The sequence below is a fragment of the Oreochromis niloticus genome, linkage group LG10 (assembly GCF_001858045.2).
Source record: "Oreochromis niloticus isolate F11D_XX linkage group LG10, O_niloticus_UMD_NMBU, whole genome shotgun sequence".
NCBI lineage: Eukaryota > Metazoa > Chordata > Actinopteri > Cichliformes > Cichlidae > Oreochromis > Oreochromis niloticus.
Window position 1 is genome coordinate 23,939,481 of NC_031975.2, and position 517,830 is coordinate 24,457,310.

Below are 517,830 nucleotides of genomic sequence, written 5' to 3' on the forward strand. Positions count from 1 at the left end.
AAACGTAAAATGATTGGCTAGAATTGGCTCAGGAAAAAAAAAGCACCGAAATAAAGCACCGAAATGTGCGCTGCTTGTCGGTCTGGTTACTACCGTTCCGGTGCCATCCTTAGTTGTTACACTGGTAATGCCAGGAGAGGCAGTATCGGTTCTGTAAGAAAGTGGAAGAAGAGAGCGTCCTGCAGGAGGCAGTGAACGGACACTGATGTTATGAACATGTGGCTAAGAGAAGGTTCAGAAAACAAGTAGCAACAATATTCCTGAGTGAGGCTCAGTCATTTCATTTTTAATTTTTGAAGATGCAACATCCTAAAGGTGTATATAGAAAACATGTTGATCCTGAAGCATTGATTGAAGCTTCTGAGCTATTTGTGTAATCTTCTCCTGAAGTTCTCGGGTAGATTTGGCCTTTCCATTGGGAATTTAACATCTCATACAAAGTTAAAGACTTTTATTTGAGTTTGGTAGAATTCTATTTCAAAGAAAAACAAGACTCTCTGCTAAGTGGATGACATCATGCTCCATTTGCACTCCATGACATCAAACTCCAGATCAAAGGATCAAAAGGAAATTGAGCAATAACATTCTCTCAAAAGTCCTTAAATAGGACACCAGCATGCACTCAGTATGTCTCAGAACTGTGCAACTGTATAGGAACACACCACGAGCCATCCTCTAGACAAAGATTTGACACGTTCAGTGTATGCAACAAAACACAAACCCAAACCCCGATCGAATAGAAAAAAATATCATTCGACACTGTAAGACCGAAGAAAAGAGAAATGCAACATATGCAGCAAAATCTTGATCCCCAGGAAGGGACCTCGTCGGCCGCTGTTCACCCTAAGCAGCAAAACCCAAACCAAAGAGGGAAAAACAAGGCATCAAATGAGGGGACTCCATCTGATGCTGCCAAACAAAAGAGTGCAAACAAGAAGATGCAGAAAAATGCAAACCCAAACCCCAGAGCCAAAAACCCTGGACCCAATCGAGGGCCTTGGCCACATCAGCCCAATGCCCACTTTAAACCCAATAATGGGCCTGGGCAACATTGGCAAAATCCACATTTTTTGCCAAAACAAGGGCCTGTGCCACATCAGCCCAATGCCCACTTTAAACCCAATAATGGGCCTGGGCAACATTGGCAAAATCCACGGTTTTTGCCAAAACAAGGGCCTGTGCCACATCAGCCCCATCCTGACCATAACACCAACGATGGGCCATCTCAGCCACAGCCTCACTTAACACCAAATGATGGCAGTCGTCCATACAATGAGACTGATGAACTGGGTGCGCTGAGATTCCACCTGCAGGAGGCTCAGAACATGTGCAAAACCAATCTTTATAAAATGACAGCTGCAAACCACAAAGCTGCTGCAGCTAAAACTCAGAAAGATTGGCTTCGCTTTCAGCTACAGTGCTGCAGAGGAAACGCTCAAAAAACCATCCTTGAGCTCCAAACACAGCTGGAAGAGTCTCGTAGAAAGACACCCGAGGAGAACTTCACCCCTGAGGTGAGTGAGGCTCCTGTTGAAGACAGCAACACAGCTGTCACAGCTGCAGAGCTGAGTGTGGATGCTTCAACACAAACTGCAGAAGCTCCACACACAGACTCTACAGATGTGAAAACCGATCGAGAAGCTGAGTTGGAGATCCAGTGCAAAAAACAGCAAGAAGAGATCGAACAACTCCGTGAGCAGCTCCTCAAAACTCAAAAGACTCTAGAAGAGGAAGTTGTAAAGCGTGAAGATCAGGAACAAAGAGCCAACTGTGAGCTCGCTGAGCTGAAAGACAAACTCAGCACCAGTGAGGCTCTTTGTGAAAAAAATGATTTGAAGGCACAAAACTTAAAAGAAGAGCTGGAGAAAACCAAAGCTTCCCACCTGGAAATCGTGGAGAAGCAAAACCTGGGGAACACAAAAATCTGCAACCAACTCCGGCAAACAGAAGAAGAAAAGATCTCACTTCTGGAGTTTTTGCAGTATCTGCAAGAGACAACCAAACCAGAAAGTCCAGAGGCCCGAGAAGACAAAGTGCCAAAAGAAAAACCAAAAAAGAAAACGAAGCGCAACTGGTTTTTGAGACTATTCACTTAAGTGACTTCCACTCCGTCTCCTATAAAATCACAGTAATATACAACTAAATATTAACAGTCACTTCCAGTGCCTAAACATCCATTTAAAAGCATATTTGCTTTAATATTTAGTTGTGTATAACTTTGTCATCGGTTCCACCACCCCCCAACCGGTCGCGGCAGATGGCCGCCCCTCCCTGAGCCTGGTTCTGCCGGAGGTTTCTACCTTTTGAAAGGTAGTTTTTCCTCCCCACTGTCGCCAAGTGCTTGCTCATAGGGGATTGTTGGGTTTTTTCTTTAGTTCAGTTCAATTCAATTCATTTGTATGTAAATACTGTTGGATTGAATTGAACTGAACTGAACTAAAGAAGATTTTTAGGAGACGGATTAGTCACTGAGTGAACCAGGGTATTATAACATCTTACCCATAAAAAAACTACAACCAATCAAATAAACAATTGGATTTAACAAAACATCTGAAGTGTGAACATTTTGTCTCATTTAAAACATGTGAAAATGTCCAATTATAACAACCTAACAGAAGAAATAAAAATGTTTACATCCTGGTTGAAAACATTGTTCTGTGAATGATATCCACTGTGTCTGTGTTGTTGATGCCTTTTGAAAAAAAAAAGTCTAAAGTATTGTAGTTGAGTACAGCTCCAGGTTTTGTACAGAGTACTTTCCATTTGCTGTAACTTTACTCTGCTATCTCATCAATAATGGGTTTGATCATCATCTGTTCCCTGAATGCAATTGACACCCTCTTCTCAACGAGAAGCCTGGGCTCGGGTAGGCCTGAGTGTCCTGGAGGTACTTGCCCTGCCAGATACACGGGTGGCCAGGTCGTGTGCCTGGCGGGACTGTCCAAAAGTTAATAGCTATATTTGCAAAGCCCTTTATTAAAATACGCTTTCATGACTAGTGACTTTTGAAACGGTGCCGGTGCTTAAACGGTGCTCAAACCGGTGCTTAAAAAATGGAGAACACAAAATTGGTCCAAAAACCTCTCATGTTTAGCTGTTTTTTTGTAAAAAGATAACAATGTTAGCCTTTTCTGCAGCTATAGGCCATATATGGTATCACTCTTGGCTGGAAGCAGTGCTTAAACAATGGAAAAAACACTCTCCTCTTCGGGTTTTTGGGGGATGTTGCTAACTCCGGGTCCGATAACAGGCACCACACCCGCAGTAGATGTGCACGGTGTGAGGTCTCGCAGCAAGCTATCAAACACGGCGCATTTCTCGGCTTTAAAAAAAAACGCTATGCGTCGCCAGGTGTTTCATCAGATTTGAGGTGTTACCTCCTTTGACAGTATCACAGTATCAGCTTAAAGCACTTGTTGCAGGCTGCTGAGTTTGCATCTTTTGCTGTGAAGTACAGCCAGACTTTTGATCGCTTAGCCTTGGGCGTTTTTAATCTGTAGCGCTGCTCTAAAAAAACGTACGTACCTGGCCCCGCCTACTATCCTCGGAAACGTAAAATGATTGGCTAGAATTGGCTCAGGAAAAAAAAAGCACCGAAATAAAGCACCGAAATGTGCGCTGCTTTTCGGTCTGGTTACTACCGTTTATCCCTAGGCAAACCTGATCTGGGCCACCAAGGGGCCATCATTCTTTGCGGTATGTGGGCCATGTGTAAGTTGTGTGCAGCCACGGGCCAGTTGTAGACACACTGCTGGCCCTGTGCTGGCCCAGAACAGTTTCAGCTCTGGCCCAAGATGTCAGCCTAATGTGTACCTTAGTCAAGCCATGCAATAACAACATGTGCCAGAACATGCAAAAATAACATGACAAAATTCTGTTCAGACAGGAAATGGACTGACTCTTATATAGCACTTTTCTAGTCTCCCAGATTCCTCAAAGTACTCTATACAACATGCCATATTCACCCACTTTTTTTTTCTTTTTTTTTTTTTTAAACTGAGTGCTTCCTAACTACATTTATACACATTCACACTCCTGGCATACAGACTGGAGGAGCCAGGGATCAAACCACTAACCTTCAGATAAGTAGGTGACCTGCTCTACCTCCTGAGCTACAGCCACCCACTGGCAAAGATGAGTAAACCGTCGCTAGGTTTTGGATAACTCACAAACCTCTCAAACCTGCATTTGAAACGTTGGCTACCATAGCAGTATAGTATTGCAACACGGCATTTGGGTCTTCTAACTAAAATAGGAAAATAGGAACATAAATAGTGCCATCATTGCCAGATCTGGCCCACATCTGGTTGACATACACCCTGCCATGACACCGGTCAGTCAGAAGTCCCAGCTTGATGCCGGATCCAGGGAAGACCTGTTTTCTATGAGCCTGGGCCACATACACCAAACCACAATCAGGCCAGATGTGGCATGCCATAGCATAAACAGTGGCGTCATTGCCAGACCTGGCCCACATCTGGTTGACATACACTCTGCCATCACACCTGTCAGTCAGGAGTGCCAGCTTGATGCCGGATCCGGGCCAGACCTGTTTTCTATGAGCCTGGGCCACATAAATCAAATCACAATCGAGCCAGATATGGTATGCCATCACATAGACAGTGCCATGTATGCCAGGCCTGGCCCATATCTGGATGACATACGTCTTGTCATGCCAGAAGTCAGCCAGCAGTGCTGGTTTGATACCAAGTCGGGGCCAGACCTCCTTGCTATGTGGGTATGCACAGACAAAAAATCTACACTAAAGAAACATGGAAGAAATTAGATAAAACAGGAGCTGGAACATGAAGGAGCTGCACAACTGTGGCCTGTTCGACCATGTCTCAGGGAGTGAGGGGTGTTGTTATCCTTCCTGCTGTTTTGACCAGATTAAACATTTTCCTTTGAAAAACTGTTGGGGACTCTGTTGATTTTTTTTCCTCCAGAGATTAATTTTAACAAATCGTTAAATGCAGACAGGTGTATAAACACATAGTGAGTGAAAAGGGTAACTGAAGAAGAAACATGCAACGCATCATGGGTATCCCCCAGCAACCTAGACCTATTGCAGGATAACTAAGGGAGGATTCAGGGTCACCTGATCAAACCCTAAGTATATGCTTTAAAAAGGAAAGTTGTAAGCCTGATCTTAAAAGATGAGACGATGTCTGTCTCCAGAATCCAGACTAAAAGCTGGTTCCCAGAAGAGGGGCCTGAAAGCTGAAGGCTCTGCCTCACATCCTACTTCTAAATACTCTAGGTCAGTCAGAACAACAACAACAAACAAACAAAAAAAATATTTTATTGAATTCATTATTTTATTTAATTTTTAAATGAAGGTTTGGCATATAATCCCATATATATATTCAAAGAAAAAACTTCAAAAACAACATGTAAAGATAAAGTTCAATTAGCTTTAAACTTTTAAAAATAAAATAAATTAATTAAAAATAAATAAATAAAATATAATATTAAAAGAAAAAATAGTAAAATTTGTAAAATACAACAATATTTAAAGAAAAATGTGAAATATTTTTTATAGATTTTTTTCCTGAAGAAATGTTTGACGTATAGTTCCAGTCTGTTTTTTAAAAAGTGGTTTTGCATTAGAACTATTACATTTATAAAAATAAAACTGCAATCAACATTATATGTTTACTGAAAAAGTGCTCATTTTCAATCTCAGCGTACTTCACTCTCTTGACGTGATGACGACGTGGAACGTCAGAGTACGCACGCTCCAAAAACCTCACGGTCCCCGTGCTGCTCGCTAACGTAGGGATTAAATTTTCATCTTTTTCCTACCTACACCGGTTACGTTGCTTTCGCCGGAGGCGGGGTACCGCTTCTTCCGCTTTCGCTCCGGTGAAAGGCGGACTGAGCTCTGGCAGCTGCTCGGGCCACACCCTCCGCTCCTGCCCTCTCCTTCTTCTTGTTGTTGTTTTCTGTACCAGTCGCGAGCTCTGCTTTGTGCCGTACCTGCCTGGCTGAGAGCTGGCCCGCCGCGCGCATGCAGCAGAATGGCTCGAGCGGTTCCAACGGCTCTGACGGCTGCAGCAGCAGAGAGCGCCAGTCTCTGTCCTTCAGCCCGCTGCCTGCCGCTACGCGGGTGAGACGCTTCATTCAGGAGAGACGGACGCTGCCTCTACCCAGAGTGATGGTGGTATTCTCGGCCGCTGGGGACACCGAGAAACCGGGCGATGCCATGTCCAGCTCGGACTCTGTGGAGGACGAGTTCCGAAAGCCGGCCTCCCCCTCGCCGAGCCTGGCTCTGAGCACGCCACTCCGCTCCTCGCTGAACACCCAGGAACAGGAGGTAGGCCCCTTTTACGTGGAAAATAACAGTGGCACAAGCCACCAAACCACACAGCTTCTAACATAAAGAAATACTCATATTCATATAAAACTCATACTCATTAAACAACAACTGCAGGTACACTCTCATAAACCTCCCATTAATAATAACCACCTTATTACTACCAAATAACAACACTGTGCTGATGAGTATACATATTTTTGCAGAGGTCAGAGGCTGGTTGAGCTGCTGAATCCTGTGATGATTGGCTAGCAGTTGTGTCACATGACTGATGGAGCTAAACACAGGCACAGCAGGTTAATCATCTTAACCACAGGCTGCTCAGACCTGCTCACACAGCAAGATTTTCTTGATGTGCAATAGAAAATAAAGTAATATTCATTTTCCTATTGCACTTACTGAAAAGAGTGTTCTTGCCTCCGTCACACCAGCCCTCTGCAGTTCGTCCTTCATTACATCAATAAAACTTCTCTGTGGCCTTCCTCCTTTGCTCTCACTTGGCAGCTAAATATGCTGTATCTGTTTTTCCAGTATATCCACTATCCTTCCACTGCACATACCCAAGCCATCTTAGCCTTGCCTCTCTAACTTTGCCTCTTATGTAGTTCAAAGCTGCCGAGAAATATTTTAGTTTCAGATCATCAAACAAATTGCATGTTAAATAAAGATAACCCAAGTAAATACAAAATACAGTTTTTAAATTTACTTCAAACTATCCAAACCTACCTGGCCCTGTGTGAAAAAGTAATTGACGTCCTCCCCAAAATCATAAATTAACTGTAATAAATCCCATTTTTGGAAAGCTGAGTTCATTTTCACCAGCCACACTCAGGAATAAACACTGTCAGGCTTGCTGAATCAAGAAATCACTTAAATAAAATCTATCTGACAAAGCGAAGCAGGTAAAAAAATCTCAAAAAGCAACACGTCAAAGTCAAGAACAGCCGAGAAACAAAGTCGCTGACATCCATCACTCTGGAAAGGGTTACAAAGCCAATTCTAAGGCTTTGGGACTAACCACAGTGAGAGCCATTATCCACAAATTTCAAAAACAACTCATCCAGCAGGTCACAAAAGAGCCCAGAACAACATCTGAAAAACTGTGGGCCTCACTTGGCTCAGTGAGGGTCAGTAGTTGATGGAACCATGAATTCTGCTCTCTACTATTAAATCCTGAGGAATAATGTCCAGCCATCAGTTCATGCCCCGAAGGTTAAAAGCACTCTGACTTACAGCAGGACAATGGTCCGAAACACCAGAAAGTGCGCCTCTGAATGGCTGAAAAAGGGCAAAATGAAGGTTTTGGAGTGGCCAAGTCGAATTCTGGACTTACATCAGATTGAGATGCTTTTGCATGAGCTTAATCAGCCTGTTCATGCTGGAAAACCTTCCAGTGTGACTGAATTTAAAAACATTCTGCAAAGAAGAGCGGGTCAAAACTCCTCCACAGAAAGACTCACTGTCAGTTATCACAAACACTTAATTGTAGTTCTTGCTGCTAAGGCTGGCACAACCACTTATTAGGTTTACTTTTTAAGACAGGGCAGGCAAGTTTGGATAACTGTATTTCCTTTATAAGTGAAATCATCATATTAAAAAGACATTTTTACTGAACCGTACATTTTAAAAAGAAATCTTCATCAGCTGGAAAGAACGTGATTTAGAAAGTAAAGCTGTTGATGGAGACTGAAGGTTGACCAGTAAATTATCATAAGATCTAAACAAATTTAAGTGGAATCTCAGATCGGTTCCAGTCCATCTTTTTGGTGTAATATCACATTTACCTTGGCCTCTTAAAGCCTCTTAAAATGCACATGGTGAATTTCACTGGAAATATCTTAAAACCTACTTATGATTTGCTTTTTATGCACCGCAAAATATGCATTTCGTTTTAAACCTGTCGTATTTCTCCTTTTAAGTTTCCAGAGGTCATCTCTCTAAACGTCGGGGGCACGTACTTCACCACTCGCCTGTCCACACTGAGGCGATATGAGGACACCATGCTGGCTGCCATGTTCAGCGGCCGTCATTACATCCCACGCGATGCCGAGGGGCGCTACTTCATCGATCGGGATGGAGCCTACTTTGGGTGAGATTCAAGCAAAGATATTACCATCATTATCGGTGCTGCTGCCTGCAGTGATATCTCCTCATGAGTTTGAGGGAGAGGAGGGTTATATGTGGGAGTACAAAGTTTTTAAAAGGCAGCTTAGTGGAGGACAAACTTTTAGTTTCTGAAAGGTTCACGCTCTGTGATCTGAAGATTTTCAAGTTGCTGCAGACAGCTCATTATATTTTGACAGGTCTCGGTGAATCAGGTATTCTGTGAAATAAATTGGTCTCTTCTGCTAGCACTCAAAGTTGATTTACATATCTATTTCTGTGCCGCTGCTTTTTCTTATTTGTTGCTTATTTCCGAAGATATAATGTCCATACTGAGATTGTATTTGTGATAGGATGAAAATTGCAGCCTCTGTCACAACATAACACTGTGGCCTTTAGTTAGATTGCTGTCACTCCAGATTATGGAGGGCAGACAAGTTGCGAACAAAGTCAGCAGAAAAGGACTGAAAATGTCATGGATGAGTGGTGCAGAGGAAACCAAAATGCATTAAACAGAAAGCAAACCTTTATTTATCTGAAGAAACAAACTGGAATCCAAAGTGAGCATGAAGGGTGAGACTTTCAATAAACAGGAAACGGCAATGGGGGCATAAACAGACCGACAGAGTCACACAGGGCAATGATTACACAATGAAACCACTGTGAAGATTAGAAAGGCCACAGTAAGAAGATGACAAGTACCAAAACTCAATGTCACAAATACTAAAAATCCATGACAGAAAAGGTGTGGCAAATTAAAAAGAAAAAAGAGAGTTTACTGTCTAGACATCTCTGATAAAAATCAACCTCAGCAGAGTTTAACAAGACTTTACTGAGATCTGTAAACTTTGTGTTTCACACATAGGTCAGTCATTCGCCAGATAAAATAAAACATATCTGAGGGGATAGCTGCTTCTGTTTGCTAAGGAAAAATGAGTATTTCTCACCTAGTTATCGAGTGGTTGCTAGCTGTTGCAAAGCAGTCAAAATTTTGCGATTGCTCTGGTTGCGAGCAGATTGCTGCAGTCTCCCAAAGTTTGCCTGAAAGATGCCAACTTCTCTGCAAGCACTCCCAACTACTGGCGGACCATTAGTGAAACTTGAAAACGTGCATTGCAAATTGAAAACATGAATGTTTGATTGCCAAAGTAAAAGTTGCCCCTTTTGAAATATGTTTGCTACAGCAGGGAGGCTCAGCTTTTACTTTGAAGGTGAACAGTCTCTGCAGAGGAAGTTTTTGGTGCAGTGTTGTATACCTCTTTGCGACCAGTTTCACCATCGACTGGCTTCAAGCCCAGGCAACCATTTTCAAACCAATTAAGGAATATATATTTTCCCTAGTGACCAGAGGTTGCCAGGTGGTCAGTCACTGGTCTATAAGCCTGCCTGAGTGGGGCTTTAGCAATTGAATTTACAGGCAATAGCACACACTAACAACCATGGACCAGCTGGCCAGGAAAGACATAATTTTCCATAGCAACCAATAGTTGCCACGGGGGCTGGGGTCACCAACTGGTCTCTAGGCCTGTGCGACTGGAGTCTTAATTAGTCTACCTGATTGGTGAGTATTTTGGTGCCTATTGGTTAGCTAGCTGCCTGCATTTTTGGACTAGTGACGGCTGTTAGTAAGTATTTTATCTGGCTGTCAGTAGTCTGTTTTTGCATTAAAGAAGAGTTTGACGTGATAACTAGGATTTTTTTTTTAGTGTTGTGGAGAACAGCAGGCAGGCGATGCTCTTTGTACAGGACAGCACAAGCATATTATTGGCATTTGCAGTAAGTGCACGCAGACTGTGAATGTATGCAGGAGCACATGTGGGAATGGAATTATTCCCAGAGTCAGTCCAAGTAGCCTGTTTTTTGGAAAAAAAAAAAGAAAAACAGGCAGTAATAAAAAGCTCAGTGACACAGTAGCTGGGAATGTAACTCTGTCCTAGTTTTAAGTGGAGCTGGAGCCTGTCCTCTCTGACACACAGCGAGCAGTAAAGAGGCAGCGCTGCGACCAGGAGAGTCCTTAATAAAACCACCTGATCGACAAGTTTACCTGTGACCAAAATCTCAAGACAAACTGAGTAAACAGAAAACACATTTTTAATTCTACAGGTGGAAAGCACAGCAAGAATGCAGCAAGCAGTATCCAGAAAAAAAACACACAGGGAAGGGCAACTGACTTTGTGACAAAGAGCAAGGACAACTGAAACCATTTTTACTGACTGGGTGTCAGGGGAATAGGGAACAGCTGGGTACACAGGTGAGACTAATCAGGGATAATGAGACAAAGGAAGTAAAATTAAACACAAAGCACAAAGGACACATGACTGCCAAAATAAAACAGGAAGTCAGTGACTAACACTTAGACAAGACATGCTCAAATATAAAAGATATATAGAAGAAGATGGGTCAGAGAAAGCTAGGAAAACTAATGTGAGTAATTATACCAAATAAACCCCAACCAGAATTCGAGTGCAGAGAAACCGAAACGGAGAACTAAAGGCTCAAGAGATATGAAAATCCAATCTAAAATCCAATTTATACCACCAGGAGGGCGAGAACATCATTAGATGCAGTACCCACCCACAACCTCAGCTGTTCACACTTCTACAGGAGTCTGAAACTGAAGTCAAAAAGAGCATTAGACTCTTAAGTAAAACAGTCAGTACTCCCCCTCCTTCACCTCATCACAACTACTGACTGTTACTGCACTGTTATTATTATTATTATTGTTGTTATTGTTATCTAGTGTCACAAAAATCTGGACAGACCTGTTTTGCAAACTTGCACAAGCATAACTACAACTCAGGCTTTTTTGAAACTCTGTTCTCTTTAACTCATTTAATTCTTTTCATAGTCATTACTTGTACTTTCTCTTTCCACTGTTTGATTTCTTATTTTTTAATCTATGTTATTTATTATGACTTTTTATGACTGCTGTGTGAAAGAAATTTGGCAAAATAAGAATTTCATCGTACAGTATAAACCCCATGTGTTTATTTACATGCACGTATGACAATAAAAGTACTTATGTTACTTCTAAATATAACAATAAACAACCTAAGAACCAAAATAAAACCCTCAAATAATGAACAAGAATTTAAAGGATTACACAAACTTTAAATTTGCCATGATACTAAAGCTAGAGCTATTTTGCATATTTACAGTAGTAGTGAAATAAAGCAGGAATCGTTGAAATCAATAGGCTTCATCCTGAATGTACAGAAGGTATTTCAGTGTAAAAGAAGGTGCACCAGCACTATCATCCCCAGAGCTGTCCATTGCTACAATGGAAAAGCTTGAAATATGAATACAAGAGCAAACGGAGTAGATGACTTATGTAAGAAGTGGGTTGACCTGAGGTCAGTGCTGAAATGTGTGAGGGGGTGTAATTAAAGATTTAAAAACATAACTCAATCAGCTTGAAAGGTAGAACATACAGTAACTGCATAAAGTAATAAAATGAAAACTTAAGAGGGTGCTGGCACTGCAGGCTGCACACGCTCAGAAGGAGCCTTTTCATTTGGGATGTTTTTAGCCAATCCTGTGCTCTGGTTCCTATTGTCTCGCTGGAAAATAAATCTTCTTCCAGGCTGCTGTTATCTTGTGCACTGCAGCAGCTTTTCGTCCAGTATTTTTCTGCATTCATTTTATCCTCTTAAGTTCACAAGCCCTCCAGGCTCTGCTGCAGAGAAACAGAAGGAAACCAACTTTTCTGAGTCAGTGTCTCTCAGTGAATCTACATGAGATATGCAGGATAAATAAAGGAAAAGACAAACAACTATATGAAGAAGGCATACGAACATGTATGCATGTATTGAGACATACAGCTGTATGTCTCAATGTATGTCTGTATGTCTCAATGGCCCGACGCCTGGTGTGTGATTACTAGGGTATGCTCCAGCACTTTGAATTGGATTCAAAATTTCTGTCATGATTTCAGTATTGCTAAGGATTTTCTTGACTTGGTACGGCAGTGGCACATCTGGCTGAAAGGAAAGTAATGATGCAGTCACACAATCATTTTCCTCTGCTGTGGAGGCGTTTGTGGTTAACGATTTGAGTAGTGTGGACAATGTTTTATTCCAGAGGAAAAGATGCTGTGTTCAGCATCTCCAGGTGATGATGAGAGGTGTGCTACGATCTGTCTGATTTGGGTCAGGTGTCAATGGTTTTTAGGATCACTCAGTAACACCAAGTGGGTTTATTTTAGTTTGATAATCACCACCTAGATCACACATTGGCAAAGTATGGCCTGGGGGCTGGGACTGACCCATGACAGTCAAGATAAGTGACTGCATGAGTCTTTAATCCTTTTTAACTCCGTTTCAATGCAGTGTGTTTGATCAGGGCAGATTAATTTAAACATGTATACATTTATTTTAAGTGTAACCAATTTTTTCTTCAGTTGTCCAGTATGTGACCCTTGCTTTGTATGGTCCTCTGGAAAAAGTGTTGCTACTGGAAGATTTCTGATTTCCTTTGCAGTCCACTCTTACTATTTGTATTTGCCACTTGTGTTTGAGCAGGCCTTGGTTACACAAAGCCTGTGTTTGCATTCAGTGTTTGCATTCAATCTCACAACCCTCAGCTATCATGTTTACCATTTAGAGTATTAGCTTTTAAATGTATCTGCATTTGTAAGCAATGACTGGTTGCAGAGAGCAGGTCATCATTAGACATTAAGGTTGATGTGTTCCTAGACTGGATACCTATTGGTAAATCTCATACAGGGACACTATTTAAGCTACATTAGCCTGGCTTGAGGTGCTGCAAGCTGCTTTGAAACCCAGCTCCACCTCTGCTCCTTCTTTTATATTGTTTATGATATTAATCAGTGTCACATCTGTCAAATAACAATAATAATCTTCTTCTGATATTTGTTGTCCTGACTGAAGGGCATTCAGGAACATTGTGTGTTTCTTCTTTTTTCCTGCCTTTTACATTATTCCAACACCTGAAGACCTCATATTCAGGAACTGGTCACCTGAATGCGAGGAAATAGTTGCCAGGACTTCAGACAAAATGAGTTTGATGTTTAGTCTCTGATTCGTAAAAACTGATCATAAAATAATATAAATACCATCAGGAAGTGGCAGACTCAGCTGAGGGTTACACATTGCTTTCACAGCTGTTTATTTGAGCAAGGTGCTCATTTGCTGTTTCAGACATGGTAACCTTAATATTGTCTGCTTTGTGCACAGTGCTCCAGGCACAACAAGCTATTGGAAAAGGATTCCTGAATAGTTTTCTGCATAATATTTGCCATTTTGTACATTCATCCTTTAACAGATTTTACCCAGCAGGGCTAATCAATATAAAAAAATAATAGTTTCAGCTTTCAAAAGAGGCAACAGTGACAACAGAATAATTACAGCCGGCTGTTTACACCATTAAAGTTGTGTCAAAGCACAGAAGGTGATCAATAATCAGGCTCTGTTAATCTGTGGATCTATTTCAATCAAGTGTTTCTTCCTGTGGAAGAACACTCTGCATATTGAAAAAGCTCAAACATAACCAGTGACTGCTGGGATTCAGTAATAAGGCTTTTTATCAGTTTATCAACGGCGCCAGCGCTCATCCATGGAAGTCGCCACATTTATTTAATTTTTTTTGGAGATGTTTTCTGATCAATCTGTTTCCATCTAAAGGGACATCCTGAACTTCCTCCGAGAAGGCGAGCTTCCTCACCGTGACAGAGTGAGAGCGGTATACAGAGAGGCTCAGTACTATGCCATCGGCCCGCTGCTGGACAGCCTGGAGGACATCCAGCCACTCACAGGGGAGAAAGTTCGACAAGCTTTCCTCGATCTGCTGCCCTACTACAAAGGTATCTGGGGAAGTCCGTCCTTCACACATGCAACCTTTGTGAAAGAAAACTTTTCAAAGATGTTCCAGACTGTAATACTGCTGCGACAGCTACACATTTAACTTTTCAATGTGTGCTATGTGCACGCAGTGTAAATTATATGCAGTGGAAGTACACTCTTGGGTCTCTGCGACTTCTGAACCAAATAATTACATTTTAGAGCCTCAATATTTAAAGTGTGGTTGTGTTTTATTTCATTGTGTTGAAGTCACCCAATGCTCTTTGGATTAACCTGGCTGTCGTTAGCATTTAAACTCTCAGGTTCTTATAAGTAAGCTGATAGGGTTGGAAAACCCCCCCCCCCCAAAAAAACCAAGTAAATGAATCAAAGTCTAATATGAGATTTTTATTTGCTGAAGGCTGAAATTTGACGAGATGCAGCTCCTAATAATGAGTTTGGCGTATCCTGTGTGAAGTGTAAAGTGTTGTTCGATTAATGGAAGCGAGAATGGCCTCATACCAAGGAAATGGTTTATTTATAAGATGTGAATTAAGGTTGATTTAAAATAAATACAAAAGATGACAGGAAGAGAAAAGGAAGCGGAGAGGCTGTACTCGGGCAGATTTATTTAAAAATGGAAGAAAGCAACTAGATTAGACAGTGACTTGAGTCAAGACTGGTTGTGTACTTAATAAAACACATGCTTTCATAAACACATAAAGTCAGCTATTTATCTATGGCGCACACAAAAAGCAAATGAAGTGTCTAGAATAATACATATAAAAATAAAAATCCATAAACTCTGGAGACTAAAGACGAAGTTACCATGTACCATGTACTACATGGTAACTCTTGAGTCTTAATACGTCATAAATGTCCTGTCCTACAAAATCACGCTGTTAAAAACACATGAAATATTTACACTGTTAGGGAGTAGAGTAAAACTTTAATGTCCCCTTAAGGCATTTGCTCTGTAGGCAATAGTCCAACACAATACATACACACTTTCAGTACATATGGTGCAATGTACAAAGCTGTTACCATGAATAACGTGGGAGACAAACCTTTGCACTGATGCAATCGTCTGAAGCTCATCATATAAAGGTCATTAAGGGTGGCTAATATTATGGCACACGAGTTCATCCGGTTTGTGCCAGTTTTTCACATATTGACCCACAAAGGCTGCAGATTACTTTGCGCAAGTGCAAGTCATTCATAGTCATTCAGCTGTTATTATTGGTATTATAACTATTATTATTTTGATTGAAAAGCATCAAAAAAGGCACAGTTTCATAGCAAAAACAAACACAGACAGTGGTTTTGGTGTTCATAGCTTTTTCTTGTCGATAAGAAGAGGTTAAGGAGTTAGAAAATGCTCATGTTCTCGCCTTAGTCGACTTAAAAGAGCTCACAGATGCTGCTGCCAAGTGACGACTAAAACCAAATGACGTGCCGACAGTTTTCCTCCATGAGGAGTCTAAATGCTCTCACTTAGTGAGTTAAAATCACTTCAAGAAAGATGAAAGATGGCAAAAAATTAAAGGCTCTCCTGCTGTGGAGTAAACCATCTGCTGTGGCATTTGCTGCCTCTGACAGCAAAGCAGCGGTCACGACCCCAATCACAGAGGAAGTAACAGTCTCTCAGTTCAGCCAGCTCAGCAGTCTCTGTTATAGAAACATCAGATACAGCCGTACAGCAGACAAGAACATGTGAACACTCAATTGACTTACTTAAAAAAGTAGAAGACAATATGATACATGTTTATCATCCCAACAATACACATGAGGAAATAATGGGGGAAGAGGGAGACAGGAAGCAAAATTAACGCAACTAACCTTCAAAGTAAAACAGGAAATATCCAGAAAAACACGTAAGAGTAAGACTTAACAAGGGAACAAAGAGGTACAGAGACAGTGCAAAGAAATGAACTACTACAAATAGTTACTATTTCTATTTCTAAAAAACGGTAACTAATTACCTAGCTCCATCACAAGTATAGATAAATGCTTCTGTTCTAATTTCAGACAATCTGGAGCGTATCGTGGAAATCGCCAAACTGAGGGCCATGCAGAAAAAGGCGCGGTTTGCAAAGCTGAAGATCTGCGTCTACAAGGAGGAGATGCCCATCACGCCGTACGAGCGTCCTCTTTTTAACTCTCTGCGCTTCGAGCGCTCGGACAGTGAGGCCAAGCTCTTTGAGCATCACTGCGAGGTAGACGTTTCCTTCGGGCCGTGGGAGGCGGTGGCGGACGTTTATGACCTGTTGCACTGCATCGTCAGTGACCTGGCCGAGCGTGGCATCGCCGCCGAGCAGCAGTGTATCGGCGTCTGCGATAAACACCTCATCAACCATTACTACTGCAAGAGGCCCATCTACGAGTTCAAGATCACATGGTGGTGAAGCTCGATGGCTGATAGGACCAAAGAGCAACAGGATGGATGTTTCACTTTTAACTCAGCCGATACTGGTTTTTGTATTGACGTTGCCAGTATTTTGTGCTGATGTCTTAAAAATGTGACCCTTTAAATCATGCTGTAAGTATTCAGTTTCCCCAAGATGTTTTATATTTTCCTTCTTGCTCAAGGTAAAAACCTTCTATAGCGTCTTAAAAGTACTGTAGAGAGTACCATAACACCCCTAACTCTGGTGGCCTCTAGTTTAACCTCTTACCTTGATTCAGTGGTGTGCAGGTGTGCTGCAATAGATCACCACAGGTGCACATGTGTGATACACTCGTTAGCCTTCAAGACGAGGTGATGCTTTCAGTTAGATCAGTTAGATTGCTGTTCAGCCTATTAATAGGTTATTATCCACAAATTAAATTAGGCTGTTTCCAGCAGTCTAAGCAGACATGCCCAGACCTACCTCTCTCCCAGCCACCTCCTCCAGCGCTTCCTGGGGGGACACAAATTTTCCCAAGCTACCCAAGAGACATAATCTCTTCCATTTGTCCTGGGTCTGACCCGGGGCCTTCAGCCTGTTGGACATGCCCAAACACCTCACCTGGGAGGCACTAGTGAAATGCTTGAACCACCTCAGCTGGCTCCTTTTGGTGTAGAGTAGTAGCTTTACTCTGAGAAACCCACCCGAGGGTCTCAGCATTAACACTGGTTGAGAAGGGGTACCCTTGGACAGGCATGCAGTGGATCAGAAGGATAAAACAGAGACTCATGCTCATATTTACACTTATAGCAAATTTAGAATCACCAGCTAAGTTAACAAGCCTGTCTTTGAACTGTGGGAGGAAACTGGAGAACCTATGAAGATGCCACACAAAAGGCCCCGTGAGGTTGCTGTGAGGTGGCAGCGCTGACCATCGTAGCACCAACCTGCACTTTGGTCATTTTTGGATTTAATGTATTTAATTAAATATCAAAGCAGGAAATGTTTTGGCCGCATACATCATACCTACTGCTTATTGCATGTATACTCAGAGTTATTAACAAATGATGAAGGAAATGCTATGCATCATGCACAAATGGCATGGGTGAAAGGCAACCTGTGTAGCTGAAGCATATCTACTCTGTTAGACACACAAGGATGGATGGATATAAATTTCCTGATGGAAAGATTAACTTCACTTTAAATGACTAAAATAATCCACTGACCTTTAAAAAGGAGCACATTTAAGTCATGCAGGAACTCTGAGACCAATATGTACAATTATGTATTAAACATAGAAAAATAGAAACAATAGTGCTTCACGATCGGCTGTGCACATGTAGCATGCGAGCAGGTCTGAAGGAAAAAAAGAATTGTTTTCTAACATGGATCAATTTGAAAGTATGGCTGCTTCTGATGTAAACCGCTGATCGCTTCATATTTAATCCACATGCCTTGTGGCATTGTCTGTTAGACTTACAGTTTTAGGAAACATCAGCCAATGTAGTCACAACTACACCTGGTGTACTCACACCAGGTGAGGGTGAGTCCAGTTTGTTTGCTGCGTGCTGTGCCAAAGTGCGAGTAAGTGAGCCATCATTGCACTCGGGCACATTATGCATATAGTGTGACTGATCACCTATCTGCACTCCAGCACAGACCTGCAGTGCTTCCTCAGTGACAGCTGCATCCATGTGAGGACAGTCTGTCACCACTTTCCCAGTTATGCCACCAGCAGTTTTACTTGTGCACGGTGTCCCTCGCTTTCTCTGCAGCCTTGCTTCCAAACACTGTAAGGGGATGAAGTTTCTCTCTTCCAACAGAAGAAGACGTTGGGGAAAAAGCGTAGGATGAAACGCTGGTAGTTAAGGCGCCGATTACAGTAGTCTGCAATCGGCGGCTGCATCCGTGCGACCTGTAGTTATATTTCTAGGACACATATATCACTCGATTAAGGGGCGTCCTCACAGGATAAGAATGTAGAAAGTCACTGACATTCAATGAGAGGGAGGGATAACATTGATTTAGCTGTGACAGGGAGCATCTGAAGCCTTGTTATCACCCATCGGCTACAAAGCGATAGACAATGAGGAAACTGTTTCCTGTGTGGACGACCTAAAAGATAGCAGAATTTCACTCACCAAATCTAAAACCCGGACACGGTCTTGGATTAGCAAAGATTATTTAATTCTATTAAAAGTGCTCCAAAAGCCTCTAGAACAACACAAAGATCTTTAAGAGGTCGAGTTCAGTGAATACACTTAGTGAAGGCCAAGCCACGCCCTGTACAGTTGATATGAAGGAGGGAAATATCCACAGTTAGTGCCAACCTGTAAACATATTAATGCTGTGAAAGTGGGTATTTTATCATGGGAGTCTATGGGGACTTTTTGCCTTTTGGAGGCAGCCTCAAGTGGCCACTTGAGGAACTACAGTTTTTTTCACTTAATGTTTTTGGTTCATTTTTCAGCTCTAAAGGTTGCTGCGTGATTTTAGCTCAGCTGAAACTCAGCACTGTACTTACTCAGGTCCACAGAAATTTACCCGCCAAGTTTAAAATAGATGTAACAAACAGTTGAGGACATGCAGAAATTTCTTGAGTCATTAGCTGACTTTATCCACCATGTACAGAGAGGTTAAAGGAGGTCAGGAATGCCATGGTTTTATAGAAAATCAGCCCCATTTTAAATCTGATAATCTCGACTCTAAGTGTGTGATTTGGATTTGGAAGGTTGTTGGTGTATATCTATGATGACTTTGTGTCTGAGCCACCAGCAGTGCTGTGGTTAAGCAGACAAGATGCAAAGAGAAGTTGAAGCTGTAAGAAGTAAGTAAGACGTCTGTGATGTAACCACAGATCAACTTTAAAGGCCAGCTCTAAATCCTAACTGTACCATTATGTGTGTTTATGCATTAATTCATTTCCTGATTTATCAGTCTGCCTGTAGCTTTGGACTGATCTGTGTCAGGGTTCACGACCCACCACATTTCCAGAGCCATCATTTGAATGCCCTTATAGTGGATATTGTATATTGTGAGTAAACTGAAGTCAGATGTGTATATTTTAAGACTAACTTGCTTCAGGTGTAATCTAGACAGAGTATATTTTCATTAAGCTGTGAGTTTTTAAAGCTATAAGGAAGCTGGGGCTGTATCCATATTGCCATTCACAGTGTGGGTTGAAGGAGTTTGTTTTATCGCACACTAATAAATATTTGTAGTTAATGCGGCAGATGTGAAGCTGTCTAGAGTTCAGAAATATTTGTTAACAACCTCAGTTGTTATTTTTCCACCTCTTTTAACACTGCTGTACTTTATAAAGTCAGAGCACCTTGAAACTTTAACAAAGACATCTCCAAGTTTCACCTCAGTGTCGCCTCACTTCAGTTATCCTTACTAAGAAATGCAAACATGCTTATTTTATTGATTATGCAGGAGCGATGCTACATTATTTCCTGGAGCACTACTTGTAAATTTGTTTTTACAGCGTTGTGTTTGTTTATAGTGTTTTTATATGGTTACTTATCTGTTTCTGTTAGCTTCCAGGAAGCTCTGGTTCTATATAGTCGACTTCAGTTTGTTTGTAGTGTGAAAGACTAATGTGTCATTTTTATTATTTATGGTAAAATTAAAACTGTTAAGTGCATCCACAGCTTTGTTCATGTTTTATTGACCATTTTGTGGTGAAGATTCATAGGAATAAAGTTAAATACAATATTGTATTTATAAAAGAGTTAATAAATTTTTTATTGTTCTTACACAGCTCTGGTCAGAAGTTTACACCACCATGCTTGACAGTTTGTACAGTGTTCTTATGTTTGAAAGCCTCACCTTTACTCCTCCAAACATACCTCTTGTCACTGTTACCAAATAGCTCAGTCTTTGTCTCATCTGACTATAAAACTTTTTCTGCAGAAGACATTTGGCTTGGCCTCTCAGTCCATCACAGTGGACAGTGACACTGATGTTCCAGCAATTTCCAGTTCATGGCAGGTTTGATCCCAGTGGTTCCTGAAGATCTCAATGCATTTCCTCTTACCTAAGGAGGACAGTTTTGGTCTTTTTCCAGACCTTGGCAATGTGGTGACATGTCGGATATATAGGTATATACAGGTATATTTATATACAGTATTTATATACAGGTGTTCGAACTGGTTGATTTTGGAATCTGTAGTTGTTTAGAAATGGCTTCCCAACTTGTGTGAATCTTCAATTATGCTTCTTAGATCTTCAGAGTTTTTTTGGACTTTCTCATTAATCTGAGTATTTGTCAGTCCAGTGATGTCAAACAAATCCTTTTTATGCTGCAGAAATCATTAACAGCCCAAAATTACCATGACATTGATGTCCAGGATGAGTGTAATGAGGGCAAGTGCCTTAAACCACTGGATGCTACTTCAGCAAGTCAGCACAATCCTGCCAGCAATGGTGAGTTATTGCCTGGATTTTTCCAACAATGCGAGTGGAGACCCGGGGGATCCAGGTTCAGCACCATGGAGAGCACCGAGGCATACATCCTGAGTGTAAAAATAACAAAATCAACATGCTAGAAAAATATATTTTAATTTTTCCTCTTACTATATGTTCATTTAATATATAGAGGAGTGTTAGTCCTTGTTGCCTCAAACTGAGCATTTATTTATGATATAACCCAGCAATTCACACGAGTTTCCAGCACTGGACGATAGAAGACTGGAAAAAAGTTGCCTGGTCTTATGAGTCTTGATTTCTGCTGTGATATTCAGATGTTAGGGCAAGTATCTATGTAAGCAGCTAGTATGAAAGGTCAGAATTTGGCATAACCAACATGGCCTTGTATCAATGTTTCAGGCTGTTGGCGATATAATGGTGTTGGGATATTTTACTGGCGCTCCTTGGCCCACCTAAATATTGTTGCTGACCATGTTCATCCCTTTGTGGCCTCAGTGTAGCATCTTCTGATTGCTGCTTTCAGCAGGATAACGTGCCATGTCACCTTAAACTGGTTCCTTCAACATGACAGTGAGTTCACTGCACTCAAACGACCTCCACAGTCACCAGGTCTCAGTCCAATAGACCATCTTTGGGATGTGGTGGAACATAAGATTGATATCATGGATGTGCAGTAACTGTGTGATGCTATCACGTCAACATGGACCAAAATCTCTCTGCCTCCAGCGTCTCGTTGAATGTACGCTTAGAAGAATTTAAGCAGTTCTGGAGACAAAAGGGAATCCAACTCGGTACCAGCAAGGTGTAGCTAATAAAGTGGCCACTAAGTGTATGCATGCTATAGCTTATGTCCTATAATGACGTCCTTTTTATTTGACCAAAATACTGCAGCTCCTGTAATGATGCCTCTTTTATTTTTTCAAGTTTATTGATTTATTGGCTAACGAACTGCTGAGAAATTTAAAGCGACCTCGTTCACGAGTCTTACAATGATCTCAGAAAGGCTTCTGTATTTATTTTCCATTGTTTTACTGATATATTGCTTATTTCTCCTGATGTTTCCACGCACTGTGTATCCGCACCGTGTTGTATCACCTCCCATATTTCCAGTCCTCCTCCTTCTCCTCCCTCTCTCTCTCTGCTTTCTCTCTTTTTGCTCAGCCTTCCTCTTCCTCTCTCGCGCTCTCTCGCTCTCCCTCACTGCCCACCTATGTCTCTCTCCCAGCTGAGAGGGGTGGAGGCTGACGGCCGATGCTTTTTCAGCGGAGAGGGGATGGAGGAAAGGGGGAATTAGTGGCTCCTCTTCACTCGGTCTTCGCAACAGCGTCCCAGTAATCAGAGACCAGCAGCCTCAGCGGAGATTTTTCATGGGAACGAAACGGCTTAAAATGAGCCGGGGAGTGATCGCTGATCTGCTGCACAAGGTAAGAGCCTCTCCTTCCTGCGCGGCTCCTTGCGGCGACGCTGATGATCGGCTTGTTAAATGTAATCATGTGTTTTATATGGAAGGGGGGGAGGAGGGCAGTGGGGGTGGATAGTTACATAACAGTGCATATCAGAGATTAATTAAGACAATAATAATCAGCATAAGAGAAAGAGAGACACACACACAGAGGGAGAGAGATAAGGGGGGAAAGGCGCATCTCAGATGGTGGAAGCTGACTGAGGAAGCTCCCGGCGGCTGGTTTTGTGCGCTGACATGATGAGGAGGGGAAAGCAGCCGCTCGGATGGAAGAAACTGGAAGGTGTTGAAGAAAATGTTGCAGGCTGTGAGCGCCTGCAGGCCTCACGTCACCACAGGACACAGATAAGGCTAATAAACGAGCCACACTGCAGCACATAAAGGCAGCAAATGAAGCAACGACAGGAGGCCATCATCATCATCATTATTATCATTATTATTGCTGTTGTAATCGCGATCACCTACACCCCCCCACACCCGTGACAGCGGGGGAAATATCTCCTGCTTGGTTTGCTCTCGCTTCCTGCGGATGCACCTGATGCCAGGGGAAAAAAAGAAATAATTTAGCCGGGTCGTAATAAAAACCCCTGCTGTTATATTCACTTCACTTTTCCCTGGATTACAGGTGAAGCTAAACCTCCTCCTCCCCTTAACCAGCAGAAAAACTCGTGTTTTTCTTTAATACATATAAAAGTTTTTAAATAAAGGTTGAAGCTGTGAGTATTTCCCCTAAACAGAAATTATACTCGCATATAAAACTGAAATGACTGTAAAGATGAAAAAATGTGTTTAAACTAACAGCTCCTCACACTTGAATAACCTCAGGTCGTGACACAGCCCCTTGTAATTAATTAATTCATTCATTAACTTAATTTCATAAGGCAGCCAGGTTAAAATGTGTGTCCAGAAACATTTATAAATCTGAGATGGTGCAAAAGCAAGCACGAAGTCCATAAATGCTTCATTTCCTTTCAGTCGTGCTTTAGAAATGTGCTGTAGGGGTTATAAACTGGGCGAACTGGGATGTGCTGGAGGTTTTTCCAGAAAGGCGCTGAAATGCAAAAGAAATGCAGTGAAAAGCAGGCTCTGCCGGGGTATAATTAACTGAAATGGAGTGGCGTAATTAATTATTTATAAGCCATTTAATCGGGTGGTCCGAGAAACATTAATAATTCTGCACAAGCAGCAAACAAATATGCAGCAACACAACCACAATGGACAAAAACCATTAGGCGACACCACATAATAAAGCTTTTCAGGGCAGTCTGCAGTTTAGTTATTGGATTGTACCCTGCACAATGTAAAAGAGAAGAAGAGAGACATGATTTGGCAACTTCTACTGTGTCCACTGATGTCCTTTAGGGTTATAAATCTGACGGCTGTGATCTAAAGCAGTTAATGAAACCGGTAATTCCTTGACCACTTCCATTTTAAAGCCTTAAAATGTAGAATTTATGAACATTTCTTTCTTCTTTCTTTCTTTTTATAAAGCTTTTGGCTATTAAAATCGGCTCAGGTGTAAATCTGACTCACAGTTTCCAACTGCAGTGATTTTTCCTTATGAAATAGTATAGTATAAATAGTTTTATCCAATAGACAGTGAGTACATTGGATCCCAGCCTCCTTTATAAAAACATTTTCTTCTGTGTTGCTCATTTAAGTCGATTACCTGAGGCTGATGCCGGTCCCCGCTCTGTGGTCCTCCTCTGGAGTAACGCCGTTTTCGTGCTGGTAACGCGATTCAGCAGAATTCTCTCTCTGCTTGTTTTCCTGCTGATACTGTGTCTCAAACAGTCATAAAATAAGCAGCAGAGTTGATATTAACTGAATCCTTTTCTGTTGATAGTCACTCTGCATTTGTCTGCATAAAATTAATGTTTTTAGTTTCAGGCTCATTTTCCTTTCCTGGAGTTTGTCTGAATGTCCTACCACCCTGGCTAGACATGTCAAAATATCAGAAATCAGGTCATTAGTAACAATATTCTTGTGGCGTAAACCAATCCACTGGACTAATAACATGCAGACCCCTTCTCCCCTTGTTGCTGCCAAAGCAGCTCTGACCCTCTGTCCTGTGGTGGCTGGCACCAGGACGTTGGCAGCAGATCCTGATGGCTGAGGCCTCAGAGCTTGATCCACAGTAACATCATATTAGAATCCACCTCAGTCTCACAGCAGTTTCTAAAACTGTCCCAACTGTTATTCTTTTATTTAGTTTCTCTTGGCACGTGTGCTGCTTTTCTGTCAATGTGCTCAAAGTCGGTATTTTCTCCTTTTAAAGGGTGAAAAAGTCCACATTCTGAAACTGATGGGAGTCATTTAGATTTCCTCACTTCAGTTGTGTGTGTTTTTTAAAAAGCATTTCCAATCATAAGAAACTACTTGGCTAGGTTTATAAATATCGCAATTTGGGTTAAAATATAGTTGCCAAGTTGTTTCTTGGTTGCTAGGGTGACGCGTTGCCTTTTGAAGAGCCTCGACACAACATATGCTGCAGACCTGGACATATACTTCCTGTCCATGACTATTTCATGTCCTGCGCTGAGGCCTGGAGGAGGAATCGGGGCGTTTGGAGACCAGGCCATAACCTTGGCTTATCTTTCCTGAGCAGTTTTTTTCTGAGCGCTATAGAAGAAGACGCTGTTGTGGTGGAGGAGGCTGCTGCTGTTGGAGATTGCAGGTCTGCAGCAGTGTGTAGGTGGAACAAGCATCCAAAGATTGCACTATAAACCCAGTTATAAGTGGCCTTAGGTAGCCTGTTAAAGAAGGCAATAAGTTGGTTTTTGTTCACAGCAACAGCCTGTATAATATTAGAGGGAGAACCCCACCGATCAATGACCACTGCTATGAGAGTGGGGAGGAAGAACTCCCTCTTTAACAAGAAGAGACCTCCAGCAGAGCCAGGCTCAGAGAGTCATAGCATACTGCCTCAGCTGGTTGACGGAGGAGAGGAAGAAAGTATTAGAGGTTTATAAAGTAATAATGTTATATTATCAATGTTTTTTCAGCATAGCTTCACATTTTTGCTGCTTTGCTGCCATTGGAGGCTGAAAGCATTTGCTGGCATAAAGTTTTGATGGGTGTCTGTTTTTCTTTTCTTTTTTCATTTTTGATGGAGAAACACTGAAAATGCTGACAATAACAAAAGCTGTTTACAGTAAAACTCTCTCATTTAGCTTTTTGTTGCCCAGTAGCTGTCGTGTCCTGCCTCTAGAAACTCAGTTAGCACCTCTAATGCGATTACTGATTTTAAAATTATTGCACTTTAACAAAAGTCATTACTTAGAGAAGTTGTTTTAACAGTAAAATACAGGTTTAAGAATTACTCTTGCACTAAGATTATTTTCTCAAGCTGCGCAGGTTAAATGAAGCTATTAAGCAATGGCCAAATTGCTTAATACCTTCTTACCACAGTTCCCAAAAGGCTGCTTCCTTTTGGGATGGCTTGATGCTGAACAAATGTTAAACTGATTAATAAAACATAGAATGTAATTGAAATACGTTTTGTTAACCCTAACAATTTGGAAATTTCTATTAAAAAAACAACCTAGATGAAACGAAATAGCTCAGAAAAGTGAAAAATTCTTGCTGGAAACATTTTAAAAATCTAAAAAAAATCTAGTTCTGTTCTTGTGTGCAGAAACCCTGTGGAAAACCAGTCTTACATTCTTTATGAGAACAAAGATGATGTGAGAATGAACAAGTTTGCTGAAACATGAAAGGTGTTTTTTGGCCCATCTTTAAAGGATGTCAGGTTTTAATGAATACATGCATGTGTGGTGTGTAACCCAAAATTAATACATAAAATCACAACCGAGGGCCGGAAAAAAATACTACACACACTCTACTATTAAAACTGAACATCAAAGAGACGTAATACACAGAAAAACACACACAGACACCAAGCCTAGACTTCTGGGTGGCTGCATATCAACGATGATCAAAATGTGCACATGAATATTTGCACAGACGAGCTTCAAAGCCTGAGGGAGCTTTTGACATTTACACATTTTTTAAAATGTGTTTTAAAACTTGCTTACTTTAAGATTACTAAAGGCTTTGTGGATTTCACAACCCATTAATAAAGATCCTGAAAAAAACTGTAACTGAGACCCAGAGTTCAGCCCAAGGGGTGATGCCCTTACAAAAGTCAATTTATCAATAATGAACAAACCCATTAGCCTTTACAAATGACTTTCTAGTGATCAATGCAGACTCGATGAATAACCTTAAATTGATAAACCTGAACATTTTTACTGACCAGGCCCACACATTTCCTGTGAAAGAGTCAGCTCACTTAAAACACACAAGGTTAGATCCACATCAAATCTGTGCTAGGATGTGAAAATTATTTGCATGTGACGTCTATAGTGCCTGTCCTCAGCTGTTTGTGTGGCTAAAAATAGCTCGAGCCCCCATGCGGCTTCCGCCGGATTTTAGCCACATCTGGATGTTGCTACCTGGTCAACAATCACCCCCAAACGGCAAAGACACAGAAAATAGAGACGCAGAAGCTGAAGCACCAATGACACGATTGTCTGCTGCTGCTGTTGTGTTCACGCGTGTCATCAGTCGATGTTCATCCTACACAGCACATCTACATGCAGCACATCCTGCTGCAAGCCAACAAATGATGTTCAGCATCGTTGCACTTGTGTAACCATCTGTGAAACGGACCATCTTGTCTGTAATAACCTCCAGTGTTTCAGTTTAGCACCGTTTGTAGCTTCATGAGCAGATCTGGTGGGATGAGCTGTTTTGGGGGATGCTTTCCTGTAAAAGTCATCTTTGTCTACCTTTAGGCCTCATTAGGCCATATACGGTTTATAGATAGGCTTGTTAATTTCATGTGTAGCCTAACCACAGACTGACTGTGATGAAAAAAGACTTAAAAGAGCTGAAGAACTGGCAAAAACTAGCCTCCAACCATCCAGGAAGATGGCAAAAATGATTGTTCAACATAGAGGAATGGACAGGAAACCCCAAACAACCTCAGCAAAAACTGGAGAAGCCTAGAAAGTGACCTAGAAAGTATCAAGCTGACAATGTTGAATTTGAATTTTCTTCAAAAGCTTTTCCTTTCAGTTCTCACAATAGTCTGTTATAATTATCTGTGTTTGGTATGGAGGTCTGAGCTATCCAAAAAATGTTAAACTGAAACTCTGTGGGTGTACGGATAGACGGCCTACAACCAAAGGTTCACCATATCAAGGTTCAAATAGGACAGGGGCCTAGAGACCAGTTTGAAACCACCTGTAAAACCAGCAGTCTTCAAAATAAGGAATCTCTAACCAGTTTGTGAGTAGTTGCCCATAGTTTGCATTGCCTGCAAAATACTCACGAAGAGATGGTGAGACTGTGAAAACTGAGAAATAAACCATCCAAACCAGCAGCCACAACCAAAATTTGCCAGTAATGAAAGCGATCAGGATGAGGTCTTTGGTGCAGCACAGTCTTTGTGAGTGATGCCATGTAACAAACGTCAGTAACCAGTCTCCAACCAACCAAAGAACACATTTTCCTGGCAACCGGAGGTCATCTGGGGGTCACCGACCAATCTGTAGGCCTTTGTGACTGAAGCCTTATTTGGATGAACTATCCTCGAGGGAGTGTTGGCACAGTGTATACGAGGGGCAGCATTATTATAGTTAACTAAAACTAAATACCCCCCCCAAACATTTTAGTATATTATAAATAAAATAAAATAAAATCAAAATTACAACTAAAACTAACTGAAAATGAAGTAAAATAAAATAAAAATAGAGACGAAATATTAAGTATTGACAGGTTAAGTATTTGTCAGTTTGGCGAAAATTGTTACACGTTTACTGAGACTTTGTCTACAAGACTGTGTGTGTAATACCTGTGCTGATTTTCCTAAATATTACTGATGACATAGAAGATAATATTTTAGATATTAATAAAATAAAGACTTAAACTAACACTGAAACTAATAAAAACTAAACATTTTCAAATAAAAAAACTTACCCAAACTAAAATGAATTGAAAACAAGAAGTCAAAATGAAATAAAAATAAAAACTAATTAGAAAATTCAAAGCTGTAATAACAGACTTCCTGCTTCGAAGCTTAAAATCCTGGAGTTCAATAAAACACAAATAATTCATTAATAATCAGCTCAAATCTGCAGGCTGATGAGGGCGCACACATAAATGTTCCCCGATCAGTGTATTTATGTTGGATGGAACTATCCACAGAGGCTGTAAACATACTTTTTAATATTGTGAAGTTTTAACATTTTAACACGGGAACATATTTGAAGCACACTGAAGACAGCCTCAAGTGGCCACTTGAGGAACTGCAGTTTTCGGCACTTAGTTGGCTTCCTTTTCCAGCTGTGAGCCCATCAGCTTGTCTTGACTTAGCCTTTAGGGGCAACAGACAGTATTTGGAGGCTTTCAGTCTTAATATCTACATAGCAGCTTTTTGGTTCATGCACCAGTCATTGATTCATTTATAAATAACTGTAGAAAATGTATTTGCTGTCAGATCTCCTTCTACTTTGCAGTCCTGATGGATGGGATGACCGATGAGGTCTCGGTGGACTATGATGTTTGCAGATGACACTGTAGTAAGAGCAGGGAGCAGGTGGAAGAAAGACTGCAGAGGTGGAGGTATACTCTGTAGTGTAGAGGGATGAAAGTAAAAGCAGGAGAGCACAGGTGTGTGAAGAAGAGGCAGGCAGGTGTAACAGGGAAGCTGCAAGGAGAAGAGCTAGTGAAGGTTTAAAGCAAGGGACAGTGCACTAGAGAGGTCAATGGAGGTCGATGACCCACTGTGGTGACCCCTAAAAGCAGCAGCTTTTTCATTTTTGGAAAAATTAACCCCTTTTTTGTTCTACACGCCATCTGTTTACCTGCATGCTGCAAAAGCCCACTCAAGCATGATTGGTCAGCAGCATCCAGAAACTACGCCTGAGAACCAGAAAGTTTCTGGTACTAAAAATCGTTTCTCGTAATCACAGATTCTGCATGTTCATAAGCAGATATTTGTTCATGGAGATTGCTTCGTGTGTGCCAGCTCTGTCTCTCTCTCTCTCTTTCAGCTGTTATACAGATAATAACCACAAAGCCTCTCTGGAACCAGTGAGCTTCACCAAAAAAGCATTCCTTTGTCAGAGTTTCCTGCACCACCACCACTCAGTTTTTAATATGTATATTGTGTAATATGTATATTTAATATGTATGTAATAGCTACTTAAGTCACCATTTGTCTAGAGATATTTAGAACAGCTACTTGGAAACTATAAGAGAGACAAAAGTGGTAAAGTTGTGGGTTATGAAACCAAAACCAAAAGCTCAAAGATGCTGAAAAGCTCCACTGAGCCGAGGGGCAGAGTAGCAGTATGATGATAACAGCTGCTGTAATTTGTTATCAATATTTACTTATTGATCACACAAATGAGATAAAATTCATCCCGTGAGACTTGGCAGCACCAGCCTTAGAAACTTTTATTTCATTATCTTGGGTTTTATTGTTTTCTGTGCCAAACATCCTCTTAATAAGCCCGTGTTATCAGATATTTATTCACAGATATTCAGCATTAGAATAAAAAAAACAGATGTCACATGAATGGGAGCTCTGTGCACAAAGCACATGCAGCACATTGTTCTTCCTTCGGGCCCCGCTGAAACGAGATGAAACAGACAAATGTTATCCAACGCCGTGGCCTCATCCAGTACATTCCTGCTATATTGTGAGCACTTTGGTAGACTGAGCTGTGCGTTACCATGGAAACCAGTGCTGCTCAAGCTCATAATATTCCCCCGTGAATGGAGAGCAGAACGGCTTCAGCACAGCCATTTGTTCCAGTGGTAGGAACGCTGATGGTGGTGGCTTAGGATCGTATGTGCGGAGTAAAGGAAATCAATGCTGATCTCAGGACAGTCGAGGGGCAGGCTCGGGCTTGGGCGGAGGGGTGGGAGGTTGGGGGGAGAAACTCCTAAAGTGACAGACTCATCAGAAGGATCACACAACAGCCCCGCTGTGTTCAGTTTTCAGCACCACACGCAGAATAAAAACGGACAGGACGGCGCAGCAGGGACTTTAAGGAGGAGAGGTCAGGTTCATGAAGTTTAAGAGGCTGAGGGGTTTACAGAGTGCAGCCTTCCTTAAATCTGACTCAAGGTTATTTTTTTCCTATTTTTTTTTTTTTACCAAATGCAATTAGTGTCGGTTCTTATCTGCAGCTCTGTCCGAAAGGATGATGATGAGGCCCGATTTCAACATTTGTCCTGGATATCGTATTACAGACCACTCTCTGGCCAAGCAGTCCATCCTTTTTTCACATAATTTGTTTTACATCTATAAAAACACAATATGCACAGCCTCAAGAAAGTACAAAAAAATGGGATGATATAATTTTAATTGCCTTGGCTATTTCAAGGGCCCTGTGATAGGATGGCGAGCTTTCCAGGATCTGCCCTGCCTGGCATAAGCTTGAGCCCTCCCATGACCTGAAATTGGATGGATGGATTTTATATCACAATATTTACCATAAACCACCAGAAAAGCATTTCAAACTAGTGTTAAATAATTAAATGATTGGGTCTTAAATTATAGGCTAGATGAGCGCAGTTCAGTAACATTGACAGAATCACTCCTCCTAACTAAACTCCACTTTCAGAGCGAGCAAATTCAATAACAGAGCAACTCTTTCTTTTCAGTGTCTTTAAAAGTCCTATTTTTACGCAAAGTTTAACCTTGCAGGACCAACTTTATCATATCTCAAACATTTTTTAAAATGTTCAATAAACACTTGCGTTAAAAGAAAATGTTATGGCAATTATTTCATGGTTCAGGCTTCCCAGGGTTAATTAGACTATGAAGCATTTAGATATCTTATACACCTCCAATCAATGGAAAATGATTCCCCGAGTTAATTTTGTGCAACCACAGTGTGGATTAAAGAACCAGTTCAGTTGAGAACTGGTTCCAAATTGTCCTCAGAGCTCAATTTATTTATTTATTTATTGTTGTCAATGCGGGCATGTTTTTCTGACAGTTGTGCATTTCATAACAATGACGTCAAACTCGAGCCAGCGGAGCTTTTTGGACACCTGAGTCACATGCAAACCTTTTAGTCTGCTCTTTTTTTAGCGTTCATACTCAGAGATCATACCACATGTGTAGGCTGCAGGAAGCAGATCAGGGATCATTAAGAGATTCGATATAGATTGCGTGACCCATGGACAGAGTGAATAATGACATTAATATCTTAATAATGTCTGTTAAACAAAATGACATTTTTTTCTCCTAATACTCAGAGGTCGTGACATGGACCGAGTGATAATTCTGCTGCTATATTTTAACGCTGTGAGGTCTCCCTATGTGACCCTTTGTTATCTGAATATGTAATTTCCATATTGATGTTTTATTTAAAAATATACTCCAAAGTCTCGGTTAGATTTAGTTGAATCTATTCTTCATGCTTCAGTCTTGAGCCACTCCTTGTTTCTCCAGGTTTCCTGAAGGTCCAAAGTTTTTCTTTGAACATTGGCTCCTTTTTCACTCATTTACAGTCTACTCCTTGTACCTGACCATTTTCAGAAGAATATTTTTTGTGTTATTGTTTCGTAAGCCATTTAACACTGACCTATGAATCAATCAAGCATAAAAAAGGCAACTAACTTAAGGGATGAACCAGTGTTGTGTTTATGGTATCTTTAGGCATTTTGTTACTAGTAGCCTGTTAAAAAAACATGATTTGTTTTTGTTTCTTTAGTTGAATCTATGAAAAATGCCAAAAGTAACAGTTTGACAGACATAAAATTCAATTTTTGCACCAAGAAGATGATTTCCAAACAGTGGCATATCTCAGCATGGTGTGCAGTTTGTTCTTTTGAAGTAACTGGACAAGTGGAAGACAAAAGAAGAAGTGGGAGGGCTGAAAAGCTATGAATAACGGAGGTTAAAGGGCATCACCTTATTTTTACATCACTTGAAAGCTGGAAATGTCATGATCCAAATGGTGTAAACTATTTTACAATAGCAATATTGCAGCAGCTGCACAAGTTCCTCATTTTCTAAAAAGAGTGTTTCAGTTTTTCTGATGTCATTTGACGACTCTCGTGTCACATACACACAGTTTTCCAAGTTTTTAGTTAAAAAAGAGACTGGATGGTCTCTGTGTAGCTCACTGGGTTGACTAGGTGACCCACTGCCATAAGACTAATGCAGAGGCTATTTAATGCCTGTCTTCTCTGTACTATCCTGTCGCAATGAATGAAAATCCCAACAAGTGCCCAACTTCAAGTGTTGCTTGAAAACTTTTATATATGAGTATTTTGTACATGTATGAGTTTTCCTGTCCAAGCCTCTTTGCCACAACAGTACAGCACACACAGAATACTCCACTGTACACAATGCTTTGTTGGGAAACTAAGTTAAATCTCCAACCTGAGCTAAAAGTGACGTCTTAAACGGGCTGTCAGGATATGAAGTGAGTTTGGGTGATGGCTCTCAATCTCACCTCGCAGTATGGCTTCCTTGTGGGTGCCGGGGAGCTCCTCAGCACCCACGGAGCTGAATTACAACCTGAATTCGGTGTTACACACTCGCTCTGCACTGGATGAGTTACTGTGACAAAGCGTAGTTTGCTGTTGGCAGCGTAGGCGGTGACACGTTTTCCCTCGGCTGCACCCGAAGCTGCACGGATTCACGCTGAGCCTGTTTATTAGCAGTGGTGAATCTGCGCACTGGGCTTTAAACAATGGCAGAGTAGGAGGTCTATTGTTTATGATATTATTTGCATGCGTGCCTTGTTTGTGTAGCTGCCACTCACACTGTCCACACTAAGTCGGTTTAATTTGTAAATGCATCTGTGAGCACTCCTTCCAGACATTTTCCTTTTTCACAAAAGCAGTTTCAACTGACAGAATGTAAAGAGCGAACCTGTAGACTTCGACGTGATCTTTGAGAGGCTCGATAAAGAGCCTGCCTTGTATTACTGTGACTAAACTGGATGTAGCGTTTTGTTGTGTTTCATTTCTGCCGCATCTAATTTGGTAGAGTTGCAGTTGAGAATTTATAGAACAGCCTCAGTGTTTACTGACTCATCAAGTATGGCTGTTACTTACTGAACCTCTCTGGCCTCGTGGTGGAAACATGTTCCCCCTAGTGTCTGTTACAAATACAGCCCAGTGTCGCTCATTTAGAAATTCAACAACAATTATTTGCAAAGCTTAACTTTTTTACTGTCAGCAGAAGTCAAACCACAGTTGTTCAGAGACAGGTTGTCTTCCACCCAGTGATGTCACAATCACCCTGAATGTGATTGCACAGGTTGAGGTTGAGGGTGGTCCACACTTGACCTTTGGGTGTCCAGTTAGTTCATCGTATCTACTTTCAGTCTGTCGCTGAATGTGAAAAATTCAGTGCAACCATCGATTTAGTCTGAAGGATGACTCCGTCCTATTTTCACTGTAGTGTGACTGAGACATTCGTCTTCTTTGTTAGTCCTCTGTAGTGTGTAAGTTCTAGTTTACTGTTTTGGAGTTTGTTATTTGAGTTATGTCTTTGTATTTGGTTTATTATTCTACCTGCCACAGTTTCCCATGTTCAGTGAGTTTCCTTAGTTTAGTTGTCTTCTTATTACCTGTTTCATTTTGTCAGGTGTTTTGTGACTGATTTGACACTGAGGACATTGAGTGTCCTCAGTGTCTCCACCTGTGCCTCATTTCCCCAGCTCCCTCCACTTCCCTCATTACCATGTGGTTAAATAGTCCAGTCCTTCACTTCAGTGTTTGTCAAAGCGTCTGTGTCACCTTCCTACTCTGATTTCTGGATTTTTCTGTTTATTTCCCTTGTGGACTTAACCTAATAAAAGGTGCATTTTTGTTACTTCTGCCTGCTGTTTGGGTCTTGCATTCAACAAACTGTGAGACAAGTTCAGACATCAGACTGCTTTCTTCTATTGGCTCTATATGATGTTTACCGGGGATATCCCTAATATGGTCACATCAAATGCACAAATGCACTGGCTGCCTCTATTTGCGAGCAACGTGTGATTAAAGGGAGAAGGGCTAAAGCACCAAAGCCCAGTAATAGAAATAAAGATTATTTTAAACCATGAATCATGCAAAGCTACTGTAGTAGAGTCCAAGAAAGAAAACATGCAACTGGGATCTCCATTTAAGGGTCAGATTTATGACAGAAGCTGTACATTTAAATTCAGTTTGTGGGTTTTAATCGGGGCAACATAGCAGCTCGAGAACAAGTTCTGATTAATGTGTTGTTTAGTGAAATCTGTTGAGTAGTCTGGGAAGTGATACGGAAGAAAATATGCATTACAAAAATGTCCATCTGCATTAATTTAATTTGTTGTTAGATTCTTTGTGGGCAGAGGTCAACGGAAATACGATCAGGAACGCTAATTTCCACACAAATGGTTTCATTGTTATTGCAGATGGCGCCGTGGAATTAATTTTAATTGCTAATCTAACCAATGCAGTAAAAAGTATGAATTGGGTTCAGTACTGATGTACGCACAGTGGTAAAAGCCATTTAACGTGGGGAATAACAATATAATATTGCTTAGTTGTAATTGTTTTCCTTAATGAATCTGAGCTGAGTGACGTGTTTTCCAAAGCTAGTTCTGAATCTTATTATTCGGGTGGCATTTTCAATAAAAGCCCCGCTCTTGACTTGGCGTCACAGCGTGGATAATTCATGTCCAAATGAAAAAAATAATTAACCCTCTGTGCCAACCAAGCCAGAGGAGCTTTCTTCTTCTTATGATAACTCTTCAATTGTTTATGCTTTCAAACTAATTCAGACATCTCTGTGAAAATAGACCACCACTGCTACACGTCAAGTACAATTTGTTATGGTGATGATGTTGTTTTGGGCGAGTCGTGGCAGCTCCAGTTTATTGGGAAACTGAAGGGGGGAAGGGGCGACCAACTGGAGATGGCTGATTGGTGAAAGACCCAGTGTGAAAAAAATGACTTGTGCAGACTCATATTATCTTGTTTTCACCTTAATTAGACAGATTTAATATATTTAAAATTTAAGTTCCAATTACAAACATAAACAACTGTAAAATATTTGTTATATAATATTTGTTTTCTGAAAAGAACAAACAAATACATCTCAAATTATTTATGCTCAAAATGCTGACTTTAAGTAATTTGATTACATGTACACTTCCTGCGTGATTTTGTTATGCAAGTACAATGTGAAACATTAAAGTTAATGGAATCTGGTCAAATTAAATTACTTAGCCAATGAGCATGTGGTTTGACAGTCATACACTGTTAAAAAAAAATCCTAGAAAAACAGTAATATTCCGGCAGCTGGGGCGCCAAAATAATACCAGAAAATAACAGAAAATAACTTTCTCATAAAAATACGGTTATTTTCAGTAATGACAATACAGTTTGTTGCCCTAATTTTACATGGGATTTTGCCTTTTTCAAGTGCTTTTAAACATTAAATCAGGAACATGTTAATGTGATTAAACAATGAAATTACCTATAAACAAGGTCAATGAATGTGGCAATATGAATAATAATACTTAAATGTGCAGAAATATACAGTTAACAGTTGGTTTAAATAATAATGGATTACATGCCCTGGGACAGACTGACGGAGGCGAGGCTGCCATATCGCACCATCGGCCCCTCTGGCCATCACCAGTAGGTGGCAGGTGAAGTGTCTTGACCGAGGACACAACGACCGAGAGTGTCCGAGACGGGGCTCAAACCGGCAACCTTCTGATTACAAGGCGAACTGCCAACTCTTGATATTTATATATTTTTCCATAGCATTACATTTGAATTTAACAGTTCAATCTTTCAAATAACGGACACATATTTGTGAAATCATGATACATTTGTGAATCTATTTTAACAATCTAAATATGCATAAGTACAGACAAATACATTTAAAAAACAAGGAAATTATGTTTTATTACATTTTAGTGATTTTATTAGTGATTTTACGTTAATTTACATTTGAAATGTGAAATCACAGTCTATTTATGTAAATTTAATGATATTCTAGAAGAACAGAACGAAACTGTAAAATACACAGTAAAATACTTTTATATTAGGATTTTTTTTTTACAGTGTAGTTGCAGTTCACTTATCACATGTGGTTACAAAACACCAAGGTTGTATGGTCTTTTACGCTCCAAATGTGGACTTTGTTTTTATACTTCCTTGTCTGTCAAATATTATTCTCTAAAGCACCACACTGCGTCTAAAGTAAAATAACGCCAAATGAGGTACCCATTGTATTGATTGTATTATATAGGTCCTGAACAACCATCTAGATGTGTCACCATCATCTTAGAGTTCCTGCACTTGCTAACTCATGATCACTGCCATGTTCTTCCTCTTGCAGGCTTGAATCCACCGAGAAACCCCATGGAGCAGGATGTGGAGAGCCCAATAATCAGAAAGCCCAAGTTGCCAAAGCAGGCCAGAGAGGACCTGCCTAAACACCTGGCAGAAATCGACCGGGCGAAAAAGATCCAGCGGTATGTCCAGAAAGACGGGAAGTGCAACGTCCATCATGGAAACGTTCGAGAGACATACCGCTATCTGACAGACATTTTTACCACACTGGTAGATCTCAAATGGAGGTTTAACCTCTTCATCTTTGTGTTGGTGTACACGGTGACATGGCTCTTCTTTGGCTTCATGTGGTGGCTTATTGCCTACCTCCGGGGTGATCTGGACCATATAGCAGACAACCAGTGGACTCCGTGCGTCAATAACCTCAACGGGTTTGTATCAGCGTTTCTGTTCTCCATTGAAACAGAGACCACCATTGGTTATGGATACAGAGTGATCACGGACAAATGCCCCGAGGGAATAGTGCTGCTTTTAGTTCAGTCAGTGCTGGGATCTATCGTGAATGCCTTCATGGTGGGTTGCATGTTTGTTAAGATCTCGCAGCCCAAGAAACGGGCTGAGACACTAGTGTTTTCCACCAATGCAGTCATCTCCATGAGAGATGGTCGGCTGTGCCTGATGTTCAGAGTTGGAGACCTCCGAAACTCACACATCGTCGAGGCTTCAATCAGGGCCAAGCTTATCAAGTCTAAGCAGACCAAGGAGGGGGAGTTCATCCCTTTGAACCAGACAGATATAAACGTGGGTTACAACACAGGAGATGACAGGCTCTTCCTGGTATCGCCACTCATCATCTGCCATGAGATCAATCAAAACAGCCCCTTCTGGGATATCTCACAGGCCCACCTGGCCAAGGAAGAGCTGGAAATTGTTGTGATCCTCGAGGGGATGGTGGAGGCCACAGGTGAGTCATCAGATTCAAAAACTCAGAGGTTTAAGGTGTACAGTAATTGCTGTTTAGTGGATCTAATGTCACACAATGACTTTCTAATGCATTATTTGTTGCAGAGAACTGCTTCACCATATCTCTGGAGTAGTGCTCAGTTAATTTTGTAATTTTAACAAAATGATTGCAAACATGTTCTCAGTGCTAAGAATTCAGTATGTATGCATGAATACTAATTGCTAAAATACTTAAATCTGCCGTTAGAATTTCAGTTTTTTTCTGATAATAGTGAACTGGCTGCCATTACGCTGGATCTGCCCTTAATACAGAGGTTCCCGAAGTGTGGGGCCCGCCCCCTAGGGGGGGCGCAGAGCCATTGCAGGGGGGGCGTGGTATGAAAAGGTGGTGGGGGGGCGCGAACATTTTTCTTGTAAAACAAAGGGGGGCCTGGCAAAAAAAAGTTTGGGAACCACTGCCTTAATAGCCAATCTTGAGAGAACACCAGTGTATCTGCCCACAACTTCTCATATATCTCAGAAGGTTATCAAAAAAACATCTCTTCAGGTTTACTTGGACTTACTGTATTGTTGTTGGATTTGTAATGCAAACTAGAATGCAGTGGGCTTCAGTACAAAAGCTCACCTGTAGTCAGAGCTTGCTGACCTACAATGAACCACATCTTACCTTAAGACACTGGAGGTGACTCATTTACTGCTTTGCACTCTGCAGGTTTAATGTACTACAATGTCCTTTGAAATACATTCATTTTTAAGTCACTGTAACATTTTTAAGTTTCACTGACTCTTCTTCTAGCACGAAGGTAGGGAATCTTATTTTGAAGGGATTTCCACTGAAAGTTGGTGCACACATGTCTCCCACAGGGAGAACCCATCAGTAAGCCTGACGACAGCCTCGGATAATTTTAGGGTGGCAGGAGATAACTGGGACAAGACTTCCTGTTCCACATGCCACTCGTTGTTTACTAATGCAGATAACTCTTTTATAAAACCAGTAAAATGCTAAAGTGTAGACAGGGGATAGTCAGTGGTTTCAAGATCACATATGGGAGGATTTTATCCATCTTTTGGTTTCTATGTGGTCGGTTTTTATGTAACACGCAAAAAATTACTTTTTGCAATATTATTTAAGGCTTAATTAACCTCATCACACCACACATGTAAACAATAGGTGCAACACTATTTTGTATATGTCCAGCATTAATCTTTTTTCTCATATTATTCCCCACTTCTACTGCTCTGTTCCTTTTGTTACCTTCAACTACCTTTAAACACCACTGTAGAATGTTATAATTAAGAAATGATGAACTGTAATATCATAGCTGAGCCCTCAAATTCACTTGGTATACTTTAAAATGTGTCCCAATTAAGTTTCCTTTCAGTCATGCCGCAACAGTCAACACAATTTATGTAGCTCTTTTTTATTACACTGTGTTTTCAATTCAGACACACATCATCATCGTCTATCTTAAAGAATGTCCCCGGGAGGAGGAAACGCTAACAGAGATGTATATAAAGACAGATGTAAAGCGTTAGAGTGAGATTTAAAAAGATGAGAGCCTCTGCAAAGCACAGCTGCACAGCCGAGAGCAGGATGACCAAAACATCTGGATGGGCAGCAGGAGACGTGAGGGAGATACCAACGATTTGCATCACCAACCCAAAGATCACTTGTAATGATTCGCATCACCATGTTAGATGAGACGATTGCTGAAATGCCTGAATTCTGAAGTGGTGTTCGATCATTTGTCTCACTCTCAGACTCAATGAAACAAAAAGAACCAATTACATAATGGTTGCGTTACGTGTTTTGAAACAGCTGCTGGAGGCTCACAGAGGACTCTGTTTCCTGCAGACAGCTGAGCCAAAGAGCTCACTGATGAATATGAAAACACAAGTAAACGCTGCTGGAAAGTGATTAAGACCCACTCCTGGTTACAGTTAACTAACCATGGAGGAAGTGTGTTTAAATCACCTGCAGTAACGACGCTGTAAAGATTACAACAACACGCCTGTACATCCAGGGGAACGTTTAGGGATGAGCCTCATTTAAATCCAACTCTACCTGCTAGTACCATCATTAGCACAGCTCAAGCAGGAGAAAATAAATGCCACCAATGCCCATTTTTCAGAAATCATTCTTCTTCCCACCAAAGCGGGAAACTGGAATATGCTGTCACTTCTTGCTTTGATTTTTCAAAGATAGGTGCAAATGTAAGGGACAGGAGCTTTGAAAATAACAGAAAGTTAGTTACTGTAGTTGTAATGCAGAGGGAATTATAGCACTTAAAATGCACTTGATCGCAGCAATTCAAAGGGAAGCAAATGGGTTGTTTGTGGAAGATAAAATGTGTGAGCAGTATCTGGCAGATGGGGATGGTGACGCAGGGTGATGACAGGAGCCTCGGGGAGGCTTCAGGATAAATCTACTATTGCTTCTGAGCTGTGAAGACCCCCACGGGACCCTGGGAGTGATGACAGAGGACAGAGGGAGGGAAGGGAAAAAAAATCACACCTTTTCCCTGAGTAATTTACACTTTCCGAGGATATGATTATTCCTGCTGTTTATCGCAAATAACCTGCCATAAATCTGCTGAGTGTTTATAGAAAAAAGATGCTCCTTATAGCTGCCAACGTTGCCCGAGAATTGTCACATTTTTTAAATTTCTCTTCGGTATCAAAATAATCCAGTTATTTGTGATAGTTGCTGTTACAGCAAACTAAATGGTGCCAAATTGCAAAACTGTAAAACAATATAACCAAAACCCCCCATATATTTATAAATCTACTTGGTTAACTGATCATCAGGAAGTGTGAGCACCTCTATAAGAGCAAGTGTTCTGGCAGTTTACTGGTGTGGAGCATCCAGATCTTTTCAGGAGTAACCATTCTAGCAGATTCACCCAAGGTCAGACAATGCAGTGCTCAGAGAAACTGCAAAAACCCCAAGAGCTCCATCTCGGACTCTACAGGTCTCAGTTAGCATGTTCAGTGTTAAAGTTCGTGACAGTATGATTGGGAAAAAACTGAACAACAAATGGCTGGTTTGGATGGGTTACCAGGAGGAACCCTCTTCTCTCTAAAAGAACATGGCAGCACAGCTTAGGTTTGCAAAACCGCAACTGAACAACCCTTTGGACAGATGACACCACATGTCAGCACAAACACTCAAACCAAATATGAAGTGTGGTGGTGGAGGGATGATTAAAGTCACTGCGTCTGTATAAGAACAACCTGTCCAACAGTTAAAAATTGGCAGAAATTGTCGTACAAAAGGACAATGATACCAGTCCATACGCTCTATACCTCGTACTGAAAGTTCTCTGATGGGGCGTGCTATTTAAACTGCTTTAACCTACATAAAGTTGCTGCTGCCCCTGCAAGCTGCTTTGCAACCCACCTCCACCCATGCGTTTCAAGCTACTTTTTTTGTGTCCTTTGCTGCTCTTTGGAGACTTACAGCCAAAGATAAATTACTGCAAATAGACTAGAACTCCTATTTTGACTAAAGATTGCTAAGACTACACTAGTCCCACAGTTTCTAATGGTTTTCTTTGTTTTGTCTCTCCAGGTATGACCTGCCAGGCAAGGAGCTCCTACGTCAGCAGTGAGATCAAGTGGGGCTACCGCTTCACACCCGTCCTGACGCTGGAGGACGGCTTCTACGAGGTGGACTACAACAGCTTCCACGACATCTACGAAACTGACACACCCACCTGCAGTGCCAAAGACCTCGCTGATATGGCCAACCGCGCCCGCTTGCCCCTAACTTGGTCGCTGGCTAGCAAGCTGAGTCAGCAGGGGCTGCCAGAGTCTGAACAGGAGGGTCCGGAGACCAAAACCAACCTGGAGGACCAGGGGAAGAGTGAGAAGACCGAGAGGAACGGGGACATTGCCAATTTAGAGAGTGAGTCCAAAGTGTAGCGAGCGTGGCAAGAGGCAAGCGTGAGGTCGAAACAAGATTAATGGACTGTACTGTAGGTCTCCCGCCGAGGAAGGCCACCCAATGAGGACCAATGAGCACAGTAGACCAAGTACCCCTGCACCACGAACCGCTTCTTTCTCAGTGATTTACATTTACCCCAAAAACGAGAAAACACGTAGACATGTGGCCCACCGCTGGAGTGAAAACCCCCTGCGGCAAGTGCATGTTTCAAATATAATGTGATGTCCTCCTGACAAGATTCCTATTATTTTTTCTATTAAGATATTCCTAGGGGCATTTGCTAAGTATTTTTGTATATACTACAAAATGTTTTAAATTCTTTGTTTTGTTGCAGTGTGAATATTTGACACATGTTTGATACTACTTCCTTTAGGTTAGTTCTGTATATATTCTCTGCCTTACTGTATGTATAAAGCTTTCATTATTTGTTTTTCAGGAATATATAAGCATGTATAAACATTATCTGCAGTTGATTTATCTTGTATTCTGTATATACTGTATGATGATATTATTATTATTATTATTATTATTATTATTATTATAAGGAAAACATACAGTTCAATGGATGCAAACTCTAGTTTAAACCAATGAAAGATTCTTCCCCAATGATAAGTGTTTGTTTAAAGTAGTACTACACGAAGCCATGACTTGCTGTTTACAGCTGACTGACTTCAGACAATGGCCCTTTAAAAACTGCATTTTGTCACTTTTGCACACTGGAGTCTTCTGATGAAGGTTAGTGGCTGTTTGAGTCTCCAGAAATAACTCACCTGTCACCTAAAAGTATCAATAAATAAACAGTAAGTTGCTTATTATGCATTTGGTGAGATGTGGTTTTTGTAACACTTTTGCAAATCCAGAATCTACTGACGTACTGTCAGGACACCTTTTTGATTTTTGTCTGCTTTTCCTATTAGTTTACGAATTCTGAAATTTGCACATAAAATTGAATACAGTGGTCCCTCGCTATAACGCGCCTCGCTGTTTCGCGGATTTTTATTGTGCAATTTTGCATAATTTCTCTTTTTTTTCACAGCGCATCGTGATCTGCGTCCTGATTGGCTGTAGACCATTGTCAATGAATCTCCTCGGCGCAGTGTCTCCTGTACGGTACAGAATGCGTTCAGCTTGTCAAATTTACATAAGTCTTCTATCGCTAGCAGTGTGACTCTGTAGTGCTGCACTGTATGTTTGTAAGTTTTCTCCGCAACAAACACAACAATGTCGACGAAACGTTTTGCATCGTATAGGCACTTCCGGTGGCACCCAAAAGGCAGAGGAAGATGCTAACCATGGCACAAAAAAGTTGGACTTCTGGACATGCTAAAGGAAGGTAGAAGTTACCGTATTTTTCGGACCATAATGATAAGTCAAACTTTACTCAACTCATTCTTCTTGCTTCCTCTACTTCTGTACCATTGATTCATTAATGTTGCTCTATTCCCATGTTCTAGACTGAATATAGGGTTTGATCTTTGGTTTCATTCTATAATACTGGACTTATTTTCTACGAAGGTTTGAACTTTGAGAGTGTTTAAATAATAGAGAAAAGTGTGAAAATGTTCATGCCTGTCTGAGAAAAGTGTATAAAGCAGGGGTGGCGAACTCCAGGCCTCGAGGGCCGGTGTCCTGCAAGTTTTAGATATCACCCTGGGTCAACACACCTGAATCAAATGATTAGTTCATTACCAGGCCTCTGGAGAACTTCAAGACATGTTGAGGAGGTAATTTAGCCATTTAAATCAGCTGTGTTGGATCAAGGACACATCTAAAACCTGCAGGAAACCGGCCCTCGTGGCCTGGAGTTTGACACCCCTGGTATAAAGTGTGTAGTGAGGGGTTTTATAGCCTTAAAACATCTATAATAATTGTAAAAAATAAAGCTGGCTACTTCACGGATTTCACTTATCGTGGGTTATTTTTAGAACGTAACTCCCACGATAAACGAGGGACCATAGTAACGCATAAAATTTGGTGTTTCTTATAAATTAAAATCAAGCAGCAACTTTATAGACTACCATATAAAAAGCAAACATGGGTCCTCGCCAATCAGATCCACGTCACATTTGTGAGTCTGTCCTCCCAAAACGCAGATAGTCGCAAACAAAATGGTGAACTCATGGCTTCCGCAAACTACTGGTTGGAATCGCAAGTAGACAATGTCCATCAATGTAGCACATCAGTCCACAGACTGCTTTTTTGCACACCTACAATTAGGTGATCAAGTTTCAGTGTGAGTTTGTTAACCCACAACTAAAGCCTGCATCATTGTAAAATGTGTCCCTTTTATCTCATAAATATGTATCCAAAAAATAAAGCATTTATTAATTTACTATGATAATCTAATGCTTAGCACAAGCAAAAGTAAGATATCAACATAAGTAACGATCATCTTCATTATTTTCTTGGTTAATCTTTGTTAGTTTGTAACGTAACAGAAGATGAAATATGAAATGTCCCTATGATAGCACTTCAAAAGTGTGTAAACAATACAGCATAATTAGTTGATTTTAGTACTTTCAGGCTTTTAAATCTGAGATCAAACCAGCAAAAGTAGAGGCTGGAGTCTTTTGTGCAAAAGTTAGCAAGCAACACAGTGGCAGGTGTAACTTGCTGCCCAGGTGTTTCCTTTTGAATCAGTTCTTCACAGCAGGTGAGAGCAGTGGGCGTCCAGCCTTCATTTCATTATTTCACATCTTTTCATCTTTCATCAGTTGGAGCCAGGAGGCTGCACGAAGACCAAAGAGCTGAACATGACAGAAAAACAACTTCTCTGTAAGAAGAGGAAACAAAAAGTAAAGGATTGACATCAAGCTCAGAAAACAGAGAAAAGAAACTAGTGATGGACTTCAAAATAAACTGTATCGTCCAAGCTTTGAAGAATAACCACAAAACAAGTGTGACAGCACAACAATCAACAGCCTCAAAAACGTGGAGATTCAAAATGAAAAAGTTTGTGTTGTGCACCCAAAAAATGGCCTTGAAGCAAAGTTATGAGACAGATGAGAGCATAAATCCAACCTTTGCCAAAGTCAGGGAAAGCCAACAGTGTGAAGAAAACCACAAAGTGCCCTTGACTCAAATCATTTCCGCTCCTCAGCGAAGCACACAGCAGCGAAAACCGTCATCCTCGGCAGACTCGGATAATTCATTTTCACTGACAGAGGAACAGATGACGGCGGGGGGAGCAGCAGGTGTTGTTTAGAAGTGTAAAGATTATTTTGGCAGGACGTTCATCCTGCAACAAGACAGTGACACCCCCCCCCCCCCCAGCCACACCGAGGTGCAACCAAAGCTTTTATCAGCCTCAGTCTTAAATAAAGTGTCCACTTCAGGCTCCAGATTTAAACCCTACTGAACATTTTCTCTGCAGCAAAGGAGAGCGAAGGTAAACGTCACTGGAAGGTGTTCTAAAAAACAAAAAACGTCCAAAAAACTTTTCCTTCTTTTGACATACATCTGTTCACTTGCACATGTGGAAAAGCTGACTTTGACCACAAACTGGCAACAAAACATAAGATTTGACTGTCCCGAGACAGTAAGATAATTTGTAGATGTACTTTGAATTCATATTTTAGTTTCATATTTCATGGTTATATTAACTGTTTAGTTTCTGTTTACTGCAGCTCTAATTCTCACCATGACTACAAAAAAGCACTGAGTTGCTGCTGTGTGATTGGCTGATGATTTGCATTAAGGAGCAGATAACGAAGTGTACAGTGTATTTCTGCTCCTGTCCACAGACTAGACAAAGTCTGGTGTGTTAAAATCATTGTTGTTTTTTTCCTAATAACCTTTTTAATGTGTGAAGTTTTTCCCTTTACCTGATGATGGACAGCCTGTTTTTTAACCGCACATACTGACACTGGCAGCTCGTTGCCTGCAGTGTGACCCATAATTAAAAGAGAATTTTATTTGTTTTTTTACTGTGTGAATTTTCTGGCGTTTAACGGTTCATCTAGCAGAGGCCACAGAAACTGAGACTGTTGTGGAGGGCTGCACCCACGAAGAGATAAAATTACTATTGAGCAGAACTGTGTTCAGCTTCACTGGAAAAACTAAATCCCCAGTATTGTTGTATAGTGATATAAAAAAAAAGGGGGGTTGTGTTATTTTATGCATTACTAATCGTAGGAAAAAACCCTTAAACCCTGATCTCTGATACATGAGACCTCTGTAAAGGAAATTGCTGATAAATCTGAAACTGCACAAAAATAGCTGGATTTGGCCAAAACGATAAAAATTTAAATTGATGTTTCTTTTGTTTTTAAATTGCTAAATTGTTCAATAAACACTCCAGATTTAACTATTAAATGATTACTTTTTGTAATCATTTAATGGTTCAGTCTTGACAGGGTTAATGCTTTTAACATTTTTGTGTACACACCATCGGTGAGGTCTTTGTCAGTATGACGGCTGTAAAACTAACTGATTTAAACCTCTGGCTCAGAATTCATAAACACTTTCAGCTCTCTTTTTATGTCCTATTATTTACAACAAATAACATTAAAAGTCAGAAATTCTTCACCGATTAAAATTTTTTTTCAAAGTCACCCAGTGGGCCGGACTGGACCCTTTGGCGGGCCTGTCATGGTCCCTGGGCCATATGTTTGACAACCCTGGAATAAGGAACAAGACCAAAACACTTTTTTTGTTTTCTTTATTCCACTCAGGAAAAAAAAAACAAAAATTAAAAAAAATTAAAAAACCAACATCATCTATCACTCCAATATTTAACTGGTATTAACTGTGTTAATTCTTTCATATGTGATTCATCTGAAGATTTCACTTTAATTTACTTAAAACTTTAGTTAAGTATCAATTAAAGTTAAAGTAGCAGACTTACTTCACAAGTCTGGCTCATCACACATTGTTTTCTCATTTCAATTCAACAGATTTCATTATTTTTCATACGCACTCAAAATATTTCAATTACATGTTAAGGCATAAATCTATTTTTTAAAATCACAAACATATAAAATTTAGATGAAATAGTTGGGAACTGTAGCTTAGAGTGAATAGTGAAATCGCATGGGACTAGTTTCCGCTGTGGATTAATACACATTTGGCGCTGCTGCTACTGCCTGAACATGTAGCTCTGATATTAGAGCTCTGTGGCACAGAGAAAAAGAAATATACAGCAAAAACCTTTTCAAGATCAAGCAGTTACTACTCAGGATTAAACAAGCCACACGTGGCAAATGGAGGTGCTTTTTGCAGCTGAGTAAATTTACAGTAATCACACATTTTATAGGCTTTTATATGATCCCTTTGCTTTTATTTCAGCGACTAGCAATGTTATTGAATTTGACAGTACTTAAAAGATCCTTGGTCAATAAATAAACACAGAAACAGGACCAGGAGTGGTTGAAAGTGGCAGACACTGGACTGTTTTAACAATATACAGTACACAAAATGAGATTTTAAAAAAATTAATATCTAAAATACATTAGTAATAGTATTTTTATCATGTAACATGCGTATTATTGCAATGGTTTGTTACAGAGGCCAGTATGTGGTGCAGAAAGCCAGACAAACACTGTAAATCTTTAAAAAAAAATAAAAACCCCCACACAGAACAATATTGAAACATAAGTTACACAAAACCTGATGTGTGTATTCAAGGTAAATTCATGCTTGCAGGATAATTGTAAGCGGTTCTGTGTTATAAATGTGTAAGACCTGAATTTCCTTTCTCCACAAAATGACAAACGTGAAACTGTCCTCAGACTAAAACGTCGATCTGCAGGCCTGCAGATGTTTACACTTCCAACCCAACAAAAATTCAAGACTGTGGCAGATAACAATGGCAGCTGAAGGCGTTACAGGGAAACCGTAATTGCACACACACACACACAGAGGTTTAAATGCAGTAGTCTGCTACTTAATTTATTTCTTTTGCGGGATTGCTTTTTAGTGAAATAAAGAGTGAACATGTAAAGAAATGTGGGCAGACAGAAGCTTATCATCAGTCTACATTTAGGAGCTTATTTTGGCATTAATAAGAGCAAAATCAAAATCAAAGCTGACAATAAGTGATAGTCATCTGAAGCTGGTTGTTGTATTTGCGCACTTAAAATCTTTTTTAATTGTTACGTAAATTTAGGTGTGTTTACTTCATATCATATCATCATTTAGTACTAACACGAGCGTTGTCTTCTCCAGCCTGTTAGCATCATCTGCCTGTTATGTTTGGACAAAATAGTGACAAGTTTTAGGTATAATAGCAGCTGGCGAGTTTAACATGTGCTATATTTTTGCCATTTCTTTCTCATAAATTTGTTTGTTTTTGGTTACAAAATTACAGTTTTTTTCATAAACATTTTTACAGCAAATTTGCTATTTTTTCCTCGCAAACTTGTCCAGCTTTTCTCATGAATTTCTTTCTTAAAACTCTTTAAAAAATTCTCATTTTTTTTATTGACAAATTTTCTAATTTTTCCTTGTAATTTGACCATATATTTCTGAGAAATTAACCATTTTTTTCCTCATAACTTTTTAATGCAAACTTGCCTGTTTTTTCTCACCACTTTAAAAGGTTTTTTTCCTAATAAATTTCCTATTTTCTTGTAAAATGACCATTGACCACACCTTTTTTGTTGAACCTACTAAATTTTGTTTCAAATTTGTTTGATTTTTCTTTGTTTTATTTTGTCCATTTGGTGTTGAATAAAAGTGAATTGTGCAACATAACTGCAGAAACCTCGACGGCTAAAAGCCAAAACTGAGCTGCCAAATACAGTTCCTGCAGTTCCATAAATGGCCACATGAGGCAGTCTCATAAATGGAGACTGTCAGCATAAACTTCCATGTAAAATGCCCCAAAATACAACAAACTTATACAAAAAGAAATGTTCCATAGCTCGTGCATCCCTTGTTAACAATTGTATGTGGAGTGTGTTTTTATAGTTACAGTTATAATAGTAATAATCAAATAAAAGCAGCTTCTCCCTGTAGCTCACCCCTCTCTCTTCCTTTTTCTGACTGAAATGACTTCACTTTAAATTTAAGGTGCAGAGGCTACTGGGAAACTCCCATTTTCAAAGTAAAGTACCTTCATGGCATGTGAAATGCTTCTTCTCCCTTTGCTAACTTTACTACCCTGCGAACACCTGTGGGGTCAGCGGTGGCGGCAGGTTGTCGTTGTCTATGTTGTTGGCATCGATGGCAGAAACTGTGCAGGTCAGCGGATATTTTTCCAGGATGTCATTCACCTCCCGCTGGACGCTCTCGGTCCAGGAGAGCAGGTCAGCCTGGAGGCTCTGAGCGGCCTCCATCACCTTCTCCTGCCGGCTGCTGATGCTCGACAGCTGCTCCAGATTGTGGTTGAGCTGGGCCAGGACAGGGTTGGTGGCAGCCACGCCAGCCCCTTGACCGGTGTGGGGCCACTCGCCCTCTGCGCTGCTGCATCTTGGCGAAGCTTGGCCCGACATGTAACGCTCAAACTCCTCCGGGGAAAGATTGAGAGACTGAGCGTCCAACTTCTCGATGAAGGCAGCTGCACAGCACTAAAAAATAAAAATTAATTAATTAATTTTTTTAAAAAAAAACACCAACTGAAATCATGGATGATTTTCTGACAGCACGTCAAACTGAGTCACAGAGAGCCAGATGGCCTTATGTTACAAGGGTTAGTCCAACATTTTAGGAAACAGAGTGCCATGACGTGACAATTATGCTTCTCTAAAGATTCACATAAACGTCTCTGCAGGCCTCATTTAAAGCCTTAGGATGCAGGTTTAAAACACACGTGAAAATAATTAAATAAAAGAAACCAACTAAGAAATATACTCACTGGCTACTATATCAGATACACCTGTTCAACCACTCATTAATGCAAATATCTAATTGGCCAATCACATGGCATCAACTCAGTGCATTTAGGCATGTAGTCGACCTGCCAAGCATCATAAAATCTGCTGGGATTTTCCCAAACAGCCAAAAAAAAGCGCTCAGTTCTCTGGGAGAAAATGAGGAAGCCAGAGGTCAGTGGAGAATGACCAAACTCCTTTGAGCTGTTAGGAAGGCAACAATAACATAAATAACTACTCGTTACAAGATGTGCAGAAAGGATCTTTAAATGTACAGCACATCACACCTTGAAGCAGATGGGCTACAGCAGCAGAAGACCACACCGGGTGTCGCTCCTATCAGCTAAGAATAGAAAACCGAGGCTACAATTCACACAGGATCACCAAAATTGGACAACAGAAGATTGGAAAAATGTTGCCTGGTCTGATGAGTCTCGGTTTCTGCTGTAACGCTTGGATTGTTGCTACTATGCCGTGAAGATACAAGAATGGGATCCTAGCAAAGTATAACTAATAAAGTGGCCTTTGAGCGTATATCTTGTTCTGCTTAGCTTAGTGAGGAAGAGCTTGTGTGGCTCTGTCTGAAGGCCATGCGATTGCACCTATCAGTGCCTCTAAAATTGGCAGATAAGCATTATATAAGGTTATTTCTTGTTTCTTTAAAATGAAAAAAAGCAGACAGAGATGTCTAAGCCCTCCAAATCTGAAAAATGTATTTGTCTATGACATAACACTCATTAATTACTCCATACACCCACATATCTTTGGATATTATTCATTAAGGGGTTTAATTACATTTGGACAAACTGTGCCGTCAGTAAAGGGAACTAAGTGCACGAATAGCTCAGCAAAGACAATAAAGAGGTGCTCCTCATTCCCAGCATTTAAGGCACATCTTGAACAGGGGTCTTATGTAAATTAGCAGGTTTGGTGTATTGATGTTTGTTAACATGTGTTGCCTGTTAAATAACCACTGAAATCATTACTTTGACTTTACAATTATAACACAAAACTTATTTCACTTTTCATTATCTGGATTCATCAATTTTTACTGTAGAATCTCACAGAATCCTCCAAATTTAACTTTCAGAGACTCGAGTAAAAACTACAAATAAATAATTAATCCATCCACAAAAAAATCCAACAGGAAGAAGCAGAAATTTGTCACAGTTTAGAAGCTTTGACCAGAAAATGTTCATGCATAATGTTAGCTTAAGTATACAAAAACACATTAAATCAGCTTTTCTGCCACCTGAAGCAAACACACTTCTTAGGTAAAACAACACAAATCGATTCCTTATAATGAATCCTGGAAGGAAATTACCGACACTACAACTAAACTTTTTTTTTCCTCTGTGCAATTTTTGTTAGTTTGGGTTTCATTTACTCAATGCACTGAATTCTTTCCAGTAAAGCAGCTCAGACTCATTGCCTTTCTCGTGCATGACGTCATCGTGCTCACATGACCAATCACCTCTCAAAATCTGTTGGTGAGGCAGGAGAAACACTATTACAGGTGAGACATGTTAAACTACTAGTGAGAAAACCCTCATTGGACCACAGGTCACCATCTGAACACGCTTTGAAGTAGGACAAGAAGAAAGAAAAACAGACCAGGTTGGTGAAGTAGTATCCATCCTCTCCGGTCATCAGCCTGCTGGGGTTGCAGAATCGGGTGATGTACTGGATGTTGGACTGAAGTCGTGGAGGATTAGCCTTCAACACGATGTAAATGAGCGCGGGGAGAAAGTCGTCGGCGGACGCCGGCTCGTTCTTGGTGATCCTAATAGCGCTGAAGATGTGTTTACTGCAGCGTGTGATGCAGGCCAGTTTGTCCCGAGGAACCCTCTTCGAGTCCATCTCAATGATATCTGGAACAGACCAAGATTCGCTCATGAAGGCTGAAACAAAGAGCTAATCAGGTCGTATGTTTATTAAGTAAAACTGGTTTGTTCTGCTCTGGAGGTAAAATATATTAGGATGATTTACAAATGACTTATTTCCATCCTGGCACTTAAAGAACATTATATATTCACAGCAGAGCGTCTGTCTTCACCATCTGCAGCACCAGACGTCGCACGGCGCTGCCAGATCAAATCCATTAGCAAGTTAAGCTCATTTCTGCACATGAAGGATGGATGGAGCGACTGTTTGAAAGCCATACAGCTCAGTTTTAAAGACTACAAAGACAAGAAAAACCTCTTCAAAGGCAGACAAAAGGCTGCTTATTTCTCAAAGGAGAACATAGAACAAAGAGCAGATATACACTGTTTTTCCACAATATTAAGAACACCTGCCTGAAACAGCCTATGTCCCCTCTGGGCTACAAAAACCATCAGGAGGTGTCCTGTGGCTCATAGCCGTTGGGCCCCGCGCATGGGTTAGGACCCTGTAGATAGGCAGTGGCTGACAGGCTTAACTGTGTCAAACTGTCTCTGTTCTTTGGATTATTGAGCTTTAGTAAATGATTAAACTTCAGATAAAAACTCACTAGGTTTACAAGAACAGCCAATCAATTGCAATCCACACAGCATTATCGCCTCAGGCCAAAGATGGAAAGGTTGCCAGCATCATTAAAGGGGGCAAGTTTCACTGACCCCATCGCCCTTCTAGGTGTGTGTGGCTGCGCTGAGCAGGACAAAATCTTCTTTTTTTGGAGTTTAAACATCAGAAATGGTTAAAATGTTCAATAAACTACATTTTCTGACATAATTTTGTAATATAATGCATACTTTATTTATCCCCGTAGGGAAATTACTCTCTGCATTTAACCCATTCACTCTAGTGAAGCAGCGGGCAGGCAATCCAGCACGGGGAGCAGTGTGTAAGGACGGTACCTTGCTCAGGGGTACCTCAGGATAGCCATTCAGTGGATTTGAACCCCCGACCTTCAAACCACTCTACCTACTCAGCTATCCCTGCCCCTAATTTTGATAAATATTTACAGACATTGATGTAAAGATGTGCACAGTCAGGATTTCTCAGTCTGCACCTTTTCCCGTGCTGCATCACCTACAATTCTAATAAAAGACTCATAAATGGAGTAAATGAGCCAAACTAAATTTAAGTGAGTCTAAGCAGTGAAGGTGAACCCTCATGGACTGCTGGCACATCTGTGTGTGAAGTTATAGAGATGTTATAAAAAGGCATAATTCACAGAGGTCAAAGCCATGTTTTGTAGGTGGCTGTAAATATGGTTTTTAATGCTGTTAACTTTAAGATTTTAACATGGAAGTCTATGAGGACAGAGTCACTTTTGGAACCAGCCTCAAGTGGCCATCAGAAGAACTGCAGTTGTTAGTTTTGGGTTCTAATTCACATTTTTAATCACTTTCAGTAGCGGGGTTTCAGACCGCCAAGGCCTTTGCCTTCAACTGCAACGGATCCCTACAGGAGAGATGGCCCATATTCAGGTGGAGTTATACATTCTTCACTTCTGGAGATGGATGGATTGCAATTCTGGGAGCTTGGAAGCTCTTCATTGTGTTTCTCGAGCTACTCCTCAGTATTTTTCTGAATGGCGGGGTATACTATTTTTCTGGGTAGGCCACTGTCTTTAAAGGGTTGGGAGTCATTTCTAGGTTTCCAACAACAGGTACCAGGTGGGTGACTAATGCCTACGTGAATTCCAGCACCCAGGGACTCTGTGGTTTCAGTGTTTTTTATAACCATTTTCTGTACAATTTTACTTGGATTTTTAACTCCCCAAAACTGTTTTAATGTGGACACATTGTGTGTGGCAGAAACAAGCGAGGACAGCAGTGATACTCATGAGCAATCGTTTATCTGATGGGGTAAAATATTCACTCTTTTTTAACTCCGATTTTGGTCTCGGTGAAGTTCAGGACAAAACTGCAAAACGACAGCACCGCTAGGATCAAATGCAATCACACAGCACGTCTGAGCGCTCGCTGACCTGTTATCGCTTTCACCACATTCTCAGAGACTTCCGGGATTTCTTCATCCATGGACACACAGAGCATCTGGATGGTCACCCAGTGCAAAGCCCTGCAACACAGAGAATCAGAATCAGAGAAAAAAAAGGCATTGTGTTCATTCACGTAAGCCTGACACCCTTATTTTTTGTATTTTGTGTCTGGATATGATGTAACCATACACATTTGTTACAGTCACTTCGCTCCAGGGTGACAAACACATCAGACACGTGCAGTCAGCAGCTGCCACTGTGCTTTCACATGTAAGAAAAACACAGCTAAAAATGGCTATTGTGTAATCAACTGCACAGACTCAGAAAGCATTCAGACTGAAGTTTTCACAGGCGGATGAAGATTAAAGGCGAGCGCTGTGCACTGAGGCTTTCTATTCACCAGGCACACACACAGCTTACACATAAAACCCCCATGTTTGCACAAAATCTAATGCCAAAGCCAGCAAACTCCACAAAAATGACATTATAACATAAAATATTATATTCTAAAAACATCAGGCTGTCCTGAGTTGTTAAGTCCAGGAAGGCCCACCTTATCCTGTTCTGTGTGGCCAAGTCCTTCCTCTCGTCATCCGTGGTTTCTGGACAGAAAACGCTCTTGTACAGACGAGTCATGATGTACTTTTCCACTTGGTCCATCACCTGCTCCACAGACTCAGAGGAGCCTGGTGAACAAAGGCACATTAGAGCATATAAAATACTGATTGTGCTGCCATCTAGTGGCTCCTCAGACTGTTTGAGTTGAGAACGTCTTAATGATTGTTGTAAATACTTGAGGTAAAGTTGCAACTTCTGGAATCCTACCTTTAAAGTGAGTCATCTGGCGGTCGGCCAAGTTCTGGTAGAAATCTTGAACGCACTCTGACAGCTCATCGGCACCCAGGTCCTGTTGACAAAAGACCTTAGAAGGTTATTCATGTGGAAAGTCATGGAAACATTCAAAAGTAAATGACTGGTGTCATTAAGTCACTGAGCATCAGAGTACGTCGCACCTTCTTGCTTGACATGTTCACGAGGAAGGCTCGGCACTGCTTGTGGATCTCCCGGCCGGGCTTCTGGAGGTTTTTCAGGAACTCCACAAAGTCTTTGGACACTTGGTCCGTATCGAAGCTGGCATGGCGGCTGATGGACGGACTGGTTTTACCTTCTTGGGTTTCTAGTTAGGAAAAAAAAAAAATCATGTTTAAAATTAAAAAAATTCTCCCCACCATGGGTGTATATATGGAAATATATGGAAATAGTTGGCAACAATACTCAGCTAGGCTGTGGGCTTTAAATGATGCACAGTTGGTACTTATGAGCCCAAATGTGTGCCAAGAACATATCCCGGACACCGGACACATCCTGAACCACTGATACCAGGCAGGGTGGTTCATGCTTTCATGTTGTTTACACTAAATTCTGACCCTACCATCTACATGCCACAGCAGAAATCAAGACTCACATTTTTCCAATCTACTATTTTTAAAATTTTGGTTAACCTATGTGAATTGTTGCCTCAGCTTACTGCTCTTAGCTGAGAGAAATGGCAGTCAGGGTGGTCTTCTGCTGCTGCTGCATCCTATCTGTTTCAAGGCTCCACATGCTGTGAGCTCAGAGATGCTCTTCTACAATAACTATTAGAGTGACTTTTGCCTTCTTATCAGCTCAAAGCACTGTGGCCATTCTCCTCTGACTTCCTGCATCAATGAGGGATTTTCTCTTTTTCAAACTATATTCTTTAAACCCCAGAGATGCTTCCAGCAGATCAGCAGGGTCTGAAATACTTGCTCATCTAGTACCAACAACCATCCCACATTTAAAATCTTTTAAATCACCTTTCTTCATCATTCTGATGCTTGGTTTGAACTTCAGTTGTTGTTATCCTCTGACCAACAACTGCATGATACCCCTAGAACAACAACATCTGTTTCGACCTATCACTGTCTCCGGCGGCTTAAGATTTAAAAACAAAAAAACACTATAAACATCTGAATATTACTTTCAGCTTGTTTAACTGAATGGACTCAGAAAAACAACAATTCTCCTCAGCTTTGACAGCCAAAGCAATGATTGTTAACTCATGCAAACTAAGCCATTTTTAATGTGACCAGCAGCTGGGCGCTCTGATGACAGGGGAAGAATATGGATTATGCTCTTAGGACAGAAACCACTTTCTAAAATCAGCATGTGCTTCCCAAAGTCTTCATTTCTCTTGGGACCTCCAGTTGTATATTAAACCACTGGTTTTTCATATTCCTGCTTTTAACTGATGACTTATCAAGTTACAACCTCCTGCAGTTGCTTATTATTGGCATTTGTCCCACTAAAAAAAAAAACAGGACGTGGTAAGACAATATACACCTAATCTCAGCCCTTGACTATTTCAGGCTAAAGCATGCAGCTGCGAGTCGATCAATAAAACACTCACAAAGCACCCCAAGTGCACACACATTGATGTTAATGAATGTGATACCTTTTTTAGAAGCAGTTCGTGACGAAGGGCTGAAGAACTTCTTGACGGTGGTCACTTTCCGAGTCTTTTCGTTGGTTTTCTTCTCCTCAAACTTGGAGAAGGGACCCAGCGAGGTATGTCCGGGCTGCGGGGGCGTTGTGGACTGAGTCTGCACGCCGTGACTACTGGCATACGCCGCCTCCTCCTCTCGTTGCAGCCTGGAACCAAGCAAAGTTGATCAAAGGGGAAACGATAAGCTTGCAATGAGCATGACCGTTTCTTTTCAAATGAATGCACCTGGTGTTTTATAAAGTGGTTCATTCACTAATGGAGCTATTTAGCACATTGTTCTGTGTTTCTACTTTTAGCCTCTCTCACACTTTGCTTTCCTCTGGAGACGTTCGAGGACTAGCTGCTAAAGGTCTTACTTTTCTGCCAGTGCCCAGTCGTCCTGGATCTGTTTCTGCCGTACCCGCTGGTACTCCTCCCTCCAGCACTTGGAGCACAGGCCCTGCCAGGCTGCGTTGCCATAGTAACCGCATCCCTTTTTGCACAGCAGGTCTGATTGGTCCACGTGTATCCCCCGTCGCTCCGTCCGCTGACTCATAATGCTGGACGACACAGGATGAAAAATTCATCATCTGATTTATTAGTGTGTTTGTATGCGCTGCTGGTCAGACCCATCTCCCCGCCGCTGCCTGTTTATGCAGCTCAGATTATTAAACAGTTTACACACACAGTTAAGGCAGGAATAACATGCCAGTCCAGCAGCGCTACACTAATAAAACTCTGCAATAAAAATGGAACACTCTAATTATCGAGTTCTTCCGTAACACTCAGACACAGACTAAAATAAAAACAGTCTTACTAGAGACTCCTCATAACTCAGTTTCACTTTGTCTTTCTCCTCTACTTACTTCCCAGCATCCATGATTTCTTCCACTTTTTCCTGTATCTTAGTCCATCGCACAAGACATGAGAGAAATCAAAGGATGAAAAGTGATTTTAGCACCCTCTGGTGAATTTTTGATAATTTACAGTTTCTATTTTTACCAATATACAATGACTTCTAATCATTTTTTAATTTTATTTTCTGTTTTATTAGTATTTGCTTGTGCAATTAACCATAGACTGTATATTATAGATGGATGTGAACCCTATGGCAGAGTGCCTTAAACCTGCAGCTTTTCTAACAGCCAGCATGACCTGCAATCTGTGTCTCAAACTCCTCTTATCTAACAGTATTATTATTCATGACACAGAGAATAAAAACCTTGACTTGGACGAATGCTGATTATTCGTTCACTGCAGTGTGGTTTCAGACCGCGCTTTGAAAAGATTTTCTATACCCGAGACTTCAAGTGGGGATTACCTACTCAGGAGGCGTGACTAAAGGGACACATACCATATTTACCACTGTAACAACTTCCATGATGGATCTGAGTATCTGAGTGACTATCAATGTGTCAAATGTCAGTATGTACACATTTCTGCATGTTGTTTAGCCAGTCATTGTACATTCGCACTAAGCAGCAGGCAACCATAATGGGGTTGGCGTTGGTGCCTGAGTTACTATAGTAAAATCTCTTCTGAACTTCTTAAGAAGTTCAGAATGTATCAGAATAATTAAAGTAAATATTCTGCATGCCCCCTTGGTGAGAATTGGTCTAAAATTGATTTTCACTTTTAGGACCTGCGATCCTGAGAGCAGTTAAACCTTAACCTGCCTGTAATTCATGGCATCGTTCAAGAGTTAGAACCTGTGGTCTGTGATGCTGTAGAACACAAAGCCAGTTTCACGTGTTTATTACCTCTAACTATGATCTGAAGAGTTGATATGAAGAGTTGCCTACTCCCCAGTATGAAGATTTGCATGTCCTATTTATAGTTTTACAGATCCAAGAGCAGCAGGTGAAAATCAAAGACAAAGTCAGCATTTAATGCAGCAAGAGAATAGAGTATTATACAGTCCAAAATGCGAGAATACACAAGGAGGAAAGCCAGAAATCACTAGAAATACAACCAGCTACATAGACGACACAACAAAGGAAAACTGAGATGACAACGGATAGACAACAGCTACCAAAATAAAACAGGAAATAAAACACAAATAAACAGGAAACAAGATTAATTTGACATGAACGAAAAAAGAGGAAGGCAGGCTTAAAGTCAAAAGACAAACAGACAAGAGAGAAGGAGGAAGTGAATGAAAACACAAAATGGGAACTAACTGAATACGACCCTCAGTCACAGGTAACTAAAACTAATAAGAACTAAAGGCTCACAGGTGGAAGAATACAGCAAAGATCAAACCATAAAGAGCGCAAAGTACTACCTAGAGCAGAATCAAAAAGAATCATGAGCTCCCAAAATGCAGGGAACACGACACTGTGGGCAAAAGATGGCTGCAAATGACAATATGCAGCAAAGTGGAAAAACACTGTCATCAAAGCAGGCTGTTTTGTTTGCTATGTAGGAATCTATTGTAGTGGAATATCTATTCATTCTTTTTAAACCAACTGCCTTTTGCTCTGTTGCTTCTTTGACATTATCTACTAAACTAGGCGGTGCTCACGCGTCACCCATATTCTTGCCACCCTTGATTGGCTTCCAGTGAAATTCAGAATCCAATTTTGCATTTTATTACTAACATATAAAGCCCTACAACACGGTCCTATATATATAGCAGTGCTACTGAAACCTTATAACAGCAGTGAGCCTCTTAGTTCATCTGATCTAAGAGGCTCCACAATTTCATTTTAAATCTAGAGGCAATCACACTTTTGAGGTTGTAGCACATAAACTTTGGAACAGCCTTTCTCAGCCTATCAGGTTCTATCAGGAATCTTAAACTTGCTGAAAACTTGTCTTCATAGGTTAGCTTTTCCTCATTACTGTCAGTTAAGTCAAATGGCACGGCAGGCCAAACAGCACTAAGTGGAAGTGGAATTTAATAATTTAAACAGTATTATTACATCTGATTGAATTACATCAGTCTGAAAACATGAGAATGAGAATATTGCACATATTAAGGCAATTTTATCTGTTTCAGTTCTCACTTTGTTCAATTTAACTTCATAATTTATTCTATAAATGTTTCATGAACAGCAGTAATAAATGATAAATACTCCTCAGAGTGAATGGGATCGCTGTGTTTCCTGAATTATTTCTGTATAAGAAATAATTCTTTGGTTTTTTTTTTTCGTTCAGCAGATGATGCAAATACAGAAACTTCTACAAACTAAGTTAAAGTTAAAGTGAAACATGTGAACTCACACAGAAGCTAGCTGAAACTAAGAAGACGTAAAAGCAAAGATTTTAATAATAAAAATTAAAACTAATAAAAAATGCAGTGTTCGAATACTCTGAGCAAGCATTCAAGTACATCAGAACTACTGTTACATTTGATGTCATGTACTCAATTATCTATATTAATCTATGCATCCACTGGATTAGTGTTGGTAGTAATGTTTTCCTCCAGTTAACAGTTATCCTATAGTGCTCCGAGGAAGTACAAACACCATAGGAACATAGTAATAACTGCCAATATCCCCGGATATTGGGCAGGCCCAGAAGACATGATCCCCAATGAACCTGCAGCTCCTCCAATCTTTATCTATCCTTTGTGACTATTCATACACAACCACCCGGGCGCTGTCCTCAGTGGACACATTTAATCCAAGCTTGGGGTCTAAGGAGCTTGGAAAGAAAAGCGCCTGGACTTCTTTAAGTTGCTTGAAGACGTTTCACCTCTCATCTGAGAAGCTTCTTCAGTTCTAGGGTCAAATAGTGAAGAGTCCCAGATTAAAGCCCTATGCGAGTGTCCCCCCAAGAGAGACATGGGCCCCCTGTTGATCCTCTACCGAATCACACTAGCCAAGGTGTGAAAATGGGTGTAGGTCACAGTTAGCCAAGGTTTCGGGTGAACCCGCTGTGAAACCTAGCCCCACCCTATCATTAATCCAAGCTCCCACTTTTCTTTTATATTGAGGCTGTTTTCTATGTATAGCACATCACACATGTAAGTGTCAAGTCCCAAGTAACCAAGACAATCAATAGCCCCCCCCATACCATATGCTGTATTATTATAGCTAAAGATACCCAACAGTGTATAAGTAATTAACATCACCACCAGCTGCAACATTAACGTGATACACACATAAACGAATAAATCATTCTGACCTACTAATAAGAATGAATACTTTAACTCTTTAAGTATATTTTGATGCTAAAACTGATTAGCAGGGTGTGACTTTTACTGGACTACTTATCTAAGAAAAAACAATGTTTAAACTCTTCTGCAAGACACAGAGCTGCAGCGGTTTCCACATCTGTTTTTCTCCTGATCAAGCATTTTGATTTGCTGTGGGCCCCCCACTGCCGTGATCCTGGGAGCTGCCCTGTCCATTACAACCATAAGAGGGCCATGAACGCTCTTGCAGCTCCCGACACCCCCCAGCTGCTTCTTTGTTTCAGCTTCCAAAAGAGGGTTCCAGCTACAGCTTTAGAGCAGATTTAAAGCTCCCGAGCAGTCCAATCAGTGAAGATTACGAAAATGTTTCCCTACCCTGTATTTTTGTATCGCCCAAATCTCTCACGGGTGGTCGATTTAGCCAAGATCAGATGGTCGCAAACACACACATCACAAGTTTTCGCCCTCCTTCAAGTCCTTAAAGCTTCAATCAGGTTTCCCTTTCAATTTGTCTGCAGTCTGGAGGTCATCGAGCAGCCAGCCCAGCTATGTTTTAACGGCCGTCGCAGGAAAATAAGGCAGCTCAATAAAAATATTACTTGTTTTGTTACTTTTTGAACACGCCGTGTGCCCGCTGTGCCGATCGGGTACTCACCTGTTTGTGATTTCACCGTCCAGGAGCTGGAAACAGACCTCCGCCTCCGATGCGTTTGTGCCTGGTATGCTGACCAGACCGTGAGGGTCCGGACGACTACGTCATCACGCAGACAACAACACGGAAGTCCGACAGCTACGCGATATCTCATTTATTCGCAAGCATTTTTACTACCCAGAGCGGAAGTAGAAACGTACAGGACTCTCCTAACCAAGGATTGTGGTTAGAGTGCCTTCGGTTTCAGATGGAGGACTTATTTTAAAGGATGGGTTATTGTTGTCATATTGATGAACAGCCTGAGATCACAGTTTCGACACTGGATCTCACTTTTTCCGCCCCCATTGACTCTCTCCTCCTTACATGTTCATTATAATTTACACTTCCCAGAGGAAAGGCACAAAACCTTCACATAAAGAGTTCTTGTAACTTAACAACAGATCTGAAACTAAACATTTTAAACTTGGCAGACCCCTGGGGTGCATGTCTAACACCGTTTACATTCATGTTTACAACAGTTGCCTCAAAGCGCCTTCAGGCAACTGTTGTTGTGATTTGGAGCTCTAAAAATAAAACTGAACTGAAAATTGAATTGAATATGAATTCAATTTAGAAATGAGACTCTGCATGCTTTTGAAAACTTATGTATAAGTATAATTTGTCTGGAAGAAAGCCTCTTCTCTTGAAAAAATACATCATAACATCTGAGCAAACCCCACGACTTTTTGGACAGATGAGAGCAAAGTGAAGATGTTTGGCCATAATGCACAGCACCATATTTGGAGAAAACCACAGCATTTCAATGCAAAGCTCTTATACTGTTCCTCTGTTATCTCACTTCCCATTTTATTTTGGTATGGGAAGAGAGATAACAGACTATAGTCAGACCATAGTCTGTTATCTCTCTTCCACTTTGTCCTCAATTTTACTTCTAATGTCTCATTGTCTTTGATTAATTTCACCTGTTCCTTGTTCTCCAGCTGTGCTTCATCCTCCCGATTAACCTTGAGTGTTTTCTGTGATCAGTGTCTTACTTTACCCTGCTTGTTGTTCTTGTGTGTCCCTACTCTACAGTCATGCTTTTGCCCTGGAGAAGTGTATTTGGGACTTTTACCTTTGATCTTTAACATAGGTTTGTTTTTTTGTTTATCTTGTTTACTTTGGAGTCCTGCATTTGAGTCCTCTACCCACTACAAAATATGACACTACTGAATCATGGGATGTACTCAGCTTTTCACAGGACTGCACAGAGTACCATAAAAACTTTAAACTCAAGACTTTGAATATTATAAACAGAAAGACTGAAGAGAAACTTAATTTACAGACTGTATAGAGAAAGTACGCTGTTCATTCTGTATATAAAAAAAAAAATATAAACAGAATCTTGAGGAGCTCAAACAAATGGGTAAGAGTCTGATATCACCCTTTAAGGCCCTCATCCTAGGCCCAGCCAAGAAGTGCTGTTAGCTAAATATTAACCAACCTAGGACTGAAAAATGAGCTTGGCATCTCTCTGTGTTTTATTTGAGCCTCAGACTTTACCGAAGGGCAGCACAGTAAATTTATCCGAGTGAACCTTGTTTATTGACATTGAGGTTAATGATCGGTGTTTGTGTCTAAATGTCGATCTAATTACAAAAGAGCTCTGATTTTGATTCCGTTTATTGATTGAACTTTAAACAAACCTGGCACTTCTGACTTCTGGTAGGCTAGATTTAAGTTTATCAAAGCTCTCAGACATTTTATCATTTTCAGCCCTTTCAAACAAAGCAGTCAGGTACAAGGAATTTAAAAATATTTGTCTTGAAAAAGAGAACAAGAGATCCAATCTGAGGCTAAAACAAGACCAGATGGATAGAAAAATAAACTAATTTCAGAATATGGTCAGGCTTATCAGGCTCCAACAGTGAAATAAACACAGCATGACATCCACTTAAGTAATCTAATCTATTAAAGAATATTATTGAGATATTGGTATAAAGAACAGCAGGATGATGTCATAACAAAATAAAATTATTGGCTTATATGCTTTAACTACATTGATTCCAACTTTTAAAAAATCAAACTATTCTTTGTCTACAGAAAAGATAAACTTTTCTCAGCTTTGAGTCGAGTGACTGAAGCGACTACTAATGAGAGTGAAGGGTATGATTGATTGGCATATGAAAGGATGGTAGAGGGTTACCTAGGCACCCACTTCCTGTGCGGGTGCCCTGACAGGCATTTAAAAAAATATTACTCTGCTCCTCTACTGCTGCCACGTCTTCTTCTGTCCCTCATCTGTCCAGGTTCCACAAGTGTTTTTAGGGACACAGCGCACACCATGGCAGGATATGAGCTAACAGATCTTGTGGAATCACCTTGTTTGTCCAAAAATACAATTTTATGCCTGTCAAATGTCAAATCTTCGGAATTTCTTGTAGATTCAACTAAAGAAATGTGAACAAAGTTTTTTTTTTTTGAAGGAAGCAAAATGTTAAGAAATGAGATACAGTATACTGTGTGCACACAGATAAAAGGGAAACAGCTTAAGCAGAACATCATATACAGAATAATCACATTTAAAGTAACTTATTCTTTTTATACTGAATTCATACCTCAGCTCTTCAAAAGACACAAAAACCTCAGAGTTTTGATTATACAAATCTTAGATACAAACCATGAGAGGTATGGAGTATAAATGCATCTACTTTCTTCTATACTTCCTTTTTGCACCAGCAATAAAACCTATGAAAGATTTTTGACTTCAGTGATTCACTGAACATGATGAGGGTGATCTGACTACTGAGGTGAACCAGACTCGAAATCTTCAAGGATGAAGGGAAGTGAAACCAACCCGCTGTTACGCTTCTCTTTAAGGGTACAGAAACTGCTTTCTTTGTAGAAATATAAATAGTTTGATGCCAAAATGAGCAACAAACCACCTGCTTCAGCTGTTCCACTCCTACTTCTGCACATTTAGAGACAGGAAATTAATAAGCACACAAGGGAGTCACTGTTTGACTCAAACAGCTTTGCACCAACATAAAAAATAAGCTTTTTGTGCAGCTACTATATGTATGTGTGTAAAAACCTTGTTTTATTTGAGTAAATGGTTCGCTCATGAGTGATTTTGCTCATGAGTTCTTTTATAGGACTGGCCGTGCTGATAACATCCTTCTGACTGGGTCAAATAAACACACAGTGGGTTAGAAACACTGATAACACTGAGCACACACAGACAGATTCAGCCATGATCCTGACGGGCCGCAGTTTGTGTCTTCCTTCTCGAGCCACGGTCCAGGAGCTCTTCTCGGTGGCTCGAGATGCCAGCATCATCCCTGATATCTCCATGGATCCTGTCCTTACCACCTTCCTGTCGCTGGACTCGTCAGCAGCGTTGCAGCATCAGTACGACTTCTTACAGCGGAGCATGAGCCTGGAGCAGCAGAGCACGTTCAACCTCAACCTGACGGCGCAGCTGGGAGGCAGCAGGGTAATCTGTGGAGGAGTGGGGGTTGTTGCTCTGGCTCTGTCCATGCTTTTTGATCAGGTTGCCCAACAGGTAGATAAAACTGTTGCATTTTGTGTAATGTTAGTATGAGAATATTTTTATTATCATCACTTTTCCCCCTCTTTGCATTCCCCTGTGTCTGTGTTCCCACTTTCACTTTACATCCTGTTTTAGTTTGAAGGTCCAATCTTCATGTGGTTTTGTTGCTTTTTTACTTCCTACACTACCCCCACCCCCAATATTATACCTTTTACTTCCTTCTATTTAGTATATCATCCTTTCTCATTTTGCTGTTTGTACAATTATGGAAGCCTGTTTATACCACAAAATTTTATTTTATTTATATATTTTTTATGTCATACAAAATTTCAAATGTTGACTTCCTAAATGAAAATTCTAAGAAAATGACTCAAAAACAAGAAAATAAAATGAAATTTTGAGTTATTAAGTCAAAATTTAAGGTTTTGTTTTCAGGATTATAGTTTAACATTTTCTGTTTTGTTTTGACCACCATATTATATTTATAAATAAATAAATACATAAAATGAAAAGCATTTTATTTTGGCTTAGGACATCTTAGTTGGACTGTAGTGCAATATGTGACAATTACAGGCTACACTTTAGAAATGGCTCATGATCATAGTAGCTATTCATTTTACTTGAATTTCTTCCCTCCTAAAAACTGTCCCTACATCTAGTTCCTTACCTCTTACCATGAGCACACAGGGGAAAAGGGGAAGTGCCAGTTGTTTTAAGAGATTTGATCAGACAATCCAGTGTCAGTAATAAAAATGAACCAATGGGCTGCTGTCAGTGCTTCTAGGGTGGGTGCACAGCAGCCGGCCTGTAGCATGTAAAATTATATCGGCAAAGAAAAAAACAATTATATTGACCCATTGGGCAAATGCCCGGTATGCCCGATTACCTGTCCAGCCTGGCTTCAGCCACCCAGCCCATGATGCTGAAGTGCACAAGTGGAAGAAAATGGACCACAGACTAAACAGGGAGTGAGCAAAGGACTAACCAACCATATGTACTTGATAGTGTAATTAGATTACTTACATGAGTTGGCTATAAATATACTGGCAGTGGTTTAATGGTCTTGCAGCAGGAAGGTTCTGTTTTAAAAACCTGTGTCATCTCCCGAGGGACAAACATTCAAATTCTGGAGCTTAGACCTACTTTTGAAGAGTATTTTTATTTCCCTCCTGCACCAGATGTTTCAATTCCTAAAAGATATCTGGTGGACAAAGGAAAGTGATTGTGGATAGAGTTGTATCCTCTATGGAAGCTCCTTTCCTAAGCATTTGGAGAATGTATGTCACTCTTTGCTCAAATGATGACTGCCATACAGATACTTTGGTGTCATTTCACTCAGTTAGAAACCTCTCTAAGCAAAATGGACTACTGGAATGTATCCAAGGAGTCACAAATTCATGAAATGAAAAGGCCTTTTGTTTTTTCCCATTTTTGGGAAAAAATTTTCTGTGTTTGGAGTTATGAGAATAGAATAGAATAGAATAGAATTCAACTTTATTGTCATTGCACATGCACAGGTACAGGGCAACGAAATGCAGTTTGCATCCATCCAGAAAGTGCTTTAACCGTGATATAGATATATTACAATATATATTAGCAATAATATAGATGTGTAAGTATATTACAGAAATGGGTCTATTATGGTATGTTATAATGTACACGGTGTGAAGTATGTTATGAATATTCTATAACTATAACTATGTACAGGCTGTAGTGAGTACAAGCTATGTACAGGCTATGAACAGGATATAAATATGAAATAACAACTATACAGAAATCTGAGATATACAGTTATACAGAAATGTGAACTATGCAAGTTATAAACAGTTGTAGGATTAAAAATTATCATATGTACAGAATGATATTTACACAGAACTATACAGTAGTGCAGTTAGGATAATTGTGATAGTGATAAAGTGCTAGTGGTTGTGGGTGTGTGTATGTTCAGTCCATGAGTTTAACGTGGGTCAGATGTCAGGAGGCAGAGTTCAGGAGTCTGACAGCTGTGGGGAAGAAGCTGTTCCGGTACCTGGTGGTCCTAGTCCGGAGGCTCCTGTAGCGCCTCCCAGAGGGCAGGAGGGTGAAGAGTCCGTGTGATGGGTGACTGGGGTCTCTGATGATTTTCCCAGCCCTTTTCAGACACCGCTTCCTGTAGATGTCCTTTATGGCAGGAAGTGGTGCTCCGGCGATGCGCTGGGCAGTTTTCACGACCCTCTGCAACGCCTTCCGGTCCGAGGCAGAGCAGTTCCCGTACCAGACTGTTATACAGTTGGTCAGGATGCTCTCGATGGTGCAGCGGTAGAAGTTCACCAGGATGTCTGAGGACAGGTGGTTCTTCCTCAGAGTCCTCAAGAAGAAGAGGCGCTGGTGAGCCTTCTTGACCAGCTTGGAGCAGTTGGTTGTCCAGGTGAGATCCTCGGAGATGTGGACTCCCAGGAACTTGAAGCTGCTCACACGCTCCACAGCCGTCCCCTTAATGTGGATGGGTGGATGTGGGTCAGCATTCCTCCTGTAATCCACGATGAGCTCCTTAGTCTTCTCGGTGTTAAGCAGCAGGTTGTTTGTGTCGCACCACTCAGCCAGACGATCCACCTCCTCCCTGTAGGCGGCCTCATCGTTGTCACTGATGAGGCCAATCACCGTGGTGTCATCTGCAAACTTAATGATGGTGTTGGAACCATCAGCAGGTCTGCAGTCGTGGGTGAAGAGGGAGTAGAGGAAAGGGCTCATCACACAGCCTTGTGGTACACCGGTGTTCATTGTGATTGTTGATGAGCAGCGGTTATCCAGCCGGACATGTTGAGGGCGGTTGGTCAGGAAGTCCAGTAACCATTTGCAGATGAGGGAACTGATGCCCAGGTCTGTCAGTTTCCTGATGAGTTGTGATGGGTGGATTGTATTGAATGCTGAACTGAAGTCTATAAACAGCATTCTGGCGTAGGTGTTGTTGTTGTCCAGGTGTGAGAGGACAGAGTGCAGTGCGATGGAGACTGCATCCTCTGTGCTCCTGTTCTGGCGGTATGCGAATTGGTGGGGGTCCAGGTGCGGGGGGAGACAGAATTTGAAGTGTGCTAAGACCAGCTGCTCTAAGCACTTAGCGATGATGGGGGTGAGTGCTACTGGGCGGTAGTCATTGAGGCTAGATGGGTTGGAGTTTTTGGGTATCGGGACGATGGAGGTGGATTTGAAGCAGACCGGTACCACAGCGTGGGCCAAGGACAGATTGAATATGTCTGTGAGCACTCCTGCAAGCTCCCCAGAACACGCTCTGAGAACACGCCCGGGGATGCCATCAGGACCTGCAGCCTTGTGGACATTGATCCTACTCAGCACCGCTCCTACATCGGTGGGGGAGAGAGTCAGAGGTTGGTGGTCTGGCGTCATGTCTGTTTTGGTTGTGGGGTTCCCTCGCTCAAAACGAGCAAAAAAGTTGTTGAGCTCGTTGAGGAAGGAGACATCAGAGGATGCGGGGGAGGGTTTGGTGGTCCTGTAGTCTGTAATGGTCTGGAGTCCTTGCCACATGCGTCGGGGGTTGGAGTTGGAGAAGTGTTCTTCTACCTTCTTTTTGTAATGGTGTTTGGCTTTTTTGATGCCCTTCTTTAGATTAGCCCTGGCTGTACTGTAGGCGTGTGCATCTCCTGACCTAAAAGCAGTGTTGCGGGCCTTCAGGAGGAGACGAACATCCCGGTTCATCCAAGGTTTCTGGTTGGGGTACATGGTGATCCGTTTCTGGGTGGTGACACTGTCTGTGGTTTCGGAGATGTAATCCAGTACAGATGAGGCGTACTGGTCCAGGTCTGTGTTGGTGAACATATTCCAGTCTGTGTTTTTAAATCTGTCCTGGAGCACTGCGTCTGTCCCCTCTGGCCACACTTTAATTGTCCTCACAGCAGGTTTCACACGTTGGATGAGTGGTGAATACCTAGGTGTGAGGAACAGGGAGAGATGGTCCGATTGTCCAATGTGGGGGAGGGGTGTGGCTTTGTAGGCTCCAGCCAAGTTGGAATAAACATGGTCTAAAGTCTTGTCTCCTCTGGTGTGGCAGGAGACATGTTGGTGGAATCTGGGGAGGACTGTCTTTAAGTTGGTGTGGTTGAAGTCGCCAGCAACAATAAAAGCAGCCTCGGGGTGTTTATTCTGGTGTTTGTTAATGGCTGCAGAAAGTTCTTTCATGGCCAACCTAGCATTAGCGTCGGGGGGGATATACACTGCAGTGAGTATGATCGAAGTGAGTTCTCTGGGGAGATAATAAGGTCTGCATTTGACCATTAAAAACTCCGCATTAGGTGAGCAGTGACTCTCAGTAGTAGTGGAGTTCATGCACCAAGCATTGTTAATATAAATGCACAAACCTCCACCTCTGGTCTTGCCGGAGTCTGTCGGAGTCTGTCGGCTCGGTGTGTGTGGCGTCCTGCTAACTCGATAGCATTGTCCGGGCAGCTGTTGTTCAACCATGTTTCGGTGAAAAACATGACATTTGAGTCCATAATCCGTCTGTTGTTAGTGATGGAGAGCCGTATCTCATCCATTTTGTTTGCCAGAGAACGGTGTCTTTCTTTAATGTTATGAGGTGTCTTTCTTTAATGTCTGAAGTACTCTATTGACACAAATACTACCTCATTTTCTGTCCCAGTTTGGGCCAGCATGACAGTTTGTGTTATAAAATGTGCTTCGTATTCCAAACAGGTCCGAGCACAAGGATCAACAGAGGGTCCCTCGTTAACTCAACCATCCCGGCCTAAGAGGATTTTTGGCATCAGCAGCTCATCAAGAATCGGCTGGATTATCCACAGCTTCCTCAGCCTTATCCCAGGCATCGCCAACAACCAGGATCAGATGGCTGAGACCACAGAGCTCTACGATAACTGGCTGAAATTTGAGCTTCTCGACCATTATGAGAGGATGACCACAAAGAAAAGAATGAGTTCAGTGTCGATGCAGCAGTGGCTGACAGGAGCTGCAATTCACCTGCACATAAGAATCCACCAGGTCAGGACAGATAGATGAAAACACGTCCAGCTCAGGTTATGATAGTATGTGTTTGCTGTATTGCATCTGTACGCCTCTACATTGTAAAATCTGCTTTGTATGTAGGTAAGTGTTTATATCCCATATTGCAGGTTCTTTCTCTCCCTTTAGATGATGGCACAAAACCAAAGCTACAGAGAGGTTTGAGTGGGAGGTATTGAGTTGATTTTAAAGCATTTTCCTCTTCCTACAGGCCCGTCTGCAGTCTGTGCCATCAGGATCAGTTGAATCAATGCGCATTTCTTATAAGACGGGGTTAGGTCACCTGGTTCGGGGCTATACAGCCTACCTACGCGCAAACATCCAGGAGACTCCAGCTCTTGGTCCACAAAAACCAAGAACCAGTGCTGCCAACAGACCTAAACATGCTAACACATCTACTATAACCAATATGACATGCTCCAACAGCCTCCTTGTTAATGGTAGCCAGGTTGGTCCAAGTAATAAATCTACCACACCCAGTTCAACTGCAGGAATTAACAGAGGCTGTAAAACTAATGAATCAGGTGGAGACTTTGGATTTAATGTCCTAAATGGAAGCAATGACACCATGATGACAGGAGACACCCTCAACACTTCATCCAGATACAGCAGGAAGGAGGAAGGCAGCATGCTTGGACTGTTAGTTATCGAGCCCTCGAGAAATATAAGTCACAGTGTGCAGCATCACCCCTGTGAGTCTCCAGCCATACAAGAAGCTCTGGTGACTCGAATAATCAACGTGCAGGACCTGGACAGGAACAGAAATTTTTTCCTGTATCATGACAGAGTTTTTCAGAGCCTGCTAAGGCAGAGGGACGACTTCGAACTGAGGACAAATTAGACAAAAACAAATATCTGATTAGTCAGCCACAAAAACTAACACAAGGTTGTTACAGCCAGTAAAGCATAATTTTCTTTCCTATTTTCTACTAGTCTATTAAACTGGGTCAGTTACCACATATATAAATATAAGACCCTTTCAATACAAATTTCACATGACCAGAATGAACTTTTTCAGATAATTTAGGAAACAAATGAAAGTGTTTTCTTCGAACTGTCATCATTTCCTAAATGCCAAATGTCATCTCAAATCATCACATCATGGGCTTTTGGCTTAAACATCTCAAATTTGCTAAAAGTTTCATTGTCCAAAATATGGACATACATAAAGACTGCTGTAAAGATTATATATATATATATTTAAAGAGTGTGCGGGTTTTTTGACTATCTTAAATTTGAACACACCCCAATAAAAAACAGTGACAGTTCTTGAATGGTATAGAGTTATTTTTCACAATAATGCAGACAAAAACTATAACTACTATTTTTATAAACTACTACTTTGAACATCTTAATCAGAAAAATTATGGAAATGTATTTTTAATTCAACTCTATTGCTGGATTGAGTAAACATTACAAGTTGTACCACAAAAGCAAAACTATTAGATACTAATAGATAGTCTAATCCAAATAGAAGACAATAAAAAATATAGCACACATTGTAATAAATGAAAACCTACACTGAGACTAACCTAAACAAAACCTAACATTGTATACGAGAAAATTAAACTGAAACTTAACATTGAATTAGAATTAAAACTGAACTTCAATGAGCAGTTTCCCAGTGGAGACTACCTGAAATGAAACTGAACTAAAAACAAAACTTAACAATTACTAATAATAAACGCTAATAAAACTGAAAAAGTGTGAAGTTTCATTATAATTTACTCAGTTACTTTATTTTTAACGTAATTTGTTTACCTACAGATAAAAATTAATAACAGCACGTACATCTGTGGAGGGGCACCACCACTCCCATTGTACAGTAACCAGCTGTACTTTAGCTCCGGATGCAGCAGGAGGCGCTATTTAACAGTGAATAGTAGTGAACGCAGTTAAACGGGTAAAATAATGATTTTTCCCTCCTTCTAGACAAAAAAGTGCACATTTTATTTTAGTTTATATAAGAATAGTATTCATAATATTATTATAATATCATGACTGGTTTTGCTTACAAGACGGTATGATTCAGCTAATGCTTTCTGTTAGCTTCATGACTGAAATAAAAATGATGATGCCATAAAGCTACAAGCTTTCGTTGTGATTTCCCTAACAGGTATTTTATTCCCAAAAAATATTTTTAAAATAATTATATTTAATTTCGTAAACTCTTTCACCAAATCAAGAAAAAAACAAACAAACCCTGAAATAATAAAAATGTTTATTGCAGGAAATTTACGCAATTCATTCACGGGATCCGCCTACTTTGACGCATGCGTGTGTTAACCGCGCCTTCATTTCCGTACACTAGCATGAACTGGAGCAACGAGGGTTACTGTGAAGCATCCATATAGCAGTTATCATAAGGTACGTGTTTGACTTTCTGCTGTTTGTTATTTGTCCGTATTATTTGATTTCGCCCCCAGTAAAAAACAACACTCAGCTACACTACGAGGCTTGCTGAGGCTGATGCTGTGAGGCGTCGCGCTAAGACAAAGTAGGAGAAAAAGTGTAAAAACGTTGTTGAACAGTCCTTAATGTTTGCCACGTCGTTAGAAAGTGTGTGTAAGCTAAAGCTAAGGTTGCTTATCTTTACTGCATTGTGTTATATTTCCGCTTCCAGCCGTTTAGCATGGCTCTGTAAGCCACTACGTAGGGTTAGCTCATAGGCTACAGTGCTAACATTGTTATTGGGGCAAATTCCTGTGAGATTAGGTTTCAGCTAGTAGGACAGTCCTCCATCTTTTTTCTTTTAGGTCGGGGGGCCATGAGCTTCAAGCATCTCTAGTAATAACTCAGACTGTATCCAGGGTTGCCTGCATGTATATTGGGCATCACCTCATGATTTTCAGGTGTCTTACATGCCCGCTCCCTACGTAATGGCCTTGCTATGATGGAAGACTAGTTCACCACACCCGGTCACTGGATGTTGGGGAAACTGCAGTTTGGTGCTCAGTATGTTCCCAAGTTGTGTAAAAAATTAAGCCTTGAGAGAAGAAGGAACTGCACGAGGAGGTCTGGGCGTATCTGGGCTGGTTCTGCTGGATAACACTGTCAATTGTATGTGTGGGTGTGGTGTTTAAAACCTTATTGAGCAAACAAATGACAAACTCAGCCAGGGATGGCGGTAGAGACAGTACAATATTGTCAAAAAGTCTTGAGCCACCGCTCATTCCTTTATATTTTGCAGGTAACCAGACTTTTTATTTTTAAAGTTGTCTTGAGCAGCAGTTTTCCAGGTTTTTCTTTGGATTATTTTTTCACTCGTATTCAGTCCAGTATTTTTTGTTGTTGTTTGTTTGCTAAATCATAGAACACTGCCCTATGAATCATTAAAGCATAAAGAAAAAAGACCTAGGGACGAAGCAGTGTTATGTCTACATGTAACTGACAACTAACAGGCAAAAGTTGCATCTTAAATCAAATTTTTTACAACACTTTTCAATTTTTATATTCCAAACTGTGGACATTATTTAACAATTGCGGTGAAATTTGTATCTCATTGTGTATACAAATTTGGGACGTTACATGATGGCTTCAATCTATCTTCAGATTTTAACTAATCAATGCTAGAGATTTTTTTTTTTTTTTTGTCTGTCCCAAATTACAGGTTCTGATTGATTTTTGAGATGACCATTCTTCAAAAAAGTATTTGATATATGTCCAGTCTTTGGACCATAAAGTTTGGACAATTTAGAAATTGTGAAGCAGAAAGCCAATGATGATTGAAGATGGAATAACCTCATCTGAATCTATGTCAAACACAGTTTGATAGGCACAAAATAATACTTTTTTGCAGCAAAAAGGTGATTCTCAAAGAGCTGTTATCTGAAAACTAGATGTATCACTGTATAATGTGCAGTGTGTCCTTGAAAAGATTTGAGAAAACTTAACTAGTGGAATAAGAAGTGGCAAGCCTAAAAAAAATGTCTATAGCGGATGAAGAATATCTGAAAGTCGTGTCCTGGAAAACAACTGATTGGCAATGGTTTTATTTTTCAGTATGACAGTGATCCCAAACACACTGCCAGTGCGGTAAAAATATACCTGGATAGAAAACCACAAAGTGAAACACTATCAGTCTGGCAGTTTGGCCTCCCCAGAGCCCGAACCATATTGACACAGTGTGGGATTATCTTAACAGAGAACAGAACAAAAAGCATGACATTCAGTGAGATTGCAGGTTATGGTGTGATAGATTTTTTTTTTTAGAGCTTTTTTTCACATCATATCTAAACAGTTTGAAAATGCAATTGCAGAGAGGTGGAGCCAAGCATCAATAAATTGAACTAGATTTTCTCTTCTATGATCAGTTGTGTTGTAGTTTCACTGTAATATAGACAGAAGCTTCTGCTTGTTGATTTGCATTCACTGAAATAAATTCAAATCATCAGGAGACATTCATTTACATCTTTTAACCATGTACTGTAAAATTGGCTTTGGTAATTGATGTGAATGTTTTTGCAGAGCTGAACAAAATGTCAGATTCCGACTCTGATTCTGACAATGGTGTCTTGGGCAGCACCAGAGTACCTTTGGTGAGTTAAAAATCTTTTAATAAAATGATTTACTTACTTTATTTGTCTTTCCTTTATGTCACTGATTAACATTTTTCCTCCGTTTGGTCACTCAGAAAATGGAAGATACGGTCATCACCTTTCGTCCATCAGGTAAGAAGCTGCCCAAACAGTTATGAGGAATTAACCCTATAATACTAATGTTGAGTGATTTATTTTTTTCACCCTCATGATTTTCATTGTCACAAAAAGAAAAAAAACAATGTACATGGGGAAATAAGAGTAATTTAATTTGCCATGTATTGTTGTAATTTAATATACTTTTATGGGAAGTGTGTTTTATCAAGTAAATTATACGTGACGTTAGTGGTAATGTTTCAGAACTGCAAATTGGTGTTCTAGAGTTAATGTTACATACTGGGTCATCATAATAATCGGATAATAACTGTGTTCTTTCATGTCATATACAATCAGTAATTTAACACATTTAATGTTGAGCAACCCTTTTGAATGACACCTTATACAATAACTCAAATGTATAATATCATTGCTAATGAATAAGCAATGATATTATACATGATATTATACATACATACTTATATTTTTTTAGACTCACTTACATATTGCTTTGATCTTAGAGCAAGGGTTACATCTTTGGTCTGCAGCTGCACAGAGCCTCTTTGGGCGTTAAAAAGGTGCTGTTTACTAAAGAGAGACTATGTTAGTTTTTTCAGTGAAAAGAATGAATACAGGTGATTTTACACTGACCCTTACTGATATGCATTTGTAGGAGTCTCCCTTTGATGACTGCGGAATAAAGCAAATTCATCCAACCTGACCACCTCAGTTTTTCATAGAAAGATTTGGAGGCCTATAGAAACAATGTTTTCTCAGATAGAGAAGTGATGTGATATACCCTGAAATGATATACCCTGATGCAGCTGTTACAGTTTGCACCCGTTTATTTATCTAGGATAAGATAGGAGATGCTATCAGGACAGCTGTCTAACTGATGTGGGTGGATGACTCAAACTGAGGGCGAGATGCCAAAACTTTGCGTCATGTAGCGCCCCATTGAGTCCTCGCTCTGCATGTTTAAAGCACTGTTGGTCTTGTAGTCTTCAATTCTGATACTATTTCACTATAAAAGCCTTCCGGCCCAGATGTTCACCATGTAAAAGCTTTTAATTTGAGGAAGCAGTAGGAGGAAATGTAGTAGTAGGTCTATTTTGCCTCTACACCACCACAGTGGATTTTAAATCAATCGCGATTGAAGTGCAGATTAGAATTAATTTTTTAGGAGCTATGGTTTTCATTTTTTGTTTTGTAGTACACAGACCTCAATTGTCAGAGGTTCAAAAGTCCTTTGATTTTTTTTAACCATTTCCATGGCCAGGTGAAGCTCGTTCCTCCATTGTTTCATGTCAGACTAAGTAGAAAAAAGACAGTAGAAACCAGGATGAGCCTGTACCAAAATGATGGGAAAATTAGAGAGTACGCAAAAGAAGAGAAACACCTCTTGATCTGAACATTATGGACACAGTGTTATGTTATGACCACGTATGACTGCCAGTGGAAATAAGTCACGAGTGTGTGTGATGATGTGACTACTGATAGAAGTAGCATTACCGGGCTGTACTCTTAGGTCAGATTCAGAGAAATGCTGTAAAAATGATTGGAAGCGCTTCACAGTCCAAATGGGTAATGACCCAAAACATACTGCAAAAGCAACCCATGAGTCTCTCAAGGAAAAGAAATTGGATATTCTTTACTGGCCAAGTTAGTCACCTGATCTCAGCTCAACAGAGGAGCTTTTCAGTTTCCGAAGCCACAGAGAGCCAGAAAACAATCACCAGCTCAGTGAAGGTGTTTTATAGACTTCAGGCAGTCACAGACTGCAAAGGAATTTCACAGAAGTACTGAAAACAACAAATATTAAAATGAAAGTTTGTTCAAGTAATTTTGAGCCTGTGATAATCAAAATGAATGCAATACTTTTGTGACACCCCCCCCCAAATAAAGGTGAAAGTCTGCACTTCAGTCACATCTTGATTGCTTGATCCACAGCGATGGTGCTCAGAGGCAAAATGACAAAAATCGAGTTTTTGTCCAAAGATTTATCGATATGACTGTATAAAGCAGTGTCTTCAGTACAAATGTAACAATAAGAATGATAAGGGAAGCTTAAATAATATATATTTTGTTACATGTACTTTTCTGAGTTCTTTTTTTTTTCTCACTACTTTTGTAGAGTGAGTCTGCTATTGATGATTGATGATGATGCTATTAAAAGGCTAAAGTAAAGCGATGTTTTCTCATATTGCACAATATGTTTCATAAGACAAGTGGGTGATTTTATGAAAAGTGCAAACTTGTGAAATGTGGATTATTTGGTTACAAACTCCTCTTATATGCATTAGTTGTGACTGGATTTAACAGCCAAGTAATTGTTTTTATTGAGTTTAGTTGTTCAAAAATAGTAATAATCACCAAAAACATTTTTTTAATGTTTTATTTTCCTTTTTTAAAACGAACAGATAGAATAATGATCCTATAATGTGCCATCTTCTGTTTGCCATCACTCAACACTTTGTTTTCTCCATGTTTTTGTTTCCAGAGGACATTTTTAACCGATGGTATGATATCCCTGTTGACATCAAAAGAGAAGCAGTGCAGAGGATGAAAATTTGTTCCTTCTGGCTTCCCACTCTGCTGCAGCGTGATGAGTGTGTTACTGTTCACTGGGCTATTGAAATAGGTCTAATCAGCGCAAAGTAAGCACAGTTATAATTACCTGGAGTTAATACCGCTTCATCATCAGTGTTTAAACTGTTAATAAAATGTGTAATGGTCTCTTTTCAGTGAAAACAACGATATAAATCTAAAGCACATAAGAAGAATAGAAATAGTAGAAACGATCTTCAGGGCCTTGGAGAGAGGATTTGTAAGTTAAATGTGTCAGTCAGACACAGAGATAAGATTGTAAGTCTGTAAGTCTCATTTTCTTTCTAACAGCTGCTTGTTTGTTCTCTCTCCCAGGTAAAAAGGAATGAGTCAAAACATATTGTTCTACTTAGCAACAGGCTTAACTTGGTAAGTTTGGAAAAAATTATTGTAATTATTGATATTGGAAGTTTGTCGGGTGATTTTAAAAATAAATATATGAAACTGCTCCAAAAAGTGACCAGTTTTTCATTTGGTTTCTGACATGTGAATGTCAAAAGTCAGAGTTATTCACCGAAAATGTATTTTTGGTAGCAGGTTTCACCTGATTACTTGACGCTGTGCACGTGCAGTGTATTTTCTGTTATTTTGTCCAAAATGGGTAAAAATATAATGCAGTTATACAAATAGTGCTTATGAATGATGGTGTGTTGACTTTGTTTGAAACCAGCGCAGTGCAGAGGTCTTGGATGATGCGTTTCGCTGGTTGCTGCGAACAGGAGAACCTGATATACAAAAGCGAATGACTGAGCTCAACTCCGGACACACCTGCTTCACAGCTCTCCACTTCATCTTCACAGAGTGTAAGACACAGTATCTACTTTTGAGTGCTCAGCTCTAGTAATTCCTGTGGCTATCTTTATGTGTTGAGTCTGTGATAGTTAGTTTTTTTTTCCTTTTCTAAATGGTGAACTCGTTTGTTGATAATTTTCTTTGACTTAAAAGCTGATACTTGTCTTTTGTTCAGATGCCAGGCTTATTCAGGACATGGGTAGCAGCCCAGATAGGAGGATGAACGAGTTGATGGCTCGACCGTTGGACTTTTATGTTGAGGTAAGAGCCACCACACTGTTTCTCATAGTCTTGTTTTCCACTGGTGCCTGCTCAGCTCGACTGGACTCGCTTTTTAGGGTTTTCCATTAAGTGGTAGTACTTGGTACCAGGTACTTTTTGAGTACCTTTTTGCGCCGAGGTTCCAAGGAAGATGGCTCAATCTGGAAATGTGATGTCAACAGACTGCAAGCCACTGACTGGGCAATCAATAACGTCACTAAATGAGTCATCAGAGCTTTTGAAACCCGGCCACGAGAGACATGGATAAAAAAAACAACACAAGCTAACCAGTATTTATACCATCGATTCGACATCCTCCATTGCTACTTGTATCTCATACAGATGACGTCATGGGATTTTCGGTTGCGTTGCTATAATGACCAAGAACGAGTAGAGTTGAGCTGTTTAGGTACTAATGATAAAGAGGCTTCTGATACTTTGACAGTGTTTACCAGGAGAGGTGACAGGTTTGGAATATCAAGGATATTTTTTTGCAAACCAACAAAAGGAGAACCAGAGAGCACAATGGGCAAAATGACTTGAAACCCAGATTAAAACCCATTGATGGTCAGACTATAAATTCCCAGGTCATGGTCACTTCTACCCTCTCTCCCTGCCCCACTTCTTTTGGGCCTGTTTAGCTGCTGCTACTGAGGAGATTTCTGACGTTGTTAAATTTTTACAGTCATGAGTGAGTCACTGTTTAAAAAATTAGTGGGAGTAGTAATAGTTTAACAGGGTTTCTAACTCCACCTTTATGGTGTTTTGAAAAGTATCAGAATGCTTCACAGTTTGAATAAAAGCTACACATTAAAGATAAGTATCCATGTTCGAACATGGACATAAAGGCACATAATTATTCCAAGTTTATAAATTTAAACACAATGAATGTTGATCATATTGACGCATAGCAAGTAAAACATCAAAATATTTTGATTGGATACAATAATAAAAAAAGCTTAAAAATAAACTGAAAGTGAATTAAAGCTAATCTGAAACTGAAACTTGGTTAACATAGAAATATTGAAAACCACTATCTGGATATTCATTACCTCTGACTGGGATTTTAACTTTTGTCAAGCTAACAGTCAGCTAACAGAAATAAAGCCTGGTTATATCGAACTTATTTCATACAGCACACCAATGTGCTGCATGCATGCCCTGGCGTGACCTTGCAAGTCCTGCTTCATAGTAGAGCCAGCAGGCAGTCTACTTGCTGTAACATGCTTGAAAACAACCTCAGACGCTCAATAACTTTAAAGTGCTTCCTCAATAGATTTAATGCTGTTTTGTTTTTTGTTTTTGTTTTTTTAATTTTTAATTTTTAATTTTTCCTTCCTGTGTTTGAATGCATTTCTCTACCGCCAGTGGAAATAAATATATTCCTCCCCCAGAAAAGTGAAGAGATGAAGACGAAAGGAAATGAGCACTTTGAGAAACAACAATATGAAGAAGCGGTGAAGTATTATTCTAAAGCCATCGAATATTAGTAAGTAATACTTCTCTGACATTAAATTTTAGTGCCATGCCTTTACCTTATGACAACTGTGATACACTGCAGCACCATCATAATGAGATGGATAAGGTGTCGGTCACATATGCCAAGAGACTGTTCAGTGAGCCCCGGCAACCCCCGGTTTCTAGGGAAAAATGTATATTCGCCTTGACTGGTTGGTGAATGGTTACTGGTTACTGGTTGCTGGCTGTTGACACAAATTTTTACCTTGTGACCTCCAGTTACCACTGTCCAACCAGTTTGGGAATGCACTTTTTCCCCCACCCTAGCAACCACTGGTTGCCAGGGTGTTGTTGGCCGGCTTCTAAGCCCATGTGACTGTTGCTGTACATTTCTTAATACAGCCTAAATATGTTGTTTGTCTCTGAGTGTATTTAATCCATGGAAATATGTCAAAAAACACGTTCTACATATCTGTCCACTAAAAAGTAAAGTTGTGCCTTTTGTAGTTGAAATGAATTTATTTCTCTTCCCAGCCCTGACAATCACAAACTTTATGGAAACCGAGCCCTATCCTTTATCAGGTGTAAGAAATATCTGTAAGTACCACTCATTCTGGAGCACTTACCACCGTTTTGTTTGATAAAGAGCAGAAAATGCAATGCTTAATAAATTTATTATACCATCACCCAATGTAAGGTTGTAAATTTTAACTCACAGCTGCCCTAAATTAACAGCATTGGTAATTTTTATATTTCTGTAGTAGTTAATCAACAAGTGTGCGCAGTCTCATTAGTCAAAATCTTATTATTAATGCTAAAACATAATGTTTTTTCATCTTTTTTTTTTTAAATTTTCTGTTTAACAAAAAAGCTGAGAAAATATTAAAACACATCTTTTGTACTTTTTTCTTAATTGCTCACTTACATCCCTGAACAGAAAAATAGTTTTAGTGGTTGAATGTTTTGCTTGATTAATTTCTGACTTCTCAGAGATATCCAGTGCTCCGGCTCAAATTTGGTTATAAAAATATGAATTTGGTTCATTTCTAATATATTTGGTTCTTTTATTTTTATGGCGAGTGGCCTAATAGGTTTGTTAAGCACTGTATGTTTCCTGTTAATCTTTGTGTCTTTGTGTACTTTCTAGCCTACCTGGCACCCTATTCTCTGAACCTCATTAGTGGCTATCATAGATATAAACACATAAATGTCTGGTTTAGATCAGGCCTCTGTTAAGCTATCTGCCATAACAGTGATATAGTTTTAAGTGATATCAAACTGTAATTTTAGGATAGAATGATTTAGCAATGCCTCAAATGTTTCACCACTTGAGGTAGAACCAGGCTGTGATAGCAGCTGAGGAGGAGATGCGAGCAGCTGATGATGTAAGACCAAAGTAAACAAATGACTGGGCTGAGCATTGCTGGAGCATTGGCTGGTGTCATCGTTCCACATGACAGGAAACGGTTTACGCAGCCACAACATCCTAGGTAGACAATGTTCATCAGTTTCAATTGTCTTATGTGACGCTACTGTGCAGGCTTCAGAGAAGTTACAAGGTAAAGTTAATTTAATTGTTGTTGTTAAGGTAGTAAACGCTTTAAATGAAAATGTCCTGTGGAAACACAACCTAGGTTGCTTCGGTGTTTATATTTGAGTTGTGCTCAAAGTTGCTACTATTGTTTCTTGTACACAATTTGAATTAGGGTGTGTCATCAGAGACGTTAGCTCATTGAAAAAGAATAGAAAATGCCTTTCAATACTTCTTCATTAATAAATATTGTTTCTTTCTCGGTGCAGTAATGGATCAAAATGCTGTTCAGAGTTTTTCCCCTATGTTGTCATAAATATAATTACAAATTTCTTTGAAATATTATCTTATGATTGTGAGGCTGTATCGCCAACCCCTAGTGTCTCATAGCTATGGAATAAAGTGAATTTAAAACCAAATATGTCAACACAGTGCTGTTATCCTATTGATATAATTAATCTGTGCTTGATCTAAAGTCAATATTTAACTGAAACTGGCCTTTTTTAAAAGCTGTTAGGCTGCCAAATGTTTTAATACCAACTTTCTTTGTGTAGGACGTCACTTTTGTCTTCAACCAAGACAGAAGTGACCTAAACTTTCAATTTATTCTCAGCAAATAAGAAAAACAGACATGTACTAAAAGCTTTGCCATCTAGTTCAAATACACGAGGACATTATTACCCTTATCTGATACTGCAAAAAGCAAGTGTTGGAAGCACTTACGCATAACAACCACACGCAGAAACTCATCCGTCAGATTTGTTAAAACAAGTTGTTTCATGTAAAACCAACGTTACTTGAGCTTTAACCTCTCCACATTTGATCCTCTTCTCTGTGTTCGTCAGAAGAAACTTACTGAAAACAACTTATCATAAATGCTTTCACTTTGCACCTGTGATTGTCGTAAAACTATGTCACACCCATTCTGAGGTGTGTTTTACTGCTGACTGTTTTTGTGAACAGAGCAAGTCACAAGCTCGTGGATCTTTCGATCCAAACTTCTTATTTTTACTTTTCAGAAAAGCGGTCGGCGATGGAAAACGTGCCACTTTGATTAAACCCGTGTGGGCAAAGGTATTTGTCTCTTTTATAATCTTTGTAATGTTCTGAGTTGATCGTGGGCATTGGTGTGGATGGTAGTAAAATAAATTTCTGCTCCCCTGTTGCTTTCATTTCTGCTGAGTTTCTGTTATCAGGGTAGACTCAAGTCTGTGTCACAACAGATTTTGATGACTTTTCCTTGGATTAGTTTTGTTTTTGCAATTTGCACTGTGACCAGATGCCTTTAGTAGCCATCAACAAGCGCATAGCATAATCCTGACTGGGTATTTGACCACCTCTCTTTGTAAGAGGTGGTCTTAAGCTTCCATTCCCAGAAGCTTAATGTTAGCCTGCTTTATCCATTCCAAAACCAGTTTTGATGTGTGTTTGGGAACATTGTCCTGCTGGAACACCCAGCTGTGTCCAAGTTTCAAACATCTAGCTGCTAATTTGAGGTGAAGTGGAAGAATTTGGAAGTAGTCATCCGGCTTCATTATTCCATCCACTTTGTGCAATGTACCAGCAAAACAGCCCCAGAGCATTATGCTGCCACCACCATGCTTGTAACTTTGTGTTTAGCTTTAGTGTACAGTACGGTATCTGAACAGCAAATGGAAAGAAACATAGAAAATGTTTATTTAGCTGGTTCACACTGATCATTATTATGTGAACTGTGTGAGCAAACAGCTGCTGTGAATGAGGAAATCATCTTTCTTGTTTTTGTGCAGGGTCACTACCGTTACTGTGAGGCCTTGTTCTCCTTGGGACACTATGAAATGGCAATCAAAGCAAACAAGTTGGCCCAGATGCTCTGTAAAGATGACCACGAGGGAGTCAAAGATCTGGAAGCACAGTTATGCAAATACACAACACCACATCCAATGCCACATCCAGGCCCACCTCGAGGATATGTCTCAGGTAAACTTAAAAACCCTGTCTTCTTAAAGTGGCTAACGGTAAAGGGTTATTTCTTTTTTTGTTTTGTTGTTGAATGTTTCCACTTTTTACCTTCCAATTTAGATCCTGTTATTGGTTGTAGTGGAAAAATAATCTGTCATATCCCTCCAAACTCAAACTGATTTTGATTTTTGATTTTTGATTTTGATTTCTGTGCTCTGATTTCAGCTGGACCACTAGAGCAAGGTCAAAGGTATGTATGTGCTTTGTGCACTTGGTAATAACCACTAGTAAAATTCTTGTTTCATGCACTTTTATTTTTTCTTTGCAGTTTAAGACTCGGCCTCGTGACACCATCACATAAGAGTCATCCAGCTGCCACGTCCCCAAAGGTTTGTAACGCATCATTTGCAGTTGTCAGTAAAGCAGAATAATAAATTCGTTTGATAGGTAAGAATAAGATTTTTAAGTATTTTTGTCGAAATATTAAGTGAATGAAATCTTTAATAGAGTGGTTTAATTGATAAATGATTAATAGTAATTCTGATAATCCAATCCAAAATGCTAAACAAAACCTTAATTCAGGTTCTTTTTTTTTTTTTTCTGTATTTTGTAATCATAAAGCTTTAGTTTTAGGTCTGTCGGTCAAAGATAAAAGGGGAAATGTCAAATTATTAATATTTTAATAAGAAGAGCTTACATGTGAAAGAAAAGGAAGTGGCAAGAAAGAAAATGAGTAACAGTCATATTTGTAATGTTTTTGTTTTTCTTTGAATTAAGTTTTTGTTTTAAGCATTTATATTTAAGTTGACCTTGATTTTGTTTTTTCTTGCAGTTCGTTATTTTAGTGTTCTGTTTATTTCTTTTTTTCATTCTAGCATTGATTATTAAGTCCTTTTATTCATATTTTTAATTGTTTATGTATTTATTACTATGGTCTCATGATCTTCAGCTATAGATATTCTTTGGTATCTATTTAAATTTTAATTGTGGTGGTTTTAAAAGAACATTCAGATGATGAAAATTTGCAGCTTTAGTTTTGTCACATTTTAAAACTATGACTCATGTTTTGTTGCTTAATTTTAGAGTTGATATTTTATTTGTGTGTGGACAGGTAGTAAACATGGACAAGCAGACAAGTAAGTGTGTTTTCATCCTTTTGGGTTTTATCTCTCATCACATAGTTGCACTTTCCAGTATCTAAAGTTACCCCTTTGAGGCTCTGAGGCTTATTTTGAAGTTTATTGTTAAATTGCCACATGACATGAATGTATACGATGTCCATGAAGTGATGCAAATTGAGGCTAATTTGCAGTTGCTGTGAATTCAGATATTATTAATTTTTTTTTTTTTTTTTTTTTTTTTTTTCCAAATCAGTGAAACCCATCAGCTGTGATTCTGACATATTCTGTTGATTAACTCCTGACAGCACTCACAATCAGAAATTGAGGCCTTTTTGATGGTGTTCGAGGGCAGCTGGCTCAACTTGGCTTTAAAAAAAAAAACCTGGAGAAAAGTGAAGAAAGTTACAGGACCTTTTGGTCACTTTTATAAATGTTTTGATATCTGGAATATAGTTATCTCTTCTTGTCTTGGTGGCTGTTACTCAGCTGCTCAAACATAACTGCATTCACATGAGTAAATCGAGGTGAAACTTTGCTTCCTCTTAGGAGGATCAGAAATCGGATTTGGCTTTACTTGAGTAACAATTGAATATATTCCTTATTTAACATAAACTGGGCCTTGCTGCAGCCACTCAGTCCATATTCTGGCTGAAACAAACTGCTTGACTCCATTTCTGTCCCTGTCAGTTTAAAGCAGTCTGAGGCACTGAGCTCTAGGGATCACAGAGATTACTTGTATATACACTGATGTCCTTAGTTAGAATTTTGTGTATGTTTTAATATGAACTTTGTAAGAGTGTGTGCGTATAAGACAGGACATGAGGAAAAAGCAGAAAAGGTCCACTTTAAACTCTGATATTCTCTCCCAAGGAAAAACTGAAAGGACTGCACAGAAGAACGGCAACAGTAAAGACTTTAAACCACCTAAAAGGTTGGTGAAAACACTGCTATTAATAACCCATAAAAACTATGTCTCTGCTTTTCTACCACAAACTTTGGCTCCATTGGACAGTACTGTCAAACACAGAAAAACAACTTCAGCAGGGGAAATGTTTAAGCTTAATTTAAAACTGACTAAAACTTTTGTGTTCTGTAGTGAGCCGCTTTCGAAGAGTGAAAAGGGAGAGTCCAGCGCCACAGCAAAGAAGAAATCAAAGAACAAAACCAGTCATCCTGGGAAACAGGTATGTTTCTCACATTTAGCACTGCTTCAAAGTCATCAGCAGTACCATTACATAAAGTGGCTGTCCTCTGTTCAGAGCCAGGTAGTGGTTGATGGTAAAGCCGACAGATTGAAAGAGTTCAGATCTTTGGTGGAAGATGCTCACACTGCAATGGCTGACCTCCGTACCCGCAACGCAGAGCAGGCCTTCAGCAGGGCGCTGACCTTACTGGAAACTGTAACACCCAAGGTAATATTAGTTCTTAATGTGGCTAAACGTATGAATCCTCCATGAACTCCAAATACAAAAAAATGTGTCAGTACTTTTAGTTTGTCTGCAGATTTGCAGTGTTGTGTACAAATTTTTGTCTTTTCCACATCTCTCACACTACACTGATCCTTTCTAGATATGATGACATAACACTGAAACGAAACTTAACTGGATTATTTGGCTTTATTTACATAGCACTCTTCATACGCACATACAGACCAAAGTCCGTCAAAGTGCAAGATTTGAAAAAAGAAAAGAGAACCACCGTAAATAAAATCTTGCAGAAAACTTTGAGAAATATTTTTGTCTTTGTAAAAGTCAGAAAAATTGTAAGATCTGGCCTAAGATGTAAGGTGTAAATTGAGGATAATAAATGACATTTTTTATTTTATTTTTTAATTTAAAATTGGGATCCAAAATAAAAAGTTTCTATTTGAAATTAGGTCGAGCTTCTCAGATCTTGATCCAGTGAGTTTTTCACTGTGGTTAATTGCTGATTTAGAGCAGGGAGCCTATTCTTGCGAGTCACTTCCTTCCTCTTCTACCATGCTTCCTCTCACTTTTCATTATACACTATTTAAGAAGGGGAAAAAAACCCCAGTAGGAACCTGTGAGATTATTAAACTCTTCTTGTGAGGAAAAAAACTAAGTTTCTGCTCCCCTAAGCTGTACGAACAATTACTTTTGAAGCCCTAAGTAAAGGTTTTAATGTTAATCCTTTTAGATGATTTACACTTTCAGCAGAATGATTAATTTCCTTTCTTCTTCTTCTCAGGAACTTGGACTTTCAAAAATAGATGAGCTGTTGTTACTGTTTGGCCATGCGTCAGCCCTGATACAGATCGGCCGGCCGGAGGTAAGCTTTAAGCAAAAGTGGTCAAATTTTATTTTATTTTTTTTTATTTTTTGGCAGAAGCACCATTCTGCACCAGGGACTACAGCTAAGTCAGCGTACATCCTTGTTGTAAAAAGAAGTTCTGTTATATATATTTTTTTTAAAAAGCAGTTAAGGCAGGAAATATTTTCAGTAGCAAAGTGGAACAAGGTGAACTTTGTTGCATTCACTTTATATGTGGTTGTTGTTCGTATGTAGGAACTGACAGAAGCAGAAAAACTGCTGGAGAAGATCAAATCCTACGACGAGAGGACGTTTCAGTGTCTAGTTTACTACGCCGTTGGCAAGCTGTATCTCAGAGAGAACAGGTACGCAAATAACATCAGTTAACAGCAGTTTTGTCATAGATTTTGACTTTTGCATTTTCAAACTGTACAATGTGTGGATTCTTCTGCTTCTGACAGGTTTGCAGTAGCTCTGGAGCAGTTTTTAGATTCCCTGCAGATGGTCAAGAATCAAATAACACCTGGTAAACTCACCTGGCCTTTAACAAAAGAGATTGTCAAAGAAACAGAGCCAGATTATTTCAAGGTGAGTCTCAGGTGTTTTATATTTTAACAAATGTGTGATGTGAATCAAGCATTGCTCATGTTTTCTTTCTTTTTAGGAAATTCTGGAAAATGCTATAGAGTTGTGCAAGTTTCCTCCCCTACCTGATGCCATTTGTCGCCTTGACAAATGTCTTTGCCCAGTGAAAGCTGAAATCTACTTTACTGACCCAGATTTTAAAGTAAACAGCATCCAGTCAATTTTTCACAGTTTAAAAACAAAAGGAAAGAAATAAAAGATAGAGACCATAATGTTTTTTCTACTTTATGAAGGGCTTTATTCGTATATGCTGCTGTGAGGACTGCACAGTTGAATATCACGTCACATGTTGGAAGACCCTGAAAGCGTCAGCCTTCTCAGAAAAGAGCGAAAAGGTAATTTTAGACCTTGTTACATCATCCTTCTGTGTATTCTGTTGCTTTCTTGTTATCATGAAGCTACAATTTCCAGCTGTGAACAGACCGACTTGTTTTTGTGTTGCAGGATTTGCTGCAAGAAGCTTGTTTGACTCCAGACTGCATCGGTCAGATCTGTAGTATAACAATCTTTTGTCCGACGGGCGTGGTGAAGTGTAAGGTGAGAGGTGAAAGGTCTTTGAGGGGTGGAGTAGAAACTCTGGTCATGAGTCACAGAGTTGTTGACTTGAGTTATTTTGTCTTTTCAGTTTGAAGCTGCAATCCCCAAACCACAGACTGTGAAGAAGCCAAAGGTGAATCAGAAATGTACAAGGTGAGGCTGAAGTTACACACAGTTCATCCTGGATGTTTGTGTTACTGGAAACTTTAAGAAAAAATTAACAACCATGTAGCTGCTAGCTAATAATTACCAGCTAGAGGTTCTGGTTATTTCGCACTCTTGCTTATACTTTAGTATCAGCAGCTGTTTTGGCTGTAGTAGGGACCCGGTTTACTGAAAATAACTCCCTCTTGAATTTATAAAGTGACAGTGTGTCCGTCTCACACCTGCAAGCAGCTGACTCATCTGCATGTGTGTACAGGCAGTTCACTTAAAGCCAAGCTCAAAGATTTCCCTGACCAGTAAGGGCTTTTAAACACTCTAATTGCAATGAATGCCAAAGATGCTCGTTCAGTTGAAGAAGCCACACAGGTCTCTAATGTTTTCTGACATGCTTAAAACTTGCGTCACAGTATCTGCAGAGCTCTTCTATTTCAAACGGCTCAGCTACAAAGTGTGAGCGACAGCCAATGATGGAGAGAGGGCAGTGTAGGAGTTAGGTGTGTATATTAAAAATCGTGGACAAGTTCGAGTCTCAGTGAACACTGGCCACTACCAGTATTTTTATTATTTTGTGTTTAACGCCCGGCCTGATGTTCACACGCACAATGAAATTCGAGTGAATGCATCAGGGACTACTCAGAGCTGATTCTCTTTCCTAGAATACTTCAACAAGCAGACTGGAGAACCTGGGGATCGAACCATGACCTTAGTTTTATGATTCACATTCACGTGCAGCTGCTTTCTGAAAATCTGTACTTTTTCTTGCTGTTTTTCAGTCTGAAGAAGTTAAAATCAAAGGAGGAGCACAAGCTAAGGAGGAAGCAGCATAAAGTGTCTTTTCAGGATAAGGAGGATAAGCAGATTCTGCAACAGCAGCAAGACTCGGCAGCTCCGAGTCAGCAGAAAGGTGCCTCCTGTAGCTTTGTTAAAACTTTGTTAAAAAGGTTTCCTTTAGTTAGAATGTAACTCTCAACCCCAACACTTGTTGATTCACCTTTTGTCTGTTTCCCTTGTTTCAGTCTGGTTAGTGTACAGAGATCGGGTTCTTCTGCAGATCAACCAGAACGTGGAGCTTCTGAGGGGGGATAATGGCCTCCATATTTCTGTTCTCTTCAGCAGTCTGAAACCCTGGTTAGAGCTGGACTTTGCTAGGGGGAACCAGCTAGCTGGAAGGATGCTGAACTGGCAGCAGGAGCAGCTAGAGACTTTAGGACAAGTTGTTGAGCTGCTGCTGGAGAGGAAGAACCGGGTTTGGGCTCGTGTATTTATCCAGGAGCTCAGTCGATGTGTGAACATAAATCCCAAACTCAGCAATTGGGCGCACCGGCTCAATGATGGAGGTTGGTGTTTTTCGACTTAACCTGATACTCTGAAATATGTGTCAGAAGAGTTTCTGTTGCATTACAAGTGGCTGTTTTAGGTATTCATACTGTTAAATGGATTACTGTTTCTGCTGCAGGTCTGAATGCTGCCCAGAGCTTCATTGAACGCTACGCAGGACGCTTGGAGCAACTGGACTTGTCTCTTCTGCTAAAATTTGGACCTTTGCAGGATATGATTATAGAGAAGTTGGGCACGAGCCCGGAGTTATTTTCGAGCATTGGCTTAACTGTGACTGAATACCTTAAACAGGCCCCGCCACATGACATGAGACTCTTTATCTGGACTATGGACGAGCATAGGGATGAGTATGTCTCCTGCCACGCTATTCTGGATGAATATTTTGATATGTTGGGTACGTATTTTGAGCTCGACTAACTTTTGATCGGAAGAGCCTTCATTTTACTTCATGATTTTATTTTGTTTGTTTTTCAGATGGGCATTGTTCGGTCTTAAAAAAGTCAGATGAAAGTCAAAATGTAAGGTTTTTGGAAATCTAAAATATATTTGACTATACCTCTATAAACTTAAAGGATTAGTTTGACGTTTTCAGAAATACACTGGTGGTCGGGAGAGCACTAAAACGATATTTTTAGGGCATTTTTGCATTGATGATTTCTGATTTGGGTTATTATTCAATATCATAGCAGGGGTGGAGCAATTACCCAAATCCATGCTTTGTTTCATTTAAGAAAAAAATCTCTTCACATCATAACTGGGTCACACAGCAGAATAACACATTGCTGTATTCAACTTACACGTTTTTACCTCAAAGATCTTTAAAGTGGACGTATTAAGCTTATTTCTAGCTCCAGATTTTTAATCTTGTGCTTCATTAAAGAAGCTTTACATGATGCACACTTCAGTTTTGTTTATAATGCGCCAAAGCACAACAACATTTACCTTAAGATGCTTCATATAATATAGGTAAAGACTCTACGATAACAGAGAGAAAACCCCAAAGGTCAGATGACCCACTGTGAACAAGCACTTGGAGAGAGTGGGAAGGAAAAACTCCCTTTTAGAAGGAAGAAACCTCTGGCACTACCAGGCTCAGGGAGGGGAAAACATTTGCACTTTTCGCCACAAGCCTCATCTACCCATTCATGCACACATGACCGTAAATCCCGGACAACAGAGCGCACCTGATTAAAAGCCGCATGCTCTAATTGTAGAAAGAAAATCAATTTTGTACTTGTACAGGCCGCACCGGATTTTAAGCCGTATGCGTTTCACTTGTAATATGAGATATTTACACAGAAATATTACACGTGAGGATTTTTAACGTTTAATTTAATCCGTAAGGTAACATAAACATGGTAACATAAACGTTATGGTAACCTACAAAAATACATACTGCAAATGCTTTTTTTCCTCGAACAGCGCCTGTAACACGGCTGCCTTTAAGTATACGTACGTATCGGTAACACACAAATTACGTTGCTTATGGTTTTTTTACAGAACAGTGCACAAACAACATTACAACGTCTCTTAACAACTGGTAAAAATATATACCGTATATATACTACTTATCAATTTTAATGGTCTACTGTTACCAGGCAAAATGTTTTTGGCCGTGTGAAAAAAAAGTATGCATTAGCCGCACGTCAGTATAAGCCGCAGTGTTCATAGTGTGGGAAAAAAGTAGCGGCTTATGACCCGAAAACTACGGTAATATAAACTTTTTCTTTTCTAAACCTTTGAGTGCTTTCTAACTATCACACACACTCAATTGGAGGCACGGGGTGAGTAATGACTGCCACAATGTGCCTTTTGTCCCATCTCCCTTCCCTCCTTTTGTACATGGCAGATGGCCGCCCCTCCCTGAGCCTGATTCTGCCAGAGGTTTCTTCCTATTAAAAGGGAGTTTTTCCTTCCCTCTGTTGCCAACTGGTTGCTCATAGGGTGTCGTCTGATTTTTGGGGTTTATTGTGGGGTCTTTATCTTACAATATATAGTGTCATGAGGCGCCTGTTGATGACATTCGGTTTTGAATATATAAAACTGAATTGAATCGGGGGCAATTTTGTAGTAGTATAATGTAGTATTTACCTGGTCAGAGGTAAATGCTGCTTTTAAAGAGGTAAATAAAGCACTTTATTGAAAGTATTTGCTGAAACCTTCAACTTGGTTTGTCCACACAAATAATTTCCTCAAATGTCAAACTAATTCTTTTAAAGTGAACTAATTTTTCTCAGTAACAAAACATGGAGTAGACAACACTAAACTGGAGTTTTAGTTTTATGCTCATCAGACTTGTTCTTCTTTCAGAATTCTCCTATCAAAGCTAAGAGTCGAGGCCGGAAAAAGAAACAGAAAGAGCCAAAGGTCAGAGGTTGCCATATTAGTTGTTGCATGTAAGAGCAATTAATTTATGCAGCGTCACACTAAAATGTTTCTTCCTCGTTTTCCTCTCAGGGTGTTATTGTTTTGTCTGGGATGAGAGGTGTTAATCCAAGGGATGAGTGGGACCAGGAGTTTTTTGAAGATGATTCTTTGTAAGTTCCCTTGCCTTCATGGACATGCAGACGCAGTTTTAGCTGAAACTTGTTGGTAACATCAAGCTTTCTGTCTACAGATCATTCCTTGACACGCTCGATTCGTTCACTGTGCCGAGCCACCTTCGAGACCAAGTGGCGGAATTCGAGGATCAGTATGACAGCAGGAGACGCAGAAGTCACTATAAACAAATTTTGGACAACAACCCTGACTCAACAAAAGAGAGTTTGTATGAGTAAGTGGAAACACATTAAAGAGGTTACGCTTACACTTTCTTATGTGAGCATATGTAAGTGCAAGTTATATTTGGACTGTCTCTCTCCCCCTGCAGCTACTTTGCTCAGATCTTGGACGAGCATGGCCCCCTGGTAGCTGAAGACCCTCTGCTGGTGGGTGAACTTGAAAATTTCCCTTCTGAAGCTAAGCAAAAGATCGAAGCAGCTGGGGGCTTCGAGCCGTTCCTCCTCGACTCCCTTCGTTTCATAAAGATCGGGAGGTGTATTGGCCTGGCGAAGCATGCCGTGTCCCTGCAGCAGACTGAACGTGGAGCCAGCCTGGACGATCTCGACGAAATAGTTGATCTGGACAATAACTCTGAATCTCCTTTTTTGTATACAGGCGATGAAACTAGTTTCACAAGCTATATGCATGACTATTCATCTGCACAGACTGAAGGCTATCCAGTGCTCCCAAATCCTTATCCATCTAGTTTTCAGCCCCTATACCAGACAGAGATTGGGTCCTACTTTGCTTGGAGTAACGGTGATGATCACGAGCCAGACACTAACTTTTTACCCAATGGCTACGAGGAGCTGTATCTTGATCCATCTGAGTTTAACCCTGGAGTTTGGGAAACTAATGCAACTTTAGGGACGTCGGTGACAACCAATGAGATCTTTTTGAGCCATGCAAGCCATGCAGCAGTGCAGGTCAACACCAACACCTCATTTGTTTCTTTTAGTTAACTAAATGGAATATGTACATAAATGCACAATGTTATGTGTCTGTCTGAAATGCTGTGTTTGCTGTGGCCTCAGACGTGCCAGGAGGCCATGAGGAGTGTAGCGGTGAATACGGAGCTTCATGAGGGCTTTGAGAAATCCCAGGTCAGTCACAGATTTTCCCATAAAAGGGAAGCCTCCAGCAATGTGATTCATAGCAAGTATTTTGTAAGTGGAGTTTTATTTACTGAAGCTTAGAATATTCAGTAACACTTTATAATATGGCCTGCGACTAAGAGCGTAAATCCCCTGTAATTAAATGTAATTTTGAGGTATATTTATAAATAATAATATACAAATATTTAAAGGTAAGTACACTAGAAAACAAGACAGTTGTTACAGAAAACAAAGAAATAATTATACTGTGAGTAAATTTAATTAGCAGTAGTAGTAGTCTTATCTACTGCACAAATTATAAGTGCTTAACATCCGTTCCAGTCTCCCACTGAGAGAGACTATAAGTCGCTGTACTTGCATGGATTCAGTGTAAAATATGAAGATTTACTAGCGTTGCTTCAGTATTTACAGTAAGTTGTCGTTTACTGTTCACATTTTCTCCAGGGTGACATCAACAAGCAGGAGAAGAGCAACAGGTCGCTGGAGCAGCAGATCAAGAAAATGACAAATAACAAAGTAAACGTAGGCGAGAGAGAAGACGTCATTTTACTACAGGAGGAAGTGCAGAAGATCACAGCCAATATTCAAGTAATGCAGTTTTAATTTCAATACATTTGACATTTATAAATGTGATTAGCTGAAACTTATCATGTCTGCATTTTAATTAATATTTTCTCTCTCGTCAAGGTCACCAATAAAGAGCTGACGCTGTTCCAGCAGAAGCTAGAGGAGGAGGTGAAGAAGGACCAGAAGGAGAAGAAAGCCAATCAGGAAGCACTGAGGTCTCTAAAGCAGGAGATAGAAGAGCTGTTGGAGCAACAAGGGAGGTAAGACTTTAAATCTTATCTTAAATCATTGTGTCTTTGTCGTGGCTGCTCTTACATTAATCTCTAAATTTCTTCAATTTTGTGGTCTTTTTTATTTTTATTTGTAGACTTGCCCAAAGCATCCAGGAGAAGAAAACCAGCTATGAAGCCAAGCTGAATGATTTCTTAGAGCTGAGGTAAGACAGGACAGTGAAACTTAAATTGAAAGTTTCTTTTTCTTTTTTCTTTTTTTAAGATTCTCTCTCTCACATTTTTTCCCCTCCAGTAATCAGTTAGCAGCTGAAAAGATGAGTCTGGAGGATGAGATCAAACGATGTAAAGCCTTGATTAGCTCGACCACCAGGAGGTCTCACACAGCTCAGGTATTGCCTACACTTTGATATCTCTTATTTCTGACTAGATATGTTGATGTTTTTCGAGTCCTTCACAGCTCCATGTTTCCACTGCTTTAGTAACAAGAAATGTTTATTTTAATATCATGTTATTTATCGCTGGTAGAGGTTTTTTGGGCGTGTTGTTGACTCAAAAACTGACTTGAAATAATGACGACCCGTCCTTTAACCCAGCCTTGTGTTGCTTCACCAGCTGTCGCTAATCGAGAGCAGTCGTGATCAGAGCTTGCATGGCCTCTACAAAGAGCTGGCAGACGCCAAGGCTTTGCTGAACAAACTGGACGAAGCGCTACACAGGTAAGAGCAGGAAAGAGTACATGTCACCCTAGTCATTTAAGAAACTGAACTAATGTCTCACAACAGCCTGAGTTTGCTTCAAAACGTTGAAGTGCTTTTGCTTTTTTTAAAGTACCAAAAGTAATCTGTAGCAAGACGGTTGGTAAAATCTGCTCAAACAGTGCATGTAATTAAGTAAAGTAACAAAAGGACTATACTATATTGTGTTTAAAGATAGTGTTTGCAAAAATAAATTAAGTCTGCAGCACTCCTTAAATAATAAAGTTTACCTCTTTATTTTTTGCACGCACCAGATGAAAATTACTTTTTAAAATTTCTTTATGAAGCTTTTAGCAGGAGTGATGTGAGTTAAAAAGGATGGGAATTTGTTCCTGTTCAAACTAAATGGATTTTCTTTAAAGCACTGGAGTGAGGTAGGGTTATGTCTGGTGCCATAAGACCAGACTGCATGCCAGCCTGGTATGCGCTCCTTCTACACCTCCTTTTACTGAGCCAGTGGAGAGTGGTTGGCTCTGCCTCAGTGAGCTGAATCTTATTAAGGTCTTGGTGCTTTGGGAATGTGAATATTCCCAGTGGCCGGTGTTGATGTTGGAATGGACCGGACATAGCTCAGATGTTTTCAGGCTTATGTGTGATATCTGACTTCTTTGCAGATTCCCAAATCAAGACCTGGAAGCAGCAAGAAACAGCTGCAGAGACAAGATCAAAGAAGTGGAAAAGAGAATCTCCACTGCCGAGGTACAAGAACCCTTCAGATCACATTAACAATGGATTCAGACGTATGTTTGTGGCGCAGGTGTAAGATCGACTCGATAAAGATTTTGCATATAGCTGCTACAAATCCTCCACTGCGATATCAAACTCAGGCCTCATACAGTCATTTAAAAAAAAAAAAAATGTCTCCGTCAAATGTTTAGCTGTCATTGTTTGACATTGCTTGAGAGGTCTTCAGTCCTGCCCATCACCTCTATGGGTGGACTGAATTAAACGCAGCAGCTTATATTTTACCTGTGTGGAGAGATCACTGTTACCATAATGACATCCCACACCTTATGACGCTCTCCAGAACAGCCTGATAAAATAAAACCACGCACAGTCAGTCTGCCTTTAAAATATACATAATCTGATATCATTTGACCGTCTGCGTGTTTATGAGAGGCTCTGCATGGATTTAAATGTGCACGTGGAGATGATTTATAAAGCTTTCAAAGCCTGTTGTGACATTTTGTCTGCACGTGGTCCACAGCGGCAGTACCAGGATCAGATGGATCAGGTGAAGACCGGCAGGCGAGTCACTGAGCTGCATCCGGTCAACAGCCATCCTGAACCTGCAGCTGCTCCAGTAAAACCAGTACAAAAAGTTAGTTTACTCACAGCACTCAGAGCTTTCTCTCTAGGATATAAAAAAAAAATTACACACTCAGCTGAGCTTTATGTCAATAACTTGGGCTGATCACATGAGCAGCTTTGCAGCAGTTGCTTTGGTGTTTCGACCAAGTAGCTCATAAAAAAGGCCACAATTATTAGTTAACATCAGTTGTGTAATCAATGACTCAAGCACACATGCATACATATGCACATATATATTTATTTATATATTTATGTTCATTTATTCTTCATTTATTATAAATTCTCTTTAGCTTTTGTGTATCAAATAGAAGTCAAAAATAGTTTGCTTCCTTTTACTTCATATTTATTACACGTTCAGCTAACAGTCAGATGGTGAACAGGATAAAGGACCGAACGTCCTGATCAGGATCTCTCTGTTAGCACACTTGTAACACTCTTCCTGCTCTTCTGTGTGAATGTTGCAGCTCTCTGCAGCAGCCAAAGAGTTTACTCTTCAGTCTTCAGCTCAGGCCTCACGCGGCACTCCTCCACCCATCCACCACTCTGCTCCCCTTGCGGCTGAGGCACCGGCCCCGCCCTCTCAGCACAAACATCCAATCAGGACAGCGGAGCCTCCGCAGCACAACACAGTGTTCGGCAAAGCCATGGAGACGCTGTCCACCATGTTCCCTGACTATACAAGGTAACACTGAAGCAGCTGTTTAAAAAGAAAAGTGACATCCTCCTGCTGCAGACTCACATTTAGACCATAGTGTTCAAACCCACATAATAAAATGTATTAACTGTGTTTGTTTGCTCAGGTCGGAGTTGATGAGGTTTGTTCAGGAGCTGCGTACATCCAGCGGTGGAAGTTTTAGCAGCATGACTTTACAGGATGTAGTCGGAGGAGTGACCCAGCTGATCCTGGACCATCAGGTAGACACATTCTTAAAGTGGTTTTAAGGGTTTGCAGTGAGATTCCTGGTGAAACAGACTTGGTGGAAGCTCAAATGGGGAGATGGTGCTAATACTGGGTTCAGACTACACCATATCTGTTTAATTATGGACTGATCTGAGTGTTGTCTAAACCGATGGTATATTTGGACCATCGTGATGCCCTGATAGAAAGACTAGCATCTCAGAATTGTTGGTCTGTTCTGACCGATGTAAGCATAACAGCTTCTGGCAAATGAAGGAACACAACACAAGAGGAGAGCTGAATAATAGTATAATTTCAGTTATTTTTGGTTACCTAATCGAGTGTGATGCATCAGGAATGAGAATTACCACCTCCAACTCTGAGGTCATGGTTCTTAGCCAGAAGAGGGTGGCCCACTCACTCCACGTCAGGGATGAGTTAAGGCATCTCAGAGTGTTTGTTCACAAGTGAGGGGGTTATTGCCATTAGTGAAGCAACACAATAAAGACAGAGATGAGTTTGAAAGCAAAACTGCTGAGCTACGTTCTTACCATCACCTTTGATCACGAGCTCTGATCAAGAAATGAAATTGCTGATAGAAGCAGCTGAAACGGGCTTCTCTGAAGCTTCTCTCAACATCCAAAGGATCAAGTTAGGGTGGTTTGGTATCTGACTAGGCCTCCTCTTCAGTGAGGTGTACTGAGCATGTCCTACCGGGAGGAGGCCCTGAGCCACACCCAAGACTTATTTTATTGGTTAAGCCACTTAAGCAGAAAAGCATAAAACTGGACTTGCCTACAGAAGTAAAATCATCAGGAGCTGTTACACCATTGGTCTCTATTTAAAACTAACCAGTTAAGAAGCATATTGCAGTCTACTTTATCACACAGGTCCTGTCTCAGGTGACGGATACCAGGATTTGTGGAGACTTTGAGTATTTTCTTAACTATTTGACTTCATTTCTTCCTCTCAGGAGAGGCTTAACTCAGCTAGATCCAGCGTTCTGGGTCGTGGGAGTCCAGCTCAGTGTGCTACCCCTCCGTTGATAAGCCCAGCACCGGTGTGGCAGCCAATCGGACAACAGAGAGTCAGAAGTTCCAACGCTGTGAGTCCAGAAATCATCATTTAGTACTGGTGTTCAAGTTTGACTCAAAGCTGCACATTTCCATCATTTCACTGTTAGTGTTGTTTTTCTGCTGTTGACTTGCAGAGCTGTTATAAGCCTTGATCAGAGTTGTAACTCATTTCTAGTGACCAGTAAATCTTCAAATTTACTTTGAAAAAATCGATTCCTTTGAGCAAACCTCAAACAAAAGGAGTGCATTTACTGAGAACTAGTTTCATTTGTGAATTAATACACTTTTGCCTGCCGGCAGCCTGGTATGTGCAGCATTGGTAGGGTTGGGTGAGCGCTGTTTAGCAGGGCCTGACTGTGCGTGTCGATTGCAGCTGAACATGGAGGATCCCTGCATCATCTGTCATGACGAAATGAGCCCGGACGACACCTGCGTGCTGGAGTGCAGACACAGCTTCCACAATGAGGTGAGCAGCAATACCAGAGACTCACGGCAAACGGTCTAAGGTGTGGAACAAGCAAGGTGCAAAATATGGCAGCAGATAAATAGTTGAGTTTTGCTTGCAGAGATTTGTAACACAGCATTAGTTTGGCAGCCACAACAGGAGCTATTTTCCTTAGTGTTTAGAAAAAGGTAAGGTGCCTCGGTGCTTCCTTTATTGCCTCCTTTAGCAGAGGACACACAGCTGGCTACAGCACGTCAAACCCAAAGGTTAACTATGAGCATAATGCATCTTCTTATCAAGTTATTTCCTTGTTTTAAAAGATTATTTACATATAAAAATCTGTTAAAGTGAATTTTAAGGTTTGTCATTAGTTAGTCGGCATTAGTTAAATCCTTTGCAGTAGAGCCAACTTTGGGGTTATCATCAATTAAGCCTGAATAGAGGCAGGGTTACAAGCTGGATAAGCAACATGTCATTTCTCTTTATAGTCTGTTTATTCCTGTTTATTTAAAATCCAGACGTTGGTAATTAACTAATATTTTCACTCATGTAGCCTATGAAAGTTGTTGTAGTCCATCTTCAGGACATTCTCAACAACATCTGAAGTATTGAGGAGTCTTGTGTCTGAGTGGAGAAGCACTGTGCTTCTTTTCCTAGCCCTGAGGAATTTTCCTCCACATCATTTTTTAGTGAGGTCAAGGAAAAGAAGGCAACTAGAGGAGGGTGTAACCATGTTCTGCACAGGCGCTGGGATATTAACCTGCAAAGAAAGAGGGCTGCTGCTAAATCATGCAAACTGCATGAGTTTTACTTCACCTATTGGTTGTAATGTTGTGGCCGCACAGTGTAATACGACCTAAGCTTGGTTTGGTTTTATTTATAAAAAGGCCTAGGAAACGGAAGGAAGCGTTAACACCACACACTGGATTTTTAGTGAAAAGCATCCAGTCAGATGTGGTGTCTGCTCTAGTTTCAGGCTTTAAAGCGCTGTGTTGTCTGTGTTCAGTGCATCAGGTCGTGGCTGAAGGAGCAGAGCACCTGTCCAACCTGCAGGACTCACGCCCTGCTGCCAGAAGATTTCCCCATGCTGACTGGCCGCAGACGCCCAGCTCCATGAAGTCTTAACATCGCTTCCACTCACTCCTCATGTGTACGCTTTTATCTTTTTGCTTTTCTTATTGCATCAAAATCTAAAAAGGCTTTTGACTTTTCTTTTTTTTTTAAATGAAAGGTTTCATGTAATTAAAAGAAATAACTGTTCTGTGTTGGTGCTCGGGGTTATTTTATGGTGGCTAAATTTGCCATAAAATAAGGGTTATTTTAGATTTGTGGACAGCTGCTGAGACTCCTGCAGCTGGTGAATGAGCGGCTGCAGAAGTCCCAGTAAATCCACAATGTGCCGCTTTCAGACTTGATGAAACAAGTCTTCATCTGTGAGCTTCAGAGCAGCTACTAGGGTGAATGTTTTTTTTTTTTTGTTTGTTTGTTTTTTAAACCTATTTATTTTTATCTTCATGCTAAGCTGTGCTAACCAACTGCTGGTTATGTCTTTCTTATGTGACTTCTGGAAATAAAACAAGAGGAAAGTGTTGGTTTAGAGTCAGAGATGCTCTGACTTCAGAGGTGAAGCATTAGCTGTACTGAAAAAAATATTAAAGTTACAAAACCCACTTGTATTCTGACTGACTCATTTAATCAAGCTGTACTCTCAGATGACTTTCACTTTTCTGCTGCAGCTCTGAGGTTTTCAGGACTAGACCCACAGAGCTGCAGCTGATTCGATGTCAGCTGGACTTCTAAACCGCCAGGTCTTGAAAGAACAGTCCCTGTGATGCTGCACATCCTTAAAAAAAAACCCACCAACAACGACTAGGAAATATGAAATAGTTTCAAGTGAAATTTATTAAACAAAACTTTAAAAAGAAAAGAGTTTGGTCACATTAACATGATGTATTATTAGGGAGGTCTCTGAAGGTTTGAGTAATTTCTCCGGCTTCAGTTGCACGTTGAAGAATGTGCTCAGCTGTTCAGGCAGATGAGTTTGTTGCAGGATGAGAAGTGTGAAGGTCTCTGAGCTTCTCTCAGAAATGATGCGTTCAGAGTCTGCACAGCTTCAGAGGAAAGTTCTCTGTGATCAGGTGATCATCATGGAGCACTACGACGACGTTGACTTCAAACTCTGAAGGAAAGAAATGCTCATCATCAATAGTGCTTCTCTATCTGGCAATCTGATGGATGAGACTGAATTTGGCAGTTTCCATGAAAACGGTATCACTGCACTGTGCCAAGTGTAAAGTTCAGTGGAGGGGGGATTTTTGTGCGGGGCCGTTTATCAGGAGTTCGGCTCAGCACCTTAGTTAAAGTCAAAGGAACTCTTAATGATCATCATATTAAACCCCCTGGATGAAGAATGGAACATCACTCAAGTTCATATTCATGTGAAGCCAGACAAATGAATATTTTTTGCCATATAGTGTGTCTCTTTGTGATGAACATGAGCAAACACTCTCTAGAATTTAACATAATGAAAATATTTAAAAGTTCAGAGTAAGAACTTGTGGTTAAAAATGCTAAACTATAATAAAATTTGTCTGCTGAACTTTCAAAATAAAAGCCACAGGCTTGTTAACCAGTAAATCTAGTAAATAACAGACTAAAATGAGCCTTGGAGCAAACTGTTTGTGTGAGAATCACAGGAATGGGTTTTACTGACCGACTTTGAAGTTTGTTGTCTCCAGCGTGGGGCAGGTGAACAGTCTGGGGAAGATCATATAGATGGGGATGGCGAGGCCGTGGCAGACGTCACCTTCGGCTATCTGGATGTTCTGGATCTCCGTGGCGTCTCTGGCGTAGCCCTCAGCACAGCCTGAACACAGCACATGCTCATAAAACCTTGGGCCCTGCCCAATGAAAGTTAGACTGATTGTCTCACAGCATGCACTTACCACAGGTCTCCACCCGTACCAGCTGTAGTTCAATACTCTTTATGGGGACGTCCGAGTTTTCCACCACCACCTCTCCGGTAAGCGGCAGGCTGATCACGCAGTTAGTGGCGTCTAAATGTCCTCGGATGAGAAACTTCGGAAGTGAATTTTTCTAAAAACACAAAGAAAGTTCATCCTTTGAGAACAGCTTTAAATTTGAAGAAATCAAGCAAAAAATTAAAAATAAAAATGAAGATATTTAACACATGTTTTCTGACCTCACGGCTCTGCAGAGTGTCTGGAGTGATGGTGAAGTTCACCGGTGTGGGGATGACTTTAGATTTCTGAGGCTGGAAGTCAAACAGAAAATGATGTGACGCAGTTCAACACAGCAGAAAATCACATCTGAGTTTGCACCTCCATAAAAAGCAGTTGCTGAGTTTTTAATCGCCCACACTGCTGTCATGTGACTGTGAGCGTTCAAAGATAACTTTTCAACAAAATCAGGAAGTGATGAAACAAAGAAGTCTTTTTTTTGATACAGATACTTTCTTCCTTAAAAAAAACCCCCCAAACAAACAAAAAACAAACAAACAAACAAACAAAAAAGCATGACAACCTGAGCACGGGTGGGATTTTACATGAGCTACAGAGCATTGGTGAGCATTAAAAAGGTTAAATTTGCTTTTTTTAATTGTAAATAAGTCTGGAACAACAAAGAGGCCAAGTGAGTGGCACAAAAATGAGAGAAACTAATTGTTGGTAAAAATGTCTTTTCTTTTGTGGCTACCAATATGCCAATTTTATAGAACAAAAATATCATCATCCAGCTGCTTTTAAATACCTCAGTACAGTCCTAAAAAAAAGTCCTGTTAATACAGTGATTCCCAAAGCATGGACTACTGCCCCCTGGTGCACTGAGAGAGAAATGCGGGTGAAGTTTATTATGATAGAAAAAGTTAGAAATTACAATCAAATATTTATGATTAAAGATTCAAAGGTAATTATGATTCATAAGAGTGTTATTAAATAATTTATTTACCATATTTGACCTGATATATTTTATTACCTATCAGTGATGGAAACAGGGTAAAATGGGGAAGGTTTGCTGTAAGCTTATTCACACACAGCAGATCACAATAACCAGGTGTGTTTCACTCACCTGGCAGTGCACGATGAATTCACAGCTCCTGCTCAAATCTTTGGCCAGCAGGGAGCGCTTCATGTCACAGCGGAGGGAGTACTGAGGATTGAACAGAAAGGTATAAAGCAGGGACGCCGCGACATTATACTCTTTAAAAGTTTTCATTTAAAAGCTAAAATAAAATAACAAAAATGTACAAGATACTGCTTTAGGAGGTAAGAGGGATATATAAATACATATATGACACATAATATTAAACTTGATCACTCTGACTTTGTTGCTGCTATCACTTTATTTAACCCCAAAGCAGGGCTGGGCAATAGACACAATCCTAAATATGTTTTATTCATATCTCTACATGTGGGCCAGACTTTTGATTCATACTTATTTTTTTTCCAGAAAGAAAAGAATAAAAAAAAAGAAAAGAAAAATTAGCCTGATGTATTTTGGGTTAACTTGTTACATAAAGGACCTTTAACACTGACCATCATGCTTTTAACCACACATTAACAGCTCCAAATGTATATTGCACTACATTAAGATAGAAGTGTGGTAGAATATTCAGGATGTTTCTGAATTGTTACATCCCTAAACTGCTGTGGGTAAAGATTTAACTGCAGGGTATATTTATAACATTTCACCTCTTTACCTGCCAGCTGCCAGACAGCTCTTTCATTCAGACTTCATGTTAACCCCACAAACCAGAGGAGTTATTTGTTTATTCGTTGTTAGTTAATCATCGTGTGAATTTGGTGTTCGCAGTGACGAGCAGGGGTGTTTTCTGTCATATACAAACTCTGGCACATTAAAAGAAGCATGGCAGCGTGATATCTTAAAGATATGTGGGAGCCCGTCCATTCTTTGAACTGAATCTTGTGAGGTTCATTAAAGGGACAAAACTTTTTTTACCCATGTGGCTGACGATGATGCGTGATAATTTCCCTCCAACTGTCCAATCACTGAGTTAAATGTCTGTTTTGAAGGTCCAGGGCTAAACTGTATGTTCTTCTTTCTTTCCTCTGGACAAACAAACTGCACTGCTGCCCTGAAAGCAACAGAAAACCCTAACATACACTATGTTCTTCACACTCACCTGAATGTTGACAAAGACTCCGTGGTAGGTCTCGTACAGCACTTTGTTGCCTTTGGTGTGCAGAGGGAACTCGAAGGGAATCTCAGTCTTTCCTCCAGGAATTTTTCCAGCCTTGGCCACTTCGATGTTACTGCTGATCAGCTGGATGGGCTGCAACATGTTTCAATGTGATTATTATTAGGAACAATTGACTCACCTAGCAGTCAAACATTTTAAACCAGGAGTTCAATGGTTATAAAAGTATAAAGTGAAACTTGTAACCTGTAGGTAAAATATAGCACAAGATCAGTGACAGTTACACACTGTCAGATGAAAAATAAGGACTCTACCATCAAACAATGGGTTAGCCAGTTTATATCACTTATTAAGAGTCTGTTAATCATATTTCAAATTATTTCAGTGTTTACTTAATACAATAGTTCAAAACAAAAGGCCTGGCAGATGCTTATAATAGTCTTGTTTTGTTTGAAAGTTCATAATTATTGCTTTGCTCAGGTAAATAAAACTTCTGGATGATTAATTTATGATGATTTTATTTACTTTTTTCTTTTTTTTTAACACTTCTGTTTCATATTTATGCTGGTGAAACTTCTTTATCAAATGATCAGTGGGGTTTGGTGACAAATGGTAAAGGGAATGACCCTTTTTAGTGGTCTTTATCTCCACTCAAAGTGGTTTTAAAGCAATATCTTAGACGTTCACCTTGACAGAGTTGTAGAAAGCCTCAAAGACCCCGACACTCTTGGAACTCAGCTGCAGATTCACGACTCCTTCCATGCTCAGAGAGATGCCATGATGCTGCAGTGCCTCCTTACAAATCAGCAGGATGACACCAGCCACTGTTTCCTGCACACCAAGCAACATGGATGACCTGCAGTCTATCAGTTTTTTTTTATATACACAGTCCCACATTATCAAAGGCTCAAAAATAATTGGTCAAACTAAGATCAATTTAGCAACATTTGGCCGAATCTCATGGAGAAAATAACCCTAAATACTTCACAGTTCATCCTCCTGCTTCTATCAGCAGTCACATGATCAATAAGGGCATACCCATACCATAACTCATCTCCACCATGGCTGGAACTGCTTGTCAGTAAAATGTCCAGTTACTTTTGAGCTTCTAAAAGTGTAGATGCATTAGTCTCTGCTTGTGGTTTCACTTATATTTTCCACCATAAGCTACGATGTTATGTGTATATATCTTATCAATCTGTGAGGGTTTCTACGGCGAACCTCACAAGAGACACATTTCGCCGTAACACCAACAGTCAGCTGCCCGATCATGTGACGCCGGCGACTGGTAGCTAGATAACTAGCTCGGGTTGTTACAGTACATTGGTTTAGTACCAGTTGCATTATTCATAAATAAAGAAAAATGCTGTATTATTAACGTTAGCTGGAGAGGTAGCAGAAGCTGCTGGTGCTAGCTAGCTGTGGCAACTTACCCCTTCTCGATAAACTTTATTTGCTCTTTTCAGCCTTATATCCAACGTGACGCTCATTTCTGATTATTACACGGCACATAGACAGTTAAAAAATGCTACCTCCTCTCCGGTCTCCTCCTTACTAATCAAAACAAACACACTAAAAGCGCTAATTTTCACATCTGTTAGCCGAATTCATGTTCCGTTTTGGACTAACAACAACACAGTATCCGGTCCGATCCTTCACAATAAAGCGACAACGCGAAAGACGGTGTGGATTTCCGGTCCAAATGATTCAAAGTAAAAGGCGAAACAAGCTAAAGGGAGAGAAATACTTTATAAAAGTTAAAAATCAAAACTTAAAAAAAAACGTTAAACCCTGTGGAGCATTCTCCATGAAACAAAAACACGCTCTTCATAGCTTTGCTGGTGCCTGAAGAGAAAAAAAAAACGATTTTCGAACCAGCTCAGTAGAGGTGTCCCACAAACTGGTACTGGAGCATATTGGGATGTCTTAAAGTGACATCACTTCAGACTAATATTTAGATAATTTACTACCATGGTTTTGTGTGTTAGCCAATCACCAACATATATCCTGAATATTTGTAGACCTGGACACATTTGCTTTAATATAGCAGCAATTGCACTAGATGCCTAAGTTTATGTATTTATTTATGTATTTATTTTTAAGTAAATTGGTGTTTACCACTGTTTACCTTGGATATTTGGTGTTTACCTTTTTGTTGCTTATTATTTTGGAAATTTTAGTCATTTTTAGATTTTACCACTAGATGGCTATATTGGGCTACTTTACACTAAACAAATATATAAAAATCTTATCTTTACGTTTAGATTTTAATTGTTCAGAATGAGATATATGAGATTGTTCCTTGTTTTTTGATTTGATGTACTTGTAACAGGTGTTATTGTGCGGATATTGTCAATATGCTGTACAAACCAAACAATTAAAGTCCGTTATTGAAAACCTCATATCTCTCAAATCTCAACGTTATGTAATTCTGACTGAGGTTACAAGTTTTATTTGTTTTATATAAACCCCTTATCGCTTATCTGGGGCCAGGTTGCAGGGGCAGTAAGCAGAGAAGCCCAGACTGTCCTCTACCCAGTCACCTCCTCCAGCTTATCCGGTGGAGCACTGAGGCGTTCCCAAGCTATCTGAAAGATATAATCTCTCCAGTGGGTCCTGGAAAAATCCAGGGGAGAACTGTGGCACTAATAAGAAATACTCAGAACCTGATTACACTATGAGGAACAGGTGGGGGAAGGATGGCCAAGGCAGGAAAGCTCTACCTATTGGCTGGACAGGGACTCAGCACCAGCCTAGCAACTCCACCGGAGACTAAAAGCAAAAAGGTTAAGAAAAAGAAGAAAAGGCAGGAACTAGGCCTCACTCAGCTGAACCATGACAAAAAAAACCTGCTTTTCTTTAAGAAAGCAAAAGTGAATAAACCCTTAATTTTAATTAAAATGAAAATAAAGCACCCTTCAAACACATTTTTAAATGTCACAAAGTCCCTCTTTGCTTGCTGGAGCTGGAACAGGATACTTGTCACATCTCAGATTTCAGGCAGAAAACATCACACAAGATGTCACAGTAAATAAAATCCTTTAACAGGGGCTTTTTTCTTTTAGTGTGCAGATCATTATATTTTCAACTTTCATTTTAATTCAGCTCACATCACTGTATGTGTGTACTGTATTGCTAACACCTGCTTCAACATTCATTTCATGTGAAGGGATGTTGCATCAGGGGTTGTGAGTTACCTCCAGAATATCTCACCGGTGGTTCTCACATTATTTGACATCTTGAGTGCAGCTTTAATGCTTTTCAAGCCCCCCCACCCAAAAAAATTTCTGCTGACGTGCTACTGCTTTGTCTCTTACAGTAAATATTAGTTACCTTGGACCAAATTGTTTGGACCAGATACAAACGCCACCAGCCATCTCAACTTCAATGGCTGCTCCACAGTGTTGCCACAACAAAAGGCTGACAGCTAACGACAACTGTGTGTGGGCTGAGCCTGTTTCGTCCTTTGAAAGGCTCTAGCCCTTCATCTTTCAGTTACGGTGCTACTTTCTTTACAGTGAAGATGTTGTCGCTGTGCAAATTTGCTTGCCAGTATTTTTTTTTAATAGAGAACAGCCACATTCATTTACTATTATACAGATGCCCCGAGGTAAAAGAAGCATTTTCTGCAGTCATTTTATATAACTTTAGTTTTCGGTAACAACTAGTCATATTAACGGGTGTGTATACTGCATGAGTAAATATACTTTCCACCTTTCCACCATCCCACCATGGGGGAGGACGGGGGTTGGGGGGAGGTGAAAGCACTGGACGATTTAAAAACAACACTTTGTTTTTAAGTAAAAAGAAACACACTAACAAAACAAAACAGATTATTTTTATTACTTTTTATATCCCATACTCCTATGTATCACAATCCCTGATTTATTATTATAATACCATCATGATATTTATGTCTGAAACACAACAACCAAAGGTTACATTCGTTTTTTCCAAGAATAACACAATCAACATTAGTCATACAAATACACTAACAATTGCAAATGTGTAATAAGCTTTAACATTTTGTGATGATTCAAACATATGTAGAAATATCCTCTGGCAGGTGCAACATTCTCAAGCTGCAGAGGAACTGCTTATTTAAGGAGGAAATTACAGATTTATTTTGGTGGTGTTTGTCTAGTCCAGTTATATATTGATGGCCACAAAATCGAAAGCCTGCAGATATTATGGAAACTGAAACGTTACACGAAGCATTTAGGACTAATTCTTCTGCCAGATACACTGTAGAGCCCATATTTATGTTTTTGAGCCTATAATTACCTAAACTGATGTGTCACCATAAAAACATAAATTCACTTCTGCAGCAGGTGTCAGTGAGAGAGATAGTGCACATCAGTAGGATTCAAAGATTTGTACCGAAGCAGGCACATTTACTGTGGTAAATAAACTAGTATTGATACACCACTCAACCCGTTTTTATACTACAAGCCAGATTCACACACACTTACATCCCTTCATTCGAGCCATTTTAAAATCTGAAAATCTTCTGGGGGTCACCCTGCCCTGCGCTTAATATAAAAGTACATTTTTCATTGGTATTGTATTGGTTTAATTTTTAATTTTTTTTTTACTTCTTGCACGGCTACATGTAGTACCTTCAAAGGTCACTAAGGAGCACTGGACCACACTTCGAAAATCACTGCTTTATTCTATGTATCTTTCCCTGGGATACTTAGAATGTGGATCAGTCTAAACTGTGGCACCAATATCCATCTCAGTCTCTTTCATTACATCTGGTCTCACAGGAAGGTCTGACCAGCCCAGTGCTGAAGCCTGTTAGGAGGGCTTACATTCATAGAACACGAGTTATATATAGTAACTACTGTTTTATGGAACCATTTCTCAATGCTTGCAAAATTTCTAAACAGAGTTGTAAATGTCTTGTGAACTTTAAAAACAATTAAGCAAAATAAAAATCATTTGTTATGTGTAACAACAATTTTAAAAACAAAACTTAACAACTATCAATTGATGGTTACATAAACAGCTCATTTTATGAGAGTCCTCATGGTTTTCCACTAAAAATTAGTTTGGATCTACTGCTGTTCAGATGAAATGCACAAACACTGTGAGCTAATTGTGTGTCATCACTAGTCCTGTAAGTGAAAACTCTTGATCTTTGGGGGGCTCTGCAGGTAATGTTTTAATCACAAGTGAAAATCTGTGATATTTTACATCTTTACACCTGGCTTTTTGGGAGCGATTAGAAAGGAAGCTGTAAAGTGTTAGTAGTGATGTTTAGAGGAATATTTTGACAGAACTACATGGGCACTGTTTTCCCCGTCTCAGCTAAGCTAAGCAGCAACTTATTCTAGCTTCATATTTAAGTACAGCTCAGAGAGAAGTATCAGTTACTTCATCTAACTCTTAATAATAAAATAATTCTCCAAAACATGTCTTTAAATACTAAATTCTTACTTTATCAGTGTATAACTTAACATTCTATTTTTAAAAGGTCTTCAAAAGCATTTATAAAGAGACTCCCATTATTAAAACCCAGATGAAAGAATCATACAGGGCCGTTAGCCCTTCATCCTGGTACATTTAATTAATTTAACTTGAATATTGATACAAAAAACATCATAATGATTAAATGAATAAACAGAATGTAGAGTGAAGATATAATGTCAGGTTTCTAGTCTTCTTAAAAACTATTCAGAGTTTGAAGCACTGTTAAAAAAATCACATTATATGATTCAATATAAACGTTTTACGTGTTTAAATCAAAGTTCATAGCTGTAAGGGACATTAACACAATGGCTGAGCCTCAGATCAATTAACAGTAATTATTAAGATCCTCTATTCTTCCCTGAAGTCCCTCTCGAGTTTCAGCTTCTCTGAACTGTCGCTGTGGAAGTCTGGATCACTGCTCTTTTGCACCTTGTCAAAAAAGTTGAAGTCTGCCACAAAGCGTCCACTGGGGGTGCTATACAGCACCGGTTTGAACTCATAACCCCACAGGATCTCGTCAGGCATGTAGGAGGTACGTCTCTGACACGTGGCTGCCGTCGACTCCATGGTGGCATTGAGGGTGATGAGCAACTCAAACCTACGGGTTTCCAGGTTTTCTGCCGTCAGTCCTGCCAGCGGGCTGTGCTGGTCTAGGACGTGATAGAAGGTGAGAGGGAGGATAAGGAAGGGGCACTCGCCACCAGAGTCCATGTTGAAATCAACAGAGCTCTGGTGGACTTGCGTCTTCTCGCCCTCCTCGGTCGCGTAGGGTTGAAGGAGCTTTCCTGTTAGCTGGCACTGGATCAGGAGGCTCTTCCTCATGTTGGCCACCCTCACCATCAGACACAGCTTTCCTTGCTGCTTGCAGATCACCGCCACCTGGCTGAACTTGATGGTCTCCGCTCGCTTTTTGGGTCGAGCTAGTTTGGCCAGGAAGGCACCGGTAACAAAGATCTCGGCCAGTCCAGTGATGACAAGCTGAGCCACCAGAGTGAAGATGGCCAGAGGGCACTCTTCAGAGATGTAACGAAAACCATAACCAATGGTGGTCTGCGACTCCAGAGAGAAGAGGAAGGCTCCAGTGAGCGTTTCCACGTTCATCACGCATGGGGTGTGGGTAGAATTTAAATCTGGCTCAAAGTCTCCGTTGCCCATTCCAATGAAGTAAAAGATTACCCCAAAGATGAACCAGGTCATGACAAAGGTCGAGGCAAATAAGGTGAGTTTGTAGCGCCATTTCATGTCCACCACAGTTGTCCAGATGTCGTGCAGGTACAGCTTGACCATGCCCTCCACGTTATCGATCCTTACCATGTTGTGGCCATCCTTGGACACAATCCTTCGCTGGAAATCTTTATTCCCTTTAGCCATGATGCTCTGGGTCAATTCAAACTGAAGGTCACTTCTGAGGTTTTAGTTTGGCATTGCCAATTGAAGGTCTGGCAAAAAAGATAAAAGATATTTATTAATATCTCACTTTGAGCTGAAGCACCAGTCAAATCAGTGGAGATGGCAACTAATTCTTTACTTATTTATTCTATTTTCTGTAATGTGGAACAAAACTGAAGGGTTGTTAAAGTAGCCAGGTTGTCTTGACCTCGTGCCCTAACCTGCCTAAGGAAAGTGGCACCTAGAACAGCTTTGAATTAACAAGTTAGTCTTACTCCTCAGTTACAAAACCCTAAAGACCAGTTGGCAACCATCTAACATCTACCATTCACCAGGGAAAAATGTGTATTCCCTAACCACCTAGCAAGTGGTTGCTAGAGGTTTCTGGTTGTCGCCATTAGGGCCTCATTCACGCAAGCCTTTGGACCTTTCAGTGATGCTCTGGCAACCTGGTTGCTTGGCAAAAGTGCGTTCTCTGACAAACTAGAGAGTGGATGCTGACGTATAATCCTGAAGGGGTATTCAATGCTCCTTTGTTTGCGAAGAGATTGCCACAGTTACCCATAATTTGCACAAAAGACACAGACTTGTCTGCAAAAAGATGCTGAGAAGTAGTAAAACTGGAAATAGAGAATGTTTTCCTTAAAGTAAAAAGTTGTGCCTTTTGAGATGCATTGGTTGCAGCAGTATGTACAACTTTCACTCTGAAAGCTCCATTTCTGTTTTTTTTCACACTTTTTAAAGTTTCACTATATCTCGGAAAGTAAATGGCAAATATTTGCAGATATGTTACATGCAATTTACAGGAAACCATGGCGATCTGCTTGTGCTAAGAGCAACACACAGCAGATTTTGGTGGAGCACCCTCTCTGTGACCAGTTTCACCCAGCAACAGCCATCAACCACTCACCAACTGGTCAGGGAACACACATTTTTCCCTGGTTGCTCGATGTTGCCAGGAATCATCATCTGGTCAACAACTAGTAAAGAACTGCTTACACCAAAAAACATTAGGAATGGATATTTGTCCAGATAGCATCTCAATTTAAGTCTTTGCTAAATGTAAGTGAAGGTGAACAGATGTTAAATGCATGTATGGTTCCCACCGTGAAGCTTAGAAAAGGCTTCATGGTGACTTGGTGGAGCAAAACTCAACTGAAATAATTTTTTTAGTTCAGTTTTATTTAGATTTAGAGTGAGTATCATAACAATCTGATGGTCGCTTGTGTGCTAGAACTTGATGATAGGGTATACAGAATTGTTATCAAAGCAACTGCAAAGATTTGAGACATTTTGTTTATAATTTTTTTTATGAGCTATACTTTTCCAGTTGTGTTATCACTGACAGTATATAAAAGGTTGACATAGCTTCCCGGTCTGAAAAGCGAGGCCAATGTAAAGTCTGCTTGTGTTGAAGTCTATGATGGAGTGGGCCTATCTTTTAGTTGTTTTATGGCCTTAGCAAACACTTTCTTAATGAGTTTATGGCCTCTGTCGGTACCTTTAAGTTTGGCTAAAAATAACACAGTGTTCCTTCTGTGCAGGCCACCAGGTTTTGACTGGAAATGATTCAACAACAAATATCCATTTATGATGTAAACATTTAATATTTTAAGTATCATCTAACATAAAACTCAAAGAGAAATGAACCATCAACTGTGTTCTGTTGATATAATTAGGGCACATTCAATACTATGTAGTTGCAGTACAGCCATACAGTACATTTGGTAAAGTACTTGTAAGTACAATTGAGGTACTTTAATTTTAATTTTAATTTTAAGTTCGTGCTACTTAATACCCTAACTTCACTGCAGATAAAATAAAATTGATCTGCAAGCCTATGTTTGGAGTTATAGTAAAATAACACAAATATGAAATTTAAATAATTTACCACTAAAGGTGAAGCCATTTCATCTAAGCTTTTATCCCAAAAAAGTTTGGATTATTATCTGAAATTTTTAATGTAATAAGTTACATATCTGAAAATTTTGACATATTCCGATATAATTCAAACATTTTAAGTTACGCATCTTTAAATTTCTATTTATCAACTTAAAATTCGAACTCACTCAGAAATAAGATAATTAGATATATCTAACTTTCAAGTAATTTAACACTTTTGATCATTTTATCGTTAATTTAATAATTAAAATAACTTTTTTAACAGTAAAATAGTAACCAGATAGCTTTTTTTTCAGGTTCCTGAGTCCATGCTAGGTTAAGCTATGGCTATATGTAGTATATGGATATGAAGCTTGCAGCTTTTTAACGAAGTTTCAGCAAATATAGCATACATAGTTTTTGTTCCTGATTATATAAGAATGTTATGTGTTGTTCTTAATGTTTTTTCTTGTTTGTTTTTTTTTACGTTTAGACAGAGATAGGTAACTGCTTCTCCGCTAAGCTAACTATCTATTTAGCATTCAAAAAAGAAGCTGGTATCAATCCTAATTCTAGGCAAAAAGAATCAGGCACAGAATTATAGTCATTTGCTTATTCTTCAAAAATAATTTGCAGGTAAAGAACTGACTTGGATCACTGATCACATCTAATTATTTTTAATTCTAAAGAATTAAAAATCAGGAGGGAAAGCTGATAAAGTTCACTTTTTTAACTTTTGAATATAGTTAAAAGTCAAAAGATTATCCCTCCTTCAAAGTTTTGATACCATCAAATGGGCCAGATTGTTTGAAACCGTTGTCCTTGAAGATATTGTTTATCTATGTAAGCATAAATTAGGGAAAAGAGTAGCCGACTGAAGTGGAAAAAGTCACGTAACAATAGCAGAGGAACCTAATCAAGTCATAAAAGAAGTAGATCTATCAATGGATGTTGTATTAAGAGGCAAAGGGTCAGTCTCAATGGGAAAATTACATAATTAATTGTTAAGGAAGTGTTAGATATTTCAGACAGCCTCATGACAAGTGTAAAAATGAAAGTGTGGCGGTAAAATAGAGAATATAACAAAAACTCTCCAGTACCTCAAAAATATACAGTTTACATTAATTAATGGACTCAGTCTCATAAGGCAAAGCATGAAAAAACCTTGGTATGCTATTTCAAAGTTAAGCAAAATCTGTATTCACAGTAGAGAACAATACAAAAATGTAGCAAAATAATCATTTAATGAATAGAACACATACATATTTCTAAAAACCCACATGATATATAATAATATGCTGCTATTACAAAGTACTGCTAGACAAGGTTGAAAGTTAACTCGGTAGTAAACCATTACAGAAGCCCGAGAACACCTGCCATAACTTTAAATAATCATTAATTACTTGATAAATCTGTATTCTACTCACATTCTTTTGTCTTGCCTTGTTGAATAGTCCCAGATATTTGCTTTCACTTGTCTCTGACACGATCTGCAAGATGAAGCTGCCCGAGAACATGTAGTTCAGTGTCTTCTTTCGCCTATTGTGCCCACCTGTGAGATCTGAACTTTGGCACAGTGGTATTCAGTGGTAGAACAGAAATGGGAGACAATGCTGGGCTGTAAACTGTGATCTGAATGTGGGCTGGCTTTTCCTTTCCCCCTCGCCCGCCTCCTCTACCTGTCCGCAGGTAGGGACAACATTCAAGTTTGTTTTGCTGCTTTTCTGGTTGTTGTTGCTTTACACACATGCCCAGATTTACTGCTTGCAGAAGTTGTCTGAAGGACAGTTTCAGTTAAAAACGAATAAAAGGTGGTCTGTCTAAATCCAGCCCTCGGGTTGTAACTGAAAATAAATAGTGCTAAGGAAACGTGCATGCACAGATTTGCTTGAGTGAAGACAGAAAAAGTTGAATTCAAAGCTGTAAAGGTGGTAAAAGATAAAAGTACTGACAGGAGTTAAAGTGCAGCTGATGCACAAGTTTTAATTAAAGTTGGTGTTAAAGTGAAGTCAAAACTACTTGTAAATGAGCCAAATCATTAGTAAACTACAACAACTTAAATTTAAGATGGCAAAACGAGATGAAATTTGACACTAAATCAACAGTTAATAATAAGTAACTGTCAATAAGTAATACTCTTGTCAAAGCGAAAACAACAATATTGTACATTGTTGTTATTTTATTAACCCAATGCCGCATCCTTTGTAGTGCAACACAAAAACAAATCCGACTGTTACAAATGTTTGCACCTGTTGAGTCAGTAAACCTTTAAACATGTCAGCCTGGGATGGATTAGTGCCCCCTTGTGGACATTTTTTTAACATAAAAAAATCAGTTTTTACTCTTTTTTTTCCCTTCACAAATTTATATATTAATATATACAAACTTATATATTTTAGACTAAGCCTGCAGTTCCACTGGTGGCCATTTGAGACAGAATCAAATAGTAAGTAAATTTCTATAGACTGTAAAAGATCTCCAGCTTGTTACTCTTACAGTATAATACTCATAATAAAAGAACAGCAACAGTAATGTTAGTTAATGATTTGGCAGGCACAATGGCTTTTTTGTGTTTTACATAAAAGTCATTTCAGTGACTCATCGTCAGGTGTCTGCTGCACATTTTAACATCAGTACATTCAAAGCAACAGAGCTAATGTCTGCACTACAGCACTGACTTTGAATTTATAATCAAGCATGAAAGAAATTTTAGAAAACACACTTTTAAAAAGTGCAATGCTGATGCCTCGGAGTCATTTATGTTGGTTTGTCCAGTTTACTGCAGAACACCTCACACTGTCAGTGGTTATGGAAAGTAAATGTTGGATGTCTGGCATCTAGTTGCAATTCCTGATCAGATGTCTGACATACATACAACTGATATACAACTTAAACTCCTGAAAAAAGAAATGACTCAAAATTGAAACCATAATCTGAAATGTCAACATGTGGATGCAAAAATCGTTTTCATACAATTTATAAAAAATCTGTATAAAAATATTTTTGACCCTCGAGAAATTTAAATCCTTTTAAAGGTAAACATACTGCGATCGATTCAATTAGTATGCCATAGTGGAATTTTATTCATTGTAGCACATCCTCATGGTCAGTTATTTATCTATTTATTTTATATTTCTCAATAAATGGGAGCCAGACTTCATGCCATAGACTGTATATAAAAGATGGCATCTGTGACATCACGCACTGATAAAGCACAGTAAAGCATTCAAGCTGAGCGTTTTTGTAGTAAATTATGATGTTTTCATAATAATTTACTAAAAAACCCTCATACTGTACTCAATAAGGACCTGAAACTAATGATTAAGATCATAAACTCATCACATTTGAGTTTAATGAGGTCACAGAGTGAGGGAGCCAAAGGAACCTATAGACTTGGATACAACTTGATGCCCTTTTGTCAGCAGAGGAGTTGCCCCCTGCTGGCCATCAGAAAGAATGCAGCTTCAAGGCACCGCCACGTCCACTTCTATCTTTTATATACAGTCTATGTGCTCCACGTACCAAGTCTTGTTTTGATGGATCAATATGTTTTGGAAATATTCTTCACTTCCACTAAATTCGACCAGCTGTGATGGACCAACTGTTCTCATACTCATATGGCAAAAGGAGAAGACTTCAGAAAAACTGTGGGTGTTTCTTTAAGTTTTAGGATTGAGGGACCACATCACTAATCTGGTTAACTGAGCTAAAGGAAACCAGACTTATGCTGTTTAGGCATGACATGAATCAAAAGCAAAATACTCACAGGCCTGACTCTGCATCAAAAGAAAAGTTCTGGTGACTGACTTTGTTATGACCTAATAGCCAATCAAAATTCAAGCAGGTGAAGTGTGAGTTAAAAAGTGAGACAGCAGAAGGTCAGAGAAAGTCCTGAAAGGTTGTTAGGTGTCGGTTAAAGAGAGAAAAAGTAAAATTGTGTTTAGTTTCAATTGATGTGTTATCAGTGAGATGAGTTTAAAAGGTACTCTTAAAAGTAGCAAAAAAATTTTAAGAGTCACTTGAAATGTAAAAATCTGTTAATGTGTCAGTGAATGTAAAATTTAACTGAACTGAAGTGTCAGATTTGAGTGTTCCCTTGAGTCTTTATGACCTTGAATCAGTGTCGAAGGCTTTGTTATTAACCTCCCTGTTAGTGTGCACATTCCTGAAGGTTATGTGTGTGAGCTAGATCGCCCATTAACTTCCTGGTTCTCTGTTATCCAAGAGAAAATCTGAGAATCAGAGTGTGTTAAAATGCAGATGGGATTCCCACACACACAAAGAAAACTACTGTTTTTAACCTCTCATCTGCATGCACCTGCTTCTTTCTATCGCCAGAACAGTCAGAAACAAATGTAAAACTGTCTTTAAGAAGCTTTTTTAACTGCTACTTCTGTGTCCACCAGACTACGGCATGATGCCCTAAAGGGCCATGAGATCATTTTCAGAGGTTGTGTGATGATTACTGGGAAAAGAAAAAAGAAAATTCTAAGTACTAATTAACAAACCTGTTTTTGTACTTTAGTCTGAGTGTCTGGGAGCAATTTAAGTTAAACCACTTGAAACATTTAAAAGGTATTCTGACAACTACCAACTCACAAACATATAAAATGTGTTAAAGGACACAAACTATGCACTGATTTTTGTGAACAATCAGAAGCCGAGTGGTCTGATTATACTAGTGTGCTGTCTCTGTTTTATAAGCACATCGTGTTTTCTTTTTGTAAAATTTGAGCTGTGTCAGACAAATGTAATGGAAAAAAACATAGTTAAAGGTATAAAGAAACCTATACCGAAGAAAATTATGCATTTGACGTCCTAAATTCTTCTGTAAGATGAAGCACATAAATTGTGCAAGTCGCTTCTTTTATGAGTGTGGGAACCTACAGTTCAGTGAAAATATGTCCAGAGTCCAGCTCCATCTAGTGGATGTAAAGTGTACTGCTATTCATGAAACCAAACACAACCTACCTGGAAAATTAAGCTTCTCTTCTAAAGATGTTAGTCTTAGTGCTATTCCTGACATGATCTATTATATCAGTAATGTGCAAAAGTCTCATTTCTTTATACTTTGCTTCCGTGGAGACAGACTTTCTCATCAATTTCATACTCTTTACTCCTTAAAAGCCATCTAGGAGTAATCTTTGAAGCTGTTTTCTGAACTGACTGGTTTCTGTCATATTTCAGACATGCTTATAAAACAAAATGAAGTATCAGAAGTTAGTGAGGGTGGTCTCTGCCAAATGTCATATTTATGAGGGAAAGTGTTAAAATGTTCCATATCTCGGCATGGTGTGCACTGTGTCCTTAAAGAATTTGAAGAAACTGGAAAAGTGGAGGACCAAAAAAAGAAGTGGCAAGCTTAAAATATATGAGAACGGTGTCTGAAAGTCATGTTCTTTTGAAACAGGAAAAAAAATCCAACAAAGACCTCACACAGGACCTGAGAGATGCACCTGGCCCTTCGGCTGATCCATCACCTGTTCACTGAAGCCTCATCAGAAATGGTCTCAGTGGAAGGGTGGCTGTCAAGAAGCCATTCTTAAGAAAGGGAAACAGGGAAAGTCTGAGGTGCGCCAATTTACACAAGAGCTGGACTGAAAATCAGCAGCAACAGCTCTGATGGAGTGATGAATTCATTCATCCATCTATTCTCTTCCGCTTATCCTTATCAGGGTCGGGGGGGGGGGCTGGAGCCTATCCCAGTTACAATAGGCCGAGAGGCAGGGTACACCCTGGACAGACAGCCAGCCTGTCGCAGGGCTGTGTATATATATGTATATGGAGGTTTTCAGGAGAGAGGTACAACAGTGTTCCTTTGTGTGTTTTTATCTCTTTGTATGCTTTTACTACATTGCTGGTGGATCAAAATACACACAAAGGAACACTATCAGACATGGATTGGCCTCCGCAGAGCTCAGACCTCAGCACTACTGAAGCAGTTTGGGATCATTTTGACAGAGAAGCCAACAAAAGGCAGCCAATATCCAAAGAAGAGCTTTGAATGTCCTTCAAGAAGCCTGGAGAAGTATTCCTGAAGACTGCTTAAAGAAATTATAGGAAAGCTTCCCTAAGAAAGTTCAGGCTGTGTTGAAGAATAAATGTGATCATTACAAATACTAACTTTCAATCTAAGAATTTATACAGACTCTGTTTTACCTTATATAATGTAATTCCTTTAGAATGTTTTCACCTATTTTCCTGGTGAATCATAAAGAAGTGACAGGTGACTCAAGACGTTCTATGAAGACAGCAAAAGAGGAAATTAATACTTCTCAAAGAGTATTTTTTTGCACTTGCTTTCTTAACATCTACAACACTGAGAAAAAAAAATCACCTCCAATAACATGAAACAGAATGTCTGGTTTGCTTTTATTTACACAGAAAAAACAAAAAACATTTTTCAGTTTGGTACCAGTGTATTAAATCTGTTTGTGAGCAATAGTGTGTGTTGTGATATCTTTACAAACTGAAACAAAATAAACAAAAGTTCAGACGTACAGTGGACTCTAGTCTCTGCTCTAATGACAGCTTCACCGCTACCGACCTCCTTGATTTACAGTCTCTCTTGGAAGGCGTTCATTGTGTTGGGCAGGTTTTTAGAAGTTTGACAAGTGACAGGAAACTTTAGATCATTAGCTTGCCAGCGTGAATGTGCAGAGATGCTGGTACTGGAAATGTAGCTTAGCTGGAAACAGCTACTACAGGATCCATGCCCCCTCAAGTTAAGTTTGAAGGAAGTTTTTCCTGGTGCTATTATTGTGCCCAAGCGTCAGATGTAAAGATTAATGTCACTGCAACACTGATCTGTCTTCTGGGGAGCAAAAAAAAGTGAAAATAAGTTAATTTAAATCACTTCTCAAACTTTTTTCTAGCATGTCCTCGTGCACAAGCCAATAAAACGGTCGCATTTTGCAATTTTTATTTACTGATAAAAATATAAAATAATCCCAGTTTTAATTTAAAGGCTTTTTTTTCTCTGCTTAAACATGTCCCACAGTCTGAGAACCAGTGGTCCAAATCTGTAGGTGTACAAAGCTGTTGTCACACATTCACTTGAGACAGATCAAATTATTTTTCACACTTGGGAAATAGCCCACTTCAAGCACATCTGAGGATTTGGTGAGGAAAGAGCTCGACCACACCAGCATTTGCGTCTGCATTGCCAGAGGTAAATGCAACACAGTATTGCATGCATGGATTTGACACTAAACACGGTTTACAGAGCAGCTAATACAGTCTCACATACACCAGAGCATGTGTGCAAATGCTTATCTGTGGAGACCATCCAACGTAAAACATGTCAACAAAAAAGAAAATATTTGCAGTGACTGCAAATATACAGAATGTACAGAAACAACACTGGGAGGGTCTGCGAAGGTGGAGTCCTGAAAAAAACCTTAAGGGTTATTGCGGTGGCGAGGTGGCAGTGGTGGCCTTCAGGATACCTCGCAGCACCTTGTAGTTGTTGAGGGGCTGGTTCTCTTTGGGGGGGTAACAGGGACCACGCTCTGTGGCGTAGGAATAGGGAAACCGCAGCACCCAAAGGCCATCAGGTGGCAACGATATTTCAGTCTGCTCTGGGTGGAAGATCGGACAGGGAGGAGGGCCTGGCTGTACCTGAAATCACAGCAGAGGACAAAAGACAAAGTTATTCAGTGCTGAACCTGAAAATTTTGCCACACTACTGAAAATCTAGGCTTCAAGATTGTCACTTTAACAGGTTACAGGTGGATTCTGGGGTAGTGGAGAGGCAGCAATGCAGAGATGGGAAATTTTGCTGCTTTTTTGGTCAAGAATGAAGCATGTAGTGACCAAAAGAGTAAAGTTGTTTCTTCACTTGAGTGTCTGGGCTTGGAGTAGAGCTGTGTCAAAGGAAACCAGCTGAGGTGGTTTAGGCATCTGGTTAGGATGCCTCCTAACTGGGAGGAAACCCTGATGCAGACCCAGAACTTACTGAGATCTTGGCTGGGAAAGCCTAGGATCACTCTGAAGAAAGTGGAAAGTATAGCTGAGGACGCCTGGAATGACCTGCTTGGCCTACTGCATCTGCCACCTGACCTCAGATAAGAGCAGGATGGGTGGATGAGGCAATTTAGTGTATGATGCAGAGCAGCTTGAGTTGCCTTCATTAATCATTTGGCAGACTTCACTCCTTTTTGTTATATATATGCAAACATGTATGTGTTAAATGGCAACAGAATCTGCAACTACGGCCATGTCTGAAGGTTTGTCTTTGTTAAAACTGTGACATGCTCATTTTAGCTTTCATACCTGCCTAAACAGTGACATGCTGCAGATATCTTAACCTTTTCTTTGCACATTTTGTGATACATTCCTGTTGTTGAGCAATGAACTGAACATTGCAATAAGTATCTACTCAGCGCTCGCAACCATAGGTTACACTCAGCTCTCTCTTGACTACGATGGACCAGCAGAGCTCCAATCCATCTGTCAATCTAATGCTTCCCCTTATTTGGGAACAAGACCCTGAGACACTTAAACTTTTGGTGGCAATTTGTCCCTGACTTAGAGCGCACATTCCCCCCCTTTTCCAGCTGAGAAAAAAAAAGATTCAAAGTTTAGCTTTGAACTGTAACTTTAGCTTTTACAGAGTCCCAGACATAGTGATCATGGACATATTGCTGAAAGAATTAGCTGACTCACTGAAAACAGACAGAAAATTAATCCCCTTTTTTAAAAGAGTGATGGTTTTTGTTTACATCACTGAAAAATCAGACTGGTGGTTGGAAAAAACAAACCTTTGCTATAGGAGCAAAAGCATCTGAGAAATTAAACAGCAGATAAGAGACCATTAAATCATCATCAGGTGCACCCCTGTTTGGAGATGACTTGAAGCCTCCTCCTGCTGCTTACCTGTGGGTTGAGGGTAACCTCCAGTGGGGCGTCAGGCACTACAACAAAAAGGCGTGCCAACTGGGCGAAGTGGGGCTTCAAGCCACGGCCCTGGGAGGGAGATGGGATGTACAGCGGCATGTCGGTGTTTAGCACCCTGGTGGCAGGATCTTTAGCGCCCCCCGGCCCCAGCACCTTCACTACTTTATCAGGCCCGCAGCTGATGAAGCGTCTCCCCCTGCCGTCTTCATACTCGAACCCCACAAAGATCCGAGCCATGTCTTCCCTCCTGCGACTCCTACCGAGCCCACCGGTGCTGCCTCGCTTTCCCACGAGGGTCTTGTTGGGGGCTGGCCACGAGGACGTGCCTCCGTCCAAAGGCTCCGTTAGTCCTGCATCTTCCTCCGATCGGGAGCGAATCACCAAGTCCCACGGCAAGAGGAATGAGGAGCCGGGGAGGAAACCTGGCTGCTCCAGGCCCGTGTGGCAGTTATATGACTTTGCTGGGCCAAGTTTCACCAGTGACCAGCTGGAGAATTTAGGGAGGAGACCTTTAGGGCAGCCAGAGTGCATCATTCCAGGAAGGTACTCCACAGTGGAGGGCTGCCGGTCAACAAGGCTCGGCCTCTTTTGCTGGACTTGTGTTTCGGTTCCGTCTCCGTCCCCGTAGGGCCCCAAGCTGTCTGTAGACTGGCCTAGACTGAGAGCCAGGCTAAGGCTGGTGTCTCCAGGCGTGTGGCTCTGGGCAGTGCTGGGCTCCTTCAGCCTCTCTGCGTCACCCGATCCTGAAGCCTCACAGGGGTTTCTCTGAGCCTGGTTTGCCGGGGCTGGGTCAGGAGTGCTGGGCTGGAACACTGGAAACTCAATCCTCTCCAGCTTCCCGCAGCATTTCTCCTCCAGCATCTACTCAGGAAAAAGACAGTTAACAAGCAAATACTTGTGGGTGATTACATGTTGTGTTTTAGATATACAATTTAAAGAAACAGTGTTTTTACAATGATATGAGAAAACTGAACAATGTGAAGGGATAATCTCGCAGAGATGAACCATACGTCTGACATAAATATGACATTTCTGTTTTTACTTCACTTTCATGGCTCTTACAGCCATTTTTTAACCATTTTCAATAAGAAAATCTCTAAAAGCTCACAGTGTACTACCCGAGCTGATAATGGACCCGTTATCAGCTACAGATTGAGATATTTCCCTCAAAATTTTGTGTCTGAGTATTTCACAGCTATATGTAGAAACACTGACAGAGCAGAGAGCCTGTGCCCCTCTGTGGTCCTCAGCAGGACCCATGTGGAGTAAATCCTGACCTGGTAGAAGTCGTAATTTCCTGCCTGGATGTCAAAAGGATCCTCACGGGGAGCTTGTTTCCGTCCACAGTTACAGGAGCTGGTGGAGCGCCCCCTACTGTTGTGATTCATGATTGGTGGGTTGTGATCCATGTCAGGCTTTTCTCCTGTGGAATTAAGTGTCAGATTTCTCACTTTTTTTTATTTTATTTTAGTGTTAGAGCTACAACAATTATGTGAAATACTCAATGAAAAAAGTGCATTAAAGGGGCCCTCCTCAAACTTGTGCCGAGGAAAATGATGCCCTCACCTGGCTGAGGCAGCAGGTGGAATTTGTGAACACAGTGCTGGTCAGTCAGACTTCGCTCCTCACACAGCTGGTGTCCGTTGCTCCAAAAGTTGTAGCAGTCCTCATGAAGCTGCAAAGCGTAGCGTTGGAAAGCCACGCCTCGAGCGTGCTGGCTGTACACCCGCAGAGCGTGAGCCAACTGGTTTTTATGGACCGTGGTTGTGTAGTTATGGGGGAGATTGGACTGGTAGGCGCTGTGAGCCAGAGGCAGAGCTTTTTGGCACCTGTTCTCAGAGAACTTTGTGTCAGCGTCGAGAAAACCCTCCAAAACCTTCACCTGGCTTTGCACTTTTGTGGCTAGCTCAGCCATTTCTTCGTCTGTGTTTTTGATGAGGACCTGGTGGAGTCTGGAGGCGACCTGGACCCATTTGGTGTAGGTCGGCAGCTCAAAGTGCGAAGGCTGCGGGTTGCGGCCGACGCTGTCATCGAAACCTTTTTTGGTGAGCACCAGGTCGACATGCTGCCAGAGGAATTCCTTCAAGCTGCAGTCCACCAGCTGACTGCCCATCGATATGCTGCCTGAGTCTCCGCTGCTGCTCGGGTGCCGAGCTGAATGCCGCATCTGCTGATAGCGCCTCGGCCCCGACACGGACACGGAGGAGTCTTGCTCAGACAACATGCAGTTGGACCGCAGCTGACCGAGCAATGCACCTAAGGGGTCCTCATCTAGTGCTGGGATCACGTACACAAACGCCTGGTTGGCGGGCACCGTGAACAAGCAGTTGCTACTCTGGTTGGTGAGAACTCGGCTTTTACGGAAGATGCGATAAATCTGGTCTTCCAAGGCGTGCTGAAGCCTCCGCCTGGGGGAGTGCTTCTTAGGTTTGTCAGGGTTTGACTCTGAGCCGTTTGCAGAAACCTTTAGAATAACAAACAAAGACGACATCATTTTTATTCATATGGCTGCCCTGAGTTCTTATAGCTCATCAGCTTGATGGTGTGATCGTTTATTAAAGAAAAATTTGACAGTTTCTGAAACATTTTTGCAAAATTTCCTATGGACAGTGGAACTGTCATAATTTTACTCAAAGTCAAAATTCTGTGTTAAAAGACAAAACAAACAGTGCCATCAAAACATATTGACCTGATTTCCTGTTTTGTTGCATGTTTGTCACACTTAAATGTTTCAGATCAAACAAATGGTTTTAGAATTGGTCATTAGATAACTCAAGTAAACACAAAATTCAGTTCTTAAATCATGATTTCAGTTATTAAGGGAAAAGTAATTGTCCCCCATGTTGAATCATGAATTACCTGCAATTACCCACATTTTCAGCCACACTCAGGCTGAATTGCTGCCTGACCAGAACCTGTCTGACAAAAAAATAAGCAGGCTAAAAAAAATCTCAAAAAGCAACATGTTATGCCACAATCTAAAGAAACAGCTGAGAAACAAAGTCATTGACCGCTATCAGTCTGAAAAGAGTTAAAAAGCCATTTCTAAGGCTTTGGGACTCCTGGGGGGACTTCCCAGGAGTGTTGAATCTACCAAAATGAATCCAAGAACACATCAATGAATCTTCCAGCAGGTCCCAAAAGAACCCAGAACAACAACTAAAGATCTGCAGGCCTCACTTACCTCAGTTAAGGTCAGAGTTAATGACTCAACAGTAAAAAAGAGCAAAGAGCAAAAATAGCATTCATGGAGGGGTTCAAAGGAGAAAATCACTGCTGAACAATGAAAACAATTAAAGACTCACTGCCAGTTATCATAAACGCTTGATTGCAGTTCTTGCTGGCACATTAGTTACTAGGTTTAGGGAGCAATTCCTTTATCACACAAGGCCTCGGTAGGTTTGGATAACCTTTTTTCCCCCTTATAAATGAAATCATCACTTTAAAACAGTATTTTGTGTTAACTCCGGTTATCTAATGTTCATTTTTTGTTAATGATCTGAAGCATGTAAGTGTGACCAATACGCTAAAACCACCCCCAAAGAAATCAGGAAAGGGGAAAAGACTTTTTCACAGCACTGTAACTATATTAAGATATATATCAATATTTCAGATTTAATATAAAGTGCATATATAAATGAGAGCGAATAAGGACTTGTTAGAGAGCAGACCTTCAGAGTGACGTTCATCTGGAAGACGAAGAGGAGCCGTGGAGGGCAGGGCCGGCAGTTCAGCTTCCACTCTTTGGACACCGGGGAGTCTTTGATGGCAGCCCGGATCAGAGGCAGAACCTTCTGCCGCAGAGCGTCCAGAGCTCGGAAGAGCCGGTCGTAGGTCACGTCGAAGGTCTGGTTGGGGTGGACAAGCAACAGGACGTGACACACGGAGAACATGTAGAGCAGGTGGAGGCAGTGCTGCCGCTCCAGGCCCTTCCAGAAGTCGTGGGCGTCAGAGTGTCCGCTCCCGGTGTCCAGAGACAGGCAGGCCCGCAGCAGCTGTCGGCTGTCGCAGACGGAGGAGAGTAGGAGGTACAGCACCCGGTTCTCCTGGTTATAAAAAGCCTGGATGTGGCTGCTAGGCGTGCCGCCGTCCTCCGGTCCGCCGAACATCGAGAAAAGGTGCTTGTCCGCCAGTGTGTTGATCAGAGACTCCTTCAGCGCGCCGGGCTGCATGTTGCTTTTACCGAAAATACCGACCACACACAGCCCCTCTTCCCGGTAAGCAGCATCCTCCAGGAGGTCTGCTTGTAGTAGATCCCCCACACTGACGGGACGAGCCATGTTTGCTTCCTTCATGTTGAAAACCAGGGGGATGAAAACAACCCCGGACTCTTTTCCCCTATCATTTCCGGGTCCTTGTACTAAAATGTCCGAGTCAGTGCAGCATTAGCTTTAACGTTCCTCTTCCCAATTTAAACCACTGTTTGTGTCACAGAGTTATTAAATGAGGTTTTCATTTTATTTTATTTTATTTTATTTTATTTTATTTTATTTTATTTTATCAGTTCGGTTTCAGCTATTGTCCTAGGATGGGAGCATACCAGGAAGAAGACGATCCACTAAAAGGGAGCTGCTAAAGAAAGAAGAAGACAGTAGTTTAGGTTTTCTTTATCATCGTATGGGTGCTATTTGTAGGATCCTAAGACTTAAGAAGTTAAATAGAAAATAGACATCCCAGTCTTATTAAACATTCACCGCAAACCCTCCTAGTGCTGTTAGTGACCTAAAACTAAATTAAATATATATATATTTTCTGTATACTTTTATTTAATTTGAGTTAGTTTGATAATAACAGGATATGCTTTCAGTTGTTTTTGTTTCCTTTTTTTCTAATTTCTTTTTCGAATTAATTACCATTTTCCATTAACTAAACTGTTTTTGTTTTTTTTATTTTCATACTTGGTTTTAGTGTTATACTAGTTTTAGTTAATTGTAATAACCTTAACTGACATAAATATTAATTCAGATGTAAAAAAAAAAATCAACAAATAAAAGTAAAGCAAAACCATACTGTCAAAATATAAACCGTAGGAATGATGTGAGACTGAAATTTTAATTTGTAAAAAAACCCCAAAATTAAAAAAATTAAACTGCTAATTTTAAGTAGCTAACATAAAAAATCATTAAAGTTTTGTTCTAAGTTTTTTTCTTAAGTAAGTCTCATGTTTTAGCTCTGCTCTTGTTTTGCATTTAACTGTTAATATCTTTAATTGACAGTAGATGAGGTTTTTTCTTGTACTGAAATGTTGATGTTTTTTTGTTTACTTTGGATAGATTTGCTTTTAGTGTTATAAATGTTGATTGGATTTACTAAAATACACTTTCAGCTGAAATAAATGAAATAAAATATATGACTGATACTCGCTTCCTTTTTTCTCCTGACATATTCATTAATGTTCTGTTTTTTGTTCTACTCGAATTGATCAATTTTATATATATAGACATCTAGACAGCTGTGTAATTATCTGGATATACACTCATGGCCACTTTATTAAGCACACTCTGCAAGTATTGATTTGAACTTCCCTTTTGCTTTCAGAACTGCCTTAATTCTTCACGGCATGGATTCAACAAGGTGGAAGATGGCAGCCAACAAAAGTTGGGAACAATGTGATCACGAAGAGATGGACACGGTCACTCAGGCTGTGGCATTTAGTTGGTAATAAGGAGCCCAAAATGTGCCAAAAAATCCCCCATACATTCAGTGTGACAAACACCAACAGCAATGTCATATTCAAAGTCACGTCAGCCACGTTTCTTCCCCGTTCTGATGCTCAGTTTGAACTTCAGCAGGTCTACATGCCTAAACAGTTTGAGTTGATTCCATGTGATTGGCTGATAAGAGATATTTGGATTAATAAGCAGTAGTTGAATAGGTGTACCTTTTTATTATTATTTATTATAACGTGTGGAGCAAAACAAAAACATGACAGCTGATTTATAATGTGGGGTACATTATGTATAAAAATGATGTAAAGATGTGTGTGTTTGTGTTCTGTTTATGGCCGGGTGTGTTGTGACATTAAGGTTATACCTGCAACTTGTGGTCATGTAAATCACTTCTGACATTTAAAACATTTATCCTAAGCTCTGTAAACTGCTATTCTCTCCATGGAAATGCACTCTGTAAGTTAATTAATCCAAAATGATCCCTGAGAGGGAAATCATCTGGGAATTCCAGACTTTAGCCAGATGTGTGCTCATGGGAAAAGGAAATAAAGTAAGTAGACAAGTATTAGTTATTTACGACTTGTGAATAAAACCCTTTGAGACAGTTTGTACAAATCCAGATAAAAAAAACGAAGTCATAACTCCTGTTTGAGGTATCAGTGTTCAGTAATATACATGCTCTTATCACTCCTGTTATTTTCTTTATCAAGTGGATATATCTTTATCAAGTGGTATATCATTTCAGTCTCTAGCCAGGGCTAACACAGAAAGACAGACAACCAGTCACACTCACCTTCACACCTATTAGAACCACCAGTTAACTTAACCTCACTAACTGCATGTCTTTGGACTGTGGGAGAAAGCCGGAGTACCCGGAGAGAACCCACACAGACTCAGGAGAAAATCCAAACTCCACACAGACAGGCCCCGGCCAGATGGTGGATCCAAACCCCAGGACATTCTTGCTGTGTGCGAATGACGACGCCATCGTGCTCTCCTCAAAATATATTCTTAATTCTGTAAATTAAAACATGGTCATAGTACTGTTCTCCAAAATACTGCAAGAATACTACAACTTAAGAAAAAGTTATATTTTAAAAAAGCACTAAAACTAACTCACAATAATAGTAATTTAAATGAAAACACATAAATACAACTACATTTAAATAGTATAATAAAGTTCTCTGTATAAGCTGTAATAAAATGTATAAGCTGTAATAAAGTGCATTTTATATCTATCTATCTATATATAGTAAATCCATTCTGAGTGTGATATGTTAGTAGTACTTGTTGTACTCGAGTTAAATATCTGAATTCCTTCCTCCACTCGTGTTTACTTTAAACACCTATCACCTTCATCGTGATGGCATGTCTTCAGAAAGGTCTCGGGACGTCAGGAGGCAACGTTGCGTGCGCGCTCGCGACCCCGCTTTGGCGTCGTCTCTCTGACGTCACCGCCCTCTGATCATCCGAAATCCCTGATAACACGGCGCGCGCTCCCGCTCGGCTCTGAATGGGGGCTCAGTCCAGCTTGTGACAGCTCGTCCTGTAGTGTAACCGTAGACGCCACGGTCCGCTCATCCAGTCGGGTCCGCTGCTTTCAGACGCGCCGGTAGTCCACGGCCCTGCTCGTCCGGTAGTACACATTTATTCAGGTAGTATGGTACTGCACTGTCAGTCCAACTAGTTCGGTTAGTGTACTGACTCTTCTCTTCTTAGCCCGGCAAGTTAGTGTACTGACGCGCGGAGCTGTCTCTGTCTGTCCAGGAATGAGAAATGATGGCCGGCTCTGCAGCAGAGGAGAAAACCTTCCGACGGTTCTTGGAGCTCTTTATTCGGGAGATGAGGATGCCTCTGCAGGAGGGCGACCCGCTGCCGACGCGCCCCTTGTCGGACCTGGTGTCTGAGGACGAAGTGGAGGGGGAATGCCTCGACTTGTGTCTCCAGCACCTCTACAAATAGTTAAGTGTCCACTTTTTGTTCGTGGCATGCTGTCATTTCCGTGTCTCTGTGCAGTCAGATAATGTCAGTGGCCGTGCTTTTGAAATGTGGGTTTCTACTTTGTGGAGAGCTGTGCCAGGTGAGCGGAGCTGCGACCCCGACTGGGTCCAGAGCAGGATGAAGCGGGATGCCCGGAGCCTGCTGCCCTCCCGGGCGGCCAGCCGCCTGCTTCTGGGCATGCCAGGGTGTGCCAGCATCAAGTTTAGACAAGTGCCGTTACAGATGCGGAATTAAAGCTAAAGCAGAAGTTAAAAGACTCATCGCCTCGGAATGTGTTCGTGTTGTTCTGCGTGTTTAATTTGCGCACTTGCGCCTGTTTTGTGCCAGAAATTTACGCTAGCGGTGTCGGAGCTGTAGGTCCACAAAAGGTGAACCCCTGGTTTTGCGTAACAGCTCGACGTCATTGTGGTGTAGGAGGAGGAGGAAGCCATCGCCATCACTGCTGAGCGCATCTTCACGGGCTAAAAATAACCCACCGGTTACGTTATTAGCCTGAATCGTTACGCTCTAAAATCCAAGTTGCAGACTGAATGAATGGCCGCAGACTGAGATTACCACATTTATATCAGTGACATTTAACAGATGTGTGCTGCTTACCTCAACCTCAATCCCATTCCGAAAGGAAAAGAAGCAAAGTGCAGATATGTTTATGAGTGGACTCTTCTCTAACATGCACGCTTTTAATTTAACAGCTGCTCAGTTAAATTAGTAATAATCCAGCTTCTGAGGCATGAACAAACTTGGCATGAACGGTAAAGCTGAGACAGAAATGTACGGCTGCCCTGAGCTCTGCTGCCTGGCCTGGTTTTTGAATCCAAAATAGGTGCAGAAACTGTGCTGGGAAGAAGAGGGTGGAAGGACTCATCTAGGGCACCGAGTGGCAAGGGGACTGCATGGTTGCATGTTGAAAATGACTGCACCGACCAGTCTGCATGCAGGCTCTTCCAGCTGTGGTTAAGATGAACTCACGCACAGCCCCGAGTGCTCACAGGTGCTTTCTGCAGAGCGTATTTAACCTGTTGCAGCAGCAGCCACATCCAGATCAGTGTCACCGCACATTCATGCTGTCTCTATCGCAATGTCCAGGTTGGTTTGGCTGGCGGATACAAGGTCACTGACCGTTCAGCACTTAACATCTAGCGCAGCTTGCCACCCCCTCCCTCTCTGTCTTCACATGCAGGTTAACCCCAAAGGACAAAGAGTGGGAACAGTCTGAATAAACCTGTAGGTTTTTCTGTTGAACTCATGCTCTTTAGCAGCAGCTGCATCGGCTGGCGTGCCTGTGCCTGTTGGTTTTAAATATTCAAAGAGCAGGAGCTAACAAGTTATTAGCAGGTACGACACATAAGCACTGAGTGTAAAGGTTTCCAAACTGAGATGCACAATAGAGGAGGAATTAGCTACCACCCACTCTAAATTTATTGAGCTTTTATTTAATGTCTTCTTTATTTGAGAAACCTCTACAATATCCAAAGAAAGCATGAAAGATAGAAGTGCCTTTAACCTTAAATCAGTCTTTATAATGACCAACAGGGGGCGACTCATGTGGTTCCAAAAAGAAGTCCAGATTATGGAAGTCTATGGGAAAATGACTGTGGGCGTCTATGATTCATGACCTCAGTAAATGCCGTCCTGATGACTTCCTAGGCTCAATCACTAGTTTAAGGTCATAGATTAAAACATGAAGTCAATTTTGTAAAATATGGTTATTATTAGAGTTAGAAAGGAGGATCATCCAGGATAATAATCCAGCCAATGAGGATGCTGTGTCTTTGTTTTCCCTTCGGATTGATCCTTGCATCACATTTGGTTTCAAATATCAAGATGACGACAGTGAAAATACTAAGTTCATCAGGCTTCATGATGCCACTTTTTTAACCGTTCATCTACATTCATCTTTTGCAATGTCACATCACACTTCCATCTATTCATGATACTATGATACCCACAGTGAATGCTAATCTAGTTAAAGCTGTAATGTTTAAAGATTGTCGCTCACGATCCAATCACAAACAACTGATTGGGACTGTTTTACAGATATATATATATATTTTACTCACTGGTTTAACGCTTCACAGTAGCCGTGCCTGACCTTTCAGATGGGTCAGCAACCGATCAACTACAAGGTGGGCTTACAGAGTTTTGATTAGCCTTTAGAAAAACTGTGCAATTAATCAAATTTCAATCTCAGCAGCAGTTTTGCCTTCCACTTATTAATAAAACAAAACAGCCAAGGTAAATCGATTATTGGGCCACATGATCACTCCCTGCAACGATCAGCTTCTCCTTTAGTTTTGTGTAGAACTTCAAAAGCGGCCAGAATTTTTGAATTTAGCAACATGTTTGAAAACTCAAAAAGTTGAACTTTTCTCAACATTAGAGTACACGTCTCAAGTCTCAAAACCTCTTGGTGTTGCCAGGTTAAGCTAAAGTCACAAAAGGGAACACAACCCAAGTTTACTCCAAGCTTGTTGCACACTTACCTTCGACAAGACGTTGAGGGAGCTTCACAACCTCAATCTCTGGGAAACCATTTAAATGCAATCGCTCACCAACCATGGTTTTTTTGTGGTCACGGAGGTTGATGATCTATTTTTTCCCCTAGTGTGATTGAGGCCTTAAACATTCACTGCACTTCACACTGTGCTTCATGTACTTTATAAACCTGGATACGACAAAACATGTCGCCTGTATGATGATATCACCTACGGAGATGCACGTCTGCACTACCCTCCTTTCTGCATCATGATAACACAGAGGGGGAATACACAGGGAGGAGACATCACACATTCTTTGTTAAAATTTCAGATTTACACTGCAGATATGCACGTTTCCTTTTGCTTGGCTGGTTAGTTGATCATAGCAGCAGTCGCACTGTGAGCAGTGTGTCAGCCTAAACTTGTGATATTGTCTGAATTTTGTCCCGGACCATCTTTGGTTGCAAAAGCGATACAGCAGCCAACTTTGATCGTATGAGTGACCAAAGATATTTTCAGGATAATTTCAGCATGCTTATCTTTAGTCTTGGAAAGCCCCAAATCACACATCATATAGCCTCTTTTCACCCAGCTGCCCATATGGACACTGAAACAGGTTTCTGTGATGATTCCTCCAGTTCATACTGCACATTGAGAGTCTACTCACTAATGTGCTTCATACTTTAATCCAAAGATGTGTGACTTCGCTCTGACTCAGAAGTCTGAGCTGTCAGCTGGGTGAACGTGAGCCTCCACCCTCACCACCTGGTGCCAAACCACTCCGAGGAAGCAGAAAGGCCCGAAGCAGGAGTTTGAATCTGATGGGTTTCTATAGAAGTGACTGTTAGTTCGTACATTCTTGGTTGTATTCAACCGATTTCAGAGCTGACAGAGCTGCATATGAAAGTACAAATGTCTGATGTGATGAAATTGGACATTAGTTGATCTTTAACCCAACAGCTTGCTAGTAAAAAGTAGCACACCTAATTTTTCAGTGGACTAGTTACCAATTCAGGCACCTTGCTTAAGACAACCCTGGAAAATATCCCAAATTTAATCAAACAGGTATTCCACATTGCCTCTTTATCTGGCTTTTTTTTTAAAAACTTTGTAATCATTCTTTGATGATATAAATTAATTAAAATACCATCAATAATAATGCAAAATAATTGCTGCATACCAAGATTATTACATAAGATTGTGTTTTTATAACTAAAGCTAAACCACAAAGTAAAAGTAGGTGTGAAAAAACATTTTAGCCAACTGCCACACAGCATGTTTGTTCATCTGTAATATATAAATGGTAATATAACAGTGAACTAGGACATTTGGAGAATGATATTAGTTTTAGATGCTGTTATTGCTCGAACTTCGTTTTACTACAGCCCTCGGAAACTTCATGTCCTCTGAAGCAGGTGTGAAGGTGAAACAAGGCAGAAGCATGGCTGCAGGATGTGGGTGTTTTATATGTACTGTAGTAATATTTTTGCGCAGCTCTGTGTGATTCATCATGTGAGAGTTACTGCTGATCGGATTCGAGTGAAAAGCTAAAGTTGTGGCAGTCGTTTTAAAAATAAGAGTCCGTCCAATCTGGATGTGTGAAGCATCCATTAGCCAAGCCTACCAAAATAACTGCAGCTCAATGCACAGGCTTACTTTGTAAAATATCCCACTGTCTCTGTTTTCTGGCAGAAGCACTTTGTTGTACATTTGGCTTGTTAGAGGCGATGAATCACTCATTGGCCACTCTCCATGTAACACTATATTTTCAAGGGAGACAGATTTGAGGAGCTACTGTATGAAGGTCAAACAGGGCCATTTATTTCTCCCATCTTATATACACAAGGCAAAATGTTGGAGACGTTAAATTATTAATTAATATATACTACTTAAAGAAAAGTCAGTTGGTTCTAAAAAAACACGAGGACTCGTCTTCTGGGAAACATGAATATTCCAGATCGGCTCTCCAAGATAAACAAAAGCATCAGTCATTTCAGCCAGCGGAGCAAAACTATATGTTTAGAAGCCATGACGCTGGTCAGTTGGGAGCAGAGGTGGGAGTAATTTACTGCAGAGCCATAAATTTTACTAACAGTTGGACGTGTGAAGCAGCCCGGGTTGATGGATGGGTCAATAAAACATTTAACTGTAGAGACGACCTTTCATTTACTGTTTCAGATTCACGCTCTGCTCAGGTTTGCTTCAATAAAATCCACAATTTTCCCCCCAAACCTCAATGAACTTATTATTATAACTAGTTAGACTTAGCAGAGTAGCTATTTAAACCCCAATGTTTCACTACATTTTAAAATAACTGTGCATTGAATGGGTTGAATCAGTGAATGACTGGATGAATCTGATTTTCGGCTCAGTTTTTGGAATTTAGGTAAGTTTCATGTTGCTGTTCTGGATCCTCTTACTGCTCACGTTGTGCTGCGTCGAGCTGCTGCAGCTGTTTTCAGAGAAAAGCTCTTAAACTCATTCTGTCCAGACCATTTGGCTATATTTACAAGTAAAATAATCAGTCAGGGAGAAAGTTAGAAACAACAGTATCCGTCTCACTGTTTTTCTCACATGCAGTGGCGAGTGGGTGCTCACTCTCAGAAGTTGTGCCTTAAGGAGAGTTCTTGCAAGAGAGCACGGCCTCTGAGCAAACCAACAAAAACAAGCTGTATATCAGAGATGGTAGAAAACTAGGAAAATACACATAGATACACATCAAACCATACTATTGCTGGGCCAACAAAAAGCCAAATATGATAAATATTGAAAATAAAATGAGCAGCATGCACGCTGCAGGGCTCCAGTTTGACTGTTTTATCACACCAGCGATGAAGACAGTAGCAGTAGTGGACAGAGACAGTATAAAAGATGGACATAGCTACTGTGACCTCACTCCAATCGGTTTCTGAAGTCCCGTTTTGAAGCCTAGAGATGAGCGTTTTGGTGAAACGTCACAGTTTTCATGATGTAGTATTTATTCAAACTAAAGCCCTGCAGTGTGTGAGCCTGAGCAGAGCATTTTCTCCAGCGTCATCTCCATTGTTATCTTAATTTTTGACCATATTGGGACAATAATTGACAGAACAAACATCATCTTGTATTGAATAAGACTTAAAACTAATGACTGAGACTAGGAGCTCATAGATCAACAGAGCTAAAGGGTCGGTTTCCTGTAGATTTCCATACAACCGTTTACAGCCAGAGAAGTTTCCACCTGAAGGGAAAGAGTTCAGGTTAAAGCCTCACTTTTCAGTCCCAGAAGTAGGTTCATCTTTTTTATATTGGGAATTAACACAAAAACTGTCTAATCTTTCATCAGATCAAAATAGACAGAACGAGTTATGAGATGGTTGAAACCAAAATTATAGCAAAAAAGAGAGTGAATCACATTTGCAAAGGGATCAGAAAAACTCACAGCTCAAACTAAAAAGCGGATGATGTGTCAGTGTTGTTTCCTCAACTTGTTTAAAATCTGTTATTTTACTTGAATCCAACCAGGAAAGTTCATCACTTTAGCAGCTGATCTTGCAGATTTAAGTGGCGTCTGGTTTAAAGTGTTTTAACATGTAAAATGAGCTCCCTCAGTATTAGGCTGGAGGCAGTCCTGCAGGTACAGGAGTAACAGGCAACACAGATCACGTATCACCTCCAATTCAGACCCGATACACGATCTAATGTATCACTTAAGCGTCCATTAACATTGGCTGCAAGCTCTTAAAGCTGGGCTCTTTGTGCATTAAGGCTGCGAGTGGAAATGCAGAAGTATTAGCCGTGTGTATTATTTGTTTTTTTTTTACATCATTTACAGCACTTATCATTGTAGCAACCCAGGTATCCTCTTGCTTAGAGTAACAATGGTCAGTCTGAGTACAGCAGGCAGGAACAGCAGCAGATTAATCATGTTTCAATCAAGCGTCTTTGTATGTGAAGTTTGATAACAGTGCTTCAGACAACAACACGGCCAATCAGTATGCCTGGTTCACTCTCACTGTATTATTTAGCTCCTTAGTTTTACTTGTTTGAGTTGGCATGTCCTTAATGTCTGGTTGTCTGAGGACAGTGTGTTCAGATCAGTGGGAAGGACGTTTTTATAGCAGAATGTGGAGCCGAGTTTTATAGTTTACTTTGCAAAATAAATAAATAAACATTAACTATAACATAAAATCCCTTTTCAGTTTAACACAGGGTCTTGGTCTTTTGCTTTTATAGGGATGCAGTAAAAGAATTAAATGAGCGTAAAGGGACGCAGGGAAGGAAAGCTGAAAACAGCTTCCTCCTCTGGCTGTTTGGAATAATGGGTAGAACCGGAAAAACAATTTTTCTGACCCTGAGTTCCTCTTTTACATTTCCATGGGGTTATCCCCAGTGCTGACCAAATAAACAGCCAAACTTAGCTGTGTTAATATATGTAGCACCTATCTTTCCTCTTAAATGAGGTCAATGGGTTTTACTGTGCTGTGATATAATTTGGGCTCTCTTGAATATTGTTTTTTTTGTATGTCATGCATGTTTTTTTTTTATGTATGTCATGGTATGTATGTGATAATCATCACCTTATGGTTTAAACTGGGTTTGTGTCAATGGACAACGTCCTCACGGGGTCGAGGTGATGGGCGATTTGCTCATTTCCCTGTTAACTCATCAGTTTAACATTATTATAATAATTGGACTGATAACAAGTTGAGTCTGCCTCGCTGTAGTTTCATGTAGGCATCTCCAGATATGACTAATGCTTGTAGATCTCGAGATCTAAAGTGAAAAAAGTAAAGAGCAAGGGAGATGTTATAAGTTGATACCATTTAAGATGCTCGGCTGATATCCGTCCTCTTATCACGGCAGGTTAAATCGTGCAAAGAACAGGTAACTGTGCAAAGATGTCTCTCATCTCTCTAATTTACATAGACGTTTTCTAGTCTTAGTGACTACTCAAAGCAATTTAGACTACATCTAGCTATACAGTCATACAGCACTTTATTCTCTACACTTTAAGCTCTTTATCTTCCTCACATTCACAGCCCCATTAGAATCCTGAGATAACCTGGGAGGAAGCCACGCAGGCACGTGGAGAACATGCAAACTCCTCAAACCGGGAACCTTCTTACCGTGAGGCGACAGTGTTAGCTCACGTATGTGCTGCTGAGAGAGAGCAGTGTTGTCTTTTTTGTGTTCGGGGCACACATTATGAAGGGTTGGAAGCACTGCCTTAGATAGAGTCCAGTTTGAGTGATCATCTGGTAAAAATGGTAAATGGCCTGTATTTGTATAGCGCTTTACTTAGTCCCAAAGCGCTTTACACTACATTCAGTCATCCACCCACATTGGTGATGGCAAGCTACATTGTAGCCACAGCTGCCCTGGGGCGCACTGACAGAGGCGGCAGCTCGTGACCATTGGTGACCAGTCTCTAGGCCTGCGGTAGCATGGTTACCTGTGCTTTCCCTGACGATGACCCTTTCGAACAGGTCACCCGAAACTAGTTTAAGTAAAATTTATGAGCAAAGCACTGTAAAACAGTTAAAATTGTAACTCTGGCACATTTATTGTCAGTTTGGGGTTTGTTGTTTTTGCTTTTTGCTCTTTTGTTGTTCTCCACTAACTTCAGAATTAAACATTTTTATGTATTCCCCTTTGGCTTTTTAGCCTTAATTTTGGTAGGACAATGGGTAGAGGAATCAAGAAAGCTGGGAGAAAGACATGTAGTAAAAGGCCTTGGGGCGGATTTGAACTTCTTATGGTGCATGCACGCCTCTTATTTTTCTCTGCAATGCAAAAGAAATCTCCTTTCCCAGATGGAAGCTGTTTATATACCTCACTGCCTGGATAATTTTAATGCACGGTAACAGGAGGCTCTGCTGTGGCTGTTAGAACTGACTGATCATGTAACTGAACTGTAATGTAATGAAGATATTTACAGAGAATACGTGCTGAGTGTGGAGTTTGGCTGATACCTGATCGGTCTGAGCATTGAGGCTGAGAGACGCTAAAAAGCTCTGCAGGGTTATTGACAAAAAATTTTAGGATATGAATCTGTCAAGCCATCGAAACAGTAATGAGGTTAAATCCTCAGATGGATCTGATATGAAATAAAACAGTGGGTATTTGCTGAATCTAGATTTGTACCTGCAGACACGTGGGCTTCGGACGCTAATGGAGGAGAAGCTGCCGCAGTTGAAGCAGACTAATGGTATGAGTGTGTTTATATTTGTGGTGGCCAGCATCCTACATGGATGTCTCTACAGTAGCTCTGCTGTGAGTGTAATGATAGTCGGAGGCAGCAGCTCTGGTGATTCATCCCAACGTGTCATTAGTTTGTCTCTGGGTTGAACAGCTAATAATAGACTTGTGCAAAAAGAGAGAGATCCCCTCTGCGTGTGAATGTGTGCGTTAATAGGGGGTGGGTGAAGCACTTGGTGTGCTAGAACGTGATTGGAGGTGTGGACAGAGCTTGTGTGTGTGTGTGTGTGTGTGCGTGTGTGTGTGTGTGTGTTAATCCATTTTCCTCCAGGCAGCTGGGAGTCACATCTGAAAAGAAGAGGTTGCGGTTTACTCTCTCTAAACACAGTTTGATTTGAAATGTATGTGGATGGCTTTATGCTGGTGCGTACCCCCATCAGCCACAACATTAAAACCACTGACAGGTAAAGTGGATGACTTCATCTCATTACAATGCATTATTCTTCTGAGACATTCATGCGTGTGTTACTTTGAGATGTACCATCCACCCACACACCAACACTAACAATTCAGACCCAGAATTCAACTCCATCCCAGGTCATTCTGTTCATGGAAACCAGCATAGTGCTAAATCTTGTAAGCAAACCCTGAGTGTTTAGGGGGGGCTTTCACAATATGTGATTTTTGTGGATAACTGATAAATTTGTTGAAATATCTACAGATATTTGCAGCGGGAAACAACCACACACAAACACACTGGGTAATGTTTGTAAAGTTGCTTTTTTAAACTACTCTTGTCCAGAAATGTGTCCAAAATATAATTTGGAACCTGTAATTTAGTATTCAGTATCTTTATATAAGTAGACATACTAAGCAAAAATAATCAGCCGCTGATGTTTACTTCATTTCTATCAGACAGCAGTAAAAAACCCCTGATGTGCTGCACTATTATTAAACGCGAGGCTGTGGTTAACTAAGGAAAATCCTGCACACTATCTGCTTAAATAGAATTACACACAGATATAAGTATCAAGTATCATTTAGCTTGGAGCGGGTGGAGCTGCTGACAGAGCCTAAAGCTGGTGATAATTATTCAACTAAATATATTGAAATAAGCCAGCAGTGTTTCCCCATGCATATAATTTACTTGGGCGGGTCACCCAAGCATTTTAAACATACCCTATTCAAGTATATTTCAGCTCTGTAAAGCCTGAACCATGAAATAATTCTCAGAAAATTCCAATTTTTTGAAACAGGAATGGTTATTGATTTTTTTCTAATTACAGCATTTTTGTGCATTTTATTGTTCACAGTAGCACTGCATGTGTTTATATCAGGTTTTTAAAGGCAAAAAAAATCACACTGATGATGTAGAGGTATCAAAAACTCATGTATCATATATGATAAACTTAGTTTTACAGGGTTAGGATACATTTTTATCCTTTTATCTTCCAAAACCAGTACAGGTAAATGGTAAATTGTACTGGTTCTTATATAGCACTTTTCTACTTCTACTACTTTCATACACACACTTTTTTTATGGAAGGGTATTACTCAAAATTTCTACTGTAAAAAATGAACAGGTGGAAGCAGAGTCTACATCACTTGGTCACCACCTTTGTTACCAGCTGAAGACCAGGCTCTGGCTGCTGGGCTGGGGTCAGCAGACATTTGGCTGTATCATCCCTCGAGGTTCTTGGCTCTGTGTTGACTGTCCATTACGAAAAGGACACGTTTTGATACTTTTCTTGGCCTGCTGTTAAGATAACTGAAGAACTTCATAATTACCATAACGTCATCATTATAACTTTAATGTATTTACTGAATGCAATCATTTTGGATTCCATCTATTGGTGATTGCCTTTTTCTGCTCTGGGATCTGGAGGGCTACTCTGAGGACCTGAATACAGGTAGCTATCTTCAGTCTGCAGAAGAAGTGGCTGGAGAGGCATCTGATTATTGCTCAGATGTCATGAAGTGTGTATGATGGATCAGTGCTCAGGGGCCAATGATGTGGCTTGTATCTCCCTATGAGAGCATAGGGTCCAAACAGCTGACCAGTTGAAACTAGGATCCTAAATAAATGCAGATTGTCAACTGAAGACTAAAAGGCAGTTTCTCTGCACAACGCTCCAGGTGAGCTGTCTCCCTGCTGATCTCTTGCTTTCTTGTTACTACATGTAGCACAGTTAAGCAACCATACATTTCCAGTGAAGAGATTATTTTGTTTTTAGAGCAAATGAAATGATCTGTTTGCACCTGATTGTTTTCATGTGTATTTGCACACATTTGTTCCTTTGAAGGAATTCCCTCAAACTGAATCCTTGCTAGATTACAATACTTAAAATTATAAACTTGTTATCACCCATGAACTGTTAAGTACTGTCCTCTGTGTAATAACCATCTAAAACTAAAATAAATGTAAATCTGGCCTCATCGGGCACAATTTAGCTTTTCCAGAATAAAGAAAGTGGGCAGCAGTCATCACTGTCTGTTTGTGCTGAATGTTGATGAATTGATGATGACTTGAAGAGCAGGAAGAGGGGGAGTTAAATAACCCCTTCACACAAACACACACACACACACACACAGCTGATAGATAGTAATTGAGGGGAAAGCCTTTCTAGACCTCATTAAACAGAAACGTCTCCCACAGCTGTAAAGAACCAGGGGGCAGGATCCGGCTTCCTCCTGCACACAAGCACACACACTGTTATAGAAGAGTGGGCGGTGAGAGAGGAGCTGCCGTTGACGGCTTTATTAAAGGATAAACCACAACGTGTGACGACCGTCTGACAGAGCCGCTGTGCACATGTACTCTATGACTCCATGACGAGCGTCTGATAGCCACAAATCACCTGCCTCACATCACAGACAGTTCTCTTCTTCTTTCCTAACCTTTATTTAGCACTAACCTTTACAGTTTAGGACTGCCTGCGCCTCAGTTATTATATAACGCCACAATATGTTTGGCGTAAATGCGTCAGAGTATAATGTCAAAGCCAAAGTTTGACTTCACATGGATTTCACTGCAATGATTCCTGTTTTATTGACAACAGAACTTGTCTTCTTCTTAAAGTTTTACAGTAGATGTAGCCTACTGGTCCAAAACCAGGGCTTTGTAGATGCCTTGTAGTGGTTCAGGCCTACTATACTGGGAATTTCAAAAAAAAATTTTTATGTTTTTTTAATCAATGTATTAATCAAGATGATATTTATCTAATTAACTGGCACTGAGAAGAAACATTATCTGTGTTTCTTGAGGACTTACGGTCTAATTTTGTTTGTATCAGTAAATGATTTAGTCAGATAGCTGTTTGAGATGTTTTTCATGTCCAATAAAAGGAAAGCCATTAAACATCCAACCATTTTCTGCTGCTTGTGCAGTGGCAACAAGCCAGTGAATTCCCCACAACGCTTAATTAAGACAAATAGGTGTTTCTGGACCACTATAACAACTGTAGGAGGAAGAATACCCTTATTTTGTGCATCTGCTGGTGTTGAAGTCCCAGAAATGCCGTTCCCTGAATGGCCAAAATGGTTGACAACAGTGTTGGGGTGAATTTTAAATTACCTTCCTTGTATTGTATTGAGGCTTTTTCATTATTAGGGGTGTGAGAGATGTACCGATTAAGCCACTATCTCCCCGAAGGTATCGCCTCAGCTCATTCAGTGACCTAAACTGGACCTCTCAATGTGGTTGTGGCCCCTTTAGGAGTCTTTGTAACACAGTTATGTAACAATAAGGATTTGTCAGGATTTCTTTGTGTACTTTCTGTCTAAGTAGTCCGCTTTCTAGTTCAGGTGAGTGCAATTAAAGCATTAGCACAGTAGCAACTGGGGACAGTTGTAGTTCTTAATACCTGCGTTAGGGAAGGTAGTTTTCCAGGACAAGATGACTGTTTAGTGACGTGATTGTTTGCCTAGTTATGGTTAGTTGCCATAGTTGGCTGTGCGAATGCAAACCTCATAGGTTTCCTATACAAATCCTGTAAAGTTTAAAGTTGACAGCATTCAAAGTCCTCGGTGCCAAACGCCCTCATACTCAAGTTTTTGCTTTTTGTTTGCTCACTTCGCTCAAGGCACTCTATTTTGAATAGTTCAACTTCTTTTCTTTCTTGTCTTCTTTCTTTAATCAACCAAAATGAAGAAGGGTCCAAAATGGCGATGGGGCTGCGGACACTGACGCTCAAAGTATATAGTTTTCTGGTGGTAGGTCAGGAATCAAGGTTATTATAGGTAGCTACAATTAAACTAAAAAGTAAAACTTGATGTGAAAAATCATTTTGTGAACTTTGATAACTGAAATAAAAAAATATAGAGGAAGTTTTAGTATTTGTGAGTTTGGTATAAATCTTATTTCAACTTGTCTGATGAGGTCTTGATGGATGCATTTATTGAGACTTTGGATGTCTACAAGGCTGTGGGTCATGATACCTCCACTTATTTTCCTAAATCTTGCCTCTGACATATGCTGCCCATTTAATGGTAATAATTTAAAATGACTAAAACTAACACTGAAACTAAGAGAAACAAAACTTAAACCGGTTCTGGAAACAAACTGAAGTCAAACTAAACATAAAAGCAAAAAGTCAAACAAAATGAAAATGAGAAAATACAAAACTATAATAACTCAGTGAGGAAATTAGTAACTTTTAACATCTTTACAAGAGAAAGAGCAGAAAAAGGTCACGCGGGAGATTGCAAATGTCCCAAACTTTAGATCTTGGTGTGAAGGTCATGCTCATCATTAAGATGTGAAGCATCAGGTTTACTCCAGTTACCAAAAATTAGTAATATTTTAACAGATACCATTCATTTTTTTAACAACAACACTTTCTTTTACCAGCCCAAGGTACAATACCATGGCACCTGTAAGGATTTCATACCCTGGGACCTTCTTTAAAACATATATTGTCCCAAAATATTAGATTTTTCCTGTGTGGTTAAAATATGTGTGAACGGTTGGCGCCCATGTGGCTGCACTCCCTCCACTGTAAGGTGTAATAAAAACTAATCCTGTGTTTCCAGCCAAATTCTCTTCACTTCCATAAAGAGCTTTAAATGCTAATAATAGTATTTTAAAGTTAATTCTTTGCAGTACAGGGAGCCGGTGTGATATGTTCAGCTGAACGTGCAAAAATCCAAATAGTTTTAAACCACTTTGTTTAATAAAGCTTTCTTTGGACCCTGGTTTACTTGGTGAAATAGCAGGAAGTTGTTTGAAAGGTTCCTCTTCCTGCTGCTGTTGGTTTGTTCCTTCAGTATCAGTGCTAACAAACCTCTGTCTGTTCTCAGCTTGTAAGCTACAGTTTGTAGCGGAAGTTAGTTTACACCTATGCTCCTGCCAGCTTAGCTGTCAATCACACCGGAACGGTTTCACACCCACACTGAGGCTAGCAGGCTAAAGGCCTTCTGATGTCTCTCCAAAGACCAGTTTCTTTCCTTTCAGTAAGCAAAACTAAAATAATTAAACGGTGGGTATTCATTTATCAGAAATACATTAACAGATAATTGACAACAGATGATGAACTTTACTCATACTTAAAGAGAGTGACAGCTGCCACCCTGTTATAGCCTGCTGTGATCAACCTCTTTGACTTTAACTGACTGACATGTGTCTGCTTCAGGCTGGGCAAACCTCTGCTTTTATAAGTCATGTCCGCAGGTCAAGGACAAACTTAGCTTTGTTTAGAACAAGCATACCTCTCAAGGGCTTTTTTTTAATGAGGACTTACCTCAGGCTGTGTCGATGAAGTACAAGCCCAATTTGAAAAAGGCTGGGACGCTGTGTAAAATAAAACAGAATGATTAATCTCTAAAAAGTTGTGACAGGGACATGTGTACCTCTGTGTAGCATCCCCTCTTCTTTTAACAGCAGCCTGGAAACTGAGGAGACCAGCTGATGGACTTTTTTGTCTAATATAGGATTTTAGCTGTTCAGCAGCTTCTTTGTTGTATTTTTTATTTCATGGTGCACCAAATGTTTTCAGTTTGTGAAAGGTCTGAATCACAGACAGGCCAATTCAATTCAGACTCTTCTACTATGAAGCCCTGCTGTGGTAATAGATCCTGAAAAGCCTTCCCTGAAGAAGCTGTCATCTGGATGGGAGTGGGTATATACCTTTCAGCACTGATGGACCCTTTCTAGTTGCATAAACAGCCAGTTCCATAGGCACTAATGTACCCCCATACCATCAGCAATGCATGCTTTTGAACTGAGTTCTGATAACAAGCCAGATGATGTCACTCCTCTTTAGTCCAGAGGACGTCCATGTTTTCCAAAACTCATTTCATATTTCCAGTCGTCTGAGCACGGAACAGTTTTCCACTTTGCCTCAGTTCATTTTAAATGATAAGCATATCTGTAGCATGTTTACATATGGCTCCTTTTTTGCATGATGCGTTTGTGGATGGCACGGCCTGAAAGCGTTCCTGAGCCCTTGCAGTGATTTCCATGACAGAATCGTGGCTGACCAAAGATCGTTAGTGCGAAATAATGATTTTTGGCTTCATCCCTTGCGCACAGAGATTTCTCCAGATTCTCTGAATCTTTTGACGATATTATGATGAGATATTCCAGGTCTACAGAATTCTGCACTGAGGAACATTACTGTGAAATTATTTCACGTTTGTAGAAGTTTTTTTTAATTGGTGATCCTCTCCAAACCTTTACTCCTGAGAAACGCTGCTTCTCTAAGATGCTTTTTATACCCAGTCATGTCACTCTGACTTGTTGCCAATTAATTAGTTCCAAAATGTTTCTCCAGCTGTTTATTTTTAGTATCAATTACTTATCCAGCCTTTTTTTTTTTTTGTCCCTGTCCCAACTTTTTTAGTCATGTCGTGTAGTCATCAAATTCAAAGGGAGCTAATATGAATTAAATATGTTATATGAGATTTACATATACAGTTCTGTTTTTATTTACATTTGAAAAACCAACCCAACTTTTTACCCCTCAGCAGTAAAAGGCTGATGGGGTAGCACCGGCAGCTTCTGGTATTCTTTTGCACCTGGGGTTGTAGGGTGCTGCACAGGAGAGAGAAAATACTGCCAGTGCAGGAGTGTGTGTAGCAGCATTGATGTCCAGCTGCCCACACACAGTCTTCCCACCCCTACCCTCCAGGAGATGTGTTCACACGTAGCTGGTGCATCTAAAAAATGAGTGACCTTTAATGTGTAGTAACGCCGAGCAATCTGCACGGAGCGATAACGGTTAAATTAAGGAGCAGTAAAAACATTTTTAACCGTAAAACGGCTTTAAAACTGATGACAAATGAAAACATTCTGTACAAAGCTGATGCCGATTAGAGATCTGGATCTTATCCTGGGATACAAGATTTATTTCCCAGTGGGAGATGGGATGGTGTAATATTATGTGCTATCAAATGATTTTAATCCTATCTGGAGCAGTTGGACATGTTTTTTTGTCTTGTTTTTTTTAGGCCCAAACGTCTACTGTGTGTGGGGGGGTTGGTGTTTTTTGTAGCTCTTATATGTCCTCTGCTTTTTTAAGGTCAGGTGTTTGTGCTTGTAATGCGAACACACACAGTTTTTCATGTGAACACTTCTGTGGAGTTTAATGAAAGAATACACACTCTGTGGTTTTATGAGCACGCGGGGGATTATCTTGTCTCATATGAACAATCTCTCTCCACTTGGCGCAGCCTACCTCACAGTAGTATTAATTGTCTCTGATGTGTCTCCTGAGCACAGTTTGAAATGTTTTATTATTTATGATTTTGTTGTGACGATAAATAAATGTCTTAACAAGAGAGACCCAGTCTGAATGTAATCCAAACATAATTAACTTGAATCTAAGCGACAACATGATGTGACTTTAGTTAACAAGGAGCAATTTTAATAAGAAAAAAGTAAAAGTAATCCACTAAGAACATATGTGAAGTAATGAAATCTAATTCCAGAACCAGTCGGTGCTCTTTAAAGAATAGCTTATATTAGTAACATGACACTTCCTGTAGAGAAGAAGGGCAAAAGCTTACTTGATCTTAATTTTTTAGTATGAATACAGACTATAAACATGGGCCCTTATGATCGTCTTGACTTATTGATTTCTAAGCAGGAGCTGTCAGACAAGATCCCACCGAGGTAACTGACTTGTGGTGTCTAAGCGCTCATAGCAACCCAGTGGGTTGATTTCTGAGCTTTCATTTTTGGCTGTGAAGCAGAATTCACCAAACTTTGCATTGTTTACTCAATAACAGAGAAAGTGAGCCAGGTTTAGACCTGAGACGGGTTCATTTTACCTGCCTGATGATGTGTTGTTGCAACTGTAATCCTGCTCAGCATGAGAGGAACTGCAGGTTCAGACATTTGGTGTATGCACTTGGCTGAGAAGCCAATGGTGCTAAGCTACCATCTGCCTCCAAGGCAGAATCCTGTTGAATGTATCCACAGTGACATTAACCATTTCTAAGCTTCACTGTTGGCGCTTTGGCTGCTACTATTTCATTTTTGTTGTTTTTTTTACACCCGGAAGCTATGTCCATCTTTTATGCCGTTTATGGCACAGACACACGTGCTGGCAAATTGGGCCTATATAATGGACTGATAAAACACTCGAAACTCATCCACCAAAATGAAAGCGCAACTTTCTTGGATGGTGTGTACTGCACAGAAAGATATATATTAGTGTTGTAATCCATTGAAAGTTCTCCAACAGTGCAAACACACTAAAGAGGTTTAGTTAAATTAGTCAGAGTAGTGCATGAGGCCTAGCAGTCACCAATGTCGGGACACCGCCTGCCACCATCCGAACGTACTCATCCAGGTGGAGGAGTTAAAGCAAGAAAATTCAACCCCACTGGGGAAACTATACATATAGTTTCATTAAGCCTGTTGGGTCAGTGCCTTTGTACTGTGCTTCTCAAAGGTTTAAGTCCCATTACACACAACATTTCACAATAAGAACATGTTACCAACAGTCAAGCATGGTGGTGGTAGTGTGATGGTCTGGGACTGCTTAGCTTCTTCAGGACCTGGAGGACTTGCCATGACTGAGGGATCCTCTCTACCAGAAAATCATGAAGGAGAATATCTGGCCATCAGTTTATACCCTAAAGTTCAAGCTCACTTGGGTTATGCTGCAGGACAATGATCCGAAACACAAGTCGTCGTAAGGGCTTAAAAAGAAGGTGACTGGACTTCTATGCCCATCCCACAGGTGAACAAGTATCATTGAACAGAGGTGCAGTCTTGAGATCCCTTCTCAGGCACCTCAAGTCCCGCTTACATCTTCCATCAGGTGACCTCAAAAGGTCACATGATAGGGTAGGGCACAACCAGTAACGTTCCCCCCCCCCTTAATAAATGAAATCATAATTTAAAAATGTTTTTTTGTCTAATATTAAAGTTGAAATATTAATATTAAAGCTGAAACATGTAAGTGTGACAAATATGCAAAAATAAGAGATCAGTAATACTTTTCACAGCACTGTAACTTTTCTCCACCTCGCTGATTTTCTACCTGACACGCAACATGTACAATAGTGAAAGTGGACCAGCAGTTTTATGCTGGTGACACAGAGAACCTGTGAAGGTTAGAAAAGTGCAGATCACTGCTACAGTGCGCAGAGGGGGCTGGGAATCACTCGAGAGGTTGACAGTAGAAACATGACAGAAATCGAGTAGAGACATGCAACCAAGATTCCTGACATTGTAGGAGGACCTTGCTTTTCATAGTGGAGCAACCCAAGGTTTTCTTTTAATAAAAGAAGCCCATTCACCTTCAGAGAGCAGAATGAAGCTGTATTCATTGCACAGGCTGTCGAGCACAGCTGACAATATGTTCCTCTTTCTGCTTTAATTAGAACATCATAAAGGTCAGAGAGCCACAGAAGATGCGTCAATAGCAACGGTACTGCAAAGTCACAGAGGGAATGTATTGTGTGTATTACCATAGCAATGATCCAGAAAATAAGGCTGCAGTCCAGAACTCAAAGTGGATTTTACTGATAGTGAGCAAATGTTAGTCGGTTTTGTCACTTTGCAGCAGACAAATCAGAACATCCACCAAAGTCCCACTTGCACTGTTTCAGAATGAAGTGACCTCCTTTTGAGCTGAACTAGTTTCAAAGACAGCGGATATCTTCCTCACCGCACACACACTATAAAACAACATCGGGCGCGTTCGCCGCTCGTGTGAAAGCCGCCGCTCACCATCAAAAGGCATTATCGTGAGCTTTAAAGGAAAATCAAGATCTGCCCGAGCACAGAAAGTGCGTTTGCCTGGAATGTTTGAAAGTCCTACTTTTTCATGCTACCATCTGTCTGTCCGCTGGCTTCTCACTGTTTAATCAGAGCAATATGATGCCGGGAGATTTGATCCCCCTGGAGATGTACATCCATCGAGGCTTCTGGGAAGTAACTGTATGGCTTTCTAGAGCAGCTCTAAAAACTGACGATGTGTTTTTTTAGGCTGCGAGAGCCTCCCTCTGTCCTTAAAGGGGTTTTTCTGTTAGTCTGAGGCATCCTGTCTTAGAATAACACCAACCTGGTAAAGTATACCAATGAAAGACAGTGCTGGAAGCTTTTAGAGAGTTATCAGTGCTCTTCTTCAACACGTTTAAGGGCTGTTTCGCATGCATCCCCATCCTCATCCTCATTCTCTCATTCTCTCATTCCTCCCACTCTTTTTCCTCCAAGCGCTGGTCTGGTCTATCCCAGCCTTTGAAATTAGTTTCAGAAATAATCCTTTAATCAGAGAGTCTCGCTGGGATTACCACAGAGGGCAGCCTCAGTTACTGCCCTCAACCACTGCTGGCAATTGTTGAACCTGCAGTATTTGATTTAGGCAGCATCACCCATCCAGTACCACCATGAGGCAGCAGGGATGGTCTCATCCAACTTTTTCACACCCGTTTCCGACTCCGTTAAGAAAACTTGCACGTACACATGCGATAACATCTCTCCTTCCTCTCTTTTAAGCTGTTAGTAACACATTTGTGTGGACTCATCTGAGCTCCAGATGTCAGCTGTGAAACTAATAATGGCAGCATTTTCCAGGCATCATCTGTCTGTTTCTTGGTGTGTCACACAAGTGTAGTCAGAGCATGTATGTGAATTTGAAGCATTTGTTCCACTGAAATCGCTGCATTCAGATGAACTGTGCTATTAGAATAAAAGAGCAAGAAACAATTTTTATTCTAACATAAATAAAAACAATAAATAAATAGGTAATAATACTAATGAAAGCAGCTTTAACAGTGGCATCGGTAGACAGTACAATAGATGGATATAATACAGGTATTTTGACTACTGGATTTTGCACCTAAGCTAGGTTTTGCATAGGGGTCGGCAATGTTCAGTGACTGCTTAAAGTTTATTGTGGTTAATGTGTAGCCTGGTGGCCCATGGGAAGAAGCTCTGTTTGAGTCTGCTGGTCCTGCCTTTTATTCTTATATAGGTTTAATACAACACGTGTTTGCATAAACCATTTGATTTCTGACTATCTCAATATCTGGAAATCATGCACATCCCTTCTACAGAGAGACTACAAAGTCTGTGTAATTATGAGTCTTTGTTTTGAGGTTAAAACCTCTTTATTTTGTAATATTAAGAGTAACCGGTGATGCTGATGATAATGGTAAGCCTGTCTGGGCTCACATCAAACATAGTGCTCATTCCTGTCTGTGAGAAGTAAATGGAGTTCCTCTTTATGAATGCATAGTTAGGTATGGATTTATTTGACATGACCGGGGCAGACTGGGGAGGGAAACCAGCACAGGCCACACAGTCATGATCGTGAGTGTCCGGTTGACCGAAGCTGTGGGAGGAAAGCAGAGCACGCAGAGGCAAAACATGCAAATATGGAAAGGACATGCAAACTGCACGCAGACAGGAACCGGAGTCTGGCTGTCATGTGCTACAAAGCCAGTCTTCTTCAAAAACACAAAGTGTTTCATTTCAGAAGTTCTTCTGCTTAAAGGGACACATTCAGCACATCTGTGGTTTTGGTATCACCTCAGATTTGTGTACATCACCAAACTTCTCTTCCTCTTTTTTTAAGTTGCTTTCTAATTTTAATTTCAGCTAAAAAACACTACCCTCTCTGTCCTTCTGCCCTTCCCCTCGTCTGCCGAGCTGTAACGTTTAGCCTTCTAGGGCTAATAGGAAGTGGAGTTTGTTAATGGCAGCTCTAAATGTAAAATTTGAATAAACAGCATTGGATTGTTTTCATCATCCTTATCTGAACACATCAGTGAGACATTTGGAGCAAACCTGGTCATTTTGCTTTCGTTTCTCGTGCACAGGATCCAGTCATTTTAGAGGACAAGGACTTACTGAGGCCTTCATTTCTATTTAGTATTTGCCTTCCTCTGTGTATGTAGTTTAACTGCCTGTACTGGGAATAGCTTCACAGTCATTCTGTGACCCAATTATTGAGCTTCGTTTTACTCCTGTAAGCACAGTCTCACTAAAGCAAACACTCCTAATGATCCTAATGATCACTTACCTGAAAAAGTAAGTGAACTGCTGCATTTCCACTGCCTTAAAGTCGGCCTTTAAGGTGTTGTTGAAGCAGATATAGTTATTATTAAGGTAATGTGTCTAATTTAACTTCACTTAAAATGTTTTTTCCCACTTTGTGGATTTTCTTTTTAATTTACTAACTCTTAAAAACTCCTTTAACCACAACAACCTCCATCAGGCATTTCCTCTAGCTTCTTACGAAACAAGGAGATGAGTTTTGAACCATTCTTCCTGAACTTTCGTCTTTTAAAGCCTTACACTTATCATTTTACTTTTTCATTATGTGGTTGCATCATTAGCCCTCTTTCAGACAAACATAATGTACCTAGATAATGCTACTTATTGCTTTTGGTTGGGCTTGTGTGAGTTAGCGGAAAGAGGCCGTGTTGGGTGACCTTTCTACCTGATGGGTGGATTTTTGTATTCAGATTGTGGTCACGCTGTATGGATTGCATTTACATGTGGCAAGATCTAATCGCAGCAGCGTCCTGACCTCCTCCAAATGTGGCCTGATGTTGTGGATGTATTTTAATGTGCCCTGTGGAGTTTTTTTTTCTTATTATTAATGGAAGCAAACAAAGCTAATCTTGCTATTTGTCACATTGTGATATCTTTGATCACACACGAGTCAGCAACATTTCTCTCTTTTTTTTCTGATTGCTTACATCCTGCATTGTTTTTCCTCGTGTTCTCCAGATATCAAACAAAACACCAGAGACATGGTGAAGAGTTCACAGCATACTTTTAAAAATTTCATATATCCAGATAAATGATCTTGCTGTGTCAGGCTTTTAAGCAAACATCTCTAACCACACCCTCAAAAAAATTTAAAAGAAAATACGTTTTTTAAAAAAAAAATTAAACTAATATATTCAGTATCCTTAAGACTTTTGGCTTCTGGAAATTTCAAAAACCAATTTGATTATTTGATTATTGCCATGTTCTTCACAAAATTGTTTTCTGATATTTTAAAGGATCAAATTAATCCACTGGAGTTTCTTACTGTGTGAAAAGCACTTTCCCTTTTTGTGTGAGAGATGCAACATAAGTTTCTTCTTTGAAAAGAATTCAGTGAGGCATTTATGTTCTAATGTGTTTGGTATTTCAAAAAGAAACACCTTTTACTGACATTTACAAGAGGACAACTAAAAGTTGGAGCCGTGTTGGTTTGAATGCTTAAAAATAGAAATCTTTCATGTGAAGCTGCAGAAATTACTGCAGATATTTTCATTGCTTTTCTTAAAAGAAGATGAGCTTCAGGTTAACGGGGCAGCATTTACTTACAGTCCAGTTTTACAGCGTGGCAGGTTCACGGTTTGTGACTCATACTGGACTGTAAAGAATGGAGAGTCTTTCCAGCAGTGGCTCACATTGATGTCTCTAAAACAGGCGCCTTAATTAATTTCAGCTCTGGAGAGGCCCCATTTTTGGAAGTGCAATGACCTTCAAAAGTGTGCAGTGTCCTCCTTTTTCCTTTTGCAGCATTATGGACGCTTTTGCAGAAGCTCTTCCAGCCTGCTGCTGCTGCTTGAAAGTGCTGGGCATCTTTGTTCACACAAGGTGCCCATAATTCAAATGATGAGTCATATGTCTGTGGCAGACGAACTGAATGCAAAGCAGTTCATCTCACGCTATAGTCTAGAATCCCTGCCTGTCTGACCTTGAAAAATGTGCCCGTAAGCTGCTGAACGAATGCCCCCAAAGCAGCCGTGCACAAACCGAGATTGTTTTATCTCAATCTGAATGAGCACCTGCAGAAACAAACAGCACAAGTGCAGTTATTGTTCCTGGAATTGAATCGATATTAGGCTTTTTGTGAATGCTAATGCAGGGTCATACAGAGATAACTGAGGTTGTGAATTTAATATTGGTACAAATAAAAACTAATGGGCAGTGACAGAAGAAAGCCACGGTGACTTTAAATGTCACTGAATCAAGTCCTAGTTAGCAGTGAGTTTGCAGAAATCTTGAAATGTTGCAAAACCCTAAAAATGCTCTCAATAAATTCTCTAAAGTAAAATGTCCTTTTTTATCAGTCCTAAATCCAAAAAAATGTGAAACCTAAAACATGCAAACACCTGCATTTTATTAGGTGATTCTTTAGACAGCAGTTTTAATCTCTCGTCTGCCCAAAGCACGCTAAACAGGGAAACCACAAAATGTATTCATATCTGTGCGGGATAGCCTCTACATGTCATCTCACATGCCATTAGACTGTATCTGCGACTGCTCATTTCCCTCATCCAGACCTAGCATGACGTTTTTTATGCAAGAGTGTTGCCCCGCTACGATAAACTTGCCTCTGGTGCCTCATCGGGCGGTCTTGCTGACTCTGGTTTAAATTAGTCTGTAGAAATAGGCCTAGCTTCTCTCTGAAGGCATGTTTGGTTTATTGCACCATACAGTTAGCCGGCTTCCCCAACAGATGACACACTCAGACTTGAGGCTGTTGATATTTGTTTTCTTAAGGTAGATTGGCCTCTGATGTGTCATTATCCAGCAGCTGTGCAATCAGACTGGGGCTTCCTTTGAAATTAGTTTTGTTTATAGATGAAATCATTATAGTAAATGAACAGTTCATTAATAACTGTACATGGATAATACCATTAAAGCCTCATTTGATTAGCAGGCTAGGTCTAGTAGGTTATCGTTTTGCCCCATAACTGCTGGGATAGGCTCCAGCTCAAGTTGGATGGATGGATGATTGCACACCTTGACAATTCGGAACCAGTTTTTAAATATTGAGATTTGGCTTCGCTGACTAAGAAGCACATCTTAAAATCCAGAATAGTGATTTTGGAAAAGATTATACTTCGATGTTTTAAGGTGTGTCGCAAGAGATAAGCGAGTTTGAAATTGTCTTCAGCTTGAAATTTTAGCCTCATTATACCACAGAAAATGTCAGGGGAGGTCACCAAATACACAAGGATTGAGTCTCCCTGCAGACTGGGAACATCCGCGGCTAATTTCATGGGAAGGGCTCAGTGAAATGAATCAGAGTTTCAGCTTCAGAGTAAAGGTCGCTGCTCTTTTTGTGGCCTTTAATACAATTTAAGTCATCACACATGCACGAGGGCTTGTAGTGATGACACAACATTTAACGGATGAAAGCTCACAATAATGAAATAATTCAAATACAAAGAAAATTTGAAGTTAAATTTTGGCATGCCTGGTGTTATGGGTCGAGGTTGGGTTTATAAGTGAGAGGTTTCACAGCTGTTTTCGGAGCCACGGGTGCCACATCAGTATGCAGGGAACGCTTCCAAATCACCAGCATGTCATCCTCTGAGCAATTTAAGAATATGTTTTAAAAAAACAGATGTACGAGATGTGATCGTCCACACACTCAGGCTTGAAGGGACACTTCATTTTGCACTATTCCCTTTGGAATAGCCTTAAAGTCAGTATTTAAAGTCTCTTTTTTAACTATATCAGCATAAATCACTTAGTTAAAGAGAAAAAAAATTGAGGTGAGCAGGGCTGATATGATGTTATATTGTAAATATAAAAACACTAAAACCAACAATGATTATATCTTACAACAACTTAAGAGCATGATTAAAAAATATTCGAGAGCTATTTTTCTGCTTGGCAGCCTCAGTGAATTTGGTAGAGAGGTATATGAATCACACCCTCGCCTGCTGTAGGCTCTGGTTGGAGTGGACCTCACAGATAGCAGCACCTTAACAACACTTTCGGTCCTCTATACAGTGGTGGCCCAAAGTGGCGATCTTTCATGGAGCTCCAGCCTGAGGTTCATTTTATATTTCTTGCTTTTCTGAATAATCACAGCAACAGTAGTCACCTTGTCACTGAGCTTCTTGCTGATGCTCTTGTAGTCCACTCCAGCCTTGTGCAGGTCTACAATCTTATCCCTGACATCCTTTAAAAGCTCTTTGGTCTTGCTTAGGGTGGTGGAACGGAAGAAATTGATTCCTTGGACAGCTATGCTTTATACACATAACCTGCTGAGATCAGGAGTATCTGTAATTGATTTAATGATTGATTGCAATTTGTGTTCAAAATCGGCACACAGGAAATCACTGGGAGCCAGAATTCTGGGTGGGTTGTAGGATAGCAAATACTTTTTGGACTCAATGATATACACATAAATCTATAACTTTTATGTAATTTTTTTTCTGGACTTTTGGTTGATATTCTGTCTTTCTCCATTAAAATTAAATTACCATAAAAAATTAGCGACTTTTCATTTCAATGTAAGTGTGCAGACTTACAAATTCAACAGATGATCAAATAATTATTTCCCCCATGTTGAAATGGGACATATTCAACTTTTTCTCATGTTCTGCTATATTCTTCAAATAATTAGAGCCAAATATGTACAAATAATCCTTATGAGACAAAACCTTAGCTGCTTTAAACTCTTGGATCGCTGTGATATCAGAGATATCAGACTCTAGCTGTGATCACAGCAGCTCCAACCACGTTGAGATCTTCTGTTTGTGAGGGGCAGCCAATCAGAAGAAAGTTGTCTCTAAGAGGGAGGAGCAAAAACAGCTTGTTTCACATAGAGGGTGAACTGAGGAGATGCAGCATAAGATAAATCAGGATTTTTTTTTTTAACTGTGACTCATGCGCAGTTAGAGTCAAAGAGTAAAATAATAGAGCTGGAAATGAGCGTAAGAGGTCTCCTTTAAAGCATGTGTCATTCATATACCTAACAACATAGAATTATGTCAAAAGAGTCTCTTGAAGTGATGAGCCCACACACGATGTTCCTCGGGCTCTACTGACAGTTTTAAAAACTTGCAGCTCATGGCAGAAACAGGTGGAGATGTCTGCGCTGCATTTACACTTTCTGGCAGTGTGAGCACCTCATGTTCAGCCATCAGTGTAAATCCCAACTACACTAAAAAATATCTTCTTTGACAAAAAGACTGCACTCTTAAAAACTCAGGCAAATATCCCCCCTAAACATCCAACAACAGAACTTTAAGAAGCTCTACAAGAAAGATATGAAGACAAGCTCCAGATTAAATGTAAACGCTATGCCAGTTTTAAATTAGTTTAGAAACTAAACTGTTCCGAGCAGCTTTTATCCACCCTTCTGACTGACCTTTTCTCCACTGCAACAGCTCTTTTTGTTTGTCCAGATTCCTCATTAGCTGCCACTTGACGGCAGCTGTTTTTCCTGCTGAGGGTCATCATGGCTATTGCGATATTTAAATACACATTGTTGATGTTTAAATAATGCTCTCACCATGCCAAACTGATGCACAAACGTAGAACATCAGCTAACATGTTAAAAGCTGACAGTTGTTTAGGGTTATTAATGTATTTGTGAAGGGCTTGTTTTTCTGTGTTAAGTAACACTGAGGATGTTTGTTACGGGATTTGAGATGGAAAACCCCTCCCACAGCCTGCAACTTTCAGCTCCATCGCTTCTCATTATACTTAGTGAGCTCTAGAGGGGTCGGTAGGTGTGTTTTTGGAGGGCCAGACCAGCTGTTGGCCTCCAGTCTTTATGCTAAACTAATCCAATGTCCGGGCAGTATTTAGGGCAGAGACACCACAAAGTGGTATCGATGTTCTCATCTCAAGGAAGAGAAGTATATTTTCCCGAAACTACAGCCCATCCATCCATCTGTGCATTTAAGCTACAGCACCACTACAGCAACTAAATCAAATAAACTGCAGGTCTGTCTCTGTTTTGTGATTTGAATGCAGAGCAGATACTGAAATATCGGATCTGCCAGCTCAAAATATGCTTGATCACTCCCTTGTCTCAGATGTCACTATTGTTTATGAGAAAGCAGATCAATTAAAGGATACTCGAGGTCAGGACATGATGTGGCTTCCCTGTAGGCCCTCACCAACCCACCAACGATCCAGCTGGTGGATTACATAATGCTGCCTTAAGGCTTTGTGCAGCGCTGCGCTGGGCTTGCTCAAAAACCTCACAGGGAATTACATGTAAGTTCCCCAGTCTTTCTGCGGAGGCTGAGCAGAGGCTCGAGGCTTATCTGAAAACTGACTACACTCAGCTACTACAGACACACAACCACTTCAACGACATGACACATGCAGAGCTGTACGGCTCATTTTCCTCAGAGTGTGTCACCTTTAAGTCTCCACTTACTGCCATGTCTTGTTGAAGTAGTAGAGCTGCTGCCTACACAGCAGTCCCAGATGTACCGTAGGCGGTTGTACGAATTCTGCGGCTCTGAAGGGTTTTCTAATTTTATGACAGATTAGACACGCCTCTCTGCAGCCAACATTGTGCACTTCATCGTAAGTGGAACATGCTACTGCGAGTGCGTGCAGCAGCACTGTGTGACGTCTGCAGTCACAGTTGGTCCATCATTTCCACTCTGTTTGAGGCACACCATGTTACATCAGCAGAGCTCTGAAAACACCCGGAGGGGCACTCAGGTTATGAGGTAGAGCTGCTGAAAGGGCCAAACGCAGCACACTTTCTTCTTGACTGCAGCTTGATGAGAGCCGGTGGCAGATTACACTGCTCAGGTTGACTGAGGATGGGCAACACATCTGCACAGAACCACCTCTGTTTCACTGTTTCATTAATTACAAATGCTGCTGTTTCTAGTGCATATTGTTACTTTTGTACTATTGTTAGTTTTGTTATAATTATTAAGAGTGAAGCCAAAATATTGCAGTAAATCGCCGCTGCCATGTTTCCCTGGCGACGTAATTTGTAACTGGAGGCCACAGACTGGTTTACAGGAGGTGGAGAGAGGTACTGATGTCCCATCTCCTGGCCGACACAAATATGATGGACGTAGCTTCCAGGTCTGAAAAGCGAAGCCAACGTGGAAATGCTTTAAATCTGCAGCGTTTTTAAAGGCCAGCAGGGGGCCATACCTGTAGTTGGAAATGAATTTCGGGTCCTGATTAGTTTTACAGTCAGATGGCGACAGTTAAAATACTTGTTGCTGTAGCTACATCCATCTTTACCCTGTCTATGAGCTAGCCATGAGGTAGTAGATCATTATATACCAGCTCATGCATCGTCAGTAATCCTCCAGATATTTCTGGTATTGAGCTTTCCAGCTTTGTTTGTGTCCAAAATTACAGCAGTGCTGCACATTGTTGTTTTAGACCTCCTTACTGTGCATGTCATTCTGTCTGTAAACAAACACAACAGTTTAAAACATTTTGAATGAATTCTGGTCAAACCTTGTAGGGGTGTAGAGTGTGGCCGTGTTAAAATCCCACTAAAATTTGCCTGAAATCCACCAAAGTCTTGAAGATCAGCTTAATGATTTATTGGTCATAAAATGGACAAAAAGCTTTATAACTTAGAAACTATGATACTTGTGGTGTATATTTTCAACATATAGAAAGTACCATATATGATTTAAAATATATCAGATTTGACCTTTGACCTTCCTTTATACTGAGTAGATTGATCTAAGGATCAAAGTCATGCTAATGCTATATAGAGCCATTTAAAAACTTCTCCACCAGCTGACGCAGAGGTCATCCAAATGTCTGCGGTGAATGACTATAGGTAATTAATGAATCCAGACCACCCTCTAAACCAATTACTGTGCAGGCAGCAGAGAAACTTTCTGCTTCCACAAGGACAAATACAGACAGCGCTGTTTAGATTTTACCTATTTAGCTACTTATTGGCTATTAATGTTTAGTTTTTTTGACCTTTTAACTTTTTGTCTCTTTTTTAATGTTAGTATTATTATTATTTCTTAAGGTTATTTTTCACACTTTGGCAGCTGTATTCAAGGAATTTCCCAACTTTTGGAGTAACTTACAAAATCTTATCTTATCTGTTAGAGTCACAAAGAGAGTAGGAAAGGTTGGATGGATAGCCTCACCACAGGTTTCATTTTAAAACAGGAGGCTGCTGCACCTTGATTGTTTCCTGACTTGGTTTCTTTTAATTTGAACCAAAAAGTTTCCATCATTTTAGTCAATACATGATCATTGCAACCATGAAAGCTCCTCTAAAACCAATTCAAGCATCGATATTTCCTCAGTTCTGTCTACTCTAACTACAGAATGGAAAACTGTGGAAAGACTTCGTATCACCTGCAGTAGTATCCTGGAGGTGTGCATGCTCTCACCACACATTCTATTTTATATTTAAATGCCTGGTTACATGAAGGAAATTGCATATATCCAGCCTCATTCTATCCATCCTCTGCTTTGCAGCTACAGCACCAAATGTCCCTTAATTCACGGCTGAATGTAGTCCATAACAAAAGAACAATTTAATCTGTTTGTTAACGTCTGCTAAAAACTAAAGTGCCGGGCTGTTTTAGGGAATCATGCAGCAGTTTGATAAAAACGAAACTATGACATCTCTGACCCGTTTTTAAAGATTTACGGGGGCAAGATGGCTTTTTAATAGGATTTGTCGATAATGCAGAAATGCACAAGCTTTATCCTTTAAAGAGAAACAAAAACAGTAATTACTGTTAAGTGTTTATTACCAAGTGATTATACAGTGCTTAACTTGTACATGCATGTTGGGTTGTTATATTTTGGCAGCTTTATTTATATAGGTAAATTAAACAAAAGGGGTGATTTATTTATTTTTATGGGGTTTTTTTGGCTTAATAATGCATATTAAGACTACGACATGGTGTTTTTTTAATGCATGAAATATTAAAATAACAAATCCTGAATGGAAAAATATAAAACGCCAAGCTTTACCCTTGATTTAGCAGAAAAAGATGTAATGAAAGCGAATTATTTGATATTGGAGCATTCAGAAGCGGCATCAGTGGATTCCTGCTACTCGCCATCAAATGCCAGAAGGCCCCAGTAACTGACTAAAGCACCACATGGTGTGTGTGGACTGAGGAGACAAATTAATTCATCAAAGTCATTTGAAAGCCATCTTAAGGGAGAAGCAGTACTAAAATGCCACGATTTAAGGCTTCCTGGCACACTTTGTGTTATGTAATCCTATCAGGTCCTCTTGAGAATACTGTGTTCACATAACAGTAGTTGTTAGGGACGGGCTAATTCAACATTTCTTTTGGAAATGTAAGGCTGGGAATAGCCTGAGGATTTTCTCTCTGTTGCTAGAAAAGGCTCTGCCGTCTTCCAGGTTTAATATGAGGGATGCCTGCTACAAGGGACCGGCGGCCAAACCAGAACATATCGATGGAGCCCAGCGAGTTCCCGTGGATTTCCACTCTCACCTCCACTTGGCACAGAAAAGGTTCAATATTTAGAATAATGAAGTGGGAGCTTGTTCTGTGGGCTTGGCAGCAGGACGACTGACACCACCGACTGTCAGTCACTTGCTTCCGTGTTGCTATGGAAACAACCTTGTTGCTCCGCTGTGGGGCTAAGAAAAAGCTTGTAGAAAGCATTGGTAGAAAAAAAAAGAAAGAGAAAAAACATGGCTGCATGCATGAGTCATCTGCTAACACATCCACCCAGAGCTCTCCAGTTTTATCACTGCGAGCAGCCTGTCAGAGCTCCCTGCACGACTGTAGCTAAACACAGCCGCAGCAGAGACCACACGAGAGAACAAAAGCAACCACAGACTGAGTTAAGGACCACGGGGGGAAGGCAGTAATCACCTTTGACTCGAGCATACCGCCATACCAGCTGCAAATCTTTACCGAGAGTCAGCGTTGCAATTTCTAACCACAGTCCAGCAACAGCAAGATGAAAGGGTTAGAGGGGAAATCCAATCAGCAACAGCCAAAGTCATTTTTAAAGGAAATACAACAAATAGCCTCCAGTATATTTGCCTTTATTACAAGGATTTTTTTCCTCTTTTTTTGGTTTTGTATCATCATGAATAGAGTAAATTTTGAATAGTCCGTATAGACTTATCAATCACAAACTACACAAAGCTAGCCCCAACATAAGCCTTGCTTTATCATCTGTTTTGCTCTAAATGAATTTAAGTACTACTTATTAGTAATCTCTAACACAACTCTTTCACAGCATGTCTTTTGTCCCGTCTCCCTTCCCTCACCCCAACCAATCACAGCAGATGGCTGCCCCTACCTGAGCGTGGTTGTCCCTGGTTTCTTCCTGTTAAAAGGGATTTTTTTTCCCCTACTGTCACCATGTGCTTGGTCATAGGGGGTTGTTTGATTGTTGGTAGTGATTTAGCCTGTAAACCCATTGGGAAAGTGCTCACTGTGGTCATAAAACAAGTCAGATGTATCACTGTTTTCCCATAGAGTTTTATACAGTCTGACTTTTTTAGGAGTCGCCCCCTACTGGCCATTAGAAAGATTTGAAGATTAGGATTCTTGCACAGGTTCCTCGTGTAGACCTATAGGCCTGTAGCCATCTTTTATATACAGTCTAATATTTTACTGACACTTACTGGGAGACAAATCCTTTTCTGTGTGAAACATTTACAGTCAGTTATGGTGATATTAAACCGTCCACACAGATCTACCGCCCCATGCCCTGCATACATTAGGACATTAACAAACTGGATGCTGATTATCTAAGGCCTTAGTGACACAATCTCCGGTTTCTAGGGGAAACCTCCGGTTGCTAGGGAGAAATGTGTATTCCACCAGCAGCTGGAGGAATAAAAGAAGGTGGTTTTCTGGTAGAGAACTGTACACAACTGAGTTCATCTAGTGACTGCCAGCAAACACTCTGCAACTGGTTGGGGAATGCACATTTTTCCAAATGGTCTCTAGGCCGGAGTGAGTGGAGGCAATGTGCAGTTTGTGTGTGGTATTAGTTAACCCCACAAAAAGTGTTTCAACACAGCAACACTGAATCAGTAAAACTAGAAAAATATGACTCATAAAGAAACTTTAGCACTTTTGAGAGCTTCAGAATGCTTTCAGTACATTTATTAGGTTCATTCTGTTTGCTGGGCAGTCTCAGGCTGTTTAGCCAGTGGCTAAAACTACTGCTTCCAAATATTATTTCTTTTACCCTCGGCTTCCCAAACCTGCAGCTTTATTTACTTGGACAAATAAAATCAGTCCAGGATGTCCTTGCTCTTCTCTAAAGTAACCAAGTATCCACTGAAAATCACACACATATTAAAGCTGTAATAAAACTGCACTTCTTCTTCCTCAAGAAACCATTTTGTCCTTTACAAAGTCTCGAGGTCACCAGTAAAGAGGCGAGCTCAGTAGCACAAACACCAGACAAGGCACTCTAATCCAAAGCAGCAGCCTTTTTTCTCAGTATTACTTTGCTCCAATCGTGTTGGATTATTTAATCTATGTATTTGTTCCTTTCACTTTTCAGAGATTCACACTGAAAAAACATAAGATAACATAAGAATAATGAGAAGGAAGAATATGTAAACTAGGGCAGAGCAGCGCCTGCAGATTGATTTTAAAGAAGCATTTTTTAGCCCGGCTGAACCGGCGCAGGTCGAGTAACGTGTAGTCAGTCGTGCCGCTGCAGTGTGATGGTGTGAACTGAGATTAAGCCCTGCTTTAATCCTCCTCCGCTCCACATGACCTCACTGTGATGCATGAGCCACAGGGAACTGTCATTGGTGCGTCACGTCTTCTCCTGTGTGACCTGCAGCCAATCAGAGCTCCTCAGCTCAGCATCCACCCCCAACAGGCAGCTGAGAGTGAGGGAGGAGAGAGGGGAGTAGAGGGGAGAGAGAGAGGGGAAAATATGGGTTTCTATGAATGGAAACATGGAGGAGAGGATGCTGGTGATGGAGAAGCCCAAATAGGGACAGTCCCATACTGTCTAATTTCCTGGTGTCCACCCTCTTCTCTGTCTGTCTTTATTTTAATTATGCATCTAGTAATTTTTAGGTAAACAGTGGAAAGCGATCAAGAAGAGTGACTAAAGTAAAAGCACATCTCTCTGCTTTACTGCATTAACAGTGTTTTCAGCCAGATTCAGACTCCTTGAGTAATAATCAACCATCCATCAATTAGCTTGTCCTGCTTTATCCTGCAGACAGTTGCCCACCCTCAGCTGACACTGAACAAGAGGTGTCATTCATCCCGGACAGACAACCATGCACATCCACACCTACGGCTAATTTGGACTCACCACACTGTGTGAGAAAACCCACACAGTGTGCAGTCCCTTTGAATATTAATTACTTCAAAGAGCGTGGAAGAATAAATCACAAACAGAAAGGAAAACAATCCTAACCTTGTTTTTTTTCTTTATGCCCATTAAAATCTCCTTAATAACTTTAAAGAGATAATTTTTTGTTTAAACCAGTAATGGAGTATGCTGTATGTTTACGCAGCTTTGAAAGCAAAAAGCAGAACAGAGGAGCTGTTATAACACAGACCTGGGCACAGTTTGTGGAAATACTGGATCTGTTTGCTGGTTTTGCCCTGGAGGGAGACAAAATACATATTCTTATCACTAAATGCCTGTGTGATCATGAAAATACCTTGGAAGTGATTCAGTACCAGATAAGAGCCCCCCCTCCCCACCTCATGTTTTCAACAAACACATTATTATGTCTCTAATGGGAGCTGAGTGTGTAAAAGAAAGGGGGGAAGGCGGTTCTGTTTTATGTTCGGTGGAGAGCAGCCAAGAGAAAGCAACATGGGGGTCAACAGAGTCAAAGAATAGCAGCTAAAATAGCATTTATTCATAGCAAAAGGATAAAATGATATTAACAAAATTCAACATTGCCGTGCAAAGCACAAAAGACTAATAAAATTCTACAGAGTAAAAAGTGATAAAAGCACAAGACTGAGTTAGTGGCTAATCAGGTGAGGGCTCAGGTAGGGTGTAAAACTAAATTAAATAAGCCATGCAATAAAATCACTGCAAATTAAAAGCATGCAACATAAAACAGAGAGCAAAATTAACTGCTAAAACCTACACACTAAACAAACCACAGCAAGTATAAAAACAATAAAAATATTTGTACTGGATTCATTGTATCCATTCCTCTAACAGTAAACCCACACTGCTAAAAGTCGCTGAAAAGATAGCTTTGGAATACGCCACAAACCACATTGAGATTTGGTTGAAAGGGTGGATCTTTTTCCCCTTTTCAGGCAAATTTAGTGGAAAAGGACAAATCTGCAAAGATGGCTTTTAACCTTCCAGGTTTCAAAGTTAATGAGACGTCACTGACTTAGTTGAACGTGCTATGATCATCGTTTCATGGTTGTACCTCTGTGGTCCAAAAAAAAGATGACGATCTTAGGCTAAATTGGGACAAAATCCGATGTCAGTGACTATTTCTGGGCTAAATAAATGCAGTGACAGGCAGATTTAACCCAGAAAACGTTCGGTGCTTGGTGGGACATTTACTAAAGTGAAACAACCCACCGCTACTGCAGAAAGTTAGACGTGATGGTGATATTTTGGGAGCACTTTAGAAACATTTCTAACTCCAAGACCTCCTTTTCAAGGATATCTTCTGACCTGATGTTGGCAGCAGGCTTAGATGACTAAATTCACATTTGCAGACAGACAGTGTTGTTCTTTCCTGTGATCTGCACTTTAAGAATGAGAACTAGATATTTCGCCAATACAGCGGCTACACTTTCAAGGAGAAGTTTACCCATGAGGTTACAGTGGATGCTGCTTTATGGGAGCAGGCGTCTACTACTCATTCCTCATGTTTCTAGACCTTGACCCAGTTTGAGAGCAGCATCAAGGACCTAATCTAAGACAGGTTTCTACAGGAGGACATGAAATATAAAAGTTTTTTCTTTGTCAGGCAGATAAAGAAATATGATGCTGAATGAAAACCAAAACGATTTAAAACGCAGTAAAGAGTTTCAAGCTACTTTGCCTTTTTATTCCTCCTCAGTGTTGTGAGTCGTAGACAGAAGCATGAGGTTTTTGGGTTATCTGTCCATTCCTCCACTCTGAACTCATGGACACGATATTTCCAGGATTTCTCAAGAAAATTTCTTCAAACTTTCCAAAATATTCACCTTGATTTGATGAACTGATTTGGTTTGTGGAAGTCAAAAGTTAAAGGCTTGTTAGCTTTCTGATGGTTCGTCTGTGCACCTGCGTTTCGCCCTATGTCACCTTGCATATGCTCCAGCCTTCTACCGCCTACCTCTTTTGACATTTGACCTCAAAAAATGAAAGGAACACCTTTTTTTACAGCATCTGGTCAGTTAAACTTCACCATGTGCTTGGTCATAGTTTATCTGTCCACTTAAACGGTTGTGAATCCATTTCAGCTGCTTTGGTGCAACCCAAAGTGACAATGTTTTCTTAGGTGGTCGCCACACACTGTTGCTCTCTTTGCTTTGTGCCGGTTCCCTTGTCACTGTTAGTAGCATGAGATGATGCCTGTAGGCCATTCAGGTTGGACAGGTTGCCCAGCTTCTCCAGGGTGGTGCGAGAGGGTTTGCAATGTCTCCCAGCACAGTCTCAAGTGAGGGGAGGAGATATCAAGAGACATGAGGAGAGCTGGACAGCTAGAAGAGATATTTTGTGCAAGGAGTAACAGGTGAAGCGCTGACAGAGCTCTGCCAAATGACCTCCAGTGGATACTCCTGTGCATGTTTCTGACCAAACTGTCAGGGTCAGACTTCATCAGGGTAGCATGAGCATCCTTTAGTGGAGCTGGCCTGGCGTTCACTGCAGAACTGGTAGGTTGCACTGGTGGCCACCCCATCTTTTCACAGAGGACAGCAGAGTGACACTGAGCACATGTGACAGATATAAATGAGTTTTGTTTTTTTAAGTGTATATACCAGGTGTTTATGCTTTAATCCATCAAAGAGTTGTTGTTTTTCCTCCTTCCAGTCTCTCAAATATTGAAGTGAGATATAGTGATCGGAAAGGCCATAGCATGTGTTTCCATTTGAGTCACCCTGATGATAAATTATCAGGGAAATACAACCTGTAATTTTTACACAAATTACAGATTGAATGAACCTGTTAAACTATAAACTAAATAGCTGCTGCAAGATATCACCGATTCTGGACTATCATGTTAGTACAGTAAAACATGAATAAAGTTTCTCTATTGTTGAAAAGTTCCTGAGGTTCATGAGAGTTGAAGTCTGTCGTGAAGCTACAGGAATACGTCATACTCTATCTGGATATATTCAGCTCAGTGTCAGGATGGGAATGAGTAATTGCCTTTTCAACATATTTAACTATTTCTGTAAAGATGATCGTCAGTGAAGTTATTTGTAGTTTTTGTGGTTGCCATGGCATGGCTCTTTCTCCAACACTGTAAAGTATTGAGAGAGCAGGAAGAAAGGAGAGGCAACAGCAGGTTGTAACTGCAAATATAAAAAGCTAATTAGAGCTTCTTGTTGGCAACATGAAGTGTAAATTAAGACTTTATGTGCAGGTAGCCTCAAAAAGACCACTTAAAGATTTGCGTGCACTTTCTGTAGAAGCACACGTGTTTTCATCGAATCTATAAATAAACTGCTTCAACGTGATGGATGACAAATAATAATCAAGGGAATATCTCATCATAAAAAGTGGCTGCAGAGTAAATGCAAAAAACTGCAGTTGCTCCTGTGGCCAATTGAGGCGTGTCAGTCTCCAAAACTACGTCTGCAGCTTCATACAAAAAAAGTTGATATTTTGCCCCTTTATAACCACAAACTCACCCACCGGGATTTTATTACGTTTTAAATTAGCTAACAAATAAATGGCTTACTGTGTGATAAATTGCACTAAATGCCTTTGCAACAAGACAAATTCTACTCTTTTATTAAGGCGTTGTTTCACACCAATCCCACTCAGCAGGTTTAAGTATCTACACCCCATACCCGCACAGTCAGTGAATGCATCAGCTGATACCTTAACATTTTTATTCATTTATAGCCAATATTAAAAAAACACCACAGCGATGGCCAGAATACTAAAACATGGCTCCATGAACCACTGGGAGACGTGCTTTTTTTGAACTATGAGTCATGCAAAGCTACTCTAGAAGCTCTCATTTGAGTCCATGCATTAAAATACTTTAAATAAACAAGTTACGGCTACTTAAAATCACATGTGTTTAGGACCCACCCATCCACCCTGACTTCCTCTGGTTGTGAATTTGCATTGTCATAATTAATCCCGCAAGAAAGCTTTGTTACTTTAAAGGACACCATGTTGCTATGGGTACGAGTAAAACGGCTCATGCTGTTGATCTGCTTGGGAGGTCAGTCTTGCGATGAGACCACGCTTTGTTAGAGTCGTCCAATGGTATTTGCTAGTAAAAACACACATCTTTTCAGTCGTACGTGGAAATTAACTCACTTAGCTGTCTCTGTTAGCAAGAGTACAGCTGAATTAATTAAAAATGTTGAGGTTGGCTGCCGCTGGCTTTGAGTTTTCATTGATTAAACCCATGCTATTTGACATACGAGCCACAGAGGCCCCTTTCACACTGACTGTATTTAATTTTAGAATATGTCCCTGTGTTGTACTCAGCCAACCCCAGCTCATTTATTAGGGGGAAATTAAATGCAGTGCACTGAGTACTGTATTGTAAGTGTCCAACAGAGATTACCTGGGAGTACTCAGTTGCCCTAGTGCTACATTTTAAATTAATATGGAACATTATGCAGTATATCTGTTGAAGTTAAAATATTATGGATATATTGTGCTCCAAAGAAACAGAGTTCAAAATGACACATTGCACAAGCAGGATGTGGTCGAAATCAGCCTTTGGGAGTGATTATATATGTAAGGCTGATATAGTTAAAGCTAAGAGGCTACACAGCAGACATTTTATAAACAAAAACATATTTTCAGCTTAAATAAATCAAAGGTTATTAAAAAGAAACATAGTCTTTGTGATTTTTCTCTGGTGAAAGGTCAAAATGCCTTTTCGGACACCATCATTTTTTAGATGTAGGAACAACCCAGCTGTAAAATGCCGATCGAGGTCTAGACTAAAATCTACTGACATCTGGTACAGATGATGTTGTTGTTTTTCTGCAACTGCTTTTGGAGATCCCAGTGATGCTGAAATATTTTTGTTTTGAACAAAATATCTTACCATAAGTAATTTCAGATTTACATCTAAACACTAAAACAGATACAAAACCTATTGTGTTTAGCTCTAATTAGAAAATGAGTCAATTTTCTACGTGCTGAACTAAATAGTAAACACTGTCCAGCCAAAGCAAGTTAGCATTGTGGTAGCGATGTGCAACATATTTTTTAACCCACTAGTGTGGGGTTTGTCTCGAATCTAAAAACAAAACTTTGAGTTAAGTGTTCTCCACATCAAGACATTTTTTAAATTATCTGTCTGAAAGGCCCATGGATTAACTGGTGGACAGTCCCCTTATTTTGAAGGTTCAAGTCATTGTTAACCAACCAGCCCTGGACTTTTTGTTTTTGTTTCACTTCTGTCAGACAAAGCCATTCACTTCAGATGGCTCCCAAAGAGACTTTGGTCCTGGGGTTGGTCAGCTCCAGTGCTGACCTGTTATGCTCTTGAGTTCACTGCAAGTTGGATGGCCACTCCATCCAGAAATTTGCTGAGATAACTAATCATATTTATGTGTCCGAGCAATTTATTAATCGTATTATTTAATCTTTAATTTAATAAAGGGTTAGTTTATCTCCATTTCCATTCACCCACACGTATGCACAGCAACCCAAAAAAAATGATTCAACTCTTTGGGAAACAGTGTCGGTAGTGATTTTTAGACCTACTTTGATTCAATATTTTCACTCTTGAGTGATCTGTGTCACTTTTTAGTTGCAGCAGAGTTTGGTTGAGGTACCAAAACTACTCGGTCAACTTTAGCAAAAGATAAGGTTTCAGGTTAATATAATCCAGTGTCCTCAATCATAGGTATAGAGACCAGTCAGCAACTCACTCGCAACCTCTGGTTGCTAGGGAGAAATGTGTACTCCCCAACCAGTTGGTGAGTGGTTTGCTGCACCGAAACTTCCTTGTGATTGTTTTGGTCATGGAAGACACTAACTTATTGCTTTTTGAAACATGTTTGGTTGCATTGGTAAGGCACAACTTTTACGTTGACGAGAAAGTCTCACTACAGCTGATCGAGTACTATCTTTTTGCAGACAAGGCACTGACATCCATTCAAACTGCAGGCGACCATGCCGACCTGCTAGCAACCAAAGCAATCGCAAGGAGGTTTTCAGTGCAACACCTTATACTTATTTGTGATAGATTTGCTCCAGCAACCCGTCTGTCCTGGGATACACATTTTCCAGTAGAGACTGGAGGTTACCGACTGGTCTCTAGGCACAGAAAGCATTGAAGGGAAACTTCTCAAAAGTACCACTTTGCTGATTACAGCCTTACATAGTTGGTAGTTCTGGGTGTGCCGTGTATATTCTGCTGATGTAAGCATAGGGTGTTAGAATATGTTTAGCATATAGCATGGCAAATTTTTTGGACACATATATACTTCAGTTTGTAAGTTTCTCTTTCAGCACAGTAACCTCTGAACACTCGCTGCCTCCCATCTGTTGTCCCACTTAATGAATCACCCCCAGAGAAGCGCACAGCCTCAGGTGCTGTTTCCTGGTTTGAACCTTTGTTCGATCATGCCCTGCTTTCTTTAAAACCAACATTACTGCTTCATTAACAAATCATGTAACCAAAATCAGAGCTCCTCAACACACCTGCCAGAAGTTTTAGATTGTGTGAATGCTTGAAGGATTTTCAGGTGTGACTGGCAGATGACCAGATCAGATTATCGTATCAGTCCAGTTCAAGAGAGTCATTTTTCACTGCTTGTGGCTCCTTAATTAAAAAGCCATTGAGCTAACATCACTTCAGTTCAGATTTATTTTCAAGTTAATTTGAGTGCTATGGAGACCATCCAGACATTGGGTTACTATGGTTACCTGCATCTGGATGTGGCCTAGTTATCGTGGTGACTCATGTACAGCAAGCTTTCAGTCCTTCAAACGACCCTCCTCTGCTTCCTCCCACTCCTTCTCCTCCTCCTTCCCTCCCCCCCCAGCTCTCATTAACCTTAAGAAAAAGGCACACCTTCTCCAGCGTGCGCAGATGTGGCCAGATGTTGTGATATTCTGCTGCACTAAGCAGAACTTTGCGTTATAATATTTTAAAATCCTTCAAGGCAAATACGCACGTGGGCTTTCCACAGATGACATGCATGATATCAGAATTCAGGGAGTGCCCAAATTTAATCATGCTGCAGCCACACACACACACACACACACACACACACACACACACACACACACACACACACACAAACCAAGATGAGGTGATTTCCCATTTATGATTTGCTTTTTGTAGTTTGTAGCTCTAAAAACATGTAATTTAAATTCCATGGCTTTGTTTAACTGCGATTATTTAAAAATGGCCTTTGTATTTTATATTTGATTTATATTTTATACCTATATTTTAAATATTGATGTTAATTTCAAACAGAATTACAAAGTGTAAAGTTAAAGGTGTTTTGTTTATTGTGAAATATCTCGTACGGCTCATCAGCAGTGTCCATTAGGGGGCGGTAATCCACACTTTTAGAATCACTGATGTAATAAATTCTGTTTAGGTTTCTCGTGTGATGTCATATTTCTCAAGACTGGTCCACCATATTGGACGTGATACAACACTCTGGTTTCTAGAGAAAAAAAAAATGTAATCCCTGACCCGTTGGCAAGTGTTTGCTGTGAAATTGGTGATTGGCCCTGTGTTTGTTAAATGGGCCCCGACTGATTTTATGTGTTTGAGCTCTTATTCACTGACCCTACAGCATCATGTGCCTCAAAGATAATCCATGACTGAAAAACTTGAATAGTGGAGGTGAGGCCTAGCACATAGCTAGCAGTTACAGCACATATGTCAATCAAGAAAGCCATATCCAAGATTAAGCCTCACCAGTGTGCAAATGGATGTGTGGATGAAAATGGATGAAAAATAAATCGCCTCCCTTACAGTTAATATAAAGGAGGAAACTGTGCATAGAGACCCAACCCTTTTTTGTACCAGGCTGCAAACGCATTCTTTAACATGGGAGTATATCGGGACTGACTCGTTTTTGGAGCCAGCCTCAAGTGGTGACTAGAAGAACTGCAATTTTTTAGCATCTATGCACTAGATCATCTTTCAGCCTGCCGGAGTGGGGGTTTGCCCTGTTACATGACTTTTAATTCATGGCATGAATTACATTTTTAATAATTTTACTGCTTAAATATATGTATGTAAAAACGTGATTGCCCTGAAGCAGACAAATTACCACAGATGTATATTTCTGAGATCTGTGTGCTGTCATTTCTTATTGCTTATAATCAGATATGCAGTATCTGTGCTGATGCCCACACCTGTGACGAGCCAAAACCAGCCAATAATACCTGCCAAAACTTGTTTGTGTTGAGGCTCCAAGAAAGCATCAGTAATGCTGTTTGTTCCGGCATGTTAGTATTGTGGATCCTTGAATATATTTCCCAATAAACCTAGATCATGCTGTCAGTCGATGATGTGAGATGACTTTTCTTTCTGACCCATTCTTAACTGTGTCGTCTCTCCTCACCACAGTAACTGCCCATGCTCCCTGGCTGCCGCCTTGGCCAGAGCCACAGCAGACAGCCTCCTGCAGACTGACCTCTCCATTCACCACCTCAATAAGACTGTAGAAGATGGAGCTGACCCATTACCACGTGAGTCCCCGGGGAGCCCACGAGACCTCTCTCGCACAAATTAGGTCTCTCTCTCACTTCATCCCACACACATGCACACAGGCATATAACCACCAGGGCTTTGTCCCAGTTCTCCCCCACAAAGCTGCACAGAGAGGTGTTTGACCGCTAGAGGGCACAAAGTAGACTCCGAAGCACACCCAAAGCTGTCAGCCAGGGTGTACTAAATCCAACAATGGCCAGCATATTTACATCAAAATGGTTTCAACCTACATGAAAGCTGTATCCTGGAGAAAATAGAGCATGCAAAGATATACAAATTACCTTCAACAGTCAACATCTGCTCAAACTGCAATTAGGCTGTCAGTTTGTCAGCTGTCATGTTTTGCAGAGGACGAGATATGTGTTAGTCCGCCATCAAAAATAGTCCCAAAGAAGTGCTGTTTAACATGTACATTGCCAGCTGTTTTCAAAGGCAACTGTCCTTTTGGTTTTTTTTATTTTTAAAATAAGCTGAAATGATGTATTAATGTCTTGTTTTTTAACTTAATGACTCCTTTCGGAACTAAAGTAAAGGAACCCGTTCAGTATTGACAGTATAAAGTGTTGCTATGTTTGCCATTTTCATGTTAATCTATAAACTCTTGATTTGTCAAAAATCAATGAGGAAAACACAGTTTAATTACATTGTCTTAACAGCACAGATACCTTTACTTTTACAGGGTGTCCTTAAACTGTAGCTTGTTCTCTTAATCCTGGTGGTGTGGTTGTTGGTGGAGTATTTCAGAAACTGCTGATCTACTACACAGCCATCTCTAGGATTTACAGAGAATACTCAGAAAAAAGGAAATATCCACTGAGCATCAGTTCTGGAAGGGAATATTAACTTAAATAACCACTTGTTACAACCGATATGCAGAAGAGCAACTCTGAATGTTGAAACAGATGGACTACATTAATATCAGTAGTTAGTCAGCTAAGAACAGGAAACTGAGGCTACAGTTCACCAGGCTCACTAAAATTGCTGTCTTGTCTTGAGTCTTGGTTTCTGCTATATTTGGATTGTAGGGTCATAAACAACATGAAAGCATGGATCCATCCTGCTTTGTATCAATATTTCAGGCAGGCGGTGGTGTAATTGTGTGGGGGATATTTTCTTGGCACACTTTGGGCTTCTTACTACCAACTGGGCATCATTTAAACACCACAGCCTGCCTACTGTTGATGAGCATGTCCATCCCTTTATGACCACAGTCCACCCATCGTCTGATGACTGCTTCCAGCAGGAAAACACATCATGTAAAAAAGCTTAAATCATCTCAAACTCGTTTCTGAGTTCACTGTACTCAAATGGACTGGTGGTTCAACGGGGCAAACAAATCTGCATCAACTGTGTGATGCTATCACGTCCATATGAGCAAAATTGAAATGTTTCCAGCATCATGTTGACTCTGTGGCATAAAGAAATGTACAAGCAGTGCGTACCTAATAAACTGGCCATTGAGTGTATGTTCTAATGTAAGTTATTGTTGTTTTTAATCATTTGTGCAAAAAGGAGATGAAAAAACCCACAAACCTTTCAAACATAATTACTTATATTTAGACAAAATTATACTCTGCTACTCTGAGCCACTGTATGTGTGTATAAGTTATATATAGCTATAAAATATAGCTTTTTCCATTTTCCATTGTGGAAATTGTCTCTATGATTACACAAACAGGCATCTCAGTTTAATATTTAAATATTAAACTGAGATGCCTAGTTATGGAATTGTTAGCACCAAATTCCAATAAAATCAAATCTGATAATGTTAAAAAGTAAAAAACATAGAGGTATTAACTGACAGCCATTATCCATGCCACAACAATGGACCTATTTCTGCAAAATACTAAAAGCTGTAGGAGAAGTAAATTCAAAGGTTCATGGTAGGAAACATACATACATAAGAATATCGCAACGGCACGTGCAAATATCCCTTAATTAAAAATGATTTATTCTTTGAAAACATGTTTTTAACCATATTTGATTTGTCATGCAGCCAATCATTTGCTAACAGCCACAAAAATCTAGTATTGCTAACATATGTCAGGGATGTTGTTTTTTCTTACAGTGAGTAAGAAATTATAACTGTACGTATCAAATTCTAATTCTAATTCAAAAAACACTTTATTCTCAACAGAGCAATTAAAAAGGAGCAGAGAACGTCAGATGAGACATAGAATCTCAAACAAAGATAAACATAAAAAAATTAAATAAATAAATAGAAAAAGTACAAAAATATAAATGCAATCCGATTACCAAAAACACTCATTATTTACTAAAACCATAAAAGCATAAAGACTGGGTTTGTTTCCATTACATTACACCAGTTTCTCTTTAGTTCTCCTGCTTAAGCGTGTGAAGAGCATACGGTGAATCCAGCATCAGGAGCTGTGGAAAGGTTGTAAATGTTCTGCTCTTGCTGGAGTTGTAGTGAGGCTCAGAGTGCACCACCACCACCACCACCATCTCTCTGCTTGTGCTTCTTGTGTTGTGTAACAGCCGATCACATCCTGTTTGATGCCGCTTCATTGCACGCCACAATTCTCTTTTTTTTTCTCCAACTATTTGCAAGGTGTTATGAATAGACCTTTACAACATCTCCATTTGGAGCAAGACAGACGGGAGGAGAGCGTGAAACATTCGGCTAACAAAGTGCAGTTTATTACCAGGACATTGGGTTTGATGTGCACATACTTTTAAAAAGGAGGATGAGTGGGGGGAATGGGATGCAGCACCAGCTGGCTCTCCATCTCGCTGATGCCATATTTTTCAAGCAGAGTGACAGCGAGAAGAGAGAGAAAAATCAGGATAGACTATAATACCTGCAGCTAGCATTAGTAGGTCACGCTCACATACTCGCACAGACTTGGTTATTACAGCGAGCGCTGATTCCGCTTACAGGCTCGCCTCTGTTCCACTAACTTGTGTACCTGAGTGAAATCTGCCAGTGACTTTGCCTTTCTGACAAAGTAAAACAGGCCCCTGGAGTGCCTCTGTTCACAAGGGTGTAATTTCCTCCAGGGGATGAGGAGTTTTCAAATGTCATTGTTGGATTTTTTTTTTTGACACAGCAGAAAAATTTAGACAAGAACCTTTTAGTTTAATTCACCCTGTAAAATCTCTCTGAGAGGAAGATGTGCAGGGACTACCCAGGGATAAAGGAGTACTTTAATTTCACCCATGTTTCTTTAACTGTTGTGGGGGTAAGAAGAAAAGAAATTGTCCTAAAAAACGTCTTGTTTGGAATAAAAAGGCAATACAAGCAATGCAAACTAATGCGTCTGCTCTGCTACTGTTCTCTCACAAAACAGCTTTTGGTAAATGTTACTGACAATTTGTCTTCTGCTATCAGGAAAAATATCAAACCTTGTCCAGAAAACTGCAGTAAGGATAAAAAAGGCCACGGTGCAACCAAAACATTGGGACTGTCAGCGTCAGCCAAAGTGTTTGCAGAGTCGATATAAGGACTTGGATTAAATCTTGTTTCTTATAGATATTGTATTATTGAACCTGTGCAATAACATGAGCCCCTGCATTTTTTTCTTTTTGCTGAACTTTAAGTCTCATCAAGTATCAGATCTAAAAAAAAGAAGAAATCCTTCACCCCCATTAAACATGAAGCAATAAAAAGGTGTGATGCTCTTGATGTAAACTGAATGTAGACCAACCAAGTAAATTTCATTTGAAAACATTAAAATGTTAAAAAGTAACATTTTACATTGTAGATATGTAACAAAATTACATCGAAAATTTACATGTAATTAAATTACTGCAGATTTAGGGCAGAATTTGTTTTTGTTAGATTTTTAGACTTTGGAACAAAATTCAGTAAATTCAGATTTTACATTCGCTTTAGGTTTTGCACAAACTGCAGATTATTACTACAGTCGGATGATGATTATGAATCACCATCTGCTGATGTTGAAATGATCGGATGTCTGTGATGTTTCTTCTGAGGGTTCAAAACCTGACTCATTAACTTTCTTTTCTCGTCTCCATCTGGCCAGTATGAGAAAAACCTGTCAGAGGAAAATATAGGCAAAGTGGAACAAAGAAGTAGCAAGATAACAATGTTAGCACAGATTTATTTTCAGCTATTAAATTCCCCCCTATCAAATATTGAGAACTGAACTTAATTACTGACATTTTGTTGAAGACCGAGTCAGTAAATTAAAATAAATTGATATGGTGACAGACACAGACGTCACACCCCTGCAATGGTGTATCCTGATCAGTTACCAGAAAATGCATTTATGCTCATTTATGTAATCACTTAATGCACTGCTCAAATAAATTGAGGGAGCACTTGATCATCATAGTATAACACACAAACGTCTGGGATATTAATCTGTCCAGTCGGGAAGGAGAAACCACTGCGAGTCCATTTTAGCTTTGATGCAAATGAAATTGACGGCAGGTGCACTGAAAGGCAACAACAACACAAGCTCCAGAAAGGGAGTGTTTTTGCAGGTGGTGGCCACAGATCATTGCTCTCTCCTTCTCCTCCGTGGCTCTTTTTTTTTCTACAGTTTTGCTTTTCGCTAGTGTCCTGATCACTGCTGTTACCACGAGATGGTATCTGTTGCACAGGGAGTTCTGCTTCTCCACGATCAAAAGAAGGTTTCCTGTGTGAAGAGCGTGGAGGAGATATAAGGAGATGGGCTGTAGGAGAGCAAGACAAGGGCTCACAAGGGCTGGGATCTCCTCCTTTATGTGTGGAAGAACAGGAGGAAAACTGCCAAAGTCCTGTAAATCATGACCTTGGCCAGGATATTCACGTGCATGAGGTCCCAACGTCCTAGAGTGGGGCCTGTGCTCATAGATGAGAAAAATGCACTTCTACTGGCTTTCACCAGGAAACAGAGCTGGCAGGTCTACACTGAGCTCATTAGACAGATGCTGTCTAAAATCCTGGAGAAGCTGGTCTACCTGGGCAACCAGACTGTGCTGCAGGTCCTGTCCCCTGTTGCTAGCAGTGACAAAGACACCAGCAAAAAGCAAAACTATAAAAATCAGTCAGGAAGGAGAAGGAGAGAGCGAATCCCTGAAGCACCATCTGCACAACCATCCCCTGTTTAGAGCTTGTCTTGTTGTTTCTTCTCAAATGCACCTGTACTCACTTTGATTTCCACCAAAGTAGCTGACATGGATTCAGAATGGTTTCTTCTTCCTAACTGGACAGATTGATAACCCTGAAGTTGTGTTATATTGTGACGATAAATGCTCCCTTCATTATTTTTTGAACAGCAAAAACACCAGGTGTTTTCTAATTTCTCAAACATGAATCTTTGCAGTTTATATGTAAATGTGAACTGAATGTCTGGAGTTTTAGATGATTAGACATCTAAAAATGTTGCCTTGGACTCTGGGAAACTACACTGAAGATTTTCTGTGTTTTCCTGACATTTCATTGAGGAACAGCTAATTGACATAAAAAATAAATGTACTTTGTACCTCAAACAGTTCTTGCAAGCCTACATTAAACCTTTCCTTAAATGAAATAAATAACTATCATATAAATTGAAATGGTCACAAAAATGATCACTGATTTACAGATGTTCCATTTCAGGGTAACCGAAATATTGTTTTACTTTCGCTATGGTAAGAAAATTGGATTAAACTGTAAGAGTGATTCATGCACATTTTTTTATCTTTCCAGTACTCTGCATCACTATTAGAAGCTATTGTTACTGCAGACTGAGCGATCGCCTCTCAGACAGCTTTCAGAAGCACCTAGAGACGCACTGTTTGATGTTCAAAAGATACATCTCTGTAGAGTACACTTTCAAAAGTGCAATGTGCTCATCGTGTGTGTGTGTTTGCGTGTGTCAGAGATGGAGTCTGTGAAGCTGGCCCGGCTGGTGTTTAATAGACTGTTTGAGACGTGCTGCCTCTGGCTGAAGGAGCTCCCCTTCCGCCGCCGTCCACAACCATATTATGAGACGTCCATCCACGCCATCAAGAACATGAGGCGCAAGATGGAGGACAAGCACGTCATCATCCCTGACTTCAACACACTCTTCAATATTCAGGTAGGGGTTAGTGTCAAAAACTCACAAAAACTCATGTATTAAATATGTTACGCTAGGCCAGAGGTCAGCAATCTGCAGCTCATGAGCCATGGGTTAGAATTACGGTCAATCATAACCTGATTAATACACTATCCTGGATCAACACAATAACGATTGTCCGGGATCAACATTGGAACTGACCAATCACATTGTTGTGATGTCATAGCTTTGCGACTTGCAAAAAAACTTGCTGATGTCTACTCAGGGAAAGGTTAGGTTAGGTTTAGGATTAAGGGGCTATAGGTTAGGGTTACGGTTTTGTGTGTGGTGTGACGGTCTTTCCACATCGCAAAACAATGACATCACTACAATGTTGAACCTGGACCAACGTTACTTTTGTTTATCCAGAAACAACACTAACATTACAATATTAGATCAAACATTAACACATATACTATGTATATTATTTTTATCCTATCTGTCCACCGTCAGCCCCCGCCGTCACCTCTGTGTGCGGCTCTTTTTTTCCTTTTCTTTGGTAAGAGGAGCTCTTTTGATGTTGATGGTTGCCATTGTCTGTTTTAATATCAGACCACCTTTCTCTAACATTAGGCCTCAGGACTTTCAGATACAACATCTAAACTAAAGGTAGCTGAAATTAAAGGGGGCTTTAATGCTCATTTCTGGCCCCTTGTTTCTATTTTTGTACTCTGTTAGCAACAACAAGCATTTCAAGCTAGGTTTTTTTTATGATTGGTTGCCCTTCCCAACAAAAAGAAAATTTGAAGAGCATGTGGGTGGGGCTTCTTTCCTTGTAGCTAGAGTTCCGTGCCTGAAATGACCATATAAAGATAATCTGATTTAACTGACATCTGTCTTTCAAATAACAACTAATCTCTTTTTTTTTTCTTAGCACTGGTCCTTAAAAAAACAAAAAACTGACACGTTTTGGCATATAAGCCTCCATCAGGGAGTTGGAACAATTTTATGGAAACAATGGCTCCATTTATAGTGGCTTTCTATCAATAGGAATGCTCAAACTTGGACAAGGTGTAGGAGTCTAAAATGATGTCAAAATGTAAAGATATCAGAAAATGTTCTTTTTCTGAGCCTATATGTTTATATCCGTCCAAAACAAAAGAAATGTGAAGGATCCACCTACTCAAACTGTCTGAAATGGAACATTTAAAGCAGCACATGTACATATGCTAATCCCACTATTAGAAAGCTGTGAACATCCACCATTGTTAAAAGAGTATATATATATATATATATATATATATATATATATATATATATGAAGGTGGATGTAAATTAACTTTAGACAAATATCTGCAGTTTACCTTGACTACTAGTAAAGCTCTTCTTGTCTGTAATATTGATTACTCTGATGATCAAGTACTAGATAGTACTGGTTTCTTAATTCAAGCATACCACGACTAAAATGCAACATCCTCTCTTTAAGCTAACCAAGTTAGCAAACAGCAGTTGTTCAACATTAGGATGAAGTCAACAACTACCCCAAAGTAAAATTAATAGGTAAATTAAAATAAATAATAAAATAAATACATTAATAAAATTCCTCCTGTCTGGAAAATATTTGCAAGATAATGCAGTTCACAGTTTGGACTTTAGCAGCCTTCCATATGTCCTAAGCATACCATATTTATTATTTTTATTCTGAATTAGATTGTAACAAACAATTTTATTTTTATTTAATTATTTATTGATGAAATAGGGCTCGAAAACTTACATTAGGACCATAAACTCCATAGTAAAATGTTTTCTGAAATCAGAGGAAATCTGAAATCAGAGGAGTCGCCCCCTGCTGGCAATAAGAAAGAATGCAGTCGATTTGGCACAAATCATATTAAACACCCAGTCTCTCCCTCTCTCTTTGTTTGGTTGCCTCTAAACTCCTCCTACATGATCAGACGTTGAGCAGCCAGGTACATCTTAGGCCCCTGAAGGATCTTATTTCATCATCTTGGTGCCAAGCAACTACCCACCAACATGCTAAAAGAACGCATATGTGGCATTTAAATACCTATAATTCCTTATATTATATATATTACCTTAGCAAATATTGCATATAGTAATTTGTAATTGTAATATCCAAATTGTGATTTGCAGTCTCAATATTACGTTACATCATTTGACTGATTAGCTTATGAAGTCATTTGAGTTTACTGTATTTAGGGACTATATCAAAAGTATAATGCCAAATAGATAACTGTGTAAATTTGTTTTTGTGATATGGGAGTTTCACGCCATGCAGTCCAGCCTACAAAATCACGTTTTTTCCCGTCTGCCAGGATCAGGAAGAGCAGGCTTTCTTTGCTGTGTTTGACGGTCACGGAGGTGTGGATGCTGCCATTTATGCAGCCAATCACCTTCACGTGAACTTAGTCCGGCAGGAATCCTTCAGCCAGGACCCCAGCGAGGCGCTCTGCAGAGCCTTCAAAGTCACCGACGAACGCTTCGTGAAGAAGGCCTCGCGAGAGGTAACCACATAATCCAAGGACGAAACCATTTAGTAGTATTTACTGCACAGTATTCCTAAACTATGAAGTACTGTTAAGTTTACTAATGATGAATACCACTATTTATTTATTATATTTATGCTATGAGTATAATTCCAACAACTAGTCCAATTTTAATAAGAATGAGACAGAGGTATCTTTCTAAATAGCTCAATGTTCTCAACATGTTTTTCTACTCGTTTCTAAGTATTTGTGGTGACGCAGCTGCTCTTGAGTTGTTACCTGAACACTGTGACATGTGTCTGTCTGGCAGAACCTACGTTGTGGCACAACAGGCGTGGTGACGTTCCTGCGGGGCCGGACGTTGTACGTGGCCTGGCTTGGAGACTCCCAGGTCATTCTGGTCAGGAGAGGGCAGGTGGTGGAGCTGATGAAACCACATAAACCAGACAGAGAGGTGAGATCACTCGCTCTCCTCATACCTCAGACATGATGAGTCATTTATGAGTTTCTCTGTGGATTGTAGAAACTCTGTTAGCAGCCACGCCTACCTGCTGTTCTGACCTTCTGTTTGTGAGGGGCAGTCAACCAGATGTAAACTTGCTTAAATATACAGTGTCCAGGATAAGACAAATAACAATAATTTATCATCTTTAATAAAGAGTTGTTTTATACGTTGGTGCATTTTGACTTAGATGGATTTCAGATTAATCATATCTGCACTTGAATTATGTAAAGATGCAGTTACTGTGTTGTGTTGGTTTAATCGGCACAAGTACTGAAGTGTAAAAACGTCGAGTTTCCATTTTACGGCGTTATGTGGCAAAATATTTATTTTCTCTGAGCAGTTGGCAGGCGGTGAGAACTTTCGTAGATTAATAGTTACAGCCAAAAAAATATTCTGGCACCAATAAACTCAGATAAAACAACACATTGTTAATTTACACTTCTTTTTTTCTTTTAAAAAAAATGAGAACAAATGAGATATAATGTGTTATTTAGTGATATTTTAGGGTGATTTCTGCCAAAGTTTTATATTTCAAAACCAAACGTGAGAGCAGTATTATACCACATGCCTGCTGAGTACCTGAAAGGTGCACGTCGTAGTCAAACAACTGAACTCATTTAAAAATCTGTATATAGGAAAACTTGCGCTTCATGAGCTTTCCACTTCCTGTTCATTGTTGTAATTCGTCGCAAAATTTCCACTCCGTTATTGCTCACCATGTGTTTCTTTGTTTAATTCTGCAACAACAATAGTAACACAGGACACCATCCTCCTTCCTTGCTACGTCCCAGCCTGTTTCCCGCATCATTAATCTAAAAACAGCACCAGCATGTCAGATTTTAAGTGCACAGCAGAGGCGGGCAAAGCATTGTACTTTAGTACTGAGCTTTCTGCTGCAGAACGGCAGCATAAGATGATTGCAATCATTTTGTGTCTGCAGGATGAGAAGCAGAGGATCGAGGCTCTCGGAGGTTGTGTGATCTGGTTCGGCACGTGGAGGGTCAATGGCAGCCTGTCTGTATCCAGAGCGATAGGTAAACTTTTCATGAACGTTCTCTTTACTGCACATTTCTCATACATTTTTGTAGCTTCATAGATGACCCCTTAATGTGTCACATTGAGTTAATCATAAAGTTTCTCTTTTGAAAAGAGAAATATGTGTGATTGTGGGCACATTGTGGGCAGGTTGTGGGTGGTACCCTTCTTGAAAACCGCTCATCCAAAAACAACGACAGAAGTCATTTGCTACAGGAAAGACAAAAATGAATAAAATGACATTAAAACACATCCGTAAAAGCGTATCCATGTTTAGCAGCTTACACGTTTACCTGGCAAGGAAAGACTCCCCGGTTCAGTCTGAGGAATACAGACACAAATCCCTTTGAGGGTTCGTGTCAGGAAGTAAAAAAATCTACCAATCAAATATGCAGACCTACCTTTTGTGGTGACCCTTTGTGAATAAGGGAGCAGCCAAAAGTAGCTTCTTTACAGAAAAATTGATCCAGCTATCTTTTTGAGAACCAGACTTAGTTTTAGAGCTGCAGAGTGAGGGAAAGGAAAAGTTACCCCTAACCCTGATGTTTCCGTTCACTCTTATTTTTTTCACATCCCTTCAAGAACTAACATGAGAGATAAAGATTTCTTTTAGGGTTAAAGTTACAATTTAACCCTAAAACAGAGTTAGATTTAAGGTAGGGTGTTAAATGTAATAGTAAGGCAGCAGTCACTCTAATAGAGAACAACTTTAACCCCCCCCCCCAAAAAAAAGGCAGAAAGAGAGGTGCTGCACTTACTCAGGTCCCCAAAAAAACACCTAGTCTGAACCAAGTCTGAAAGAAATTTGAGTGACTGTGGAGATGAGCAATGAGAAGATTTGAGTAGCCAAATAAATCTCAACACTACTCACCCTGGTGTATTCAGACTATTTGGCTGTCCCTGTATTCAGACTTCATAAGGAGATGAGCCTCTCTGAGATGCTAAAACACATCTTTAATGTTATTATTTTAGATAATTTCCTACTAGATTCTTTTTCCTGTTCCTGAATGTTTTTACCTTAGTCTGAGCAGATCCTCACAGATTAAACTGTTACCTGTGTTGACAGGTGACTCGGAGCACAAACCCTACATCTGTGGTGATGCAGACCATGGCGTCTTCCCATTGGATGGTTCAGAAGACTACCTGATTCTGGCCTGCGATGGCTTCTGGGACACGGTGAATCCAGATGAGGCGGTGCGCGTGGTCAGTGATCATCTCCAGGAGAACACTGGGGACACCACCATGGTAGCTCACAAGCTGGTGGCCTCAGCCCGGGATGCGGGCTCTAGCGATAATATCACTGTCATAGTGGTCTTCTTGCGGGACCCGCGCTCGCCGCCACCCACCAGCACCGAGGAGGAGGAGGAGGGTGTGGTGGAGGGAGAGGTGGCGGACGAGGAGGAGGTAGCAGAGGTGGAGGAGGAGGAGCAAGAAGAGGAGGAGGAGGAAGATGAAGCGGTCAGGGTAGAGCGTGACGGCGGAGAGGGAGGAAGCAATGCGGACAATGGGGGGAAGAGCCGTGGAGGCTGGCCCCTGCAGCAGTGCTCAGCGCCCGCCGACCTTGGCTATGAAGACCGAACTGACTCGTTCACGGACAGAACTAGCCTCAGCCTGCTGGGGCCGGCGCTGGAGGGCCGCATCTCGCTGACCCGTGGCTCTTTCGGCGTTAGCCCCGACCTCTTCGCTGCCTCTCACATCTTCCGAGAACGCGCACTGAGGCGCAGGTCCTGTGTCCCTTTTCAGGAGTCCAGCATCTCTAGCTTCACGGACCCACTGTGGCCCCACACAGCCATGCTGTTAGGCCAGGCAGTGAGGCGAAGCCGCAAGCTCGGTTATGGTAGTCGCCGGTGGGGGCGGAGGTTGCCAAGCAGATCCAGGGAGCTGCTAGGCCTGTTACCATCTGGCCCCCTGCTGCCCCACATGCAGCGCTACTCCAACCGGAAATCCGGAGTGGCAGTGCCTCAACTGCCCCATGATGCCACCATCTGAAGAGGTGACCCAGACCAAACCATCTCCTTCATTTCTTCAGCCCTCCTTCCTGCCCCGCAGTCCACCCATCCACCTTTGCCTTCAACAACACGTCAACATGTCTTTCTTTGATAGTTGGTAGTTGTAGCTCCTGCAGTTGTTATGTGATTATTGAATCTCTGTCAGAGGAGTGGTGCTCTCTGTCCTAAGCTGAAATGTTTCCAATTGTAAGCTGGCCCATTAACACAAGCCCCGCTCCTCAATGCTGTAGGTAAAGCTCATAACTGCATTCTCCATTGGGACCACTGACCAGTCAAAATGAAGCCAGAGCTGGAAGTGCAGGTTAATAAGATGTGTTCAGACTGAAGGACACGGCTTACCGTAGGCACCTCACATAAAGTTTAGGTCCGAGTACTTCATTAACGAGGGTATAAGTGAGGAGTTAAAGGCAAATAACAGAAAGAACTGGACACCAGAAACATTTAGAAGCAGTTTTGTTGATGAGAAACATATTCAGTCTGAACACATTTAAGATTAATTTATGTGCTTGGTCGCTCTACAGACTATTTTGAAGAGACAATATTAAAAAGAAAGAAGATGCAACACAGAAAAGATTAAATCTGGTACTCGAAGAAGGAAAAAATGAGGACGAAATAAAAAAAATTCACGGCTTGGTCAAAAGTATGTGGACAAAAGTATCATGCACTGCAGGGATCGGATCCCTTTTTAGCCATCTTTACTGTCATTTCTTGTTACTCTCTTGTTACAATATATAAAATGTATAAGCCAACACCAAACTACTTTTGCTGGTTTGCTCTATAAACATTCACACAAAGTGGACAGATGGGGCAGGAAGAGTCAAATCTATCTCCGTAGCTGTAACTGAACTTCATGCTTTAAGTGTAATCATCCACACACGTTTTTTTTGTAATTCTGCATCTCACTGTGCAGTCATACCCAGGTATAAATGCACGGCGAGGTGTCACATATCATCTTTTCTTCTGAGAAAGCTACTGAGAATGTCGAGCGACCCAGCATTAAATTAAGCTCTAATAGCGCAGCCTGCCTCTCTGTCTCCTCAACAATCCCTCGGTGGCAGATGAATAACATTCGTAAGCGGAGGCCGGAACAATTGTTGCTCCTGGTTTCTCGGACTGGAAGCACACGCTGTTCTGCCCCCTCCGATTCAGTCAATGACCCAGCCATTATCCAGCCACATTTGTCTACAGATAAAAGCACTTAGCACCGGATTATAAAAGATTAGCAGTCACTTACCTGAATAAATTCTTCATGTAGTCCATGTAGTCCAGATGGTGATATGCTCCTGAGATAATGGGGTTTTTAGAGCGGGGGGTATTTAAAAAAATAATAATTTCATCATAGTTTTGGCTGTTTTTGTTTTTTACAGAAAACCCAGTGAACGAAAGCATTTTTCCCACAGGCGTTCCATACCTTCCACATTACTGAGTTACTGAGGCCCATGTCCTTTATACACCCGGTCACTCATTGTTTCATATCACCATTAAAAACAAGTCTGGCTTGTGCGTTCAGCCCAGTCATATCACGAGGCTCTAACAGCAAAAGAGATTAACATTTTTATTTTGCCAAAAAGAAAGTATGATACCACTCTCACATCTGTCTGATAAATATGAAGCTATTACCAGCAGCTGATTGGCTCAGCTCACTGATGCTTACTTGTGGATAAAACACCAATATCTATCACCGCTATGTCTATGAAGATAGGAGGACCATGCAGTATTTTCCAGCTGTATTATTTATTAATTCAGAGAAACAGGAAATTTTCCAAAATTTTTAAAAAACGTGGGGTCTGATACCAGTTTTTCTAGACTGTAACATTAATATTTTGTTACCTTTTGGCAGACTATTATGTTACTACCCAACAAACATATTACATAATTCCACATTGTTACATTTTGTCATAATAACTTGGTAAGTTTGTATAATTCTCTAGTAGCAAAATAACCAGACCAGCTGGAGACGTTTTGCAACGTTGAAGTAAGGTTATAGAAAAATGTGGAGGTGATATCATACATGTGAGGTACATTATAATGTTTTATAATGCTGCTTTGACTGGGCTTTCACTTTTATGTTAGTATTATGTCATTTTTAAATGTTGAGCAAATGTAAGAGACCAGGAGGAGGCGTTGCTGCTACACTGCCCCATACAGATTTTGTTGTAAGGTACCTGCTTCCAGTCTTCAAGCTAAGCTAAGCTAATTGGCATCTGGTTTGCAGTGGCTTCTTATTTAACTAAGTGTACAGAAGTGAGAGTGGTTTCAACTTCTCATTAAGAAAGTGACCCAGCCAGTGTCCCCAAAACGTAGGAGCCTAAGAGACAGCTATCAAAATGTAAATAATGAATCACTGCATAACAGTATATCATCGACATAACATAGTGCAGCTACTATTGTGCATTCGCATCCTCCTTAGATGGTCCCATTTGGGAAAATTGTTCTTCCGACTTCCGCTGTTCATGTAGCCTATAGCATTTAATGTGAAAACAACATGAATGCTACAAAGAAGACATGTTGTATTTTCTTACTAAGTGCTTTAAAAAGTGCACACACATATTCATAGCTATAATGAATTAATATTGATTTACTTGACTTGTTATCCAAAGTTATGGCAAATAAAAAAAACAGTAACAAACAGTTAAAAATAAAAAAAACATTTCCAAAATTAATTTTCATCACAAATGTGTATGAAAAATGTGAATTTGCACCACTAATCAAAGATTTCTCAGTATGAGCCAAACACTTTGTTTCATTTGTCTCGTAGCAACATTTTTGCAGACATTCAGAGTTGTTGTAACTTTAGGGCATGTTTTGCAGTTGGTAGCTAATTTTTCCAATTCTTTCAACACCACATGAATAGACAAATAGCTGCCACTGTCAGAGAAATCCACTGTGGCTGACTCCCATGGCTTCACAGAGCCTTTATAATTGGATCTGATCTAGATTCTGCAATGGAGAGGCCCTCTGTGCTGTCCAACAGGCTCACTTCAGGTATCTTATCAGGCCATAGAAATCTTCACTGTCAGCTTTTATATCACTTTGCCTGAAAAGATATTTCTCCCATTTATGTTCATTTTTTATATCTTACTCCACTCAGTACAGATCCTATAAACAATAATTCATAATCATAAATACCAAACAACCATGTAGCCATCAAACAATAATCCTCTGACTGACTTTATGTGATAATACTACAAAGACAGTTTTTTTTCATATTGGACTTATTAATCCCTTTCTAATGACACTAATAACACTTAAACCCAATCTAATCTCACTTTGCATTAAATATATTACCTTTTGTATCTCACCATACTCTATGGCTATAATCTAATGATACTGAAAATTTACTCTGAAAAATATTTACATTTTATACAGAAGCGTGCACTAATCTGATTGATTCCTGGCCAACAAACTTTAGTTCAAACAACAGCTGTGGTTAATATTTTTATGGGGTCATTCAATTTTGAAACAAAAACCTTGTAAAAGGTTCTCAGATATCCCCTCATACCTAGCTAAAAACTGTATAAAAAATAAGGTTTAAAGACAGATTAAAACTATACGTCCAAGAAGGTTACCATCCTCTCCAGCTACTGAGAATGCTAACTTTTTCACAAAAGAAAACTATTTTTGTACTGAAGGCAAAGTTAATTAGCTCCAACAAAAAACGTTAAAAGTAAAGTATTTTGATGCAACCCTCTTTAAAGCTTAGGGAAAAACACATGGAAGCAGTATAAATCCTACATGACATTCAGTTGTTAATATTGGACTTTTAATGTTAGCCCACATGAAAGAAGGCTCGGATCAGGACTAACCAGTGTTTGGTGATTTTAATGTTTTTAGTGGCTGTGTTTTAAGACCTGTGGTTAAGGTCTTAGAACATGCATGTCTTTCCACTCAGCAAAGACTTAGCCTTTATTTTATTATATTTATTTTGAATCATTATCTAAATTATCTTAAGACATTAAAAATCACCTGTAAAACCTGATTTAAATTTTTTTTTTTTTTTAAAGTTTCTTGATTTTTGCCACAAAAATTGGATTTTTGTTCTCCATTAGCCACCATTGTTTCTGTTTCTCCCACATAATCTGGATTCATTTAGTGCCATCTCTCTCTTAGTCTGCTTTAATACTAGTTAGCTAGTTATCCAGTTGAGTAGATATATAAAAAAAGGTGGTGCACCTATATATTTTTTACATATTTTCCATGCTTTATTTGTTATTAAAGTCCAACTTCAAATCCAGATTATCAAGGGTGACCAAACGAAACAACAATAACCAGTGAGACTGCAGCTATTTAATGAGGTTACAATACGAGCTAGTGCACAGACAATATAAAAGATGGATGTAGCCCCGATGACGTTACGAAGCTGAACTTTTTCAGTGTTTTGAAACTCGATGCGACAACTGATCAATCAGAACTTGTTAGCCAGTGAGTATACCCTGGATAATTCTCCTTTCTGACAATTAACAAGCTGAACCTGACGGTTTATTTAATATGACCTGAAACTCTTTACTGAGCTATATTTTTCCATAGGCTTCTCTAGGGCCAGAAGTCCTTTTGCAGCCAGAGAACTCACCTCCTGGTGGCCATTAAAAAGAATGTATGTTGAAGGCACTTCATGCTGGCTTCAGTTTTCAGGCCTGGAAGCTACTCCCATCTTTTACATTGTCTATGCTAACATATAGAAGCCCACTTTAAGGATGGCAGCCACCTGCGCCCCCTCCTCCATCCCTCCAGCCTGTGAATCCATGCACTGGTCCAAGAGGCCTGCTCGCCATCGGATTACTTACCTTTGTTTCTTGTGTTTTGAGGTTTGGAAAGGCTAAAAATCTGGTTGCTACGCTTTTGTGTGGACACATTCATTCTTCCTGTAACACTGTACCTCCACTCTTTCCAAATGTTAGTGATAACCTGGTTCTGTAAACAGTTCATCCACTTTCACTGGCTGACAAAACACCCAGCATCACTAACCCTGTTGCTGTTGTCTCCTGTAACCATCCTGTGGACTGAATAGTGACGAGCATGAGCAGAATGTACCTCATGTCCCAGAATGTCCTGACAGACTTGGTGAAGAGGGTCAACATGAGGTGTTTTTCTTTGTTTTGTTTTTTTTTTGTGAGGGTGAGAATAGTTTTTTGAGGAATGTACCGTCGAGACACTCAACAAACTACAGCCACTGGATCTCTTTTTGTGGGACTGTCGCTGCAGTGTTTGTCTCCAGAAGCGTGAAGACGATAGGCAACCAAGGAAATCAAGTCATCATAAAAAAATCACTTAGGAATGGATGTGTGTATATTATGAGTAATGTGAGTTAATTGGGTGCTGGAGGAGTGTACATATAATAATTCTGTCTTGTAAATCAATGGTTTTAGTCCATCAGCTGTTGAGATATCTACTTGAAAAAGTCAGACGGTCTGAATCTCACTGAGGTGGCGGTGAGGAGATGATGAGTGTTGTCCGATTGTGGCCTCGCTGCTGTTTCATCCTCATCCTGCTCTCTATTTCCCAGATGAGAATAGTAATCTGGGGAAAACATACATTAAATTATTGGCTTAATCTTTTGCAATAGCTTTGATTTTTTTTATTAGTATCAGCCTTAAAAAATGCCAGTCATATCAGTAGGTTTGCGTTACAAACACAACCATTTTAGCTCAAAGATTAGAGCTTTCACAAAGCCTCGAACTCTGGGGAAGCAGAGCCCGCCATCGGGTGACAGGGTCTTGTTATAATGATGGACATATGACACCGTTGGAAATACATTACAGGGTTACCTTAGCAACTGGAGCTTGGACTATCCACCAGCCGTTAGCTAAAAAGGCATGGGTGCGCGTCCACAAGCGAGTAGCCTATAAATCCCGGCCAAAATCTCTGATTCAAATTATGTCACTAACACCAAAAGACAGCGTCCATTTCTATGATATTTTGTGTACTGCAGGGGAGCATAGTGGAGCAGTGGTGCAGCACAATGAGACAGCCTTGGGCTCAAGCCCATGAGCTGGCTGGGGCTTTCTCTGTGCCCCAGCTTCCTGTCGCAAAGACATGTATGTTAGGTTAATCGGCGATCTGTCAGGGTGTACCCTGCTTCTCACCATGATGGTTGGGATTGGCTCCGGTCCCACTGTGTGACCCTGAATTGGATAAGTGGAAGATGGACAGATGGATGGTGGTGATAGAGGGGAAATCATGGGTCCAAAGTTGTTAGGGTTCATCCTCTGGAAAACACGAACTTCTGAACAAACTGGGGAAAAATAGTAGTAATACTATCAGTGGTCAGTTGTTAGTCAAAATACAAATGCATGGAAGTGATGCAATGGTCTGTAACCATAACTGTACAAAACCATAGAAAAAGGAACAATCGCACCATTATTCACTACTTAATGATTTTTGTATTAAAGCAATGGTCCAGATATTCTGAATGAATAACTCCTAGGAGAGACTCGAAAGTTTCATTTTATTAACATTCATTTCTCTAATGCTTAGTTTAATACAGTTTTACTTTGGTTTAGGGTTGAAATATTGGACTATAGTGGCATATCTGTCTCTTGAGTGACCCGCTCACAGCCTGAATACATTTCAGATGCATTATTTTAGATCCTGAAGCCATATCTGTTCAAGCGGAGAAACACTAAATATCCAGCAAACACAGTCTGCACCATCTGCTCCAACATAAAACTGTATTACATTAAGTTTGATGGTTTTTCATTAGAATGAGATCTCCTTTGATGTTAAAGAGTTTTTGATATTTGGTGGCAGTTCTGCTCTACTATAGGAAACTGCTGTGTGCACACTGACACTCTGAAGCTAGTTTTACTCGTGCCCACTCCTGCTTTGCAGTGCAGTTGTAGTTTTCGGTGTCCTGTTGTTCAGTTTTTCAAACCGTGACAGCTCTCAGTGACCAGGAACCCCGTTGGCTGCATTCATGTGAATACAGTGTTACCCATCATACTGAAAAACCACAGAAGTTGTCACTGTATAAGCAAGGAAAGCATTTGCCATCATTCCCTGTGGTAAATCCTCCACCTTAGATCGAGAAACCCTACACTCCCCGACCCGCTCACGCTCTGCTTGCTCTTAAAAATTTCCTCCGAGTCGGACGTGTCCCCGCCCTCATGATGAAAGCAAGCAGAGGTTCGGCTCTGCTCTCCCATGATCACCGTCCAACTATAGGGCCCTCTGTGAATCTGCACTGTGTCTATGTACACAAAAGCTTTTTCTTTTACTCTGTAAGCAATAATGACATTGCATTAAAAGGCTCTCTGTGGGTTTGTCTTCTGCTGAAGGATGCAACAAAATACAGTTGTGTTAAGCCATACTTGAAAGGGCATAATGGGCGAGTCCCTGAAGTCAGTTTCCCATTCATTTTACCTGCAGAGGAGTCCTAATATGTCTCAGATCAGCTTTGGCATCAGATAGAAGAATGAATGTGAAGCTTTCTTCTGTAAAAACAAAAAAAAAGGAGCTGGGATAAAAGAGGCAGGATGTTTAAACTTGTATAAGCCATCTGTGTGCGTTAGAAAAGGAGTCATGACTTCTGAGACCTATGCACTGCTCAAATGTAGACCAGTGGATATGTGGTGAGTTGGGAGTAGGGCTGAGAGTGAGAGCCTCTCTCCTTCTTGTCCTCCAGGCTTGAAGACAAACCCCATGATTGGCTCTTCTTCAACATGCAGGTTAGGTAAAGAAAAAATGATAATAATAAAAAAATGTAAAACACACACTGAGTACCTGTATTATCTGTGTTCCTGTAGTATATAAATATGTGTATTGTAACTGGTGACTAATTATGTATATAAAGATTAGACCAAGTCTCTGGCTGATGCTTTTTCTTTAACTGTGACTGTCTGACATAAAAGGCTGTCGGCTGATGCGTTCTCATTTAATTTATTGAATCTAATAGCTGTGAAGCATTTGCATCAATAGGACCATCTGCAGGCATGTTTCCAGGAATAAATGTGAACATTTGGCAAGTAAAATTATTAACTACCGACAAAATATTGCCATTTAAATAATTATTATATAATTCTTTCTTTGCCTTCATTTTTCACATTTTGTCTGGTTTGGCCCACCAGAAAAACACCAGGTTGGTTTTAAAAATAAACCTAAAGAAGATATTTTCGTTGATAATTAGAAACATAACAGGTTTATAGATTCACTGACTGATCAAATTTTATTATTATATGATGCTTAAAACATTATACCCAGCCCAAAGGGACTTATGAGACACCTATAGAACCAGAACTAGAGTATCACAAAAACTTATAAGTTGCCCTATAAACAAATGCCAACCACTTCATTATTGTTCAACCTGAATCAAAACATTTCTAGGTTTAAAGATTTTAACAAACATTAAATAAATGAGAACAGCACAAAATAAACTTTAATTCATGCGCAACTTCTTATTCACATAAGCAGCTTGTCGTCCTCCTCGATGGCCACGTCTTCTAAAATATATTTGACTCCTGTTTGCAGCAGCTAAGGACCTTCGACTTCACGTCAGGTTTGTCTAATTTGAATACATACTCACTGTACACTTTTTTACGTACAACTAATTTAACTGATTGTTAATGCAAATGTATAATCAGAAAATCAGAGGTCACAGGAGAATGCTGCTTCGAGCTGCGGAAGAGCATCTCTGAGCCCACCACACAATTGAACCTTGACGCAGATGCGTTGAGCAGCAGAAGATCACACTGGGTTCCACTTATGGGAACAAGAAAGTAATGTTACAATTTGACTCAACATTGGACAATGGAAGAGTGAAAAAATGGTTCCTCAATTTCTGATGCAACATTTGGATGGGAAGGTTTGGCATAAGCACTATGACCCTGTGGATCCATCCTGCTTTGTATCAGTGGTTCAACTGAGCATCATTTAGCCACTACATACTACTCGAGTATTGTTCTTGACCACCAACCAATTTATGACAACAGTGTGTCCATCTGTATCTTCTGACGGCTGCTTCCAGCAGGAAAACACACCATGGCACAAAGTTCAAATAATCTCAAGCTGGTTTCTGGAACATGACAGCGAGTTCACTGTACTCAAATCACCTCCACACAGGCACCAGCTGACAACTATAAACCCCGTTAGTTAGTTTCTTTTATTAGTTTAATTTTAATTTCATTTTTAATTTCAGTTTCCTGATTGAGTTTAAAATAATTGTTTCAGTATTACTTTTACTCGTTTCTTTATTATAATATGTTTGGTGACGCCTGACTCACATTCATGTAAACATCCAATTAAACATATTAATCAAAATGACCACAAAAAACCATTAAAGACTAAAAAACATTCCATCTCTATTGGATTTATTATACTTTAGTTTTGTGCATAATATACACTGCTTGGTTATCAAGTAACACGCAGTCAGTAAAATTTCAGGGATATCAAAGTGCCAACAGGTGCACGAATGGTAGCATTGAGGTGTAGGTCCCACTGCAGGACGCTGGGCCCTCTTGTCATCCTCATGGAGTCCATCTCTGGCAGTTTGGTCAGAAACATGCGCATGAGCAAACCTCTGGAGGTCATTTTCAGGAACTCTGGCGGTGCTCTTCCTGTTCCTCCTGCTGCTAGGTTGATGACCTTTTATGGCCCCTGTCTAACCCATCTCCTGGCATCGTCTCCACACTCTTGAGAGCAATATGAGAGAAAAAGCAAACCTGGATGGATCTGCCATCGCAACCCGAATGGGCTGCAGGTATTATGCCATTGGTACCAGCAGTGACAAGGAGACCAGGGAGGAATAAGAAGAGAGAAACAGTCTGTGGCACCGCCTTGGGTTTGTCTCATTATTGCCTCTGCAGGGCACCTGTTCTTGCTTTGATTTTTACCAAAGCAGCTGAGACAGATTCACAGCGGTTTCTGATTCCTGATTGGACAGATTAATGTCCCTGAAGTTTAACTGGCTTTGTGTTACACTGTGATGACCAAGTGGCCCCTTAATTATTTGGGCAGTGTACCTTCAGTCAGTTTGTTTATTTCAAAAGTCTAGTTAGTTTTTATTGTATTGTATCGTGGTTGAGAGCCAGACGATCACTACACTTCTGTTTCACTCCCTTAAAAAGAAAAAAACAGACACTTTTCAGTCTCCTACATTATAAATGACTTAAGCAGTGGTGAGGAGTACTAAGGTCCTCTACTGAAGCAACACCACCATGTATAAACCCGACCAACAAAACACCACAAAGCTATTGAAAGTTCTTAATTTGAAACCCTGAAAAGGTGACTCATCAGCTACATTTAATTAAATATCAACAGTAAATTAATTAATTTACTTTGTAATTATTAATACTGATATCTAATTTGTAAGTGATAATAACCAAACAAATCGGAGGGCTCAGTGCTAATAAAATACTGAATTTTGACTTTGTTTCTTTCTTTTCTGTTTAAAACAGGGAGTTTTAGCTTCAGGGGAATTTCTTAATGTAAAACAAGTCAGGACTGTAAGCGATGGCAAAGAGTGATAACTAGCCAGTATTGATTTAATCTTCACAAAAACTGCTGCCTTTTCAACCTCTGTTGTCTTAACTCTAACCCCTAATACCTGACCCTTTTTAGTTTGGGGAAATTCTACTAAGTCCTGGAAATCAGGACAAAATGACAGAATTTTCTGGATTTATTTTAAAGTATTTTGTTTTGTTTTGTTGTTGTTGTTTTTAACAGTGCAAATAACCTGAAGGTGAAGTGGAGCTCCTCTAGATTTTCATTGAGTTTTAGGCTAGGCCTAATCCATATCTTTAAAGCTGAGTTCTCCGGTTAGGGTTAGATCTCATAGTGTCAGTCAGTGTTTAAATATTTAGAATAACTAAAGCTGTGTAAGAAATGTGATAAACAAGCATTTGCAGTGAGGAAGAAGCAGAAAGTTTCTTATATTGCATTAACTTGAGAAGCGAAAGGCTTTGAGTTAATAAATATGTAGTTGCCCTCCATGACTGCTTTCGCTACTTGTCACAGGTCTGAGGCAAAAAGGTTTGGATTGGTTTAATTAACCTTTTCAGGCTGAAGCAGGTCACATTCACAAAAAGCAAAGGTTGATTTATTTTTCCTTTCCACTCCAATTAATCGTCTCACACCTTTCGGCCTCCTGAGCTACAGATGACGAGGATTTTCTAGCTCTGGTTACTGACTGAGCAGTAAAGCCGGACCCGAGGGCTCAATCATCCCTTTTGACTCCTGTGGGTGACCCCACAGATGGTCCCTCTTTTGTTTTCTTATGGCCTAAAATTAAAACGCAGCCATCTGTGTAAAGGCAAAGAAGGTGAAGCCACTAATGTGGTCTGGTCAAACATGGCCCGAGGGATATAAAATCCATCCACAGAAGGTCTGACTTTTTTTGTTCATTTGCAGCAGAGAATAAGAGGAAACCTGCACAAAGAGTTTTCACGTATGGCGAAGTGAAGCCACGGTGTGCGGAGATGTGATGCCGTAACAGGGCTTTCATGTGGAACCGTGCTGTCTGCTGTTACATAAACAGCTTTACAAAAGTGAGCAGTCCTCCACATTCTTTCTATAAAAAGACTCATCACTTCACCCCTCTCATAATCTGGCTTTATTCTCTCCATTCCAGCAGTTCAGGCTCCGAGGAAAATGAAAATCAGAGGTAAAGGGAGAACACGTCAATGTTTCTGTTCCTTATTCCAGTATGGGAACGGGAACCAGTACAGCGAATACTGTGTAAATAATGTGTTTTACACATGACATTTAAAGGTGCTCTGCAGTATTAACCCGTACCAGAGTGTAATAAATATGATTACTGATTCATTTCAATACACTGAGGATCTAATATCAGGGGCTCGGACCTTTCAATTCAGTGAAAGCTGCTATTTGATACTCCTAATCGACACCGCTTCCCTCCTGAGATCCAGACTTCTACATTTTGTGTCTCTCTGATGTACATTTTTGTCTTTGTTTAGCTGATTTGCATCAGTTTGAGGTCTCTTTGAGTCTTTCTTGTATTTTCAGCCATTCTCAGTCCTGCTTTGAATCCGTCTGATCTTCTTTCCACTGCTCACTTCAGGGTTGACAACATAAGGAGCATGCCCCTTCTCTCAAACCCACCATGTGCATGCTGTCCTAAACAACATCCATAAACCCTCTCTATTTGTTTTGGGGTTTTTTTGTTGGCTTTTACTTGTTTTTGCTTATTATTCAGTGGTAGTGATTAGCATATTTGGCTTATGCAGCAAAAATTTCTGGTTCAAGACTGGTTCAGGAGCGCATCCTGTGCGCTGTATTGGTGTTAGAAGCAGCAGGCAGTGATCCTGGTACCCCAGGACCAATTACAGTGACAGGAGAATTAAACATAATTAATTAAAAGGATGAAATACAAGCTGCACATACAAGGGCTCTGGTTTTGCCTGAATTCAAACCCAGAACCTCTGTAGTCCTGAGTTGACAGTGAAGTATTTACCCCTGTTTCGAGCCTAATTTTTGCACATTTCATTTTTGATATCTTGCACTAATTCTGCTTCTTGTCATCATTTTGTGAGTCTCTTCAGTGCCACTGGATTGTTTTGTTGTTCCAAGTCTTTTAGTCCTGTTAGAATGTAAACCCATGATGAAAAGGTCACATGTATCAGAATTTTTAAATCACAAAAGGCTTTAATCTGTAGGCACTGGGCGGAGCTATGGTGGCAATGCCATTTCAGCATGTAGATGTCTCAGCCCTGGAGGTTTATCAACCATGCCAAACTCACAAAGACCTGATTTCTGATAACTCCCGACGCTATGGCGGATAAATGGCATTCTCCAAGCCACCACAGACACGCCCGTTAACGAAACTACAAACGCTTCACCAAGCTTAGCATCACCAAGGTCTTTGGATGAGATTGAGAAACAAAGTTGATCAAATTGAATCCCTAGTAGTTGATTGAAACATAACACCCTAAAATAGCATAAATAGCCAAAATTGAGTTTTAAATTCAAAATGGTGAACTTCCTGTTGGGTTTCGGCTACGGCTCCAAGAGCTTTACGAGCATAAGTGAGCTGTGGGGTACACAAATAAGCAACCGTGCACTTTCTCAGTATCATAAAACATTTTATTTATTACACACACAAGAAAAAGGAAATATACACATAAAATTATAGACTGCAACTTCTGGAAATGTAAAACAAAAGCAGCTTTTGACAAAACAACAAGTGAAGAATATGAGCTTTTCCATGTTTCGGTCATGTATGTGAAAGCGAGCAACAGTAGTAACAGGCGAAAAGGCGGAATTTACAAGATGAGCTGCAATGGACTTTTTCAATTTCTAGTGTAAAGACTTGGTGCGCACAAGAAGTCCATCTTCTTTCAGTCCAGCTGTTAAAGCCATGTGCATTCAGGCACAGCCTCAAAAGAACATACTCCAACATATTTACAACACAAACTCCCGATTATGGGAAGAATAAGTGGCTTTTAAAATGCTGAAGGGTGAAGGAGAAAGGTCTGACAGAGTGCTCGACATGTTTTCTCCCAGTGAAGTGCAGCAACAGCGTTTCACTCGTGTTCACTCCGTTTGTTCAGAGATGTGAGGTGAGAAATAATTAATCCATCAAGAAAAGCCAGCAGGGCAGCAGAGCACACGTTACATAATTACAGCGATTCTTATTAAGCTCTGCTGTCAACTCCTCAGAAAACTAAATGTGCCTCGACTTTAAAGGGTCAGTTCACCCAAAATTAGAAACGTACTTTTATTCTGTGCAGATTATTTTTGTTTAGTTTGCCCCCCCCCCCAAACTCAAAAAACTTCCATCCTGGGAAGTTTTCATTAGAAGGCCCCCACATATTTCCAATTAAATTACCAACAGTAAGAGGGTCTAGAAGGAAAGTCATTTTTCAGAGCTCCCCAAACTAATTAGCACTCACCTAGAGGTGCAGTAATTATTCAGTAAATCTAGATAAAGAGGAAATTAACAGGCAAACTTTCTGATTTCTACGACGGTCATTTTTCACTCTCTGGGACCATTAAATACGCCAAATAAAAAATCCTGAAAAAATGATCCGTAGGATTAATCGAGAGAGTACTAAGTAAATGCCCTGCATGCCCCTCCATCGTGTCCTTGTAAGAACAGCAATCTCACTAATAGATACCACTACGTAAGCTTTTTAATTTGGGTGTACTAGCCCTTTAAAATTTGCACTTTTGTGCCTGAGTACAGCCCACCTACAGAAACTCTCCACAGCAGACGTGCTGACACGCCACATCAGGAACACAGAGGTGTTACTAATAATTTAAACAGAGCTACTGCCTCAGTTTCAGCTCTTCAATGCTCGCTCACTCACTGCAGACTTAAAACATGGAATAAAAAAAAAAAAAAAAAAAAATAAGAGGGCAGTTGTTTTAGTAGTGTTTGAATCTGTGGGAATGGAGAGGAGCAGGTGTGGATAGAGTCCAGTAAAGCTAACAAAGATTTTTACAGAATCAAGAGAAGACCCAAACTCAGACTGCTCCTTTAAATTAACAATAACTGATGAGCTGTCAGATGTGCTGTGTGTGTGTCGGTCTCTGCGGGCGGAGGCCCGTTGCCCTCCAGTCACTGGTGTTTATGCAGCTGTTGAAGTGAAAACACCTGCCTGAGAGTCTGAGCGTCACCGCGGAGGCTGCGGCATGCTATGAAGTTTCAGCCCACAGACTGCAGCGGCAGCTTCATAAACCACGTTACTCAGTTGTTCGTTTAGCCTTTTCAAATGTCAAATAAAGTCTGACGCGGCTGTTATTAGGAGGGAAGACATTTACATGACTTACAAGGAAAGCTAATGGCTCACCTCGAGAAAAAGAAAACGAAAACTGCGTGTTTGAAACGAAGCGTTTGAGCGGTGGATAAAGAGAGCCGAGTGGGTGAAGGAAGAGGAGAAGGTGCTGAGCCTGAAGGGCAGGAAGACTGAACTCTGCATGAACAGCACAGCAGTAGAAACACTAAACTCTTATTGACAGGCTACATATTATTTACATATATATGCTGTAGACAGGCCAGACTTAGAAAAGCATTTATACACAAGGAATTAAATAAAGTGACTAAAAAGCACTGCAGTCCTGCTTCTATGCACCTAACACTGTTAGAAATTCAGTCATTAAACAAACAGCAGTGTCGCCATTAGTACGTGGCTATTAAATAATGAGACTAACTGACTTACGTAAACCCAGTGTTGCTATATAACAGCCACACTGATGAGCAAAAAGCAGCACCGAGGGGTCAAACCCCCGAATGAAGACAAACCCAGAACAGAGAAAAACAACTTTAAAATCAAACTGTGATGTTGTTTGTCTTGAAGGGAGCGGCTCTGTTGTTTCTGCACAACATGAAGTGATGCCCTTAACAGTTATTTCATTAACTTATGCCATGGTCCTATAATGAAAACATTTAGGAAACTAAGAAAAAAGTGTTTGTTTTCAGTTCATGCATAACAAATAGTTTCTACTCTACAGCTCTGTGTAACTAGCACATGTGTCCTCTCCAGCCGTTATTGCGTCGTTATTGTGGCGTGAAGCCGGCGCTCTGCCGCGCTCACCTGTCAGCAGGTAGACTCATGTCATCAGACAGGAGCTGCTCTCCTGGAAGAAGTAAGGAGAGAAAACATGCCAATCTGTGTGTTACTCATAACACTATTACACTATTACAACACAAAATAAGCATCTGATCAGGAGACAAAAAGTACCAGGAAATTCCCAAACATCTGACTATTAAATAATTTTAGCTTGCAGTAATCCACAAATATACAGATGAGGGGGAAAAAAACAAAACAAAAACTGCCAGGGTCATAATCATTAGTCTCTCTGATGATGTGCATCATTTTTGCTGGATAACAGCCTGCTGTCTCACACACACATCTCCTGTGGGATCCCACTGACCTCATCCAGTTGCTCTCGTGTTTTAAAAAAAGTAATAAAAAGAAGTGGTGCTAATAATTATCAAATATACTCGTCCCCCAAAATCTGCGGGGACTACGTTCCAACAGCACCCGCGAACTGTGAAAACTGTGGATTTTGGATGTGGTCAAAGAAAATGCCTATAAATGCCTTTTTTAAAAGTTTAACCCCTAAATATGCATTTCGGCAGTATCATAGAGCTTTAAGAAGAACAAATGAAAAACACAAGAACACCGAGCAAAAGACTCAAGATGGCTACAGGTGGTAAACTGATGATGCGGGAATGCTGGACTCCATCTGCCAGAGATGCAGTAAGGAGAAATGCATAACCCTCTCGTACTGGCTACCTTTAAAGTACAGGGGGTAGGACACCATCCCAATCTGCATTGTCTTTAAAAAATAAATAAATAAAAAATAATGGAGGATATGTCCAGGGGTGTACATGAACTATTATTATTTAGGGTCTAAGGAACAATCTGCGAACAACTGAAGCTGTGAACTCTGTACATGAATACTATACACACACATACCAAAAAAGCGCTAGAGCAGAAAGAGAGGGAGGAGTGTGTAGAGCTGATAACCACCAAAGAAAAAAAAGAGGCAACGTTAATAGATTCTGCAGAACCTGAACAGTGATTTTAGTATCTACATCATGCACCTGGGCTCTGCCTCATTTCATGTTGTGTGCGCTAGTTACCTGTGCAGGGTGGAGTGTGGTTGTCGTAGCGAGAGTTGTTGCTCTGCAGGGCCTCGTCCTCAGTGTCGCTGTCGCTGCTTGTAGCCGTCACCAGGACAGACGCCGGCTGATCTGCAGACGAGACGAGAAAGAACGAGACCGTTACACGTGTGCAGAACTCTGTAAGTTCCAACTTCTCAGGCACGGCTCGCTCATAATTCAGTCTTACAGAATTCTTATTGAACTGATGGATTTCACAGAACATCAGTCAGAATATGGGAATGACTTTTCTTTTTTTAATTAAAGAAAGTATCATCAGGCTCCAACTTTGCAAACTTGTACCAAGACTAAATTAGACTGACTGACGGGGACACGGCCTTGTAGCATGACGCACAAAACCCTGCCTGGTATACAGGGAGCCAATCCAGATCATCACACACAATCATTCCTGAGGCTCGCAGTTAGAAGGTGAACCAACCTTCACATGACGGCAGCTGTGCAGACGGCCCCTCCGGCAAGGACTGATGGGAGTTTCCTGAGCTCTCAGATTCACAGTCCAACGCAGCTGCCCTGCAGCGGGAAGAAACGGAAGACTTATGGGACCCTGATGTGCAATAACACGGCTGTCTCTTGCAGATATAATTTTTCTTGTGCGTGGGGAGTCTCTGGGTCGTACCCCAGGCTCCTGCTGCCACAGTTTTTGCTTGAAGTCATGTAGCTCGGTGCTCCCAAGGTGAAGATGTCTTCCCTGGACCCCGAGGCCCCGTATAGCTGTTGCTCCATCGTATATTGCTGCTTAGAGGTGGAGGGCTGCTCTGATGCGGTGCTGCCGAGAGACACCAGGGGCCCCTGGAGGCTGTCAGCCTTCAGCACTCCTGGAGTGAAGACAAAAGCCAAGTCACGTGATGGAAAAGTGGGAATGTGCTAAGAAAAGATAAAACAGGGAGCTGAGTGGGTGTGACCATAAAGTAATATTGTGTATTATTTTTATAAAAAAAGCCCTGCTGGCGAATCCCAGAACCCATCAGTCATTAAACTGCAAATCAAATCTGGAAGCACTGAAGACGCTGTCATAATAAGTTTCCTTAGAACTCGAATAAAAGAAGCACTAGCGTAAACTTCGTCTTGAGGAGTGTGCAGAAATCTCTAAGTTCAACCTATTTGGGCACGGCTTGCTCGTGATTCATTAAAATCAGGAGTTTATCTTCTTTGGAGCATAAAAAGTGTTTCTTGGGAATCAACGTCAAAGATCGTGAGACGTTCAGTTTGAAAATTCCACTCTGAATAAGTTATAAATGCCTCTGCAATGAAGCAGGATTTTGTCTCATCCAGGTTCATCCTGGGTTTTCTGTACCATGGAGGAGGTTCACACTTCTCATCAGGGTATATCAGCTTTGTAACTTAAACTGCGAACGTAATTAGAGATCAACAGATATGAAATCACCGCCTACTGATTAATTCCTTGGAAAACAGCATCACCATTCCTGAAAAATCCCTCCGACCACTGTGTGCAGACAGTATTATCTAATTTCTTTCCGTTTCCCTGATGATCAGTAAAAAATATAAATTCTTGGAGAAAATTTTATTGTTTCATTATTTTTCTGTTGGCTGTTAATAATTTTTATCGTTCTACAAGCAGAGCTTGTATTTGCTGACCTTACATCCAGTGTGCATGCAAACCCAACTTTAAAATTAATTTAATAAAATACTTAATCTTCCGTATCTTTACACATATTTACACAGTTGGCCCACTTTCTTTCCAAGCTTCAAATAAGTTCAATTTCATTAACATAGTAGCTCTTTTACTCATCGCTGACTCATCTGGAGCAGCTGTGTTACTTTTATTCTGTATTATGGCTTTAACTTCTTCATATTTTTCAGAAATTATAGTTTAAAAGTCATCCGTTCAGTTGCCGATACACTAAACAGTGCGACTATTCAGATGCTGGCAACGCCAACCATTTTTACGTGAACGTTCATACGCAGATCAGGAAACCCTGGGATAACTTAAAAAAGTTACTAACCAGCTTTGTGTAACCACTTATCGTGATAGCCAGTGTTGGGGTGAGTGAATCCCTTCATACTGCAGGTTTAGGAGAGTGTACACTAATGTCTTTGGATATTCAGACTGTTTTAAAAGTGAACTAACTCCAGGCCACACCATAATACTGATATGAAAAGTTTTAAAAGCTCAACTTCTTAAACCACAATTTATGATGATTACATGACTCATAAAGGGGAGATCATGAACTGCATGTCTACAGGCTAATCTAATAAAGTCACCTATAAAAGTCAGGAATCAATTTTTTTTTAAATTCTTATAAAACTGGCAAACATTAGAAATGGATAAGTGGCAAAACAAACTATTTTTGCCATGAACAGAATTTGTGTTACTGTTTTTATGTCGGTGTTAAAACAGAAAAGCAACTAAAGAATCACAAACTATTTTGAGTCTTAATGGAGCAGTACAGGGGAGAGTAAATATAAAAATCAACTGCAGGAACTTCAGGATCCATCAGGTGGATACTTGACTGAGTAAAGCGCACTCAAGCAGTCGAGCTCTGCACCCCTAAATGTTCAGCACAATCACTGTTGATTCTCTAAAAAAATAAAAAATTAACCCTTCCCTATCCATATTTTGTCCAAACAGTTGTAAATGTTCACCTGAAGTGACGAAGTAACAAACAAATGATCACCTGACTCTGCCATTCGCCTTTATTGTACTTTAAAGATCAGTGTTTCGGTTTTACAACGTCTACTGTTCACGTCATTCTCACAGATTTGTATTCTGTTTTTTTGGACAATGTTACACCTTGGCTGTGATTTCATGCAGGTTTAAAGGAGAATTACAAAAAAACAAAACAAAACACTGACCCTCTGCTCCTCCCATCCCATCTTTAGGATGCAGGCTGAGCTCCGGAGCAGCTTCTGCTCCTCTCAGGTCTTTTTCCATCTCCTCTGGACTCCTCCTCTTCACAACCAGAGAGCTGCTGTCCAGGACAGGAGACAGAGACTTCCTGGCTGCACACAGAACACAGACACACAAATGTAATAATAATACTAATAATAATAATGATAAAAACCAAAAACCATATTGATTGTGCCAGCAGACGTCCCGTGAGCCTTGTTATCTGGAGTTTAGTCTAAAGATAGTAAGGCAGGCCTTCCTGGCTTAGTGTCTCAGGGTAATAGGGGAATATGGAAAGTAAACTAATCCATCTCTTGCTAAGACTGTGCCAAAACAAAAACAGCATAATTTGTCCTGACAAAACTGAATTTCAAAAAGTCCAAAATTTCTCTGAGCTCATTTTTCAAATGAAAAAAATTGGCCTGAATATCATCCACTGACGTTTCCCAGAGCTAGCAGGCAATGTTACAGGTTTTATGCAATGATTAGGGTTTAAAGAGTTTATTTCTCTTATAAGCTATTAATAAAGCTACAAATGATGTAAGGTTAGTTGGATACACAGAAGTAGCAAATACTGACTTTCAATGTTGTAATTCCCAAAAGATACAGAAAAAAAAAAGAAACTGAGGCTATGCCAACCTGTCAACTTGTTTCAGTTTTAGCAAGAGCATGTTAACCTGTCAGGTTTTAGCTTAGTGGATTCTGAGAGTATACACAATATAACGTAAACATCCTGTTCAAAAACAGCAGAGCAAAACAGCAAAATTTAGACCATGTAACATATAACATATTGGAATCATATAAACACTTAGCAATAAATGAGTAATAAAAAATACTGGTGGCCCCCAGTGGTGTCCCTTAGCCTTGTAGTAGATATACTTGTGGTATCAATTTCAAAATCCTATGTCGCCTTGTTCTAATGTCATCGCATTCAGAAGATTTTCAGAAAACTTGACCTCTGACCTCGAGGTCAAAGTCACCAGGCTGTGAAGCTGTCTGAGATTTTTAGTAGATGTAGCTGTGGTATCAATATTTGAAAATCTCAGGCGACTTCCTTCTTGAGTTATCGTGTTCACAAACTGGGTGTCCACACCACCCACCCAGCTGGGTGATGGCAATGGCCCATCAGCCTTTTGCAGCTGATGGGTAAAAACGATATGTCACTTTAATATTTGGCAGTATTTTATGTTTCTGACCCAGTCCGCTCAAAAATGCTGGCCATCTGTAGTGAGTTAGTCTATTTACTCTAGAGGCGAGTGTGATTTTTGCGACACTCGAGTATAACTTGGAAAACGTTAGCTTATAACCAACTACTGTTGTTGTTTAGCCGATTCATACTACTTCGTATGAGGGGCCGTACAAGCCAAAATTCATTCTTTCACTCTCACACACATACATTCTTCTTTCACACACATATATTTTCACTCTCACACACATACATTCTTCTTTCACACACATATATTTTCACTCTCACATACATATATTTTCATTCTTTCACTCTCACACACATACATTCTTCTTTCACACACATATATTTTCACTCTCACACACATACATTCTTCTTTCACACACATATATTTTCACTCTCACATACATATATTTTCACTCTCACATACATATATTTTCACTCTCACATACATACATTTTCACTCTCACATACATACATTTTCACTCTCACATACATACATTCTTCTTTCACACACATATATATTTTCACTCTCACATACATATATTTTCACTCTCACATACATATATTTTCACTCTCACGTACATATATTTTCACTCTCACATACATACATTTTCATTTATGCATTCCTACATTTTGCTCTCATTTACATGCATTCAATATGCATTTAATCTCACAAATAATATATGTATGTAAGAAGAGAATGCATACATGTCAGAAGAAAATATATGTATGTGAATGAAAGAGTATAGTGGAAACGGAAGGAGTTTAATGGAAACGGAAGGCTGGGTGTCTGTACCGCTGTGATTGGCTGAGAAGCACGCGCGGGTCACTTTCAAGTGTCTGACAGCATGGAGGGGGGAGAAGAAACTCGAGTTCTTCAGCAAGCTATCGGGGTGTTAAGAAATATTTTATCATCTCCTGAAACGGTCACATCGTTGTCCTCGTCACTTGATCGAGATGGGACGGGCTCAACTTTTTTTTTACGTGCGCTCAGAATAGTGGCACAAAAATAACGCCACAGTAACCCAGAAAGAGTAATATTTCAAACTCTGCCACTCTGTGCTTCTCTGCCACTGCCTCGTTTGAGTTTTGGACGAAATGGATTCTGAGATATTGCATTTCGTCATTTCGAGCTGATTGGAGACCAGAACAGCCAATCAGATATTTTTGCATCCAAGTCTGTGATTGGCTGGTTTTGTGGCACAAAAATAACGCCATAGGTCACAAAATAAACTTTTAAGATATTTTCATGCGAGAATGGTGCTGTGTAAACTTCAAATATCTGCTTGATTCATCAAGACATCACATATTTCCATAAGTGCTCTAACATTTTCGGAGATGCCTGTTACCTATGGCCTTATTTTTGTCCCACTATTCTGAGCGCACGTAAAAAAAATTTGAGCGCACGTAAAAAAAAAAGTTGAGCCCGTCCCATCTCGATCAAGTGACGAGGACAACGATGTGACCGTTTCAGGAGATGATAAAATATTTCTTAAAACCCCGATAGCTTGCTGAAGAACTCGAGTTTCTTCTCCCCCCTCCATACTGTCAGACACTTGAAAGTGACCCGCGCGTGCTTCTCAGCCAATCACAGCGGTACAGACACCCAGCCTTCCGTTTCCATTAAACTCCTTCCGTTTCCACTATACTCTTTCATTCACATACATATATTTTCTTCTGACATGTATGCATTCTCTTCTTACATACATATATTATTTGTGAGATTAAATGCATATTGAATGCATGTAAATGAGAGCAAAATGTAGGAATGCATAAATGAAAATGTATGTATGTGAGAGTGAAAATATATGTGTGTGAAAGAAGAATGTATGTGTGTGAGAGTGAAAATATATGTATGTGAGAGTGAAAATATATGTATGTGAGAGTGAAAATATATGTGTGTGAAAGAAGAATGTATGTGTGTGAGAGTGAAAATATATGTATGTGAGAGTGAAAATATATGTATGTGAGAGTGAAAATATATGTGTGTGAGAGTGAAAATATATGTGTGTGAAAGAAGAATGTATGTGTGTGAAAGAAGAATGTATGTGTGTGAGAGTGAAAATATATGTATGTGAGAGTGAAAATATATGTGTGTGAAAGAAGAATGTATGTGTGTGAGAGTGAAAATATATGTATGTGAGAGTGAAAATATATGTATGTGAGAGTGAAAATATATGTATGTGAGAGTGAAAATATATGTATGTGAGAGTGAAAATATATGTGTGTGAAAGAAGAATGTATGTGTGTGAGAGTGAAAATATATGTGTGTGAGAGTGAAAATATATGTGTGTGAAAGAAGAATGTATGTGTGTGAGAGTGAAAATATATGTATGTGAGAGTGAAAATATATGTATGTGAGAGTGAAAATATATGTATGTGAGAGTGAAAATATATGTGTGTGAGAGTGAAAATATATGTGTGTGAAAGAAGAATGTATGTGTGTGAGAGTGAAAATATATGTGTGTGAGAGTGAAAATATATGTGTGTGAAAGAAGAATGTATGTGTGTGAGAGTGAAAATATATGTATGTGAGAGTGAAAATATATGTGTGTGAAAGAAGAATGTATGTGTGTGAGAGTGAAAGAATGAATTTTGGCTTGTACGGCCCCTCATAACTTCGCATGTTGCTGGTCTCTAAAAACACACATAAAAAGTTGGTCACTGTTTTCAAGATTGCAGGGCAACATGGTGGCTCCCACCAACTGGTGCCCACTCTTATGCATTTTTAATGGATTAATTCTAATTATGGAAATTTAAAAGACGCAGAGTGAGTCTGACCCCAGATTTTGTCAGTGATGAACAGCTATACCCATTCAATAGATTTATTGTTCAAAAGATAAAGAAAAAAAAAAATATCTGTAGGTCATCATGTACATTTTCTGTGATCTCCCAGCACAGAAACGATGCTCTCTCTCTGTTATGTTCGTCTGCTTTTGCAAACCCCCCCCCCAAAAAAAGAAAAACCGTATTCGGGACAGCCCTACATATGAGTACCCTTGACAACTGACAGTGTGGCAACCCACACAGATTGTCCTCTCTATTCAGGTTTGCACATTTGCTGTGTACTTTGTCCACCAGAAAAATATGCCGTGTAAAAAGAAGCAGCATAGTTTTCACACAGCTTTTCATTTCTACATTGTTTTTTTCTTTATAAAAAGAATTCAATAAATTTATTTCCTCAAACAGAGATTGAGATCAACAAACAGACCAACTGTTGTGTGGGTAACCAGATAACTCAGATTCCCTGTTTGGTGGAAACTGTCACTGTTTACACATTAACACTGAACAGCCTGGAACAGCAGTCCTCACCGGGGCGGCAGGGTCTGGCTCGAGCCGCAGCTGCTCTGCCCACCAGGTCGAGCTCGCTGGGTTTATGACAAGCTGCCATCTCTGAATCGCTGTGATGAGACGGCAGCTCTTCAGTGCCGAAGGCCCCAGATGGGCCAGGCCTGGCTCTGCTGACCCCCGCGCCTCCAGCACTTGACACTTGACGTCGGCCATCTTGCTGCGGACCTCAGCCATCTGAGCCTTGAGGCGGATGAGGACCCCCGAGTCTGGAGCCGATCGTCGCACCACCTGCGGACGCCGCTCTCGTTCCTTCCTTGAGTGAGGATGAGCTGAAGACACAAGAAACAAGTTGGAGAAGCAGAAAAGGTGAAGCCCCAAACATATAGCTTACAACTATGTTTGGGGCTATGGTCTCAAGCTGCATGGTGGTTCAGGGACCAATCAGAGCCTCCCTGTTGGTATTGTGAAAAATCTAAACATCAAATGTACCTAAAGTGTTTTCACAAACTGCATGGCAGTTATGCTAAGTCCGGTTTAAATCCTCCAAATACACAGGAAAACACTTCAATGTTTCCTTTATTACCTCCTTTAACAGAGAATAGCGTCTCATAATTCACAACAAGTGGTGCAGCTCACATAAATGTTAATTAACAGTCTGTTTCCTATTTCATGCAATAAACTGCTGCACTAAAGGTCTCAATGTGGCAAACATCTTATTTTACTTTATATTGTTTTTTAATGACCTGTAAAAGTACATAAGATGAGATTTTTGTAGTCCTTCAGATCACTGTCGTTTCAGACTTAATAACATCTGCTGTTACATGGTGTGAGGGTAGTTTGTTTCCCTAAAAACTGTTTTTCTCTTTCCACCTTTCTTCAACGCTTTTAATCGATCAGGTCAAGAGAAAGTGGTTACAAAAGGATGCTGGTGGTAATGGTTTTGACCATTTGTAGCCATTTAAAAAGATAAAACAGGTGCTGATACGACTCCAGACAATTCTCAACTCCATTATTTTCTAATCAGGAACATTTTGCTAAAGTGTGATTGGTTAGATGTTCATTTTACGGTGCTGAACGTGCCACTTAAATTTTCATATAAACAAAAGAATTTCACTTACATTTGTTGTTATTCAAAAGCCTTACAGTATGTTCACATTAGTTAATATTACCCTGGGAGCCATTTGTAAGAATTGCGGAGGTTGTCTGTGATCTTGATCCTGTGTGAATTTGAGATGTCTGCAATTTTTAAAGAAAAAAAAAAAAACTACAACAAATTAGCTCCAATGTTTCTCCTAGCAGAGGTGCTGTGACAATATTAATCCCAAGCAAACTAATTTTGGTCTTTTTCTTTGTTCTTTTCACAAAATTCTTGGTGCTGGCTGCACCCTTCTTCCTCTTTCCTGTGAGTTTAATTTTCCACCCTGAAAATTAAAAATTAAAAGTTTGGCCTGAAGTATTTTAGATGTAAATTCTTGTCCATAGAAAGCAGCAAAACCTATTCATATCGAAAGCAAGTTCAAATCCATCAGAAGAGAAAAAGGATGAGATTGATAAGCATGCAGTGAGGAGCGCACACAGCAGTTATCAAGTAGATCATGATCAGTAAAACTTAGTCTGAAACTGATGACCACAGAGCAAAGTAAACTCCACTAAACAGAGATTTCGCTCATCCTGTATGACTCACACAAAAGTGGATGGGTGGAGGGGTGGGGTCACACGAGGCCCTCTGGTAAACCTAATCCTGGGCAAACAAAGTGTTTATCCCCAAAGCCTACAGAACATCCTACATGTGTTTTCTATGCTTAAATATGTTGAAACTAGTGCTGTTTACATGTTAACCTGTGATCTTACAAAGTGTTTTTTATTTTGAGGAACCCCTGTGTCAGAGTTTCAGTAATGACTCCCAGTTTAGTGGGATCTTGTCAGCATGCTTACATACCTTGGCTGTGGAGGAGAGACACCGGAGGCCGAGGCTGAAGACCCCACAGGGACTCCACGCTGCTGCGCTCCTTCAGATCCAGCAGCTGGATCAGAATGACTGGGTCGATCTCCAGGAGGCTGTTACCGCCTGACCCAACAGCACCGGTGGCGGCAGCAGCAGAAGCGGCAGCTCCACTGCCACTACTACTACGACCGGCAGCAGCTGCAGCACTACGGTGTAATGATCGCACACTGGAGCTGGAACCGCCTGCAGATCAGACACAAAAACAGGGTTTATATGGTTCATGTATAGCTGTGCTTAAATTAAAAGAGGAATAAGGGATTATTTAAGTGATTATTGCTCCATTTCTCCTTCCAAATATTCATGTTTATGTGTTATTTGAGCTGTTTCTTTATATTGGAGATCTGGTGCTGTTCATTGTTACTATAGGTAACTAAAACTAAACTAAATGTTATTGTGAAAAACCCTTTAGTTAACTGAAATAAAAACTTGATTCAAAAGTTAACATCTATAGGAAATATTGTGTCCTTAAGTCTTTAATATGGTTACATTTGCCAACACAAAGCCTGAGGAGGTTTTAGTGTCTGAACTTCTTAAATTTTTTTTAAAGAATTTCTTTTTCTTTTTTTTAATCTTTAGACCTACTGAATCTGGGATTCAAGTTTAAGTGAAGCTCAACAGAAACACTGATCTGGGTTCAAGCAGCAGTGAGTCATGTTATTATCTGTACAGTCCACATGAGTCTCTGATTGGCCGGGTTCCAGCTGCTGGGAGAGAAAATTCTCTAAAGGTTTTCCAGACAAAGAAACCTGCATCAAAAACAGAGTTACAAAACAGGCTGGAGTCTCTCGCTGAATTGTAACCTAATCATAAAAAAATAAAAATTACGCCAATGTGGGATGTAAACAATATGCAGCAAAGATATGTTCAACTCTGACATCCAACACCCCCTCCCCACACATGTACACACACGGACACCAAGTGCTTCTATATCGGCAGGCTGCGAGGGGCATGGTGCACCAACACTGACTCATCCTCTTCATGCCTTTCAACACCAACACAGTCAAACACGCCTGAAGGAGCCGCTTTGAGGTCCACCATCGTATCGCTGTGATCTGCCTCTACAGTTGTCAAACAACACAAATAGATTCCTAAAATTCTCAAACAGAGGCTGGCTTTTATTTGCCTCGACTAAGGAGACAACAGGGCCTTTATTTGAGAAAGGACAATAAATATTTGATGGTTACACTCCGTAAATGGAGGGAATTGTTCAGTAAACCCACTGGGCTTTTGTAGCAACTTTTAGATGAACATTTTTGCCATAAAAATAATCAGATTTAACGGTTTAACTGCCCTACTGAGTTACAATGAAAACAAACACCATATTCCATTTAAATAACTAAAATATATTAATTTATACTATTAACCACAAGTTACAGCCCTCTAAGAAGAACTTAAGCATTTAGAAATCTTTTTTTTCCTTTTTTAAAATCATGCTTTCATGTACTATGAATTAAGACTGGCTAAATTGCACTTGTATTTTGATTTAAGAGCTTCCATTTGATATTTCTAAGTAAGCAATAGAGGTTTATAATCAACTTTAATATGTGAAAATGTCCTTATTTAGAACATCCGCTGTAAATGTACAACATTACACCTTGAGTAATGTCCATATTTAATATTACTTTAATTGTGTTCTGCTTTATAGTCATGCATGATTGATTTCTCCTCCTGTTGATTTATAGTTAAGAATATATTAATGAAAACTTATATTAGGACAAAATTTGCAGGAGTAGAAAAAATAAACAGTTCTTTGTTGTTCAGTAGCATAAAAAAAAAATGTGTTCACAAATCACAGTTCTAAGTTTGTTTCTGTTTGCATAGGTTAAATAATCCTTCAGGAACATAACAATAAAGCTGACATCTGACATTTTTAACACTGTTGTGTGTTTAAAAAAAACAAACAAACAAACAAACAAAAAAAAAAAAACACGTCAGCTGTGGGAGACTCAAATCAAACAGTTTTGTGAGTGTTTTAAATTATACCCGTGGCTCCAGCCAAGTCATCAGGAAGCTCTCCTTCTTCTGTGTCCAGGTTGCCGATGAAGTCGACATCATTCTCCCCGGACCTGTGAAAATATTTCTGTCAGCATCCATTTCTTCGGTTTAACAAAGAAACCAAAGCCTTCTTTATGAAATTACAACCATGCACATTTTTTGTAGAAAGTTTCACAATAAAGCCATTTCTGCTCACATGGTCTCCTCGTCTATGTCATTCTCCTCAGTGTTGCTGGTGGCTGTGGAGCTCCCTGAAGTGCTGCTGCCATCCAGAGGGTTCACCTCCTCTTCTGTCAGACAGTCCACCTCCAGGTCACCGTCTGACAGCTCCTGGACAACAGAGGAGCCAGGCGATTAATGAGCTGTACCCCGTGCAGGAAGACACTGGATCCCAAAACCTCCAGCTCTTATTCATTTGATTTTTAATTAAAATTCAATGAAATGCCCCATAAAAAGAAAATCTGAACATCAATAAATTAATAGCTTCATAAATAAAATATCTAAATAATACTAAATAATTAGTAGTTTTTGACATAGTCATAAAACCTCCAGTGAAACCATGATGCCCATCACCTAAGAAAACCTGAATAAGCTCAGCTATGCACAGACACTCAAATAAGAAAACATTAAGAAGCCAATCAGCTGGTTTTTCAAAGCCAAGCAGTATTTTCCACCCTCACATTAGAGTCATCATGTTGTGTCCTCTCTTCTTCTTCTCCTTTCTTAGTGTTGCTCAAAGTGGTCTGAATCTCATCATCACTCTTCACCGAGCGAGGGTCTCTTTCAGAGGTCGTGGTGCCTACAGCGAGCCTCAGGTCAGGAGGCGAGGAGCTGCGTGAGGTCTGACGGCGAAATAGCTCGATAGCGAGCCTCTGGAATCAGAAATACAGAGATTCAGGGAATATTTTTCAGCTCAAAATAAACAGACACTTAATTATGGAAGCAACTCCAACTAGATGAGTCAGAGTGACTCAGAGACTTCATTTGGCATCTTTGAAAACTTTGGAATCTGTTTACTCTAAAACAATAGCTGACAAGAGTCAGCGAATCCTAAATTCAACAAACAGTTAAAAAAAACCCCAAAAAACAACATACCTATAAATATAGAACACAAACACGGACAGACAGAGTACCTCTTTGAGATTGTTGATCTGCTGGATGTAGCCACTCTGGGCCGACTCCAGCTGGCTGATGTACCAGTACTGATCTCGGCACTTCTGGAAAAAGGTAGGTGAGCGAACCTGATAGCTGAGCAAAGAAAACCAATGACACTCAGTCACACTGGGATAAAAGATCTCCAACTCAACTTGATTCGACATTATTAGAATGGTGCATGCGTGTTCTCACCGGAGGACCAGTGTGTCTGTCTGCATGTTCAGGTATCCCTCACTGGCTAGAAGATCAAGCCTGAAGAAGCGGTTGTAGCCCCAGCATTCACCGACCTCAAAGTCAGAGGCAAACTCCCGAATTATGTTCTTTGTGGGGTCACTGGAGGCCTGATGGACCATCTCCACACGGTACTCATATCTACGCATATCAATGACAATATCAACACACAGGAAATGCAGCAAAAGCAGAACTTATCCAGGAGTTTTAGAGGATGTATTTCTTTAAAGAACTGAAAGACAATGAACGGATATTTAACACACCAAACTAGAAGTGATTAGTTTTTCAACCCAAAAGGTAAGTATTATTGAGTCCAAGTAGGATCACCTGATTTTGGTATAAATCAGCTAAAAATTACAAAATTTGATGTAGTTTTCTAGTTAAATATTCATCCAGGGGTTCCCCTGTAGCTCCCCTGGTTGAGGAGGTAACACATGTACAAAGGGTTATGGCCCTCACTGCAATAGTCCGGGTTTAACTCCCCAATAAAACTAATTTTGGTGCGTCACTCAACCTCTCTGTCCACTTTTTAACGGTTTACTCTTTAAACATGAAAAAAAAAAAAAGTATCATCTCCTCACTAATGCCAAATACATTTTTCAAACATCCAAAATCATGTAATGTAATGGTTTTTGTTATCCTGTGTATCTATTAGGACCAGATTTTCATTTCATTTTAAAACAACCTTGACAATTCTATGAAAAACACTGGCTGCATTATAACTGAACATTTTTAATCTGTGCGTCTTCCTGCATGTTAACTGTAAATTATTCAAATTGGACTTTAAACCTTTTACGCAAGTCAATTTTAGCCCCAGGCTTGACTGTAAAAAAATAAAAAATTGTCACAGAAAGAAAACAGAGCAGAGGAAGAATTTATTGAAAGAGCAGTCAAAGTACAACAAAATATTACATACTTTGATGTTTCGGGAAGTCCTGCAGACAGTTCGAGGAACACAGACAGATAGTTTCCACGAACCACACCGTTACCATCCTGCAGAAACACAGAGACATGTGCTGCTTTAACAAAGACAACGTGATTTCTGTCTAAATTTCTACAGTTACAATAACCAATCGATGTCAGCTAGAACTGCAGCCAGGTTTTAAAAGGAATACATCAGCCGTTTTAAACTCACTGGGTAGACTTTGAGTCTCCAGCACAGGCCAGAGATCTGCAGGGGAGGGCTATAGACCGGGTCAGCCCGCTGCCTCAGGGTGCTACAAACAAACACACATATCAAATGAGCTGAAACCCCATCAGGATGTTTTGATAGATTTCCCATTTGAAGCTTTTAACTGGTTATTATTTTTACTCGGACTCATTTTATTTTGCATTTATATTTGAGTTTAACTTGTAACATTGTAATAGTGTGTAAAGAGATTTTAATCTCAAGGAACGTCTTAGTTAAATAAAGGTTAAATAAATTAAAAAAAAAACCACAAACAGCACCTTACATCTTTCCATAGTTTATAAAATCCTCAACAAAACTTAATGATGGTGTTTGAAGGTTGGGAGAAGCTGATGTCTGTCAGAGTCAGAGCGCCTTATTTGTCACTATGACCAAATGCAGTCTCAGAGATTTACCTGAAGTTGACTAGAACAAAAGTGCTGGAGTCATAGGCAGGAACCAGCTCACTGAAAGCACAAAGAGGAAAGATGACTGCACATAAAAGCACAATAATTAACCTGTGGTTTACAGTCACTGTCAGGTCATTCCCTTTAGTATTATGAGCCATAAAATTTAATCGATTGATTTTAAAAAAACAAAAACAAATGGGAATCTCCTGCCACATAACATTTATTATTGATGATAATTTCTGTTATCCCTAGTAGCTACGGTATTTTGTTGCATCCTTCCTGGACCATGAAAAGTGTCCGGTGTTGCAGCTGAGGATATTACCTGGTGAAGTCTGGAGGAACGGGCGTGGTGACGAAGGACTGCATGGGTTTCCGGTGGACCTGCTGGAACATGAGGAGGATCTCTGGGCTCTTTGAGATCAGTTCGCTCTTACTGCAGGAGTGAAGCTGTTCAGCACAAACACGATACAGGAAAATCATCTCGTTAATGCCAGCAAGCAGCTAAACAATCAATGATGTGTTGATTTTTGCTCAGAAAAAATAAACAGGTAACTGATATTCAACTACATTTTTTACTTACTTCAGTATCAGAAGAAGCAAAGTTAGAATATAAAAGTTCATTCCTTAAAACAAAAACAAAACAGTCTCCCACCTGACCCCCTCAGAATCTGATTCTTTTGTACAAACATTTTAATAAATTTAGAAAAATTTTACATTCATGCTATGAATATCTATGAAAAAATAAAGTGCGACTTTTTAATCACTTTAAGGACCTGTAGCTCATATTGTGTGAATGTCCTCTTTTAGAATATTTTTTGGAGGCATCCAAAGTTATCGTACACAATAACTTTGAGATGGTAAATGAGATGACCCATCGCTCAACGCTGCCAGTATTTCTGTATTTAATGTGCTGTAGTATTTGCTGGCTGCTACTCTTAGTGCAGAAAAGCTCATGATTCATCACATCACATTGTAAGAAACAATCGTGCAAATACAACATGCCTGCTCGCCCGATTTGTCGTGCAACATGCTCTGCTACTCAATAATGAATAAAACAAGTTCCCACAGTGTAAAATAAAGTGCTTACAGTGAATTCTCACCAACTCTGCAGCCATTACCTCATACTTTTGGTTTTATAGCTTGCAGATGTATTGTTTGGATACACCTCAAATTAGTTGTTTCCTTTTTAAAAACAGTTAAGAGCACAGTTGAAACTTTTAAAATACTGCACCAGACACTTGCTATAAGAGAGGATTTAAAATATACCTTGACCTTAAAGACTGGAATAGTGTTGAATCAATGAGACAGCATGTGCTGCTGTATTGTGTGTGGGGTTTCTCAGCTTTAATATTACACAACTAACAATATGCAGTAGAAAAAAACTGAATGGAGGCTTTGATCTGCTGCAGACGACCAACCTGATGCTCCACCTCCTGCAGCAAAGACTCCAGCAGCTCCGTCTCCTGGGTCAAGGACGTCTTCTGGCCTGATGGGGAGGAACGCAGTTCTATTTTCAGTACTCTTGTGCTGAATGTCAGCCCTGATGGAAGCTGCTGAGAGCGAGTGTGTGGGAGTGCAGGTTGTGTATGTGGGCGCCAAGTGCACGGATCCACTCAGTCCAGATAAATATTTCATATGTATATTACCCGCAGCTATAAAGGGCGCCTCTCACTGCTTTCAGTGGGGAGTCTGCGTGTTTTGTTGGGTGAAGGTCTCGACCTTTAGACACATTTTAGAGCCAGTCTTGCAACAACAAGAAAACTGAACACTGCCTTGCGTCTTTAACCTGTTAAAATGATGCTTATTCTATTGGGAATGCATAACCTGGTGGTGACAGAACTGGGATTAATTTATTTAACTGTTGACTATTAATTAATGACTACAGTTAGTAAGGGTGACCCTAACACACCATTCTCTTCAGGTGACTCTAAATGTGTTTTTTCAGCAGTTTCATCTCTTATTTTTTGCAAAATACTGCTGAATGCTCTTTAATTCATGTTTAATTGCATTTTTAAATGGGAAAAAGATATTATGTCACTCCTGTCAGCAAAACGTTCAGTTTTTTAAAATGCTAAATTAGAAAATTAGAGTGGACAGCCGAAATCTGGTCATCTCAGACACGCAGTTCTGTCCGTGGGCGACGAAGCCCCACCCACCTGCTTTTCAGCCAATCAGAAGACAATTGTTTGACCTTGTTCTAAACAGAGTTTGAACCGTCTAACAGGCTGCAGGACATCTTTTTGAACAGCTAATCATGCAAAGCCACTCTGGTGAAGTCAAAAATATGCAGATGAAAATGAGAATAATGTGTCCTCTCCTGTAGCCTAAAAGCCAGTCATTCAATTCAGCTTACCAGAGTTCTATCAGTATTTTTACATAAAAGTAGGCAAAGTGTTCAGACATGGAAATAATGAGCTTGAAAGTGGTTAAAAATGTTTTTAAAATAAGATTTAAGGTCAACTGTTTTTCAGATAAAAGCAATGCACTGAAATTATGTCTCATTAATTAAATTGAAGGTTAAAATGTATATAAAAAGCCAAAAAAGAAAAAAACATTTATCAGGACATCTGCTTTTGACAGTGAGTGTGTGCGCACAGTGCGAGTCCTACCCATGAGGGTGATGAGCTTATTCTTGAGCTGGTTGTCCAGACGAGCGATCATCATTTCCACGGCGTTTCGTATCTCTCGGACCCTCTCGTCTTTGGCACCCCTGACTGCCTCAACGTTCCTCTCCTGACCCATCACACAAACACACAAACACACACACACTCAACTTCACTGACAAGCTTTTATTAAAACAACAGTGCCATCTGCTGGATGTCAGCAATACAGTACACCCATACTGACTAAACTCTTTTCTTAAATAAATCTGACTAGGGTTGGAATTAACTGGTTTAGGCTGTGGATTTGATATCATTTTGAAGTCTAACCCTGTGTGTTGATAAGGACTGTTGTGGTCGCTATATCACAATATCACATCTATCATTGGATGTGAAGCATAGAAAATTGGGGGGGTAACAAAATAATTCCACTTATATGATTTATCAAGATGATATTTCATTTTCGAATGGCAGTATAATCACAATATACCTCGAGCTAAAATTTGACTACTATGACAATCTGGGATATGGAAATCAGATTAATGCTGTCCAAAAATTCTGGTCTAACAGACGAACATGAAGGTATCCTGAGGCTATAGAAGCATCCTAAAAACTCTCAGGATACATCATTCAATAGACACACAAACCAACAAAGTCAGGCACCATCACAGAAAGCATTTAGCCTTTTAAACAGGAGAGTGAGCTCATCCTCTCCCAGGACTTATTATATTCAAACAAAAAGCAAAAGCAGACTCCACAGACACTGAAACACAAGCTATGACGCAAACAGAGTGTTTTTGCTTTGTTACTGACTTGCACTTATTTCAGCATTTATGGGCATTATAATTTATTGTGTTATATTTTATTATTATCTATTCTTTGTTTCACCTTTCCTCTCACTCTGTCCATCATGTCAGGTGACATGATACGTGTGAAGAAGCAGGCAGAGAGTGGATGCTTTCATAAGAGAGAGGGAGAGAGAGATGGGCAGTCTTCATACAACTCATCTATGTGCATCTTTCAGAAGTATCATGATAAGAGTTCCCTGAGTTCACTGCAGTTTGCTTTAATGTCACTGCTCAAATTGAGAAGGCCAGAGTGACCCTCAGGTACTCCTGAATCCCACCACTGAACTACAATAATGTAGCAGTTTAATCACACAAATAATGACCAAGAAACACTGCAAAGTGCTTTGTCGGGACATTTCATGCTGTACCCCGTGGAAGTTAATAACCTGAAACTTTAAAGTGGGCCTCAGAGGTCCTGAGCTAAAACAATTTCCACAGGCTCTTTGACTTAAGCTTTCCTCTACAAGTGGGTCATTAATTGGGCTTTATGGATTATGGAGCTGATTTTATTTCTTTGTGCAAAACAAAAATACTAGTTATTTTTTATATTAATTTCAGAAAATAAAAACATTTATGCATTTTCTGCATCAAAAAATGAATGCGTATAAATTCCTGTGGCAGACAGTGTAACACATTTGCTTATCATAACAGTGGCTTGTAAGATACCGTAATACATATAAAACCCATTCCTTCAGCAGAGAATCTAAACTCTACTTAAAGCAGCATAAGTCACCATGGTAATCTAGACAGCTAAGAAGAGACACCTCTGTAATACTGAAAACTGACTTTGCCTCAAGATAACTCGCCAACCCATTAATAATTCTTCATAGCTGAGGGAGAGAACATCCCTCAAGTCCCATGAATGTCAAGAAGAGTTCAAATATGCACTAAGATACGAATCTGCAGTTTAAAAGATTTACTGAAGAGGTGAAGGTGAAGAGTGATGAGTGCACGAAACAGGAGTTTGATCTGAGAGGACAGTAAATATCAAACTATTGAGCATTTGTTGTTCATAAGAGAAAAAGCAGTCCTCACCACTTCCTGCACCAGACTGATGAGCTCCATGAGGCGGCGGCGCAGCTTGGCAACCTCCTCCTTCACTTTGGTCACATGCTGCTCATAAATCTCCACCAGGGGCTTAAAGGTGTGGCCGCCGTGCTGGAAGCAACCAAAACAGCAAAATTCAACGGACGCCATCTGATTTTTACGTAACGGAAAACTCATTAACGTGGGCGTTTCTGACTTCGCCAACTATTATATAAGTGAAGCATTACCATGCCTCCCCACAGGGCACACTGGTGACAGATGCATTTCTTACAGGTCCAACAGAAAACACTCAGCTTCTCGTGATGGTTCTCACATCTGCAGAGCAACAAGACAACCACTGTTTATTTCCCTCAACTGTACCAAATATTATTATTATTCTTTGAGTTGAGCATCACAGAGCATTTATAAGTATGAAGAGGAATTTAAGGAAGACAGGGATATAAAAATGACAGGAAACCTTTCAACTCAGAGAACAGGACTGGGACTGAAAGAGACTTGTCAAGAACTCACTTGTCTTTATCGTTGTCCTCGTGCTTGGTGAGGCTGCAGAGCTGCAGGGTGTCCAGCTGCTGGGTGACCTCCTCCGCCCAGCGACAGTTGACAAGCTCCCTCAGTTGAAGTGGAGCCCTGTACAGAAGAATGCACACACATATTTTAATAACTGCATAGCTATTCCACACTATGAAGCAGATCAGAAAGTTATCTTGAGGCTTTTTGCCTGTTTTGCTATGTTTCATCAGTTTTATTGGTGTTCTCCTTGCCCATAGGATATTCCAGTGGTAGACAGTAGTACATGCCACAGTTGCTACATGGCACCACACATGACCGATTCTTTGTAATCTTACCTTTCAAGTGTTTGACTAAAGACATAATATGCTTTATTGTCTTGGTGAATGAACTCACATCAAATTCATATGTATTCCACGCTGTTACATTGTGAGTTGTATAGCTCTTACTGTTTTTAGTCATTACTCTGGTCTTACCAGGTACCTTATGAGTTCAAACAAAATTAATATGGACCTTGAAATATTCCACCAAATGTGATGAGATATATGAAGCAGATGTGTGTTAGCAGGTGCTTACCGACAGTGTGGACACTGTGCTCTCTGCTCCGTCAGCCATCGCTGTTACACAGGAGAGATTTCAGCTTAAATACAAGCAGCACAAACAGTCTGCCAAAGATTCATGATTCAGGACAGAGTTGGAATCATTTTATATTTTTTTCTTATTTGTACATTTCTTATAAAGACCAAGGAAAACTAAACTACACAAACTGATCCTACTGAGTGTGAGGATAAGCAAAGACTGACTCATGTGAATCATCAGCATCACACTGCTGCAAGGGAACAGTAACAACTATCAGTCTAAGAACTAATATAAAGGTGGTTATTGACTTGATAAGTCATCCCAGTATTTATCAATCTAGCTATAAAACATGAAAGAAGTAGTGGTGGCAGCACATGACCAATCCCAAAACCAGTCACCATCAAATTTTACAAAGATAAAAATAGCATTTAAAAAAAAAACACAAAGATCTTAAACACATAATAATGGCATTGTAAAGCGCTTTGGGTGCCTTGAAAAGCGCTATATAAATCCAATCCATTATTATTATTATAACTGTGGGCTGAAAGATACACAGGTGTGCTGTACAGTGTTTAGATTATTATTTTTTTTAAAAAGTGCTGTCTTAATGTTTGTGTGTTCTTTAAGGGTTTGGATAGTAAGACTGAAAAAGCTCTACATAAATCCCAACTGTGTGATTTAACAGACTTATCTGTATCACCGCTTTATCATTAATGGCTCAATCACATTAGAGTAAAAATAGGACATCAACCTCATTTTAAGTAGGAAAAGGGAAAAAAAAAAAAATACAGCCTGCTGCCGGGTGACTTACATTATCTTATTTATTTATTCCCCACATTCAGTGATTGATTTCAAGTAGTTGCAGAAAGCAGTTGGTTGCCCAGAGGCTGAGTGTGAAACACCCTCAACCAGTAGGTGACCACTTTTAATCACAAGGTGGCTGCACAGTTTGGCTGCTGGGAGGAAACCTCTCAAATAATTGTGGTCTAACTCTGATTCTGTGATCACTCATGGACAGATTGGCAAAGTTTTGCAAATATCTGCCGTCTATAAAAACAGATTAGCGACACGGTGCAAGCAATCTGAGTTAGTATGCGCTAATAAACATCTGCAACATGTCCTTCTGCAACAGGGGACTCCACAAAAATTGTTGGCAACTGGTTGCATTTGGTTTATATTCCTGTATAAAACCAAGGTTGTCAAGTATGTATGTTGTTTTGTGACCCTTGTCTTTGAAACAACTATTAGAAAAGCAACATGACTGTACGTTTATTGCACATGGTCGCAGTAATTTTGGTCACGTTGCAAAATTGATTAGATAATTTACTTGTAAAAACTGAATGTAGAGTTGTGGAGTGAGGAGAACATTTTCTAATCGCTGCCATGTCTGAAAAGACTCACTCGTATACAGCTGAAGCAGCAGAGTTTGGAGCAATGTGGACAGAGGCGAGCATCCCTCAGTTTCTCCATGCAAATGAAGCATCGAAACACCTCAGCGATGCTCTGTACAGGGACAGAAGAACGTTTTAAGCCGACTACAGCCACAGAACTCAACACCACAGATTATGAAGATTAAACCATGCACATTACATGAATCTGGGAAGTAATACACTACACAATACAATATATAATGTAATACATCATAGAAGTCTAACAGGGAAACTGACCTCAACACTTTGCTCATCCATTTCAGCCAGTTTGAAGTTCTGGGCCTCACAGACAAGTCAAACAAGTATTCTAAAAATGAAAAACAGTATAATGTTATATGAATAAACAAACTGTCCTCTAGTTGGACAGTTGAAAGTAGGCACCTGACACCTGAGATCAAGGTTTGCAGGATTTGAAACCTCACAAGGAGTTCAGAAGGTTTACAGATGTGATGTAGAAACTTGATGGCTTTACTGCAAGCACACTGAGAATGGACTCTTAATTTTTGCTTTAATTACTTACATTTTTTAAATGAAACATCACTGCATAGAAATAGTGTTTTTAATCCAATTTAGTAATTTTAAGGCTTTCTAAAACAAGTAATATTACTTTTTAAAATAAAAACATCACTTAATTGTTAAGTTTAAATCTACACTCAACAGCCACTTCAGTATTACCCCCATTCAACTGGTAGTTAACACAAATATCTAATCAGCCAAACACACAGCATCAACTCAGTGCATTTAGGCATGTAGACATGGACAAGATGACTGATGGGAGTTCAAACCCAGCATCAGAATGTGGAAGAAAGGAGATTTTAGTGACTCTGAAGCATAGCTGTTGGTGCCAGATGGGACCTATGAGTGCATAACACGTTGAACCTTGAAGCAGAAGATCAGAAGACCACACCCGGTGCCACTATTGACAGCCAAGAACATGAAAATGAGGTTCACCAAAACTAAACAGGACAACAGAAGATTGTTGAATTTAGTGTAAACAATTGGTGCTATAACGATGTGGGGGACATTTTTTGGCACACTTTGGATTCAGTATACTATGTGAACGTCTTTTAAACACCACACTGAGTATTGTTGCTGAATATGTTCTAAAAGGTGCTTCTAACGAGCTAATGTGCCATGTGAAAAAGGTCAAATCCCCTCAAACTCGTTTTTTGAGCATGACAACGAGTACTCAAATGTCATTTACAGTAATCAGTCCAGTACAGTACCTTTGGGATGTGATGGAACAGGAGATTCACATCATGCATGTGCAAATGAAACACCCGCAGCTGCGTGATGCCATCATGTCACTATGGACAAAATCAAAGGAATGTTTCCAGCAATTTATGCCACAAAGAATTAATGCACTGCTGAGGGCACAAGGGGGTCAAACCTGGTACTAAGAAGCTGTAAGGTAGCTGGTGAGTGCATATGGTCTGGCAAGTCTGGAGCTTATTTTGCAACTTTAAAAAGCAATTTACTCAAATACATAATAAAGAGAAAGTAGCATAAGTTTTATTAATTTATTTTTATTAATATTTAATTATTTCTTGTGCAAGCAAAAATGGCACATCTTTTACTTTGTCATATCGTATATTAAATGAGGTTTGGGAGGTCTGGCCACATAAACATCCAGGAATGTGCAGTAGTAAACAGCAGTTTTTCCAGGTATTTTTTTTAATATTATTATTATTATTTAATATCCGAGTAAATGGGGAAAACGATCAAAACTGTCACCCTTGCAGCTCTAATCGATACTCAATAGTTGCAGGTGGTGAAGATGAATGTACACCTCATTAACATCAGTGCAACTGTGTCTGTGTAGCACAACACAGACAGTGGGCTCGCCTACATTAGCAACAACATGACGGTTCTGAACGGCAGCCTGCAATCTGTGCCAGAGGCCCAGCATCAGCAGGCACACAACCAGTCCGACAGCAGCAATGGCAGCAGCTATAGATGGAAGGAAGAGATACCCTGAGAGTAGCATATAGCAGGATAGCCTGAATACAAAAACATATATAAGTGCGTGTATGTATATTTACATATATATCTATGGAGAGAGAGAGAGAGAGAGAGAGAGAGAGAGAGCTGTCATAGCTAGCTTGCTCGCATTAGCAGGGTGGTTCACTCACCTACACGGAGACTCGGCTCTGTCCACCCCGCCAGATAAACAAACCACTGCTAACGGCTACATTATAATATATTACAACACCTCCGTCGCGTAAAGCATCGCAAAAAATGAAAAAGACTAAACTGCTACTCAAATTTAGCTGCGACAAAGTAAACCTCACACTTTGCCGCACCAGGGATGGTATACAGCTGCCTTTCTACCCAAGCTGAAGATGTAACAGCGGTTGCTGAGAGGCTGTTTGTCCCCTAGCAATAACCAATCGAATGGCTTTTTTTCTTCTTCTATTAATTTTATATGTTTGCAAGTTACAGAAAGTCTGTGGGGCTTTGCCGCCCCCAAATGGAAAGTTGTGGAAGTACAGCGTAAACCTAAGGCAGGCCAAAGCACAAAGTGTATACTGTATAATGATAGTAGTGAATTCAGTATGCGGTATTTGTGGTATCTGTGGTATTATGCTTGTTTAATCTGAACAAATACTGATGCTTGTTTGTGATCTGAACAATGTCACAACTGGACTTGCTGGTGTGTTTCAGATCATCGTCCTGCTGCAAGTGCACTTGAGCTTCATAGCACAAACTAACAGGACTCAAATCTTTGCAAAAGTTAAACTTTTGTTTTGTCAGTCCACAGAATATTTTCCCAAAAGTCTCGGGAATCATCAAAATCTTTTTTGGCAAGTATTAGATATTTTGTCTACTTGTTGGTCAGCAGTAGATTTCTCCTTGGAACTCTTCCATGGATGACATTTTTCTTGGACTCTTTCTTAATGTTGAATCATGAACTAACTGAGGCAAGCGAAGCCTGCAATTCTTTAAATGATGTTTCTGGTTCTTGTGGGACTTTCTGCATGAGTTGTCACAGAGTGTTTTGCCTTTGGTGGGCCAGCTACTCTTGGGAAGGTTCACCACTGTTTCCAATTTTCTCCATTTGTGGATAATAGCTCTTACTGTGGTTCGCTGGAGTCCCAAAACCTTTGAAACTCTTTGTAACCTATTCCAGACTGATAGATGTCAATGACTTTTTCTCAGCTGCTGACACTGATGTGTTGCTTTTTGAGATATTTTATCTGACTTTGTCACACAGGTTCTATTTTAATACAGTATTCAGGCCTGAAACTTAACTCAGCCCTCCTGTGGCCTAATTAAAGTCTGGACTTAAATCCAATTAAAATATTTTGAACTTAAAAAGGCTGTTCATGCAGGAAAACCCTCCAATGTGGCTGAATTTAGAAAGAAAGAAAGAAAGAAAGAAAGAAAGAAAGAAAGAAAGAAAGAAAGAAAGAAAGAAAGAAAAAAAGAAAGAAAGAAAGAAAGAAAGAAAAGGAAAGGTTTGGATAGCTTTGTTGCCTTAATAAAGGAAATTATAATTTAACGCTGCATTTTGTATTTACTTGAGTTACTTCTGTTCAATATTCAAATGTATTTAATGATTTGAAAATAAGAAATCAGAAAAGAGGCTAAGAGCTGTGGGACATGAAACATGTAATTTGAAAACATTCAAGGAGCCCATTTTGATTACTGAGTACCTTTATGAATGAATAAGGATAAGCCTTTTGTCATTTTGCCATTTGTCATTTGCCTACAGCAAAATTGGACATTGGACTTTATTTGTATTGTTTGTGTTAAGGCCAAAGCCTGAATGTGAGGTGGACCCAAAAGCAGACTCAAACGGAAGCTCAGAGTGTAGTGAACAAGAGTTTTATTTACAGTGGTGTTATGACAATATTTACAGGTGCAAAAGCTAGGAATGAGGCTAGAGCGAATGAACATGAACTATGAGGTCTCAGACAAAGTGAATTCAGTGTTATGAATGTGAACGGGAAAATACTATTAGCTAGAGCTATGAGATTACTGTGAAATTTGAACATGAACTGGGATAGGTGAAGCTCAGCAAGGGGAACAGTGGAACTGGAGCCGATGGTGGAGAGACGCTGAAACAGAAGGAGAGCTGAGTCAGAGTTGGTTTGGGAAAATGACTTAGATCCACAGTTGAAGCACAAAACAGCCTTGCTTATTCGCAGGTGGGGTTTAACAGGAGGGGGAGGTGAGGGGAAGAGGCCTGGTTGAGTCCAGAGGAGTAATGATCTGAAATTCCAAACAGAGACAGCAGGGGGGACATGCAGATGAGACTGGAGAGGACAAACTGAGAGTTTTACTGGCTGTAGAGACGTGAGGAGAGACCAGTGTACAGGTGAGTGAGGTTATTGCGAGGATGACAACATTTTCCAAGGAACCAGTAGGCTAGCAGACAATCTGGCAAAGGCTGGTTGTGAATGCTGGTTTTACATACAGCCAGCTTGATTAGTCTCAGGTGGTGATCCTGGGACAAATGATGAAGACTCCGCCCAGAGGAGGAGAGCTGGGGACTGTGGAAAATTACTGTGACAGTTTGTGCCATTTATTCTCATAATTAGTGTGGATGCTGATTAAGCATCCACAGTATTGTTCTCCAAATTATTATTCCATCTTCCATATGTTTTTCGGCATCTATCTCCTTCAACACTGTTCAACTTAGAAAAATCATTCAACCACCGTTAGATTCCTCTTCTTTTGGACATTACTGCTTGTGTTTTTCTCATTTTTAACTTTTACATTTTTTAAATTATTCAAATTTATTCAACAAAAACTTACCATGTATTTCAATGGGGAGACCCTTCAAATCCTCATTCAACATACCCCTCTTTCAACTCTGCTTCCACATACGTTGACTTAGAGTGACCTTTCAAATTTTAAAACAAAGCCAAGACATTGAACTATTCATCTTGTATTTATCTTTTTAATATCTTTTATACTTTTTCTTCAGCACCTGTTTAAGTTTCATGCTTTTTTTCACCTGTTTCAGAGTTTATAATGGGTGTGTATGGGACGGAATGTTGGAGGTTAGAGTGAGACAGGCCAACTGCTAGACTGGGAGCAGAGGAAAAGTTTATCTTAAAATCTTCTCTTTAAACTGCTGCTGTGTCCACAGCATTCGGTCTACAGCTATCATTTTACGTAGCCATCGTTGCCCTCTTTCATCCAGTGTTATTGTTATTGTAATAGATGTTATAGTTCTTTCATAAATGTCACCAATGCACAGCCTTCTCCCTGCAACTCTTCCATAGAGTCCAGTGTTAAAATGGCTCCCAAAATTCGTCTGAAAATCAGAAGTACAGGCTGTCTTTACACTGCCACCATGTCCATATAATAAACTCCACAGGCATGAAAACTGACAATTCTGTAGACTGGACATTGCTGGTGCTCACAGTGAAAGAATTTTGTCAATATGACTTGTAGTTTTCTCTTGAGAAGCATTTGTTTTGAGCTCACTTTTCTGTTTATTTAAACCAGCAGCAGACAGTCGCATGTCTGTGTCTGTGTGTGTGTGTGGTGCCACTGGCTGAAGTCACTATAGCAACCAGGCTCACCTGCCTGCTTAATGAGCTCAGTCACTCTGCCAAGATTAATCTTAAAAACTTCTCTTTCAGCTGCTGCTGTATGCACTATGCTTGCTCTACAGCCATCATTTTACCCTCAAAACGTAGCCATCGTTATTCTCTTTCCAACACTGTGTCTTCCAAAGCTCAGAGATGCAAACTTTTTGTGGATCCAAGTAGCGGGATTACATTTCAGTCATTCAGTGATTAAAAAAATATGAACTTTTAATATTCATTCAGTTGTTTTCTGACTCTGTATTTTCTTTTGTCATTACTCAGCTTTTTCTAATTTACATTTTAAACATGTTCAGCTACTTTTCAACTTCTTCTTCTGTGTGAACGTCAGCTTTTAACAGTTCTGGACTTTTGTTTTAGGTGCAAAATTCTGTATTTTTCAGCTCATTCAACATTTTAAACTTAACATTCAGCAAATACTTGATTTCAGTTCAAAACATTCAGCTGTCAGCGTTCACACTGCAGTTTCTTCAGGAAAATGTATTTTCTAGTATTCATACTGAAAACATATTCATAGTTATTTCATCACTGGATTGTTATTAACTTCATAGCTGGGAGGCAGTGATTACACTGGACCATTATTAACAATTTTGACACATAATAGTTCGAAAAAATCCCCTGGTTTGTTCTACACACCCACTCACAAAGCCGTATTAATTTTCATGGCATAGATTAAAGAAGGTGGTGGAAACATTCCTCCGAGATTTTGGTCCATACCAACATGACAGTATCTGTCAGGGTCCTGGGTCTGAGCGACCCAGGATCCCTGAGCAGTTATGGACTCGTTATATTATATGTATTTTTGGTGTTGCTGCCCCTTTTCTCTATGCTTGTACATATGAGTATGTGTGGGTGGAGGACCATTGAGGCCGCGTCCTTTAAGGCTGCAGACATTGTGGAGTGTCCTAACAGCTGCTTCTGTTGTTTCCTGCAGAGAGAGCGTGGAAAGCGGAAGAGCAGCAAGCACGGGAAGTGCAGACACACGGGAGCAGAGAGCACAAGACACGGACTTATTGGAAGGAAGACACGACACGGGAGTCACGGGAGGGCACGGGGATTTACTGTTATTGTTTCATTCACTGTAAATAAACGCACTGTTTATACACAGAGCACCGCGCCTGGGTCCAACTTCCCTACACCCCCCACGGTTTGCCCTGCCAAACTGTGACAGTATCACCCAATTTTTGCATTTGTTGGCTGAACATCCATGATGGGAATGCCCCTTTCCACCACATCCAAAAGACGCTCTATTGTAGTGGGATCTGGTGACTGTGGAGGCAATTTGAGTACAGTACATCATTATGTTCAAACCAGCAAATCAGTTTGAGATGATCTAAGCTTTGTGACAGCACTGGAAGCAGCCATCAGAACATGGGTACTCTGCTAAGGATAAATGGATCCATGCTGTTACCATCACTGAATGCATATTTTCATTTTCTCATCAGTCTCTGTAAATCCCAGAATTGGTTGTGAAGGAAAGTCCCAGCGTACCTTACCAGCTATAATGGCTTCAACTCTACCGGAAAGACTTTCGACATTGTTTAGGAGTGTGTTTAGGGGAATTTTGTGACCGAAAGCAGGTTTGTGAGGTCAGACGCTGATGTTGGACGAGAAGGCTTGACTCACAGTCTCCGCTCGAATTCATTCCTAAGGTGATGACAAGTTCTCCTGGGAACTACCAATCCCAGACTCATCCTTTGGCTCATCAGGCAGAGAAGCATGATTTGTCACTCCAGAGAACACATTTCTCCCCTGATGCCCTGATTTTTTTGGCTCATGATCAAGAAAGCATCTACCTTAATGCATTTCAGTTGGCTTCTTTTACCTTCCTTTGGGGTTAACGATTAGTTATGTAAACTAAAAAATGAACACCGTGTCAGGCATTTTTTCCTAACTCCCTTTGTTCTGTTGTTGTGTTTAAGTATCCACTGTGGTTTAATGTGCTGCAAGGAGATGTGCCACTCTCTCAGAGATATGAAAATAGTTATCCCACAGAGCGAAAGGGAAAACAAAAGGAGCTGCCCAACTTAGCAGGAGCACTTGACTTAAGTCAACAAGCATGTGAATGAATCTCGTAAAACCCAGGGAGTTGAGTCAGATGCTGTCTAACTGCAGAGTAAAAAAGTAAAAAAGCAAGAATGTTAAACATTTTGGATGGTTAAATGCATTTGGGGATGAGATGTTTTACTTATTGCTCAAAATTCCTCAGCAGCATCTGCTTCTCATGTTAAAAACTGTGACAAGTGTCATCAGTTTCTCATATAATATTGTTACGACTGCTGTCGTAATGTTGTCTAAATATGCAAATCTCAGTGTGAATGTGGCTCTCCGTGATTGGTGGATGCAAAGGACTGACCATACGGACTGGCTAAGCAGCTGGAAACGACTTATATAATGGTAGCGCATCAGGAGATCTTTTGTTACTTGCCCAGTGCTGTTGGCCTTATACAGGAGTATGTAGGGGTGGACTGCCAATCTGTTTGATTATATCATGTTTTTCGTAGACATGTTGCTGTCATTTGGTTTAATTCTTTTGAGCAGGTGAGTTTGGTAAATCGTCGAGGTTGGCCCCTTTTGTTGTTGTTTTGGCATTAGGTCCACCCTGAAGTTATAACCAGCTCCTTCTTTTGTGTCAAATAACCTAACATATCAACTTATTGTAAATAAATCATTATCAAACTTTACCATTTGTGTGATGTGGCTGCTTGGGGTCTGACGAGGAGAGATCACCCTTTTGTTGTGGTCTGGCCACCACTAGACGGGCCATAACAATGTGAATTTGCATGTTTTTCTGCTATTCCTGGGTTTTAGATGAATTATTGTATAAATGCATTCAATCAAAACCTACAGCACATATGTAGATGGGCAAACATGAGCTGCTGAGTTAAACATATATGTGTTGGAGTAGATAAATGCATGGTTAGTAGTATTCTTTATACAGATTTCCTATATAATACATATTTAGTGCAATTGTTTATGGTTGTTGTATTTGCAATACACCTTTTTCTGTTTTCAACCTCACCCTGGTTCACCATGAACACCCCAGTCACTGCTCCACCAAGCAGCACCTAGTGCTTTCATAGGTTACTAACATACACTAATACTATAAGCAGTACATGCTTAATGAGGAATTTTCTAGCACATTTACGTGAAACTTAGTATTTTTTATTATTATTTCCCATTTAGTTCCATCATTTTTTCAAATTGCTCCATATTTTAAACTCATTTCAGTCCTGTTATAGCACACAAAGCCAGGACAAAAACGCAGGACAAACACAGCAGAAATAAACAAAAAAACAAATCAATTGTCAGAGCAGGAATCTAACTTGAGAGCAAACCAGGAAATAACAGGAGTGCGAAGCTGATATGAGCATTACATGAAAGAGGGAAACACAGGAAAAATGGAAAAAATGCAACAGAAAGTCTGACAAAGACAGGTGAGGACAGGATAGACAGATGAAGGACAGATGGTGAGACAGAGTTAAAGAATGAGGTACATGTAAACATAATCCTACAGACGTGAAGACGATCAGTAAAAAATAGACAAAATGTGTGAGGAAAACCCCCAGCAAGGTAAAACAGGAAGTAACCAAATGAAAAATACTAAATACAAGATGATAACAGAAACATGTAGGCGAGCATGTAGATGAGACAGGGAACCACCAGGGAGACTAGAATAATAATAAAACTGAACTGTTAGGTAAAATTAGGACATTTCTCTCACCTGATTCCTTCAGAGTTAGCTGACTTATTGTATATTTCATAATATGAAAGATTACCCATTTACAGGGCCTGCAAATATGGAGATGCTTTAAAATACAGTTGTGGTCAGAGGTTTAAATACACTCATTATGAGTATAAAAGTCATATGATCTCTTTGAACTGTTCTTTTTCCAATGTGGAATGATTGTCAGCATACATCTTTAGTGAGTTTTAAAAAACTGAATTAGAATTAGGTACACAAGTGTTTTGGATTTTCTCTAATCCTACAGGATTAAAAGTATCCATAAAGGCTCAAAATTATACAAACACTCTTGCAACTATGAGGTGCTAAAGGACTGCAACGTCTTCTAACTTGAGAAGGCTGGTAGCTTCTCTTTGCCAGTATAAAAAGGATTTGCTTGCCAGCACTCATTTTTCTGGCCAAAACTCAGAAAAATCAGAAAGTCCAAGGAACTCAGGGAACATCTAAGAAGGAAAACTGTAGATTCACACAAATTGGCAAGGTCTCTTGGAGCCATTTCTAAACAACTGCAGATACCTACATCATCAGTTCAACCATGATATGCAAGTTTATTATTTGCCAAGATCTGGAAGAAGGCTTGGACTCTGACCCTCAGATGAGAGAAATTTGGTTAGGATGTTCAGGAAAAGATGTGTGTTTGGAGGAGTAAAGGTGAGGCTTTCAAAGCTAAGATCACTATATCAATTGTCAAGCATGGTGGTGGTAGCATCATGCTCTGAGTGTTGTTGTTTTTTTTTTGCTCGAAGTGGTACTAGTGGTGGTATATTCCACAAAGTAGATGGAATAATAAAAAAGGAGGATTACATCCCAATTCCTCAACTTCACCTCATATTTACAGCTACGCTGGTTAAAACTGGGTGTTCCAACAGGACAATGATCAAAACATACTTCAAAACTGTTCTGGAAAGGCCTTTCCAAAGCCCTCACCTGAACTGCATTGAAATTTTGTGGACTATGTGTAAAAGCTGGGTCCATGCCATGAAACCAACCAGTTCAAACTAACTGTGCCACTTCTGCCAAGAAGAGTGGCCAAAATGTTAAGCCAGAATTATGCCAGAAGCTTGTTGATGGCTACCAAGAGTGAATAGGTGAGATGCAACTTGCAAAGCAACATTTAACCAAACATTAGTGGGGATGTATGCATATATTTGACCCTGTATGACCCTGTGTAGATTAGAGATTACATAAAGTTAAACTTGCACCCAATTCTTGTCTTTTTTGTTTTGTTTTGTTTGTTTTTTAAGTAATTAAAATATATGCTTTGTAATCATGTAATCATGTTCACATGTGATATGTGAAAATGTGAAAGTTAGGAGGGAGATATTTTCAGAATAAAGTCAGAACAGTTAGCAGCGTTACAGAGCATCTCCTACTCAATGCAAACATGCTGCGGGGGGGGGTCCAGTGTAATCACTGCCTCCCAGCTATGAAGTTAATAACAATCCAGTGATGAAATAACTATGAATATGTTTTCAGTATGAATACTAGAAAATGCATTTTCAGTTCTACAGCGCTATATACATATGGAGCTACATATCTAGATTTTATATATATATATATATATACACACATATATGTATATATATATATATATATATATATATATATATATATATATATATGTATATGTATATATATATATATATATATATATATATATATATATATACATATATATATATATATATACACACATATATGTATATATATATATATATATATATATATATATATATATATATATATATATATATATATATATATATATATATATATATATATATATATAATATGTGTGTGTGTGTGTGTGTGTGTGTGTGTGTGTGTACATAGCGACAGTGAGTACTCAGTACTTTGGGAAAGCTCCATGAAGGCAACAGAAAGCAGTGATGAAGATCTGACCTGTAGAAACCTTTTAACAACTTTTAATTCCATTACATCAGTTTTGCTAACCAAACACTTTGTTTGTGGCATCTTGGATGACCTCTAAGCCAATATTAAAAAAAAGAGCAGGGTGTAAAACTGAAAATAAAAAAATGGAGTACATCCAATCAGACCCCACCCCATGAGATCGTACAATCACTTATGGCAAAAATAATGAAGTCATCTTTTTATGTATTAGTATCAGTGTTCTTTATCAGCCTCTCACATCATTATGGAGGAATTTTGGCCCACTCTTGGTGTTTGTGGTCATTTGATTAAGTTCTTAAGTTCCTGCCACACCATTTAAATTAATGTGGGCTCTGGGCTATTGCAACACCTTGACTCGTTTCATTTTCACCCATTCTGTTGTAGATTTGCTGCTGTTAGTGTCCTGCTGTCGTATTGAGGATTTTGTTCCATGGTTTGTCGTATGGTTTGTTCAGATGCAACTTTACAAACCTAACCCTTGCCGTCATCCATAGGCTTTCCCATGGCAGCCTTTCCAAATAAGGCACACGTGTTCAGTTTTCTAATTGTACTGTCATGACGTTTAACATTTAACATGCTCACTGAGGGCTGGAGAGCCTGATATGTGGCTCTTGGGCTTTTTGCAGTTTCTGACATCTGATGAGGAGCAAGACTTGCTTCTTTAAGATGATTGCTGATGTCTTTCTTGCTTGGCACTGTGTTAATACACACTTGAATGCTGCAGACCAGCAAACTGCCAAAACCTCTGTTTTTTTTTATACAGGTGCTCATAAATGCTGATGATCAAGTTCATTTTATAATCAACCCCCAGCTGTTACTTACCCTCTTAATTATTATGGAAGCAGTAAAGGTGTGCTTAGTTTTTTGTACACACCAGTTCTGTACTTTTGACTTAGTTTTCGCTAATAATCCAGTTCAGTGTGTCATGTTTATTCTTCTGCGGTTGTGTTTACCTAAATTGAAGACCTGGTTATTGTGACTCCTGTGATGGATTTTTTTTTAATTGTTATTTTTTTTTAAAAAAGAGTATATTTCGAGGCTTTGTGAGGGGGGGGGGGTATTGACAGTTAAGCCGATAAACTCAAAGCAAAACTGGTGTGACGATGAAGACAATAGCAAGCTACTATCTTTATTTGCTTATTTGCTTTTGTTAAGATGTCAAACACATGATGAGGTTACTTCATGAAAGCACAAATAAAGAAGAGATGCATGCACTCCTTAAGGCAAAACAGTTGTTTACTGTTAGGCGCACAAGATCAGTTAAGTTTTGGCTCAGGGGAAAAACATATGGGGATTTTTTTTTCTTTGCCTCTCTTCACCTGTGCAGCACTACAGGTAAAGAAATATCCAACTGTTGTATTTTGTGGCGAATAGGACAGAGATGCAAATGGTAACCAGTACGCCAATAATAACATTTGTTTATTCTGGTTTGAGAAAAGCGAGCAACAGTATCTTCATATAACTATACAAAGATTGTCCTATCTTAATATTACATATTAATAGATGTATAACACCATGCTACTGCTGTTTGTGTAATACTTCAGCTGCCAATATTCCAGTAGGGGGCACTATAATCTTCATACTACACATTTAATTAGTGAAGTAATAAAATAACATATAATAATATGTTATACTACTCCCTACCTGATCCTACTCCCAAGAATAACAACTACCTCCTAAAACTCACATTAAATTCATTAGAGATTTTGTAAGTGATTATTATTGATCAATGGAATCATTCTCAATAATTGTTTTATGCTTTTGATGGCATATATAGTTTTTAGTGCTTAAACGTAACTAGCAAGCGAAAGCAAAAGTAAAAAGCGGGGAAAAAAGATAAACAAAGTGCAAAGCATGAAGAGCCCAGCAACTATGGTCTCAATCCTCTTATTGTAACAACATAACAATTGACAACAACTCTAATAGAAATCCACGTGCAAAAGAGTTAAAATAGGAATGTTATCCTTTGGTGGTAGACATTATTATTGCTGCATCAGTTCATGCATTTGCCACAAATGTCTATCCTTGCAGTAAGTGGCAGCTGACAAACTGGTATTGTGTTATGCTCCATGATGAAAACACACTGCATGTCCTGTATGCTCTCATGCACTCAGGTCTAAGACTTATTCATGATTCCTAAAAGTAGAATGACAGGCAGAGCCTTTGAACAAAGTTATTACATCCAGTTTACTTTAGTTTTTGTCAAAATTTCCCCAAGTGCTTTTTTAACAGAGGGAAACATAGCATTTCTAAACATACCAGTTTTCTTTAGAACCATAAACGATCTCTATTTGCACACATTAACAGTTATTTCAGAAAATACACCAAAAAAATGACTAACGACTAATGACTCCCCTGAAAAACTGACCTTTTTATTTGAGCCATAGCACAACCCGCAGCTGTCCAGTGATGTGCATCACTTCGTATTGCTCAAAGTTGGTAAAAGCTGTTCAAACTGAGGGTTATTTTCAAATTTACACACAGTATAAAAACGTCAGCAAGGGTCTGAGCTGTCATGCCAGAAAGCACTATGGCAAAACCAAAAGAAATCAGTTTAGACTTGAGAAAAAGAATTGTTGGTGGTCACAAAGCAGGAGATGGATATAGAAGGTTATCACAGAGTTTCTTGAGAAGTATCAACAAATTACAAAGTACAAAATAGTACAGATCAAACCTGGCAGACTTAGGAAGTGAAAGATTTCAAAGACTTTGGAAAGAAAATTAGTAAGAGATGTGTCTAAAGACCCAGAACAACTGCCAAGACACTATTGAATGACGTAGCCAAATGAGGTAGTCTCAAAGAAGATGATCACTAGACCCTTGCACAGCTATGGACCGCGAGTTTGCAGACCAAGAAGAATTCCACTTCTGCAGATGAGACACCTTCAAGCCAGACTGAAGTATGCTAAAGACAACCTGGAGAAAGATTACACAAACTGACCTTTGGTCAGATGAAAAAAAACTAGAACTCTTTGGCTACAGAGATGCTGCCTATGTTTGGAGAAAGAAGGGAGAGATGTACACTCCAAACAACACTGTCAGCACAGTGAAACACGGTGGGAGGAGTCCAGTGGGTGGAAGGAATCATAAAGAAAGAAAGACGTGAAGAATTGAAAGAAAATGTCAATCAGTCCACAATAAAAAACTGGGTCTGGGTCATCACTTTGTCGTCCAACACAACAACGACCCATACATACGTCGATGGAAGAAGTGCCTCCAGAAAACCAAAAAGAATCTAACTCACCAACCTGCACAAAGCCCTGACCTGAATCCCATTGAAAATCTGTGAGGTGAACCAAAGACCAAGCACCATGCCAGACCATCAAACCTAGAGGACCTTCAGAGATTCATCAACGAAGTGTGAGTTAGGATTGCTGAGGAGACGTGTGTGAGACTTATCCAGCAACAAGGATACATAACTGACTACTAGCATCAGGAGGCCTAATGATTTTTGACCCTGGTAGTTTTTGATTTTTGTGAACGAATTTTGTTTCTGTGCAAAGTAAAATAATATAAGCATCTAAAATGAAACTATGATGTGTTAAATATTCCTTAAAGATTACTTAAAGAAAATTTCATTTTTATTTCAGGAGTCTAAAAATTATTTTCTCTTCTGCATCCAGCAGAAAAGAAGGTAACCCAAGGTAACCCTTCACCATCTCTTAAGCTGTTGGGAGACTTCCCATGATGCATGAGTGTTTATCCTCCACTCCTCTCTTTTCCTTCCCTATGTGCTCATTTGCCATTTCTGCATGTCATTAACCTTTTTCTGCTCTTTCCTGTGCAGCAGTTCATATTTTGTCCTGTTTATTTTTCCCTGTTTCTTCTTGTCTTTCAGCTATATGTCTGTCCCTTACTGTCCCGGTACTTGAGGTCTTGTCCTGCTGAAAAGGAGTTCTTCCTGTTCACTGTTGCCATGCGCTTGCCCATAGGGATTGCTAGATTATTGGGGTTTTCTTTCTAATATTTTTGGCCTAATGTGAAGGTGACAACTCTTCTCGTAAACTGGTGCCGAATAGATAGAGTAAATTCTACCACATTCCATGTAAATAGATGTACTTTCTTTTCATAACTGGGGACGTTCCTAACTTTCATGTAGTACTGTAAATATAAACTTAGAATAAATAAATTACTAAAATGTTGGATGTCTCAAATAACCATAAAAACACTGTATATTTTCCAGCTAGTGGCAAGGCGATATGCCACAGTCAGCTTTGTCTCTAGCCCCGCACTTTTTCATTCACAGGAATCTTGTTTCTCACCTAGCTCCTAGCCATTAAGACCCCTTCAGATGTAAACATGGCTCCCAGCTGCCCAGCTCCTAATCCTCACTGCTGCTAACTACTGTGCAGGTCCTGCAGCCTAGAACTGTTCCCAATATCTCAACATATTTTAGCTTCGTATTTCAGCTCCTTGACTGCTGACTCATTTTTAAAAGGGTGTCATTTGTTCTCTTACTTCAGTTTTGATTTAGTGAATTATTTGTTGGAGGGCTTTCAAATCTCACTCTACATTAGTGACAGGGCCAGGGAAATTTATTGCATTTCAGTACTCTCCTAAATGCCTCTTGTCCATGTAGCCTTGGTGTATTTTGTTTCTACCTTATAGTTTTGCAGCTGTTATTGATTACATTTTATTTTTTCAGCATGATTTAGCCCCTTTGTCTGTGGTCTGACAATTCTGAGTATTTGTAGCATGATATGAAAATGTTTTTCTTCTCAAGAAAGCCAAGTTAATGCCTTCATGAAGGAATCACACAAATATCATGTAGTTCTTCAAAACATACAAGGATAACTCCAAATGAGGTTTTGGTACACACATGCACTCACACACACACACACACACACACACACACACACACACACACACACACACACACACACACACACACACGCATGCTCTAAAATTTAAAGCAAGCCCATTGTTGTTTTATGCAAAGTGTCTGAAGCTGGATAGGTCGCACAGAGACATATGCAAATCAGCCAGAGTCATCAGCAGGGTGTACTGCTGAGGTGAATGCTTTCCCACTTAGGAAAATCCTGATGAGCAGCAGTAAGAATTACAAAACTTCTTATCCCAACATTCACTTGCTTCCTTTTGAATACTTAGAGAGAGGGGGAGACAGCAGCTGGAGCAGCACAGGCTTTTAACTCAAGGTGAGTCACTACTCCAACACCTCTGATCATCAATAACATTTTAATATCTTTATTTCATTTTAAACGCACGAGGTGAGTTTTAAGAAGAGTTCCTGTGCTGCGTGGCTACGCCATATGTAGATGAGTGTTGTATGGGGCTATCGGCCTTGCTTATGAATATTACAAGTAGGGATCACACAGGAGTGTGTAAAGTTTGTGCGGTGGTGTGGAGGGGAGGGCGCATTAGAATAAACTCAAGATCATTTTCCTGGGTGGCCTGAGTGCTTCATTGTCCTGGTAAAGTTACAATCCTGTAGGAAAATCAGCTATATTTATCATTACAGATATTAAGATGAGCGCAGACACGGCAGAGCACACGGAGGCTCCAGGTGAACAGACGGGTAAGGATATTTTACCTTCTTCAGGGTGCACGGATGGAGTTTGGAGTGTAGAAAGCTGTAGATTTGGCCACTGCTGCTATTTCTGGGGAAAGAGAATGAAAAGTTACAGGTTTATTTAATCTAATGTTGACATGTCCCCAACAGCTTATTTAAATCTCTTTAAACTAAAATATTCTTAAATTTTAGGCACTTTTTTAAAAAAAGTGAGCATCTTTAATATGGCTTTTCAATTTGTGACTTTAAGGTCACAAATTAAAAGGCCAAATTGAAAACATAGATGGGTCTATGTTTCATCGTATTCAATAATATGCGGTGCAGAAACATTTGCTGCGTTTAAAACAAAAAAAATTGTTATTCATGCCTCATGCGATGCACGTAAAACACGATAAAAGCAACATGCACCTGTCTTGAAAAGGTGTATTTGTGTGGGGAAAATGTGTCAGTTGGTTTCGCTTGAGGATGCCCAGAGGCTGAGGATGCCAAGCAAGCCACGAAACAAAACCAGGAACCAGCAGCAGCAGAAAATGTGGAACTTTTACTGAGACAATAGCTGTCCGAGAGAAGTGAACAGCTCAGTTTCGTGGAAGTGACAAATGTCTGTACTTTTGCCAACATATGGTCAGGTACACGGCTGTGTTTCTTTTCCCCACAGAAGATATTTTGATGCAGCTAATCATTTCATTAGTCATGTGATGATCTATTTTAAATAGATTAGTCACCAAATTAGTCAATACACGTTGGTGTATCTGCAGATATTTCTATTTGTCTGGATGTTTTGAGTGGATTTTAGCCTCCAGTCAAGTGCAGTTGAGGTGAATAAAATGTCGACTGAGTGTTTTAATAGGTGCTTCTTCCCGACAAACACAAAAATGGGGACATTTTCTCTGGAAATAAATTGCTGTTGACGGTTTTAACATTGTTTTCAGTGCTGTGGGCAAACAGAAGTCCCATTGAGGTGGAGTGCAGATAGCAATCTCAGAGACAAACCTAAACAAATCAAAAGTATCTGCATGCTAACAGAGATACAACTAGATTTTCTTTTTTTCATATGTGAACTTCATAGTCAAAAGAATCAGGATGTGACAAAGTTGCCCTTTCTTAAAGGGGAGAATCCACCACAGACATGTTTGAACTATTGGATGGAAATGCTCTATTTAATTTAGGTGAGGGCACGTAAGTTTGAGTAGCTTTCAAAAGGCATCATATACAGCATCTTCTTGCATGCTATGAATTTTCACACAGCTGGACTTCAAACAGACTTCCTACTTGAGAGATGAGATGTTAAAGACTGTTTAAAGCATGATATGGGAATGTGTGCTCTTGTATACAGCTTTGCCTGGCAATGTCTAGAAAGGTTCATCTGTGTGTGAAAACTGCTCGCTTTGAGATAAACTAGAAAGCAAAAACAGCAGAACATGAACTGTTCTTATCTCAGGAGGATCTGCACCTGCACCTGCTCACTTACTGCAAACCTGTTGCTTAGAAATAATGTTTACATTCACGCTGGATGCATTCCTTATGTTCAGAGGCGACTTTTATTTTCAGTGCAGGCCTGTGACAGTGGATGCTGTTGCCTGTATCAGATCCAGGTGTGATTAGACAACAGAAGATTGCGGTGAAAGGACGATAACCTCCTGTGTCATATTTGTACTATTAAACAGGAAATAAAACATTGGTGTTTTTTCCCCCACTTTTCCAATTCAACTAAGCCCATACTCACTTCATTTAAACTGGGTGCGCCTTATGTGCTTCACAGCACATGTAATTAATAAAACATTTCCTTGTTCTTGTCAGAAGAAATCAGCTGCTTTTAAACAACATTTCTGGAACACCAAAACTTGATGTTCAGTTTAAATTTGCAACATTGTCATGTTGCATTCACTAGCTTTGTGTGTACTAACATGTGGAAACACTATGAGCTAACGGCAGGACAAGAATCCGTTTACAAGTTAAGGTCTTCTCTGGAGACTGTGCAGGATCAGAGAGGGGAATCAGTGGGAGGATGCAGTTTTACAACCAAACTCCTCACTGACACAGTTCCAGTAAGGAGTGAACATTATTGCCATTTTCCTTTGTTTATCTTTCTTTAAAACAAAGTCTTCCAGAGGTCTGAAATTCTGCTGGTTTTTAACCTTAAATGTCACCCAGTTTCACTGAAAAGCAGCAAGCGAATATAGTTTTCCTGCAAATATCTGATATAGTATTGACTAACAATTTTTTCTGCATCTTTACCTTTAAAAGGACAACTACTGTACATAATCTATATCTTGCAATAACAGCAAGAATTGTATCAGGATATATTCTTCTTTTTTCTTACAGACGCCTATTTAAAAGCCATTAGTCCTGTTGTAGACTATGATACACACTGTGCCAAGTATTTTCTTATGCTAATTTATTGTTAATTACAAAATTTTGTACAAAGCAGCAACATTTAGCACTTGTGTTTTAGCCAGTTTCATTTAAACTGCAGTTGTTTTATGCAGAGAAGCAGGGTCATGGGTCAACACAGGACTCAGACTTAAAAGGCTTGTTGAAGAACTATTTGGTAACTGGATAAGATCAGTAAAGAGAGGAGGCACGAAAAGCACAAGAAAAGAGTTGAAGAAATTCTAAGGAAAATGGTTACAGAAAAGCAAAAGCGCTACAAGAGCCGGTCTTGGAGTTTACACGGAGCTTGGGTGAGGAGCAAAGGGGCAGGGCAAGGTGAAAAACACTGAAGCTTGACGAGTATTTGATTGAGACCAGGTGTGCCAGGCGGGGGAATTAAGAAGATGACGTCATCATTCAAGAGGAGGAGGGGTGGCAGTGAAAGAGAAGATTCACAGAGACAAAAGCAGCGACTGAGTTTAACTTTTACCAGATGTAACAAAAAGGAAAGAAAAAGCACTGAAATCTTAAAGTTGATATTTTAGGTGTTTACAAAAATTTATATAACTCACAGGAATATAAATAATATGGGCTTCATATGCAGACTTTAATTAGTAATTGCATTGCTGCCATTTTTATACACCCTTACTCTCGGTGGCCTAGAACTGTAAAGGGTTTTTTCATGGGCATGGAGTGTGATTATTTGTTTTTAAATTAATTTTGTTTCAATTTAAAAACTTTTTTTAAATTAAGTTTTTTAATTAAGTAGGTAAAGGTGTATTGCATGTGGACCCATGTGAAGCCACACTTGTCAAAGCAGTTTTTAAAAAAAGGTATATATGGACTGCAAAAGAAAAAAAGAAAAAATAAGGCACATATGTACCATTAAAACGCCTTGAAGCTCAGGCCACAAAAGTAATGGATGATCACAGGATCCTTTCCACTGTGAAGAAAAACTGTCAGAACAGATTCGTTATGCCATCCAATGGCATAACGAATCTAAAATGCCAGAGCATCTCTGAAACAGCACTATTGGACAGATGAAAGTACAATCAACGTATACCAGAAAAAAATGAAAGATAAAATATGGAAAACACTTATGATCATGATCCAAAGCATATTACATCACCTATAAAACACGATGGGAGGCAGAGGGCTGTTATAGGCATGCATGAGGCAGAAGCAAGCAACTATCAACAGGTTCAAGACTTTAAACAGTAACTTCCTCCAAGAGATTCTCGATAAAGATTTTAAAAAATGATCATTTTAATTATGATTATGTCAGCTTGTCCTGGAAAACAAGGGACTGAGTACAAAAATGACTGCACCTATATCCAAAACATTCAAAATGTGCTTTGGTAAAAAGGTAAAATAATCGTGTGGGTGTATCCAAACATATATGGACCTAACTATATCTCATTAACTATATCTCATCACTGTATCTCTCAAATAAGTTAACATGTTCAAAAAGGAGCAGAAAAAGGTTTATTTAATTGCTGTCCTTTCCAACTGTTTGGTAACTAATAATCATAACTTGTCTTTTCCGTTTATGCCCAATCCTTTCATAAATCCTTGCTTGCAATTTGCAGACCAGAGCTGCATATTTAGGCTTTGTTGATGCCATGATTTTACAGGTCTTCATTATGGAGACTTTGTTGGGTTTTTTTTACAGTGCAGGTGGAGCAAATTAGTTTGCTGATAGGAAAACAGGGAAAATCAGAGTGACTGATTATTGTTAGAACACTTTGTCCATGCTTCACAATGTGAACTTGTGACTATAAGCAGATTTTTAGGTCATTTGGAGAGTTAGGCAAGAGCTGATGATACTCAAATATATGCTTTTCTTATCCGAAAGACCAAAAATCAACAATGAACACATTCATTAACTGTCAGATATTTAATACAACAACAGATAAATACACATTTACACAAAGTTTGTTTCTGTCAACATATTGCCACAAATACTCACCAAAGCATCATGATTTGTGCTATTTGTGCATAAAATAGTCCCCAAAAGGTGCACTGTGTACTTCTGTTTGAGTAACAGCGCCTGTTTTAGTATATGAAACTGTGAACATGTCACTTATTTTTAAAGCCTTCTCTTCATTTGGGCCATAGCCAGCGTAGAGAAGTATTTCCAGATGAGCTAACACATCACTGCTTCTGGACCAGCAGATTATTCATACTGTTTAGAATGTAAGGAGCAGGAGGTGGGAAACCTCTATATAATATTTACTCCCTAAGACAAATTCAAATTGATATTGTCCCATGTGCCCCCTGTGCAGTTTGTAATATCTTAGCTGGATTCTGTTCATTGTTTAAGGACTAACAGATGTAACAGACGAAACTTTTTTTTTTCTTTTAGTGTGCGTGACTTTTTGTGTCAATGCACGGTTTGCAAACATCGTTCCGAGTATCTATGTGTGTGCGTAGACACAGGCTTCCTGCGCTCACAGCTGATTTGCATGTCTTGGTCATTTCCATACTGGAACCTAGCCTGTGAAGCTGGATGTGCCATGGGGGAGGAGGTCTGGTTGGGAGTGGGTGACATAGTGATGGTGGTGAGGAGTTATGGGTGTATTTGCATTGTGTGTCTCCAGCAGCTCACTGCCTCTCTTTCCCCCAGTACGCGCACACACGCAGTGCAGAGGGATAAATTTGACATTCAAATGATGTGAATTTATCCAGCACACCTCTGTGCTCTCCTCCCCTGTGAGATCGCTCTCTGTCATTTAACATACGTTTAAAAGTGAGTTTTCTTGAAAAGACTTCAGACTTCTGAACATCTGTGTGAAGAGGGGGCATCTAGATACTAAAAAACACCATTGAAACCATTTAATATGGGATAAAATAATAAATATTAACCAAAAGATTAAAAATTAATAACCTAAATTAGTTTTCTTTCAATATAATTTAACTAAGTGCCAATTTTATCATCATTAAGTTGGTTGTTTAGTTTGGAAAACTTCAGAAATACAATAAAAACAGTTAAATGTGTACATATATGCTACCAAACTGATTCCTTCAAGTTGTATTGTCTGACTTAAGATGTTTTCACACTTGGACTGAAGCCCTAAAGTTTCTTGTGAGAACATAAATGTGTGAGGTAGCGGCATATGACTTTAAACAGTCTTTAATATTCTCAGCAGCATGAGAACAGAGCAAGTAGTTGTCCTGTGAGTGTGCAGCAGGTGAGTGAGCGCCATGGTTCCTTCCTGCTGCACGCTCTACCCAGGAACAGGTCTGAAGTGGATGTCACATCGTGCTGTGTGCTACACGTGAGGAAGGGCAACTGCACACAATGTCCTGACATTTTTCTTCAACATCTTAAAGTCAAGAAAGTAAAACCTCAAAAGTGATATTTTCTTCAGCAGCAAATTCTCACTTTTGAAAAAACCTGAAATATTTGATGTTGTTGCATCATAAAAAGCTAACCCTACAGCGATACATTTAACCTAACTCCAAATCTGCATTACGCAGGTTTGTGTAGCTTTAAACTGTTCAACTTGTCCGACTGCCACAGAAACTCCTTTATTTAACAGCATTATTTCACTTTAATTTAAAACAAAAGTTTGTTCTTTGCTGACACTTTACAACATCGACCAAATGTCACAAATCAAAGTTTGATTAAGTCTGAATTATTCATTTTTTCTGTTTTAACTTTCAGAGCGAAACGGAATCGACTTCAGTCGCCAGGTTAGTAGGAGAGCTCACGATATCACTCCTTGTGCTGAAATTCCCACCAACGAGCTCTCTGTTATCAGCAGCATGACTTGTATTGCTTTAAATACAGTAACGGCTTTAAACTACGATGTGTGTGTGAACCTCACTGGGGCCTTTTAAGGACAAACATGGATCAGATTCACATTATTGACATGCACACATTTATTCAAACAACACATATGCTACATGTGCTAAACAAATAACTGAAGAGCGCCTGTAACTTCTCACTGAGAGTAACAGGGAGTGGATAACAGGCTAGAGCATCAAGAGGAAGCAAAGACTAAACTCACTCTCCAGGACCATGATATTGTTATTATTATTACTATACTGCTTTGGATGTTACGATTAAGCATTTTCTAATATTTTCATATTAACAGCTGCTCTCTGCAGCACCACAGTCCAGCTTGACATTGTAGGTTTTTAGCATTTTGGAACATATTTTCGGTGGTGAAAAAATAACATTTGCTGTGCTGTCATTGGCTTTGTTCCCAAACTTTGTGGTTTGGGAAAAGCAACACTACTTAGAGACCCAAGATACGGAGCCAAAAGTCAATAATTTTCCAGATTACTGATTCCCAGACTGTTGTTAATTTTGCATCTCAGTCGTCACTTTTTGAAACAAAAGCTGACTGACCTGAGCTTTAGGAGTAGACAGAAGAAATAAAAAATGATCTTTGATTGTTAGTTATTTGAAAATTTCCCAGAGTTTTTGTAGAACTTAGATCAGTGACCCATGATCCCTTTTGCTTATTTTTTAGCAAATGCCGCTCAAATGAGTAAATGGTGGATTTTTTCATTCTCAGATTAATACACATTTGTTACTCAGACCGTGTGAGCCTGCACTTGCGCGACTACTTTTTCGATATAGTTTTGGTCTTAACAAGTTTGCTGATGATAGGAAAACTGTATAACTTTCTGTAACCTTTGACACTCTAAATAACAAACCTCATTTGCAAAATAAATATCCTACAGGCATGGGAACGGTGCTGAACTAACTTTTTGACAGTTAACATCCTCAGGAAAATCTGCCTGCTCGCCAATGTGAATATTACTGTAATCTACTTTGAAACAGTCTGCGGCTGTTTGGATACTTCTCCAAATGTTCTCTCTGGTAGAGGAAAACAGGTCTTTCAGTTCTCGTGCTTTCAGGAAGTGCCATCGCTCTCAGGGGTTAGTTAGTGGGGGTGTGTGGGGGAGGGGATATTTGCATACTGACTTACCCAAAAGCAGGCAGAGAGAGTCTATCGCTCTTTGTATCGTGTTTAGTTACCAAACTGGTCTTGGCAAGGGCTCGCAGGTTTTCTGTTTATGTGGTCTGTCTCTACACCATTGGTTTCCAAACTTTTTCTAACAAGGCTTCTTTTTGAAATTAAAATTATTCACAAACCCCACTTACATGTTTTTGTTGGCCAGAAACAATTAAATAAATAATTTAAATTCAGTTAAAATGAGATTAGATGTCAGATTCACTCATGTTCACTTCCATGGTTCCACATGCCTGGTGGCTCGGTGCCACAGGGGTCTCACACAGCTGTATGAGGAACGGTTTTTAATATCTTTATCAGAAGTTGACAGTTTATTGTTTTGTTTGGCTTTGATTTCCACGTCTTAGATAAAAACAGAGGACATTCATGACTCACCTCATTCAGGCTCCACCGTGAAGACATGCCACCTGACACAGAGCTCTCCAGTGCACGGAGGTCAGCTGACTGGGGTAAGATATAGACTCAGATTTAAAAATGGGAGTGTATTTTCTTTTCTTATAGGGAGTACTATAAAGTAACTCTTGGGGAAAGAGTGGCATACTCTTATATTAATTTGATTGTTATTGCAGATGCATTCATTTGGAAACACTTACTTACCTAGAAAACAACATGCTAACTAACATTATTTTCTGCTTTTACCTTTATTTTATATACTGGATATTTATAAACTAATGAAACCAAATTGCTATTACAGATTAAACAACCCAAAACTGATTGATTAGTACCATCTCAACCAGCTACAGCAGTGGAATTGTACTTACATAGTTATGTATCCATTATGGTAAAGCAATCTCTGTTTTTACTATAAATACAAAAATCTTCAGCTTTAACAGAAATCTTAGAGCTGAGGAAAACTTTAAGAAATGCTAAAATCATTGTGCTCTTAGGTGATTAACTGTGAATTTGTGAACTACTTTTAACTTTTAACTAATTTGTGAAGTTATTTTGCATTTTATAAATCCGTAGTCATTATCAAAGTATTTCAGCACATTTTATTGCTTTTATAATTAAGCATTTTTCTTTAAAATGTGTTTTTGCTTTTTGTAAGGTAAGTGATAAAATGCAGTTTTTTTACTACTTCATCTCGTGTTTTATTTTAACACAATCATCAGGAAAAAGTAGCAACAAAAATCTAAATCTAAAGTACAAGTAAATGAAAGTCTGTGAAGGTTCTCAGTCATCCAGGTCATTGTAGTCTAGACTAATTAGACTAAATTAAAGTTAATTGACTTATTAATTTACTTCTTACTCATTTTTCTTGTGGTGCTTTCTGCTCCAGGAGCTCACATCTCTCCACCCCATGCAGCAGCTGGTTCTGATGCCTCCTTCTCACCTGTCATCTCCCTCCTCCTTCCTGCTCTCCCAGAGTCCCTCCAGTCACCAAGGTGAGGTATCATAAAACATCCAGTCTGTATGAATAGTTAAGACCAGTGCTTTCCTTTTAGGGGTTAAAGGCACCATTACATAATAGAATAGACATTTAATAGACAGCAACTTTCACAACACATCTACACATCAGCTGGTTAGCTTACCACAAAACAACCTCTTAACATGTTATAGCTTGTTTTATAGCTTGCTATCAAGCTTGTATAAAAACAGAAGCATAAAACTGAGCCTGCAGGAGAATTTCTTTCGTACCCAGGCAAAGTAAGTTAAACAAATGTCTTAAAAGAATAGTCAAAATTTCGAAAAATAGGCTTGTTTTTCCTTTAAAATTGTTCAACAGGAAAATACTCTTACAGCTTAAAAGATTGAAAACAGTAAAAGCATCAAGTTTGCTAGCAAACATCATGTGCATTTTAGCTGACTGGTTAGCTTATCCAAAATCTAACAGATGGCTGAAAACAAGAACAGTCTACCTGCTTGGCCTTATGTGGACACCTTAGGCTATGTCAAATATTTAAATATAAACACACAGTCACAAAACAGTAATATTATTATTCTGCTGCTTTTCTTTGCAGCCCTTCTGCAGCAGAACCTGCTGTCTCTTCCCAGCCAGAGTCCAACTAGTCTTCTTCAGCATCAGCCTGGTCTGGCTCTGACTCCACAGGTAAGTCCAGAACACTTCCAAGTGTGCTGCACCAGAGGCAGACAATAAGACTACAGGTGTAAAACTGCACAGATGTAAACAAGCCATATATCGAAATGATCCAAACACCTTCATTCATGCTTCATTTCTGTGGAAGCACATTTGACAAACAAATGAATTGTGGTTAAGCTTTGGCTAATTTTAGATAACGGACAACTTTGTTGAGGTTTGGGAGGCATCGTGGTCATAATACATGTTAAAAAAAATAGTTTACATCATCAAATCTGAAAAATGTTTCCACCTGACCTCCTCAGATTTAGCTGATTTTTATTGTTTAGTAACTTCGGTCTGTTTATTAAAGGCATGGAAAATTTTACAATGCCTTCAAAGTTAGGTCGGAAAATAGAATTTTCCATCAGAGTTCCAAGTCAGAATTTTCATCTGCAACTTGGAGTCCCAACTCGGAAAGTTATAGCAGCCTCACTAATTTCACATTAATGGTCCAAGATGGTGGTGGTGAATGTAAACATAATAAAACTGCAAAACTTGCAATCTGTCCTTCCTGTCATTCTGTATATTTGTAACTCTCAAAATAAACCATATAAAGAGTGCTGACCAGGACCTGTACATGAACATGGTGCAGCATTGCGTTTAAGCACCAGTAAAAAACTATTAGTGCTACATAAATTGCTACAGCTTACTTAGCTGAGTTTAAATATGTAAAATTAATTTATATAGCCATTTTCACAGATAAAATTAATAAAGTGCGTCACAGTAAAACACAAGAAATAAAAGTATAACATAACTTTACTACTGGAACAACTCGGGAATGATGTCACTCCCAACTCCAACATCCAGTTTCCCAGGTATCTGGAATGTGGAAAAAATAATAAATAAAAAAATAAAAACAATGGTATTCTCCTTTAACACACGCTACCCACTCCCAACCTATGGCTTCAAAGCTTTAAAGGAAAAAACAAACATCTACTTATAACTTTTTTTTTATTTGAGATATTTATTGAAAAGTAATCATTTCAATCTATGAAAATCTTCCACTTCCTCCTGTGTGCACCAGCGCGTCACAAACTTCTCCAGCATCTAAACTTGTTTGATCCAAGCTGTCATAAAGAAAATGTGAACACCGGTGATGTTTCTCCATTTCACAACCTTAAGTTAGATTTGCATATGTTAAATTAAGGCTATATTAGAAATTTACATTGGTGCAGAAGGAATCACAGCTGGAAAATGAGCCTTTTATCAATTTGTAGGTAAAAAGGAGACCTTTCATAGGATAGGATCAATTGTTTTGACCAGTCACCTATCAAACAACATGATGACATTTTAAGGATTCATGCCATGAAGCATGGAAACCCATGCTTCATGGCATTTTGTGCTGATGTTAATGCCAGAGGACGTTCGGAGCTCTGCAGTTACTGAATCAGCAGAGCGTTGGTGACCCAGTGACCCGCTCTGCAACTGTACGTGGTAGCCACTTGACGGCTGACTTTCTGAACGTTTCCACTATGTAATAGCGCCACTTACAGTTTATCGCAGATAAATATAAGTGGGAGGAAATTTCACAAACTGAGTTGTTCCACTGGTGGCATCCTCTTACAGCACCACGGTCGAATTCAGTACGCTATTTAGAACAAGAGATTATTTCACTATTGTGCTTATTTTGTGTTGTCTTTACCTAACCTTGTATAATCTTCAGGGATGGTGTCGCTTTTAAAGAGGGAGAAAAATGAGTCAGTGAATTTGCAGGAAGCCAAGTCAAATGTTCTGCATTTTGCACACTCTGTCTAAGGAATCGTCCTTAATTTGACCAGTATTTCCAGTAGAGAGGAGACTCTAAATAGTCAGAAATTTGTATACGGGCCTCATGTCTTAACCTTTTGAGCTAAAACAGAGCAAACGAATCATGCACTAAGATACACTGCCAACCGGAGGTTCAGAAAGCAAAAGAAGACACTTGTTTAATTAAGTTTAAATATATAATAAAGGGGGAAAAAACAGTTACTACAAATGACTGTAGGCTGGATAATCCTCCTTTCTGACTCTTAGAATGATCATAATTTACAAAATGAACATGTTTTATTTATCGTGGCCTGGAAGTAGTTACTGAGCACAGAAAGTCATCAGGAAAGTGTTTAATGAGGTTTGCAGAGGACTGTTTTACCACAGACTTCTCAACAGTCCAAAGTCCATTAAACTCATAGCAACTCCAGAGAAGTCGCCCCCTGCTGGCTATTAAACAGAATGTGAGTTGAAGGTACCTCAGCTGGCTTCACTGTTCAGCCCAGAAAGCGACATCTATGATCCTGCCAGGAAACTAAACAGTTAAAGCTGAAGTTGAAGCTTTTGTCCTGTGTATGCATAACAGTCATTTTTTTTGTCTCAGTACAGTAAAAACTTGTATTTTTTTTTACCTTACATCACCTGGAAACTGAAGATTTCCCTCTGTGATGTTTCTCTGATCCAGGCTATGGGTCGCTCGGGTCTGGCAGGGCCTTCCATGGAGAACCACATGGACATGTCCCACCTGCAGATGCCCAAACACATGTCGGTGCCTCCACAGGAGGAACCTAACGAGCTGGAGGATCTGGAGCAGTTTGCTAAAGCATTCAAGCAAAGACGGATCAAACTGGGTTTCACTCAGGTAAATCAGGCCCCATAAAAAGACCTGAAAGACTGTATTCACTCAGTCGGCTCACATAAATGCATTTTGCATTGACTGTTTTCTCTTTTTATGCTGCAAAAATCTAGAGAAAATTACACAAGACTCTGGGTGTTGCAACATGCTCATGAAAACCAGATGGCAGTTGTGTGGTTTTGGCCTGTGGTGACCACACTTAATTTATTCAGTTATGCATCAGAGTCCTGATTTTTTTTTTAATACCATGTTTACATAATCTTATAATTAGAAATTAAGAGGCTGGAGCCTATCGTAGCCAATAATCCACCAATCATTTCATGATTTAGGTTTATACTGTATCTAGCTTCACCTTTATCATTAAATAATTAGCCTATATCTTACAGATATTAGAGATTTGTTACTGCTTTTGCTTGGATACTTAATATAATAATAATAATGATGATGATGATGATAATAATAATAATAATAATAATAATAACATATATGGTCACAGTTAAGCAGGTTAAAAAAGAGGGCAAAGAAGGCCACATGTCCATCCTCATGATTTCATAACCACAAGTCATTTGGCAGGGATTAAAGTTCATTGAGATAAATGATAATCAGTTCCAGAAGAGTAAAACAAAACTCTGGCACCACTAAGTGTTTATTCAATATTGCTGGTTTGCTTCAAGGGAATTTCCACAGTGCATAAACCTTGCATGAGAAAACAGCTAAACAGAGTGCAAAACTCAAAGTCATTAGGGAGGGATTTTAATTTGTAATGAGCCATGATCAGTTGTGGAGGAGAAACACTAGTACTTGGCACTCCTGTGACTTTTTTGGTTTGGTTTTTGAGAATTTCAAATAGTGCAGAAACCTTCCATGGAAGAACAGTTTGGCAAAGGGATCGTTTCTGCATTTCAGGCCTTGGTTGATCCCTAAATGTAAACAGTTGTAATGAGTAGTAACTAAACCTATCTAGAAAGTTCCCATGAAAGTCAAAAAAGATGAAAGTTGGGGAAAAAACAAGCAAAACCAATTGTAGGTCGAAATCAAACACAAACGGGGGTCTCATGGCTTAAAAACCTGTGACATCACGGCTCCATCATCAGTAAGATCTGACAGCATTATAACGTTCAAACCCTGAACTCATCTGATGTTTTTAAGTTGTTTAGTAAGGTGTTAGCATGGCCAAATGTAGCTGAGTAATAATTATGTGCCATTTTTCTTTCCTCAGACTAGAGGAAGTCAGAAAAAGCTGCTGAATTTACCACAATTTGCTGATTGAATTGCTTTTGCATCAGTGTTTTGTGTTCTGTTGTGTTTGTACTCACAGGGAGATGTTGGCCTTGCAATGGGAAAACTCTACGGGAATGACTTCAGCCAGACCACAATCTCTCGATTTGAGGCCCTGAACCTGAGCTTCAAAAACATGTGCAAACTCAAACCTCTGCTGGAGAAATGGCTGAGCGATGCCGGTACGCAGAAACTCTTATTATGTTTCCTATACTACGATTAAAATTGCAACAAACTATTCTTCCTCATCACAACAAGTTTTTTCACCTATTTCCACGAGCATTAGTTCATATAGCACACCCTCTGCTGATCACAGACTGAGGTTTGCAGAAAAAATGACCAGGATCTGAAAATCTGCACAGTAAAAAAATGTTTAACTGTTAATCCACCAGTATGTGCAAGCTTTTTAATCAAGATGATATTTGCAATGCTAAAATATAATTATTGCTTTGATTCATGAATTTGTAAATTTACTGTTTTAAAAAACAGAAAAATAGTAAATCACAATTCTATTTTTAGTTTTATTAAGATGCTAAACTACACTTATTTACCTCCTTCCTTAGTGAATAGAATCATTAGTTTTAGTGGTTGAATGTTAATTTGTGACTTCTTAGTGACATCCTCAAATTTGGGTATGAGTAACATGTAACATGTGAGTTTTTTGCCTATATAAATAGCAATATAATTTTTAGTTTTAAACACATTTTTGTTAGATTTCTAAAATGTGTGTTTTTTAAACCTAAATAAATTGAGCAATACATTTTTGAGCAATAAATGAATTGTAAAAAATGCGGGATGCTGGATGGAGCAAATGTGACAAATTAAACTCATGTATGCAAATTAATATTTTTTTATTTTTTAAATTGTTAGAAGATTCAATAAATATTAATTTTTCTGGCTATCATTTCATAGTCCAGGATTTACAGGGTGAAGCACTATTTTTATTTTGTTATTTATACCTGAATTGGCCCTAATAAAATATGAAATGTCTGATCAGTCATTACATGATCTAACAAACAGACATAAGAAGTCTGGATTTAACACTAAGGAATGCAGATATGGCTGATGTTGTTAATCACAGCTGTGGGTTTATAAAAATGTCTGCTACAACTAAACCCATCAGATATCATCTTCTCAGAAATGTTGAATGTGTAAAAAGTAATACTGGGGCACAAAATATGTTATACAATCTAAGAATCTCATTTTATTAATTCAATTTCCATGTTGCTTTTCTTTTTTTTTTTACATCAGAGAACTCACCTTCTGACACGATGAGCAATTCCAGCTCTCTGCCGACCCTGATGGAGGGCTACGGGCGCAAACGGAAAAAGAGGACGAGCATTGAAACCAACATCAAAATGACTCTGGAGAAACGTTTCCTGGATGTAAGACTCATTCATTACTTGTCTTGTTTTCATGGTGAGCATATAACTGAATAAGCGTTACACGCTAATGAATAAAACCTGGAAAAATCTGTCTTGTACAAGGAGAAATATCTAAAACTTGCATTAGTAAAACACAGTATGACGCAAACAAACAACATTGTTATAAGCTCTCCTCTGTTAGAGGAGTTGTAATGTGGGAGGGAAGGTAATAAAAGAGGTACATCGGGAATGTTAAGATGGTGGATGACTGTAGACATGAGCTGGGTGAATCCATGAACACAAAGAAATTAATAGGATAGTCCTGACAGTTGGCCTTCAGCCTCTACTCTTTGTTCCCTCTGCTGCCGTGCAGGCGTTCTAGTTTATGCAAATGTGCAACTACCATCGGCTGCAGTTTTGAGATGGGCCTCTCAGCCAAGAACATCCCCCATGTGGACCTAACTCTCATCTGTTTTTATATTTGATTTTTAATTATAATTTAATTATAATTTTATTTGAGTTTTCAAATCTTTTTAGCGACGACCAAGTAATTTTCTTTTATCATTGCTTAATACAGGGCTTATTCAAATGTCTTGGACACTCATTGTTTTTCAGGTAGATATCAACGTTATGCACCTCCTATGCAAAATTACAAGGTTGAAATCATGCATATTTTTGAATTTCAGAACCCTAAGCCCAACTCTGAGGAGATAACCCTGATCTCAGAGCAGCTGTCCATGGAGAAGGAGGTGGTTCGAGTTTGGTTCTGTAATCGTCGCCAGAAGGAGAAGAGGATCTACTGCCCGACGGCGACTCTACCTGTCAAGTCTCACACCTACAACTCCAGGATGGTTAGCCACCTGATATATGCTTTCTTTGACTTAGGTGGCAGAGCACTCTTATGTCTGCAGAGAGGCATTTTTAATTATCTTTAATTATAAAAGTCCAAGTATAGTGTGTAAGCAGTTAGCCACACAAAATAAACAGGTCTTAAGTTGGACTTTTCGCTTTAAACGCCTACCAAGAGGATTGGTAGACATATTAGAGGGTTACCTATAACCCGCTCTTTGTAATGCGAGTATGTTTAACCATCCTAACATTCATTTTATTGTTTCAGGCATCTGCATCCAGGTCCTACAGCCCTCTGGCTTCAGGTGGAGGCAAGTCCCATCCAGCTTCAATAATGTGCCTTTCACTGTAACATCTATACAGTAATCATCTGTATATGTGTACATGTTAAATAATATTTTAACCTTGTTTTCACAGTTTCTTCAAGTTCATCCCCAAATAGTATGAGCCGTGAGGCATCTCCCAACGGTCTGTCTGCAGCCTCCACCTCTCTAACCTCTCCAGTCAGTGCAGCTTCCTACAGCACACCAGGGTAAGAAAAAGTCACACAGACTCCCCGTTTTTCTGTGAAAGATATTTTTCCCTTCACTCCAGCATCAATATTAGTTTTAGGATGTCAGCTCAGGACGTTGTTACCATGGAGAGAGTGTTTCACGAGCCATTATCAATAACTGGCTGCTTCATATCTACTCCAAAAACAATGGAAACTGTTTGTTTAACTTTTCCTCAGAAACTGAAAAAATAATTAATTTGCTTATATATCCAAACCGTCAGCACTTAAATAACGTCTGTCATTTGAGATTTAAATGAGCAGTTTGTCATTTTATTGGCACAAGTTAAATGAGGAGAGTGATGCCACTTCCAATAAAAATAAAACTAAAGCCAATAAACAGTTAGCTCAGACAAAAAGGATACTTGACATGGATTATGTGCAGGATTTTAACAGATATGAATAAGTGGCATTGTTCTTTTTGTTTAAGACTTTTGCAGCACTCTTTTGCAACACACGCAGACGTATTGTCAAAACTCTGATTATTACACAAGCCTAGGAAGTATTTCTTCATAAATCGGTTGTGTGGCAGGATATGGACACACCATGCAAGATTCGGGGGATGGAACAAAAACTGAAGAACTACTTTAATGTTGAAGTCTTACAAAAATTAAAAAAACAATGGCAGAGCACACAGCCGAGAGAGAGGACGCGACAAAGGGCAATAGGAACACTGAAGTTATAAACACACACGAGGTGACAAGGGGAGCGGATACACCGGGGATGACAGCTGAACCTAATTGAGAAAACGAGACAAGGGAAGTAAAATCTAAAACAAGACACTGAGATTCAAGGAATACAACACAAGCCAAACTGAAGTCATGAGGAAAAGCAAAACCTCAGAATATAAATGTAAAGGAACAAACCAGGAAACACTGTAATAAGAAAAATACAAAACTCAAAACAAATAACTCACAAGGAAGAGTCGGGGACCATGACAGTTTCCTTGTTTGTGTATTAATTTATTCAGTTTATTCTTCTGATGATTTGCTTGTGGAGCTTGATTTTCTGTATCTGTATATGTATGTGGAAAAACACTGTGCTTGTAGGTTTTCCCCTTGACTGATGAGCTATTAAGATGAGTTCAGGTTTAAAAATAGGTCCAAAAATGACGGACAACATATGTATATTTAGAATAGCATGGCTTTCTTTCATTAGTTCTGCTCTTTTTTACATATACAGATTTAAATGCCAATATTAAAAATAAAACTGTGGAACTTTTTAAAAAAATGTTATTTATCAAAGCTACTTTCAGCTGCACTTTTATTCACAGTGGGCAGCTCCACATGTTTAAGTTGGTCCAGTTCTTTTACACTGGATGCCCTTCCTGATGTAACTTCCAACAGATTTATGTCTCCTCCCGGGATCAAACCTGGGATTTTTTGCTTGCTAGGGGAATGTGTACACTATGGATCATTTTATTTGTTTTTTGGCCGTGTTTCCATGTCCTTCTGTCTGTAAACGCAAAAGCTTGAAAAGTTTTGAATGAATTCTGATGAAACTTTGTAGGGGTGTAGAGTGGAGTCATGTTAACGATCCTTTCAAATTTGGCCTACATCCACTGACATCTTCCAAGTCAATATGATTTAGTGTTAGCAAAATGGACAAAAAACCGTATACGTTAAAAAACTGATTCTTACAAGTGTGGTGTGTAATGACAACATATAGAAAGAGCCTTATAAAGATTTAAAATATCAAATCACATTTGACCTCTGACCTCTTCTTCAAGCTAAATAGATTAATCTGAAGGTCAAACTAATAATAATGCCATATAGGGCTATTTGAAATTTTGTTTCTTACTGCCATTATTTGTATTGACAACATACATATAGGGAATGATATATGGGGATTCTAAATATCACGTTACTTTGGGCCTTTCACCTTCCCTTCTCTGCTGTACCTTTAAAGCCTGGCACTCTGGGAATCACTCGTCTACAAAAACATATTTATCAGAATTTTTTCTCGTACTTTTTAAAAACATTTGCCTAAGAGCTTGCGATCTTCCCTCTGGTCTTTCAGGTCATGGTACCGCACATGGAACCATCCCACGTATCACCACTGAGAAACTGTATGACATGAAGTTTTTGAAGGTAGTTTTCTTCTAGAAGGATGCACACTGAAGATGGAGTCGCTCATTGTCCCGTAACACACATGGTTACAGCTACAGGTGAAAGCTCACACGGACACATGAGACAAAGAAGCGGGAGCAGCACAAGCAGAGGACTGCGTGCCACCACTCTTCTGTCAACACTCACTTCATTGCTCATGCATGTCCCAACAGCCTTCAGCTGTTTGATTTGTGTTCACGTGACTCTTTATTCAGTTGCAAATATGAAGAACACACACACAAATCACACACACACAAGCATCCTAAACAATGGAGGGAAACGTCCTGTCTGAGCCTGTAACTGCCACCACTCAAAATAATTTATGTGAATGTTGAAGGAGTCCAGATTTACTCAGATTGTGCATCAACCTGTTTATAATGCCATCTTTCTCCTCTCATCTGTTGTTTTTTCAAATGTTCATATTGTATTTAGTGTTGATTTTAGGGTGTTTTTAGGGATTTTACAGGTTTCATGTATGTTTGTTAGTGCTGCAACTTGCTTCTTTTTATTCAACACTGTACTCTCACTGTACCTGAATAAGATCTGGACAAGTCACATGAAACGACTTTATTTAAGTTAAAAAACACGTATAAAAACGAACAGAAATGCCATGCCCTGTGCCAAGCTCATTACAGATGAAACTTAGAACCATAATTTGAATTTCATTGTGCCATCTGGCTATTATCAAAGCTGTTAGTGTTAGACACTTTTATGGATATTGAGTTTTATGGCAGATCTGGAGGTTTCTTCAAACCTTTTAGACCCTTCGCGGGCAACTCAGTGAATCCTAGCAGTTAATGTCATTGGTGCGGCATCTTTAATTATAGGAATTATAGACAAAACTAAAGAAAAAAAAAAGATTTAAAGTGGGGAAAAAAGGATTATGAGACCGATTTTGATGATAAAGTTGAAGCACTGGTGATGGTATTGCACTCTTTTTATTACCTACATCCTGAAATAATAACTGATGGGGAGTTTTTGTGCCATTTAACACTCAAGTTTTCCAGAGAAATAAACAAATCTCCTTTGTATCATAATTCATACGTAAAAGGCTCTTTATATTTCAGACAGAGTAGTTTGAATAACGTGTGCCTGGATCACACTGCTCTCCATTGTGTCCTATAGCTCTTCTCGAGAATGCCTGCCTCTTTTGCGTGACTTTGCAGCTTTGACTGTTCTGCAGGTCGTTGCAGAGCACAGTGCGGGAGTTTCTCAGCTGCTAAACGCTGTTGGTTTAGGGCTATATTAAAAAGATACTCAGCTAATGGCTGAGAAACACCATCATTGTGTTTTGCAGAGACTCTTTATTCAGTGTGGAGGCAACAGCGGGGACTACGTGCCCAATCAGATCTGCTTAGAGCTGGCTGATCTCTGCATTAAGCACATGTCCAGTTTTAAATGTCGTCTCTATGCATAACACACTACTTTAACAGCTGCAGTCTGAATGTTTGAACTTGGTTACGACCTGTAAGAGTGTTTATACTGACACTGTCTTGTCACTTTCTGTGTTTAGCTTAGCTGTCATCTCCTGTTATTGTCAAGTTAAAGAAAATAAGTCCAACAAATCACATCAAAGTAGCAAAACTGCCTGCAATGCGCCCTCTGACATGAAACACATCACAGGAACTACACACAATGCTTATTGCTGGTCTTTGTGGGATTTGTTGACAGCTGTAAAATATCACCAGACCTTTTTTTTTGTTTTGTTTTTAGTTTGGAAGTGGAGCACTTAAGCAAGTGTTGACAGAGTTTCTCTTTATTTTGTACTTTATTTCCCGTAGCTTGCTCTGTCCTCAGTTCACTTGTGTTTGCCTCTCTGCAGTTTCTGTTTTGAGTGACCATTGTATAGTTTTTGTCCGGGGTTAATGTTTTGCAGTGGGACCAAACTCCAACTTTAGCCATAAAATGAAAACAGCCACTATATTTACTGTATGTTATGTAATGTTACGGCACAGTCATGTTTTTACTGATGTAACTGAAGCTACCACTGTAAAGGTGAAAATGGAAACAGTGACGTGTGATCCTCTGAGTCTCAGAGAATCGTTTGTATTTACCTCATACTGAATGTTTATTAACATTTATTTACTTTCTTTCAATAAAAAGAGGTTGAACTTCTGTGTTGTTGTTGTTGTTTTTTTGTTGTTTTTTGTCATGACTGACAGTGTTTCGTACCCAGCATTGGCAGTGTGTTCGGGATCGTTGTCATGCTGAAAAATGAAGCTGCTGCCAGTCAGATGTTTTCCATATGGTATTACATGGTGGGGGATCAAAATCTGATTTCATAATTCCATCAATTTTGACAAGATCTCCAATAGCACTGGCTAAGATGTTGCCCAACACTATGGCAGAGCCTCCACCATGTTTCACACTCACTGTTGTACCTCTCTCTCGACCTCCTCCACACACACACTGATGAAGAATTGAACTAAAAGTTTAAAATTTGTAATCATCCTTCCATCAGACCTGTTGCCACTGAGCCCATTTCTGATGAGGCTTCAGTGAAAAGTTGATGGATCAACTGATAAGTGAAATGTCTGGTTTCTTGAAAGCAAAATATAAAGTGGTGAGGGGTGACTCAAGACTTTTGCACAGTTTATTTTTATAATTAATTACCAAAAAAGAAATTCAAATTTCAAATTTTTTGAGATGCACTGGATTTTAATTTATTCTCTCCAAGGCAGCAGGTAAATACACACTAAAAGAAATAAATAACATATTATTAAAATCACCCACATCCACTGCACAGTAATATCTTTAGTTAGACAATATCTCTGTCTAATATCTTATACTCAAGTTTCCCCAAGTCATAGAGTGTGCATAAACAACTGACGTGTTCAATTCCATGAAATCTTACTGTAACCCACATCTGAACCTCCCAACGAAACACCACATGCAAACATCCAAAAACAGGGAAATTTCCAGTTTGAGCTCCGGCTTAAATATCCCATAATTTGCACAGATTGTTACAAATCTCAGATTTCCAGTTTTGCCTCAGGACATCAGGTATCGTCATCTCAGCTGCGGCTTTTATGTACCCGTCATTCACCACCCTCGTATATCCCCATGAGTAAGGAAATCCTACATAATCAAATATTTGTTTTTAAATCAAAATGAATGAGGCACATCCGTTGTGATTTAAAAACACTTTATGGTGTTGATTCTTTAACCCTGTAATGTCAAGTTATTCATATTTGATACATTGCTTTTACATCAGTGTGACTTTTTTTTCACCTGAAAAGCCTGACGTATACAATCAGACACATGCATACTGTAAGCAATACATTACACAGAAATGCCAGATGTAGCAAAATCATGTGCAAATTTATTTTTTTATTTGTCAGGAGGCTTAATAAACACTCAAGTTTCAAAAAAAGTATACATTTCTGGCAGTTCCGGCTTAACAGTGTTAAGAAACAATATAAGAAAAACATCATTTAGTCCGTTTGCTGATCAATAATCTACACTAGAAACCGATCGTCCCTTTGAGTTTAAATCTACCACATACAGCAGCAGAACTGACAGCACTTTTATTTAACTTAAAAAATCTTCCTTCAGAATGTTAACATGAAAAGCTTCAGTGAAGTAGCTTCATGACCCCATGCCTCATGCAAGACTGGTAAAACCATCTGATCCAACAGTCTCCAGCTTTAGTTAACTATAAGTAAACTACTGTGTAGTTAATTTCTTGGTAATTTTGTGGAAAATCAAGCAATATTTCCCCAGCTTCCATCATAAGTACGTCGTACTATGGGCCACATTATAGATTGGCTTAACCTTGCCTAACTTCCAGGAAATAAAGGAGACCCAAATTATACTGTTAGTTATTTTAAGTATTGTGTAATTTCACGTTATTTTGGGCAAAAACACAATATTTCACAATATTTTCCGCTTTTATTTTTTGTAGCTGGGGTCATATTACTTACTTAGCTACTTAAAATTACATAAAATAGTATTTGTAGGTAAGTAATTCTTAATTTTCTGGAAGCTCTGGAAGGTTAAACCAGCCCATAATACGACCCAAACACTGAAAAGTACAACGTATTTGCAATGTAACATACGGAAATATTGATTGTTTTTCTGAAAAATTATCAATAAAAATGTTAAACAGTACTTAAAATTACTTATTCACTACTTAAATTTTATTACAGTATACTTATGTCTGTATGCAGTATTTAAAATTATTTACAGTATGATTTCTCTCCTTTCACACCACTGATTGTACTGACTACACACGTCCCACGTTACATGAACGCTGTTAGTCACGGCCGCATTATAAAGTGTTAGCCAATTTCCAAATTTGAAATCACAGAACTTCCTTACTTAGTTCCTTACACTTAGTTTTAAGTTACACAGTGACTTTTTATTGCATCTAAAACCCTCTCAAGCAGTTTCAGACTCAGCCAGTGTTCCAGTTTGTTTGCCTAAAATGGCATTGAAAGGGCACAAACACCAAGGAGACAAAAAAAAAGACCCAATAAGAAAAAACACAGTGTAAACCATTTAATGCTAAAAGAACATTAAAAACAAGTAAGAATGAGTGGATTAGTCCTTAAAAAGACATTTGTCTCCTTATAGAAGTCGTACAGTTAGAAGGCTTCAATCATCAGCTCAGCAGAAGATTTGTCCAAGTTGGAATTTAAAAAAAGAGTTAGTTGGTTGTACGGTGAGGTCAGTTTCAGCATTGTTTCCTCCCTTTGTGTGTTTTGGTTTTCACTTTGATTTCAGAACTCATTGAACCTGTAATAAAAAGTCACAGTTAGTTTACAGGATGACAAAATTCCTGCAGGTAGAGTTTTACAACGCGGTCATTTATCAAGAGGCTGATCAGAAAAACCGATACTATAATCATATGCTACACTGTTAGCTTAGCAGGCAAACAACAGAGATGCACTGGTTTCTGATTATTTCATTTCATTCTGTGAGTATATTCTGAAGAATAAATGATTTATGTTAATAATAAAACACCTAATCTGGATTACTGTGCAGATGTGTTCAGGTTTACAGAGGAAAACAAATTACTTCATGGTTGGATTAAACTAGCACAATAAAACTAATTCATGTGCTTTACTTTGTCTCGAAAGTAAATTTTGTTGCCTCTGGGAAGAGCCAGGCTAGTGGCTTCCACCTGCTTCCAGTTATTATATTAACAATCCTAATACATTTCCCCAGCTCCCTTTTTAATGCACAGGCATCCTTCTTTTCATGCAACCTCTAGAGAAACTGAGGCTTTTTTGTAAAAAGCCCTTCTATTGTGTTCCTTTTTTACCGGCTGTGTTAAACATATTTAAACATGAGTCTTTTCTGTATTGGCTTACTTAATCTCTAGGGTTCCCCGAAATGAATGTAAACAAAGAAGGTAAAAGTTGAAAAAAGAGACAGTGGCGTTGACGATGATACTCACCCTCTGGCTCTGGGTCCACGCCCACACCATCTCTGAACTTCCTTGTAAACAAGCCTAGACAAAAACTGGAGCCAAACAAAAGAAGTGTCAGTTGGGGGTTTGAGTGGTTCTCATACGTTCTCTGGCATGCTCACAAACCACAATATTTAAAAATCATTAGGAATAAAAAAGGATCCATGTGGAGCTTAGTGAAATAAAGGTCCACAGGACAGCACTGGCAAGCTATTGTTTGCTCCTTTTCTCAACATAAATCAAGTTAACTGAGTTTAGCTTCGCGTCTGCAACGTCTCGACTTATGCACCGACATTCTGCATTGTACCAGTAACATACCAGTAATGTTACACAAAGACTCGTCATGTAACTTACATTGCCAATAATGGACTATTATGACATGAGACTGTTACTATGTTTGTGGTAAATATAACCGACTCTGCAGAATTGTATTTCAGATTCAATGTTTCACAGACTCAGCTGGCTCCTTCTTTATTCAAGACGTCAGTTTCACCGGTGCCAATTTATTTTTAAATTAAACTTTACAGTCTAAAACATTGTTTTGTTTTAGACTGTAAGAAGTTCTGAACAGTTTTTTCTTTAATGTCCAACTGGAATAAGTTGCCTTCAGATTTTTACTGTTTCTTTTCATCTTTTGCCTATTCAGACATGCTTTGTTTTGCTACCTCACACCAGTCTGCTTATGTTTTCAGCAATGTGAACACTGTTGATTCATTCTGCCCGCTGCACTTTATTTCTTTGTTAAATGAATGAATTACTAAATTTGTTTGTAAGGTTGTAATTTTGTTTGTTTGGTAACTTTAGCTGTCAGTTTTGTTGTCTTTGTTGTGTTACACTCACCCACTTTATTAGGCACACCTTGGTAACAACCACGTTCATGTTCGTGATGCTCGAGTTGCTGCTGTGTGATTGGCTCAATAGATATTTGCCTTAATAAGCAGCTGAACAGGTGTACCTAACAAAGTGGCCAGTGAGTGTACAATGTTTAATATCGTTTTTCTCGTATAAATGTTTGTTTGGAGCCATTCTCAGCGGTTTTATGCTGATACAATAATAAATTTAGGATGAACCACCACAACAATCCTTAAATTAACTGGTTGGCATTTGCATTAAAAAGGAACAAGTTTATTCTATGTAAGTAAACAGATAAAGATTGCTCTCTGACCAGGCAGGCTAAGACGTCAGCAGAGATGAGCATGTAGAAGACATTGTTCCAGCCACTTGGTGAGATCACACCGGCCAGCAGAGGACCCAGTGCAGCTCCTGCAGAGAGCATAAAAATAAGTCATTAAGTGTAAACGCATAAAGTCGTCAAGAATTATTCAGACTTAAATGAAAAAGTCAGGAGGGAAAACACAAAATGGAAAAATAGCCATATCCTTTTAAATCACACATTACATGCTCAATTTTCTAGTCTCTCAGGACTTCATCAGTTTCCATCTTCTTTTTTACAGTTACACAAACTGCTGTCCTGAGTACAAAAGACAAAATAACTGTTTATGTTCTATGTACGCTTATAATTTTAATTTAAACCATGAGACGATGTTATGAATACTAGTACATGACCACGCTACAGGACTGTTTAGTCTGTTGTAATGTGGTTGCTAGGCAACATGATGACACATCCACCCTAATGAAAGTTTTATGGACATACAGTGCTTTTATATGGTGCCACAGGTAAACTATGAGTGAAGTCCAATGTCTGCCTCATTGGCAAGTGGTTACTGGGCAACCTGATGACATCATACTAACATCAAATATAGAAAAGAACCTCGAGGGGAATAAGATATACCTGTGTGTCGGGTTTCGTTTCTCATCTCCTGTTCACACAGGAGGGGTTCATGGGCAAACAAACTAACAGTAAGATGTAAGCTCTATTTTTAGTGTCCACCGACTTCTGAGGGCAATACAAACACTTTTAAAGGCTAAATGGTTCCACCATGATCAACAGATGGGTGCTAACTTTACCTGTCTGCAGTTTGGTGCTGAACAGGTGACATCTGGAAGTTTTTTGGGGCTTTTACTGAGAAAAAAGAGGCTTAAAATCCTCTGGTGACTTAACCAACTCGTTTGTTCCTTAGTTATCATGATAATTACAGATGAAAGAGTTAAGATGAAGATTTTTACGGTTCAGCCATGATATGCATACCTATTGATCCTGTCCCATCAATAATTGCGGTCACTGTCGACAGCGCCCTGGCGTTTCCTTTCAGACTCTCGTGTGTCCCCTGTGACAACAGGAGCATCATTATGCCAATGGCGGAGACATTTTTAAGTAAAGCAAACAATTTCCCATGAAGCCTTAGATCTTACCAGGTCAGCAGATACAGCAGTTGTGATAAGAGCATAAGGTCCATTCACCAGGGCTCCACACAATAACAGCATACCTACACAGAAAGAAAAAATGTAAGTGAGGGCTGAATCCACAACAAGTCTATCTAATCTATTTTCAGTTCGAGCTGGGTTCAGGTCAGGCCACTGTAAGCAAATGTAAAGCATCTGTGAGTCTATACTCAAATAATGAAATAATAAGTTCTTCTGAAAACATGATCAATCAATCAATGAAAAACCTCGTATCTTGTGATCGATTTCCAGACGTCTTGATTATCAAAAATGCTTTACTGTGCAATACTTCCTGTCTCCTCTTTCTTTCATATTCTTGAATTTACTTTTATGCTGGCAAAGTGTCCAGTTTACAATCATGACCATATGCTACATACACTCCATAAAATTGTGTCATAAACTCATAAACTTTATACAAGAATATAATATGAGTAAACATTTTAACAACAAAGTGAACAAGGTGTTTTTAATGTGATTAGTATCAAAGTTAAAAATGACAAAATAAAGAAGTCTTACCGATTGTAGTACCAAGGCTCCTCTGCCCAATGTAATTATAGAGGAAAAGCTGAGAAGAGAGCAAAACAAACAATCAGCCACTCCAACTAATTATGGAAAATCTGCACATGGGTGACAATTATTACATCAACCTACTGCCAGAAACATCTCTCAGATCAGTGTGAAATATCATCCTGTCAAAAACATTAAATACACTTTAATCACCTGACCTGACACAGCTGGTAGTTCCTAAATGCGTTCAGTTGCTGCCTGTTGAAACCTGATTTGCCTCTTTTAAACTTTTAAATCCTCGCTAAAAGCTTCTACTTTAACCTGTCAGAGCTCAGACTTTTTTTTTTATATAAATACTGAGTACAAAACATGTATATTCAGATTCAAATAACTTTACTGATCCAAAAAAGGGTGATTCATTTGCAGCTTACCCGCACATTGATTACAAAAAGCGCTGCATGTCAAGGCACAGATCAGCAAACAATGAGAGAAGTGAATCTAAATGACCCCTCTCAGAGTTACATGATCGAATATTCAAATGAATAACAGATTTTAAGTATCTCCTTGTTGGGTATATTGTAGTGGCAACCTGAGAGCAGATTCCTGAACTCAGATGACAAAACGTGGTCAGAATGATGAATCATTTTTACCCCAGTGAGAGAAATCTCCCTGCTTTTGGAGCAGGTGCTAACAATGCTGATCAGGATGTTTCTGTCTCATTAATGGTTAAAACATTAAAAACCAGCAGATTTAAAAACAAACAAACAAACCAAAACACTTAAATCTCCTTATCAAATTTTTTTGTCTGTGTTTTATGATTTGAGCTGTTGGTGCTCTATCTGCATGTCCATGCTATGAATAACACTGGCTTTGCATTCAGTGTCACAGTGTCTGAGATCAATAATCATTTCTTTTATTTTGTATAGTCTGGAAATCTTTACTGTGTATTTTTTGGTAAAATGACCTTATTGTGATTACACTAACACGCAGCCAGTATCAAAATAACACTTAACTTTGATCCAGCTTTATGTATAAAGTGCAGCTACATTAATTTTTCAGTTTTCATGCAGATTTTTTTTACTGGATGTTACAAAAAAATTGCATGAACACAAAAAAGGCTGTACAAAATACTAATAATCCAATCAAAAACACCAGCACACACTTGTGGCTGACTTTGGTGAACAGCAGAATATACTGTCTGTAAATACTCTGTTTCCATATTTCAGCAAGTTTTTCTCATTTTGAATGGAAAAAATCTGCTGCCAGTCGACAACAACGGTCCCTCAAATATAAAGCTGAAGATAATCCATGTTTTTTTTATTGTCACCACATGATCATAAGGAGTATCTAAAGCTTAATACATATATACCTATCCTTTTTTAAACAGCACTCTTAGACTGGGTGATCTTTCATGAAGTGTGACATCACCGTGTTGTTTTAGTCACACCTCCCACACACTGAGTGATCTTCTGTAAAAAACTTGAACTTGCTGAAAACTTATTTTAACGTTTTACACTTGTTTTTAACAACTTCAAACGGTTTCTTGAACATAAGAATGAGTTCACTGTGCTCAAATGGCCTCCATAGTCACCAGAGCTCAATCCAATCGAGCACCTTTGGGATATGGTGGAACAGGAGAGTCACATCCTACAGAAACTGTGTGATGCTGTCGTCTCAATATGGACCTAAATCTCAGATGAGTGTTTCCAGCACCTTGTTCAATCGATGCCATGAAGAATTAACGCAGTTCTGGAGGTAAAAGGGGGTCCAACCCAATACTAGCAAGATGCACTTAATAAATTGGAGTTTTTTTACCCATGATGAAGGCTTGTATGCAGAAGCCTCTAACCATGACAAGTGTTAGTTATTTAAATGAAAGTGTTGACTTTTTGGATTTTTAAAAATCAAGTTTACACCAGCCCCCCTCCTACCCCCCGTCCATTTTCACTGCTCCACAATCATATTATTACAATTGTATTATTAATCTAATCTAAGAGGTGACACTCACCATGGGGGCAGCAACAACCAGCATGACGCAGCACGTCGTCGCCCTCCCCCCGGTGTAGTCAGACACAAGGCCCGCCAAGATGCCTCCTGCAGACACAAAGACAGTTCAGTCAGATTCTTGTGAAATGTTTTTCCTTCTTCTCACAAATATTTTCAGAGCTACGGTCTCTTGAACCACATACGGGCGGGTTGAAAATTTGACACCTTTTAAGTTGTCTTATTTTTTCCACAATTGTTGAACCCTCCTAACTGTTTAAGAGCAGGAGATACCTGCATGAAATGTTCACGGCTGAAAAACTTCACATCTACCTCACCACCCACTCAAACTTCACAACCTGAAACCTTGCCTAAATTCAGAATCCTTTTGTTCTATCGCTATCACTGAGCATTGATGTTATGTGATATATCATATCATATATTTATCATTTGCATAGTGAAAACTACACCAATTTAAAGGTTAATTAAAGTTTATTTAAAGGTTAAAAGCTGAAGTTTAGATATTAAAATAAAGGACCACATAGAATTGGGAGATTTTAATTTTAGAATTCATTAAAAACAAGTGTTCAAAAAAGTTTTTAGCTTTAATTTTAAAGATCTTTGTTTCTACAGAAGACTAAGGTGTCACTACTTATCATTGTTTATATTTAGTTTGATATAACTTTATATTTATTTATTACATTTCTGCTTACTGAGTTTGCTTACTGCGTAGTTTTCACCTTTGTATATTTCACTTTTATTTATCCCCCGTTACAGTTGTTGTTGTTTGTACTCTGAGTTTGGTCCTCAGGTGTCCTTAGCAATAGTTCTCAGCCTCCCTCATGTTTCCCCGTACCACATCTGACCATCTGTCTCTGTGTTAGGTGTCCCTGGTTTACTATTTCCTGTTTTTTATTTTGGTAACCTTTGTCTCGTGTGTTTAACATTCAGTTTTACTTTCCTAGTCTCGTATCTCGTATTTGTTCCAGCTGTGTTCCCAGGTGTTTCCAATCTTCCTTATTATCTTGTGTGTATTTATAACCTCAGTTCTCCCTTTGCCCTTCCTCATGTCCTTCCTCAATGCTCTGTGTCTACTTCTCCTGTGTTTCATGATATTTCTGATATTTTGGTTTCCTATTCTGCAAACATTTTGACTTTCAGCATTCCTTTAGGGTATGCTGCATATTTATTTGTGACAAAAACTGATCTGAGTGATTTTACAAATCAAACAAGACTCAAAGCTTACCCAAGATTCCTCCGACATCAAATAATGTCGACATATCTCCTGCTTCTTTTGCCTCAAAATGTGCTAAAAAACAAAAACAAAAAAATGCATTAAATCCAAAAAAGCCTCTAAATCATGTGAACTGATCATTAGGTTATCTTAATAGTAAAATGATGTTTGTAAATACTGACCAACATTTGAGATGTAGAGAGGGAGCCAGTAGAGGAAGGTGTAGCTGACCAGTTTGGCAAAAAGCAGACAGAGTGAGAACTCCACCACGCCCTGAGAGACAGAAAACATCATGAAAACCCCAGAAGCAACTTAAAGTGTCTGTCATCCTGTAATTCACCGTTAACCATCAGAGAGGTGCAACACACAGGTGGAAATCAAACACCCTGCCCTTTTGATACAATGACAGGAGCAGAGTTGCGCGTCAAATCCAAAACAGCTCTGACTCTTTCTCATGAACCCACATTGAGGACATCGCTTAATTCCAGTTTATTCAATGTCATTGGGAAATGACTGTGAGTCACGTCATGGGTTTTTATTCTATTGCCATTTCTGAATTTCTTAAACTTTCTCACCCGCATGGGCCTTTCTGTATGCACAGAACAATTTGAGGTGATTAAAAAAAACCACCTTTATTTTTTTAAATGCACATATGATTGCAGATGACCATGGTTTCTCCTAGTTCCCTGGGAGATATACATGAACACAGGTACCTATAATGTATTTAATGTATATCCATGTATCTATGCTTCACTCATTCACTGCTCAGGACCTGTTCATGCAAACCTGTCTTCATACCACTGATGAATACCTGATCACAAAGAAAGAGGTGACTCATAGAAACAGTTTAACAGTTCAGAAATTCACCATGTTATCCAATAATCATAAAACCCACTGGTATTGTTTGTTAACCAGGCATACTAAAGAGTGGAAAAGAGTTATAACTCGGTCTCGATCAGGACTGTTTGCACAGACTGAATTTATAGAGTTGCAGTTAAACTGCTTGTTATTTTGTCTTATTTTTCCCCCACATCCTCACGTAAATTCCTGATCATTACCTGCGATTTACATTCAACGTTATTCCAACAGAATCGTTGCTGTTTCCAGCAGAAACACCCAGGAGGGCGGGTCTTTGTGACAGGCATATTTATGGGAAAGTAATTTTTTTCCTTATACATGACAGGTTCTTTCCTAAAGTCATAATAAACACTGACTGGAAAAATCAACTGTTTCTTTGACAGTTGAAAAAAAAAGAAAGAAAAGAAAAAGCGTTAAGTGCCCCCAGGCGACTACTGCAGCGCTCTCCAGGCTGTCTGGCGGATAAGTCGCTCGCTGCTGATTGGTTGGAGCAAAACAAAAAAAAGGTAATCCCTTAACAGCAAAAACGATCATCATCACGGAAGTGATCACGTCAAAGTGAGTGAAGTAAAGGTGATAAGCAGTGACGCATGAATGTGTCTGATTGGTCTCTAATTGTTGTGTAAAATTTGTCTTATTTGTTACTAGGCAACACTATAGTCTCATTATCAGCAAAGCAAACATAACAATTAAACGACCAATCACTGTCCCTCCCATCTTTAACAGGATAAACACACAGAGCCGTTTTCACAGGAGCAGCTTGGATTTGTGACTTTCGAAGAAACAAAAATCTCATTAATAACATTAATAACGGCTCCTTTTCATTTAAGTGACCAGTTAAGCCACACAGCTGTGACCAAAACAGTGTGACAACCTCAACTTTAATAATATAAATATAAAAACAATTTGTGAATATTTCTTATTGTTAAAGAAACTACTATTAAAGAAGCAAGCTCCTTTAAGCAATTACTTTGGCGTTCCTCCACCTCCAAAGAAATGTCAGAAGGAGTCCGAACCGCAAAAGAAGCGCGTATTTTCGGAAAAGTGGTTGCAGGTGGTGAGCTGACTTCAAACAAATGATGAACGCACAGAGATGTGGTGCAGAATATGCCGTGAAAATACCACTCTAGTGGGCAAAAACAGTGCCTTTTATATGCATGCAAACGCGCGTTGCAACTTCTTATCTGGTGCGCATCTTTTATTTTGACAGCGAATGTGCACCTGCGGACTACTTATGTGCACCCCTGTATATAACGTTTGTTTGGAGTGATATTTTTAATTAGCCACTAGGTGGTGCCAAAGTTAGCAATTTTCATCCCTTGAGTTAAACTCAGCATAATGGTAAAATTTTACCGTAAAATATGGCACGGATATCTGCACATTTAAAGTCAATCAATCACATTTCTTTGATTAAAGGTGCCATTTCCACTCACAGGTATGCACAGCGCTCCGAGGAAGCTGATGGCCTCGCTGTGCTCCTCAACAATCACGTCTGGCTCAGTGGAGATGGCGCCATTGATGGATGGATCAACAATGGATGAGTCCCGCAAGAGAGGCGCTGTCTCACCGCCCTCCTGATTCCTCTCCTGACCACTCTGACACACACAAATAAACAGCTCAAGCAGTTTTTTTCATGGAAACAGGGGAAAGGATGCGTTGCTTTTGCAACTTACATGATGCTGAGGAGATGAGCAGTTCACGTCTTCGGGTTCTGAAAAGAGAAAGGACGAAATGGGACGTGAGACATTAAACCCTAAAGCTCACTTTGGGGAAGTATTTTGGATTTTGTCTGACAAACTGAAACTCACTCTCAACCAGGAAGAAGAAGCACAGGACCCCAGTGCAGGCGATGATGATTCCGGGGACGATGAAGGATAATCCCCACGCTGTGGAGACGAAGACTCCCGCAATGAGGGAGCCCAGGATGTTTCCCACTGAGGTGTGGGAGTTCCACACACCCATGATGAAGCCACGCCTGGCAATGAAAACAGAAAAGGTCACGAGAAGTTCTCCTGCTGAAAGTCAGTTTTAAAAAATTGATTCATGAATGCTGAACTGGAGTCTTTTATGTTGTTTTTATGCACTGAAGATATCTGGAGAAGTATAAAATAAGACACTTCAGAGCACAAAACATGGACTTTGCACTGAGCTGCAACAGTACATGTGAACCACAGACATCACATAACTGCTTCTAGCTGAGAATCACTTTCACCCAGCTAATCGATTTCTTTGATCAATGCTTGCAAAACTACGACTTCAAACTTATTACAACTTTTGCACACCTGAGTCACATGCAAGCTTATTTTGAACTGGGCACTGTGTTCAGACTCAAAGATATCAATAGTTTTGCACTCAGAATTGATGAGTTATTAAAGGAACTGATCGAGAATCCGACCTATAAGCGGAATTGATAATGGCAGTCAATTAGATCTTGTCAATACTCATCACTTATGTGCACATGCAATCTGATTTTTAGTGTAACCTAATTTCTTTGACTGGATGAGGTGGACATAATCAATAGCAGCAGTGCAAACACTGACAGACTGTTACTATAAATATTGTTCTTTTTTCTGTTCCCTGCCCCTTTCTTTGGTGTATTTTTACAGCCAATTATATATTCTTAATCTGATGTCTGTCTGCTTGCTGTGCTTGTAGTTCTACTTCAGTGAGAACCAGTTGTTCAGGCTTATAACTTTAATTTATGATGTGAGTGTGGTCTGACCTACAACCAAGCCTGGTTTGACAATGTGCTTGTGTTTCATTCTGCTGCCATCAAAAAAAGAAGAAAAAAAAGGAGAAAAAAAGCAATTTATAATGCACATTCAGCATGAATTCTCCCCCACTACTTACTTCCCCTTTCCAAACCAGTTGCCAACACAAGCCACCACTGCTGGCCAGCCGGTGGTCTGCACCAGCCCGTTCATGACCTGCAGAATGAAACAGAAAGAGAACCTGGACTGTGTTAACTGTCTTCATCAAACCCTGCAAACTCCACTTAAAGAGGAAAAGAAGAGGAGATCAACGAACATTGATTCTCAACAGTCCTACACCAAACTGATATAAGCAAAGCTCTGCATGTGCAGTCATGTGATGCAGCTGTGAGTCATGTGATAGGTCTGATCTAAGAGTGACTAAGCCACCATGTGATCCATGCACGTTCAAGTGGAAAAGCTGCTAAGAGAGGTCTGCACTGACCTGCAGAGCTCTCAGTGGTCACGCCTGTAAGAGATGCTCAATATCCATACCTAAAGTGCATATGTTAAGAGGTTAAAATAAACAGGATGATAAATGAAATAAATACTGATGACCCAGTCTTTTAAATACTTCCGGTCACAGATTTCAATTTCTCTATTGCCACAGATGGCCTGTTTTTCTTACAAACTCAATTCAATTCAGTTTTAAAGCAAAGACCCTACAATAAACTCATTCTCCATTTATTGAATGGATCTTATTTTTATTACAACTGAGGACTTGATTAACTTTCCATGCTTCCCTGAAAAGTGCTGATGGAATTTGACTTTTGGTCATGTGACGCGTGTGAAGCTCATGTGACACTTGAGAGCTGCAAAACAATACTGCAATCCGGCAACTGCACAAAAATCAAAAAATTGAATAAAAAAATATTTTCCTGCATTTATCAGGGGAAAAATCATCTCAAAGATGAGGGTGTGCAGCTTTTCTGCTTTTTATATAACTATAAATCAAATAGTTATAAGCTGAGGGTTAGATTTAAAGACTTAAAAAACAGAATAAATAGTCTCATTACTGGCATCCCTAATTTATGGGAAGGGAAATAGCCTAAGCTGTGGCTGAAACAAATTTTTTCACTTGTTTCACTAATCCAACCCATCGGCGTGTGATTATTAGTGGTCAAAAGGCGTGAAAAAAACCCTGAAGCGAACACTTTACTGACAGCGCCTTTGTTTAGGACGAGGCACTGAGTGAGAGCAAACATTTCTACAGAGCTCAGCGATCAGTGAAACCTGAGGTCAGCAAGAGACAGCTCATCTGATCACTGCACTTCCCTTATTTTTTCCACCTAACGCAGTTTTCTGTATGCTGCAGTTGTTTCCGAAATGGACACAATTTTGTTTATAGCAAATCAAAGTTTCCTCATTCTCAGCAGAGAAAAAGAGATTTAAAGACAATCTGTTTAGAAATGTAAACAAAAGGCTTGTGCAACATATGATAAAAGGATGCAAATCTACTTTCACTCTTAGACTAACAACAGCTCAATTTACTTTACTTTATGTCACAAATTGAACTGCAAACACAGTGTATTTATGCAGCATCTCTATCTGGGTTTGTGTTTCTGAAGGAGCACTGATAGCTGATAGCTCCAGGGAAGCTCTCCACGGTCACTGCAGCTGCGTGCTGTTCAGTAAAAATTAAGTTAAATCCTGTAAAACCACACTTTGCTTTTCATTTGTGTCCAAGTGTTCGACTAATCAGCTTCAAAGAGAGTCTATAATTTCAGTTTACTTCAGTTAGGTTTGCAGTGGTAAAGAAAGAGTGAGGGCGGGCTCACTCAGGTGAGAGCAAAAAGTCTAACTCACTCCTTCAATTTTTTTAATCTAAAAAGTGTCAAAATGTTTCTACACTCTCTTCCCCTGTTCTTCGCCTAATAGTGGATTTTTAACATTAAAACAATTACAGGACATTTACCCATTTACTTTCTCAAGCGTGTGGCTAACAAAACCACCACTTTCATGCTAGCAACCTAAATCCGCTAATGTGTGGCTGATGAGCTCACATTTCAGCTCTTATTTATGAACGATATCACAGTCAGATGCCCCACAATTGCAATAATAAAAGAGAACAGGATAAATGAATCAGAAAGTAAATTAAAGTGCAGGTTTGTGGATTTGTTTGTTTACCTGGACGAAGGCGTAGTACCCCAGTGAGTGGATGTTCCAGTAGAAGCCAAGGCCAAACAGACATGTGAACAACCCACTCATCAACATCCCAATACTCAGGTAGTACCGCAGAGGGAGACGCTCTCCAAATATCCCACTGAGAACATGAGAGATGATTATTAGTCAGTGCAGCACATGCCCTCTCAGACAAAAACACAACAAGGTCAGCCAAAAACAGCAAATACAAACCTGAAAAACATCCCGATGGCATAAGCAACCAGAAAGCAGTTATCCAAGACCCCAAACAGTGTCTGATAGTTGTCCTGGTCTTTAACGAGAAAACAGATAAAACTGTTACTTTTCTCCGTATCGGCGCTTATAATTTTGTAAGGTCTTGGTCAATTAGTACGGCTCACACACACGAAACTGCAGCAGAGACCTGGACCTGTTAATCTCATTCCCAGCTCCTCCTTTTATTCCTTTCATTAATAAAATAATTCTTGTTTATCTTACTACCACATGCCTATGCTATAATTTTGTTTGGTCAGTGAACTTAGTCTGTTGCTAGGTTGTTGCTAAACAACATCATAATATATGCATAATTAATATTATTAACAGCTCTTCTATCTTTAATGGTCCCCTTTATGTCAACTTTCTTCTGACTGGCTTATTCACAAAAAGAACATTTTGAATGAACCGATGGGTGGGACGTCTGTGTTCACAGGCAGATCTGTGAACACAGAGTTGTCTGGCTCTCTGGTCTGACCCTATGACAGACTATTAACCTATTACAGGCTCTCACACGATCACAGCTGGACTAGATTCAAGCTGCAGACTGAACCCCAGACTTAAAGTAGCTTAAGAAAGAGGAAGGAACGACTGTAGGACACTTTTAATATAATCCCTGTAGTTTAGCTGCTTTTAAACTTCCCAGGAAAGTAACCACAGAGCACAGCAACTATTACAAGTACAACTGGTGGTAATTCTCTCTGTTGTAGAAGATGTACACTTCTCTCTTTCCTGTGTTTCTGTAACATTAACTAAAAGTTAAACATTTATCAGCTGCAGGTCCCACATGATCAGCTTGGTTTCACAGCAGCTCACATGCACAAATGCAAACAACAACCGTGGCCACAACAGTGTAGGCTCTATGTGGATTTAGAGCATTAACTAAGCTTAACTCTCCACCAGACTTTTCCCCAAAAAGTTCCAGATACTGCAGATTGTATCTATTAACCTTAACCCTTGGCCACAGTGTAGCTGTGTATGTGGTTTAAATGACCTACAATACTAATGCCAACAAGTAAAGACAACTATAAGTGAGTCAGCAGCAGCTGATGGACTTTATTCGAAAACTCACAAATATAAAACCAGAGCAAAACCACCAGTTCATTTTGTAGTATCTCATAGTGGCTGATTTTGGTGTTTTTGTCATAAAATGATCAAGAAAAGGTGTAAAATTTACTTGAACACCTCTATAATGTGGCCTCCAGTCTCAGACAAAATCTACACCCACACTACAAATTATTTAGTTATCAGCATACAGCATGTCCTTCGCAGTAGGACATACTTGGAATTTCAAGAGTACTACAGACAACAAACAAAGTCTCCCTTTTCCTTGTTTTTTGAGTGTCAGAGCTTCAAGAAGCTGGTTCTGCCACAGCAGCTCCTCAAGCTCCTCCTATGCATGCATACACCACTTTTTCCACTGCAAACACCTTAAAAACCTACCGATAAATCATGTGTAATAATAATTTGGTACACTGAAACTTTTTGAGAGCTGCAGTTGTCAAAAATCTCATCTACTAGAAGTTGTTTTTCCATAGTGAGCATTAATGACAGCAATTAAAGAACTTACCAAAGGGTGGCCAATCGCACCAGGTAACATTATTGGTTATATTAATGTCTTTTGGCTGAATGATGTTGGAGCAGTTTCTGTGCAGTTCACTCTGAGTGTGAGAGAAAAACGTTGAAAGCAAGTGAAATGACTAAAACAGTAGCTGACACAAGCAAAAGAAGAGCCAAAGATAAAAAAAATTGTCTTCTATAGGTGTATAAATGTATAAAGATACAGTATAAGAATATGCCAGGATACCACTATTACCACAAACAACACACTGCAGCTCTCAGGGTGAAAGGATCACAGCCTCCGATTGTTTTATGACCACTTCATAAATACTTTGTAATTTAAACAATGAGGGGCTTTTACAGCATTTGACTTTAAAAAGCCTTCATTTGCAAACCATTGCTGTGTCATGCAATCACTTTCAACTGTTGCTTGACTATCTTTGATTGAAACAACAGTTGATGAAAGAAGACATATATAGGTACAGGAAATTAGCCGTTAGCTTTACATCCCAGTTCAACAGGACTTATGGGCAAAACAGGCAACGGTAATCCTTTCACCTGAGTATCACATGATACATGTTTAAGAAAATCCCTTTAGCATATTCAGCAGACGTCCTTTAGAGTCATTTGTTTTTCTGTCAGCTTTTGTGCTTCTCCTGTTAATTTCTGTGAATTTGTAAAGACACGAATACCTAGAATTGTGGCTGTGTCTGAGTTATATGTAGATAAAGTTATTTTTTTTAAAAAAGCTTATCTTCTGTTGTCTCCCTGATCATGTGACAAGCTAAAGACTGAATGTTAGAAATGAGATTTAATCAATATATCTGTAAGGAGATAACAAATGGCCTGAGTGAGCAGTGTTAAGGTAAAGATTTTATCCATTTTTGAGGGTAAGAAGTACAAGATAAGAGAGATATGTTCTGTCTTTCTAGAGAGCATTTGATCCTGCAAAAACACTGTTAATAGTGTACATAAAAAGAAATTCAACTGTTCCAGTCACCTTAACGATGCTGATAGGTTTCCGTGACAAGTGATAGGCTGTGTAGAACAGGAAGGTAAGGACGAGAATAAAACCACGATACCTGCAGAAACAGACACATTACAACCAAAATCATTAAAAAATGACAATCAAATTATCTTTATTATTCAAAATATTAAAACAGAATAATAAAAATAAACCTACAAAGAGAAAAACTAAGGTGTGTTTATTAATCATGCAGTGACATCTATTAAAATGCCTCCAGCACAAACACATGACACGAAACGGTAAAACTTTCCACTGACGTAGAAATATTTATTTGGGTAACAAACTCACAGATCAGCTGTTTTCATGCTGGCTAAACAACACAAGTTAATTAGTGGAAAAAGTATCCTCAGTCCTCACATTATACTTGGAGTGTAACGTGTTAATTTGAGATGCAAGACGGTTAAATAATTCAAAGTCTCCTTTTAATTAGTTTATGACCCTTGAAGGTTTATCTGTCACTCTTCAAAGGGAATGTGAACCTAAAGTTCTTTTAGTCCAGTGATCTCACTTAAATTGCTTGGAATTTGAGAGATACAGTACGAAAGTGCGTTTAAAGAAGCAGGAAACAGGACAAACTCAAAAAAGACACATTTGTCTGAAAGGATAGACTTTATGGTGAAGACTGTGCATAAAAAATGCTTTCAGAAGGTGGTAAACAAACATAAACACTAACTATCATCATCATTGTTTATGAAACATTTAGTTTTGTCTTATTATCATCATTTGGTTATTTAGTTTGATCTTTGTTTTTGGAGAAATTTAGACTATGCTGTACATATGGTCATTGAATGGTTTTCAGATTTCGGCGTTATTATCATGGCAAACCACAATGGACTGCAGGAGTGTTCCAAGCAGATATGGCGGGAGGAGTTAAGGGCACGTCCTTTGTTAATAACAAACTGTGTGTGAGACAAACATTTTGTTTGTGCAGCACAATGTGGGTCAATAATGCTCCAATCATTTGCTTTAATAATTTCAATGTGACCTTCTCAAAGCATATGAAACTGAAATAAAGGGAAGCTGAAGTTGAGTCACATGATACTCTTCCCACTCTCGTGTATTCTCCTTTCCTGAAACATTTTAAGACTTTAAAGATGCCTTTTTTCAGTTGCTGGCTTTTCTTTTGGTGGGGATCCATCTATCAGACTGGTCCACCTTGTTCTGAGCTAAAGAATCCTCATGAGACTCACTGATGAAGTTTCAGTCTTTACTTCCTTTTTTATTTTTTTCATTATATTCTATAAAATCTGTGCAATTTGTGACATTTTGGTGGCTTGCAGTTTTCCAGCTTGGTTGTCACATAACCAGCAAAAATAAACTACATTTACAAAACATACCTGAGGAGCCTGAGTTGTCTTAAGAAAAATGTCCATTTTCCATATTCAGTCAGATTTAGAAAAGCAGGAAATATAATGTAATAGCACTTTACTGACACTTCATTTCCTGATAAATCTGGAGGTATAGATCACTTTTCGACAGTTTTCAGTTATTGCAAAATTACCAAGTGGTCGACACTAGCACAACACCGGCCACCTCTTAAAATGTCAATTTTTTGAATAGAGTTTGGTGGGACTCTAGATTTGCATGGGGGAAACCAGACGTGCCGGGTATAGATACCCCAATGAAAACAAGAAGTAGTAATACATTTATAACAGGAAGTGAGACATATAAAACAATAGCTGGTAAAATGATAATGTCTCTGGATTTACTGGTCCAACAACAGTTCACATACTGACGGCTTATCGACTAGTTTGAGTCAATCATTTAGCAGAGATAAACAGCAGTTTCCATTACAGAACTACTAGTGCGCCAAGAGGACAATAAGAATGGAAACTCACCAACTATCCCGAGAAAAGTTGGTGATAAGTCTTATCCCAGGAGCCAGAGACGACTTCATTTTGATTGAATTATTTTAAATATTTGTGAGAAAACAGACTCTCAGCAGTGGGTCCCGGACATGTCCTCTTGGGAGCAGACGGATGTTGAGCCGGTACAGATGAATAAACGCAGAGAGCTGGCTAACCCTGGATGAAAACAGAGACTAACTTATGCAGTACCACAAAATAAAAACAGACCTGTGTGCCTGCAAAAATAGAGGCTCACATGGGCTAGCTACGGGAGCTGTAAAGCAGCTCCTGTTGGGAGGTACCCGCCGTCAATCTCCAGCAATGCTCCATAATGACCGGCTTTTATACTTCAAGTACGCGGTCAGAAGAGCCGGCCTGCCTCTAAAACGCTGTGATACACGTTTAAGACAGCGCTGCTATTAATACTCCAATGGTGGTTGGTTTTCCATAAGATTTTCCAGCCCGGGTCTCCCGGTGACAGCCTGCCAACCCGCCCGTATGTATGCATGTATGCAAGTCTGCGTGACGTCACGCAGGGGGATTGCCTTTTTTTTTTAAAAATGGGAAGGACCAAGAACCGGTTGGACAGTGGGTAGGACTGCTCAAAGTGGGGGTATTTCTATTTAAGTTAAAATGCAACAGCGTTAAAAGTACCTGAATTAAAAGCACGTGTTAGGCTCTTTAAAATGTTACACTTCAGATCAAAATCCTTCTGACCACCTGGGCACTGCGCAGGTATCCCCTCTGGGTACATGCCAGTGCAGTTATTTTTTTAAAGGAAAAGCCTCGATTAAAGCCTTTATTATTAAATATTTTATTAATTGTATTATTTGTTTTTTATTAATTTAAATTAGTTTAAAGTTGGACATTAAAAAACTGAAAGAATTGATCAAATGATTTAAAAAGAGGCGTAAAGTTTCCCCTCTTTTTCCAATCGGTTCACTCAGTCGTACTAAGACTCAGTCCTGATTTTCATCTTGTAATTTAATCGTCAGCAAACAGTTAATGAGTAAATAAGTAAATTATGATATGCGATGTGTTGCCCAACTCAGCATCTCCCCATTTACACTCATTTAAGTCTAAAAAATACATTCATTTAATTATTTGCACCTTGCATCTGGAACCCCGGGCGAGCAGGTACTTCCTAACGAGGGAAATGGTTACAAAAAAACGCCCTGGTCCTCCGAGTCTGACGACGGAGCGCTTGCCTGGACGTCCACCAGCGTTCGTGTCGCATATTAATTACGTCGCGGGACGCTCGGACGCGTTGCTATGACAACTGCCCATCACATTGGAAGGTACTCCATTGTAATAAGGAAAATCAGTCCAGTCGTGGCGAGCTGATCCGAGTCCGTACTAATGGAAAAGATGCTAAAGCCTAACGGGACCTAATGGGCAACAATTTTTCCAATCTTCTAGCGATCATTTTTGGTTAGCCTGTGTTGTTGTAATTCAACGTAAAACACTGAAATGATTGTGAGGAAAAATCCTAGCAGATCAGCAGTTTCTAAAATATGAAGTACAGCCAGTCAGGCATCAACAACCATGCCATGTTAAGTCACTTAAATCACCTTTCTTCCCCATTCTGATGCTCAATTTGAACTTAAGAATGTTGTTTTGACCTTGTCTACAAGCCCAAATACATTGAGCTGCTGCCATGTGATTAGAAAATTAAAGGATGTAACAAGCAACTGAATGGGTGACCTAACAAAGGGGCCAGTGAGTCTGATATTTTTGCCAGTGAATGAGCTGCACAAGTATGTAACCACAATGTAACAAAAAGAACTGGTACTGGTGTTAAAAATAATAAAAATGTAAATGACTATCACCATTTTAAAACATATAAATATGCATCTGTCACAAAATCACAAAAAGGAATACAATTTTGAAAAGCAGATGTTGAAAAGCAGACCACACCATTTCACAATTTGTATTTACCACAAAAAAGTGACATTTATTAAAAAAAAAAAAAAAACATGACAGAAGTGGTATTTGTTAAATGGAGTCCTAAAACTGGTCAACATGACACATGACTCATGACCCACACAACAAATAGCAAATCCTCACAAGGACATTTTCAAATTTAGTTGTTTACTCAGCACATTAAGTACCACAATTAAAACTACATACACAGAGTAGGACACTGCACAAATTCCTTCATTACCAATACATAAATCAAAGCAAATTTCTGTCAGCTTTAATAAGCAATAATTAAACAAAGCCAAAGAGTTCAAAAGGAAATTTTATACTCCATGTCAATCATCACAATCAGCAGAATAAATATAGGAATCTGACTGTTCAGTGACAACATAATCAGTTTTCCAAGTATTAAAATCAAAGATCTGGGAAAGTGAAGATAATCCGATAATAACGCTAATAAGGCAAATAATAAGGAGTCAAAGGCAAAGAGAAACATCATGTTTGTTATTGCTCATTTAGAAAACAAACTGTGCACCAAATCATCTTTAAAACATTGAGATATTTCAGAGTAAAAGCATCATTCTGGATCCGCTTGTAGAGCTACGTGAAATGTATGATTTTACCTCTGGAAGACAACAATAAACTCAAACATATAAATCTCTTTTATTGTGGAGGCTCAACATGTCCTGGACTCCTCTGTGCTGAGTGAGAGCAGTGATTTGAATGTAGGCTAGAAAACGTACACAAGATTTTCCAAAATCTGAGACCGGCCCTTTACGCAGACATCAGCTTCCTTTTACTGCAAATCCAAACTCACCAACGCTGAATGTAGGGCCTGGCCATACGCTGCAGAACAAAAAAAAAATGTTTTCATGTAGCTGGACTGAAGCTCAGTAAGCAAGCAGATGGTTGGGTGTGAAGTCCTCACCTTTGGGATTATTGTAGAAAACACAGTTGTTAGCGCAGGTGTCGGGGTGGGAGTCCCAGAACGAGGACGCACAGCAGCAGAGAGGAGGGAGCTCCAGTTTCGCCTGAGACATTCGCTCCTTCACTTGAGCTCTCAAAGCTTCAATGAACCTGCAGAAATAATAAGGAGAGATTCAGCTTCACAAAGCCATGCATACATTTTTTTAAACAGTGGTTTGTGAGGATCATACTTACAAACATGGGGTATCACATTTCTATTAAATTTCCCATTTGTGTAACTGGGACTTAAAATCTAATCAATTTTATTATATATTTATTACTGAAGTCACAGCTGAAGTCAAGCTCATTTTATTTCTAACAAGACAAAATCAATTAGAAAGTAAAATTTTAACTCTTCGCCCCATAAAAATGACTTCACATTCTCCCCTTCCCCTACTGATCACTTGTCAATATACAAAAATGTCTTGATTGATTATACACCACATCTCACTGGACCTGGAAATGGACCAGACTCTAGCCAGGAAGAGGCAGAAAACACTGAAGGGGAGAAATTTTATGTGACTCCAGATGAGTGGCAGAAAATGAAACAGTTGAAACAGCAGCATTGAGCATCCACAATATTATCAGAAAATCAATAAACAGCAAAAAAAAGGCTCAAAATTAACCCAACAGACCCACATATGCCCCATCTCTCAAATGCCTACAAATAGGTTTGCAGCAGGTTTACATCTGTTATCCTATTGGAGGCTACAAAAGCCTTCAAAATCTAGCCTTAAATAAAAATCGAGTAGCACTCTCCAATGACTGCAAACAGACTTCCACATTTAAACATCAGTGGATTTTCCTGTTTTAATTGCATTAGGTATATTCAGTTGAGTCTCTATTGCTTAATTACCTAGCAGCTACTTTGCCTTTCTCCTCTCTTTTCCTCCTCTGTTGCTCCACAGCTCTCTCCTCCTCCTCAAGCTTTAGTCGCTCCAGAATCAGCAGCTCCCTCTCCTCCAGCTTCTGCCTGGCATCTGCGAGCTGCCGAAATCTCTCCAGCTTCCTCTCCTCCTCCAGACGGATCTGTTCTTTCTCCGCTTTGATTCTTCAGTGAAGACAGGAACACATGAAAGATTTTCACTGACAATAACATGTAATTGAACTTTAAAGGAGGGGGTTTTTTTAAATTACTTTGCATATCTATTGTATTCCAAGCAATCTCACTGTTCAGCTGAGAAAACAAATGTTTTCATTTCCTCTGCTGTGAAAATGTGTCATGTTACAGAGATCTGCAGGAAGCGATACAGCATGAAATGGTACGCCTGTCCTCTCTTCACCTTGCCGTCCTTTTCAGGTGCTTCCTGTGCTGCTTGTTCTCCTTCACTTGCTCTCTCTCAATGTTCATGGCCAGGCGGCGGTGCATCAGGAACTGAGACTGACGCTGCAAAGACAAACATGCTGTCTGTGACGTCTGACATCAAACCAGTAAAGTCAAAGGTTTGTGCATGCTTCTGATTCCTACCTGTCTTTTCAGTTCTTCTTGGTCAGTCAGAGGCCAGATTCTGAGGCTGGATGTGAATCCCGAATCAGGTTGTGATGGTTCAGGACTCCACAGTGGACGTTCACTTCCCTAAAAAGCATACAAATGAAGTAAAGATGAATGAAGACTGATCTACTGACACTCAGCCAAAGTAATGTATGTATGAAGGTGTTAAAAGCACATTATTATCAATAAGTTGACATTCAAACAAACATTTTTTTTCAATAAAAATAAAAATGTATTCCTCCAAACTATAATTTTATAAGCATAAATATTCAAATATTAAAAAATGGACTTTATCTGGGGGGCATCGCTGCAGCTTCCCACCCTCATTATCAAGTACATTTGTGACAAAGACAGGCATTCTCACACACACTAACTCACTCTTTTCTCTTTCTCTCGCTCTCACTCACTCACTCACTCACACACACACACACACACACACACACACACACTATAGGAAGATTTTTGATTTATGTATCTGTGTATTTTTCTCATTTTTTTGTTCCAGGTGCTGTATGTTTGTTTTTTTGCTTTGTTCTGGGGTGTTTTGCCTCTTACAGGTGCAGCAGTTGGCGATACATTGTGCATTTCTATTTGTTTCTATCACCCCAATTAAACCCTCCCCACCACCTCTTTTTTCTGTTGACTGTTTTTACTTAGACATTGTCACACCATACCACATATAAAGTAATAACTGAAATAACACAGACAGAAATGAAACAGAAACATTCACATGAAGGTGCCTATAGAGATTCTATATAGTTGTTCTCACAAAAGCAAATTGTGCTCTGCACCACAATGCATTCAGATCACAACTCTGACTGCAAAAGCTGCTAGACACGACAAGATATTAGAAACAAAAGTGAAGGTGCAACAACCAGAAACAAAGGAAGTGACTGTAAAAGAACAAAGTGCCTTTTCTTAGACACCGCAAAAGCAACACTGTTTTTTAAGATACACACAACCCTGAGCTCACATCTGTGTGGTTAGCTGACAACTCACTCAATTTCCTGTAAAAACAAGCCAACACAAAAGAAAATCTGTACAGACAGAGGAAGCCAGACATATTCCTTACTTAATGTTACTGTTTCATGTTTGCAGCTTATAATGATTCACAAGATGTGAGAGGGAACTGGACATTATATTTATATATATTTTTTCCATTAACCTCACACATCCATCACGTCATTATCACAATGATGATGATGATGTGGTCAAATTAAACATCACAGCCTGTACTGAGATAATGAAACCTGACCTGGTTTCAGGGTTGTAATTCTGCGTTATATCATGCTCATTAACTTTGAACCATACATGTTTATGAGCTGACAAGAGTGAAACAGAGGCTCACTCTTAAATCTTTAGCCCTTGAAGCACTTTGCTGAATTGAGTGGTTTCAGACCTGCTTATGGAACAGAAGAACTGGACGTCCGTCAGAAGTTGGCGAGGGTGGTCTCTGCCAGTGCGGCAACCCAGAAACTTTTCTAATGGCCGTCAAACCACATCTTTATTGGTATACACCAAAGTGTCTGTAGCTCAGGCGGTAGAGTAGGTCATCTACTGATCGGAAGGTTGGTGGTTCGATTCCTGGCTTCCCCTAGTCTGCATGCCAAATATCCTTGGGCAAGATACTAACCCCAAATTGCTCTCCGATGCATCCATCGGAGTATGAATGTGTGTGAATGTTACTTAGAAAGCACTTAGAACAATGTGCTTGTGCGAATGTGGTGTGAATGGGTGAATGCACAAGTTGTGTAAAGCGCTTTGAGTGCTCAGATGAGTAGAAAAGCGCTATATAAGAACCAGTCCATTTACCATCAAAAGGGTACAACTTCAAATATAGTCTCTGTGGGGGAAAGAGTTAAGTTTATCTTCATGCCTTCTACACGGGATGGCTAGAACAAAATCATTCTTAAGAATCCACACTGGACTTCGACATCAAAGGTAATGATTTACACTCAATAAATGCTGTGTAAGGGGAAGAAGAGAAATGCCTACTAGTTTTCCTAGCTGTAATCTTTCAGCCTGACATCCACCAACACTGAAAGCATCAGATTTCCTGTTTACCATCACATCGCAAAGAGCCAAGTTCTGACCGTAAATTGCCTGAACATCAAACTTAATATCTACATCTTGCTGTTTTTAGCCTGTTTAAATATGGCATAGCTACCATGAAGCCACCCGTTAATTCTACTTCCCATTTCTGAGTGGATTGTCAATCTCAACGTATCCCTGCCCTAAATATACCCAGCTTTATCTTCATTTTTGACTGACTGAGGAGGAAGCATAGTGTCATTTTCCATAGACTTGCTTCTTTTTGCAACCAGGAGTCACCCCCTGCTGACCATTAGAAAAAATGGAGTATTAGGATACTTCCATGCAGGCTTCACTTTTAAGATCCAGAAGCTTTACATCCATCTTTTAAATACTATATGACATGAAAGTGAAGACAATTTTAATGGAGGTACAGCAAGTTCCAAATTCAATGAATTTCAATGTTGGTTTTTGACTAAAAAAAAAAAAGCATCTTACAGTGCAAATGCACCTGCTCAGAATGCTCCAAATAATTGAATCTCATCTGTAACTATGTGGTGGCCGAGTTGGTCGGTAAATGTGTGGATATAATGAATTTCACGTTAAGAAAAACCATTAAAAACTGAAAGGAATAAACTTGGGACACAGTTTGAATATTCAGTCACCTTCTGTTGAACAAGTGGACATTCATGTCGACTGGTGAAGACAATATCATCTTCCTCTCCTAGAGCATCCTCCTCTGCTCTCAGAGCATGAGATTCTGCTTTCTGCGAGGTGAAGGGGGAAATGTTTAATAATAACCCGAATATGGAATTATGGGTTTGAAAGGAGGAACAAGCATGAGACACAGGCGCTCACATGTCTGGTTTGAGAGATGTTCCAGCTGCCTCCAGGAAGTTCTGACGTTGTTTCCTCTTGCTGCATCACCTGACGGGCAGCCAGTCTGAGTCTGACCTGCCTCATGCCTTCAGCAGACTGGAAAATTGTGGAAATAAATACAAATCCAGATTAATCAGTGTCACACTGTGTGAAGTCACACAAGGAACAGTGGAATCATTCTGCAATCCAAGAACAGCACACTTTACACACTGCAATGAATCCTATAAATAAGATGACTATCAGTTTACAAGTGGAATGAAAACTCGATGCGCCCCTGGTGGACAATAAACAATGTAGACACTCTTTGTAAATATCTACATTACATTAAATTTCTCAGCCACACCTTACCCACACACACATATGTCTCTGATCAACATGTCATAAAGGACAAAAAAATGATACAGGTTTAAGAGCTTCTTATAATCAGGGAAGACTCTGGAAAGCAACCTCTGGGACTTACAAATGAAGCCACAAACTGCACTTCTTCTAATGGCTATTTGAGGCTTGATACGAAGGATGGTCAGTCTCAATAAACTCACATGTTATATGAGCTCATTTACAGTTTTGTTCTCTATGGATACTTGCCCCCTTTAATGACACCTGTATGGTGGGTGAACGTTTTATAATTCATCCGCTTGGATTTTGTTAAGCCTTAAAGTTAGGGTGTCGTCTTGTGACTGACAGGAGGTCCTAAATAGGCAGCTGTGGCCAATCAGTGTCTGCTAGGCCCCAGCTTCACCTACTTGAATTAACTGAACTGAACTATTTCACTATTTTTACTGCATTCTGGAACATTTTAATGTATATATCTGACAAATGTTACAATGCATCCAAGAAGTTTGTGCTTCAGTTTTAGTGAGTGAGTTTCTTGTATTATATTAGTGTGATACTAAGCAGTTGTGCTGCACCCATACAGTTTATGGATGTACTGTGAAAACCAAGATTGCTATTGCCAGGTGAAAACCAATGAGTGCTGGATTTTTTGAGGCTGGACTGTCTCTGCCTGTACATGTGCAATATGTCAAGTTTTTTCTCATTAAACTGGGAAAATAATTTCTTCATGGCCACAGGTGTGCGACCAGGATGATCACTGCATCCTACCCCAAAAAGCAACTAAGCTGAAAGCACATCTAAAACTCACATCTCACTAAAGTTTAGTTCTCTGGAGGGTGCACACATTGTACGGGTAATTATTTACTAATATCTCACCTCCTGAGGTCTCCTCTCCATCACCCTTTGCTGTGCAGCAGTTCTTACTGTCTCGCCTTCATGATGGGTCCAGATGACTCGCGTGTCAGGTGTCACCTGGACAAAAAATACATGATATGCAACAATAGAGGACAAGCAGCAGCAGGAAAGGCAATCAGCGGGCTCAGCTATGTGTGTGTTTAAAATTTGGTTTCACAAAGTTTTCTCAGATATGAGGAGCTCCTTCTTTTATGTTATCATAAACATGCCATTTAATTAGATATTAAACGTAATAAAAAAACAGGAACATATTTGATAAATTGAACAATGACAATGGTAGTACATACACAATTTGTTTTACCTTTTCTAAAATGATAGTCAAAATAACTCAATAATGTTAGCTATAAATCTTGTTAGCTGCAGTGTTAATTTCAGGTGGGAATCTGGTATGAAAGGAACATAATTAAGACTTTATTTGAGTCAAGATTATTTTTACCACTGGATCTGTCTGCAGCTGCTGTCTCTTCTTGAACAAATGTGCTTTCTGTGCCACACGGTGGCGCACTTCATCCTGAAAACGCTGAAGGCTCTCTTCATTCTCCCTCCTTCTCTCTGCCTGTAGCTCATCGGTCAGCAAAGCAAGAGCCTAAACCAAGACACAGGAAAACTAGTTTGGAATACTGTAGTGAAGAAAACCAAGGACAACTAAGACTTGCACCAGCTAACCTTACCTTACCAGTTAAATGTTCTTTTATTCTTTTTTTTTGGGGGGGGGGGGGGGGGGTCTGTACATCAAACAGCCTGTTAATTAATGTAAAATCCTCTTGTGTCTCAATATTGATAAGTCTATGATCTTGCACAGTTGGAATTTAAATAGAAATTTTCCAGGTTTTTCTTACCAAATCACAAGTGCACCCATTCATTCAAAGCCAGTAGAAGAGAGAATACATGTGTGTTAATGAGAAGGAGACAGGTGTAATAGTGAAGGTGGATGACCACTCACACCAGCAGACAGTGCACATGAGAGGTAAAGAAGAGCGTGCAAGCAGGGTGGAGCAGGTGGAGATGAGCATCAGACCTCCTATGATGTATGGTTTGGAGAAGGTGGCTCTGACAAACACAGGGTGCTGAGCTGGAGGTTGCAGAGGTGAAGAGTGTGAACAGGGTCACCAGAATGGATTATGGAGAAATGTGCACATCAGTGGAACTGCTCTGGTTGAGCAGTTTGAAGACAAAGCTAGAGATGCAAGGCTGAGATGGTTTGGACATGTGCAGAGGACGGATAGTGAATATACTGACAAAAGGATGCTGAAGGTGGCGGTTCCAGGCAGGAGGAAAAGCGGAAGACCTTAGAGGAGATTCATGAATTTAGTATTCATTATTTTTGTTAGTTAATTTTGTGAAATTTCTTAGAAACATAATTTTAAAGTAAAAAGTGATTTTAGATTAAGACTAACCAACGTGTGTGGACACACTGGATCTATTAAATATTAATAACAGTTATAATAAATGTCTAAACTGCAATGGATTAAACTCCTCTGGTGTGAATATTTGCTTATATATCGGTAGTTCTTTAGTAAGAAGTAAATTTAAAGGGAAAGGAGACGGGAAAGAGAGCTTATGTCAACAAAGAGTAACTGTCAGCAGTTAGCTTCTCCACCTCCAAACTTACAGCTGGGTGCTCCACGAAGTCTTGTCCGCCCTCCACCCAGGCTCCCACCGCCACCACCGCCTGGTTCCTCTCAGCCAGCACTCTGCTGGCTCTGAAGGCTCGGTGTTCCTTCATCCGCCCGACTGGAGCTTTGTTCCTGCCGTTTTTAGGAGCTATAACCCGGCTAGCATTCATTGGTAGCCTGGTAACCGGGCTAACGTTTTAAGCAGTGCTAACCCACAGTTATATTTTTACGCAGGCTTACTACAGACAGACACAGCACATACATCGACTCTATTATACACGATTTCCACTGTTTAAATGGCCAAAACCAAAAAATTTTCAAAGCACCTGTTACGAGAACCAACTGGTTTGTTTGAGTTTCGCTCACTTCAACTTCTTTGAGCGTTTCTAGTTCACCGGCGCATTGCTGCCCCCATCTGGCCAGGAGGAGACACTGGCAGGGCTGTCATCCCCACACACTGGGAAATGAAACGACTCCATCAATCTATCCATATTATAATTATAGTAATAATTTAATAAAGAATGATTATATGCATACATATAACTTGAAAATGTGTAATAAGACATAATGAAGCATTTTGGTAGCCTTTGTAACATGTTGCTTTCAGTTTTCAGAATCAGAATGACTTTATTTATCCCCAAGGGGCAATTTGTCTTTTTTCTGCACCAAAATGAAACTGTGCTTGCCATAAAATGGAAATATAGGCCCTTCTCAGCTACTGTTGGGCTTATTTTTGCTGTTGCCATAGCATGCACAGCTGACAGGAGATCAGTGGGAATAAGGACACATGCTTGCCTAAAAGGATATGTATAGCTTTTAATAACTTCATGTAAGAGATTAATTCAAGAGATTATAGCTCAGAGGATACATAAGTCTATCAAAAATGCTTTTTCAAGGCTCACTAATCTGGGAGTGTTATTAGTTTTGCAGGCACAAAAACTCAGACGGAACCAAAGGTTGACAGAATTCATCCAAGAATATTTGTACCAAATTTTATATGCATTCAACAAATACTTATCTGACTCTCTAGAAAAACAAAAACAAAAATATTTATAAAATTGACTTTATTCAGGAATCAGAGGGGGAGGAAAACAGAGGAAACAATGCGAATTTTGAGCTGTTTACAAATCTGTAGTTTCAAGTAACCTCAGCTGTTTTTAATCCCCAATGGAAATGTTTTTACATGAACTGTATCACCTTGTGCAACGATTTAGCCTGTAATTCTTAAGAAAATAGTTACATGCAAGTTAAAAGTTTATATATGTTCTCCATAAAGCTGCAACAGCTTTCTGGGTATGCATCTGCATTTCTTTGGAAACTTTTAGGACCAAATATTTATGGACAGACTGAAGTAAATAATTAAACTTAAAAGATTTCTAATATTTTTTTTCCTTAAATGTCTTTATTTTAAAAAATGAGAGCATTTTATGACAGAAAAATAGAATTACAGAGTGTGCAACATGGACTCAGATATAAAGATTACTCTGAAGGTCGGTGGTCCTGACAAACTTGCGGAGGGCATCTGTGCTTGGAGACAGATCGAGCTGAGGAGAAGAAAAAAAGAAGAAAAGCAGGAAATTAAAATGAGAAACAGTTTTGTTTCATTTAAATAAAGCTTTTTGTTTTCATAAACCCTCATGCATTTGATGATTGGTGTTCTCTAAAAACTTGCAAGGGTTTAAAAGTATAGAAAAGAGATCTTTGGTATAAATAAAGTGTATTTTCATCGTTACAGTAGGCACTGACAAATTTGCTGAAAAAAACTCATCTTCTCTGATCTCAGACACCTGACTTGTGAAGTAACCAAAGACAATGTTGGCTGAGTCAGAGCTGGAAAATGAATCACTCTTGGATAATTCATCAGCAAGGGAAGAGCAGCTGCATCGGAAAGCATCTTTGATAAAAAGTCAAACATGCAAACCTAAAACTTTCTTGGGAGATTTTAATCTGAGTCTCCCAGGGCACTTTTTCGCAAAGTTTTATCAAATCAAAAATCTTAAAGGTTAAAAGAGAAAAATTATAACACAAGCTGCTGCTGGAATCGCTGCTTCTGGGTTTTGTTTCATTTGGGAACCATATTTTAGATAAATTCAACAGTGAAGCGCTTTCATTTGGCTTCCATTCTGATTCTGCCTCTGCTGCACTGCAACAAGCCGTCAAGGCTCATGGGTGTTGTACGGATTAGAGCCATCCACCATGCTGGCCTGATGAACAAAAATGTGATTACTGAGAAGATTAAGTCGTTAATGATCCTCGTAATAAAGTAAACCTACAGAAGTTTAGATTGTGGACTGTGTCTACAAGAAATCTCAAAGGTCCAACCAGACACTGACTCTGGTGGCCCAGGAGTCATTTTTGATCAGGAGGAGTTCTTTACCTTCAACCCATCTAGGACTACCTTTATTTATCAGAACAATATAGCTAAAATTAGAAACATCCTTTTGCTGCTGAAAACTAGTGCTGCTGCATTTGCATCTTTTTGTGTAGGAATTGTGCAGAGTGAAGGATTATCAGTGTGCAATCTATGCAGATGTCCTAAAGTGGGTTGGATCAGGAAACAGAGCTCACCACAAAGCTCGAAAATGTGTCAAACAACAAAAAACAGCTTGAGAAACACAGAAAACGCAGTGGACGCTTCCTATTGTTTTGAATACTCTGTATGAGTCTCTGTTATAACTTTGCTCTTCTGACTTCTGGTTAACTTGATACCAGGCCCCTCTTTTGTGGAACAAGCTCCCAGTTAGGGCTGTTTCCCAGTTAGGGTATAGTTAGTGCTGGATCGGGATCACCTGATCCTGATCTTTCCTCTGGCTGGATCAGGTGACCCTGAGCTGTCCCTTAGTTAATGCTGCTACAGGCTCAGACTGCTGGGCGACTTCCCATGATGCACCGACCAATCTCAACTCTGCTCTTCTCATTCCCAATGCATCTATATACTACAACTGCATAGCATTAAATTCTGTCTGCTCACTCCTGTAGTTTGCTTTGTCTTCATCTCTCTCTGCTCTCCCTTTGTCTCTCTTCTCTTTCCCATCACCTCCCTGAGCCTGGTTCTGCCAGGGATCTCTTCCTGTTAAAAAGGTGTTCTTTCTTCCGAATTCGGGGTGGTTGTAGCTCAGGCGGTAGAGCAAGTCATCTACTGATCGGAAGGTTGGTGGTTCAATTCCTGGCTTCCCCTAGTCTGCATGCCAAATATCCTTGGGCAAGATACTAACCCCAAATTGCTCTCCGATGCATCCATTGGAGTATGAATGTGTGTGTGAATGTTAGTTAGAAAGCACTAAGAAAATGTGCTTATGCGAATGGGTGTGAATGCACAAGTTGTGTAAAGCGCTTTGAGTGCTCAAAGAGTAGAAAAGCGCTATATAAGAACCAGTCCATTTACTGTCGCCGTGTGCTTGTTCATAGGTAAGCTTCTGATCATTGGGGTTTCCCTTGTAATATTGCAGGGTCTTTACCTTACCATATAACATACCTTGAGATGACCCTCATTGTGTTGCTCTATAAATAAAATGTAGGTGAATCTTAAAATAAATAGAGGTTGATAACAAAATAACAAATGCTGAGCAACCTATTTACAAAATGAAAGTTTTTATGACTTCTCTTAATCACACACCTTTTCAGGAGACACTTTCTTTCAGTTTCACTCACTATCTGTGACTTTTAAATGACCTGTGGGAGCTCTGACTGTGGCTATTGTTCGAAAGACAGATCTTAAAATTGAAATACACTTTTGAAAGCAGCTGCTCCTCAAACTTTACAGCTCTATTTCCATCAGCATTAAAACCTGCAGTGGCGTCATCGACTGGGGTTCAGCCAAAACAGCGGCTCAGTAGATGTAGGACATCCGTGTGCATCCTTCCTTTGTGACCTTTTTAAAAGCGTCTTCAGATATAAAAAGGAAAAACAGCTCACCTGTATAGATCTGCCAAGTTTGGTTAGCACAGGCTTGTAGGTCTCCATGGTGACAGAGTCAGGGCCAATGACATCACTGTAACACTGGTAAACAACAGCGGCGATGCGGTGGACCTGGCAGTGGTTCAGTACTGATGAAACAGCAAAAAGAAGATGAAGACACCAAGGTTATTGATATGAGGTGTGTGTGACCGTCCAGTGATCTCCTGATGATACATCTGTTTGTTTGGAACCTGCGTCTTTAAGAGCACTCGCACCAAAAATCAGGATGCAGGACTTTGTGTTCTCAGTGAGTGGAGACGAGCCTAATGGCACCACATTTCATTCAGTTGGCAGAAACTGTTGTCCAAAGCGACTTCTCAAACACACACAGACACACATCAGGAGCAAACTGGGGTTCAGTATCTTACTCAAGGACACTTCAACAAGAAAAGCTGGGAAACAAACACAGCTAAAGCTTTATTTACAGCACTTTTACAGCCTATTCCACTTTGTCCCATTACTGAAGAGGAAGACTGCCACTGTGCAGCAGGACTGGGTGTTAAATATGTGTCTTTATAAAGCACCTTCTTAAAGCCACTTTAAACGGAATTCAAGACCAAATTGGAAATGACATACACAGAAAGTGAAAATATTTCCAAGTTAAAACACTGATCTCAGTTCACAATCACAGTTCACACAACAGTAAGATATTTTCAGCAGCTCGCTTATTTCCCAAGGGGTCACCACAGTGGATAGAGGCGGCTTTCCTGATGCAATAATCCCATTAATCTGGGCTTTGAACAGCACTTGGAGTACATTAACTTGTGACCTCTTTAGGCTGGACTTGTGTTCCATCCGGGGATCTTTGGCATGTAAGCCAAATGTGTTAACCACTACACCACAGAGTCCTGTTAAGGTAAAAACCAAAGTATCTGGTTCAGTTTAAGAACATCATCCAAATCACAGCACGAAAGATGGACATAGCTACTGTGACGTCAAACTGAGCTTTGGTGTCTTGAAACCAGGTGCGGTGGGCGGGGTGTGGATGTGACTGAAACCGCATGCTCACGAGCCAGTGACACATCGATCACAACACATTAGCATGAGCATACCCCAGATAAATCATTCTGAAATTTAAACAGACCAAAATTCACAAAATGGGCTTCATGTTTTAGTCAGCATGACTCAAATCACGTGACCAGGCCCTTAAACTGAAACAGAGGTCAGGGCAGAAGGCTGCTTTTACACAGACTTCTACAGGACTGCGGTGTTTGTGCAAGCACAGGTGTCGCCCTCTGGTGGTCGGCAAAATGAATGAAAGTTGGAGGCAATTCCTTTGTCAAGGCCTAATTTATACCAGAAACATGACTTGTTGTATATCTATGAGAAAATTACTTCTTCCGGTTTCTTCTTTTCACAATAATTGTCCTGGTCATCTACACTGTTTCAGATAAATGTCTTACAGAAGTAAGATAAAACTCCTGAGTTAACACATAAGACTCTATAGAAACTCTGTAGAGGGTTTTTTCATTAATTTATAAAGAATGGGAATAAGGTCTGCAGAACTAGAGCCTGACCACTAAATCACCTGGCTTATATTAACTGGCTGATTTTGGCCTATCAGAGATTTATTCATGTATATGTTGTTCAGTAGGAGAATCTGGGGCTTGGCAGGTGTCGATTTCAAACATGGAAAGGAAACAATAGGTGCACATGACACCAAAATAGCTTAGGAAAGGTTGCCTGGAAGGCAGGAAATCTGGGTTAAAGGAAAATGCCTCCCTAACCCATCTGTAAGAATAAAGCTGCCATTCAATCAAACATCAAAGGGTTTTTTTTCTGCTAAATTTGCACAGCAATACCACGACTGGGGAAGCAGAGTTGCAATTTTTTTTATGCAGCGTCTATAGTTTTTCCTTGTGCGCTTGCAAGATGAGAGAGAAAAAGAAGTACGAACAGTTTAAGTCTGAGACATCCGAGTCATACAGTCGTGCGATAGTAATACCTGCAGCTGGAAGTCCAGTAACTATGTTGGGTTGCTCCAGTGACTGGCAGACAGGCTGATCACCGAAAGCACTGGTGTGGAGAGAGCGCAGGAAGGGAGCGGAGCTGCCACCCAGATAGTCTGCCGTCTTATAATCAGCCACAGAGGTGTCTGACAGCACCGTCACATTCAGCTCTCTGTGCTGCAGACAGTCAAACACCTACAGGAGACAAAAGAAACACACAGTCAGGCAAACAACACTTTAACCATGCTGGTCACGCTGAAAAACCACCTCCATGTCTCACTGTAATCTCAGTGTGTGGTTAAAAAATGCCAGTAAATAAATAATTACTGTACACTCAGCGGTTGATTTATTATAGAACACATAAGGGACCTAATATGTACCAAGAAAAAGTTCCACACTACCACCAGCCGGAACCTTTGGCACGAAGCAGGATAGATCGATGTTGTTTACACCAAATTCTGCCCTATTTGGCAGCAGAACTGGAGACTCGTGAGACCGGTTGGTATTTTTCCAATTTGCTCCTGTTTTGGTTTACTGGTGTCTAGTACAGCCTTAGTTTATTGTTCTCAGCCAAATGGAGTGAAATTTGCTTTGGTCTCCTGCTGCTGTAGCCAATTTGAAGGTTTAGTGTGTACAGAGATGCTACCCTGCTTTGCACTATAACAAATCCCAGGAGATCAGCAGTTTCTGATCTCTATAACCAGCCTGCATGGCACCAACAACCATCACAAGATCACACTTTATCACAGTTCTCCTGTTTGGTCTGAAAATCTGCGCTTCTTGATCATGCCTGGATGAGATACTGATAAATGTATATTATAGCAAACCTTAAGCTTTATCGGTTTAGAGACTGAGAAGCAGATGCCGGCCTGAACGGCTCTGCACAAAGAAACAATAAACTGTATATAAATGATGGAAGTTTGAAGTTTAAATGCATTAAACTTCAGGGGACAACTCCTTCTGTTGTAAAATCAAGGCCCTAACCCCAACCCAGAAGTTTTATTTGACATCTCTAATCTGAGTTTATAGGCTCAGCCGGTAGTTTCTTGCATGAAGCAGGGCTTTCTTTAAATCGTGCTTAGCTTATGAGCATTCAGTGTCAAAAATGCTCAGCTCAAGACCTCAGAATGGGTCGTCAACAACCACTGGCCCACATTTCACATCATTAAAAAAGTCTAGAATGACAACATAACACAATCTCCCTGCAGTTCTTCGCTTAGTTCATTAAACATACCTTTTCTGTCCACTGAAAAAGCTGGTCTTCTGCAACGTAGCACGACACCTGGCATATCAAAACCTTCAAGGAAAGAAAAAAAAAACTTTTTATGCAACAACTATGCTTTTGTAATTAAAAAAAAAAACATTTTCCGACCTTTAACATTCAAATGTAACAGGACTTCCCTGTATTCTAACTGATTAAATTAGATTAAATCAGAGAAGAGTAAATCAACATTTTAAGCTCTACAATAATTAGTTAAAGTTATTGAGTTAAAGTCAAACTAAACACCCAGAGGACCCACAAGTATGGATTAATGCTTAAATAGCTGTAACATTCTTAAATATTCAAAGAATCCAGAAGTTCATGTGGCCTTTTTTTTTTTTTTTTTACTGTTGCATTGTGGGATGTAACACTCTACTGCAAACCCAACTACAAGATGTTTACCAGCCAAAACACAGACACTGAAAGACATGGGACCGGTAAATTTGGAGCCCCACAGAAAGACAAAGATGAGTTTAGGTGATTCTAAATTGGCTAAACTGGGTGTGAATGTGAAAGAGAATGGTTGTCTTTCACTGGGATGAACTGGTGACCTTTTCCAGGGTGTAACCCGCCTCTCGGTCTAGGACAGGGGACAGGCTGTAGCCACCCCCTCCGCTAAATACGTAGCTAAATTAGTTTGATTCAACACTCTACAACTGATTTTGTTGGTTATGTTAGAGCATTACTTTACTATTTAGTCAGTTAATTCTCCCAGATTTCAATCAAGAACATGAGGTCAGCAAACACTGGGTATTTTGCCTTTATCAAAAAAGATAAATCAATGATTTATCTTCTTCCACTGATGACTGATTAAAGTGGACGCATTACAAACATCTTCAGGCTTCTCAACTCTTCAAAGAAAAATCACGTTTATTGATCCTACACTGAACCGAGAGCTTTATTTGGACTTAATATCCCCGCTTTTGCTGCATTATTTTTCACCATACACACCAACTACTGTCTAAAACACACTCCCCACCCTTTAAATCAGCATTAAAAATGAAGGTTGTGCTAACAGGACTTTTAGTAAATCAGTGATCTTTAAATTAATGGCCAACTGTTGTGGTATCTGCTGTCCACAGCTGCTCCTGTGGTCCTCCAGTACATTAAATCCCAGCAGCCACCTGAAGGCAGCAGGACACGTGTGATAAATCTGAAGCTTCCTCGGCAGCACAGGAGCAACCGTTCACTACATTTATCTCGATTGAATCACGTGTGGATGAGGGCAGGCGGTTCTACACACAATCAACCGGTCGGTTATAACTCTGACAACAGACACTAGATTACCAGGGTTCATTAATCCTCTGTGTAATGGCCTCTCTTCCAAGTCTTGTAACAGAACCAGCATTTCATTCTTTACTCTTGCACTGCGCGTAATTTATTCAGATTTTTCTTTTATAATATCTCATCTGTTTGCAGCTCGACAGCGAACAGGCCACAGCCATTATAAAGTGCCCTTGATATAAATGAGAGAACATCTCAAACAGCACTTGAAAAATATTAAACAGAAGTTCAGGAGCAAACCCATTAAACTGAATGATCATCGAGTTCTCGACCGTCAGGTGCTTTCAGACATATTTTGAAGTGCTGCCTCGCTCGGTGCGTCACTCACTGTTGGGTTGTCCTTGTGTCTGTAGAAAACACACGCCGATTCCTCGCAGCTTTGCCCCGTTACAGCTCGGCTCCTCTCGTTCCACGCCGACGCACGTCCGATTGTATCCCAGTTTGCCGTGGACAGGATGTGCACTGACAGAAAACCTGTGAAGACAGAGTCTCTCAGTTTTCAAAGAAAGCTCACAAGTTACTCAAGTGTTTATTTCCAAATAGGAAACATGAAATAACAAGAGTGCTACTGGTACCCCTTACGGAAGGGAACAACAGCAAAAGGAAAGATTATGAGCACAAATAAAAGTCCAGACTTAACATATTGAAGGTAGGCTTGGAAAACTAACAAAATTATTTAACTGGGCTTACAATATACAGTGCCTTAAGGCAACTATTGTTGTCATTTGGTGCTAAATAAATAAAACTGGATTGAAAAAGATCTGATGTCAACTGCTGCTATCCCAGTCCACAGTAGCATACGGCGTTAGTGTTGCCGAGGGGCGTGGCCTACTGCCACCTACAGCTGTGGATCAAAACCTCACTTCAAAGAAACAAAACTGTCACCAACTTAGTGAAAACAGTTAGTAAAAAAAAAAAACTAATTAAAAAACCACAAATTCAAAGGTTCAAGACTCATTGAATAATTGAGAAAATAAGCTGCAGATTAACTGATGATCAAAACACTAATCGTAGACTGTCTGCATTATACTTCCTGCAGTGTTTTAGCACCGTATTCTCACTGGCTCCCCAACTCATCATTTTTAAAAGTACAAAAGATTCTTGGGAATATTCTGTTACTGCCTCTGAGCTGACATTTTGGTCCACCGTGTTCCAGTGTCCCGACAGGGATATTAAATATTAATTTAATGTGTAATAATATTGGGCATCTAGTTAAACCAATCACAGGCGAGTCAGCAGACAGGAGAGAGACAGCAGCAACTTACTGGAAGCATTTTGTCCCACAGCAAGGACGAAGTTTGAACACTGCAACTTGTTTCCAGACTTCAGCGACTCAGAGACTTCGGGGCTCCAGTGCAGATGAACCTCTCTGTTTGGTTTTATAGAGAAGAAAGATTTTAAAGATTTTTCCCCCAATCAACATTTTCATACATTTATAAAACTGCTCCTCCTAATGAGATCTGCCAATCTGTATCCTGGGTTCTCAGCTTAGTGAACAAAATATTTAAACTCAGATTAAAGTTTAGACAGCCTTCCACACGTCGTACCACGAAGCTCACTAAACTCAAGTGTCCTGCTGTAATAGGACGCCACTGTTGCAACAGTTTGTGAAATTGTCCCCTACTAGATATTCCACAAACAACTTTAAGTGGTATTATGGGAATTGGGAAGCATTCAGAAACCATGTACAGGGCTGGATTGCTGAGTGCTGAGGCGTACAGAGCGTAAACGTCGCCTACGCTCTGCTTGCTCATTGAAAGCAGAGTCCCAAACTTCCCCTGGCATTAACATCAGCACAAAAATGTGTGCTGGGAATTTTACAGGTTTCCATAGCTGAGCAGCTCCTGGAAGTGTAACATGAACTTTTGTCTATATAATGAATGAAAAGAAAGACAAAAAAACAAAATAAAAAAGTGTCTACTTTTTGCCTGTCATCACACAATGTGTTGGTTTGGCTTTGAAAAATTAAATTTTAGTATAATTTAATTTTAATATAATTAAGTTTTTTTTCTTTTACATAAAATAATCATGAAATCACTCCTAAAATGTGCTATTCTCTGGAACAAATTCTGGAAAAACTACACATACAAATACTTTTATGATTTTGAAATGGATAACGCCTCCATCTCACCCTTTCTCCCTAATATCTTCCTCTGTCAGACCAACCCTCTGTATCTCCTCCTTCATTGCATCCATTATTTTTCTCTGTTGTCTTCCTCTTTCCGTCATCCTGGAAGCTTCACATTTAAAATCCTTTGCATTTAAAGTCCTTACCCTCACCTCCTACCTTTCCTTCTCTCTGGCAGCTTCCAAACACACCTCTTCTCTTCCTCCGTCTTCACTCAGCAGCACTGATAAACCGGCTTCGACTGATTTTTATGGAAATCTCATTCTTGAGGATGCCCTTCCTGACACTACCCTAACTTTTTGTTTGACTACTCTATATTATCATTAATATTATTATTATTATTACTAACCATTTCCTTATTTAAGGGCATAATAGCAATGACAATGTTGCCATATCTTTTTGTACACTTGATAAAAGTGTTAAAAACAGGTTCCTGCATTAAGTGTGTAAATGCTGTTTGAATGGGTGAACTGAAAACTCATGTGTCATGTTAGCTCAGTTAGCTTCAGCGGCAGATATCCATCCAGCTGACCGAGTGAGAAAATGCTTAAATTGGGATGATATGGTCCGCATATTTTTGTACGTCTTAGTATTTCACTGGCAATAATCTCTGAATTTAAGATAGCTAACTAGCTAGATTAACTAAACCTGATTCCCCTCTGCATGCTTTCTCTGCGCTCACTACCCGATGCTACAGCTGGTTATTTACCTTTTTTCCTCCAGCTCTCTGCGGATTTGCTCATCTTCCTCGTTTTCATCAAGCTCATCGTCGTCTTCCTCCACAGCCCGAGAGTAAACCGACAGGACTTCCCCAAAAAACGTCGCCATAATCGTTGTGCTTTCAGAACAAAGTGAAAGTTTAGCTACAGATTTTTCAGACAGGTAGCCATGACATGCATGCCACGACTTCCGCCGGCAGCACGAGCCCTTCAGAATAAAAGCCTAATTTTAAACACTGAAATTTCAGAATAAATGAGTTGAGCCTACAAACCCCAGATTGTTAAACATGAGGTCCGGTGGACAGCATTGGCCAAAATTGCAAAGAAATCATCTTTAATACTTCAAATTATATCAGTAAATTGCTGGTTAGCTCCTCCTGTGGGAATAGCAATATTTCACGATAATGAAAATACTTGGATATTTAAAAGTAGCAGTTTCGAGAAATAACCACTTGCTCTGACCAAGGTATGCAGAAGAGCATTTATAAAGGCACAACATATGAACTGAACTAATTGGACTGATTTCTTCGACAAAACTGTGAGTTCACTGTTCTCAAATGCCCTCCAAAGTCTCCAATGTCAATCCAACAGAAATCTTTGGGATGTGGTGGAATGGGAGAATCAAATCATGGATGTGCAGCTGGCAAATCTGCAGCAATCCCGTGATGCTATCAAGTCAGGACCAAAATCTCTTTGTTTCCAGCTGCTTGTTAAATCCATGATATGAAGAATTAAGGCAGTTCTGAAGGTCAAAGGAATTCTGAACCAGTGCTAGAAAGGTGTAGCTAAGGAAGTGGCATGTGTAAAAATATTGAGCTGCTAATCATGTGTTTTGTAAACAGATGCTTCATTAAGAGTAAACATTTCCAGAACTTTTAACATTTCTTTATGAATTATAATAATCATAATAATAATAATAATAACAATACATTTCAGATCAAATTTGCTGTTTGTGGCCAGTGAAATATAGAGTTTGACTCTCATAAAGTTATCTAACTGGCCGAAGATCTTAACTCCTTGAGATAAACTATGTCAGTGTGTTAGAGCTAAATAAATAGATGAAAACTATTTTTGCATTCAATTATCTTAAAATAGTTTTTTATTTTTTCTCCAGTGTCTTTTAATGGTGTAAGTCTGAACCATGAAATAATTGCCAGATTTTTTTTAACTGCCGTGTTTATTGAACTTCTGTTTATTACAAAAAAAAAAAAAAGAAAGAAAGAACTTAAACCTTAATGTCCACATATGAGTTTCAATATTGGGAATTTATGTGCAATTTATTTAAGAGTTTCGGGGGAGAAAAAATGAGACTGTTCAGAGATTTCTTTTTTTTTTCTTTCTTTCTTTCTTTTTTTGTTGTTGTTGCTTACAGTAGGATTCCTGTTCATTTTATATCGTTTCTGGGTTGTGAATGAACAGGAGAAATGATTAAAACAATAAAAGCTATTTCAATGTTCAAATGAGCAAACGGTCAGCTTTAAGATCAAGCTTGAAGCAAGTGAAGCGTAATATTACCGTCTCATGTGTAGAAATACCTTAAATTGAGTGGCTCAAACATGCTGTGCATGCACACGGAGAAGTGCAAAACCATCACTCCACACAATCCTTGGGGGAAGCTCAAAGCCTGAGGCGGCATGACTTTCCAGCGTTTTTCTGCCATTGCAGTTCACTCAAATCAATGAATGATTTAAGGCTGTGGCTCTCCATTGAATTCACATGGTGTGTGGTTTTACAATGCATACTGGCTTCAATACGACAAGCAATTAGAGTCGGGATGCTTGATGTACTACAGGGAGTGCAGAATTATTAGGCAAATGAGTATTTTGTCCACATCATCCTCTTCATGCATGTTGTCTTACTCCAAGCTGTATAGGCTCAAAAGCCTACTACCAATTAAGCATATTAGGTGATGTGCATCTCTGTAATGAGAAGGGGTGTGGTCTAATGACATCAACACCCTATATCAGGTGTGCATAATTATTAGGCAACTTCCTTTCCTTTGGCAAAATGGGTCAAAAGAAGGACTTGACAGGCTCAGAAAAGTCCAAAATAGTGAGATATCTTGCAGAGGGATGCAGCAGTCTTAAAATTGCAAAGCTTCTGAAGCGTGATCATCGAACAATCAAGCGTTTCATTCAAAATAGTCAACAGGGTCGCAAGAAACGTGTGGAAAAACCAAGGCGCAAAATAACTGCCCATGAACTGAGAAAAGTCAAGCGTGCAGCTGCCAAGATGCCACTTGCCACCAGTTTGGCCATATTTCAGAGCTGCAACATCACTGGAGTGCCCAAAAGCACAAGGTGTGCAGTACTCAGAGACATGGCCAAGGTAAGAAAGGCTGAAAGACGACCACCACTGAACAAGACACACAAGCTGAAACGTCAAGACTGGGCCAAGAAATATCTCAAGACTGATTTTTCTAAGGTTTTATGGACTGATGAAATGAGAGTGAGTCTGGATGGGCCAGATGGATGGGCCCGTGGCTGGATTGGTAAAGGGCAGAGAGCTCCAGTCCGACTCAGACGCCAGCAAGTTGGAGGTGGAGTACTGGTTTGGGCTGGTATCATCAAAGATGAGCTTGTGGGGCCTTTTCGGGTTGAGGATGGAGTCAAGCTCAACTCCCAGTCCTACTGCCAGTTTCTGGAAGACACCTTCTTCAAGCAGTGGTACAGGAAGAAGTCTGCATCCTTCAAGAAAAACGTGATTTTCATGCAGGACAATGCTCCATCACACGCGTCCAAGTACTCCACAGCGTGGCTGGCAAGAAAGGGTATAAAAGAAGAAAAACTAATGACATGGCCTCCTTGTTCACCTGATCTGAACCCCATTGAGAACCTGTGGTCCATCATCAAATGTGAGATTTACAAGGAGGGAAAACAGTACACCTCTCTGAACAGTGTCTGGGAGGCTGTGGTTGCTGCTGCACGCAATGTTGATGGTGAACAGATCAAAACACTGACAGAATCCATGGATGGCAGGCTTTTGAGTGTCCTTGCAAAGAAAGGTGGCTATATTGGTCGCTGATTTGTTTTTGTTTTGTTTTTGAATGTCAGAAATGTATATTTGTGAATGTGGAGATGTTATATTGGTTTCACTGGTAAAAATAAATAATTGAAATGGGTACATATTTGTTTTTTGTTAAGTTGCCTAATAATTATGCACAGTAATAGTCACCTGCACACACGGATATCCCCCTAAAATAGCTAAAACTAAAAACTACTTCCAAAAACATTCAGCTTTGATATTAATGAGTTTTTTGGGTTCATTGAGAACATGGTTGTTGTTCAATAATAAAATTATTCCTCAAAAATACAACTTGCCCAATAATTCTGCACTCCCTGTATTTCTGGCCTTGGTACCAATCAGAGGTAAACTTGACATGCCACATGGCTCCACCAGCTTCTTACTGGTAATGCATAATTAACACGAGGAAGAAAGCAGGAATACAAAATTTCAGAAGCTTTCAAATTACCTTCAGCTGTATAGCTAGCTGGAAACACAAGCCAAGTCATGTTAGGGCAAATTGGCCTCAAGTTGACTGCAGAGCATCCACCCCATCTATTGTATTGTATAATTTATTTTCCCGTAAGCGGTGCCCTGGGAGATGAGGGACAAACAGAAATGTGATGATATCAGCACAGCCATAAAAATACTTCATTGTCACCAGAAAATGTCTGGCGTTGGAAAGAGGGATCGGATTGGAGGACAAAGTCTGGACTAGAATAGAGAGTATGCTCTATTACCAGTGTAGTGCAATAATGTAGCAGAAGGCCATAAACTAACAGCAGTGAGGCTTCCTGTCACAAAATGGAGCAACATGCTAGGGGGAAGCTTCGGGCTGCTGTTAATGTAATTGATAGTAGAGAGAGGGGAGAGAGGGAGGAAGAGGAGGAGGGATGCTCTACAGCTTAACAAACACAAAGCCTCCAGGGCTTAAGAGAAGAGAGGAATGTCAACAATGGGACAAACAGGCCATGTCACAACTTTACTGTCCATTAAAAATAGGACAGACAGTCAGAGGGGACAGACAAGGAGTCCGTCCAGTGAGGACGAGGGTTTGTCTGTTTGTCCTACACTTTGATCAAGAGCACCACATTCCTCCTGCGGTGGTTGGCAGGGGCGTGCTCGTCTCCCCTTAAAAGATTTATCTCAACATACCCATCTCGCCTGCTGATTAAGCTGCATGAATTAGGCTTTTAAAGAAAATCTCATTATATAAGAAGAATGAATTCCAAATCAACCAAAACAATCTCTACTTAGAAAACATGAAATAAACATAGCTGACACACAAAAGCAACAACTATACTGTTAACACAAAGGTAAAGAGGGAAGGGAGAAAGCACACTGCTCACACCGAGAACAATTTGACAATATTAATTATCCACAGAAGAGGGTACTTTTCACGCAGAGGCATACGAGACAAGGTTACCTTTCACACATTTAAGAGCATTAATTATGCACAAAAGAGAGTGTAGTTCACACAGAAGCAGACAAGACAATGGAGCTATTCATACATACACCAATTTGAAAGCACTTGTTATTTTTTCTTGAGTCAAAAAATGTATTGTGCTTCCACAAGAGAGAGAGATTTTGACTCATGAACAGATCTTTTTTATTGTGTTGTTTTCCAGGTTTTCATATTTGTAAGATGCCATGTTTACATATTCAGGTTTATTGCATTTCCCTCTCTTTAAACTTAGCTCTCACTGTCAAACCTGCTGAATGATTGAGGTGCATACCAGGCAGGTGTGGATACCCAGAACTGCAAGACTCTCATTTCAATTTCAGGCAAGCTGCACTTTTAGTGCATCAGGATGAAAATAGGGACACAATTCCATTTTGGTCTGGAAACTCAGCCACCAGCCTCTCACCTCACTGAACAGCTGCTCCTTGAGGCCTTGCAGAGCTAGCTGAGTGAAATCAAGTCCTGGAAATGCTCTCGTCTAATTGACTGTCACCCTTAAGGACAAATGAAGAGTGACAGACAAGTGAGGAGTCGATATTTGTCAAGAGAATCTGAGGCTCTTTTCTACATAGAGGTATAGCAAAACTAGGGAGCAGTGCAATGATAAAAGGAACTCAACCATCACAGTTATCAGTGAGCTGAATTGTTAATGAAAATCTTGTTAAGTAGCACTATATCAGATAATAATTAACTTGAGTTTTAGGACGGGCACAAAAACATCTAATAAATGCCTAACCTTTGATGGGCTTCATGGACAGCAATTCATTTTTTCAAAGAAAATATGGGTTAAATATAGATAACTGCTAATTGCTCTGACATAACACTAACACTGTGAACACAGTGAAGATGGTTTGTGTTACATCTAGTGTCGTCTTTGTGAGTGTGGTGACAGAGATATCCTAGTTATTGGATGGATTATGATTAATGTGCTCCAGATACTCATGGTCCCCTTGGGATGACTTCTATAACATTAGTGACCCTCTGGTTTTACATATTGGATTATAGCTGAGCTAATGATACAAGAACTGCATTACTGTGGTAGATATTAACACCGGTGGACATGTATAATGTTTATTAGTATTAGTATGTCTTTCTCTGTTGAATTTGCATGTTCTTCCCATGTTTGTGTGGACACTCTACCAGTATTCCCGCGTCCTTCTAGAGTCCAAAGACATGTATGGAGTTAGGTTAAGTGGAGATTTTAAACTGGTGAATATGAACTCTTGTTTATGTGTCTTATTGGCCCTGCGATTGGTTGGCAGCCTGTCCATGATGTACTCTACCTCTCACCATGTAGGAGCTGGGATAGGCTCCAGTCCCCTGTAGCCCTGAACTGGATAAGTGGAAGAGAATAGATGGATGGATGGATGGATGGATGGATGGATGGATGGATGGGTGGGTGGAGTCCAATAATGATGTGAATCCTTCTTTTTAGCTACTTATTGATGGATTAAAAGTTTAGATGGACTGAAAGTCTGGCTGGAGTAGTGTCACCTGTTCCTGACAAATCTCATGTTAGTGCACCCGTTTCCCACCAACTCATTACTTGCACATATTTCCAGATCGTTCCGTCTTTTAGAACTGCTCCAGGCTCTGTTATGTATTCACGTATTTAACCATTTTCCCTTCGTCCACTCTACATCACCTTAAGTGCCAGCCTCCCCTTGGGCTCATAATCAAACACTCACTCTGGAAAAATTATTCACCTGTGAAGGACCTCAGCAGCCAGCACACTCTTCACCAACCCCTCTTCAATATTGTACATTCTGGTCTTGTAATAAAAACCCTAAAAGTGTGTTTGTTGTTTTTCTGTCTCAGTACCTGCCTTTACATCTTCTAGTTTCTGCTAAAAACATAACAATATAGAGAAGAGCATCACAGATCCTCTAAAGACTGTACAAATACTAAACACAGACACAGATCAAACTCAGACCTGATTAATTATTGACTGATTAACGAGTGATTCTCACTGTTTTTAAAAACCAATATAGAAAGTAACCAGCAGGCGAGTCTGTAATGTTGGTGTCAGCTCAAAATAAAGTAATAACCTACTGTAAAGCACATCAGTATAATTATAATACTTGCAATAATTCAAACATGTGAGTGAGAGCCACAGCGGTGAGGCTAAACGCTACATGGGCCAAACTAATCAGAGAATAATCAGCTAATCAAAAGCTGAGGCTAAAAGATAAGTTTTAAGTTTCACTCTAAAGGGGGGCCCTCCTGATGTCATCAGAGAAATTATTCCAGGGATTATTTAATTATTGTGAAGTATAATGAACACTGCAGCCTCCTGGGCCAGTTAACAGGGCTGTGGACTGCTGTATTCAACACTAAAATGCACATAATCACAATTTTTTTTTATTAAGGAAGAAAATGCAACACCCGAACTTGGAGTCTTTATAGCTGCCGTGGGGGGTTTGGAGCCCTATCTGCGCACTGTTGCCCCCACAGGGAAACCTCAAGCTCCCGTTCCGTCAGACCACCTACGAACACTTATTCACACGTAGGAGTGTTTTAAAGTGCTCACTCCAGCTGAGCTGCGTGTCTGTGTGCTGTGGGAGGAAAGTGGAGCGCCCGGAGGACTCCTACACAGACACACGGAGAACATGCAAGCCCCACGCAGACAGCATCAGTTGCTTAGGAACAGAATTGTTCATCAGATGTGGGTGTGATCGCTTTTACGTAGGGTGTGGGTTTTATTCATGCGAACGTGCGTAAAGCAGGGGTTTCATAACGCTCATAATGCCTGGAGGTGGGTGGAAAAGGTGAGCTGCTGCTGATGCGCTCTCCTCCAGCTGAACAACTGGTTGCTATAACAATGCTGGTGCAAAGTGGAGAAAAGGATTGTTTTAGAAATTCAAAGCTGTATGAAATATTTATATAAACACTTTTACTGTGTAATTCACCCTTCACTGGTGCTCCCCGCTGTCATATCTTGCTAAAAAATTAGTTTCACTAAACTAAACCTGCTTCAGCCCCCTCCAGCTCACTCCTCCAGTGTTATGTGGTTCAGTTTGTGCCCAAAATAGGTGCACCTGCACACTTTTTATGCCAACTGAACTGGCAGAAAGGTTTTAAAACATTGCCTTTGACCACTTACTCTCATTCGCACTGAATATTTGTCATTATGTCCTGATTGAGTTTAAGTTATGTTTCTGCAAAGTGTTGTTGTCTCTGCGTTGTAATTTGAATGGCAGGCCATGAAGTACGAAGCAATTTCAGCATATACAGGATATCTTTTTCTCGTCTTTCTTCAACTAGGTCACACGTATGTGGCTACCAGCTGAATAAAGTAACTCAGGGTTGCAGAAAAAAGTAAAAAGTTTAGATGCTCTTAAAAAAATACAATTTTGGACTCTGTTAGTATCTGTGCACAAAAGCGTACCATCCAGGAATGGTGACTTTTTTTTCCCCACAGAGGGTCAGTAAATGGTGATTGAACTGTTGATCTCACATCTCAATCAAAACCTGCTCAGGAGCAAGTTAGGTCTGCAGCTGGACGTGAACCACCTTTACTATCAGTGAAAGCCCAGGCTTAACCTTGATGTTACCTGGGTAAGCCCAAACCCTGCTTCCTTTATAGGTCTCCTGACATGCTGGCATGTTATATTTTTGTAGAAGCTACTTAAGTTAGATAAAGATTCTGCAGACTGTGATGTACAAGGATAAATATGTAGATCTAAATTGATAAATAATTAAAATATAGGATGATTGGTTTTCAGATTACTTGCTGACTTGCGTAGTTTAAATGATTAGTTTTGGCATAAAACCTTTAGTGGTATTTTTTAGTGGTATTCTAGTATACCAGAAATATCTGCCTGTATATTTTAGGTTGAGAAGTTGAACTCTAAAGGTATTATCATGCAGTGTAAACTTGCAAAATTTTGTAAAGGAATTGTATCTACATTTGTTCATATGCATTCCTTTCTTTTTCTTTTTTGATGATGTGTATTGAATTTAGATGCTGCTTCAGATTTGTGCCCACACTTCCTGCCTTCCACCATTGGACTTGACTGCTGGTCCAATCAATTTCCAGCTGATTTAAATGAAAGTAGCTGCCTTAAAAGGGCTGCCAACTTTCCATTTGTTGCATCTGTGTTTTAAAGTGATCAGTCTAACTTTGCATCTGTAGTGCAGGAGAACATGCAGAGGGTTGGTGTGAAGAATACGCTAGAGATTGGGTGAGATGGAGGCAGGTGGTGATCAGCTGTGCAACTCCTAAAGGGGCAAAGGTTGGAGAGGAGATGGGCATGGAAGATGTGGGTGTACCCCTGCTGCTGTCATGTGTGACCCCCTCATCTGTCCCATTTTCGGTCCAGGGACTTTATGTGATCAGACTATTATATATTATAGATCAGTGTTTGAATTTAATTTTATGTATTATGTTGTATTTACACTTTACCAGTACTATATCCAGTTGTCAAGTATGCAGTGTATTGAATGTATTTATTTTGTTAACATAAGAAATTATCAAGGATCAGGCAGGTTTAGCTGTGTGGGAAGCAGCACCCAGAACTCAGGATATAGGGTGAGCTGGTAATAAATTGAGCCTTTAATGTTGTGCTAAAACAACAGAAAGTCCAAGGTAAACCAAACGTTAAGCTCAAACCAGGGAAAGCACATATAAGGAATACCATGGGGAACACACAGCAGTCACTGGTGAGACAACCTTGGGCAAGGAGAGACTCAGACAATATATATACATAAATACAGTCACAATGATTGAGATGTCCTTAAGTTTTTAATACATTTCTGTTTTAAAACTGAATCCACATTGAGGTACTTTGTGTTCTGCATAACACGCATCTCCATCTCAAGTTGAGTAAGAAGCATTCACTCTTCTGTCTGTCTTCAGGACATGACACTTTACCACTCTGTCAAACTCAATTTCGTCATTATCACTCTAGTCCAACAGTTTCCTCAGCCGCCATCTGCACGCCGATCAGCCTCTGTTCGCTTTAAATCCCTGCTCGTCCGTCATTCTGCCTTTCAGAATCTCATTTGTGTGACCCGCCTCTTCCTGGTCACTCTCCAGCTGCTCCATTGCCACCGCCACCAGCATTTACACTGCAGGCGGTCATGTTCTACTTCCTGCCATCATTGCACTCTAATTACCAGTTAGTTCATTACTCAAACTTTGTGCTTTCATAAAGTCTGTTCATTTCCTTAATATGATCTCTTCTTATTGAAGTGCTTGCTCAGTTTTGCTTCTATATCCTGTTTTCTTTCAGTTTGACACAACTACCTCAACCTGGAGACTGCACTAGGTTTAAGTCTGACTACAGTCACTAGGTTTAATTTTGGTCTTTTAGAAAAGATTATTTCAGTTAAATTTCTGTTGCTCGTGGTTAAAAAGTCATCTTTTGGTTTGTTTGTTCTTTTTTCTTTGTTTTGAGATCAGTATCTTTTTTTTCGTGTTCTGTTTTCTCTTGTAAAAAAAAAATGTATCCATTTAAACCTTTTAGCTGTGAATAAAGCTTCTCCACTTGCATCCTTAATGTTGCTTCCTGCTGGGATGGAACTGCTGAGCTGTGCAGATTTTGCTTTATTTGCTTGACTTTTGTTTTAAAACTGTTAAGACATTTGCTATTTGTGAAAATAATTTTCTATTTTTTTTTTTCAATTCAATTTTATTTATATAGTGCCAGTTTACAACAACAGTCACCTCAAGGCACTTTCTATGGTAATACAATAACACAAAGGAACCCACCCAAATAAATAAATAAATAAATAAATAAATAAATAAATAATAAAAATCAAACAACCCCCCTATAAGCAAGCACTTGATGACAATGGGGAGGGAAAATTCACTTTTTTGGTAGAAATAGGCTCAGGGGGGTGGACCCATCTGCTGCAACGAGTCACAGGTAAGGGGATGAAGACAGGACAAAAGACATCCTGTGGAAAAAAGCCAGACTTTAATAATAACTAATGATTAACTGCAGAGTGTTGTATAAATGCACATTGAATGACAAAAAGGTGCATCACCAAAATTGGACATTACTAATCCTGTTACTCGAGGGAGATTAAGGACAGAACCAACAGTCAAACAATGCCATAAGCATCACTTGGCAATGGTGGGGAAGAAGAGCTCATTATTAACAGGAAACAGTCTCCTGAACAGCCAGGCTCTGTGCTGAGAGGTCATTGGATAAGAGGAGCGAGAGGAGCATAGAAAAACCAAGGATGACAAACAGGACAAAACACAAACTACAGGTTTTGAGAATAAAATTTTTTTTTAACTAAAACAATTAAGATCTCATATCTCATATTTCTCATATCCTTTGTTTCTCAAGTATGAAAAGATAAAAAAAACTTTTGAATTCAGCTTAAAGACTCTTTAAAGTTTTTGTAAAGCTGGAGAAAACTGCAGCAGGTGGTGAGGGCAGTTGGCACTTCACTAACCCTCCTCAGAGACATTTATACTGGCAGACTTCAGCGGAAAGCCAGTATCATCATCAAGGACCCCTCGCACCCTGGACACTCCCCCCCTTCCCTCTGGTAAACGCTACAGGTGAATCAGGTCAAAGACAAACAGACTCAGTAAAGGTTTCTACCCTCAGACTGTCAAACATACCCTACCTCCACCCTGATTGAAGGTTAACTGCACTGTTAAAATTTCTACTGTATTTATAAACCATATTTATTGTAGTATAATGCAACCAACATTCCTACCTCTATTTATAAACCGTATTTATTATAATGCAACAACTTTCCTACCTCTAGTCCTACCTCTTACTCAATGTGTGCTACCATTGATCACATTGCTCCTTATATTGCACCTGCTCCTTTATATGGCATATATAACTTGTACATATCTGTGTAGATACTTATGTTATTACATACATTCCCTATGTAGGTACCTCTTTAACTTTAAGTCTATTTTTTGGTTTCTCTTTTTTCTTCTCTTTTTTTCTTTTATTCTAAAGGAATTTCAATGTAAAAATCTACATGCTGCTAACGGAGATTTGCTAAAATGTGTTTCATTGATCTTGTAACTGTAACAGTAAAGATCTATTCTAATTCGAATTCTTATCTGTGTTTGTTGGTAATAACACAGTAATAGTGCTCACTAGTCCAGCCCTGAGCCAAACTCAGCAAATCTGAAAGTCTCCAAACACAAACATCAGCAAGTCAGGCTCCCTTTAACAAAAACATTAGTTTTAAGTATAATTCAAAGTTGTTGAGAAAGGATCTCCCAAACCATCAGGCCAGATAACCAACCTATCCCAGGCTTGGTTCCCCGGCAGACTTGTTCCTATTAAAAGGGAGTTCTTCCTCCCAACCACCAAGTCCTGCTGGTATGGATCGTTTGATTGTCGGACTTCTCTGTAGGGTCTTTACTCTGAATTAAAATGGGTAAAACCTCCTTCTTTTGTTTGCAAAGAAAAAAAAACTGAGTTGATATAAGAAATCATTTTTGCTTGATTGCCTGCTCTCTTTTTTGGCGTCACTTGCTGTCTGAGTTGTCTTTGCCTCAGGACGACCTCACTTCACCTGCTCTGCCTAAATGCGTCTTGCTTTTGGATCCTCAAAACAATTACCAGATTTGTCATTTGAGCGCTGGATGACTGGGCATATTTGGAGAGAACTGTCAAAGATGGTGAATTGCAAGAGGGGACAGAAGAGCTTTTGGCAGGATGAAGAGAGGGGCGACTAGCAATGCAGTGGATCTAATATAGATAGTCTACATTATTAAATCAAAGCAGAAAATATGCAAATCCAATTAAGGAACTAATTTATTGTTGTTTTGAAGTAACAGCAATGACTATAGCAACTATACACAAATGAATCACTTATTTGAATCACATATCCCAAATGCAGTCGGCATCAAAAACAGGCAGACTAACTGACACTGACAGCAAAGAATCAGACTGAGGCCTGTTTTGGGCTCCAACTGGTGCAGGTGGAGCTGAATTAATGTCAAATCCAAAGTATTCCAAAGTGTTGGGCAGGATGCTGGATTTCAACACTGGTAGTATGAGTTTATGTAGAACTACAGCCTTGTAAAAAGAAAGTTTTAATGCAGTCCTGGGGGGAAAAAAACACACGCTTATTGCTTCCATAGGAAATAAGAGGGTAAGCAACAGCCAGGTGCTGCTAATCAAATGCAGCTGATTAACTGATCATCAGCAGGTGTGAGCACCTCCATAAGTTTTGGATAGTTTTTTGCATTTGAACAAACCACACGATTTCTGGATGAATCCCCTCTGGAAAGATGTGGAGTGAAGATGTTTGGACATAATGTGCAGTTCCTTTGCTGAGCTTGTTTGCTAAAGCCAGACACGGGATCCCCAATTTGGGGTCATGTGACAGGACGATGACTCCCGAGCAAATCTACAACAGAATGGATGAAAAGCAACAGAATCAAGGTGTTAGGGTTTATGGAGTTCAAAAATACATATGTACAACACCTTATGTTGAAAAAAAGGTGTTACTGATCATACTGCCAAATGCTAAAATGGTAGTAATGAAAAGCGGACTCTTAAACAAGGCCCAACAAAAGCAATTTCACAGTTCAAAAGGTTTATTTTCACAGGAAAAAGTTTCACAGGAGTGGATGCCAGCGAGGAGGGTTCCAGGAGACTGAGCGAGACTTCACTGGGAGAGAGGACAGGCAGGTTAATCCAGGTGAGTTTGTACATGGAGATTTTAGCGAGCCATACCTACAGTTCCTGAAGGTAAAAGGTTTTTAACTGCGAGCGGCAGCTTACTTTGAGGTGCCACTGGTTTGCTCTGAAGCAGTAATGGGGGTTAGAGGAGGGTGTGTTGCCAGGTGAGAGGATGTGATGATCATTCTGGTGAGCACTTCCTGAAGAAATGAACCAACTCACCGACGATAGGTGAATGTGCCTGAGATGAAAGCCGATTCATGGCATTTAGGAAACACTGGAAGGCAGTTAAACTTGCAAACTTATAGGAACACAGGAGATCAGTGGCTGATGAGGGAGAACCCCCAAGCCTCCAGGCACAGGTGCATTCATTCCTGCCCGACCCAACCTAGACAAAAGTAAAGCAGTGCAGAGAGTCGTGTGAAACTTTCTTCTTCATATGGCTGTATAATGTAAAGATAGGAGCCTGTTAAGAAGAACGGATACTTAGGATTGACAAATATGGGTAAACAGATTTCTGAAGCACAACACCTGCATATATCTATTTTTGACATCCTCACATATGTTCATTATTTTAAGAAAACAGTTAGTGATTATACTGCATATCGTCTCCACACCAGCTGTAAAAAGAAACAGATTGCGCAAGTGTTCATGGTATTGTGCCCAAGCAGCCACCATAGTAATGATTCATTTTGTTTTAGCTAGCCATGATTCACATAGCCCTAAAGCATGTAAAAAGTCAATATGCATCTTCATTCTCCAGGAAAAATATGCTTCCTGTCTCCACCACTACCAATACTATCCAATAAAGACTGCACGCAATAAACCAGGACAGTTCCAAAAAGATGTGAAGTTCTTCTTTGCTACATGCTAATATGTGGTGACAGGATCTTTTTTTTTTTTTTTCAAGGGGCGAAAAAACTACTTATGCATGATATTTCCCTTCTGTGTGCATGAGAGCCTCATTCATTCTTTCCCAAAGCCATTTCTGTTGTGCACAAAAAGAAAGTTGGCCTGTGTCTGTTTGTGTGCGCGCATGCATGAGTGCAGGCATAGTAAACTGGCTTTTGTGCAATTCATTAGAAATTCTGCTGACAGAGACTTGCAGAGAAAGCAGTTGTGCGCGCGTGGAGGGAATAACAAGAGGACCGCTCCTGCCCAGAGATGGCCTGCAGCTTTAAAGATATCAGCTCCCTCATATAAAGACTTATAACGTCTCACACACACACACGCACACAAACGCACAAACACTGACTGGACATCGATGTGTGGTTAGTATTCGGGCCCACAAACTTTTCTCATTACAGTTGGTATTTCTGATTAACACGGGCTGCAGTGAAAGAGAATAATGTGGCTGAATAATAGGCAGGAAAATGAGGTACAGCGTCATTAAGAAACAGAAAAATGTAGTTTGAGCCAGTGTTTGGGTTTTCTGGCTGTAAAAGCATTTTATTGCGAGTCGCACAGGTGCATGGTAAATTCACAGAGGAACTCCTGTAAGGTTAATGCAGACTGGTTGAAGAAAATAAAAGAAATAAAACCAATAAAAAGGTGTTTTACAATAAATTTGAAACCTAAGTGTCATGATATAATTAAATAAACAAGAATCTAGAGTACTTGCCAGTTTTTATCACATCCAAGATAAATTCATTTATTTCATTTGCAAAATCAAATCTTTCTCAGTCTTTAGATGATGATGTCCTCTAGTTATTGCTGGTATTTTTTTGTAAAAGAACTGCAGAGAGCTCAATATTAAATATTTAAAATTGCAATAATTTTTACATTAAAAGTCAGTCACAATATATATTGTTGCTTGCTGCATCAAACCCACTGAGAATGAGACAATTGTTTCAATCAGTCCTTGTCTTTTCTCTTTTGATTCACTGCCTCTTCTCCCGTCGACCTTTGTTTCAGATTATTTAGTCTGGCATTTAAAATAAAAGGGCTATAAACTCCCAGATAAACACAGCAAGCATCTGAACTTAAGAGCATTTGGCAGCTACAGGGACACAAGATTGTAGTGATAGACACCGGAGATAAAAGTAAAGAGAGAGTGTCACAAACCAAGCGACATGGCCGTGAGAAAATGACAGTTAATAGTTAATGAGGAATTTAAGCTAACAATGATGTCTGTGGTCAGTGTGGTTAATGCTGTAAGTCATATGAGTGCAGTGTTGTATAAGAAAACAAACCAGACAGCAGGAAAACTCCAAAAGGGTGTCTCAAGGATTAGAATCACCCACAACTGAACTCTACGGGCTTTCATAGAACACCGGTACACTGGGTCCAGTGTTGCCAGTGCTGATTGTGGGCAAATCACATCTCCTCTCCCAATACCTGCAGAAAGGAGCAGCCACACAGGTAGCTGGAAAGAAAGGTGAATGTACACTCACCTGACACTTTTTAGGGACGTCTGTCTAATCAGCCAATCACATAGCTGTAACTGGGTGCAACTGAGCAATTAGACAAGGTCAGGACGACCTGCTGAAGTTCAAAGTCAACATCAGAATCGGGAAGAAAAATGATTGACGTCTGAGTGTGTCAACTCCAGGAGTACAGAGAATGGCCCGAAAAAGAGACAATATCCAGTGGGCAGTAGATCTCTGGGTAAAAATGCCTTGATGTCAGAGAAGAGTGGCCAGACATTAACCCCTTGTTATAATATAGACATGCAGAACAATTGTTAAGACCACACTTCAGCCAGCTAAGAACAGGAAATTCAGGCAACAATTTGCTCAGTCTCACCAAAATTGGACAATAGAAGTTTGGAAAAGTTGCCTGGTCTGATGAGTCCTGATTTCTGCTGTGACATTCAGGTGGTACGGTAAGTATCTATGTAAGCCTTTGAAAGAAAGCATGGATCCATGCTGCCTTGTATCAGTGGCTCAGGCTGCTGCTGCTGGTGTAATGGTGCGGGGGATATTTTCTTGGCACACTTTTGGGCTCCTTAGTACCAACTTGGCATCATTTAAACTCCACAGCCTGCCTGAGTATTGTTGCTGACCCTCCTGTCCATGCCTTTATGAGCACAGTGTACCCATCTAAATGCAGAATGATGATTAGACATCACTCTGTATTGGATAATTAGTTAATATTAATCTCTGGCTCTCCTCCACAGTGTGTCTTTTCCTGTCTTTCCCTTCACCCCCAAACCGTGAGAGCGGGAAGACAGAACCAGGCTCAGGGAGGTGGCCTTTCCCTGAGCAACAAACAGTGTTCCTCACCATCACAAATCTGTAGCTGTTTCCTAAAATGTGAGCCCCCTGGGTGGGCTCCATATGGATCACCAAAGTTTCTGATAAATTAATAAACCTTTTTTCATTGTTGTAGTTTGATAATCCAATTACCATAAAATATTTAATTAAATTTTGTCAATTTTAAAGACTAAAAAAACAAAGCCACAGGCTTCCTTTATCGGAGGGTTTTTGACCAGGAAATGCAAAAATGAATACTTGGAAGTAAGATGTTCTAGTGGTTATCAGATGTCTTAAGAATCACAAAATACTTCATCTCATGATTAAAGGTTTGAGTAGTCTTCCTTTTCAGACTTCAAATTGTGACTCAGTATTATTAACTTAAAGAATAGCTGCCATAAAGAACCGTCACCAACTCTGCACTTCTACTCTGTGGCACGGAGCATCTCACCATCATCCCATTGTTGTGGTTTTATGGCTCACAAGCTCGCTGTTGTAGTTCATTCTCTCATCAGCCTCATTTCCAGCCTCAGCGGGCAGTGAAAAAACCCTGCTAAACCGACTGCTGTTTGGCATAGGGGCTGACAGCATACAGTGTGCAGAGGTGTGAAATTGGACAGGGTTTAAACTTCTCTCTGGAGCTCTCTTTTCATCCATCACACAACCTCTTTTTGTGTGTACAACTGAGGGAAAACCAAAGGCTTCTAAGAGAGACGGTCTGAATGTGTGCACTGTAATCTCCATCCTTATGATTCATCACGAGATAACAAAGGCACATAAAAGACAAAGCCAAGGCAATGCTGAGTGTTTTGCACCACCCCCGAGTGAGCAGGTGTAAATATTTCTGCCTTGGATGTGACTACATGACACTTTGTATTTGAAAAGAGACCCTTTTTCTACTCTTCTACTCCAGGATTCCCTTTTTAGATTCGGTCAGCTTGACCTAGACAGCTGAGAGGAGAGGACCTGTATGAATATTAAAATAAGCGCTGTAATCACTCTCCATTTACCAGCCCACAAACATATGCCATGCTTTAAACTGTGCCTGAATAGCTGCATTAATCTTTCAGTATGCACTCATCTACTGTGAGTTCATCATCCAGGGACCCTCACTCCCTCCGAGGCCATTCATTTTTCATGGAGCCCCGACGGTGATGGAGCATGTCCACGAGTGCAACTGGGAAATTACCGTGAGAATCTTCAACACTTTGTGGTACGAATGCATATTAAAAGAAAATCACATGGACCTTAATCTTACTAAATGTTGCTTTCTGCTTTTTTATTTTTTGTTGTTGCCACTTATCTCTGTTTTATATCCCAAGCTGCATGGGGACTACTTGAGTTGAGGTGCAAAACATCTTGAAACAACACTGCCATTATCCATCCATCCACTTCTCCTTTTGAGGGTTGCGGGGGGCTCTGGAGCCTATCCCAGGTGTCATAGGGCAAAAGGCAGGGTACACCCCGGACAGGTCGCCAGGCTAACACACAGAGACAGACAACCATTCGCACCTATGGGCGATTTAGATTAATCAATTAACCTATCCCCACAAACTGCATGTCTTTGGATAGTGGGAGGAAGCCCGAGTGCCCGGGGGAAACCCATACAAACATGGGGAGAATGTGCAAACTCCACACAGAAACACCCCGGCCTAATGGTGGAATTGAACACAGGACCTTCTTGCTATGCAGCAACAGTGCCAACCACCATGCAACTACCGTTATATCCTCAATTTTCCTTGCACCTCTCTGCTGCTTGTTTAAGACTCTTAAAGCCTGTAAGCAAGTTTCCAAACCATCGGGAACATCTGCTTTATTTATTAAATCCAGAAAGTTAATTTAATTTCAGAACAAAAGATTTATGGCTTTTCAGAAGCATTTCAAATCCTATATTTCTGATGAGGTGCTAATTCTCCGATAAATCGCTGATGAGCCTTTACAGTGTAAAAAACACCCCGAAGGTTCATCGTGATTAATGATAAAAAAATATCGGGACATGGATATGAAACCCATTTGTTCTCATATTCATACCCAGCTCTTTTGCTTTTATGCTTGTCAAACTTTAGTGAGTATTTCTTCAAAAAAAAGTATAATGTTGTCAGAACCCTCGAAAGAAAATGACTTATGACTTGTGAAAAATACATTTATTTAAAAAGGAAAATGTGAAATATGCCATCAGCTCATCAGTAATGTGTGTGGATGGGTGGATCTGTGATCAGTGCAAAATAAAAAATCAAAATCAAAGCATAAAGTAAACCAAACGACAAATCAGTCTCCAATGAATGCAATGGAGACTGATTGCAAAGGTCCTCAGTTGAGCAATTAACCCAGGTGACAAACATCACTCTAAATAAGCCACGCCTCTAATCCACATAGCCACCACAACCTGTGAGTAGATATAGAAACCCCATCACATTGATGTTAAATGATGTTAACATGTTTTCCCTTCTTTCAAGGGGTTTCTGAGAACTTTGGAGATTATTAAAAGTCACATTAAGCAGTGACAGCTGTGCAGTTATAACACACTAATTTCTACTTAATATCTCAGATTACTCTGCTCTTATAGTATGCAGAGACCAATGCTTTCAATACAGCTGCTGTGGTTGAGTTTCAGAGAGGTGTGGGCTTAAGTGTCTGAAAATAACCAACTTTGTGGGGGACATCAGAAGAGAGAAGACTCACACCTGTAGCTCACCTCTACCCAAGGCTGTATAGGACTAAAATAGCAAGTAGTCTGCACATGTAGAGCATCATTTAACCTTTAATAGGTTCTTCAAAGTGTTTCAGAGGAACGTACATGCAGCCAACTCTGCGATTAGCGGACACATGGGTCTCGGCCACCCACTTGTTGGCTCTAAGCACAGCAATTTCCTGTTGATGCTCTTATTGTTTCATAGGCTGTGTAATATGACAATGATTTGCATTCATACTGGGCAATTCAGAATCTCTTGTACTGAAGTTTAATTCCAGTGTGGAAACCCTGTGGCTACTGTGGCTACAATAATGAACCCAAACAGATTAGCTCTATTCAATTCAGAACAATTTAATTTTAAATATGTGAATTTAAATCATATGTCTTCTCAAATGAGGCCAGCGCTTTAAAAGTAAGTGAAACCAAACAAGTCTCCAGTGAACATGGACTCAGAATTAAAACTGTCCTTTATTCGTGGAGTTTCTTTTTAGAGACTTCTAGCTTATGTTTTGCTTTTCCCAGCGGGCTCATTGGCTGCTTAGATTCACTTACAACAGGAGTGTCAAACATGCCCGAGGAGGCTGAAATGATTCAAATCTGGCCCACTGGTCAGCTTTGTAAATTCTAAAGAAGGACATACATTTTGGACGTTTAAGTGTATCGTCATAGGTTTTATAGCTTTTCCTGTTAATAAAGACCTCCCCCATGGCCACTCATACTGTACCAAACTAATTAAGTAATTACTAATTAGTAAGTTATTGTAATTCCAGTGCTAAAACATTCATCTTTCCTCTGAGATATGCCCTTCATACATTAAAAATAAAAAGATCAAAAATTAAAATGAAAATAATAAAAAAATGTTTTCAAACAATAAAAACTAAACGTAAAGAAGAAAATCCACCCTGGAAACTAAACTGAATTAAAAACATATAGTCAAAGTGAAATAAAAGTAAAAACTAGTTAGAAATTCCAAAACTACAACAACACTAATTTGTGGCAACCCATAGTTTTACAGACCTGGCAGATATTGCCAATCCTGTCTATTGACAGAATCGATCACCTGGTTACTGTGTTGCTCTACGACGTGCTGAGTCAGCAGCAGCTGACACCATCACAGTCAACAAGACTCAACATGAGGAACGCTGGCTCTGTCCAGGCGGTGGGAGGTGCAGCTGGATCCCATAGTGTTGCTCGAGGTATCACGAACAATGGCTCTCAACCCTTTGATGAATGAAGGCACTATAAACTAGAACACTTGAACTCCACAGAAGCTCCTTTTACGCTTTTCCTTATCTTTTGTCGCACACCCATATATGGCTAAAATGGTGGATGCTCTTGAAACATGACTGAAGATTCAAATAATGAGTTCAGCTTATGTATAAGTAACCTTTGCACTCTAATTGCTCAGTTTCAGGCAGAGTTTGCTACACTTGGCTTTAATATGGGGTGTCACTTTAGCTCACTGGTTGAGCATATGCCACAGTGGCTCAGGTTCAAGTCTGACCTGCTGCCCTTTGCTGTGCGTCTTCCCTGCTTTGTCCCCCCACTTCCCTGTCTAATCTTCACTAATAAAGGCAAAAAATGTTTTAAAAAAACATACCTAATATGGTTATTTCACTCAAAGCTCCAGCTGTGAGCACAGAAGCCCCACCCACCTGCAGTTCAAACCTTCTCTTTGCAAGAAGCAGCCAATCAGAAGAAAGCTGTCTAAAAAGAAGTAACAACAGCTCCTCTAACAGAGGGGACAATGATGAGTTGGATGAAGGCTTTGAATTATATAAATACAGATTATTTAAAATTGTGTCAAACATGCACGGCTACACCAGTAGAATTCAGGAATAAATATGGAGCTGGAAAATATTAATAAAGGTTCCCTTTATAAATAATAAAACATTTCATTTCCCCTATGGGGCATCCTGTTGACGTTATTAGCATCCTTAATAAAGCAGTCTGCAACACTCTGACGGCACAGATGTAATCTGAGGCCTCGAATCCAGTTTGAGTAACTGATCCAGCACCTCAAAGGTTAATGAACACCAAAGGGCTGCACAGCAGCTCCTGCTTCTTATTATTTTTTTTAATCATTCCAGCAATCATTTCATCGTTCCTCTCCCTGCCTTTGAGTTGAACAGCAGACATATGGTGATTACATTGCAAAATAATGTACCAGCCTGGCAATGATATTGTAGCAAAGGCTGAGTGACTTTTAAAGCTGTGTTCACACCAATTTGAGAACAGTGTGAAAAAGTGAAGCCCTCTCATTCATTTGAATGACAACAGTCTAGCAACACAGTGCGGGTGTGAAGTTTATTGCCTGTTAAACCTCACAAATAGACAGCATAATGTTTACTGTGCATAAATTACCACTTTTCACACTATGAACTCAAACCCTCAAGCTGAAATACAAGGTTGCAGATTATCAGCGTTACGAAACAAAAGAAAAATGGGACTACGCTCATCATGAAATAAAACAGAAGCCCACTGTTTGGATGAGAAAGCAGTATTAGTGGCATATGGCATATTTTCACAATGCTTTAAAGTCTCAGTAGGTCGAGGTGTCCTCATTGTAGAAGCGTCTCCTCACTTCTCCTTCACCCACACTTCTATATTTGGAGTTTGTGTCACAATGCCTGCAGTAATCTTCCAGTCAGGGAGTTGAGCTTATCTCGGTCGTGATTTCAATTAGAGGCTTTTTTTGTAAACTGTTTCTACAGTCATGTGAAAAAAATAAAAATATATTTGAACTAATAAACACCTGAATTTCTATGAAACAGTAGTAGAAGGTGTCAAAAATCAACAAAATGTTTGGGTTTTTTTGTCATAATGTAAATGAATTATTACATAGATAAGAGTGAACAAAAAAGCCTGATGTTTAAGTCTGAATCAAAGGTTCAAGAGTTGGTCCACAGTCTGCTACACGTTTGCTTTTATCAATAACCTCCAGAAAAAAATGAGCTGTGGGTGTCTTCATGGATAAATCATTCAACCAAGTGAGGTATATTTCAAATGATTGTCTAATAGCACGTAAACGGCAAGAAGAATCTACCAGAAGTGATGAGCAATCCTAAATGTCTTCACAGGATGTGCAGGTATCTCAATCAGAAAGACTGTGCACAGATTTTATTGTCGTGGGAGGCGAGCCATTAAGAAGCCCATTATGAGAGCTGGAGAAAACCAGAACTGGAAAAGTGTAAGTCTCTGATTGAACTACAAATTCTGCTTGAGCATAATGAGATTATATCTGTATCAAATTAAAGCTGAACCAGAAAGTGAACTTTCATCAGGATAATTATGATCCTAATTGCACAAAAAAAAAATCCACAAAGAAATACACTCGGTAGTCACTTTTATGGTGAAAAACTTGCAAAAAAAACTTAGAAAAATTATATTACTTTATCGTAAATTACTCTTATAGTCCACATGAAGGCCACCAGGGGAAACGTTTTATGTATTTGTGACACTGAGGGGCACTTTTTGTTATGATTAGGGGGACTTTAAATGTGCTTATTTGTACACTGACTGGACACTGTATTAGGTAGGCCTTGCTAGTACCAGTCAGATTCTGCCTTTACTTTTCATGGCACAGATTCAACAAGGTGCTGGAAACCTTCCTCTGAGATTTTGCTCCATGTTGACATGATAGCATCACATAGTTGCTACAGATATGTCAGCTGGACAGCCATGATTTGAATCTCTGTCATGGTCCTGGGTTTGTGACCCAGGGTTTATGTATTTGGACAATTTGATTCTGGATTATTTAATATTCTAAAGTTCCTTTGATGTTCCTGGTTTTGGTTCTCATTGCTGTGTTTCTGCGTTGTGTAGTATTTCTATATTGTGGTCTTAGTTTTGTCATCTAGTCTTTAGGTTTCTGTTTCCATGTCTCCCCTGTGTTCCACGTTTAATCGATCTTGTCTTCATGTTTATTTATCTCTTGTCCCATGTTTTATGTTCCCTTCTGTCTCCCCAGTCTGTTATTTCCCCTCGTTGGGTTACTCCCAGTCCTAGTGTCAAGTTCAAGTGTCTTAGTCTGTGTCTCGGTTTTCGTTCCAGTTTTACTTTGATAGTCTCCGTCTTGTGTTCAGTTTTGCTTCCTCTGTCTCGTCAATCTGATAATGTCAGTTGTGTTCCCCCACCTCAGGCCTGTTCCCTTGTTATCCTTCATGTTTATATATTGTCTGCATTCCTCTGTTCTCCACTGTGTTTGCCTTCATTGTAAGCAGTGGTTCTGGCTGTCTGGTTTTCTTCCTGTCAGTCAGTTTATTTTATATTTTGTGTCTGTTTAGTTGGGGCTGTTACCTTTTGTCGCCCCTTTTTTCAGCATTAAAGCTGTGATTTTTAGTTCAGTTCTGTGTTACCGAGTCCTGCGTTTTTGCATCCACAGCGCTGCCTGCCACACACTTACACCTGCAGATATGAAATATGACATATCTACACTATTTCAAAGAGGATAAAATGTTGGCTTATGCAGATTTTTTAAAAAACAATTAAATCTCCATTTAGAACTTTTCTTACATTTCTGTGGCGTTGACAAGTTTCTCTGTGAAGGACAAAAGCAAAAAAACAGTTCAGTGGAATTTTGGTCCATCACCACCAAAACCTGCAATCCATATTTAGATTTAACTGTATCTGGCTGTTCTGGGCTGATATAAAACTTCAGCAGTGTGAAGATCATGCATTTGCCCCAGAACCCACACACTGAAGCAGATATTGATTTCCGAAGTGTTTACTTAGCAGAGTTACACCTGCGACGGCTTGATTTAATGAAGAGTTAAACCGATTTTCAGCTGTAGATCTGTGATAAATGCAAAGCGATGTTCTCCGAGCACAAATCCCATAATGTCTCTGGTAACAAGTGTAGGTGTGGAGCTTTCTAGCAACTTTAGAAGCAAATGAAATCCAGACAGCATGCACAGACCTACAAATGAATGCAATTTCTGTTATTATAATGAAGCTTAAAATCTTCATAGCATGTAGGTTTGCAGCATTTGACTGACCACACCCTCAGGAATGCCACTGATAACTAATTTTCCTTGTTTATTCACCAGGATGATTAGTGTTTATTAGTTTGCTGATTGGAATGAAGCGCACGCACCGAGGTCATGTTAATACATAAATTACATCTCAGGGTGAAGAAGGAAAAAAAAAAACCAACCCTGCCAGCTGACTGGTATAGGAGACCTTTAATGCAGCTGCAGCTCTTCATTCAGATGCTGAGTGGAGCAGCGGACGGCTGGAGGAGGAGGGACGCTTTTCCAGGAAAACCAGACACAGCTCTATTCTAATCGCATTTTTGAAAAGCCCACTTTGATGCATAGTGAGGGAGTTTCCCTCTCTACCTGAGATATTTAGCTGGGGGAAAGCGCCGTCCTAGATGCAGACTGAGCGGATTGCGGCAATCAAAGCGTCTTGAATGATCGGAGCTCAGCAGCAGCAGCAGCAACAGCATCACATTGTATGAAATGCGTCACCGCGATCCAGTTTTCCCATTTACACACATCGGCTCGCCACTCACGGACCGCTTCCCGCACTGACTGTTTCATCAGGTAAGACTCCAGCATTTTTCCTCCGCCTGTTTAAATATAGCCTACCTGCCTGAGCTGATGCAGATTATTATACTCTGCGTAAAGCTGACATTCTTATCCTAAAACGCTGCTGCGTGGAGCGCAGAAAAGGGCTTCTGTTGGGGCTTTATCTCGTAGGCCTACACATTACAATAGCTGATGTATTGTCCCGACTTCTGCTGTGCCTTATATTCAAAGCAACGTCCGAATTTAATTCATTCATTTATTTTCAACCTGACCTGGGCGTATTATCTGTTAGGAGTTGGCACATTTCATCTAACACTGTGATTCAGTGCGCACTTGCCATCTTAATTGTCTCGGTTTGGTTTTGTTAATGTAGCCTGGACCTGCTAATGGGGAAACTGGTGGGCGGGTTTCTAATGTTCTGCCTGCTCTGGAGCTGATCAAGCGGGTCTCGTGTGTCTTCTTTTCGGTGCAGGTAACCACATGCGCGGGCCGGTGTCACCGCGCTGAGCCCGGAGAGCACGAAGGGTACAGGGGTCAGTGAGACTTGGAGTGGCCGGGAAAACGAGGACCGGATGACAGCCAGAACCGCCGAGGCCTCGGGGCTGTCGGTGCCGCTGCACCGCTGTCACGGGGGTTCCAGGCCAGTAACGGCACCTGCGCGGAGCAGCTCAGCCTCTTTCCGCCGTTCTCCTCCACCCTCGCGCTTCTCGTGCTGGTGGCCGTGCTCGTGGGGATCGTCCTCGTTTCCCTGGCAACCTTCCACTTCCACAAGAGGAAGCTTCGGAATAGGAAGATCCAACGCGCGCAGGAGGAGTACGAGCGCGACAGTCGCAACCCCGCGCGCGGCGGGGCGAGCGGGGAGCCCGTGAGGCCGTGCGTCATCGTCCGACCAGTGAGATGTGAGGAGAAGCTCTCGTGTCAGAGCGCAGAGAGCGGGGACGTGGAGGTGGAGGACAAACAGGCGCTGCACGAGACAGTTTCTCTTGACTGTTAACTTAGTGCAACTTCAGGGAACGAGACTGTGGAATAAACAGGAAAAGCAATAAGGCACAAAGAACTCCCACACCCATCTCTGCTGCTTGTAGATGAATTAGGAAAAAAATGCAGAATACTGAGCAGAATAGGCCTAGAGGTAACATTTCACGGACACACAGATTAGCTGTGATGCCACACACCTCCCTAAAACACCACTAGTTAGCCAATTCCTTTTGGGACTATGTAAAGTATTTGCCTGCTTTGACTTTTGGGCCTCCCTCTTTCCCCTTTTCCCCCCAGCCCTAAAATGTTGTTTAAACCTCAAATATGTTGAAACTTTAAATCCTCCCCGGGATGTGCACATGGTTGTGTTTAAATTATTGAGAGCTGGTGAGATAACACAGACCATAATGGCTCGCTGATCTTCCTTGGCATGTCCTCTGACACACTACCAGTATGTAGTTAGTCTATAATGGATGTTGTGGTGCTGTTAGGCAGTGCAAAGCTGCATATAGGCTATAGACAACGGCTTATTTGTTTGCTGTAGTATTTTTCCTTCAATCAAGTGACTTAGCATATTTGCATAAAGTACTGTCCTCCAATGTCTGTTAGACATCTGTAGGTAGCTCTAGTTAGCCTGACAGGATGCAAAACCTTTTTGCTGTAGTTATGCACATAAGATAGTTTCTTTTTTCCTTTAAAGTGTCTTTAACGTAAATCTTTGGCGCTAATACAGTATTTTCATTTTTGAGTATTTATAATGTATTCTCTGAGATGTAATAAATTGAGAAATCTTCCAAGAGAGGCTTTCAGTTGAAGCCAGTCTTTTTTCTCTCTCTCTTTCTCTCTCCTGATCCTTAATATTGTATAATAGTGGGCCTACTAGAAATTCTGTGTCATTTATTATATGAATTCACTGTAAATGTATGCCATTATGAGAGCTGGAATGTTTGCAGTAACACCATCTTTCTGGAGTTCATATAACCTGCCTTATCAAAGGAAAATGTGTAATATTCAAAGTTTCTAAATAAATACATGATATATATAAATACTTTATGTTAATCCCTTGAATGTGTCAGGACTACTTTTACTACTGAAGGAAATGTACAACTACACTGGAAACTGAATTGACAGGTACAATTCATCATCATGATTGCAGTACTGTATAGGTGACATTATGAAAATGTTTACATTTACATTCTTACCATTGCCCAATCCTCTTGGAGTGAACAAATGACCTTCCCAAGGGTCTCTAAGAACCCATGAGCCGTGAACTACTGGTGCTGAAAGCTGTGTCTACTGAATACAAAATCACATCCACTGCGTATAGAGCAATATCGTCCATACAGACCCTATCAGTCTTGTCCACAGACACACCATCCTTGAGCTCAACTTCTTTCTGCAAGCCCCATCATATCTTATTGGACATCAGTGGCCGTGAGTCGGCATCAGACAGCATGTTGGCTGGGTACCAGGACACCATGTTCCTAATTGTCCCCAGCAAAAATGCTTGGGAATAAGAAGCAATCTTTGGCAAGATGCCCCCTCTGGAACATGCACTGACAGCCTGCCCATCTATCTTATCTCATTGGCATAAGTGCAACAAAATGAAGCCATTTATCCTCACAGGAAAATTGGAAAAAGTCATTGAAAGATGACTAATGCATTCTACATTTAAACATATGTTTACTTCACAGCAATTTAAAGCTTTGAAACCAGAAGGTCAAACAAATTATTGACATTTAAAATAAATACGTAATAATTAGAAGGATACGATGCATTAAATGTTGCAATTCTATGTAGCTAGATCAGGTCACAGCCTGCAGCAATCATACTCATAATTACTTTGTGCAACACTTGCTTCTGTTAAATGTGGATCTAAATTTTATTTATTTGGGTGTGCAGGCATCTCGCCAACAAGGCAGGATGAGGAAGTACACTGACTTGGTGTCAGTAGCAGTGTAAGAATGAATGTGAGTGGGCATGGGCGGATGGAGATCAATGGTAACTAGATAGTTTAAATGATTGAAGGTCAGTGTCTCAAAAGAGGTGGAGGTAAGTGGAACACAGTAGCTGGGGAGGGAAGTGGGTTCACCAGCCAGGATTCTATTGTGCCCAATGACTACAAATTAGTGGAGGTCTGTGGCTAAGTCTTTTATGATGATTAGTCCCTAAGAAGGTGAAGTCAGTGGCTGTCATTTGTGGGCAATTAGTGGGAGTGTGTGTGTTGCAGTTGGTGTAGATTACTTGTGGGGTGCTACTAGAAAAGGATAGGGCGACTAGGCTAAGTACCCAGGTGGAAAGAAGTAGCAAAGGGTGGATAAAGGTGGTTGACTAATGGTAGGGAGCTCAGTAGCTAAGAATGGATAGAAGGCTCTGGCTATGAATGGACAGAGAAATGGAAGGAGGTCAGCTAGTGTAAATGAGTGAAGTATGTATATAAGAATGAATAGAAATGCTTGGCTCAAACTGTATAAAGTACTGGCAGAGCTTATCAGCTAGACTTGGCTAGGGTTGTCAAAGTTCAGTGACTAGAAATGGTTGGAAGCTGGAAATCTTTTAAAAATCTGAGTCTAAGAACTGACAGTGGAATGGTAGGTAAAAGCTGCGGATGGATGGAAATCAATGGCTAGGAATCATTTGAGTGTCTAGGAATGGACAAATGAATGGTGGGAAGCCAGTAACCATAGATGGATGGTTACTACATAGAAATGGACAGATACATGGAAAGATATCAGTTATAGTGAAAGAATGGTGAAAGTCCATGGACACAAGTTAATAGAAGTGTCTGGCTCAAAATGTACAAGGTAATGGAAGAGCTCATCAGCTAGGTTTGGATAGAGCTGTCACAGTTCTGTGGCTGGAAATAGTTGGAAGAATCTATTAAAAGTCAGAGTCTAGGAGTTGACTTTGCAATGGTAGGATGGCAGTAGCTAGGAATGGATGGAAGTCAGTGGCTGAGAATCAGTTGAGTGTCTAGTAATGGACAAAGGAATGGTGGGAGGTTAGTAGACAGGAATGGGTTGAAGTTACTAGATAGTAATGGACAGATAAATGGTGAGGGATCAGCAGCTAAGAATTGATGGAGGTCAGTGGCTAGGAATTTACAGAGGAGTGGAAGGGGTCACTAGGTAAAGATGGAAAACGGTTGGTAGCTAGGATGGAAGTCAACAGCTGTACAAAAGGAAAGAGGGCAGTAGCTGCAAATTAATTAAAGTCATTGTCAGTGCCTCCAAGTCACTGAGGGTTATCAGTCTGGAAATATTGGAGGAATTATGAGGTCTGTGTCGAGGAATTATTTAATCAGTGGGTTGAAATGGATAGAGATCAGTTGACGAATGAAAGCTGGAAGTCAATAGCTTGGAAATGGAGGTCAGAAGCCAGTAGCCGGGAATGGATTGTGATCAGTAGTCAGTAATTGGGAATGGATGGCGATAAGAGGTCAATAGTCAGTAATGAATTATGACTGTTATTATCTATTATCAGACATATAGCTGCATTAGAAAGGCAGAGACAGAGGTCAGACACAGACTTTTGTGACATAAGTTCACTTTGGGAATAGCCTACTTATCGTGTATAACCTAATTTAGAATTAATGAGGCCAGTTTTCACGGTTTTGTTGTCTCAGGAGGCGTGTTCATCACCGCTCCAAATAGACTCTGCAAGGTGTGCTGGTTGGCCAGTAAGTGGAAATAGGGGCTTTAGACATTGTTTAATGTCTCGATTATGGTGCCATTATGGTTGTGAGTACTGTATATGTCACCTAAGGCAACATGCCTTCATATAGGTCTACACATCAAAGTAAAACTATCTATATTAGCTTGCACCACCTTCTCAAAGGAAATTACTGCATTTTTTTCTTTCTTTTATGTCTTGTGGGACGATGTCCCAGCATAATTAGTAACTAAACATAATTTAAGGCTAAGTGGATAGAGAGCGACATCATCCAAATGATGATTTATAAATTCAATTCTCAGTTGTGAAGTAAATGAACTGAAAAACAATACAGCAAAAACAGCTGCTAGTTTCACTTCTTTTAAAATGTTAAAGTGACTCCACGTAGGTCAGCAAAAGAGGCGTGGCAGTTGGTATAATCGCTGCACAGAGTGTGCGCTTGTGCATAGTGAAATTTGTGGTGTAGGATGTAGCAGTTAATGGCATAACTCAAAGATGCATGGCGGGAGAGGGAAGAGAAAGAAAAAGAGCTCTATTCAGACGAGGGGTGTGTGTGTGCAAGGATTTATGGTATAGAAAGAAGCAGTCGCTGGTTTGGCTTGTTTCTCTGTTCCACACTGAGGCATTGTTGCAAACTGCGCAGCCTGATGTTTGAAAAGAAAACCCAGAACATAAGGAATATTCCTCTGAATTATCATGCGAGTAACAGGAATGTTTCTGCAGTGCAGGTGTAACATTACATTGAGACAGTGTGAAGATTTGGACCTTCTCCAAGCGGTGAAAGAACTCAGCTCAGGTTGTTGCTACAAGGCCTGGCAAGTAAACTACTGGGCGTGCCAATTAATGGGCTTCCGGTTGCACTCAATATAAAACCAACGCTTCTGCCAACCTGCCTGCTGTGGGGCATCGGATTTTAAAGGGCTACACATTAACAGAAGCAGCATGAGTGGGGGATAAAAAAAAAAAATTGAATGATAAACACTCCACAGTCCACTGCGTCAGAGATTGGAAGATTTCTCAGTCTATGATATGCAGCAGGAATTCACTGGAATTAAAACATTTCTCAAGGTGAAGGGATGAATTAGACCCGCGTCCGGTTACAGCTTTCTCATACTGATAAGGCTTTGCCCTCGACTTTACAGCTCGCTCCGATTATTCCACTGAGCTGCATTAGCAGATTGGTTCTGGGCTCCATATCTCGGCTCAGAGTGATGACAAGTGTCAGTTCACTGTCAGGAAGAGAGGGAACCACTGCTCCCGTTCTCACCCCTGCTGTCAGGGTTTGAGGAGGATGATTTGTCACCACCAGTGTCTGTGTATATGCTTCATTACTGCGGGTTCAAGCTGTGACTGTGAGGGTACATTACCAAGAACTCAGGCAAGTACCTTCATGGCTCTGTGGGCAAAAAAGAAGGAATCGAAAATAAGATTTGTTCAAAGTGTGTATCATTTTTGATTTGCTGTACTGTTCTGCCCTCATTCTCCTGTAATTCATATAGGCCTCAGTTTAACTAGAACATTAGTAACAGAGATGCAGTGGTCTCTAAGAAAATGGGTGTTTTAAATGGAAGCCTTAGAGTCATTGAAAGAGTGGAGTAATCGCATGTATGTGTGTGAACTATAACACAGTGTTTTCTGACCATGTTAATATGTAAGATGCTTGGTCCATTAGTTTGATCTAGACTAAAATATATAAACTACTGGCTACAATTGTAGCAACCAGATGATGACTCCAAATGTCTTCACTGTCTCATGCAAATTATCTCTGCTGATCACAAAATGACAGGAACGCTCATGTGGTTATCAAAATATCATGCAGGGAAAAGGGCAAAAATAATGCTTGTGTTCTGCATCTAGTTAAGTTCCTTAAGAGAGGTCTATGATTTTTTTTTTTTAATGATTAAAATATATTTTACACTCAAGTAAATTTTATCCATCTCATAACATAACTTCAAGTTAAAAAAAAATCACATTCGGTGGAAAACCAAAGCCTCTTTAGTGGGAATTGAAATATTTTTGTTTTTGAGAAAAACTCAGTCCAGTTAGCTTCTATCAAAAGATTGTTGGCAAAAACAAATAAACAAACCCCAAAACAATGACCTAAAAGAGACTAAAAGTTCTGCAGAGCTGAGGGATTTGTCACTATGACTGATACAGGCAGTCACGCGATCTATAGTTAGTAAATAATTCAGTAACATAACATGTTATTGCTCCAGTGTGAGCTTTTTCTTTTTTTGTTTCTCCTGATGTTGTGTATGGCTGTGTTCCTCTTACCTTCACCTACATAAAACTCATGATGTGTATTGATTTACTGTGTGTTCACCCTGCTTGGGTATTACAGTAGGTGCATTTTACAGCCATCGAGGCCCCACAGGACACAGGAATGTGAGTATAGCCCCGAACAGCAAATATGTTTCTTGAATGTAAAACTGCTCCAGTTGATACCCTCCACTGAATTTTCTCGCGGTGGAGAGGGGCTTTAAGATGAGATTACTGATGGATGGGGCTGCTGCCTGTTCACACTTCTGGAGATTAATGGCTGCATGGCTTCATGTCCTGTATAGTAATCCATTTGTGGGACACTGCATCATTTTCTGACAGCTGAATTAGGGTTCTGTGTGATTGCTCACCTTAGTTTATAGCACAAAGGCTTGCAACATCATATCCTGTGAACAGGACAGTGACATTTTTCCTAATAAGACTGTTATGTAATGGATACACATTTCAGTCTACACACAGCGAAGTGAATTGTCAGAGGTTCTCCATTCCACAGACGAAATTAAACTATCCTAAAAGAAAACACAGATTATCGCTCAAAGCAGGAGTCTTTGATGATTTTCATGACCGGACTACAACCAGCAGTGAACTGGTTCCAACGCTAACGTTATGCTGAACATTTTGATGGTTTTCTTAAGTCAAAATGGATGTGCTGTATTTTGTTTTGTTTTTTTAATTAGGGCATTAAACAATGTTAAAAATGTTCATTTATACATATGTGTATTCTGTGCTGTCAGACACAAATACCTCTTCTCCACTGGCACACTGCACATCTGGATCTGGTTCTAGCTTCTGAGAACGAGCCTACAGCTACCTGTTTTTCTCCCAAATATAATTTGGCTCCTACAAAACAGGCTTTGGTCTTCCCCTGAAAGAAAATCCCCAGGACTGTGATTTATAACTGTAAGGGTTTTTGTTGTTGTTGTTTGTTTGTTTTTTGTAAAATGGATATCATTTACTTAAGCTTAAAATATATTTTGTTCACCCCCCAAAAAATTCACAAATCTCTGTTAAGTCCCATCCTTAACTATATGCAACCCAATCAAGCTTAAGTGCAAAGCTACCACCACAAAGGCCCATTTTGAGCCACAAAGGCCCATTTTGAGCCACAAAGACCCATTTTTCCAGCTGTACAAGCAGTAGCAGGGAACTACACTACCTGACCAATAAATAAATAAATGAATAAATTAATCATCTGGAACTCTGGGTTCATCAACATTATGTGTCCCAAAATGAGGTCAACTAACTGCCTCCTTTTTTTCCCTCTTCTTCCTGGTCTGTCACATCAACCCTCGACACACTTTCTTCAATACAAAAGCATAACGTTTTTTAAAGATTTAAAGATTTAAAAAAATAACAGTACATTTTTTTAAAGCACCTAATGAAATAAAGCACAAAAAGCTAAGAAAACTAAAAAAGGCAGAAGCAAAATATGTCAGGAAGGACAAAGGTGAGGAGCACAAGGGTGGACTCAAAAGTGAGTGAAGTTAGACTGAATTAATGCACACAAAACAAATCAGGGAAACAAGAAACAGGTGGATGGAGGTGGGAAAAGAAAGACAAAGCAAAAGACAAGAAATGATGTAACCTTCCAAAATAAGACAGGAAGTGGCAGAAAAAAAGAGAGTTTCTCTATCCAGGCGGAGAGTCCGCCACATTGAGTACTTTTCTGAAACCATCTAAATGCATTAAATGCAAGTGGGCTATAAAGCCCTCCATCCCAGTGTGAGCACAGATACAGGCTTCCCAACCACACTCTGTGAATGTGCAACATGTTATTGATGTGTGAAAACCGACAATCTCACAAAGAAAAAGTTGAGCTCAAGATGTTCAATTTTCATTGGGAGTGCCCAGAATGGGTTAGGGTTAGAAAAGAGTACCTCAGAGGGACAGCTAAGGGTTGAGACCAAGTTAGAGGCAAGGCTGCGCTCTTCTGGATAGAGACCTCTGATGTTGTGCCTTGAATCTGCTGGAGCCACTCCTCCAGTTTTGGAGTTACAGCTCCTAATGCTCCTATTACCACTGGGACCACTTTGGACTTTACCTACCACATCTGCTCCGGTTGTTCTTTCAGACCCTGATACTTCTGTTTTCTTGTGCTCCTTATTACTGATGTTGTGGTCTGCTGAGATTGCGACATCTATCACAACTGTGGTCAGCCATCACAGTCTCTGGCTGATTGGCCAGCAGCTTGTCTGTCTGGAACTTGAAGTTCTACAGGACATTAGCCCTGTTGTTCTCAACCACCTTTGGCTGTGTTTCCCATTGGGAACTGGGAACTTCTAGCTGATATGTGGCACAGATGTCCATGGGCACTATCCTGGTCATTTGGTTGCGTTTCTCATTGTACATGGTCCAAGCTTGCATCACACATCCTGCTACTGTGTGCTGGATCTGGAGTACCTTTGCACAGTCTGCAGTTTGGGTCCTGTCAGCTATGGTAGACGCTTGCCTCTATGGTTCTTGTATTTAGGTAGTGTTCTTGTGCTGCCATGATCAGAGCCCCTGTGCCGTCCTTCAGGCCAGCCTTTTCTAGCCATTGGTAGGATTTCTGATGTCAGACACTTCCTCTAAATGTCAATGGACGATCCCATGGAGGTACTTGGTCATCCAGGATAGTTCTTCTTCCTGCTCCTCATCGCCATTGATATTCAGCTGCCTGTTACATTCTTGAAGCAGCTCATTTCAGGGGTCAACATTCTGATATATTCATGGATGATATGACACTCACTGATCCTCCTCTTTCTGTTGCTCACAGAGCTTCAGGATGCCAAAGACCTTTGTGCATTGTGAGGAATGTTCGTGTCTTGACATGAGTGGCATCGATGAAGAAAGGCAAGAATTTCTCAAGCTTGCAAACATACTTCTACTACAACATTAACATTAGGAGGCCCCTCGGGAGCTGCAAGTGTGACTTCACATGCATTTAGACTCATCACAGAACCAGGAAAGTGTAGAGGTCAGAGTGGAATTTATTCTCGTCTAAAAACAAAAAAATATCAATGAGAGACGAGGTCTTATATTGCCATGAATACAAAAACAGCATACTGTCTTATTGAATCACACTGCTGTATTAATCCCCCAGCTACAAACAGTCCCCAACAAATGCACCATTTAGTCCTGCTGGAGTAATGTTTTCCAAAACTCCAGTGCGCAGCTGTTTTAGGAAAATTATTGAACCTAATAAGCCTGGAGTACAAACATAATGGGGAAATCTCAGTGCACCAAGAAAGAAACGAACATATTTTGATGCCAGAAGAAAATCAGAACATTACCATAATGCTGATTCTTTATCTCTACATTACATTACTCTGTGAAAGGGCTAAGTTGTAGTGATAAGCCTTAAGATTTATTAGTATTCTGCCGTTTAGTTTTTGTTCTCCAAGTCTTTTTTCTTTTGTTTCAGCCTGAAAATCTGCTGCACACTACCTGCTCTGCGCCAAACAGAAATGCAGCAAAAGAGCCCAAAGTGTGGAACAGCAAACTGAAAAGAGAGCTAAAAGAGACAAGCTGGCCACAAAAATGTGTCCAAAGTAATGACAGTGGGGGTCCATAAGAGTAGGATGAGTTAACCATTTGCCAACAACCTCATCATATTAATGAAAAAAAGGCAATGAGATGTCAAAAGTGCATTCTCAACATACTTTTATAAAAATTTTACAGGTTTAAGATTATTTCATAAGCCCATGACTTTCCAGTATACAGTTGGTTTGTAGATCAGCCAGTAATCAGGAGCTCCACAAACATTACACCAACACCCCAAGCCTGAACTTTCAATCCAATGCACGATGGATCCATGCTTTCATGTTTTTCACACAAGTCCTTACTGTTTCTTTTTAACATTTTACATACCTGCATAACAAAACTAATATAACTGTTCTGAAGTGGAGGCCGAGTTGATTACCTTCCAGGAGGAAAATCACATTTCTTTTTCTCATAACAGCAGTCATATACTGGGAAAAATATAGTCTTTCTTAATTCACTTCCCACACATTAAAAGCCTCATAATTTGACATAGAAAGATGTGAGAACCAGAGAAAGATGAAAACAAAGCATCTTTAAAGGAAATTACAAAAACGTTTCTGTGTCCATTTAAATAGGAGTCTCCACATTACATCTGCCCTCCTCCCTCTTTCTTCTGTTTGGGCTTCTTCTTCTTCTTCTTGGCTGCTTTGCTCTCAGACTCCGTTTTACTCTTTTTGGCTGGGTTGGGCTGTGATGCTGTCGCGCCACCATTGGGTCGTTTCTGTTTATTTTTCTTGTCTTGCTTCTTTTTGCCTTGTCCTTTCTCTGTCCCCGGTTTGTCTGTGGAGGCCGTGTTGCCCGCTGCCGGCTCCAAAACAGGCTTATTGCGCTTCTTACGTTTTTTGGTTTCTGGCAGAAAACCCTTCTTCTTTGCGGGACCCGACTCTTGTTCTGTCTCCTTCTCAGGCTTTGTTTTTTCAGCTTTAGGTTTCCTGCAACACACACAAGGTCAACATGACAGATTTTATTTTTAAAAAACAACTGCTGTGGTCAAGAAATAATTTGTTTATGTGAAAGAAAGGGGGGGGGGGGTACTGCTACTTATATGGCTGTTTTCTACTCTAACTGTGCTCTTCTTCTATGCCTTTAGGCACTTTGTAACAATTATACAAACTAATGGTGGGAGGTACAGTGGTGGTGTGTTCAGCACCGTCACCTCACAGCAAAAAAAGGACCTGGCTGGAGGTTGTGGATTTTGTTCTCCCTGTGCCTGCCTCGTCCTCCTTCGGGTATTCAGGCTTCACCGGCAACCCCAAAGGCAGGCAGGTTAGGTTAGCTGATGATTCTAAATGTTTGCACAGTACGTGAGGTAGATAAAGTGCTGTATGAATCTACGGTTAAATGTGACTTGTTGTGTAAACTGTTGTCAGCAGGACTAGAAAAGTGCTACATAAACACACATTACGTATTCTAATAAATTTATGGAGTGCAACATTCGGCATCTTTCTTCAAGACACCTTGAGGTGTGGGCTGGAGTACCCAGGGATCGAACCACTGATCCTCCGATTTGCAGTCAAACTGCTCTACCTCCTGAGCATCGTAATCAAAGAACCGAAAACTGAATCATCAATCAATTTGAAACTCTATTAAAACACCGATTAACTACCCCAAACCCGAAACTTCGGAACAGTTTGTCCTTTAAGTGTCCTTTACTCGGTATGTGAGGATTATGGAACTGAGGCAGGAACTTCTAATGGACAAAATTCAGAACAATCTAATCCAAAGAACGAGAAGGCACTTAACATTCGTCCTTGATAAAATGCTGCTACTTCTAACACTTCAAAATCCTTCCAAGTTATGACTTCCCATTTATTTTTACATTTTATTCTAGCAGAAATTACTGCAAGTCATTTATACCTGCGACACACAAAAGAAAGGCTCAGCTTATTTGTCCTAGATTGGATCTTTGGATATGAAATACCATCACAGGCTGGCTGGTTTACATCCAGAATAACCCGAGTAGATATAGAACAGATGGAGGTTTATTTAATCAATACTGCATATTCCCTCTCCTTTGAGCAAAAAAAAAGTGGATACTTGGAAGAGCTCAAGGTGTAGAAAAGGAAATAGTGTCTTATCGCTCAGACAGGAAATACTGTTTCTATTACTCAGTCAAAGGGTTTCATAATGGCAGAGAGAAATGTGTATGCTCATCATCTGAAAGTGGAAAAGTGATTTCTCTCTCCCCGTCTCTGTGTAAAAGTGTTTTGTTCTTTCCTTTTTTCCAATAATGCTGGTCATTCTCATTTTTTATGCTATTAAATAAAACGTTTGTATCTTCAAATGCCTTTAAAGACATTTGAAAATAGAGCTTTAAATCACATCAAATGATACTGGGGTATATTAATAAATGAATATGAGTTTTTACTTTACCATCTTTTCCAATCTGGACATTTGGACTGAATATCAATCTTATACAGACTCAAAAATTTAGATTGTGCATAGCTGACAACATGATCCATTTATTTCAGTGTAATTTGCTGTGTTTACTATTCAGCAGCAGTGCACTGGCTGATAGAAGGAGCTAACATAGCTTGGAGGAAGCATACCACACTGCTTTCCTTATCGGCTTCTCTCTCCTTATCCTGCGACTTGTTTCAGGTCTGCTCCACTCCACACAATAAGGAAGAGAACTACTGCAACCATGATTAAGAGCAGATTGCAGGAGATACTCAAAAGTCAAGATAGATTTGGTGAATAATAATGCATACATGCATGCACGCATTATTTTTACATTTTCATGCATTTATCTCCCACCAGAGATAGTAGGTGGGGGGTCACATCAGGAAGAGCATCCGGTGTAAATTCAGTGCCAAATCAAACATGCAGAGCTCCCCACTGTGACGACCATTTGTGAATAATAGAGTAGCTGGAAGCAGCTTTACCTTTTGTTTTAAAGTCAGGAAAGCAACTGTTATTTGAGCCTTTATTTGATACCGGATCAGTACTCGGTCATCGGTAGATAAGCTGAGCTATCAATATGAGGATCCAAATTGAAAAAGTTGGATCCCCGAAACTTTAAAGTAATCAGCATATGAAAGGAAACGATGGTTTGCAGAAAGGTTTTGTGAGGTTACAGTCAGCTAGACTTTCAAACACCAAAATGTTATCAGTTCATCTTAGAACAAGGGAAGATTTTTGCCATTTATCAACAAAGACGACCCAAAAATCATAATTCCTGCCATCAGTGCAGAAGCAAAAGTATCGCAAGGATATCCATCATTTTAAAAAAAAAAAAAAACAACCTCTGCCACTGAATGAATCTGTGCCTGTGCTGTTTAATACGTGTCAGTATTACAGGTTGAGAAAGTCTGCAAACATTAAATAACTCCAGAAATACGACTTAGTGCACCGATCTTTCCCACGGAGTCCTTCTTGGGGGGGGTGGCAGCTATTAGGTAAGAGCCTGAGGATTATAATATGCACCCAAGCATGGTGTGATTTATGCTTGTGAGCTCCTGGCACCCATGCATAGCATTTAACAGAAGGAAAGAGGATCGAGAACATACCCTTACATTGTGCTTCAGTAATACGGGTTAAAATAAGCGACCCCTGGCACCAAACTGGTGTGTGTGGGCGAGGAAATCTGATTACTTACTTGCTACACGGACACAAGGACTTTGCACAAACCTGATTTCTTTCTCTAATCTGATTTCTGCACAAGAATCACCTCTATAGCTCTTCATTTCAGAGATGCCGAAATAACTCACGTTACTCCAAAGTGTTTCATCACAGCCCAGTAGGTGTCTTCCAGCTTGCCGGTCTTCTTGAAAGCAATCACGCTGGTCAGGGACTGCAGGACCTGCTGGAGGGGCTCCAAATCCACAGACAGCTTCTACACATAGCATGCAACAGAGTCAGAAACTGGAAACACGTTACTTGCTTCTTCTCATCTCAACACTCCATGCAAACCTACCTGCTGGCGAACGTGCTTGACTATAAACTGGCAGAGCTCCAGAGTTTTCAACGCCTTCTCCTTCACCACCTTGCTCTCAGCATTACCAACTTGTCGAAGACTCTAGAAAGATGATGATAATGGGATTAGACTCCTGTCCATGTTGGACTTAACACCCAATCCTGCTGTTTTCATTTGCTTCTGATTTGACAGTTTGGCCCATTATGTAACTGATGCTTATGGCCACTGATTTAAACCTCTTGGTAGGTGAAGATTAACCTAATCAGACATCAGTCAGCATTATCTTAACCATGTCTCCTGTGTTTATTTAACACATGAGCTAATCACATATATACATTATACTCTGGGACCTTTTTCCTTTCAGATAATGATGAATGAAGGCAAAAAAAAGTCTTCTATGCTCACAGAGCGGTGTACCTGAGAGGACCATTTTATATTAGATCCACTCTCTTGGATCCAATAGTGGAAAAAAACCCAAAACAGTCTGAAAGTGAGTATTTGGCTCACTTGCACATGGCTTCAGTATTTGAACTCCGGCCATGATTAATAGGAGCATCTACCATTATATAGGGCAGAAATAGAGGGGAAAACATAATAGCTCCACTTTAAGTTCTCTCTTTAGTTTCTCAACTCTAAACTGTCTTTTTATTCTATTTCTGCCACAACAAAACACAGTACAGACTATAGAAACCAACCACATCTCAAACCTCCCCCCACCTCACCCTTGGAGTACCAGATAAGGGATATAAACATAGTCAGATGTCATCGAGTAATATATAAAAATAAATGGTCATTTTGTTGCAAACCTCAGGTACAATAATGACATTGTGGTTGCGTGTTAATAATAGCAGCTGCAATACGTCCAACAAAGGATATAAATGGTAGGATATAATTTCCCAGCAGATCGTCTAATGGTGAATCTGATCTTTTCTAAATGAATATGACACATAATGTCTCTAATGACCAAATGTTAGAGACAAAGAGTCCTTTTCATCTAGAAAGAAAACAGAAGAAAACACATTCATATCACGCTCACACTAAGAGAGATATCGAATGGGATCTATGCAGCTTTGTACATAGCCAACATATGTAACAGTGCAGCTCTGGCCCGTCTGCATTCGTCACATGAAGGATCCAGGTCTATCTGGATTTCTGATAACCTGACCAATAAAGACCATGTGCAACCTTAAACTCCATTACTGCGTGTCAAAGGCATGCTGAAGACGTACATATCCTCTTTATGACTTTTTTTTTTTTTGCCAAATTGAATCTGGGATGTTTTCCCCAGTTTCCTATTTAATTTTAAGATACACTAAACTAGTGAGCTCTGCATTGAATAAACTATACATTCTGCTCAAGATTTTCTTCGAGTCTATCTGGCTTTTAAAAATCTGATCTATAATTGACATCTGAGGACATAAAGGGAATCAATCTGAATTAGATGAAACAACTCGAAAACATTTTGACCTGACTTCATCTGGACAGCTGCTTTCTGTGGCACTGAACACTTCTGCTACACCCAGTCTGGCTACATGTCACTCCCTATCCCTTTATACAGATGGAGGTGGAGCTGGAAGGTGTGTGGGGACCTTCTCATGCTATCAGTAGTGACAAGAAAATTAGTGGATGGATGGAGGGATGGATGGATGGAGGGATGGGCCTCTTTTATTTTATTTTATCACTTTTATTTGCAGCAAAGCAGCTGAAATGGACTCAAAATGGTTTCTGCTTCCTAACTGGATAGACTGATATCTCTGAAGTTTAATCAACTTTGTGTTATACTCTGTCAATCGAGTGTTTCCTTAATTTATTTTAAGCAGTATGCGTCGTGGTACTGTGTTAGTTCAATTTTGTATTCCCTGTGTCTGTTAAGCCTGCATATCTGTGTTTGATGTCCAATCTTTACTCACTTCCTGTTTTATTTTGATAGTCTCTCATCTTGTGTGTGCTGTGTTTTTGTTTTGCTTGCCCTGTCCAGTCTTCTGTGAGTGCTTTCAGCCCTGGTGTTTGCCCAATCATCTTGTGTGTATTTATAGTCTTTATCGTGTTTTGGATTTTTGAGATTTGTTACTTTTCACCAAAATCCACTTAAACATTCCAGAATATCCAGGTCATCATTATTCTTTTAACTGAGAACAAAAGCTAAAGACTGCATGCTGTGCCTAGATTAACACTATTTCTCTCCTGCTGTCAGAAAACAGTTTTAAACATGTGAAGGACCAAACCCTGAGCTGAAACTGGATTATTTTATGGTAGTTCAGACATCAGCTAAGCAAATACTTTAAAACACATTACAATGTAAATGTAAACAGCTTAAAGGACATTTTAATGTTTGCTCCTGTGCTTTACTATCTATTAAAATAAAAGCCTCCTAGAACAGATTGCAGAGGGTTTTAATTTAATAGACACTTATATTTGAGTACAACTGCATCATGTTTCATTATATATTACAATAAATGTTTAAACATTACTTATAAATATTAAAACAGAGGAACAGCTGAGTTGGATAAATGAAAGCCTACACCTGCATTTTTGAAATATTGTTATTATATGATAAATGATTCTCGATGGAAGAGAAAAGCTTGGATTTATGTGCAATTTCTTAGAAAACACTTTTTTTTTTTTTTTCACGACTAAGTTTCTAAAGTAGTACAGCTGGTCGTGTCGTTTCGTCTGGGAGGAAAAAGACAGGAGGTGGGGTTATTTGCAGAAGACCTGCAGAAGCATGCAATTAGGCATGCCTTCACCCTCCGCTCTCTGGAGGACACACAGAGGACAGCGAGAGGAGCAGCGGCTCTAATCATCATTTATCACAGGACGATGCAATCTCATAAACCTTCTGGAATAATATAATAAAAATGCGAACAAGCCTGAAGCATGCTGGTGTATGAATGCCTCTACTTACAGTGAGGACATGATGTGCAGCTATGGCCTCATGCTGCTATACTCAAGGAAAAATGACTTTCAATCAGTTCCACAAGCAGAGGTTTACAGAATTTAAATGAAGGAAAAGGCCTGCCATCGGGTTCAGTGTCTTGCCTGGGGAGGCTTCGTCATGTGGAGGGGCAGAAGATCAAATCCCTATCTGTGCGATTAGTGGATAACTCGCTCTACCACCTGAGCCCCGGCTATAATGCCGAGGTGTGTTGACTCACCGCTGCCAGCTGACCTGTGACCTTCTCGCAGAGCTCGGTCCACTGAGGGCCGCTCAGCTGCTGCTGAACCTCCCTGCTCTGCATCGCCCGCAACACCAACACACACGCTTGACCCTGAACACACACACACACACACACACACACACACACAACCAAACACAAACACAAAATGAAGCAAGTAAGACAAAGAATTTACAGTTAAATTGAGCACTTTAACCAAAAATTTGCATTTATAATTTTTTATAATGTCCCCATGGAATAAAAGACAGCTCAGACACAATGCTGCCAGAAAAATTTCACCTCATCTCATCTTGAGATAAGAATAAACACGCTGAAATGTCGACACGTTTATTTTAAACGTGTCAGACGCCACTGAAACACATTTCTGAAAAATTTAACGGTAAAACAGGAGTGGACAAATGTGTGTAAATGGGAAAAAATTGCAAGCAAATTAATAACATTAAGTCTGAGGTTGTTGTTGTTTTTTTGTTTTTTAAATCTCTTAGGATGCAGACAGTAAGGTGATGAACAAAAACAGATTGCTGTTGTGTTTCTCTTTCAGTTACTTCAGTTGCTATTGTTGTTCTAAAAAAATGTGTTAATGAAAAAAAAACATTTTGACATGACAAATAAATAAAATGCATAAATTTGGACAACGCCTCAGTTGCTTGATATATATATATTATATATTCCTATATAAAAGTAAGGTTATGCTTATGTCATTTTCTAGTTAAATCACTGTTTTACAGCTACTGTGTCACTATACTTCTGTTCTCCTTAAAGGAAACTCTTTAAAGGATAACTCTGGTTATACTCTAGGAGCAAAACCAGCAATACATTTATTATAAAGCAAGTAAACCCTATATGTTATAGAGTCTGTCGGTGTATTAACATGATTTGTGATGTCACATGCTTCTTAATGTGCATGGACATGCTGTCCTGCTGCTGTAAATACTTAGTAGAGCGATAAATGTAAATTAATGCTTGCCAAAAAAGTGCAGTTTGCTCCCAGCTGTTTCAGGCTTTATTTATTATAAATATTTGTGAGCTATTTTTTTTAGTTTTATATCTCATTAAAGGAGGAAAGGCAGGGAGCTACTAAAAACAGTTAACTTTATTGCTTTTATGGAATCTGTTGACAATATAATAAATATAGAATATCCCCACTGCTATGTTTTAATATTGAAACACCATATGGCACAATAAGTCAAGGATCCAAACTCATGAACAGGTCTACTTTATTCAGAGCGACACACCAGCCGAGGACTGGGCATCACAGCTTTATTTGAAACTTTATTCTAGCAGACAGCACCATATGAGCCATATGTGCTCTAATTGTTTAACTTACTCATGTGGGACTTTTCCCAAAGTGAAGATGATCTTAAGTTCTCAATCAGTTAGTAAATGACATCATCTTTCAGTTTTATTCCCATGGCATGATAGTAAAAAAACAAAAACAAAACAAAACTGGGGGGTTCAAAGCTTTTTACCTGCTGATGTTCTCTGACTCCAGATGTGATGTTCTGTACTGCTGTGTCCAACAGTTTCACGCATAATACCTGCAAATAACACACCAGTGTTAGTTACTGGTGCAGAAGCAAGCATCTGCACTCGGACTGTGTGGTGTGTGTTTTTACTCACGGGGAATCTGACGAATAAGTCGATGAACATCTGAGCAGTGAGTGGGCTCTTCCTCCGGCTCATGAAGGAGCGCAGAGCATCTCTGAAGATAGTGGAGACCCGATCCACGTCGACATTACCCATGAACTTCATCTGCACACATCAAATAGCAAACGGCAGACATCGGTGTTCAGATCTTAATTTAAAGCAAAAAGAACAAGCCTAAATAATAAAATTAGTCATGGCTGGATTCCAGTTAGCTACTTGTGTTTTCACTGGCAAAGCATGCGATTATTCTAGTAGACGATGGCCGCTACTCTTGCTACTTGGTACTACAAACACTTTACGAGTACAGGGTTGGAGCTCCTTTTGCTTTCAGCACTGCTTTTGTTCTTCGTGGCGTAGATTAAACAAGGTGCTGGAAAGATTAGATTTTAGTCCACTTTGATATGAGAGCATCACACAGTTGCTCAATATTTGTCAGCCAAGTACAGCGAACTCACTGAGTTCAAGAAACAAGTTTGAAATTAATGCTGCATCAGAAATCGAAACTCATCAGACCAGGCAACTTTTTTCTAATCTTCGATTGCCTAATTTAGGTAAGGCAGTGCGAATTGTAGCCTCAGTTAGCAGCTGAAGAGAGAAGCTCCTGGTGTGGTCTTCTGCTGCAGTATCAGAGATGCTCTTCTGCATACCTAGGCTGTAACGAGTGGTTATTTGAGTTACAGCTGCCTTACTATCAGCTTGAAGTACTCTGGCCATTTTCCCCTGATCTATCGACATCAATAAGGCAATCAATAAGACGGGTGTGTGGGAAAATCCCAGCAGATCAGCAGTTTGTGGAATACTCATACCCACAATGATGTCACATTCAAAGTCACTTAAATCGCCTTTCTTCCCCCACTCTGATCCTAGTTGTCCAGGTGCATCTAATGAAAAGCAGTCAACTGTTACATGTAGCCACTTACCGCCAGACACCTCTCTCCATGACGGGAATTTTTATGCAAGCAAGACTTAAAATAAGAGATGACAGCACGACTAACTGAAGCAGCTTTGCAGTACTTTCATCTTGATTATGAGCAGCTGTGCGTAGGCTGCCTACTTGAATATGAGTAACTACATTGTGCACAGGTGTGTGGAGGGAAATCTGCAAGAAAAGAAATCTGCCGGTGCTACCGCGGCTAACATTAGCCACACTCAGCAAAATAATATTTGTTTAATAAAGAATGTGATTAATGGCTTCAATTAAGACTATTTTCTGAGTGCTTTAGAAAAGGTAATTAGTTAGTAGTTAGTTAGTTAGTAGGTAATTAATTTCTTTTCTTAATTAGTTGCCAAGAACAACTATAATTTTCACTTTGGGTATAAATGTGAGAAAAAAAAGTTGTGAGGTGAAAAATGTGGGGTATAAAATGGTGTCAGAAAAAACAAAAACAAAAAACAGAACAGAGATCCCTCCTGAGTTCTTCGCCCTTCTTCCTTTGCTCTCTTGTCTGAACGCTGAGGATGTTAGAATTAGGAACAGCAGTATTTCAGTGCACCCAGCTCATAATACAAGCAAACAGAAACACATTACTTTGCATGTTTTAACAGATATTTGCACATCATTTAGATTGAAACCTGACTACTGTCGCGTCTGCTTGAATATTTGAAGAGAGAAGAGCCATCATTTAAAATAAAAAGGCAAAAAAAAAAAAACTAAACAGATTAACGGTAACACTATTTGTGGAAAAAGAACATCCACTCAGTGGTGTGGAGGCGTGAAGAGACAGATATGTCAAAACTGGGACAAACAAATCCCAAACTGTCTGCTGGAACAGAAGCTTATTTAAGGAATCTTTGTCAATACACTTTTAATAACAAGCCTTATGAAAACATCTGACAGCAGCAGCAGCAGCATCACGCAACGCTGGCAACGTGCATGGAACATCTGGTGAATGCCCCCCACCACCACGCCACCACCAATCAGTCTGTCATTAAACTGAGAATTCACAGGAACTCATTTCATTATTAACAGATCATTTTCTTAATTAAAATTAATATAGACAACTTGCTTGGTTTTAACTTATTATTGTCAAGCAGTCACTGATTTCATAATGTCATCGCTACAGTTAGCACAGACAGCGCGGGCATTCAGATTGGCTTTCTGTAGAGCTCATGTTCGTGTTTTTCTCCTGCTGGGTATTAGCTCTCTTGGGATAATGAAGGCTTGACTGCACAACCAAAACAGGAAGAGGAAAAGTGCTTTCGCCTTCTCTGTGGCTATCAGTAGATTCCCCAAGGTAGCTGAAATAATGGATGGTAGAATAAAAGGAGTAACTGTGGAAGCGGCAAGAGGAAAGAGTGCCCCACTGGCCGAGAAAGCAAAGAAGTAAAAAACGGAGAGTCGAGGAAACTGAAAGTAACTCAAAACTGGACCACAGATGGGCAAACAACTAGAAGAAGAAAACTTTTTCTACATGAATGCTAACTTTAGTACATGCTAAATAGTAATGTATTCGATTTGCCATCATAAACAACTTGGCAGGTTAGCTCATAGGAGCATTTGGGCATCTACATGCATATATTTTATAAATGGAAAGAACAAGTTTTTATTATTTATTATGTGAAAAATTAGCTCAAAAACTGCATTTCCTTTGCAGGCTCAGACTGTCTGGAGTGACCGCTAAGTATGGAATGGCAACCTGGCTTATTTACAGTAAAATCAAAATTGAACTGGTAAAAACTGCCATGAAAATCACAGGAAACAAATGCTTCCAGACAACACAGGAAAAAATTGTCATTCATCAGGCTCATAAAATTGTTAATGATCCCTCCTGTATCCTTTTTCACGGCACGAGTTATTACCCTCAGGGAAACAGTACAAAGCAAGCGGCTATAAAACAAACCGCTATAAGCTCTCGTTCCTCCCAGCATCTACTGCACTTTTAAATAGGACTTAGCCCAATTTAAAAGCTCTGGAGCCACATCCTCGTGTACTTGAATGTTTGCTGGAGTCGTATTATGGGATTTATTGTGGGAATGCTGCTATGTTTAGCACTGTTTGTCCAAAACAAATTTCCCACGTGGGAAAATAAAGTTTATTCTTATCTTCTTATCTTAAAAGTTATGGAAAACAGAAAATACTTGTTCAAGGACGAGAGAATAATCTGGTCAAAAAGGGGGCCGAGTTATCCAGGACACTCCTCTAACCCAGTAAAGTCCAGAAACAGACCTGGAATCTGGTGCACAGCTGAGCACAACATGAGAGAAGACATAAGACCAGTACCTGCCTATTGTGTAAATGCTTAATTACCATCTGTCTACTGACCAACTGTGTGACCTACAAGCAAAAAAGAAAGAAAGGAAAAAAAAAAAGCCTGGCCTGTCCTTTATGTGACTTGCTTTGGTTAAACTGGAAGGAGAAAAAAAACAAACAACAACAAAAAAAGCGCATCCTGATCTAGACAGGCAACCCCCTGCGAGCAGGTAAACAGGATGGTTGAAATTAGTGTGCGTGTGTGTGTCTGTCTACTTGTGTGTGAACATACGTCAGTCTGCTCCTCTGTGGTCTCAGCAGGAGGGGCTCCTCGCAGCACTTTCACCACATACAGAGAAGCACTGCAGGGAGAAAACAACACACTTAAGGCAAAATAACTCTTCTCACACATTTAGAAATACGGTGGTGTCACATCACCTTCTCTTCAGCTCCGCCAACAAACATTAGTGCTGTACCTGAAGTAGTAAAGGGAGACTGAGGAATCAGACAGCTTCTGGGATTTGGTGACCAGCTTCTCCAGCAGGTCATGGAGCTCCCCCTGTCTGTCACCGGCAGTCCTGCAGTAAACCTTAGACCTGCACAGGTGGTTCCTATAAAAATAGAGACGTCAAACACTCAGGAGGACCTCAGGGGAAGCTGTCATTACTCATCCATCCATCCATTCATCCACTTTCTTAACAGCTTATCCGACTTACAGTTGTGGTTAAAAGTTCACACCAACGTTATGGGAATTTTTTCCTTTGAACTGTTTTAATTTTTTTTCAGAGTGGAATGATTGTGCAGCCTAGATCTTTAATGACTTCGAAAACAAGAATTGGGAATTTGAATTTAATTTGAATAATTTGGTCAAAAGTAGACATACACCCAAAAATATGTGGTTCAATGTCCCTTTGATGAGAGGTGCGCATCAACCAGATGCTTTTATAGCCATCAACAAGAGTTCATTTAACTTTGTTGGTTTCCTGGCACAGACCTGGCTTTGTGGCTGAGTTGAGAAAACCGGTGAAAGACATTCGAGAAACTTAATGTTAGCCTGCTTTAAAACTGGTTTTGGAATAAATAATGTGCGTTTGGGTAAATTGCCTTGTTGGAACACACAACTGTGTTCAAGTTTCAACCCAGCTGTTCATTTGAGGTGAAACTGAATTTTAAGCTAGTCCTCCTTCTTCATTATTCCACTATTCCAGTATCACTGGCAGCAAAACAGCCAAGGAGCATGACTCTACCTACACCATGCTTGGTACAGTGTTAGATTTTTAAAGCCTCACCTTTATTCCTCCAAAGATATCTCTTGTCATTGTGGCCAAACAGCTCAATCTTTATCTCATCTTACCATAAAACATTTCCTGGGCTGTTCCTGAACATCCTAACCAATTTCCTCTCATCTGAGGATGGCAGTTTGGATCTAATGAAGCTAATGATCTTGAAATCTACAGGTGTTTAAAAAAAAAGGCTCCAAGAGACCTTCCCAACTTCTGTAAATCTATATATCTCCTTAGATCACAAAGTTCCTTGAACTTTCCCATTGTTCTGAGTATTGGTCAATCCAATGAGTGCTGTAACTGCAGGTTTGCAGGAGGGCTCGAGCAGCCATCTCAGTTCAGCACAGGGTTCAAAAACAAACACATAGAGGGCTGAAACCCTGACTGACCTGAACTTAGTACTTAGATTTAAAGACATGAGCTTGGGCCATGTTAAAATGTATCACCTTGTCTTTTTAGATACAGGCTGGGTACCTGAAACCTTCAACCTACTACTTAGCAGGGTAGGGTATGAAGTGGATGCATGCAGACCCCATTAATTCTGTGTGTGGTGCTGTGATTGGTAGATATCTGAAACCCCAGAGCAATAAAGTAAATTTTAATAATTTGAGAAAATCTGTTTTTGTCTAATTCAGCAGATTAAATAGAAATTTACCACACTGATATTCATAAAGTCTGTTATTGTAAAATTGTTCCTCTAAACTGATTTGCTCTGCCCACGTCAGAGATCTAATACAGTTAGAGAAACTAAACGTTCAAAATGAAAATGTTATACTAATTATCACCTTAACCCTTTTATACAATCCCCATGAAAGCAGAAAAGCTTTTAGATGTGTGCAACATCTCTCACAAAATCTACATTTGTGCAAAGTAAGTGATTCTTTAAATATATATATATTTATAAACCAGCAGCAATAGCCACTGTTGAAAGACCATTAAAACGTCAAGAACATAAGCTATTATCATCTGAAATTCCTGCCATCTCTGGAGTTATAAATTGTCTCTCAGTTTCTTCCAAATAAACTCAAACCACCAGCTTTGAATTTGAAATTTTAAAAATCGCAATAAAAAAAATGAATACAAGCAAAAGTGTTTTGTAGTTGATCTCCGGTGGATAAAAGCGCTGATGTGAACATTTCAAATTAAACATGACACAATTTTAAATGTTTGGTGTTGCGATTTAATTATGACACTAACAGTCAGCTCAGTCCACAGCTCACATGTGTTTACCTGAATATGTCTGCTGTCCGTCGGAGGAAGTCCTGCTCCTGCTGGTCACTGCCGGAGCTCATTCCTCGCTCGATGATGGCCAGCAGAGGCTCAACCAAACCGAGGACGAGAGGGCTGCCAGCCTGCCGCGCCACAAACACTTCAATCAGGTCCAACACCTACAAGAGCAAAACAACAGGATGAGAAAGGTCTGTATTTTACTTCTCGCCACTCTCTTAGTGTCATGCTGTGCTGGGTTAAAGATGTGTTTGACAGGACTGAGCTTAAGCTACCTTGATCTTAAACTCTCTGACCAGCGTCTTTTCCTTCTGTAGTTTTGTCTTCTCATCCTTCTTGGCCTGGATCTTTTTCTTCTGCTCTGAGAACAGCGCTGACAGACTCTTATCCAGCTCCATCATGGCTTCATCATCCAGATCTTCATCACTGCTGGGATCCTCCTCTGTGGCCTGAATATGAAGTACAACTGTGTTACTTTGACAATGAAGCACTGACTTATTGCTCTAGCCTGAGGTCTCTTAGGTGAAACGTCTTCTGTTAGGCTCCACCTAAACTTAAATTATTCTAGCTGAGTTTCAAACACATTTACTAAAATAAATAAATGGAACTGGGAGGGAGGTGGGTTGCAAATAGGGTTGCAGTTATGCTGCAACTAAAGTCGGGCTAAAAGAGCTTAAACAGCACACAAAATACTTGTTCAGTTTTTATTGCATCTTTCTAAAAATTAACTGTTAAAGAAGTTACTGGTGGCGTTCTGTTGTAATTTTAGCTTCTTGCTTTAGGCTGCAGGATGATGATCGCATTACAAAATACAGCCCAAAATGTGGTGCTGAGGAATGCAATCTCGTCATCCTAATCTCTAATGAAGAGAGAGGTGGACTAATGACATATGTATGTATGATGAATATTAATTTGCAGGATTTTGCTTTTTTGTTGATTTCATGTCAGCACTGTGGACGATGCTGACTTAACGGCTGTGAAATTTTAATTTTGGTCACGTTTTCTATTTATGTACATAAAATTTGCTCCCAGGATGACAAAGATTAATGCACTTAATGACCACGGTGTCTTTACACAGAACACTTTGGTGAATCCTAATGAACACTGCTGCTCTGATGAGCTTCTGCTCGGCCTTAGTGGGCTCTTTGTATTAAAAGTTCATTTAAAATCAGAGCGGACATGCTGAAAAGCCTGAACACCCACCAGAGCATTCTTCTGCTGGAGGACCTTCATGAGCTCCATGCGGAAATTTTGGTCCACTGGTTCCTCATCCATCTTCTCATCTTCCCCTTCCTCCTCCTCCATTGCTTCATCTTCAGAGTCGTCATCATCGTCGTCGTCGTCATCGTCATCATCATCGTCATCATCATCATCAGATTTGTCATCCTGAAAAAAACAAAACAAAAAAAAAACAACTGCACATTTTAGAATAACTAAAATAAACAAAAGTTTTCTGTCTTTTTAAACTGTAACCGTAAAGATAGAAACAATCGGCATGTGAAAGATAATTTATGTTTGAGTAGAATTCAGTGCATGACAGAAAAAGGTTGACAACAGAAAATATGTTTGACAACAACTGACCTCCATCTCCTCATCATCTTCCTCATCATCCTCCTCCTCGTTTGCTTTCTTCTTTTGCGTTGTGTTTGAGTCATCTTCGACAACCACAGTGGCGTCCTCTTCGTCATCCTTCTCTGGGTCTAAAACCTACACACAGCACAAAATGTTGTTGTTACAAATAACACTGACTTTGTGCAGAAATCACTGATGCATTCCTTTTTTGGCTGTTCGGCAAAATTAAGCCTGAAACTCATTTCTTTAGGCTGATTTTACAAAAAATAAAAATAAAAAATTGTCGTAAGGCTAACCAACACATTACTCTTCACACAGACTGTTTACCTGCAACCAAAGCCTACACAGGTCGATAGCACAGGTGCAAAACAATCATAAACAAAAAGTGTCCAATATCAGATATCTGTTGTGTTTATAGCCAAAGGCATAAAATAAATTTGCTCCATGGGTTCACTTTTTCAGGTCTGTGTAATCAAAGCCCAAAATTCATTCACTTTTTAAATAGACATTTCCCCTAAAATTTGAATGACATAGCTCAACTAGTTCTCTATGTAGCTATTACATAAATAAATAGCTACATAAATACATAAATAGCTACTGGCAGTTTTCCTATTAAGACGTGTATCACCACCCTGGAATTTTTTTCAGGGAAATTGGAGATGGTCAGATTGGAAGCATCTGCTCAGTTAACATGGAATGAACCAAAAGTGCCACAAGGAAACCCTGAAAAATGCAGAAACCCTGCAGCACTCTTGGTGTATCTTTGTCACATGACAAAAAAGTGGCCATATTTAGGTCATGTGATGAAAGGAGAACAGAAAAAAAAAAAAAACTTAAGTAATAAAAGGCCACAGGACAGAGCTGAAGTACTTGAGCCAAGCTCTGATTAAAGTTACATTACACTGATAACCTGACTTATGTTAATTTCATGAGTGTCTACTGTGAATCCCGATAATGACTCCGTATGTGTTACTTACATCTAAGATGGCGGTGAGGGCAGCTGCAGTAACGTGGGGGCAGATGGAGGAGAAGACCGTCTTGCACACCTGTCTGATATGTCTGCTCTGCTGGGAGAGCAGCGACAACAAGATGTCCACCATCACCTCCACCCACTCGGGCTCCTCCTGTTCTGTGGCTGCATTTGGAAACATCCAACACATTCATACACTTTAAAGCAGCACTTGCTTATTCATTCCCTGGCTTCCTAACAGACAGCACAAGAAGCTAAGAACACAAAATTATTTTTATTTTAATTGGAATCTGCTGACTATTAAGAAATTCTGTAGAAAGTGAGCAAAATTATGCCAAATAATCTGCTTTTAGTCTCCACCAACTCCTTGGACATTTCTATAGTGACTATGAATGAATTTAGTTGGTTAATTTGATCAAAAATGGGAGCAACTACTGATACTTAAAAACGGAAGTTCAGTCTTAACCCTTGTTTAAAAAAAACAAAGGTACAGCTTAAAGACCGTCAAATATGAAGCTAAAATATGTTTGGATTTCTAGGTTGTTCTGCTCACTTTCATTTTCTGAGAGGCATATTTCAAAAGTTTGGCCATAGCGAGGTTGTCTGTGTCCTGCTGCTTCGAGTGTAGGAAGCAGTGGGAAGGTAAGCACAGACATGAAAACAATATTGAGCTTCTCATAACTCCTGGCATTGCCAAAAATGCTGAAGCATTTCTTTATATATATGAAAAGAGATGTGATAAAAAGCAGCAGCATCACGATGCACAAGGCCTGACCTTCTTTTTCCTTTTTCTTTTTAGCCTTCTTCTCCTGAGCCTTCTCCATACAGCTCTGCAGGTCTTTCATGATGTCCAGCAGCTCCTCAGGGGCCTTTGGGAAGAAAAGTATTACTACGCTGCTCTTATTCAGCTAATTTAGGCTTCATGGGTACAAATAACCAACTGTAAACAGGCTGATGGATGCTGTACCTTGAAGAGGTGCATGCCGACCAACAGGAAGAGCTGCTGGAACGCGCTGCTCTCTGCTGTTTGGCTTTTCTTTGCCTTCTTCTTCAGGTTTGCCACAGACTCCAGCATGCTGGAAGAAAACAAATCAAACATGGCACAGGTGAAGAAGCAAAACTCCTTTAAATGTAAAGATTACATCATATTCCAGCTTCCCTACCTGTCCCAGGCTTGTCTCTGCTCAGGGCTGAAGGGCTGGCTGCTCTGGACGTGTTTTGGCTGGTTAAGCAGGGCTTGCGCGTACTGAACCAGGTGGTAGATCCACATGGTGCCGTCAGCCGTCACACCCAGAACCCGCTTTTGGCTGACAGCTGCACCTTCGGTTGAGTCCTCAGTGAGCGGCATGTGGTGCATGGACAGGAGAAGTCTGGGTAGCGGAAAGACAGAAGACAGCTGAACAATTTTTCTTGAAGAAAAAGATCAGAGAAATAAAGTACAGCCATCAGGGGCTGATATTTAAAAGCTGAGGAGAAAATGTCATCTCTCACCCGAAGAAAGAATTAACAAGCAGGCCTCTGGTTTTATCATCGAGTGGGACAGAAAGCTTCGTCTTTGTCTCCGAGATGTCGGCCGAGGCCTTCTTGGCGCTGAAGAAAGCGTGGAAAAATACAAACCTGGGGGAAAAAAAACAAACACACTAGTGAATAACCTCCTCCTCATCAAACAAAGAACTTCTCAGCGCTCAACAAGTCTTACCTGGCCACATCCATGATGAGATCCTCTTGCTTCTTCACCTGGTGGTTGTCAATGATGGAGGCGAGCCGGGAAACAATCCACTTCCTCAGGCGGAATACAGATTCCTCCTTCCTGAGGAAAGATAATCAACAAGTTGCATTCATCCACTTTCCGTCCCTGTGCCTCTTTTGCCCTGTTCAGCACACATTCTCTGCACGATCTACCAAAAACAACAGCAGATGCACTCACTGATCTTGTCCTCCCTTGCTGTCCTTCTTCTTGTGAGTACTGATGTCCAGCAGCTTGTCCAGCTGAGGCTGCAGGAATATGTCCTTAAGCCATTCCACATAGCCCTGCAGAGCTGCAGGCTGAAGGTGCTGCACCACCTTCCACACCGACGGCACCACGGGGTAGCCTCTGTTGGTGAGGGAGGAGAAACCCACCATCACTTCCAGCTGTTTGTCTGAGTCCTGACAACCCTCCAAGAAATCCGACACAAAGACGTCCATCTCAGGGGCCAGCTTGAAGCGGTCCGGTTTCTAAGAGTGAGAAAAGATGGAAGCGGACCTACATTAGCTTTAATAAGTGTGAGCACAGCTTTAACATGGTGACTTGGCACCGATTCTACAGAAGAAAAAAAAAACAACTAATCAACAAGCTGGAAATGCTACAGTGCTTTACAAACCACTGATATTGCTGCTTGGTGTCAACTCAAGTAAAATGATCACATGACCTCTGTGTTTGGAGAAAGACTGTAAGTCATTTGCTGGGAAATTTTCACTTTATGAATTATAGGCATGGCACATTTGTATTTGATTAAGAGCAGAGATAACATCTGCAATTATTATAAATTACTACAAATAATACAAGTACAGTAACACTAGTCTCATTTTAGTAGGTCTTGTTGCAGAAAGCACTGCAAGCAATCTCCTCCAGTGTGCAGATTTTATTAGCTCGTCCCATTAGATGACTTTGAAGAGTGGAAGCTGTTCTTTATAGTCAAGTCTAGACGGTGGCACTGACCTGAGCAGACACTACGTGTTCCCCATAGTTCATCATCACCTCCCCAGACAAGACGTCCTTCAGCTGGGCTGTGGACAGCAGAGGGAGGGCGCTGCCCAGCAGACGGAAGCTCATGTAACTGGACACAGATGGGAAAACAGCAAAAGGGCTGAGCGCTATGACATAATAAACAGGACAAATTAAAGAAAAAAGAAGAGTAAATCCTGCAGAAACAGCTGTGCTCTCTCCACCTCTGTCAAGTGTTACTAAAACAAAGCAGCAAAGTGAGCACTAATAGTGTCAGATTTGCTGTTGCAGATTAAATCCTACACCCTGCTGCTCCAAGTTTGACTTTAAAATCAACACAAACTGCTGAGTTATTAATTTTCAAGCTAAATTCCTGACATGAAGATGTCTGCACTTACGTCTGATACAGGATAACGAAGTCAGCGGTATTTAAAAAGTGCTGTTTTATCTAGTGCAGCACTCAGTTGTCTACCACAGTCAGTTCACATCTGATAAAACCCATTTCCAGTGAGCATAATAATATTTAATTACTTCATATTTAAAAGACTAACTGTTCAACAGGCTGCAGGTTCTCTCTAAAGCTGACAGGACTCACTGAGTTGGCCCCGGCTGCTCCTTTAACATGCCGTCGGTGATGGCTTTATTCCAGAAGAGCTCAAAGCTGTCTTCCTTCAGAGAGAGCTTCAGGAGGTCCAGGACCACTGCTGGGAGGATGCGCTCCTTCTTCACAGCGTGGGCTGCCGTCTTCAACACTTCTGTTATTCTGCCAGACATCAGATTTAGACAGTTCAGTCAGAAGCTGCTGATTAGCAGACCCAGAAGGGGAAAGTGGTGGATAATTATAGGATGCACATAGAGCGAAACTTACAGTAGTGTAGCCAGCACAGAGCAGTCTAAGTTTAAATGAACATTCAGATTAGCAGCAGAAGGTGTGTTTTTGTGAAAGCTTCTTACTTGGGTATGTTGTCAGCATTGATGATGGTGGAGGAGCCCAGCAACTTCTTCAGTTTCTTGGGTTTGAGGGTTTGTGGGAAGCGCTGCAGAGCTACCAGCAGCAGCTGCAGCTGCTCCGGAGTCCTGAAAGCAGATTCCAGGTCAGTCTGCAGGGCTCCCATGAGGACCTCCTCAAACACCTCCTCAGGGACCTGATGGACAGGATGACATAGACTAGAGTCAGAAAACCCCTGAAAATTGTTGAAAAAGACCATTTTTATAGCAGTAACTAGTCTGCAGCTGTCACCTCAGAGAGGATGTCCGTCATGGTCTTGGTGGGTAGGTCCTTCAGGTGTTGTTTGTGCTGACTGAGGCTCTGCAGGAGCTGCACACATCCCAACACCACCTGTGGCTCCTGCACAGAAACAAGACAGAGAGCTCAGAGACCACAACGTATTTGATAGAGCATCAGCTGTCCTGGATCTCCTCTGTTCCCTGGATCTTAAATTTCTTGTGAAATTTACAACCGTACAAAAACCTGAAAGTGATGCAACCATGATCATTTTTTTCCCCTGCTTTCCCTATGATTACTATCCCTTAAATATTTGCAGGCGTCTTCAATATATTGTCTCAGGCACATTCTCCTCTTTAATGCAGCAAAAACCTTTCCAAGTATGCTAAAAATGTGAGAAAACTTACCTTAGAGAGGCGGTTGGACTGATGAATGGCGAGAACACCAAACAAGTTTCCAAACATAGCATTTCTGGCAAATTTCTGAAAGACGAAAGATGAAACAAGTTCAAAGATTGCATTCATCGATTTTGGTGCTAAAAGATACCAAACACCCAAAACTCACCTTTTTAGCTCCTTGCAAGTTGTGCTTTTCTTTGATTCTGTTGAGTATACTCTGCAGGGAGACATCTTCAAAGGCACTCAAGACCTAAAAATAAAGGAAACTTTACTGCTTAGCTCAGTTATTATAGAGCACCTTCCTAACACTAGCAGCAAAACAGCATTTTGTACACACTCCGAAACCCATGTGACCAATATATTCAGTTCAATACTCATCTTAAAATAAGGTAAAACTAGCACTTTAAATTGCATGACGCTGTACAGAAGGCGATACACAAATAAAGGGAGACTGTCCATGCTAGGCAGAAAGCACAGGATGATTCATTCAGGATTTTGAAGCACAGGTAGAGAGAAGGTATATCCATGTTTGACAGGGGAAAAACAAAATTGTAATGACACCCTGGAAACTTCTGGCTACCACCCTCATTTAAGATAAATATAACGCTGGGCTTTACAGCTGACTGGTTAGCTTTTAACATGATCACATGTCCTCCTTAGACTTTTGAATTTTGCTCTTTAATGAAGAGTAACGGCAACACATCTTGACCACTTTATTAGGTATATGTGTACATGCTGATGTCATAACCTATTGCTATAGAAAGCTTATAGTGACACTTTTGTACATACAAAAATGTGCCAAAAAAAGGTGTGTATAAGTCTTTTACACACAAATCATCGCTTCTCTCTCTTTGTCTCTATCTTCTTTGTCTTCTTCATCTGCTTCTGTGACTTTGTCATTTGCCTCTTTCTCCTCATCTTCATCTTTGACAACTAAAGGTCGTCACGGCAGATCATCTGAACATCCCCCTATCCCCCAGCATCTTCCTCTGTCGTGCCAACGCTCTGCAATGTCTTCCTTCCTCATGAACCTGCTCTCTGGTCTTCCTCTTTTCCTCCTGGCTGGCAGCTCTGTATTAAACATCTGCTATCCTTCCTCTCTACATCTCTAAACCATCTCAGCCTCACCTCTCTAACTTTTTCTCCAAAAAGCTCAACCTGAGCCGTCCCTCTGATGTACTCATTTCTAACCTTCCCCATCCTGCTCTCTCCCAGTGAAAATTTTAGCATCTTTGGCTCTGCCACCTCCAACTCAGCTTCCTATCGTTTTGTCAGTCGAAGTCTCCAAACTATACATCATAGCAGGTCTCACAACCATCTCTTAGCACATAAAAGCCACATCCAGGAATTTTATCACTTATGAAGATAAATAAAGAGGATTTTTGTTATTAAAAGTAGTGTTGAACTGCTGCACTGTGTTTATTAACCCCAACCCTGAAACAAAGATGTGGCTGAAGCTGTGGATGGGTGCACAGAGGCAGGTCCGCAGACAAAGATAGATGGGGATAAACTCCACTCACCTGCCCCAGAGCGAGGCTGAACCCAGGTCTCGCAGTCTCCCGTGTGTGAGCCAGTCCATCCACCAGCCTTTTAAAGGTGTATTCCAACTCATCCTCCTGCAACACATGAAGAAAGACTGTTTAAAACTTTTAAACTACAGACACTTTAACACTATGTGGAATCATATATATATCCTGGAATATACTTATACATGAAATACTACATACTACACTCAGACATTTTTATAATTGCACTTTTTAATAAATATTTTTTTATTTAAGTGTTGGGTTTAGTTTAATGACCAACAACAATCAGATAAAACTCTGATTCCAAGGATTTCATTACGGGTAATGGAGTTCCACTGTAAACATGCAATTAAACCTTGACCCTTGACAGTAAAATACTTTACTGTGCTTTACAGTATTTCTACTTGCAGTACGGTAAGAAAAAGTTTACTATATTATTAAGCAATTTTATTTGATGTTTTGATTCTTATAAAGTATACAAGGTATTTTAACAAGTTTTGATCAAGTACTTATACACAGGTAGTTACGGTAATAGTGCCTTATGTTAATAATATAGGCCTGACTCTGTTATATGAGTATTAAATTCTTGATACTTGAAATACTTCAGTGTGTCAATGATATCCTGTATGATATCCAGTCATATAATCAGTTACATATGAAAACATCTCCCACCTCTCCATACGACACTATGTGTACAACTACTACTTCTAAAAATATTAGTGGAAAACTTCTGAGGAGTACATGTGCAGCGGGACCACGCTCCGTTCAGGGAGTCTCTCAGTGTCATCGATCGCACTCTGCCTCACCTTGTTGTTGGTTTTTAGGTACTGTATCAGGTTTTCCACCGCCTTCAGTCGGACCTCTTGATCCGGTTTGGCCAGGTCCCAGAAGAAGTCGAGGAAGACCCGGTTCTGCTGCAGGTTACCGGCGGGCCGGAGCGGTTCCGCCGCCTTCACTGAGAGCTCCACCATCTCTACAGACATCTGTTCGAAATGCCACCACCACCTCTACTCATGCTGCTGCAGGGGGAACACGTGCCTCACTCACGGAAACTACATCCGGGTCAACTCACCAGCCATGTTTTTTTTAAGAAGAAAAAAAGAAAAAAACTTTATTGAGCGATTCACAGAAGGGAATGTAATATAATATAATATAATATAATATAATATTGTTAAAAGAGTTGTTAAAATGAGCATATATATCCACATATTCAAATAATAATAATGCTAAATAATAAAAATATATCAATGCATTTATTTATTGAATTACATTTAATTAATATCATACAACATGTTTTTGTTACCATGAGCCTTGTTTTAAGTTTTCTTTCATCCAAATGGTTAAAATAAATGGTGACACTTTTTTCATTTGATTTGCCTTTATTTGTCCATCCATTACATTTTCACTAGAATTTGAACATTTTTATTTTAATTTAACATTGCACTTTGTGTGTCTTTGTTTTACTCTTTTTAAAATTTGCACTTTATATTTTCAGTCTTTCATATTTATATTTTCAGTGTCAGTAACAAAACAATTTCCCTCTGGGATCAATAAAGTATTCTGAATCTGTTCTCCACCCTATAAATGACTTAGAATTCTTTATATAAACTACTCAAGCCACACATTACACTGGATCACCCAGTTTTTCTGATTAATGTAACAAGTCCATGTCTTGGTCTGAAAGACTGGGAAATAACTGATTAATGTTGTTTAAGGGAATATTATTTATTTATTTTTTGGTGATGTTTTACAAAATATTCATTCTGACACTCTTAAAAAAATACCAAAAAGGGCACAGAGATTCAGGATGTCTGTCATGGGACAATAAGAAAAATCAAGTCTTCTATTAAAGCTACAAAAATTAATCCAGACTGCACAATTTAATTAAGATACCTAAGGTCGTATTTTATACCCAAATCCTCAAACACGAGCACACTGTAATCAAATATATGCCTTTATTCAAAACAAGTTACAAATTCTGCAAATCCTGAGGATTATTTTGATATGCTTTGACTTTCTGGGGATTACAGGACACTCCAGACTTCCCCGCTACAACTCTGGAATAAAATATCTGTTTGTGAGGATCAAATACACCTTCAGTGGGCTGCTAGGATGGACTGAGGAATAAGCTAGTTTTTCTTCCCCAGTTTGACTGACTTTGAAGTTTTTTTTTTCATCACTCTCACAGATCCAAAGACGTGGTTTCACCTGTGTTTTCTAGATGCCAGACATCTCACTCACACTTCTTTTAGTTGGTTGTACTTGAAAGGCACCTCACAATTTACGTTCTGCTCTGAAGTCAAATCCTCTTATGGTATTTGCACCGAATTGTACACCCATGTGAGAGTGCACAGGTGTCAACTGAGGCCTAATTTTTAGCTCTCAATAGCAATACCATTAGATAAAGCTTTAAGGATTTCAAACAGGAGATTTCCAAAGATTTACTTTGGATGTAATAAGCAGAAAAGGAATTTTACTTCAATGCCACCCTCTGGGAAAATATTACTTTTAACTTGTTTTTTCACAGCAGAAATTTTGACCTACCACAGTAGGAAAAGCAAAGGTGTGACTAATAACATTAACATTAGTTTGTGTTCAAAGTTTCACAGTGAGTCAGCACAGACAACACCTGGACTCGGAAATGAAGCACCCAAACCGACAGTGGCCATTAGATGTTAAAGGGACTGTTAATCTGTTCCTTTTTCCACATAGTGACTCTGAAGAACTATGAGACCAATTTCACAAACTATGACAAATCAAACACAATCACAGCACATCACACTCAGAAGTCCAAATGTCTCAAATCAAACGAAGCACTTCCATAAAAAGATACCTTTTATTAAATTGCATGCAAATCTCATCTTCACAGTCCAGATCATTAAGAGGCAGAGGTGACTATGCAAACAAATGATTAGCAGAGTCTGACACTGTCACATTCAGAGTGTGATTTCCTGTTATTTCTGTTTAGTTGGAGGGGGCAGCGAGCACAGCGTCCAGGGCACTCTGAGCCTCTTTGATCTGCTGCTGCAGTCTCTGCTTCATGGCCTCGTTCTGAGCCTTCTTTAGCATGTCCTGCATGTCTTTGATGGCAGCCCGATAGCCCGGAGCGTTGTGAAACACTCGGATAGCCTTGTCGCCACTGCACACCAAGAAGCGTCCGTTAATGTCAAATCTAAGGTCCGTGATCTCCACGCTGTGGACGCCGTGCAGCTCCTCCTCCAGCTTTCCGCTGGCAGCATCGTACATGGCCACGTTGCAGCCATCGCTGACAGCCACCACCCGGCCGTCTGGAGACAAGGCCACCCGGCTGCCTTCAGACGAGCTGCAGGGAATGGTTTTCAGGAGGTAGGGATCCTGCTGCTTTTTGTACTCCACGTCCGTGTTCCACAGCTTCCACGTGCCGTCTTTGGAGACGCTCACCATCCTGAAAAATGAAAGGAAAGCATTACTGCTTAACACAGCTTAACACAGCTTAACACAGGACCCTCATGCACCCACCACCTCTAAAGCTAATTAATTAACAGAGATGCTCTCCTGGCTGATTAACCAAGAGAGGAAAACACTCAAAACCAAGCACTATTAATGGAGTTAGACTACATACAATTACTGTGTGTGAATTTAAGAGCAATGATTTTAGATACTTAGAATGCATTTTAAAATAGCACTGAAATGTGTGCCTCCCTGTCAGACTATTGTCCTGATTAGTTTTCTCAGTGTGCCAACATTAGCAGTGTTAGCAGCAGCAGGCTTCTTTACCCTCAGCTTAACGTTTATAGGCTTTTTTATGCTGCCTCAGCTTATAAACAACCATTCATTTTCCATCTCAGATATTGCAGCGTATTACCTGCGAGAGTCGTTGGAAAAGGCAAATGCATGGACTCCAGCAGAGTGGCCCTTCAGGTCAAAGGCTCGCACCACCTCTCTGAAGTCTCCTCCTTTGCCAAAGCAAACCTCCCACACCTTCACATCAGGAGTGAAGCCGCAGGACGCGACAAACCTGAGCAAATAGACGAAGCACGATCAGAGCTCCCAAAGAGTGACACGCAATTCAAACACTTATTTTTATTTAGATTTTTATTTTACTGAATGGAATTTAAAAGTAAAAACAATATGAAGAAATCATCTTACATGTGGGAAAAAGGTTGATTCAATACATGACTTTTCAAACCTTTATTTTTCTCAATAACAATTTAAAGCAGAAGAACCTACAGCTCTTACTGTAAAACTTTGCCTATAGACACTTTTTCTGTTTTAATGTCATGAAACAGTAAAACAATAAACTTACAGAGTAGATGTATATCATTTCTAAGCTTTCAAGTGTAAGCTGTGCAATAAATGAGGAGTGGGACTGACCTGCCACACGGGGAGATGGCAGCATAAGAATTGGTTATCTGGTTCGTGTTGATAGAGGCGAGCAGCTCTCCTTTCAGGTCCCAGATGTTGATACAAGTGTCGGTGGAGGCACTCATGATAAACTTGCCTGTGGATGAGAAACACAATATCAGCCCCATAAACTGGTGACAAATACTGAAAAATAAATAAATAAGGTTTTACAGATATAGCCTTTTTTGCCAGCTTTCTTCTCATGTGAAACTAGAGTCAACTTTGTCTGTGAAGGTTCTCAGTCATCCAGGTCATCGTAGTCAAAGGAGTTTGCAAAGAAAAGCGTCTGGACTTCTTTAAGTTGCTTGAAGACGTTTCACCTCTCATCCGAGAAGCTTCTTCAGTTCTTCAGAGAAGCTTCTTCAGTTCTTCAGAGAACTGAAGAAGCTTCTCGGATGAGAGGTGAAACGTCTTCAAGCAACTTAAAGAAGTCCAGACGCTTTTCTTTGCAAACTCCTTTGACTAGAGTCAACTTTTATTGCTTGTTGGTGGGTTGATTTTTTTCTTAAAACCGTTAGGCTGCCAAGAGGCTGACTAAAGCTGGGCATACACTGTGCGATTTTTTTCAGTCGCATTATTCAGCTCCTGCTCAAACTGTACGATTGATTCGCAGGGGTTAGAAGTTCGTAGGTCACGATGCAGGGTATCACATTATACGGCCTGATGCTCTGATGTGACCTGAGTGCTCACACTGTGCGTCCATAACATGAGGCTTATAACACAAAATCTGTTGCTTGCTCTCCCTCTCTGTCTTTCACTCACACTGACATGCACACCACCACCATTAACTTTGCTAAATTGCTAATGAAAAACATTGATCAGGCAGCTGAGATTGAGCAGCAATGTCCATCCAACTATTTTCACGGTTGTTGCGGTCGTGATAATTTTGTGAGGCCACATCGAAAAGGCTCAGATGAGCTTGCCAAAGTTCTACAAGTTGTGCTTTCATCGCTTGTGTCCAGATCACATGTTGCACTGCTGTGCTGTTCCGTTTTTCACTTTCATTTCTGCGTTTGCGCGTGCGCACTGTAAGAGGCTGCAGTGACACCCTCACGACGGCCGACAGGATTTCAAACAGGTTTGATTTTCTTACGACCAAACGATTGATGATCGGGAGCTAGTCGTGAGGTGTTAATCGCTTCTCGTTACCCCATATACACTACATGATGCACGACACACGATGAAGGCGAAACTCGGGCCGATCACCATAACGGTCGCACGACTGAAAAATCGGCTCAAAATGGGCCAAAAGTCGCACAGTGTACGCCCAGCATAACACAAAGATTGCACAAATCATCAGAGAGATGGACCAAATGAATAAAAGAAACATTGAAAGGAATATACTAATTGTTAAATACTAAATCACAAATGCTTTCACACACTTTCAGGGGTTTTACCCGCTGATAAAAACAAACGCAGCTGTGTTAACTGCGTTACTACCTGATACACAATACTATAACCAAAAACTTTTAAACAGTTATTTCGGGGTTCTGTACCTGTCTCTGCGATGCCAATGTTGAGGATGGTGGCCTTGTGCTTCTGTGGGAAATCCTCAGGAGCAGCTTTGAAGCTCATGGAGCCATCATCCTTCTTTGTCATTTTGAAGATTCGTATGCAGTCTCCGTTGGCCAACCAGGTGATAAACGCCCTGTAGAGAAAAGGAGACAGTCAGTGAAGGAGGTGGCACTTGTTTCTGAAGATTACCTCACCATAACTCTGGTTGTGTACAGTGCTTTGAAAAGGTATTGGTCCACTTACTGATAACTTTTTTTGCATTTTTTACATGCTTACATGATTCAGATCATCAAACAAGTTACTTCACTAGTCTTTTCTAAACCTCTTTGACCTGGTTTATTGGTTTATGTTAAACTTACACTAGCTCTTGTGTACAATTAACAAGCTTAGGAAAGAGAAGAAGTGCTTTATGTCAGTAAGTGTAGTTAAAGACCTGGAGTCAGGGCTAAACCGGACCAGCGTAGCGTGATCCAGCTCCACATTGGCTCTCAGACACTTGTGCTCGCGGTCCAGGAAGTCCTTGGTGCTCCAGATCCGAACAGTGCGGTCATCAGCGCAGGACGCCAGGTACTTCCCGTTACTGCTAAAATCGAGGCACGTCACATTTCCACTATGGCCCTAAAAGGCACATGGAAACAAATACACACATGCTGAAAAATGGCTATGGAGAGGATGCAAGTGAAACCTCGTTAAATTATTTCAGAACAGCTCACTGAGCTGATCTGCATCCAGACCAAAACAAAAGCAAGGCTTTTAACTCGCATAACCTACAGTGACTTAAAACAAACCAAACTCCAGTCTCTTATGAAAACTCTTCCTTGTCCTCTGAGGCTTTTACAATGTGTGTGTTTGATGATTGTTTCAGTTTACCTTCAGAGAGGCTGCCAGCAGCAGATGGCTGAAAGTGTGTTGTGTAGGTTTATCCTTGCGACCACGCTGCTTCTCCTGCTTCTGCTTCTTGGATTGGGAACCCTTCACAGCACTGGCTTCAGCTGGAAGAAACACAGGAAAAACATGACCATTGATGCCCACTAAGACTATTTTAAAAGGATATATACAAACTATTACTCAGATGGCTGTATATCAGCAGAATAAGCAGTTCTACTAATTGGAACTTTGCTGCTTTGATCACTGGCTGCTCCAGTCTGCATGCCAAAGTATCTTTGGGGAAGATAGTGAACCCCAAATTGTTCAATGCTTATTCCCTTCCGATGCTGACGGTGGATCATGGAGACCAGCGCATAGGCTGCAGGCCCGGATGTACTGTCTACATTGGCTGTCTCTCACCCTTTACCCATCCCTGTTGCTTGTCATGTGTTTCTTTGGTGTATTAGAGTTTTTTTTCATGTGCTATGTGCAGAGGTGTTTTTTTTCTGTTCTCAAACTGATCTCCCTGTTGGAGCTCAGTCTGGGGGGAGTTATTTTTTTCTCCTTATCTTTCCTCGTGTTGTGCTTTTCCATGTTATACCCCTCTGACCTGTCTTCCCCATGTGATGTTTGTGTAATGTATGTATGGTCGGAAGGGTAGGACGGCGCTGGCATGGCTGGCAGCCTTAACCCAATTTCCCTTGGGATGAATAAAGTATGATCAATCAATCAGTCAATCAATATAGCATATAACATATCATAGAGAATTTGTAATTTTGCACAATTTCTAACATAAATATAAACAAAATATATATATATGTTCATTTTGCTTTTTAGGTTTCCATTTTATTTCTTTATTTTTTATTAAGTTTTTCTATTATCATTATTTAATTAAGTTGTGTGGTTGGTCTTGTGTAATTTTACTAACAATATAAGAGTATCTAACTTTTATGTGTAGTCTAACAATAACAATGTACTCTTGTGAGCTGCTATGAATCAGTTATCTCTGGGGAAAGATCATTGATGGATAGCTCTTGTTTATGGATCTTCTTCAACAAGCCTGTACATTAGCATGTATGTCAAAGCCCAGTCATAGGGAAAAGGCTAGGAACATAAAAAAAAGTTTTATTTCCACACATTTCATTTTAGAATAAACTGTTGGTTATGCTATTTCTGAACATGATATGGGTGTTATGAAGCATTAACAAACAGCTAAAAGATAATTTATGTGTAATTTTCCAATCCTTGGCATCATGACAATCCCCCCAAAACACTCTGGAAATCAGGGAATTAGCTCTGGGAGGTTTTCTATTCACTGCATGCAATAATGTTAACAGAATGTGGAAAAACACTCTCAGCATGGTTATTATAGTGAACTAAAATTAAATTAAAAGCCAAGAAAATCGTAAAAATAAGCTATACGACTGGAAACTAATAAAATGAAAAAGTAACCAAAATAAATTAAAAAAAAAAAAACGAACTACTTAACGTCCTCCTTTAGTATAAAGACATACACATTAGGTTAACTGGTGACTCTTAATTGGCCATAGGTGTAAATGTGAGTATGGACAGTTGTTGGTCTCTAAGTTAACCCAGCAAAAGAGTGGCAACCTGTCTGGGATAAGTGGAAGAAAATGGATGGATGTGATGGATAAAAATCTAAACTAAAACATCCAAAATAACTCAAACTAACCTCAAAAGAAAACCAAAATTCAAAATGAAACACAAACAAAACCTATTTAGACAACACAAAACTATAATAAGTTACTATTAAAGTGATTAACTCCAAGGCTATAAAATTATGCCCAGGATTATTACTGTATTATTAGTCTCCAAAAGTTGAATCTGTTCAGGTTTCCCCAAACCTTATAAACAGTACATTTGCATAATGTACTGTACTGTTTATAAGGTTTGGGGAAACCTGCAGTCAGCTGAGACTGAAGAAGTCACTTGGATGAGTGACGAAACGTTTCTCCCACAAAACGCTACGTCCAGATGAACAGATTCAACTTTTGGAGATTTACTTTCCTGGATGATTGAGAATGCATCAAGATGTATTATTAGTCAATTATAAACTTTGAATCCTATTACCTGGAGAAAAAATAATAGTCTAACTACGTCTTTATTAGTCCAAAATTTTATTTCATGTAACTTCTTGTTTAAACATAGTTAAACAGACTCAACATCAGATGAATGTGCTAACCTTCCTCTGTTTTATAACCTTTAAGTACTATCTTTATACAGTGAGTTATTCTACTTCACATGTATAAGAGTCTTAGTGTTGCCATTAACTAATGTCACGTGCTACAGATACCGATTTGAACCTTTGTCATCAATGAAGCGTTAAAAAACAGGCAGTGACTCGACAGAAAGCAGTGCACCCATTGGTCTGTTAATGTGACAGTCACAGCCACTCAAAAGTTACCGTAGCTTCTACTTCTAGCTCTGAGTTCGTGTTAATATCGTTGGCACGGAGCTCTTTTGTTGAATGAATCAATTACTGAGTAAGTGAATGAATGAATGCAGTATGACTGACTTGCCGCCTTCTCCACAGTCTCCCCCTTCTCCAGCTAGCTAGAGTTACGTTAGCCTGAGTGGCTCTTACCGGCAAACTCCGCTGCCTGCTCCGTTTCTTCTCTTATTTCTTCTTTCCGTCTGCCCACCGCTAACGCAACCAGAATAACCAATGCACCCAGTAACAAAGTTAACGCGGCCAGAGCAGCTATCTCCATGTCGACACCCTTCTGCCACGTATTTTGCAACGCTAACGTCTCCTAAACTAACCCCTCACGACTGGGGCACCGCGCATGCGTCCTAATAGTACGCTTCATCTAAGGCTGCGTTCACGTTTACGACTGCAAGTAGTAAATACGAGAACCCCCCGCCTCCAAACATTTCCGTGAAACATATATAGTTTATTTTAAATGTATAAACATTCCGTCAGTTTGGCTTGCATGATTTTAGCATGACGTTAAAAGACAACTTAATCTCTTAGATTATTCGTTTTCGTTTTTTTCTTAGTTATAACGGCGTTATCTAGCGTAACTGCCACAATTTTCACATTTCCTGTTCTGGGTGTAGTCATGAATGCAGCACAATCCGGGTCTCCAACCGTCTTTAATGCCACCTAGCGGACTGGCGTGTGTGGAATGTTTGAAAACTTTTCAGGAGAAAAGTTGGAGCCATGCTTCCACGATATTTACACCAAAATTTATATCCTACCATCTGAATTTTGCTGCAAAAATCAGGACTCACCAGACCAGGCAAATTTTTTTCCAGTTTTTTACTGTCCATTTTCTGCTATCCCGTGTGAAGAGTATCCTCTGTGTCCTTTTCTGAGCTGGCAGGAGTGGCACTGATTGTTGGGTGTCTGCTGCTTTAGCCCACCTACTTCAAGGTTTAACATGCTGTGCATTCAGAGATGCTCCTCTGCATTCCTGTGTTTGTAACAAGTAATTAAATGAGTTTTCGGATCAGTTCAAAGTTGTCAGGCATTTTCACCTTTCAAAGTTTCTTAAATTACCCACCCCCATGCTCAGTTGAACTTCATTTTGACCATGTCTACAAGCCCAAATAAATGTGATTTAGATATTTGCATCAAGTATACCTGAAATATTTAAAGTAAAAGCATGTATTCTTCAGGGAAGTAGCCGTTTACTGTTCCGTGGCAAGTGGTAATACTTCCAAATATGCTTTAAAATGCACTGTGATTATTTTCTGAGAAGAAATAAAATACAAAGTTTGGACTTGTATATAGTCTGACATTATATTCAATCTGATTTCAACTCCAGCTTTCTTGAAATTAAATCACTTAAATTTATTGGGACTAACTCATAGACACAGTTCCCAGTAAAACACTACTTAGATCTCTCGGAGTGTGTTGGATATCAATTCTTGACATTCTTGTTCTGTAAGCAGCGTGTCATTAACAAAGCATTTTTCCAATGTGTTTCATGTTTTTGGCAGGGGAGAAACCAGAATTCCCTAAGGCTACGTTCACACTGCAGGTCTTAATGCTCAATTCCGATTTTTTGATCAAATCCGATTTTTCTGTCTGCTTGTTCACACTACACATAAAATGAGACATCAAACGCGCTCTAGTGTGAACGCTCAAAGCGGCCCGCATGCGCAAAAGAAGATGTCACACACAACGCGCTCTGTTTAGACCCAGAGCAAACAATATTGTTTGACTAATGGCCCTTAATATAAAGACTTCGGACTTTATGTTTCCAGATTTTTGCTTTAAGTTATTTTGTTACTTACATAATAATGCAAATAACCTAATAATGATCCTTTTTGCTGTTTTAGAGGAGCGGTGCTTCAAAGGATAGTTGCAGATTTCTGTCAGAATCTGCAGAAAATACAGTAAAAATAAAATGTTCACATTTCTCCAACATTGTCTTCCCAACAGTTTCACCGGATGGTAGGAAATCGTTCGCGATGTCTTATCGGGCGCTTCTCCGGCGCTGATAATTGGCGTCTGTCTTGTGTCAGTGACGTAAAAGACGGATTTAATGCGACTTGACCGTTCACACAGCAGTCGCTTTCTAAAACATCGGATATGTATCGGATTCAGTACCACATACGAAAGTGACCCAGATCGGATTTGAAAATATCGGATTTGTGCCGTTCACACTGTCATACCAAGATCGGATACGGGTCGCATAGGGGCGAAAAAATCGGATTTGATGCGCTTTCGCCTGCAGTGTGAACGTAGCCTAAGAGAAACCCACAGAAGCTTGGAGAAAACATCCAGACTCCATAGAGAATCACTCTCTCCTCTTGCTCTGCTGTTCATCCACCATGTGGAGCAAACCCCCCTTTAAGCCAACTTTCTCCTGATTGGATGCCCCTCACAAAGAGAGGTGTTAAGGATTACTCCTCTCATGAACATCATACAACCAGAAGTAGAAAAAAACCCCCCAACTATCAGAAACTGTGCGTTTGGAGAAGTTTGACGCCTGACAGGATTTACTTGTTCATAGAGTGAACAAATTACTCGAAACTCTGGCCAAGTTTAATATGAGGATCCACTATTGTAACAGTATATACATGACAGAAAATAAGAACAATCATAACAGGTCCTCTTTAACTTCCTGCAACATTACCAAGCAATACTTGTTTATCCACTACAAAAACAGAGCATACTGCTAATATACAGTACGAAGTATAGCCTCCACGTCTTGGGAAGAAAATTTGGCAATCTTTAAAGGTTTAATGTGGAACATCCACATCCAAAACTCACATTTTTATTTATTCAAATTTGACCATCCAAATAAAAAAAATAAAAAAAGAAGAAACAAAGAAAGAACCCCCCCCCCAAAAAAACAACTGGTAACGGCTCACTTTTCACAATAAGAGGTGATTACTGAGAACAGAGATCATTTGAATAAAACAGCTGACATCAACTGCTTTACTGTCCATGTTTGCTGCACGCTCAAAAACAAAAATAATAATAAAAACAAAAAAAATCCCTGTATCGCTGTGAGAGATCCAATAGAACAGACTGTAATTTTTTTGTAAATCTGACATAAGGTAGCAGTGACATTTCTGAAGTGGGGACAATGTGTTGCTGTGCAGATATTTAAAAACCTCACCATTTATCACGGTTCCATGTGCATTAACAGCAGGTAGGCTGAAGGTAAAATGTAACTGATTCTAGCAGATTTGTTACGTTTCAGTGAATTAACAAGGATTCAGTGCCTGGGCGCAAAGAGAGGTAGTCTGGCACAACAAACACACACACAAGCACACTCTCATCTCAAGATTCTTTTCACAGGGAACAAGCTGAAGAGTTGGCTTTGGTTTGTCAGCGCTAGTCGAGAGTACTCATCCTACTCACATACTGACCTGCTAATTCAATCAGTTGGCAATCACTATCAAAAAAGGCCATCCACAGGAGGACTCTGGGAATGCTTGCAATGACAAAGAGTACGAAACAAGAACACAAGGGTCTGCACAAACTACGTTAAGACATTTACTAAGTCGCCCTTTTAAGTGCAGAAACACATTATTCATTTACAGGGTCAGAGAGCCAATTAAAAAAATAATTTAAATGCAAACTTTACATTTACACTGCAGTGTTGTGTACCTTATCTGAATTGACTGTGCATTTCATCCCATTCAGACTCAGTCAGAGAATGTACTCAAATATTCAGGTAACATACAAACCAGCGAGCGTTTCACGTAAAAAAATAAGTGTCTGAGCCGCAGCTCCACCTTTAGCTCGACTCAACTTTCTCCTTAAGACGAACCAATGGGAGTGTCCGTGTACGGTAAAAGGAAAAAGAACTTTGGATATGCTTATGTTCAGCATCTATCAAATCGTCTTTTCTCCTTCTTCAAGTATAGTACATCATTGTGGTTTCTCTCTCTTTACTGCTGCATTCCCTCACTGGGTCATGGACTCAGCAGGCTAATGTGCTCTTTCTAACTCATCTGCAAACTTCGGGCCAGCACAACCCACTGGAGGAGGAGAGGGAGGAAGCATAGGGTATGGTGGTAGCCTGATGGGGTGGGATGTTGGGCTTAGAACAGAGCAATGTTAGCCAGGTTAGCCATAGCAGCAACAGCTGGAGTCCTCCGAATGCGTTGTTGGAACAACGTGGCAGGCTACTTCTTCCTGTTGTGTTGTCGCCTCGCCTGCAGCCTCTGCCGTGCTCCGGATGGTTTCGATCCAGCTCCGATTGAGAAGGAAGGAGTTGCTGGAGATCCTAAACAAAATAAAAAATAAAACATATGGATATGTAACCATTTCTGCTACAAAGTATCCAGTTTTTAACAGTGGCATCAAATTTTCCAACTTCAAAACCGCCTCTTAATTTCATCTAAATTAGGATCAATATCAGGTCTGACAAGGAATTCTTATAGTGAGGCAACATGCTTTTCAGTATTTGGCTGCAATAAAAATTCCCATCAGCCTGCCTCAAGCCCACCTTTAATAACAGAACCCATGTGTTTCCACTTTGGCCTCACAGCAGTAGATAAACAGGCTAAATCCCACTACATTGCAATGCACAATGCTACAGTGTAGCATCCTATTACCAACAGAAGAGGTATAGAGTAATTTAACAAATGTATCAATAAAACTTTGTGATGGTGCTGCACTCTCACTAAATAAAACCAGAAGACTAACACACACTAACACACTAACATCACTGGGTTACAGCTACTTGAGAGCAACAACCTTTTAAACGTCTAGTCACACATCCCTACTCACGCTTCAGCAGGGCATCACCTCTTAAAAGATAAAAAAAATAGAAAATTGATGCCTTACCAAACTGAACAGCATTGAAGCCTTGGAGTGGAGTTCCAGGACTTCCAAAGGGAATTGGACCTGCAGCAGCACTCTGGCCAAAAGATGGTGTTGACGTTCCTGCAGGGAAAACGGCATGCAACTTCAAACACCCAACACCTAAAATTCTGATAGACCAACATAGTAACCTAACCACAGAGATCTTTCTGTCAGTGTGCAGCACAGTAGGAAACCAGCGCTCACACACAAGTGCAACCATACGGTGATGTAAACAAACAAAAATGCAGCCCACCCTCCCCACCACTGAGACCCGTTAATTCAACTACTGGTTATGTTTCATATAGCAATCATTTCAATTAATTTTCTATCATTTACTGGTAATCAAAACTAAAATTATTTTAAGATATTCGCAACAGACAAAATTAGTGTAGTGGTTAACATCTTTGCCTAACACGAGAAAGATCCCTGGCTTGAGACCAGGAAGAGACACAAAAAGGTCACCCGGAGTAAAATCTGTGCCAAATCAAATATCTGGTGTGATAAAAACCCTTTCAAGCAAGGGAACAGCCAAAAGAAATAGTTAGCCAACATTACATTCATTGCTTGAACCGATCTACAGGTGGGCTTAAGACATAAACAAGCAAAACAACAACAGTCTTAATTCCTTACCAAAAGCTGGTTTGTCTGTAGCAGCAGCCCCAAAGTTGAAGCTTCCCATCTGTGGTGCAGGATTATTGGAAACTGGTGTTCCAAACTGAGGGCACGGCATTCCAGAGCCAAAGTTAAATCCACCGGATGCTGGCTGAGCTGGTCCAGAGGGAGCCGGCTGAGGAGCTGCACTGCCAAATCCGAAGGTGGGTGTGGAGGAGCTCTGAGTCTGGGTTGCTGCACCGAAACTTGGTGGAGCTGAGGGTGCAGCTGAGGGAGCGGCAGTGCCGCCGAAAGCAAAACCAGTAGTGCTGGCTCCAAATGCTGGTTTAGCCGGGGTCCCAAAAGTGGCTGCTGTGGTGGTAGGAGTTGCCCCAAAGTTGAAAGGAGCTGGGGCGGGGTTAGAAGCAGGTGTGGATGATGCTCCGCTGCCTCCAAAAGTAAATGGCTTTGGCGCCGCTGCTGTGGAACCAAAAGTTGTCTGAGCTGCTGGGGCTTCAAAAGATGACTTTCCAAAGTTGCAGGTTGACTGTGTGGTAGCAGGAGCAGCAGTGGAAACTGTATTGCCCATGGCAAAGCCTCCAAATGAAGCAGTGGTTGTGTTCTGATTGGGTGCTGCCTGGCCAAATGTAAATACTTTCTGGCTGGCAGTCTGAGCCTCTGGCTGTGTGGCACCAAATGCAAAGGTACCCTGGCTGGAGGTTGTGGTTGAAGCAGTAGCAGGTCCTGGAGCTGGGGCCGTGGCTGCTGCTGTAGTAGTGGTAGCAGTTCCAAACTGAATTGTGCCGACAGCATTCGGAGCCTGATTCAAAGCTGACGAGTTGGTACTTGTTGTAGATGTTGTGTTCCAGTTTCCAAATAGGGATTTCATAGCTGGCTGTGGAGCAGGCTGTGAAGTGGGAAGGGAGCCTGTGGATCTGCCAGCCATGTTGGTTGAGCCAGAAAACAGAGATGGGCCAGCTGTGTTGCTGCTTGTTGATCCACCAAATACTGAGGCTGTACTGCTTGTGCTTGAAATTGTAGAGGCTGCCTTTGCACTTGCAAGGGATGGAGGCTGTCCAAAGCCAGTAGCTGCAGTGGCATCTCCAAAGATGGGTTTGAAATTCTGGACAGGTGGTTTCCTTTCTGAAGCTGATGTAGCTGAGGTGGTGGTGGTGGTGGTGGTGGCGGTTACAGCAAAGATGGGCTTAAAGCCTGAAGCCATTAGTGGGTTGGTGTTACTGACTGATGCAGAGCTGCTGGCTGGGGCTGCAGTAACAGCAGCTGAGTTAGATGTTGAGGAAGCAGAGGAGGCGCTGACCTGGCTAGCCACCCCAAATAGGCTTGCCATAGGTGGGGTGCTGCTGGCAGCCTGGGAGACCTGACCCAGCAGGACCTGAGCAAAGGTTGAGGACTGCTGCACACCCGCAGAGGAGGACTGGGAGACTGCAGGGATTTGTGGGGAAGCCACTGTTGTTGATGCCTTCAGGATTGAAACACTGGGTTGTGCAGGTGTGGTTGATACAGACACTAAGGGCACATTGGGAGGAAAAAAACATGAGTGTACAGAACAAAGAAATTAAAGGTAGTCAAAATTAAATCAAGTGAAGAGCAGTTGTACCTGAACTTGCACTGGTAGCAGATGTGGGAGAAGGAGCGCTAGCTTTCTTCAAAGCCTCCAGCAGTGGGTTGGGGGCTGCAGGCACTGTACCGGCACTGCTGACTGGATTGGGATCCAGGTTAATGACTGGGGTGGCAGAGCTAGATGTGGGCAAGGGAGCTGCCAGAAGGCTGCTCAAGGTTGTGGTGGAAGTGGTAGCGGTAGAGCCAGCAGAGGGGGCTGGCAGGGTGGAAGTGGTGGCTGAGGGGGAGACAGTCTTCTCAGGCTCTGGAGCTAAAAGAAACAAGAGGGTCACAGACATGCTAGGGCTCATGTTTTTCCTCCATTTTGGTTGAAACACATTTATGTAGATTGATTTCCTTCACAATGGCTCTATAGTAATATAGATACATTTTATGTACATTTTATATATATCTCCATGCGATTTTTCTATACATATTTCTGTACATTGTTACCTGTACATACGGACTTCAGTTGCTTATGAATATAGGACCACTTTGTGTTTTCCTTTTATATTGTATATTCCCCTTACTATAAGAGCTGTGTAACAACAAAATTTCTCATCCGTGGGATAATAAAGGTTTATTCCTTTCTATTCTATAGATAATTTTTCTGGTGTTTAAATCTTTACATGTGAATGAAGGGTTAACAGATTGAACTGAATGCAACTTACCAGGTGTCTCCAGGACTTTCTGTATCTTACTTATAGCAGCCTTTTTCTCCTCATCTAGATCTTTAACAGTAACTGTATAACCCAGTTCAGGAGGTGGGGGCTGCAAGGAAGCACAAGGAGAAACTAAAAGCACTGTAATGGCTAAGCACGAGAAGAGAGGTTTCTAATGAGACTCCAGTAATCCTTACCAGAGAAATGTGATCATCCCGGTTGCTGGACACCAGCTGAATCTTCCTTTTTCTTTTCCCACTACCACCAGAGTCTGGCGAGGTATTGAGTTGGACCTTGGGCAATGGAGCCAGTTTGACTGGAACATCATCATAGGCACAATAAATATAAAGCAATTTAATGTCTCTGAAGGTTTTTTCTTTTAAGTCAACTGCATTCATGTTAAATTTTTGGGGCACACAGATTGAACACTGCACAAATTCCAACTTGTTGTTCATTCATTCAGACCACTGAATGAATGAACATTTGCCACAAGAAAAAAAAAACTTTCTTGGGATGTTTCTGGAAAGCATTTTGTTAAACAGATTAATGAGGGGTCAAACTGGCTAATCAATTTCTCTAAAAGTAAAGAAGCAATCTAATTAAGCACAATTGAAATGATAATGCTCAAACGCATGTGTTTGACACCCATTTGAAACCTCTGATAATATTCTTCAACAGTCTTAAGAGTTAACTTAACAGTAGAGGGCCACTAAGATAAACCCCATGCTGGAAAATGGGTCTCTAAGGTACACGCGAATGAGTTTCTGGGATAAGAAATGACTTTGTGTAAATAAAGTCTAACTAGCATCACCTATAATCACTTCCCAGCAAATTAGCTCTATGGATTTTTAATTAGTAGTAAAAATTTCAGTCAGTGTTGCATAAATCTAAATAATCTGCTGCACAGAGCTGCATTTCTAGGACAGATGAACCCCTACACAACACAGCCACTCAAGGTATGACACTCACAAGAGACGAGTGTGTTGTCCATAGACGTGTGATCTGACTTTGCAGAGGATGCTGAGCTGGGAGACTGTGTGTCGTCCTCTCTGGAAATGAAACTTAAGGTTACAAACCGCAATACTGGTTAAAACGTCAACAACTGATCAGAAACCTAGCAGAGACACACCTGGGTCTTTTTGAAACGCCCTCTGGAGTCTGACAGCGAGATGATCCAGGGCTGGACAGAGGGGAGCTGGGTGCTGACGGCTTCTTCCACTGTGAAGGGAAAACAAGATTTACAGTGTCATAGCTCCACTGTTTCCTCTAGAATCCTGTGCGTCCTCTAATGCAGCAGAGAAGTGTTACCTGGTTGAGACCCAATGAAGAGCTGTAGGAACTCTGGATGGCATTTCTCCTGGTGCCCGGGGTTCCTCTTGGGGCATGAGCTCCACTGCCAGAGCTGATTGAGGATGTCCGAGACCTCTTCATAATGGACTCCTCAGTCACTGAGGTCATCCCTCTTTTCAGACTTCCCGGCCTGGGAAAGGGAAAGTATTTCTCTTAATGCACAGGTAGCACCACAGTATACTTCACCCTGTACCACAGGTTTTCATAAGACATGATCTAACAGCATGACTAGTAGAAAAGTTTAACTTACTTCGGAACCAGCTGTGACGGCGTACCATTGGGCAAAAGGGGTTCAAAAGCAGAGTGTGCACTTCCACCGCTGTCATTACGTCTTAGGAAGTAAAAAATTAAAACAAATAAAATGGAAAAAAAACAACAACCATTTATTATTTTTGAAATATAGAGAAATAGAGAAAATAGAGATAGAGAAAACCTATGTAAAATGTGCTGTGTTAAGTTTTAGTGATATTTCCAATTTTCTTGCCATCCTTCAGTAACTCAAAACTGCATTTGAGCTCCGGTAATGTATTTATAGAAGACTTTAAGTCCACATTTGTATCTTGTATTAGCATGTGATCTGTATCTATTCAAATTATTGGGGAAAAAAAAGGGAAGCAATGAATACAGCATTATAATGCAGCTGTTATATGCATTCACAAGAATGCAAGGCCTTATGTGGGAGTGTATACTTTGTTGGAACATTACATTAGAAGAGTGAGCTTTACAAGTGCACCACAAATGGACTGGGAAATGGTGTTAATAGGAAAAAGCTATTCATCCATTCTGTTTGCAGCTGTCCGTAAAGCTAAGAGACAGAGACAACTGAAAGCATCAACAGGCAGTTTTTCTGTAGCCTTGCTAATAACCACACTATGTATTACCTACAGACCAAGAAGGTTTAAACAAAACACATGATACTTTTTGTGTCTTAGGTTTGCTGTGTGAGTACAGTAAGTTCTTTTTTTCCAGTCTATTTTTTAAATTTATTTCAGTTTAAATGTTTTTATACCTACTTTTAGTTTACTATAATAACCTTACAGCTATCAGACAAAACAAAGTGTTGCCAAACTACATAAAAAGGCAAATATAAAGCTTGTCAGCATTCATGTGCTGCCTCGTACCTTCTTTTGCTTTTCTGCTCAGTTGTAAAGCTCCTGTCCTCGTCCTCCACTTCTCTCTTGCGGCTTTCCTTCAGCACCTTGAGGACACTCTCTCTGGAGCACGGATCGGCAGGTGCTCTGGGGAGAACGGCATAACTCAAATGGTCCATGCTGAAAAAAAATAAAGCAATCAAACACAAAAGTCAGAGCTGCCGACAACACACAAATCAGGGATTTACTAAGCGTTGGATAAAAAGAAAGGTAAACAGCCATTGCAAAAGTTGTATCAAAAGGGTTTTGACATTAATCTCTTAAAACAGGTTATGTTAGAGTTTAAAGAGATCTGATTCAAGCTGATGATCTAAACTGAAACACTGTAATGCATAGATCATGCAGAGACCTGGGGGAGCTGTGGTCAGGCCTGGCGATCTTCACTGTGACAGGACTGAGGGCAGCCGGGGAATTGCGAGGGCTGAGGATGTTTTTCTTTCTGAAACCGTCCCATTTGACGGGAGGAAGGATTCCCACTGACGAGACACCCGGCTGCTGCAGGGGGTAGTGGCGCTGGGGTGTGATGGTGAACCTGCTCGCTGCTCCCAGTGTCTCCCTGCAGGACAGAACAATTAGAGGCCAAGGCAAAATGAAGGGTCTTAAAGTCTGTTTTTCGTCTGTGTTTTTGTAATCCCACAAATGGCCATAATAGATTTTTATGGGAAAACCCAAACATATAATACTCACTAATATTACAGAAAACGTGAACTGTTGTTCCTGTCTCTAATATTTCATGTCAGATACCATTTGTCAGTCTCTATAATGGTTGGGGCGATAGCGGAAATAAATCCCATTATTAGGTAAAAGTCTAATGCTTTGTTTTGCTTTCTAAATACATTATTACATTGCCAATACAGCAAACCTGCTAAATATGCTTTTCAGCTCCAAAGTAATTTATATGGCCGACAATTCAAGTTTTCTATCATAACTGTTCACAGATTGGAAATGCCGGTACTATATTAGTAGTAAATTACTGTAATGGGAAACTTTTGCACATGACTTAACCTGTACACATATATACGTATAAGGTTGCAGTAACGTGTAGCACATTTGGATAGCTGTGTGGAGCTACAGAGATCGCTCTGACGGCTCAAAGGTTAGTCATTAAAAACCGCCAAGCTGCACCTTTAGCCTTTTGAATTCCAACAACTTAACCGCCTCCATTCAAAAAGAACGGGCTGTATTACGCCGGTAAAACCGTGATGTGATTGATTTGATTTTAGCCTGAACATACCCAGCAAATGAAAGCCTTCTGTTTGGAGTATAGACGGCATGGTTGGGTCTGGCTAGCTTTTCCCGGAGCTGCTCTCGGGGATTTCTCACGGCTCTCCGCCTCCCCGAGTCGGCGGTTGGGCTCTCCGGTTTCCCGATGTAACTCCCCATGAGAAAATCCCGGGGGCTGAAAAGAAAAGACTCGCTTGATAAGGATTCCTTTCGATAAACGCCGCTTTCAGCGAGTCTTTGTCTTAAGTGTCCTTCTGATTCCCGGAGCTCGGCTCTGTTGCTGTCGCTGCTCTTCGCTCTCCCCCGTGCGGGTACCGAGACGCCGGTCGCCTCCCAGCTCCACAGCCAGCGCCGCACTACGGCCGGAACGTTTAGCCCACCCCGAGGATTCGGGCCTAACCTGGCGGGAAGCGGTTCTCCGCTATGATAATAACAGGCAATACAACAAACTGCAAGAATTAAGGTCACATAAAGAAAAGTAGGAATATAATAAAAAGCGAGAGTAACTAGGCCTAGAGCAGAGAGAAGCAATAAATGTTTTTCTCTAGGAGACATGGCGGCAACGCGCCGCCGGAGGACTCTCATATCCCATCATGCTGTTCTTCCGACATTACTTCTTGGATTTATATTTGTATTCACGCGCATTAGCGCCATCTACCGAGGTGGGGCTGTTAAACGCCGCCAGTGTTACTGCTCATTAAATTAATCTTCCTTTTGCTGAACCTAGGACAAATGTAATGTAAACTGTTGTGTAAAACATATGTATGATTATTATTTTTATTTTTTTGCATATTCGTCACACTTAAATGTTTCAGATCATCAATTCAATTTTAATATTAGACAAAGATAACTGGAGTAAACACAGCATGCAGTTTGTGAAGGGGATCCTGATAATAGTTTGGGACTGGTCAGGGATGAGTCTTTCCAGGGTCTGACGTGGGAAGTCAGTGCCACAGGCCTGTAATCCTGGGGGCCGCTGTGACGTCTTCCACACTGGGACCCTCTGCGGGCTCAGATTCACCATGAACAGTTAATGAAAGACTCCACAAAGCTGGGGGCACAGGCCTTGAGGACAAGGGGACTCACCCTGTTTGGTCCAGCAGACTTGCCTGAGTGGAGTCTTCTCTGTTCTCTTTGAACCTGGTCATGAGTGAAAGCGCTAGGTGTGGGAGGGGTGTCAGGATTTTCATAAGATTTTATGGTGCAATATGGAGAGAGAAGGAGAGAGAGTGGCGTGGCTGTGGATTGCAGGTTAACTACAGGTAGGTCAGTAGGGGGGTGAGCATTTACTGCAGTGTCGAATCTGTTAAAAACGAATTCAACTCATTGGATCTGCCCTCATTCAGATGCTGAGTCTGTAACCGGGCTTTGGCAGAGTGGATAATGTCAAATGCAGCAGTGGGGTTAGAAGAGAGGGGAACATAAACAGCCACCAAGATTACATGGGTAAATTCCCTGGGAAAATAATCCGGCCTGAGTCCAACAGCGCATAGTTCAAAAATCACCAAACAACAGTGGACCTTTAAATTTAGATTTGCCATACTACTCTTCTATTTACCTAGACAAGACCACAGACAAGTGTTTTTAGCAGAATGTTAATTTTTATTTTGTGATATTATTTAAACATGTTTTTTCTTGGAAGGAGTACGATGAGGACTTTGGGATGGAGATAATGAGAGTGAGAGCAGGATATATGAAGGAATGTTGGTGAATCATTAGTAAAGAGGAACTGAGGGCAGCTATGAAGAAGATGAAAGTGGAAAACCAGATGGTCCAGATGACAACCTGTGGAGGTATGGAGATGTCTAGTAGAGCGAGCAATGGACTTTTTGACCAGACTGTTTAACAGAGAATGCCTGGATGAGGTCAGATACCTGGGGTTAACCATCCAAACCAATGGACAGGGCACAAGAAAGGTGAAAAAGAGAGTGCATGCAAGGTAGAATAGGTGGAGGCTGTTGTTAGGGGTGATTTGTGACAGAAGGATAGCAGCGGGAGTAAAGGGTAAGATTTACAAGATGGTAGTGAGACCTGCTATGATATATGGCTTGGAGCTGGTATCACTGAGAAAAAGATAGGAGGCTGAACTGGAAGAGAAACAGCTAAAGATGTTAAGATTTTCATTGGGAGTGAGCAGAATGACAGGATTAGAAATGAGAATATCAGGGGGGCTAAGCAGTTTGGAGACAAAGTTAGAGGCAAGTCTGAGATGGTTTGGAAAAATGCAGAAGAAGGGACAGTGGATATATTGGACAAAGGATACTGAAAATGAGGAAGAGCACAGAGAAAATTCATGCATAGGGACTGGTGTGACAGAAAAGGAGGCTATGGATAGGGTGAGATGGAGGATGCACTGTGGTGCCCCCTAAAAGGAACATCTGAAAGACGAAGAACAAAAAAAGAGGATAAAATGTTTTTCTTGATTTGAAATAAATCAAACACCATATTATGTCAAAACATACAACAAGGAAAACAACAGAAATTATGGCCTCCCTGAGATTTATATTCATGAATATGATTGTCATTACTTCAGAGAATGTCACAGTTGGTGTACAAAAAGAGGTATGAAAGTCAATTTAACTCTCTGAGTCTGATCAAATCACTACCCTTTCAGCTTGTTCGTGGCCAAAAGTGGCCACCTACAGATTAGGTCTGTAATTTTTATTATTTTTGGTTTTTTGCCATTTTTTCTGCATAAAGCTTTTAAGTAACTTCAGTTCTTTCCATAAATATAAAATAATTATTACTTTTTTATTTTTTAACCCTTTAAACACCAGTTTGTTTGTCCACTGCACCAGCTGGATGACAACCTCAAATCTCGCAATTTTATATAATTGCATTGCTACTGAAATTTCTTGTATAGAGTCTGGGGCATATAATTGATTCACATCAACACTGATTATAATGCATTGTTATTTTAGTGCAGAGAGAGCAAAAACATAAAAACTCCCTCTCAGACTGTTCGTGGCCAAAAATGGCCACCCCTTGTTTACATTTACAAAATGCTATAAAATTCATATATATTAAGAAAAATGTCCAGTTTTTTTTACATGATTTTTTAGATTAGCATCAGGGCTGTTCATGAAAATCACAATTTCATTAAAATTCTGAAATTTAACCCTTTAAATACTAGTTAGAGCACATAATCATAACAACTCATAAATAGAGAAAATCATAAAATCCCAGTTTTTTTTCTAAATAATACATGCCATCTGATTTATTTGCTAACCATGATGAAGGTTAGATGCATAGCAATAATTAACAGCATCAATGACATTTATGCAACATTGTTTTTTTCTGCAGTGGCAGAAAAACAAAAAAACTCCCTCTCAGACTGTTCGTGGCCAAAAATGGCCACCCCTTGTTTACATTTACAAAATGCTATAAAATTCATTTATATTAAAACATTTTTCTACTTAGACCAACTTCATTTTTAAATGAAAACCAGTCCTAGTCATGAAAACCAAAATATAATTCAAAATTAGAAATTATACCCTTTGAATACCAGTCAAATTATATGTTACTACTATGTTTTTGGGGGGGAAATAGCAATAAAGTTCAAATTTTTTCAGCAGTTGAATGACGAAACCTTTTCTTTTTTTTTTAAATCATTGCAGGTCAGTGCCAGTAACAAAAATAATAATTATTAATATTAATATTTTGTATTATTCCTGTGAGTAATGACCCCAATAAAAGAAACTCCCACCTTGTTAGTCATGCCAAAAACGGCCTTTTATTGCTTGTTTGTACAAAATACATCCTCTTTCTGTGTGTGTGTGTGTGTGTGTGTGTGTGTGTGTGTGTGTGTGTGTGTGTGTGCGCGCACTCAGGGAAGGCAGGACACGCAAACCACAGCAGAGTGATCTTTGCAGACACTCTTTCCACAGCTGGAGCAAGTGGTTGCCGTTCTTCTTCTGTTTATACACAGTTCGCACCTTTTCCTCATTTTGTTGATGGGCTGTGGGTCATACTCTGATTCTGATTCTGACTGCTGTATCTCAGCAACAATAGCAGCGGCTGCTTTTGAGCGTGGGGCACAAGGCCGTCTTGCAATTTCTGGAGTCACCAGCATGTGGCCCAGCTCCTCCAGGAACACCCTTCGTTGGTGGGTCTTGGTGGACTCCCACTCAGGATGCACTGCTTTCCACAGGACAAAGGCACTGTATGCTGAGACGTCCAGAAGATTGTAGAACAGAGCCAGTGGCCAGTGACTGGTTTTCCTCCGACAACTGTAGGTGCCAACAACCTTGTCTAGGTTATCCACTCCACCTTTACACCTATTGTAATCAAGGATTGCTGCTGGCTTCTTCTTTTCCCCATCACTGACTGCTGGTTCCCTATGCTTTGTGCTCAAAAGAAGCACATTCTTCCCTCGCTTGGGCATGTAGGAGACTGCCATGGTTGTTTTGGTGAAGGCAAAGAGAGATGAAAGAATCTTCCTCTGTCTCAGCTGAACAAGCTGGGGAGGGAGCTCTGGTTTGTTTCTCCTGATTGTGCCAACCAGAGCTAGTTTTCTTCTGAGCAGCTCCTCTGCCAAGCTGAATGATGTAAAGAAGTTGTCACAAGTGACAGTGTGTCCTTGGAGCCCCTCTGTCAGTTGTAGCACAACTCTCATTCCCTGATTAACTTCCCGGGAACTTCCAGGTGATTTTCCTGTGTAAATTTCCATCTTCCAAGCATAGGAGGTTGCCACATCACAGGTCACCCAGATTTTAATGCCATATTTTGTAGGCTTCTTGGGCATATACTGTCGAAATCCACATCGACCTTTGAATCCAACCAGCTGCTCATCGACACACACGTCAACTCCTGGATTGAACAGCAGGGGGAGACGAGCAACCCACTTTTCCCACAGGACGCGAAATGCAGCAAGCTTATCGTTCCTGAAACGTCCCGGGCGGGTGAGCTTGTCATCAAAGCGGATGTTAGTGCTGATCTGGGAGTAGCGGTAGAGGGGCATTGTAGCACGGAATACTGCCCGTCCGGTCTTGTCAGCCCACAAACCACGCGATGCCTTGAGCGGTAGACACCAGCGAGAATCAAAATCCCAATGTACGCTCTCATCTCCACATCATCCACATCCCTCCAATCCTCACACTTTCGCCTCCCATGCAGGTTTGTGTGGGTGCACAGCAGCTGAATGATCTCTTCTGTCACAAACAGGTCAAATGCAGATCTCAGGGTGCTAATGCGGGCAACTGCATACAGGGTGGGCCCTGGAGTGATACCAGTGGGTACTGGATTGTAGCGCATGGTCTCCTCAGCAGTGGGAAACCACTCAATATTCCCAGAACGAGACATCCACTCAGCCACCGGCGCCCCGGCGTCTGCCGCTTCTTCCTACCGTCTCTGCCATTAGCCGCTCTGCCTCGACTGCTGTCTCTGTATCATTCTCACTTGCTGAAGAGGAATCGGGCACTGGATGGTAATCCTCATCACTGGTAGTGATGCTGTCATTCTCTGAGGAGACTGAAGAAGAAGCCTCTTCTTCAGATGCAGCGGATTCCTCGTCATCTTCGCTTTCTGAGTGCATCACATAGTCAAGTGCTTGAAGCAGTGAATATGACCGTCTTGCCATCTTGCCAGAGCAAAAATGATCTTGAAGCTGCTGGGTTTATTTATAGCTTTACAAATGACTGCACCTGTATAAACCCCAGGACAGAATTACAAACAGTCCCAGTTTGTTGTTGTTTATGCTACAGCTACAGCTTTGAACTTTGCAGAGTGTCCTGTGAGTTCTTTCTCTGTTTTTTTTTGTTGGGAGAGTAGATATTTTGGTGTGCATTTTTTTAATGAAAAGAACAAAGTTAGAGGTGCTTTCATTATGAACATCAAAGTTAAAATTCCCCAGGAAGCTCAAAGCTCAATAGCTTGCATCAAGAGACATTCACATGAACTTGGACGTATGGCAACATAATTTATTTTTCTCTCTTGCAAATGCAAAGTTGTGCTGCAATTTCACACTGGCACTTTTTTTTTCATGCACAAACACAAACCTTTGTCTAACATCTTTAAGATCAAACCTGAATCAAAATTGTGTCATTCTTTTGGTCCACTGGAGTGCAGTAAGCCATCAAACACCCCTATAGAAAACTCAATATTACATGAAATTGCTTGCTTGGCCAAAAATGGGTAAATGATGTAATTTGGTAAAAAACATTAAAAACTACAATTTTCATGTGTTGAGTTTAGAATGAAAGCAATTTTACTTAAATCGCATGATATAGTACTGTCAGTAACAAGGAATCAAAAAAGGTGGTTATAATGGGTTTCAATTGGCCACAAATGGCCACGATAGAGCCAAGAGGAACAATTTAGTGTATAGTGAATAGTATTGACATTATTAAGGAGCTGATGTTGAAAATTAAAAAATCTGAAAGAAATACACACCTTTGGGAAGTTTCATTTTATTTGCATTAACAGAACAAAAATGGTTGAAAGACGAAAAGCAAAGTGGCCACAAATGGCCAGGATAGGATTCAGAGGGTAAATCATTAAAAATTACTCGGTTCACCTACTTACATAGCAAAATGATTAACTTTCCACATCAAGAAAGTAGATAGAATCTGCAGTTGTAATAATTGTAAGTTTCCATAAATAAGACCTGTTTTCAGTTTCTAAAATGTAGATTCCTCATCCTTTGCATGGCTTCTGTTTCTTGCACTGAGTGGAGACATTTGGACTTCAAAGGTTTTGTCAAATGCACTGTAGTCCACAAGGAATGCTCCTTTTTCCAGGGAAATGCACGAAGCAAATCGGTGACCCCACAGAATCTCATCCTGTGTGTAGGATGTCCTTGCCTGGCATGTCATACCTGCAGAAAAGCATCAGTGGGTTAGGAACCGGTCACTTTATTGGAAAAGGATCCAACAGATTTTATCAGGACATAACTTTATTGTGTGCAAGTTTACATGAAAGCACATCTTTTTCTCTGCATTTCTGTGCCTCCAGCACTTTAGCCAGCACTGAGCCATAAGAATAAAGTTTTTTCATGAACACAAATTTAAGATTATTTTAGTGACAGAAACCTTTTTCTCAGTTGGTTTCAGTTTGCCAGCCACTCAAACAACACCAAAAAACTACCACAAAGCAGCTTTATGAAGATCTATACTACTGTACGTGTTACTGTAACATCACAAAAACAACCAGTAAACATCACAACAAGCAATAAAATCCCAGTTTAATAATAACACAGATACTTAGCTCTTTTCAAAAATGACAAACATGCAAAGTTGTAAATGTAGCTGTATCCGTATTAAACAGCAGAAGCACAACATTTCTACAAACCTGATGCCTCCACAATGCCTTCCAGGATAACGATAATCTCCAGTGTCTCCCTCTTCAAGCGCTTGGCCCCCACCTCCCAGAAAGGACTACTGTCATTGATGATATGGGCAATGGTTTGGGGCTCTACCAGGAGAAGCCTGTCTCCTCCAGTGTCATAGCCCAGATTGATCTCTGACTGCTCCAGTGGGATGAACTCTCCCTCCTTGGTCTGCCTGGATTTGATCAGCTTGGCTCGGATCTTGGCGTCCACCATGTGGCTCTCTCGAAGGTCACCTATGCGGAAGAGCAAGCAGAGCTTCTCGTCACGCTCGCAGATGATGCAGTGTTTGCTGAAGATCAGTGTCTGGGCTCTCTGCTGTGGCCGGGAGATTTTAACGAACATACAACCCACCATCACGGCATCGATAATGGAGCCGGTGATGGACTGGACCATCAGGAGCACCACACCCTCAGGACAATTAGCTGTTACCCTCCTGGAGCCATACCCAATAGTCCTCTGGGTCTCCAGAGATAGCAGCAGGGCTGAGAGGTAGCTGTCCACATTTTCAAAGCATGGCTGCCACTGGGAGTCGTGGACGTGTGCAATGTCGTCACGTAGCCAAGCATCTAAGAAGTAGATTGCACCAAAGGACATCCATGTGAGGATGTAACAGGCAGTGAAGACGAGAAGGAACCAGAGATATTTAAGGTCTACTAATGTGGTGAAAATATCTGAAATGAAGCGACTCTTGTCTTTAATGTGCCCCAGATTAACCCTGCACTTGCCGTCCTTGGTGACGTAACGCTGGCGCTGATTGTTGGTAGTGACACATAGAGGCTGCTCGTCTCCCAGCAGCTTGCAGCGCCTCCTGAAGCTCTTTGCACCGTGCCACTTCTCTGTTGGAGAGAGAGGGATGTTGCCCCTGAAGGTTGATTGCCATTGAGAGCTCAAACGTTTAAAGTGTTTGTTACGATGCATGTGCAGAGGTTTCAAGGTGTCTTCTACTGATTCTAGAGGAGTTTCTTGGATGACGTCCTGTTGATGAACCTCAGGCTCAGCCGGAGCGAACACCTGAGAGGAACTCTCAGGTGGACACTGAGGCCCCTCTTGGGATGGTGGGGGTGATGAGCAGTTAGTGATCATCCTGGATCAAAGTGAATTTATCTGCAACCTGAAATTACAGAAAATATTACATAATATTCACAATTTTCCAAAAATCTGGCAGAAAAATGTGGATATGGATGATGTAATGTGGCCAACAATGATTCAACATTGCACACATTTCATGCTTTATTGTCGGGGAGAGTTAGTGTACACAGAACAGAGTGGTTGAGTAAACCAATGGCTCTAGTCGTGTAGATGTTCAGAAACCAAACCAAGCATCATAGTGAAAAAGAAAGGTAATATATGTGACTTCGGACATGAAATGGATGTTGGCGGAAACCATGGGAACACAGACAGAGCACTGAGGTCAGAAAGCATTTAGTCAAAGTTTACACAGGATTTGTTACACTTACAAACAGATAAGTAGGTTACTGAAAATGTTCATGTAGATATTTTTTTTTAAACCAACAAGAAAGTAACTATTATTCTTTACAAACATGACTCAGTGTCGGAGCTACATTTTAAACAGGGCACAAACAGGTTGTTTGGAAAAAGAAAGGAATCGGTTTTCAGTAGCAGCAACATTTCTTCTAGTACTTCCTTAACAGCCTTTTCCACAGGAGACACTTTGGCATGTCACAGTAAGAAATGGTAATGGGTAAATGGTTAAGTAAAAGGGGTATTGAACTTAATGGATCCCTGTCACACTGTCAAGTCATAGTATGAGACTGGGACACAAAATTAATAAAACCATTGTTAACATTAAGTGTTTGAATTGCATTAAGCGTGCAGTGATCCAACTGTCTACATTGGTGCGGTTACATATCCACTTCTTTGACTGGCTGACAAATGTATTCAGTGCAACACGTGCAGTATATTAACTTTTCACTTTGTGTATGTATGTATTTCCTTTTTACTGCTGCCAGTTCATCCTCTATTTATATTCAGGTGATTCACGAGGTGACTTCAGATACAGATCAGCATAACAGTAGGTTTCATCTGTCTGAAGTGGGCTGATCAGTCACTGCTGCATCTTATTGCACATGTAGGGATTGTCCTAATCCTTAAAATTAATCTGAACTACACCAAAGAATACAAAGGATTTGAAAAGATTACCAACTGTATTTGCCTGTAGGCTTAAATCTAGAAAGTAATGACCAGATGTGGCCAAAATTCATCTTGACTACATGTGTGCCCCATCTGTGTAATACATTTACAGCTATCAAGCAACATGAGTCAGGGGGACAGGATTTTACTACAAGGAAACATTCCAAAACAAATACGAACTTACAATCTTAAATCTTTTTAGCCCATTTATGTTTTAGAGTTGCTTAAGAATTTTGAGCAACTGGTACCTGTTTGTAGATGAGGGTGTCGCATATGTCATGTCTTGTATTGATAATATAAACACAATTTGCAAGAATTTTTTTGAAGCAAGCATCAACCATATGTGATAATTGTCAAATAAGATGTAGTCTATGAATAAAAAGTAAACTATTATAAAATATAGTAGTTTATATAGTTTAACAATGATAAAAAAATTATGTGTTACAATAGCCAGTTACATAAAAAATGCAAAAAGTGCCAACCTCAATAAATCAATACAGTATGATTTAATATGAAGCTTAATTATGAACTCAGTCCAGACATTTTGTAAGGTGCAACAGTATAAACAAATATGGTGGTAATACAGATTGATATTCAGTTAGTATTATCTTCTACAACTTTATAGCTTTAGAGGTTTTATATAAACAATAGTCATTTCCATACATGTTGTGGGTGAGTTTTAGGTTTATTTTCTTCCTTTTTTGTTTCATTTTCAATGTAACCAGTCCTTGTGATGTTTTTGTAACTGAATTTACAATACGTTAATACTTAGTCAAAAAATATTTTGAGTAAAAAAAAATTACATTGCCAAATATTCCATGTTATGCTAAGCTTACCTCATGGTGCACTCAGACTGACAGCTACTCCAGGCAATGAAAACCTGAAGTAAGTGGACAAGTACAGTCTCCACGTATTTTTAAATTTTTAATGAGTTATTTCCAGGATATTCATTGGAAAGTAGAATATGTAGTATAGTTTAATCAATAAGGGTACTGACAGAAAATAATTCACCCACATTAGACTGTTTGTTTGTTGTTGGTTTTGACAGGTAACCTTTGATGTTTCCTTCAATTTTCACATTTTCCATATCCAATCAATCAGTTAACCAAATTAATCCAAATGTATCATCATGAAGAAAAATTAACTGAATTTAGATTCCTGTGAAAACAAGCATTACATAAATACCACACAACAGTGCATCAGTGTTTTCTATTGATAAAATACAGGACAAGTGATTGAGTAAGTTAAGATAAAGAAAGCAAAGACAGTAGTAATGTCTTATAGATTGAGTTCACATGTTCAGATTTATTCACTGAAAACCTCACATACCTCTGCGAAGCATGTCTTAAGATGAACGCTGCTGCTGGTATAATGTAACTTCCTTCAGCTCATCGGGGTAATCAAATGGAGGAGGAGAGAGTTTGGAGTGAAGAGCTGCTGCTGTGGAGCTATCCAGCTGTTTGTCTCCTCCCCCTCAATCGTTCAGAGCACAAACACTGACAACAAAATGTTTTTTCATTCTTACAGTCTGCTTTTACAAACCTAATATGATTCAGGGCACATTCAAAAGCCTGCAACAGTTTTTGGAACATTTCAGCCCAGATACTCTCACCCTAGTCAGATAATTTAATCAGCCTTGAACATAATATAACCTGGGTGTATACATTTTTCTTTAACTTTTGTAAATCAAGCTATTTGTTGAAATGAAGCTGGAAAAAGTTCCACAAAAACATGGACACTTAAGTCTCTGTTTTATAGGTCATCTATCAGTGGTGGGGGCTGTAAATTAAACACAGACCTGACCGAATACAATACAGGGATCAAATGAAAAAAAATGGAACTTAATAAGCTGCTACTATATTCTCTGCATACTGAGCATTATGAAGTTGTATGATGGCAAGACCTATCACCAAGAACACTCATCATTTCTATTCATCAAGAACAGCCTGGACAAGGTCTCGAAAAAAATTGAGTGTTTTGGTTTATTTGGATAAGTTATATCTGTACACACAGACACACATCATGGAAAAATTCAGTTTCACTGCTCGAACAAGAAAATTTGCAATACTAAGTCCAAGGTCCAGAGCGGGTCTTTCACAACTTAACGGTCCTTTAGAGGCGCTTAGGTTCAAACAAATAAACTCCTGAAATCACATCAGTAAGTTTGATTAATGAAGTGCAGCAAAGTTACCCTGAATACGGCATCATGTGTCAACAGAGGGCAAGTTTCTGGTTACACAACGTCAGGGGGCTGGGGAGTAATAAATCCCCAGTGACAACACCTCAACCATTTCTGTGATGAGCTGTTCAGCCCGTATACAAGTAAATGTTTATATTTTATGCAAATAACAGAAAATAGAAATGAATAAAGGCAAAGAGTCCATATTTTCCACAGTGGAAAAGTGCTCTAGTATCTTGGGATTTTTTTCTTTTTCTTTCCAAGAATCTATTTGATTTTGGCCAAAGCTGCAGCTCTCCTCTCCGTATTCTGAAACAAAGCTCGGATCAGACTCTTCACCTCCGAACTGGAGAACTCCATAGCCAGCGGACCTTTACTGTCAGCCCACCTGTGGAGACAAATCAGAGACAAGTCAGACAGCCACACACAAAAGAAAAGAGATATAGTAAGATAGTTAGATCTTCCAGTCAAAGTCTATTAATGGTCCCACAAAGTCATTTTCAGACCAGGAGGGATAAATCCTTTAGAACTGTGGCCCCCTCCAGCTTTAAGAAGCAGCTGAAGACTCATTTATTCAGACTGGGTTTTAACTAGTTTTAGGCTGTATGATGTTTTATGTATGCTGTTATACATATGTTTTTATCTTCTGTGCTTTTTTTTTTTTTAATGCCAGTTTTTACTGTAAAGCACCATAGATTTTTTTTCCTCCCCCCATGAAAGGTACTGGATAAATAAATAAATATGCATGCATGTAAAAGCAGACATAAAAATTTATCAATGGAGAAATATCACTGTAAATTCCTACATACTAACTTTTCTTTTATAGCTATAAAAATATGACACCGTCACACTTACAAACAAGCCATTAATTTAAAGGCTGAATGGATTAAAAGTAATGACAAGCCACTGTTACACCACACCTTTCTGTTATTTTCTATGTTGTGAAGTTTCTTTCTTACCTGTCAACGATCTCCTGCAGATTGGCCTGCAGCACGATGACGAGCTCCTTGAAGGTGCCCCACTTCTTCACATAGAGGGGCACTTCCTCCTGATAGTTCTTATTCTTCTTTTCCTCAGCCAGAGGGATAAAGACCAGCGGGCCTTCATCAATTATAGTTTGGCACAAAGTCTGGAGATGGTTCCCATCCTCAGAGGAAATGTCCTATTTAAGTGACAAATACAATCCTTATTAAAGATTAAATATGTCAACTCTGAGCATGTAACACAGCATCCTAGTATTAGAATCTGAATAACTCTGTTAGAAATTCATATTTTATCAACCAAAGACAACATCTTCTTAGGGCTTTATTATGACAAATGTTTATTTGCTTGATTCGTAAACTTTAATTTCAGTAACACAAACCTCTAGCATCATGATTTTGGCAGTAACTTCTGTGATGGCTGTGTTGAGGAGGTTGCCCATGGCTTTACAATAGATGCTGACCGGAAGGACATCCTGCCAGACTGTACCCAACTGCTTCAACTGATGAATAACCTGCAATCAAACAAACAGATGAGTGGAGTATGAGTAAAAAGCACTGGACAGCCTAAAGGGTGAAAATGGAAAGGGACTAATATGTATGTAGTGCTTTCTTAGTCTTACTGACCACTCAAAGGACTTTGAATGGATATTTAAATTATACTCATTAACTATTTAATAAGGATATCAATAAAAAAAGCATTTCAGCTGCCCCTCGTGTGGCTCTGATAGAATTGATCCCCCCATTTTAATTGATCTAGCTCTCTACTCAGTGAAATGGCCTAAGTATTACCTGTGCTACAAGCCTTTTTCCATGCACTTTACATATATCATTTCATTGTTTGTGCAAAACAGTGGGGGCCCCACCTCAGTGTTGTGCCTGAACACTTCCTGTAGACACGTCTTTAAAAAGCCTTGCTGGAAGGTGGAACTTAACCTCATACGCCTCTTTTCCACTAGCACCTATCTGGCTCAACTCGACTCTTAGTGATTTCTATTAGGTAGTATTACCTGGCACCAGCTACTTTTTTAGTACCACTCGGCCGGGGTTCCAAGCACCCAAGAGTCGAGCCGAATGGCTCTCTTCTTTTTCCTTAAGCCATAGACCAAACAGCAGACATTCCTCAGTGTCCTCCATTGTCGTTGCATTTGTGTCACATACAAATAAGGTTACGGGCCTCCTTGCTCTAATGACCCCAGCTACACTGAGGTTATACTCAATTATAGTTCTTAAACTACAAAACCGAGTTTAGTCGAATAAGAACAAGTGGAAAAGAGGCATGATCTTGATATACTTCTATTCAAACCAGGACCTTCTTCTAACATCAGTGCTAACCACCACACCAGCCTGGTGCCCAAACTCTTTTTCTATAATGAGCATTTCTCCCCACTCACCTGCCGTACTGCTTTGCTAGCTGCAGTGTAGTTATCTTCATCATCCAGGTTGCAGAAATTGTGAGCAGTGGAAAGTCGCTCCAGCAGTTCAGCTCTCTGAACATTCAGCTGGGCTAAGAAGCATTGGGCACCTGCAAGAAAAAGAACAAAAAGGGATAAATGTTTTTGGAGAGTTAAGTGTGCTCATATTTCAAAGCAAACTGCAGACTGAATGTTGGTCCTTGGTAGGAAACTTTTGCCCCAATTTTGCCATAAAACCCCTTTCTCTCATTGGTCCAGCGTGACAGAAACTTGAAATCAAATCTTGAGTATCTGAATCATTAATAATTTGCATCTGGCAACAACAGAGGGCAGTTCATAGTACGACAATTCATGACAGAATGCTTACCCAGTTTTCTGAATCCTGGAACCATGTCAACAAAAGTTGCGACGCCCTCGCTGAGAGGCTGCGGCAGGTGGTTTCTGAAATGGTGACCCAGGGTGAGTAGATGATGGGCCAGGTACATGCAGTTGTTGTGTTGGATGGCAGCTAGATGAGGAAATTTAAGCAGGTTTTCCCTGAGTAGCAGAGAAACAAAAGTTACTCATTTACACTTTCGCAGTACATCTACTGCTTCTGTCCGTCACATGTTATGTGATGGAAACAGCCTTACTTGTGGTACGTTGGCACAACATCGTAGAACAGCTGGAAAATGTTTCTCACAGTGAAGAAGAGCTGCAAAGCACTGCAAAGAAGAAGAGTTTTCAAATTGATTCTTTACGAACTCAACCTTCCCTGTACAGTGTATAGTCTATATATAAATAAAAGGATATTTTGACATATTTTGGACAGAGGTATTGTAATCACACTGAAACTGCTACAACTAAGAGACAGTCTTAGATTTCTCATTGTAGAAAAGCACAGAAGGATTATTATCAGGACTCAAGCATACATCAACACAAAACACAGTGAGCTCTCTCAGAACTGTAACAGACCTTTGTGTTGAGCTCCCAACAGCTTCACACAGAGTGTCGAGTGCCAGCTCCATCAGCTGCTGCACTGACTCACTGATGCGACAGGCTGGCAGCCTCAGACTCCACGCAGACAGCTGCTTTGAGTTCTCCATTGTCACCTCCTCCTTTAAGATCTCTTGCTTGACCTTGCCCTCTGAACTTGGAGCTGGCAGCTTGGGGAGGCGAAGTTTTGAGTCTGGTGTGATCTATTAGATAAAGTTTGTAACAAGGAAATAAAGCAATTTGCAGCAGGGGTAATTACAAGGGTAATCAGACATGCATGTAATTTTTTACAACTCCAGTGGAATAGTTATTTAAATACTTCTTCACACAACAGTTTTTGTAGCATATTTAGGAGGTGGCCTGATGAAAACCATTTAATCATTTTTACACAACGATCTTAAAAGGATAAGGAAAACTTCACAATATTAGCTAAAAATACAACATAGTTCCTTTTTTGACATTCTGTGGACTGTTTTTCACATTATGATAAGAGAACACTCAGACACTCAACCCCACATACTTTGACTGTGTTATGCATCTTTGAGGTCATGAGTTTACGGGCTGCTACAATGACGTCCTTGCACTTCTTGCTGGCAAAGTGACAGTTAACATCTCTGGCATATTTGAGCAGGTCTGTGGAATCACCCTGCAGATACTCCATCTCCTTTAGAGACTTCTCAAACTCCTCTGTTTCCTTTATCACCTTGAACACAAAAAGAGAACAAATACATAGTAAAAATGTAGTTGCGTGTATTATAATATTGTTATACTTGACAAACAGCTGTTAGGTCCATACAGTGTTGTATTTCTCCAGCTGGCTGCTGTTGGTGGGGATGGAGTGAACCAGGCACTCATGTATGATGGTGTGGGACATTTCCTCCCAAATCAGCTCCCCCAAGATAGCTGACAACATTTTATCACCAATCGACACGTCTGGAAAATAATAAACAAGTGACTTGCCTCTTCAACAAGACTCGGATGCAATATTTCAGGTTAGCATGGATAATTTCTCCTCATATTCAGTCTGTCATTGCTTTCCATGTAATGATCCCAAAAGATGTAAAACCCAGTATGTATTTTACAACCAGTATGTGCAGCCATACTGTACCTAGGAGATGTGAATGAAGCGTCTTGAGCACCAGCAGCAGCTTGTTGTAGACCTTTGAAGGTGCGCATCGCTCCTCGTCGCTCTCCTCCAAACACTGCAGGGCCAACGTGGTTCCCTCACCCTGCTGCTCAGTCACTCTCACGGACAGAGACGCGTACATCACCAACGGCTTCAAAATGTTCTTCAAAAGCACCTGACCTGAATATCAACAGAAAGCCTAAGTGAGCGGGGTTCTGACCTCAGATACATTGTGCTTCAGAGCTAAATAGATTAACCTGGCTGACTCACTTGAGAAACATCTTTAACAAGGAAAATTATGTTATAAAAATTGCAGCACTGTACCACAAATATGGTATAGAACAGTCACACATTCATCATAAATATTTTAAATGAAATAAAGTACATACAAGGTATTATACACATTTTAAAAGGACACAAAAGCACTGCTGCTTTATGGCGGTGCTGCTTCTTCTTACTGAAGAGTTTGATCTTGTGCTGAAGGTCTCCCTGAATGGCGAGAGCTTGCAGGACAGAGCTCAGTAGTGTAGGCGGTTTCAGTTCGCCATCCTTACTGCAAGCACTGCTCAGTTTCAGCTCCACCTTCAAGAAAGACATCTCCCCTGCAGGCTCTGGGAACACACACCCAAAAGCTACAGCTCAAGTATACTTTAAGATTAGCTTATAAAACCTAACTAATGTGTTCAAGCCTGTTGGGCACAATCGTGGATAACTTTCTCACCCGGAAAAAGGTGAGAGCTAGTTAGCAGTAGAGCTTGGCTTATTTATTTAATTAATTTATTTAATGTGGAAAAGAGCTCACACAAAGAGTGGTACCCTGTTCTTTCAGGATGTCTTACCCTTTGTGGATGGTAACTTCCAGATGACGAGGCGCTTCCATTCATCTCCCAGGTGGTAAATGAGGTTCTCTCTCTGCACTGTCAACTCAGAGCTGAGAGCACTGAGGAGCGGCAGCTCAGAAGTCTTCCAGCGCTTCAGTGACCCCACACTGTTCCTTGCCTTCAATAAAAATATGACGCATGAATTAGTCTGTTTATGTGCACTCAGCTACCGAGACAAAGCATCTTACACAGGCAAAAAGACAACAAGCTGTGCAACAGTAACCAGGTCACTTTAGGGCAACATTTCCCCTCTTCTTCATTTAAAAGAGTCACATGTACGCAGGAGGCATTCCAGCCATCTTTTTCAGTCTATTTAACACAGTTGTTTGAGGTTCTCTTTTTGTATAACTGAACAGCATTGTTAGTGCAGCGTATCCGGTCACAGTAACTGACACACACAAAGACCCCAAAGCAACTAAAAAAAATATTTTAACAATGGCCCATTTTATCATGGTATTTGTGTGATTTTATTTGTTCTGCCTCATCCTTACTGACACAGTCATGCCTGTGGGTTTTTTATTTTTATTTTAGTTTTCCAGCTGTACTTCACTTAGCTTAAAGCCACTGTATAGGCTCACTGGGGTGAATTGCACACATTGGATTAGTTATGTCACAAAAATGCCATTGAGTGAAAAGGCCAAACATAGTTACCTCTGTTTTAATTAACTACAAACAGCATACAACATTGACTGGCAGTGCTTTTATTGCAATCACATTTATTTCAGATATATTCTAAGTGAATTTTCTGAGGAAGCAGGCAAATATGATTAAGTCATTACACCAGTTTTCAGTCACCCTCTGCTTTTTTCGCCTCCACATTTATTAATATTTTAACTTGTTTTTGAAACATTAAAACAAATTTCTGTTTATCAAAATGAAAGGAAATGAAAGGACTTGTTAAGTAAGGTGACACAGACTTACTACCTTAACAGTAAGTAGAATAAATTAAATTGTACTGGAATGATGGTTAATGATTGCCTTTCTAGTAAGTTGAGCACTCAAAAAGTCTCAGAAGCACACATTTATCTATGCCTAAGCACTTTCTAACATTCACACGCACATTCAAGCTTCAATGGATGCTATTCACAACTCAAGGTTTGGTATCTTGCCCAAGGTCACTTTGGCATGCGAACTGGAGGAGTCCGCGACTGAACCTCTAACCTGCTTCACCACCTATCCTGGGGCTCATCTGTGCAGTCACCTTAAAAAGACCCATTTTTGAGGCAGATAAATGCTGGTTTAGTGCTCAGTATTGTTTAAAGTAAGCTAAGGCTGTGGGGACATGAATGAAGCAGCTCTTACCCTTTCCAGCCGGTTGGCAGCATCCACATACTTCTTCTCCAGTAAAGCCTTGTTGAATTCTTCCATTGCACTGTGAAACTGAGTCACACGGCAGATACATCAGCCACAGAAACATATATACCACCTTAAAAACAAACAAACAAAAACCACACACACACACACACACACACACACACACACACAAAAAAAAAACTGGATCTTTGCCAATAAAACATTTTGTCAAGTGACAGAAAAGCTGTCCAGTTCACCCTATTTTTTGGATAATTTACAATAATAACTCATTATCATTATTTTTATCATTATCATTATTATTGTTGTTGTTATATGAAAATACATTTATGAAATCCAAGAACTGTTAAAAACAAAAACACTACATAGAAAAATAGAACACGCAAATTCTCAAAAATTATAAACACAAAACAAGTCTCAGCTCGTCATGCAGGATTGTTCCAAGCCAAGGGCTCCTAATGGATTACATTTAAGTGATGCTAAAACCAGTAAGAAGCTGAGCTTCTGCATTTTGAAACAGTTGGTGTGCATTTCTCTTTATATTAAAAAAAAAAAAAAGACAAGAAAAGAAAAGAAAAAAAAAAGAACAGTAGTAAAGTATCCTAGAGCAATAGAGACCTTTTTTATGGGAGCTCTTTGGAGAAAGGACTGGTTGGAAGTATCCATGCAATTATTTGACTTTAATATAAAAACTCAAGAATAGTGTACCTCTTTTAGGTGTCCAAGCATTGTTATGATGACGGTATTTTTCTCCAGCTGTTGCTTCAGCTTTGTATATTCAGCCACGGCCACGTGGACGTTCTGCACCTATGTCCACATCAACAAATAGTTTAAAAGCATGCTACTAAGTTATACCACAAGAAAAACCTACTGCATGAAACAGAATGAGACCTGGTTCAACTTTCACTTTAAACAATTTCATACATACTTCATTCTCAATGCAGTTTTTTAGAGTGTCCATTTCTTTGGAGACTGCATCAACCTGTAGCATCAACTCCTCTGATGACTGGAGACTGGGCAGGAAATCGTTGTATCGCTTATTTATCATGTCGCACACCTCTTCCTGGAGAAAACACATAAAGACAACCGAGTCATTTATTTCCTAAAAATAATTATGAGACAACCATTTAACTTTTACTCATCTATAACCTGCTGAATAAGCTCAGATTGCACATTTTTGAAGTTTATTAACGATTACAATTATTTGTGTGTCGTTGAAAATAAGACTCAGGCTTTGTGTGTAGTGTAACTCTTAATAAACTATCACAACACACAACAGTTGATATGAATACACTATGGTGGAAATCATGCAAAACCCAAATAAGAGCAGTTAATTTAATGCGGCAGACAAACGTGGAAGAATGTCATCCAAGGCTGTCGGAGCTGGCTAAAACTTCAGCAGGTGTCCTGAAATCCTGTTAACTACAGCCTATTTATTACTATAAGCAAAGATATTAGACCTAAAAAAACAAAAAACACATCAATGATCAGTTGGCGATAACTAGTCACCTGGTCAAACCTCTGGTGTTTGTATCATCTACGATGCCCAGCCAGAAACATTAAGCCTGTTTAACCACGGCACGGCAAATCACATCATTCATTATAAGATCTGCATCAGACCAAAAGTCGTCTCTAAATCTAGAGAAAGCATAACTTATTTCTTAAACTTACACACCTCCTCCCGTTGTACAGTAATATTTACAAGCCACGTAACCTAGGTGTCAGTACTGAGTCTGTACCACAGATAGCTTAGTCCAAATCTTGCTAAACAAACGAAGTTAACTCGCGTTGAGCTTTACTGACAGTCTGCATGTATATTATCAGATGTTCTGGTTAATTTCTACATACAGCTGAGTGTAACTTCAGGTAGTAAAATTAAAACGGGGACGGGGAACTAACGGTAAACCCGCTAACAGCTAAGACTTGGTTCAAACTTTGCGTAGCGCGACGTTAGCTGATGCTATGACGCTAGTCGGTGGTTACCTTTGTGTCCTCCACTTTTCGCGACATCTTGCTTATTTTGCCGGACAGATCCTCCTTCTCCAGTTTGCCAGAGCTGGCTAGAACTTCAGTCACAAACGACGCCATGCTTTTTAGTAACGTTATAATGTCCTAGCAAAACTGTGACAGGTCAGCACAACAGCAGCAGCTCAGGACCCGCCGACCGCTCTGATTGGTCCTCACTGTCGTCTTTGATTACGCCTGCAAACTGCTGCGAGATCAAACCACTACCGCCCCCAAGTGTTCCCGCGGGGTAGATGTAAATATTAAAAAAAAAAGAGAGAAGCTGACGCAAAAAGACAGTCATAAAAAAAATCTTATTAGTCTTATTTCATCATTTTTAAATTAATCTTTAATCTTTTCTCGTTTTAATTTTATTAATTTTTTTTAAAAACATATATAAAATACTCACAAAAAATACTGTCTGAAGCTCAAATTGTCTGGTTTATATGTGGAAATTTTGACTCGATTTTAACTTTATTTTATCCATGTCTTGTTTTCTTTTTCATTTACCTTTGGTCAATGAACTGGTTTCAGTTTTTGTGCAAATGTACTGTTTATAAGGTTTGGGGATCCTGCAGTCAGGTGAGAATGAAAAAGTAGCTTGGATGAGTGACGAAACGTTTCTCCTATTGAAAATGCTACGTCCAGATGAACAATCGTTTGGTTTCTTTAATTACCCTGCGGGCAGGGCAAACTAATTTTATTTGATTAACTTACTTATCTTAATGGCTAAATTTCATATACATAAATCCAAATTTTCTAACGCAAAACCATCCTGCCACCGTATCCTTTCAATGCTTTTTAGATGAAACCAAACAATATGTTAAAACTATACAACATTCCCAAAATATAAAAGCTTTTGAAACCATAAACGTATGCTCCTTGTTTAATATTATGTGATTTTTCTAGACTGTATCTATTTGTTTTTATACGAAACCCCCTGACATTATGTTTTGTTCATTTATATTTGTACTTTGTGTTTTGTCAATGAAATTCATTTAAAAAAAACAAAACAAACAAAAAAACGTCCAGATGAACAGACTCAACCTTTTGGGGCTTTGGTCAATAGGTGGCGATAATGCTGCTGTAATCTGGTGTTCTAACCGCAAAAGACTAGAAGAAGAACATCGTTTATCTCTATGGCAACGATAACTACCAATTTGCTTCGCTTTGTCCTCAAGTGTTTAGATTTATATTTTTATACACATATATATACATTTATTACTGCTTACATTTACACATTTGACTAATGGCTTTCTTTACGAAATGAAAGTATCTGCACAAAGGCGTATGTGTGTGCTAACTGCAGCTAATAAAAAGTGCTACGGGAGTAGCTAACATCTCACCGCTAAATAGTCATGACAGACTGCTGGAACACAGACACCGGAGAAGCTGTCTATCGGTCCCGGGATGCTATCAAAAACTTGAGAATAAAGTAAGTAGCCTATGGTTGTATTAGATCTTATTTTATACGAGTATTAAAGGTCAACTCATAAAGAAAATGAGTATTACTGAGACTGAGATGAGAAATTTTTGAGCTGTTTTTTTCACTAAACTATTCCACTACTTTCACGGTTTTATGGAAAGAATGTGAAGATTAGAAATCTATGTCTACAAACATATGTGTTAACGTCAAGACACTTTGTTTCCACGCTTTATTTCCATTTGTTCACGTCCTTTAGGGTGCGCATAGAGAGAGTGACCTCCACATCAGCTCTCTCTCAGCATCTCCAACAGCAGTTTCTGTCCCGGCAAGACAGAGGAGCAATTGAACTGGAAACACTGTCATCACAAGGCCAGACAGGTAAAATTACAGTGAGAAACTACTTCTTTTTTTGCTTGCTTAGTCTTGAGTCAACATGCGATTTCCGGCTTTCCAGCTTGGTTTTAAAATTTATGTTAGAGCTGTGATCATTTGCAGGCCTTGCAGTTTACTGAGGATGTTGCATGAGTTATTATGGCTACATAGCTCAAACCTCTAGCCAGTTTAAAGCTGGTATAAAGGTGGACTTTGCATGAAATAAAAAAAGAGTGCTACATTTAAATTGGCAATTACTCGCCCTGAGTAAGCTTTAATACTACAGCCTGTTCTGCACCAGTGCAAGCTGTTCTACAATACTTCAAACTACCCCGTTAAGCCTTCAACCCATAAATAACAACACAACATTATTATCATTCTTTCTGTGTTTTAATGTCACTTGCTGAACAGTCCTTGGTGTTGAAAATGATCAGTCATCTTTCCTCATTTTCCCTTTCCTGTCCTCTTGTTCTTAAATTCTGAGAATAAAGTTCTCTTCAGAAACTCCTCAGAAACTGGCTGTACCTGCAAAAAAGTATAACTGAATAGTATTCCAACCATAACTTAATTCACATTCCGCATGTATTAATAGCATAAGTTGTCTGGAAGCAACCCCAGGCTGCAGCACCTGAAAAATTGACATAATTGATACAATTTCTTCATTAAAGCCTCTATTATAATTAATTATTTATTAATGGTGTTCTGAACAGGGGCGTGTCACTTGTATTTGCCCATATTAGGCTGGCTCTTTCCTTTGAGGCTTATTTTAATATCTTGACATTTATGCTACTTTGACATCAGGTGATAATGAAGAGGAGCTAGTGGTTGGCTGGCAGGAGAAATTCTTCAGTCAGGTAGAATTTTGAATATTTAACATCCTACTCGCACTGCAAATTATATTGAAAACAATTGAAATGTTTACTATTTAAAACTGGACACTGGACATTATTACTTTACATTTCTGTGACTGTCTGTGATTCCAGTATGAAATGGAGCTGTTCCAGAACGAAGCAGCATGTCAGACTCCTCTGGACCGTCAGTACCACACAGAAGTCAAAGCCCTCAACAGGGGCAAGGGTCGACGCAATCGCCGAATTTTCACATACTCCGATCATGACCGTTACACTAGCTGCCTTCCATTACATCAGCTGGTAGGTTGCACTGTATTCTCACTGTATTTGTCCAACATGACAAGCATATTTGCAGAGATATTCCAAAAGTAATGTTTGTTTGTTTTTAATAAATATATTTAAATGGGACACACTAAAGGCTAGATTTGGACCAAAAACATGTTTTAGGTTTAGAAGCACTTACAGTATTTATCACCTATGAGTGTATATCTTTATCATATAACCAAATGGATGCGTTTACTGTAAAGGCTTTTTGCAGTCGTCTGTGTGTTGTGCTTGGTATTTGTGGCATAGTACAGTCTGGCTATCCTGAAAAACCTTACTCAGCTCTATCGAGTAAAGTTTTGTAGATCATCATGTCTCATAAGACATGCCTGCCAGCAAAGTTTAAAAGCAACCCTTTTAACCACTCATTTAGTGGCCACATTAGGCCCTATCATGATTGTTTTTGAACTTTTCGTGCTCAAAAACAGCCATAATTTCAAATTTGCAGGAAACATGCAACACATTAAATATATAAAAGTAGTGCAGTGTATCCAAAGTGCAGGTGTACCTATCTTTAAGGTGTATTTTTAGTACAAGGACGTATAGATTACATCATACAGTTCATAATGCAGTTCATAGTGCAAATGAATGATACATCCATATAGTTTCGCCTTTCTCATGATTCTGGTGGCATATTGTGCTGATATGGAGGGCATACTGCAACCACTGTTCTTGAAGGCTCTCATTATACTTTTCAAGCTGCTGTTTGTCCTAACTGTTTTACCGTGCCTGTCAGGATAGAGAAAGTAAACATGCTGTCTGTGATGGCTCTGCTCACAGTACTTTCCCTGACAGTTTTTTTTTGATAACTCTGATAGTTTGACACCTTATTTGCTACACATGGTCTAGACTTTTCTCTCCAAAAGCAACCAGCTTTGCAGATTTCTAATTTTTGTTTATTTGTGAAAAATAAAATCTAAGACCCCAAACTGTGCAGTTCCAGCTTCTCTAACTGTGTTTGTGTGTTTCTTGTGACCTTGTGGTCCTCACAGCAGCATGCTACTGACATATTTACCACCAAATCCAACCCAACCTTCCTGGCTGAGAGGATGGCCAGTGTGAGACACAGACGTCAAGAAAGACGCACCATGTGGGTGGAACTATGTTTTCAGATTGATTAAAAGCCCACATTGTCTTTCCTTGTTACATTCTGTGTATTATTTTCTATTTATCTTCCTGTCTAAATCCATTATAATCCACCTAATGATTCTTTTCCTAATGAAAGTCAAAACATAAAAATAGGATATAATCCTAACTCTGCGTATAAACATGTAAAAAGTAATGCCATATTATTGGCTGGCATGCTTTGCAGGGATTCCAGTGTCCCAAAGTCAAAAATCATCAACTGGGAGCCCACAGAGGAGTTTGTGAGGAGCAGGCATGTGGTCAATAATGTCATGCAGACCATGCACATCATGGGGGACCTGGGCCCCAGTGGAAGGTAAGGGAGTCGGCTTGGTTCACACTTTTGATCTCTCATTGAAAATGCAGAAAAGCCCTACTTATCCATTAGTCTTCATTCATTAGGCTTCACTTTCTTAGAACATGTAGTCTGTACTCTGTGTTGGTGATTTTGCTGCCTCTCAGATCAGAGAAATCCATTATGCAGTGTAGGCCCTGCTTGTTTTAGCTTTTCAGAGGAGCAGCTTGTCTTGCAGCACAAAGTGAAGGAGTTGGGAGAACTTTCAGTCTGTCAGGCATTTTTCTTCTTGTTCTTCTGTTACTAGGGTTGATTTATTCAGTGTTTCTTATGTGATTTTTCTGTTTGTGTTTTTTGTTTCCTCAGGCTGGGTCAGAAAGAGAATGAATGTTTGCTGGTAACTATAAAAACCGATGGCTGTGGAACAGTGATTGTAAAACCTGATTTTAACAAAGGCAAAGAGCCCTACAGGCAAGTTTGCAGCATCAGTGGAGATGCGTAGTTTGAGTTCTCACTGATAAAGTATTATTATGTTTGCTACTAACTGAAAAGATGGCAAAAGATCTTTAGGTCAGAAGGTGATGAATTAAATGCAAAGCTGGTGTGATGTTTGTGTTGTTGTGCAGGATTGTAACAGAGGGGGAGAGGAGAGAAGTTTGGCGTCTCACTGTTGAGAATGTATCGGGATCTATGAAACCTGAGGACAAGGTCAGGGAGCAGAACATGTACAAAGATGTGAGTTCATCTTCGTGCTTATTTTTTCAGGCTTCAGAAAAAGTATAGTCAAATAACAGGTCTAATCACACAAATACATCAACCTTTCTCTCTTTGTAGCTGTACATAAGGCACAAGGAGTACTTAAATAGCCTCGTGGGACAGGACTTTGAAATGGTAAGACACCTAAGGTCAAAGGATATAGTCACAAATTGTCTTTGTTCTTACTAGATTTTATTCCTGTAGCCTCCTCTAGGTATTCTGCGTTACATGATGAATGGAGAGATAGGTGAGTAGAAATACCGTGCCCATTTTTACAGATACTTTTGGAAACTAACAAACTTCATCATTCAGATGTCCTTTCTTGTTCTTCTCTCTGCCCAGTCTCAGCTCAAGGCTTTGAATATGATAACTTGTACATCCACTTCTTTATGGAACTGCCCAACAGTGAGTCACATGTGATACTTCCAGTATGCAGATGCACTGTGCACTTTATAATGAATTCATTGCATTTAATTTGCCAATTCAGCCTAAATTATTATTATTATTATTATTATTATTATTATATTATTATTATTATTATTATTATTATTATTTAAGATTGGTCCAGCCGGCCATTCCAGTCTATGTCAGGGGTTACCCAGACCTGTCGGACTAAAACATTAGGGAAGGTGTGTATTGAAAAGAACTATTTGTTCAATATATTGAGAGCATGGCTGTTTGATGAGATATGTTAAACTCTCGATGTTCTCTCTGCTAACAGGAAAACGTAGCTTTCTTTAGCTACCCCTTCAACTTCGAGGCTTTCTACATGACCGAAAAAGAGAGTGACCGTTAGTATCAGTAACAGATAATCGTCTTTAGGTGATTCACTGTTTTAAAAGGTTAAACTGACACAAGTTTCTTGTTTCTAATTTCAGACTCAGTCCCTCAGTGGCCAGTGCTCTACTTCAAGGTTCTTTCACTGGACTCCTGGCAGCGTTATCGAACTGAAGGCTATGGCTATCTGCTGTTTCCTGCCATGCCTGGTATGCTATGTGTACTGGAAAACTGTTGGATTGAAATTAGGGAAGAAAATATATTGATAATTTCTCATATCCTAAGATTACACATTCAGAATAAACGGCAGTCCCAAACCCAGTTCAGTTAATTTACCCTATATTATAAATATGCATGCCCTATGTATGTAGCATTTTTGCTTAGAAATTACTAAAATGAATAATCTTTGGTTAAGTGGTGTCCTCGGGATTCCCATATACTTGTTTTGCCATTCACCTAGGGACCATTTTTGACCCGAGGACACCACAAGGGTTACTCAGCCAAATGTTGGAGCTCAAGTTAACATTTAGAAAATATATTTTTAAAATTTTATTTATTTTTATAATTTTATAATAAGACCAACAAGGATACCAAATGGATTTATTTTGCCAAATGGATCATCATGGCATTGCCGTATTGGTCCATTTGATCAAACTTTGTTATTTTTATTTATTTTATTTTCAGTTGTTACAGATGGGACAGACATGACTGGGGGATAGGAAAGGGAGAAAGAAAGAGAGGAAGGAAAAGAAAAACAGAAGGGAAAAGGGACAGTGAGAAAGGGCACTTACAAAGACAAAGAGAAAGAAAAAAAAAAATCTCCTGGCTCACCTGTTTAGAGAAAAAGGAGAAGACAAGCAAAAAAAAAACAAAAAAAACAAACAAAAACAAAGCAACATACTAAACACAACACCATCACATTAATCTAGCTAAGTGTGAACAGCAGTAAATACTAAATATTGAAAGTTGTTGGACAGACAGCGCACAATGTGCTTTGAAGTAGCAGCTAAGAAAGGTGTAGTTTGTCTACGAACAGTGAACACCCGTGTGTACACCTGTGCGGATCAACGCGCTTGTATACAAAAGGTTTCCCCATGTAACGGTCTGCTAGAGGGTGTGGAGGCCCATAGCCCCGTCCCCCAGGGCATGAAGCAGGCATTTTATAATTTTTAAAATTTAAATTAAATTTCAGCTAAAAAATGTTGTGATAAGTTATAAAAATCACAACTTTTTATTGTCCTGCATTATATGTTTTGTCTGCATTTACGTGTGTGTGCGCGCCAGGTAAACACACGATGACATGCCACACATGGAGACCCCTTCAGATGGGGACGGTTTCTGCACTCAGGCGCTTCTTTATTGGAGGTTCTCCAGAGCTTGAGGACCACAGCTACGTCAGAATACCAGGGACATTCAAGGTGGGGTCAAAACTCTGCAGAGGCTCTATGGATCTGACAAATGTTTACACATAATTCAAGTGTATAATTTTTCTGTTTTGCTTAAAGAGGATTAGATTTAAAGATTTATTAATTTTTTTTAATGAAAAAAAGAGTGCAGAACTTAACAGCTGCTTAAAATGCCACACTGGATTATAAAGAAAATACTTAAACTTTGATTAGAATGTTTGCCTTTTTAAATCATATTCTAATTCTTGATTTAATAATTAAATGATTTACATAATACAATTAATAAACCCAGTAGGCTTACTACATTACTTAATTAAACTGGGAATGACTTATTTGTTAAACTACAATCTGTTAAACATTTAAATGTACCTTACAACAACTTAACATAAGTTCTGGTTACATTTATTCTTTATCAAAAGCAATGTGTGCATGCTTGAGACCTTACAAATGCAGTGGATAAATTTAACTCCTGGTACGATTATGAAGGCATTTTTTAACCCTCTAGTTTTATATACATGTTTTATGTTATGTTAAATATGATCATTTTTATTTTATTTTATTTTATTTTATTTCTAATATGTCTGTATGTCTGTGTGTGGCTGCAGGGGGAGAGGCTGAGTCGCTTTGGCTTCTGCACTGAAACCACAGGAAGTGTCACTTTTAATCTCAACTGCATTCAGCAAGCCAGGTAAGTAAAGCCTGGCTTCAAAAAAGTAGTGCATAGTGTGCCTAACAAATTTATTACATCACCACCCAATGTAAGGTTTATGCCACAGCTGCCCTAAATGAACAGTATTGTTAATTACCACAATCTTTTCTAATGTTTTGTAATGGTTAACCACCAAAATTTATGTGAGCTATTTAATCGAAATAATATTTTGAAAATAGTAAAGCACACTATTATTGTTGTTATTATTATTATTATTATTATTATTATGAATGAAATGAAAACACGAATTCCAGTCTAATAAAAAGGAATTTGATTTTTAGTTTTAAACAGCTGTTTGACAGATTTCTAAAATATTTGTTTTCTTGTTTTTATGACAAGTAATAAACTTTTTAAGTATTGTACCCAACATTTAATAGAGATATATAGTACTTATACAGGGAGTGCAGAATTATTAGGCAAATGAGTATTTTGTCCACATCATCCTCTTCATGCATGTTGTCTTACTCCAAGCTGTATAGGCTCGAAAGCCTACTACCAATTAAGCATATTAGGTGATGTGCATCTCTGTAATGAGAAGGGGTGTGGTCTAATGACATCAACACCCTATATCAGGTGTGCATAATTATTAGGCAACTTCCTTTCCTTTGGCAAAATGGGTCAAAAGAAGGACTTGACAGGCTCAGAAAAGTCCAAAATAGTGAGATATCTTGCAGAGGGATGCAGCAGTCTTAAAATTGCAAAGCTTCTGAAGCGTGATCATCGAACAATCAAGCGTTTCATTCAAAATAGTCAACAGGGTCGCAAGAAGCGTGTGGAAAAACCAAGGCGCAAAATAACTGCCCATGAACTGAGAAAAGTCAAGCGTGCAGCTGCCAAGATGCCACTTGCCACCAGTTTGGCCATATTTCAGAGCTGCAACATCACTGGAGTGCCCAAAAGCACAAGGTGTGCAATACTCAGAGACATGGCCAAGGTAAGAAAGGCTGAAAGACGACCACCACTGAACAAGACACACAAGCTGAAACGTCAAGACTGGGCCAAGAAATATCTCAAGACTGATTTTTCTAAGGTTTTATGGACTGATGAAATGAGAGTGAGTCTTGATGGGCCAGATGGATGGGCCCGTGGCTGGATTGGTAAAGGGCAGAGAGCTCCAGTCCGACTCAGACGCCAGCAAGGTGGAGGTGGAGTACTGGTTTGGGCTGGTATCATCAAAGATGAGCTTGTGGGGCCTTTTCGGGTTGAGGATGGAGTCAGGCTCAACTCCCAGTCCTACTGCCAGTTTCTGGAAGACACCTTCTTCAAGCAGTGGTACAGGAAGAAGTCTGCATCCTTCAAGAAAAACATGATTTTCATGCAGGACAATGCTCCATCACACGCGTCCAAGTACTCCACAGCGTGGCTGGCAAGAAAGGGTATAAAAGAAGAAAAACTAATGACATGGCCTCCTTGTTCACCTGATCTGAACCCCATTGAGAACCTGTGGTCCATCATCAAATGTGAGATTTACAAGGAGGGAAAACAGTACACCTCTCTGAACAGTGTCTGGGAGGCTGTGGTTGCTGCTGCACGCAATGTTGATGGTGAACAGATCAAAACACTGACAGAATCCATGGATGGCAGGCTTTTGAGTGTCCTTGCAAAGAAAGGTGGCTATATTGGTCGCTGATTTGTTTTTGTTTTGTTTTTGAATGTCAGAAATGTATATTTGTGAATGTGGAGATGTTATATTGGTTTCACTGGTAAAAATAAATAATTGAAATGGGTATATATTTGTTTTTTGTTAAGTTGCCTAATAATTCTGCACAGTAATAGTCACCTGCACACACAGATATCCCCCTAAAATAGCTAAAACTAACAACAAACTAAAAACTACTTCCAAAAACATTCAGCTTTGATATTAATGAGTTTTTTGGGTTCATTGAGAACATGGTTGTTGTTCAATAATAAAATTATTCCTCAAAAATACAACTTGCCTAATAATTCTGCACTCCCTGTATGGTTGGTAAGCTCTACATTATCTGCATTGTTATAGATTAATCACATTTCTTTGGTGGCTAGACTTTATTTGTTTCAACACAGCAGCAAATCTACAACTTCACAACTGTCTCCTATTTCACAGTCCCACAATACACTGTAATTTTATTTCTATGTTAATGCAGGTGTTGCAAATATAATATAATATAATGGTAAATGGCCTGTATTTATACAGCGCTTTTCTAGTCCCTAAGGACCCCAAAGCGCTTTACATATCCAGTCATCCACCCATTCACACACACATTCACACACTGGTGATGGCAAGCTACGTTGTAGCCACAGCCACCCTGGGGCGCACTGACAGAGGCGAGGCTGCCGGACACTGGCGCCACCAGGCCCTCTGACCACCACCAGTAGGCAATGGGTGAAGTGTCTTGCCCAAGGACACAACGACCGAGACTGTCCGAGCCGGGGCTCGAACCGGTAACCTTCCGATTACAAGGCGAACTCCCAACTCTTGAGCCACGATCGCCCCAAACCTCGGTTTGTTTGCATTCAGATGATAATCAGTGATAACAGGAAATGTTTTAATTTCATGTGCAGGGCCTTTGTTGATACTGCCATGCTGAAGAAGAGGAGGCAGAGAGTTTTTGACCAGCTGGGAGGATTTAGTCAGCAAGGAGCTGTTTGCACCATCCTGGGTAAGAAGTCTGGATTTTCAGGACCCACTGAGCTTAGGCTATGGATAAGTTTGAAAGCTAAACCCTGTGGGAAATCGACTCACTGAGATACAAGTTTCTTTCAGCACTTCAGTCTGACATATGTGAGATATGGATCGATTGGTTATAGCTTGGTTTGTTTTCTGAGCTAAAAAATGTGGACTAACATTAGCGTATTATTTCATACCAGTAATATGTAAAATCAAGAAAACAGTTAACCTTTTTTTTCCTTTGTTATTTCTGTGTGTATTTGTTATAAATTGCTATGTAAGCCTTCTCTGTATGTGTGTAGTATTCGACTGGTACTTTCTTCCTTTTGCAGAGGCCTTTCAGAGGGCCAGGAAAAAGATGCAAGAAGCCCGAAAAAGTCTTCCACAAGACCTGATCAGCAGCGCATCCCAGCTACAAATCGAATCCTCTGCTTAAGTCTGAAAAATGGAGTGAGGCTGTTACTGTTTTTTTTGAAGTTTAGATTATAGATTATCACTGGCTGTGATATAAGTGAATTTTTCTCACAAAGAGGAAAATCATGTCTCAATGTTTTAATTGTTGTATTTATGGCTAACATAGTGGATGGTGTACTAATGAAGTTACAATATGAGTGAAGCTGGTAATTAATAGATAGCAGAGCCATTATACCTGCTATGTATGGTTGTACCTGGCAATGCATTTTTTTTTATAGTCACGGTTTATATTTGATTTCAATAAACGGTCCGATTGTTGGCGTTAACTGAGGCTTTTAAAACCTTGTGAATATAAAGTAATGTTTTGAAAGTTTGGTTTTATATTTTCTATTGGTTACTTCAAATATCAATGTAGTTGTCATATTTGTTGTAATATAAACATTTTATATCAACTATTACAATTATCTTTAAATACTTAAAAAAATCTAAATCTTTTTTCTTCATGCACTATATTTTATATTTGGTATATGATATTTAGGGGCATTCATACAGTAGTTTAAAGCTGTTCACACAGTCTAGATTGTATGTAAAAGTATTTTTTTAAATCTTTTTTTGGGGGGGCGCTTGTCTTTTCAGATTGAGAAAATATTGTTTTTGTGTGGGTTTTCTTCTGTAGTTTGAGGGCTAAAAATGCTGGGGGGGGGGGGTTACAAAGTTTCCATGCTCTATGAATCACTTTGGTCCTTTCCACTGAAGCACAGGTTTTGCTTAGTGCAGTTCAGCATCTTAATAGATGACTTACATTCAATAGGATAGCGGCCCTCCAAGTCTGGAGTTCGACACATGTGCTTGAGATAGTTGAATTGTAAAATCGTTTTGGAGCCAGAATTGAACCAGTGACCCAAGAATTTCTGTCCTCCGCTCTACCAACTGAGCTATCGAAGGGATCATATACACCGCGTCTGATTTGTTGGACCATCGGATACATGGTACCTAACAGAGTCTGTGTTTTGCAAGAATTCCATGTTTCAAGGACTTGAACATAACAAAAATGTACCCGTCTGATTCAACATGTTCCTTCATGCCTGAGGCACTGAACATATTTCACATCAACATGAGTATCCTTCCTTTTTCCAACTCTTGGGCTGCGTTCAGACCCAGGGGAGTACTTTGCAGCCCCTGACTTGAAACTGCTTTGAAAAAGGCAGGACTGTACAGTGAAGGTGAAACGCTGATATTATGGAATTCTTTTCCTGGCTGTGAGGACACGGCGAGGTCCCTACCAAGAATTCCCTCCAGTGTTGCATTCATGATAATAGGAAACCGTGGCGTCATATGGAGTCATTTATTATGTAATGTAATTTTCCCCTTTAAATACAAAAGTTTGCACTGATTTATATTTGCTTGTGAATCCAATTACAAAGAAAATATAAACCCTGCAGACCGATTTGTCCACATGACCTCGAAACCGTGTGATGTCATTGCCGGTTGTGGTTTCCTGGATCTGCATATACATTTTATATAATACATCATTTATATTCGCAGATCTTAACTATACAAACATCTACTAACAGCCGTTATAAAATCAACGAAATGTGTTCGCTGCAACAACGCATCCTGGTATTCTTTACCTCAGAAGGGAAGTTGTCCAGTTTCCGATGAGTGTGAATGCACCATCGTTATCCTGGTTCTCCATCTTCCTCCAAACAGACGAAGGAGCAGCCTGCGTCTGACACCCAGTGGAATATTTTTCTCTTCTCACGTATACTCAGCAAGGTATGGGCGATATTATACAGTACAGGACCTTCTTTTAACCTTGCTGTCATTGTGTTGTGATTTTGTATCGACTGTATTTTTGCAGGGCTGCTCATCGTTTAGCTACCGTAAAGGCAGCTCCTGGAAACTGGGCCGCTGCTCACGTTTCTATTTTGACTCCAGATTTAACATAACGCAATCTTGTCATATCGGACTGTAAACCCAGGTTGATGTTAGAAGTTGTCTGTGTTTGGAGTTTGTTGTTAATATTTGTGGTATCGCAGTAGGGAGCGGATGTATTTAGCATCTAGCTAACGCTAGCTAAGTGGAAGTGCTGTGCCTCCCGGTTAATTAAAGCTAACCTGATGTTTGTTGAGAGGTCAAACGTCGTCACACCCAGAAACACAGAGCAGTTAATGTCACAGTTAGATTAGAGTAGGTTCTTCTTCACCATACAGATGAAGAAAATGGCTAATGCCGGCTAAAGTAAAGGTTTAATTCTTTAACATGTAACCCTAAGTACGTTTTCTTCAATGTAATAGCATGTTTTAGCTAGGGCTGTACAGATACACAAATGTGTGGTCACAGGTTTACATACAGTCATTATGGACATCGATATCATATGTTTGTGCTTTTAATGATTGCTCTGAACTTTGAATTCTTTTCCAGGTTTGCATGATTGCAGAGCTTACATCATTAATAACTGCAAAAATTTGAAATTATGTTGGATTTTCTCTCATCCACACAGATTCAAATATATACATAAACCCCCATTAATATTTGGTTAAGTGTCCCTTAGTAAGTTGCATCTTCCCCAGATGCTTTTGGTAGCGATCAACAAGCTTCAGCCATAATTCTTGCTGATCATTTGACCGCTCTTCTCGTCAGAATTGGTAAATATATCTACCGCCACCGTGCTTGACAGCTGGCACTCTGTTCTTAGATTTGAAAGGCGTACCATTATTCCTCCAAACATATCTCTTGTCACTGTGGTCAAATAGCTCAATCTTTGTCTCATCTGACCATAAAACCTTTCTCCAGAAGGCATTTTGCTTGACTATATTTCAAATTGCAGTTGAGCTTGAAGCAAGGGAGTAGGTGAAAGAGAGCCTGGAGAGGCAGAGATATGCTCTAGTGGAACTGACAAAAAGATGGAAGGCCAAGCTGGAGCTGTCACAGCACAATATGCTCGGACCACACTGGTCAGGTTTAGAAATAAGTACAGAGGGACAGCACAGGTTGAGTAGTTTGGAGACAAGGTTACAGAGGCAAGGCTTAGGTGGTTTGGACATGTGCAGAGGAGGGATAGTGGATATACCAGACAAAGAATGTTGAATATGGAACTACCAGACAGGAGGAAAAGAGGAAGACTGCAAAGAAAATACAAAAAATAAAATCCATGCATTTAGCGAAGGAGGGCTGGTGTGACAGAGGAGGATGCTAGGGATGGGATGGCAGATGATCCTTTGTGGTGACCCCTAAAGGAATCATCTGAAAGAAGAAGAAAGGGGAATGAATAATAACAAAAACAAATTAAACATAATAAAATTGCATTTGGTGCTTCCCTAGTGTGGTGCATTATGATAAAATTAAGTTGCCTATTTCAGAGTTTACTAGAACTTCATATACTCTGTAAAACAGTAGGGAGTGTATAATTCAGACATAAATGGTTCTCCTAACCTCTGCCAAACCCAGGATCCTCCATTACAATGCCTGAAAATAAAGCCTAATTAATGAATCCAGACTATAAGATTACAGTGCTCTGTAGTCCACTGGTTGTGTTTAACACCACTCCAGCTAATATTTGGCATTTTGCTTGGGGCTCTTAGGCTTTCATTTCCACATCACCATGCAAACCAGTGTCATGAAGCCACTTTACTGCTGTATGGATTTTGCTCAGTTATTTATTGAAAGGGGTGTTCTCCATACTTGTAGTGTAACCTTGTGTATTTGTAAAGCAGTTATTCATACATTCATTTAGAAACTAAACACATCAGGTTGGTCTGTCATAGAAGAAACCTGTAAAATTTTTAGATTTATTACTGACTGTTACAGTGTACTATGTTGGAGGCAAACCTGATGACTGAATCTCATTGAACTACTTTGTGGCTTGTCACCACATCACTTAGTCATATGGCAGATCAGGGAAGAAGAGGTACTACAGACTGTTATTGTATATTAAAGCCTCACTGAATGATTATGTAATATTTTTTAAATGTATTTATCTATTTATTTTTTACAGAACTAAAGGACAACAGTCATGACGGACTCGAAATATTTCACAACAAACAAAAAAGGTGAGTATGGAAGAGAAATTGTTTTTTGTTCATGTGGGCATGTTAGAGATTGGAAATTTATGGCAGTGTATATATAAACAGCACTGCTTTCAACTCTTCATCTGATTCATCTTTCAGGGGAGATCTTTGAACTGAAGGCAGAGCTGAACAATGAGAAGAAGGAGAAGAGGAAAGAGGCAGTGAAGAAGGTCATTGCTGCCATGACTGTTGGCAAAGATGTCAGGTATACTACAAAATAGAGCAGGGCGATATGACCAAAAATATTTATCACGATATACATTTGAAAATTTGCGATAACGATATAACTGACGATATAATTGACACTAGACAAAATACTTTACAACTCCACAACTTTATTAGTGCAAAAAGAAACCCATCAATGTATTTTCACTTAAACAAGCAGCTGTTTTTTATGTGCATTAAAGTTACATAAAAATGTAACACTGCAAATTCCTTGCGGACAGTTTAACCAAAAGCCATTTCCAGTAGAAATTGGCCGACATATCCTCAGCATAACCATGTATAATATCCACAAAACTTAAAAAGAGGTTATACACACACAATACGGTAATATTATGTTGAAGCACAGTACGTATCACTCCGCGAGGCTCCTGCCTGCGATAGCCGTAATGCTCCGACAATCCATCAAGCGGTGTGGGTTCGTAGCTTAGCAAAGTCGTACTAAAACATTTGACAGATTTTTGAGCGCCGTGTACCACATAAAATCATTTCGAGGTCAGTAAACACAACCAGAATTCATACATAAGGCACGCGGGATTATAAGGGGCACTGTCGATTTTCAGAAAAATCAAAGGATTGATTTTAAGTGTGCCGTATTTTCCAAACAACACGGTAATAACGACGGCCCGCTAGCATGTGCTACCAAAAATAGTGCTTTGTTGTGTATCTGACGGACGAAAGCTAAACCAGTTCCACACCACTGAAGTTGCAGCATTTTTACAAACCAACTCTGCTTCATCCGTTTCATTTAATGATCCACTTTCGCTCTTCTCATTCTGCGTCGCCGCCATGTGCGTATGTAAACATAGGCACTGCGCATGCGCGTTTTACCCACATTCTATCGCGATATTTCATTTTGCTATCGTTGCCCAAAATTACACCGGTATTACCGTGAACGGTATGATATAGCCCAGCCCTACTACAAAACTGTGTTCATGACATGCTTCACACAGGTCTATAATTATAACAGTGTGATAAGATAAGCAAATCAAAGTGACGTGGCTTCTGTGATTTCTCAGTTGCATTATGTGTTGGCACCGAATATCTTAAACAAGAAGAAAATTGTAGTGTTGTGCTCACTGACCAACAGACCATTGGATTAAAGTCCTTCACTCTCCAAAGTAATTCAGCTGCTGATATTTAACTCTGAGTTTTGCTTTTGGAAAGCTGATTAGTCTCATCCTCAGTAGACTGATATGTGGTCATTGTTTCCGGCTCTGCTTTTGTTTCCGCTGTTCTCTGCCAACTCCCAGGATATGTTCCTGGAACTGTCAGTGCTGCTAAGAGAGTAATAGTAAATAAAAGTCTCAGTATTGTTCAGAGGGCTCACTGCTTTGCTATTGATTGCCATCGGTCAAGGAAATCAGTCATTGCAAATGAAGAGAACACAGTAGCAGAGATTAAAAAATAGGAGAGAGCAGTTGCTAGGGTGCTTGGAGCTCTGGCTACTTTCACTCTTTTTATATATCTGATTAGTAGCCTCAGAAATCAGGGAGTAAAAGTGTGAACGAAAGGACGTTTTTACCACTTTCAGGCTATTCAGACATCATTGTTGGACTTTTGGGATGATCACTTTGCACACAGTGTTTTTTCACAGTGTGCTAAAGCTTTACAGACATTAAGTAGTCATAGTACAGTTGTATGATATGTCTGTTAAGCCGATTTGTACTGATGTGAGTTCAGCACAGTTACTCATGCAGTAAATTCACAGCTAGTGTGAGAGAACACGACAGTGTCGCAACATTGTCTAGTACTCATTTTTGAAGTCAATTTGCTTTGCTCTCAGTTCTTTGTTCCCAGATGTAGTCAACTGCATGCAGACTGACAACCTGGAGCTGAAGAAGTTGGTGTACCTCTACTTGATGAACTACGCCAAGAGCCAGCCTGATATGGCTATAATGGCCGTTAACAGCTTCGTCAAGGCAAGACAGAGAATGAACTGTTCATTAACGGCATCCTACACTAATCTGCACTAAGGCAGTTAAATCTAAAAATACTTTTTATTGTTTTCCTGCTACCATAGTTTGTCCATGCTGTTTCACAGGATCCATCCATGGGTTTCTTACATGCCAGTGGGGGTTAAGATTTTTGTACAGTTTTCAGATGTGTCTTGAACACAAACTCATGATTTGCTCCAAATTACAAAGTGAGTTAGTTTTTTAACTTTAAGGCCCATTGTACCTATGTAAAATCTTTCTTCGCCTATCCCCTAGGACTGTGAGGACCCCAATCCTCTGATTAGGGCTCTTGCCGTCCGCACCATGGGTTGCATTCGGGTAGACAAGATCACAGAGTACTTGTGTGAGCCGCTGAGAAAGTGCTTGAAGGATGAGGACCCATATGTGAGGAAGACTGCAGCTGTTTGTGTAGCTAAACTTCATGACATCAATGCCCAGATGGTGGAGGACCAGGGCTTCCTGGACTCCTTGAGAGATCTTATTGCTGACTCCAATCCCATGGTAGGTCTCAGTACTTTTCACCTCTATCTGTATCTTTCCCAAAGTTGTGTTGGTGCTTTAAAAATGCTGTTAGTTTCCTTTGGATTACTATTAAAGAATAATTAAGTTAATATAGAGTTAATTATTGTTGAAATCATTATTGTTTCATATCTTGCGTTTTAGGTTGTGGCCAATGCAGTTGCTGCCTTATCAGAGATCAGTGAGTCTCACCCCAACAGCAACCTGCTGGACCTCAATCCACAGAATATCAACAAGCTGCTGACGGCCCTCAACGAGTGCACAGAGTGGGGACAGACTTTCATCCTGGACTGCCTGTCCAACTACAACCCCAAGGATGAGCGTGAGGCTCAAAGGTAGCAGTTCTGTCAACTTTTACTTGAAACTACACCATTTGTGATATTAAGGAGAGTTACAAAAATCCTTTTAAGATCAGAGATAAGCCCAACATTATCACTACATGACACCACTGAAAATGATGGGATTTCTGCTTCTTCTCAAAGCATCTGTGAGCGTGTCACCCCCCGGCTGTCTCATGCCAACTCAGCGGTGGTGCTGTCAGCTGTGAAGGTACTGATGAAGTTCTTGGAGCTGCTGCCCAAGGACTCTGACTACTACAACACATTGCTTAAGAAGTTATCTCCCCCACTGGTCACCTTGCTCTCCGGAGAGCCAGAGGTCCAGTATGTGGCTCTGAGGAACATCAACCTCATCGTCCAGAAGAGGTATATTGATAGAAAAGACAGAGAAAGGTTTCAAGTTGAGCTGCTGGGTTTAATATTAACTCAAAAAACATTTTTAATCTATAGATTTAGAAATTTGGTTATTTCCTTATTGTAATTTCTTCATATTTTACTGTGTTTGTTTGTTTACACACTCTTATGACAAGCAATCGTAAGCTGGGAAAGACAGATTTCTATTTTTTGTCCTCACCACCTTCTAATGTATATTTTTTGTTTGTACACACTGAACTGAACCTTAGCACACACACAGGATAAACCTTCTTGTCTAGCAGCTTAAGGGCTATAGCAGCCTATATTACTCTGTGACTGACACTTACATGCTTATTTACCTGCTACTTGTAAAGCGTTAAATCCCTTTGTGGGATTTTTCTTTTGGACTAGGTGCCACACTATAATGTGTCATGTATTGATTTTGTGCAGGCCTGAGATCCTGAAGCAGGAGATCAAGGTGTTCTTTGTCAAATACAATGACCCCATCTATGTGAAACTAGAGAAACTGGACATCATGATCCGTTTGGCTTCTCAGGCCAACATTGCCCAGGTACTTCACAGAAAACAAGACTAAAAGTATATTGTAGCAATTAATTGTTCAAAAATCTTTAACATTATTTATAGAAAGTAGTTTTAAAATGATTCACTTCTGTTCTGTGATTTGCAGGTTTTGGCAGAATTAAAGGAGTATGCCACAGAGGTAGATGTGGACTTTGTGCGTAAAGCTGTACGAGCCATCGGACGCTGTGCCATCAAAGTTGAGGTGAGAATTATGGGCCCGCTCAGCTAAAATAATGTGTCGTTAGTAATTTAAAACTCTTTTCTGGTAGTAAAGGTGACAGATGTTTCTGTCCTGTTTCCCGTCAGCAATCGGCCGAGCGCTGTGTCAGCACTCTGCTGGACCTGATCCAGACTAAGGTCAACTATGTGGTTCAGGAGGCTATTGTGGTCATCAGGGACATCTTCCGCAAGTACCCCAACAAGTAGGTTTCTCATTGAATGTGTGGAAAGTACTTATCAAGTAACTATCCAGTGCTCTATATAAACCTTTTTAAAAAATTGATGGACTGTGTAGCTCACATGTGTAGATGTCATTTCATGTGATGTAGTAGTTTGTAGTCCGATTCTGACCTTAGAGATATGGTGTTCTTTAGGTATGAAAGCATCATTGCCACACTCTGTGAGAACCTGGATTCCCTGGATGAGCCTGACGCTCGAGCTGCCATGATCTGGATTGTTGGCGAGTATGCTGAGCGGATTGACAACGCTGATGAGTTGCTGGAGAGCTTCCTTGAAGGCTTCCATGATGAGAGCACTCAGGTAAGTTTATTTAAAAAAAAAAAAATACACATGTAAGATAAAATACAAAGATTACGATTCAATATACGAGAGCAGCTTTACATATTTCAGAAAGGCTAGTCTTACTTACAAAAAAACATTGAGTTGAATTTTAACAGTTTATCTAGAATAATAAAATGTTTTCATGTAGTTAGTTTTGACGTTTTTTTAACAATGTCAACAATGTTCCTATGATTTGTGATTACATTGTGTATTGTCATGACTTAAATAAGAAAGGTTTCAATAATCTTATGTTTCTGTAAATATCATTAACTGTTGTAGTCGGGGATCGACTGTTTCAAATATTTTTTGACCTACCATAGCTATGATGAGGGGTTAGACTTTTAAAGGCATTGCATATAAAACACAACCATATTCCAATGGTGTGTGTGTGCTCGGACTTGCAGGTCCAGCTTACTCTGTTGACCGCCATTGTCAAGCTGTTCCTTAAGAAGCCATCAGAGACTCAGGAGCTGGTGCAGCAAGTCCTCAGCTTGGCCACTCAGGTGAGTCATATATTTCATTCTGAAGAAGCTTTGCATGAGTTTGATGACTTGTTCAGTCCCTCTCTCTGAGAAGTGTTTCTTTCTGTAATATATGAAAGTATTTTTCTCAGATATGTAGGTTTCTTAGCTGCCACTTTTGCAACGACTTGTGAAACTGTGGTCCTCACAATCTTCCAGTATGTGATTTCTGCCCATATTAAGTATAACTTACACCACTTGTTGACCTCCTATGCAGGACTCTGACAACCCTGACCTGCGTGACAGAGGCTACATTTATTGGCGCCTGTTGTCCACTGACCCCGTGACCGCTAAAGAGGTGGTGTTGTCAGAGAAACCCCTAATCTCAGAGGAGACCGACCTAATAGAGCCCACCCTACTGGATGAGCTTATATGCCACATTGGCTCCCTGGCCTCTGTGTATCACAAGCCCCCCAGCGCCTTTGTGGAGGGAAGCCATGGAATCCACCGGAAGCACCTTCCTGTTCAGCACAGCAGGTCAGACACTGTTTTCAGTGCCATACCAGTTCTACACAATGTCACATCAGCTGTTTTTACCAGCTGTTGTTCTGGGTGCAGGGCGCCATCATGCAAAACTTTTGTTGCTTTCACTACTAGTCCATTGTACTAATACATAGAGCTCATACTTTAATATTTGGCTTTTTGGGCTTGATGGTGTGAAAGATCAGTGTAATAAAACCGTCGAATTCTTGAAATTCTTGAAAGGAGCTTAACTTTAATAATCACACTGGCGTAAACTGATTATATTCAGATATTTCATATTGGTTGCGCTTTGCTTCCATTTTCCATATATAAGAGGAAGTATTTATCCCTTCAGTAGTTCAGCTCTGTTGCATGGCAAATTTGCAAATTGGCCAGGAAGGTCAGTTCATGAAAATGAGTCATATGTCGAAATTGTGAGATAAAATCACACAACCTGTAATTGCTGAAGAATAGATTTTGCTTGATCCCTGGTGTTTATAAGCAGAAACACTATAGTGGCTATCTTTGTACTTCTACCATGTTCATACTTCATATTTTCCAGGAATGTGCCCGTGTTGATCTGTTTGACAACAAGCAGCTGAGTCTAAAGTCTAAACGGTTAAAACTACTTAAAAAAAGTAATTTGTGTGAGTGGTTTGATGTTTTTTGCACATAAAAATTAAGGTAAAGACAGAAAGTGTCTTTATTCATCCAGCAGTTTAAAATGCAGTCTTCTGGTCTCAAAGCAGTTGGTTTGGTATCAAGAAAATGATGGATAATACTTATTAATGTGATATTGTGTATTGTATATGTGACCTGAGAACTCGTCAGTTTGTTAATCATAGCTCAGTTTATGCTTTACACTGGTTTCGAAAACAGGACATTGCCCAACTCTTAAAATATTGCCTCATGCCCCACTGATGTTGAAGAGTCAGGCAAAATCTTGTGTGAAAGAAGAATCTACAACAGGAAGTTGTGGACTTGAAGACTTTTAGATTCATTTCCATTGAAATGGATGTACTGTATTTATCCCAGTTTAATAAGGAAGTCTATTTACATAATGGAAACAAGTTTTATGATATAAACAAATTGACATTTCTGTTTATTCCTCCTTTAAACTCACTACTTCCAACACAGTGCTGTAGCACAAGGTCCTCTCTAGCAGTGGGCTTGTTTGCTGCCAGTTTAGCTCACAAGGTGAGATGGCAATCTCATGCAGCAGCCTGGACCCAATGGCCCTTTACTGCTCATCTTTGCCCACTCTCTCCCTGCCTTCTTGTTTACTCTCCAGTAAATCTACTAAATGCAAAAAAAACCCAAAAACGCCCGCAAAAATAATGTTTAAAAAAATCATGTTAAAAAAAAGTTGTTGCCGTGCTTCATTACTAAAGCTTCTACTATTTTGCATTCTTTCATAATTTTCCATTTATCTGTGATACTTTTGGAGCTCTTAGGATTTAGGTTTCCAAGTACATTTCGCTTACCAGTCTACTGTTTTGCCTTACGACAGCATCGACACAGGCGAGAGCCCAGTCAGCGCTGGGCCAGCGGCAGCCATGGACCAGCCACATGTCATTCCCAGTCAGGGTGACCTGCTGGGTGATCTGCTGAACCTGGACCTGGGTCCTCCAGTCAATGTGCCCCAGGTCTCCTCCATGCAGATGGGTGCGGTGGACCTTCTGGGAGGAGGCCTGGACAGTTTGGTGAGCATGAGCATATTTATGCACATTTACTTTACTAAATTTAGGTAAAGATCCACTGAGCGATTGCGCTTTATTGTCATTGCAGCAGTGAGTCTTACCTGTTCGGCACATTGTATGGAATAATAATAGACATTTATACTGTATTCAAGCTTTGACTCCCATTAGATCCTTCTATAGTTTACCAGTGGTGGTTACGTGATGCTACCTAGTGGTTATCACCGTTCATTGTAATGACTCTGCCATTACATTAAGGAAGAAAGAGGCTGTGCCGGCAGTTGTAAAACATCTGGAAACCTGAAATTTTCCCAAAAGAAAAGGGTATATGATGAAAAGTTAGTTTTTCTTTGTTCCTCCTTAGGATTGTTATAGTTGAAGAAGACCTATTCAGACCTTGGTTTTATGTGTTCATGCAAGTATGCTTGTGATAAAAAGTAACTGTTATGCTCATATGCTGTATCTTGCTGTAACACAAATTTAAAATGTTTTAATACCATAACATCGGCTCATAAACATGTTACTAGGTATTTTTCTTCTATTACCACTTCTCCGAGCTGCTGGAACATCTGGATTTCTTCATAATCTCTTACAGAGCGATTTTTGAATGTCTAACCTACAATGCAGAGATTAATATTTCCCCAGAAAGTGAGGGCTCCTCTTGATGGGTTATGGTTGCTAAGAAAGTCTCTGTCTCTGTCTTTGTGTCTTTGATCTGTCGGTAATGTTTGGATGCTGTCTTTGGTGGCCTCTCCTCTCTCCTGTAGCTGGGGGGAGACCTGGGCGGAGGTGTTGGGGGAAGTCCAGCAGTAAGTCAAGCCCTTCTGTTTGGCCGTCTGCATGCTGCATGCTTCCTGAATTTAACCCACCACACTCGTCTTACTCACGCATTTTTCAACAAGATGACCACACGTATGTTTTGAATGTTTTAGCCCATTTAAGCCTTTGATGGGACACACAAAGGCATACAGGGGCAAACTGAAAGCCCTCTCCTTCCCTCAGACATCAGGATGAATACATCACTTAGTTCTCTTTCTCACTTCCTATTAAGACCTTCTTTAAATATTCAGAGTGTGGGAATGCGGTACACATTATATTTTTGGTCATTTTGGGGGGTGGGGTGGGGGGTGACATGGCCACTGACACCATTTATAGGCATCTTAAACACTTTAAAGAAAGGAAGAGGTCATAATTGTGTAGTAATGAGGACATAACAGATTTTACTGTGTTGTAGAGCCATTCATAGACTAGAATCTCCTTTTTTACAACCACCTTATGAAAATAGTAGATTTTTTATTTTCCATCAATATCAGTTTCAATGTATCATAATTTTTCCATCAATTTGAACATATAAAAATATACACAGCACGGATATATTTGTTTATGCCCTCTTTTCCATTCTCTTGTATGATTTTATACATTCTAAGAGGCTGAGTTAATATGATGTTAATTTGGACTTCTAAAGTATTTTTCAAATAATATTTTTGTAATAAATGGGCTCAAACAGGCAAAACAAAATTTTTACTCCTTTTAAATTAATCTCACATTTGATTTTTTTGATTTTTGATTTTTTTTTTTTTCCTCTGGGATTTGGCTAATCGTGATCTTGATGTGATTGAAATCTTGTTTTGTTTTTTCTCTTCATAATCACAAAGACTTTAATCAGAAGCTTCTTCCGTTGTTCTGGTCTAAGATTTTCTGTGTGACCCGTTTAGTAGATTTTAGTAAATTTGTCAAGTCTTCTGTGATACTTCATAAAATTATACTTTATTAGATTGTGTTTTGTGTGTGTTTTTGTTGTGATTTTTGTTGCAGGTGGGACAAAACTTTATCCCGTCATCCGTCCCCAACACTTTTGCTCCTTCACCTACACCTGCGCCTCCTGCCACCAGCAGTGGCCTCAACGACTTGTTTGAGCTTTCCACAGGCATGGCCATCACCACAGGAGGCTATGTAGCCCCCAAAGCAGTGAGTTCACGCAACTTTCTCCTGGAAGGTGTAACGTAAGTAAAACACTCTATGTTATTGACTGCAGTTGTACTTTTTACCAGGTGTGGCTTCCTGCAGTGAAAGCTAAAGGGCTGGAGATCTCTGGAACGTTCTCTCGCCGCCAGGGTCACATGTACATGGACATGACTTTCACCAACAAAGCCCTACAACACATGACCGACTTTGCTATCCAGTTTAACAAGAACAGGTCAGTGATCTGACTCAACGGGAATGTAGTGCCATTGCTTATTGCAGAAATGTTTTAAAACTAACTTTAATATTAATGTATGTTTCTGCAGTTTTGGGGTGATCCCCACCAGTCCTCTGCCCATTCATACTCCACTGATGCCCAATCAGAGTATTGAGATCTCTTTGCCTCTTAACACCATTGGGCCAGTTATGAAGATGGACCCTCTCAATAATCTTCAGGTATAGCAGCACACAGTGCCCACACATTTTATCAGCAGTGGAACACATTTAAAGGCGTGGCCAGGGACAGGTGTCTTGCTTTTTCTGTCTCTCTGAAATGTGTGTTTTGTTTTATTTTTTTTTAAATTATTATTTAGTGTGACATGGCCATTAGTTCAGAAATAATTTCTCAGCATCTTGCAAAAAATGAAAATTCCAGGGTGTTTGCACTCATCTCAGTACAAGAACTGGAAACTGAGAAAAACATATATTGCAAGATGTGATATGTGATATTTGGGAAACTGATGTTTAGTTTACAGTTTTAACTTGATTGAATGCAAATGTTGGTATATTGCTTGTTATACTCAAGATGTCAAACTCACCGTGTCCTCTTGTCTTTCCTATAGGTGGCTGTAAAGAACAGCATTGATGTGTTCTACTTCAGCGTACTCATCCCTCTCAATGTATTCTTTGTCGAGGATGGAAAAATGGGTAAGATTCTTAAAACCTTTTAAAACAGCAACACCAAGTGTGGTACTTTTCCTTAAATGGCTAATTATATCCCTCACAGCTATTGAAGCTTGACAAACATTGCTGTTACTTGGGAAATGTATATTCAGTCTGCTTTTAGGCTGTAACAGTATGTTACTGAAACCTACCTGATTGTGAAGTGTGATTGCTATAGAATTAAAATAATTCCTTCATTCCTAATAGATATGAATAGAATCAAACAAGAATAGTAAATCTTTTAAAGGGCTTTGAATATCAATGTCAGTGGTTTGAAACCATCCAACACTTTTTACATCACTGCTGTCGGATATTTTCTTTTTTCTTCTTCAGAGCGACAGGTGTTCCTGGCTACTTGGAAAGACATCCCCAATGAGAATGAGCTACAGTATCAGATAAAGGACTGCCACCTTAATGCAGGTAGACACATTTGTCAAAAATCTCATGAGCATGTTAAATTATTTTACCTGCGTGTTTGTTTTCTTTCTCGTCCACATAACTTGGGTCTGTACTTCTTTATTTGGTGGTTTCTCTAACATATCAAAAGATTAGACAATGCTTTTACTCATACAAAATATGGCGAATGGCACAATGATGCATTTTTAAAGTAGTTGTTGTTTGTTTCAATGATTGAATACAATTTAACCAAACCGTATCATCAGCATGGTTGCATTTAATACATAGATGACTGATTAACACATTTTCAGTTCAGGGTTTAAAAACCTTATTTTTCAGACCTCAAAAATACTCCAACTTACCCAAAAAGCCTTATTTCTCTCTGTTTTCTTTCTCCACCCGCATGCTTATCTTTGGATACTCTTTTTTTTTTTTTTTTTTTTTTTTTTTAACCAATGCTGAACATCTCCTTTCCTTTAAAAAAGTTCGCAATATTTTTGCCACTATAATCCTAGCAGTCTGATAGCTAAAAGCCGACCAAAGCAGTGCTAGTTTCAGAATACCTGTCCAGCGTTACTGACATCTGAAGATTGAAGTTGATTAAAATCCTCACAAACCTAGTTTACCCTTTTGCCAGTAGTGGACTTTGTATTAGCTCATGCATACATTAGTGTGAGTGCATATGGTTCCAGTAGTGATAGGACCCTCTTGTGTGTGTTTTGATGTGGCTTCTGAAATGTGAGTGAGGTGTAATCATAATCTGAGAAACCTTCCGGTCTTGCAGACACGGTTTCAGGGAAGCTGCAGATTAACAATATCTACACCATTGCCAAGAGAAATGTAGAAGGCCAAGACATGCTCTACCAATCCCTGAAGCTAACCAATGGCATCTGGATTCTGGCTGAGCTCCGCATTCAACCTGGCAACCCCAACTACACGGTATAGCATCACAAGAGTTACCACTTTTTCACTTTGACCCTCTGTTCTGGGTTTTAAAAAGTAATGAGGAAAGTTTCATCTTTGCTTACAAAGATTTTCTTGTTTTAGCTGACCACCAGTTAAAAGTTTAAAGTAACTATAAATACAGTGAAAATCAGTAAGTCATGGTATAGAAGATAGTGAATCCAGAAAATAAGCAGTATTTATTAATTTTTTAACTTGTACTGCTTGAAAAGCAGCTAATGATTTTCAAATAATTACCGGTTATTTGTCTTAATGAGCTAATCATTTCAGTTGTGGACAAAAAGTGAGAATGTTGTAATACAGTGGTAAGGGAATACAATTATACAGCACTACCCTACTTCAGTATGGGAAGCACGCTACAATATTCGTGCAAGATCCTGACCCACTCGTTAGCCTTCCTTGTACACAGAATAAATCCTCAAAGTAAAATGGGAAAAGCATTGTCAGTAACGTCCCTCGTTCCAGTTTTACTCCTTTATTCCTCAGTTGGTCAGTATAAGCAGCGTAAACAGAGCTGTGATTAAGCATCTTTATAAATGTGTGAGTGAGTGCGTCTCCCTTTATAACTCTGTTCTCCTTTGTCCACAGCTCTCTCTCAAGTGTCGGGCTCCAGAAGTGTCTCAGTACGTCTACCAGATGTACGATTCTGTGCTGAAGAATTGATGCACTTCACCACTTGCCGACTCTGCTTCATCCTGACAACAAACCACAGTGTTTTTTGTTTGTTTTTTTTATGTTTTTTTTGTATGTGCAGCTGACTGCCAAAACAAGAGAATCCAAACAGTAAAAGATGGATAGTAAGCAATTTTGGAGATTAAGTGTATTTTTCCTTGAAATGAACAACAGGGTAAATGTGAGTCGAGACAAAGGGTATTGGGAGTGATTATCAAGCGTGCTGTTGACATTTCCTTTATTTTGGCAGTTGAAAGCATCATTAAAATCCTCTTAATTCTACCCCCTATTTTTATGTCTCAGTGAAAACCATTCCATCCTTAACGTTACGTCTTATTGTTGTGAAGATGTGATTAATGATGACATTGTCCTGAGTGGGGACTTGCTTTGTTCAGCTCACACTTCTTTTAATTTAGATCCACTTTTGATGCTTTGTTTGCTTCAGTTGTACCTCCAGAGTCACAGCAGTATTCTGTTGTTTTGAGACCAGAAACGTCTGTCTGACCGCTTCTGCCACATCTGGTGGGATCACAATTTGTGCAATTTGTTTAGAAACAAATGTCTACTTTCTCCCCTTACTGTGAAGCATTGTACACTAATTGAGAAACTTAGCGATAAATTAGCAACTCTGTAATTGCAAAATCCTGGCATTTCATCGTTTCCTTATGCCGTTTATGCTCTTTATGGCAGAGGCGTTTACAGCCATCCGGGCTTCACAAAGCTGCAGTGTTTAATGACACTCCAACTTATCCTTTTCTTGTTAAAGCTTTCAGAAGCAGTTCGCTGTGCTGGTTCTGATATAAAACAACTTCAATATAACATTTTATGAAGTGCTTTTCAAAGATTAAAGAAGTCCAGTCCAGTGAGCCCATAAGCAAAGGAAAAGTTACACTGTTTAGAGTCTACTGATGAGCAGGTGGGATAAAGCACATTAATGGGTTTAAATTCTTAAAGGTTTACAACCACTACACAAACCACAGCAGCCAATTTTGTGTTCACACTCCAGTGCCACTCTGTTTCGGGTTATTTGCTTGACTCCTCCTTTCTGAAACGGTCCCATTTACTGCAGCCACACTTTTCACAACTATATTTTCATTCCTATTTATTGTGCATCTACCTCTGTGTGTTTTCTTTTCACAGGTGTTATTGTTGCATTAGTTTCATTTCTTTGATGTGCTTTACATGTCATTTGAATGCCAGTGTTTTTATTTTTTGTTTTCTTGGGGGGATTTTCATGTAATGCTAAACTGTGGGAAATCCGCCAAGTCAGACTCACAGGACCACACATTTACACAAATAAAATGCCAAGTTTATTTTTCTTACTCTCAAAAAAATCCTTCTAAAGTTGGCATAGTGTGAGCTATATGAACATTAGAGTGCATATACCCAGACCCCCAGAGTTGTACTGTAGGCCAGTAATGGTGTAGTAAGAAAATGTTTAGTAACTATGTATAAAAATGAAGCAAAAATGCTTTCTCCCTGTCCCAGTGTGTCAGTTGTGTTGGTGATGTACATGAGATGAGAACATTAATGTGCCTGCATGAGCTCGCTGTCATTTTACCCTTTCTTAATTTCAGCTGTGGATTTCCTCAAGTTGGAAAGTTCTGCTCCTAACCCCCTGTCTTCATTGTAGATCCCATTAGTTTTTTTTTTTGTTTATTATTTTTAGTTTTTTCTAAACACAGCATCGTCTTAACACTCCTGCAAATAGAAATGTTTCCAGCAGCACAGAATGTGTGCCGAGGTCAGTCACGGCATCTTATGAAATGGAAAAGTTTGTGTCATTGCTGTAAGCTTGTTGTAAATGATTTGTTACTGTCACAATATCACATCTTGTGTCAATAAATCGTCAAACCCTTGGTGGAGGTGCATGGTTGTTTTTTTTTTTTTTTTTTTTTATTTGTGTGTTATGTAAGTCATGTCATACAGCAGAGCAGACCTGAGACAGAAGGTGAGGGGTGCAGGGGACTGCAGGTGGAAGATGACGGGTATCCTTCACTTACCTTTCATCTCCATGTTGAGAGAGTTCCTTTGGCTTTCTGTTTGTCAGACACGTGACAGCAAAGAGGGCTGCAGCTCTACCTTGCTGTGGATTCTTGCTGAATGCTAAGAAAATTAATCACACTCAAGTCTCCCAGAATTAAATGATTGCCCTCAAAATACACTTTTATTGCTCTTTACCTACATGAAAGGTAATGCAATTGGGAGTAAACAAAAAAGAACACGCAGGCTGTGACAGTATCCGGAGAAAAAGTTTGGTGCAATCCCATGGTCCAACAGGGTTGGATCTACCAACATTAAGGTAAGTGACATTCAAAAAAAGCACAGTCCTATGCTCTAGTATCAATTTCTCAAAATTGCTCCCTGTACTCCCCTGGGTCTGAACGCAGCCCAAGAGTTGGAAAAAGGAAGGATACTCATGTTGATGTGAAATATGTTCGGTGCCTCAGGCATGAAGGAACATGTAGAATCAGAGAGGTACAGTTAGTTTGTTATGTTCAAGTCCTTGAAACATGAATTCTTGCAAAACACAGACTCTGTTAGTACCATGTATCCGATGTCCAACAAACCAGACACGTGCGTGTGATCCCTTCGATAGCTCAGTTGTAGAGCGGAGGACTGTAGGTGTATGGGAACAGGAATCCTTAGGTCGCTGGTTCAACTCCGCTCGGAGGAGATTTACAATACTCTGTCTGTACTGATGAACCCAGCTAAAACAAACTTAATCGCAATGCGTTTACTACATTCATAGTATCGCTAACTTTGAGTGATCATTGGAAAGCAAGACTTCTTTTTGAAAAACATGTTCCTCCACTTACTAGTTTCAGTCAGAAAGTAGGCCAAGTCTAGGTCAAAAGACTTAAAGGTCACTGACATTACCCCTCCCCCTCCTACCCTCATGTATACATTTGAGGGACACTGTAGGTGTATGGGAAATATCAAAACAGCTTCCTGTACTCCCTTTGACTTGATAAAGTGAAGGCTTCAAAGTCAGTAGCTATAGGTGCGCTTACAGTGTAACACACAGCGAACATAAGACATTTTCCAGACAGGTTAGGACAATTTTCAGAGAAAAAGTTTGGTGCAATCCCATGGTCCAACAGGGTTGGATCTACCAACATTAAGGTAAGTGACATTCAAAAAAAGCACAGTCCTATGCTCTAGTATCAATTTCTCAAAATTGCTCCTGTACTCCCTGGGTCTGAACGCAGCCCAAGAGTTGGAAAAAGGAAGGATGCTCATGTTGATGTGAAATATGTTCGGTGCCTCAGGCATGAAGGAACATGTAGAATCAGAGAGGTACAGTTAGTTTTGTTATGTTCAAGTCCTTGAAACATGGAATTCTTGCAAAACACAGACTCTGTTAGGTACCATGTATCCGATGGTCCAACAAACCAGACACGGTGCGTGTGATCCCTTCGATAGCTCAGTTGGTAGAGCGGAGGACTGTAGGTGTATGGGAACAGGAATCCTTAGGTCGCTGGTTCAACTCCGGCTCGGAGGAGATTTTACAATACCTTCTGTCTGTACTGATTGAACCCAGCTAAAAACAAAACTTAATCGCAATGGCGTTTACTACCATTTCATAGTATCGCTATACTCCTTTGAGTGATCAGTTGGAAAAGCAAAGACTTCTCTGTGTGTTGGAAGAAGACATGTTTCCTCCCACTTTACTCTAGTTTTCAGTCAGAAAGTAGGGCCAAGTCCTTAGGTCCAAAAAGACTGATCTACATTAAAGGTCACTGACATTAAAAAACCCCCCTCATGTATACATTTGAGGGACACTGTAGGTGTATGGGAAATATCAAAACAGCTTCCTGTACTCCCTTTGACTTGATAAAGTGAAGGCTTCAAAGTCAGTAGCTATAGGTGCGCTTACAGTGTAACACACAGCGAACATAAGACATGTTCCAGACAGGTTAGGACAATTTTCAGAGAAAAAGTTTGGTGCAATCCCATGGTCCAACAGGGTTGGATCTACCAACATTAAGGTAAGTGACATTCAAAAAAAGCACAGTCCTATGCTCTAGTATCAATTTCTCAAAATTGCTCCCTGTACTCCCCCTGGGTCTGAACGCAGCCCAAGAGTTGGAAAAAAGGAAGGATGCTCATGTTGATGTGAAATATGTTCGGTGCCTCAGGCATGAAGGAACATGTAGAATCAGAGAGGTACAGTTAGTTTTGTTATGTTCAAGTCCTTGAAACATGGAATTCTTGCAAAACACAGACTCTGTTAGGTACCATGTATCCGATGGTCCAACAAACCAGACACGGTGCGTGTGATCCCTTCGATAGCTCAGTTGGTAGAGCGGAGGACTGTAGGTGTATGGGAACAGGAATCCTTAGGTCGCTGGTTCAACTCCGGCTCGGAGGAGATTTTACAATACCTTCTGTCTGTACTGATTGAACCCAGCTAAAAACAAAACTTAATCGCAATGGCGTTTACTACCATTTCATAGTATCGCTATACTCCTTTGAGTGATCAGTTGGAAAAGCAAAGACTTCTCTGTGTGTTGGAAGAAGACATGTTTCCTCCCACTTTACTCTAGTTTTCAGTCAGAAAGTAGGGCCAAGTCCTTAGGTCCAAAAAGACTGATCTACATTAAAGGTCACTGACATTAACCCCCCCCCCCTCCTACCCTCATGTATACATTTGAGGGACACTGTAGGTGTATGGGAAATATCAAAACAGCTTCCTGTACTCCCTTTGACTTGATAAAGTGAAGGCTTCAAAGTCAGTAGCTATAGGTGCGCTTACAGTGTAACACACAGCGAACATAAGACATGTTCCAGACAGGTTAGGACAATTTTCAGAGAAAAAGTTTGGTGCAATCCCATGGTCCAACAGGGTTGGATCTACCAACATTAAGGTAAGTGACATTCAAAAAAAGCACAGTCCTATGCTCTAGTATCAATTTCTCAAAATTGCTCCCTGTACTCCCCTGGGTCTGAACGCAGCCCAAGAGTTGGAAAAAGGAAGGATACTCATGTTGATGTGAAATATGTTCGGTGCCTCAGGCATGAAGGAACATGTAGAATCAGAGAGGTACAGTTAGTTTTGTTATGTTCAAGTCCTTGAAACATGGAATTCTTGCAAAACACAGACTCTGTTAGGTACCATGTATCCGATGGTCCAACAAACCAGACACGGTGCGTGTGATCCCTTCGATAGCTCAGTTGGTAGAGCGGAGGACTGTAGGTGTATGGGAACAGGAATCCTTAGGTCGCTGGTTCAACTCCGGCTCGGAGGAGATTTTACAATACCTTCTGTCTGTACTGATTGAACCCAGCTAAAAACAAAACTTAATCGCAATGGCGTTTACTACCATTTCATAGTATCGCTATACTCCTTTGAGTGATCAGTTGGAAAAGCAAAGACTTCTCTGTGTGTTGGAAGAAGACATGTTTCCTCCCACTTTACTCTAGTTTTCAGTCAGAAAGTAGGGCCAAGTCCTTAGGTCCAAAAAGACTGATCTACATTAAAGGTCACTGACATTAACCCCACCCCCCCCCTCCTACCCTCATGTATACATTTGAGGGACACTGTAGGTGTATGGGAAATATCAAAACAGCTTCCTGTACTCCCTTTGACTTGATAAAGTGAAGGCTTCAAAGTCAGTAGCTATAGGTGCGCTTACAGTGTAACACACAGCGAACATAAGACATGTTCCAGACAGGTTAGGACAATTTTCAGAGAAAAAGTTTGGTGCAATCCCATGGTCCAACAGGGTTGGATCTACCAACATTAAGGTAAGTGACATTCAAAAAAAGCACAGTCCTATGCTCTAGTATCAATTTCTCAAATTGCTCCCTGTACTCCCCTGGGTCTGAACGCAGCCCAAGAGTTGGAAAAAGGAAGGATACTCATGTTGATGTGAAATATGTTCGGTGCCTCAGGCATGAAGGAACATGTAGAATCAGAGAGGTACAGTTAGTTTTGTTATGTTCAAGTCCTTGAAACATGGAATTCTTGCAAAACACAGACTCTGTTAGGTACCATGTATCCGATGGTCCAACAAACCAGACACGGTGCGTGTGATCCCTTCGATAGCTCAGTTGGTAGAGCGGAGGACTGTAGGTGTATGGAACAGGAATCCTTAGGTCGCTGGTTCAACTCCGGCTCGGAGGAGATTTTACAATACCTTCTGTCTGTACTGATTGAACCCAGCTAAAAACAAAACTTAATCGCAATGGCGTTTACTACCATTTCATAGTATCGCTATACTCCTTTGAGTGATCAGTTGGAAAAGCAAAGACTTCTCTGTGTGTTGGAAGAAGACATGTTTCCTCCCACTTTACTCTAGTTTTCAGTCAGAAAGTAGGGCCAAGTCCTTAGGTCCAAAAAACTGATCTACATTAAAGGTCACTGACATTAACCCCCTCCCCCCTCCTACCCTCATGTATACATTTGAGGGACACTGTAGGTGTATGGGAAATATCAAAACAGCTTCCTGTACTCCCTTTGACTTGATAAAGTGAAGGCTTCAAAGTCAGTAGCTATAGGTGCGCTTACAGTGTAACACACAGCGAACATAAGACATGTTCCAGACAGGTTAGGACAATTTTCAGAGAAAAAGTTTGGTGCAATCCCATGGTCCAACAGGGTTGGATCTACCAACATTAAGGTAAGTGACATTCAAAAAAGCACAGTCCTATGCTCTAGTATCAATTTCTCAAAATTGCTCCCTGTACTCCCCTGGGTCTGAACGCAGCCCAAGAGTTGGAAAAAGGAAGGATACTCATGTTGATGTGAAATATGTTCGGTGCCTCAGGCATGAAGGAACATGTAGAATCAGAGAGGTACAGTTAGTTTTGTTATGTTCAAGTCCTTGAAACATGGAATTCTTGCAAAACACAGACTCTGTTAGGTACCATGTATCCGATGGTCCAACAAACCAGACACGGTGCGTGTGATCCCTTCGATAGCTCAGTTGGTAGAGCGGAGGACTGTAGGTGTATGGGAACAGGAATCCTTAGGTCGCTGGTTCAACTCCGGCTCGGAGGAGATTTTACAATACCTTCTGTCTGTACTGATTGAACCCAGCTAAAAACAAAACTTAATCGCAATGGCGTTTACTACCATTTCATAGTATCGCTATACTCCTTTGAGTGATCAGTTGGAAAAGCAAAGACTTCTCTGTGTGTTGGAAGAAGACATGTTTCCTCCCACTTTACTCTAGTTTTCAGTCAGAAAGTAGGGCCAAGTCCTTAGGTCCAAAAAGACTGATCTACATTAAAGGTCACTGACATTAACCCCCCCCCCCTCCTACCCTCATGTATACATTTGAGGGACACTGTAGGTGTATGGGAAATATCAAAACAGCTTCCTGTACTCCCTTTGACTTGATAAAGTGAAGGCTTCAAAGTCAGTAGCTATAGGTGCGCTTACAGTGTAACACACAGCGAACATAAGACATGTTCCAGACAGGTTAGGACAATTTTCAGAGAAAAAGTTTGGTGCAATCCCATGGTCCAACAGGGTTGGATCTACCAACATTAAGGTAAGTGACATTCAAAAAAGCACAGTCCTATGCTCTAGTATCAATTTCTCAAAATTGCTCCCTGTACTCCCCTGGGTCTGAACGCAGCCCAAGAGTTGGAAAAAGGAAGGATACTCATGTTGATGTGAAATATGTTCGGTGCCTCAGGCATGAAGGAACATGTAGAATCAGAGAGGTACAGTTAGTTTTGTTATGTTCAAGTCCTTGAAACATGGAATTCTTGCAAAACACAGACTCTGTTAGGTACCATGTATCCGATGGTCCAACAAACCAGACACGGTGCGTGTGATCCCTTCGATAGCTCAGTTGGTAGAGCGGAGGACTGTAGGTGTATGGGAACAGGAATCCTTAGGTCGCTGGTTCAACTCCGGCTCGGAGGAGATTTTACAATACCTTCTGTCTGTACTGATTGAACCCAGCTAAAAACAAAACTTAATCGCAATGGCGTTTACTACCATTTCATAGTATCGCTATACTCCTTTGAGTGATCAGTTGGAAAAGCAAAGACTTCTCTGTGTGTTGGAAGAAGACATGTTTCCTCCCACTTTACTCTAGTTTTCAGTCAGAAAGTAGGGCCAAGTCCTTAGGTCCAAAAAGACTGATCTACATTAAAGGTCACTGACATTAACCCCCTCCCCCCTCCTACCCTCATGTATACATTTGAGGGACACTGTAGGTGTATGGGAAATATCAAAACAGCTTCCTGTACTCCCTTTGACTTGATAAAGTGAAGGCTTCAAAGTCAGTAGCTATAGGTGCGCTTACAGTGTAACACACAGCGAACATAAGACATGTTCCAGACAGGTTAGGACAATTTTCAGAGAAAAGTTTGGTGCAATCCCATGGTCCAACAGGGTTGGATCTACCAACATTAAGGTAAGTGACATTCAAAAAAAGCACAGTCCTATGCTCTAGTATCAATTTCTCAAAATTGCTCCCTGTACTCCCTGGGTCTGAACGCAGCCCAAGAGTTGGAAAAAGGAAGGATACTCATGTTGATGTGAAATATGTTCGGTGCCTCAGGCATGAAGGAACATGTAGAATCAGAGAGGTACAGTTAGTTTTGTTATGTTCAAGTCCTTGAAACATGGAATTCTTGCAAAACACAGACTCTGTTAGGTACCATGTATCCGATGGTCCAACAAACCAGACACGGTGCGTGTGATCCCTTCGATAGCTCAGTTGGTAGAGCGGAGGACTGTAGGTGTATGGGAACAGGAATCCTTAGGTCGCTGGTTCAACTCCGGCTCGGAGGAGATTTTACAATACCTTCTGTCTGTACTGATTGAACCCAGCTAAAAACAAAACTTAATCGCAATGGCGTTTACTACCATTTCATAGTATCGCTATACTCCTTTGAGTGATCAGTTGGAAAAGCAAAGACTTCTCTGTGTGTTGGAAGAAGACATGTTTCCTCCCACTTTACTCTAGTTTTCAGTCAGAAAGTAGGGCCAAGTCCTTAGGTCCAAAAAGACTGATCTACATTAAAGGTCACTGACATTAACCCCCCCCCCCTCCTACCCTCATGTATACATTTGAGGGACACTGTAGGTGTATGGGAAATATCAAAACAGCTTCCTGTACTCCCTTTGACTTGATAAAGTGAAGGCTTCAAAGTCAGTAGCTATAGGTGCGCTTACAGTGTAACACACAGCGAACATAAGACATGTTCCAGACAGGTTAGGACAATTTTCAGAGAAAAAGTTTGGTGCAATCCCATGGTCCAACAGGGTTGGATCTACCAACATTAAGGTAAGTGACATTCAAAAAAGCACAGTCCTATGCTCTAGTATCAATTTCTCAAAATTGCTCCCTGTACTCCCCTGGGTCTGAACGCAGCCCAAGAGTTGGAAAAAGGAAGGATACTCATGTTGATGTGAAATATGTTCGGTGCCTCAGGCATGAAGGAACATGTAGAATCAGAGAGGTACAGTTAGTTTTGTTATGTTCAAGTCCTTGAAACATGGAATTCTTGCAAAACACAGACTCTGTTAGGTACCATGTATCCGATGGTCCAACAAACCAGACACGGTGCGTGTGATCCCTTCGATAGCTCAGTTGGTAGAGCGGAGGACTGTAGGTGTATGGGAACAGGAATCCTTAGGTCGCTGGTTCAACTCCGGCTCGGAGGAGATTTTACAATACCTTCTGTCTGTACTGATTGAACCCAGCTAAAAACAAAACTTAATCGCAATGGCGTTTACTACCATTTCATAGTATCGCTATACTCCTTTGAGTGATCAGTTGGAAAAGCAAAGACTTCTCTGTGTGTTGGAAGAAGACATGTTTCCTCCCACTTTACTCTAGTTTTCAGTCAGAAAGTAGGGCCAAGTCCTTAGGTCCAAAAAGACTGATCTACATTAAAGGTCACTGACATTAACCCCCTCCCCCCTCCTACCCTCATGTATACATTTGAGGGACACTGTAGGTGTATGGGAAATATCAAAACAGCTTCCTGTACTCCCTTTGACTTGATAAAGTGAAGGCTTCAAAGTCAGTAGCTATAGGTGCGCTTACAGTGTAACACACAGCGAACATAAGACATGTTCCAGACAGGTTAGGACAATTTTCAGAGAAAAAGTTTGGTGCAATCCCATGGTCCAACAGGGTTGGATCTACCAACATTAAGGTAAGTGACATTCAAAAAAAGCACAGTCCTATGCTCTAGTATCAATTTCTCAAAATTGCTCCCTGTACTCCCCTGGGTCTGAACGCAGCCCAAGAGTTGGAAAAAGGAAGGATACTCATGTTGATGTGAAATATGTTCGGTGCCTCAGGCATGAAGGAACATGTAGAATCAGAGAGGTACAGTTAGTTTTGTTATGTTCAAGTCCTTGAAACATGGAATTCTTGCAAAACACAGACTCTGTTAGGTACCATGTATCCGATGGTCCAACAAACCAGACACGGTGCGTGTGATCCCTTCGATAGCTCAGTTGGTAGAGCGGAGGACTGTAGGTGTATGGGAACAGGAATCCTTAGGTCGCTGGTTCAACTCCGGCTCGGAGGAGATTTTACAATACCTTCTGTCTGTACTGATTGAACCCAGCTAAAAACAAAACTTAATCGCAATGGCGTTTACTACCATTTCATAGTATCGCTATACTCCTTTGAGTGATCAGTTGGAAAAGCAAAGACTTCTCTGTGTGTTGGAAGAAGACATGTTTCCTCCCACTTTACTCTAGTTTTCAGTCAGAAAGTAGGGCCAAGTCCTTAGGTCCAAAAAGACTGATCTACATTAAAGGTCACTGACATTAACCCCCTCCCCCCTCCTACCCTCATGTATACATTTGAGGGACACTGTAGGTGTATGGGAAATATCAAAACAGCTTCCTGTACTCCCTTTGACTTGATAAAGTGAAGGCTTCAAAGTCAGTAGCTATAGGTGCGCTTACAGTGTAACACACAGCGAACATAAGACATGTTCCAGACAGGTTAGGACAATTTTCAGAGAAAAAGTTTGGTGCAATCCCATGGTCCAACAGGGTTGGATCTACCAACATTAAGGTAAGTGACATTCAAAAAAGCACAGTCCTATGCTCTAGTATCAATTTCTCAAAATTGCTCCCTGTACTCCCCTGGGTCTGAACGCAGCCCAAGAGTTGGAAAAAGGAAGGATACTCATGTTGATGTGAAATATGTTCGGTGCCTCAGGCATGAAGGAACATGTAGAATCAGAGAGGTACAGTTAGTTTTGTTATGTTCAAGTCCTTGAAACATGGAATTCTTGCAAAACACAGACTCTGTTAGGTACCATGTATCCGATGGTCCAACAAACCAGACACGGTGCGTGTGATCCCTTCGATAGCTCAGTTGGTAGAGCGGAGGACTGTAGGTGTATGGGAACAGGAATCCTTAGGTCGCTGGTTCAACTCCGGCTCGGAGGAGATTTTACAATACCTTCTGTCTGTACTGATTGAACCCAGCTAAAAACAAAACTTAATCGCAATGGCGTTTACTACCATTTCATAGTATCGCTATACTCCTTTGAGTGATCAGTTGGAAAAGCAAAGACTTCTCTGTGTGTTGGAAGAAGACATGTTTCCTCCCACTTTACTCTAGTTTTCAGTCAGAAAGTAGGGCCAAGTCCTTAGGTCCAAAAAGACTGATCTACATTAAAGGTCACTGACATTAAAAACCCCCTCCTACCCTCATGTATACATTTGAGGGACACTGTAGGTGTATGGGAAATATCAAAACAGCTTCCTGTACTCCCTTTGACTTGATAAAGTGAAGGCTTCAAAGTCAGTAGCTATAGGTGCGCTTACAGTGTAACACACAGCGAACATAAGACATGTTCCAGACAGGTTAGGACAATTTTCAGAGAAAAAGTTTGGTGCAATCCCATGGTCCAACAGGGTTGGATCTACCAACATTAAGGTAAGTGACATTCAAAAAAAGCACAGTCCTATGCTCTAGTATCAATTTCTCAAAATTGCTCCCTGTACTCCCCTGGGTCTGAACGCAGCCCAAGAGTTGGAAAAAGGAAGGATACTCATGTTGATGTGAAATATGTTCGGTGCCTCAGGCATGAAGGAACATGTAGAATCAGAGAGGTACAGTTAGTTTTGTTATGTTCAAGTCCTTGAAACATGGAATTCTTGCAAAACACAGACTCTGTTAGGTACCATGTATCCGATGGTCCAACAAACCAGACACGGTGCGTGTGATCCCTTCGATAGCTCAGTTGGTAGAGCGGAGGACTGTAGGTGTATGGGAACAGGAATCCTTAGGTCGCTGGTTCAACTCCGGCTCGGAGGAGATTTTACAATACCTTCTGTCTGTACTGATTGAACCCAGCTAAAAACAAAACTTAATCGCAATGGCGTTTACTACCATTTCATAGTATCGCTATACTCCTTTGAGTGATCAGTTGGAAAAGCAAAGACTTCTCTGTGTGTTGGAAGAAGACATGTTTCCTCCCACTTTACTCTAGTTTTCAGTCAGAAAGTAGGGCCAAGTCCTTAGGTCCAAAAAGACTGATCTACATTAAAGGTCACTGACATTAACCCCCTCCCCCCTCCTACCCTCATGTATACATTTGAGGGACACTGTAGGTGTATGGGAAATATCAAAACAGCTTCCTGTACTCCCTTTGACTTGATAAAGTGAAGGCTTCAAAGTCAGTAGCTATAGGTGCGCTTACAGTGTAACACACAGCGAACATAAGACATGTTCCAGACAGGTTAGGACAATTTTCAGAGAAAAAGTTTGGTGCAATCCCATGGTCCAACAGGGTTGGATCTACCAACATTAAGGTAAGTGACATTCAAAAAAAGCACAGTCCTATGCTCTAGTATCAATTTCTCAAAATTGCTCCCTGTACTCCCCTGGGTCTGAACGCAGCCCAAGAGTTGGAAAAAGGAAGGATACTCATGTTGATGTGAAATATGTTCGGTGCCTCAGGCATGAAGGAACATGTAGAATCAGAGAGGTACAGTTAGTTTTGTTATGTTCAAGTCCTTGAAACATGGAATTCTTGCAAAACACAGACTCTGTTAGGTACCATGTATCCGATGGTCCAACAAACCAGACACGGTGCGTGTGATCCCTTCGATAGCTCAGTTGGTAGAGCGGAGGACTGTAGGTGTATGGGAACAGGAATCCTTAGGTCGCTGGTTCAACTCCGGCTCGGAGGAGATTTTACAATACCTTCTGTCTGTACTGATTGAACCCAGCTAAAAACAAAACTTAATCGCAATGGCGTTTACTACCATTTCATAGTATCGCTATACTCCTTTGAGTGATCAGTTGGAAAAGCAAAGACTTCTCTGTGTGTTGGAAGAAGACATGTTTCCTCCCACTTTACTCTAGTTTTCAGTCAGAAAGTAGGGCCAAGTCCTTAGGTCCAAAAAGACTGATCTACATTAAAGGTCACTGACATTAACCCCCTCCCCCCTCCTACCCTCATGTATACATTTGAGGGACACTGTAGGTGTATGGGAAATATCAAAACAGCTTCCTGTACTCCCTTTGACTTGATAAAGTGAAGGCTTCAAAGTCAGTAGCTATAGGTGCGCTTACAGTGTAACACACAGCGAACATAAGACATGTTCCAGACAGGTTAGGACAATTTTCAGAGAAAAAGTTTGGTGCAATCCCATGGTCCAACAGGGTTGGATCTACCAACATTAAGGTAAGTGACATTCAAAAAAAGCACAGTCCTATGCTCTAGTATCAATTTCTCAAAATTGCTCCCTGTACTCCCCTGGGTCTGAACGCAGCCCAAGAGTTGGAAAAAGGAAGGATACTCATGTTGATGTGAAATATGTTCGGTGCCTCAGGCATGAAGGAACATGTAGAATCAGAGAGGTACAGTTAGTTTTGTTATGTTCAAGTCCTTGAAACATGGAATTCTTGCAAAACACAGACTCTGTTAGGTACCATGTATCCGATGGTCCAACAAACCAGACACGGTGCGTGTGATCCCTTCGATAGCTCAGTTGGTAGAGCGGAGGACTGTAGGTGTATGGGAACAGGAATCCTTAGGTCGCTGGTTCAACTCCGGCTCGGAGGAGATTTTACAATACCTTCTGTCTGTACTGATTGAACCCAGCTAAAAACAAAACTTAATCGCAATGGCGTTTACTACCATTTCATAGTATCGCTATACTCCTTTGAGTGATCAGTTGGAAAAGCAAAGACTTCTCTGTGTGTTGGAAGAAGACATGTTTCCTCCCACTTTACTCTAGTTTTCAGTCAGAAAGTAGGGCCAAGTCCTTAGGTCCAAAAAGACTGATCTACATTAAAGGTCACTGACATTAACCCCCTCCCCCCTCCTACCCTCATGTATACATTTGAGGGACACTGTAGGTGTATGGGAAATATCAAAACAGCTTCCTGTACTCCCTTTGACTTGATAAAGTGAAGGCTTCAAAGTCAGTAGCTATAGGTGCGCTTACAGTGTAACACACAGCGAACATAAGACATGTTCCAGACAGGTTAGGACAATTTTCAGAGAAAAAGTTTGGTGCAATCCCATGGTCCAACAGGGTTGGATCTACCAACATTAAGGTAAGTGACATTCAAAAAAAGCACAGTCCTATGCTCTAGTATCAATTTCTCAAAATTGCTCCCTGTACTCCCCTGGGTCTGAACGCAGCCCAAGAGTTGGAAAAAGGAAGGATACTCATGTTGATGTGAAATATGTTCGGTGCCTCAGGCATGAAGGAACATGTAGAATCAGAGAGGTACAGTTAGTTTTGTTATGTTCAAGTCCTTGAAACATGGAATTCTTGCAAAACACAGACTCTGTTAGGTACCATGTATCCGATGGTCCAACAAACCAGACACGGTGCGTGTGATCCCTTCGATAGCTCAGTTGGTAGAGCGGAGGACTGTAGGTGTATGGGAACAGGAATCCTTAGGTCGCTGGTTCAACTCCGGCTCGGAGGAGATTTTACAATACCTTCTGTCTGTACTGATTGAACCCAGCTAAAAACAAAACTTAATCGCAATGGCGTTTACTACCATTTCATAGTATCGCTATACTCCTTTGAGTGATCAGTTGGAAAAGCAAAGACTTCTCTGTGTGTTGGAAGAAGACATGTTTCCTCCCACTTTACTCTAGTTTTCAGTCAGAAAGTAGGGCCAAGTCCTTAGGTCCAAAAAGACTGATCTACATTAAAGGTCACTGACATTAACCCCTCCCCCCTCCTACCCTCATGTATACATTTGAGGGACACTGTAGGTGTATGGGAAATATCAAAACAGCTTCCTGTACTCCCTTTGACTTGATAAAGTGAAGGCTTCAAAGTCAGTAGCTATAGGTGCGCTTACAGTGTAACACACAGCGAACATAAGACATGTTCCAGACAGGTTAGGACAATTTTCAGAGAAAAAGTTTGGTGCAATCCCATGGTCCAACAGGGTTGGATCTACCAACATTAAGGTAAGTGACATTCAAAAAAAGCACAGTCCTATGCTCTAGTATCAATTTCTCAAAATTGCTCCCTGTACTCCCCTGGGTCTGAACGCAGCCCAAGAGTTGGAAAAAGGAAGGATACTCATGTTGATGTGAAATATGTTCGGTGCCTCAGGCATGAAGGAACATGTAGAATCAGAGAGGTACAGTTAGTTTTGTTATGTTCAAGTCCTTGAAACATGGAATTCTTGCAAAACACAGACTCTGTTAGGTACCATGTATCCGATGGTCCAACAAACCAGACACGGTGCGTGTGATCCCTTCGATAGCTCAGTTGGTAGAGCGGAGGACTGTAGGTGTATGGGAACAGGAATCCTTAGGTCGCTGGTTCAACTCCGGCTCGGAGGAGATTTTACAATACCTTCTGTCTGTACTGATTGAACCCAGCTAAAAACAAAACTTAATCGCAATGGCGTTTACTACCATTTCATAGTATCGCTATACTCCTTTGAGTGATCAGTTGGAAAAGCAAAGACTTCTCTGTGTGTTGGAAGAAGACATGTTTCCTCCCACTTTACTCTAGTTTTCAGTCAGAAAGTAGGGCCAAGTCCTTAGGTCCAAAAAGACTGATCTACATTAAAGGTCACTGACATTAACCCCTCCCCCCTCCTACCCTCATGTATACATTTGAGGGACACTGTAGGTGTATGGGAAATATCAAAACAGCTTCCTGTACTCCCTTTGACTTGATAAAGTGAAGGCTTCAAAGTCAGTAGCTATAGGTGCGCTTACAGTGTAACACACAGCGAACATAAGACATGTTCCAGACAGGTTAGGACAATTTTCAGAGAAAAAGTTTGGTGCAATCCCATGGTCCAACAGGGTTGGATCTACCAACATTAAGGTAAGTGACATTCAAAAAAAGCACAGTCCTATGCTCTAGTATCAATTTCTCAAAATTGCTCCCTGTACTCCCCTGGGTCTGAACGCAGCCCAAGAGTTGGAAAAAGGAAGGATACTCATGTTGATGTGAAATATGTTCGGTGCCTCAGGCATGAAGGAACATGTAGAATCAGAGAGGTACAGTTAGTTTTGTTATGTTCAAGTCCTTGAAACATGGAATTCTTGCAAAACACAGACTCTGTTAGGTACCATGTATCCGATGGTCCAACAAACCAGACACGGTGCGTGTGATCCCTTCGATAGCTCAGTTGGTAGAGCGGAGGACTGTAGGTGTATGGGAACAGGAATCCTTAGGTCGCTGGTTCAACTCCGGCTCGGAGGAGATTTTACAATACCTTCTGTCTGTACTGATTGAACCCAGCTAAAAACAAAACTTAATCGCAATGGCGTTTACTACCATTTCATAGTATCGCTATACTCCTTTGAGTGATCAGTTGGAAAAGCAAAGACTTCTCTGTGTGTTGGAAGAAGACATGTTTCCTCCCACTTTACTCTAGTTTTCAGTCAGAAAGTAGGGCCAAGTCCTTAGGTCCAAAAAGACTGATCTACATTAAAGGTCACTGACATTAACCCCCTCCCCCCTCCTACCCTCATGTATACATTTGAGGGACACTGTAGGTGTATGGGAAATATCAAAACAGCTTCCTGTACTCCCTTTGACTTGATAAAGTGAAGGCTTCAAAGTCAGTAGCTATAGGTGCGCTTACAGTGTAACACACAGCGAACATAAGACATGTTCCAGACAGGTTAGGACAATTTTCAGAGAAAAAGTTTGGTGCAATCCCATGGTCCAACAGGGTTGGATCTACCAACATTAAGGTAAGTGACATTCAAAAAAAGCACAGTCCTATGCTCTAGTATCAATTTCTCAAAATTGCTCCCTGTACTCCCCTGGGTCTGAACGCAGCCCAAGAGTTGGAAAAAGGAAGGATACTCATGTTGATGTGAAATATGTTCGGTGCCTCAGGCATGAAGGAACATGTAGAATCAGAGAGGTACAGTTAGTTTTGTTATGTTCAAGTCCTTGAAACATGGAATTCTTGCAAAACACAGACTCTGTTAGGTACCATGTATCCGATGGTCCAACAAACCAGACACGGTGCGTGTGATCCCTTCGATAGCTCAGTTGGTAGAGCGGAGGACTGTAGGTGTATGGGAACAGGAATCCTTAGGTCGCTGGTTCAACTCCGGCTCGGAGGAGATTTTACAATACCTTCTGTCTGTACTGATTGAACCCAGCTAAAAACAAAACTTAATCGCAATGGCGTTTACTACCATTTCATAGTATCGCTATACTCCTTTGAGTGATCAGTTGGAAAAGCAAAGACTTCTCTGTGTGTTGGAAGAAGACATGTTTCCTCCCACTTTACTCTAGTTTTCAGTCAGAAAGTAGGGCCAAGTCCTTAGGTCCAAAAAGACTGATCTACATTAAAGGTCACTGACATTAACCCCCCCCCTCCTACCCTCATGTATACATTTGAGGGACACTGTAGGTGTATGGGAAATATCAAAACAGCTTCCTGTACTCCCTTTGACTTGATAAAGTGAAGGCTTCAAAGTCAGTAGCTATAGGTGCGCTTACAGTGTAACACACAGCGAACATAAGACATGTTCCAGACAGGTTAGGACAATTTTCAGAGAAAAAGTTTGGTGCAATCCCATGGTCCAACAGGGTTGGATCTACCAACATTAAGGTAAGTGACATTCAAAAAAGCACAGTCCTATGCTCTAGTATCAATTTCTCAAAATTGCTCCCTGTACTCCCCTGGGTCTGAACGCAGCCCAAGAGTTGGAAAAAGGAAGGATACTCATGTTGATGTGAAATATGTTCGGTGCCTCAGGCATGAAGGAACATGTAGAATCAGAGAGGTACAGTTAGTTTTGTTATGTTCAAGTCCTTGAAACATGGAATTCTTGCAAAACACAGACTCTGTTAGGTACCATGTATCCGATGGTCCAACAAACCAGACACGGTGCGTGTGATCCCTTCGATAGCTCAGTTGGTAGAGCGGAGGACTGTAGGTGTATGGGAACAGGAATCCTTAGGTCGCTGGTTCAACTCCGGCTCGGAGGAGATTTTACAATACCTTCTGTCTGTACTGATTGAACCCAGCTAAAAACAAAACTTAATCGCAATGGCGTTTACTACCATTTCATAGTATCGCTATACTCCTTTGAGTGATCAGTTGGAAAAGCAAAGACTTCTCTGTGTGTTGGAAGAAGACATGTTTCCTCCCACTTTACTCTAGTTTTCAGTCAGAAAGTAGGGCCAAGTCCTTAGGTCCAAAAAGACTGATCTACATTAAAGGTCACTGACATTAACCCCCTCCCCCTCCTACCCTCATGTATACATTTGAGGGACACTGTAGGTGTATGGGAAATATCAAAACAGCTTCCTGTACTCCCTTTGACTTGATAAAGTGAAGGCTTCAAAGTCAGTAGCTATAGGTGCGCTTACAGTGTAACACACAGCGAACATAAGACATGTTCCAGACAGGTTAGGACAATTTTCAGAGAAAAAGTTTGGTGCAATCCCATGGTCCAACAGGGTTGGATCTACCAACATTAAGGTAAGTGACATTCAAAAAAAGCACAGTCCTATGCTCTAGTATCAATTTCTCAAAATTGCTCCCTGTACTCCCCTGGGTCTGAACGCAGCCCAAGAGTTGGAAAAAGGAAGGATACTCATGTTGATGTGAAATATGTTCGGTGCCTCAGGCATGAAGGAACATGTAGAATCAGAGAGGTACAGTTAGTTTTGTTATGTTCAAGTCCTTGAAACATGGAATTCTTGCAAAACACAGACTCTGTTAGGTACCATGTATCCGATGGTCCAACAAACCAGACACGGTGCGTGTGATCCCTTCGATAGCTCAGTTGGTAGAGCGGAGGACTGTAGGTGTATGGGAACAGGAATCCTTAGGTCGCTGGTTCAACTCCGGCTCGGAGGAGATTTTACAATACCTTCTGTCTGTACTGATTGAACCCAGCTAAAAACAAAACTTAATCGCAATGGCGTTTACTACCATTTCATAGTATCGCTATACTCCTTTGAGTGATCAGTTGGAAAAGCAAAGACTTCTCTGTGTGTTGGAAGAAGACATGTTTCCTCCCACTTTACTCTAGTTTTCAGTCAGAAAGTAGGGCCAAGTCCTTAGGTCCAAAAAGACTGATCTACATTAAAGGTCACTGACATTAACCCCCTCCCCCCTCCTACCCTCATGTATACATTTGAGGGACACTGTAGGTGTATGGGAAATATCAAAACAGCTTCCTGTACTCCCTTTGACTTGATAAAGTGAAGGCTTCAAAGTCAGTAGCTATAGGTGCGCTTACAGTGTAACACACAGCGAACATAAGACATGTTCCAGACAGGTTAGGACAATTTTCAGAGAAAAAGTTTGGTGCAATCCCATGGTCCAACAGGGTTGGATCTACCAACATTAAGGTAAGTGACATTCAAAAAAAGCACAGTCCTATGCTCTAGTATCAATTTCTCAAAATTGCTCCCTGTACTCCCCTGGGTCTGAACGCAGCCCAAGAGTTGGAAAAAGGAAGGATACTCATGTTGATGTGAAATATGTTCGGTGCCTCAGGCATGAAGGAACATGTAGAATCAGAGAGGTACAGTTAGTTTTGTTATGTTCAAGTCCTTGAAACATGGAATTCTTGCAAAACACAGACTCTGTTAGGTACCATGTATCCGATGGTCCAACAAACCAGACACGGTGCGTGTGATCCCTTCGATAGCTCAGTTGGTAGAGCGGAGGACTGTAGGTGTATGGGAACAGGAATCCTTAGGTCGCTGGTTCAACTCCGGCTCGGAGGAGATTTTACAATACCTTCTGTCTGTACTGATTGAACCCAGCTAAAAACAAAACTTAATCGCAATGGCGTTTACTACCATTTCATAGTATCGCTATACTCCTTTGAGTGATCAGTTGGAAAAGCAAAGACTTCTCTGTGTGTTGGAAGAAGACATGTTTCCTCCCACTTTACTCTAGTTTTCAGTCAGAAAGTAGGGCCAAGTCCTTAGGTCCAAAAAGACTGATCTACATTAAAGGTCACTGACATTAACCCCCTCCCCCTCCTACCCTCATGTATACATTTGAGGGACACTGTAGGTGTATGGGAAATATCAAAACAGCTTCCTGTACTCCCTTTGACTTGATAAAGTGAAGGCTTCAAAGTCAGTAGCTATAGGTGCGCTTACAGTGTAACACACAGCGAACATAAGACATGTTCCAGACAGGTTAGGACAATTTTCAGAGAAAAAGTTTGGTGCAATCCCATGGTCCAACAGGGTTGGATCTACCAACATTAAGGTAAGTGACATTCAAAAAAAGCACAGTCCTATGCTCTAGTATCAATTTCTCAAAATTGCTCCCTGTACTCCCCTGGGTCTGAACGCAGCCCAAGAGTTGGAAAAAGGAAGGATACTCATGTTGATGTGAAATATGTTCGGTGCCTCAGGCATGAAGGAACATGTAGAATCAGAGAGGTACAGTTAGTTTTGTTATGTTCAAGTCCTTGAAACATGGAATTCTTGCAAAACACAGACTCTGTTAGGTACCATGTATCCGATGGTCCAACAAACCAGACACGGTGCGTGTGATCCCTTCGATAGCTCAGTTGGTAGAGCGGAGGACTGTAGGTGTATGGGAACAGGAATCCTTAGGTCGCTGGTTCAACTCCGGCTCGGAGGAGATTTTACAATACCTTCTGTCTGTACTGATTGAACCCAGCTAAAAACAAAACTTAATCGCAATGGCGTTTACTACCATTTCATAGTATCGCTATACTCCTTTGAGTGATCAGTTGGAAAAGCAAAGACTTCTCTGTGTGTTGGAAGAAGACATGTTTCCTCCCACTTTACTCTAGTTTTCAGTCAGAAAGTAGGGCCAAGTCCTTAGGTCCAAAAAGACTGATCTACATTAAAGGTCACTGACATTAACCCCTCCCCCTCCTACCCTCATGTATACATTTGAGGGACACTGTAGGTGTATGGGAAATATCAAAACAGCTTCCTGTACTCCCTTTGACTTGATAAAGTGAAGGCTTCAAAGTCAGTAGCTATAGGTGCGCTTACAGTGTAACACACAGCGAACATAAGACATGTTCCAGACAGGTTAGGACAATTTTCAGAGAAAAAGTTTGGTGCAATCCCATGGTCCAACAGGGTTGGATCTACCAACATTAAGGTAAGTGACATTCAAAAAAAGCACAGTCCTATGCTCTAGTATCAATTTCTCAAAATTGCTCCCTGTACTCCCCTGGGTCTGAACGCAGCCCAAGAGTTGGAAAAAGGAAGGATACTCATGTTGATGTGAAATATGTTCGGTGCCTCAGGCATGAAGGAACATGTAGAATCAGAGAGGTACAGTTAGTTTTGTTATGTTCAAGTCCTTGAAACATGGAATTCTTGCAAAACACAGACTCTGTTAGGTACCATGTATCCGATGGTCCAACAAACCAGACACGGTGCGTGTGATCCCTTCGATAGCTCAGTTGGTAGAGCGGAGGACTGTAGGTGTATGGGAACAGGAATCCTTAGGTCGCTGGTTCAACTCCGGCTCGGAGGAGATTTTACAATACCTTCTGTCTGTACTGATTGAACCCAGCTAAAAACAAAACTTAATCGCAATGGCGTTTACTACCATTTCATAGTATCGCTATACTCCTTTGAGTGATCAGTTGGAAAAGCAAAGACTTCTCTGTGTGTTGGAAGAAGACATGTTTCCTCCCACTTTACTCTAGTTTTCAGTCAGAAAGTAGGGCCAAGTCCTTAGGTCCAAAAAGACTGATCTACATTAAAGGTCACTGACATTAACCCCTCCCCCTCCTACCCTCATGTATACATTTGAGGGACACTGTAGGTGTATGGGAAATATCAAAACAGCTTCCTGTACTCCCTTTGACTTGATAAAGTGAAGGCTTCAAAGTCAGTAGCTATAGGTGCGCTTACAGTGTAACACACAGCGAACATAAGACATGTTCCAGACAGGTTAGGACAATTTCAGAGAAAAAGTTTGGTGCAATCCCATGGTCCAACAGGGTTGGATCTACCAACATTAAGGTAAGTGACATTCAAAAAAAGCACAGTCCTATGCTCTAGTATCAATTTCTCAAATTGCTCCCTGTACTCCCTGGGTCTGAACGCAGCCCAAGAGTTGGAAAAGGAAGGATACTCATGTTGATGTGAATATGTTCGGTGCCTCAGGCATGAAGGAACATGTAGAATCAGAGAGGTACAGTTAGTTTTGTTATGTTCAAGTCCTTGAAACATGGAATTCTTGCAAACACAGACTCTGTTAGGTACCATGTATCCGATGGTCCAACAAACCAGACACGGTGCGTGTGATCCCTTCGATAGCTCAGTTGGTAGAGCGGAGGACTGTAGGTGTATGGGAACAGGAATCCTTAGGTCGCTGGTTCAACTCCGGCTCGGAGGAGATTTACAATACCTTCTGTCTGTACTGATTGAACCCAGCTAAAAACAAACTTAATCGCAATGGCGTTTACTACCATTTCATAGTATCGCTATACTCCTTGAGTGATCAGTTGGAAAAGCAAAGACTTCTCTGTGTGTTGGAAGAAGACATGTTTCCTCCCACTTTACTCTAGTTTTCAGTCAGAAAGTAGGGCCAAGTCCTTAGGTCCAAAAAGACTGATCTACATTAAAGGTCACTGACATTAACCCCTCCCCCCTCCTACCCTCATGTATACATTTGAGGGACACTGTAGGTGTATGGGAAATATCAAAACAGCTTCCTGTACTCCCTTTGACTTGATAAAGTGAAGGCTTCAAAGTCAGTAGCTATAGGTGCGCTTACAGTGTAACACACAGCGAACATAAGACATGTTCCAGACAGGTTAGGACAATTTTCAGAGAAAAAGTTTGGTGCAATCCCATGGTCCAACAGGGTTGGATCTACCAACATTAAGGTAAGTGACATTCAAAAAGCACAGTCCTATGCTCTAGTATCAATTTCTCAAAATTGCTCCCTGTACTCCCCTGGGTCTGAACGCAGCCCAAGAGTTGGAAAAAGGAAGGATACTCATGTTGATGTGAAATATGTTCGGTGCCTCAGGCATGAAGGAACATGTAGAATCAGAGAGGTACAGTTAGTTTTGTTATGTTCAAGTCCTTGAAACATGGAATTCTTGCAAAACACAGACTCTGTTAGGTACCATGTATCCGATGGTCCAACAAACCAGACACGGTGCGTGTGATCCCTTCGATAGCTCAGTTGGTAGAGCGGAGGACTGTAGGTGTATGGGAACAGGAATCCTTAGGTCGCTGGTTCAACTCCGGCTCGGAGGAGATTTTACAATACCTTCTGTCTGTACTGATTGAACCCAGCTAAAACAAACTTAATCGCAATGGCGTTTACTACCATTCATAGTATCGCTATACTCCTTTGAGTGATCAGTTGGAAAAGCAAAGACTTCTCTGTGTGTTGGAAGAAGACATGTTTCCTCCCACTTTACTCTAGTTTTCAGTCAGAAAGTAGGGCCAAGTCCTTAGGTCCAAAAAGACTGATCTACATTAAAGGTCACTGACATTAACCCCCTCCCCCCTCCTACCCTCATGTATACATTTGAGGGACACTGTAGGTGTATGGGAAATATCAAAACAGCTTCCTGTACTCCCTTTGACTTGATAAGTGAAGGCTTCAAAGTCAGTAGCTATAGGTGCGCTTACAGTGTAACACACAGCGAACATAAGACATGTTCCAGACAGGTTAGGACAATTTCAGAGAAAAAGTTTGGTGCAATCCCATGGTCCAACGGGTTGGATCTACCAACATTAAGGTAAGTGACATTCAAAAAAAGCACAGTCCTATGCTCTAGTATCAATTTCTCAAAATTGCTCCCTGTACTCCCCTGGGTCTGAACGCAGCCCAAGAGTTGGAAAAGGAAGGATACTCATGTTGATGTGAATATGTTCGGTGCCTCAGGCATGAAGGAACATGTAGAATCAGAGGTACAGTTAGTTTTGTTATGTTCAAGTCCTTGAACATGGAATTCTTGCAAAACACAGACTCTGTTAGGTACCATGTATCCGATGGTCCAACAAACCAGACACGGTGCGTGTGATCCCTTCGATAGCTCAGTTGGTAGAGCGGAGGACTGTAGGTGTATGGGAACAGGAATCCTTAGGTCGCTGGTTCAACTCCGGCTCGGAGGAGATTTTACAATACCTTCTGTCTGTACTGATTGAACCAGCTAAAACAAAACTTAATCGCAATGGCGTTTACTACCATTTCATAGTATCGCTATACTCCTTTGAGTGATCAGTTGGAAAGCAAGACTTCTCTGTGTGTTGGAAGAAGACATGTTTCCTCCCACTTTACTCTAGTTTTCAGTCAGAAGTAGGGCCAGTCCTTAGGTCCAAAAGACTGATCTACATTAAAGGTCACTGACATTAACCCCTCCCCCTCCTACCCTCATGTATACATTTGAGGGACACTGTAGGTGTATGGGAAATATCAAAACAGCTTCCTGTACTCCCTTTGACTTGATAAAGTGAAGGCTTCAAAGTCAGTAGCTATAGGTGCGCTTACAGTGTAACACACAGCGAACATAAGACATGTTCCAGACAGGTTAGGACAATTTTCAGAGAAAAAGTTTGGTGCAATCCCATGGTCCACAGGGTTGGATCTACCAACTTAAGGTAAGTGACATTCAAAAAAGCACAGTCCTATGCTCTAGTATCATTTCTCAAAATTGCTCCCTGTACTCCCCTGGGTCTGAACGCAGCCCAAGAGTTGGAAAAGGAAGGATACTCATGTTGATGTGAAATATGTTCGGTGCCTCAGGCATGAAGGAACATGTAGAATCAGAGAGGTACAGTTAGTTTTGTTATGTTCAAGTCCTTGAAACATGGAATTCTTGCAAAACACAGACTCTGTTAGGTACCATGTATCCGATGGTCCAACAACCAGACACGGTGCGTGTGATCCCTTCGATAGCTCAGTTGGTAGAGCGGAGGACTGTAGGTGTATGGAACAGGAATCCTTAGGTCGCTGGTTCAACTCCGGCTCGGAGGAGATTTTACAATACCTTCTGTCTGTACTGATTGAACCCAGCTAAAACAAAACTTAATCGCAATGGCGTTTACTACCATTTCATAGTATCGCTATACTCCTTTGAGTGATCAGTTGGAAAAGCAAAGACTTCTCTGTGTGTTGGAAGAAGACATGTTTCCTCCCACTTTACTCTAGTTTTCAGTCAGAATAGGGCCAGTCCTTAGGTCCAAAAGACTGATCTACATTAAAGGTCACTGACATTAACCCCTCCCCCTCCTACCTCATGTATACATTTGAGGACACTGTAGGTGTATGGGAATATCAAACAGCTTCCTGTACTCCCTTTGACTTGATAAGTGAAGGCTTCAAGTCCAGTAGCTATAGGTGCGCTTACAGTGTAACACACAGCGACATAAGACATGTTCCAGACAGGTTAGGACAATTTTCAGAGAAAAAGTTTGGTGCAATCCCATGGTCCACAGGGTTGGATCTACCAACATTAAGGTAAGTGACATTCAAAAAAGCACAGTCCTATGCTCTAGTATCAATTTCTCAAATTGCTCCCTGTACTCCCCTGGGTCTGAACGCAGCCCAAGAGTTGGAAAAGGAAGGTACTCATGTTGATGTGAAATATGTTCGGTGCCTCAGGCATGAAGGAACATGTAGAATCAGAGAGGTACAGTTAGTTTGTTATGTTCAAGTCCTTGAACATGGAATTCTTGCAAAACACAGACTCTGTTAGGTACCATGTATCCGATGGTCCAACAAACCAGACACGGTGCGTGTGATCCCTTCGATAGCTCAGTTGGTAGAGCGGAGGACTGTAGGTGTATGGGACAGGAATCCTTAGGTCGCTGGTTCAACTCCGGCTCGGAGGAGATTTTACAATACCTTCTGTCTGTACTGATTGAACCCAGCTAAAAACAAAACTTAATCGCAATGGCGTTTACTACCATTTCATAGTATCGCTATACTCCTTTGAGTGATCAGTTGGAAAAGCAAAGACTTCTCTGTGTGTTGGAAGAAGACATGTTTCCTCCCACTTTACTCTAGTTTCAGTCAGAAAGTAGGGCCAAGTCCTTAGGTCCAAAAGACTGATCTCATTAAAGGTCACTGACATTAACCCCTCCCCCTCCTACCCTCATGTATACATTTGAGGGACACTGTAGGTGTATGGAAATATCAAACAGCTTCCTGTACTCCTTTTGACTTGATAAAGTGAAGGCTTCAAAGTCAGTAGCTATAGGTGCGCTTACAGTGTAACACACAGCGAACATAAGACATGTTCCAGACAGGTTAGGACAATTTTCAGAGAAAAAGTTTGGTGCAATCCCATGGTCCAACAGGGTTGGATCTACCAACATTAAGGTAAGTGACATTCAAAAAAAGCACAGTCCTATGCTCTAGTATCAATTTCTCAAATTGCTCCTGTACTCCCCTGGTCTGAACGCAGCCCAGAGTTGAAAAGGAAGGATACTCATGTTGATGTGAAATATGTTCGGTGCCTCAGGCATGAAGGAACATGTAGAATCAGAGAGGTACAGTTAGTTTTGTTATGTTCAAGTCCTTGAAACATGGAATTCTTGCAAAACACAGACTCTGTTAGGTACATGTATCCGATGGTCCAACAAACCAGACACGGTGCGTGTGATCCCTTCGATAGCTCAGTTGGTAGAGCGGAGACTGTAGGTGTATGGGAACAGGAATCCTTAGGTGCTGGTTCAACTCCGGCTCGGAGGAGATTTTACAATACCTTCTGTCTGTACTGATTGAACCCAGCTAAAAACAAACTTAATCGCAATGGCGTTTACTACCATTTCATAGTATCGCTATACTCCTTTGAGTGATCAGTTGGAAAGCAAGACTTCTCTGTGTGTTGGAAGAGACATGTTTCCTCCCACTTTACTCTAGTTTTCAGTCAGAAAGTAGGGCCAAGTCCTTAGGTCCAAAAGACTGATCTACATTAAAGGTCACTGACATAACCCCTCCCCCTCCTACCCTCATGTATACATTTGAGGGACACTGTAGGTGTATGGGAATATCAAAACAGCTTCCTGTACTCCCTTTGACTTGATAAGTGAAGGCTTCAAAGTCAGTAGCTATAGGTGCGCTTACAGTGTAACACACAGCGAACATAAGACATGTTCCAGACAGGTTAGGACAATTTTCAGAGAAAAGTTTGGTGCAATCCATGGTCCAACAGGGTTGGATCTACCAACATTAAGGTAAGTGACATTCAAAAAAGCACAGTCCTATGCTCTAGTATCAATTTCTCAAAATTGCTCCCTGTACTCCCCTGGGTCTGAACGCAGCCCAGAGTTGGAAAAAGGAAGGATACTCATGTTGATGTGAAATATGTTCGGTGCCTCAGGCATGAAGGAACATGTAGAATCAGAGAGGTACAGTTAGTTTTGTTATGTTCAAGTCCTTGAAACATGGAATTCTTGCAAAACACAGACTCTGTTAGGTACCATGTATCCGATGGTCCAACAAACCAGACACGGTGCGTGTGATCCCTTCGATAGCTCAGTTGGTAGAGCGGAGGACTGTAGGTGTATGGGAACAGGAATCCTTAGGTCGCTGGTTCAACTCCGGCTCGGAGGAGATTTTACAATACCTTCTGTCTGTACTGATTGAACCCAGCTAAAAACAAAACTTAATCGCAATGGCGTTTACTACCATTTCATAGTATCGCTATACTCCTTTGAGTGATCAGTTGGAAAAGCAAAGACTTCTCTGTGTGTTGGAAGAAGACATGTTTCCTCCCACTTTACTCTAGTTTTCAGTCAGAAAGTAGGGCCAAGTCCTTAGGTCCAAAAGACTGATCTACATTAAAGGTCACTGACATTAACCCCTCCCCCCTCCTACCCTCATGTATACATTTGAGGGACACTGTAGGTGTATGGGAAATATCAAAACAGCTTCCTGTACTCCCTTTGACTTGATAAAGTGAAGGCTTCAAAGTCAGTAGCTATAGGTGCGCTTACAGTGTAACACACAGCGAACATAAGACATGTTCCAGACAGGTTAGGACAATTTTCAGAGAAAAAGTTTGGTGCAATCCATGGTCCAACAGGGTTGGATCTACCACATTAAGGTAAGTGACATTCAAAAAAAGCACAGTCCTATGCTCTAGTATCAATTTCTCAAAATTGCTCCCTGTACTCCCCTGGGTCTGAACGCAGCCCAAGAGTTGGAAAAAGGAAGGATACTCATGTTGATGTGAAATATGTTCGGTGCCTCAGGCATGAAGGAACATGTAGAATCAGAGAGGTACAGTTAGTTTTGTTATGTTCAAGTCCTTGAAACATGGAATTCTTGCAAAACACAGACTCTGTTAGGTACCATGTATCCGATGGTCCAACAAACCAGACACGGTGCGTGTGATCCCTTCGATAGCTCAGTTGGTAGAGCGGAGGACTGTAGGTGTATGGGAACAGGAATCCTTAGGTCGCTGGTTCAACTCCGGCTCGGAGGAGATTTTACAATACCTTCTGTCTGTACTGATTGAACCCAGCTAAAACAAAACTTAATCGCAATGGCGTTTACTACCATTTCATAGTATCGCTATACTCCTTTGAGTGATCAGTTGGAAAAGCAAAGACTTCTCTGTGTGTTGGAAGAAGACATGTTTCCTCACACTTTACTCTAGTTTTCAGTCAGAAAGTAGGGCCAAGTCCTTAGGTCCAAAAAGACTGATCTACATTAAAGGTCACTGACAGTAAAAAAACCCCCTCCTACCCTCATGTATACATTTGAGGGACACTGTAGGTGTATGGGAAATATCAAAACAGCTTCCTGTACTCCCTTTGACTTGATAAAGTGAAGGCTTCAAAGTCAGTAGCTATAGGTGCGCTTACAGTGTAACACACAGCGAACATAAGACATGTTCCAGACAGGTTAGGACAATTTTCAGAGAAAAAGTTTGGTGCAATCCCATGGTCCAACAGGGTTGGATCTACCAACATTAAGGTAAGTGACATTCAAAAAAAGCACAGTCCTATGCTCTAGTATCAATTTCTCAAAATTGCTCCCTGTACTCCCCTGGGTCTGAACGCAGCCCAAGAGTTGGAAAAAGGAAGGATACTCATGTTGATGTGAAATATGTTCGGTGCCTCAGGCATGAAGGAACATGTAGAATCAGAGAGGTACAGTTAGTTTTGTTATGTTCAAGTCCTTGAAACATGGAATTCTTGCAAAACACAGACTCTGTTAGGTACCATGTATCCGATGGTCCAACAAACCAGACACGGTGCGTGTGATCCCTTCGATAGCTCAGTTGGTAGAGCGGAGGACTGTAGGTGTATGGGAACAGGAATCCTTAGGTCGCTGGTTCAACTCCGGCTCGGAGGAGATTTTACAATACCTTCTGTCTGTACTGATTGAACCCAGCTAAAAACAAAACTTAATCGCAATGGCGTTTACTACCATTTCATAGTATCGCTATACTCCTTTGAGTGATCAGTTGGAAAAGCAAAGACTTCTCTGTGTGTTGGAAGAAGACATGTTTCCTCCCACTTTACTCTAGTTTTCAGTCAGAAAGTAGGGCCAAGTCCTTAGGTCCAAAAAGACTGATCTACATTAAAGGTCACTGACATTAACCCCCTCCCCCCTCCTACCCTCATGTATACATTTGAGGGACACTGTAGGTGTATGGGAAATATCAAAACAGCTTCCTGTACTCCCTTTGACTTGATAAAGTGAAGGCTTCAAAGTCAGTAGCTATAGGTGCGCTTACAGTGTAACACACAGCGAACATAAGACATGTTCCAGACAGGTTAGGACAATTTTCAGAGAAAAAGTTTGGTGCAATCCCATGGTCCAACAGGGTTGGATCTACCAACATTAAGGTAAGTGACATTCAAAAAAAGCACAGTCCTATGCTCTAGTATCAATTTCTCAAATTGCTCCCTGTACTCCCCTGGGTCTGAACGCAGCCCAAGAGTTGGAAAAAGGAAGGATACTCATGTTGATGTGAAATATGTTCGGTGCCTCAGGCATGAAGGAACATGTAGAATCAGAGAGGTACAGTTAGTTTTGTTATGTTCAAGTCCTTGAAACATGGAATTCTTGCAAAACACAGACTCTGTTAGGTACCATGTATCCGATGGTCCAACAAACCAGACACGGTGCGTGTGATCCCTTCGATAGCTCAGTTGGTAGAGCGGAGGACTGTAGGTGTATGGGAACAGGAATCCTTAGGTCGCTGGTTCAACTCCGGCTCGGAGGAGATTTTACAATACCTTCTGTCTGTACTGATTGAACCCAGCTAAAAACAAACTTAATCGCAATGGCGTTTACTACCATTTCATAGTATCGCTATACTCCTTTGAGTGATCAGTTGGAAAAGCAAAGACTTCTCTGTGTGTTGGAAGAAGACATGTTTCCTCCCACTTTACTCTAGTTTTCAGTCAGAAAGTAGGGCCAAGTCCTTAGGTCCAAAAAGACTGATCTACATTAAAGGTCACTGACATTAACCCCTCCCCCTCCTACCTCATGTATACATTTGAGGGACACTGTAGGTGTATGGGAAATATCAAAACAGCTTCCTGTACTCCCTTTGACTTGATAAAGTGAAGGCTTCAAAGTCAGTAGCTATAGGTGCGCTTACAGTGTAACACACAGCGAACATAAGACATGTTCCAGACAGGTTAGGACAATTTTCAGAGAAAAAGTTTGGTGCAATCCCATGGTCCAACAGGGTTGGATCTACCAACATTAAGGTAAGTGACATTCAAAAAAAGCACAGTCCTATGCTCTAGTATCAATTTCTCAAAATTGCTCCCTGTACTCCCCTGGGTCTGAACGCAGCCCAAGAGTTGGAAAAAGGAAGGATACTCATGTTGATGTGAAATATGTTCGGTGCCTCAGGCATGAAGGAACATGTAGAATCAGAGAGGTACAGTTAGTTTTGTTATGTTCAAGTCCTTGAAACATGGAATTCTTGCAAAACACAGACTCTGTTAGGTACCATGTATCCGATGGTCCAACAAACCAGACACGGTGCGTGTGATCCCTTCGATAGCTCAGTTGGTAGAGCGGAGGACTGTAGGTGTATGGGAACAGGAATCCTTAGGTCGCTGGTTCAACTCCGGCTCGGAGGAGATTTTACAATACCTTCTGTCTGTACTGATTGAACCCAGCTAAAAACAAAACTTAATCGCAATGGCGTTTACTACCATTTCATAGTATCGCTATACTCCTTTGAGTGATCAGTTGGAAAAGCAAAGACTTCTCTGTGTGTTGGAAGAAGACATGTTTCCTCCCACTTTACTCTAGTTTTCAGTCAGAAAATAGGCCCAAGTTCTTAGTTATGGTCCAACAGGGTTGGATCTACCAACATTAAGGTAAGTGACAGTCAAAAAAAACCACAGTCCTATGCTCTACTTTCAATTTCTAAAAATTGCTCCTTGTGCTCCCCTGGTTCTGAAGGGTTTTAATCTACCAATATTAAGGTAAGTGACATAACAAACAAAAACAAAAAACACAGTACTATGCTCTAGTATCAATTTCTGAACAATGGAGAACTCAAAAATGCTAGCTTTACTCCCCTGAATCTGAAGGCAGCCCAAGAGTTGAAAAACAACAACAAGTCCTAGATCCTTCAACACCGATTAGTATAGACTGGTAAGTAAAAATTAGACTCCCATGTCTTTAAATGGGAAGATGGCTATGATGAAAACTTCTTTTTGATCAGCGGTAGTGGACATCAATGACAGTTATGTCACTGTCATCTGATGGGATCTTCTCTTTTTCCTCTGTATTATTGTAGAGGCTTTACCTCATAATATAAAGCACCTTGAGGCGACTGTTGTTAAAAAATGAAATCTACTAGTCTATCTATGATTAATGACAAGCAAACAAGGACTTGTTCAAGGCAACTGGCACAGGTCAGTCTTTCCAAAATACCACAAAGACAAATTTCTGATAATTCTACATTTTTATTAAAGTATGTATAAAATTCAAATACCATGGCCCCCATCCTACCCCAACATGGTTTTGTCGCTGTATACACATAAATTAAGCCATCTAGTAGAACTAAAATACTAATTTACATTATTTCACAAAGTAATCTGTATTTTTATGTATACAGAAGATTTCACATAACAGAGAGATAACATGTAACAAGTCAGTTACATGTCATTCCAGACATGTAACAGACTGCAATGGTGTTGAGTAACAAACCAAATAAAAATTTTAAATCTTACAAAAACTGAAACATTTTGACTCTAATGTCAAACTGTCCTCATATTTCATTCCAGGCTGTGCTACTAAACTTTAAAACAACTGTTATTTAAGTTACAGTGTTTAATTTACAGCATTTTCTTCATTTTATGACAAACTCCAGGATGTCCAGAGTACTTTGCATTTTGGAGCAGTAGACTGTAGAGCATGTAACCTTCTGTTTGTTGCACTGTGGACTGTTTAAACTGATGAGCTATCAGGTATGCTTACAGGAGATGCGAGCAGGGGAGCCAGCAGTAAGAGTAATAGGACCAGTATATGTGGGGGAAGTGGTGTAGCATGGTGGGTTGTCAAGTTCAGATGGAGATCCAATACTGTTGCTGGAGGAGTCATCTGTGGAAGGATCCTGCAAAACACAGTGACATGAGCCCAACTTCACTCTCCAAAAGTAACATTTTATTATTTAAAAATTTAACAATTTAATTTTAAATTTCATTGTGGCTATTTGTGTAGATGGCTCTCAGATTACCTAATAGCGAAACTCACTGGTTTCGGTTTACTGAGCTTAGCCTGTGAGACTGATAAGCTGCTACTAAATGAGCAAAAAGATTTGGATAGCTTGGTTTTGAAATTTCTGCAGCTAATGAGACAGTTTATAATGAGCCATGATGAGCACCTTATAGCTGGTCTGTCTCTCCATGAAGCTATTAAACTGGCTAGCCTCGACTTTTATAAATGTATGCTTTTATCTAACAAATTTAGCAGTTTGCATGTTCCTTAGTACTTTTTTCCAGAACATAATGTTGCATGTATTCCTTGTAGTGACTTGTGGGTTTTATGCCTAAAGAGTATGACATAGAAGACAAAATTTGTTAGATGATAGTTTCAGATTTGTTGTGGTGTCATTCACGACTCACAGAATGTAATAAAATCAGACCGTTAATGAAAAGTGGTACCTTTTGCTGGAGGATATAAAGTGAAGTTACTGCATTTATCCCATTGTGCTGTGGTATTTTTGGAAGCACACAATCTGTGATGAAGTAAAAAAAAACAACAATTGTATACAAATTCACACTCCTTTTTCACATTTCATAACTGTCATCACAGCTATACTTTACCTGTGTGATTGATTGGTGTTTGGTGAGAACGGTTATAAAACCTGGAGAGGTGCTTTCTAGGGGGCTGTCTTGGTCTGTGTACACAAAATATTTGATCAGTTTTGTGATACTTGGCATTGAATTCAATTATTTAATAGCCAGTCTTACTTTTTAGAAGGTGTCCAGCAGGCACATATAGTCACCAAGGTGATCAAAAGAAAGATGCCTCCAGTAGAAAGGATAATATAAAGGGAACTTCTTTCTGGTTGGAATGTACAAGATTACAATTAATGAACAACACAGGCACTAACAAAACAAAATGTGCAACTAGAGCTAATGGTATAGCCCACAGTATTCCTTCTCTTTGTGCCCATGTGACACACATACACCTTCTGGGTCTGTTTTTCACTTTTTTGTACTACTTTGTACCAGCCTTTCACATCATCACATTGATGGGCAATGTATATGTTGACACACCTTTCTTTGGCTTTCAAAAACCTCAGACTTTTCCTCCATCCCTACCAGAAGGCAAACATTTGTAATTTCTGAGAGAAATCTGACAAAAGATTTAGTAGAAAAGCATCCTCTCTGATCAACTGAAGGAACTATTTTCTTTACTTTATGTAGACCTGCAGTGTTCTTACAGCTGCATAGTTAGAGAAGTTGTGTCACCCTCAGGACAGCCTGAACCAGTCTTTCAAATGAGCTATTAAACTGTCAACGGAACAAAAACTAAACACCTGAAATTATATGACTGAATTGAATATTTTGAGCAGTGCACTGCAACACTTAGTAGTCAAAATCGCCACCTTTACAATTATTTACAGGCCTTGAGATGAAACTTGTTTTGAACTGAGGCTATCAAAATAAAACTGAATTCAACTGAAATCTGCTGCCCATGTCTCTGTGTCTACCATGATGTTTTTAACCCTTGTTGACATTGCAATAACAAACTAAGGCAGTGTTACTTACTGTACACAGTCAGTCTAATTGGCAGACTTGTCATATTTCCCACTGGATTCTCCACTGTGCAGCTGTAGACATCATCATCTGCCATCAACACCCGCTTGATGGTCAAAAGCTTCTGATCAGGAGAAAACACGAACCTTGTCTCATTGGTCAGGAGTTTTCCGCCTTTGAACCACCTGTATGTAGTCCTGGTTCCATTGTCGTGAGAGCAGTTGAGGACAACATTTTCGCTAAGCTCCAGTAATGATGAAGACTCCATGTGGATATAAGGCCTGGAAATAGGTTCTGGATACAGGAAACAGATACAATAGTTCTGGATATGTTAGCAGATAAAAACAATAAACATGCTGCTGTCCTTTTTTGAAGTTGTGTCTTGAAAGTCAGTACTTAACTTTTAAACTATATTACCTGTAGAATCAATAATGTCAAGTCAAAGTAATTCTTAAGTGTCAAAATTATTTGGTAGGGAATTGCACCAGAGTAGGAAGAAATGGTCTCCTCCTGGCTCATGTGGAACATTGCTGCTCCACCCTCCTCCTCTTTAAGACCCAGGTGACCTTCACTTGGGTTTCTACGTGGGCAGGATGATCGATGTCATTCTTAGAAGGAGAACTCATGGCATCAGATCAATACTTTCCACTTGCACTGTCATGACTGAAACTCAGTAATCAAAGATCAGTTCATGCTGGAAAGATTATTACTGAACCCACTCCACAGCCATCTTTGAAACAGTTATCTTAAAGCACCTCATTGAATTAATATCTATTTTAATGATCTCTGGGACATAAAAACTACATGTGCAGAATCAAACCAACCAAATGTGGTTTAAAAAACAAAACAAAACTCACTTTGCCTCAAAATATGATTTTAAAAAAACTACCATAAAAAAAAAAAGCTCTACTGTTGAGGAATTCTCCAGAAGATTTCAATTCAACAGTCTGTCAGAAGTAAGTCTATTACTTATAATTTCTCAGGGAATAAGTTCTATCATAACACCAGAAAATATATTAATCTTCTCCTTTTGCATGGTCCCTTTAGGGGTCGCCACAGCCTCACGCTATCCCTTTTCCACTAAAGGCACAAATCTTCTCTGTGGTCTTTTTTCCTTCCTCCAGCCTGGCAGCTCCAACTTTAATATCCTTTGTGGAATATATCCACTATCCCTCCTTTACACATGTCCAAACCACCTCAGCCTTGCCTCTTCAACTTTGTCTGCAAACTGCTCAACCTGAGCTCTGGCTGATGTGAATGTCTCTGCTGGTCACACCTATACTCACTATTATATATTTGTTTTCCATACACAGATGAAAGGTTTGGTGTGCATTCATTCAGTTTGGTTGACCTCTCCATTCCTGTTATCTTCACCTTTTACTGTGGAATAAATTAAGTCTTTTATCAGTTTAAATAAGTGTTTTCCAAAACCTGACTAGAACAATTTTTTTTTTATTTTGTTTGTGCCAGTCGTTTGCACTCCATTTAAATTCAACAAGCAAAACAACACTTGCTGCTCATGCCAGCTCAAACTATTGTGGAAAAAGTTTGAGCTGGCATGAGAAGCATGTGCATGCTCATTTTAAATAATATAGATGAAAAACTCTCAACAGAGCCTAAAAAGTAAAGGAAAGATGAAGTTAAAGTTAACTGTTGTTCCATAAAATTATGCTAATAAAAATGAGATGATTTACATCTGTGTGCCTGTCTGCTAACAGCCGACATACCAGTACAGCCAAATAATTCATGGAGTGACTTCATGAGATTCCTGGCATTCTTTCAGCCACCTACAACTTGAACAGTAGCCCAATCAGGCAAAGTGAAAAACATGTGGATGTGTAAGGACTTTGAATCTGTCCGGGAAGAAAGCTGATTACAAAGCGTAAACAGTGCAGTACAGTTTAATAAAATCCTTTTGCATTGTGGGATAAAATGTTTGCAGAATCGTCTGAATGTTTGAGTATGTCTGAAACACACAATGATTCAGAAACCTGAACTCAGAGCAAGACTAATGATGTGCAAGATAAACAAAGGGCCACAAAGACTCATAGGCAGCTTATCAGGAGCAAGGAAAGATAAATATGCATGTTAAATTATAGTTCAGCAGGTTTATCTCCAAATTTTCATGCTGAACAGATCACTAATGGCTTTTTTACAGTCTAGGTAAGTGTTTTGAATCATCATGGTTTAAACTTATAGTTCAGACAATAAACATGTCTCTCTCTCTATATATATTAGAACTGATAGTGTTGCATTCAACAGCAGAAAAGAGTTTAAAAAAAATGTGCTTTTAGACCTAAAAACATTACAGAATTGTACAAATGGACATGTCGTCCTACCATCCACAGTGAGTGTGATGCTGCCCTCTCCTGGAAAGGTATCATCTGTGATGGAGATCTCTACGTCATATGTTCCATCATCAGCAAACCTGAGGTTGTGGAGAAGCAGAGTCCCATTCTCAAATACCAGGATACGATCCCGGTACTCGGGCCTCAGCGTCCCAATGATGTCCGTTCCAATCGACTGGACAACTGTGACAGATTTTTCCCTTTTAAGTAGCCACTTGATAACTGGCAGGTCTAAGCTGAAACTATCATAGCGGACTGACAGAAGGGCCTCCCCTCCTAATTTACCTCTAATGAGAGTATTTGGGATAGTCATATTCACTGCCAACACTCCACCTGCACAGAAACAAAGAAGAAAGGTCCATGAGAAGTTTGTTTTCCATTTTAAACAAATTGTAGTATCAGTTAACTTTTGCAGAGTTTTAAGATGACTGGCTTTTTGGAGTGCCAGATTTCAGGGAACAATGTTTTTCCATCAAATATTTGTAATGCACTCTACAACAACTACACTGGCATGAAAAACAGAAAGGGGTGGCTTTCAGTTGTGTGCATCATGCAGCTCTACACCAACACTCTCCACCATTAATTATAGGCGCCCACGCCCAGATGATCAGAACTCAATCAGCAACTCTGAAGAAAGGTAAAACGTTTTAATTTTGTTTGAAAATCTTTTTTAATAATAATGTTTTTTCCACTAAGTGTACTAAATAAACTGGTAACTGAATACAGAAATGTTGTATAGGCTACTTTAAAATCATCCCACTCCACTATTTCATAGCCATGAATCTCAACAGTGAATACTTTAAATACTCTAAACACTTCATAGACTACAAGAGTTTGTTAGTTTTAGGTCATCTGCTTAAGAGAACAATTCTCGAATGATTGGGTTTATCTGGGGAGCATTATCAACAGTTTAAGTTAGCTGAACTAATCATGTAAAACATTACAAAACAGATTATGTGACTGCACTTGTTGCCACACCTCTGTAACTGGTCCTGTAGTTTCCTGTTATAACTGCAAGCAGCGCAACCTGTGAATGGGCTCCCCCCAGATAAAGACTGGAGGTTGCATAACTGGTATGATATTCCAGTCACAACTAGATGTGAGAATCTTTCCAATATTTGATGCTTTTCAAATATTTCAGTGAAGGTTTTTACTTCAACATGTAATTTTTAGACTTTTTTCTTTATGCTATTCTTTTGTCTGCTTACTTCCCTTGGCTGCCCTCCTTTATTTAACTTGGTGATTGAGATACGGTTGCCTCCTAACTTTTCCCAGAGAGTTATTTAGATGACCCTGAATTCATATCTACAACAATGTAAGGTTGACCTTACAACATAAAATACTACAAGACTGCTTTGTTATTTGGTCTTATAAGATTAAAATTCAATTTAAAGTTTAAGATTTTTGTGGTTATTTTACATTTGTACCATAAAAAGAAAAAATTAGTTTTTAGTGTTTTTGTACTTAAAATGTCTTTTTCAAATAGTTGAAGGTTTTTTCTGCTGCCGTGAGTTTCCTGAATTTTACTGATTAAAATAAAGATAATGAAGCTTTAAGTTGAAAATCTTAGAAATATGGTATCTAACCAGAATCTTGCTCTGGATGGCATTACCTTGGCCCCCAGTGACACTGTCAGGAACCTTGGAGTCATTTTTGCTGCAATTCTTTATTATCAGGATTTCCTAAAAACTCCCTGAAAAGCCTCCAGTTAATCCAAAATGCTGCAGCAAGAGCACTGACAGGGACTAGAAAGAGAGAGCATATTTCTCCTATATTGGCTTCCTGTTAAATCCAGAATTTAATTCAAAATCCTGCTCACGTACAAGGTCTTAAATAATCAGGCCCCATCTTATCATAATGATCTCATAGTACCATATCACCCCATTAGAGCACTTCGCTCTCACACTGCAGGCTTACTTGTTGTTCCTAGAGTATTTAAAAGTAGAATGGGAGGGAGAGTCCTTCAGTTTTCAGGCCCCTCTTCTATGGAAGCAGCTTCCCGTTTGGATTTGGGAGACAGACACCATCTCTACTTTTAAGATTAGGCTTAAAACTTTCCATTTTGCTAAAGCATGTAGTTAGGGCTGAATCAAGTGACCCTGAATCCTCCCTTAGTTATGCTGCAATAGGTGTAGGCTGCTGGGGGATTCCCATGATGCACCAAGTATTTCCTTTTCAGTTACCTTTTTCACTCAACATGTGTTAATAGACCTCTCTGCTGAATCACACTTGTTACTAATCTCTGGCTCTGTTTTCCACAGCATGTCTTTTATCCTGTCTTCCTTCTCTCACCACAACCAGTCGCAGTGATGGCCGCCCCTCCCGGAGCCTGGTTCTGCTGGAGGTTTCTTCCTGTTAAAAGGGAGCTTTTCCTTCCCACTGTCGCCAAAGTGCTTGCTCATAGGGCAGGGGTGGGCACCGAGGGCCGGTGTCCCTGCAGGTTTTACATGTGTCCTTGAACCAACACAGCTGATTTAAATGGCTAAATTATCTCCTCAACATGTCCTGATGTTCTCCAGAGGCCTGGTAACGAACTAATAATGTGATTCAGGTGTGTTGACCCAAGGTGAGATCTAAAACCTGCAGGGACACCGGCTCTCGGGGCCTGGAATTGCCCACCCCTGTCATAGGGGGTCATATGATTGTTGGGTTTTTCTCTGTATGTATTATTGTAGGGTCTACCTTACAATATAAAGCACCTTGAGGCGACTGTTGTTGTGATTTGGCGCTATATAAATAACACTGAATTGAATTGACCCAAATTTAACTAAAAAGTGATACTCTTGAGATAAGAAATGTTCTGAAGCAAAATGCATGAACCTAGAAAAAGTAAGTAGAAAATTCCCCCACAAGAATAACGTGGCTATGCATAAGCTTTAAAATATAAGTTTATATTATATCTATGAATCAGACAGAGTTATCTTAACTCTTTACACTCCAGGTTACTGAAAAATGTAAATTCCTCAAACGATAAATATGTCATATTCATATAACCAGCAGTATTTAAAGAGGAAGTGCTGCCATTGGACAGTCCTGAAAGCCTAGTGACTTTTTTTTTAAGACAAAAAAAAAAAAAACCCCACCTTAATACACCTTCCAGCTTGACAAGGTTGACAAAGAATGTATTGTTTACAGTTGAAAAGCTTCAATGATTTAAAAGGAACTACACATCCATCCTTTTTTGAATATTCTACCTATCTGCATAGAATAAGGGCCCACCTACTCTACTGTCAAAGAAGAATTTGTGCACAATTAAATAATTTATACAAATATAATTTATCAGTATTTTAACTTTGGTAAGTGATACAGTGGTTAGATGAAGACCAAATACTATATCATTGTGGGAAAGCGGGCACTGCACCCCATCACTGTTGTATACTGGAAGCCTTTGCATGACAGATCTTTATTACCATGGTGATGGCTTTTAGACTTTGGGATGGGCCAGCATGAACCAACAAAAGTGAGGATTGTTTGTTGAAATTTCCTTCTTGGCAGTTCATGAAAAGAGCAATGGGAGCAATCCAGACACCACGCTAGCTCTGCAGAAACAGAGCAGCTCAGTAACTGCTGCTAACCACAACAATGGCAGGACAGTGATGACACCCAGCCACAGCTGAAAACAGCTGAAAACACTGGCTCTAGTCTGTGAGCCCTTATTACTTAGAAGAATGGGCACAAAACACCCCCAGAGCGTCATGTAATCAAATTTAAATCTATATTCTCTGAAGCAATACTTTTTGTAACACCATTAAAATGTTAAAATATGCAAAATGTTGCAAAAATGATCAGAAACTAGTGATCATACCATATTTCTCAATTCTATTTCTAATTAGATCAAAGTACACAACCGTATCTGCAGCTGTTGTTGCCATTTCCATCCACGCCACAGCTAGCAATTATAAAAACTCCACCTGCCTCTATATTTCAGTTATTCTGAAAGTGTTTCTGTTAATTTGCAAAATCTACTAGAAGCATCTGTTCGTTTAATGACTTGGTGATGCAATAACATGAGAAATTACATTAAAAAAAAAGAAAAAAGAAAAGAAGCAAATTTCAGTTTTCTAAACATTTGTAAATTTCAGCAGTGCATTTAGACAAACGTATCTGCTACACAATGTTTTATGCACAAATCCTAATAATCCAGTACATTAAGAATATATAGACTTGTACTAGGCAAGTATTCGCTCTTCTGGAGAATAAGTTTGAAGCAACCATATAAAAGAACAGGTAACATACCTGAATTGCAGAAACCAAAACACACAAGCAAAGAAATCTGGTAAATTATTTTGTTTTTCAATGGAGCACCCTTCTCTTCCTTCATCTTGGGTCTCAAGCTTTGTTTTCCTCCCAGACGAGCAGCATGATTTGTGCTTCTGGGCTGGACGGAGGACACAGTCATTCATTCAGGCTCTGCTGGAACTGAGTACATGTTGTTCACAAAAGCCACTGTAGAAAAAGGACAAAAGCGCGCGTGTGTGCGTGCGCGTGTGACTATAGATGGGTCTACATTTTTATTGGAAAAAACTAATTTAATATCAACAATGCTTCACTGTCGTGAGATTTCAGTGTTCATAAAAGAACAAAATACAAATGGCCATTGATCAGTGTTCTTTGATCAGTGGGTTTTGGTCAGTGATTGTTGATCAATGGTCATGGGAATTTGCATAATTATGATTAAGGAACTGACCTCACAGCCCATTGTTCCTTCAGTGGGCTGGTTTCAGTCATTATGCAAATGTACTGTTTATAAGGTTTGGGGAAACCTGCAGTCAGCTGAGACTGAAGGAGTCACTTGGATGAGTGACGAAACGTTTCTCCCACAAAACGCTACGTCCAGATGAACAGATTCAACTTTTGGAAACAAAATACAAACATTGAGATTAGGCATCCTGGACCAAACATTTATCATTGACAAAGCACCCAATGTGTACCCTAGACAATTTTATCCATTGTAATCTGCTTCCATCTAAACTTTTAAAGACAATGCACATATAATCTACAATCATACTAACATAGCAATATACTATTTTTAGACAGAAAGATACCAGTGGTTCAAAAGAGAAGTAAATAAATAAACAGAGGTGCTTTCTGTTTTATGAGAAAATGTTGCATTGTGTAAAATCCTGAAACTCTTTTCCAGCCATAGCCACATTAGTCATGTGTTACAACCTGTGTGGGGGCCAGGACATGACCACAAGAAGGCAACCACTTCTCGACCATGTCAACCACTGAGAAAAACCATAGTTGCATTTATTACTCAAACGATTACATTTCTTTAAAATCCTGAACAAATAAACTGTTTTTTGGGTTCAGTTCAGAGCAGCACCGTCTGCTGGCTTGAGTGTTTAAGTTTTAGATAAAGGGTGTCATGGTCCTGGGTCCGGTGACCCCGTGTCTATGTGTTTGTTTGTATGATTGATATTCCTTGTTTTGTATCAGTTGGTTGTTGTGTTTATGTTACTGTTCAGTCCGTATTGGACTGTGTTTTGGGGTTAAAAGAATATTCTAAGTTTAGGTTCTCCAAGTGGTTTATATTAGGTTGTTTAGTTCCTTGCTGTTAGGGAGGTAAAACATGATCACTAAGTGTCTAGTCGGGTCTTGTGTTTTGTGAGTCTTGCCTCGGTTACAGTCCAAAGTATTAAGCTTACATGTCTTGAGTTCAGTCTGTGCGTTTCCCCTCTTACTTTGATAGTCCTTGTCCTTTGTCAGCAGGTTCTGCTTTGCTTCCTTGGTCTCGTTATGTGTAATTAGTTGTTTCTGTTTCTCACTCCCTTGTTACCACCTGTGTATTTAAGCCCTGTTTTTTCCTCTGCTTGTTGCTGGTCCACCTGTGTATAATTCTGTGCGTCATCCCTTGTGTTCTAGCTGCAGGATTATTTAGTTAGAAAAACCTAAACTGGGAAAGCTAAGTTTTTGTCCTTGCCATCTCCGCTTCTGTTTTATTTTGAAATGGTGAGAATTCAAAGTTCACCTGCAGTAAAGCCAGTGCCAGCACTTGGATCCTTCTCTTATAACTCCACACGTCTGCTGCCGCAGCTGTGACAAAGGGTGGGTAATTGTATGGATGATCATTATTAGTTTCATTGGATTGTCTTTTTTCAGTATCTTGTATTCTATTATTTTTTCCCCCTCATTGTGCATTAACAGTTGCAATATAGCATACTGATTACATTAGTGGGCCCAAGGAAAAATATTTGTACTTTTGCAGTGGCTTAAACCACTTACAGTCACCATGTCATTATCTTTGAGCAGTTTAAGTTCACCCTATTCACACCTTTGTGTTCCTAATCATTTTTATAATGGCCATCTCCATCAATTACTCACGTGTACGTCAAGCCTCCAACTGAATGTTAAACACATGAAACTCAAAACTGAGTGTTACTCTCAAAAGGGTTTTAAAAAAAAAAAAAAAAAAAAAAGTCATTAAAAATTAGGAGAATACTTAAACAAATATCAGATCCTGATAAATGAAAAATCTTTAATACATCATTTTATTCCAAATAAATTACAATATAACACATAGTGGAAACTAAAATCAACCATTAGAATTCAAAAATTACCAAAAGAGAATTAAGATTCAAATGTTAATTTTGTTTTAAATATTTATTTTATCATATTTAACCTTTTGTAAATATTAGAAATTACTCTTGTATAGATTTAGGGGCTTTTTAAAAATGTATTTCTTTTTTCCTAATATAGCTCTAATTCACCATGACCCTTTTGCTGCTGTAACATGTAAATTTTCACAGTGTGTGATTAATAAATTCTGTGTTATCAGGTAGAGAACATACATTTTTCAAGGTAACAGTTATCACTACAAAGAGCCTGAAGACATCACAACGGTCAGTCAGGCAACCTAAAAAAGATGGACAGAAACTAACCTGAAACTTTTAAATTTAATCATCATGATCAAAAGGCATTGCACAAAAGCCTCACCCTGCTCCAATTCCCTGAAAATGATCAAGGCAAGTGTGAACAGAAACCTGCAATCACTCATGTTAATGAGCCACCTGACTTATCAGGTAGGCTGAGCAGTCACTAGCAATGCAGACAATGGCTACAGGTCACTATAAATTCAGGGTCATCTGTTGTCTGCCTTTATTTCAACAAACAGCACAATGGCACCACAGAACACATCATCGGTCAAGCTCTGCAAGGCAACCAAAAGGAAGGCCAGTTCTGACCAGGCCCTCAGCAAAAAGACAAGGCTGTCAGCGTCTATGACAAGCAGGGCAGTTGGCAATGGGCCTTTGGACCTCAAGGAGAATGATCCAACTTCATCATCAGTGAACACTGGCAGAGGTATGCTTGAAATTCTGAATCCCTCCAACCACATTGTGCTTAATGTAACACTCATTAAATACTTAATCTTAGACATTCCCTTATGTTAGAGTTTACGTAACACTGGTACCATATTACCATTGTCCTTTCTGACACTGTGTGAAACCAAATTGGTTCTCAATTGTGTCCCTTCAGCTGAATTTGAAGCCAGATACATCCAGGAGCATCAACTTGGTGAAGGAGGATTTGGATGCGTGTTTGCTGGCTATCGTAAAGCAGACAATTTACCGGTAAGGATTGTTACATGCTTTTCATGAACAGAATGCAAACTATATAATCCTGAAGCGCTAACCAAAATCCTGTTTGTTTCTTGTAGGTGGCCATAAAACACATTCCAAAAACCAAGATTTTCTGGGAAAACAAGGTAAGTGAGCAACACCAGTTACTACTACTCTGATTCATCACTGAAATAACTGAAGTTTATTCATGAGTTTGAGTTTCTATAAAGCTCCTCCTGTCTTTTGATTTGGTGGTGATACAGGCTGAGGATGGGAAGAGTCTTTCAGTGGAGGTGGCTGTTATGTTGGAACTCCAAGATGGAAAAACTGGACAGCTGCTGAACTCGACATCCGTGTCCTTGCTGGATTGGTACAATCTCCAGGAGGAACAAATTCTGGTGCTTGAGCGACCAATCCATGCACAGGACCTCTTTCAGTTCATTGAGGTCAATGGAGGTTGTGTAAAGGAGGGCATGGCCAAGGTAAGATTGGGGGTCTTTATAAGAGGGTATTAAACCTTTCCAATGCAGATACTAAATTGCCTGTAACCTTTTACTGTTTCTACCTTTGAAGGCCTCAGACAAAAATGTACCTATAATTCAGCTATGCTGAAGAGGTGACTTAATGTATTCACCTCCTGAGCACCTAAACAAAGTGTGGAATTGGCAACATGTCCTGCAGTTGAACTAGCAATGCATAGAAACCCCCCCCCTCCTCACACAGCATGTTTATTTGCCTCTTTCAGGTCATACTGAAACAGCTGGTCGCTGGAGCATTGGAGTTTGAGGACAAGAACATCTTTCACCGTGATATTAAGGTGGAAAATGTTCTAATAGAGACCAGCTCAGATGTTCCACGTGTTTGGCTGATTGACTTCGGCCTTAGCTGTTTTGTGCAGGAAGACTCCTTCAAGGTGTTCCATGGTACGTTATCCTGCTTCAGCCTACCCATTTGTTTACCCATTTGCTTTAATCCTTTTAAGGAGGTCTCATTCCTGTATTTTGCAGGCACAGTTGCTCATGCTCCTCCTGAGTGGTACAGCTGTTGCAGCTACAGTGCTGGTCCTACAACAGTGTGGCAGCTGGGAGTACTACTTTATGAAAGCGTCCACAGAAAACAGTTTGAAACCCAAAAGTTTATCAGGCACAAACTAAAGATCAGCAACAGGCTCTCAAAAAGTAAGAAAAACACTCTTGCATGATGAACTGTCAGCACAGGTCTGGTGTAGTTCACCTTCTTAAATCACTGTAGAGCTCACCACATTTCCTTTGGTTGCTCCTCAGATTGCCGTCATTTCTTGAGAACTTGTCTGAATAAAGTTCCTGAGCAGCGTCCCACTCTGAAGCAACTCTATCAGCACCCGTGGCTCTCAAACTGAAATGGTATTTCACACACACACTCACTTTGATAATATTGCAAAGAGTGATTAATTTTTGGCTTTCTGTTAAGGTGACGTGTAATATAAGCTAGACAGTCATGTTCTTTCCCCATGTTCCTGTGACTATCAAGTAAAATGGGTACAGAGTGGTACATGCCATTCACCTGCAGCACTGGTTCTGCTACGGTGTGGAGAGGACTGAATACAATCACCAGATGGAGTACAGCGAGCAGAGAAGGCCTGGAGTCTTGAGACCAGGTTTGGGCTAATTGAACCAGTTATTTAACTGGTTTGACTCAGAAGCCCTTCCCTCCCCCATCCCCCATCCAAAGCTCTTCACACCTCTGCAACCTCAGTCTGGAGAGGGTCCTCAGTCTATGGAAAACCTCCTGCATGGTGCCAGTCCCAAAGACAACATACACAAAGGAACCGAACCACTTCAGACCTGTTGCCCTGACTTCACATCTAATGAAGACACCTGATGTAAGGGTCATGTTTTTGATTTCTCCAGTTCCTTCAACACAATCCAGCCCTCAGTGCTAAGGGGGAAGCTGCAGGGAGCGGGAGTGGACTCTGTTGTCCACGTGGATTGCTGACTACCTTACTAGTAGACCGCAGTATGTGAGGCTGTGGGACTGAGTGTCTGAGGTGGTAGTCTGTAGCACAGGGGTCTCACAAGAAACAGTACTTGCCCCTTTCCCCTGTACACTGTGGACTTCAGTTATAACACAGACACTTGCCATCTCCAGAAGTTCTCAGACGACACCGCCATTGTGGGTTGGGTGTCAAAGGGAAACTAACTGGAATACAGGGGGTGCCTTTTTTTTTTTTTTTTTTTTTTTTTTTTTTAAAATGCTGTGGTCTGTTGGAGTGGTGGAATGGCAGAGAGGGACTGGGGGAAACTTAACTGGTCAAGAGGGCCAGCTTTGTCCTGGACTGTCCGCTGAAGTCCATTGAGCAGCTGTTAAACTCTAACAGTTTAACATGGTTACTTCTCATTGGTTTAAATGACATGTTTTTTTAAATTGCTGCTATTGCATCTTGTTTGTACACTGTATATTTCACCAGTATTTATACCCCCCCCCCCTTCTGTACATATCAGTACATTTATGCATATGAATTTCAGTTGCTTATGTCTATATTCCTCTTGCTATAAGAGCTATGTAACACCCAAATTTCTCATTCGTGGGATAATAAAGGTTTATTCTATTCTAACTGAAGGTGGCCCCGTTTGAAAATCTCTACAAAACTGATGATTTGACACAATCACTCATCTTAATAATCTGAGGTACTGCATTAATTGTATACAACTGATAGTACAGATATCTTTAATCACTACAGCCCTAACTGCCTTTCTTCCCTTTCCCGAGCAGCAGGACTTGATATTTGACAGTCTCCTGATGGAGCAGCTCCAGTATCAATCACAGCCTAACCTAAAGACACAAACAAGAACTCATCTGACTTATTTGTGTAAACTCCAATGGATTTCTATTGATACTACCACCCCAATTAGACCCTGCTTTCTGATGTGAAGATGGGCTTTGTTTGCCTTCCACCGGTTTCATACTGGCTAGTGATGGTAAATTCGATTCTTTTTACTGAATCGAGTTTTAATGACTCCCTCACCAAAGTGAATCGGGTTTCTTGAGTCAGTTGACCAGAGAGTGCAAAAATGTATATTTTCAGTCAAACTTAATTTGTTTCTCTTTTAATGTAAATCCTACTGCTAAGATTAATGATTGTAAAAGAAAACAACCATTTTCTTTAGAGCAAAAATTCTAAAGGGAACATTTATTTTTATTTTATTGGCATTTCCCTTAAATGTGTCAAATATATATTTTCTCATCTAAATGTTCACTGATCTGTGAGCCAGGGGGCGGTAAAGTGCCTTAACATTGGTTGCCAACCAAGAAGCAGCTGTGAGCCAGGCGGGAAGGGGTGAGTCAGTGATTCGTTTGAGCTGTGAGCCAGGCGGGAGGGGGTGAGTGAGTGATTCGTTCAACTCGTTTGAGCTGTGAGCCAGGCGGGAGGGGGTGAGTGAGTGATTCGCCTTACGCTATGATTCAGCACAGCAAGTGAGGGGGTGAGTACCTCAAATCTGCTGTTAGCATGCTAGCTGAGCGATGCTACTGTGAACCGAGGAGCTATTGGTCGTGTCCAAATTCATGGGCTGCATCCTCCTGAGGCCGCATTTGTAGACAGATTACGTCACAGCGACGCGCCGAAGGCTGTCCAAATTCGTAGACTCCTCCGAATGCAGCCGACAAATGCGTCCTCCTTTCCCCCCCAAATTTGAAGGATTGGTCGGGTGTGTCCTTCGTGGCCCACCATATCCCAGAATTCATAGCGCGGCCCAGCCAAACTCCAGTTTCCGGCAATGGCGGCCGCTACTAAGTTTTAAAATTACTTTTATTAATTTTTCTGGGTCACAATATAAACTTAACATATTTTCAGGCGAGAATGTAGCTGTGTAAACTTCAAATATCTGCTCGGTTTATCAAGGTATTGCATATTTGCAAAAGTGCTTCGATGTTTTCGGAGAAGTCTGTTACCCACCAGCTTGATAGCTAACCGAGAGCTCGAGGGTCACTGAAGCCGCCGAGAACGGCACAACTCCCTGCACATCATTTTCAGATCACCGGACTTTCGCTACTCAGGTTAAACGTAATATATAAGTCACTTAGACAACCTAAAAATGATATTGTTTGGCTTTTTTCAGTGTTTTATTTGTTCGTGAGTAAATCTGTTTGGCTGAGATTAAAGATATTAGATTAGATAAAATAAAATCTTATTAATCCCCCGGGTGGTTTTCACACAGCTGAATAAACGTCAAACAGAAAACTGATTAAACAGAAGTGTGAGATGGTCGAGAATTTATGCCAGTGTCCTGTTATATTTTACATAGCAAGGAGCAGACGGCTGAGTTTATTAAACTCCACCGAGACAGCGGTGACGCTAATCAGAAGGCTAGACTGTCCAATTTCACAGCCGTTTACTTCCGGCCTACCTGACCTTCTGAGGACCCGACCCACGTAGACCGGGTCCTTGGGAGGATGCAGCCCATGAATTTAGTGAGTCAGTTGCACTTGTGAATCATGATTCACGAGTCAGTAAAGTGATTCTCGAGTATTGAACGATTCGTTCACGAATCGAACATCACTAATACTGGCCCATTTGTCTTAATTGCTTGTGTAAGGAGAAGCTACTGAAGAAAAAAAAAAAAAAAACAAAAAAAAAACCCCCCCAACAAAAACCCTCATCTGTGCTTTTTACAGTGATGTTCCACATGTCTTGCTGATTGACTGTGAGCAGTTTTGTGTAGCTTCCATAGCATGATGTGTCACCTAGTATTTTACTAATTCACCCCCCGAGGTCTCTTGTGTTTTGCAGACACAGTTGCTAATGTTCCAGAGAGGTACAGCTTTGCAGCTACAGTGCTGGTCCTACAGTGTAGCAGTTTTCAGTGCTCTTTTGTGAAAGCCTCCATAGAAGACAGTTTGAGACCCCAGAGTTAATCAGGAACAAACTGCAGATGAGAAGCCTAAGAGTTGGGAGGAGAAGATAGGAAAAACCCCAAAGAAAAAACCTTAAACACAAGAACTGCAGTGTCAGATCTGCTGTAATTCATGTGTTTGAGTCACTATACCTCAGCATCTTTCCTCTCATTGCTCTTCAGACTGCCAGAATCTGAGAAATTATCAAGTTCTGAATAACCCTACCATCAAACAAAACTATTACATGCAGATATTCTCAAATAGAAATCACATGTGCCTTCCACTGTGGCTCTCTCAACTGGATTATAAAATGGTTTCCTGAGCTGAATTGGAGTTGAAAAGAGGAAGTCAGACAGCACTGTATGGGGTTGCACACCTTCTTGAAGTTGGATTCCTTCCAGCCCAGTGGAAAGAGAATACTGCCAAAACCTTACTTAAATAAAATTCCTATCTGCAGTTAAAGTTCAATTTGTGGACATTCACTTTATGGTTCTCATCTAACATTAAAAGATCATACTAGTATGTGAAATTTAACAGTTCTTATAGGTCACTCTAGTCAATAAAACACATGCCCTTGGGATGCGTGTCTCTAAAATATTCTTAGCAAACAAGTACCATAGATCTTTAGAGGAGAGCTACCGTTAACAGGTGTGACTGAGTCAGAGGTTGTGCAGGGTGGGCACTCGGATGTAGGCAGTTAGGGGTAAGCAAGTCTCCTCACCACCGGCTTAAATTAGTCTCTGGGATCTAACACTACACAGACTAAAAGGCGCCTTATTTTTAACAAATCACATTACTGCTCACATCTGATGTGCAATAGGCTGTTGCACCAAAAAGTGATTTCTGTTGTCTTTTTTTTTTTTTTTTTTTTTTTTTTTAAGTCTAATATCTTTACTTATATTAGTAAATAGACTGTAGTGAATAGGGTTTATGAAGGGGTTCTAAAAGAAATTACCCATTTTTGAATCATCTTTACGACTCTGTATTTGTACTCAGTCACTTCAAGTTTAGATAACTGATGTTACAATTTCTGCTGCCCTCGTGGGTAGAGCCATTTTGGAACTGATTGCAGCAGCTACTTTGATAGAAGAGCTCTTCTAGCTCTAAATTACTTTATATTTTTTGTGACAGATGTGATTGACCAATTTGTCAGATTTTAGGTCAGTCATTTATAACAGTTTAAAGTCAACTTTTTGGCACAACAACATCACTTACGGCTATGACTGGACACAAGCACCCTGATACAATTGTGGTCAAATCAGATTTAAAATTTATAAGAGTGCCATCTGTTGTCAGAAAGTGACATTGCAGGTAACTGTCAGTATGGGACATTTAAGGTAGAGTAAAGGGACAAACCAATTTTGCTCATTATACAGGATGTCCTGCTAAAACAGAAGAGTTGACAACCTTAGAAACGGCCCAGCATGCCTCTCTTGCACCACCATTTCAGCATGAATAAACTGTCCAGATTTCTAGAAATGAGAGCTACTCCATCCAAAGTAGGATGGATGCCATCTTGCCTAACAAGACTAGGTTCCCCAGAATGTTCCCCCAATCTATAATGCCATGTCTTTTTAGACACCACTCAGACTGCAATTTGAGAACATTCAACTAAACATGTCACTCCTGGTCTGATTTGGGAGGGGACCAAAAACAAAAACCACTAGCGAGTCCAACATCGTTTGGCAATGTCACACTTAGATTCAATATTAAATTTGGTGTATTCCAAATGACATAACCAGGTGTCATTATGAAGACAATGGCTACAGGTCACTATAAATTCAGGGTCATCTGTTGTCTGCCTTTATTTCAACAAACAGCACAATGGCACCACAGAACACATCATCGGTCAAGCTCTGCAAGGCAACCAAAAGGAAGGCCAGTTCTGACCAGGCCCTCAGCAAAAAGACAAGGCTGTCAGCGTCTATGACAAGCAGGGCAGTTGGCAATGGGCCTTTGGACCTCAAGGAGAATGATCCAACTTCATCATCAGTGAACACTGGCAGAGGTATGCTTGAAATTCTGAATCCCTCCAACCACATTGTGCTTAATGTAACACTCATTAAATACTTAATCTTAGACATTCCCTTATGTTAGAGTTTACGTAACACTGGTACCATATTACCATTGTCCTTTCTGACACTGTGTGAAACCAAATTGGTTCTCAATTGTGTCCCTTCAGCTGAATTTGAAGCCAGATACATCCAGGAGCATCAACTTGGTGAAGGAGGATTTGGATGCGTGTTTGCTGGCTATCGTAAAGCAGACAATTTACCGGTAAGGATTGTTACATGCTTTTCATGAACAGAATGCAAACTATATAATCCTGAAGCGCTAACCAAAATCCTGTTTGTTTCTTGTAGGTGGCCATAAAACACATTCCAAAAACCAAGATTTTCTGGGAAAACAAGGTAAGTGAGCAACACCAGTTACTACTACTCTGATTCATCACTGAAATAACTGAAGTTTATTCATGAGTTTGAGTTTCTATAAAGCTCCTCCTGTCTTTTGATTTGGTGGTGATACAGGCTGAGGATGGGAAGAGTCTTTCAGTGGAGGTGGCTGTTATGTTGGAACTCCAAGATGGAAAAACTGGACAGCTGCTGAACTCGATATCCGTGTCCTTGCTGGATTGGTACGATCTCCAGGAGGAACAAATTCTGGTGCTTGAGCGACCAATCCATGCACAGGACCTCTTTCAGTTCATTGAGGTCAAATGGAGGTTGTGTAAAGGAGGGCATGGCCAAGGTAAGATGATTGGGGTCTTTATAAGAGGGTATTAAACCTTTCCAATGCAGATACTAAATTGCCTGTAACCTTTTACTGTTTCTACCTTTGAAGGCCTCAGACAAGTTACCTGTAATTCATCTATGCTGAAGAGGTGACTGATTGTGGGAGGGGACCCGAGGGGACCCAACCCCCCCCCAAAAAAAGGAGGAGCCCCAGCAAGGTGGCCATTATTTTAGAGCCCTGGGAACAAATTCTGTTGCTGAGGGGCCAATCACTGTACAGGACCTCTTTCAGTATATTGAAGTTATCAGAGTTTGCCTAAAGGAGGACCTGACAAAGGTAAGATGCTCGTGAGTCTTTGATCATATGTATTAAACAGTCAAGAGACAGACCTGAGCAGATCTTATGGGAAGCACTGAACCAGCTCCTGAGTGGAGGATAACAAGTCCATTTCACTATAGATTCACTCCAAAGATCAACCAGACTCTGCAGGAACCCAGCACCCAACCCTTCATCTTCGAAGTTCAAGAACAAAGCACAGTTGGCATAGCACATGAAGGTTCAACTTTAAGGTTCTACTATCATTATCATCCGCTTGATTACAAACCGTGTCATCAGGGCACCACAACACCATCGCTATAGACAGAGCAGCCAGGGAAGCAGGGGAACATATCAAGGCCCTGAGTAAACTTGGTCATCCCAGCTGGACATTTGTCAAATCTGGGAAGGCGCTTAAAGCACCAGGCAATCCAGGAGAGAAGGACAACTGCTGCCCAAGCAAAAACCCCTAGTGATCCCTAGTGTCAGGAGTATCAGAACAGTTGAGACATTTTTTTCTAAACACAATGTCTTTGTGGCTTTTAAACTCCAAAACAAGCTACGCCAAAAATTGGTCCACCCCAAGGATCAGGTCCCCCGATACAAACAGTAATGTAGTGTACACTGTTAAGTGCCAAGAGGGTCACCATGATCGGCAAAACCAAACAACCTCTGGCAAAGCAGATGGCACAAGACAGAAAAGCTAACTTGTCAGGCCAAGACTCCGCTGTCTATTTAGACAGAGGCCACTGGACAATTCTTTTGATGAGGATGTATACATCATGGACAGAAGAATGCTGGTTTGAGCAAGGAGTCAATGAGGCCACTTATGTGAAAAGGGAAAGACGATCTCTGAATCGAGGAGGGTGCCTAGGTACATCTGTCAACATCTTACAATGCTGTGATTGCAGCCATTTAACTCTGAATGGTACTCATGGCCATGATCAATGGTATTTGATCAATGTCATGACAATTTGCATGTTAATGATCAAGGAGCTGACCTCTCAGCCCATTGTTCATTTAGTGGGCTAGTTGTACAAATGTACTGTTTATAAGGTTGGGGGAAGCCTTCAGTCAGCTGAGACTAAAGTCACTTAGATGAGTGACGAAACATTTCTCTCACTGAGAACGCCGTGTCCAGATGAACAGAATCAACCTGTTGGGAGTCATTTAAGTGAACTTGCATTGAATGCAAGCCTTTCCCTTCACTAAGCCCTGCCAGCTGAGTTGGAGGCTCTTGTTTGACTTCCATAGGTTTCACACTAGCCTGTCACAAGTTGGGTTGTGTGAGAAATTGCAGACATGGACTACAGGGACCAAATACATTTTCATACTTAAAAAACTCACCTTAGTGGGCAAGTCTTTGGATCAGTGTTTTGATTTGCATGCATGCTTATAATTTGATTCTTTAGTTTTAAAACATAAGCCTTGGGATTATTAAAATATTCTAATATAAGGAGTATCTATGTTTAATTCTACAATAGTGTATAAATTTGAATGTAATAAAATGGCCAATATGTCAACCAATTTATGAAATTTATATTTCTACCTTGCAAGTTTGTTTTTGTTTTAAATAGGAGCTTTAAGATTGATGAACAAATTCATCAGGGTAACAAAACCAAAAAAAAAAAGAACCAAACAAAAAACAAAGGATAAGCAAGCATGATGGCAAAAACCTGAGCACTAATGATCCACATTAATCTGCTGAAATTTGATATCAAACCTGTGTTCTGCATTCTCTCTTGTACAATGAGAACAGAACATGCAACCAGCATAATGGCACCTATTAAGGTTTGCAAGGACACCAAACCAAAAGGCAGAACTGAATTATAGAATTTAACATCCTAAATTTTACGAGCTAGAAAGGAACAGTAAAAGTGCACATGAGTCAATCAGCATGCAGCCCATTTCAGTTGTCCCCGTTTTTTCTCCACACTTTAACTTCTTATTTTTCCTTTGTTACTTTATTTTAATAGCCTTCTCTCAAACAGGTGGGTTGACAGAGTTTGTTCTTGGTGCAGTGGAACTGTTACTTTCATCTAGGAGCGGGACCATGGCACAAATTTTTTTTTTTTTTTTTTTTAAATGTATATATATAATCATTTAATTTAGTTCAGTCTGTTACCATTCTTATTGTAACTATCACCACATGATTAATAAAGTATTCTGTTAAGATGCAGGTTAAACAAGGCTAGCCTTAGAGAACAGCAGTGATCCATGATGTACAATTTAATTGGAGCTTTCCCACTGACTGCCTACCAAGAAACTTACTAATCTCAACCCTAGTCTTCATGCAGTTACTTGCAGTGGGTATTTATGCACTAAAAACCACAAGAGTGAGAAAGGCAACTGTATAAACAGCAACCCCCTCAAGTCTAGGGATGTGCCCCCGAGACAACTGCTCTGACCGCTTTCACCGCAACACTACCAAGAGTTTATGAATGAATCCCAAAGGAGAAACATTCCTTCATCCTACCAGGGAAAGCTCCAATTCCAGCTTGTGCACACCAGACAATCAATGCCCTCATTGTGGTATTAAAATGAACAAGTCTTAAGTTAAGGGAAGAGGCGGAGATTAGGTAGGGTTGCATTTTTGCCCTCTAAGATCAGCATTGTTTTTAGGGGGGGGGGACAGTGAGCAACATAGGAGTTGCTTTGAATCATGTTAGTTAACATCTTAAAGAATAAAAATCCCTCTCGATTTCTTATTAATTGCCCCTCATAATTCTAACAGCAGTGTTAGTTAAAACGGCACCAATATTTGCCACTTAGCAAGCTTAAAGAGTAAATGAACGTTTATCCTCAATTTTAATAGTCCAGAAATGTTTTAGAAAGACTTCCAAACGTCACACCAAACAAGTATATTGCAGAAGGATTCATAAGACTTCACACTAATGTTAAGTGAAAGCATGAAATAGACATTTTAAGATTAGCTAACAGATTAGCTAACACTTAGCTTCAGATTAAAGGGAAAAACTTCTTTCTAAATGCCTTTGTATGGACTGTTTGCATTTGTACTTTGGGAAATCATTAAAAAAAAAAAAAAGCTAGTTGGTAAAGCTAAGATACAGTTGAGCTACTATTACAATAGATGTTTAAGTCCTTAATTTTTTTCTAGCAATAATATGCACAGACAGATAACTAAGAGTCATTAAAAGCACTTAACTCTTCCTGGGTTCAATATTCCCCCAAGGGTCTGAGCTTCATTGGAGTCCCAAAACAGTGGAATCAGGATGCAACTAGAACACTTCTCCCAAAATTAAAAGCAAAACAGGCTGCAGCTTGCTTGGCTGAGTCACAAGCTACACTCACCAGCTTCCTCACTCCAGAACAATACATGCCTGTTCACTGAGCTCCTTTAAATATTCTCGGGCTCTCCCTCCCACAGGTGCAGTCACTTACCGTGATGAACTCAGGTGCAATCAGTCATCCCATATTTGGAATCTACATAAAAGAATAAATTAATTTTTACTGGCTATATTATCAAGAGGATGAGGAGATGTAGGAACACCAGGGATGTCAGGTAATACTGAGTTACCTGGCATTACCAAGTGGCTTTCTCAGTGTAAGAAAAACAAACAAAAGTGTCCTTTGGGATCTGTTACTTTTTAAATTAATTAGAACTGTCTTTTTCATCTCTCTTTTTCTCCTCTAGAGAACCCTTGCACATATGTTTGAACCATTAACAAAGTCCCAGAGTGGTGTTCCAGCTTATGAGCTCCAGCATCACCAGTGGCTCAGATAAAACAAAAATTCCAAGTTTAAGTGGACACATGACTTTTTAAAAAATCAGACAAAGCCTTCTCTTTTTTCTTTTACAGCTCTTCTATTACCTCCTGCCAACTGCTATCTGTTTTACTGGTACTGGTTACTCATTAAAATGTTAATGTTTGATCATAACTGTAAATATTTTAATTATAAACAGTTCTCATAGGGAGAGAGACAGGATTCAAATCTGGTTTAAAGCAATAGCCCAGTGTTCAAACCTATACTAAAACAGTTTGCTTGTTGTAATTACTCCTCATTCTTATCTATACAATATACTTTCCATTAACCCCCAATTTCATAAAACTGTCAGTTATAAGTGATAGTGAACACAAGCGAAGCTCCAAGTTTAAGTCCCATGTGATGTTAAAGGGAAATCACTGGTCTCCTAATTGCAGGGGAATTTTTAAACAAACAAACTTTTTTTTCTCATACTGCCATCTGACTGTTACTTTAAGATAGACATGTATATTTCTGAATCTATTTTTTAAAGTCTCAGTATAATAATCTTGACACGCTGACAAAAAAGTAGCATGCCATCTCACATTTACTAAATAAAGAGGCAAGGCAGACGTTCTTTTTGTTTTCTTTTTGCTTCTAAAGACACTCAAATTGCTTTCTATCAGTGGCCATAAAATAAAATGAACCAAAATCTATATGGGTTAAAATGTAAGTTATATAAAAGTATTATATTAATTTTAATATATATATATATATATATATATATATATATATATATATATATATATTAAAATTAATGTGTTCTACAATGCAGAATCTACATCATCGCCAACGGCCAATGAGCGATAACGCTGAGTTGCTTAGCAACAGAACCCATACAAACAAAGCGGAAGCGGACGTGCTACTTGTTTCTGCTGCGTTTACCTGGCAGGCCAAGCTTTTCGGATCTCTTGCTGACATTAGTGTTCCAGTTCAGTGTTTTCTTGTTACAGCTGTCCTTGTGATGGCTAAAATCGTGATGTGTGAGCCGCTTGAGCTCTACAATATCCTCAATCAGTGCCGAGGTGTGCCCAGACTCGCAGAGATCAACTACCTGTGTTTGATTGGTAAGAGAAAATCGGCCAGTACCAACATTTGTCACTGCCGCGACAACTGGTTAGATAAGTCCTATCCTTAATTACTCTATGTGCTTGTCTATAGGTATGAGTGCTATAGCACATGCTTTTTGTTTCTTTAGGAGACTCATTCTCACAACTTTTGGTGCAGATCTGAAAATGCTAACAAAGTCTCACCTGTGCAAAAGATATTATACCCAATTTTCACATGTGCTGGATGATTTTATACTTTTATCAAAACCTTGCTCATTAGCGCAAAAAACAAAACAAACCCACAGGCTTAATGTAGAGTAAAACGTAAGAAGTCTTCAAACACAAACATGACATTTAATGGATTTACTTGTAACTTTATACAATATTATATTTCACAATATAATTTATTTTCTTATTTCGCCTGCTCCCTTTAGCAGGGGCGCCTCCAGTCTTTTTTCAGTGGTGGCCATATGGGGGCAAACAAAAATATTGGGGAGGCACATTAAAAAACTGAATTTCCAGTTTTATTATGCTGTTGTCAAATATAGGCAAAATTACATATATCTCAAAAAAAGAGAGAAAGAAAAGAATTGTATGCCTAGTTAATTTCCTGTTATTAAAGTTGATATCACTAAAAATATGACAACCAAATAAGATTGTGAGATCGATAATAATCTGTATTGATTGATTGATTGATTGATTGATTGATAGATAAACTTGTTTCCGTTAGTTGTAACTTTGTTGAGTGTTGTATGTCTCTGTTCCAGATGCTAATGAAGCCCAAGATTACTACAGGAGTCACATCATAACTGCTAAAAATACTAAAATGGTATGGCTATCATTGGGTCCACAGTTGACATGTGTCTGTGTGTGTGTGCAAAAACCCAGAGCTCAAACTACAAATTTCTCCTGTACATTTAGTCAGACTTTAACCTTTCCTCTAAACTTTTTGCACACGACTATACCAAAACTTTCAAATTGACTTTTTCCAGGATTCAGAGGGGACATTCCTTCTTCCAGAGTTGGTTGAGGTTGAAAGTATGCAGCATGTGGTGGTCTACGACAACAACACAAGCTCTTTACAGGAGCAAGGTTAGAGTGGTATATAAGAGAGATTTCTTCAGAGCAAGTATACTTTTATGCATTTTATTTGCATTGTTGTGCCAAAAGAAAACAACTGGTTTCCTGCAAACAAACAAAAATAAATAAATAAAAGCTGTATTTTAGCCTTAAAAGCAATGCTTATTGTTGCTCTCTCACTGTGATTACAGGCAGAGCAACTGCATGTGCCCAAGTGTTCGCTAAGGCTAGCCTCAATCCAGTCAAGATACTGAGAGGAGGCTTTCAGAGATTCTCAGCTCAATACCCCTTTCTGAGGACTGAGAAAATCCTGAACACCAACATGGTAGAACTCTCCTAAAACACAAACATTCTTGCCATCATTTTTTTTTCTCACTTTCTTTTCATCAATTTAAGATTATGGGGGGGACTGTCTTATCTGGAGCCAGGTATACAAATCTTCCATCAACTTTCCATTAATTGACAAATAATTATTATTATGTTGTAATATAAGGTAACATAAGGCCAGTGTTTAGGGGCTACAGGGCAGTTTCTTACTCATATATGTTCCCCCATATCCAGCTAAAGTGAACTGATTCCAATTGCTGCCTAATAAATATAAAACATGTCAGGTAATTATTGCACTGCCACCTTACATGCAATAAGTTTCCTGTTTGACACCTACTGGTTAACCTGGATGTTTCCCCTTTTCCCAAGGTACTCCAGTTTCCTGTCATGGTCCAAAGACATGCATGTTATGTTAACTGGTGATTATAAATTCAGTGTGGATGGTACCGTTTAGTATTTCTGTCACTCTGTTAGCCACATAGCAGCTGAGATAGGCTCCAGTCTAAGCAGTTAGGAGAATTGTTGTAATTGATTGTATATATTTGTTGGCTGCCTCAGGAGCTGGAAAGCCTGAAGATTTACCCAGTGGAGATCATAGCAGGACTGCTGTACATGGGTGACGAGAAGCAATCCATGGACTCCACTCTTCTCAAAGACCTGAAAATCGGTGCTATCGTCAGCATCTCAGAGAGTCACACTCTTGAGTAAGGCAGGACTGGATATTAAGTATTAGAGAGAATAATTAACGTATTGCTTTATAGATCTTTTTTTTTTTTTTAACTCTTTTAAATTCCTTTAAATCAAGGTTCATGAAGGAGATCCACACCTTGCTTATCACCCCTGTGGCTGACTCAGTGCGGTCTGATTTATATTCAAGCTTTGAAAGGATCTGCAATTTTGTTAGTAAGTTGTTCCTTTGCTTTAATTAACAAGACGTTTAAAAATTTGAATTTTATAATTTCATTCATAGAAGTCGGAAACCAGTGAATTACAGGTGTCTGAATTTCTTCATTTGGGCAAACTCTAGAAGGAGAACAGAAATAATTATATAAAATGCAGTAGGCTGTCTTAGTTCAGGTAAAAACTTCAAGATCTCAAACTAAAAAAACTGATTGCATATTACTCAAATTCTGAATAATTTTTTTATTAATATGTAAAAATACAACAGCTTCAAGACTGTCCATCTGAAAGAAATACATCATGTATCCTGAATCCAGAAGTCATAGCTTTAACTTAAAATCACAGAGTGTAACGTTAACTTACTGAATATGTTTTTAAAAGAAAATTATTATTTGAGGCAATGTGCAATATGCAGTGCAATTCATCCACCACAAATTGTAATGAGTGATTTCAGATTTTTCAAATTTCTGTTTTTTGTTACTATAAATGTAGTTAGTGTTGCACAGAACAGGTGTTGCAGAGGACTTTCTTGTTATCTCCTGCTTTCAGGTTCCCACATTAACATGGGCTCTCGTGTCCTGATAGTTTCCAGGCAAGGCAGAAGCCGCGCCAGCGCAGTGACCATTGCATTTCTCATCCATTACCTCAAATACACACTAAAGGCAAGTTTGTTTCATTCAGTTTAGTGGCAGTGTGTGCACAAAGTGTGGCTCTTGTGTCCTCACATGGCAAGAAAAATAATATATTTTCCAAAAAAGGCACCAAGAAAGAACTGATCCTAGTTATAGAAAGTACAGTAAATACAGTGCATAATGATGTTGGTTTAACTTTTTCAGGAGGCCTGGATGCATATGCTCAAATGTAAACCCATCATGAGGCCAAACACAGGTTTTCTGCAGCAGTTGTCCAACTGGGAGCTTCACACTTTGGGAACAAAAATGACTGATTTTGTCTCAATCACATTTTTAACAAAAGAAGAAATTTTTTAGTCATCTGCACTCTGGATTCTGTATATGTGGCCCACGTAACATTTAAAATATCTGATATACCTACATTAACTGCATGTAAGTCTGTAACTTCACAGGACCTTGGTTTTTAATCCATCCGTACATTCTCTTCCGCTTATCTGCGGGCAGGTCGTGGGTGCAGCAGACTAAGCAGAGAGGCCCAGACCTCCCTCTCCCTGGCCAGCTTGTCTAGGGGAACACAAAAGCGTTCCTAGGGCACCCAAAAGATATAATCTCTCCCGCATGTCATGGGTCTGCCCCAGGGCCTCCTCCTGGTGGGACATGCTCGGAACACCTCACCCAGGAGGCGCTCAGAAGGAATCCTTGTCACATGCCCAGATCACCTCAACTGCAATGCACAGGCAGCAAGCTGAGGGGATACTAAGATACCAATCCCAGCCCACCGCCTCTCATCAAAGCAAACTCCAGACTGGAACAGAGTCAAGACCCTCTCCAGGAGACTGGTTCCAGAGCCCAAGCTGTGCGTTGAGGTCAGCCCGACTATATCTAGCCAGTACCTCTCAACCTCACGCTCTAGCTCAGCCTCCTTCACCACCAGAGAGGTGACGTTCCATATCCCAATTGCTCGGTAGCCCGGTGATTGTTCTGCCAGGGTCTCCGCCCCTGCACACACTGCACCCTACCCCCATAGCGCCTCCTGTGGGTGGTGTCCCCTCTTTGGGCTGTGCCCCCACCACCACTACTACCATTACCACCGGGCCTGGCTCCAGGGCAGGGCCCCAGTAACCCTGTAACCCTATCCTGGGTAGGGTGAACTGTTCCCTAGATTTCACACTCACAGGGGTTTTTCAATCGCTCTTTGTCTGGTCACTCACCCAGGACCAATTTGCCATGGTAAATCCTACCAGGGGGCAAAAGCCCCCTGACAACATAGCCCCTGGGATCCACAGAGGGGACAGGGGAATTGTATTTTAATTAAGATGCAAATTAGGTTCATTCAATATTAGTTCATTTAATATTGGATTGAACTGTTTAAATAAATACACTGAGATTTATTGGAAATGTTGAAAGTACTGAAATGAGAGCTGGAATAGGCTCCAGGGACTTTAAGTAGAAATTTGATCCAAAGCAATGAAATCTCCAAACATTCCCTTTCATCACAACATTTAGGGTGTAATTTAAAGGATCAATTTCAAGTAAATTAATTTCTTTCTTTTTAAAACTGCTCATTTAAACAGTTCAGAAATGGTTAATAAAACTGTATTTAAATAAACTTTTCTAAATAATGAATTTCTCCATTCATTATTCATTACTGCCTTAAATGCAAACAAATAACCTTTTCACAATTTTTATGGATTTTTAAGGTTAAAAAAGCAAGGATTTTAGTTTCAGGTGTTGATATAGTTTTAAAATACACAAGGATAAAAAAAACATGAAGGTAACATCTTCTTTTTGGTTTTTGCTTTTTTTGTATTTTGCAGAATTTAAAGGACCTGGTTTGTATTGACAAAGGTTTTGTTGATTTAGGTTCTTAAATGGCCCTGCCAGAGGCGCTTACATTATTGACGGTAACACTTTCCCCTGTTTGCACAGTTGCACAACTTCAGCTCTAAAAATACAGGCCACAGGCCAAGTGGTGTGCAATTTGTAACCCTGGATTTTACCTTTCTGGTGAGAGACTGCCTTCTCTGTAGAATCCCAACTGAGTAGTAACATATATCCTAATTATCTGTGTTTCTGTAGTTTCTAGCATGGCTAGGATTAGAGGACAGTTTAGGGTAACGTGGCAAACCCGGCTTATTAGCTTGGTTAGTTTGGATGGATAAAAAGCTGTTGTATTGCCTGAAAGATATAACTCAGGGCACTATTTCCTGAAATGACAAAGCAGCTCTAAAGATGCTAGAGCTGATTGGCTGATAGGGGAAACCGAAATGCCAGCCTGACATCTGATTGGGGAAACTAGATACAAGCCTATGATTAACCGGATGGGACATTTAAAAAAAATAAAAGCATACATTTTTAATCCTTGAAATTAAATAGTACTGTTGTTAGTTTAAAGTGGTTTTGGAGTGAACACAGTAATATATTTGGACTTTACAGGATTACTGCTATCTATACTATTTGAAAAAAAAGATATATATGAAATCATTCTGCAAGCCACCATTCGAATACATTGTGTTCATAACAGAGCAGCAATGAAATAAGTAAATGAAATTACACATCAAGTTAAATTAAATTAAAACAAATTCATGTTAAAACAATGGACTTACATATAATGATGGTTAAGCCAAAATCAGACAAACACACAGACACACACACTATAATTACTGTGTTTACATAATGTGTGTCCTTCTACCTTCTGTTTTTTATTTATTTATTATTTTTATTTATTTATTGGTTGTTGTTGTTGTTGGGGTTTTTTTTTTTTTGGACCATCGGTGTCAGTAACAAAAACTCATTGAAAGTACCCCATAAATCACTTATTCATTGGAAACTAAAACATAAATTAATAAAATATTAAACCACAATTACATCAAATTTGTAATTATGTTTAACTAATGCCAATTTACGTATTTTATTATCCATCCGTTTTGAACTGGGAACGTTAAAATACCCCGAGACCTTTACTGTGAAGGTGCTTGCAGGAAGTAGCGCCTGTTTATCTGTTAAACTTTAATTCTGTCTGGTGGTACAACTGTTGCTCACTCGAGTGTGATTATTGACCAACTCCGCGAGGTTTCCTGATGCCAGAGGGAAAAAATGTTGTTCAGTCCAGCTGGTTTATCTGAGTGCTTACGCGAATGGGAGGATTTAGAGAAGGACTACCAACAGATTCAGGTATTTTAAGTAAATGTTGTGTCCACCCCTGGTTACCCCTGCCCGTGTAAGCTAACAGCCGGGGGTAAGTGGGGGAAACGCACAGGCTACAGAATGAGGGTCTCGCCTTCAGCAGCTCAAGATAACTGTCTTGTGACAGCCAAGAGATGCAGAAAATGTCACTGTAACTTAAGCTTAATTCCTGCGAGGACAACAGCCTCTGTTTTTCTCCACCGTGACAGCTGTCACACTGTTAAAGGAAGAACCTCGGGGCTATGGGTGTTGGTTTATTGTTATCGTTGAGAGCTTAGATCCGTTACACTGCACATATATTGATATAGGCCTGGTTAGTTGTCGTTTATAGGTGTGGTGTTAATATATAACTAAATGGCAGGCACTGAAATACGTATGTCACTAATCAAAGGAAGTGTTCAGGTCCTAAACCAGCATCAAGGTAAGAAAAACTACATTTAAAACAAAATTGTTGGAGCAATATACTGAATGTGAATTTTGGTGTAACTGGAAATTTTACATTTTACAACTGCAAGACAATGATGCAAACACATATAAAATAGATTTTATATATTCCGTGTGTCTTTGCTAAGATTAATACATTGAGACTGAGTGTTTTTTGAGTAGGTCTATTTATGCTAGTAAATGTAGCACAATACACTTATATACTATATGCAAATATTTTTCTAGGTAACTTGTCTTACCACGTCAATTTACTCATCATATTAGAGCAGCTGTGGCTTGGGTGGTACAGTGGGTTGTCTACTAACTGGAAGGTTGTTGGATCAATTCCTTTCAAAGTATCCTTGAGTGAGATACTGAATGCCAGATTGCCCTCTATCAATATGTGTGTGTGTGAATAGTAAAATGCAAAGTAGTAACTGCTGTCTGCAGTTGTAAATTCTGCGTAAAATTGCGTCACTTTCCGTCATATACAAGATTGAACAAACATTTCTCTGTCTCTTGTGCAATTCTGATTGCCCAGTTCTGGGAATTTGCCACAATATGATGATAAAAATTGTGGCTTTTCTGAAAATTTGAACTTGTTGGATCACATGAAGCCAAGGGGGTAAAAATTTATTCCTGTGCCTAGCTTTTACAGAATCAGTTGACGCGGGGAAAACTTGGCCAATAAATTGTATTTAATGTGGACTAGTAATGTGGTAGCTCACATTTAAACCACTTTGCCAGACCAGTTACCAGTGCCTATAAAAATTTGGCAGTTAAAAGTGTCTCAAACTTGTACAAACTAAGTGTGAAAACCAGTCACATGTTTTCTGGAAAGCAACATACCTATGTCTGATTATACCTACCTCAAATATATAGTTAAATAATTAAGGTACAATAACTTATTTAAATGCTTTGGAAGCTAGACAGATTTTCTCATAATCATTTAAAATATCTACGAAATGCAAAGAATCCATTAGCAATAAATGCATGATTATTACATGATAACCCATTTAGCAGCCTGTATTGCAACCATTAAAGAAAAACATGCAAGAGCATCAGAGTCTTTGGTTAATTGTTAATTGCCCCTTGGGGATAAATAAAGTCTTTCTGATTCTGATTCTGATTGGTTAAAGCTTTGGTTGGTTTTTATCTTTTTGTGCCCTTCCTACCTCGCAGTTTTCATCATAATCAAAACTTTTGCATTACACCATACATGTTTATGTTATCCTCTGGATTTTTTTTCTTTTTAACCCCAGGACACCCATCGTCTATATAAACAGAAACTTGAGGAAGTGACCAAACTGCAAGACAGCTGCTCGAATGCTATCGCACGTCAGAGGAAGAAACTGAAAGAGCTCACTGTGTCCCTAGAAGAGTAAGTATTGATCAGAAATGAGACAAGATAACTTGAAATATGTGTGTGATGTTTTTGTAAAAGCATGTGTGTCATCAGCTCATTCGGGATACAGAAGCCCAGATTGTTGCTGGGACAAAAAATGAATTGGGTAGGAATTTATTCTGGCTTTTTAGTAGCTGGTTGTTTTCAGGGACTTTTCTCCACTTTCTCCAATATTACCAGACGTGCTTTTTAAAGAGTAACTGCAGCTTTTTATGTTTAGTTTTGCAGTTCAGTATAAATTGGCATTTAAAGAAGCTTTGTTTCGCTTTAAAAACTTCAGCTGGCTGTTGGAAGGCTTTGTGCTCTACAAATAAACATAAACATAGTATGACAGATATGGTCAGTGGGAGTATAAATGCAAAAAAAATGTGAGGACTTTAAAAGTCAAGTAAGAGTTATGTTTGAATGTACTAATACTTTCAAACTTTCCTTAGTATCTGAACTTTCTTCAGATACTAAGGGTTCATAATTCAGACTTTTTAAGTTCATGGATATATCATGGTTTGATTTGACACTCTCATAACATGGAGAGTGTTACCATTAAAGCTGCGATAGGCAGTCATTTTTGGCCTCACTGAGCAAAAAAATTCATAACCTTTCAGCATATTATAATCATGTGTGCTAAGGAGGAAATTAGACTCCTGCACCTCCACTGAGTTCTCAAAATCTAGCCTGCGATAGGAGGATCTGACCAATTGCAGGCATTTTCAGAAGGAGGGCATTATTATGGATTATAACTGCTACAACAGAATCACAACCTACCTCGTCCACAAACTGGATCTAAAATCGAATGTGACTCTGTGAACATCTCCTTACATGCATGAAACCTAACAAGTGTCCTAACAAATCTTTTTTTTCCATTAGATGCAAATCAAATTCTTCAACAGCCAAATTAATTCCAGAGGAGGAGGATGCCATCGCAGAAATCGAGGACTCCATCAAAGACAGAGCGCATACTTTCTTTGAGATGGAAGCATTTCTCCCCAAGAGGAATGGGTATGATTCTAAATGAGAACGATAAATAGCTACAATTTTTTGTCCAAATGAAAGTAAACAAGGAAAATGTTTAAAGTGGATGAGTTTTGCGTTTTAAAAATAAAACATATTTATATAAGATTTGTGGACATTTTGGATAACTAATGCCTTTTCCTGTTTAGGTTATATCTCAATCTTGTTTTAGGAAATGTCAATGTAACACTCCTCAACAAACAGTCAAAGTAAGTCCCTTATAAGGCTTATTTTCTTCTTCTTTCAAACCTAAAAATGCCTCTTAACGTGCGACCACATGAGCACCACAATATTAATCATTTCTATTCTTTCATCAAACAGATTTGCCTACAAAGACGAATATGAGAAGTTCAAACTGGTCCTCACCGTCATCCTCTTTGTATTCTCTTTCACGTGTCGCTTTTTGTTAAGCTACAGGTATGATTTCTCACACCTTATTATTGTTTTGTTTCTTTTGAGTTGGTTTTCATGAAACTTGTGGATGATGTTGTCAACTTGCTCATTATTGGCAAATGTTTGTAGCAGCAAGTAGTAAATGTTGAATTATCTGCAAATCCACTACAGGTCCCATGTTAATGTATAAAGGAAGATAATCATCATCATGTTTGTTGTTTTTAGAGTCCTAGACGCCCTGTTCAACTTCCTGTTGGTGTGGTACTACTGCACTCTCACCATCCGGGAGAGTATCCTCATCAGCAACGGCTCTAGGTCTGTGACCATTTTATTGCCTCTGTCTCCACTGTTTTTGTTTTAATGATTATAGGAGCTGATATGCAAAGGCTTTGTAATAAAGGCAGGGCACTGTGAACTACAGAAAGCCTTATTCTTAAGCCCTCCTGTAATTACTGTATGTGACCAGTTATAATGACTTTGATATTTTTTTTGGGGTTCATCTTATTTATGAGATGTTATTTTCTTGTTGGTATCCCGTCTGTAATCCTTCAATCCTCCAAATTGTTTCAGGATCAAAGGCTGGTGGGTTTTCCATCACTATGTGTCAACCTTCTTGTCTGGAGTCATGCTCACTTGGTGAGTGATGTTTTTGCACTTTTATCACAGTTTTAAAATTATTCAATAATACAACAACTGTTTGCATCCCTGCTATCGAAATCCTTTCCGATTTAAATGACATACATATTATGTGGCTGTGCTTTGTTTTTATGTCCTTGTTGACAGGCCTGAAGGTGCACTCTACCAGATGTTTAGGAACCAGTTTCTAAGTTACTGCTTATACCAAAGTAAGAGATTGCCCCTGTGTTCATTGACATGCTTGCAGTATGAGTTGTCAGGTGATGATTTTGGCTTGCAAACTCTTAAAATGAAGCTGAGCCTACCTAGCAGAACTGCATATTTCAATTTAAATTATCCAATAATTTACACCATATGCTGAAAAAAAATAATAAAGAAAAGCATAGAAAGCATATTTTTCCCATAGTCATTTAAATATTTTGTGGGGACTCGATTCTCATCATGGGAAGCATCATAAAAGTGCATAAAAGCTGTATCTGTCTCTGTGTTAGTATAGAGACCGAAGCATTAGATCAGGCACCTGGAATGTGGAAATGAATGCACTTTAATACAGAATTTTGTACAGTTAGGGTTCTATATGCACAAGCCTCAATCAGGAAAGCTTTATGATTGTACTCATTCTGACGTGTTTCCTGCATGCATGCCATCCTTACACATGGTTAAAATGTGTAAACTGTTGATAATATTCAAAGTAAGCAAGTCTGTTTGTGGTTTGTCCTTGTCTCACTTGTGTCACTGATATCTTGCCCAACAATGAAGTCATACATGCACCTCTCTTTCTTTTAGGTTTTATTCAGTTCCTCCAGTACTACTACCAAAGTGGCTGTTTGTACAGACTCAGAGCACTGGGAGAGAGACATAATATGGACCTTACAGTGGGTGAGTACACCAGCTTGTTATTTATATTCATAAATGACTTTGAAATAATGCAAGCCGAAGAGGAAGATGGCTGATCTTGGCATCTGACTTCAGGATGTTACAGGTGGTACATTTGGTCATTTACTGACCAAATGATAAAGGTATGTCTGAGGCAATGGAAACAGTTGAGATTACATTTTAGCAACACCACCAGCTTGGTATTGCTACCTGACTAAAAAGATTAAGCCAGAAACTGAAGTTCCTGGACTGGCCACTTGAGGCAGGCTTCAAAAGCAAGTTTTTACACAAAAAAAACCCCTTTATTCTTTATGGATTAGTGCCTTTTATCTGATAAATAAGGAGTTTTGCTTCAGTTTAGGTGAGTGAAATTCTCAATGTTTACATTTATTTTTGCATTGTAGTGTTTTACCTTTATCAATGCAGTTTGCTTGCTTTAACAGATAACTTATCAGGGTACCCTCACATCAAAAGACAGTCATCTCTGGATCCTAAAAACACTAGCTTTAAGACTTCACAGTGTAGAGTCCAGAAACCAAGGGGTGACTTGATTGGCATGTTGGGAACTTCCATCGTTGATATACAGTCTGTGATCTAGATGTGTATTTTCTGCACCAGCAGCTGGTTTATAGTTAGACTTGTTCAAATGTAAAATGTTTAACTCGGCACAAACAATATTCTGATCCCTGTACTATCATGTTTGTACATGATAAGTATTTTTAAATCCCAGTGTCTCATTTACATATTAACATCTTATTTTATGTCAGCTGTGTACTGTGTCTATATTCCTCCTACACACATGCATCGTCTCAGTGTCTCTCTTATACAAGTGCCTCTATTCTCTCCCCTCTTTGTCTTCAGAAGGTTTCCAGTCCTGGATGTGGAGAGGCTTGACCTTCCTCCTGCCCTTTTTGTTCTTTTATCATGTGAGTGGCTCTTTTCTGTAATGCTGCAAACTCTTTACTAGATTTTTCTTTTTTTAAACACTAGATACTAAATTAGAAAATTCTTGCAGGAACGTGTTTTTAGGACATTTTTGACTGTTGACTATTTGTTCTGTTACAGTTTTGGCAGCTTTACAACAGCATAACACTCTTCAGGATGTTTCAGCTCCCAGAATGTAAAGAGTGGCAGGTTTGTACACCAGAGCTTTCACAAGTTTTTTTTAATTTTTTTATTTATTTTATAAATGAGGTCATTAAGCAAAAATTACATGAAAACAGATATTTTAGTGAACAGATCCTCATAAAAGGCATACATTTTCTGTATTTAGAATTGTTTGTGTGTATTATTTTAGGTTTTCATGTGCGGCTGCTCTTACTTGGTCCTCTTCATGGGAAACGTCTTCACCACGCTGGCAGTGGTTTACCAGAAATACATGAACAACCAGGACAAGTCTAAAAATGTGTAAGACAGTAATCCTTAATGATACGGCTTCTCCAAAACTCCGTCCTATATATGGAACGGTAAATTCAAATAATTACAATCACTTTAATGTTTTCTTAGGAGGAGCACGTGGCCTCTATTATTGTCCATGTGTTTACATATACTGCTTCTTCTATTAATTTGCATCTGATTTGAAGTCCCTTTCATTTCATATTTCTCCAAATGTTGGTCAGACCACCATGTTAAAGTATTGTCACAATGACTTGCTTAAAAAGAAGTAATCAGATACTTTGTTGGTCTTAATAAGTTACACTGTGAGATCGTTGGAGCAGAATTATCTGTCTCTCTTGGTTAAACAGCTTGTTATTTACATTGTATTTATTTAGGAAGCTCTAAAGTTTCTCAATCAGGAGCTGCTTTGTATCTTAGCCTTACACAAAGTGCATTGCTGAATAAAAACACTCCGCCATCCTCCACGTGTTTTGGGTTTTACTACTATACAGGACTCATAACACACAGTGAAATATTAACTCTTTATTATGCTGCACTATTGTCTCTGTGTACATACGTGCCTCTAATGTGTCTTAGGTACAATTTCATCCTATAGTTCTGTTTCTGACATGTACTTTTAAACATTTTAATGTTTTTAATTTAACATTTTAATTTTAACAAGTTTGAAGGTTTTATCACTTAAGTTAGGTGCATTTTTTTTTCCTTGAATGATTTATATGACAGTGTTAAGTCACTTAACAAACAAAGAATGAAAGTAATCAGGTCCAAGGTACAATGTTCAAATAAAATTTTCAGATAGCTTGGAGAGCTATTGCTCACAAACACTTAAAGAATAAAACCATCTGGCACCTGGAAGCAAAAAACGAAGGATGGTTCAAGACTGTTGCAAATTACTGTATGCTACAAAGCAAAAGGAAGCTCTCTGAACTGAAAATTGAAACAGATTTTAATATGGTGACAGCAATGGTAATGTTAAAGTGTACAGCTGTTGTTTGAGAAGTTTTGTTTGGTACTGCAATACCTAAACTGACCACAAGATGGAAGCACTGAATTACACTAACTGATGGTGAACACACTGGACCCCAGCTGTAAATGCTCTAAGAAGACTGCATCCATTATTGTTTTGTTTTTTTTAAATTTTGGACAACACACCCATCTTTTGAGGGGTGATTTTTCTCTGCCTTCTGGGGCTGAACTGTTGTTTAGGTCCTGTCAACACAGGCACATTGTTCAGAATCAGTGCTTTACGTGCAACAACACTGGACTCGTAGATAAAGAGTAATGTCGACGGTAGATTGAGGACTGGGACCCTCCCTCTTTTTGTCATTAGTCTGGCTTCTTTAATGCTAGTCACATGAAGATCATCACTGATAATGCTCCTTTTCAGGTAAAGGTCATGCTGTGAGTTCACCTCTGGTGAACTCTGACGATTTCGGCTAGATCTGGATCTTATCCTTGATTTTGAAAATGGAAAAATGGAGTTACCTAATAAAAGAACATGTTCTGTCATTAATAAATAAATATATTTAATCCAGAGTATACTGATTATTTTTAATATAGGGACATTTAGAAAACCCTGAAATCCCAAAACAGGATCTTGCAACCAAAAAATAAAATAAAAAATAGTAGAGCCACTTTTCCAATGCTTTATGATTAAAACATGTCCACAACAGAACCAAAGAGCCAGAACACGAGAAATAAAGGCTGGAAAGAAATTTCCACGTAAGATCAGAGGGAATAATACCTGAAATTTTAAAAGAAAATGTTCCTTGTTCTTGATTTATTACAGTAAAACTTCCCCCACCCCAGTAAAAAGTCTTAGATGAGTTCATGCTGGAGGGCCAGTGAGCGAGGCTGTACTGAACAAACGGGACGAGGAGCAAAGTGAATGGGGTGGTAGAAGGAGATGAGGGGAGGAGGGTTGGGTATTCTCCCAGCCTGCATTTCTTTCATCTTTCTCATTAAAGCTGAAGCAGTAGGGGCCATCAAGAATGAGCCCAGGGACATGGGGATTGGGGACTGAGCCTGAGCCTCACATCAGGAGGTGGAGGAGGTGGGAGGAAACAGCCAGCGCAAGCAGACGGCGGCCATGTCAAACCTTCACCTTAAACTTAACCTGCCTCCCTTTGGGGCCCAGATAAAGACCTCTTATCTGTGCTCACCTTCTCTCCCGGCCTGGGAATGGCTGGCAGCTGCAGAGAGGCCGAGGGGGCGTCTCTGGTTGAGTAGGTCCGAAATGCACAAGCTTTCTCTCAGGGACTGTATATGAAAGAGGAGGGCAGCCCTGATGAGCCTCCATCTGGGAAAGACTGATTAAAAGAGAGGCGAGGAGAGGAAGTAGTTCATGACAGAAGGGTTGATTCTGAAGAAAAAGGCTGATCCACATGGGGTCTTTAACTGGAGCGTTTCCAGTGATACTGCCATGTTTAGGTTTATGGTGTTTAAAGCCTGTTTTTTTTTTTGTTGTTGTTGTTGTATTTTCTCCCACAAAGCTTATTTCAGGTTATAGTTTAGCTTAGTTGTATAGAATTTATAGTTGCAGATGTTTGATGTTGCCCAGAAAGTATAAGTTTAGCTAGCAACAGGCCACCATCACCAAGACTTTAGAGAATAATCACTTCCAGCCAAGCAGAAAGTCTGGTTTTGAAAAATGGAAGTGGCTAAAACCAAAGTTCCTGCAAAGGCCACTGGAGGCTAGTGAAAATGAGCCAGCCCCCACTTACTCACTTTCATGGTAAAATGCCCAACTTTAGCCCAAATTTTTATATCCTGGTTCAAGAAACTTTCATGGACTTATCTATTTTCCCCCTGTGTACTTTACAGAGGTGAATTTAATACCTTATCCATTTGGAAATTGTTAAGGCCAGTGTGGTAGATAGGTGTTCTGACACATACAAATAATACTCTACAGATATTATGAATGGGGAAACTATCAATAAAACAGTGGTGTTCTGTCAGGGCAAGCAAGGCAAGCAGTGCTTGTCCAGTTAAATCTGAAAGTGAAATAAAAGTCAAAGTGAAAGTGATCTCTCTCTTTATGTTTCAAAAGCTGTTCCGTTCCAAAAGATTCTCTCATTACATTCAACCATTTTGTGGCAGCAGTTAGCAGTTATTGTAGCTGGAAGAGAACTTAACTCTGCTTGTCTATGATTCCACTGAAATCTGTAGTTGCTGGAATTCATGGGCATGTCCAAGTCCTACCGAAGGCTTGAGCTGGACAAGCTAAAAGGTCGACAGCTTGTTCTGGTTCTTTGTGCATGCACAGTATAGACAAGCATCTGATCTTGGAGACCAGTGTGTTACAGCTCTGCTTTTACTGCTCTGAGAACAGTTACAATCTACACATTTTGCAGAAACTGAGCTAGAATTAACAAATAAAATGCCCCCTGTTTTAACATCACAAAATATAAGTGTTCTGTTACTAATCAGTTTGACCAACATGTGTAATGTAAGAAACTTTAATATTTTCTTTAGCATGTTAGGAAGGAAAGCTTTGATGATAGGAAGGAAACATAAGGCTCCTACTTTTACCAGTTTAATAAATAGATAGAAAAATACATGCAAGTTGAACTGGTGTAGGCATCACTTGGTCGACTGAATAGTTCATTTTTTTATTAATGTTTTTAATCCCCTTGTAGATATTAACAGTTAACAATTTCATACACTGCTCAAGATTGTTTATTCAACAGTTATTTTCATAATTAATGTATTTTAATATAATTTTGTAAGTCATGATTTAATCCAGTTTTTCTGAGCCTATATAGCTCATGTCAGCCACCACCAACATATGATTTTGTAGAATATGATACATTACTGGAGATTAAACAGAATGTAAAGTATTTAAAATGTGTTCATTTTTAAACATCTGCATCAGTAATATTGATCCATATAACTCTGAAAATGGGTAACATTTTTAAGTACTTTACTGGTACTTAGCTAGTAGTACAGCTATCAGTGAATATTCTGATGATAAATATAGAATTAACAACATTTAACAATTCTTCAGCCATGAAGGAGTGCAAAAAAAATAAAGTTATCCATGCCGAGTATAGCATTAATAAAAGCAAACAAAAGACTGGTAGAGGTTTGGTTTCTGCTTGGCTTTCTGTAACTGCACACCGCTAAAGACCAAAAACATTTATTACTCTGTTAGTACTAATTGCCAGGTATCTGTGTCTTCACACTGTACCCCTACAGCCTATGGATGCAGCTTGGTAACCAAGCGTGCTAGCATTAGCTGATAATAAAACTCCAACCTCTTTTCTAAATAATGGCCACTAATTATCACTCCAAAATAACAAGTTCAACAAATTCATAACAGGTTAACAAAAACATGTATCTCACCAATTTCAGGTCATTTACATTTTTAGAGGTTTAAGAGGTGTTTATATTGTTTTCCCTAGTGAATTCCACCTGTATGGGAGTCACCATCGAGACTAAGAACAGCCAGCAGTCTGTCATAGATTTTCATTATACCTGCATATGGATGGCATTATATAGCCAATCAGAGGAGAAGGTGAAAGACATGCAGATCTTTTAAGTGGATCAACAAATAAATCAGCAAAATAAGGCTTTTATAGAAACTCCAGCCTTATGTTCTTACACTTATGAGATTCAGCTCTTTCCCCTCTTCATTAGTAAATTAAGTCCCATGACAGCAACTCCTTCACCTCTTGAAATATGAACTGAGAGACAAATTAAACATGCATATTTAATAGGAGGGGAACAGGATTGCATCCACTTGTTAAATGAGAGCATGAGCACTGAGGAAATCTGACTGAGAGAAAGAGGCTGAGTTTTATGGCCTGCAGAGTTTGAAAGAAAAAAGAGAATTCATCTTTATTTCAGCACGGCTCTTTGGGAGCAACCCTAGCAGGACTCCCCCTGCCTCCTCTCTGTAGCACTGATTACATACATTCTGCCTTTCTGGGGGTTTGGACTGCATGTTTCCATAGCAACCACAAAAAGCAGACAGTGAGGAGGAGACTGCCTTGCCATGCGCCTTTACTACCTCTTGAACCTTCAAACAGCATTTTGGAACAGGCTCTGCGCTGCCAAGTGTCTACTTCTGCTCAAGTCAGACCTTAAAATCCAGCCAATGCATCACTGATAAAAAGAATATCTTATTTAAAGTATGATATATTTACTACAGAGTCAAGATGTAGGCCTGTTTTGATGAGTGTGTAACAGTAAATTATTTTATTCTGCATAAATAAAATCCTTTTCAGCATCCAGGAGTACCCAGTAATCTCAGGAAATTGTACTAAATTTGTCTCAGTTCCGGGTTCTTATTTAGTGTTTGCTGAGTTTTGGTTACTGATTGTTTCCACCTGTGTCTTTCTTTGTTTTCACCAGTGCCCTACAATCAGTCCTCTTTGTATATAGGGTATACTGTAGTATTTCTTTTTGTGAGTTCATCTATTTGCACGCATGAGTCTTCTTCTCATGGTTCATGCACCTCTATGTGGGTTCCCTGCAGCTGATTTTGTTTTTGTACACTTTTGGCTGTTGCAACAGGAAACAAAGGCCTACTTTTTATTTATTTTTGCCTGTATTTCTGTTGAGTGTTTGGGTATTCCCTCTGCCTCCTACCTGCAGGATTACAATATACACTCGCTCCAAAACTTTTTTAAGTTGGATCCACTTTCAGTGCTGCTTTAATTATTTTTTATTTAATTCAACAAGGAGCTGGAAACAATCCCCAGAGATTTTGGTCCATATTGACATGATAACATCACATGGTTGCTGTAGAGTGTCTGCTACAGGTCCTTGATGGGAATCTCCCGTTCCACCACATTCCAAAGGTGCATTGCTGGATTGAGATCTAATGACTGTGGAGGACATTTGATTGCAGTGAAGTCTTTGTCATGTTCTAGAAAAACAGTTTGAGATGGTTTGAGCTTTGTGAAATTGTTACATTGTTACATATGTTATCCCTGCTGGAAGAATCTTTCTTCACGGAAGAACAGACTCATCAGAGCAGGGAATTTAGGATTATGTCCAATGTTATAAACTGTGGTTCACAGATCCACCCCTTGCTCATAAAAAAATTGTGGTAAAATACTAAATTTCAGGCTTTAAAATGGAGCTTCACTAAGTATTAGGTGATGGGTTCAAATAAAATTCAGAAGGACTTTTTATCCCTCTTTTATGTACTTTCTGTGGTCTGGACCAAAGTGCTGCAACCATGTGATTAAAATTCATGGAAATACACAAGAGTCTACATACAACCACTAATATTACTAATGATTGATACCACTACTAGATATTGCACCTGTGACCAGTAAGACTGTACTGAGACCACACTTCAGTTCATAAGGTACCAAAAGATCTCTTGGTTATGCTTTAAACTAGTTGGATATTCAAGGTATGCCTTGGAAGGAACAGATAAAAAGCTCCAGCAGCAGTTCCTTGCATCTCTACAATCTTTTATACAAAACTCTGATTAAGGAGATCGTTTTTAACTGAAGTGAGAATGGTGGTTCTTTAGAATGTCTTCCTAAACTTTGAGATTTGAATCACAGATGCCATCCTGGCAGAAAGACTGAAGGAGCAGGCTATAATCGAAAGGTTCAGACCACCCACAAAACTCAAAGTGTTGGACTAAAACCTGCTGGCATGTCTTTGAAAACACAAGTCAGTAGGATTTATTAATATTTTCACATAAAGGTTAAGGTGTGTTTACGTCACTTGTCATGGTTGCGAGAGAAACACAAGCCGAAGCTGCTTTTTAGCAACTACAGGTTAAAAACATTTAATGACTGCACCTTATATGGAAAGTATTGATTATATCTTTCACATAAACATCTGTAAAGCTTAGATGGTTTACAAATCTGTTGATCTAAGAGGTGATTATCACAGTTTCTAACTGTCAGAGTTGTTGGGAGTTTAAACAGATGCAAAATCTTCCTTAAAGGGGGAGTTTGTGCTCAAAAACAGTTCATCCACTCACCCAGCTTCCATCTCCAAGTCACAGCTATAGGTTTCCCCTTTCTGCATAAGCATAAACAGTTTTAAGCACAAAAAGCAATGGCCGTGGTGAAATGAAATGCTCTGGTATGCTGCACACATTTAATACGACTGGCTTTTGTTGACAAGGATGCAGTTAAAGCACACAAGTGCTCGTGTAACCACTAATGTCTATACATCTGTTTGTGCACCAGTTAACATCCTGAACTTCAGAGGTACCCCTGTGCCCCTAGGGTAAACACAGTTCTTGAAAAGGAAACATCTATTTTTCTAAATGTTGACCGATTCCTGTTAGAAAAGAGGAATGACTGCGCATGACAGTGTGTCCACTCTTCTATGCCTAAGAGTTTGCAAAATTGTTAAACAAGGTTTTTGAAGATTTAAATATCATCCAAATTACCCCACTGTATGAATGTTTGCCCTCACTTTACGTCTGGGTAAAAGTGTGTGAAGAAGAACAGAAACCCATTTTTCTGCATCATATAACCAGAGGCACTGAGTGTTCCCCTCTCTTCACTGAAGCTGTTTAAGGTCTCAGCCACACTAGAGTAAAAATAGGATGGCAACCTCCTTTCAACCAGGAAAAAAAACAGTGGTTCGCAAGTAATTGTGATTTTGGTTGTTTGTTTTTTTTTGCTTTCTAGAACTGATTGAAGTAGTTGCAGCCACCGACCGGCTGCACCCTCAGCCTCTGGGTGACCAGTTTTGGTTGCAGGGCAGTTGCACAAGTTGTGTGGTGAGAGGGAACCAGTTTTGCTCCTTCTTTCACTGACTGCAATCACTCTCAAACAGACAATACAAATAATCATAATCTAATCCTCATATCCAGCAGTTCATGGTGGATCGCCGCCCCTCCCTGAGTCTGGTTCTGCTGAAAGTTTTTGCCTGTTAAAAGGGAGTTTTTCCTTTCCACTGTCACCATCTGCTTGCTCATAGGGGGCTGTGTATTTATGTTATAATATGAAGCACTTTAAGATGACTTTTGTTGTGAATTAGTGCTATGTGAATAAAATTGAAGTGAATTGAATTAAATGAATTTCTAAATGCTGAAACATTGCCAACATGTTGAAATCAGTGCTCACAACTCCTCTGCTTCATCAAATAAAGAAACACACAAACCTGAGTCGGCGGTTTGCACTTTGCTGTAAATTGCAAATCTTACATCAAAAAACACCAAAAACAGGTCTGATTTTGCACCCCATCTGTGTATGATGAGTCCACTCCTGGCTGAAGTACAGCACTACAGGTCTGATGTAGACAGTTATCACAGTGAATGTCAGTGTTATTGCAAAGAGATTGCATGTAAGTGCCAACTTGACCCCATTAAACTGAAAACTGAATCACTCCCTCTTGCTGCCGTTTTATCCCATTTTGTTGCCGTCTTGACGCACCAGTGTCAGATTGATAGCAACTGACTGCAGCTGGTCTTAGACCAGGTCCCCTTTTTGAAGCGGCCATTCCAAAGGCAAGAACATGCAAGTTGATTGCAACCAGCCACTCTTTTCCCCTATGTGACTTTAGCCTAAGGTGTTCCTTTAGTGCAAAATGTTTTCTTTTTCACAGAATTTCAGACACTTCTGTGGTGTCATACTGGATTAGGGATACTACAACATTAATTTCATATAAGTTTCTGATCAAACCATTTTTTATATCAGAGACAATGCGGCCCAGGCTTTCCAAAGTAGTCTCTGCAGAGCAGAATAGAAATCTCGAGGTACCATTCCAAAAAAGTCCTAGTTCCTGATTACCCTTGTTACACCTTATTGTAAGAAAGGGAAAACATTGTGGATTTTTTTACTTCCTCCAACTTAATCATGTGACAGTTCTTCAAAATATAATAGCTAACAAATTCCTTTAAGTCACAGAACAAAGACAAATCTATATTTCAAACTAAACAGAAATAATTCAAAGCTAACTGCAGTTCTTTACACAGCAACATAAAGATGGGAGTGTTTACATACACCATCGTAACCGCATCCCACAGAATCCTTGACCCACATATTGAAAAAAATTGGCCCTGAGGGTCAAAAGAATGAGCAGTGAAGTGGGTCAATAGGTCCACTCCTACACCCTCTGTGTGTTCTTGCAAGCCAGATGGCCAATTTGGTTGAAGCCATGAGAAGATTAATCATAACACATTTTGTCCTCCATCTTATTGAATTCAATCAGCACACACCCTGGAGAATAAACACCCTGCAGCCTCCCGCGGTGCACGCAGCAGTCGAGTGCCGCGTACTCACTGTACAATTACGTACACAGCAGTCTATGGTGAACCACGGGTGGAGTCCCCTCCACCCGTGGTTCACCATTTATTGTTTTATCAGTGGCGCTCTTTAGTTTGTAATTTGGTGTTCTAGTGTTTTTTTGTACTAACTTTGCCTAAACATGGCCCACAAAGCTTTACACAAGCCAGTTATTTACAAAAACGGCTTATGCTGATACTTGATGTTGCGATTAAGCCTGATTCTGGTCATTATTGTAGCTAATCTTTTGGTCCTGACACTTTTTTTTAACGAATTCACTATAAAATAGAAAAGAAATCCGGTTGTTCTAATTAAACAAACGTCGGTGAATTAAAACAATTTGCATGCAGCCTACTAATGTCTGACAAACCATAAAGTGTTTGGTTTGTAAGATGTTGGCATATGATTGTGGCCCCACAACGACTTTGGAGCTCCTTGGAACATCAAAACAATTTCCACATTTGGCATTGTGATGATGTCTCCCGTAGGTGTGCTGCAGTGTTTCTGCGAAATGTTCTCCTTTATATTTATTCACTGAATTGGTTAATTATGTTTTCTTAAAGTTCATTTCTCCCATGATGGTCTAAAGTCATCATCATCTCCTCACTGCCAGGAATATAATTGTGTTGCAGACTTTATTAAATTTTAATTAAATTTAATAGTCTTTGCCTAAAGACTGTGAAATTTGAAGATAGCAAGTCTGAAAGAAAAATTGCTGTCAGCACATTCTTTTTTTGTGTAATGTAATACTGTCCTGAGGTCATTAAAGCCCTCATATTCCCAGAGAAAATAAAGGACTGTAATAAAGGACGTGACCTTGCTGTCACTTCCAAAAAATGTGGGATGTTGATTGATTTGTTGCTTTGCAATACACTGAACCCGAGAAGCTGCTTGTACACAGAAATAACTTAGAGCAGGTATTAAGGAACCAAGAGGCTGAAATGCTCCCATTACTTACACACAAATTTCAGCCTGACAGCTTTAGAATATCACATCACTGCTTGTTGAAAGGGCTTTCTTCACACGTCTAGTTTATTCCCTTTATTTCGATCTATTTTCAATAAAAAGCCACCTAAAGCCCCTATTTCCCTCCGCTGTCATTGCTACGCTCAGTGCGGCCATTGTCAGTGAGTGCTGTTACTGCTATTTTCAGTTTCCCCTGGTTACCATTTCCATTTTAAACCAATAGCACCCTCCCCAAACTGAAGTGAGGTGTAAACAAGCAAATAAAACAAACCTGACAATACACATGTTAGCAACAGAGGTCTACATAAATACAAATGATGCTTCACTTATTTTCTTATACCTGCACTCACTGTGCAGATATAACCAGGAGTGATTGTGCCCTTTTGCAAGATACTAAACCACAAATTCCCCCTAATGCATGTATGTGATAGTTAGAAAGCACTTAAAGGCACAGAATAAAGTGATATTCTTGTAGTAAAAAGCACTTCAAGTGCTCAGTTAGAGAAGAACAGCGTTATATGAGAACCGGAGAGGAGTGGAAATATTCCGCAGATTTTAGTTGTTATTGACATGATGACATCACACAGTTGCTGCAATTTGTCAGCTGCACATCCATGATCTGAGGCTCTTGTTCCACTACATACCAGAGGCGCTCTATTCAATTGAGATCTGGTGACTGTGGAGATCGTTTGAGTACAGAGAACTAAATGTCATATTCCAGAAACATGGCATAGTAACCTACTGGAAGCAACCATCAGAAGATGGGTCCACTGTGATACAGGGATGGATATGGTCAACAAAAATACTCAGATAGGCTATGATATTTAAACAATACTCAGCTGGTGAGTATTGAGTAAAGTGTGCCAAGAAAATATCCCCCACATCCTTACACCATCATCAGTCTGGTCTGAAGAGTGGGTCCATGCTTTCATGTTGTTTACGCCAAATTCTGACCATACCATCTGAATGTCACAGCAATTATCCAGGCTCATGAGAACAGGCAATGTTTTGGTGAGCATGTGTGAATTGTAGCTTCAGTTTTCTGTTCTTAGTTGACAGGAGTGGCAACTGGTCCGATCCTTTGCCGCTGTAGCCCACGTCAAGGTTCAACATGTCCAGCGATTCTCTTCTGCATACTTTGGTTGTAACAAGTTGTTACATAAATTACTGTTGGCTTTCTATCTGCTTTAAGCAGTTTGCCAAGTCACCTTTAACCTTTAAAATCAATAAGGCATTTTCACCCAAGGATATTTTCCCTTTTTTGGACAATTTTTTAAAACCCTAGAGATGCTTATGTGGGAAAATCCCAGGAGATCACCAGCTCGTCTGGTACCAACAACCATGCAATGCTCAAAGTCAGTTAAATCACTTTTCTTCCTCATGTGATGCTCAGGTTTAACTTCAGTCAGTAATCTTGACAATGTCTTCATGCTTAAATACACTAAGTAGCTCCCATTAGATTTAATGATAATGAGTATTTGAAGAGGTTTGTCTAATAAAGTGGAAGGTGAGAACATCTCACATTCACGGATGGAGGTGTCCAAAATGGAAAGAGTTCAGGACTTAAGAATGCGAATTTCATTCATAGGTTTTGTGTCTATCTGCTTGTTAGAACTTGAACTTTCTCACAAAAGTGTTTTTCTTGTCCTGAGTACAGGTCAGGGAAAATGTAATCTCTGGCAAAATGTAATTACTGTAGCAAATTTGTGCTGCAAATGTGCTGACTTATCTTGTTCTGGATAAGATGTAAGTACTGGACAGAGAGAACAACCAGTCAAGAACACCAGTATTAGATCATTCTGCAAAATGCTACATTCAGAGACTTTCCATTGTCAGCACTGCTTTCTACATTGTCTCTGTCTTATTGTATACACTGCTGCTGAGTTAACAGGAAGATTGTGGAGGCAGTAAATAAACTGTGGTTAGATTTAAGCAAGAAAAGCACTTAGTCATAGTTACGGAAGGATGACATAGGTCAGCAATTGCATTTTCTTTTTAATTGCAAGCTCGTGAGTCTGCTATACCAATTAGACAACCTCCAGACCATTACTTTCCACTTTGCAATATAAACTGTACAACACTCCCTGCGCTGGTGTTGAATGTCGTGAGACGACTGTTTGATAGACATGCAATACCCAAAGATACTGTCTGGCACTGTCTTTAAAATCCAATGCTTGGAATGCAAAATTGAGTAAATCTAAAGAACACAAGCAAACTTAATGATGTTAAATTACACATTGCAATTCAGGCATTACTCACTTTCCACAAATGAAACATCAAGCAAACACTAAATGGCTGGCAGCTGCAAGACACGTCACACTATAAAAAGCCACCCCGGACAATAGAGTTGAATGCTGTGTCACAGCTGCCTGTGGTGCACAGGAGGGGCAAGAAAACAGTGCCACATCACTTAACAACACTGCAATAAACCAGCACAAAACAATGGGATCACAACTAAAACACCAGTCAAAAATAACAGGGAGACCTCTTTCAGCTAACCCAGTATTAAAAGGTCCAAAAGAGAATCTACATGCAGCAGGAGCCCAAATCAAAAGAACATAAAATAACTACATGTAAGTACTGCTAAGAAAACAAGCCTACTAAAAAGATGATGAGAATAAAACCTGCTAACCCTTTGCACCGAAACAGACCTGCTGCTCTTCTGAGCACTGGGAATAACACCACTGGGAATACTAAACACTTGACTTTTTATGTGATTGGATAATTTAATGTTTTAAGGTTAATGGTGTTAGCAAACACACTTGGGGTTGTCATTCAAGTAACAGGAGGCCAGTTTCGAGGGGCCCGTCTTGGCCCTCTACATGCCCTTTAGTGCATAAACAAGGAATAGTAGCTCCCATTAGTACTGTGAAGTGTTAAGAGGTCTGTCGCCAGGTCTCCTTAAGACTTTGCTTACATTTTCTCATTTCAGTTTAGAAGTGCATGCGTCAGTCAGTGAGATACCCGAGAAAAGTGCATTAAAGCTCCCATTTCTTCTGTGTAAAGCTGTAAACAGCTAAAAGGGCAGAGCAAGGGGGGGTTAAAGCTTGTTCTTAGAGCTGCCCGAAGGCTCAAACTCATCAATTCAAACCCTGTTTTCTTAGTTGTTGTTTTGTTTTTTACTAAATTAAATTCAGCAGGATTACTCAACAGGAGCAAATATAATTTGAGCTGCTCCGTGTAATGTTAGGGGGGGAGAAATGCTAAGAAGGATTTGAACTATTGTGTTCAGGATGAGGAGTTTGTTGTGAGTGTGAGTCACTACATATTTATAAATCTGGGAGAAATCCTTTAGGTTTACATGAACTGCAGCACTAAACCCGCTGAAGAAGACAGCTCTGTTGCCGCTCTGTTTTTCAGTTCCTCCGCTGCAAAAACACAATGTAAACTGTATATCTAGTAAAAGATGGACATCTCTTCTGGATCTGTAAGGTGACACCAATCCAATCCAATTTTATTTATAAAGCATTTTAAAATACCCAGCACAGGACCAAAGTGCTGTACAGAAAACAAGTTAAAAACAATAGAATAACAGAAAACAGCAAAAATAAATAACTAAAACACATAATACATAAAAATTAAAACAGCCTTATATTAAGAAAAACAAGATAAAACAGCATAAAGTCAACTAAAAACAATAAAAATAAAACTAAAAATAAAAGCCAACATCTCACGTGGTGTCAAAGGTCAGGGTAAAGACGTGGGTTTTCAGGAGTGATTTAAAAATAGGTAGAGAAGAAGCCTGTCTAATCTCTAAAGGAATATTGTTCCACAGTTTTGGAGCTTCTACAGCAAAAGCACGATCTCCTCTAAGTTTACGCTCAGTCCTGGGTACATTCAGGAGCAGCTGATCAGCTGACCTGAGAGAGCGGGTCCTAAAATCCTAAAATGAATGGGCAGCCAGTGAAGTGAAGCTAAAATAGGGGAAATGTGCTCAAACTTTCAAGTGCCAGTTAAAAGACAAGCTGCGGCATTTTGCACCCTCTGTAGATGAGTGATGCATGATGCACTGACCCCAATATAAAGTGCATTACAGTAATCCAGCCGAGTGCTAACAAAGGCGTGGATCACTGTCTCAAAGTGCTGCCATGAAAGAACCAATGCAGAAGCATCTTAAAATTGCAGTCTGTCTGTTAGCCAGCAGGTGGCGACACCTCTGGCTGCAGAAATAAGTCTATTTATATTGAAATCTATGAGATAATCACTTTACTTCTCCCCTAATTTTCGACTTCAGTAAAGACTTTGAAAGTGATTTTCTGGTCTCAGTCGCTAGTTTCAGGTCTTTTTCAAGACGACATGAAGCAAATTTAGTAAATTATGGTCATATTTATTTTATATTTAGCAGGAAATACTTTACTGTGTGGCTATTTTTTACTGGAAAGTAGCTACTGTGTGAGTATCTTCTGTTTCTCAGTCAGACCATCCCCTCACTCATTATGTCGGGTTAAGAAAAAAAGCATGGCGACAACCAAAATTCTGAACCTTCAAGACTGGAGTTCATATGCCAGTCAGTGACATCATAGTGTCTGCATCTACTGTTTATATACAATCTAAGCTCCCATCAGACCCCATGATTTAAAACCCAAATGAGGACGGCATCTGTAGGCAATTTTTCTGAAGTCTTGCTGAGACGGATAACATTACTTATACTTTAAGAAGGTAATCAGAGCCAGAGGAGAGGCTTCCCGACTCGAGTGCTCGGCATGTGTCCTTAATCCGCTGCTTTTGATGTGGCTGTATTAGCTCTGCTTACTTCTACGTTTGGGAGGGATATGTGTGATTTAATTGTGTCCCGACAAACAGTTTATCCACCCACCGAGTAATTCGTCGTAGCGTTTAAAGTTGCCATTGGTGCCAAACCTGGCAACCTGACTGCCATAACGAAACTTAAGGATACACAGTGACTGCACCTGCCTGATGTTGCCCCTTTATTCATAGAGACCAGGTGTAAGGTGAGGTAGATTTTCCTACCTCAGATTCAAGTGGTTATCCTAAACTTGACTGATTATCTCCTCATACCACAGCCATGTCATCTTGAACTTAGTAAGTAAAAAACATACAATTACTTCCCAAAATGCTAAACTCTTCCTTAATACTGGATTGACATCATGGGATATAACAACTATATGGTCTTGTTTTTTTACATAATGTAATTCAGTGCAAACAAAAGAGGTTTCAGTCTCTCCATTATGTGCAGAAAAAATAGATGGCACGCTCCTAGACGCCTTGTTAATGTAATCAGAGAAGAATGAATGAGAAGGGTGCTTTCTGCAGATGATTAAGAGCTCCCCCTGACCAAATTCTGATTCAGTACATTTACGAACAATTGGCCACCTGGGTCCCCAAGTCTGCTTCAAGCAAACCCTCTTATTGAGTCTGTACGGAGGCCTGACCGCACCCCTCCGCTCCCTCCCGCCATGCCCTCAACGAGACACTGATGCGTCTGAGTTGAGGTGTGCCAGAGTGATTCATTAGTTCATTAAGGCGTCTTGTGGCCATGGCAACAATCTTTCTAACGGGGTCACCGGTAACATGACAGTCTCCTTCAGGGCGGACCCTGTCACAGGATCTGAGCAATGGCAGGAGGTACAATCAGTTACCCCACCCCCAAAACATCATGAGGTCTCCTAACCCATTTATGCCCTCTGCTTTAGAAAAAAAACAACTACGCAGATCGCCTCAACACACAATGCTCCAGCTATGATCTAATCAGAAATTCTGGGTAGTCTCTCTGTGTACTTCCAGTGTGCCTCCGGTTGGGCAAAATTTACCGCAACTAATGGGAGGTGAAAGCACATGGATTTCTTTTTTGTGTGTGTTATCCAGAATCAGCTCTGACTGTAAGCTTCAGTGTTTCCAGTGCACAAGTGCCGTACAAGATATCGGTTTATGTTAAATAAAGTTTTTTAAAAAAAAATGAAATGTAAACAGTTATTTCTTTATTTGATTTGTATTATGAACATTACGTAGCAAGAATTCAAGTTAATAAGTTGATCTCGGATCAACTTTTTTGTGCTAAATTGTGTTTTCCTCTATTACCAAGAAATGTGCTGTGTATTTAGTTTGTTTAGCATGCTTACCAATAAGTATTATATAAACAGAAATCACTGGAGGATAACCTGGTAACCAGAGAAGCTTAAGCCTAAACCAAACACGACTTAAGGAAGAAACACTGGAACAAAAAGACCATTATAGCAATAAATATAAACAATTGTTTATATATTTAAATGCCCAGCCTGGCAGTTTCCATCACTCTTCTCTCTCTTCTGCCTCCTCCAGCCTAATATTTTCGTTCTATGTCTTCCTGGGTGATGCTGCAGGATGAGCTTTGCTTTGAAACTCAAACTGCAATGTGCAGTGCAATATTTCCAGTCTGAATACTAAGCAGTTAAGTCAATACACACAAGAATCCTCTGTCTAATTATGTCGTTTCTGGCCCAGCGGTCCTCCCGTTCCCATTTGGAAGATTGTTAGTTTGATTGCTGCAATTTTCTTTAAGACATCACAGACATAAATCTTTTTCCCCTGGTCAACGCAGGCAAGGTTTTGTAATCCATTGCTTGAACAGGGAAGCGTGCCCTTAAAGCCCCCTGGCATTTTTTTTTTAGTGAATGATGTCCTTTCTTTCTTTCCCACCCCTTCCTCTGTAAGTGTGTGTCTGTTCAAACCATCGGCCCTTGACTTTGTCTGGCACTCCTGTGGTGAAACACTCTGCTCCCAATCTGTGTGAGCGGAGCAGCCAGTGTGTGGGCTCACTCCAGGCTCCGGACATCAAGATGACGATGATGATGATGATGATGATGATTAAGTACCATGTCCTTTCTTACTGTAAAGATTTTTTAAGCCATTAGGTGATTACGTTTTTATGTTGGTGCACGAAAGTGTACAGTTATCATCTCGTGGGAACAGCTTGAGAGACTGGAGCTGTTTAATATTTACCACACACACACACACATATATATATATATATATATATATATATATATATATATATAGTGAATTGCTTAGTTATTCTGTTTTGAATGCTTAGTTATTTTTGGTAGTTGGTTACTTTTGGTAAATGGTCTGACATTTATGCAGTGCTTTTCTAGTATTATAGTAAAATCCACATTGACTCTTCATACAACATTTTACCCATCACACACCTGGGAGCCGATTAGCCTACCACCAACCTTGCAGTGAAGCACAGCTGCAGAAGCTGTTTGTCTTTTTTTTGATTAATCCAAAACACTGCAGCAGAACAGCTAATAACTCATGTTACAGTGCAGCCAAACAAACTTGTATCTAAACCCCACCCAGAATAATCCACCGTACTTCTTCTACCTGCTCTTACAGCTTCCTGTTTGACCCCTGGATCTGCAGAAAACCAGTTCAGTTATAGCAAAACCTCTAAATAAAGAAACTCACCAGCCTCATGTGGGTGTGTTGTCCTTCCATAGTTGATCATTTTAATTTTAATTTTGTAAGTCTTCTATGTTAGTTTACTAGTTTTAATCGTGCAAGTTTGGGAGGCAGTAATTTAATGATTTGACTGAAATGAGACACTAATACAATCTTAATTAATGATGTTTATCAGCATCCCCTGCTGTATCACACAGTGTTCAACCAGAAAAATCTGCATCATCGATTAAACTAAATCAATATAAGTACCAAATAACAGAAAATACAAAGCTGTTATCGCCCTGTTTAGACTTGCAGTCGTTTCCAAGGGCTATCTCACCTTTTGCCCTATGACAGTTGGCTCTAAAACCCCACATGACCCATGGATAAGCAGCTAAGAGGATGGATGGATGTCACCATTATCTTTTGCACTACAATCAAAATACTCTTTTCAAAATACAACACCGCATCTTAATCCATTAACTAAGTATCTGTTTAGGACTTCAAATATTTTAAACCTTATACTCAAAATCAAACCCAATCATTTTTAAAGTATATTCAAATCTCTGAGCTCTTAAACCCATGAGACATTAGTCTTTAAACCATCTTATAATTTATCGTCCACCGCATCCCTTATCTGCTGTAAACAAGCTCAAAACAAAGAATGGCACAGTGATGTGCAATCAGAGTATAACTGGCTTTAATAGTAATGAGAAACCCGGGCCTGAGTTGAAATTTCTTTAGTTATTGGAAGACATCAGAGATTTTTTCAACATGTTGTATAAATATGTGGCACATGTTCGGCTAGAAAACAAAATGGTTAAATTAAGGTTCTTGTTTACACTTATACAGTTGGAGGTCTATAAGTTCTCACCTGAGCCTTGAGTCAGACAGTCCTATCAAGATAACAATGTGTTTGCTTTAGCAACAATATTTGGGGTTCCAACATCAAGATTTCTGTTGTCTCGGTATAAAAACACAATGAAACATTTAACTTGACATTTACATTTTTTTGTTTGTTGTCATTTAAAAGCTCACCTTACCGAGTTAACAGGAATATGAGTTTTATGTCTCATGTCAGGTTACGTGTACACAAACATTAAATCTTCAGTTCGACACACTAACGGGTGACAGCTGACACATGGTTTCTCCCTCCGCCCTCTCCCGTCTTGCTTTCCAGCCACTCCTCGGCGCCACGGATGACTGCAATAAAGATAAGCACAGAAAAAGGTGAGAGGCAGGAATATGACAAAGAGGCAGAGTTGATTTAAAATACAGCAGAGGGAAGATTTGGCAGAGGGGAATCATCTTTCTTTCTGACTCCCCCCAGCTCCATTATGGGGGGGAAATGAAGGATTTTCAATGAGGGTTGGGATTTCTGCCCACTTCAAAGACCTTTTCTCTGGCTGTCTTTTCATTGTTATATAAAACAGACTTCATTTCTATGGGTGAGTGATGTTTGTGTGGCCCTCCACTTATGTCTGTGAACCAAGAACTAAAGAGACGAATATAGATTTTTACTGTATTATCAACCCACCCCGGTCTCTCTGACTCCAGTCCCTTTTTCTCACTTTAGTGCCCCGCGTGTTGAATCAAAATCCTGTCTCAGGAATGTGCACTTTAGTTACTGACTACAATCTGGCAACGCTGATACTTTGGCAACCCCAACTCAGGAGCCTAGTTCAGCCATCACATTAAACTGATATGTTAGCCTGGCTGATGATCTATCCACAGCGAGACTCTAATTATTTTTACTAAAAGCCTGAGGTCAAGGTGATATGTCTAGCTGCTGTCTTACTTCCTAAACCATTCACTGCTAGTTTTTCAACAGCACCCATACCGGCCAACGCCAAGAAAACTATGAAATATCTTTGCCTAATGACAAAAATTGTAATAGTTCTTAATTGATGGATAGTTTTATGCTGTAAATGAACTTTACTGGTGAGGGATTGTTACTTTGAGAGTCTAGACAAAGCAACAACAGCTTTCATCTAATGGGCTTGATTTAGGCACACACCTTTACGTCAGTGAAGAGAGGTTACGGGTACCGTAAAGAAGCCTTTCACTCAAATACAATAATGCTACTAAAACCTTTAACGTAATTTACTTTACTTAATGCATGCAGTAATTGGTAGCATTAGCAGCCCAGTCAGGCTACTACTCTCTGAAAGCTGAAGACTTCATCCAAAATCAGTTGAAACTCAGTCATTGTTTACCGTGTAACACGGCTGAGAGCTCTGCATAGATTCAGAATCCTGATTTAAAGTGATGCAGAAGCCCAAGGCAGCTGTAATCTTTCTAAAGTCCGAATCTTTCTAAACCATTTTTGCCAGTCGTAGCTGAACATCCTGCATAAACTTACCCCAGTTACCTATCAGGTCAAGTTGGGTAATAGATGGTGTGATCACACACATTCTGGGTAAATAATCAAATTAGTTAACATGTTTAATTTCACTAAAACCTTTTTATACATTCTTTTTTTCCCAGTCACCAGCATACACTGACCCTCTCTGGTTGTTTTTCAAAGTCCTTTCGCTTTCTCATTTTCCAAGAAGACACTTATAACATCAGCACTTTATTAGGCATGTAATCATCAATAGTTTTTCTGGTTATTCTTCACTATAAGTATAGTAATACAAGTATAAACCACTCATGACACCACTACCTTACTGTTAACCGATCAATCATACATTTCATGGTTGTTTATTGATTTTTAAGATGCCTTAGACTGCCTTCAGCTTGTCAGAATTACTTCTCAGTTTAATCTCTCTCTTTCTTTCTGGCTGGTGTTTTCCTCATGGCTCTCCAGTCCTGGTTTGGTTGATAACTGAGGCAGAGATACTGAGAAATCTGATACTGGAGAGGGATGTTTAATCTCTGTGGCAGCCTTCGTGTGTGGCTTTTCTGCACCAACCTGGACTCTGGCTGGACAGAGGCTCTGTTTTCTGTATATTTTTGATTGATTCTACACATCTCACCTCATACTACTAATAAAAAAATACAAACTATTTCTACTACTACTCCTCGCAGTGATTTAAGTTGTAGCCATGTTCAAAATCTAGTGAAGTGTCTCACGAGTAGGCAAAGAAATGATTAAACGAACACTGAAAAGCAGGTCAGATGCATTCGATTATTTCAAAAAGCTTTTACAGAGATGCCTAACTTTCCTTTTTGCCTCCTGGCAAAAAGTTCACGAGCTCCAGTCAAAGTTGAGTTATGAGAGCACATGCTTTGTTAGGCCGCCTGCACAGAGGGGGGGCTGTGAACTAGAGGGGATAGCAAAAACCTCAGGCATGTTATGCTCTTCTGATGGAGGTCCCCTCTCATGGCAGGTGAAAAGAAGTGGGCTGTCCATACCATCTGTCATGCATGTAGCACATGCCTGTACACACCCTTCCCCGGACAACAGAAGTGATAGTAAAATGACTGCAGAGCAAAGGGAATTGGGCTCTAAATTAGAAGAAGAAAAAAGTTCAGGAACAGACATTGCAGATATTTAACTAAAGCTCATCTTGATTTAACACAGTTTGTTGATAAATGAAAGATATAGCAAGCTTTAATATAAAGCCACATTCTCTGAAAAGGGAAGATACTATATGTTGATATACTAACATACGGGTAATCACCATTTACTTCCTGTTTTCTGCCAACACTGGTTCCTTTAACCATGTTAAATTATTCCTAGACCTCAAACAAGTAGTTTCTCTTTTTAACCACATAAACAAGATTCCCTAATCTTAACAAAGTAGATCATTTACACACAGAAACCACAGTATCTCTTTTTTAATGGCTACATTTATCTAACCGTCAACCACAGCACCAACACATCAAAACACAGTTTTAATTTTGAAAAGCTGACTCTGTTCAAACTTTGGAAATGTGTCATTCTGTATGCATGTCATCGTCATAAATGAGCTAACATTTAACAGAACAGGAGTTATAATAATATTGCATTTGTAATTTCAAGAGAGAGTAATAATAGTTGCTTGAAAGCAAAGATGAGGAAATGCACATGCTTTAAAGCATGAGTTAGGTACATGATACTTGTTGTGTCTACACTAAAGTTATCAGATCCTCTAGCTGAAGTTCTCCAAAACATTCATGGGGAAAACCATTACATCCTCCTTCTTCCCACTGGATTTACACAGATGTGCTGGCAAAAAGTTTATATATCATTTATACCAAGTGGAGCAGACCCCCCTTTAGCCTCTGCTCTGTTCCCCGTCCAATCACTTTATTTCTGTAAAAGAAAAGCTGCAACTATAGCAATACAAACTATGTAAACATCACAATTTAGTTCTGCAGACATTCCTTTCTGTTGTTGGACAATGCAAAAAATTTAAAATAATGACTCTAAGACAACTGAATCAGTCAGCCCAATAATCACAACTCTATTTAGTGCTGCATAGAGTCATCAGATGCCAGAAATGTCACAGATAATGGCAACAGCTGTCGCTGATTGTGGCTATTTCTGTATTCAAAGTAAGTGATAAAAGACAGGACTTTTAAGATGACCACTACACGGCACCAGATTGTGTCTGAGAAGGTATGTGTCACCATGTTTGTAAAGGTGTTTTACTCCTTACCAACACTGCAGTGTGAGACTGATGGTTTCAGACCATCTCACTTTGTTATGCACCAACAAGCATTTAAAAGTCTGCAAATTTTAAATGCAAAAACTTTTGCATAAGTTTGGATCACAACTTAAAATGTGAAGCGGTTGAATATGAGCACAATTTGGTGCAAAGCTAAAAATGATCGAAAAACACATGCAGGTTGGGTAAGTGCTGACCAAACATAAAGAGACACAGCCTGCAGGGAAATAAAGGAAAGACATGGCGTGACTGGCTGGTTTTGAAGACATAAGACATTCCCATGCCATTTGCAGTCAAATTCATGCAAATAAAGCAAAACATTTACTTCACTTTCTATCTGAATACAGTGTTTTGAAGCAACTCTCATGCATCTCAAAGTACGATAAATTATTAAATAAATTCTCTTAAAGTTTTCAGCTGAAATACTGTTGCAAGGCTTCTACCTCAAAGGGAGGTCTAAGCTTATATTCATCAGTAACGCGGGTAACTAGGTCAGACTGAGGTGGAAGAAGGCGAGAGATACAGAGCCTCTGGTATTAACAAAGGAGAAAATGTGTGGGCCGAGAGTTGGAAAAAAAACTCCCTTTTAAGAGAAGCCTGGTGAGAATCATTTCAGGAGTAAGGGGTAGGTACATGTGAGAAAGATTTCCTACAGAAAAGCTGGCTTCTATCCAAACCAAATATTTTCTGATGTGAGGCGCAATATACACTTTTACACTGCGTGCAGCTGCTGCTATCCCCTTTTCAGCATGAAGCATTAGGTTTATTTTGAGTTGACAATGCTGACTGAGTAATGACTCATATAAGTGTAACCCCAGTGCAAAACCAAGAAATGGGTGTTTGTCAGATTAGATTGTTTATTTTTTGAGTTCAAATATTCTGACCTTTAATGCAGCCCCTCTGTTCTTCTACTATCCAAAAGTATCCAAAATACTCTCTTCTGATTGGCTGCCCTTTGTGTGGCTTCCAAAAATAGGATAGTTTGTGAGCACTGACTGGTGTAAATCTACTAAAAAATCATTTTCTTGTTCTTGAATAGATTTTTAATTTTTTTTTAAATCCATGTACGTTTTTAAACAGCTGTTAAATTCATGATTCAGAATATTAAAGTGGATGGCACCAAACATCAGCAGCAACAAAGGTTACAACAGGAAATCTTAGAGTGATGAACTGAGTGTTCACGTTCCTCTGCACCTGTCCAAACCTTCCCAGTCTTGTCTCTCTAACTTTAACCTGAGCTGTCTGTACTCTCTTCTTCTCTAGTGCCCTGTCTATTGTTTGGATGGCTGACCCCAGGTATTTAACCTCATCCACCTTCACTACTGCTACCCATTGCAACTTTATCTGTCCATTTCCTGTTTTGCTTCTACTAACTTTCATTCTTCTTTTCTCCAGAGCATACCTTCTGCTGTCTCCAGGCTCCCCTCCACCTGTTTACTACAAATCACAGCGTCATCTGCAAACATAGACTCCACAGAGACTCCGGCCTAACTTCATCTGTCAGCCTGACCATTGGTAACAGCCACCACTATAACATATGACACAAAAATTAGGACACACATGATAAGGTCACTATTTTTCACATGCCTCCAAGTTTTTAATTCTAGCTAATCCAGTTTATCTGAAAAAAATGCAGTCATACAATTAAGTGTGTAACATGTAAAATTCATGCTTAAATGAAGCAGAACATCTGTTTGCATTTGTTTTGAATGGTCAGATGATTTATGACTGGATCAGTCAATATAAAACAACAAAACACTCATTTTTTTGTAATTATTTCTATAACATCACTACAGACAAGTAATAGTGTAACAGTTTCACGATAAAAGTCTCAAATATGAGCAAAGTAGGTGTAGGTTGGGTCAGTCTGCTGACTAAACATACAGAGAAACAGCCTGAAGGGAAA

The 517,830-nt window shown here is 40.0% G+C and overlaps 28 protein-coding genes, 3 long non-coding RNA genes, 32 other non-coding genes and 1 pseudogene across 79 annotated transcripts; 48 read left to right on the top strand and 16 right to left on the bottom strand.

Annotated features, from left to right (window-relative positions):
- Nucleotides 1-302: 302 nt before the first annotated feature.
- Nucleotides 303-2,547, top strand: LOC109203876 (RNA-binding protein 33). 2 transcript variants are annotated; one of them, XM_019363785.2, is made up of 2 exons: nucleotides 303-1,005; nucleotides 1,096-2,547. In XM_019363785.2, the coding sequence occupies exons 1-2, from the start codon at nucleotides 783-785 to the stop codon at nucleotides 2,094-2,096; spliced, it is 1,224 nt and encodes a 407-aa protein (XP_019219330.1). In that variant the 5' UTR covers nucleotides 303-782; the 3' UTR covers nucleotides 2,097-2,547. The 2 variants fall into 2 exon arrangements, with proteins under 2 accessions (XP_019219330.1, XP_019219329.1); XM_019363784.2 differs by having other exon boundaries at nucleotides 303-993; nucleotides 1,084-2,547.
- Nucleotides 2,548-5,658: 3,111 nt separating this feature from the next.
- kctd7 (potassium channel tetramerization domain containing 7) lies at nucleotides 5,659-20,346 on the top strand. The gene is made up of 4 exons (XM_003451379.5): nucleotides 5,659-6,316; nucleotides 8,236-8,405; nucleotides 14,062-14,240; nucleotides 16,246-20,346. The coding sequence occupies exons 1-4, from the start codon at nucleotides 6,011-6,013 to the stop codon at nucleotides 16,620-16,622; spliced, it is 1,032 nt and encodes a 343-aa protein (XP_003451427.1). The 5' UTR covers nucleotides 5,659-6,010; the 3' UTR covers nucleotides 16,623-20,346.
- A 1,860-nt stretch (nucleotides 20,347-22,206) lies between these two features.
- On the top strand, nucleotides 22,207-45,643 carry kcnj6 (potassium inwardly rectifying channel subfamily J member 6). 2 transcript variants are annotated; one of them, XR_003221959.1, is made up of 6 exons: nucleotides 22,207-22,459; nucleotides 36,860-37,777; nucleotides 41,348-42,522; nucleotides 42,759-42,832; nucleotides 42,973-43,055; nucleotides 44,437-45,643. XR_003221959.1 is itself a non-coding variant. In XM_019364035.2 (3 exons), exons 2-3 carry the CDS (start codon nucleotides 36,883-36,885, stop codon nucleotides 41,698-41,700), a joined length of 1,248 nt encoding a protein of 415 aa, XP_019219580.1. In that variant the 5' UTR covers nucleotides 22,221-22,459; nucleotides 36,860-36,882; the 3' UTR covers nucleotides 41,701-42,537. The 2 variants fall into 2 exon arrangements, 1 of the variants encoding a protein (XP_019219580.1); XM_019364035.2 differs by lacking the exons at nucleotides 42,759-42,832; nucleotides 42,973-43,055; nucleotides 44,437-45,643 and having other exon boundaries at nucleotides 22,221-22,459; nucleotides 41,348-42,537.
- A 1,281-nt stretch (nucleotides 45,644-46,924) lies between these two features.
- Nucleotides 46,925-60,985, bottom strand: rabgef1 (RAB guanine nucleotide exchange factor (GEF) 1). The gene is made up of 9 exons (XM_013275178.3): nucleotides 60,764-60,985; nucleotides 56,345-56,527; nucleotides 55,938-56,134; nucleotides 54,475-54,638; nucleotides 54,287-54,368; nucleotides 54,015-54,147; nucleotides 53,450-53,541; nucleotides 51,148-51,404; nucleotides 46,925-49,230 (listed from the first exon to the last, which is right to left on the bottom strand). Exons 2-9 carry the CDS (start codon nucleotides 56,521-56,523, stop codon nucleotides 48,820-48,822), a joined length of 1,515 nt encoding a protein of 504 aa, XP_013130632.1. The 5' UTR covers nucleotides 56,524-56,527; nucleotides 60,764-60,985; the 3' UTR covers nucleotides 46,925-48,819.
- A 2,962-nt stretch (nucleotides 60,986-63,947) lies between these two features.
- Nucleotides 63,948-71,062, top strand: LOC100693548 (uncharacterized). 2 transcript variants are annotated; one of them, XM_025910848.1, is made up of 3 exons: nucleotides 63,948-64,235; nucleotides 68,979-69,281; nucleotides 69,514-71,062. In XM_025910848.1, exons 1-3 carry the CDS (start codon nucleotides 63,993-63,995, stop codon nucleotides 70,141-70,143), a joined length of 1,176 nt encoding a protein of 391 aa, XP_025766633.1. In that variant the 5' UTR covers nucleotides 63,948-63,992; the 3' UTR covers nucleotides 70,144-71,062. The 2 variants fall into 2 exon arrangements, with proteins under 2 accessions (XP_025766633.1, XP_003451471.1); XM_003451423.5 differs by having other exon boundaries at nucleotides 63,950-64,304.
- Nucleotides 71,063-71,542: 480 nt separating this feature from the next.
- ttc3 (tetratricopeptide repeat domain 3) lies at nucleotides 71,543-99,214 on the top strand. Of its 5 annotated transcripts, XM_005456155.4 has the most exons (47): nucleotides 71,543-71,669; nucleotides 73,770-73,840; nucleotides 73,936-73,972; nucleotides 76,437-76,593; nucleotides 76,682-76,763; nucleotides 76,859-76,912; nucleotides 77,214-77,346; nucleotides 77,511-77,596; nucleotides 78,991-79,085; nucleotides 79,589-79,651; nucleotides 81,605-81,659; nucleotides 82,355-82,544; nucleotides 82,752-82,776; nucleotides 82,855-82,915; nucleotides 83,638-83,662; nucleotides 84,518-84,578; nucleotides 84,744-84,831; nucleotides 84,907-85,059; nucleotides 85,856-85,936; nucleotides 86,174-86,283; nucleotides 86,380-86,506; nucleotides 86,583-86,705; nucleotides 86,797-86,898; nucleotides 87,008-87,100; nucleotides 87,189-87,253; nucleotides 88,039-88,169; nucleotides 88,282-88,285; nucleotides 88,379-88,602; nucleotides 88,722-88,997; nucleotides 89,078-89,121; nucleotides 90,914-90,970; nucleotides 91,061-91,140; nucleotides 91,221-91,376; nucleotides 91,473-92,070; nucleotides 92,179-92,247; nucleotides 92,704-92,847; nucleotides 92,947-93,086; nucleotides 93,194-93,262; nucleotides 93,352-93,448; nucleotides 93,672-93,775; nucleotides 94,429-94,513; nucleotides 95,022-95,135; nucleotides 95,590-95,807; nucleotides 95,926-96,040; nucleotides 96,997-97,128; nucleotides 97,473-97,565; nucleotides 98,551-99,214. In XM_005456155.4, the coding sequence occupies exons 2-47, from the start codon at nucleotides 73,781-73,783 to the stop codon at nucleotides 98,659-98,661; spliced, it is 5,187 nt and encodes a 1,728-aa protein (XP_005456212.1). In that variant the 5' UTR covers nucleotides 71,543-71,669; nucleotides 73,770-73,780; the 3' UTR covers nucleotides 98,662-99,214. The 5 variants fall into 5 exon arrangements, with proteins under 5 accessions (XP_005456212.1, XP_005456211.1, XP_025766631.1 ...); XM_005456154.4 differs by having other exon boundaries at nucleotides 88,282-88,602; XM_025910846.1 differs by lacking the exons at nucleotides 71,543-71,669; nucleotides 73,770-73,840; nucleotides 73,936-73,972; ... (2 more) ...; nucleotides 76,859-76,912; nucleotides 77,214-77,346 and having other exon boundaries at nucleotides 77,513-77,596; nucleotides 78,965-79,085; nucleotides 88,282-88,602.
- Nucleotides 99,215-99,421: 207 nt separating this feature from the next.
- On the bottom strand, nucleotides 99,422-104,393 carry vps26c (VPS26 endosomal protein sorting factor C). 2 transcript variants are annotated; one of them, XM_013275151.3, is made up of 8 exons: nucleotides 104,154-104,393; nucleotides 103,408-103,576; nucleotides 102,706-102,855; nucleotides 101,631-101,711; nucleotides 100,747-100,818; nucleotides 100,490-100,640; nucleotides 100,258-100,410; nucleotides 99,422-99,723 (listed from the first exon to the last, which is right to left on the bottom strand). In XM_013275151.3, exons 2-8 carry the CDS (start codon nucleotides 103,567-103,569, stop codon nucleotides 99,641-99,643), a joined length of 852 nt encoding a protein of 283 aa, XP_013130605.1. In that variant the 5' UTR covers nucleotides 103,570-103,576; nucleotides 104,154-104,393; the 3' UTR covers nucleotides 99,422-99,640. The 2 variants fall into 2 exon arrangements, with proteins under 2 accessions (XP_013130605.1, XP_003451432.1); XM_003451384.5 differs by having other exon boundaries at nucleotides 99,424-99,723; nucleotides 103,408-103,551; nucleotides 104,154-104,391.
- Nucleotides 104,394-106,541: 2,148 nt separating this feature from the next.
- On the bottom strand, nucleotides 106,542-113,031 carry kcnj15 (potassium inwardly rectifying channel subfamily J member 15). The gene is made up of 2 exons (XM_005456157.3): nucleotides 112,893-113,031; nucleotides 106,542-109,634 (listed from the first exon to the last, which is right to left on the bottom strand). The coding sequence occupies exon 2, from the start codon at nucleotides 109,564-109,566 to the stop codon at nucleotides 108,544-108,546; it is 1,023 nt and encodes a 340-aa protein (XP_005456214.1). The 5' UTR covers nucleotides 109,567-109,634; nucleotides 112,893-113,031; the 3' UTR covers nucleotides 106,542-108,543.
- A 34-nt stretch (nucleotides 113,032-113,065) lies between these two features.
- Nucleotides 113,066-127,270, top strand: LOC102079999 (uncharacterized). The gene is made up of 2 exons (XR_266695.1): nucleotides 113,066-113,154; nucleotides 125,902-127,270. It is a non-coding gene; the product is annotated as an uncharacterized LOC102079999 (long non-coding RNA).
- Nucleotides 117,819-125,068, bottom strand: smg8 (SMG8 nonsense mediated mRNA decay factor). The gene is made up of 5 exons (XM_003451426.5): nucleotides 124,035-125,068; nucleotides 121,930-122,827; nucleotides 121,641-121,786; nucleotides 120,343-121,224; nucleotides 117,819-119,085 (listed from the first exon to the last, which is right to left on the bottom strand). The coding sequence occupies exons 1-5, from the start codon at nucleotides 124,656-124,658 to the stop codon at nucleotides 118,873-118,875; spliced, it is 2,763 nt and encodes a 920-aa protein (XP_003451474.2). The 5' UTR covers nucleotides 124,659-125,068; the 3' UTR covers nucleotides 117,819-118,872.
- Nucleotides 127,271-127,419: 149 nt separating the features above from the next.
- ppm1e (protein phosphatase, Mg2+/Mn2+ dependent, 1E) lies at nucleotides 127,420-189,544 on the top strand. 2 transcript variants are annotated; one of them, XM_019363677.2, is made up of 8 exons: nucleotides 127,420-127,668; nucleotides 127,800-127,993; nucleotides 169,555-169,676; nucleotides 175,531-175,730; nucleotides 178,025-178,213; nucleotides 178,506-178,649; nucleotides 179,641-179,734; nucleotides 180,802-189,544. In XM_019363677.2, exons 2-8 carry the CDS (start codon nucleotides 127,809-127,811, stop codon nucleotides 181,722-181,724), a joined length of 1,857 nt encoding a protein of 618 aa, XP_019219222.1. In that variant the 5' UTR covers nucleotides 127,420-127,668; nucleotides 127,800-127,808; the 3' UTR covers nucleotides 181,725-189,544. The 2 variants fall into 2 exon arrangements, with proteins under 2 accessions (XP_019219222.1, XP_005456215.1); XM_005456158.3 differs by having other exon boundaries at nucleotides 127,421-127,687.
- Nucleotides 189,545-194,754: 5,210 nt separating this feature from the next.
- On the bottom strand, nucleotides 194,755-222,013 carry trim37 (tripartite motif containing 37). Its single transcript, XM_019364076.2, is given in 28 exon segments — nucleotides 194,755-197,272; nucleotides 198,285-198,395; nucleotides 198,742-198,833; nucleotides 198,940-199,138; nucleotides 201,138-201,284; nucleotides 205,673-205,820; nucleotides 205,823-205,980; nucleotides 207,591-207,839; nucleotides 209,640-209,722; nucleotides 209,848-209,981; nucleotides 210,332-210,523; nucleotides 210,785-210,899; nucleotides 210,999-211,178; nucleotides 211,954-212,030; nucleotides 212,173-212,254; nucleotides 212,622-212,672; nucleotides 212,938-213,062; nucleotides 214,034-214,101; nucleotides 215,225-215,348; nucleotides 217,099-217,221; nucleotides 217,338-217,425; nucleotides 217,621-217,737; nucleotides 218,194-218,234; nucleotides 219,598-219,699; nucleotides 219,864-219,933; nucleotides 220,853-220,933; nucleotides 221,476-221,576; nucleotides 221,759-222,013. Coding segments are annotated over 25 exon segments (2,874 nt in total). The 5' UTR covers nucleotides 219,885-219,933; nucleotides 220,853-220,933; nucleotides 221,476-221,576; nucleotides 221,759-222,013; the 3' UTR covers nucleotides 194,755-197,225.
- A 1,435-nt stretch (nucleotides 222,014-223,448) lies between these two features.
- Nucleotides 223,449-245,097, bottom strand: LOC102080672 (uncharacterized). The gene is made up of 4 exons (XR_003221982.1): nucleotides 244,984-245,097; nucleotides 244,110-244,178; nucleotides 236,395-236,461; nucleotides 223,449-223,687 (listed from the first exon to the last, which is right to left on the bottom strand). It is a non-coding gene; the product is annotated as an uncharacterized LOC102080672 (long non-coding RNA).
- On the top strand, nucleotides 235,749-256,680 carry pou2f3 (POU class 2 homeobox 3). 3 transcript variants are annotated; one of them, XM_005456160.4, is made up of 13 exons: nucleotides 235,749-235,999; nucleotides 236,323-236,379; nucleotides 242,414-242,442; nucleotides 244,082-244,183; nucleotides 245,014-245,119; nucleotides 245,696-245,784; nucleotides 248,216-248,422; nucleotides 249,735-249,876; nucleotides 250,946-251,079; nucleotides 251,745-251,909; nucleotides 252,176-252,218; nucleotides 252,325-252,439; nucleotides 254,477-256,680. In XM_005456160.4, the coding sequence occupies exons 2-13, from the start codon at nucleotides 236,331-236,333 to the stop codon at nucleotides 254,517-254,519; spliced, it is 1,224 nt and encodes a 407-aa protein (XP_005456217.1). In that variant the 5' UTR covers nucleotides 235,749-235,999; nucleotides 236,323-236,330; the 3' UTR covers nucleotides 254,520-256,680. The 3 variants fall into 3 exon arrangements, with proteins under 3 accessions (XP_005456217.1, XP_005456219.1, XP_005456218.1); XM_005456162.4 differs by having other exon boundaries at nucleotides 235,751-235,999; nucleotides 248,246-248,422; XM_005456161.4 differs by lacking the exon at nucleotides 235,749-235,999 and having other exon boundaries at nucleotides 236,049-236,379.
- Nucleotides 256,681-257,875: 1,195 nt separating this feature from the next.
- Nucleotides 257,876-277,006, bottom strand: LOC100695416 (glucose-6-phosphate exchanger SLC37A2). The gene is made up of 18 exons (XM_005456163.4): nucleotides 276,473-277,006; nucleotides 274,608-274,689; nucleotides 273,618-273,708; nucleotides 272,009-272,087; nucleotides 271,781-271,916; nucleotides 269,754-269,830; nucleotides 268,712-268,878; nucleotides 268,577-268,614; nucleotides 268,337-268,498; nucleotides 266,228-266,318; nucleotides 266,058-266,120; nucleotides 264,837-264,922; nucleotides 262,838-262,886; nucleotides 262,292-262,365; nucleotides 262,128-262,206; nucleotides 261,144-261,241; nucleotides 259,967-260,031; nucleotides 257,876-259,302 (listed from the first exon to the last, which is right to left on the bottom strand). Exons 1-18 carry the CDS (start codon nucleotides 276,529-276,531, stop codon nucleotides 259,287-259,289), a joined length of 1,512 nt encoding a protein of 503 aa, XP_005456220.1. The 5' UTR covers nucleotides 276,532-277,006; the 3' UTR covers nucleotides 257,876-259,286.
- A 1,975-nt stretch (nucleotides 277,007-278,981) lies between these two features.
- On the bottom strand, nucleotides 278,982-287,055 carry ccdc15 (coiled-coil domain containing 15). Its single transcript, XM_025911005.1, has 11 exons — nucleotides 286,865-287,055; nucleotides 286,630-286,828; nucleotides 285,454-285,603; nucleotides 284,979-285,074; nucleotides 283,749-283,865; nucleotides 283,556-283,657; nucleotides 280,836-280,943; nucleotides 280,651-280,754; nucleotides 280,224-280,418; nucleotides 279,330-279,478; nucleotides 278,982-279,247 (listed from the first exon to the last, which is right to left on the bottom strand). The coding sequence occupies exons 2-11, from the start codon at nucleotides 286,801-286,803 to the stop codon at nucleotides 279,198-279,200; spliced, it is 1,245 nt and encodes a 414-aa protein (XP_025766790.1). The 5' UTR covers nucleotides 286,804-286,828; nucleotides 286,865-287,055; the 3' UTR covers nucleotides 278,982-279,197.
- Nucleotides 287,056-287,680: 625 nt separating this feature from the next.
- psmg1 (proteasome (prosome, macropain) assembly chaperone 1) lies at nucleotides 287,681-298,144 on the bottom strand. The gene is made up of 7 exons (XM_019364136.2): nucleotides 297,922-298,144; nucleotides 296,350-296,453; nucleotides 295,413-295,558; nucleotides 293,774-293,836; nucleotides 292,536-292,734; nucleotides 290,549-290,679; nucleotides 287,681-288,177 (listed from the first exon to the last, which is right to left on the bottom strand). Exons 1-7 carry the CDS (start codon nucleotides 298,038-298,040, stop codon nucleotides 288,100-288,102), a joined length of 840 nt encoding a protein of 279 aa, XP_019219681.1. The 5' UTR covers nucleotides 298,041-298,144; the 3' UTR covers nucleotides 287,681-288,099.
- Nucleotides 298,145-310,152: 12,008 nt separating this feature from the next.
- LOC112848085 (uncharacterized) lies at nucleotides 310,153-314,332 on the top strand. Its single transcript, XR_003222034.1, has 3 exons — nucleotides 310,153-310,771; nucleotides 310,939-311,030; nucleotides 314,130-314,332. It is a non-coding gene; the product is annotated as an uncharacterized LOC112848085 (long non-coding RNA).
- A 7,641-nt stretch (nucleotides 314,333-321,973) lies between these two features.
- On the top strand, nucleotides 321,974-324,454 carry LOC100695677 (uncharacterized protein C11orf87 homolog). The gene is given in 3 exon segments (XM_005456168.4): nucleotides 321,974-322,443; nucleotides 322,901-323,069; nucleotides 323,072-324,454. Coding segments are annotated over 2 exon segments (420 nt in total). The 5' UTR covers nucleotides 321,974-322,443; nucleotides 322,901-323,000; the 3' UTR covers nucleotides 323,423-324,454.
- Nucleotides 324,455-332,983: 8,529 nt separating this feature from the next.
- Nucleotides 332,984-356,775, bottom strand: mybbp1a (MYB binding protein (P160) 1a). The gene is made up of 27 exons (XM_013275163.3): nucleotides 356,524-356,775; nucleotides 355,712-355,807; nucleotides 354,358-354,441; nucleotides 354,201-354,275; nucleotides 353,809-353,916; nucleotides 353,523-353,713; nucleotides 353,164-353,331; nucleotides 352,563-352,680; nucleotides 351,789-352,078; nucleotides 351,561-351,671; nucleotides 351,353-351,478; nucleotides 351,025-351,231; nucleotides 350,829-350,937; nucleotides 350,637-350,730; nucleotides 349,869-350,026; nucleotides 348,901-349,026; nucleotides 348,523-348,705; nucleotides 347,595-347,768; nucleotides 347,323-347,480; nucleotides 345,286-345,420; nucleotides 345,102-345,171; nucleotides 341,593-341,724; nucleotides 341,442-341,510; nucleotides 339,952-340,065; nucleotides 336,797-336,898; nucleotides 336,591-336,715; nucleotides 332,984-333,812 (listed from the first exon to the last, which is right to left on the bottom strand). Exons 1-27 carry the CDS (start codon nucleotides 356,698-356,700, stop codon nucleotides 333,467-333,469), a joined length of 3,846 nt encoding a protein of 1,281 aa, XP_013130617.2. The 5' UTR covers nucleotides 356,701-356,775; the 3' UTR covers nucleotides 332,984-333,466.
- Nucleotides 356,776-357,658: 883 nt separating this feature from the next.
- Nucleotides 357,659-365,314, bottom strand: tbl2 (transducin beta like 2). Its single transcript, XM_003451433.5, has 7 exons — nucleotides 365,088-365,314; nucleotides 362,486-362,607; nucleotides 362,049-362,233; nucleotides 361,597-361,748; nucleotides 360,071-360,197; nucleotides 359,562-359,714; nucleotides 357,659-359,141 (listed from the first exon to the last, which is right to left on the bottom strand). The coding sequence occupies exons 1-7, from the start codon at nucleotides 365,212-365,214 to the stop codon at nucleotides 358,682-358,684; spliced, it is 1,326 nt and encodes a 441-aa protein (XP_003451481.1). The 5' UTR covers nucleotides 365,215-365,314; the 3' UTR covers nucleotides 357,659-358,681.
- A 2,167-nt stretch (nucleotides 365,315-367,481) lies between these two features.
- pom121 (POM121 transmembrane nucleoporin) lies at nucleotides 367,482-376,994 on the bottom strand. Its single transcript, XM_005456169.4, has 13 exons — nucleotides 376,385-376,994; nucleotides 375,500-375,706; nucleotides 375,121-375,270; nucleotides 374,250-374,330; nucleotides 373,958-374,129; nucleotides 373,779-373,867; nucleotides 373,619-373,698; nucleotides 372,847-372,965; nucleotides 372,659-372,758; nucleotides 371,986-372,258; nucleotides 370,407-371,894; nucleotides 369,759-369,857; nucleotides 367,482-369,195 (listed from the first exon to the last, which is right to left on the bottom strand). Exons 1-13 carry the CDS (start codon nucleotides 376,957-376,959, stop codon nucleotides 369,095-369,097), a joined length of 3,534 nt encoding a protein of 1,177 aa, XP_005456226.1. The 5' UTR covers nucleotides 376,960-376,994; the 3' UTR covers nucleotides 367,482-369,094.
- A 101-nt stretch (nucleotides 376,995-377,095) lies between these two features.
- On the bottom strand, nucleotides 377,096-382,581 carry LOC109203920 (piggyBac transposable element-derived protein 3-like; annotated as a pseudogene).
- Nucleotides 382,582-382,865: 284 nt separating this feature from the next.
- LOC100697005 (G protein-activated inward rectifier potassium channel 3) lies at nucleotides 382,866-387,662 on the bottom strand. Its single transcript, XM_005456170.4, has 3 exons — nucleotides 387,182-387,662; nucleotides 383,662-384,812; nucleotides 382,866-383,188 (listed from the first exon to the last, which is right to left on the bottom strand). Exons 2-3 carry the CDS (start codon nucleotides 384,782-384,784, stop codon nucleotides 382,992-382,994), a joined length of 1,320 nt encoding a protein of 439 aa, XP_005456227.1. The 5' UTR covers nucleotides 384,785-384,812; nucleotides 387,182-387,662; the 3' UTR covers nucleotides 382,866-382,991.
- A 158-nt stretch (nucleotides 387,663-387,820) lies between these two features.
- Nucleotides 387,821-396,807, bottom strand: zw10 (zw10 kinetochore protein). Its single transcript, XM_003451388.5, has 16 exons — nucleotides 396,703-396,807; nucleotides 395,648-395,782; nucleotides 395,428-395,526; nucleotides 394,711-394,788; nucleotides 393,367-393,526; nucleotides 392,986-393,138; nucleotides 392,510-392,707; nucleotides 392,198-392,334; nucleotides 391,922-392,104; nucleotides 391,381-391,604; nucleotides 391,059-391,130; nucleotides 390,794-390,963; nucleotides 390,406-390,536; nucleotides 389,395-389,526; nucleotides 388,991-389,193; nucleotides 387,821-388,419 (listed from the first exon to the last, which is right to left on the bottom strand). The coding sequence occupies exons 1-16, from the start codon at nucleotides 396,805-396,807 to the stop codon at nucleotides 388,299-388,301; spliced, it is 2,301 nt and encodes a 766-aa protein (XP_003451436.1). The 3' UTR covers nucleotides 387,821-388,298.
- A 1,020-nt stretch (nucleotides 396,808-397,827) lies between these two features.
- Nucleotides 397,828-408,151, top strand: mks1 (MKS transition zone complex subunit 1). Of its 2 annotated transcripts, none has more exons than XM_013275162.3 (18): nucleotides 397,828-398,158; nucleotides 398,406-398,527; nucleotides 399,323-399,375; nucleotides 399,505-399,672; nucleotides 400,692-400,786; nucleotides 401,009-401,137; nucleotides 401,483-401,587; nucleotides 401,743-401,851; nucleotides 401,951-402,007; nucleotides 402,077-402,119; nucleotides 402,215-402,277; nucleotides 402,431-402,501; nucleotides 402,594-402,663; nucleotides 402,751-402,858; nucleotides 403,934-404,067; nucleotides 404,661-404,743; nucleotides 407,306-407,403; nucleotides 407,744-408,151. In XM_013275162.3, exons 1-18 carry the CDS (start codon nucleotides 398,082-398,084, stop codon nucleotides 407,845-407,847), a joined length of 1,689 nt encoding a protein of 562 aa, XP_013130616.1. In that variant the 5' UTR covers nucleotides 397,828-398,081; the 3' UTR covers nucleotides 407,848-408,151. The 2 variants fall into 2 exon arrangements, with proteins under 2 accessions (XP_013130616.1, XP_005456228.1); XM_005456171.4 differs by having other exon boundaries at nucleotides 397,829-398,158; nucleotides 400,689-400,786.
- A 1,295-nt stretch (nucleotides 408,152-409,446) lies between these two features.
- Nucleotides 409,447-426,123, top strand: ap2b1 (adaptor related protein complex 2 subunit beta 1). Its single transcript, XM_003451390.5, has 22 exons — nucleotides 409,447-409,601; nucleotides 411,823-411,877; nucleotides 411,995-412,100; nucleotides 413,904-414,039; nucleotides 414,331-414,576; nucleotides 414,739-414,929; nucleotides 415,077-415,298; nucleotides 415,737-415,857; nucleotides 415,975-416,070; nucleotides 416,175-416,290; nucleotides 416,462-416,627; nucleotides 417,053-417,151; nucleotides 417,387-417,646; nucleotides 419,142-419,334; nucleotides 420,096-420,137; nucleotides 421,144-421,296; nucleotides 421,380-421,525; nucleotides 421,617-421,746; nucleotides 422,133-422,217; nucleotides 422,566-422,652; nucleotides 423,413-423,567; nucleotides 424,180-426,123. The coding sequence occupies exons 2-22, from the start codon at nucleotides 411,841-411,843 to the stop codon at nucleotides 424,252-424,254; spliced, it is 2,862 nt and encodes a 953-aa protein (XP_003451438.1). The 5' UTR covers nucleotides 409,447-409,601; nucleotides 411,823-411,840; the 3' UTR covers nucleotides 424,255-426,123.
- Nucleotides 426,124-427,679: 1,556 nt separating this feature from the next.
- On the top strand, nucleotides 427,680-427,768 carry trnay-gua (transfer RNA tyrosine (anticodon GUA)). The gene is given in 2 exon segments: nucleotides 427,680-427,716; nucleotides 427,733-427,768. It is a non-coding gene; the product is annotated as a tRNA-Tyr (tRNA).
- Nucleotides 427,769-428,549: 781 nt separating this feature from the next.
- On the top strand, nucleotides 428,550-428,638 carry trnay-gua (transfer RNA tyrosine (anticodon GUA)). The gene is given in 2 exon segments: nucleotides 428,550-428,586; nucleotides 428,603-428,638. It is a non-coding gene; the product is annotated as a tRNA-Tyr (tRNA).
- Nucleotides 428,639-429,426: 788 nt separating this feature from the next.
- On the top strand, nucleotides 429,427-429,515 carry trnay-gua (transfer RNA tyrosine (anticodon GUA)). The gene is given in 2 exon segments: nucleotides 429,427-429,463; nucleotides 429,480-429,515. It is a non-coding gene; the product is annotated as a tRNA-Tyr (tRNA).
- A 790-nt stretch (nucleotides 429,516-430,305) lies between these two features.
- Nucleotides 430,306-430,393, top strand: trnay-gua (transfer RNA tyrosine (anticodon GUA)). The gene is given in 2 exon segments: nucleotides 430,306-430,342; nucleotides 430,358-430,393. It is a non-coding gene; the product is annotated as a tRNA-Tyr (tRNA).
- Nucleotides 430,394-431,180: 787 nt separating this feature from the next.
- trnay-gua (transfer RNA tyrosine (anticodon GUA)) lies at nucleotides 431,181-431,269 on the top strand. The gene is given in 2 exon segments: nucleotides 431,181-431,217; nucleotides 431,234-431,269. It is a non-coding gene; the product is annotated as a tRNA-Tyr (tRNA).
- Nucleotides 431,270-432,056: 787 nt separating this feature from the next.
- Nucleotides 432,057-432,145, top strand: trnay-gua (transfer RNA tyrosine (anticodon GUA)). The gene is given in 2 exon segments: nucleotides 432,057-432,093; nucleotides 432,110-432,145. It is a non-coding gene; the product is annotated as a tRNA-Tyr (tRNA).
- A 787-nt stretch (nucleotides 432,146-432,932) lies between these two features.
- trnay-gua (transfer RNA tyrosine (anticodon GUA)) lies at nucleotides 432,933-433,021 on the top strand. The gene is given in 2 exon segments: nucleotides 432,933-432,969; nucleotides 432,986-433,021. It is a non-coding gene; the product is annotated as a tRNA-Tyr (tRNA).
- A 787-nt stretch (nucleotides 433,022-433,808) lies between these two features.
- On the top strand, nucleotides 433,809-433,897 carry trnay-gua (transfer RNA tyrosine (anticodon GUA)). Its single transcript is given in 2 exon segments — nucleotides 433,809-433,845; nucleotides 433,862-433,897. It is a non-coding gene; the product is annotated as a tRNA-Tyr (tRNA).
- A 789-nt stretch (nucleotides 433,898-434,686) lies between these two features.
- trnay-gua (transfer RNA tyrosine (anticodon GUA)) lies at nucleotides 434,687-434,775 on the top strand. The gene is given in 2 exon segments: nucleotides 434,687-434,723; nucleotides 434,740-434,775. It is a non-coding gene; the product is annotated as a tRNA-Tyr (tRNA).
- Nucleotides 434,776-435,563: 788 nt separating this feature from the next.
- On the top strand, nucleotides 435,564-435,652 carry trnay-gua (transfer RNA tyrosine (anticodon GUA)). Its single transcript is given in 2 exon segments — nucleotides 435,564-435,600; nucleotides 435,617-435,652. It is a non-coding gene; the product is annotated as a tRNA-Tyr (tRNA).
- Nucleotides 435,653-436,437: 785 nt separating this feature from the next.
- Nucleotides 436,438-436,526, top strand: trnay-gua (transfer RNA tyrosine (anticodon GUA)). The gene is given in 2 exon segments: nucleotides 436,438-436,474; nucleotides 436,491-436,526. It is a non-coding gene; the product is annotated as a tRNA-Tyr (tRNA).
- A 789-nt stretch (nucleotides 436,527-437,315) lies between these two features.
- trnay-gua (transfer RNA tyrosine (anticodon GUA)) lies at nucleotides 437,316-437,404 on the top strand. The gene is given in 2 exon segments: nucleotides 437,316-437,352; nucleotides 437,369-437,404. It is a non-coding gene; the product is annotated as a tRNA-Tyr (tRNA).
- A 789-nt stretch (nucleotides 437,405-438,193) lies between these two features.
- trnay-gua (transfer RNA tyrosine (anticodon GUA)) lies at nucleotides 438,194-438,282 on the top strand. The gene is given in 2 exon segments: nucleotides 438,194-438,230; nucleotides 438,247-438,282. It is a non-coding gene; the product is annotated as a tRNA-Tyr (tRNA).
- A 789-nt stretch (nucleotides 438,283-439,071) lies between these two features.
- trnay-gua (transfer RNA tyrosine (anticodon GUA)) lies at nucleotides 439,072-439,160 on the top strand. Its single transcript is given in 2 exon segments — nucleotides 439,072-439,108; nucleotides 439,125-439,160. It is a non-coding gene; the product is annotated as a tRNA-Tyr (tRNA).
- A 788-nt stretch (nucleotides 439,161-439,948) lies between these two features.
- trnay-gua (transfer RNA tyrosine (anticodon GUA)) lies at nucleotides 439,949-440,037 on the top strand. The gene is given in 2 exon segments: nucleotides 439,949-439,985; nucleotides 440,002-440,037. It is a non-coding gene; the product is annotated as a tRNA-Tyr (tRNA).
- A 788-nt stretch (nucleotides 440,038-440,825) lies between these two features.
- trnay-gua (transfer RNA tyrosine (anticodon GUA)) lies at nucleotides 440,826-440,914 on the top strand. The gene is given in 2 exon segments: nucleotides 440,826-440,862; nucleotides 440,879-440,914. It is a non-coding gene; the product is annotated as a tRNA-Tyr (tRNA).
- A 789-nt stretch (nucleotides 440,915-441,703) lies between these two features.
- trnay-gua (transfer RNA tyrosine (anticodon GUA)) lies at nucleotides 441,704-441,792 on the top strand. The gene is given in 2 exon segments: nucleotides 441,704-441,740; nucleotides 441,757-441,792. It is a non-coding gene; the product is annotated as a tRNA-Tyr (tRNA).
- Nucleotides 441,793-442,577: 785 nt separating this feature from the next.
- On the top strand, nucleotides 442,578-442,666 carry trnay-gua (transfer RNA tyrosine (anticodon GUA)). The gene is given in 2 exon segments: nucleotides 442,578-442,614; nucleotides 442,631-442,666. It is a non-coding gene; the product is annotated as a tRNA-Tyr (tRNA).
- A 788-nt stretch (nucleotides 442,667-443,454) lies between these two features.
- trnay-gua (transfer RNA tyrosine (anticodon GUA)) lies at nucleotides 443,455-443,543 on the top strand. Its single transcript is given in 2 exon segments — nucleotides 443,455-443,491; nucleotides 443,508-443,543. It is a non-coding gene; the product is annotated as a tRNA-Tyr (tRNA).
- A 789-nt stretch (nucleotides 443,544-444,332) lies between these two features.
- trnay-gua (transfer RNA tyrosine (anticodon GUA)) lies at nucleotides 444,333-444,421 on the top strand. The gene is given in 2 exon segments: nucleotides 444,333-444,369; nucleotides 444,386-444,421. It is a non-coding gene; the product is annotated as a tRNA-Tyr (tRNA).
- A 788-nt stretch (nucleotides 444,422-445,209) lies between these two features.
- trnay-gua (transfer RNA tyrosine (anticodon GUA)) lies at nucleotides 445,210-445,298 on the top strand. The gene is given in 2 exon segments: nucleotides 445,210-445,246; nucleotides 445,263-445,298. It is a non-coding gene; the product is annotated as a tRNA-Tyr (tRNA).
- Nucleotides 445,299-446,085: 787 nt separating this feature from the next.
- Nucleotides 446,086-446,174, top strand: trnay-gua (transfer RNA tyrosine (anticodon GUA)). Its single transcript is given in 2 exon segments — nucleotides 446,086-446,122; nucleotides 446,139-446,174. It is a non-coding gene; the product is annotated as a tRNA-Tyr (tRNA).
- Nucleotides 446,175-446,955: 781 nt separating this feature from the next.
- Nucleotides 446,956-447,044, top strand: trnay-gua (transfer RNA tyrosine (anticodon GUA)). The gene is given in 2 exon segments: nucleotides 446,956-446,992; nucleotides 447,009-447,044. It is a non-coding gene; the product is annotated as a tRNA-Tyr (tRNA).
- A 783-nt stretch (nucleotides 447,045-447,827) lies between these two features.
- On the top strand, nucleotides 447,828-447,916 carry trnay-gua (transfer RNA tyrosine (anticodon GUA)). Its single transcript is given in 2 exon segments — nucleotides 447,828-447,864; nucleotides 447,881-447,916. It is a non-coding gene; the product is annotated as a tRNA-Tyr (tRNA).
- Nucleotides 447,917-448,694: 778 nt separating this feature from the next.
- Nucleotides 448,695-448,783, top strand: trnay-gua (transfer RNA tyrosine (anticodon GUA)). Its single transcript is given in 2 exon segments — nucleotides 448,695-448,731; nucleotides 448,748-448,783. It is a non-coding gene; the product is annotated as a tRNA-Tyr (tRNA).
- A 774-nt stretch (nucleotides 448,784-449,557) lies between these two features.
- trnay-gua (transfer RNA tyrosine (anticodon GUA)) lies at nucleotides 449,558-449,645 on the top strand. Its single transcript is given in 2 exon segments — nucleotides 449,558-449,594; nucleotides 449,610-449,645. It is a non-coding gene; the product is annotated as a tRNA-Tyr (tRNA).
- Nucleotides 449,646-450,414: 769 nt separating this feature from the next.
- On the top strand, nucleotides 450,415-450,502 carry trnay-gua (transfer RNA tyrosine (anticodon GUA)). Its single transcript is given in 2 exon segments — nucleotides 450,415-450,451; nucleotides 450,467-450,502. It is a non-coding gene; the product is annotated as a tRNA-Tyr (tRNA).
- A 1,637-nt stretch (nucleotides 450,503-452,139) lies between these two features.
- Nucleotides 452,140-452,228, top strand: trnay-gua (transfer RNA tyrosine (anticodon GUA)). Its single transcript is given in 2 exon segments — nucleotides 452,140-452,176; nucleotides 452,193-452,228. It is a non-coding gene; the product is annotated as a tRNA-Tyr (tRNA).
- Nucleotides 452,229-453,013: 785 nt separating this feature from the next.
- On the top strand, nucleotides 453,014-453,102 carry trnay-gua (transfer RNA tyrosine (anticodon GUA)). The gene is given in 2 exon segments: nucleotides 453,014-453,050; nucleotides 453,067-453,102. It is a non-coding gene; the product is annotated as a tRNA-Tyr (tRNA).
- A 786-nt stretch (nucleotides 453,103-453,888) lies between these two features.
- trnay-gua (transfer RNA tyrosine (anticodon GUA)) lies at nucleotides 453,889-453,977 on the top strand. Its single transcript is given in 2 exon segments — nucleotides 453,889-453,925; nucleotides 453,942-453,977. It is a non-coding gene; the product is annotated as a tRNA-Tyr (tRNA).
- Nucleotides 453,978-454,765: 788 nt separating this feature from the next.
- On the top strand, nucleotides 454,766-454,854 carry trnay-gua (transfer RNA tyrosine (anticodon GUA)). The gene is given in 2 exon segments: nucleotides 454,766-454,802; nucleotides 454,819-454,854. It is a non-coding gene; the product is annotated as a tRNA-Tyr (tRNA).
- Nucleotides 454,855-455,639: 785 nt separating this feature from the next.
- Nucleotides 455,640-455,728, top strand: trnay-gua (transfer RNA tyrosine (anticodon GUA)). The gene is given in 2 exon segments: nucleotides 455,640-455,676; nucleotides 455,693-455,728. It is a non-coding gene; the product is annotated as a tRNA-Tyr (tRNA).
- An 824-nt stretch (nucleotides 455,729-456,552) lies between these two features.
- Nucleotides 456,553-481,106, bottom strand: LOC100692100 (hepatocyte cell adhesion molecule). 3 transcript variants are annotated; one of them, XM_025910858.1, is made up of 8 exons: nucleotides 479,860-481,106; nucleotides 461,500-461,547; nucleotides 461,206-461,397; nucleotides 458,879-459,160; nucleotides 458,075-458,168; nucleotides 457,928-458,001; nucleotides 457,766-457,839; nucleotides 456,553-457,215 (listed from the first exon to the last, which is right to left on the bottom strand). In XM_025910858.1, the coding sequence occupies exons 2-8, from the start codon at nucleotides 461,525-461,527 to the stop codon at nucleotides 457,066-457,068; spliced, it is 894 nt and encodes a 297-aa protein (XP_025766643.1). In that variant the 5' UTR covers nucleotides 461,528-461,547; nucleotides 479,860-481,106; the 3' UTR covers nucleotides 456,553-457,065. The 3 variants fall into 3 exon arrangements, with proteins under 3 accessions (XP_025766643.1, XP_025766642.1, XP_025766641.1); XM_025910857.1 differs by lacking the exon at nucleotides 479,860-481,106 and adding an exon at nucleotides 465,451-465,660; XM_025910856.1 differs by lacking the exon at nucleotides 479,860-481,106 and adding an exon at nucleotides 465,451-465,660 and having other exon boundaries at nucleotides 461,206-461,547.
- LOC102079098 (serine/threonine-protein kinase pim-2) lies at nucleotides 467,743-471,778 on the top strand. 2 transcript variants are annotated; one of them, XM_019364028.2, is made up of 7 exons: nucleotides 467,743-468,516; nucleotides 468,691-468,785; nucleotides 468,872-468,919; nucleotides 469,037-469,255; nucleotides 469,519-469,696; nucleotides 469,781-469,951; nucleotides 470,057-471,778. In XM_019364028.2, exons 1-7 carry the CDS (start codon nucleotides 468,333-468,335, stop codon nucleotides 470,149-470,151), a joined length of 990 nt encoding a protein of 329 aa, XP_019219573.1. In that variant the 5' UTR covers nucleotides 467,743-468,332; the 3' UTR covers nucleotides 470,152-471,778. The 2 variants fall into 2 exon arrangements, with proteins under 2 accessions (XP_019219573.1, XP_019219572.1); XM_019364027.2 differs by having other exon boundaries at nucleotides 469,519-469,951.
- Nucleotides 473,237-478,311, top strand: LOC102078993 (serine/threonine-protein kinase pim-2). The gene is made up of 5 exons (XM_025910859.1): nucleotides 473,237-475,653; nucleotides 475,828-475,922; nucleotides 476,009-476,056; nucleotides 476,174-476,393; nucleotides 476,487-478,311. The coding sequence occupies exons 1-5, from the start codon at nucleotides 475,470-475,472 to the stop codon at nucleotides 476,528-476,530; spliced, it is 591 nt and encodes a 196-aa protein (XP_025766644.1). The 5' UTR covers nucleotides 473,237-475,469; the 3' UTR covers nucleotides 476,531-478,311.
- A 127-nt stretch (nucleotides 481,107-481,233) lies between the features above and the next one.
- On the top strand, nucleotides 481,234-486,048 carry styxl1 (serine/threonine/tyrosine interacting-like 1). Of its 2 annotated transcripts, none has more exons than XM_013276645.3 (8): nucleotides 481,234-481,525; nucleotides 482,275-482,336; nucleotides 482,500-482,599; nucleotides 482,779-482,912; nucleotides 483,473-483,618; nucleotides 483,720-483,817; nucleotides 484,364-484,476; nucleotides 484,651-486,048. In XM_013276645.3, the coding sequence occupies exons 1-8, from the start codon at nucleotides 481,258-481,260 to the stop codon at nucleotides 484,801-484,803; spliced, it is 1,074 nt and encodes a 357-aa protein (XP_013132099.2). In that variant the 5' UTR covers nucleotides 481,234-481,257; the 3' UTR covers nucleotides 484,804-486,048. The 2 variants fall into 2 exon arrangements, with proteins under 2 accessions (XP_013132099.2, XP_013132100.2); XM_013276646.3 differs by having other exon boundaries at nucleotides 481,238-481,525; nucleotides 484,400-484,476.
- Nucleotides 486,049-487,416: 1,368 nt separating this feature from the next.
- On the top strand, nucleotides 487,417-494,231 carry tmem120aa (transmembrane protein 120Aa). The gene is made up of 12 exons (XM_003453703.5): nucleotides 487,417-487,620; nucleotides 489,318-489,436; nucleotides 490,325-490,456; nucleotides 490,618-490,677; nucleotides 490,790-490,885; nucleotides 491,087-491,176; nucleotides 491,432-491,497; nucleotides 491,645-491,706; nucleotides 492,284-492,376; nucleotides 493,235-493,299; nucleotides 493,439-493,507; nucleotides 493,671-494,231. The coding sequence occupies exons 1-12, from the start codon at nucleotides 487,543-487,545 to the stop codon at nucleotides 493,782-493,784; spliced, it is 1,044 nt and encodes a 347-aa protein (XP_003453751.1). The 5' UTR covers nucleotides 487,417-487,542; the 3' UTR covers nucleotides 493,785-494,231.
- Nucleotides 494,232-517,830: the final 23,599 nt, after the last annotated feature.

What these genes read in the sequence shown, in the direction of transcription:
- LOC109203876 (XM_019363785.2), top strand. Translation starts at nt 783, where the DNA reads ATGCAACATATGCAGCAAAATCTTGATCCCCAGGAAGGGACCTCGTCG. An exon ending in CAATCGAGGGCCTTGGCCAC is followed by an intron (nt 1,006 to 1,095) that starts ATCAGCCCAATG and finishes GGCCTGTGCCAC; the next exon opens with ATCAGCCCAATGCCCACTTT.
- kctd7 (XM_003451379.5), top strand. Translation starts at nt 6,011, where the DNA reads ATGCAGCAGAATGGCTCGAGCGGTTCCAACGGCTCTGACGGCTGCAGC. An exon ending in CGGGATGGAGCCTACTTTGG is followed by an intron (nt 8,406 to 14,061) that starts GTGAGATTCAAG and finishes TTCCATCTAAAG; the next exon opens with GGACATCCTGAACTTCCTCC. An exon ending in TCTGCTGCCCTACTACAAAG is followed by an intron (nt 14,241 to 16,245) that starts GTATCTGGGGAA and finishes TTCTAATTTCAG; the next exon opens with ACAATCTGGAGCGTATCGTG.
- kcnj6 (XM_019364035.2), top strand. Translation starts at nt 36,883, where the DNA reads ATGGAGCAGGATGTGGAGAGCCCAATAATCAGAAAGCCCAAGTTGCCA. An exon ending in GGGGATGGTGGAGGCCACAG is followed by an intron (nt 37,778 to 41,347) that starts GTGAGTCATCAG and finishes TTGTCTCTCCAG; the next exon opens with GTATGACCTGCCAGGCAAGG.
- rabgef1 (XM_013275178.3), bottom strand. Translation starts at nt 56,523, where the DNA reads ATGAGTCAGCGGACGGAGCGACGGGGGATACACGTGGACCAATCAGAC. An exon ending in GACTGGGCACTGGCAGAAAA is followed by an intron (nt 56,135 to 56,344) that starts GTAAGACCTTTA and finishes GCTTGGTTCCAG; the next exon opens with GCTGCAACGAGAGGAGGAGG. An exon ending in ACGAACTGCTTCTAAAAAAG is followed by an intron (nt 54,639 to 55,937) that starts GTATCACATTCA and finishes TTTCCTAACTAG; the next exon opens with AAACCCAAGAAGGTAAAACC.
- LOC100693548 (XM_003451423.5), top strand. Translation starts at nt 63,993, where the DNA reads ATGATCCTGACGGGCCGCAGTTTGTGTCTTCCTTCTCGAGCCACGGTC. An exon ending in TTGATCAGGTTGCCCAACAG is followed by an intron (nt 64,305 to 68,978) that starts GTAGATAAAACT and finishes TATTCCAAACAG; the next exon opens with GTCCGAGCACAAGGATCAAC. An exon ending in TGCACATAAGAATCCACCAG is followed by an intron (nt 69,282 to 69,513) that starts GTCAGGACAGAT and finishes CTCTTCCTACAG; the next exon opens with GCCCGTCTGCAGTCTGTGCC.
- ttc3 (XM_005456154.4), top strand. Translation starts at nt 73,781, where the DNA reads ATGTCAGATTCCGACTCTGATTCTGACAATGGTGTCTTGGGCAGCACC. An exon ending in GCACCGGCTCAATGATGGAG is followed by an intron (nt 88,603 to 88,721) that starts GTTGGTGTTTTT and finishes TTTCTGCTGCAG; the next exon opens with GTCTGAATGCTGCCCAGAGC. An exon ending in AGCTGATCCTGGACCATCAG is followed by an intron (nt 96,041 to 96,996) that starts GTAGACACATTC and finishes TCTTCCTCTCAG; the next exon opens with GAGAGGCTTAACTCAGCTAG.
- vps26c (XM_003451384.5), bottom strand. Translation starts at nt 104,210, where the DNA reads ATGAGCGTCACGTTGGATATAAGGCTGAAAAGAGCAAATAAAGTTTAT. An exon ending in GAGTCTTTGTCAACATTCAG is followed by an intron (nt 101,712 to 102,705) that starts GTGAGTGTGAAG and finishes TTCAATCCTCAG; the next exon opens with TACTCCCTCCGCTGTGACAT. An exon ending in ACACTCTGCAGAGCCGTGAG is followed by an intron (nt 100,641 to 100,746) that starts GTCAGAAAACAT and finishes TTGTGTTTTTAG; the next exon opens with AAAAATTCACTTCCGAAGTT.
- kcnj15 (XM_005456157.3), bottom strand. Translation starts at nt 109,566, where the DNA reads ATGGCTAAAGGGAATAAAGATTTCCAGCGAAGGATTGTGTCCAAGGAT.
- smg8 (XM_003451426.5), bottom strand. Translation starts at nt 124,658, where the DNA reads ATGAAGGAAGCAAACATGGCTCGTCCCGTCAGTGTGGGGGATCTACTA. An exon ending in AGATGAACGTCACTCTGAAG is followed by an intron (nt 122,828 to 124,034) that starts GTCTGCTCTCTA and finishes GTTATTCTAAAG; the next exon opens with GTTTCTGCAAACGGCTCAGA. An exon ending in GAAATTACGACTTCTACCAG is followed by an intron (nt 121,225 to 121,640) that starts GTCAGGATTTAC and finishes TTTCCTGAGTAG; the next exon opens with ATGCTGGAGGAGAAATGCTG.
- ppm1e (XM_019363677.2), top strand. Translation starts at nt 127,809, where the DNA reads ATGATGGCCGGCTCTGCAGCAGAGGAGAAAACCTTCCGACGGTTCTTG. An exon ending in CTCCAGCACCTCTACAAATA is followed by an intron (nt 127,994 to 169,554) that starts GTTAAGTGTCCA and finishes TCCTCACCACAG; the next exon opens with TAACTGCCCATGCTCCCTGG. An exon ending in TGAAGAAGGCCTCGCGAGAG is followed by an intron (nt 178,214 to 178,505) that starts GTAACCACATAA and finishes TCTGTCTGGCAG; the next exon opens with AACCTACGTTGTGGCACAAC.
- pou2f3 (XM_005456160.4), top strand. Translation starts at nt 236,331, where the DNA reads ATGAGCGCAGACACGGCAGAGCACACGGAGGCTCCAGGTGAACAGACG. An exon ending in ACACCTACAACTCCAGGATG is followed by an intron (nt 251,910 to 252,175) that starts GTTAGCCACCTG and finishes TTATTGTTTCAG; the next exon opens with GCATCTGCATCCAGGTCCTA. An exon ending in GCTTCCTACAGCACACCAGG is followed by an intron (nt 252,440 to 254,476) that starts GTAAGAAAAAGT and finishes CTGGTCTTTCAG; the next exon opens with GTCATGGTACCGCACATGGA.
- LOC100695416 (XM_005456163.4), bottom strand. Translation starts at nt 276,531, where the DNA reads ATGAAGTCGTCTCTGGCTCCTGGGATAAGACTTATCACCAACTTTTCT. An exon ending in TCGGAGCGCTGTGCATACCT is followed by an intron (nt 266,319 to 268,336) that starts GTGAGTGGAAAT and finishes TCTGTCTCTCAG; the next exon opens with GGCGTGGTGGAGTTCTCACT. An exon ending in TGATGGGACAGGATCAATAG is followed by an intron (nt 261,242 to 262,127) that starts GTATGCATATCA and finishes TGCTCTCTGCAG; the next exon opens with GAGCTGCACTGGGTCCTCTG.
- ccdc15 (XM_025911005.1), bottom strand. Translation starts at nt 286,803, where the DNA reads ATGAATGCTAGCCGGGTTATAGCTCCTAAAAACGGCAGGAACAAAGCT. An exon ending in AGCTGCAGACAGATCCAGTG is followed by an intron (nt 285,075 to 285,453) that starts GTAAAAATAATC and finishes TTTTTTGTCCAG; the next exon opens with GTGACACCTGACACGCGAGT. An exon ending in AAAGGCAAAGTAGCTGCTAG is followed by an intron (nt 279,479 to 280,223) that starts GTAATTAAGCAA and finishes TTATTTCTGCAG; the next exon opens with GTTCATTGAAGCTTTGAGAG.
- psmg1 (XM_019364136.2), bottom strand. Translation starts at nt 298,040, where the DNA reads ATGGCGACGTTTTTTGGGGAAGTCCTGTCGGTTTACTCTCGGGCTGTG. An exon ending in GACACAAGGACAACCCAACA is followed by an intron (nt 293,837 to 295,412) that starts GTGAGTGACGCA and finishes CTTTCCTTGAAG; the next exon opens with GTTTTGATATGCCAGGTGTC. An exon ending in TACTGGACTTCCAGCTGCAG is followed by an intron (nt 290,680 to 292,535) that starts GTATTACTATCG and finishes CTGTTTCATCAG; the next exon opens with TACTGAACCACTGCCAGGTC.
- mybbp1a (XM_013275163.3), bottom strand. Translation starts at nt 356,700, where the DNA reads ATGTCTGTAGAGATGGTGGAGCTCTCAGTGAAGGCGGCGGAACCGCTC. An exon ending in TGACGGACATCCTCTCTGAG is followed by an intron (nt 353,714 to 353,808) that starts GTGACAGCTGCA and finishes CCTGTCCATCAG; the next exon opens with GTCCCTGAGGAGGTGTTTGA. An exon ending in AAGATGATGAGGAGATGGAG is followed by an intron (nt 348,706 to 348,900) that starts GTCAGTTGTTGT and finishes TGTTTTTTTCAG; the next exon opens with GATGACAAATCTGATGATGA.
- tbl2 (XM_003451433.5), bottom strand. Translation starts at nt 365,214, where the DNA reads ATGGAGATAGCTGCTCTGGCCGCGTTAACTTTGTTACTGGGTGCATTG. An exon ending in GCCATCTCCCCGTGTGGCAG is followed by an intron (nt 359,715 to 360,070) that starts GTCAGTCCCACT and finishes CTATTTGCTCAG; the next exon opens with GTTTGTCGCGTCCTGCGGCT. An exon ending in TTTTCCAACGACTCTCGCAG is followed by an intron (nt 359,142 to 359,561) that starts GTAATACGCTGC and finishes TTCATTTTTCAG; the next exon opens with GATGGTGAGCGTCTCCAAAG.
- pom121 (XM_005456169.4), bottom strand. Translation starts at nt 376,959, where the DNA reads ATGAGAGTCCTCCGGCGGCGCGTTGCCGCCATGTCTCCTAGAGAAAAA. An exon ending in CCTGACCACAGCTCCCCCAG is followed by an intron (nt 375,271 to 375,499) that starts GTCTCTGCATGA and finishes ATTTTTTTTCAG; the next exon opens with CATGGACCATTTGAGTTATG. An exon ending in CTTCAATGCTGTTCAGTTTG is followed by an intron (nt 369,196 to 369,758) that starts GTAAGGCATCAA and finishes TATTTTGTTTAG; the next exon opens with GATCTCCAGCAACTCCTTCC.
- LOC100697005 (XM_005456170.4), bottom strand. Translation starts at nt 384,784, where the DNA reads ATGATCACTAACTGCTCATCACCCCCACCATCCCAAGAGGGGCCTCAG. An exon ending in AGGCATTGTGGAGGCATCAG is followed by an intron (nt 383,189 to 383,661) that starts GTTTGTAGAAAT and finishes GCTTTTCTGCAG; the next exon opens with GTATGACATGCCAGGCAAGG.
- zw10 (XM_003451388.5), bottom strand. Translation starts at nt 396,807, where the DNA reads ATGGCGTCGTTTGTGACTGAAGTTCTAGCCAGCTCTGGCAAACTGGAG. An exon ending in GAAAAGTGGAGGACACAAAG is followed by an intron (nt 395,783 to 396,702) that starts GTAACCACCGAC and finishes TGTTTTCTCCAG; the next exon opens with GAAGAGGTGTGCGACATGAT. An exon ending in GCTTCATTCACATCTCCTAG is followed by an intron (nt 392,335 to 392,509) that starts GTACAGTATGGC and finishes ATTATTTTCCAG; the next exon opens with ACGTGTCGATTGGTGATAAA.
- mks1 (XM_005456171.4), top strand. Translation starts at nt 398,082, where the DNA reads ATGACAGACTGCTGGAACACAGACACCGGAGAAGCTGTCTATCGGTCC. An exon ending in ATCAAAAACTTGAGAATAAA is followed by an intron (nt 398,159 to 398,405) that starts GTAAGTAGCCTA and finishes CACGTCCTTTAG; the next exon opens with GGTGCGCATAGAGAGAGTGA. An exon ending in GCCTTCCATTACATCAGCTG is followed by an intron (nt 399,673 to 400,688) that starts GTAGGTTGCACT and finishes TGGTCCTCACAG; the next exon opens with CAGCATGCTACTGACATATT.
- ap2b1 (XM_003451390.5), top strand. Translation starts at nt 411,841, where the DNA reads ATGACGGACTCGAAATATTTCACAACAAACAAAAAAG. An exon ending in ACCCTCTCAATAATCTTCAG is followed by an intron (nt 421,747 to 422,132) that starts GTATAGCAGCAC and finishes TCTTTCCTATAG; the next exon opens with GTGGCTGTAAAGAACAGCAT. An exon ending in TGTCGAGGATGGAAAAATGG is followed by an intron (nt 422,218 to 422,565) that starts GTAAGATTCTTA and finishes TTTCTTCTTCAG; the next exon opens with AGCGACAGGTGTTCCTGGCT.
- LOC100692100 (XM_025910856.1), bottom strand. Translation starts at nt 465,613, where the DNA reads ATGACTGTGTCCTCCGTCCAGCCCAGAAGCACAAATCATGCTGCTCGT. An exon ending in AATTAGACTGACTGTGTACA is followed by an intron (nt 458,169 to 458,878) that starts GTAAGTAACACT and finishes CATTCCAACCAG; the next exon opens with AAAGAAGTTCCCTTTATATT. An exon ending in TTTATATCCTCCAGCAAAAG is followed by an intron (nt 457,216 to 457,765) that starts GTACCACTTTTC and finishes TGTGTTTTGCAG; the next exon opens with GATCCTTCCACAGATGACTC.
- LOC102079098 (XM_019364027.2), top strand. Translation starts at nt 468,333, where the DNA reads ATGGCACCACAGAACACATCATCGGTCAAGCTCTGCAAGGCAACCAAA. An exon ending in TAAAGGAGGGCATGGCCAAG is followed by an intron (nt 469,256 to 469,518) that starts GTAAGATTGGGG and finishes TGCCTCTTTCAG; the next exon opens with GTCATACTGAAACAGCTGGT. An exon ending in CAGCAACAGGCTCTCAAAAA is followed by an intron (nt 469,952 to 470,056) that starts GTAAGAAAAACA and finishes GTTGCTCCTCAG; the next exon opens with ATTGCCGTCATTTCTTGAGA.
- LOC102078993 (XM_025910859.1), top strand. Translation starts at nt 475,470, where the DNA reads ATGGCACCACAGAACACATCATCGGTCAAGCTCTGCAAGGCAACCAAA. An exon ending in ATCAGTGAACACTGGCAGAG is followed by an intron (nt 475,654 to 475,827) that starts GTATGCTTGAAA and finishes GTGTCCCTTCAG; the next exon opens with CTGAATTTGAAGCCAGATAC. An exon ending in AGATTTTCTGGGAAAACAAG is followed by an intron (nt 476,057 to 476,173) that starts GTAAGTGAGCAA and finishes GTGGTGATACAG; the next exon opens with GCTGAGGATGGGAAGAGTCT.
- styxl1 (XM_013276645.3), top strand. Translation starts at nt 481,258, where the DNA reads ATGAGCGATAACGCTGAGTTGCTTAGCAACAGAACCCATACAAACAAA. An exon ending in AAGCTCTTTACAGGAGCAAG is followed by an intron (nt 482,600 to 482,778) that starts GTTAGAGTGGTA and finishes CTGTGATTACAG; the next exon opens with GCAGAGCAACTGCATGTGCC. An exon ending in AAATCCTGAACACCAACATG is followed by an intron (nt 482,913 to 483,472) that starts GTAGAACTCTCC and finishes TGGCTGCCTCAG; the next exon opens with GAGCTGGAAAGCCTGAAGAT.
- tmem120aa (XM_003453703.5), top strand. Translation starts at nt 487,543, where the DNA reads ATGTTGTTCAGTCCAGCTGGTTTATCTGAGTGCTTACGCGAATGGGAG. An exon ending in CGCTTTTTGTTAAGCTACAG is followed by an intron (nt 490,886 to 491,086) that starts GTATGATTTCTC and finishes TGTTGTTTTTAG; the next exon opens with AGTCCTAGACGCCCTGTTCA. An exon ending in TAATATGGACCTTACAGTGG is followed by an intron (nt 492,377 to 493,234) that starts GTGAGTACACCA and finishes CTTTGTCTTCAG; the next exon opens with AAGGTTTCCAGTCCTGGATG.